The 564,555-nt window shown below is 43.4% G+C and overlaps 2 protein-coding genes across 3 annotated transcripts; one reads left to right on the top strand and one right to left on the bottom strand.

Moving 5' to 3' along the window:
* Positions 1-94,610: 94,610 nt before the first annotated feature.
* LOC115084223 (putative nuclease HARBI1) lies at positions 94,611-98,862 on the bottom strand. The gene is made up of 4 exons (XM_029588804.1): positions 98,380-98,862; positions 95,516-96,363; positions 94,837-95,202; positions 94,611-94,715 (listed from the first exon to the last, which is right to left on the bottom strand). Coding segments are annotated over exons 2-4 (1,140 nt in total). The 5' UTR covers positions 96,288-96,363; positions 98,380-98,862; the 3' UTR covers positions 94,611-94,713.
* Positions 98,863-99,348: 486 nt separating this feature from the next.
* On the top strand, positions 99,349-545,264 carry RUNDC3B (RUN domain containing 3B). 2 transcript variants are annotated; one of them, XM_029588803.1, is made up of 11 exons: positions 99,349-99,861; positions 259,893-260,008; positions 352,201-352,334; positions 357,931-358,016; positions 396,780-396,869; positions 408,599-408,679; positions 421,408-421,576; positions 436,794-436,951; positions 482,911-483,057; positions 511,324-511,445; positions 543,451-545,264. In XM_029588803.1, exons 1-11 carry the CDS (start codon positions 99,584-99,586, stop codon positions 543,594-543,596), a joined length of 1,527 nt encoding a protein of 508 aa, XP_029444663.1. In that variant the 5' UTR covers positions 99,349-99,583; the 3' UTR covers positions 543,597-545,264. The 2 variants fall into 2 exon arrangements, with proteins under 2 accessions (XP_029444663.1, XP_029444662.1); XM_029588802.1 differs by lacking the exon at positions 482,911-483,057.
* Positions 545,265-564,555: the final 19,291 nt, after the last annotated feature.

The raw sequence follows: 564,555 nt of genomic DNA, 5'->3' as shown, positions 1-564,555 counted from the left end.
AAAAAAAGTTTATCAGCCTTTTCTTATGTTGATGACTGTTCTATTTTCGCATCATGTGCTCAGTACAATGGTTAACCTCATGTTTTCATCCTCTTTCTGATGTCTGCAGATGTTACTTCTGTTCCTTGATTTTTGTTACTCTTCACACCAAGACAGTTTAGAAAAATGTAGCAATCAATCATTACTTTGATCCTAGAGACCCGACAGTTCCATTATGGAAAATGAGCAGGACCAAGGTGCTGAAATTCTGCACTTCCCTTCCTTGTGCATCGCAGTCACTGAAAGATTAATTCTGATAGCACAGGCATCCCTGTTAGAATGTACCTCTTCCCAGTTTCAGAGAACAGGGTTGTGCTGATGGCTCATAGCATATCTTAGAGTTTGCAGTTCACAATACTTTCAAAATACCCTAGTCTGATATAGTCCCTCACCAAGCCTAAAATACCCCAGGGTCTTTCCTGTCTACTCCAACACTGAAAAAAAAGAGATTGCACAGAATGAAGAAAAGCATTTTCAAGGGTAGTGCTCCTAACTCTGGAATACTCTTCCTAGGAAGTTTAGATGGGAGCAGCATTATCTGGTTTTTAGACTTGTAATTAAAATATTGTTATTTAGACAGGCTTTTATTCTTTGATTGGGAGATTTGGGGTTTGAAGTCCTTAGACTAGCCATTCTCAGGATCACATCCTATAGCGCATACAGGTACAGTATCTCACAGAAGCCCTTAGTCCAGGCACACTGCATGTACTAGGGGAATGTAGGCAACTATGGCATCCAAAAAGGGGGTTGACACATCTGGAGACAGTGGACAGACAGCGACCAGTTTGTAGTCAGGCCACAAAGACCTCTTGTCACTTTCACCACCACCACCAAGTTGGTGATGGTAATCTCTGTATAAGTCCAGACATCCACACCACTGTAAACAGCCCACAGAGGAGTGGTCTGGTTAGACAAAACCTAGCTAGACTTTCTGTTAGCTCTTCCTGCCCTAGTCTGGGTCAAGAATCAGAGTAGCTGTATTGATCCTGGAGAAAATTCCGAATTTTTTGTGAGTTGGGATACTGAACTAACATAAAAGTCAAAATATTTTGTGCAGGCATTTAGCAGTTTAACATCTCATAAGTAGTGGGTTTTGTTATAGTTCAGTTTTATTCATCAAGTTTATTCTTTAGTTTTGTGACTTTTATTATGTAAGTAATTTGTTTTAATTCTATTTCTTTTTTTTTTTTTATGTATATATATATGTTTTTATTGTAATCAGCCGAGTGCTTAGGATTGTGCGAACTATACATTTTTAAATAAAAATAAAATATAAATAAAACATAAAAATAATCAAAATTCCTATCTGCTTGAAATTATGGGACTGTGGAGAAGCAAATGTTTTCAGAATATTTGAGTAAAGGAAAAGTAAAATGCCAGAGCCCTAAGCAAACAACAGCCTTATAAATTCCAGTGCAGATCTTCCATATGTCTGACTCAGTACAGGTTTAGTTTACTTCAGTTTGTATCTGGGTGACATCTTTCTAAACACAAACCATTAGTCAACACGTTACTTACAAAAATAATATAACACCTAAAATCCATAGTAAAATATATATAATCAAACCAATTTCAAAATCTAAACTGTAATAGAAATAAATAAAATCAGTTTCAAAATATAAACATAGGGGTAGATTTTTAAAACCAGCGCAATCGCGTACTTTTGTTTGCGCAGCAGGCACAAACAAAAGTACACTGGATTTTATAAGATACGCGCGTATCTTCTAAAATCCTGGATCGGCGCGCGCAAGGCTGCCGATTTTGGGCAGCCGGCGCGCGCCGAGCCGCGCAGCCTGTCTCCGTTCCCTCCGAGGCCGCTCCGAAATCGGAGCGGCCTCGGAGGGAACTTTCTTTTGCCCTCCCCTCACCTTCCCCTACCTAACCCACCCCCCCGGCCCTATCTAAACCCCCCCCCCCTACCTTTATCCATGGATTTACGCCTCCCGGAGGGAGACGTAAATCCACGCGCGCCAGCGGGCTGCTGGCGCGCCAAGACTCGACCCAGGGGCGGTTCCAGAGGGCGCGGCCACGTCCCCGAAACGCCCCGGGCCGAAACCACGCCCCCGGTCCTGCCCCCGAAATGCAGCGCCCCGCACCCGAAACGCCACGTCATCGGGTCCCGCCCCCCCCAAAATGCCCCCGACACGCCTCCTTCCAAAAACCCCGGGATCTACGCGCGTCCCGGGGCTCTGCGCGCGCCGGCAGCCTATGGAAAATAGGCGCGCCGGCGCGCAAGGCCCTGCTCGCGTAAATCCGGGCGGATTTACGCGAGCAGGGCTTTTAAAATCCGCCCAATAATGATTAAATTAAGTGAAACAATTTTGTTTTCCTACTGCAGTCCATCATTTTGGAGTGCAATTCCACTTAAGCTACAGAAATGTCCAGCCTTTAAAACTCCTCAGGTGTGGCTAGTTTTGTATGTTTTTTTACACTTACACCTTGTCCTTAGCAGATGCAAATGTATGCAGCAAGGGATCTGGGCATATGCTCGAGCATGTAAGTGTTTATGTGCTCATCTCTTGGCCACACCCAGAAACCCCCATGTCCAACTCAGACCACGCCCATGCCCTGCCCCTTTTTGAAAACTTTTGAGATATGTGTGTGCAGCGGGAGATACACGCACATCTGGACGGCTTTTAAAATTCAGTGAGAGTGCAGGAGCCCGACTTGTGCGCATATGTCCCAATTTTGGCGCACGCTGGGCTTTTAAAATCTACCTCTAAGTGTCTGACTCTTGTAGTATAGGTTCATTGCAGCTCTCAAATTTCATTAGTATATCTATATATTTAAGAATTTGTTAGGCAAATGGTATATTATTCATCTTATGTTCTGAATCCCACTCTCCCCAGAGAATGCCACATCTGGTTCAAACATTCAATGAGATTTTACTTAATTCTACTGGGGTGGGGGCTCTCGCAAGCCATGGAAGAGATGGCTGCTTAGCTCCTTAACTCCTCTCTCCCCCCCCTCCCCCAGTACTTTTAAAAAATCTTTTAGATGGCATAAGATTTTTTTTTTAATGCTCTGGGAGCTTAATATATAAAGAGATTGAAATGGAGTATTCATGAAGCTTGTGAAAGGTGCCTTTGATTATGTGAGCACACTGATTCAAGAGCTGGAATTTCCAACAAAGGGGAGAGAAAATAGCTATTGCAGATATTGACTGAAACCCTGGGTAAATCAGGAAAATAAATAGCAGAGCCAAGGAGAAAGAGAAGCAGCTTACCACATCAGTGAAAGCTGGGTGAATGGAAGAAACTGCGCGGGCTGTGAGTTCAGAGACAGATCATAAGCACATGTTGCTGTAGAAGCCTCCTCCTCCAATGACAGAAGGAAAGCCCTGAGCTCAGTTTTGGAGCATGAAGCATGAAGATGAAACTGTCTGAGGAGCCTGCTATTGGCTTGCAGAGGAAGTAAATGCCGGAGCAGAACAAATAGATTGGGAATGCAGTGTTTGGCTGAATGAATAAATGATTTACTTATAATCACTTGTATCCCAGACCCTCCAAAGTTCTAGGCAGGTAACATAAAAGCATATATAAAAGCAATTATAAACAAAACGTTACAACAGTGACTAAGGTGTGTTTGGACAGAATTACAGACAAACTGACCGATGCAATCTGGGTGCGCGGCGCCCGCTCCCTTAACATTCGCCAATCCACCTCTCCCGGGTGCCCGATTTAAAATTTAAATCGGGTGCCGTGGAAAAAAAGGAGGCATTAGGGGAAATTGAACACCCTTAACGACCCAGAGAGGTGGCTGTCATCCAGTTAGGAAAATGGATGCTTGTTAATTGAGCATCCCTTTTCCTAACCTGACCGCAGGCACACTTTCTATTGATTAATAGCAGTTTATGGACTTGTCATCCAGGAACTTAGACAAATATTTTTAAACCCAGCTACACTAAGGGGTAGATTTTATAATTTTGCGCGAGCACGTACTTTTGTTCGCGCACCAGGCGCGAACAAAAGTACGCTGGATTTTATAAGATACGCGTAGCCACACGTATCTTATAAAATCCGGGGTCGGCGCGTGCAAGGGGTTGCACATTTGTGCAACCTGCTCGCGCCGAGCTCAGCATGCGCTGCCTGTTCCCTCTGAGGCCGCTCCGATTTCGGAGCGGCCTCAGAGGGAACTTTCCTTTGCCCACCTTCCCCTCCCAACCCCTACCTAACCCCCCCCCGGCCCTATCTAAACCCCCCCTTACCTTTGTTGCACGATTTACGCCTGCTAAAAGCAGACATAAATCTGCGCGCGGGCTGCTGGCGCGCCATCACCCAACCGGGGGGCTGGTCCGGAGGCCTCGACCACGCCCCCGGGCCGGCACCACGCCCCCAGGTCCGCCCCCGGAATGCCGCGCCACGCCCCTGAAACGCCGCATCATTTAGGACACGCCCCCAACATGTCCCTTTTACAAAGCCCCGGGACTTACGCGCGTTTCTAGGGGCATTGATTTTTGTACATTAAGAAGGCATAAGAGAAGGACTGAATTACTCAGAACTTGAAAACCTGTTATCTGCATATTGAGGAGAGGGGTACCTCAATAAGAATGGTATAATTAAACTAATATGAATAATTGCTTGCAAAAATACATCCCTGTCTAAGGGGTGAAATTCTAGGGAGGAGCCTATAAGAAGCGGGGGGGGGGGGGCGTGTAATGTAATGCACTGTAAGGGAAGACACGAGAGGAAGGAAGGGGCATATCTGCGAGGAGGGTGCAGTAAAAAGCTGAGTCTGAAGTTTGGTGAGAAGAGATTTTAGGGACCTACAAAGGGAGTGAGTGGCCCAGGGAACCTCTCCCCCAGGGAGAGGGCTCTGGAGAGGCTTTCTCATTCAAGGGAAAAGTATTTCTCCACACAGAGAACTATCTAGGTGATCCATCCTGGGTCAGTGAAGGAGGAGGAGGAGGTGCACTGAATCCCACCATCATGGAAGACGTGAGAAATGAGGAGATCCAAGGAGGTTTGGGTGGGAGAATCTGGGGAATCTCTCTCAAATCCTTAAGGAGAGATCTGAGTGTTTTGAGAGGGTATGGGAAGACACTGATGTGGTAAGAGAAATTGGTTTCTTTGAGGGGGAACTGGTATTCTGAAACACATTGAAACCAGCGTGACAGTGGAGTAGCCTAGGACGAGGTAATCTATACCTTTTGGGAAAGTGATAGTTTGCAGTATTTATTTATTTATTTATTTATGTGATTTATACTCTGCCTTTCAGACACTTCAAAGCATCAAACGTTTAAGTAAAAAGTTGTTTTGTTTGAAAATGTATGCTGCTGCGGGCTGACCGTGGAAGCCTACAAACTCCTGATTTAATCAGGGCATTTTAAGTTTAAACTTTTTTATTGAATTAAAATACGAAAATGAAAACATGCCTTTGGCCGCATTTGTTTCTGATGCATTCCAAACAACACATTAAAAGTACATCATTTTGTTTTATCTTATTGCTTTTCTTGAACAATCAAGTTTACGCATTTGAATAATGAAAACCACAGTTCTCCATCCCACCCTCATCCAGAAGTACCCCACCCACTTAAGATCCCTCACCTATCCCAACTCCCCCTACTTTTACTGTGCCAGAGGACCTCAATTTAACCTATCCAATGACGGAAAAAACCTCAGTCTCTTTCCGATCCACACAGAATGTAGGCTGACAATGAATGAACCTTTCCCTCAACTACACAAAAATGATCTAAAATTGTTCTCTGAGCAAGGATGGCCACAACCTCCTCACAGATAGTTACATACTTCACTTCTAGCTATTTTGATCTTGTCCAAAGGTGTTTCATTACTGGGAGAGAACTGGGGACTTTTTAGTGTTTGTACTTGGTCATCTACTAACAGCACAAGCAGAAGGATTTCTTTTTCTGTTTCTACTGCTCTGGGAATCAGAGGTGGCGGCGCTAGGTTGTTTATCTGCAAGGCGCGTTTATTCAGCAAAAATGGAATTTTTACGTGTATGGAGAGAAAGCAACTTTCCGTCTTACTGGCAATGGAGAAATGCGCTACATAATTTGATGCACATGGAGAGTTTGGCAGCTAGAGAATATTTAATACACAAAGGAGCCAATGCAATAAAGTGTGCCCAGCCTAGAGCACAGATCTACATGTGGTTGGACGCGTGTTTTGGTCTTGTTGGACTGGCACCCGATGCAATAAGATTAGTGCATCCAAAATATATGCCCAAACAAATGAGTAGACGATAGCGCCCATCATTTGTAATTTCCATGCAGATGAGACTATCAGCTTTTACCCCAAATACAGAAAATCGCTGGGCACACACTTTTTAATGCAGCAAATTTAACTCTAGCCCTGGAGGTGGTGTAAAATCAATCCACGAGTCAAGGGCTCATGAGAAATGTAAAAATATGGTTCTCTGTGATTCCTCCTACTTAGTATCGTTGTGACACTTAAATGTACTGCTTGCGGTGTTGAAAAATAAATGTATAATAGCTTGATACAAAAAAAAGACTTCTGGATGTAAGCTTAGATGCCCATAGCAAGGGGTGCTTAGATGCACCTGTTTTCAATGCGCATCTTTTTGCATTGGCCCCAAAAAGAGGTTTTCTGCTATGTGGAAGGAATATAATCAGAGCTCCTGATATCCTGCGGCAAATTTTTCAAGATTCTGTGTCATGAATTGGCAAAATCTTTGACAGAGCTTTCATAATTCTATGGCAATTATGTGGCAGATTTGCATAACTGTGCATAAAGATTCAAACCTCTGACTATGCAAAAGAAGTACATTTTTAATTGAAAACCATTCATATTGTTTTTAGACAATATGTAAACTATTTATTATTGTCATGCTATGAATTTCACAGAAAGATATGTTCACATATGTTGGATACATGGTAAGAGATACAAAACGGGGTTGAATTAGCACAAGCAGAAACTTGTCAGCAGTAGTGTCAGCCATTAAGGCTTCTGTGAATTGAAATGGATGCCCTCTCTGCCAGCTGTGGGACACCAGCAGCCGCAGACTTCCAAACACATCCAGGTCTTTGTAAATGTTGTATGATTGGTCACATATGCAAGTGCAAAAACCTTTCTGTAAAGATTAAATTCTTCTGAGGGACACCACTCCATCCAAAAATTATATCAACATTCTCATTGGTTTGATAAGGAATTAAGTTTAAGAGATCTTTGAGGGATCAAATATTCTGACTGCTGCCACTGTCCACTCCAACTTCACTTCTCCCCCTTCACTTCAGGGCAGGAAGAAGATGGGTGGGAGAGCAATAGAAGAAGATTCCCTGCAATCAGGCTGCAAGAGGAGGGGCTGCAGCAGGAGCAGAAAGAGAGGTGAGGCTAGAGGCAGGCAGGCTGGTGCCCTGCAGAGGTGTAAAAGCTTTCAGGAATGTTGATTCTGTGGCAGAGAATGCCCCCTTTGCAACTGTAGCCCCACCCATTCCCTAATACATGATGACCTACTAGATGCAGTCACCATTTAAACCCCTCCCCCCTCCTTTGTGGTGTGACAACCCTCCCAATTTTGGTGGCTGAGGTGTAATAATATATGGTTCGGATATTTCTGTTTGGGTGTCACTCGATGTCTAAACAAAGGGGGCAGCTAAGAGGAATGCTCTCCTTTCTGTCCGAGCACCTTACCAGGACTAAGGGGAATTGTACCCATCCAAACAGTCCCTCAGAGGTAGAAGGGAAAGGCAGAGTTTTAATTTAAATTAGTGAGATGGAATCACCAATACAAATTAATTGAAATGTATTATGCCAAACCTATTAAACAATAACAGAGATATTCTTGCACATAAAATGTGTCTCTTACTCTATGTTTTTAATAATCAGCTGTTCCTTGTTTTGCCTGTTATAACATTCATATATATTCATAGATGTATATAATTATGTATTTTTCTTTTTCTCTCCCTTTTAGCTATTGTACACTATGAAACTCCAGACAGAATACAGTTATGTATCAATCCTCCATTCAGTTTTTCTGTCATATATGTATAAATTAAAAAAAAACACCTCTTAGTTTTAGACTGTAAAATTGTCTCTGTTGTGTATCCAAGAATTGATTCCTTGTGTTATTTTTGTGTCTTTCAAGGCGAACTTCAGAGTACTATGGGTAAGTATATGGTTTTTCTCTTGTTTTCTTTCTTTGCCTGTTTGTTAAATCTGATCACACGATCCTCAAAAACCTGCATTGGCTGCCCATCCCATACAGGATTCAATAGAAAGTGCTAACCCTCATGCACAAAGCACTATACACCAAAAAATTTGACTGGCCAAGCCTGGCCCTACACTTTCAAACCACCCAGAGAGCACTCCGCTCTGCCAACACTGGACTCATCTCCTCCATCACCAAAAACAGCCCACCTGACCTCAACAAGGAACCGAACCCTAACTTTGGCAGGTCCAACTCTCTGGAACAGCCTACCACCCCAACTCAGACTTAACCCCACAACCCAATCATTCCAAAAGAACCTGAAAACATGGCTCTTCAAAAACACATATTCAACAACCACCCCCCACCCAACACCCAACACACACAGTTAAACTCCCCTCCCCCCACCTTCACGCACATCTTCCCCCTCTTCCCATAACACCCCCCACAGAACTGCGTAATCACCTTTTGCGGTCAACCCCAATGATACAAGCTTTCTTATTACACTGCATACAGAGTTCCAATGCTCTCTATCCATCCCCACTATTTCATAGAATGACTCTCCACAGACCAGTCACTAGACAGCCACAAAGACGCTAGGCTAAAGGACATAAAAGTCACTGTAAAAAAGTTACTAATTTCATTGTATAAAGTCACTAATCTCATTGTAAAAAGCTACTAAGTACATTGTACAATGTATAATGATACATAATGTTACAAAGCTCAACAAAAGTCACTGTAAAAAGTTACTAATTTAATTGTAAAAAGCCACTAAATTCACTGTACAATGTATAGTGATACATAATGTTACAAAACTCATTGTAAAAAGTTACTAATTTCATTGTAAAAAGTTACTAATCTCATTGTAAGAAGCTACTAAGTTCATTGTGCAATGTATAATGATACATAATGTTACAAAGCTCAATAAGCTCGCAAAGTTCCAAAGTAATTCAGGAAGTCTACATCGATAGACCCCTCTGCTACTCTGTAAACCGGTGTGATATGTACAATGAACATCGGTATAGAAAAACAAATAAATAAATTTCTGTTTCCTCTTTCTTTTACTCTACTGTCACTCTTCTCTCTCTTTTCTGTCTCTTTACTTTCCTCTGCTATGGCTGGTGTTGTTGATACCACTAGTATTGTGTGTGCACATACATCTCTCTCATGGTGATCTCTTCTTCTTCTTTCTTAATTCTTCTTCCTACTACCTATCTATTAAACAACTCAAAAAGAGAGTCTATTTCCCTGCATTGACTAATTTTCTACAGACTGTTATGCGTGTGAGTTCCCTCAGTGTATCTTCAATGTCTAAGTGGTTACTGAGTATAACTAATAAAAAATAAATGATAATTAAATTACCCTACCTACAGGGAAGAACTGTGCTTTGTTCATTCAAGGACTAGCATCTTTCACACTTCTATATGTTTTCTATTTGTTATGTTTGTAATAAATAAGGAAAAATGGTTAAGGTAGATAATTGGTACTATTGGGTAGTATTTTCAATTAAGTGGCGGATACACAGTGGTATATGTCAGTATACTATCAACTGTCTTGTTCCCTGAACAAGTTATAGTTTTTCTCTCTGGCATACGCTTCCAGTCTTCCCACCAGCTTCACTAAACTGCCAAGAAGTCTCCGCATTGCAGCTTTCATATTATCATTAGCTTTCCTAACCTCACCTTACCTTTTCTGGAACCAGTCTATCTTATCTTACATTCACACAGCTCATTAACTCTTATTTTCTATCAACTCGATACTGTAAGGTGCGGTTGGAGATTAACTCGCTGTGGGCGCACAATTGGGACGCGTAAGGCGATCCTGCAATACAGTCTGCAGTTTCATGCGTCCTTAGTGCTTCTTGAAACCGACCCGTAACCTTTTCCGCACGCAGCATGTATATGATATGTAAATGAACGAATTAGCTATTTAATGAACGAATTAGCTATTCCCTCCAATACTGTGACATGCGCTCCGATTATCTCCTTTGTAACTTGCTATTTTGCCGCGTCCTTAACCTGTTAGTTTACCGCCTACCCTCTACCTGGTGTTAGTGTGGTGTTCGAACAGCTACGTACCGGACTGCACCATGGACGACCTCCATATATACTAACATTTGCAGCGTAAAGTTGTTACATATATATACATATATATCTATATATATATCTATATATATATATATATATAAATACCTTGTCACTTTCCGAATCCCCCCATCTCCACGCGGGCGGGCGTACGGTCATCGAGGCGGCGGCGGGAGCCGGTGGGCGCCCGTTCATCCAGGCATTTGATCCAGGCAGCGTCGGGAGCGGGCGGGTGGGTGTGCATTTGATCCAGGCCGCGGCGGGAGCCAGCGGGCGGGTGGGCGCGCGTTTGATCCAGGCGGCGGCGGGAGGGCGTGCGTTTGATCCAGGCGGCGGCAGGAGCCGGCAGGCGTGCATTCATCCAGGTGGAGGGAGCCGGCGATGAAAGCGGCCTCCGGCAGCCCCCGCCGGCAGTGAATGAATGCACGCCTGTGCACACCCGTGCGATTTCGGCGCTCAAGGCAGTGCATTAGCGAACGCCGATGTCACATGCCGTGACGTCAAGCGTCGTGACGTCACGCCTTGAGCGCCGAAATCGCACGGGCGTACACAGGCGTGCATTCTTTCACTGCCGGCAGGGGCTGCCGGAGGCGGCTTTCACCGCCGGCTCCCTCCGCCTGGATGAATGCACGCCCGCCGGCTCCCGCCGCCACCTCGATGACCGCACGCCCACCTGCCCGTGTGGAGATGGGGGATTCGGAAAGTGACAAGGTATTTATATATATATATATATATATATATATATATATATATATAACACTTTATTCCCTTTTGTTTTAATTTTCGCCCTGCACCTTGCTTCGGGAGGGGGGGAACCATCCACTTCCTGGTGCCTGTCATTTCAAATGTCAGTTGAAATGACAGGTACCAGCACACCCAAGATACTGTATAGGCGCTGTATTAAGCGCCTATACAGTAAAATGGGTTGCGCGGGCCTAACCTTCGCCTAACGCTTCACAGACGCGGCTTGCATTTGCAAGTAATTTACATAGAGTATCGAGCGGTATGTGAAGAGAACTGTGCGTGCGGGGAACGAGGGTGCCCCTGGCACTGCCGCACTCTTTCTACCGCGGCCTTAGAGTATCGACCTGTATGTAATCACAATGTTTTCCCTTTTTCTAAAGTGTTTTGTCACTTTTGAGGCCTTCTGAACAGAGCACCTTGACAGCACTTCTGCTCCCATTAAGTTCAGTCTCTCAGCTGTTGAGATTATCAAATGTCCTTTCCTTTTCTGGCAGCCCTAAATATTTACGCTGGATGTCATCAGGCTCTCTTTTTCTGTGTCTAGGCTTAGTGTTCTCTCAACTAGCACAGATTAGACTATTAAATACATTGGGTCACCTAAATATTATTTTTAGAATTTTTCCTATATTTAATTTTGATGTAGGCATGTCTGTCTGAAATTTTATTATGGTTCTATGCTTTTCCCTGTTCCAGTGGTATTACGCTGACCGGTTCACCCATCAGTAGCAAAACTGTAGCCATGTATCATCCGAATACGACTTCAGAATTTCTTGAATCGCTATAGTAGTCCTTGTGTCTTTTGGGATGTTTTGGTCGGTTCACTAATTTTAGAGGTGGTCTGACTCTACCATTGACCTCTAAATATTAATTTTATTTTTGTTATGTACATCAAAGAATGTTTTTCCAATTAATAAAAGAATTGTCCTGCTCTAATAAAATGTATACATGTCATTTCTTTTCTTAAAAATCACTTTTCAGCAGACAGAAGACAATGACTTTTATCATTTAAAATTTCTCAGTTTCATCCTCCAAATTCCACCTGGGCTGGGGTCTCCAGGGCTTCTCCTGATGTCCATAATTAAAATTCCCTGCTTTATAGGGGTTCTAAATCCTAAATTAAGTAAGTCTCCAAATCAGGCTGGCAACAATTTTTTAAATCATTTCAGAGGTTGGGAAGTGGGGTTGATCAGGTGGCCAGAGTCTTCTTACCTGGCCACCACCTTCATTTTTCCAAAATTTTACTTCTATTTTCTTTCTTTTTTTTTTTTTTTATAAAATTGAGGGTCCCCTCCCTGGATTGCGGGTATCCCGCTGACATCATTACTTACATCAACATGCAGGCATGGCATCCTGAATAACAGCATCAGGGCTTCCTCAAGGCCCTGATTTTTCCATTTTTTAATTTAAATTGCAGTGGTGGTAGTGGCAGGAGAATCGGGAACTTACCCAATCGCAGTGGCAGAAAAGAAAGCATAGCTACACCGGTGGTAGCAGGGCATTGGGGCTGTCTTGTCAGGGTTGTCAGTGGCAGCAGGAGTGGCAAGATCAGGCCCAGCAGTCAGAAAGCAATGCAGTCTCGGCAGGGTAGGAAGATGCCGTTGGCAGCAACGGTGATCACAGTCACCTCCGTCCACCATCGGCGGCTGATTCCTCCCGTGCCTCTTGTTATCTCCAGGACTCTCTTGATGAGCAGCAGCAGCGCTGATAGTGCGGCAGAGGTGGGCCCAGGCTGCGGCAAGGCCACAATGCCACTTCTCCACATCAGGTCCCTTCTTTCTATTTTTTTAATCAGGGCTCAACTCCAGAATGGCAGTGACTCTGAGAGGCACCTTTATGGCTGCCTCAGCTAAACGTGGCTCTCTACCTCTTAATTTTTTTCTTTTGGTGCCTCTCTCTCCTCTTGAGCCCTCCTGGATGTGAATAATGGAGTTAGCAGTAGGAGCGGGCTCAGGCTATGACAGCTCTGTCTCCTCTGGGCCCCACTTTCTCTCAGGCACGGCACTCTCTCCAACCTGTTCTGACCACTGTCCTTGAGCCTAAGTTGCAGCCCCTGCTTAGGGTCTTGGCCTATGCCCTAGTTGAGACCCCGGCTTCAGGCCTAGGCTGAAGCACAGGTGTCATGCCAGGGCATAGGCTGCAGCCCCTGATTTGGGCCTTGGCCCATGCCCTAGGTAAGGCCTCTAGGTGAGGCCCCTGTATCGGCCCTAGGCTTAGGCCCAATGCATTTATTTCAAACAAATGCAACAAATAAGGTTCATTTTATTCAGGGGGCCCCCAATTTATTTCTTGGCCCCTGAATGAAACAAATTGCCCTTATTCATCACGTTTTTGAAATTTGTTTGAAACGAAAACACATCCTTATTTTATATATGCAAGTTAACTTTGGGCTAGACATAGATAATTTTATAACTTTTGTAACCAGAGTGATTTATGCTGTAAACCAAATTTAAAATAATATCTACTGTATATAAAACAATTATATATATATTTTTTTGTTATAATAAAAAATATTATCTACCTCAAGGAAAGGTGTAAACATTCTGTTCTCTTTACATGAACTTGGCTCTTTTATTTGATTAAATGTCAGATAAACTATGTAATACTAATTATTCCTTACACACTGACGGGCAGAAGACCTGGGTTTGAGTCCAAGACTGCACTTCCTGCTTCCTGGGCCAGCCAGGCCCCAGGGCTGGGGATACTGCGGTGACAGCATTTACAGCCCCTGGGTTGGAAGAAGTCTCAGCCATCAAATAATGGTGACACCTGGTGGCCAGGCTCAAGTTCTAGGCTTTTCAGGTTCCATGGAAAGCCCCAGCTTGTGGCCCTTGGCTGCGGACTGTCACTGCGATAGCTGAGCTAAATAGGGAGAGGATAAACATAACGGAAACATAGCAGGTAGCTTCAAGTGAAGGCTTATAGCATCATAGCCCATTAAAGGTCAATTCCAATTGAGCTGGAAGTCCAAAGGAGCAAGAGGGAACTACTGGGCCCCCAAAAATAATTCATTTATTGTTTGTATTTGTGTATTTATTTAAAATTTCTTATATTCTGCCTATATTGGACCCTGCTGTGCTAAGTGGATTACAAAATAAACATACAAATTAAAACATATAGCAGACCAACCAAAAATAAACAAAACATAAACAGCTGTCCCACACATATCTTCTTCACTGTGCACTTCTACTCTAGAATTTAGACTTCAACACTGAGACCTGAGAAAGGCCTTCTAAAATAACAAGGCCTTCATCCTTTTCTGAAACAGCCCATTGTCAGCTGTGACTCGAAGTTCAACTGGTAACACATTCCAGAGGATGAGCCTCATTACAGAAAAAGCCCAGCTGTGGGTCTCTTGAAGATGTACCACTTTTACCGAGAGTGCAGTTATCTACTGACCATAAGGCATGGGAGGGTATGAACTTTGAAAGCAGATTAGTTAAATAAGCCGATTAGTTTCAGATTGAAACAGTAAAGAAAAAACATCAGCCCAGTGTCCCAGAAGCCATATTAGTCATGGAGAAAATAAAATTCTTTACCAGTTTTATTGAACAAACAGAAGAATTATTCAAAGAAGATGTGCATGAGCTTTTAAAATCACATAAGTCTTGTTTTCTGATGTCAAAATGTGGGTAACCTTTAAAGTATTATCTACAAATTTAACATATTAGCAGAGCACCAACTTATGATAATACTTTTATTTAACTATAAACTTGCATGAACTCAGGTCAAGTCACAAGATTAAACATCAACTAAGTAACGATTTTGTGTTCTAACCATCATAGCTGCAAGCAGAATAAACAATTAGTAGGTGTTATGTTTCTGCATACCACATGAGGTCATTTATGGTCTCACCTTGATTTTATAAGGTATCAATTCTAAAACTGTGACTCATCAAAGCATATGATAACAGAATGGTATATTGGCCTGTCAGACGTTTTCAGTCAACGCATACTAGGATCCTGCTTTTGAAAAGATGTTTCACTTTTTTATGTGAATGGTAAGACCTTTGAAACTAGGACCTAATGAAATCCCAAGTGATGGTGAAAGACTAAGGAAGCTAATATTCTGACCTATAAAAAGGTATGTATTTATTGCTTGATTTCTACTTGCACTCTGCCCTGATATTCTTCCTTTCAACCAATTTCATAACTATATTACACACACATTTTGTAGGCCCAACAACCACCGATACAAAGCTACAAGGCTCACAGACTCAGCTGTGATAGTACAAAATCCTCCACTAGGAAACAGAGGAGCTTTAATATTGCTTTTGTTGTCAACAAGCATGACACACAGCAAGAAATTGTGAAGCAGAAAAGACAGCACGCTCACATGAGGTCAGAGAAGAACTTCCTTTGACGATAAGACTGTTATGTTGCCACAGCCGAGACAAGAAGAAGCACCCATGAAAGACTGCTGTCTCATCTTCATCTAGAGTTCGAGTACAACAAACCAGCGTTGCACATGGAAATACAGTGGTGAACCAGAAGAAAGAGAGGGCTTTTGGAAAAAGTCAGGTTGTGGAAGTTCTAATCGTAGGGGTGAAAACAAAATGTTATATGGATGCAGGGTCCAATGTGCCCACTATAAATTCTATCTTTTTACGAACTAAACTTTGAGAAATCATGAAAACTGGAAAACGCAATTTGGTTTATGTTAACCGTAGTAAATGGAATGGAATTACTCGTTAAAGGATGCATAGAAATAGATATTTGTTTAGGCCAAACATTAATACAAAAGTGTATTTTTATCATGCAAGATGCACACTGGCAGGAAGAGGCTTCCAAGAAATTATACCTGGCATTCTTGGGATAAATATGTTAAAAAAAACCTAAGGGAGGGTGGTCTATTTTAGGGACCATCCACTCTTGCTGGCTGTAATGGAAAGAAAGGTAATGTATATAAAATATGGGCAGAAATTTAGCAGAGTTGGTCTGGAAAAACTGGGTTTATTCGACTTGTAGGAAACCTGGGTTTAACATAAATAAATAACTCCTTTGATCGAAATATTGATGGAAGAAAAATATCATGTTCTACAACAAGGGACAATGCGACAAGTAGTAGTAAGTCCCATTGACTCTGTGGCTCTTCCTTCTGCTCTACCAGTAACTAATATTCTCGCCACACTTTTCAAGTGTAACCCTTGCTTAGTGGGGTTTAGGTTCCAAGGGCACACAAACTTATTTTAACTGTTCAGGGCATGCATCGGGTCAGCACTCCCCACCCCACCCCCCCTCCCCGTACGTGACTCTCCGTCTGAAGAGTGGATCTTTGTTTGTGGGAGGAAGCTCTCGCTTATGGCCTAGGTGATGGTGTGGTTCTCCTATGTGGTATTAGCTGCTGCATCTCAAGGGGTGAGATGCTGGGACAAACTAGTAGGACAAGGCACTGGGTGTTAAATGTTTACTGAGTCTTTAACCATGAAATTAATGCCCATTTTTTCCATAAAGATGAAATTACAGTTGACTGATGTACAGAGGTAATTTCCTTCTGGGTAGGTGTCCCTTATCTCAGATATCAGGGTAAAGCTTCACATGGTCATATTAAAGTGTTCAAAGCTTTCCCAGTGGCCAAACAGGAATCCTAGTGGAGGGGTCCACCTCAAACATGAAGAAATCCTACCTGAATCCAGTTTATTCATGGACACTCAGCCTGTCCTGATCCCATGGACTGGAGATCCGGTGGGGAAACTCCATAGATTTCGATCCTTCTCTTTAGTCTTGGTGTCAGTGACTTCTTGTGCAGGAAAAGTCTTAGGAATCCGGAACCAGGCTTATTTTAGCCCTGGACCCCTTATGGGGAGGGGTGAATCCAAAAGCCTCCCCACAAACAATATCCAAAATACTTTCTTAATGCAAAAAGTTGGATAAATCTTCAGCCATCAAAACGTCACTTAGAAAATGCTGAGTGAAGCTGCCCACCCAGGGAGTAGAGGGGAGTCACAGGTCTTCAGTCCTCTGAATGAGAGTCCCCAAAGGGAAATCAGCCCAAATATCTATCTCATTGTAACTAATAGCAGAGGGACCCTTTGGCAGGGAATGCACGATGAGAGTTCTCATAAAAAACAAGAAGCATGGTAAGGCTGGGAGACCTCACCAAGGAGTAGAAAAGAAACATTCTCACTGCACTGAGACTACATAAAACTGACCACACCAAATATTAAAATAGCTTCACTAAATTTGCATAGGTAATCAATCCACGTCCTCCAGGTGGGGAGGGGCTGAAGGGGATGGAAGAGTTGTAGATGCTAAACATGGACCTGGAGCTATTAAGTGGCTGACGCAAGGGGGCACCACACAAGGGAAAAGAGTTAGTGAAATTGTTAAATGCTAGACAAAGGATCATATTGGCAGCAAGAATACGGGTAGCTGAAGTGATTAGAATGGACGAAATACATGTATCAGCACCAGGGCTGGATTTAAGATTTAGGTGCCCATAGGCAGAATACTGGGGTGGGGGATCTCACCCCCGGAAAGGAAAGAGCAGTGAGGCACTCCTAAACACTTGCCTATGTTGCCTGTGCCTAAATCCAGCCCTGATCAGCACCAGTGAGTTTCCACAAAGAAGGATACTTAGTAAAGGTCCAGAAGAGCTTGGCTGACTTATCAATGAGTAACGAGCTGTGATACATCCAGGAGAGGATTCCAGTTAAGGTGCAAATCGAGCTTCTGTGTTACTAGTTTTGCCACTGAAGCACTAGACTGTGTTCTTTCTAAATGACAGAAATATAGATTAAAAATCAAAAATTCTCTCAAAATATTCTGAGGGTGGTAATAGCCGTATCAAAATTAACCATAACATAGGAGGCTAAAGGACCAAGATTTTGTAACCCAAATCAACACACTGTGAGTGAAAAAAAATGTTTTCTCATTTGATGGACCTCATATGTGGGCATAGATTATAATGCTAAATAGCATGAGTTTATCTGCACCAATAGGTATAATCAGAGGTCTCAAAATGAATTTTTTATGTTTTGTGAAATCAAAGTCCATGGAGATAGAGTCGTAACGATAGTGAAGATCATATTCATAACGTGTCATTGCATTATATTAACTTCTGAAAATGCAAGTTTTTTCTTAACAAAGTTTGCGAAGAAACACCCATATATCCACTGTGAAAGAGGCTCAGAATGTAGAAGCCCGACAAGGACTGTGTTTCGGCATCTGTCTTCATCAAGGGGCCGAATATATCTGTAAATAGCAACAAAATCAATTTGCAGAACAAGAATACATACTTTGCAATGATTTTAACGACACTCAATGATGCAGTACTAACATGTTGTGAGCGACTTTTTTGCCGACCTGCTGGTAATACGTTTCCTCTGCCGGAGGGGCCGCATGAGAGCCATTTTTAAATGGCAATTAACCAATGAAAAAATTACATGTTGTCTGAAGATGACATCAGTAGTTGCTACTATCAGAAGTAACCCTTTAAATGATAGAATACCACTCCATTTGGTTGCATACTTTTCAAATTGAAAATCCATTGTTGTTCCCTAAAATTGAGAAGATGTATTTATTTATTTATTTATTTAACCGGTTTTTTTTTTTATGTTGTGGATGTTGTGGATCAAGCACCCATAGTCTTACATAGCCTACAGGAAAAACATAAGTTTGTGGATCTAAAGTGGCAGGTGATAGACCGAATACATCTATCAGCGAGGGGGTGGTGAGAGAGAGAGAGAGGCAGCTTTGTGTGTGTGTGGGGGGGGGGGGGGGGGGGTAACTGGTGAAACTGTATGGAGTGGCACACATACACCAGGCTGCTTCTCTATCACCAGTCACCATTCTATCCAATCTCTATCCCACCTGTCACCCCACACATTCACCTCAGTCACTTCCCCTCTCTCGCACCCCCCCCCCCCCACACACACACACACACACACTCACACACTAACACACACTAAGGAAATTGAAAGTATGAATGTCCCAAAATGCCAGGTCCCCTTTTCTAAAATACAAAGGGATTTGGCAAATTCAAAATCACAGAGCATATAGAAAGACATGGTTTAATGGAACACAGTCAACATGGATTTACCCAAGGGAAGTCTTGCCTAACAAATCTGCTTCATTTTTTTTGAAGGGGTTAATAAACATGTGGATAAAGGTGAACCGGTAGATGTAATGTGTTTGGATTTTCAGAAGGCGTTTGACAAAGTCCCTCATGAGAGGCTTCTACAAAAACTAAAAAGTCATGGGATAGGAGGCAATGTCCTTTCGTGGATTACAAACTGGTTAAAAGTCAGGAAACAGAGAGTAGGATTAAATGGTCAATTTTCTCAGTGGAAAAGGGTAAACAGTGGAGTGCCTCAGGGATCTGTACTTGGACTGGTGCTTTTCAATATATATATATAAATGATCTGGAAAGGAATATGATGAGTGAGGTTATCAAATTTGCAGATGATACAAAATTATTCAGAGTAGTTAAATCACAGGCAGACTGTGATACATTACAGGAGCACCTTGCAAGACTGGAAGATTGGGCATCCAAATGGCAGATGAAATTTAATGTGGTCAAGTGCAAGGTGTTGCATATAGGGAAAAATAACCCTTGTTGTAATTACACGATGTTAGGTTCCATATTAGGAGCTACCATCCAGGAAAAAGATCTAGGCATCATAGTGGATAATACTTTTAAATTATCGGCTCAGTGTGCTGCAGGAGTCAAAAAAGCAAACAAAATGTTAAGAATTATTAGGAAGGGAATGTTTAATAAAACGGAAAATGTCATAATGCCTCTATATCACTCCATGGTGAGACCGCACCTTGAATACTGTGTACAATTCTGGTTGCCGCATCTCAAAAAAGATATAGTTGCGATGGAGAAGGTACAGAGAAGGGCAACCAAAATGATAGATGGAACAGCTCCCCTATGAGGAAAGGCTGAAGAAGTTAGGGCTTTTCAGCTTGGAGAAGAGATGGCTGAGGGGGGATATGATAGAGGTCTTTAAGATCATGAGAGGTCTTGAACGAATAGATGTGACTCGGTTATTTACACTTTCGAATAATAGAAGGACTAGGGGGCATTCCATTAAGTTAGCAAGTAGCACATTTAAGACTAATCAGAGAAAATTCTTTTTCACTCAATGCACAATAAAGCTCTGGAATTTGTTGCCAGAGGATGTGGTTAGTGCAGTTAGTGTAGCTGGGTTCAAAAATGGTTTGGATAAGTTTTTGAAGGAGAAGTCCATTAACAGCTATTAATCAAATTTACTTAGGGAATAGCCACTGCTATTAATTGCATCAGTAGCATGGGATCTTATTAGTGTTTGGGTAATTGCCAGGTTCTTGTGGCCTGGTTTGGCCTCTGTTGGAAGCAGGATGCTGGGCTTGATGGGCCCTTGGTCTGACTCAGCATGGCAATTTCTTATGTTCTTATGCTTTTGCTTTTGCTGACTAGAACTTGATCCTATTATTTATTATATCACTTATTTGTTTATTTATTTATTTAACATTTTTCTATACCGACCTTCATGGTTAAATACCATATCAGGTCGGTTTACATCGAACAGGGGTAAATAACTAAGGTAAAGGAAAACAAAGTTACATTAAACGAGGACCGTGAACTTGGAAGCTTAGGTAGCTGGAAGAAAAAGATTAAGTTAAGTTAGAGGGAGACATAACAAATTCCAGACTAGAGTTAGTCCACATGTTAGAGTTGGTATCCATGCCGTCCAGGTAATCAGAGGCGGGGAGGTTCCATAGTTCATGAGTAGAGTAGATACCGCCTAATGTGTGTCCCAGGGTTCTGGGAAGGCTTGGCGGAACAGCCACGTTTTGAGTTTTTTCTTAAAAGTTAGCAGGCAAGGTTCCAGCCTGAGTTCTGCAGGGAGGTTGTTCCAGATAGCTGGGCCTGCTGTCGAAAATGCTCGGTCCCTAGATGCGATGAGTCGCGTGGCTTTGGTTGGCGGGGCTTGTAACGTTCCTTTGGATATTTCTCTCATTGGTCTGTTAGATGTATGGAGTTTTAACGGAATTTCAAGGTCGAGATAAAGGAGATTGTGGATGGATTTGTGTATTAATGTTAAAGATTTGTGTAGGACTCTGTGGTTGACTGGTAACCAGTTTACACTTGTTACCAGGCACTGGTCATCCTCTCACAAACACCACCTTACAATTTTGGCAGCACAAACAAGTAACTAAGGAGACAGCCAATGGGAATGTAGAACCAAACCTGTAGCTAAAAAACTGCTCCCCATTTGACACTTTTTAACTTACCGGTAAAATTTTCAGTTAGTGCGCACTAAGTGCACGCTAACTCCAAAATTAGGGAAACCAGAAATAAACACCCTCGGAACCATTAAAAAAAAAAAAAAATCAAACAGGTAACAACTCGAAACAAAAACAACATGAAAAAAAATGTATGCACATCCTTAGTTTCACAGTACGTCACTCACCCAGACACACACAGTGACACATATCTTTTGGGCCATAGTTGGGTACAGACTACCTCCTGCACTTTGTGCACTTATACATGGCCAATATGTATGTCAAGCATAATGCCGCAAGCTAGGCAAAGCTATGTATACTGTGTTGGCAGTGCTACACAAATACTATTGCGAGACTTGCCTCTTTTAGACTCACTCTCAGTCAGAAAACAGGCCAGCCACAAGTATGTGATGTTATCTTTACCTTGAGAACAATTTTTCTACTACCGTTTAGTGTTCCATTGTCAAGATGAAGCCTAATAAGGCATACATAGTTTCTGTTACACACTGAACCAGACAGAGTACCAGTGAGTAAAAGAAAGATGATAATCAGGAGAGCAGTTGGAAACACTCTGCTAGGCTCCTTTCCATGGAAGGGGAAGGGGTAGTTGAGGCCTAACAGGCAAAGTAGTGGTGTATGAGGCTTTGCCGAACCTGGCTGCCACTCAGCGTGGTGTCCTTGACTTCTGCCGGTGGACATGGAGGATCCTGGGTTAGATCAGGAAGTATCTCTGTTAGTATCCCATGCCGTAGAGCGAGATTATGGAATACACAGCAGAGCAGCACGATCTCTGCTACTTTCAGTGGGGCATACATTAAAGCTCCCCCGTTTTGTCCAAACAGTGAAATCTACTTTTGAGACTCTGAAGATGTGCTCTATGACAGAGCAGATAGAACATAAGGCCTCGTTGTACTCATCTCCACTGGCGTGTTCGGAATAGCAATGGGGTGAGAAGCCAGGTCCTGCAACTATATCCCGAATCTCCTACAGCAAAATCAGAATGGCTGCATCATTCCCTCCACCGTGACTTTAAGATATGACTGGCAACCCACAGCATGCTATAAAAGAGTAAAAGCTAAGCACTAGCTTAGCATGAGCCTTAAAAGCCTATTTCCCAACCCAAAGTCCATGCAACCTTTTTCTGTAACACTATACGAACACTATAGCACTAACTTAATCTGTGTCAGATCTTCCAGACTAGGAAACTGAATCTGGGGTTTCCACCAAATGTGTGCCTGTCACTCAAAAACTAGGTAAGGCTGCCTGTTCATAGCATTCATCAAATCCTGAAGCAGTACATCAGAGCTGCCACAAGTCAGAGCAGAAAAACCTCTACCTCGTGGTATGAATGTATAAGTCCCTGGCTGCTCTGCACTATGTCCTCCAGAGATCCAAATTTGTCTGACCTGACACAGTGAATATGCTAGGCCCAAAAATGCACAGGCCATATTTTCTGGTTTATCTGTGTGATGGGCAAGACAAACTGTGCCTGACCATCCTGGCTGACCCATCACTAACAGGCACACCTGATCTGGGAGGGCCAGCAGTGTGGACACTAAAAGGTTGTGATTAACCAGTGAGATTTCAACTGCTCCAAATGGAAGAATTGGAAAAAGCAAATGTTTAAAGTGAACCTGTAGAATGGGTATAGTGGCTGGTCACACAACAAGCTTTATGGTGAGTGCATTGTTTGGCTGCACAACATTAGCAGGCCTCTCCAGCATGGGGAGAGAAAGACAGGCCCTGGCGTAATGGTGTGTAGACCTAACTCTACAAGTCACTTGTTATGTAAGCGATGCTGTCACATCCCCCACAGTCCCCTCATGTCCGAGCCGTTTGCTACCAACACATAGCCAGAGAGGGAATAGAGAAAGAAGCATCTCTCTTACCTACCAGCCAATCATCACCATAGAAGTTGTCCTCAAAATTTTCACAGAGGCCCGATTGCCTAAGTATAAAGGAATTGTATGTGGCTCCTGGTTACCTGGCCACCATGTTGAGGATGCACAGTCGATTGTCACAGACCACTTGCACGTTGATAGAGTGGAAGAGCTTTCTGTTGCAGGATATCTCCTCCCTGTTACAGGGTGGGATGATGGCTACGTGAGTGCAGTCGATAGCTCCCAGAACATTGGGAAAGTTAGCAATGGCATAAAACCCTCTCTTCAATTCCATCAAGTCCTACCTGTCCTGAGGAAATGCTATGTAGCGATTAATGTGTTCACATACAGCTGTTATGATCTGGCCCAGATAGGAAAAAAATGGTTTGGGACATTCCCCCGACAACCCCTACTGTAGTTTGGAAGGAGCTGGATGCATGAAATGCAGGGTGGACAATAGTTTGGTGAGGCCCACTATAGCGTGTGACCTTTCCGTGATCGGATCCAGATCCCCACCTAATACTCAGGCATGCCCAGCAATGAGGCTTGTTGGAGGAAAGATACGCTCCCTGTTTCTCCTCCGCCATGCCCGCCTGCATGCCAAGCGCTGTTGTGGGCACCAACCCTCTCCCTGCGGGGCCAGTGACTCGGGCTCCAGTGCCAGGGACTTCCCTAGGAGGGGTTGGAACTTCCCTTGCCTGTTCTTATGGTTCTTGTCTGTGGCGAGCATCCTGAAACAGCCATGATTCTCCCCACAAACATAATAGGTTTAGGAAGACAGGCCAGGTAAGAAAAGGATGTTTCTATTGGCCCAGGAGGGCATGGTAGGTGCGTCTGATAGAAATCCGCATTTTATCCCGTGCGATAATAGCCGCGATTCTCGATAATGGCTGCGGGAGCTCGATAAAAACTTTGTTCCCTCTCTACCGCACCAAAAATGTTAAATCCCACGTCAGTGAGTGTTAATCTATCGTGGAATATGGTAGAATACCCTAATTTGCATTAACTCCTCCCACTTGCATACTCAAAATAAAATGTGCCTGCTAGCTTGTGTTCTGATATTTATCGCGCGAGCAACATGTGTTAGACCCTATTTAACAAGTGTTAAGAACACTCGCATTTTGTTAGATGACCCTGTCAGTGAGGTGCTTAGCGGCACTTTGAAATTCTACCACTTAGCTTTTATTTGTACTATTATTGTATTGGAATCTGGCAGCAGCACACTTCTACTATTCCATTTTCACACCTTCTAGAATTAAGCAAGATGAAAAGCTTCCTTTACTGTAATCTTTTGAAGCTCTGCAAATAATGAATCAATGCTTTCTGGGACTTTTTTTCTTTTTTTTTTGTGTGTGCATGCCCGAATTATTTACAGTCAACACAGGAAGCTGATGTAAGGGGAAGACATATGGGTTGGGTTAGTCAGGTTATTTGTTCTAGGCTAGGAAATAGTAGGATTAAGAATGAGGTTAGGAGCAAGAAAGACAGGATCACATGCCATGTCTAAAGAGGCCAGCCTTGTGCTGATTTAGATAATAGGAATGACTCAGAAAAACATGCGTGTTTAAAAGTGCAACAGTTGCAGTGAGGATGACTGAGCGATATCTTGTGAGTTGGAGCAGGAACCAGGCTGACTCCAGCCTTTTCTTATGCAATTTCAACTTTTATTACTGTAACCCTTAGTGGGGGTTTTGGTCCCAAGGGCACCCAAACCGATCTATTTTCCTTCATGGCTGCTCCGGCTAGCAATTTACTCCCATGTTTAACTCTTAATTCTAGGAGGATTCTCAGGGGCGGATTGGCCTATTGGGGGATCGGGCATCCCCCAGTGGGCCTATCGCTCCAGTCACGTGGTCTGCCGTGCGCGGCCGTGACAGAGCCGCGCTCGGCAGACCACGTGATGTGTCCTGGGCCAGCCTGGGCGGCGAATACCCGGGCCGGTCCGACATTGTGAGTCCGCCGCTGGGGATTCTTTTTATGGGGGGAAAGTCTCGCTTATCTTGCTTCTAGCATTTGTAGACTGTAGATGCATCCCATGGGGTAAGATATTGGGATAAATCAACAAGAGCAGGCTTGGGGGTGTAAAAGTAAAGTTTGCTGATATGTTAATAATTAAATAAAAGTCCATTTGTCCATAAAGAGTGCAGTTACAACCGACAGTTGATACCAGAGTCGTAGCCAGGCAATTTGGCACCTGTGGCCAAGTAAAATGTGTGCCCGTCCCCTGTACACAACATGAGTTTGGAGACTCTCAATTTTTTTTAACTTAATACATAACACCATTAGTTTATATTCTATAAATAGCCATATTTTTTTCTGGATTTGATCCTTACCCTCTTCTTAAATTGTTTGTTTATTTATTTATTTATTTATTTATGTATTTATGTATTTATTTATATGTTCAATTTAATATAGTGCTTGTTATAAAAAAAAAAAAAATCTCTAAGTGGTGCACAATAGTGTTTTAGGGCCTGTAGTAATATTTGTAGTGTGACCTTTTCATATGTAAGGTTGTTGCTGTGTGAGACCTGGGTGTTAATGCTGGTATGCCAGGTTTGCTATAAAGGTTCTGAGTGCGTTTTTGACAGGTTTTTATGGTACATCACCATGTGCCTGCTGGTGGAGAGAGTTTTATTGTCAATCAAATCTAGAACCCAATTAGTTAAATATAATCTATAATTCAACAGAAGAGAAAAAGGCATGGCATTATGGTTTAAAAGGCACATGCTCATTTTTCAATCCCTACTGCTTAACAAGAGAGAGATCATTTTTGTACTAGAATATGTTGTGGGTGGATTGTGGATTTTATAATTATTAATACATGTATATATCCCTACACAAACATTACATGCTGTCACACAAGCAGAACACAGGCTAATCCTTACTTAATACAGAATAAAGGGACTACAAATTAGAAACAGAAACATGCCAACAAAAACCAAAATTGAAACCCAAGAAGCCAGAATCTGTGAACAGTGCAAAACAAGAGAAAGAAAAACAAAAATGCATTTCCACTTATACTGAGCAATATACAAATATATATATAAGAGATGCATATCACAAAGGAGACATATTCATCTCTAAAAGAATGAAAATAAAGTGGGGGTTCCTATTGTTACGACTATGGCTGCTATGCAGCCGCCTCACCATCAGAGGTCCCCCATGAGCATGCTCTCCTGGCTGGCCCAGTCCGCCCTCCTTGTCTACTCTATGTTCTGGATGTCCTTTATAACCCTGCCTAGCACATCCCTCGGTGCTTCGGCATCGAGCTCATTTGGGCTCCCTGCTCTAGCCTCTCCTCTGCCTTGCTCTGTTGTCTTCGGGCTTCTGCCTTACCCTGTTGCCTTCGGGCCTCTGTCTTGTTCTGTGGCCTTCAGGCTCCTGCCTTGCTGCCTTCGGGCTTGTGTGTTTTATGTTCAGTGTTAGTATTGTTTGGGTTAGTCCGTCTAGTCTTTGTCAGTCTTGTTTCCCCGGGTTCCATTAGTCCTGTCACTCTTACCTACAGTCAGTATCACCCTTACCTGCACGCTATCCTGTGTCCATCCTTACCAGCACCCAGTTCCGGTATTCTGATCACCCTTACCTGCATTCACTTTCATACATACCTCCATGCTGTTCCTGTGTACCAAGCTCACCCTTACCTCCACGCACCTTGTATTAGACTCCCTCCAGCCAGCTCCCGCCACCACAGGCATCCTCTACATAACCCTCAGTTTCACAAAGCTCCAGACAGTTTCCACACATTCCTGCCTGCACCAGCCAGCATCAGAGGCTCTACTACTAGTCCTGCTTCTCTCCACCATAAGTCACTCCTGCAGGTGGTGTTCACTACATCTAACCAGTGCCCATTTGTAACACCTATCTTTTGTTTGTGTGGGCATTTTATTTGGTCTTGGTCGCTCTTTTCGGTCTTCTAAGTTATTTTCCAGCATCTCTTTTCCATTTTATGTATCTTCTTTCTCCTCCTGTTCCTCTTCCTTTCCTACATCTGTCTCTGATGCTGATCTTTCCCGTTCATCTTTTTTCTCCATTTCTCATTTCTCTGCCTTTCTATCCATTTATATCTAAATTTCACCTCTCTAGTCCTCCAGTGTTCAGTCTCCCACTTTTAATATACCTACCAGCTTTTATCTCCCACTCTCACCCCATCCCATTCCCCTGTCTCATGCCTGCCTCAGCCTCCTATTCCCCCCTCCATTTTTCAATCACAGCCTAGTCCCCCATTTCCACCCTCTGCACTTGCATCCTCCTCAACCCTCAACCCTCATCCACCTTCCCCAGCCTCTAATCCCCTCACCAGCCCCGTTTCTTCCTTGTCGCTCATTCCCTCCCTTTCTTCTCTTACCCCCTACTGAACTTCCTATTACCCCTCTTACACTGCCTTCCAAGCTCCATTCCCACTAACTCTCACCTTCATAGCACCCAATTCTCCTTCCAGTAAGTACTCCAGGTCATTCACATCCTCACTCAGACCTTCCCTAGCCCATCTAATAGATCCCCACTCACACCCAATTGCAGATTCTCTACTATCTGCCCCAAATCCCTGTTCTCTGCATCCCTCACTCTGAGCCCCACATTACTTGCCCTGGGTATCCACTTTTCCTTCATCACTCAGGCCTGGATTTTCTAAGTTCGCAGAACTTAGAAAATCCAGCGGTAACGGGGGCAGGGGGGGGGGGTGAAGCGGGGGCAGGCCTGCGACAGCCAGCAGCAATCGCACCGGCTTTTGGCTGAGAGAGCCATGAACGCCACATATTTTAAAATGTAATTCCGTGAGAGCCATACCAGACCTACCAAATTAATTTACTACAACCCCGTACTCTCCTGACGCCCCCCAAGACCTGCCAAATTAATTTACTACAACCCCCCACCCTCCTGACCCCCCCAAGACCTGCCAAAAGTCCCTCGTGGTCCAGCAGGGGTCCAGGGCTCGCAGACAAATCTTTAATAAAAAAGTAAAAATCTAACAAAATCCCCCACCCTCCTGACGCCCCCCAAGACCTCCAAAATTAATTTACTACAACCCCCCACCCTCCTGACCCCCCCAAGACCTGCCAAAAGTCCCTGGTGGTCCAGCAGGGGTCCAGGAGCGGTCCGGGAGCGATCTCCTGGACTTGGGCTGTCGGCTGCCAATAGTCAAAATGGCGCCGATGGCCCTTTGCCCTCACTATGTCACTGGGGTCGACCAATGGCAGCGGTAGCCCCTGTGACATAGTAAGGGCAAAGGGTCATCGACGCCATTTTGATTACCTGTCTAATAAAAGAATTATCTGTGTCTGTCTCCGTACTCAAGCCTAGCTGGTGGTTCCTCACAGGATATCCTCCTGGGGGCGCAGTCATCTGCCATCGGCCCAAGGATTCACCTATCTACATTCCTCTACAGCTGAGTGTCCTCTCCAAGCACTCCGCTGGTAACAGATAGCTACTCCTTCCCCACCAGGAGTCTTCAGCAACAGATTCATTACAATTTGTTACTACTCCCTCTACAGGAGCTGAGCATATCAGTTTACTAACTTCTCCTTCCTCAGGAATAGATTATAACAGATTGCTAACTCCGTACGGAGATTCATAACAGATTGCTAACTCCTCCTACCACAGGAGCAGATTCCTAACAGCTTGCTAACTCCTCCCCTTCATAGGAGTATAACCATAATAGATTGCTAGCTCCTCCCTCCAGAGGAGCTCGCTCATAACAGGAGCTTATTCTTATTTCTAAATATTAAGAAAACCAATATATTATGGGTAGGTAGACATACGGATCAAAAAATTGGAACAAATTTGTGATTATCCACAAATTTTGCAGTGCCTTTACAATCAGAGATCAAGACTTTGGAGGTTCTTTTGGACTCTCAATTGTCAATGAAGTCTCAGGTTAGTCATGTTATAAAGGTGGCTTTTTATAAATTAAAGATGTTGCGTCCGCTAAAAGTATTATTACCACACACATTTTTTTGATCAATGTTGCAGAGTCTGGATTATTGTAGTACATTATACATTGGTTTATCAGATAGGGTTCTGTGTGCAATGCAGATGATACAAAATTCTGCTGCACGGGTTTTGAAGAGAATTTCTAGAAATCAACACATAACACCAATTCTGAGAGAGTTACATTGGCTTCCGATTAAATGGAGAAGTAAATTTAGACTTATCACCATAGTTTTTAAATGTGAACATGATCTCTCCTTTGTGCTTTGAGGGACTTGATAAGACCGTATGTTACCTCCCTTGCTTTACGCTCCACCCAATCTAATTTGTTGGAGGTTCCATCTGTAAAGATGGAACAGACCCACCCGCACAGCCCTTCAAGGAACCCTTCGTGCCCAACCCATCAAAACTTTCAAACTATCCTCTACTATTAGCAGAGCTTTCTCCCTCGCCGGCCCCACCTTATGGAACTCCCTACCCCATGATATACGCCTAGAGACACATACACCCAAATTCAAAAAAAACTGAAAACCTGGCTTTTCCAGCAAGCCTACTCCATATCCCCCCCTACCACTTAGAATTTCCCCCATTAGTGAATTCCTCTATAATATATACTCTTCGAGCTATGACTATGAATGCCTCCGATTTAAGACTAAGAATTTGCCTGCTGTTTTTTGTACTTTGAACTCTCCTATCTGTGTATATAGTTGGTTTACTCATATTGAGTTATATTTATAGCTAGTTTTCACCCCCCTGTTTAATGTACTCTATTGGTTATATGTAAGGGCCCCGCCCAAAAGTTAATCTTGTTCCGCTGTTATATGTAAGGGCTCTGCCCAAATGTTTTTGTTTTTTGTAAACCGATGCGATGTGTCAACGGATGTCGGTATAAAAGAGACCTTAAATAAATAAATAAATAAATAAAGAATTTCAAGCTAGCTAGAACTAGAGGGCGTGCTTTTGCTGTAGTTGCTCCCAGTGAATGGAATAAAATTCCACAGGAGGTGAAGCAGCTAGAGGAATTAAAAGATTTTAGAAAAGCATTGAAGGCAGTCTTTTTTCAGATAGCAATTGGATGATGTTTGTCAACAATGATTTTGAATGTTTGTGTGTTTTTTTCTAGATATTTTTATTGCCTGTTTTAAATTTTATGATTGTTATTGTTACGCCTGTCGGTCGCAGACGGCTGTGACCTCTCATGCTCACCTCTTTTTTCCCTGCACCGTCAATCCTAGGAAGAATGGCAGCCCCCGCTAACCACTGCCGACTTCCCGGCGTTCCCGCGACAGTGTGGGCGCTGCCGACCGCCATCTTGTCTCTGGAGTCACCTAAGGCGCGCGCACAAGGGCCTCCTTTGTACATGTCATGGCAGGAACCTCGGGGGTGTCCCCCCTCCGGATGACATCAACTTGCTGCTGTACTTAAGCTGACTGGCCCGTTGCTTCATCGAGTTAGCAAGGAGTTCCCTCGTTGCTGAATCCACTCCATTCTTGGACTTCTGTTCCAGATTTCTCTCTTGGCGTGTGGATGCTCTGGGTACCTGCTCCTCAGGAGCCCTTCTGTATTCCTGGCTATCCGCTCCTTGGAGGGCCTTTCTGCCTTGGACTACTCCCTGACCCGCTTCTCGGGACACTCTCCTGGAACTAACTCTTGTGAGTACTTTTACTACTGACTTCAACGACAATAGCTATACCAAAGCTTCTCTGCAGTGTATCCCGTGCCTTGGGCCACTACCATTCCCTCTTCGGTGGAAGTTGTTCCAGTGTACCGTGTCGCAGGGTATTGCCGCTCCAGCTACAAGATCCACTTCCGGGTTCCTGCACCGCATACTCTCTCAGTATCATCTTCTTCAGTACAGACATCCTCAGCGTACCCCGCTCTGCGGGCCACTACTGGATCTGCACTTCAGAGATAACCTCTACTCATCTGAAGGGACTTCCTGGCACACTCCACCCTGCAGGCCACTACCGGATCTGCACTTCTGAGGTATCTCTACTCTTCTGAAGAGACTTCCTGGCATACTCCGTGCTGCGGGCCACTACCAGATCTTCTTATCAGTGATATCACCCTGGGTATACCCCATTGCTCAGAACTGTACTTATTTGCATCTCCTGCTCTGCGGGTCTGCTTTCCTTCATTCATATTAAAATATCTACCAACAGCTGTGTCCTACGCCGCTGAGACCGCGCCTACCGACGGTGAGGCTCACAGGGCTCCTCCCTGTGGGCGGAGACATCTCTCATATCGGCCCAGGGTTCACATCCTTACAAAAACATAAAAGTTATTTGTAATCCATGTCGAACTATTGTATGGAGGCAGCAGAATAAAATAATTTTAAATAAATAAATACATAAATAAATACATAAATAAATGTGGTTCAAATAACTCCAGGTTTAAACTGCACATACAAACCACTGATGTTTGAACCTCACAGGTCTCCATAGATCCCGAGCCTCCTCCCCCCCCCCCTTTTCAAACACCAGAGGTCAGGATTCAAGAAAAAGAAAGAGGTGCAGCTAGATCAACTTGGGGTGGCAAAGGTTGAGCCTAGGTTCTTCCTGCACTGCCAGCCACCACCATGAATCAGATATTCATGTAGTAGGCCGGTGGCACCCTTGAGCAAAGGCGCCTATGGCCGAGGCCATATTGGCCATAGGCTAGCTACGGCTCTGGTTTATACATGTCTAATTTTCTCTATAGGTAGATGTCCTTTGTTTCAGGTGTTTGGGTAAAGCTCCCATGGCGATTTTGATTGTACAAAGCTCACCCAGCGGCTAACCGGAAATCCTATTGGAGAGGTCCCCAACTTCATGCAGTCCTACCTTAATCCACTCCTTACTGGACATCCAGCCCTTCCTGGTTCCATAGGTGGAGATCTGGTTGGGTCTCCTGATCTTGTTCTTTCATCCTTAGTTGATATTTCTGGGGACTTCTCTTGTGGAAAAATCAAATGGGATCAGGTTATACCAGCACTGCTTCCCAGTGGGGAAGGGACATCCACAAACCTCCCCACATTGTTCAGGTCCAAAAAATACTTCTAAATGGTAACCTGGATATATCTTCAGACATCACCAGCTCTTGAGGCAGGATCTGACACTGGTGCTGTTACAAGTGCCATCCGTAGCAGACCCGCAGCACGGCCCTCTCACCTCTCTGCAGTAACTCCAGCTCCTGGTTCCTCGTCTCTGGTGGCGGTGGGCCGCCAGCTCCATCCTCGGACCTCCCCTGATGCCTCCGGCTCATATACAGTACCTGGTGTTCCCGGGCCAGCCACCACCTCTATTGCTTCACGTCGGGCCTCTCCATGTGGCCCGCGGAGAGACGCTGCTACACGGCATCACGCCCCTCCCTAGGCGCACGTGCGCGCATTGCCAATGTTTAAGTAGGGCCCGCGGCGGGAACCTAGCCGCGGCCCTGGATGATGACATCAGCGGAGCACCAGTACTTAAGCCCGGGCTCCGCTCCCTAGCTTTGCCTTTGCAATAGGTCTCCTTGTTGGTCGAGTACTCTTTGCCTCCTGAGAGATTTTTCTCGCTCCCGTGTTCCTGCTCCTCGCTGTTCCTGGTTCCTGACTCCTTGCCTCTACGTTCCTGCTCTACACTTTCCCTCGGATTGCCTACACGGACTTTGACTTTGCTTTGCCTGACCATGCCTTCGACTCTCTCCAAGCCCGGACCTTGGCATTGCCTGACCACACTGTTGCCTCTCTTCAGACCCAGACCTCAGCATAGTTTGACTATGCTTGACCTTCTCCGTGTTCAGACCTCAGCCTTGCTTGCCACTATGTCCAGTTTGCCACCAGCCCTTCTATATATGGTCTCAGCAGTTGAATTGAAGCCAGAAACTTTACCTGTTTGTAGTTCAGCCTCCTTCTTGCTTTCAATTTTATGAATAGGAACCACATCTGCCCATCTCCAGTCCTTCAGTACTCACTTCCTCACCTTCCCCGCAGCATTCAAATCTCTCACCTCTTCCCAACATTCATCCCTCTCCTCTCCTCTCCCAAAATTCATCTCTTTTTTCATGTCTCTCCCCCAGAAGCATTCACCCCCTTGTGGATTGCTCTTCCCGCAAGCACCCATACCTCTCCCTTCCCACAACATTCACCATGTTTCATACTGCTTGCAGCCTCACTCCCCAAGCATTCATCCCCTTCCAGCATTCACCCCCTTTTCCTCAATGAAATCTTTCTGGCCTGACTGGAGCTCTGGATGATTCCCTCCTACCCTCGGCTGTTAGCTGAACCCCAAGTCCTGGGAGCACAGTGATCTGCTGGGCCTAGAGCACTGTTCACTTCAGCTTCTTCCCTTTGGACAGCACAACAGAGCCTTCTAGTCTAGGCAACAGATGGGAAGGAGGCTGGACACAATAGGGAGGGCTGAAGCACTCTTCTTGCTGTCCTGTGTTGTTCTCGCCCTTCCTGTCGTCCACTGCTGCTGGATGCAGATAGGATGGGAGAAGCAAAACAAGGATGAACAGTGAAAAGTGTCTGCTGCTTGATTCAGCCCCTCCCTCTTGTTTCTGCTAATGACAGGAGAGGAGGGGTTGGAGCAGGGAGTAGAATGGCTTTTCTCTGGTCTTTTCTGCCATGTGTGCTATCTGCTTCGGCCTCTCCCCTCCTGTTGTCTGCAGTGGGGCTTGGTTGTCATGGGACACAGCACAAGAACCACATTTTGCCCATGAAAGAGCCACAGGTTAGCCAGCCCTGTTCTGTAAGCAGGCCTGGATTAGCCAAAAGGATCGCTAGGACTGTATCTAGGGTGGCAAAAATCTGGGGGCAGCAGTCAAGCTAAAAATGTTCTGCCTCTCAGCTGTGCTGAATCTTATTCAGTAGGGAAAACCCCTCTGAATCCTGTTCTAGACCCTCCCCTACCAGGCACTGTATAGAGAACAGGAAGGAAGGAACTAAGACTGGAGGGAACAGAGCAGAGCCAAGAAAAGCTGCTTTTCTCCCTAATCCAGCTACTCATTTCCTCTCCTGTTACTGACATTGCTCTCCTCCTCCTTTCAGCTCGGATTGGCCCAAGTGACAGAGGTATGAGCTGGGGATGGGGGTAGAGGTGGGATGAAGAAGAGGGAATGAGAAGAATATTATTGAGGTGGGAGGGGAGGGGCTGAGAGATCATTGAGGAGATAAGGGAGGATCATTTTGGAGAAATTAGGAGGGTCTGAGAGAAGAATCATTGGGAGAGATGAGGAGAGGAGCTGGGGGATGAAAGACAATTGGTTTCATTCTGCAGCTCCGTGATACTTCTCCTCTCTTATCTCCCTCTATGTTCCTCCATGTGACCTCCATTTGTTGAGTAAGCCACTTCTGTCTGTGCTCTTCTCCTTCATTGCTTACTCCAAACTCCATGCTTTTGTCTTGTTTCACCATGTGCCTAGAGCGACCTTCCTGAGTTGGTGCATTTTGCTCTGTCTTTGACCATGTTCAGGTCCCACTTAAAGTATCACCTCTTTAATGGCCTGATCTTTTCTCCCATTCTGTGTCTATAGGAAAAACGCTTTGTAAATGAGGCCCTAAGATTGCTTTTCTTTACCCTTTCAAGTTAAAAATATTTTTACTTTTATACTTAAGTGATTGCTAGAAATCATTTGTCTTATCTTGTCTATGTTTGTGTCTCAAATAGATTGAAAGCTCCATGGAGTAGGGACTGTCTCTTTCATGTGTCTGTGCAGCACTGTGTATGTCTAGTAGCATTATTTATTTATTTATAAAATCGTAATTATTCCGCATTATAGAAAAGTTAAGTAGCAGCAGTAGGAGAATGCACACCTTAATCTAACCTTACCCTTATATTTCATCCCCTTAGTCCCAAAGTGGCTTACAACATATGAAAATATAATTTCATAAATACAAATTAAATACAGCATATTAAAATAACAATCCATAACCCTAGCTTGCATGCTTAACTAGAAAACCATAGCACAGGGCTTCCTAAATATATCCTGTTGACACCAAAGCCAGTCGGTTTTCAGGATATCCACGAGGAATGTGCATGGTAGGGATGTGAATCGTTTTTCAACGATTAAAATTATCGTCCGATAATGTTTATATCGTCTTAAATCGTTATAGAACACGATACAATAGAAATTCTAACGATTTATCGTTAAAAATCGTTAAATCGTGTTAGTGCGCACTAACTCGAGTTAGTGCGCACTAACTCCCCGTTAGTGCGCACTAACTCGATTTAGTGCGCACTAACTGAAAATGATACAAATAAACACTTTCCAGGTCACTGAAGGTCAGTTAGGAATGAATATGTGTTCCTATTGGCTGGCTGCCCTCTTATCTATTGATATTACCAAGGTTACCACTGAGGTGATGGTTGGGGGGATGGGAAATGGAACTGGAAACTAACGAACACCAACAGAAAATGAAACAAAGTGTTCACACTTCCCAGGTCAGTAAAGGTCACTTAGGAATGAATATGTATGTATGTATTCCTATTGGCTGGCTGTGCTCTTATCTATTGATGTTACCAATATGGTTGGGGGGATGTGAAATGGAAACAGTTGGAAGCTTGACAAAAAAAGTAATGTAATGATCAGCACTCACGTGACTAGAACTTGTTTGTTTATTATTTTTGTTCGCAGGCACCTGAAATGCTAGTGCATGTTGAATTTGCCAATCACTGTGCATTTTAGAAAGGTGGTCCTGGCTGGAACTGTACACAGTTCAAATATATGTAATTGATTGTTGGTAAGTGTATTTTTTAAGTAGCCACACTGGCACCAGTATGTTTACTTTTCCTCCTACTTAACTCACTAGCTCAGCTTTGTAAGAAGGGCTTCTCTGCTTGTGTGTTGTTTTTGTTTGGTGTGAGGAGAGCAGAAACATCAGATCTTTATTCAATCTACTACAGTCATCTCTTACAGTGCCCTATCCCTATTAATACCAGGAGTGTTGTGATCTTCCTGCACACAGTGCCCTAACCCTGATACCAGTCTGAGACAGCTCCCTCCCTGCATTACTAGTGAGAGGCTGGCTTCACAGACAGGGGGGAGCTGCCTGACCCTCACTCCTGACTTCCCCCATGTCCCAGCTAGTGAATGGTGTGTGGGTGAGGGGGGGGGGGGAGGATGGTGAAGTCTGAGACAGCTCCCTCCCTGCATTACTAGTGAGAGGCTGGCTTCACAGACAGGGGGGAGCTGCCTGACCCTCACTCCTGACTTCCCCCATGTCCCAGCTAGTGAATGGTGTGTGGGTGAGGGGGGGGGGGGGGATGGTGAAGTCTGAGACAGCTCCCTCCTTGCATTACTAGTGAGAGGCTGGCTTCACAGACAGGGGGGAGCTGCCTGACCCTCACTCCTGACTTCCCCCATGTCCCAGCTAGTGAATGGTGTGTGGGTGAGGGGGGGGGGAGGATGGTGAAGTCTGAGACAGCTCCCTCCCTGCATTACTAGTGAGAGGCTGGCTTCGCAGACAGGGGGGAGCTGCCTGACCCTCACTCCTGACTTCCCCCATGTCCCAGCTAGTGAATGGTGTGTGGGTGAGGGGGGGGGGGGAGGATGGTGAAGTCTGAGACAGCTCCCTCCCTGCATTACTAGTGAGAGGCTGGCTTCACAGACAGGGGGGAGCTGCCTGACCCTCACTCCTGACTTCCCCCATGTCCCAGCTAGTGAATGGTGTGTGGGTGAGGGGGGGGAGGATGGTGAAGTCTGAGACAGCTCCCTCCCTGCATTACTAGTGAGAGGCTGGCTTCACAGACAGGGGGAAGCTGCCTGACCCTCACTCCTGACTTCCCCCATGTCCCAGCTAGTGAATGGTGTGTGGGTGAGGGGGGGGGGAGGATGGTGAAGTCTGAGACAGCTCCCTCCCTGCATTACTAGTGAGAGGCTGGCTTCACAGACAGGGGGGAGCTGCCTGACCCTCACTCCTGACTTCCCCCATGTCCCAGCTAGTGAATGGTGTGTGGGTGAGGGGGGGGGGGAGGATGGTGAAGTCTGAGACAGCTCCCTCCCTGCATTACTAGTGAGAGGCTGGCTTCACAGACAGGGGGGAGCTGCCTGACCCTCACTCCTGACTTCCCCCATGTCCCAGCTAGTGAATGGTGTGTGGGTGAGGGGGGGGGGGGGAGGATGGTGAAGTCTGAGACAGCTCCCTCCCTGCATTACTAGTGAGAGGCTGGCTTCACAGACAGGGGGGAGCTGCCTGACCCTCACTCCTGACTTCCCCCATGTCCCAGCTAGTGAATGGTGTGTGGGTGAGGGGGGGGGGGGGGAGGATGGTGAAGTCTGAGACAGCTCCCTCCCTGCATTACTAGTGAGAGGCTGGCTTCACAGACAGGGGGGAGCTGCCTGACCCTCACTCCTGACTTCCCCCATGTCCCAGCTAGTGAATGGTGTGTGGGTGAGGGGGGGGGGAGGATGGTGAAGTCTGAGACAGCTCCCTCCCTGCATTACTAGTGAGAGGCTGGCTTCGCAGACAGGGGGGAGCTGCCTGACCCTCACTCCTGACTTCCCCCATGTCCCAGCTAGTGAATGGTGTGTGGGTGAGGGGGGGGGGGGAGGATGGTGAAGTCTGAGACAGCTCCCTCCCTGCATTACTAGTGAGAGGCTGGCTTCACAGACAGGGGGGAGCTGCCTGACCCTCACTCCTGACTTCCCCCATGTCCCAGCTAGTGAATGGTGTGTGGGTGAGGGGGGGGGGGGAGGATGGTGAAGTCTGAGACAGCTCCCTCCCTGCATTACTAGTGAGAGGCTGGCTTCACAGACAGGGGGGAGCTGCCTGACCCTCACTCCTGACTTCCCCCATGTCCCAGCTAGTGAATGGTGTGTGGGTGAGGGGGGGGGGGAGGATGGTGAAGTCTGAGACAGCTCCCTCCCTGCATTACAAGTGAGAGGCTGGCTTCACAGACAGGGGGGAGCTGCCTGTCCCTCACTCCTGACTTCCCCCATGTCCCAGCTAGTGAATGGTGTGTGGGTGAGGGGGGGGGGGGGGGAGGATGGTGAAGTCTGAGACAGCTCCCTCCCTGCATTACTAGTGAGAGGCTGGCTTCACAGACAGGGGGGAGCTGCCTGACCCTCACTCCTGACTTCCCCCATGTCCCAGCTAGTGAATGGTGTGTGGGTGAGGGGGGGGGAGGATGGTGAAGTCTGAGACAGCTCCCTCCCTGCATTACTAGTGAGAGGCTGGCTTCGCAGACAGGGGGGAGCTGCCTGACCCTCACTCCTGACTTCCCCCATGTCCCAGCTAGTGAATGGTGTGTGGGTGAGGGGGGGGGGGGGGAGGATGGTGAAGTCTGAGACAGCTCCCTCCCTGCATTACTAGTGAGAGGCTGGCTTCACAGACAGGGGGGAGCTGCCTGACCCTCACTCCTGACTTCCCCCATGTCCCAGCTAGTGAATGGTGTGTGGGTGAGGGGGGGGGGGAGGATGGTGAAGTCTGAGACAGCTCCCTCCCTGCATTACAAGTGAGAGGCTGGCTTCACAGACAGGGGGGAGCTGCCTGTCCCTCACTCCTGACTTCCCCCATGTCCCAGCTAGTGAATGGTGTGTGGGTGAGGGGGGGGGGGGGGGATGGTGAAGGCGGAGGCAGCTCCCTCCCTGCATTACTAGTGAGAGGCTGGCTTCACAGACAGGGGGGAGCTGCCTGACCCTCACTCCTGACTTCCCCCATGTCCCAGCTAGTGAATGGTGTGTGGGTAAGGGGGGGGGGGGAGGATGGTGAAGTCTGAGACAGCTCCCTCCCTGCATTACTAGTGAGAGACTGGCTTCACAGACAGGGGGGAGCTGCCTGACCCTCACTCCTCCGGGGTATTGTGATCTTCCTGCACACAGTGCCCTATCCCTGATACCAGGGGTGTTGTGATCTTCCTGCATGCAGTGCCCTATCCCTATTAATACCAGGAGTGTTGTGATCTTCCTGCATGCAGTGCCCTATCCCTATTAATACCAGGAGTGTTGTGATCTTCCTGCATGCAGTGCCCTATCCCTGATATCGGGATGTGTGCAAGAAGATCACAACACCCCCGGTATCAGGAATAGGGCACTGTGTGCAGGAAGATCACAACACCCCCAGTATCAGGAATAGGGCACTGTGTGCAGGAAGATCACAACACCCCTGGTATTAGGGATAGGGCACTGTGTGCAGGAAGATCACAACACTCCTGGTATTAATAGGGATAGGGCACTGTGTGCAGGAAGATCACAATACCCCTGGTATCAGGGTTAGGGCACAAGTTCTAGTCACATTGACTGATCACATTACTTGTTTTGTCAAGCTACCAACTGTTTCCATTTCCCATCCCCCATATACTGTCAGTAGGAAACTTGGTAACATGAATAAATAAGAGGGCAGCCAATAGGAATACATATTCATTCCTAAACTGACCTTAACTGACCTGAAAAGTGTCAAATTGTATCATTTTCAGTTAGTGCGCACTAACTCCCAGTTAGTGCGCACTAACTCCCGTTAGTGCGCACTAACTCGAGTTAGTGCGCACTAATCGGAAAAAACGATTTTTAACGATTTTTTAACTAAAAAATCGTGCCTAAGACGATTTTCTTGCCCTGCCACACGATTTCTATCGTTAAGACGATATGGAAAACGATTCACATCCCTAGTGCATGGCATAAATTAGCATATACTAAGTCTCCAATGCATGCATGGTGCATATCCTGAAAAGTCAACTGGCTGTAGGATCCCCAGGACAGGTTTAGAAAATCCTGCTAAAGCACATGTGCCTTAATTAGCATGTGCCTAACAGATGCTAATTTGGCCTTAGCAGGTGTGTGGAAATAGCATGGCATGCTCACCTCCATGTACTATTTAGCATTCACTTGCTTAAGCCTAAAATTTAACATCTGCCTCTGACCAGGCGTTAACTTTTTAAAAGAGTCAGCTACCAGCAAGCATTGTGCCTGAAAAATGGTCACGTACAAAAGATAATGCAGGGCTTTGTGCTATAATACATCTTCCTGCACTTCTCTTGGAGAAGAAAAAGACATCAGCACACATTTAGTCTTTCCTGCTCAAATCCACATTTACTTACACAATAGAATTGTCTTTTCAAACAAAAGGTTAACACATGACAAGTGGCTTGCAAATACAATATCGCTGTGCACATTACAATCTAAAAGGCATAATGGTATGATGACCTCTAATAAAGGGCTACTCCACAAGGCCCTATAGGATAGCAGGATTATACTGGCCATTGCTGTCTTTGCTGCGATTGGTCAGTCCAAAGACCACGGCAGGAGTTCTACAGCTTGACCCAGAGCAGCAATCTAGGTGATGAGGAACTCTTTGGGATCAACAATTATTTGTGTTTAACTACAGAGCTCTCTTTTTTTAGAGCTGCGAGCCCCTCTCAAACTGTGCCATTCATGTTTTAGCCTCAGCCAGGGCTGCAGCCGCTCATCCTCCTCTCCAGGTACCTTTGGAAAGTTTGCACAGGGCACTATCAGAGCAAAGGCTTATCCTGACTCCGGCTTCACAGTGTACTCATAGCGAAGGGAAGGTGAGCTGGTGCTCTTCAGAGTCAGGCAGGCAGAGTTCCTCCATGGCATAAATGGGTTGGATGCACTGGGGCTGGCCAAGACACAACATGATGCCAGTCCTTCTACTCCTTGCAAACTCTCCTGGCTGGATGTCGTATGAAGATATGGCTCATTCATCCTGGCTGACACAGCCTCCAAGATGATGCCATTGCTTCCCTCTTCTGATTCTTCTAACTTTGATCTTCCGCCTCCTCTTTCTCGTCCTCTACATCTTTCTTGGACATTTGAAACACAAGCTTTTGATCTAGTTTTCCCCTCTCCTGGGACTCTATTCTTTTCTTTCAACATCCCCCCTTGAGGTACAGATGCTCTCCCACTTCAGTCCTCAGTATGGATAAACAGTTCAGGTTTCAGGCTTTAATTTATAAAATGTTTGCAGGAAGGATGCTGATCCATGAAGAAAAGAGGACTGTGCATGCTCAGTTTAGCACTGTGGGATAGTCAAATAACTTTCTTAGGCTGGAGACCTGTTGCATACTGACTCCAGCCTTCTTAAAGTTTAAATTTCATTTATTTCAATCAGCATACAAACATATAGGCTGCTTATCTCCAGCAGTGTATTCACAGTGTTATATCAAGACAGAGAGGATTCAAGAGCTGCCTTCTCCTGGCAATCCAGGGCCTCCTGTTCCCAGCCGGGCTCATCCTCTTAACCTGCTCAGCAGGGTCCCCCACCCAACAAGCTCTCTCTCTTTCTATACATATAGGGGCAGATTTTAAAAGCCCACACGCATAAATCCAGGTGGATTTACACGCGTAGGGAGGGTTACGCACACTGGGCCTATTTTCAAAAGGCCCGGTGGCGCGCGTAAAGCCCTAGGAAGGGTGTAAGTCCCAGGGCTTGAAAAAATGGGCAGACCGGGCGAAAGGCGTGGGCGGTCCAGGGCGGCCACTGGGCCTGGGGATCGCGCGCTGGCACTTGGCCAGTGAGCACAAGTTACGCCTGCCTCTGGCCACGCGCGTGGGTTTTAAAATCTGCCCCATATGTTTTAAGGTGGACCAGGTTAGATGCCCGGTCCATACAGGTTAAATATGGGGTATAGGGTCACTCCTTTACAAGCACATATGCACTAATTCAGTGTTTCCCAGCCCTTTCCTGGAGGCACATCTAACCAGTAAGGGTTTCAGGATATACATAATGAATATGCATGAGATAGATTTGCAAACATGGGAGACCCAAGGTATACAAATCTATCTCATGCATATTAATTGTGGCAATCCTGAAAATACAACTAGTTAGGTGTGCCTCCAGGAGATGGTTGGAAACACTGCCCTAGACATGTGCCTAGCCTAGACTTAAATCTGGCCATGCATAATCCTATAAATCTGAGCATTGCTCTTTAAAAGTGGTGTAGTTCCAGAGGGTTCTCTGAGATACGTTTGCCACCCTTCATGCCACTTTGTCTTTTGTTTTTATTCTATGTTGTATATTTTGCGATTTTACGAGTGTTTAACCGTACCCTGCCTTGAACCATGGATAGGAGCGGACAATGCAATTTTTAAATAAATAAATAAATAACTAAATAAATAAAGTGGGCAAAAGAAGTTTGTGAGCGAGAATGTCTGTCAGAATTCTGCAATCCTCGTTTGATACAGATTCAGGATACGTACAGTATTTTTGTGGCAGAATGTCAAATTGTTCAGATAAAACCTTTATGGGGGAAAAGAAGAAGCGAGTCTCAAACAGCCAGCAGCAGTTTCAAACCACCTAGAAACAGTCAGATGCCCAGCCCTTTTTTTACCCCCTTGAAAACTGTGTCTGCACCGGTAGCCATTTTTGCCACAACTTCCATTTCCTAAAACTATCCCAAATGTGCCTTTCAGTAACCCTTCTACCTGCAAAGCTGTGCATATCAACACCACAATCTCCCTCAGTCCTGAGTGTTATTGCTGAAAAGTGTCACCATTTCACATCTTTATTCCAGCTGAGGAGCGTTCATGGATTAAAAAAAACAAAAACAAACAAACTTGGGGACAGCTTTGAAATCCTAATCTTGTGTAGTTGCAGAAAATAGAATCCACGATAGGATATTTTCTTGTTTAGCTGCAGAGAAAAGGTGGGGGTGAGTCCCAGCAGAAATGTCTTGCCCACAATGAAATAACCTTAGACCTAACACTACGCTTCACTGTAAAATCAGTCTTCAAAAAAAAGATACCCAGCATAAGTTATATTCTGTGAAACTAGACAAACTGGGGGGGGTTGGGAATTGATGGCAGTACTTCACTCCCAAACGTATTTTATCTACAACCCCCCTTAAACTGGGGCATCACCCCTGAAAAGCATTATAGCGCCACATTGTTTTAAATTCCAGTTCAAGCGGGCCTTTGGGTAACAACGTCTTGCCAAGGACCATGTTCCAGCTGCTCTTGGAATATGTATTTTGCACAGTTTAAGGAAATATAAATTATGCACTGACTTCACAGTTTAAACAAAAGACGAGGAATAGGCTGCATCAGGGCTGTCACCCATTGCCTATTTCCTCTATGAAACCGGTTCTTGTACTTGTATGGTATCTTCCTAAAAATGAAATTTTCTGAAACTGGGCACAATTAGAGTTTTAGGAATGGGTGACAATTTTTTCCTCTGCAATGCTGTGCTATTCATAATTCCCCTTGAAATGGAGCATTATTACTAAAAAAAAAACCCCAAAACAAAACAAAACAAAACAAAACTGTACTTCCACATACTTGCTCCAGTTATAGAGAGATTATGAATAAATGTGACTAGAAATCCAAAAATATTTGACATCTAAAGAAAACCCTTGTTGTCCTAAAAATAAAATATATGGCTTGCTGGGGTATACATGAAAAAAGAATCTGTTTTATTAAAAACACCACCCCCCCCCCACAAAAAAAATAAAATCCTGACTGGGAGTTTGCAAAAACCTTGGCAGTGAAAGGTTTCATCAATGAATTATGGAATTGTACTGATGAATAATTGTTTACAAGTTGCCAAAAACTGAAATATATTGCCCTTTTCTCATTGTTGCTCCACTTTCTGGGATCCTGCAAGATAACATGAATGGTTAATGTTTAGTACAGAAGGCTATAAAAGATGAGTAAATTAGAACAGAAAAACAACCTACCAAGAGAATCAGTGTTCTTTATACTGTAGCTACATGAATTGCTACTGTGCCATCATAAAGAAAAAAGTTCAGCAAAATGACTGTCTGTTTTTCTCTGCCTCTATGGGGCCTATGAACTACAGGTTAGCATGCATGCCAAGGTCATTTAACAACCATTCCTCCTGCCTTCAAGCATGCTATCACCACACACCTCCTCAATAAAACGTCTCTGCACCTTACTTGCTTGCTATCTCTTCTCCTATCACATAAGATTATAAAATTTGCCATACTGGGTCAGACCAAAGGTCCATTAAGGCCAGCATCCTGTTTCCAACAGTGGTTAATCCAGTGGTTAATTCCAACAGCGGTTAATCACTAGTACATGGCAGAATCCCAAAAGGTTAATAAGATTCTGTGCTGCTTATCCCAGGGACTTTGCTTCCAGGAACTTGTCAAAACCTTTTTTAAATCCATCTACACTAACATCTTTCACTACATCTTACAGCAATGAATTCTGGAGTTTAATTATGAGTTGTGTAAAAAAGTATTTTCTTCTTTTTGTAACTTTATTGAATGTCCCCTAGTCTTTGTACTTTTTGAAAGATTAAACAAACAATTTGTGTTTACCCATTCTACTCCACTCATTATTTTATAGACCTCTATGATATCTCATCTCAGCTGTCTCGTCTCCAAGCTGAAGATCCCTAACCTCTTTAGCCTTTCCTCATAGAGGACTTATTTTATCCCCTTTATCATTTTGGTCACCCTTCTCTGTATCTTTCCTAATTCTACTATATATTTTTTTTGAGATATGACCAAAACTGTATATAATACTCGAGGTGTGATCACATCTTAGGCTTTTATCTCCATTCCTTTCCTAATAATTCCTAACATTCTATTTTCTTTCTTGGCCACCGCAGCACACTGGGCTGATGATTTCAATGTATTATCCACTATGATGCCTAGATCTCATTCCTGGGTGGTAACTCCTAAGACAGAACCTAACATTCAGGCCCATTCAATAAAGTTCGCGGGAGAGCCGGCGCTCCAAGGCGAGCGCCCGCTCTCCCGACGTGCGCCCAGGCACCTCTCCTGGGCACGCGATTCTTTAATTAAATTCGGGCCCATGCTAATAGGGAGGCGCTAGGGACAATAGCGCATCCCTAGTGCCTCCTTTTTGATGGAAGCGGCGGCTGTCAGCGGGTCTGATAGCCGATGCTTAATTTTACCGGTGTTGGTTGTTGAACCCGCTGACAGCCACGGGTTCGGAAAACGGACGCCGGCAAAGTTGAGCGTCCGTTTTCCAACCTGCGGGCATATTTTTTTTTTTTTAAATAAGTTGTTTGTTTTTTTTATTTTTGGGGTCTCCGACAATATCGCTATGATATTAAGTCGGAGGGTGTACAGAAAAGCAGTTTTTTTCTGCTTTTCTGTACACTTGCCTGGTGCCATCTGAAATTGGCAGGTGTTAATTTCTGAGAGTGAAATGTGTGGCTTGAGCCACACATTTTACTTTCTGTATTGCGGGTGACTAACTAATAGGCTCATCAACATGCATTTGCATGTGATGAGCGCTATTAGTTTCGGGGGGGTTGGCCGCACGGTTTTCCACGCGCTATTACCCCTTACAGTATAAGGCCAAACGTGGGCTAAACGGTGTGCTCGGCCAAGTGCACCATTCTGTATCGGCCTGTCTGTGTAACTACAGCATGGGATATTTTTCCCTCTATGCATCACTTTGCACTTGTCCACATTAAATTTCATCTGCCATTTGGAAGCCCAATCTTCCAGTCTCGCAAGGTCCTCCTGCAATTCATCACAATCCATTTGAGATTTAACTACTCTGCATAATTTTGTGTCATCTGCAAATTTGATCACCTCACTCGTCGTACCCCTTTCCAGATCATTAATAAATATATTAAAAAGCACCAGTCCAAGTCCAGATCCCTGAGGCACTCCACTGTTTACCTTTTTCCACTGTAAAAACTGACCATTTAATCCTTTCTGTTTCCTGTTTTTTAAACAACTTGCAATCCACAAAAGGACATTGCATCCTATCCCGTGACTTTTTAGTTTTCTTAGAAGCCTCTCATGAGGAACTTTGTTTAATGCCTTCTGGAAATCCAAATACAACACATCTACCGATTCACCTTTGTCCACATGTTTATTCACCCCTTCAAAAAAATGTAGGAGATTTGTGAGGCAAGACTTCCTTTGGGTAAATCCGTGCTGGTTGTGTCCCGTCAAACCATGACTATCTAAATGGTTTGTGATTTTATTCTTTATAACAGTTTCCATGATTTTTCCCAGCACTGAAGTCAGGCTCACCAGTCTATAATTTCCTGGATCACCCCTGGATCCCTTTTTAAATATAGGGGTTTCATTGGCCATCTTCCAAGCTTCAGGTACATTGGATGATTTTAATGATAGATTACAGATTATTAATAATAGTTCTGAAATTTTATTTTTTAGTTCTTTCAGAACCCTGGGGTGTATCCCATCCAGTCCAGGTGATTTACTACTCTTCAGTTTGTCAATCAGGCTGCCACACCTTCCAGGTTCACCATGATTTGGTTCAGTTGATCAGAATCATCACCCAAGAAAATCTTCTCCAGAACGGGTATCTCTCCAACATTCTTTTCGGTAAACATTGAAGCAAAGAAATCATTTAATCTGTCCGCAATGGCCTTATCGTCTCTATAACCCCTTAATCATCCAACAGTCCAATCCCTTGCAGGCTTTCTGCTTCGGATATATTTTAAAAAGTTTTATTGTGAGTTTTAGCCTCTATAGCCAACTTATTTTCAAACTTTCTCTTCTGTCTTATCAATGTTTTATATTTAACTTGCCAATGCTTATGCTTTATCCTATTTTCTTCTGAAGGATCCTTCTTCCAATTTTTGAATGAAGATCTTTTGGATAAAATAGCCTCTTTCACCTTGCCTTTTAACCATGCCAGTAATCGTTTTGCCATCCTCCCACCTTTCTTAATACATGGAATACATCTGGTCTGTGCTTCTAGGATGGTAATCTTTTTTAACAATGTATATGCCTGTTGCTCACTTTTTACCTTTGTAGTTGCACCTTTCAGTTCTTTTTAACTATTTTTCTCATTTTATCAAAGTTTCTCTTTTGAAAGTTTAGCGCTAGAGCTGTGGATTTACATACAGTCCCCCTTCCAGTCATTAATTAAAATTTGATCATATTATGATCACTATTGGCAAATGGCCCCACCATCATTACCTCTCTCACCAAATCCTGCAATCCACTGAGAATTAGTTCTAAAATTGCTCCCTCTCGTCAATTCCTGAACCAATTGCTCCATAAAACTGTCTTTTATGCCATCCAGGAACTTTATCTCTCTAGCATGCCCTGATGTTTCACTTACCCAGTCAATATCGAGGTAATTGAAATCTCTGATTACTCCATTACCAGTTTGGTTAGCTTCCCCAATTTCTTTTAGCATTTCATTGTCCATCTCACTATTTTGACCAGGTGGACAGTAATATACTCCTAGCACTATTCTCTTCCCCAACACACAAGGGATTTCTACCCAAAAAGATTCAATTGTACATTTAGTCTCATGCAGAATCTTTATCCTGTTGAACTCTACGCCATCCCGGACTTAAAAGCACCACCCCGCTAACCAAGATATTCCACTCTGTTATTGTGATATAATTTGTACCCCGGTATAGCACTATCCCATTGGCTATCCTCTTTCCACCATGTCTCTGAGATGCCAATTAAGTCTATGTCATCATTCACTGCTATACATTCTAATTCTCCCATCTTACTTTAGACTTCTGGCATTAGCATACAAACATTTCAAAGTGTGTTTTGTGTTTTTATTTACATTCTGCTTTCCAGTGGACAGAGATAAATTGGAATCTTTTAGCTCAGGTGAATTTTTAATTATAGGCACATGGACTACTTTTATTATTAGTGGAACCTCTCTGTTGGGATGCCCTAACTGTAATGCTTCATTAGTATCCTTTGAAGATACTTCCCCCTGAACCATGCACTTACTGAGTGACTGTCAGCTTTCCCCTTTGTTCTAGTTCAAAAGCTGCTCTATCTTATTTTTAAAGGTTAGCGTCAGCAACCTGGTTCTACCCTGGCTAAGTTGGAGCCCATCCCTTCAGAAAAGGCTTCCCCTTCCACAAAAGATTCCCCAGTTCCTTACAAAACTGAATCCCTCTTCCTTGCACCATCATCTCATCCACGCATTGAGACTCCGGAGCTCTGCCTGCCTCTGGGGACCTGTGCGTGGAACAGGGAGCATTTCAGAGAATGCTACCCTGGAGGTTCTGGATTTCAACTTTCTACCTAAGAGCCTAAATTTGGCTTCCAGAACCTCTCTCCCATATTTTCCTATGTCGTTGGTGCCCAAGTGTACCACAACAGCTGGCTCTGCCTCAGCACTGTCTAAAATCCTATCTAGATGACATGTGTGGTCTGTCACCTTTGCACCAGGAAGGCATGCTACCAGCCACTCAGTTATCTACATTCCTAATAGTTGAATCACCAACTATGATGGCCGACCTGACCCTTCCCTCCTTGGCAGAAGCCCTGCAAGATACAGTCTCAGTGCGAAAGGACAATGCATCACCTGGAAAGCAGGTCCTTGCTACAGGATCATTTCCTGCTGCACCAGATTGATGTACTCCGATCATGAGACCTTTCTCCTCCAAGGCAGCACCAAGGATGCCAGATTGGAGTTTGGACTTGCCCCTATGTCCCTCTCTGTCTGCCTCAGCTCCTCCAGGTCTGCCACTCTAGCCTCCACAGATCGGACTCGTTCTCTGAGAGACAGGAACTCTTTGCATCGGATGCAAATGTACAATTTCTCACCGGCGGGTAAAAAATCATACATGTGACACTCGATGCAAAAGACTGAGAGGCCCCCCTCTTGCTGCTGGACTGCTACCTTCATCTTAAATTTGTTCAGTTCCTAGTTAAGTTTTAGTTTGCTATGGGTTTAGGATTGCATACAATTAGGGTCCTTTACATTTATTATTGCATTCACTACAAGGGAATTATCAAACTCTTGATAAGGTATGGGGAATTTCTGAGTTCAAGTTAAAAGGCTGATTTTTTTTGTTTGTTTTTTTTAAGTGTGAAAGTGACACCTGCCTATAAATTAAAGGATGAGCTAGGGATGAGTGGATTTGGAAAAACAAACACACAAACTTCTGTTTGTTGCCTTTCTACCTGTTTAAAATAAAACACACAAACTTCTGTTTGTTGCCTGGCTTTCTACCTATTTAAAACAAAATATATTAACACACTAAATAATATACCCCAAGGGGTAGTTTTTAAGAAAGTGCGCCTTTGCGTACTTTTGTTGGCGCACCAGGCGCAAACAAAAGTACGCTTGATTTTAGTAGATACGCGCGTAGCAACTAAAATCCAGGATCGGCGCGCGCAAGGTGTGTCGTGTAGCCGGCGAGCGCTGAGCCGCGCAGCCTGCCGCCATTCTCTCCAAGGCCGCTCCGAAATCGGAGCGGCCTCGGAGGGAACTCGCTTTCGCCCTCCCCTCACCTTCCCCTCCCTTCCTCTATCTAACCCACCCCCCCGGCCCTATCTAGACCCCCCCCACACCTTTGTCGGGGAATTTACGCCTCCCAGAGGGAGAAGTAAATCCCCGCGCGCCAGCGGGCCGCTAGCGCGCCGAGACGCGACCTGGGGGCGGTTCCGGAGGGCACGGCCACGACCCCCAGGCCCACCCCCGAAATGCCACGCCCCGCCCCCAAAACGCCGTGCCGATCCGACACGCCCCCGACACGCCCCCCTCGAAAAACCCCGGGACTTACGCGAGTCCCGGGGCTCTGCGCGCGCCAGTAGGCCTATGGAACATAGGCGCACCGGCGCACAAGGCCTTGCTCGCGTAAATCCGCACGGATTTACGCGAGCAGGGCTTTTAAAATCCGCCCCCAATAGTTTACTTCTCCCCAATATCTTTGTTTTAAAAGTTTCTCCAAGCAGTACTTACTGATTTTTTTTTCCAGCTGCTAGCAAGGTGATCCTCTCTTCTCAGTGCTCCCACTTGCTTAAGGGTGCTGGCTTTGGTGCTGGTGGAGGGGGGGCATTGACATTCAACACGTGAGCAACAGGTGAGATGGGGAAAGTTTCAGTCCTAGCAACATCTAATAAAAGGAATTGACAGGACCTGCAACTTTTTCTGGATCTGGTCTGGTTTCAAAGTAACATAGTAGATGACAGAGGAAAAAGTCCTGTCTGTCCATTTCTCTATGTTCTCACTGTTAGGGTATAGCCCAGCTAATAACCATATCACTCCCTATCCAAGTGTCATGCTAGGCAGTTAGTGAGCCCTTAGACCACTGTTGACACAGCCTATTTTCTGCAAGCACAAGATAGGCCTTAACAGGGGACAGCTGACTCCCCACAGGACCAAATCTTTCACTTGACCATCTACATTCCCTTTGGATTGAGCCCACGGGGTCTGGCAGGCAGAAGGATTTACAGGCTGAGGACAATGGAAGGAGTGGGCCGGATTTGTGGACAAACAAAAATGAATTTCAGCAGGCTGAGAGTAAAGTGGAGTCAAGGTCCAATCGGAGGTCAAGGCAGGCTGAGAGTGAGACACAGTTGAGGGACAAGCCGAGGTCAAGGCAATGAGGAGACTAAGCTGGAATGGAAGCGCCAGGAAGCAGGCAAGAAAAGTAAAGACTGGAGCAGGACACGACAAAACTCACAAGGATGACACCAGAAACAAGGCAGGAACCAGGGAGAACACCAGGAACAGTGCAAGAATATCAGGAGCAAACAGGAATGAATAGGAATAGGTTGAGCAACTAGTACTGTTGAAACAAGCAGGAGACCTGTTGCGAAGGCAGAGTCCAGCATGGCTAGGGTTTAAATCCCCAGTTTGACCGATGTCACCACTCAGCACCCAGGGAAGATTCCTGCCGCAGGGTCTAGAGAGGAGAAAAGTGTGTGTGCCTAGAGGGGCCACAGCCAGGGCATTCTTGGTGGCATCTCCAGCTGGCAAAGAGTGCAGTAAAGCTGGCCGCAGCATGGCTAAGATTAAGATATGCTGAATTCTCATACATTATACCGCCCTGAAGCAGCTATGACAGTGGAATGCTGGCTAACACTGGCAGTTAAGTAATCCAGAATTTAAAAGCACAACACATCAAAATACATTTTTAAATAATTGAGATAAATTAAAAAGAAAAAAATAACCAAAAAATATTTTTGCCATAATAAAGTTTTGCTAGCAACTCACGCTTGTTTCTGATGTCCTTTCCTCCTTTTGAGTGATAATTCAGCTGTATTGGAGATTTCGGTAAGTGTAAAAGCATTCAGTGAAGTAATTTTTTGATTTGTGTGCTCACTTTGGCTTTCACCTGCCTACACTGGTCTGAGTGAAACATAACACCAGGACAGTTTGTTGTCTTCCTCCATAGCACACCATCATCTTAGGGCCTAATTTACTACGGCTTTTTTTTCCCCCATTCTGCATCTATGGGAAAAATGCTTGGTAAATGAGGCCCTTAGATAAGCATACAAAATCCCCTATTTAGTTCACATCCAATAATCCCACCCCCGTCCCATGCCAAATCATAAAGCTTTTGTTAAAAAATCTGCCTGCCTAGGTCTCATGTGTAGTCTGTCAGGATATGTTTTAGAGCAGTCACGCTTTCCTCTCCAGGCCAGTATTACGAAAGGTAAGTAGAACACAGGCTTCCAGTCTCATACAAAACGTACCAGCAACAGGTGGGATTTAGGCATAAAATGCAATAATAGTACACAGCTGCCATTCAGGCTATATAGTTTTGTGAGCAAGCATGAATTCAGCATCAAGTGAGTCATACCTGAGCCAGGATGAGAAATAGTATGAGGCAGGATGTGTATATAGGCCAGAGGAAACCATTGCAGATGAAGTGAATTCTGTTTTGTGTATCCCATGTGAGGGTTATGATCACATACACGAAGCGATGCTCAGAGCACTTCTTCAGCCTCCTCTTTTCTTTTGACATCACAAGTACCTTCTAGGCTATAGTCTCCTTCGATACCTGTAAAAGATGCTGGGCAGAGGAGGGACAGGGTGCCTCAATAGCCTTGCTGCTACTTATTCCTCATTTCATGCCACCTCCTGGATTCCTTTATGCTTCTTTCTCATTTATACTATTTGCCATCTGATATTTAGCCTTCTGGATTTATTATCTCCTGCCACTTTTTCAATCTGCACCATAGGGTATAAAATGTATCTAGGTCAGTAGATCCATGCCTTCTTGTGTTCTGCTGTTCTGTGTCAACAGCATGTTGGGAATTTGCTTAGACTTCTTTCATTCATTTGTGAAATATTTATCAGTTATTGGATCTATATCCAATGTATGAAGACAGAGTTGAGATGAATTTGCCTTACTTGTGAGAACAGCAATCAAAGACAGCCAATGTGAGCAATTTTTTCCATGTTCACGCTGCTTTAAAACTTATTTGTAATGTTATTCGTTGGTGCTGGTTTCCTAAGACTTTGATACCAGTGCAAATGTGTGCGGGTATGCCGGCTTGCACCAAAGGAGGCAGCCATTGTATAACATACACGCATATATGTGTACATGATATAAAACAGGCATGTACATGTATATACAATTTTATATGGGCATGCACATATGCCTCCTTTACCTTGTAAGTGGAGGAGGAATAGCCTAGTGGTTAGAGCAGTGGACTATGAACCAGGAGACCAAGGTTCAAGTCCTGCTGTCGCTCCTTGTGACCTTGGGCAAGTCACTTTACCCTCCATTGCCTCAGGTACAAAAACTTAGATTGTAAGCCCTCTGGGGATAGGGAAATACCTCCAGTACCTGAATGTAAACCGGTGTGATCTCTCAATTGAGATGAATGTCGGTATATAAAAATAAATAAGTGGGGGAATTTTACAAGGGATGTGCACCGACAACATTACTAGTTTTCCCAGTTTGCTAATTTAAGGGATGGGACTTCCAAACACTCATAGGTTATTAGCCTTCCTATCCCCCTGTTAGCCCCAACCCTTAAAACCCCACTGACTAGCTTAGTTTATTACTTACACACCATCCATAGCAGTGGTAAAGTTACGCAGCAGGGGACCCCAGCATGCACTTGTGCACGTAAATACTTAGATGCACGTTTCATGTTAAAGACCTGAAATGCCCATGCCATGTCCCTTTTTGGGGCTCTGTCACTTGTGCATGTATTGGGAGATCTGCACATACACGAGTGACTTTTATAACAGACCCAGCCTGTACCAGCCAGACGTACTCGTGTATCTCCCAGTTTTGGTGCATGCTGGACTTTTAAAACTCACTTATAAGTGTGCATAACAAAGAAATCTATTTGGAAATTTGTCATGAAGGTCTAAAAATGTGGGCTCATGTATGTTTAAATGTTTTTGTCCTGAGATATGAACAAGACTTGGGGCCTTATTCAATAATGATTTTTTTTCTAAAGGAACAGAATGAGAAAATACACTTTTTTTTTTTAATGCCCATAATACATCAAGAACTCTAGTCCCACATCAAACATTGCTTTGGCCTGAATAAGAACACTTAAAAAATTATAGACATTATGGAAAATTAATGGATAGTCAGCTTTATTTAAAGCACAATATGCTGATCAAAAAATGAAATGGGATGTCAGGAACAAAGATTACTTACATGTATATCTGCCAGCTTTACATGTATATCACTCAAGCAAGTCTTTAGAAATTATCCCATAATGTCTTCCCTTGCATATTTTAGTGCTGCATTTTTGTTAAGTCATTTCCTTTACTTTCTGCTACGAATAACCTTGCTTCAGTTGTGGCTTCTTTGCTTGATCTCAGTTTGTTGACAAGCTGGCAGTTTTGGCCAGGATCCAGTCATAATGTATATCCCCGTAGTGAGTCATTCCAGTGAAGAGTCTCTTGTTGCAATACTGTTTGCATCAGTTCGCCAAATTATTTTAGAATGACATAACAATTAGTCCTGCAGAATTCCAAGCAGAACCATTCTCCACATCTGACAATGCAACTTTCAAGTCAGATAAAATAAAAATAGCACTATTTCATCTACTATAGATGAGAGGCTTGGTAGAAAATTGAAAGATCTGTGGAAATTTCTATAACCTTTTATTATTATTATTATTATTTTTTAATCAGTACCTGTTGCTAAGCTCCCACAAGTCACACCAGGTGGAAACTGAGATGGTAAAATAAAGAAATGAAACTAATCAAGGACTGTTTTATAGATGGTTATTTATTATCATTTCATGGATAAACAAAGAAAATGGTACTGTGAGAGTGAGCCTTTTGACTGTCAAATTGTGGAAGTGTACCAGCATCTTTAGATTCCCATAACATGTTACTGCCTGTAGAAATGCACAGTGTAAGGAGAAATGTAGAATGTTATTTTAAAAAAATGAGTCTGCCATTTTCTGCTACTCATTTTAGACAATAGATAGACATAATAAAGAATGCACTCTGCTGAACCATAATAACCTGAGCTGTGGTTTTGGTTGCTTTATTGCTAACTAGATAGAGACTTTGACTGACATACAGTAAAGGAAAATTATTACCTTGACTGTAAAGGGTATTTTATGATTATGTGTTGTTGTCTAAGAACATAACATAAGAAATACCATACCGGGTCAGGCCAATGATCCATCAAGCCCAGTATCCTGTTTCCAACAGTGGCCAATCCAAGTCACAAGTACCTGGCAAGTATCCAAACATTAGATAGATCACAAGCTACTACTGCTTATTAAATTACCCTAATAACAGTTTATGGATTTATACTCGAGGAACTCAAACCTTTTTTAAACTCATTTACACTAACTGCTGTAACCACGTCCTCTGGCAATGAATTCCAGAGTTTAACTATGCGCTGAGTAAAAAAGAAATTTTCTTCGATTTGTTTTAAACGAGCTATTTGCTAACTTCATGAAGTGGCCTCTGGTCCTTCTATTATCTGAGAGTAAATAACTGATTTAAATTAACTTGTTCAAGTCCTTTCATGATTTTGTAGACTTCTATCGTATCCCCCTCAGTCGTCTCTTCTCCAAACTGAACAGCTCTAACTTCTTTAGCCTTTCCTCATAGGGCAGCTGTACCATGGCTCTTATTATTTTTCTCTGCACTTGCTCCAGTACAGCTATATCCTTTTTGAGATGCGGTGAGCAGAATTGCACACAGCATTCAAGGTGTGGTCTTACTATGGAGAGATACAGAGGAATTATGACATCCTCTGTTTTACTTTCCATTTTCAATAATTCCTAACATTCTGTTTGCTTTTATGATCACCATAGCACACTGCACCGACAATTTCAATGTATTATCCACTATGACGCCTAGATCTCTTTCCTAGGTGGTAACTACTAGGATAGAACCTAACATTGTGTAACTACAGCAAGGGTTATTTTTCCCTAAATGCATCACTTTCACTTGTTCACATTAAATTTCATCTGCCATTTGGAAGCCCAATCTTCCAGTCTTGCAAGATCCTCCTGCAATTCATCACAATCCGCTTGAGATTTAACTACTCTGAACAATTTTGTGACATTTGCAAATTTGATTATCTCACTCATCATATCCCTTTCCAGATCATTTACAAATATATTAAAAAGCACTGGTCCAAGTATAGATCCCTGAGGTACTCCTCTGTTTACATTTTCTCACTGTGAAAACTGACCATTTAATCCTACTCTCATTTTCTGTCTTTTAACCAATTTGTAATCCACAAAAGGACATCGCCTCCTATCCCATGACTTTTTAGTTTTCTTAGAAGCCTCTCATGAGAGACTTTGTTGAACGCCTTCTGGAAATCCAAATACACTACATCTACTGGTTCACTTTTGTCCACATGTTTATTCACCCCTTCAAAAAAAAATGTAGATTTGTGAGACAAGATTTCCTTTGGGTAAATCCATGGTGGCTGTGTCCCATCAAACCATGTCTATCTAAATGTTTTGTGACTTTATTCTTTATAACAGTTTCCATGACTTTTCCCGGAACTGAAGTCAGGCTCACCTGTCTTTGGTTTCCCCGATCACCCCTGGATCCCTTTTTAAATATTTTTTTTTTTTTTTTTTAAAGTTTTTTTTATACCGGCATTCAAGAACTCGTTCTCATCATGTCGGTTTACAGAAAACAGGGGTGTAAAAATATAACCAAAAACATAGATAAACATGGAGAAGAGAAGCAGTTACAATCAACAAGGGTTCATGAACTGGGACTATAAGAAATAAAAGAGATAGATGAGGATAATTATATACAAGTGTACAGTGTAAATAAGGAGTCCTCTATCAATACAAGAGAACAAAATAAATATGGAGTCCACTATATACAGCTACTTAGCATAGGAGTCATTGATGGATCTTGTTAGGTGGAGTTCGGGAAGGCTTGCCTGAAAAGCCATGTCTTCAGTCTTTTCCTAAACGTTAAGAGGCACGGTTCGTTTCTTAGATCTGGTGGGATAGAGTTCCATAGCGGAGGGCCTGCTGTTGAAAGGGCTCGGTCTCTCAAGGTTCTGTGATTAGTAGTTTTTACGGGTGGAACAAGGAGGCATCCTGTGTAGGCTTCCCTAGTCGGTCTTGTTGATTTGTGAACACGGGGAGGAATTTGTAGGTCGATTATGGTGTGTTGGTGAATGATTTTGTATAATAATGTGATGGATTTGTAAATTACTCTGAAGTGGATTGGTAACCAGTGGAGGGCTTGAAGGACTGGAGAGATGTGGTCTCTTTTTCTGGTGTTTGTTAGTAAACGTGCTGCTGCGTTTTGGACCATTTGGAGTGGTTTTGTATATGAGGAGGGGAGGCCAAGAAGAGTTGCGTTGCAGTAGTCTAATTTGGAGAAGATGAGGGCTTGGAGAATGGTTCTGAAATCTTTGGCGTGGAAGAGTGGTCTTATCCTTTTTAAGACTTGCAGTTTATAGAAGCAGTCTTTGGTTGTTTTGTTGATGTGGGCTTTGAAGTTCAATTTATTGTCGATTAGGACACCTAGATCCCTTACATGAGTGGTTTGTAGGTTGGTTGGAAGACAGACTGAGGGTTTGTTATCGGGAGTTATGAGTAGGACTTCAGTTTTAGATGAGTTTAGTACCAGATTGAGGCTGTTGAGGAGGCTTTTAATTTCTAGGTGGCAGGATTCCCAGAATTCGAGGGTTTTTGAGTATGATTCTTTGATAGGGATCAGGATCTGGATGTCGTCCGCATAGAGAAAGTGTATTAAGTTGAGGTTGGTGAGGAGTTGGCATAGTGGGAGGAGGTAAATATTAAAGAGTGTAGGGGATAAGGAGGAACCTTGTGGGACTCCGACAGTCGAGTTGTGGCGTGCTGATTCTTTGTTCTGTATTTTTACCTTGTAGCCTCTGTTGGTTAGAAATGATTTGAACCAGGAGAGCGCTAAGCCAGAGATTCCTATAGCAGCTAACTGTTTAATGAGGATCGCGTGGTTTACGGTATCGAAAGCTGCTGAAAGGTCTAGAAGGACCAGCAGAAATGATTGTCCTTTGTCTGTACCTAGGATGAGGATGTCTGTTAGGGATGTAAGAAGGGATTCTGTGCCGCGATTTTTGCGGAATCCATGTTGTGAGGCGGAAAGCAGTTTGTTATCTTCAATGAAGTCCGATAGTTGGGAGTTAACAAGCTTTTCCATGATCTTGGCTATGATAGGTAGATTAGCTATTGGGCGGTAATTGTTGGGGTCTTTTAGGTCCAGGTTGGGTTTTTTTAAAAGTGGTTTGAGTGAGGCTTGTTTAAGGTCTTCTGGGAAGGAACCTTGTGAGAGCGAACAGTTGATTATGTCAGCCAATGGTTTGGAGATGGTTTCTGGTATTGTGAGGAGAAGTTTTGTTGGTATATGGTCCGCTGGGTGCGAAGATGGTTTCATTTTTCTAAGGATGGTTTGGATTTCAGAGGAGGAGGTAGGTTCAAACATTTCTAGGTGAGTGTTTTTGATGTAGGGCATTAGCGCTTGAGTTAGGGGAGCGATATTGGGGGGAAGTTGAGTAAGAAGATTCTTGATTTTGTTTTGAAAGAAGAGAGCGAGTTCATCTGCTTTGGCTTGAGCTTGATTACTAGGGCATTCTGGTGAGGGAACTTGGGTGAGGGTGGAAACGTAGTTGAATAAAGCTTTCGCGTCAAAGACTAAGTTGTGAATTCTGGAGGCGAAGAAGTCTCTTTTTGCTTTGGAGGTGTAGGCCTTGTATTGTTGTAGCGTGCGTTTGTAGTCTGAGAGTGTGCTGGGATTTGGAGTTTTCCGCCAGTTAGATTCCTTTTGTCTTAGTATTTGTTTAATCCTTCTAAGATCGTTTGAGAACCATGGTTGTTTTTTGGAGGCATCTGGGTGAGATTTTTTTGTTGTAAGTGGGCAGAGCTTATTGGCTATTAATTCTGTGATCGTATTCCAGGATTGTAAGGCAATATTAGGATCAGTGAGAATTATATCGTGAAGGTGTTTGGTTAGTTGATTGGTAAGGTCATCTGGATTGCAGGGTTTCCTGTAGGTAAAGGATGGAGAAGGTGTGTGACTGGTAGTAGATTTTTCCAGTGAGAATGATGTAGAAATGAGGGAGTGATCAGACCATGGTACCTTCAGATTTTTTATTGGAGAAGTCGTTTTTATGCCTTTGTTGGTAAAGATCAGGTCTAGTGTGTGGCCTGCTTTGTGAGTCGGGTTATTGACTATTTGGGAGAAGCCCATCGCTGAGAATGCTAGTAGAAGAGTTTGGCAGCTAGGTGAGAGAGCAGGGTTGTCCATGTGTAGATTAAAATCTCCGAGTATTATTGCTGGGGTGTCCAGGTTGAGGAGTGTTGTTGTTATTTCGATGATGGATGAGACGTCAGATTCTAAGAGTCCCGGGGGGGCGTAGACTAGAAGTATTTGGAGTTGGTGAGATGTGAAGAAGCCTATCTCAAGTTTATTATTGGAGTGGATCGGATGTTGAGAGAATTTGAGGTCTTTTTTTGTAGCAAGAAGGATTCCTCCTCCCCTTTTTTTCAGGGTTTTTTTCAGGGTTATATTGGCCATCTTCCAATCTTCAGATACATCAGATAATTTTAATGATAAGTTACACATTTTTACTAATAGCTCTGAAATTTCATTTTTTAGTTTTTCAGAACCCTGGGGTGCATACCATCCGGTCCAGGTGATTTTTATTGACAAACTTTGAAGAGCAGTAAGTCTACGACAGCTTCCACGTTCACTGTTATTTGGTTCAGTTGATCTGAATCATCACCCATGAAACCCTTCTCTCCAACATCCTCTTCAGTAAACACTGAAGCAAAGAAAATCATTTAATCTACAACATGATAGTTGCCATGTGTTTTTTTTTTCCAATCTCATCAGATGGGCTGAATGTGAATGATATAAAGTCCATGCAGTATACAGGCTCAAACATTTATAGTATAAAACTGGGGGCCCAAATTGACATTTGATATATAGAACAGAGGGCAATATCACCTTTTTCTAGTCTTGCATCACGAAGTTTGTTGCCTCAGTTCGTTTAAGTTCATTAAGGCTTAAAGAGACAAATATCTCCCAATTTCGGGTTTAGTAAGTACCTTTAGCACACTAGGGGGTAGATTTTATAATTTTGCGTGAGCACGTACTTTTGTTCGTGCACCCCCTTGCGCGCGCCAGGGGTGCACATTTGTGCAACCTGCGCGTGCCGAGCGGCCTCGGAGGGAACTTTCTTTCCACCCCCCTCGCACCTTCCCCTCCCTTACCTACCCCCTGGCCCTATCTAAACCCCCCTACCTTTTGTTGGCAGATTTACGCCTGCTGAAAGCAGATGTAAATCTGCGCGTGCCAGTGGGCTGCTGGCGCGCCATCACCCGACCCGGGGGTGGTCCGGAGGCCTCAACCACGCCCCCGGGCCGGCGCCACGCCCCCGGTCCCGCCCCGAACCGCCCCCTGACCCGCCCCCTCCCCCGCCCCTTTTACGAAGCCCTGGGACCTGCGCGCGCCAGTGGCCTATGCAAAATAGGCGCACCGGCGCACAGGGCATTTAAAATCCGGCCCTAGAAGTCCATATTCAAAAGCCACTTAAATAAATTATAACCAGATAACTACTTAACTGGATAAAAAAGTGGCATTCTGCGGGCATTCCAGGGAAGCACTGAGATATCTGGTTAACTTAGCTGACTATCTGCTATATCTGGATAACTTTATACATAACCAACTATATTCAAAAGAATATAGCTGGTTAAATAGTGATATGAAATGGGGGGAAAGCAGAGCTGCTTACCTGTAACAGGTATTCTCCTAGGACAGCAGGATATTAGTCCTCAAATATGAGGGTAACATCACTGGATAGAGCCCAGCATGGAAAACTTATGTCAAAGTTTCTGGAACTTTGACTATGCACACTAAGCATGCCCATCATGCTCTAAACCACATATGCACATCGGGTCCCTCTTCAGTCTCGTAACATATAATTAAAATAAAAAAAAACAGGAGAAACTTAACTCCGTGGGCAGATTTCATGAGGAGCAACATCCTGCAGTCCTAGGAAAACACCTGTTACAGGTAAGTAACTTACCTGGATAGTCAAATGCACGGACAGACTGGCCCCTGCTTGAGAGGTGCTCTTGACCAATCATCCAAGTAAGGGAAAACATGTACTCCCAGCCTGCAGAGATGCGCCCCCACAACTGCCAAGCATTTTGTAAAGACACGTGGGGCCGACGCTAGCTGGAACGGCAACATTCTGTACTGGAAAGGCTGTTTTCCCACCACAAATATGAGATACTTCCTGTGTCTTGGGGAGATCTCGATGTGAGTGTGTGTCCTTTAAATTGAGTCCCCTTTTTGCAGGAATGGAATCAGGGTGTCCAGGGAAACCATTTTGAACTTCTCTTTTTTGTAAAACTTGTTCAAGGCCCTCAGCATGGAGGGCAATTTGGTGGGACACCCAATAGGTTCAATTGGTACCCTTGATGGATGATGGACAGAACTCACTGGTCTGAGGTTATACTGGGCCACCAATCTGCAAATACCAACAGCCTGCCCCTGAGCAGGTCCAGCATCTCAGGTACAGGTGGCTGGCTCATGTTCCCTATGATCTAGTCAAAACCTCGTCCCGGGATTTAGCTGGGGTGCTGGCTGGCGCTTTGGAGCTCTCTGCTGCCTGGGGGCCGCAAGAGCTCACCCTTGGCAAATGGGAGCGAGGAGCCAGAGGATAGTACTTCATCTGGTGGTAGAAAGAAAGACTTCTTGCCTTGCAGACCTCCTGGCTGAGGAGGGCGAGTCTGAAGTGTTGGTGGAGAGTTGCTGGAGGGTCTCATGGTGATCCCATAACTGGACCACTGCGTCCCTCACCTTATCTCCGAAGAGATTCTCTCCTGTAGAGGGCGAGTCAGCAAGTCTCTTCTGTACCTTCAGTCAGAGATAAGAGGCCCACAGCCATGCCATTGTGGTGCCAATTCCCACTGCGACTCTTGATGCAGTCTTGAAAACATCGTAGGTTAAATGAACCTCGTGTTTTCCGACACTACAGGCCTTGACACAGAGCAATAAGGTGGTGTCTTGCTGCTGTTGAGCCAGCCACTTGGCCACCTCCTGCACCTGCTTGTAGTGGTTGCACCAATATTGGCTTATGTATAGCTGATAAGAGGCAATGTGGGCAATGAGCATGGCCTCTTGGAATACTTTCCTCCCAAGAGCGTCCATTGCTCTGTGAGTCTTTCCCAGCGGCGCAAAGGCATGGGTCCAAGAGCGCTTGACCATCTTGAGAGCGAATTCAACCACTACTGATTGGTGCAACAACTGACACTTCTCGAATCGGTGGCCTGTTAGACGAGGTAAACTCCATTCGCTTTCCTGTTTACAGGAGGTACATAAGGGGGTATTTCCAGATCCTCAGAAGCAACTCCTTCAATGTCTTGTGCACCAGGACTGCTACAAACTCTTTAGGAGCCTCCACGAACTACAGGATTTCCAGCATCTTGTGCCTAGCATCTTCCATCATCAACTGAAAAGGGATGGCCTTGGCCATCAGCCGCACAAAATCTTCGAAGATCAAGTCCTCTGGTGGAGACCTCCTTTGTTCTTCTGGAGGAGATGGCTCTGAAGGGAGACCCTCAGAGTCCTCGGAGAAGGATTCTGCAGTGTCATTTCCCCAGGAGTCATATGGGGCCTCATTCTCACTGTTATCCACAGCAGATGGGGCCCTAGGTGCTCGGCCTTTGTTCAGAGGCATAGGCATTGGTGGCACTGGCCCCAGCAAAGGTAGAGGGGGGGGGGGGGTTTCCAGACCTTGGTTTCCCTGCCGGCCTCGATGGTGCTTCCATATTGGTTGGGGAAGCATCGGTGCCCTGCCAGCCATCGATGGCCTCCCGGTAACAGACACCAACAGGGTTGGTAACACACCTATGAGCACCTTGAGCTGTTCCAGCAGCAGTTCCAGCAGGGAAAGTGCAGGCATTGGCACAGTGTGCTACTGGCTCGATGTCCTGCAATGCCTGCTGCACCACCAGCTGGACTCTGCACTCCAACTCCTCCTCAAAAGTTGCTGATACTAAAACCGACTGGGAGGCAGGAGGGGTGGTCAGATCTTCCCTGAATCTCCAAGGTGTATCTGTGACTGGCACCAGGATCGGTGGAGACCAATCGCGGACCCCTGATATCGATAGAGGATGAGCACTCCTCGCTGTGGGGGTCACTTCAGGGGCATCACGGTATGAGCCGGCACCTTCCTGAGCCCAGCATTGTAATTGGAGGTGACCGGTGCTGATGCTTCCTCTGGTTTTTCCCCTCCAGAGGGGAGGAGTTAGTAATCTATTATAATTCTGCTGCTCGGAGTTAACAATCTGTTATCAAGCTCCTCCTGTAGGGGGAGGAGGAGTAGTCTGATATGGATCTCCTCCTGGAAAGGGAGGAGTAACAATCTGTTATCAATCCTTACTGCTAGGAGTAGCAATCTGTTATAAGTCTGCCAAAGAGTTAGCAATCTGTTATGGATCACCCTGCCAAGGGGAAGAGCTAACAACTGTAATACTCCGGAGGCGGAGTTAATGATCTGTGGTGGGTAGGCTTCCCACAGAGTGGCAGTCATATAATACTGCTCTAGTAGTGTAAGGAATGACACTTGAGGTAAATTGATCAATCCCTGGGCCTATGGCAGATGACAGTGCCCCCAGGAGGATATCCTGAGAGGGACAACCGGCTAGGCTGGAGTATGGAGACAAACACAGATAGTTCTTTATTAGACAGGAAGTAGAACCACCGGAGGTGGCAGTAGTGAGCTGATGTGCCCGGCTGGGCTGAAGTCCCTCAGATACTGGAATTGCGGTCTCTGGGTTGCTGAGCTGTAGAGAGAGACTATAGGTAGTGAGTAGACAGGGTATGCTGGATACATGACCAGTAATAGATGATACACTCACAATTGTAGAGATCTGTAATGGCTTCTATGCAACAGAGTCTTCAGTTATTCAGGAACAAGTGCCGTAGGTGAGTGCTGGTTCCTATATGCAGTCTGGAATGAGAACTCACAATATCTGTGTATGAGATGGCTTATGGAATAGAAGAGAGTCTTTGGAGGGTTTTAGGAACATAGGCCCTCGTGGAGCGAGTACTGGTTCCTATCTGCAATCTACTATAGTAATTCACAAGATATAGATATATGATAGCTTCTGATACAGAAGACAGTTGAGAAGGGATTTAGGCACATGGGCCCTTGTGGAGTGAGTACCGGTTCCTATCTGTAATAGAACTCACTGTGTTCACATCTGCGATCGCTTCCAGGTATTAAGGAGTCTTCTGAGCATTCAGGGACGTAGGCCCTCGTGTAGCGAGTACCGGATCCCGTCTTAGCAATCTGAAATCAAGAAGAGAGAGTGGGGCCCCCGAGGAGCGGGTACCCCTAGGTAAGGTGGTGGAGGCAGAGCAGCGGAGAAAGAATTCCCCTTGCTAACTCAATTCATAGTAGCAAGCAAAGACCTTTTAAGCTGGATGCGGATGACTTCACTATGGGGGGGGGGGGGGGCACCCCCGAGGTTCGCGCCCTTGCCGGTACAAACTCTGGAGCGTGCACACCCTTATGTTATCAGGAACATGGCGGATCCGCAGCGTCAGGCCAGCCCAGGGATTCCAGGAAGTACGGCAAGGAGAAGCCGCAGCAGCATCTGTCCATCAGACCCGAAGGGAGTCGCCACTAAGGTAGAGAGGGTGGAGCGAGGGCGAGAACAGGCACGAACACAACAGATTGATGACAATGAACCAGACGTCATCAACTTGGAAGAGAGACAGGGGCCGGTCTCCGGTGCCCCTATCCACTGATGGCATCAATGGAATTGACGGTCCCACTGATGTCGATGGCTCAGTGTCCATTGGTGCAGCTCCAAGGTTCATCAGTGCAGATGCCACTGCTGCCAATGGCTCGGACTTCCTCGACCCGAAGAGCTTCTCCATCTTACCCAGTCAAGCGAGACGTCCTTTAGGTGTCATTTGGGTGCACAAGCAGCAACCTCGGACATCGTGCGATGCTCCCAGGCAGAAGACACACACCTCATGGGGGTCCCCAGTGTCCTCGGACACTGGGGGCATCGACGAAAATAGAGGCGGGTGGTCGCACTGGTGGACACTGAGGTACCACCACCACGGAAGGAACGGAAGCGAAAATAACCTTACTGAACCACCGAAAAACCTGACTGAGGAGTCTAAGGTGAACCAAGAGTGACCCGGCCTCGATAAAATGTGCAAAAAAAAAAAAAAAAAAAAAAAAAGAGAAATAATCAGTGAGGGACCATGTGTAGACATATGGTTTAGGGCAGCGATTCTCAACCCGTGTTTCACCAAGCACCGGCAGGTGTGTTGCGGCTCCTGGTGTCCCACTGCCCTGGTTGTACATCCCTTCTCCCTTTTTCCAGTCCCTACAGGCCAATGGGAAGCCTCCTTTTTTCCTGCCCCGACTACCCAATGGGTAGCCTCCTTCATTCTTCCTGCCCCCGCGCAGGCCAATCGGAAGCCTCCTCCCTTCTACCTGCCAGTGGGAGTAGGAAGAAGGGAGGAAGCCTCTGTTTGACCAGTGAGGCAGGAAGAAGGGGCATCGCCTAGCCATGGACTGGGGTGGGGTGGGAGGAATGGTAGTGTCAAACCCCGATGAAGCCAAGGCCGCCACGAGAGCTCATCCTCGTGGCGGCAAAGAGGAAACCTAACCCTGACCAAGCAAGACCGCCACGGGAGCCCATCCCCATGGTGGCGAAAAAGAAGGCCTGCCGCAGTAAAGCCGTGGCAGAACTGGAGCCCATACCTGCAGCGAAGGAAGAAGAGGTTTGGCGGTGACAGCTTGTGTGTGTGTATGTGGGTGGTTGAGAGAGCATTTGTGTGTGATTGAGAGCTTATGTGTGTGACATAAGACAGCATGTGTGTGACAGAGAGAGACTGGTCAAGAAGATGATGGGTGTGTGTGAGAGAGACAGACTGGTCAGGGGGGTCTAATTGGGTGTGTGTGTGTGTGTGTGTATGTATGTATTTATGTATTAGTGACTGATTGTGGGCGCTAAGGAAGAAGACTGAGGACAGAGCTTCAGCAGCCTTTGCTGCTTCTGGCGAGTGCTATTGGCCTGGAAGGGAAAGGAGTAAGAGAGTTGCCGGAGAGGGTAAGTAAAGGTGGCTTTTTAAATTGTTCTTGATTGACTGCCATTTTACTTATTGGGTATTATGCAGTGTCTGCTGTTTTGAAATATTATTGATATTTGGACATGTTTTAATAATTTTTAGGAGATTTTAATTGTTGGATGTTCTGTTCAGCACCTGTTTTGTACCATTTATTAGTAAAGCTTTACAATTATTTCTGAGTGGGGTTCTATAGCAGCTTGGCTTATTCTGTTTTCCTAATAGGAAGTGTATCTGTGTTTAGGGCCTGGTTTAATATTTGTAGTGTTGCCTTTTCATAGATAGGGTTGATACTGTTTGAGTGTGTTCCAAAATGCAGGTGTAACTTTGTGTGGGTTTGTGCTTTATTGCAAATCCTGGGTCTATGTTAGGTGATATAAATCTCTTTCCATTTCTCCAGGTTTGCACTGCATGCAGAGTGGCTTTTTTGGTTTTCCATTCCAGTTTGTCTTCATATTTATAATTTGTGGTTTTTCTGTACTTGGTGAAGGTCAATTCTGGGTGTGTGACTGAGATGAGGTATTTTACTAGCGTGTAGGCATTTGTATCAATCTTAAGTATTTTTGGTGTTCATTTATTGTCACCTAGTAATTCTCTCTATTTTCCATAGAAACTCTGTAACCCTTCAGAAGTTTCTTCTGCCCCATCCCAGCAAAAGCATAGGACTTCCCTGGTGTTCCTGGTTCTCACCCTCCCAAGTTTCTTCACTCCATACCGACTGAAGGATCTCCACATTTCCTTCCACCTCTAAGACTCAGCTTGGGTCCCCTGACTGCTTACCCTTAAAGGAAAACACCTATTCTACCTCGGGCCTTTTCCTATGAGAGTGAAAGTCCCTCTCTCTGAAGAGAGGTGCCCCGGGTGAATCCATTTCCTGACTAGGCTCTCGCCAACTCCCTACTGCTCCCACCAAATCCTCAAACAGCCCTTTTATACTGGATAAAATACTCCCTCCCTTTATGGGACCTTGCTTACTATCCTTCGTAAAAGAGGAACATTTCCACATAGACCATTAATCATTCTTTCACCTTGATAGAGTGCAAATGCCTCCTGAAAGTTTACCAGAAGGGGTGCCATCTAATGGCTATTCAGAGTGCCACACCTTCCACAAGAACGTGACAACTTCTGCTATCTTATAGTAAACCCACACTCCTATCATTTTTCTCAATTTAGCCTAGCACCCAAGTACAGGTCATGTAGTCTCCCCAACTCAGAATTGTTTCCAGAAGCTTCATTTTGATGAAAAAAAAAATATATATATATCCTGGTTGGAAGACCCATCACATACATATTACTAGTAATAGGCCTAGAATTTCATATTTCAGTTTCATTAGAGCGCTGTGGTGAATACCAAAAGGTCTGGTGATCTGCTACTATTTAGTTTGTAAGTTTGCTCTAGTACCTCTTTCAGATTCAAACCAACCTGTTTCAGTTCCTTTGAATCATCACCCACAAAAGGTTGATTTTATTGTGGATTTTTGCCCAACATTCTTTGCAGTGTAGACCAAAGCAATAAATTCATTTAGTTTTTCTGCTAAGTCCCTATTCACCCTGAGCACCCTTTTACTCCCTGGTCATCTAATGGTCCAACTGACTCCCTCACAAAATTTGTTTTGGATGCATTTGAAAATTGTATTATTATTAGTTTTGGCCTCTTTGGCAAGTCTCTCCTTAAATTCTCTTTTGGTCTGCTTTATTAATTGTTTACATCTAATTTGCTAGTGCTTTTTAAAGACCGCCTTTTTAGCTTTAATATCCTCTTTAGCCTTTTTTAACTTGAAGAATACATTTTATCTGGCCTTCCAAGATGATATTTTTAAGCAAACCTTATGCAGACTTAACATTCTTCAAACTAATTTGCTCATTTTCTTACTGTGACCCTTTTTAAAATCAAAAGCTACTGTACTAGTTTTATTAAGTATTCTCCTCCTAGTATTTATGTCAAATGTGATTGCATTATGATCACAATTTTCAAGTGGTCCCTGGCACCGGGTCCTCGATTTAACTGAGAACTAGATCTAAAGTAGCTCCCTCTCTCATGTCCCAGGACCAGCTGCTTCATGCAGCAGACATTTATGGCATCTAGAAGCTTAACCTTGCACCTCTTTGTCTATGTATGGGAAATAGATAGGGGTCTTGTTGGTGAGAAGATACCTGGGAGACAAAAATTACATTAAAAAAACAACACAGAAATGTGAAGCTACTGTAGTTCTTATAAAGGCAATTTTCAAAAGCTATTTACCTAGATAAAAGGGATTATTGAAAATTGCCCTCCTTGTATGTGGATAAGTGTCCATGTATTGTGTCACAATATGGATGCTTTGACCTGTATTGCAGTAGAGGCATTCCCGGGGCAAAGGTCAGGCTGGAGGGGAAGAGAATGCATGGTTGGTTGGAAAAAGTATCTGCAGCAAAAAGTATAAGTACAAAGAACTCTGTAGTTACTTTTTTCTTATGCTACCCTGTAAATATTACATTGGAATTGATTTTGCTACACTGTAAATATTTTACTGCTCAGTCATCTCCCCCTTTTTCTTTTCCAGATCCAAGTTATTTACTTCCCTGTTTTATTGTAACTATTTCACTCTCTTAACCATGCTCTTGTTATTGTGGTTTGAGTTCTCTCTACCTTACAGTAAAATGGGTTGCGCGGGCCTAACGCTTGCCTAAGGCTTCGCAGGCGCGGCATGCATTTGCATGCAATTTGAAGAGAGTATCGAGCGGTAGGTGAAGAGAACTGTGCGTGCGGGGAACGAGGGTGCGCCTGACACTGCCGCACTGTTTCTACCGCGGCCTTAGAGTATCGATCTGACACATTGTTAAATGTAAACCGGTTTGATATGACTCCTGTCATGAAAGCCGGTATAGCTAGTAAAATAAATAAATAAATAGGTACTTTCCGTTTGAAAACCTGTGCAAAATCCATGGGTAGAAGTTATCATGGCCTTTTCACCTATCCCCATAGTTTTAAAATTGCCCTCAATATATTTTATATTTGGCACATACACCAAAAACATGCACTGCTGCTTGCTAGAAAAGAGAAGGCAACACCCAGTGGGAACCCGAGATGGAGCAGACATTCACTAGGAAGCAAACTGTTCTGTTTTTAAAACAATTGTTTTAAATTGATATTGTAAATAGTTGTACTTACTGAGAATAATTTTCAAAGCCCTTTACCCAGGTAAAATGCATTGGCTGAAATTGTTGCCCTCAAGAGTAACTAGAAGTATATGCAGAACTTGCAACGCGCACACTTTTAGTTGCAATAAAAAGGGGCAGTCCCAGGGGTGTGCGTAAAGTACACGTTCAGATTTTGAACTTTGCATGAAGACTTTTCCCTCATTTCTCTGCCTGCAGAAAGAAAGGAGGTACAAAGGTCATGGGGATGTGTTTACCCATGTACTCACGGAAGCGAATTCTCCAAGGAAACTACATGTGTAGTTTCTTTTTGAAAATTGCCTACCGGGTCCAGCCCACGAGTACACAGGTCCCCATATACATTGTACCTAGGCAGCCTACTGAAAATTGCCTCCTTGTATGGTACATAATGAAATAATCTCAGCCAGTGATATCAAGCAAAGGAAAAATAAAGCTCCCAGTGTATGTGTGAGTCTGCCGGATCTCACCCTCCTTCTTTTCAGCTCTACACTGAAGCATATGACTTACAAACAGTTGGATTCAAAGGGATGCAGGAATTAAGTCATGCATAGATACTGTAACTCCAGTGGGATCAGAAAAGATGAGGGTTTCACAAGGAATTCACCTACAAAAGAAACCAGGCATTGTTAAAATATAACGTTTCAGAGCTGATCGTGCGAGGACCTCCACTGGTGACTTGATGACATGACCTCACATGAATGATAAAGAATTGAATACCCTATAGGCCAGAGCGTGGGCAAACCTTTTTTTACATAGAGTGGAGCTTGCTTGCAAGGTGCAGGTTGACCAGGGTGGGGTCACCTTGGAGATCAAATTGAGTAGGGGAGGGGCCAGTGGAGAGGAATACTCTTGTAGCAAGTACGACCCACGAAAGAGAAATAAGGAGGTAGCAGTGGCAGAACTGGTTTTTTTGCTTTTGCAGTGACAGTTTCTGGCTACATAAAAAAAAAAAAAAAAAAAATAGGATTTGTGATACATAAATAAATTTGTCTCGGAAAATACCCCAAAACATTAATTGCATTTTCTCTCAGTAGTTATCATTGGATTTAGAATTTTATTTTTTCTCTGTGTTCTATTTTTAGGAATCTTATTTATGTATATTTATTGATGCATAGATATATGCTATTGTCTCTCTGATTGTTACATCTTATTTTATACTTTTATTTTTTGGGGGTTTGTGTTGTTTTATCTACATTATGCTTATGCAAACTACTTTTACTTTTATGTAAACCATTTTGATCTTCCTTTGGATACGCAGTCAATCAAGAAATGAAATAAGCTACATTAAACTAAATTTAAAAAACCCAGACCAAAGAACCCCTCGATTACTTCTCCCAGAATTCATCCAAGACCAGAACAGAGAAATATCCCTTATTCTAAAAAGGAATCATAGGCAACCCTACTGATCACCACACACATTTTACCCAGACCACCAGACTGAAAAGAGAAGTCATTCATATGAGGCTTTCCAATACTAAGAACTTAGAATAAACCCTGGCAATAAACAACAACAAAAAAAACCACACAACACATTTTTCTAGCCCAAGAGAGCAGCTGTAACAGTATCTGGCTTGTCTGGACAGCAGAGGTGGGGTGGTCTCAGGATGTCCTGGTAAGCAGCAGCATCAAACTGGGCTGATCTGGTCTGGGGCTGGCCTAATCAGCAGCAAAAGAGGACAAAGAGTCTCAAAGAGTAGGAAACAGAGCATCCTTACTCCGTGACCTTCTCTGTGGACACTGTCAACACATGCAGGTCCAGCGACACTAGGTATGTAAACTGTGCAATTGCACAGGGCTGCACACCCTGTGGAGCAGGGTCGAGGGCAGGGAGAGGCCCGTGTTGCTGCTGTGGACCCATTCCCACTAGCGGCGGAAGAAGTGAAGGCCCATGGTGCCAGCAGTGGGATCAGGTCCACCAGTGGCAGAAGAAAGAGTCATGTCCAGGTGCACCTTTTCTTTCCTGCCTGCGCAGCCCTGGAAGGAAAACACTGCCTAGCAGTGCAAGCAGGAAAGAGGAGGAGCATCGGCTGCATGCAAGAGACGGCAGAGTTTGTGTCAGGGCCGCCACAAGGTGGGATACCTCCTTGCAGCGGCCTGAGGAGGCCTGGCAACAGGGCCACTGTGGATCCCACATTGCAGCGGAGGCCCAGCAGCAGGGCCACTGCAGATCCCACCTCACAGTGGCCCAAGATCAGGGCTGCCGTGGAGCCTACCCTGCGGCAACCCGCGAAGTGGAGGTCCAGAGGTGAGAAAGGGCTGAGGCCCTACAGAGTGTGTGTGTGTATGAGAGTGAGTTGAAATACTGTGGGCTGGATTTTCAAAAAGGTTACATGTGTAAATCTGCGTATATATGAAAGAGAGGAGAAAGCTTGTGCATCCCTATATCACTAATCCATGACAATCTCAGGGTGACTGGAAATCAAAGTTCCCAGGTATGGAGAACGTGAATTTTTAAAATCCTTGTTAGTTTTATTTTTTAGGTGTTATTTGCTGTGTCTGCTGTTTTGAAATATTTGGTGTTTGTGTCATTTAAAAAAACTTGTATTTAAAGTTTATACTTTGTTCTTATATTCATCAGCTTTTTTTGAATTATTAATGATAATACAAAAAACTATGTATTTATTTTATTTCTTGATTTTATTGTTTGATGTTTAAGGAATGGTGATGGTTCTGTTTTTTTATTGTTGCATTGCAGAGTGCCTGGCTTCCTGCAGTTTCCAGTTCAGTTTTGTCTGCACATTTGTATTTCTACTTTATGGCTACTCTATTCTGTATTGGTGAGGGTCTGTTTATGTTCTGCCTGCGAGACTGAGGTGAGGTATTCTCCTAACAGGACTCTTAGGGTGTTTGAGGGCTTTCGGAGGGTCAAGCCAACACTCATCACAATAGGCCTAATACCATATGGGTTCCAAGTGTCTTTTTTTGCAGGGATTTCTGGTTGGCATCACAGCAGTGCATGTAAATATAGTGTAAGTGATACTTTTACCTTAGAATATTGTATTTTGATATTTTTCATGTAAAATATAAATAAATATATAACTCTTAACTATGCGTGTGGAATGGGGGAGGGGGCATTGTGCCAGGCTATAAGTTTCACCTAGGGCACCTAATACCCTTACACCAGCCATGTGTTCGGGGGGGGATGGTGTCAGTTTTTAAAAAGTTTGTATCACTGAAGGGAGCTGGGTGTATTTTTGGTGGACCCGAGACAGAGAATGAATGAATGGTGGTGGTAGTGGTGGGGCCAGCACAGTAATTGTTTACACAGGGCAGCCAAAAAAGCTAGCACTGGCTGTGATTAAATGCCCCAAATCTCCACTTTTTATAAGTACCCAGAGGTATACCAAGTAAGGTCCCTGATGACTACATCGTCAACATGCAAAGCTGCAGAACTATCTCCAAGTTCTTCTCAATGGGGCCAATGTAATTAGCCGAATGTTAATACTGTGCGCTGAAATTCAGCAATTTCATAACACACAAGCTAATTCTTTTTAAGCTCCTGATGCAGTAAACGAATGGCATGCTAATGCATTGAGAGTTTAAAAATATGCACAAAAAAAGGCTTAGCGCACAAGAAAGCATAACTTATATGTGCAAATCATGTTTCTGCATGTAAAATATGATTTATTCACAGAAAAAACACTTTCTTCACAGAAAACATGCTTTTTCTTCACAAAGAATGTTTTCTCCTCATCAAAAACAGACGTCCCAGCACTAGAACTCTTGCTTCTGCCCAAAGATTAACACTATCTCATACCAAGAGTAAAATTTCTAGCGCTAAGAAAATGCAAGTTAAACCAATGTCCCTCTTTGCATCAGGGGTAACAGCTATTGCCATTTGCATGGTATTTCCATATGAGGGTGCTAAGCAGGGTGTACAGTTTTATGCATACATATTTTGTGTGCAAAACTCATCGCTACACTGGGAGCAGTGTCTGCGCACAAAAACGGAGAAATTATTATTTACCTGATAATTTTGTTTGCCTTAGTGTAGACAGATGGACTCAGGACCAGTGGGTTATGCTCCCCTGCCAGCAGCTAGAGACAAGAGCAAGCTGACGTCACAGTACATATAGCCCTGCAGTGACCCCAGCCTGCCAGTATTCTCTTCAAAAGCAACTGTGGACAGACTAGCAACCAGAACTGTACTCTACCAAACACTGAATTCAAGTAAGATTCTAGGTACCCCAAGCTAGGGACTGGATGAACACTTACCAGTAATCCCTTGGGACCCTGAGCCCCACAGGAGGACTACTGACATACTTATCTGGCAGCTGAGGGCAGGAAGCTGAGTCCATCTGTCTACACTAAGGAAAACCAAAATGATCAGGTAAGTAATTTCTCCATTTCCTAGCATGTAGACAGATGGAGTCAGGACCAGTGGGACGTAGCAAAGCTACTCCCCAACAGGGTGGGAGGCTGCCCATGATCCAGTCAACACCGCATGTGCAAAGGCTGCATCCTCCCAGGCCTGCACATCCAGACGATAAAACCTAGAAAAAGTGTGTAAGGGGGACCATGTTGCAGTTCGGTAGATATCTACGGGAGACAACAGACTAATCTCCACCCATGACACTGCCTGAGCCCTAGTGGAATAGGCCCTAATATGAGTAGGCAATGGCTTTCCAGCATCCATATAAGCGGCTGCGACTATCTCCTTAATCCAACGAGCTATGGTAGCCCGCAAAGCTGGAGCACCCTTCTTACTCCCGCCATGGAGAACAAACAGGTGACCCGTCTTTCAAAAAGACCCAGAGGCTTTCAGATACCGCACAAGAAGACGCTTAACATCCAAGGAGCACAAAAGGCGAAACTCGTCTGCTTCCCTGACCTTATCCAGGGACAACAAGGAGATGGACTGATTCAAATAAAAGTCCGAGACTTGGGCAAGAAGGATGGAACCGTATGCGCAGCTTTAACATCCCTGGAGTCACCTGAAGGAACGGCTCCCAGCAAGACAAGGCCTGCAGCTCAGAAATCCGACACACAGAACATATAGCCATCCGAAACACAGTCTTCAAGGTCAACAACCATAAAAGTCTACACAGTGGTCGGAACGTAGGGCTCTCCAAAAAATCCAGCACCAAATTAAGACTCCACAATGGAACTGGTAACCTCAAGGGAGGCCTAAGATGCTTCACTCCCTTCAAAAAAAAAAAAAAAAAGACAGGCTACATCAGGATGAGACAAAACACTATTCACTAGGCCTCTGAAACAGGCAAGAGCCACAAGGACCAATCCTTTATTCAATCCATCCTGTAAAAAATCCAGAATGAGGGGGCATCTTAACTGAATGAGGAAGAACACCCCGCTTCTCACAATAGGCCTCAAAAACTTTCCAAATCCGCACATAAACCAAGGAAGTGAGGAACTTGTGAGCCCTGAGTAAATTGGCAATTATTGCAGAGGAATAGCCACGCTTTAATGGGTGAGCCCTCTCAAGGGGCAAACCATAGCCAGAATCGAGTCAGATCCTCATGAAGAACTGGTCCCTGCTGTAGCACATCCATGTGCGGTGGAAGATGAAGAGGAGCCTCCATCAGGAGTCATCTCAGATCTGCATATCATGGACACCTGGGCCATCATGTCTGTTATATGAGGAACACCGTCATCATATTATAATTTACAAATTATTTTTCAATGTATTAAATGGGTTAATTTGTTTAATGTATTAGTTGGGTTATTTGGGTGTATGTAAGGTGTGGTATATGAATGAGGAGTCCATTGTCATCTGTGAGTGGTTGGGAGATATTTAGTATGAATGAGAGTCCAATGACATACATATAGTTCATTGATTTCATGCTGTATAAACTTTTGAATATAGCATATAGCTTACTGATTGAAGGTTATGTACATAGTGCAAAATAGTATTTTATTAGTTTAATATAGTATTGGGTATACCATGTACAAATATTATTTTATAGTTACATTAATTAATATTTTTTGAATAAATTTTTTTTTGTAAGAATTTCTTCTTTGACTTAGTGATTCAATTTTTGTTTGGTTATAGTGAAAGTGCTTTTATCCCACTCTGTTTAGAGTGTGTTTTTGTTTGGTATCTCTCTCTCTCTATAGATATATATATATATATCACTTAATGAAGTAATGTGAACACCACATCACTAGTCTTTTATTCTGAGAAACAAGTGTATCATTTGCCGATTTAAACTTCTGCACTGATGTTGATAGGCTTTCAGGGCCACAAGCGAAGAATGTCTTGTATTTTGGTTTCCATTTGAAGCTGTGATAATTACTCCTGGTTATGGCTGAATTATCTGAAATCTTGTGTTCTTCAAAAGAACAATGTAACAAACTGTACGTCTCTGTAGCCTCAATGGGTGGTACAACAGCTCGATATCCAGATAGATATTATAAATACCTAAATATTTCTGCACAACTGCTCAGAATAAACTTTGCAGCAGAGACACTTAAAACATGTCAGGTTTTTGTCTTTTTTTTTTTAAACACACACATCCCCAGTCCTCACCAAATACCAGCAGAGGTATTTATTTATTATTTATTTAAGAGCTTTTATATACCGATGTTCATGTACTAGGTATTTTCAAAATAACATTTATTATATCAAAGGAGTAATTTGATTTCCTCAATCACTGCATCAGGGCTCAGTGACTAGTGTTCACATTTACCATAAGCCATAAGAGCAAATTACCTTAAATACATGTTGGGGAAATGTACTTAGTGGCCTTCTCTGAAAGAGCATCCAGTCTGAAACAATTAACTAAATAAATGCTTCTAAGGCTCTTTACAAAGTATTTTCAGGATCATCAATTTAGGACTTGGTGTTTTATTAAATTAGAAAATAAGCAATATATACGGTATCTATATATCTATCTCAAATTTTTGTGGTGCATGAGAATTTAAAGTGCATAAAGCAATACTGAAAAATCATTAATACGCTGAGTTTTATTTTCATTAGGGTGAAGGAATTTACTTTGTAATGCAAGCTGATGATTGTGTGTTAGTTTAAAACAGGATGTACAGTGTAAATTTTCAGTAATATATAATATTGAGAAATTAATCAGGTAAGTCTGATTCATCATTTGCTTGCAGCAATGAACTGGAGGTTACTCCTTAGCTCCCAGAGACCAGCAGAATCGAGAGGTGACAGCCCTAGCTAAAATCTAGTTGGCTAACAGGCTGTTTTCTTTATATTTACAGAGTTGCAGTATCTCTCTCACAAACCCTTCCTCTTTCTAGTCACTATTTCTGGTTTTCTCCACTCCCTCACATACCAGGCTCTTCCTACCCTCCCCCTAACCCCACCACTACCTCTGGCTTTCTATCATAATCCCCCTTTCACCACTTCTGGCTCTCTTTCACACAAGCCCTCCACCACATTATCACTAACTTTCACCCTTCTCCATTGGCTCTCTTACATACTCGCCCCATTTCCATCAGTATTTTATACCTCTTCCCCAGCACTATTCCTGCACTCCCATCCATACAATCCCTCCTGCCACATGATTCTCATTTCACCCCCCCCCCCCCCCCGTCTCTCTCTCTTCACCTTAGACAGCCTACGTTTGTACTGCTGATTTCAGGGAGATGGGAGAGGACATGGCATTCACCCCCATTTTGTGCCAAATCCACCCCCACATATTCACCCCTCCTCAGTCCATCCTCTTTCATACCTGTGGGTTAGAGCAGCAGGCTGAAAACCAGATAAAGCAGGGTTTATACCCCACTTGTCCATCTGACACTCCTTGTGATGTTGGGCAAGTCACTTTACCTGCCATTGCCTCAGGTACCAGGTAAATTTTAAAAGGCGCGCACGTTTGTCCATAAATGTGCGTATTGGGCACACGAGCAAAAACATGCTTCATTTTATATTGTGCATGCAAGTACAGGCGTATCATTTAAAATACCCCTGCCATGCACGTGTGTGGAGCTTTTATGTGCGTACTCACACAAGTGACCAAGGGGGGTGGGAAAGAGAGACAGGCAGAACCAATCTGACACTTATAATCTCCCGCTGTTTCTCCCTTGTCCTTCCAGCAAATGTTTGGTCTCCTATCTGTCCATGCTACCATGTGGCTTGTTCTGGCCGCATGGTGTTCTATGCTCCTTTACTCCCATGACCTTCTGCTAACTGCTTGCATTTGTGTTTATGTGGCCATGAAAGATAAACTCGTTCTGAGTACTGCAGTCGAGTGCAGGCTTATTATCCACTCCACTATTTTGGCAAATGTTTTGTGGTAACTTATTTGAAATTGTTAGTGGTAAGTTGTTTTTTTTTTTAAATAGTCGTTGGCTGATTCACTATGTAGTTTTCAACCGAAAGTCTAACTGAGGTAGGCAATGTTTCAATTTTTTTGCCCAGTTCCCACAAGGGCTTTCCCCAGCATCGAAATGGAGAATGTAAGAGACCATGCCAATGGTCTCGGCCAGGAAATGGCAGAGAGGGAACAGAAGGCGCAGGAGAACAAAAAGAGCTGGAGGAAAAAGGAAGTTGTCAGGAGGTGGAGAGAGAGAGGCAGATGGGCAGGGAGAGCAGGCAGAGCCCAGTGGTATCGATGAGCCCCGGAAGCGATGCGTGATGTGCGCATCTCTGATACCGAGGAGGTGCTATACTGGTGCGTGTGTGAGCACTATCCAGTGCTCTTTCCTCCCAAGGCTTCACTGCATCCTTGCAGTGAAGATACGTGAGGTGAAGCAGATACAGCACCGCTGGTATAACACAGCCCAGGGAGGTAAAGAAGAAGGCGGTGAAAATAAATGATGTCACAGCTCAGGGCTGGGGGTGGACCTCCGTCCTTATTGCTTTGACCCCCCTCCCTAGTGGAGCTGATCCTCTGTACTCTGTGCCCTGAAGGGCTGGATACACCCACTGGATAGGACACTGAAAGGAGGGAAGGTACATTTTTGAAAAGGCTACTGTGTTTGCATTACCTGTGTCTGTTGTGGGGGGGGGGGGGGGGGGGGCTTCTGTGCTTAAGAGCTGACTTATAAGTATGCCCTGCAACTTTGTTCCTCTGTTCTTTCCGCAGGGCAACATATTAAAGACGTGGACTCAGACTATGAAGGATGGGATAGAAGGCAGTGACAGGCGGTCAGAGCCTTCAAGGTTGTCAGTGAAGCCCTAGCCTTGACCAATTTCATTTATTTTTTTGTTTTGCGATTTTTTTTTTTCAAGTTGGGCATAAACACACCACCCCTGCAGCCCATCTTTAACCAGGTGGATCTGCTTCTGGCGCATCTTTGACACAGCTCCTCTCCCCTCCTCTGTGGCGGACCACCTCCAGTGCATCTTAAGCGACCCTGCGCACCCCGGCAGCACATCTTTACAGAAGCAGCTCCCCCCTTCCCCTGCGGTTCATCTTTACTGACAGGGCCCTTTTCCCCCGCTGGTGCATTGTTAGGGAGGTGGCCCCTACCCCCAGCCGTGCATCTTCAGTAAGGCTGCTCTAGTGACAAAAGAAACTCGATGGGACAGATGCATGAAAAGGTTCGTGTGAGTGAGTGTATGAGAGATCGAGCCACTGAATATATAAAAGTGGCTTTATGAGGGAGAGGAGGTCACTGAGCATGAGAGGATATGTGAGTGTATTCGTACATGAGAGACAGCCACAGAGTGTATATGTAATGGAGAAAAAGCCATAGAATAAGAGAGTGCCTGTGTATTAGTGGGAGAGAGCCACTAGGGGTGAGTTTTGGTTTTTTTTTAAAATTGAAGTAGCATTAAAAAAAAAAAAAGACCCCACACTTAATAAAATATGCACTTTCTTCCAATATATCACTCACTATCCCCCCCACCTCTTTTCACCACACTCTTCTCCCATTCTCCTTAGAGACTCAATAACTAAAACAAAGCATCTAAGTAGGAAATAAATACATATACAATAAGAATCGGTTCGACTAATAGCTAAAATGAACAGATATGAGAGCGTAAAATAAAACAAGGACACAAGACATCTCTTTCCCCATTTCAGATGGGTGATCCTTCTGGGTCAAGAACTCCTCCCCCAAGTTACAGAGTATCCTAGGGCCAATATGTGGTTGCACTCCTCCACATGCAATTGCTCAAGAGGATTTTCATGTTTCTGCACGTACTTTAACTTTAGGTAGCGTCACTTTAGTGTCCAGCCATTCCAATTTATTTATTTGTTTATTTAAATCTTTTTCTATACCGTCGTTAAGGTGGGTACCGTCACAACAGTTTACAGTAAGGCACAAAAGTAATGCTATTAAAATCTATCAGTTTACACAGGTGCCATAAGGTTCGGTAACATAGTTTTTAGTTAATGCTAATTGATAAATGAGTGTGAACACTATCATGTCCAGGTCAATTCTATAGCAGTTTTGAGTCTAGGACTCATTCTATAGATGTAACAAGAAAATTATTACTTACCTGCTAATTTTCGTTCCTGTAGTACCATGGATCAGTCCAGACCGTGGGTTATGTCCCCAATCCAGCAGATGGAGTCAGCCAAAACTTTGAGGGGGCGTCACCATAAGTAGAACTACCCCCTCTGCAGGAGTTCAGTATCGAGTATATCAAAGCCCGAGTAGAAAAACCCGAACCCCCTCATTGAATCAAGTTTATAGAAAATTGGCAACAACCAGCCATGTAACTGTAATAACAGACTAACAGTGGGCGTCCTACAACGGGTAGGAGGCAACAAAGACAACACGTCAACTTGTGAGGCGCTGATGCTGGGACAACAGTGAAAAATGGACAAGTGGTGAAGTACAGAAACCCTTACCGTTCCCACGAGCAAGATGAAGCAGGAGTAGAAAACCCAAAAGCGGTGGGCGTCTGGACTGATCCATGGTACTACAGGAACGAAAATTAGCAGGTAAGTAATAATTTTCTTTTCCCTGTACGTACCTGGATCAGTCCAGACCGTGGGATGTACCCAAGCTTCCCTAAATCGGGTGGGGTCCTGCGAGGCCTGCTCGGAGAACCTGTTCACCAAAATGTCCCGTGACTGAAGAGGCGAGGTGTAGGCGGTAATGCCTCGCGAACGTGTGCAACGACTTCCAGGTAGCCGCCCGACAGATCTCCTGGGATGAGACCGAGCGCGCCTCCGCCCAGGAGGCCGCCTGAGACCTTGTAGAATGCGCTACAATGCCAGACGGAGGCGTCCGCCCCGCCCCAACATAGGAAGCGGCAATACCCGCCTTCAGCCATCTCGCAATGGTTGTCTTGGAGGCCTGGGAGCCTTTCTTCGGACCGGACCAAAGGACAAATAGATGGTCGGAAGTCCGGAACTCGTTGGTAGCCTCCAGGTATATACGCAGTGTGCGTTGAACATCCAAGAGTCGGAGAGACTTCGGCTCGGAGGCGGAGAAGGACGGCAACTCCACCGTCTGGTTCACATGAAAAGCAGAGACCACCTTCGGTAGGAAGGAAGGGACGGTGCGGATCGAGACTCCCGAGTCGGAGAACCGGAGGTAGGGTTCCCTGCACGATAGCGCTTGTAACTCTGATATACGCCGAGCGGAGCAGATTGCCACCAGAAATACCGCCTTGAAGGTGAGATCCTTGAGTGTCGCGGTGCACAAAGGTTCGAACGGAGGCCCCGACAGGGCTCGCAGCACCAGGTTGAGACTCCAGGAGGGACAAGGATCCCGTAGGGGAGGCCGGAGGTGCTTGACACCCTTGAGGAACCGAGCAATGTCCGCGTGCTGCAAGAGAGAGCCCCCATCACGCAACAACGAACCAAGAGCGGCAACTTGGACTCTCACCGAGTTGTAGGCTAGTCCCTTGTCCACCCCGTCTTGCAGGAACTGAAGGATCTGAGGGACCGAAGCCGTTGTGGGGCTAGTGTCCTGGCTGGCACACCACCGCTCGAACACCTTCCAGACGCGAACGTAGGCCACCGACGTGGACGTCTTGCGCGCCCGCAGCAGCGTTGATATTACCGCCTCCGGGTACCCCCTGCGCCGGAGGCGTCGCCTCTCAAAAGCCAGGCCGCAAGACAGAAGAGTTCTGCCTGCTCGAAAAATACCGGGCCCTGGTGTAGGAGGAAGGGGAGGTGCCCCAGCCTGATCGGGCCGTCGACCACCAGCTGCAGCAGGTCCGCGAACCAGGGTCGCCTGGGCCATTCCGGGGCGACGAAGATCACAGTCCCCGAATGTCCTTCTATTCTGCGGAGCATCCGTCCTACTAGGGGCCACGGCGGAAAAGCGTAGAGCAGCAGATGTGCCGGCCATGGGAGTGCCAGGGCGTCCACCCCCTCGGCACCGCGTTCTCTTCGCCGGCTGAAGAAGCGGGGAGCCTTGGCGTTTAGAGCGGATGCCATCAGATCTAGGTGGGGGGCCCCCCACCGACGAACGAGGAGCTGCGTCGCCTCGTCGGACAGAGACCACTCCCCGGGATCCAGCCGTTGACGACTGAGGAAGTCCGCTTGAACATTGTCCACCCCGGCGATGTGTGACGCTGCCAGCCGGACGAGATGACGCTCCGCCCATTGCATGAGCAGCGCTGCTTCCAGCGCGACCTGTGGACTGCGCGTGCCTCCTTGGCGATTGATGTAGGCCACGGTGGTCGCATTGTCCGATAGCACTCTGACCTCGCGGTTTCGGAGGAGCGGGAGAAAATGCCGCAGGGCGAGCCTGACCGCCCTGGTCTCCAGACGGTTGATGGACCACGTCGCCTCCACCGCCGACCACGTTCCTTGCGTGGCGCTGCGATCGCAGACCGCGCCCCAGCCCGCTAGACTGGCATCGGTGGTTACCACCACCCAATCCGGTAAGTCGAGGGACACGCCTCGGGCTAGGTTCGCCGGATCCAACCACCAGCCCAGACTGTCCCTGGCCTTCTGAGGAAGTGGCAGAATCATCTGGTAGTCCTGCGAGACCGGCTTCCAACAGGAGAGGAGCGCCCACTGCAAGGGCCGGAAATGTGCAAACGCCCAGGGGACCATATCTATGGTGGATCCCATCACCCCCAGGAGTTGCAGGTAATCCCATGAGGTGGGTTCCGGTAACACAGAGAATCGTCGTATGTGATCCCGCAAAGAAAGCGCCTTGTCCTGTCGCAAGAAGACTTTGCCCAGCCGGGTGTCGAAGGTCGCCCCCAAGAAATCCAAGCGCTGTGAGGGTACGAGGGAGCTCTTGGAGAAGTTCACCACCCATCCCAGGGAATGCAGAAACTGTAGCACCCTGGACACGGCCGCCTGGCCATGGGTGAACGACTTCGCGCGAATGAGCCAATCGTCCAGATAGGGATGAACCAGGATACCCTCCCTCCGGAGAGCCGCAGCCACGACTATCATAATCTTGGTGAAGGTGCGTGGTGCCGTCGCCAGTCCGAACGGGAGAGCTATGAACTGAAAGTGCTGGTCCAGTATCTTGAATCGCAGAAGACGGTGATGATCCGGCCGAATGGGGATGTGTAAGTAAGCCTCCGTGAGGTCCAAGGAGGCAAGGAACTCCCCCCGATGCACCGCTGCGATCACCGACCGCAGCGTTTCCATGCGAAAACGGAGCACTCGGAGGGACTTGTTGACCTCCTTGAGATCCAGAATGGGCCGAAACGACCCGTCCTTCTTTGGCACAATGAAGTAGATTGAATAGTGGCCCAAGCCCACCTCTCCGAAGGGCACGGGCGCAATAGCGCCTATCTCCTGAAGCCTGTTCAGCGTTGACTGCACCGCCTGCCGCTTGAGGGCCGAGCCACAAGGGGAAAATACGAAGCGACTCTTCGGTGGCCGGACAAATTCCAACGCGTAACCCAGCTGTACGGTGTCCAAGACCCACTGGTCTGAGGTAATCCGCGCCCACTCCCTGTAGAAAAACTTCAGACGCCCCCCGATCCTGGGGACGGTGGAGTGGGCGACTCTGGCATCATTGTGAAGACTTGGAGGAGGGGTTACCTGTCCCGAGAGCGGGGCGCGCGGGCCTGCGGCCGCGAAAGGAGCGCGACCAGGGTTGGGACCGGGAAGCGGGCGGCCTGGAGCCCCCCGGCCTGTAGTTCCTGTAACGCCGCTGCGCCCTGGCTCTAGTCCGGGACGAAGCAAACGCCCGGGAAGGGCGATATCTATCCTCCGGGAGGCGGTGAACCGCATTTTCCCCCAGCGACTTGATGAGCTGGTCCAGATCCTCCCCAAAGAGGAACTTACCCTTGAAGGGTAGGGAGCCCAGACTCGACTTGGAAGACGTATCTGCCGCCCAATTGCGAAGCCACAGCAGCCGCCTGGCCGCCACCACCGAGACCATAGCTCTTGCCTGGACGCGGAACAGGTCATACGAGGCATCCGCCCCGTACGCCACTGCAGCTTCTAACCTGTCCGCCTGGGCGGCCTCCGCCGCTGGCAGATCCTGGGAGGTGAGAAGTTGTTGAACCCACAGGAGGCTTGCCCTCTGGGCGAGTGAACTGCACATCGCTGCTCTCATACCCAGCGCGGAGACCTCGAAGACTCTTTTCAGGAAGATCTCCAATTTGCGATCTTGTGTATCCCGCAAGGCCGTGCCCCCTGTCACCGGGATTGTCGTCCTCTTCGTGACCGCCGAGACTGCAGAGTCAACTCTCGGAACCTTGATGAGATCCAGGAAATCTTGAGGTAGCGGGTACAGCCGTTCCATGGCACGACCCACTTTCAGAGTCGCTTCGGGGGTATCCCATTCCCTCGTGAGGAGCTGCAGGAACGAGTCGTGAATGGGGAAAGCCCGCGCCCTCGGGCGCAGGGCCGCCAGGACCGGATCTCCTTTCTTTGAGGATGTGACCACCGCCGGCGCTACTGGGGCAGGCGGGTCAGGCGGCGGATCCAGATCCAGCTCCTGAATGATGCGTGGGATGAGCTCGTCCAGCTCTTCCCTCTGGAAAAGGCGCAGCGTACGCGGATTGTCCCCCTCCGTCGTGGCGTCCCCTTGTCCCAGATCCATGAAGTCCGGGTCAGGGTCCACTGGGTCCGGCGCCGCTCCCCCTGTCGCTGGCGAAACCCGAGCACGTGCGGGAAGACGAGGGGCCCCCGCTCCCGCCGCAACGGGGGGGGCCTGAGCCGAAGGCGAGGTCCGGCATATCTTGGCAGGGGGGGGGTCCACCGGTGAATCCAGACCCTGCAGGTATGCCGTGTGCATAAGAAGGACGAACTCCGGGGAAAACCCCGGTCTCGCCGCGGGGGCTCTGGAGGGGGGCACGTCCGCGCTCTCCTGCCCCTGCGGGCCCTGCTCCGGCAGCAAGGTCGGGGGCGAGTCCGGCTCCGACTCCCTGTCATTCGCTCTCTCCTGAGGTGCCGCGGGGCGCCGAGCGCTCAAGATGGCCGCCGTTCCCGCCAGGCCTGTGGGAGGGGCCCGCCCCCGGCGTCCTGGCAGAGGCGCTAGAAAAGAGAAATCGGCAACGGGCTGTGAGGTGCCTTCCCCCCCGGGAAGACACCGGGCACAGATGCCCTCCCTGGAGATGCGGGACCCCGGTTCGCCGCAAGCCGCGCAGCGCGTCGGCCGCGGCATCGCAGTGCCGAAAAAAAAACCGCGAAAAACGAAAGTGCTCAAAAAGAATAAAAAAGTGAGCCTCGGGGTCCCGCGAGCCGAAACGCCGCCGCCGCGGGGGGGCCCGATGGCCTGCACTGCCCGCCGACGTGAGGAATAAGAAGGCGCGGGGGGGCCCTCCTGGCCGCACTACCCGTCAAGAAGAAAAAGCCTGCCTGCCTGCCTTTCCGAGCCACCCACGAGGCGCTCAAGATGGCCGCTGGCAATGTGGCAAGCGCGGAGAGGCCGGTGCTGTCGGCCTCCGCGAGGTAGCAGGGGAGTTTGGGGAGCTGAAAGGTAAAAGAAACACCAACTTACCCCGTCTGTAGCATAGAAAACAAGGAAGACACAAACAGAGGGTAAGCCACGCCTCCCCAAAGTTGAACCCCTCAATTAATTAATTAACTCAGAGTCTTCTTTTTTTTTTTTTTTTTTTTTAAACAAACTTGATTCAAACCTGATTCAAAAGAAATAGGCAATAGCCCAAGAAAGGGCAGCCAAAGACAAAGTTAAAAGCTTATGCTGAATTGGGAGCACTCCAAATTCCCTACTCGCATCTGCTGGAGTCAGAAGATACTGAACTCCTGCAGAGGGGGTAGTTCTACTTATGGTGACGCCCCCTCAAAGTTTTGGCTGACTCCATCTGCTGGATTGGGGACATAACCCACGGTCTGGACTGATCCAGGTACGTACAGGGAATTATCATTAGTGATGAATTCAGTTAAAATCTACACCCTTAGTGATTTCTGTTTGTGTGGGTATTTCGTATCTTGCTCTTCCCTGTTTTGAACCTTGCAGTTCCCTGGAAGACATAAATTGTTGGCATACGTGTCTTCCATTGATTTATAGCCATGTCCTATCCAGGTAGAAAGTATGCACTTGTGAGCCAGTGCCAAAGCTTCTCACATCTTTGATGGGCTTTTTGCCAGCCCGGGTATGTTGCCTCCTCTTCTAATTGTGCCTGAGAAACACCTATGTAAATTCAAATTGTACACAGGACTTTATCCCAAAACACAGCAATTTAGAAATCGGTACAATAAAGTATCATTCTCAGTTTGTCATTTTATACATAACAGGGATGTTGAAAACTTCATCTGATATTGTTTAACATCATTATAGGCATAGGGGGCAAAATCAGATGCTTTGCTCTATCTTCACATTTTTGCACCTCTTCCTTATCACCCTTCAGTTGACTTCATTGCAAGGAGCCTGATACCACCTTCGGTGAGGGAGCACAGCAGGCGAATGCAGCAGAGACTTCCTTGAGTTGTCAAGATTAGCAGCTTCCTCTTCCTACTAGGACAGCAGCACTCAATGACATGGTCTTTGGAGTAACCATGGGGGAGGGGCCAGTGGGTTGTCAGAGCTGGCTCTGCAAAGTATAGAATGGTTGCCTGTTGAGGGTAGAGAACAGCCTCCAATGTTGGCTCAGCCCTCTGAATTTTCCAGTCCTAGCCAAGGCAGACGAGGCCTTGGTAGTGCCTTCTCTCAAAAATGGCCCATGGAAACTCTCCCGCCAGGATCTACAACTCTTGCAGCATAAAGTTGGCCAGCCGTTGAAACTGTGGATTCACTCTGGGATTGGAAGTTCCTTAAAGATGAAGCCTTTCCTTCTTGACTAAATATGATATGAGCTCAATATGACAGCCAATTTGATTCTCTTACACAGAAGGTCTCACAGAAATGGCCATTAAAGATAGTCAAGTTCTTCAATCTACTTTTGTGAAAGATTGCAATATGCTTTTTAGAAGGAATGGACAACTGGAAAATCAAGCTAGACATTTAAGTTTGTTTCCTAAATTTTCCCAAGGTTATTGAGGGAAATAACTTTAAAAAGTAACATCAGGTATCTCCTTGAGGTTTTGAAATTTTCACCTGATAATATTCCTTCAATAAGCAAAATGTCTTCTCTTCCCCAAATTCTAAATCAAATTTCCTTCTGGTTTTCCAAATCTGACAAGAGTTTGAGAACTCTTCTGAAATTCTCGATCCTGGTACAGTGGTGGTTTTTTTTTTCCTATTGCCCCTGCAGGAGTTTCCAGATTGTGCTTAGGAAAGCAAAGAAAGACTAGTTTCTCTCTCATTTAGACAAGAGTGTATTTCCCTAGGTTGTTCTTCACTTAGATATCTGGGTAAATGCTTTATTAAGCATAACAATGATTATTTTATTTTTTTGCTCCAGCATTTAAGGCTTTTTTGAATTGTAAATTGCCATTAACATCTTCCAGTGTCTAAACTATAAGTAGCATTATTTTGTTTAGTCTGACATGACAAGCTTTTATCTTGTTTTCTTATGTCTTCCTTGAATTGCAACATCCCTTATTGTTTTTTTTTGTTGTTAATGTTATTGGATAAATAATTTGTAATGTTTTCCTTTTTTCTGTATTCTTTAGTTGTGATTTTCTTTTTTGTCCGTGTATGTCAATGCAAAGTTGATTCTTTGTATATTGGTGGAAATTTGCATAAGTTTAAAAAAAAAAAAAAGATCATCGAGGGATAGTAAAACAACTTATACTGCATTTCTCTTAAGCCAGATTCTTTAATATTAAAGTACAAGTTGTGGAAATATTTTTTAAATAGCCCTGGATTCAAGTCCAAATTCTGTTCTCTACTCCAGTAGCTGCAAAGAGGTTAACAGATGAGATTGCGGGCATTGCTTACATGTTTTAAATGCCAGTTGAAATAAAATCTCTCTGAACTGATATGGTTTGGATTTAAAAAAAAAAAAAATATATATATATTATTATTTTTTTTTTATGCAAACATCTTGCACAGTGTACTTCAAAGAGGACAAAGTGCCAGACTTGAAGGTATATGAAAAACTGACTGGCACCTGATATGCTTACTGTACAGAATCAAGAGGCAGGCAACACTGTTTTCCTTCCTCGCAGAGATCCACCATGTGCCTAATGCCACCCGCAGTCCATTGTTGAAAGATGCTGCTGTATTCCATACTAGAACAAAACCTTCATTCCCGTCTCAGGGCAGCACTAAAGATACAAGATTGTTAAGACCCTGATTTTTACATAACCACTGCCATACTGACACACAGTAGTATTAACACATTCTTATCTTTTTTTTTTTTTAAATGGGCATAGTTTGTGTGTAATAAATACAGTCGTGACCATGGGGAAGTCACACTATAGAGCATGCCCCTATCACAATGCAGAAATTACTTACCTGATAATTTTTGTTTTTCTTAGTGTAGACGGATGGACTCAGGCCCAGTGGGTTTATGCTCCATTGCTAGTAGATTGAGTTGGAGCAAGCTGACATCTCAGTATATACCGTGTATCTCCAAATATAAGACAGCGTCTTACTTTCTTTTTACCCCCAAAAGTCCCACTATGTCTTACTTTCAGGGTATGTCTTATATTGGAAAAAAAACCTGAGTGTTCAAAAAAAAAATATTTTTAAATACCTGTCGGAGGGCCGCGTGGGTCCAGGCGGCTGGCGGCGGGAGCCGGGTGGTCGCGTGTTAAATCTAGGCCGCGGGCGGGTGGGCGCTTGTTCCAGGTGGCGGCGGCGGGGGGGGGGGGGGGGGGGGGGGGGCGGGTGGACGCGCGTTAGTTCGAGACGGCCGGCGGGTGGTCGCGTGTTAAATCTAGGCCGGGTCGCACAGGCGCGCATTCATTCACTGCCGGTGGGGGCTGCCTCGGCAGCCCCCACCGGCAGTGAATGAATGCGCGCACAGGCCCACAGCGCCTGTGCGACCCCTGCGATTCGGCGCTGGGGGCTGCCGGTGGGGGCTGCGGCAGTGAATGAATTCATTCATCCAGGCGGAGGAGCCGGCTGCTTTCGCCGCTGCCAGCTGCTTTCGGCTGCCGCTGCCGGCTGCTTTCGGCGCTCAAGGCAGTCACATGCCCACAGCATGTGACTGCCTTGAGCGCCGAGGCAGCCCCCACCGGCAGTGAATGAATGCGCACCTGTGCGACCCGGCCTAGATTTAACACGCGACCACCCGCCGCCCGCCGGCCGTCTCGAACTAACGCGCGTCCACCCGCCCCCCCCCCCCCCGCCGCCGCCTGGAACAAGCGCCCACCCGCCCGCGGCCTAGATTTAACACGCGACCACCCGGCTCCCGCCGCCTGGACCCACGCGGCCCTCCGACAGGTATTTAAAAATAATTTTTTTTTTAAATGACAGGTACGTCTTACTTTCGGGGGATGTGTTACATTAGCCGACCCCCCTAAAATTCCCACTACGTCTTACTATCAGGGGTGTCTTACTATCGGGGAAACACGGTATACTCCTGCAGTGACCCCAGCCTGCTAGTATTCTCTTCAAAAGCAACTGTGGACAGACTAGCAACCAACAAAACACTGAACTCAAGTAAAAATATAGGTACCCTAATCTAGGGATGAACAAACACCAGTAATCCCTTGGGACCCATAGATCCACAGAAAGACTGTTGACACAAGCATTCGGCAGCCAAGGATGGGAAGCTGAGTCCAGTCTACACTAAGAAAACCAAAAGTTATCAGGCAAATAATTTCTCCATTTCCTAACATGTAAATAGACTCAGAACCAGCGGGATGTATCAAAGCTACTGAACAGGGTGGGAGGCTGCCCGCTGTCCAGTCTACACCACATGTGCAAAGGCTGCATCCTCCCGGGCCTGCACATCTAGACAATAAAACCTGGAAAAGGTGAGTAAGGAGGACCACGTCACAGCTTGGCAGGTATCGATGACAAACAATCTAACCTTTGCCCATGACACTGCCTGAGCCCTAGTGGAACTAGCCCTAACCAGAGTAGACTATGGCTTTTCAGCATCCACATACATGGCCACGACCACCTCCTTAATCCAGCAAGCTATCATAGCCCACGAATCCTGAGCTCCCTGCATACCCCCACATGCGATCTGTCTTCCAGAAAGGTTAAAAAACCTGCAGATACCACCCAAGTCTCTTGACATCCAAGGAGCGCAAGAGTAGATACTTCTCCGCATCCCTGCCCTTATTCAGGAACAGCAAGGAGATGGATTTTCATTTGAATCAGTCTGAGACCACTTTGGGCAAGAAGGATGGAACAGTATGCAGCTGTAGCACCCCTGGAGTCACCCAAAGGAATGGTTCCCAGCAAGTTAAGGCCTGCAGCTCAGAAAGTCAACATGCACAACATATAGCCACCAGAAACAGTCTTCAAGGAAAACAACCGCAAGGAAAGACCATGCAGCGGTCTGATCATAGCACCCACCAAGAAATCCAGCACCAAGTTAAGACGCCCAAAGGAAACTGTAACCTCCACGGGAGGCCTAAGATGCTTCACGCCTGTCAAAAAAAAACAAAAAACGACCACCTCAGGATGAGACAAAGAATCACCATTCACCGGGCTCCTGAAACAGGCAAGAGCCACTACCTGCACCTTCGAGGAGTTAAGGGCCAAGCCTTTATTCAAGCCAAAAAAACCAGAATAAGTGGGATTTTAACTGAGCCATGAAGAACGACACGCTCCTCACACCAGGCCTCAAACACTCTCCAAACTTGGAGACAGGCTAAGGTAGTAGAGAGCTCGCTTCAAAAGGTGAGCTCTCTCAAACAGCCAAACTAACACAGAACAGAGTCTGATCCTCATGAGAAACCAGTCCCTGCTGTAACATATCCTTGTGCACTGGAAGATGAAGGGGAGTCTCCATCAGCAGTCTTCACAGACCTGTATACCACAGATGCCTGGGCCAGTCTAGAGCCAACAAGAATACCAGCCCCTGTGGCTTTTGATCTTGAGAATTACCGTATTTTTCCCTCCATAAGACGCACCTAGGATTCAGAGGGGTAAAATTAAAAAAAAAAAAAAATTGTGCTAAACTGGCTCTGCGTCTGGGCGTCTTATGGAGCAAATTAGGGGAGTGCATAGCTTTTTTTTTCCTCCCCATTTTGTTTTCGGGTCTGGGGAGGGCCATTTCGGTCCACTCCCCAGATCAGAAAACCTTTCTTTCTCTGGGATCCCCTCCCCCCCAAAAAAAACCCCCCCATCCCAACCCTTTAAATTAACAACCCCCACCCTCCTGACTCCCCCAAGACCTGCCGACTTAATTTACCGCAACCCCCCACCCTCCTGACTCCCCCAAGACCTGCCGACTTAATTTACCGCAACCCCCCACCCTCCTGACCCCCCCCAGACCTGCCAAACGTCCCTGGTGGTCCAGGAGCGGTCCGGGAACGATCTCCAGGGCGTGGGCCGTCAGCTGCCAGTAATCAAAATGGCGCCGACGGCCCTTTGCCCTTACTATGTCACTGGGACCGACCGCTGGATTGGTCGGTCTCAGTGACATAGTGAGGGCAAAGGGCCGTCGGCGCCATTTTGATTACTGGCAGCCGACGGCCCACGCCCTGGAGATCGTTCCCGGACCGCTCCTGGACCCCCGCTGGACCACCAGGGACGTTTGGCAGGTCTTGGGGGGGGTCAGGAGGGTGGGGGGTTGCGGTAAACTAAGTCGGCAGGTCTTGGGGGAGTCGGGGAGGGGGGGTTTTTAGATTTTTGTTTGTTTTTTTTTATATTCGCTCCATAAGACGCACATACATTTTCCCCCCACTTTTGGGGGAAAAAAAGTGCCGTCTTATGGAGCGAAAAATACGGTATTCTGCCCAACAAGGCGGACGGAGGAAATGCATAAAGCAACTCATTGCCCGCCCAGACCTGAATGAGAACATCTGTGCCCAGGGACCACTGATCTCGCCTGCGACCAAAGATATGATGAACCTTTGCATTGCGGGAAGTTTCCATCATGTCTCAGAACGGAAGACTACAGCGATCCACTATCAGCTAAAATGCCTCAGTGAACAGCCACCATTCTCTTGGGTCTAGACTCTCCCTGCTGAGAAAGTCTGTTCTTATTTTGTCTTTTCATGCAATATGAGAAGCTGAGATAAAAAAAAAAAAAAAATCTGTGGATAACTTTCCATCCATTCCATAAGCTGATCTATTTCCTGCGACATTTGTAGACCCTTGGGTTCCTCCCTGGTGATTGATGTCTGACAATGCAACAACAGTGGCCTACATCATGCAGACCATTTGACCCTACAGCTGAACTGCAAGCATGCCAGCCATATTGCCCGGGCATTCCAATAGCCTTGGGCCGTCAGCTCCTGACAGTGAGCACCAACCAGGTCAGGGAGGACAAGGAAACTCCCTTGCTCAGATGACCCTCCTGTAACTATACCACTGGAGGTGAGAGCAGATGTCCATTGGCAAGCAGAGACTGGAAGACTGGGCTTCCAAATGGCAGATGAAATTTAACATATACAAGAGCAAAGTGATGCATATAGGGAAAAATAACCCTTGCTGTAGTTACACAATGTTAAGAACATGCCATACTGGGTCAGACCAAGGATCCATCAAGCCCAGCATCCTGTTTCCAACAGTGACCAATCCAGGCCATAAGAACCTGGCAAGTACCCCAAAACTGTCTATTCCATGTTAGCACTGCTATTACTAGCAACGGTATTTTCTAAGTCAACTTAATTAATAGCAGGTAATGGACTTATCCAATCCTTTTTTTTAAACACAGCTATACTAACTGCACTAACCACATACTCTGGCAACAAATTCCAGAATTTGTGTGTTGAGTAAAAAAGAACTTTCTCCGATTAGTTTTAAATGTGCCACATGCTAACTGCATATGGAGTGCCCCATAGTCTATTATCCGAAAGAGTAAATAATGATTCACATCTACCCGTTCTAGACCGCTCATGATTTTAAACACCTCTATCATATCCCCCCTCAGCCGTCTCTTCTCCAAGCTGAAAAGTACTAACCTCTTTAGTCTTTCCTCATAGGGGAGCTGTTCCATCCCCTTTATCATTTTGGTTGCCCTTCTCCATCGCAATTATATCTTTTTTGAGATGTGGCGACCAGAATTGTACACAGTATTCAAGGTGCAGTCTCACCACGGAGCAATACAGACGCATTATGACATTTTCCGTTTTAGTCACCATTCCCTTTCTAATAATTCCCAACATTCTGTTTGCTTTTTTGGCTGCCGCAGCACACTGAACCAACAATTTCAATGTGTTATTCACTATGACGCCTAGATCTCTTTCTTGGGTTGTAGCACCTAACATTGTGTAACTATAGCATGGGTTATTTTTCCCTATATGCATCACCTTGCACTTGTCCACATTAAATTTCATCTGCCATTTTGATGCCCAATTTTCCAGTCTCACAAGGTCTTCCTGCAATTTATCACAATCTGCTTGTGATTTAACTACTCTGAACAATTTTGTATCATCTGCAAATTTGATTATCTCACTCATCATATTTCTTTCCAGATCATTTATAAATATATTGAAAAGTAAGGGTCCCAATACAGAACCCTGAGGCACTCCACTGCCCTCTCCCTTCCACTGAGAAAATTGGCCATTTAATCCTACTGTTTCCTTTTAGCCAGTTTGCAATCCATGAAAGGACATCGCCACCTATCCCATGACTTTTTACTTTTCCTAGAAGCCTCTCATGAAGAACTTTGTCAAACGCCTTCTGAAAATCCAAGTATACTACATCTACCGGTTCACCTTTATTCACATGTTTATTAACTCCTTCAAAAAAGTAAAGCAGATTTGTGAGGCAAGACTTGCCCTGGATAAAGCCATGCTGACTTTGTTCCATTAAACCTGTCTTTCTATATGTTCTGTGATTTTGATATTTAGAACACTTTCCACTATTTTTCCTGGCACTGAAGTCAGGCTAACTGGTCTGTAGTTTCGCAGATCGCCCTTTTAAATATTGGGGTTACATTTGCTATCCTCCAGTCTTCAGGTACAATGGATGATTTTAATGATAGGTTACAAATTTTTACTAATAGGTCTGAAATTTCATTTTTTAGTTCCTTCAGAACTCTGGGGTGTATGCCATCTGATCCACGAGATTTACTACTCTTCAGTTTGTCAATCAGGTCTACCATTCCTAATAATAATGTTAGGTTCTATCTTAGGAGTTAAGACCCAGAATAGAGATCTAGGCGTCCGTGGATGATAATTGAAATTGTCAGCCCAGTGTGCTATGGCAATCAAAAAAGCAAACTGGTTAGGAATTATGAAAGGAATGGAAAATAAAAAAGTGGAGGATGTCATAATGACTATTGCTCCATGGTGAGACCGCACCTTGAATACTGTGTGCAATTCTACTCACTGCATCTCGAAAAGGATATACAGTAGCTGCACTGAAGAAAGTGCAGGGAAGGGTGACCAAAATGTTACGGGGGATGGAATGGCTGCCCTATGAGGAAAGGCTAAAGAAGTTAAGGCTGTTCAGTCTGGGGAAGAGACTGAGGGGGGGGATATGATAGGCTACAAAAATTATGAAAGGAGTTTAACAAGTTTGTTTTTATATACCGACATTCGATCTGGCATATCACATCAGTTTACGGGGCAACACATGGAATAATTATGATAGAGTAAATAAATGATTTACATTCTCAGATAACAGAAGGACCAGGGGTCACGCCATGAAATTAGCAAGTAGCTCATTTAGAACAAAAATCGAAGAAAATTCTCACTCAGCACATAGATCAGCTCTGGAATTCATTGCCAGAGGATGTGGTTACAGCAGTTAGTGTAACTGGGTTTAAAAATGGTTTGGATAAGTTCCTAAAGGATAAATCCATAAACTGCTATTACGGTAATCAATAAGCAATAGTAGCTTGTGATCTAATGTTTGGGTACTTGTGACTTGGATTGGCCACTGTTGGAAACGGGGCTTGATGGACCCTTGGTCTGACCCAGTGGCACGTTCTTATGACTACAACACCTTCCTGCTCGCCAAAGTTCAGCGCGCAATGCCTGGACCCACTCTGGCTCCTTCCTGCACAGCTTCCTCACCCGCTTCAATCTTTCAGACTAAAATTAAAAATTAAGACCCAGACCCACACTGATAAGCAAGCAAACAATGCTGTAAGTCTTGTCCCCCACCCTCAATGTTTTTTCTCCTCGACTCCCTGGGGCTAATGGAGAAAGGTACATTCACCGAAATGCATCTTTTAGCCTGAATTTGTGCACGCCCTTTCTGCAGGCACATCTTACCACCAATGCAGGAAGGAGTTTTGCATGCAGAATACTTAAGTGCCCTTGCACAGAAATCCCATGCCCATGAGGGCATTAAGTATTGCTTTCTGATGCAGCCCAAATGCCAAAAGCCCTGCACTGCTCTTGCCTTAATGTGCCCATCCTGCTACGGGGCTATGGACAGACTTCACCACCTCCTTACTCATCTTGGCAGCACCGCCCTCTGCTCCTTCCCCTGCTGCATTAACATGCATTCAGCCTGTGCTGAACAATTTCGGTTTCTATGTGTTTTAACTCCAGATTCATTAGCATATTTTTAACTTATTGCATCAGGAGTTAAAGAAAAACAAAATTAACCAGAGCATTAAAACTGTGTGCTGGAAGTTAGCACACAGTTTTTCCATGCTCAGATTATTGCTTCTATATCTGGTTTTATTGATCACTACAACTAACCTCAGGGGGTAAGGAGGTCCGAGTACTGAACTGGACCCAAAGCTCCCGCCAGGCCGCATCTGCCCTGTCCTGGTTTCTTATGGTCAGCGTAAGAACACAGAAGAACATACTTCTGGGCATGGCAATGGAGGAGAGCGTGCGTCATCATATCCACATAAGGGACGTCCAGTTCTCGACATTACTTGGACAACCATATAATGTGCATCTGTTATATGCATCATGGGCCTACATGGACATCCATGACCCGGGTGTCCGTTATATGCATCACAAGGATCTTGTGATAGGGCGAGGTAACGCATGTCAGCACAGGGGACTTATGAGAGGGTTGGAGACACATTAGTGCTGGGAGCATGCGAGGATGGGGATAGGGATCACAAACTCTGCTCCACATGATGGACTCAGTTAAATTTTTATTGATCAATAAAACACATAGAAGAAAGCAAAGGAAGGAAATTTTTGGTGTCCAGCCCATCCATCGACCTTCGATTCCAAATCCTGAAGAAAGAAGAAGGCAATGGTGTTAGCTTTTTACACATAAAACACTTCCCTTGTTTCAGAGAAGTCAAATAGCTGGGACAGAGAAGAGGGGTAATTGCTATCAGCGATAAGAACTTACACGAGAAATAATCTGCGATGAGCTTTTGACGAATCTCGGAGCCTCTCATGGTTGTGTCAGTCTCTGCTGCCTGTTGGATGGGTGGATCTGGAGGCAAGTCATCAGCATCATCTTCCATCCCGAAGCGCAAAGCAATATTATGTAGCATGCAGCAGGCCATAGCTATGCATGCCACCTTCTCCGGACTGTATTGGAGAGCACCACCAGACTGATCCAAGCACCTAAAACGGCTTTTCAGCACACTGAATGTCCGCGCTATGACAGACCTTGTGCTGGTATGTGCTTCATTGTAGCGTCTTTCGGCATCAGTACATGGGGCCAAGAGTGGTGTAAGCAACCATGACTTACATCCATAGCCTGCATCACCTATAAAAGGGGATAACAGTTGTATCAAACATTTTGCACCACATCGCCAAACACATACTGCTCCCACTGGCATATACTTAGCCAGCTCATTTTTACCCACACCCACAAAAGAGATCACAATCTATCATTGTACCACACATCGCCTATTACCGATTCTGAAGTAGGCAAATAAATACATCCCTCAAACTATACATAATGACAGTCATCATTTTTAAGATAATACAAGGGTCTTCTACTCACCCCCACATCCCACCACCTAATGTTATTACCTCTACCCTACCTACATTACTGACCCAGAGCAACTGATACTTACCAAGCAGCCAGCCATCACCGTATTTTCCCTCTGCGAAATTGCACCCAAGCGCAGACCTGGCGAGGATATATGAATCATGGCAGCTCCCAGGAAATCGCGAGACAACGTTCAGAATCTTAAGATGTGCATCACACACAACCTGGACATTCATGGAGTAGAACTGGTTCTGATTGAGGAATGCTAACTCCTGATCGGACTTTGGGGAGAGAGCGATATGGATGCAATCTATTGCACCGATCACATTTGGAATCCCAGCAATTTCATAAAAGTCATGTGCGATCTCCTGGAGTTGCGCTGGCTGCTCTGGATATTTGATATAGTCCTTCATGCGCTTCATCATGGCCTGTAAGACTTGGCTGAAATGCCTCGAGAATGAGGCCTGGGTCATCCCACCAACAATGCCAACCGCATTTTGGAAACTTCCAGTGGCAAAAAAGTGCAAGGCACTGAGCAGTTTTGCCAACCCGGGAATAGCATGATTGCGAGAGGCAAGGGGTTCAATGTCATTACGCAGGTCCTCATAAAGGCTTAAAATTGCCCTAGAGCTTAAATGGTATCGTCGCACCACATCAGTCTCAGGCATTCCAAGGAGGGATGTCCGTGGCCGAAGTATACGCTGCCTGCAGGGTCTACGGATTATAGCTCTTGGCTGAACCTGCACCGCGTGGTCCTCATGTCTTCTCCCTTCATTGTTCTCTCGATTGTTGTGTGCTTCGATTGCCCTCCTTTTGGCTTGCATACGCAACAGAATGAGGATGTACAGAGAGTCCATCTTGAAAATGCCAGGGAAGCCTTCACCAGCCTTCAGCTACCGTAGTGCTAGTAAGTTAACTCCAACAGAGCTGGTGCTAAATTTCAAAAGTAAAAAAACAAGAACACCCCATTATGGACATGCAAGTCCTGGACACACGTTCCTGCATTGAAAGGTAATAGCTTATCAAGTCATTAACACAGAATTTAAATGCAATAGGAGTCTTTGGGGGCATGTTTGTTAGCATGTGCATTATGGACATGCTAATTCCTTTATTGCACTGGATGCTCATTTAGGGTCCCCAAAACATGCATACAACCACAGGTAAACCAGTGCAAAAGGCTGGGTGCCTTTTATTGCACCAGCCCCTCTGCAAAGGAGCTGGTTTCACAGGGAGAGAAATAGCTACCATTCTATCATACTTCAGTCATTATCACGTCCAACTCCAAAAGTACTTTACTCCCAGACTGACTTTATTGTGTACGAGCATTGCAACCCTGTCTTCAATAGGTAATAATTATTCTATTGTTAGACTCTGCTTTTCATACTTTTAGTTAATCTAATTGATGGGATAGACCTTGTTTCTTCTAAGAATATTGCATGTATCATAACTCATATATGGAGTTACACACCACCTAAACATCGGATCCAGGCAGAGATTGCTAGAGGAACATTTTTGGCTCTAAATACTGATCTTAAATAAAGCTTCACTGGGAGAGTCTTAGCAATTAGAAAGAAAACCAGTATTAATTCCTTTTAACCTATATACACTGGGGCCGATTAAATAAAAAGCACGGAAAGAGGGCACTGAAGAGTCAGCGCCTGCTTTCCTAATGCACACATGGCACCCACAAGGGGGGGGGGCACCATTCAATACCCAAATTAGGGGGTCACGCTAGCAAAGAGGCGCTAGGTTGCTTGAGTGACCTTAGCGCCTCCTCGCTAATGCGACCCTACCGCGGCTGCCGGCTATGAAGACCGATGCAGTTTACCGGCATTGGTCTTCATAACTCGGCGGTCTGCCACGGTTTTTTATTTTTTTCTTAAGAAAAGTAGTAAAGAAAAGCAGGTTTTTCTGCTTTTCTGTACTTCTTTTACCCGCGCTCAGCTATTAACGCCTGAGAGCAAAATGTGCGTCTGAGACGCACACTTTTTTTTTGCATGCAGAGCGAATGAGTAATAGCCTCATTCACATGCATTTGCATATGATGAGAGCTATTGCATTCACTCCGCGTCCGACGCGGGTTAAATAATAGTGCGCTCGGCTGAGCGCACTGTATTGCATCAGCCCCATTGTGCAGTCTGTTAGTATCAGAAGTCACCTGATGGCTGTTATCACCTAATTGTGGACATACACTATTTTTCAGTAGTAAGCAGGGAAAAGAGAAGATGGAGGAGCATGAGGGAGGCTTAATGATTGCAGAAAGAAAAAAAAAATACAGGGGGGGGGGGGGGGTACATGAAAACTCAAGCAAAATGCAAAAAGCCTGAATAGAAAAACTAGCATATGGAAACTAGCTAAAAGATAAAGCCATCATAAAACAGAAAAGTTTATTATTTATTTAATTTAAAAACTTTTATAAACCGACATTCATTTGCATATCACATCGGTTTACAGATGACGGGGTTAATAAACATAATTTAGGAAGTGAAAAATAAAGTTACATGTAACAGGGAGGTGAAGGAACAAGATGGGTGAGTAGAGGAAGAGAATGGGTCCATAGGCCTTGAGTAGGGATTAGATAAAACAAGGAGAAAAACACGAGGAAAAGAAACAAATAGATAGGAGCAGACATCGTCTGCCTGCAAGTTGTGGGGGGACGGACGGACGGACGTATCTGAAAGGAGAAAGGAATACTCCCAGGACAAACCACAAAGGAAAAGGGGGGGGGGGGGGGGGGAGAGAGAAGGAGCAGAACTTCCTTTCACAATCCCCGCTGCTTCAGAAAGGGCTCTATAAATACCGATCTTAAGTAAAGCTTCACTGGGAGAGTCTTAGCAACAGTAAGAAAACCAGTATTAATTCCTTTTAACCAATACACATTGGGGGCCGATGCAATTAAAAAGCGCGGCACTGGCAAAACAACACACTGGCTGGGAGTTTCCGGCTCACCTCTTCGGCCCAGGAGCGCTCGAAGCTGCAAGTGGAAGTACGTCGCTCTCTCGTCCTCCGTCCGCAAATGCGCTCGCTGTCCCTCCCGGAGCCCCTATTGTTGCTGAGGCCTTGCCGTCTCTCTCCCCTTTTCGATTGGCTCCTGGCTTAAAATTTAAATCCGCCAGGGAACCCTATTGTTCACACGGATCCCCCCCTCTCCCTCCCTCCGGCTGGTTGCAGCACGATTACCCGGTTATGAGGCCCCGTGCCTCAATCGGCTAGGCCTCCTTAACAATTGTTAAATTACACTTATTTTCCTCAAAACAATTCTTAATTTGCCAGTGAAATCATTAAGCTAAAACAGTAATCCTTGCGAGGTGGACAGGCTTTACTGTACCAACCAAATAAAGCATGGACCCTTGCTCACCCCTGCCCTGCTGCTACCCCGTCCCCTCTTTGAAGCCATGTTATGAGCAGTCGTGCCCGCCCCCTTCTGCCAAAACTGACCTTTCCACGGCAAAGGGGGCGTGGCTAGTCCACCCCTGCCTCTTATGCTACGCTAAACCCTCCCCAAACTCCGCCCCCATGGCTACCTTCCGTTCCACAGCCCCAAACCCTGAATGAAGCTGTGGGAGAAAGAAACCCAAGGAGAACTATACGAGCTGAGAGAGAGGGGCGCCCTTCGCCCTATTATCCCATCCTGTGTGGGCACTTTGGTCCACACAGTTCCCTAAATTTTAGTTTCTGAAGTAAAAAAACAAAACAAATAACCTCCGTGTATTCACATATTGGAAGTATAATCATGTTTCTTCAGCATGAATTAAAAAAAAAAATCAAAACAAACCCTATTTATAGTAAGCTAAACCGAAACTTGAAGTTAAAGCCTCTGTTTTTGTTGTGTTTTTATGTCATGTTCAATAAAGATTTATATATTAAAAAAAAAAAAAAAAAAGCTCGCACAAGCCGCTAATCGGAGAGAAGCACTGCCGGCTGCTGGTGCAGCGTTGGGGCTGCAGGGGGAGAGCGGCTCCTGGCGCCGCTAAGAAAGCAGCCGGGGGATTAAGCAGATGCTGTCCTTCCTGTCACGCTGCCCTGCGAGCATGTGAGAGGCAGCTCGGCAGTAAGGGGGGGAATCAGTCCTCCGCGAGGTGCAGCCCTGCGGCGAAAGCCCCCGGCGGCCCGGCCGCGCGCGCTCCTCTCCCCTTGCCGGCGCCCGGAGCCCATGCTGGCGGCTCGCGGGGTGCCCAGCTCCAACCGAGCCAGGGACGGGCAGGGCGAGTCTGGCTGCCAGCCCCCGCTGCTGTGCCCCGCCGCCTGCGCGCTGTATGGCGACAGGGAGCGAGGCACTGGGCTCCCCGGGCGATCCAGCAGTCGGAGCTCGGGAAACAAAGGGGCCGGCCGGGAGATGGCTTCCCTGAGCCTGGGGCTGAACCTGTCCCGCAAGAAGAGTGTCTCCAGGAACGCTGCGGTGGAGAGGAAGAACCTGATCACCGTCTGCAGGTACATTACGCGCATTGTGAATTTGTGATTACGTTTCGTGCATTTAGCCCGCTTTTTCCAATGATGCTCCAAGGCAGCTTGCAGCACTGTTCGAATTCCGGTACCGTAAGTCCCTGCCCCAAAAGCCGGGTGGGTAAAGGGCACTAAGAGCAGTCTGCCCCGAGCACAGTCCTTGGCTGATTTGTTTTTAAATGTAGGAGTTACATTTTTTTTTTTAATATTATCAGGCTGAGAACAACAATAAAAGCACGGCTATGCAGCCCTGCCTCTGGATATATTACAGCAAAAGAGGTAGAGAGCTGCTGTACGGTGGCACCCATCTTTCTGTCCAGACGGATTAATATCTAAGCAGAATGGCTTGGAGTTAGCTAAAAGCAGGCTGAAGGCGTGGAGGGGAGTCAAAGAGCAGCCTGTCATGTGCTGTTTTCAATCAGTGTCTTCTGAGCTGGTTTGTATCGATGTTCTCAGTGCTAGGAGCCCTTCTAAAGCCGAGGCTGACTGTGAAGATAAATAATTGAAGTAAAGTAGGAAGAAGGTAGCAAGGAAACTCGCAAGGCACCGGCAGCTATGCTTCTTAGTGCTTAACATATTGTTTCTGTATTCATTCTTTATAATACAAACTAGATAACACAGCTGCCGCCCTCGGCCTCCTCTCTCTAGGTTTATTTGAAAGCGGGTCCCACCTTCTAGCCATTGGGACCCCTGTGGTGAGGGACAGTGGTAGGTGGAACACAGTTGAAGGGGAGGGAGGGTGGAGGTAGGGCAAGTAGTACAGCAAGCCCAGTTGGTCATAACAGGTAAGGTGGGGGAGAGACAGAAAAGGTAAAGAAAAGAAAAGCCCAGACCAGGGTGTGGGCAGACAAATAGTAGCAGCAGGAGAGAGAAAGGGAGGCAGCAGAGGTTTTACCCTCCCACTACACTCACAATCCCACGGGCCGATACAGTACAGTGCGCTCCAACGCACTGTTAGCTGGCATTTGGATGCGCTAGCTTTACCCCTTATTCAGTAAGGGGTAATAGCGTGTCCAAAACGCGCGTCCAATCCCCCCCGAACCTAATAGCGCCTGCAACATGCAAATGCATGTTGATGGCCCTATTAGGTATTCCCGCGCGATTCAGAAAACAAAATGTGCAGCCAAGCCGCACATTTTACTTTCAGAAATTAGCGCCTATCCAAAGGTAGGCGCTAATTTCTCCGGGCACTGGGAAAGTGCACAGAAAAGCAGTAAAAACTGCTTTTCTGTGCACCCTCCGACTTAATATCATGGCGATATTAAGTCGGAGGCCCCGAAAGTTTAAAAAAGTAAAAAATTAAAAAAAAATTTTTTTTAATGGGCTGGCGGCTGTCAGGTCGAAAACCGGATGCTCAATTTTGCCGGCGTCCGGTTTCCGAGCCCGTGGCTGTGAGCGGGCTCGAGAACCGACGCCGGCAAAATTGAACGTCGACTGTCAAACCCGCTGACAGCCGCCGCTCCTGTCAAAAAAGAGGTGCTAGGGATGCGCTAGTGTTCCTAGTGCCTCTTTTTACCGCCGGGCCTAATTTAAATAATTTAACTTACTGTATCACGCGCACAGGAGAGTGGGCGTTCGCCCGCTCTCCCGCGTTTTTACTGTATCGGCCTGCCAGTTAGTTAGGCAGGAAGCCCTTCCGTAGTGAGGGGGCTGGGGTAGGGTTCTTGTCACTGCTAAAGGGCGGCAGCTCACCAGGCAAAAAGGAAGATGAAAATGGCGCTCAGGTGTCGTTAGGTAGGGGGGCACCACCGCTGGTGCTGGGTATTAACGTTTAGTACCTTGTGAATAACCCCCAAGTAGGAAAGAGCAATGCAAGGCAAGAATAAATAACTCCAAGGCCAGGATCTGGCTGGCCTAGGGAGTTGGAATAATAAATAAAAAGTGTTGTGCGATGAGAGGTGGCTCTAAATAATAAATACATTAATATTAAATAATGATGAAAGGTGATATTGATAACAAAAGAAAGATCTCGGCAGCGATTGCTGCATTAGGACAGGTTATTGGGGTTTTGGTTTGATAATACTTTAGTTTATTGAAAGCTGTGGCCTATATCTTCAACTATTTTTGGTTCTGTTGCAAGATCAGAGTTAATGTGTTAGGTTATGGTGAATGTATAAACTTTAGATTTTAAACAGTTGTTCCAGTGCTTATTGGGGAGGGGAAAGGGGGATAGAGGGTTAGTGTGGGGAGGATGAGTGGCGCCACGTGCCTGTGTTATGTTCTCTCTGTTGGGTTAAATTTGGTACTGCATAAAAACTCAAACTGAATTTACTTGGGAATGCATTTAAGACTAATAGGAGAAACTTTTTTTTTTTTTTTACTCCATGCATGATAAACTCTAGAATTCATTGTGGAAAGATGAGGTAAAAGCTGTTGGTGTATCTGGGTTTAAAAAAAAAAGGTTTTGATAAGGTCTTGGAAGAAAGGTCCTTAAACTATTATTAAGGTGGACTTGGGGAAATCCATTGCTTATCCTTGGGATAAGCAGCAAGGAACTTATCAGCCTTTTGGGATCCTGCCAAGTATTTGTGACCTGGATTGGCCACTGTTGGAAACACGATATTGGGTTTGATGGACCTTTGGTCTGTCCCAATATGGCAAATCTTTTGTTCTCTTTTTTTTTTTAAATTCTTTATTTATCAATTTTTAATATTACAAAGTGAAAAAGTTTACATCAGTAAATCAGTAAACTTATCTTTCCACTTATACAGTTATAAGGAAACAGGAAGACCATAAGATACAAAGAAATGGAACAAAATCTATTAAACACAATAACAATATTAGGAGAAAGATTACAGCCTATATCACTATTTCACCCGATTGGTTAGGTACTGCTGGCTTCCTCTTTACATCTATCCAGATAACTTTTCATTGATTCAGGATCATAATAGATGTACCTTTTCCCTTTATGTTGCATTAAGCATTTACACGGGTACCTAATATTAACCTGGGCACCCATCTTTCTAGCTTCTTGACTTAATCCCACAAACACCTTCCTACGTATCTGAGAATCCTTCACGATATCTGGATATATTTGAAGCTTTTGGCCAAAAAACAATTTATTACTTTTTAAGAATATCCTTAAAACCACGGCTGGGTCTGGGTGGGCAGAGGCCCACCCAGTTTGGGCACAGACCCACCCAACCGGAAGAGGCCTGTTGGAGCGATGCCGTTGCGGGATCCCATCCCCGTGATGGTGACAAGGAAAGGCCGGAGCTGCAAGGCCGCTGCAGAATCCCATCCCTGTGGCAGCAGAAGTAGGACTTTGGTTGTGCAGCTTGTGCCTAATGAAAAGGCCCTGCATGCGTGTGGGCGCGAATGGGAGCCTGGGGGAGGGGGTGAGACAAAGTGTGTATGGGAGGAAGAGGAGAGAGACACTGAAAAGGAATTAGGAAATAGCAACAAGGTAAAAATGGGAAAGAGACCAGGACCAACTGATTAGAAAAATATAAAAATCAGACAACAAAGGAAAACAATTTTTTTGAGATTTTTAGCAATTTGAATATGCCATCTTTGGGAATGTGCATTTCTTATATCTTTTTTTAGTTTGCTCTCTCTTCAGTATTCCACTGTTCAGAGTCTCGTTTCTCATGCTTTCTATTTTGGTTTTGTCTGCATGTTTTAGTTTCTAATTTGAAATTAGGTAAAGGTCGGTCTCTGTTTTGCCTGTGTGTGTGTGTGTGTGACTGAAGTGCGGTATTTCTGCTCGCTTGTAGTTTCTCTGTAGCAGTCCGGCTTGTTTTGTTATTCCAGCAGGTGATGTATTAATGTTCCAGGGCCTGGTGTAGTATTTGCATTGCTGCTATTTCATAAGGTTGCTGTTATTTGAATCCTGAGAGTCAGTGCTGTGACTGTATGGTAAGCAAGGTTCTAGATGTCTCTTTCTTTGCAGGAGTTTGAGTTACTTCATAAAATAGCAGTGGAGGAATATTTTTTGCTGAGGTGACATCAGAATTTGAATATTTTTTCATGTTTGTTGTAATATGAATTGTCCTAGCTCTGCACCTGTTCTGATGATTAATGATATTTTATTGTAGTTATGATGATTTCTGGCTTTCTGCAAAGAGGATTCATGAAAGACTACTAATTTTTGTTTTCTTACATGATTAATTGGATCTGATTGTTTTCTTTGCTTTTTACATAATATACTATGCACTGCAATAAATATAAAATAAATTAATACAGATTAATAAGGAATTTTTAATGCTGATAAGTGCTTGAAGTAATTGAGGTAAAATATTTTAAAGTTTCACGCATGATGCATAATGGCTGTTGCAAACTACTTAGCCACTGTAGGGTGCAGTATATGATGATATTTATCAATATAAATACAACCAATAGGTCTCAGACCTTCATGCCTACAGCCCACTTATGTTAACCTTGTGCCCACCCAAATAATCAATTCTGGCTACACCACTCGGTGGGAGGGATGGGGTCTTTTTAAAGAATTATTCACAAAATTACTTGATATACATTAAGATGTCTGTATTTTCAAGTACGCATGCAGTTATCACATTGAAAGAATTTGTTCATTCACTTTCTTTTGTCATGTATTTTAATGAAAATTTCAATAAACACTTAAAAATAAAACTTGCTATCCTTGCAGTGTGGAAGTGTCCGTACACTAGTGATCTAAGTGCTTTACATTATGGGTCCAATGTAGAAAAAGCTTTTCTCCGGAGACTGAAAATGGGGGGAATCTCTTTTGGGGTTAATCTTCTCACTGCTTGCATTGCTGCAAAGGCTGCAGGTACTATTTTTTTATTTTTTTTTTATAATTGCAATCATTGCCCAAAATTTCAAAGCAAAAGTGTGTGCGTTTTGTAGGTATAATCTTGCTGAGACAAAATACATGCATTTTAAAACGGCACCGTGTGCAAATATCGGTACTCGTGCGCATTTTCAAAAGGGCCCGGCCATGTGCGTAAGTGCCGATACGCGCACACGTGCTGGGCCCTGAAAAAAAGCTGGGGGGAGGGGGAGTGGAGGGGCGGGGCAGCTTCCGTGCCACCTTGTTGTTGTGTGGAAGTATGCAGTTATGTGGGGTTTTGTTTTTTCCTGAGGGACAGATAGTAGCTTAACCTTTTAGGTACCAACATTCCACAAGTGGAACATTTTTTTTATACTTGCAAATTTTTTTATACCATATTTGGGTCTGGTTAACTAAGATATGTAAAAAGGGGCACCAGGAAATAATTCCTTCAATGAGCAGGATCTAAAAGGTTAATGTGGTCTGTGTTTATTGTGGCTCTGTCAGTTACTAACATAAGCTTTGCTCATTACATTTTGATGTAGCAGAGACCGGGCCAAAATGTAGTAGTTCTGTTACTTATGGAAATATGAAATGCATTTTTTTTTTTACTTGCTTTCCCACTAGTGAAAAAAGAGCAGCTTATTTATGAAACTATGTAGAGTTTGCCATTCATATATGCAAACAAAGCTTCCTGTCATCAAATTGAACAAGCTGCATGTTTTCTGTGAGTCCCTTAATGTGAAGGACTTTTGATTCTTGGCTGATATTTGTGGAATGTGACTTTCAATGCTTGCTTTTTTTTTTTTTTTACTTCCAGTAAAGCTGATGAAAGATGGAATTGTTAGTGACTATTTAGGTGGCTTAATTAATTGTAAGAGGATAAATTAATCATAAATGTTCCCCCCTCCCGGTATTGTAAGTCCAAAGGGAGAGGGGGAGCACCCTGGAAGAAGTACACACTTCGATCCCCAGTGGCTATCTTCGGGGGGGGGGGGGGTGGGAAGGGGAGTGCGAGTTCACTCACCTGGAGGGGAGTGAGACCGGGTCTGCCACCACCCCCAGGCTCCTTGGGAATTTCTAGGGCAGCTCCGAGCACCCCCAGGCCATGCTGGCCACACAACAGAGAGGCTGTCTTGAACAGATTTTTTTTTTCTTTTACTTTCAACAAATGAAAGAAAATTTAAAATTTGCAGGCAAGCACTGTTAATGCATATAGGATACACGGAATTTCAACAACTTGTTAACCTCGATGGTGATAAGAGAATACCACTAAACAATATTAATGTGTAGCTTGTAGTTAAGTACCAATGCAACGAGTTTATCCCCTGCTCAGCCCCACTATCTTTCCTGTACTCTGGTTAAAAACTGACCTCCCTCCAAAGCTCTTTCTTATGAGAGAAAAAAAAAAAAAGGTCCCACTGTATGTCAGTCCCTGATTTAACACAGCCTGACATAGATGCAGTGTGCACTGTATGACAGTCCCTGATTTAACACAGCCTGACATAGATGCAGTGTGCACTGTATGACAGTCCCTGATTTAACACAGCCTGACATAGATGCAGTGTGCAGGCCATTGCCGCCAGCAGTTGGAGATTCTGGGTGATTACTGTGTAGATTATTCATCACCAAAGTTACCAAGCAGATGAGGTAATTCTGTCACAACCTCAGATTTTATAGCTGCAATCTTTGCACCTTCCCAGAATGACTTTCTTCTCCTCTCCCCTGGTTAGGAAAGCAGAGCTCCTTGGGCTGTGATCTCTTCACTTCTGGTAGATCTAGACTCCAGTTACACTGTTCTGGGTCACTGGAATGGATGTTGTTTTCTCTACCACTCCTTCCAGAGGGCAGGCCAGTTACAACTACTAGTACTGCTCTCCTTCACTCCTTTATTAGCTACATCTTCAGGCATGAAAATAAACCTGCAGAACACTTCCCATAGCAGAGGGATTATGCAAATAATCAAACTCTCCTTTCCACACTACAAATATATGTGCCCTATTAGGTTACACATAACTACCACTGTAAGGAACCTGGGGATCTTTTACAATCAGGAGCCCTACAGAAAATACAGATTTTAGTCACATTATTTCTAGACTTTCCAGCCTGCTGACTCACTAAATAAAGAATTTACCTTTTTCAGACACTGGAATCTAAATGCTATTTCACTATGGTATAATGTTGCATTCTAGCCTTGCAGAAATGTAATACATTTAAAAAGTACAATTTCTATTTAAATCAGTGAGAGCTTGGCCAATTAGTCCTTACTCTATGAAATATCGTTTAAAATTTTCAATTGGACTATTTTCCTGAACTGGTTATAATACCCTTTATCTCTCATGCTCTCATACTTCACTTCAGATGTTTATGTTCCAAACTGGTGCGTTTCTCCTTAAATGATGTATGTCTCTTTCAGTTCTGTGTCCCTCTGCAAACTTTTTCTCTCCGTTAGCCAAATTTCATCTCAACTTTACCCAATTCTGTCTCTGTCCATCCCAGTTTTAATATATTCATCATTCGCTTTCTTTAATGACTGTCTTGCCTCGCATTGCTCCAAATTTCTTTCCCCATCCATCTTTAGCACTGTTCATCTGTCTTTCCCCCTGTTTCTGCCTTTCTCTATCCCTTCTCACCTCCCTCAGACCCTGTGCAACCTGCCCACTCAGTTCCCCAACCCTCAGTGCCTGCTCCCCTCTGTGCTGGGCAGGGAATCCTTAGTCCACACGACCTCCTCTTGGATTCATCAGCTCCCTAGTAAGCAGTTTGCAGAAGAGCCAACAAGCCAAAGGGGAACATTTTCTCTCTCTCCCTACTTCACCCTTCTTGTTCTTGGTTCCTTATTAGATTAGCACAGACCTGACCTTGCCCTAAGCCGCTTCATTATTTTCAGACAACGCAAGTTTCAGGGAGAGAGAACATAAATCACATTGAGTAATTACCCCCACCCTGTAAACATATAACAAAAATAGCATTTGGTGAATTTTAAATAGAAGTAGCAGTAGAACAGTATTACTTGTCACACTACATATATATATATATATATATATTTTTTTTTTTTATTGTACATACAGTGTATCGAATTAAGTTTTAAAACTTAATACTATATTGCTATTTTATGCCACAAGCATGTTTAAATCAGGGGGGTGTTGTGCTGGAGGTGGACCCTTGGCCTGGTGCAAGATTGGTATGGCCCTCTGGTCGGACCCAGAGAGTGCCTGCAACCAGGAGGCGGAGCACACAAGGAGACAGAGGCTAGCTGGAGCTTTGCCAATAGCAGTCCATGGTTTCCACAGGTTGAACCCTTGGGTGGTCTCCCGGAGAGGTATTGGAGGGGTGTGCCCACCACGAGCAAGGGTGCGCGGCTGTTGCAGAGTGGAGGAGCTAGACCTGAACCGGAAGCTCCAGAGACCTTGGGAAGGTAACAGTTCAGAGAGGTCCTCTGGATGAGACAAGCAGCGCCTGCAGGTTTAGCCGCGGTTGTTATCCAAGTGCATTGGCCCAATGGTCACCGAGGGCCAGAAGAGAGTGTCCTAGTGAAGAGTATCTGTCCAAGAGAGGTCAGCCAAAGCAGGGGTGAATACCAGAATCAGTCTGTGCATAGTCGTGACAAGCGAGGGTTGGTGCCAGGCGGCAGGCAGTAGAGTGGTCAGACAGGCAGTGGTCAGTTCCAGGCAGAAGACAAGAGAATGGTCAAGCAGGCAGAGGTCTGTACCAAGAAGTCAATCCGGATAGGTACTACCTGGGAAGGACACAGGAACGAGGAGACGCTGGGACTGGAGACACTCGAAACAGAGACAAATTAGCACACCAACGGTGTTGACCCAATTGCCAAGGCAAAGAGTGAAAGTTTGAGCCCTGCTTATATTCAGGGCTCAGGTGACATCATCGGGTGCGCCGCGGATGAGTTTCCCACGCTTGGCCCTTTAAATGTCTGGGAGTTCCATGCGCATGTGCTGGGGGCGGGGCCGATGCCATGGAGGACGCTGAGCCCCGATACGAGGAGCGCTGCGAGAGAGAAGGCCCTGATGGGCCTGGGGACACCGCGGATGAACAGCGCTGGCGGAGACTGCGAGTGAGGAGCTGGTAGACTGGCAGATGAAATTTAATGTGGATAAGTGCAAGGTGATGCATATAGGGAAAAATAACCCATGCTATAGTTACACAATGTTGGGTTCCATATTAGGTGCTACAACCCAAGAAAGAGATCTAGGTGTCATAGTGGATAACACATTGAAATCGTCGGTTCAGTGTGCTGCGGCAGTCAAAAAAGCAAACAGAATGTTGGGAATTATTAGAAAGGGAATGGTGAATAAAACGGAAAATGTCATAATGCCTCTGTATCGCTCCATGGTGAGACTGCACCTTGAATACTGTGTACAATTCTGGTCGCCGCATCTCAAAAAAGATATAATTGCGATGGAGTAGGTACAGAGAAGGGCTACCAAAATGATAAGGGGAATGGAACAACTTCCCTATGAGGAAAGACTAAAGAGGTTAGGACTTTTCAGCTTGGAGAAGAGACGACTGAGGGGGGATATGATAGAGGTGTTTAAAATCATGAGAGGTCTAGAACGGGTAGATGTGAATCGGTTATTTACTCTTTCGGATAGTAGAAAGACTAGGGGGCACTCCATGAAGTTAGCATGGGGCACATTTAAAACTAATCGGAGAAAGTTCTTTTTTACTCAACGCACAATTAAACTCTGGAATTTGTTGCCAGAGGACGTGGTTAGTGCAGTTAGTATAGCTGTTTAAAAAAGGATTGGATAAGTTCTTGGAGGAGACGTCCATTACCTGCTATTAAATTCACTTAGAGAATAGCCACTGCCATTAGCAATGGTAACATGGAATAGACTTAGTTTTTGGGTACTTGCCAGGTTCTTATGGCCTGGATTGGCCACTGTTGGAAACAGGATGCTGGGCTTGATGGATCCTTGGTCTGACCCAGTATGGCATGTTCTTATGTTCTTAAATACAAATGGGTTTGATTCAAGGGTATTCTAGCCTGGAAAAGAGAGTGGAAAATCTGGAAAACACTCAGATATAACAATCTGAGAATAATTAATTTTCCTAAATGCAAATTGATATCCCCCAAGGAACAGCTTAAAAAATATTTCTAGGAGGTATTGAACTTTTCCAGTGGTGAACTGCCTACGATTCAGCATGCTTATTTCTTATATGGGTCAGAAAGGAGAAGTGGAGGAGAGATGGAGGTTATTGAAAATCAGAGGGAGAATCCAGAATCATTATCCCCACTTGAAAATTTGACTGGATTTCTTGAGACTACCCAAGAGGAGCAAGTTGAAAAGAGAGGTGTCCTGCTGGTTAAATTTTTGATATCCGCTGAAAGAGATATGGTGTTAAAGAGTTTTTTCCGTAACAGAATTTGCATGGCAAATCTGGATATCCAAGTAAAAGCAGATTAATTTTCAGGAACCCTAGGTTTTCTATCCAGGAAAGCGATATGGGCCTTATAGATTACATACACAGAGCTGTTATAGAAGGCTTCCGGGTATACCTATCGGCATCAGCAGACCTACATACTCAAAATGTGCTGAAGTACGAAAGTGAGCGGCCGACATAGATCTCTATCTTTAAACCTGGACAAGCATTCCAGTGAGTAGAAGGAATAAGTGAGAACCTACCAGCATACGTGGGGAAAAAAAAGGCAACAGAATTTGCAAATTAAAACCTAATCTCTTTAAAGAATAAGACCAGCAAGCAAGAAAAACAATAGGCAAAAGCATAAATACAGTGAAAATTACAAAGTTACTTCAGCAACTCCATGTAGATAAAAAAAACCTGACACAGGAATGGCTAAGGAAAGGTGGACTTAACCTAAATATGAGAGAGTGATAATTGCAGTAGAGAACAGTGGACTACAGACAAGATGGTTAATGGCCTGCATAGAACCCCCTCCCCCAATAAAACAGACTAATGCAAATTCTGTAAATAGAACTGGGCATGATGTCAGAAGGCCTGTATACAGACAGGCACAAAAAGGTCATTGGAAACAGGGCAAACCCTATAACATCACTATACAAGAAAAACACAGGGATCACCACTCTGACAGACTTGTAGAGACTGAAGAAGTTATGAGCATGTGGGAATTTCCCATTGCAACTTATGAAAAGCTTCATGCAAGAAAACCGGATAGTGTGGTAAAGGAGAAAAACACAAGAATTGCATTGCAAGTAGAAATATATTTAATACCAGATACTAATACTTTTAAAACATTTTAAGAGAGATAAAATCTTTTAAGTATTGAGGACTGCATTCAGAGACCAAGAAAATGTGGCAGAAAGATTTAGAAAGAGTCCCAATTGTATTGGGCATTACTAGCCTGAGTGAAAAGAATGCCCAAGTGCACCTTAACATGTTGCCTGTACGTTTTGCATCCTATGAACGCCAGAAAGAGGCTCTCTTTGGCACATTGCAAGCATTTAGCAGTGAATTTGAGAGACTGAGATGATACCCAACATTCCCAAACTTGTTAATGAGGTTCATTTTAGTAATGGTGTGCACAAAACAGATCCCTTTTGGAGTCACTGTCCACCAGCCTCATCCTGCTGCTTCCTGTGGCTCAGTTTCTGTCCTTGGTGCTGAATTGCAGTGTGGCTCAGTCTTTATCACTCACAGGAACTCCCTCTTCTTTCTGCTGGCTGAGATGCCGAAAACAGCAAGCTCTGCCCTTCTTTGCTCCTTAATACAGAGAGATGAGGGAGGCTATTTGCTGGCAGCTGCTGTTGGTACTCTGGGCCCTCTCCAAATCCACGTGAAGCCTGCAGTGAAGAAAATGGACTCCTCACAATTACTGGTCTCAGGAGGGGAGTAAAATAAGGTTACACATGGATTTTATTGAGATGTATAATCTACACAAAGCTTGCACATTTGAGACTTTAATAATGTACCTCCTTACTTACAGCTGTAGATAGGCTGATGCATTTCTCTATTGCAATGGGTGTTAGTTAATTGAGCCTCAGTTATATTTTACTTAGCTGAAAATTGTGGTTTTAGTGCAGTAAACGTATTTAAGGAAGAATCATATATAGTGTTATACTATAGTTTCTGTATGAGTAATCTAAGAATATAGAGGGTGATATTCAGTGCTATTTAGCCGGCCAAGTTAGGGCTTATCTGGCTAAGTAGCAGTGGTTGAATATCCAGCCCTGCTGAATAGTCACCACTTAGCTGGGTAACTAATTAGCAGGCTAAGTGGCAGGTGGGGTGAGGGCATTCTGGGGAGGAGCCAAACTAGCCAGATACATTATCCAGTTAAGTCTGCTCAGTACATAGGGCAGTCCTAAAGTTATCCAGATAAACTCATAGCTGATTTTAAGATAGCTGGATATATTAAGTGATGCTGCTGCACTGCTGAATATATGCGCTAAGTTAGCCAGATAAATGTATCTGGTTAACTAGCCAAGCCGCCCAGTGGCTGAATATGGAACTCCTGCTACTCTTATATCCAGCTCTAGCATGCCACATTGCATTTGAAACTTCAGTTGCTGCTGGTTATTGTTATTATTATTGTTATTATTCTTTGTCATTTGTATAGCTCTATCAGGCATACACAGAGATGGTCCCTGCTCCATCGAGTTTAGAAACTAGTCAAGACAGAGGACTTTGATGTGGTAGGCGATACCATTTTATTGGACTAACTTGATATGTTTGTATCTAGTTATTGAGAGCCATACTCAAAAGTTACAGCTTTCAAAAGCTAGCCACAAATTCATTTTGTGTAAGCCAATAAAAAGGGATCTCTGCTTCTTTGCTGATGTCCAGTTCTTTGTATCCAAGTGAACTAACACAGCACCGCACTACTTTAGCTGGAAGCTTAGAGGTCCATATTCAGACACTGTCATATTCCATAGTGCATCCACACTATTGAATATAGCTGGTTATCTTAATTAGTTAGCAGGCTAATTACAGCCAGTTAACTTTATGACAGGTCTTTGACTCGAGCAGACTTCGCCGGATGACATAGCCAACTAACTCTGGGGCTGATGCAATACAGTGCACTCAGCTGAGCGCACCATAAAACCCGCACTCCGCGGGTTAAATAGACGCTAATCCACCCCTAATGCGATAGCACTATTAGCGCCTATTTAACCCGCATCGGAATGCGGGTTATACAGTGCGCTCGGCTGGATTGGCCAATGTTGAAAACAGGATACTGGGCTTGATGGACTTTTTGATCTGATCCAGTATGGCAAATCGTATTTTCTTATGAATTAGTAAGATGAAATGCTTTTCTAAATGGGTATACCAGATATTTTAGACTTCCTACAGTTGGGCCTAGCTAAAGGTCTGTTCCTTAATACTCTAATGGTGCAGGTGACTGTGATTTCATGCTATAGGGACTGAGTTAAAGGTGCCTAGGTTGCACTGCACTCAGATGTTGTATGGTTTCTGAGAGGAATAAAATGGGTATGCCCACCATTCAGACCCTTAGTCCCTCAGGGGGTTCTAAACTTGTTTCTTGAGAGTAGACTATTGAGCTCCTCACTTTTATTTCTCTACAATCTTAATTTGTTTGATTTGAGCTTTCACCCCAATACCACCACCTCCCAGTCTTCTTCCATCTGCTACTCCCCTCTTTTAGTTTTAACACCTGTCAGTGTGTGATCTGAATTTCTCATTTAGGGATCCGTTTTTCGTCTTAGAGAAAGATGAAGGCCATCACTATAGTATGACCTGTTATTGTTCCATGCATTGTCCAAATCCCAATTTTTCTAAATCCACCTACTTTGCACTAGGTTTTGAGCCATATATTGAGGTCAGCAATTTATTAGTGTCTTTCTTCCCCCTTGCTTTGAACAGGTAATATCTTTGCAAAAGCTACAATTGTGATCATAAGTTTACATACCTCTGGCAGAATTTGTAAGATCTGTAGCGTTTTAAGAAAACCGTGCTCAGACAAAACACATGCCTGTTAGTTTAATTCAAAACATTAAAAAATATTATGCATCACAGAATAGCTGAATCATTAAACAAACCATAGCAATAAAGGAAATAATAAAATGGTCCTGTTCAAAAGTTTGCATACTCTTGATTATTTGGGCTGCTGATTATACACTCAAGTTGACACACACAGGTTAAGAAGGCAATGAAGGGTAGGTATCCACACCTGTGCCTTGTCTGATTGTAATTCATATCTATGTATAAATAGTCAATGAGTTTCTTAGCTCTTGAGAAACCCTTGTGCATTTCATCCAGGGCTGCACTGACTTTGGTGTTTACCGAAGCATAGGGAAAGCAGGGATCTGCGAGCAAAAGTAGTCCAACTTATAAATCAGGAACAGGATATAAAAAGATATCCAAAGCTTTGAAAATACCAGTCAGTACTGTTCAAACTCAGTTCAAGAAGTAGAAAATTATGGGTTCTGTTAATACCAAGCCACGGTCAGGTTGTCCAAGAAAGATTTATTTATTTATTTAAGTCTTTTCTATACCGTCATTAAGGTGGGTACCGTCACAATGGTTTACATAAAGGCACATAAAAGTAATGCTATTACAATCTTTCATTTTACATAGGTGCCATAAGGTTCGGTAACAGTTTTTTAAACGAGATTAATTATTAGAAGAGTGTAAAAAACATGTCCAGGTCAATTCTATTGCAGTTTGAGTACAGGACTCATTCTATAATTGTAACTTTATCTTTTACTGCAGGGTTCACTTAAAACTACACACTTAGGGGCGGATTTTAAAAGGAGCACGAATAGCCTACTTTTGTTTGCGCTCCAGGCGCAAATAAAAGTACGCTGGATTTTAGTAGATACGCGCGGAGCCGCGCGTATCTGCTAAACACCTGGATCGGCGCGCGCAAGGCTATGGATTTTGTATAGCCGGCGCGCGCCGAGCCGCGCAGCCTACCCCCGTTCCCTCCAAGGCCGCTCCGAAATCGGAGCGGCCTCGGAGGGAATCCTCTAACGCCCTCCCCTCACCTTCCCCTCCCTTCCTCTACCTAACCCACCCCGCCCGGCCCTGTCTACACCCCCCCTTACCTTTGTTGGGGGATTTACGCCTCCCGGAGGGAGGCGTAAATCCCTGCGGGCCAGCGGGCCTCCTGCGCGCCGGGCCGCGACCTGGGGGCGGGTACGGAGGGCGCAGCCACGCCCCCGGACCGCCCCGGGCCGTAGCCACGCCCCGTACCCGCCCCCAAAACGCTGCCGACACGCCCCGAAAACGCCGCGATGACCGGGACCGCCCCCGACACGCCCCCTCGGAGAACCCCGGGACTTACGCGAGTCCCGGGGCTCTGCGCGCGCCGGTAGGCCTATGTAAAATAGGCTTCCCGGCGCGCAGGGCCCTGCTCGCCTAAATCCGCCCCGTTTTGGGCGGATTTAGGCGAGCAGGGCTCTTAAAATCCGCCCCTTAGTGATTACTGTTGTGTGTGTGGGTGCTCTTTGATTTCAAACAAGTACCAGGAAAATTTGTCAGGATGCAAAGAAAAACCCACGGGCAACTTCTACTGAAATCCAGGCTTCTCTGAAACAAAGTGGTGTGGGTGTTTCAGCAAGCACTATAAGGAGATACTTGAACAAAAATAGGCTGCATGGTAGAGTTGCCAGAAAAAAAGCCATTGATGCACCAACGCCACAAAACAGCCCAATTTCAATATGCCAAACAGCACCTAGAAAAGTCTCAAAACTTCTGGAACAAAATAATTTGGAATGATGAGACCAAAATTGAACTTTATGGTCACAATCATAAACACTGCATTTGGAGAGGAGTCAAGGCCTATGAAGAGTAGCACACCATCCCTATCATGAAGCATGGAGGTGGATCTCTGCTGTTTTGGGGGGATGTGAGCTACAGCAACATAGGGAATTTAGTCAAAATTGATGGCAGGATGAAGGCATCATCTTATCAGATATTGAAGGAGAATTTGCGTTCATCAGCCATGGGGTGCACTTGGCCTTTTCAACATGTCAATTATTAGATACATAAGGCCAAGTCGACCCTTCAGTGGCTGCAGCAGAAGAAAGTGAAGGTTCTGGAGTGGCCATCACAGTCTCCTGACCTCAACATCATTGAGCCCCTTTGGGTAGAACTTAAAGATGCAGCTCATGCTAGACAACCAAAGAATTTACAGGATCTGGAGGCTTTTTGCCACATGAGAAAATAAAAGGCCTCATTCACAACTATCACAAAAGACTGCAAGCCATCATTGATGCAAAAAGGGGACAATACACTATATTAAGAACTAAGGGTCTGCAAACTTTTGAACAGGACCATTTTATTATTTCCTTTTATTGCTATAGTTTGTTTAATGATTGTACCACTCTATGATGCACAATAGTTTAATTTGAATACATTAAAAATAAGACGTGTTTTGTCTGATCACTCATGTTTTCTTAAAATGCTACACATCTTACAAATTCTGCCAGGGGTATGTGAACTTAGGGGTATGGTCTTTGCCAGGTGCTTTAGCCCCTCTGTTAAATTCTGTAACTACTTGGGACTACTCTTGTACAACCCTGACTTCATTTTTAGCTAGGTCATTGGTCCCCAGGTGGGCCATAATAGCAATTTCAGAATCCTTGCTTTCTTCTTTAAAGTGCTAAGAATCTGGTTTGTATTTCCAGTAGGCATTTAACATTTGTGTTTTCTTCCAGATGTGTTCCAATTTAATACCTTTGCAAATAGTTTCTCAGCAGATGGAGTTTCCTGTTATGGGATTTTTTTTTACATTGCCTTTGAGTTTTTGTATTCAGTGGGTCTTTTTTTTTTTTCTTCAACTCCTGATACCACATCAGATATCTTTTCTAGAGTATTATGTCTCCAAGCTGTGAAGGCCATTTGTGGAAGACAGGGTGTTTATATCATAGATTTTATTCTCCCAGAGACCACTTTAATCCATGTATTTCATTTTTTTGATCCATTGGAGGTGGGGGGAGATTTTCCAGATACAATATAGTTGGAGACTTCTCTAATTTTAGCCAATTCCTCTTTAAACTGAGTCAATTCCTGTTTTCAAACCCTAGCTAGTGCAAGTGTTAAGTCACTGGATGGTCTGCCTTAGGACTAGAGCCCCACTGTTATTGCATTAAATATTAATTATTGTTTTAATTTGTTGCTATGTGGAATCACCTCTATTATTCTAAATAATTCCTGAAATCCCTTAGGTTATCTAAGGGATTTCTGTCCTTGGAAAACAAAAAAAACAAAAAACAAACAAACCTGGCACTGGATTATTTGTGTAAGGAGCAGTGTGGGAGGGATTTTAAGTAGCAAAAACCCTTCTTATCAGACTAAGGTTAGAGTGCTAATCTAATAAACTACAGAGCTAGCAAAGTGCAGATACCCAAAGTTAGAGACAAAGCATACATTTTAAGCAGAAATAGCTTTTTAAATTAGAAAAACCTTATTTCTAGACATCATGAATCCTTGCAGGATTAGTCGGAGACATCAGCATCTTCACTAATTCTGGTTGTCTTTAGCCATAAGAACATAAAACCCAGTTATATTAACTGCTGTAACCACATCTTCTGGCAATGAATTCCAGAGCTTAACTATGCGCTGAGTGAACATTTTTTTCTTCGATTTGTTTTAAATGAGCTACTTGCTAAGCTCTGCGTTTTTCAGCGCTGACCCGCCGGGGTCGCTGAGCTTACCGCGACACCAGTAGTCCCTCTTGCTTCCCTCTCCGCTGCCCTCCCTTTCCCGGCCGAAGGCACTGCCTCTGATGATATCACCAGCGCCCCTTAGTGCGCCCCTTCGTGCGTCCACTTTGGGCTCCACTCCTAACTCTCAGGTGGCTACTTTTCCACCAACATCAACTCAAGCTAAGGCTCTGGTTCCTACCCAGGGTCAGTAACCTCTTAACATTGACCTTTCAGAGCTCTATCAGCCTTATTGTAACCAGCACACCCCATACTCTGAATTGTATTGTTAAAGTTATAAATGTACACTGCACCACCCTAATCCCTACACTGAACACTGTAACACCCAATGATACTCAGTTGAACACTGTCTCAAATCTCCATTGATTGTACCACCTCTTCTGCGACTCTTACCCTCTCCCCTCTCTTCCTATCATACTCCCACCTCCGCCTCCTGTCCTACCTACTATCTCTTACCTGCACCACCATGACAAACTTCCCTATGCCCCGTATTCACCACCATCCCCTTCATCTCCCCCATTCCTCACCGCCAACCCAGCGCAAATCCCTCCTCCCAATCCTCATCTCCCCCCTGACTCAACTATTAGGGCTCACTACCTTCTCAATTATTCTTTTCAATGCGCAATCCCTAACCAAAAAAACTCTGATACTCAATGTCCTTCTGATAGACTGCAAACCTGACATCTGTGCAGTCACAGAAACCTGGCTCAAGGACATAGTCCTTTTAAACCAGCTCCCTACACCATCCTATGACATATTCACCATTCCCAGACCCAAAAAAAAGAGGTGGAGGCCTCCTCCTAGCCGTAAAAAAGCACCTCAAACTCAGACACATAAGCATTGACACCCCACCTAAATTTGAACTAGGCCTGTTCAAATCACCGGAAATCCAAATCTGCCTCGTCTACACACCACCAGGTCTCCTAGAGCACAACCCATCCCCCCTAATAGAATTCATATCTGAAAACATTAATATCGAAATCCCAGCAGCCATTCTCAGAGACTTCAATCTTCATGTTGACTCTACCCCTCACTCTTCCTCCTGCGACACCTTCCTTAACTCAATACAGGCCATTGACTTCAGTCAGCTCATCTCAGCCCCCACTCATAAAGCTGGACACACCTTAGACCTTATATTCATCAACTCAAGTATCACATCCCCAACCACCCCCTCCTGTACCCCTGTACCCTGGTCAGACCACATCCGCATTGATGCCCACCTATTCATAAACGCCCTAAACCCTAACAACACCTCCCACAATACCACTATCACCTTCAGAAAACCCTGCCCCGCTGAGGACCTTAAAGCAGCACTCTCCTTTCTAATCTAGACTGTACCTCCCCGGAAGCTGCTGTCAACTCATGGAACAATCTCACCATCAACATAGCTAATGAACTATGTCCTCTAATCAACCGAGACTTACACCCAACTCAAAAAAACAGAAATCCTTGGTATACACCAGAATTAAAGTCAATGAAAAACAATCTCAGACAGAAAGAAACAAACTGGCGAAAGAACCCATCCATGCAACTAGCTGCCATGTACAAATCCAGTCTGCACACATACAGACTTACCACTCTCAAAACCAAATGAGACTTCTATGCCTCCAAAATTCACAAATATATGTACAACCCTAAAGCCCTTTTCACCTATGTATCTGACCTCACCAAATCCTCGCCACCCTCCATCCCTGACAACTAAGCATCCAGTAAATGTGAAGAACTGGCCCTATTTTTCCACAATAAAATAGCCAACATCCTTCTTAGATTCCCCATCACCCCACCTTCCTTGCCCACCATCCCCACCATTATCAATGCCAAATTAATCTCCCTCGACTCCCCACCTCTTCAAAAGAAATTGAATCTATCCTTAAAAAACTTAAACCAGCATCCCACCCCACAGCCCTCATAAGAACATAAGAAAATGCCATACTGGGTCAGACCAAGGGTCCATCAAGCCCAGCATCCTGTTTCCAACAGTGGCCAATCCAGGCCATAAGAACCTGGCAAGTACCCAAAAACTAAGTCTATTCCATGTAACCATTGCTAATGGCAGTGGCTATTCTCTAAGTGAACTTAATAGCAGGTAATGGACTTCTCCTCCAAGAACTTATCCAATCCTTTTTTAAACACAGCTATACTAACTGCACGAACCACATTCTCTGGCAACAAATTCCAGAGTTTAATTGTGCGTTGAGTAAAAAAGAACTTTCTCCGATTAGTTTTAAATGTGCCCCATGCTAACTTCATGGAGTGTCCCCTAGTCTTTCTACTATCCGAAAGAGTAAATAACCGATTCACATCTACCCGTTCTAGACCTCTCATAATTTAAACACCTCTATCATATTTCCCCTAAGTCGTCTCTTCTCCAAGCTGAAAAGTCCTAACCTCTTTAGTCTTTCCTCATAGGGGAGTTGTTCCATTCCCCTTATCATTTTGGTAGCCCTTCTCTGTACCTTCTCTATTGCAATTATATCTTTTTTGAGATGCGGTTACCAGAATTGTACACAGTATTCAAGGTGCGGTCTCACCATGGAGCGATACAGAGGCATTATGACATTTTCCGTTTTATTCATCATTCCTTTTCTAATAATTCCCAACATTCTGTTTGCTTTTTTGACTGCCGCAGCACACTGAACCGACGATTTCACATCTTACCTAGCCAACAGAAAATTCTCTGTCAAAATCGGCAATTCAGAATCCGCCCGTTACTCCCTCACCAAGGAGTTCCTCAAGGCTCTTCCCTCTCCTCCACCCTATTTAATATATATTTCCTGCCTCTCTGCCACCTCCTAACCGACCTGGGACTCAAATTTTACATCTACGCAGATGACGTACAAATCATCATCTCGATACAAAACTCAATTTCAGATACTCTAAAATTCTGGGAGAAATGCGTAAACTCCATAAATAACCTACTCACAACACTCCACCTAGCCCTGAACTCCTCTAAGTCTGAGCTACTCCTTATTTCCAACCATCATAGTCTGAAGTCATCACTCTCTAGTGACCCAGCTTTCAACTCCATTGCTTCTCAACCCTGTGTACGAGACCTTGGAGTCCTAATTGACCAATCACTAAACATGAAAAAACATATCAACAAAGTTTTGAAGGAAGGATTCTACAAGCTCAGCATCATGAAAAAGCTCAAACCGCTCCTCTACACCCACGACCTCCGCACTGTCATTCAGGCAACCCTTTCATCCAAACTTGACTATTGCAACTCCCTCTTCCTTGACCTCCCCTACTCCACCATAAGACCACTCCAAATGCTGCAGAACGCTGTAGCTAGAATATCACACATACACGCAAATCTGACCACATCACACCAATCCTCAAAGACCTTCACTGGCTTCCTATTTTCGCATCCTCTTTAACATCTTAACCATTATTCACAAATCTATTTACACACATAATTCAAACTGGCTTGACGAGCCATTTCACTTCATACAATCCACCCGTCCCACCTGGACTAACCACAATGGCATGCTCCACACCCCCTCACTCAAAACTGCACACCTATCCTCCACAAGAGATCGAGCCCTCTCTATTGCAGGCCCCACCCACTGGAACAAACTACCTTTGAATCTCCGCCTTGAGCCCTGCAATAATAAATTCAGAAAAAAATTAAAGACCTGGCTCTTTAAACTGGCATACCCAGAATAGGACCCCTCTGCCCCTCCCCGTGCATCCCCTATCTCTATCTATTCTTTATGACACTTTCCTGTCATGACACTTTCCTGTCATGCCATCCTTTACCCTGTTACCCTTCCGTGTTCTCATTGATATTTCTCTGTTACGATTTATTACCCGAAACACATAACCACCTAATCCTATTACCGCCAAGCTGTTATGTTGTTTTTTAAATCATTTTAATGTGATGATATAATCGTTACTTATTATGCATTATTTGTTTCCTCTTCCCTCTGCCTATCCTATAATCATTTATGCAGTTTTTCTCTTTAGTCCCCATTACCCCACTCCCTATTCCTTGTAATTTTCTATCTTTCAGTTTAATGTAAACCGATATGATGTTTCACACTAATACCAGTATATAAAAGCTTTCAAATAAATAAAATAACTTCATGGAGTGCCCCCAGTCCTATTATCTGAGAAAGTAAATAACCAATTTACATTAACTTGTTCAAGACCTCTCATGATTTTAAAGACCTCTATCATATCCCCCCTCAGCCATCTCTTCTCCATGCTGACCAGCCCTAACCTCTTCAGCCTTTCCTCCTAGGAGAGTTGTTCCATCCCCTTTATCATTTTGGTTTCCCTTCTCTGTACCTTCTCCATTGCAACTTTTATCTTTTTTGAGATGCGGCGACCAGAATTGTACACAGTATTCAAGTGCGGTCTCACCATGGAGCGATACAGAGGCATTATGTCAATATCTGTTTTATTAACCATTCCCTTCCTAATAATTCCTAACATTGTTTGCTTTTTTTGACTGCTGCAGCACACTGAGCCAATGATTTCAAAGTATTATCCATATGATGCCTACATCTTTTTCCTGGGTGGTAGCTCCTAATATGGAACCTAACATCATGTAACTACAGCAAGGGTTATTTTTCCCTATATGCAACATCTTGCACTTGTCCAAGTTAAATTTCATCTGCCATTTGGATGCCCAATCTTACAGTCTTGCAAGGTCTTCCTGTAATGTATCACAATCCGCTTGTGATTTAACTACTCTGAATAATTTTGTATCATCTGCAAATCTGATAACCTCACTCATCGTATTCCTTTCCAGATCATTTATAAATATATTGAAAAGCACCGGTCCAAGTACAGATCCCTGAGGCAGTCCACTGTTTACCCTTTTCCACTGAGAAAATTGACCATTTAATCCTACACTCTGTTTCCTGTCTTTTAACCAGTTTGTAATCCACGAAAGGATATCGCCTCCAATCCCATGACTTTCCACTATGGCCTTATCTTCTCTAAGTGCCCCTTTTAACCCCTTGATCATCCAATGGTCCAACTGACTCCTTTGCAGGCTTTCTGCTTTAGATATATTTTTGAAAGTTTTTATTGTGATTTTTTTGCATCTATGGCCAACTTCTCTTCAAATTCTCTGTCTTATCAGTGTCTTACATTTAACTTGCCAATGCTTATGCTTTATGCTATTTTCTTCTGATGGATCCTTCTTCCAATTTTTGAATGAAGATCTTTCAGCTAAAATAGCCTCTTTCACTTCACCTTTTAACCATGCCGGTAATCATTTTGCCTTCTTTCCATCTGGTCTGTGTTTCTAGGATGGAATTTGTTTTTAACAATGTCCACGCCTTTTGTACACTTTTTACCTTTGTAGCTGCACCTTTCAGTTTTTTTCTAACTATTTTTCTTATTTTATCAAAGTTTCCCTTTTGAAAGTTTAGTGCTAGAGCCGTGGATTTGCTTACTGTCCCCCCCTTCCAGTCATTAATTCAAATGTGATCATATTCTATGTAAACCGCTATTTGTAGCGATAGTTACTGTTCTTTGTGAACCGGGGTGATATGTATATTATACAGGAACCTCCGGTATATAAATTATTTTAAATAAATAAATAAATATTGTGATCACTATTGCCAGGCGGCCCCACCATGTAACCTCTATCACCAAATCCTGTGCTCCACTAAGAATTAGATCTAAAATTGCTCCCTCTCTCATTGGTTCCTCTGCTCCATAATAACTGTCTTATCCCATCCAGGAACTTTATCTCTCTATCATGCCCTGATGATTCACTTAGTCAATATTCAGGTAATTGAAATCGCCCATTATTACTGCACTACCAGTTTGCTTAGCTTCCCTAATTTTGTTTAGCATTTTACTGTCTGTCTCACCATTTTGGCCAGGTAGACGGTAGTATACTCCTATCACTATACTCTTCCCCAACACACAAGGGATTTCTGTCCATAAAGATTCAATTGTATATTTAGTCTCATGCAGGATCTTTATCCTGTTGGACTCTATGCCATCCCGGACATAAAGCACGACTCAGCCACTAAGATTCTCCTTTTTGTCATTGCCATATAATTTGTACCCCAGTACAGCACTGTCCCATTAGTAATCTTCTTTCCACCATATCTCTGAGATGCCAATTAAGTCGATATCATCATTCATTGCTATACAGTCTAATTCTCCCATCTTACTTCTTAGACTTCTGGCATTAGCATACAAACATTTCAAAGTGTGTGTTTTGTTTGTATTTACATTCTGCTTTTCAGTTGACAGGGATAAATTGGAATTTTTTAGCTCAGGTGAGTTTTTAATTATAAGCTCTTAGATTGCTTTTCTTATTATTGGAACCTCTCTGTTGGGATGCCCCAACTCTAATGCTTCATTAGTATCCTTTGAAGATACCTCCCTCTGAACCATGCACTGCTGAGCGACTGTCTGCTTTCCCCTTTGTTCTAGTTTAAAAGCTGCTCTATCTCCTTTTTAAAGGTTAGCGCCAGCCATCTGGGTCCACCTTGGTTAAGGTGGAGCCCATCCTTTCAGAAAAGACTCCCCCCTTCCCCAGAAGGTTCCCGTTCTTTACAAAACTGAATCCCTCTTCCTTGCACCATCGTCTCATCCACGCATTGAGACTCTGGAGCTCTGCCTGCCTCTGGTGACCTGAGCGTGGAACAGGGAGCATTTCAGAGAATGCTACCCTGGAGGTTCTGGATTTCAGCTTTCTACCTAAAAGCCTAAATTTGGCTTCTAGAACCTCCCTTCTACATTTTCCTATGTCGGTGCCCACATGTACCGCGACAGCCGGCTCCTCCCTAGCACTGTCTAAAATCCTATCTAGGTGATGCATGAGGTCCGCCACCTTCGCACCTGGTAGGCATGTTACCAGGCGATCCTCACGCCCACCAGCCACCCAGCTGTCTACATTCCTAATAATCAAATCACCAACTGTGACGGATGATCTAACCCTTCCCTCCTTGGCAGTGGCCCTGGGAGACACATCCTTGTTGTGAGAGGTCAGTCCACCACCTGGAGAGCAGGTCCTTGCAACAGGATCCTTTCCTGCTGCACCAGGTTGATGCTCTCAGATCATGAGATCTTCCTCCTCCAAGGCAGCACCAGGGCTGCCAGACTGGAGTTGAGACTTGGCTGGTATGTCCCTGAAGGTCACATCCATTTACCTCTCTGTCTGCTTCAGCTCCTCCAGGTCTGTCACTCTAGTCTCCAGAGGTCAGATTCGTTCTCTGAGAGACAGGAGTTCTTTGCATCGGATGCACACATACTATTATCACCAGTGGTTAAAAAATCATACATGTGACACTCGATGTAAGAGATTGGGAAGCCTCCCTCTTGCTGCTGGACTGCTGCCTTCATCTTAAATTTGTTTGGTTCCTAGTTAAGTTTTAGATTTCTCTGGGTGTAGGATTGTGTACAATTAGGGTCCTTTAAATGTATTAGTGTATCCACTATATATCTGATTCCCTACAAGGGAATGATCAACTCTTGATAAGGTGTGGGGAATTTCTGAGTTTAAGTAAAAAGGCTGATTTAAAAACAAAATTTTCAAGTGTGAAAGTGACATCTGTTTATAAATTAAAGGATGAGCTAGGGGTGGGTGAGAGGGGCGAAATACAAACACAAACTTCTGTTTGTTGCCTGCCTTTCTGACTACCTATTTAAAGCAAAAACACATGAACACACTAAATAATATACCCCAATAGTTTACTTCTCCCCAATCCTTTTAAGTTTTAAAAATTTCTCCAAGCAGTACTTACTGATTCTTTCCAGCCACCAGCAAGGTGATCCTCTCCTCTCCGTGATCCCAAGGCAAGAATTTGTTTCTAAATATAAGCAGTAGTATAGTCCTTTATAAAATATACAAATATACCTGGTATGCATAATACATTGGTGGGTTTTTTTTTTCCTATTTGCATATCTACATAGGAAAAGAAAGTAGGAAAACAGAAGTTAGCTAGCATTGTTCACTCACAGCTGTCAAGTAGAACAAATTCCTTTTTGTTCTGAGTATATCACTTTTCATGCTGTGTCATTTCAGTGGCTGAAAGCATTCATCACTTTAATGATACCAAATTACCAGGCTATAAATGTGCCAATTCCTACTTTCAAAGCAAGAAGGGGAATTTCAGAAACTCTTGTGTTAAAACCGATGGATGTGGACTTCAGATTGACGTTTTAGGAGATCCTTCTGCGTTCCACTTTAATCAGTAGTGCTGAGGCTACAACTTGCCAAACGCTGCCCTCTGCCTGAGTCTGAGCCGGAGAGTCTCGAAAAACAAAACTTGACAGCCTCTAAAATGTCATGCCTAGTAACAATTGGCAGCCTTGCTTGTTTCTGAAAAGCTGTTTGTCCCACACATGGCAAATAAGCTATCTGATGTCGCACATGACCAGATTTGTACAGGCTCTGTGATCTGCATTTTGGTATAGTCATGGGAATCTGCTTCAGTAGGATCGCCACACAATTTCTAGATGCTTTGCTTGGAAGATCACAGGGCAGGAGATGCTTTTATTTATTTATTTATTTATTTATTTATTTAGGGACAAGGACAATTTTTAATGAAAATGTTACATTCGCTGGAGCTCTGATCTCCAACTCATATGCATTGGTGCATGCATTTTATTTGAATGATCCCTCCCAGAGCACCTTACAAAAGCATAGCAGGCTACAGCTGAGCAAAGTGGACAGTATCATGCGCAGATGGCCAGATAAAGGTGTCTATGGGAATTTTTAAAATTAGTTTTTAGCCTGGACTGGAAAATAACAGGCAAAAGAGTAGTCTCTATCCACAGGCAATTTTGTTCCAGAGGAAAAGAGAATATGCAAAACGTAGCATCAGATCAGTGTACAGAGTGCTAAGGAGAGTATGATCACTGGGGAACAGTGGGTGAGATGGGATCGGGCCAGAGAGAAAGTTGAGGGCAGGTAAGCCCATAGATGCAGGCTATCTGATGATAAAACTCTGACAGGTAACGACTGAAGGGATGCCAAGGGGAGAGCTGAGGGAATATAGCATGACTATTGTAACAAGAGAAGCAGAAGAGGTTTGTTTTTTTTTTGCAAAAACTGAAGGGGATAAATAGGAATAGTGGAGTCCAGCAAGCAACCCATTACAATAGTCCAGATGAGAACCAAAAGTGACTTGGAGATGTAAACAAGTATCGAGAGCAGGAAGTGTGGCTTTTTCAAATGTTGTGGACTTGGCATCTAAGTGCAGCATACATCTTTAGCGTTACTGTCTGATAAAGTACAAATTTTGAAATATGTCTGGATTGTCTGATAAATGTTTATCTCTAAGATCTGTTACATACATTCCGTTTCTTATTTGAAGGAGTGTCAAAACACAAACAATTGCAATATCACTTTGTCTTTAGAGACAGGAAAACCATTTCTCTAGGGTCTGAGGGAGCAAAATATTTGAAAACGATAAAGGGATGTGTGTTTTTTTTAATCAGTTTTACAGCATTAAAAGCTTCTAGGGTCTGGAGAAGACCACCTGAGTATGGGCTTAACTGGTATTATGTAACTGTAATAGAAAAATGTGATTCTGTGCCAAATCTAGATTGACATTTCCCTTTAGGGATGTGCATTTGTTTAACAGCTGCATGGAACGAGGCCATTTTCAGTTTGTTCTGAATGCAACAAACCAAAAATAGCTGAAAATGTTTTTGTATTTTCATATTAGTTGCATTAAAAAAAAAAAAAGAGGGGGTGGGGGTTGCGACCCTCTGGCAAAACCAGTCCTTGGTGCCTGGGTCTGACTCTGAAAGCCCGGTCTCAATGCTGTGGCCTAAGCCCAGGCCTCCAGATGGCTTTGTGTCCCGGCACTTGAGAAATGACGCTGTACTCCTGCAGGACTGCACAGAATGACGTCATTACACTGCCTTTCTCCAGAGTGAATGATGCCATTTTGATGTATGGCCATACATCAAAATGGTGCTGGGAACACTGGGGGAAGGTGCCGAAGTGATGTTGCACTTGTACCGTCCTCCAAGCGGTGTCATTTTTTCAAGCATCAGCACCTAGGCCTCAGAACCATGGTTAGGTCATGGTGCAGGGACCAGGCTTCAGGGCTGGGGATCTAGGTCTTAGTGTCAGTATCTAGGCCTCAGTGCTGGGCCCCAGCCTTTTTTTGTGGCCTGTTTGTTTATTTATTTTTGTTTTGGGGTTTTTTTAATCTTTTTTTTTTTTTCTGATTTGGCAAATGAACCGAACTGAAAAAAAATTTAAACAAACCAAATCCAAATGAAAAAAAAAAAAACCCAACCTCTCTGAAACAAACTGAACTGAAAATTTTGGGGATGCACATCCTTATTTCCTCCCCGCCTGGGCTTGTGCTCTGAAGAGGCAGGTAGATAACTGCTGCCTCAGGAGCTCTTTGTGCATGTGGCCATGAACCCGTTTGATGTTCCCTTTCTCTCATGCTGACCAGAAGTCCTCCCAAGCAATCAGTGTGGACTCATGCAGACTCCTGTACTGGGGTAGTACAACACTTGGCTTCCATTTGGCTGGTCAGCTGAGTAGCAGAGAAGCAGTGATAGCTTAGGAAGCTGGCATGACTGCGAGCCCTGCCTTAAGGAAGGGTGCCATAAGTATTGAATACGGTGGCTGGGAAGTGATTTGCCAGTATAGTGCTGCTCATTCATTCCATTCAGCCCAATGCAGAAATTTTAAAATCTGTCTTGTTCCAGGGATTTTGCAGCTTTCTGAAAATTAGGACCAGTTCCTATCATCCCCACTCAGACTTTCCTGGCATTGAAATTGGGTCACCCAAAGCAGTGCACAAAAGGTACAATACAGACATACAGAACAGGGGAATGATGTGGACAGTATCTCCCTGCAAACAGAGGGGTGGATATAAACAGGCCAGCACAAGACTTAATTATCGTGCACAACTCTAATGTCTAAGCAACATACACAACTGCCCACCATAACCTTCAAACGAACATCCTGGGAAGCAAACCTTCTTTCTTAAAAACAGAAGAGAGATACCGCACACGCCTCACCCCCACAACCACAATCGCACACATTCTCTCCTACCTGCCGTCCACAACCACACCCACCACATACATATTCTCTCTTCTGCTCCCTCACACACACTCACATCTCTACATATGTACCCGCATCCTCTCCCCACATGCCCACTCCCATATCACTCACCTGTCATCCTCCATACATATAAGCACAGTCTCCTAAACCAGTGTTTCCCAACGCGTATACCTTCAGACCTGACCAGATATGCCATGGAAAAATCATGACTGCCTGATACTGAGATCAAGGCCAGTTCCTAGGCTCTGCTCTCAGCAGCAAGAGACACCAGCGGTGGCTCTTAAATGTGCAGGCGTTCCTTTCTGAGAACATGGATAGTCACACATGCCTCTCCTACCTGGTCACAGCTAGACCCCTGGAATATGGGAATTACGGTAATGGGCAGCATGCAGGACACTGAAAGCTGGGTCCCTCTTTGTCCAGCTCACACGTTGCGCACAGCTCCTCCTCCCCCTCCCCCCCTTTGTATCCTTCTAGCCTCTATCTTGTCCCCAGGCTGAGTCAAATGGGACCTGGTGCACTGAGCACTGGATGTGGCTCACTCCGAGTATGGGAACAGCAGTAATGGAGGAATTCTGGCAGCCACATGCAGCGGGCAGTTTGGCTTCCCACACCACAACTGACTTCCCCCTTATTCTGCACTTGCATATAGAGGGAGCGGGTCCTTTATGACGGGTTTGTGTGGGTCTTCGCCCCCTCATTGCCTTCATTTTAAAATTCAGATAACAGATTAGTAGGGCTTTCAATGTTTCTTTAGCTCTTCTTTTGGCTATGAGTCCCACGCATCCTTTCATATCTACATGCACCCCCCTCCTCCCCCCAACAGCCAGCACACTCACTTCAACACCCATACACATACTTCAAAACCTCTCTCCCACAATCACTTTCACACACCCACCTCTGCACATCATATATGCACACCTCGTTTGTAAACCCCAGCACATCTCACACTTCCAGATGCCCCAGACACACCTACCACACACACACATCCCCAGGCACGTACCACACACAACCACATCTTCCCAGCCCCTACACACATAGTTAGCCTGTGTCCTATCCACGCTTGCACTAAGCTGTAAAGAAGGTATCCCAGTGGTGTTATCAGTATGTGGCTACGTTATCACGTCCTCCTGTTGTGGTTTCCGTATTTAGATTTCTCAGAAACACATCTTTTGGCTTCATAAACCAACAGGGCAGAGAGAGACAGAAGCAATACTTACAGAAGTAGCCAGTCTTTTATTTTCAGGAACTTGAAATTTCAAAGTCATGTATTCAGGCCTTAAGGACCCTGGGCAAAATTTTGTAGATGGGGCCTCTTTTTTTTTTTTTAATTTTTTTTCGTATTTTGACTTTCCTTTCCAAACCTGAGCTCAAGGTAAATTATAATTTGGTGTGGTAGATAGCTCCCTGCCCCAGAGGGTTTACAATCTTAAATTGTACCTGAGGCATTGGAGGGTTAAGTGTCTTGCCCAAAGTCCCAAGAAGCATCAGTAGAAGAAGTGGGATTTGACCCTGGCTTCTCTGGTTCTCAGCCCCCTGCTATAACCATTAGGCTACTACTGACCAACCCCCTCCCTGATACCAGCACCCTCTCCCCTCGTCCCCAGCCCTGTTGATCTGATACAGCCAGGCTGAAGCTGCAGTCTTCTTTCTCTCTGCCAGCTGACATGAAGGCAGCTGCTTGCCGTTGCCTCCTCCTGGACCATGCAAGCCAAAATAAGCTCATCTCTACCTTCTTCCAGCGTATGCAGGCCAGTGCAGGCACACCTCTGTCTTCTGGCCTGCGTGAATCTGTGTAAGTGAGGTGTGAAGGGCCTTGCACTGTAAACAGGACTGGTGCAAGGGTGTTTAGGAGCTTAGGTTCCCAAACCTTTCTGGAGAACCCACAACCAGTCAGATATCCAGGACATTCACAATGAGTGTGCATGAAATAATTAGCAAGCACTGCTTCTATTGCAAGCAAACTTATCTCCCGCAGGATAGGTTTGGGAGCCACTGACCGAGGTGAAACTTCAGTCTTGTGCCCATAGGTTCCCCCTCCCTTAAGATTTTGATAATTAAACTGAACAATCACGATCCCACCACTACTCTAGAACAATCATGTGAAAACACATATAACCCCTACCCTGATCTGAGGTTGGGCACAGGGGTTCATGGGGAAGTTCACAAAACAGGCCTGGCTCTGTGACCTCCTGGGTCTTTTACTGGCACTGAACATGGGCATGTCAAAGTCCAAAACGTATTGGTACATTAGTGAATAATGCCCCACATAGCAAATAAATCGGAAATGGTACAAAAACTGTCTCTTTTAGCAAAATCCCTCTCTGTCAAACAGGTCTGCTCCCTGGGTCTTTCCCCAGTATCTGTTAGTGTGGCAACTATTCTCTTCTCTTTCAACATCTTCTGTCATTTCATGGGGGCTTCTGGCTGACTTCCTGTGTTAGACAGACACTCTTACAGGATGTCTCTTCTGACAGTCAGACTCCTTCCTCCAAATACTCCCACTGAAGAGCATCCTCTACAGAATCACTTCTCCAAGAATTTCTTCAGGAATGAGTGAGGCTTCCTCCTTCCCCTCTATCCCCAAGATGACTTCTCATCAGGAACACTGGTTTCCTAGAAATTCACTTCTTTAGAGTTTTGAGAGTCTCTGTAAGACTTGGCCTGGCCGACCCAGTCCTTGGGCTCCAGCCATCTTCCCTGGGCAGGAGCAGCTCTCTAATCTCCTCTCTTCTGGAACCTTCCCTGCGAAGGGATTGGGGCCACTGGCGCCCGTCTGCGCAGAGAGGGAGGTACCACAGACTCCAGCTCCTGCAATTCTAAAGCATAACTCCTCCTCCTTTATCACACGGGGGCAAAATTGTTGTTCAGACTCAAAACCCTCCCGTTGAGGAATAACACAGCTCCAGTAACACACCTACAACAGCAGCAGGGTCTGTTGGGACCACTGACAAACCTACTGGCCCAGAAGGGCTTTGGAGAACACTGTGGCCATTAAAGGGAAGGATGAAATCTGCTTGTAAGGGGGTAGAGTCAGGGATCCCTTTACACACAAAATCAGACCTCACACTTTTTAAAATATTAAACTTTGTTCATAGGTGAAAGCCATCCCTGCATGCCCTCAGAATCTTGATGTAAAGAAATTGTTCTTCACAAATGCAGCTTATCACTAAGCATGTGTTGCATCCTTACCTTTTCGCAAGAGATGAAACTGTGATGACTCTGGGGACCAAAGAAAAAATGATCACAAGATACATTTATTTTTTTTTTTTGTTAGTGGCCATGATGTCAACTTAGCAAATACAAAAACATCATGTTTTTCTTTTTAAGCATATTCTTCTCTCTAGCAAAGGGGAGATTATAAGTGCCCCTATGCAAAATTTGGGAAGAAGGCTCCCCCTGTTAAGAAAATAACTCCTCATTACTCTTCCCTCCCTGTTGTTGAGCACTCTACGTTTCTCTGTTCTAGGTTTTTATCTCCTTTCTGTGGCTTACTACTATTTATATTCTTTCTGAAGTGCTGCTGGACACATAGGGCCGATGCAATGCAAAGTGTGAAAAAAACACGTGTCCAGACCGGGTGCACGCTTTTTCAATACGAGCACATCCTCCTCTCCCGGGCGCCCGATGCAATAGGCAAGTGAGTCGCTGCGCTGAAAAGGATACGCTAGGGATAAATTGTGCGTCCCTAGTGCTTTCATGGCAACCAGGAGATGTGGCTGTGTGTGGGTTAGGAAAACGGATGTGGAGATTTATCTAGGTCTTTGGCATTATATGCTTAGTGCTACATTACATTTGTGGGCTGATAATCGGATCCTATTGCAGTGCACAATTTCATGGGACATCTCCAATTCAGCCCTCCTTACATATATTTTAGTGAGTATAGCTACTATTTGCTTGGGAGGAAGACCCGATTTATAGATTGGTTAGTTGTTTGTTTTTTTTTTTTTTTGGAGAGTCAAAGAAATGTGAAAAAGCATGCATGCACCAAGCTGCTACCAATTAAAGTATTCTGCAATGGACTGTCAAATCCACCTCCTGCATGTATTTTCTTGTAACACATTTCTGTTCTGGATATGTGTTCAAAGGATTCTCCTTCTGCTTGCTCAGAATTGGAACTTCACAAATATTCAAAAGTGTCCATTTCTCGCTGCCCTCCCCCCCCCCCTTATTTGATACCCAAATTGAATGCATGAACATGCTCACACCGATGAGCATGTCACATCACCTACGCCTCTTATGATGCTATCCGTAATGCCTTTTGTAATCGCAGGGGGAAAAACCATAAGTAAGAAGTGGAGAGTTGAAATCCTTCAGATTCTATGCAAAGCGTGATGCCCATATTTATCCGTTCTCATTTATTTTAAATTGACTTTGAAAGGTTGCATCGGTGATATTTATTAGACTGTTTTCCATTTAAATTGGAAGGCTTGCTTAGGAGATGTTTTTGCAGATTTGCATCCTGCCTTGTTTTATAATTGTGTAGCCCTTGACAAGTGCATTTCACAGTAGGCTGATTGAACCTATTGCGAAACACAAAACTCCTGTAGATCTGAAATGCATATGGCTAGGAAATGCTTAAATCATCCCCTTAAAGGCATAAACGATCTTTATTAAACTTTTTAAAATATTGCCCACTGAGCATGCAGAGGCAGAAGAGAGCAAAAATTTCTTTGACTAAATGATTGATCATATTTATCCCTAGCCTGGATTTCATGTTATCGTAGTTGTACAGATGTCTGCTACGGAAGGCTGAACAGAGGTGGCTTCTTATTTAAATAAAATTTTTTTAGCTATATGCAGTTCACTAGAGGACTAAGGAGGCTTTCTGCAGCCATTAAAGAAGGTTTTTGTAATTGCAAGCATTTGCTTAGTACCACAGATTCAGGCAACTACTCCCTTTTTCTAAAATGTTTTATGGATTTGATGCACAAAACCGTACATTTGCCATGTAACTTTCTTTTGAAATTGGTTTTAAATGGATTATGTTTGAGTGTTGTTTTTTTTTAAAGTGCATTTGGAGCTTAAAATGTATTTCAACCAAGCCTTTCTGGATTAGCAATATTCCCTCTCCCTGCTCCCCCTTTTCCACTAAGCCTTTCCGGATTAGCAATCTTCCCTCTCCCTGCTCCCCCTTTAAATAATTGCCCCCCTTCCTTCCCCCCTGTAAATAGCCACCCAATTACTCCTCCCCTCACCCCAGTCCGCAAAATGCAAATCCTGGCTTTCCACCAAGCCTTTCCTGAATAGCAATCTTTCCTCTCCCTGCCCCCCCTCTAAACAATTGCCCCCCTTTCTTCCCCCCAGTAAATAGCCGCCCAATTTTATACCTCCCCTCACCCCAGTTCTGTGTAAATAGCTCCTCTTACCACGCCCCCATTTTTAACTATTGCCTCGGGCTCCACGTTAGAGCCCTCTCTAACTCTTGTTTTTGCTGGTTATCCACCCCCACATCCCCGTTCAATGTATTTTCTACCTGCTGTTATAATGTAAACCGACATGATGTGTATTTTAATGTCGGTATATAAAAACTGTTAAATAAATAAATAAATTTCAAGGAAAAATTGAATGACTATATTGTGGAAGGTGCCATAGAGTCCCAGCAATAGCAACTTTTGTGACAAGTAAGGAATAGATAGCGATTTGGAAATTTCTTATCAGACAATGTCACTTTTTCTCCTTTTCTTCCCCCATCTGCCTTTTTTCTCTTTTGTCCCAAAGAGTTTTTTTTCTGAAAATTTTACAAATCTGAGCCTTAGTTTTATTATTCTCTCTCCCAGATTTCCACTCTTTCTTCAGACACCACCTCCCGGAGCACCCGGGAGGCGGCGTGGCGCTTTATGTCCGGGATGGCATAGAGTCCAACAGGATAAACATCCTGCATGAGACTAAATGCAAAATTGAATCTTTATGGGTAGAAATCCCTTGCATGTCAGGGAAGACTATAGTGATAGGGGTATACTACTGTCCACCTGGTCAAGATGGTGAGACTGACAGTGAAATGCTAAGAGAAATTAGGGAAGCTAACCAAATTGGTAGTGCGGTAATAATGGGAGACTTCAATTACCCCAATATAGACTGGGTAAATGTATCATCGGGACATGCTAGAGAGATAACGTTCCTGGATGGAATAAATGATAGCTTTATGGAGTAATTGGTTCAGGAACCGACGAGAGAGGGAGCAATTTTAGATCTAATTCTCAGTGGAGCACAGGATTTGATGATAGAGGTAACGGTGGTGGGGCCACTTGGCAATAGTGATCATAATCTGTTATTTACTCTTTCAGTAATGGTGCCACTTCCACTCTTTTGGGACCCCCTGTCCTTTCACTATAATTTATTTACAGAAAGCAGAATTCCTAAAGATTCTAAGTTCAATCATTATCTCTCCCTACTAGAAAGAAAAGTTCCCCTTCTATTAAAAAAAAAAAAGAAAAAAAAAAGAAGGCAGTTATCGACCAGTCCTCAAAAAAGGAAAACTTACTAAAGATGGGCTTGCAAGTTTTTGTTCAGTTTCTAACTTGACTACAGTGGGTAAATTATTGGAAAAAGTAGTCTATGCTCAATTTTCTGAATTTATTATAAGCAATAATATACTGCAGTTGTATCGGTGTGGGTTTCGTGAAAATCATAGTACAGAAACACTTATTTGCAGTATCCCATTACTGATTGCAGGAATTTGGTTAAGGAATTTGGTTTTGGCTGTTTTGGCTGTTTTTAATTTGGTTTTGGCTGTTTTTTTCCAATGTGTCCTCTGCTTTCAACACAAAGTCACTCTGTAAAGTTATTCTAAAATCTTTAGCATTTGGAAGAACTGTTCTTTAATAGTTTAAGTCTTATCTAGAAATGAGAGAGCAACAAGTCCGCTCTAACTATGCTTCCTCTGATTGGTTCACTATTTCTTCAGGGGTCCCACGGGGTCTGTATTATCCTTGGCTCTTTTTAACATTCATTTGAGGCCTGTTTGTTCACTATTGGATAGTCTCTCAACAGAAAATGAACGCAGATGATGTTAAATTATTTTTTCCTGTCAAGAATAATTTAAACGCCACAGTGGTTGCCATTTCTGATAGTCTGTTACTAATGTTAAACATTGATAAAACAGAGATTCTTTGCTTCTCCAAACACTCAGACTTTATGGAGAAACATAATGTTTCTAGTACATCTCTTATGGGTAAAACAGTCCTAGTCAAAGATGAAGTTTGAAATTTAGGATTCTGGTTTGGTCCTTGGTTAACATTCAGACCTCAAATACAACAGGCTGTCAAATCTGGTTTCTATAAATTACGCTTGTTGCATCATTTGAAATTCATCATGGATCTGAAAGACATTCGAGTGGTGGTTCAAGCTTTCATTCTAACCGTAATTGATTATTGTAACTCTCTTTATATTGGTTTTCCCCTTGCTTCTTTTAGTGGTCTTGCAAGTCTACAAAACTCGGCTGCCCGTCTAGTAATGGGAGAACATCATTGGGGATCATAATGCATCCCTATTGTATGGTCTGCACTGGCTTCCAGTGTAGCAGCGCCTTTAATTTAAAATTTTAGTTCTAATATTCAAGATACTTAAACAAAATGGTCCCACCTATTTGGCTGATTTACTGGAAATTTATAACCCGCCCCCTACTTTGAGATCACAGGAAAAGCTTTTGTTGAAAGCTCCATCATTAAATTTGCTCACCTGCAAGGAACTTGCTCTCGTGTTTTTTTTTTTGTTGTTGGCCCTGTTTTGTGGAACAAAATCCTTGAACAATTATGCCTTTTAGATGATATAAGAATCTTTCAGAAACGGCTGAAAGCTCACTTGTTTTCAGTCTGCTTTTAATCATTAATGACTGTTTATAAAGTGCTTTTGTTGTTTGAAGTTGTCATTTATTTTTTAATCTATTTCATTTTAAGTATGAAATGTATTTCTGAATTTTTAAATCACAAGTTGTAATCATCTTAGCCCAGAAATCTGTTAAATGTGGAATATAAATACTTTTAATAAATCAATATGTTGTAGTCCTTTCCCTTCCTTGCATCAGGCAGGACCTTTTTATTGCTGCTTAAGGTTCCTTTTCAATAGATCAGAAATCAGGAAGAAAGATCTCAGTAAAAGACTGGTTTAGTCAGATTTGATCTTCAACAATGGTTTCTGGGCTTCTCCTTTGGACTTTTTGCCACTTTCTGTTCAATCCAGTATAGCCCTTTCTCTGCTCAAGTTATAGCTCATCTGCATCTTTGGGGGCTTCTTATCCAAAACGTGGCTGACAGTTTCTCTTTGGGAAGTTGTATGTGTTTGTCACTGGGATCAGGTCAACTGAGAGTCATCTTTTAGTCCAGCTCTCTATGCTGTATATACTTAATTTTTAAAATAATCTTTTACTGTGTAATTTTATATGGTTGCTTTCGATGGAGAGCTGTCGATTGACTCAGTTTGTACTTTAACTGCTTTGAGCTACAACTGATAAAGCAGATAAATGAAATACACACTATTCTTTTTCAATATGAATTTCTTTATGCCATATATTCTCCTAGGACAAGCAGGATGTTAGTCTTCAAATGTGGGTGACATCATCAAATGGAGCCCAGCATGGAAAACGTTTCTAGAAACTTTCACTGTCACACTGAGCATGCCCAGTATGCCACTATCCGTGCATCCACATGGGGTCCCTCTTCAGTCTCTCTCTTTTTTTTTTTTCTGCGGTAGTGGAGCTCTGCTCTTAATTCATTTTTCAAAGTCTTTCTCGGTCGTTTTTCAGCCGTTACTGCACTGGGTTTCTCTTCACCGGTCGGTGTCCTTCCTGTGGCGCAGTAGGTTAAATGTTTTCCTTTTTTGCAGTTGATTCCCGGCGTGTTTCTTCTCAGTGGCTGCAGGCCATCGACCGCTCACCAGCTGGTTTTTTTTTTTTTATGGCGTCGACCAGTTTTTGACGATGCCCTCAGTACCTATGGACCATGTCTATCACTGATCCACATGAGATTTGTATTCTCTGCCTGGGGGTGTTGCACGACATCTAGGGGTGCACTTTCTGCAATCAGATGACATCCAAAGTCCGTTGCACTTGGCTGAATAAGATGGAAAATCTTTTTGGGACCAAAAAGTCTGATCCATCTACTCCGGTGTTGGGAGCATCGACACCAGGAGACCGCGGGGAGCCGCTAGGTACGCTGTCCCTTTCCACTCCTCCATCAGGACCTTTTCGAGAGAGGGGAGCTGGAGATAGGTCATCTCCAGTGTCCTCGCATTCCAAGACATTGGGATTTTTGCCTTCCTCTGTGCTGGGGAAGGATCAGGTTGAGAATCGAGGGAAGTCCCGCAGGCCTAGTCACTGGTCACTATCTCTACATGGCACCAGGAGCTGCCGTTCTGGCAATGAAGCGACCCCGTGGAGAGGAAGCCTAAACCTCTATCACACCTGGGAGTCCCAAGCGTTCCCCACTAGTGACGATGCTGGGCTCCGAGGAGGCTCTGGTGATGCCTCCTCCTCCTCCTCAATCTATTTTATCTTCACATTTTCAAGAGGAGTTGGATCACAGGGTTCAGCTAGCTGTGCTACGAGCCCTGCAGGGTATCGAGCCACCATAGACACCAGTCCCCATGCTGGTGCCAGAGCCTGCGCTGTCTCTCTTGATGCCCCTGCTCGAGCATCTAGACATCCTTTTGGGTGTACTACTGATGCAACCGGTGCCCAGGGTCCCATCGATGCCCAAGTGGCCACTGATGTCCTCCTCCAGAGCAATTCCCATCATTGGGTCCTCCGTGGAGGAAGAGTCGATGCAGCCAAAGGCACCCGTGGACCTGCTAGTTCCTCGGCCACGATTACCCGATTCCAGTCCCGGACTATCAGGATCGTGGTGCCGTCTGTGCCCAAACCAAGAGACTTGGGCAGGGACCCTCCATGTTGGCCCCTAGGGGACCTTAGCGAGGAGGAGCCCCATATGATCCATGGGGGATGATACTTCAGAGTGCACCTCAAATGATTCAGGCGACCTTCTCTCAGAGCTGTCTCCACTGAATGAGAGGTCTAGGTACCCTCTGGAAGACCTTTCCTTTGCGGGCTTTGTTGGGTGATGCAGAGGCCATCTCGTTTCAGCTCCTCACTGAGGGAGATGTCCAGCAGAAAATGCTGGAAGTCCTCCAATTCGTGGATGCCCCAAAGGAAATATTGGCTGTCCCTGTCAATGACATTTTCAAGGAGCCTACTCCTCAGGATCTGGGAACACCCCGTGACCGTTCCTCCAGTCAAACAGAAGGCAGACACCAATTACTTAGTGCAACAAGTGTTGTGTTTTGAGGGGCACCATCTCCCGCATCAATCTGTTGTGGTGGGGTCCACCCTCAAGAAAGCCAAGCGCACCTGCACCCATGCCTCTGCTTCTCCAGGTTGAGAGCATAGGGCATTGGATGCCTTGGGTAGGAAGATCTACCAGGGCCTATGCTCATCGCCCGTATAGCCTCCTACCCGCTGTATATGACCCAGTTCAACTGGAACTTGTGAAAGCAAGTCCAGGAACTGTTGGAGTGCCTGCCTCAACAGCAACAGGACGTCTTTTCGGAGGTGGGAAAACACGAGGTGGGATCCACCTATGAAATTTTTGAGATGGCAGCTGGGATAGCTGCAGCAGGCATTGATGCCTACAGGATGGCGTGGCTCCATGCTTCGGACCGTCGACCCGAGTCCAAGAGACGCTGGCAGATCTGCCCTGCATGGGGGAGAATCTTTTCGGAGATAAAGTCAGGGACACGGTGGCCCAGTTGAAGACCACTATGAGACCCTTCAGCACCTTTTGGCCAGCACTTCTGATCCACCATCCTAGGTCAGAAAGTCCTCGCGACAGTGCTCTCGCAAGTCCTATCGCCAAAGGAAATACTATCCTCCTGCCTCGAGGGCGTGCATGCCACATGCAGCCTCCCGGGGTTGCTCCAGGCAACAGTGGGCCCCCAGGACTCAGCCAGCCCCCAGCAGACTGGGAGCAGGGGAGCATGAGACAGACTGCCATACCCTCTGCTCCCTGCCCTCCGTTTGGGGGCAGGCTCCATATTTTTGCGGACCAGTGGGTTCTCTCAATCGTTTACCAAGGGTACTGGTGAAACTTCAGGGATGTCCCCATGGACTGTCCCCCTTGTCCACTCATCAGGAAATACTTTTGACAGAGCTCTCTGCCCATCTAATGGCTGGAGCAGCTCAGCCAGTTCCTCTGTGCAAGTGGGGGCAGGGGTTCTACTCTTGGTATTTCCTGACACCAAAGAGAACAGGGGGCCTCCTCCCTATGCTTGATCTCGGAGCCTTGAACAAGTTTCTTCAAAGAGAAAAGTTCAATATGGTCTCTTTGGGCACCCTGATCCCACTCCTGCAAAGAGGAAACAGGCTGTGCTCCCTCGACTTAAAAGATGCCTATGCCCACATCGAGATCTTCCTTGGCCACAGGAAGTATCTCTGATTCATTGTGGGCAGGAAACATTTCCACTACAGAGTGTTGCCATTCAGCCTTGCGTCAGCCCCTCGGGTTTTCACCATCTCCGCTGTCAGAGGGTCTTCGTGTTCCCCTACCTAGACGACCGGTTGGTCAAGAGTGCCACTCAGCAGGGTGTGCTCTGCACTCTGTCTCACCATTGGGGTACTGCAGTCTCTGGGGTTTGTCATCAACTTCCCCCAAGTCCCATCTCATCCCATCGCTAAGCCTGGGCTTCATCGGGGCCAGATTGGACACAGCTCAAGCCAGGGTGTTTCTGCCCCACAATCGAGCGCTTGCCCTGGTGTCCCTTGCGAGTTTGGTCTGCCGACGCTGGTAAGTTTCAGCTCGCCTTTTGCTTTGGCTTCTGGGTCACATGGCAGCATCTGTCTACGTTACCCCCTTGGCCTGTCTGTGCATGTACAGAGCGCAGTGGATGCTGCAGTCTCAGTGGACACAGGTGACCCAGAACCTCAATGACATGTTTGCATTACGCAGCCTCTCCAGGTCTCCCTGTCTTGGTGGCAGGATCTGTCCAATCTGGAGCAAGGGGTCCCATTTCAGATTCCCCCTCCCCAGGTCGTACTGACCACCGATTCATCCCCCCTGTGTTGGGGAGTACATATGGACAGCCTCCGAATGCAAGGTCATTGGTCAGCTCAGGAATCTCAATGCCAGATCAACTTCCTTAAGCTTCGGGCAATCTACTATGCTCTTTGGGTGTTTTGGTATAGTTTGTCTTCCTGGATCAGGACTGCTTTATGGGACAATCAGGTGTCAATGTGGTACATAAATAGGGGGGTACTGGTTTGTTGCTCCTCTTTCAAGAGGCGGTGCAGATATGGGCCTCGGCTCTGTCCCAATGTATGCTTCTATGAGCAATGTACCTAGCAGTAACAGAGAATGTGGTTGCGGACCGCCTGAATTGAGTGTTCCGATCGCATGCATGGGCACTGGATCTTCGCCTGTGGGGAATCCTGATGTGGACCCTGCAACAGAAAAGTGAGCCACGTCTGCTCCCTGTATAGGGCAGACAACTACCAGCCTCAGATGCCTTTGCCCACCATTGAGGCAAGGGTCTTCGGTATGCGTATCCACCACTTCACTGGTAATAAAGACTCTCTTGAAGCTCTAGCAGGACAAGGAGACCATGATCCTCATAGCACTTTATTGGCCAAGACAGGTCTGGTTCCCGCTCCTGTGGAAACTGTCGATCAGAGATCCGATCAGTCTGGAGACCTCCCCCGATCTGATTTTGCAGAATCGAGGCAGGCCACTCCATCTGAACCTGAGGTCACTAGTTTTGACAGCTTGGATGTTGAGAGGCTAGTTCTGCGGTCTCTGGACCTCTCTGATGAGGTGTCTCAGGTACTGGTAGCTTCCAGGAACCCTTCCACCAGGAAATCTTACAGACTGAAGTAGAGGAGGTTATCAGTCTGGTGTGAGGGTCATGGCTTGGATCCGTTCGCTGGCCCACTCTGAAGTTTCTGGACTTTCTGTGGCACCTCTCGGAGGCTGGGTTGAAAACCAATTCAGTCGTGTACACCCGAGTGCCATCAGTGCTTGGTGTTGGTATGTCTATCTCTGTGCAGTCCATAGTAGGGTGTTTTATGTGGGGTTTGCTTCAGTTGAAGCCTCCCCTCCAGCCTCCTATTATGTCCTGGGACCTCAACATTGTATTGGCATGGATCACGCGTGATCCTTTCGAGCCTCTGCGCTCCTGCAATCTGAAGTTCCTGACCTGGAAGGTTCTCTTCCTGGTGGTAGTCACTTCAGTGCGCAGGGTTAGTGAGTTTTAGGCTTTGGTTACGTATCCGTCCTACACAAAATTCTTCCATGATAGGGTGGTTCTGTGTACGCATCCTAATTTCCCGCCTAAGGTGGTGAATGATTTTCATCTCAGTCGATCATTCTACCCACCTTTTTTCTGAGACCTCATTCATTCCAGGGCAAATGGGCTCTGCACAGTTTGGATTGCAAGAGGGCCTTAGCTTTCTATCTAGAATGCACAGAAGGCCATAGGCAGTCCACACAACTCTTCATATGTTTCGACAAGAATAGATTGGGTGCTGCGGTGGGCAAGCAAACTGTGTCCAACTAGCCGGAGGATTGTATTTCCTTCTGCTATACGCATATGGGCCTTCAGCTTGGAGGCTGTGTTAAGGCTTACTCTGTGAGAGCTGTGGCGGCATCGGTAGCCCACTTGCGGGGCAGTTCCTTGTGACATGGAGTTCCCTCCACACCTTTGCTGCCCACTACTGCTTGGACAAGGGTGGTCAGCACGACAGTAGCTTTGGCCACTCTGTCCTTCACTGTGTCTTCCAGCCTTAAACCCAACTCTCCCTGCCTAGGAGCCATCATTAGGGTTCAGGCTGCCTCCTCTGTTACCAACAGCACTGTAGTTTCTTGTGCATGTTGGCACCCAATCAGGGGTTGTTGGTCATTGTTGTATCCTGGAGCAGCCTGTAACTTGGTATTCACCCACATGTGAGGACTACCATCCTGCTTGTCCTTGGAGAAAGCAAAGTTGCTTACCTGTAACAGGTATTCTCCTAGGATAGCAAGATGTTAGTCTTCAGGAAACCGCCTGCCACCCCACGGAGTTAGATTCTCCTGCAATTTGGTGGTTTATTTTTTTGCTTGTGAATTCAATGTTACAAGACTGAAGAGGGACCCCGCTTGGATGCACAGATATTGGCATGCTGGGCATATTTAGTGAGCCAGTCAAAAGTTTCTAGAACACCTGTTACAGGTAAGCAACTTTGCTTTACACTTGTAGGAAGCTTCTTACTGGTTTGCTGTACAACTTTTAGTGGATCTGTTCTATTTTCCTCATGAATTCAACTAATTTTGTACAGTGGACCCCAGTTAAGAGGGGTAGGGGGTTTGGGGGGTATATCCCAAGAGTTTAATGGTTCAGAATAATACTCTAGGTGAATTCTCTGTTTGCTTGATTGTTTTCATATAGTAAGCTTTCCTTGCCTCATTAGTAGCCTTGTAGTAGGTCAGATGCATTTGGTTTTGTCTAGATCCAGCTCTGATTTTCCGTCCATTCTCTTTAGCAATTTTAATTCTGATGTAAACCAAGAGGATGGGTTAGAGTAAGAACATAAGATTTGCCATACTGGGTCAGACCAAAGAGCCATTGAGCCCAGTATCCTGTTTCCAACAGTGGCTAATCCAGGTCACAAATACCTGGCAGGATCCCAAAAGGTAGATATTTCATGTCACTTATCCCAGAGAGAAGAAATGGATTTTTGCAACTCCACCTTAATAATGGTTTATGGAAGTTTCCTCCAGGAACTTATCCAAACCTTTTTTAAATGCAGATTCACTAACAGTTTTTATCACATCCTCTGGCAATGAATTCCAGAGTTTTGCAAGGGATGATCCTATCAATGGCTAGTTTGCGATCAGAGTTCCAGTTTTTCATCAAGGTCACAGATGAAGACAAATTTTCCACTATGATTGAGAGAATCTGAAGGAGGGAGTCTGAGATGTGCAGTTGGTCAGACCATTCTCGAGGTTTCATTTGGTTTTACTTTCTGGAGAGGACAGAATGGGTGAATTTAAAACATTAGGTAATGGTCTCTCCAGGAGGGTTTTTTAGTCATCTGAATGTTCTTGATTAGCTGCTTTTTTAGAAATTGGAGGAGGACCAGGTCAAAGATATGTCCAGATGGGTGGATTGGCCCATTGGATTGGTTAGGAATTCTTGTGAGAGGGCCACTTATGGTTTATCTCTATGGACATTCAAATTCCTAAAATTAGCATTTTTGGGTTTGCCAGGATGATCTCAGATATGACTTGTAGGGGAGGTCTCATGATTTCAGTGGTGGTTGGTGGGCGAAAGAATAGTCTGCTTGTGAATGGACCAGATTTTTAAGAGAAGTGTTATAATCTTGTCAGTGTTGGCTTGTGTTTTATCTTCATGTTGGGTGGTCCTTTGGGTGTATGAGGGATCTGTAGAGATTCTTCTGCATGAGTTGTACATGTTTATAGTGCGGCGAGTATTTACCCTGCTTTGTGATTGTGACAACTGGGGATATTGAGAAAGGAGTTGGGAATGAATGTGGTTCTTCAACTGTTAAAAGGAAGTGAGCTCTAGTAGGATGTCTCCACTTATTCTGCCCTAACCAAGGGGCAAGCTCCTCTGTCTTCCCACCTTGGTCCCACCTGCCCCAGACTAGCCAAGAAGATTTTGGTATGTGGATCTCATACCAAAAATTGTGGACTGTTGAGGCAAGGTCCAGTACCAATGGAAGACCCGCATCTATTTTGTCTTAGTCTGGTTCTTGAGACAGTCTGCTTGCATAAAAAGAAATACCCCTCCTTTAGTCACTGGAACCAAGTTGAAGACTCTTAAGAATTCCACCTCCTTGGCTTGCATTTGGATATGTAGCCTATTTGATAGCCTTTGTGAGAAGCAGGTGGCCTCCCCCTGAAAGGCAGACTTTGTGTCTATTTTAACCTTCCTACAAAGGGAGCTGGATAAAGATTTGATGCTTAATTTTCTAAAGGTTGGGGGGAGCTATCTCCTGCTACAGAGGTCAGGTCAAGGGGATCTCTGTAGCCATGCATCCAAATTTAGTTCACTTCCTCTTATACATTAAGCATATTTCCTCATGTTTAGATCCTTGATTCCCCAGAGGGACCTCAATCTGGTCCTTTTGAGTCATTTATTTATTGATTTACAGGCTTTTTTTAAATCCCACATTAAAATAGCTTCCCTAAAAGATCTTTACTATTTGTTTCGCTAGGTGTATTTCAAAGACTCAGATCTCTGTCTTGCAGAGATCCCTACCTAGTCTTCTCTCCTTAATCCATTTCCTTTGCACCAGTTCCTTCCTTTTTACCAAAGGTTATTTCACTCTGTCATTTAAATCAGCCTGTTTCACTTCTGCGCATTCAGAGGAGCAAGTATAAAGATAAAGGCAAAACGTTTCATCTCTTAGATGTCAGTCATCTGCTTCTCAGATATTTAATGGTAACAACCCATTGAGGAAATTGGACAAGTAGTTTGTACTGATTGGAGGCCCTTGTAAGGGTGAAGCAGCCTTGAAGGCTATCCTAACCAGATGGATTAAAGAGACAATTGCTTTGGCATATTTATTAAAAGGCCGACAGGTATTGAAGCTGCTTTGTGCCCATTCCAAAGAGCCCAGGCTTCATCTTGGGCAGAATCCTCTACAGTAGCCCCAGAAAATATTTGTACAGTGGGTAATTGGTCATCATTGCATTCCTTTGTTAAACATTATAGACTGGATGCACAAGCCAGGGCAGACACTGTGTTCAGAACTGGCATCCTAAGAGCATCCCTGTCTTCTTCCTATCCAATCTAGTTTTAAGCTTAGGCATTTCCCACTTCTCTGAAATAGTCTAGCAGGATAAGGAAGGAGAAATGTGTCTGTCTTGTTAATTTCATTTTCTTTAGTCTTAGTAGAGTAATTCAGGACTCTCCTGGAAAGTAAGAGGCTGCTTATATTGATAGAAACATAGAAACATGACGACAGAAAAAGGCCATATGGCCTATCCTGTCTGCCCATCTGTCCAATTAATTTAGCATTATAATTCTCATAACTTCCTTAGAGATCCTCTGTATTTATCTTATGCTTTCTTGAATTCAGGTGCTGTTTTTGTCTCCACCACTTCCAGTGGAAGGCTGTTCCAAACATCCATCACCCTCTCTGAAAGGAAATATTTCCTAAGATTTCTCCTACCCCCTTTCAACCTCATCTCATGACCTCCTCGTTCTAGAGCCTCCTTTCTGTGGAAAAAGGCTCACCTCTTGTGCATGGAAACCTTTGAGATATTTGAATGCCTCTATCATATTTCCCCTATCTCGCCTTTCCTCTAGGGTATACATATTTAGATCTTTAAGTATCCCCATATGCTTTAGAACAAAGACTGCTAACCATTTTAGTATCCACTCTCTGGACTGATTCCATTTTGAAGGTGCAGTCTCCAGAATTGTACAAAGTATTCCAAGTGAGGTCTCACCAGGGTCCTATTGAGGGGGCAATATCACCTCCCTTTTTCTGCTGACCATTCCTCTCCCAGTGCAGCCAAGCATCTTTCTGGCTTTTACAGTTGCTATATTCACCTGTTTGCCATCTTATGATCATCAGACAATTACCCCCAGATCCCACTCTTTCTTTGTGCTTAGAAGAATTTCACCTCCAATTCTTTACCTTTACCACTTTGGGTTTTTGCACTCTAAATGCATTACTCTGTCTTTTTTAGCATTAAATCTTAGCTGCCAGACCTTAGACCATGCCTCGAGATTCACTAGAACCTCCTCATGTTTTCCACTCCTTCCTGGCTGTCCATCCTGTTACAGATTTTGGTATCATCAGCAAAAAGCCAAACCTTTCCTGACAGCCCTTCCATTATGTCACTCACAAAAAGTTTGGAAAGAAGTGCTTCAAGGACCGATCCCTGAGGCACACCGCTAGTAACAACCCCCTCCTCAGAGAAAACTCCATCTAGCAATTCCCTTTGTCACCTTCCACTAGGCCAATTTCTAACCCAGTCATTCACACCAAGGTCACTCCATTTATTTATAAGTCTTTGTGTGGAACCGTGCCAAAGGCCTTGTTGAAATCCAAGTACACTACATCTAGTGCTCTCCCTTCATCCAACTCTCTGGTCACCCAATCAAAAAAATTGATCAGATTCATCTGACAGGGTTTTCCATCTGGTAAAACCATGCTGCCTCGGATCTTGTAATCCATTGGATTAAAACAAATTGCACTATCATCTGTTTTAGCAGCAATTCCATTAGTTTGCTCACCACAGAGGTCTGACTAAATGGCCTGTAGTTCCCAGCCTCCTCCTTACTTCTACTTTTATGAAGTGGAGCCTCATCCGCCCTTTTCCAGTACTCCAGACTCTAAAAGATCAGCCAGCGGAGCTGCCAGGACATATCTAAGTTTCCTTGGTACCCTTGGATGTAACCCATCCGGCCCCATCACCTTATCTACTTTAAGTTTAGTTAGATCCACATGAGCGAGCTGTTCTGAAAAAATCAATTGAGGTTTACCTCACTTCCAATCTTATTTGTGTTTGTTTTATGTAGTCCTGCTCCAGGCCCTTCTGATCTCTTCGGTTTCTCACCCTGGCTACATTTCCTCAGGGAGTCATAATACCTCTGTTCTCCTTAACCCTTCTTGCCCCTCTGCTATCCTTAATGCTTGCTATCAAAAGTTCTCGCTACTATTTTTAGGTTATAAGTGAAGTTTACAGTTCATTGCCTTGACAGACGTTTTCTGACAAATGCCTAGTCTGCCAATAATGATGTGAGTCCTCTGAGTCCATCAACTAATAGGTGGCGTAAAACTCACTTGTCTGTGCTAATCTAGCAGTGCCAAAGGAAAGGAAATTAACAGGCAAGACCAAATTTCTCGTGTCTTAGTACTGGAAATTTTACTCCTGGTCAGAGGTGGAGCAAAGCTTCCACTGCTAGTCTGAGGGCAGAAGCAAAAGTTCCAGTGCTGGGAGCTGTAGTCTGTATTGCATACGCAGGAAACATACTTTGTGCACATATACCCTACTTTCTATGCGTTAAATATAAGAACATACGAACATGCCATACTGGGTCAGACCAAGGGTCCATCAAGCCCAGCATCCTGTTTCCAACAGTGGCCAATCCAGGCCATAAGAACCTGGCAAGTACCCAAAAACGAAGTCTATTTCATGTTACCATTGCTAGTAATAGCAATATGATTTATGCACATCATGTTTTTTCTGTGTATTAAGCAATTTCTTTGTGGACCTTTTTTTTTTTTTTTTTAAAGTTTATATGCGTTTTTAATGATGTAGAATACCATTAGCTTACTGCATTGGGAGTTTAAAATAAAATTAGCTTGTGCATTAAACTGTGTGCTGGATTACAGCTCACAGTTTTAACACTCAGCTAATTACATCGGCCCCGTAGACCACAATGAAGTGGGGGGTGGTGGTGGTGGTAAATTTTTAATGTACGTGTTATTTAACAGGAGTATCCTAAAAAGAAGTAGAAAGATTCTGGACTTCAAGTGATTCTCCTCTTAACAAATAGTGGCAGAATCCTAAACCTGTTTCTAAAGTCCATGTGCAATCGGGGCTTACTAAAGCGGTATGTTCTGGGCACTCTCCTTTGTTTTTATTTGGTAAGGCTTGGGTGATTCATTCCGTGCTGCTACGTTGAGTCATTAGTTGGTGTGTATGAGCTGCTGGCAGGGGAAGTAGAAGCAGCTGAACAGATATTGGAGTCTGGCGATATCAGTTTTTGAAAGATGTCCTTCTTTTTGTAATGTTATTAAAATGTTGCTGATTATGCTGCCTGCACCACCTTCGTAGCTGAGCTCTGCCAGCTACTAAGGAGAATTGCGCTGATGCTTGCAGATTTCTTGCTCCATCGGGAAGATCAGTTCTAAGCAGCCAAGTAAGTACTGTAGAATTTATCATTCCGTGCTGTAAGAATTACTGCATGAGAAAATCAGATAACAAGGGGGGAAGGCATAACTATATATAAACCCATGCTGATTGGGTCAGAAGAACTGTCCATGTTGAACATCACACAATAGTTCCATGTCTGACTGCTCATCGATGTTCTGTTGCAACAGTAAAAGAGGATGTTTGAAACTCACTCAAGACGAGCATGATGCTTTTGTTGAAACACGTTACGCTTGATGATCATAGCAAGGCACAACTGAAGGAGACAACCTGAGATTCCCTTGACACAAGTATTTTTCTTGATAAATATAAGAACCCACTCCGACTGCCAGCAAGCTAGAGGAGAGGGCACCTGAGTTACACATGCGGCTGGTAACCTGAGAGCCAGTGATAGCCAGATAGTATGGATTTTCATGACTTGTTGGAGGTTGGTCTTTGTGCCCCTTTTTTTTTAATGGCTACACCACAGACTTTCCGCCATCTGCTTCTTGAAAGTACATTTATGCAGCTGTCAGTGTCCTTATGGCTGTAAATAAAGCTTTAAAGAACCTTGAGCACATTCTGTCCCATGACTTTGATTTAACGTAACGAAGATCATTAAGAGCCCCATCCGTCTCTCAGCAAGTACACCGACATAGCAACCAGACTGGTGCAGAGAAAAATGGCACACCATAGATGACTAGATTTCCCATCCCTTTCTGCCTTCTCCTTTCCCATTGTAATGTAATCTACAGTTTAATTATTCAGGCAACATCATCTTTTTGCTATGACCTGCTCATTCAGTTTTGACTGAGAAAGTAAGCGTTACGCCCTGAAAGCTAGTCAAGAAATGTATTGTTAATCCAATTATAAGGCTTCACCTTCTATAAATGTTTTGTGTATTGACCTTTATTTCTATGAATAAATAAAACACACATTCACTGTTTCCTAGCACTCTGAGTCCAAGTGTATGAAACCATGATTTCAAAATGGCAAGGGCTGTTTTAATGTTTCAATTATGCATTCAAGAATATCTACTAATTTCAAGTTGCAAAATAATGAAACTCTATATGTTACTAAACAAGGATTTCATAAAATAGGTGTAGATATGACAAATTTCCTGATTATTTGTAACGTGTGATTCAGTTCTTAGCTCACAATATCCAGTCACATCTCATAACGTGTTACTGCAGGACTCAAAAATTATTTTCAAATCTAGTGCCAGATCTTGATTAGTACAGGAAAATATCAACTATTGATATTTGGGGAAAAAATATATTCAGTGCTTCTCTGCATTCAAAAAATCAAATCCACATGAAGAGAAATTGAATGAGATGTCCCACTTTATGATAAAATCAACATGTATGTTAATTAATGATTTCTCAAAATAGAAATGAATGTGATCTGTCTCCTAATTATATGTAGATTTGTGTGGCACAAATAATAGCTCATACTATCCAATTGCTTCTCAAAAAGTGCCACTGTAAAACATGCCAGGGTTTTTCATATCTAGCACCTAATTTTGGCAGCAGTCTGGTTGGTGCAGATAAACTCTTAGGGAGCCATCAGTGCAGTGCCTGAGAGATCAGTCCTGGCTACAGTTCTGTACACTATTTTCACAGGTGATACTGCAGTGGGATTAGGAGTAGGGCTCCAACTGCTTATAAATTTACAAGGCTGCCTGATTGAAAAGAGATAAAAAAGAAAGAAAGCTAAATAAACCTTTCTGTGAAGTCCTTAATTTAGAATTAGGCTACTCGAAATCCCATCTCTCTGCTCTCCTTCTGGCTTGCAGTGAAAAGCACAGGTCACCCCTCAGGTGTGCATCTCTTCTGGCTCTCTTTAATATCCTTTAGGAGCTGGAACTGATGTGTGGGGCTCACATGCCTTCTGTTTTAAAAGGGTCATGGCTGCTGAGAGGGGAGAGAACTCAATTTTCAAAGGAGACTTCCCCCCCTTCTGTTATTATTTGTAAGGGTTTTGGGTGGATCCCTGGACCTGTGGCAGATGACCACGTCCAAGGGAGGAAGTCCCGTGAGGAGCCACAGGTCAGGCTCAGCATAGGGGACACACACACACACGTTCTTTTATTATGCAGGATTGGTGAACCACCAGAGGTGGCAGTAGTGAGCTGGAAAATAGCCCGGTTGGGCTTGTAGTCCCTCAGGCTCTGGAACAGCGATCCCACAATGGCTGTGCTATAATAGAGAGAACTGATATTGTGAGTAGTAGCAGGATATGCAGAGTTCAGGAATAGAGCCTCGTTGGTAATGTACTCACGCAGCGGTCTCTCAGTGTGGAGCACAGGAGCTGGAGTAAAGGTACTCCCTCCTCGAGGAGGGAGTACCTGGTTCCAGGGAATAGCTCTGAGAGAGAGAGGCGGTAACTCACAGATGTTATAGGCAGCGGTGTCTTCTGGCAGAAGTGGAGTCCAAGTAGCGAGTCCAGGACCATGGGCCCTCGAGGAGCGAGTACCGGTTCCAGACTGCGACCTGAAAGATAAGAAACAGAGAGAGAGAGGCCCCCAAGGAGCGGGTACCCCAAATAGAGTAGGTCCGAAGGAGGCAGAGTTGCAAGGTACAGAGAGCGAATCCCATCCGTGAGGAACCCTTTGCTAACTCGATTAGCTAGCAATCGCGTAGGCCTTTTGTATCCTGGATGCATGACGCCATCACAGGGGGACGCCCCTGAGGTTCGCGCCACTGAAGGTACTTGAAGCAGGGCTGTGCGGCTCACGCGCCTTAAGGCAGCTGAACAGCATGGCGGGAGGCAGCACCCAAACCGGTCCAGGGACGCTGGAGAGGACGGCAGGCAGTCGCCGCAGTAGCCAAACGTCCATCAACTGCAGGAGGGAGTCGCCAGAGAGGTAAGGAGGGCGGAGTGGAGACGTCGGGCAGCGACAGTCGTAACACCTTCCCTCTTCCTCTCTGCACAGTATTTGTTTAAAGTCAGTCCTGATGCTCAGTACAAAGGTTGTACTGTCAATAAAAAAAAATCTGTCAGACTGTCAGTAAAAATGGGACTTTCTGGGTAGAGTTGACGACCCTGCACTTTGCAGATGACACAAAGCTGTGCAACATGGTGGACGCCTCTGATGGAGTAGATTAAAAGAAAAGAGAGAACAGAACTGGCCCCAAGGCACTGATCACCCTTCTTTACTTGGAGTTAGCTCCAGTCACTACTCTCTCTTGTTCTCCATGAAGCAACCAGTGTCTTAACTTATTCAGCTATCTTGGGGTTTATTTAGGAGTTTATTATATGGGCCAATATTAAAAGCTTTTCTAAACTCCAAGTATGGCACACCCAGTGCTTTTCCCCATCTAATTCTTTGATAATGGAGTGTGGGTTTTTGGGGTGGGGGGAGGGGGGGAGGGGGAGATACATTTCTCGGACTTTGGCTATCAGGAACTAGGTAGTCGGTCATTCAGTGAACTGGATATGTCACACACAAATGTGATGTTCCAAAGAAAAGTATATTTCATTGCAGCAAAACTTCATTTGCGACAACAGCACTGACAGTATAAGCAAGGCACGAGAAGCAAGTATTTTCATTGGAAGGGAAGTTCTTAAAAAAAAAAAAAAAAAAAAAAAAAAAAGGACTATAACAGGAGGATCCAAGATGTAGACTTTAAAACTAACAGAAAATATTTCTTCACAGAAAAGGTGGTAAATGCCTGGTGCAGCCTTTCAGGAGCAGTGATGGCAGCAAAATCCATAACAGTGTGGGAGTACACAAGAGGAAGACAAACTCTCTTGCAGAAGGAGAGATCTCGCAAGTAACTGTGCTGTATATACAGCTGGCAGTCAAGTCATTGTTTGCTTATTATTGATAGGAGATCTGGAGCAAGCCTGATGCAGAGCTGTAGGGAGTTCTATAGGGTTGGGGCTGATCCTGCAAAGGTCCTCTTTCTGGTACTGGTGAAGTGCATTGTTTTAAGGGAGGGCACTGCTGTGGGGGGGGGGGGGGGTGTCTGAGATACTGAGCATAGGGAGCAGGCCCTGGTATGTTGGGGGTAAGAGAATCGTTGAGAGATGATGGCACCAGGCTTTTGAGGGATTTGTAGATTAGCATCAAGATTTCTGAATTTGTTGCAGAAGAGTGTGGGGAGCTGGTGTAGGAAGTTTAGGCTTGGCACTATTTGATCACTTCTGTTGGCATTTCTAATCATGCAAGCTGCTGTGCAGCTGAGATTTATCCTTGCAGTGTCGACAGGAATAACTGTCCAGACTGGGTGAGTCACTTATGCTTTTCCTGCCATCATCTATGGTACGCTTGCTCCTGGCAGCCCAAGTCTCTGCCTCCTCCCCTTGTGTCATACTCGCTCTCAGCAGTCAAATCCCTTCTCGCTCTCATGCTTAAAGAAACAAAGAGTATGATGACAAATAAGGAACAGATTCCTTCCCGTTTCAGTATCATAGATACTAATATTGCTGGCTTTCCCTTCACTAAGGATCCTTTGCGCTTATCCAAAAGAATAGATTGCCGGACAGACCAAGCTATTAATTCTGTCTTCACAGCCTGCCAGACAGACCCAGCCATGTTTCCAATAGAATGTCTAACGTTTCGTGTTACCCACTTTCTGTTCATTCTGGCCGCTTCAGCACTGCAATGAATCGTTCATGGATGGCAATTAAACGTGCTGCTAGGTCATGCTTCTGCCTTGTCTTCAGTCTTTGCATCTAATGATTCTCTATGTTGATCCCATGTTCACTTAGTCTGTTACTGTTTTACCCCCTTCCTCCTGCTCCATGAAGATGTTCCATGCATCCACCACTCTTTCTGTGAAAAATATCTCCTGTCTGCTCCTTTAGAGCAGGGGTGGGCAAGTCCGGTCCTCGAGGGCTGCAAACCAGTCGGGTTTTCAGGATACCCCTAATGAATATGCATGAAATAGATTTGCATACAACTGAGGCAGTGCGTATGCAGGTCTCTCTCATGCATATTCATTAAGGATATCCTGAAAACCCGACTGGTTTGCAGCCCTCGAGGACCGGAATTGCTCACCCCTGCTTTAGAGCCTTATATCGTGACCCGTTCTAGAACTTTTATTTAACACTTTTCTATACCGACCTTCATGGTGGAGACCATATCAGGTCGGTTCACATCGAATAGGGGAACTGAACCAAGAACAGTAACCAAAAACAAAAGGTTGAACATGAAAAAGCAAAGTTACATTTAACAGGGAAATTAAACTTGGAGGCATAGACTGCTGGAAGGAAGGAAAGGCTAGAGATAGCGGAGAAATTATTAGAATAAACAGAGCAGTCAGGAGGCTCTTATTCTGGGCTTAGGGGTAAAATGGAAATCCATTGCTCCTAAAGGAAGTTCTGTCGACTATTGTGTGTCATGGGTATCTGAGAAGGCTTGGCGGAAAAGCCAGGTCTTAAGTTTTTTCTTGAATGTTGGTAGGCAGGGCTCCATTCTGAGGTCAGCTGGGATGTCGTTCCAGATAGTTGGGCCTGCTGTTGAAAAGGATCGGTCTTTAGTTGAGATGAGGCGTGTGGCTTTTGTAGGTGGGGTCTGTAGGGTTCCTTTATATATTTCTCTAGTCGGTCTGTTGGTGAGGTGGAGATTGAGGGGGAATTCGAGGTCCAGATGCAAGTGATTGTAGATGACTTTGTGGATTAAAGTGAGTGATTTGTGGAGGATTCTGTACTTCACTGGGAGCCAGTGTAGGTTACGTAGGATGGGAGATATGTGTTCTCCCCGGTTGGTGTTAGTCAAGATTCTTGCGGCAGCGTTCTGTATCAACTGTAGCGGCTTGGTGGTAGAGCTGGGGAGTCCCAAGAGGAGTGCACTGCAGTAGTCGATTTTAGCAAATATCAAGGCTTGCAGGACTGTTCTGAAGTCGTGGAAAAAAAGTAGGGGTTTGAGTCTTTTTAGGACTTGAAGCCTGTAGAAATAATCTTTGGTTGTGGTGTTGATCATTTTCTTGAGGTTTAAGCGGTTGTCTAGTAACACCCCGAGATCTCGTACGTGGGTATGCATGAGCTGGGTGTTAAGGATGGTCTGTGGGAGTGGGTTGTCTTGGTTAGAGGAGATGAGGAGGAGTTCGGTCTTGGATGCGTTAAGGACCAAGTTGAGGCTGTTAAGAAGGGTGGTGATCCGATTTAGGCAGTTGTTCCAGAGTGAGAGTGATTTTGCGATGGATTCTGTTATCGGAATCAAAATCTGCACGTCATCTGCATACAGAAAATGAATAAGGTTAAGGTCTGTTAGAAGCTGACAGAGTGGGAGGAGGTATATATTAAAGAGAGTGGGTGATAACGATGATCCTTGGGGTACTCCGAGTGAGGACCTTGTTGAAGGAGATTCTTTATTATTTATTTTAACTTTGTAACTTCTGTTACTAAGGAAAGACGTGAACCAACTGAGGGCTGAACCTGATATCCCTATTTCTGCTAGGAGAGTCAGAAGGATGGTGTGGTTGACGGTGTCGAAGGCTGCCGAGATGTCCAATAGAACTAGGAGGAAGGAATGGCCCTTGTCTAATCCCAGAATGATATGGTCTGTTAAGGAAATGAGGAGTGTTTCTGTATTGCGAGATTTGCGGAATCCGTATTGGGAGGGGAATAGGATATTGTGATCCTCTAGATATTCTGATAGCTGAGTGTTAACCAGTTTCTCTGTAAGTTTGGCTAAGAACGGTAGATTTGAGATGGGGCGGAAGTTAGCAGGTTCTTTGGGGTCTAAGTTATGCTTCTTGAGGAGGGGTTTAAGGGAAGCGGATTTTAAGCTATCTTTCCACAGACTTTACCCCCTGTGCATCATTAATACCTTTCAGGTGTTTTAATGTCTAACGTATTTCTTAGAAATAATTCTTCAGGCTTTGCCCTCCTCTAGGGTCTGCATATTTAAATTCTTGAGTCTCGTGTCATTGAGCTTCTGGTGCAGCTCTCACACTGTTTTGACAGTCTCTTTTTTTTATGCGGCGCCTCTACTCTATGTCCTTGTGGCGGTGTGGTCTTCAGACCTGGACCTAGAAGTCCAGGTGAGATCTGATTAAGACATTAAGAACCAGTCTGGAGACAGAGGAGACCCGGGTGTCAAGAATGAGTGTGATACAGATAGGGAATATGGCTGGCAAGAGCAAACATGACCCAGCGGGGGAGGGATGAGACTCTCTGCAGTAAATGGGAGAGAGGGGGAAGGAGGAATAATGCTGGTGAGAACCCTCCCCTCCCCCCATAATATCCTAGTTACGTTACTGGCGGCAGCGACAGATTTATACCCTTATCTGCCCTAGGGCAGATGCCCATAGGGACTTTCTTACTCTGCCAAATCCAACTCTGATTTGAGTGAGACTGGGTGAACATAAATCCCAGTTCAATACAGAAAAAATGACAGTGCCTATGGTCCAGCATTTGAAAGATGCAGGTCATACGATCGCGGAACTGAGGTGGACAATATTAGAACAAGTTCACATGCCAGTTCGAGGCGGGGATTTAGGTGCAAAGTTAAACTACCGAGAAGCATTTTGGATCTATAAACTAAAAACATCAGATCTGGCAGGTATGATGAGCTCAATTTGAATATAGTGTTGTAAAACATTACTCATGTTTAAACATAGCAGTCAGAGAGTATACGATTCATATCCAGACACAGTAGCTTATGCATATAGACAGGAATCTATCAGGTCAGATTTGCTGGCAGTGAACAATAGGGCAGAGACATTCAGGTCTCTGTCAGGTCCGACCAAACACTAAAGAAAAAACGGAGGACTGCAGTTTGCAGTGGAACACACAGAATGAAGGCAGGTGGAATGGAAGTTGACCAGTAAGAAATATAGAGAGTACACCCACAGCATTCCTTATTTATTTATTTAAAAACTTTTCTATACTGTCGCTAAGTTATATACCATCGCAATGGTTTACATGTAGGCACATAAATTAAGGTTGGTGAATGGTACTATCGTACATTCTAACAGGTGCCAAAAGGTTCGGTTATATATATCATAATAAAAAAAAATCGATTGATTAGTAATATTGTTCATGACCAAGTGTACCTGTCAGGTACTATTTACAGGTAAAAATTCATATTCTCTGTGTTATATAATTACGTAGGTTGTGTGTGTTGGACTTCTGCCTTTCCTGTATATTTTCTATTCTCCATTCTCTTTAGAAAATGCTTGTTTGAAAAGCCATGTTTTTAAACTTTTCTTAAAGGTTCTGAGACCTCTCTGTAGTCTGATCTCTAGAAGCATAGTGTTCCATAAAGCGGGGCCTGCTAAAGAAAGGGCCCTTTCTCTGACTTGTGTTAGTCCCGCTGTCTTTACTGAAGGAATGGCTAAGAAAGATTTGTTTGTTGAACAAAGGTTTCTGTGTGGGACGTGCACTCGTAGTGCTGTGCTTAGCCAGTCTGATTTTTCATCATGTATTAGTTTATATATGGTACATAAAGCTTTGTATTTTATTCTGTGTTCAATAGGTAACCAATGCAATTCAGCTAGAGTTTGTTATATGGTCCCTCCTTCTTTTTCTGGTTAGTATTCTAGCTGCTGAGTTTTGTAGTATTTGAAGTGGTCTTAGTGTTGTATTTGGGAGTCCTAGTAAAAGAATATTACAGAAGTCAGTGCTGGAGAAAACCAGTGCCTGAAGTACTGTTCTGAAATCAGCTGGTTTTAGTAGTGGTTTTAGTTTTAGATTAGTTTAGTTTAGTTTTAGATTGATTTCTGGATCCATTACTATTCCAAGGTTACGTACTTTTTCAGCTAGTTTGATTTTCTGGTTGTTTTTGAGTATTATTGGAGTTTGGATGATTTCGATATTTTTTCGTTCTAAGCGTAGAAATTCTGGTTTTTCAATATTAATCACAAGTTCCATTCGGTTTAGCAGTTGTTTTATAATGTTTAGGTACATGTTCGCTAGGTTTAATGTTTTCTCTTATGTCCTCGATTGGTAGAATTAATTGAATATCGTCTGCATAGATGTAATGTATGATTCCCAGACCTGCTAGTAGATGGCATAAGGGCAGCATGTAAATGTTAAAAAGTGTTGTGGACAGGGCTGATCCCTGCATTACTCCTGTTTCAAGTTTGATTTTTTTCTGATAATACATTGTTGATCTGGACTTGAAAGAATCTATTGTTTAGGTATGAACTAAACCAGTTTATTGTTTTGCTGTGTAGTCCAATTTCTTCTAGTCTTTTTAGAAGTATTTTATGGTTTACTGTGTCGAATGCTGCTGATAAATCCAGCATTAATAGAATGCAATGTTTACCGCTATCAAAACATTATTGGCTCAGTTAAATTTAAAGTCTCTGGATTGGCAAACCGAATACACCCCGATTAAGTACTTATTATGGGACAGGTATTGAACAGGGTTAGCTGACAACCATGGCATCAGAGAGAACCGGAGAAAGAGAAGGAATTACATCAAGAAATGGTCGCTTGAACAGAAAACTGTCAGTATGGCAATAATCATGTTTGTTGGAGTTTTATCATACAGAAATACTCCCCTGAGGAAAGACGTTGGTCTGAAACATGAACGTGCCGGGATTTGAGTTAAAGATTCACAGCATGCAGAAGGTTGTAAGGTATCCATTCTGAAAATTATCAAGCATTACGGTGGAATTGTATAACATCAAGAAAGAATTAAGATAACATTTTGCTAATAAATGTGCTTCAAGTAAGACAACAGAATTGTCTAAAGAAGAAAATAAGTATTATTGGAGAGTTAACACATGCATTATTTTACACTAATATGGATGTCATGGAGCCTTTGGGACTTAAATATAAAAATAAAAACCAAAAAATAACATTAAAAAAATCTTAGTAAGAAAATACATCACGGAGGCTTAGAAGGTTAATTATTACAATGCATGAATGGTGCAGGGATGCCTACACGAGTGTATGAAACCTTCAACCTACTCCAAAATTTAACTGTTTAAAAAAAAAAAAAGATAACATATTCCAATAATTCGTGTAGACTTTAAAATCATTAAAAACATTTTCAGCACAAATGAAAGATTTGATATTATAAATCTCCTTGAAAAAATAGCAATAGTACAGTGATAGAACAACTGCGGCTGTTCTTTTGATTAATATATAATTAAGAGTTCACTGTTAGGTGGTGTTGATAACTTCTGAGTTAGCCAGCTAAATGATTTGAATATGGATCTCCTAGTCTATATAAATCCCACCATCGTAAATTGTGGATTCTTGAGTTGATCCTTCTAGAGGCAGCATATCTTTTTACTGCTCCTGTTCATTTAGTTTCCTAGGGAAAGACTCTAGGGTCTCTAGGATTGTGACCTGGTTAAGTGAAGAAGGCAGAGTGCTGTTCCCTAGCTTTGGCTATGGTTGTTGGAAACTTTCTTTTTTAAGGAGAAGTTTTTTTCCTCCCTTCCAGCCTCTTGTTTTTGTTTTCCCCCTTTTTTTTTCTTAAGAAGCTGCTCTGCTTTATCTGAGTTCCCTAGGGCCTGGGGCTTAGCTTTTTGTAACATCTTGAGGAAGTGGTATCTCTCGCATATAGAGAATCATAAAACCGTCAGTGTCCTCATAGAGGAATGAGTCAACATTCATTCCCAGCGAGGAGGAGGAGTGTGAAGGAAGGAGAAGACCAGTGGCACCAGTCAGGTGTACCCACCATCATGTCAATGAGATCAACAAGGGAAGAAAAGACCATAAAGGTACCACCTAGGTATGGACTAAAGGGAGGGAGAAGTACAGGAGAGGTATGACAAATGGAATTTGAACCTAACACCTCTAAACTGATTTAAATTCCTTATCCACCAGCTACTGAGAGGAAGTTTAGAAACTACTTCAATGATTGGCACGGAGAAGGAAGAAAACTTTTCATTGGGATTTGCTCTAACATATGTTACTTTACTGGAAGTTTACGTCACAAATTTATTGAAGTTCTAAAGTGTAAAAAAGACTTTCGTAAATAATTGAGAGCTATAAAGAAGCTGCTTATCCATTTTTCCATGCTTAATCAGTAAAAGCTTAAGTTGTAAACCTCATCAGCTTCCAGCTTGATTATTAGTAGAGGTGGGCATTTGTTTTTAATAAACTGGGAAATATCACTGGTATTTCCTATTTTGTTGCATTTTGGGAATAAATTTTTTTTAGGGGGGGAGGCTTAAAATAAAGCACATCATAAAAAAACTCCCCATAACCTCCCCACATGTGCACCCCCCCCCCAACCACCCTGACACTCACCAAAAATCCCTGGTGGTCTAGCGGGGTGCCCAGGAGCGACTCATTGGCACATAGCCCTTGTCATATGATAGGCACAAAAGTCAGCCGGCACCATTTTGACTAATGGTAGCCCCTGGTCTAGGAGGAGGAGAATGCTCCCGACACCCGCTAGACCACCAGAGAGTTTTGGTGAGTCCCGGGGGGGGGGGCTGGAGTGAGCAGGGGGTTCCACATGTTGGGGGGGGGCTCCATATTTTAATAAATGGGAAGAGTTGGGGGCGGGTTCTGGTTTTTTTTAATTTTTTTTTTTTTTAATGAAATGGGACCCAAAATAGTCCACCCCCCCTGAACTGAAAATTAAATCATGGCAAAATTTTTGTAGGCCACCACCCCTAATTATTAGTGCTGTTTACAATGGACTTTAATATTTGATTGAGAACTACGCAACGCACTCGACCTAGAAGAGTAATCTTCCCCCATCAGGGAATTCTGGGTAACCAAAGAAAAATAACATGAGGAAAGGACTGCATTATCCTGACTTAAATTTGAGGTGTGGTTTCTGGGGCCCTATCCTGGGATTCACTATCCACTAGAAGCCATTGGGAGGATTTTCTGTGGGCTTGATTTATTGGGTATGAGGAATTCTGTAAGATTTTACCTGTGAAATTCAACAGAAAAACTGTGGGAGAAAGAGCAGGGCCTCTGTGTTTGAAAAGCCTTATTTTGCTTAAGACACTGAGTAACGAAGAAATCTTTTTGAAGTTTTTTAACATCTCTCCTTTGTTTCTGGACTGTGCTTTGTTTGTACATGCTGTAATTTGATTAACTTTTAGCAGCCTTTTCTTCTGTTTGGAGCACAACTTTGTGTGGTCTTTGCTTTTTCTGGAGGTAATTTCTTCTCAGTGGCCTTGCAGGAATGACCTGTCCCTATTCCTCAGAACCCAGAACTTTTTTCACGAGCCTGGTTGAGTGGTCCACTGTTCTCCAGGGCCGGGGAGCTGACCCCCTCCCCGGTGAAGGTGGGATTACATAAATAAGTCCTTCAAAATTTCTTTTGAGCTACATATCGCCAGCAAAGTCAAAACTGATTTTTTTTTTTTTATAGGTCTAGGATGTGTTTGAGGCTGAATCTGAAGTACACACTGAGGTGGAAATCATAATTTGTGTCAGTTCAGTGCAAAATGGTTTGCTTGTATAGTAGCACTGAAAATAACTCTGTAAATATATTGCAATAACACTGTATTATTTAGCACTGCTTTGACACTGCAGATATAAGGTGTGCTAAAAAAGATAAACTACATTAATAGCACTGAATATCCAGATTTATCACTGCTTTACTACTTCAGCCTTCATTAGGTTATTTATATTCTTAAACACAAACGTTTTCTCTAGTGCTGCATGCACAGATTCTTAATCCCGCCGGAGAACACAGCTATTTTATGAATACAAGCATGTATTTGTAGTAGACAGTCTAAAAAAAACTGCACTCTAAATAGTCTTCAGCCTCCTTTTTTTTTTTAAATTTGTTTTTGCATACTTATATATGTGGTTTATCCATAAGAACATATGTGTGGTTTAGCCAAGGAGCTTGTAAATTCATGTCCACTTATTCTGACTGTCTGACCCTTCAGCAAGTCCTTTTGTCTCTATTTGGGGCCAATGTATTAAGCTATGAGGGAACTCACAGCAACGAGCTGGAACTGAGAGAAGTTTTTCTTGCAGCGCTAGCTCATTAAAATATTTATGCAAATGATGCCAGCGATTTTCCCACAAAAATTGTGAGAAATTGCTAATTTTTCACAGAAAACTTACACCACTCTGTAGTATACTTGCTTTGCCAAAATTGCCTATTTGCATTTTTTTGTATAAATTTACCATTACAAAATTGCTAATGAGCTGATTAGCATGGTTTTTCATCTCATTAATGATTTAGCATAAGTTTTGCAAATGACTTTAGAAATGCAAAATGGAGTGCATTAAATATTGCAAACTCGATAGCTCATACTATTTGCCTTTATAATGTGTGTAAACACATTTGTGGCTTAGCACAATTGGCCACTAATAAAAATTGTATTTATGCTCTGCTTTCTGGAAGCTCTCACACTTTCTGTGTTCATAGAATTGTGCGTCCAGCGCATTTCACTTCAGAGACACAGCTGCATTTGTTTTTTGGGGGGAGGGGGGTACTGTGTTGGGCGCAAGGCGCTATGAAAATCGTGATGCTGGCTGCTTTCCAAAACATGGGTCAAATCTGAAAGCTTTTCCCAGGAATTAGAGAAATTTAAGAAACCCCAGAAACTCCCATGGTATATCTGTGCATATGGGTGTTAACTCCAGTTATTGAAAGAAGAGACTGGAAATAGATGTGGATATAGCAATTACTATGGTTGCCTAGCAACCTGCAAAAATATGCTCTTAAATTATTGTGTTTGCATCCGTTGGATGTGGGTGTGAGAGAACCTTGCATTAGATTTATAGTTTGAGATGCTTTGTAACACATTTGAATGACAGTAGGGCTTCAGTTAATGGCTTTTTTTTTTTTTTGCCTTGAGGAATCAAAAACCTCTGTGGGATTTGAAAGTCCTCAAGTTTCATGTGGAAGTGAATGCAATTGTTCCTTACATTTGAAACTCAAAATGTATCTCTCTTGTTCTTTAGATGGCACAGGTGTATTTGAGTATTTTATAGACCACCTTTCTACATCAGTGATCAAATAGAAAAATTATGCAGACATAATAATACAAATAGTGATGACTCAGTTACTCGGGCTGATTTGCACATGCTGACAGCCGCCAACTCATTCGTGTGGATAGACTGTCACATTCTGATGTCTATGCCGACTTACTGTCTCACCTTACTTTCTCTCTTCCCTGCCTACCATTCATATAATATCTCTTTCTTTGGTCTCCCTTCCTTATGTCTTTCTGTCACCTCTCTTCATACCTCCCCTCTGCATCTGTTTCTCATCACTTCCATCTCCTCCATGTTATCTCTCCTTTTTTTTCTTCCTTTCTTTCTAGCATATATATTAACATAGTTAAATGACTGTAGATAAAGACCAAAATGGTCCATATAGTCTGCTCAGCAAGTGTTTTAGCGAAGTAGCACTGCCCTACATTGTCTTTCTACAAGACAACAGAGCAAAGCACAAAAACCCACAGAAAAATATTTCAGCAAAACAAAGAACGGTTGAGAACAATGGTATCATATATATGTAAATGTACAATAGTGATGTCACTATTCAGACACTAATGGTGATGACTTGATAATCACTTATTATTGGTCATGAAATACAACCCAGGATATATGTAAAGTAAGTCCAAAAATAGTCAATTTTTTTTAGGTATTTGTTGCACGTGAAAACATCTTATCTTCTAAAGTTCACTATAAACATGAGTGTAATGCTATAAGCGATAAGACTTTTCAGTTTTCCAAATCACCATAATGAGAATGCGTTACTGGCTGGCAGCGTTAATCCTCTAAATAAATGATACTTATCTTGTTTCAAATAAATCCAAAAGATGAATTCAAGGTGTTAAAATCCATAAAACCATCTGACTCCAATGTTTGGGCAACCTCCATTGCCTGTCTCAGGGGTTACAAAATTTGTAGCATCTGAATAATGAAACGAGAGATTAATATCAGTGACTCATAGCAAAGTTAGAAGATACTGAGCAATAATAGTGGTGTGGCAAGATTTACAATATTACTGCATTTGACTGGAACAAATGACTCCTAATGTCAAATTGGTATGTTAAGTGAGTATCTCTCTTTTTTTTTTTTAACCTCCTTTGTATAACATTTTAAACCTATTGGCAACTCGCATCTAGATCAATATTGTACATAATAGTACATGCTTAGGCCTAAGCATGTACTATTATGTACAATATCCAATGAAAAAAGTCATCCAAATGGCCAATCAGAATTCACTCTGATGAACATAAACATGCAGGAAGCTCAAAGGATGAAAAAGTAGCCAATAAAAATACATTCAACCAAATAAAACCTACAAATGTCCAAAAGCAGCATGTTAAAAAGCCAGACCAATCAACTTCCTTATTTACAGATCTTTCATCCTTATGATCTAAAGCGTAGATCCATTTCTGTTCATGGCATAGTATGTTAGTCACCTCCCTGGGGAATCTTCTAAGATTTCTTTAATATTGCAAACTGCACAGATTCAAAATTACGCTGGTACACTAAACAGTGCTTTATTAAATAAGCCTCACAGTTCTTGTGTTTAATACAGTTACAGTGTTCTGTCATTCTTAAATGTAATGTTCTAATTGTTTTCCCCACATAAATCAGCAAACACGGACACCAAATTGTCAGCATCTCTTACCATCTGTATGCCGACGACATACAATTCTATTTCCAACTAGGCATGACTGGAATTCCACGTTAAAATTCATCGAACTTTGCTTAGCCATTTTTTTTTTTTAACTGTGGATATCTCATAACAAACTCAGTTTAAACCTGACACAAACTGAAATAATGATTCTAGGCCATCCTCAATTTGAAAACATTTCCAACTCTGTTCTCCTTGACAGTATATCCAGTAACATTTCCAAACAGGTTCGTAATCTTGGCATTATATTAGACACTAGACCCAGTCTGTCAAATTCTCATTTTACAAACTTTGATTACTTAAACGTATTAAGCCACTACTTGATCCCACTGTTTTCCGTACAGTATTTCAATCCCTGATACTCGCAGGATTGGACTACTGTAACTCTCTTTATTTAGGTCTATCTCAATCAGCTCTACACCCACTTCAACTTGAGCAAAATGCTGCTGCACGGCTACTTTCTAACCGCAGACTACATGATCATATATCTCTGGTTCTCTTTCAGTTACACTGGCTAAATGGCATATTCAATATAAAACCCTGACCATAATACACAACCTCATTCATAATAACAACACTTCTCCATATTTATATATTCCATGTCGAAATCTTAGGTCAAAAAATCAATTTCTTGTACAAATCCCATTCCCCAAATCAGCCAGATTGGTTATGACATGTGAGCATGCCTTTTCCATTGCAGGCCCAATCTTATAGAACATGTTATCCCTCGATCTCAGATTACTATCCAATAATAAAGGCTTCAAAAAAGCTCTAAAACGTCACCTTTTTAAGCTCGCTTTTCCGGATCTATGCAAAACAGTATCTCAATAAGCTTAGTTCTTTCTCTTTATTTTCTATTGTACAATTTTTTTTGTTTCAGGTTATTCCAATTTTATTTATTGCAGTTCTCTTTTATTCTTTTATATTAATTTATTCTTTTATGTCCTTCTACCTTATGTATATTTTCTTTGTAACATGCCCTGAACATTGGAGGGTGCGGGAAATAAATACTTTAAAATAAATAAATAAATACACAACACCATCAATATTGCATGTGGCAAAAGGAAGACAATTTTGAAAAATGAGAATGAAATGGGGGAACTGGTAACAAATCACTGTTATAAAATTGGGTGCAATAGAACATGTACCACAAGCATAATGACCATTTAATGAAGTTCCAGTTTGAGATTCTCTAGACGGGGTTTCAAAAAAAGAAGCTGTAAACAGAGTCTTTGATATTAGGACCTCTCTTGAGGGGAGATTCTGGGGGTATATCAAATACTAGATGTATCATCACTACTTCCCTGAGTTTCCTAATTCTATGCTGAATTTGATAGGTTGCTGAAGAAAACAGCAACACACATGCAATATGAGTATTGGAAGTATATAGTTGAGGTTGAAGTATAAGATCCCCGTTGGCCCACCATACACAAGTGCAAGCTCATTTGATGTATTGCTATGGATAACTACGCTGTGAAAAAAAAAATGCTTCTTCATACCTGAGGCATGTTGTTTAAAGTCAGAAAGATTACAATATATAATCTACAAAATCGGAAGAACCTGCCCACAGGTAATCACTATTTCAAACTATGGGGAAGGCAACCTTTGTAATTTAATAAAGTATTTCTGTCTGTGGGTTTTCTATATATAGAGAACTTAAAAGCTCCTTGTTCCGGAGAGATAATTATATCCAAAAAGGATACCAATGATTTGCTCATGTTATATTTGGTGTTCAACCATGCAGAAAAAGGCTGTAATGTACACTGATCTCCACTGTAAGATATGATCCTTAAAAGGGGCACTGTGCCAACTATTCTTCAAATTGCCCTGCATACAGGTTAGATTCACTGAGGACCATAGTGGCCCCTATAGCTACATCTTTGACCTCTTGAAACAATTTCTTATTAAACATAAATTTAAATATCCTATTTATTGCAGTTTTCAAAATCATGTCACGCAAACCTTTCTCCAAGAAAAAATAATAAATACAGTTTGTAAACAAATACTAAATAAGATAACATTAAACAGAAGGTCAAAGCATAGTTGCAAGCTACTTAATTAGTCCACAACATGGTGAGTGGAGAATGAAGCTGAAAATTAAAAACAAGGAAAGAAGACAAAAGACAAACAGATGGTGAATTGTCATAATCCTAATACATAGCACCTAATCATCCCACATCTGACTTTCCAGATCTTTCTTCCAGAAGTTTCTCTAAAGGGGAAGGATCATAAAACATGATACATTTTACAGGAAATTTAAGGAAAAAAATCTTCCCTCAAGAAACAGTCTAACTCCGTAATGCCAAAAACATTTTTATTCTTTTCCTGAGTGCCTTGGCAAAGGTTTGGATAAACTCTAATCTTCTGCCTAAAGAAGAGAACAACTTTAGTTTTGAGAAAAGCTCTTAAAATCCAATTCCTACCAGGTTCTAAAATAAAAGAATCAACAAGGGTATTTCTCTTAACAGTTTCTCCCTGCGATTATTCCTGTTGTGCAGGCAGGAATATTAATCTCACTCAGGTCATGTCCTTTTCTTCCTGGTGTTCACACTATTTCCATGGTCACCTAGAGAGACTATGCATCTTCAATACTATTACCTTTAGTGCTTTCATCAACATGTACCTTCCTTCACTCTCCTTTATTATGCTTTCATTTGATACCACCTCTTCTTTTCCTTTTCTGGAGAAAACCATCTTACATACAGTTACAGACCTTTCCCTTCATGCAGGGAACACTCATACATGTAGGTGATGTCATCTGGTAGGACTAAATTGGCTCATCTCTCCAAGCTAATAGAGCTTTGAACTCTACTGAGCATGTCTGGGAGTTGCCTTGTAAGCTTCCTCTTTCATTTTTTTTATCTGAGCACAAGCATGGATGTACATAAGAACATAAGAAATTGCCATGCTGGGTCAGACCAAGGATCCATCAAGCCCAGCATCCTGTTTCCAACAGAGGCCAAAACCAGGCCACAAGAACCTGGCAATTACCCAAACACTAAGAAGATCCCATGCTACTGATGCAATTAATAGCGGTGGCTATTCCCTAAGTAAAATTGATTAATAGCCATTAATGGACTTCTCCTCCAAGAACTTATTCAAACCTTTTTTGAACCCAGCTACACTAACTGCACTAACCACATCCTTTGGCAACAAATTCCAGAGCTTTATTGTGCGTTGAGTGAAAAAGAATTTTCTCTGATTAGTCTTAAATGTGCTACTTGCTAACTTCATGGAATGCCCCCTAGTCCTTCTATTATTCGAAAGTGAAAATAACCGAGTCACATCTACTCGTTCAAGACCTCTCATGATCTTAAAGACCTCTATCATATCCCCCCTCAGCCGTCTCTTCTCCAAGCTGAACAGCCCATACCTCTTCAGCCTTTCCTCATAGGGAAGCTGTTCCATCCCCTTTATCATTTTGGTTGCCCTTCTCTGTACCTTCTCCATCGCAACTATATCTTTTTTGAGATGCGGCGACCAGAATCTTACACAGTATTCAAGGTGTGGTCTCACCATGGAGCGATACAGAGGCATTATGACATTTTCCGTTCTATTAACCATTCTCTTCCTAATAATTCCTAACATTCTATTTGCTTTTTTGACTGCTGCAGCACACTGAGCTGACGATTTTAAAGTATTATCCACTATGATGCCTAGATCTCTTTCTTGGGTGGTAGTTCCTAATATGGAACCTAACATCGTGTAACTACAGCAACGGTTATTTTTCCCTATATGCAACACCTTGCACTTGTCCACATTAAATTTCATCTGCCATTTGGATGCCCAATCTTCAAGTCTTGCAAGGTCCTCCTGCAATGTATCACAGTCTGCTTGTGATTTAACTACTCTGATGTGCATTCTATCTCCTCTTATTTTTTCACAAAACTTCTCTTCTTTGGCAGGTTTGCCTTATAAAACTTTCTTCATCACCTCACTGCCTTTGCAGCCTCATAGCAGCACTTTTCAGTGTTACTAAAAAAAAAAAAAAGCAGAAGCATGGCCATACCTGCCATCACATACGGCCAGATGAAGAAGTTAATAACAGTAAGCGAGTTCAAAAATTGTATTTATGGCAAAATTTTGTCCCTCACCCAGGATCAGTGTTACCAGTGTCTCCTTGGTCGTCTTCAGGTACTTGGATACTCCAGCTGAACCAGAGGCCCTTTCAGTTCACATCATCAGTATTCTACAGATAAGAATGTGGGAAACTCCAATTTAGGGCACTGCCCCGGATGATGACGTCGCTGGATCCCGGTATTTAAGGCCGGCCCAGTCAGTGCTTCCTTGCCTTGGCAACAGGTCTCCACACTAGTCGTGTATCTAGTTGCTTGTTCCTGAGTTTCCTCCATGTTACGGATTCGTCTGCGTTCCTGTTCCTGGTACCCGTTCCTGCTCCTGTGTTCCGTATCTACTCTGCTTGTTGCTACTGACTGACTCCTGGCTTTGACCACTGCTTCATCTGACCATGCTACCTCTTGTCTCCTGGCTTTGACCTCTGCTTCGACTGACTACGATCCTGCCAGTCTCTTGGTTTGACCTTTGCTTTGCCTGACCATTCTCCAGCTGACTTCTGGTTTTGACCCACGCTTGTCTTGCCACTTTTCCTTGCCTGCTGCCTGCCTTGACTTCAGCCTGCTCTATGACGCTCCTCTTGTTTTCACTCTGGACTTGGCCTCTCAGACTGCGGCCTGTTCTTACTCGGGCGCCCTCTGTCTGCCTCCTATTCTCATTGGTGCTGGGTCTCCAGCACTCCGCCTCATCCAGCCAGCCCTGGTACCCTGGGGAATGAGGGCTGGTATTGGCGAAGCTCCAGCTGGCCTCCGTCAGTCAGCCAGCTCCGCCTATCGAAGGTGGGGACCCGTAGGGGTTGCCCTGCGGGTAGCATCAGGTCCACCTCCTGCGCATTACCGCTGGATGGTACCACCCACATATAATAGCTAATTTATCCTGCTGTCCACGGAAAACACTATTTACAGTAAGCAAATTTGCTTTCTAATGTCCTATTCTCGTCTGATTCAGGTTTATACTTCAACCTGAAACAGCTGTTTTTCTCTTTTTTTTCAGTAGTTCTTTTAGTTTTCAGGTCTTTTAGTTCTATTTTTCAGTTCTTTACTTGCTTCCAATATTTTCCTTCTTTTTTGGACAGGCTATTGTTTTTCCATTATATAAGAAAATCCTCTTCTTGAGCTCTTCCTTCCTGCCAAGTATTGATCCATTTCACATCTCTCTCTTATCCTAAAACCTTGGAAAGGGCTTTTCATTTCTATCTTTCCTCATTTCTTTTTTTGTTTCAATTATATTCGATCCCATCCAGTATGATGTTAGATGCAGTCATTCCATTGAAACATGCCTTCCTAATCTACACCTGTTATGGCTTCTCAGGATTCTATTGTTACATTCAACCTTTCCTCAGCTTTTGGTACTGTACACCACACCATACTCCCCCCCCCCCCCCCCCCCCCCCCCCCCCCCCCCCCCCCCCCCCTTGGTGTCTGACCTAAATATTCCCTGCTACGATCGAAGCGTATTATATCTTTTTCTGTCTCTGGCAGAGATGCTTAACAACTGATCATCACGTCTTTCTTGCCACCTTTTATGTATCTGAATACTGGACTGGTATCCACAGTATTTCGGTCTACTTTTCTCCGGGCTGAGTATACCCAGCTCTATCCACTTGTCCTCATAAATCATATTTAGACTTCTTATTTGTTTTGATCTTGTTTGGATTTTATCTAATTTGGCTGATCTCTGATGACATGGATCCAGTTTTCATGTGTATGAAGTTTATCTAAATAATTTAAATAACTATCCAAACTAGAATGTACCATTTGCAGGTTCCTCATAATTAATAAAATCATGAGGAACCAAATTTTGTAAAACTATTTTATTATGCTAACTAGAACTGGAAGAATCTAGCTTGATTTCACTAGAAATACTGTAATTCATCTTTTTTTTTTTTTTGCTATAAAAATGACCACTTTTCTGCTATTAATGTTCATCAATAAAAGTAAATGGTTATAGCAAGTTGGGTTCAACTAAAATGTCTGTCCCCCTTTCCCTTAAAGAAAGGAAAAAGTAGTTCCAGAGAACATATACAGGATTTTTTTTTCTTTTACATTGCATTTTCTTTATAGATCTTTTGATTCTTTCTCAGTACTCTCCCTGATTCCTAGTAGTAGGCTAATATAAAGTCTGGTACTCTGTCTCTGAAATGTGGAACAGCTACCCCATTGCAACAGTAGGCTCCTGTGACAAATTTCCAGCATGCAATGGGGTAACTCTTCTCTTTGTCAAGCTGTCTGTTGCTGATAGTTAATGTGAGTACTAGAAAAGCACTTAAAAGCATTGTTTTGTTTCATTTTTTTCTCTTAAAAAAGTAAAACGTACTCCTCAAGGCTCTCCTTTTCCTGGCAGAGATGGTAAGAGGGATGGCTGTAATCAAGTAGGGATATTTATTTATTTATTTATTTATTTATTTAAGAGTTTTTTTTATACCGTCATTAAGTTATTTACCATCACAACGGTTTACAATAGGGCACCTATATCAAAGAATATGAGTGTAAAATTTAACTTTTAGGGGTAGATTTTATAAATTTACGCAAGTGCGTACAAAAGTAAGCTGGATTTTATAAGATACGCACGTAGCCGCGCGCATCTTATAAAATCCGGGGTCGGTGCGCGCAAGGGGGTGCACATTTGTGTAACTTGCGCGTGCCGAGCCTGGCGCACGCTGCCTGTTCCCTCCGAGGCCGCTCCGAAATCGGAGCGGCCTCGGAGGGAACTTTCTTTCCACCCCCCGGCCCTATCTAAACCCCCCCCCCCCCCCACCTTTGTTGGCAGATTTACGCCTGCTGAAAACAGGTGTAAATCTGCGTGCGCCAGTGGGCTGCTGATGTGCCATCACCCGACCTGAGGGCTGGTCCGGAGGCCTCGACCACGCCCCGGGCTGGCACCACGCCCCCAGACACGCCCCCCTTTTACGAAGCCCTGGGACTTACGCGCGTCCTGGGGCTGTGCGCGCGCTGGTGGCCTATGCAAAATAGGCGCGCCGGCGCGCAAGTGCCCTGCGCGCGTAAATCCGGCCGGATTTACCCGCGCAGGGCTTTTAAAATCCGGCCCTTAATGTATGATCAGTCTTGCACCTATCCCAGAATTCTTGAGAAACAGTTGAAGGGGAAATGCCATCAAATATTTTCCAAGCCCCAAAGTTTGCCAAGAGAGGTGAGATCTGGGAAAAGAGTGGCAGCATTGGGAGCTGAGAGGACAGGCCCATTGGGCACTGATAGAACCAGAAAGAGAAGCATGTTGTGAATAGTGAGGGTGGCTATGGTGGAAGCCAGGAAGAAAGGAGAGATGATGAGAGAGGCCAATTGGGGACTGAGGGACCCCCAACCTTGCGCGAGTCTTCGCTGTTCTCTCAATGTTTCCCATCTGGTGGCTCCTGCCAAACTAGCAGCTCAATGCAAATAATCCCTAGAGTGGTGGGGCCTACCAAACCATGTCAGTGTCCAGAACTACCAGAGTGTCGAAAAGCACTGGGCTACGAATGTGTTGGGATCCACTAGGGCTGCCAGAGATTTGGAGACAGGTTTGTCTGCAGTAGTGCTTCTTGGTATTCTTCTGAAAAGCTTGGTATTCTTGGTATTCTTCTGTAAAGATTCCAACATCCCTCATCACTGCTCCCAAACTTGGGCTTTTTCTGGAAATTCATAATCCTGTTTTTTTCCAGATTGACCAGTAGGGCCCATGATTTACAGTAGGTCTCTAGCAGATTTAGGTTTTTTCCCAAACCACCTGTGTTATGGGATGAAATGACTAGATTTATCAGGGGCTGACCCAACTTCCAATTGGGGGAAGGGGGGTCACACTATGCCCGGCCAAACGGGCACCTGAGGTGCATCCTGATCCACAAAATACACGCTGTGACAATTGCCAAGTTGCCTCCCTCCCCCCCCCCCAAGACTGTGGCAAGAGGGAGCAAAGATAGGCAGTTCCTGGCTGCAGAGACCAATGTAGACGTGAGACTCTTCTGTTGCCATTTTAAAGTGGCAAATTCATGGAGGGGGGGGGGGGCCCTGAATGTATGACTATTTAACAGCTGACAGCCTCGACACGTAGGGTGGGAACATCTCATACATTTTTTCTGCCTCATTTCCTGCAAGAGGTTATAACAAATGTAGCGGGAGTCTAGTCTGTCTGTCTTTATGGCTGGAATGGGCCGACCCTCCACCTCAAGTTTGTTCCACATATGTGAGATGGTTCACCTGGCTTTTTTATGGACCAAGGTGGGGTGTCACTTGGCAATCAAGGATTGAATTACAGGACAATGGCTGGAGGCTCGGCTTTCATGGCCAGGCACACATCTTGAACGATAGAAGTCTAGCATTTAGAGCCAACTTCCTACAATGTGATGTTGCGGCTTTTCAAAAGCATAAGCAAATTGACTGTAGAACTATATGTGTCCAGTTAGGGATGAGGTCTGACCCCCACATGCCAATACAAGATTTAGATATATTAATGCTTATAGCATTGTAATTTGAGTATATCAATTCTCTTCATGTAAGCTGTTTAATGTTGAAGTATGGTGTGGACATGCTTGTCCAGTATGTAAGTTTTTTTTATAACAACCCATGTGTTGATCTGAAATCTTTGGGGAGAGTGGAAGGGTTGGGGGGATGCGGGGGTAAGTAGAGTCGACAGTGTCAATGTTGTGACTTGCCATGTTCATACAGCAGGCATTTGATCTCCAAGTTATTTCGTTTAAATCCTGGGACACTATTAGTGCCTTCACCAGCGTAGGAAGATTATTGATGTGGATTTTAAAGAGGGTAGGACTGAGGCCACATCCCTGTCGCCTCCCATGCTCACCTCTGAATCTTTATGTAGTTTATCTTTATCTTAAAGCTTTCATGGATGATAAAAGGGATCATCAGACTTAACTTAGCCAAAATCCCTTATTCTGACCCTGGCAATATGCATAGCAATTCCTATGAAAGGTGCACACTAGTGTTGCATGCAGAAAAGGCAGGTGGTTGTGTCGTCAGGATGGGTTTGATGTGTGGAAATGTTGCTTTGGTTCTCCGTACCTCATGTTGCTCCCCAAATATTTCTGTTTAGAGATGCCACTGTGCCTGAGGGTAGGGATCTTCCTGTCTCTCCACCCACCTGTGATACTGATGGGCCTCAGTTCTGTGGGGTGACAGGGAGACATGAGGGCTTTGTCAAGGATGTCTGGCAATCTCAGTTAAATTGGCTGTTTACATTGTCTGGTTCCTACTATACCCAGTCACTGAATAAACCAGACAAAAAAATAGATTTTCTGGTCCAAAATTAGACAGTTGGCAGTCCTGTTCCTGGAGGAAACAAAGGACAGGATAGCTCTAGACTGCTATACATGAATTGTAATTCCTCCATTGTGGCTTATGTCTAATGTTTCAGGTTTTAATCTCTCTAAAGGGATGGATCAGTGTAAACAGGAAAACAGAGCAGCATTCATCAGGGTCTAAGGCAAAGTGACGAAATGCATTGCCAATGTTTCCATCCTCTTTTGGGATTTTCTTTAGGTCCTGATGTGAATAATTATGCATCTGCAGATGCATTTTTGCTTTGAAAGATTTTAGCCATAAGCAGCTGTGGGAGTGTGCTGCTGTGCTCATGTTGCTTTAAAATCAAATATTCAGTGATATCTATAAGAACCCTGGTAACCCACTCACCAAACAAAGATTCCATTAATAAGTGTTCAAGCAGATGTCATCATGGACTGGGCCCAAGATGCTTTTCTTCACAGGACAGGGTCACTATCCCTCTCAAATAACCTAGACTTGGATGCATGGTTCTTGAATATCCACTGGTAAATGCAAAAAGTCCCACATGGAATCCATTCCCAGGAAAATCATTCAGACTGGAAAGCAGGTTGGTATTTCCAATCGTGTCTGTGAGGATCCATACGAAGAGGGAGTGCCACAGCAGCAGACATACTCTCTTTTGAAGAGTCCCCCTGTTAGTATGGCACATTGAATCTCCATCACCCAACATCAGAAATCCTCACCCATTCTGAGGCTTGGAAATAGTTACTTAATCTATCCTTTGTCATCACACCCTTTCCACAAGAAAGAGATGACTCGTTAAGTCTTCCATGTGGTGAATCCTCTCAAAGAATTAGAAAATCACAAGATGGGTCTGCATGATGCTCCTAGTGGCTGTTGGTGAAGGCCAAATATAGGAGCTGGAAAGTAGATGAGAAATCTCCTCCATGCTAGAAAAACCAGAAGCCCAGCAAAACAGATGCAAACACTGTGGCTTCTCTAGCAGACTGAACATAATCTAAGCTTCCCCTAGAGCCTTTGCCACTTGCTTACATGCCAAGGGTTTCCAGGATCAAACCACAGAAGTTTAAAGGCATAATACAATTAGGAGCACTATAAGCCACAAGACATCAGTACTACATTAAGGCGCACAGTACTTCTACAGTACCTTTTTTTTTTTTTTTTTAAACAATCCTTTCTCTTGCACAGGCCTTCAAACTGGTTTCATTTCAGAACTTGTTTTAGCATAAATAAACTGTAATCTATGAATTTTTAATAAAACACTGATGTGCGTGCTCTCTCCTTTTCTGGGTGCACATACAATTGACGATACCAGGGGCAGAACTGGTTGAAAATGACTTTGTCTACACTAGAGCATTACTAGTTGTGAGACAGAAAATGCTGACCCAACTGGCCCTGCCCATACAGCGAAGTTCTTCACATTGTTGATACTGTCTAATACACAAGCTATGGGATCCTCTCATTTTATGTATTCATTTTTGGTTACCTAATTTTCAGTTTTGGGGGAAAAAATTCAAAGTGGGTAACAATCTAATTTATATAAAAATACAATTCAAACAAAACTAATAAAATCACAAAAGAAGGTGCAGTGTGCAACATTTGGATTTTCTGCTTGGCAAGGACAATTTTGCTTAGGACAGCTAAATTATTTGAAAGTTATCGAGAAAATATTCATTTTTACAAACAGTTTGAGATTTTATTAACTAAGCTGATACCAATATTTAATCAAATTTGAACGTTTGAATGTTAATCAAAAAACCATTTTTGATGTAATCCTTGAAATGTCAAGATCACAATATTTTCTTGGATGGTAGTGATTCCTTTTGATATCTAAGTTGAAACTATGCTCCTGGAATGTTAAAGGGCTGAATAATCCATTTGAAACGAGTAGAGTGCTCATGGCCCTGAGGAAAACACATTTTTGGCACAGCTTTCCTTCAAGAAACACACTTAGTATTGTTTGGAACATAGTAACTTGATGCCAGGCTGGATTCTGAAATGTCACCTGACTTCTTACGGGAAAAGAAGAAGAGGGGCTACCAATTCCAATGGCCAAGGGAATAAGTATTGTATGTAAAAGAAGGGTTAGTGATATTGAGGGTCAATAATATATTAATAAAAGGAAGTCTTGATGGGTTAAAAGTTACTTTGATGAATATTTGGGTAGAATGTTGAATCAAAGTCCCTTTTTTCAAGATTTACAACATATGTCAGAAAAGGAAAGGGACAGCTCTAGTGAGAGGGGATTATAATATGGTTTTGACTCATAGCATGGACAAATCAGGGCTTAATCCCCTTGTGATGCCGTGTGAGTGGTCTTGGGCTTTAGAAAGGACTGGAGGATAGAACAATCTGGACTCTAGCCTTTCTCCACAGAAAAAATATTTTATTCACAGTGCAGCAAAAACAGCATGCTTACCTCAGCATCATAAATCAAGACTTCCAACATACACAGTTGCAGCAAGATGTCTGCCTTCCTCTGTTCCCCCCTGGGTCTGCTTGTAAATCATCTGCACAGAGAAATGCCCTAGGATCAGGATACCCTTCTGGGCTGTGACTTTAGGTGGACCAGGCTAAATGTCTGATCCTGGTCTTATGTCTGGTTCTGGTCTTTTAAGGGGGTTTTGAAATACACCCCTTTATGCTCCTTTCATGCCCCTCAACCTTCCACTAATAGTATGCTAAAGACAGAGGTTTGTCAAAGATTTTGAAAAAGTGTATGAGAATTGGTGGATGTCTGGCATATTGTACATCCCAAAGATAGTGACGACTTTTTTTTTTTTTTTTTTTTAGTACCATGGGGTTCCATTAATCTACTCTTTAGTGAAATATCTGATTATATGAGTTGTTGGATAATAAAATTAGCATCAAACAGAATTAATACTTTTTTGGTACATCATCGGTTTGGGATTGGATTCTTAAAATAGACTGTTATACTCAACTGGTGTGTCTCATGTTTCCTTTTAGAATAACAGGAGAGCATGGAATGCAGATGGTTTTGATGAAAGACAACCCAAGGCCCTATCCCTTGAAAGATCATGCCAATTGTTTGGGAAATAGTGTAGTGCAGGTTATATAGCATCGTGAGGGATGAGGAAAAATATGTAGGTTTCCCGGAGGAAGAGTGCATAAACTGTTATTAACCAGATAGATTTGGGGAAAGTCACTATTTCTCCCTGGGTGTTAGCAGGGATCTATCTACTATTTGAGATCCTCCCAGATACTTGTGACATGGATTGGACTTGATGGACCCTTCGGCCAACTCAGTATGTTAGTTCTTATGTTAATGTTGAGACACAAACCAGAACAAAACATTAACAACCTCACAAGGGGGGCTCTAGAGCACCAATTTAATTAGTAACTATGGGAAACAAGTGCATATGAATGAATTTGTGGAGGGTGGAGAGAAGTGAAATTGGAATTCTAAATATCTTAGATCATGCATCATTTTCTGTATTTTGGAGAAAGGAGAAGAATCTTATTATAGGAATGTATAAGGTGTGCTGGGTAGAACACACTTTTATCTGCAGTTGTGTACACATTTTTGGTGCACAAAACTTTATTCCCATTGCAGCAAGGAGTTTTGAGCACAAAAGAATTGTGTGTGCAGAACAATGTGCTACAGGTTAGCGCCCCCAATGTAAATTTCAGAAAGGTGTGCTGGCTTAATTTATGGACTCTTTACACTGGAAATCTTAGTCTTGGTCAGCCTTGGAGTAAAGTTTCCAGCACTAGTGTTAGTCATTTGGGCTGATTGGGAGTTTGTGCTGTGGGGGACCAGCACTCCAGATATATGCACATAAAAGATGATTGCAACGTTGCTCACAAAGATATTGAAAAGGACCGGTCCCAACACAGATCCTTGTAGCACTCCACTTAACACCATTCTCTCTTCAGAGTAGGTTGCATTCATCATCACACGCTGTCTTCTATCCGTCAAGTGCTGCTCTTTTTGCTTTTATTATTGAGAACCAGATTGATTTCTTTTTTTCTCTTACTTTTGTTTACTTTTCTAACATATAGATTTGTTGCTTTTGTAATTGCTCCTTTTAGTTTGGCCCACTGTTGTTCCACCTCTCCCATTTTCATCCACTCTTCTAGTTCTACCTCCAGGTACATCCTTATTTTGACAAAGTCCGTATTTTTGAAATTCAAAACTCCGGTCTTCATGTGACTTCTCAGTGTCCTGTTTGCAATGTCAAACCATATTGTTTGATGATCTCTGGTGCTGACGAGGGCACCCACCCAGACATTAGAGACATTCTCACAGTTAGTGAGCACTAGGTCGAGTATAACACCCTACCTCATGGGTTCCATTATCATTTGTTTCAAGAGAGCCCCTTGCAGAGCATCCACCTTCGCTTTGCTTCTGATAGATTCCGCAGAAGGGATTCTCCAGTCTACGTCCGGCATATTAAAGTCTCCAACAATTAGTACTTCTCCTTTCCTTCCAATATTTTGGATGTCGTCGACCAGATCCCTATCCAGTTCTTCCATTTGAGTTGGAGGCCTGTAAATCACACTAGTAAAAATGCTACTCCTTCTTTTCTGGCCTTTCTGGCCTTCCTTAAGTTATAGCCCAGTATGGCCATATCCTAATCATGAGAATCCGTGAACCATGTCTCTGTAACAGCAACAATGTCCAAGTCTTCCTCCATCGTTAAGGCCTGCAGGTCTGGGATTTTATTGCCCAGACTAGGAGTATTTGTAGTCACAGCTTTCCAATTTTTTCCTTTGATTTGTTGTACTTTATATGTACCTTTTCTGCTTTTTTGTGCTGATTGATTTTGTTATTTTCTCCTCCCATGTCCTATATTGCTTGGGGGTAATGTCATTTTCATTGGGCATCTCCCACCACCCCAATTCTTTAGTTTAAATGTCTGATAATATATGATCTGAATTTCTCATGTAACATCTTTTTTCCTGTTATAGACAAATGTAGGCCATCCTTACCATATAGTCTTTTACTGCTCCATGTACGACCCCAGTCTCCAATATATCCAAAACCATTTTCTGTACACCAGGTTTTGAGTATGGAGGATGAATTTCTATATACAAGTCGATACAATGCAGCGAAGTAGCAACCAAAAGAAGTTGTTCGGTAAAGGGGATTCTTTATTAATATTAATACAATGTGTGGTAACCGGTAAAGCCCTACTCAGGCCGAGTTTCGCTCATGTGACCAAGCTGCTTCAGGGGCTTATTAATCAGACCAGCTTTCTCAAGGGTGTTATAAAGATAGCATTACAAATTACTTCTCTACCAGACACGTTGTTTCAATGAGATTTTGCGAATATATTCAATGTCACTTGTCCTCGGGTAAGTGCACCTTCAAACCAGAAGGGTGTTTGTGGTTTAAATGCCGCAGAAAATCTTATTCTTTTATGAGAAGATACATGTCCGCATGTGTAGGCGTGTCTATATCGTCAAACCGGAAGTGAGACGGTGAAACAATGTGTCTGGTAGAGAAGTAATTTGGAATGCTATCTTTGTAACACCCTTGAGAAAGCTTGTCTGATTAATAAGCCCCTGAAGCAGCTCAGTCACATGAGCAAAACTCGGCCTGAGTCGGGCTTTTGCCACACATTGTATTAATAAAGAATCCCCTTTACCGATCAACTTCTTTTGGTTGCTATATACAAAGCAAGGCCAGGATTTGGGGTGACTGTATCTTAGAATTTTTACGGTGGCCAAATAGGTAAAGAAGGTGATGGCAAAAGCCAGCAGGAAAAATGTGGTGATATTACCCCTGTATAAGTTTCTGGTAAGACCTCAGTTTGGAATACTGTGTACAGTTCTGGAGACCGTACCTTCAAAAGGATATAAACACGATGTAGACGGTCCAAGGGTGGCTACTAAAATAGTCAGTGGTCTTCATCATAAAACATATGGGGACAGATTTAAAGATCTAAACTTGTACCCTGGAGGAAGAGGGAAAAAAGGGGAGTTATGAAAGACATTTAAATGCCTCCAAGGAAGAAATGCATAAGAACTGGACTTTTTTCAATGAAAAGTAAGCTCTGGAATGAGGGGTAATGGGATGAGGGTGAAAGGGGTCAGACAGTAATCTAAGGAAATATTTTTTTACATAAAAGATAGGCGCATGGAATGATCTCCCTGTGGAAGTGGTGTGGACAAGTAAAGTATCAGAATTCAAGAAAATGAGGGACACATAGAGGATCTTTAAAAGTAGGAAGGGACTATGAAGCTGAGCAGGAGATGTGGGTGGGCAGACTGGATAGGCTGTATGATCTTTATCTGCCATCATGTTCTATGTTTACTGAGAGTGAATGGCATAAGGTATTAGAATATGGAGATTCTCTTTTTTTTAATTTTTTTTTTATTGTTGACCAAACCAAATCAAACACAGACATTTTCTTATTCTAATAAAAAAACAAAACAAAACAAGATATCAAACTCAATATGTTAGTTAAAGAATTTATCTTACCTATACATGACCTTATACTGGGTTGCGTCAAACCATTTTTGTTATTTCCCTTTCTGTTCTCTCACACACAAACATCCATTCCCCTTTCTTTTTTTCTCACCCTTCTGTTTTCTCCTTGCGATCTAACATGAGGTAAAATAAATACAGGGAGATTCACTCGAAAGAGGCCCTGAATATTCTGTAATAACTCTCACTAGGATGAAGTAATCTGAATGAAACAACGTGCAATGTGCTCCTCAGTATATGGAGCTTCAAACAAGCTGGGGATGCCCCTGTGGCGGAGAGATAAGGTAGGTACCGGACAGCCGTCATGACGTTTAACCTCTGATTGTGAGATGGAGCAATGTGTCTCACATCGGCAAAGAGCCGAGCAGAAATTGAGTCCTTTTTCAGCAACAGGGTAATTTCAAAGGGGCTTTGGCCACCATGATCACCAGATCTGACAATACCAGACTTCTTCCTTTTGGGGTATGCTCAAAGGAAAAGTCTTTTGGAACAAGCCTTGCACTGTGGAAGATTTGAAGGAAAGCATCCAACGTGGAATTGCTGCTGTTCCCTCCGATATGCTTGCAGACACGTTCCTGAACATGGAGTGTCGTGTCAAAATGTGTCTGGCGGGAAACGGCGATCACTTCTAGCACTGCATGTAATGCAAAAGATTACACATACGTCAAGGTATGTAGCATATTTTTTTGGTTCAGATTGCTTCATCCCAACGGAAGTTACAACAGAATATTTGGGGCCTCTTTAGAGTGAATCTCCCTGTATATAATGTTCAGAGATCCTATGTGCTTTGTTAGAGTGAGGGTAGTATACAGTCAACCCTAAAATGATGTGTTTTGGAAAAAGTGTGGGGAAGGAGGAAGATTTAGGATGCATATTATATTTTTGTAGGAAAATGAATGGATTCTGGAGGAAACCTTTCAGATTGGATTACTTCCGATTCAGGAGGATCCAGGAATTTTTATATTTGGCTTTATGGTTTTACTTATTGCCAGCTTTAAAGCAAAAATCGGGAGATATGAATGATTTGTGGAAGCCTGTGAAATATTTTATGTTGGTTTAATCTGATGTAACATGGGTCAAAGATTATTAGGTTTCTGATTTATTTCTGCATGTAGAAGGGGAGCAGGAGAATGTCTTTTTTGTTTTTGTATTGTAAGGGTAAAGATGGGGAGGGTTGTTAGTTTTTAGAAGGGTATTCCAATTTCTTAGGTGAGTATTCTTTCAGGGATGTATTCTTGTCAGTTATGGAATGTTAAGAAGAATGTAATCATTTTCTTCTGTTTATTATTGATTCCATAAAAATATAAATATAAAACACAGCTTTACATAAAACCTATATTCAGTATTTATAACTTTTTTTTGTTTTAGATTGACTTCCTTTGTCCATGATTTTCAGATCCCAAATTACAATCTCAAGTTTGATATGCATGTTTCTAAGCTTATAGTGCAAGCATGAAAATATTTGCATAGTAGTCAAATCTTTTGGAGGACCAGCAGTTTTATTGTGAATCCAGAAGTAATACAGGCTCTTCTGATTTTAGTTACAAGTGGGTCATTATCCAGTATTTGTAGGAGAGGAAAGTGGGATATATTTGAGTGATTTTTCAATTGATAAAATAGGCTTGAGTACAAAGTTTTGAGAGCATTTATAAAAGAGCATTATTCATTAAAAACAATTAGGCACCAAATGTTTAAAACACACACACTATTAAAGTCTTTGTTTAGGTCTGAATTAAAATCAGTTACTGGGATATGCAGTTATGTTGCTGTGCACAGTTTATGAAGCAGCCTTTTCTCAAAGTTAGGGGATATTAAGGAGGACAACTTAAGGTTTAAATGAGACTCCAAAAAAAAAAAAAGAATTTAATCTAAGGTTCAGTTCACCCTGCCTCTCCCCCTCCCCCCCCTTCCCCTTTCCCTAGAGCAGCGGTTCTCAACCGGTGTGTCGCGACACATCAGTGTGTCGCGGCTCCCGGTGTCCCACTGCCCCACTTGTGCTTCCCTTCTTCCCAGGGGCAGGGCTGAAGAATGGAGAGATGCTGCGCGCCACTGCCGGAGGCCAGGCCGAAGAATGGAGAGACACTGCGCACCACCGCCGGAGGCCAGGCTGAAGAATGGAGAGATGCTGCACACTACCGCCGGAGGCTAGGCCGGCGGGGCCAAAGAGCGGAGAGACCCTGCGCGCCGCCGGAGGTCAGGCCAGCGGCGGCTGATAAGCGGAGGCTAGGCTTATTGGGCCAAACAATGAGAAGAGGCTTCATGTGAGCTTGTGTGTGTGTGTGTGTGTGTGGTAGAATGGGTGCCTGGGTGTGTGAGTGGCAGCTTTGTGTGTGTGGTAGAATGGGTGCATGAGTGGCAGTGTATGTGTGAGCTTGTAAGTGCCAGAGCATGTGTGTGATTGAGAGAGAGAGAGACTGGTCAGAGGTGATGTGTTTCTGTGAGAGAGAGAGAGATAGACTAGTCAGGAAGATGACTTGTGTGTGTGTGCGTGTATGAGAGAGAGAGACTGGTCAGGGAGGTGACTGGTGTGTGTGTGAGAGAGACAGACTGGTCAGGGAGGTGACTGTGTGTGTGTGTGCGTGTATGAGAGAGAGAGACTGGTCAGGGAGGTGACTGGTGTGTGTGTGAGAGAGACAGACTGGTCAGGGAGGTGACTGATGTGTTTGTGTGTGTGTGAGAGAGAGAGACTGGTCAGGGAGGTGACTGGTGTGTGTGTGTGTGTGTGTGAGACTGTTTGCTGTTTTCAAATAATACTGTGATCACTGCAGCATGTCTCTATTTAAATGCAACTTTAGCAGAGCCTACCTGCATTTTTACTGTTTTTATTTCTTACTGTAATAAGCAGTTTTGTGTGGTTGAGTGCTGAGATTTTTCCTGTTGAGTCCTTTGGAGCCAGTATGTTGCAGAGAACATGAAAATAAAACAGACTTGGGCAGTGCTGGTGGAAGTGTGACCAGCCGCCCTAGCTGGTGACCTTTTGTTTTCGCTCTCTTTTGCTCTCTATCTCTCTCCACGACAAATAGCACTAGACCTGGGATTGAAATTTGGGGAATAATTCTGCATGTCTGGAAAAGCACAAGGAGGGATGCAATGAAACAGGAACAGGTCTCTCAGAGATCGTTTACTGATACCCATGGGTTGAATAGGTCACCACCTCTAACCTCTACAGCAATGACTGTTAGCAAAATATTTCAAGTGGTTATTATAACAAAACATTTCTCTAAGTAGTTAGATGTAAATTTCTTATCTCTAAAATGCAAATCCTATCAATGTATAAAATGAACATTGGCCTTTGACACACTTTCACATATGTCAGTAACTTTCCATAGTGCACTAGTCCTTTCAGCACATGTTTTTCTCATGCTGCCATTGGCTTGCAGATATTATGTTCAATACTAAGCAAAAGTATAATGTAGTACTGAAGAATAATGACCTATACTGTGGCATGCCTTTAGACTGCTGCTCAGATATTTATTTATCTAATAAATTTGTATGCCGCTTTATCCAGGGGTCAAGGCAGCTTACATAAAAACATTCATATACATTTAACAAAAACATAGCATAAAACAAGTGACATCATCTGAGTTATGTAAAATGGAAAAGATCTTGCTCCTGAAAAACAATTCTTGCATAACCAAAAACTACAAGTTAAATGCCTCACGAAAACTTTCCTAAGGTTTGTTTATCATAAAAGCCGCTGGAGAACACCCTCACAGTTGCTCCGGACAATTATATTCAGAGGGTTTAATATATATAGTAGATCTTTATGTGAGAAAAAAATAATCAAAACTCTTCAAATAACTTAAAGATGGTCCCAAGCAAAACTGTCCTTGCCAGGAAAAAAATTAAAAATGTTGGACACTGTATCTCCTCTTCCCTTGTGCACGATCTTTAGACAGATGCTAATGACCTTAAAAACTGGCAAAAATCAAAACTATGTAGTGTTGCCAATTATCTTGACTTTTTCTGGACTTTACAGATTTTTGGGGTACTGTATGGAAAGAGGGAGGGCTAAAATGTTCAGGAATGTCCTGATTTTACCCTCCCACTTCAGGTTAGAATCTGATCCTCTCCTGCAGTTTTACCATAAAGTTTGCATTTTGCTAGCTACTCTATATTCTGTATGTGTTAGATACATTTATTTTGTGTCACTTACATTGATGTCAGTCCACAATTTTTAATCAAAGGCCTAACAAGTTTTAGAAAACAGTAATTTGCTCCCTCCCCTCCCCCGGGCTGGTAAAACCAAACTTTTTTTTTTTTAATTAATAAAGTTTGAGAGCTAGTGGGGTGCTAAGGAAGGAGAGATTAAATGAATTCTTTGCTTCATCTTCACTGAGGAAGATATAAGGCAGAATCCTATGCCAGAAATGATTTTGAAAAGTGATGATCCAAAGGAAATGAAATAAATCTCAGTGAACCTGATAGATATACTAGGGCAATTTGACAAACTAAAGAGTAGCAAATCATCTGGACCAGATGGGGTATACATGCCAGAGTGCTGAAAAAATAAAATTGCAGACCTACTGTTGGTAATTTGTAAACTATCATGAAAATCAGCTGTGGTACCTTAAGAATGAAGGGCAGCCAATATAATACTGATTTTTAAAAAGGGTTCCAGGAATGATCCAGAAAACTGAGACCGGTGAGCCTGACATCAGTAGTTGAAACTATTCTAAAGAACAAAATTACTGAACATATGCATAGGTATAGTTTAATGGCTAAATCCATGTTGAACTTATCCTAAGGGAAGTCTTGCTTCACAATCTGCTACATTTTTTTGGAAGCATAAACGTGGATAAAAGAGAGACAGTTGATATAGTGTGTCTGGATTTTCAGAGAGTGTTTGACAAAATACCTCATGAGAGACTCTTAAGGAAATTAAAAAGTCATAGGATAGGAGGCAGTGTTCTATTGTGGATTAACACCTGGTTAAAAGATAGAAAACAGAGAGTAGGGCTAAATGATCAATTTTTTCAATGGAAAAAGTGAATGGTGGAGTGCCCCAGGGATCTAACTAGGACCACTGCTTTTTAACATATTTGTAAATGACCTAGAGTACGAGTGAGATGATTAAATTTGCTGATACAAAATCATTCAAAGTTGTTAAATCACAAAAGGATTGTGAGAAATTGGAAGAGAATTTTGCAAGAGTAGGAGTCTGGGTATCCCAATGGCAGAGCACATTTAATGTGGACAAATACAAAGGGATGCTTGTAAGGAAGAACAACTCATACATCTACATATTGCAAGGTTCACCATTGGGAGTTCCCACTCAGGAAAAGGATCTAGGTATCATCATGGATATGCTGAAATCCTTTTCTCAGTTACAGTGGTCAAGAAAGCAAATAGACTACTAGGAATTATTGGGAAAGGAATGAAGAATAAAACAGAATATCATAATGCCTCTGTATTGTTCATTGGTGCAATTGCCCCTTGAATATTGTATGCAGTTGTGATTACTAATTTTCAAAAAGATATAGCAGAATTAGAAAAGATACAGAGAAGGGAGACCAAAATGATAAAGGGGTTGGAATGACTCCGCTATGAGGAAAGGCTAAAGAGGTTAGGGCCCTTCAGCTTGGAGAAGAGACATCAGAGGGGAGATGTGATAGAGATCTATAAAATGATGAGTGGAAAGGAATGGGTAAATGCAAACTGATTGAGTCTTTCAAAAAGTACAAAGATTAGAGAACATTCAATGAAATTACTAGGCAATATATTTAAGAGATATAGGAGAAAATATATTTTTTTTACACAATGCATAATTAAACTCTGGAATTTATTGCCGGAGGATGTGGTGAAAACTGTTAGTGTAGCTGGGTTTACAAAAGGGTTGGACAAGTTCCTGGAAGGAAAGTCCATAAATCGTTATTAAGATGGACTTTGGGAAATCCACTGCTTATCCCTGGGATAAGTAGCATGGAATCTTATCAACATTTTGGGAACCTGCCAGGTACTTGTGACCTGTATTGGCCATTGTTGCAAAAAGGATCTTGGGCTTGATGGACCTTTGGTCTGACCCAGTATTTCAAATCTTATGTTCTTAATCCAGATGAATACCCATGTCTGACGTAATTGGGAAGAGGTTGACAGGTCAGCTTACAGAGGGCAGTGACATAGCATTAGAATCCTGGTTGGCCTCTGGCTCGGGCATTTTATAGATTAGGCCTTGCAATACATGGTGGGCTTTGGGTATACAACTTTCAGACAGGAATGAGCCTCTACAGTAGAAGCTAGGCCTTTGATATAGTGCTGCTTGGGTGGTCTGGACAGGGTCATTGTTATCAATAGCCATAGAATCAACATTTAGTGAATGTATACTGGCTCTGAAGGGTAATGTCTTGGAAAAGAGGGGAGTTGCTAGAGACAGAGGCTCGACACCTGCCTACCTGTATGAGATTTGTTAATAATGCAGTGAGCCGAGCAGATGTGTTCTATTGAGACTCCGGTTACCACCCCCTCTGAGTCTTAAAACTTTGCATTTTTCAGTTGTAGCCGGGAGGAAATTTAGTACTACGAAGCAGAAGCTTCACTGAACTGTTCTGAGCAATGAAAAAAGACAAAGAAAATATCAAGTTGGCGGTGCTGGAACACAAAATGGCAGTGGCTGCACCTTCAGACCAGGCTGGTCTGGATGCTGCAGCTATTATTCACGAGGTTTCCGTGAGGGTTATAGCAGCCATGGAAGGTAAACTGGATAAGTTGAATACTTCTGTCAGATTTTGCCAAACGTTTTACTGATATCAAAGTGGGCATGCACGATGCTGCTGTTAAAGTGCAAACTTTAGAATGGCAAATGGCGGGCCTTGAATGGGTGGTTCAAACGGCACATGTAAAAACTGACGATTTAGAAAATCAAAGTCACCGCAACAACTTAAAGATCTTGGGCATTACAGAAAATATACCTGAACCGGAATTGGACTTAGTTTACACCTGGCTATTGAAAGAAAGTAATCTGGCCGGCACCTCCCCAACAATTTGATTTGAGAGGGCACACAGGGTTGGTACCTGAGGAGATTTATCCGATAAACCTGGTCCTATAATGATTAGGTGCTCGATTTAGCTAACAAACAAAAAAATCTTATCCTCATATCGTGCTATAAAGGATCTCAAGCACGATGGCTCTCGAGTTCTGAGCTTTAATGATTATTCCACAAGGGTGGCGGCTAAACGGTGCAAAATGGCACCATTTTGTGGATATCTGATCAAGAAGAAAGTACGATTTGCTTTGTCTTTTCCCACTATGCTGCATTTTTCCTGGGAAGGCCAACCTCAAAATGTGACTCTGCTGAAGCTACCCAAAGGTTTCTTGATACAAATGACCCCTTTTGGTCAGACATTTTAAATTGGCAAACCATCAGGAAGAGTTCTTGAAGTGAGCTGGGTTCTGATTTTTTTTTTTTTCTTTAGCCCTGCTGCTGAGAAATTGACTTAGGTGACATGCCATAGGATGCCTCTGGGCACTACCACTGGAGTATGACCTCGGCTGAATGCTGCTGCAGAGATTCTCCATTGCCTTTAACTATATTCTTTGTTGTTCAATCACTCTCCATGGCATGTCTGGCCTGCAGGACACAGCAGGATTACTTTTTTGTTTTTTGGTCTGTTATGCATTTTTATAAGTCGCTGCCTTATGGCAAGCTGGATTATGGAGGATCTTTATTTAACTTGGTTTGGTTGTGTTCTGTAGTATGTGTGGGGATGCCCAACTGGAAGCATGGGCGTTTGCTTGTTATGTACGGGTGGTTGGTCTGTTTGTTGGGGGTGGCACCCGAATGCATCGGTATGTGAGGAGAATGAATATGGAGTATGGCAGCAGTGTGTGTGTGAAAACCTTAAGAGAGAGGATGAAGTTTGGTGTTTTTCAATTAAGTTCTGTTTGGGGATTAGGGGTGGAGATGGGGTACAGGGAGTAAAGGGGGGATCAGTAAGGTTTGTGGGGTGTTTTGGCTGACTGGAGACTGCGAATTCTACATAGGAAAATGGGGGAGTGTTTAAGCTGGGGAGCACTTCACCTCAGAGGTAACTATTTTTTCTTAAATAAGTGGCCTTCATATCTACATCCTAGCTAATCCCATAGTGTCTTAGAATATTGCAGATATCGGTTCTCCTGTTAAAAGAAAAAAATTCTCCATGCGTTGCATCAATTAAATACCTCTATAGCTTTGATCCAGGAAATGCATTTATCCCCTGCAGTGCACAGCAAATTAAAGAGGGAGTGGGTTGGGGCATGTTATGCTGCGTCCGCCCAAGTTACTAGAAAGGCGGGTATTGCCATTTTATTTCATAAAAATTTGGCTTTTACGGAACAGAGGGTAATAGCTGACGAGGATGGTAGGTCTGGTATTTGGGGAAACTTTAGGGTTATGTTCTATCTATACACCAAATGTGTATAGTCATAAATTATTCTCTACACTAGTAGGCCTATTGATAGACTTTGGAGACATTCCTCTAATAGTGTGTGTGTGTGTGTGGAGGGGGGGGGGGGGGGCAATTTCAATTGTGTGGCAAGCTGTATGATGGACAGGGATAGTATGGTACCAGAAGTATTATTGGGTAAAAATAAATGAATCCCTTTCTTGTGTACAACTTTGGAATTGGTGGCTGCTTGGCATATATTGCATCCTGGGGAAAAGAGGTATACTCATGTTTCTAGGACACAGAGCAGAATAGATTGATTTGGTATCTGAACAATGTTTTCCCAAGGTTCAATAAAGGTGAACCGGTAGATGTAGTGTATCTGGATTTCAGAAGGCATTTCACAAAGACCCTCATGAGAGGCTTCTAAGAAAACTAAAAAAAAGTCATGCGATAGGAGGCAATGTCCTTTTGTGGATTACAAACTGGTTAAAAGACAGAAAACAGAGAGTGGGATTAAATGGTCAATTTTCTCAGTGGAAAAGGGTAAACAGTGGAGTGCCTCAGGGATCTGTACTTGGACTGGTGCTTTTCAATATATTTATAAATGATCTGGAAAGGAATGCTACATGTGGGGTAATCAAATTTGCAGATGATACAAAATTATTCAGAGTAGTTAAATCACAAGCGCATTGTGATAAATTGCAGGTGGACTTTGTGAGACTGGAAGATTGGGTGTCCAAATGGCAGATTAAATTTAATGTGAACAAGTGCTAAGTGATGCATATAGGGAAAAATTACTCTTGCTGTGTTTACATGGTTAGGCTCCATATTAGGAGCTACCACCCAGGAAAGAGATCTAGTTGTCATAGTGGATAATTTATTGAAATCGGCTCAGTGTGCTGCGGCAGACAAAAAAGCAAACAGAATATTAGAATTATTAGGAAGGGAATGATGAATAAAACAGAAAATATCATAATGCCTCTATTTCGCTTCATGGTGAGACCGCACCTTGAGTATTATGTACAGTTCTGGTCACCACATCTCAAAAAGATATAATTGTACTGGAGAAGGTACAGAGAAGGGCGACCAAAATGATAAAGGGAATGGAACAGCTCCCTTATGAGGAAAGTCTAAAGAGGTTAGGGCTGTTCAGCTTGGAGAAGAGACAGATGAGGGGGGATATGATAGAGGTCTTTAAAATCTTGAGAGGTCTAGAATGGGTAAATGTGAATCTGTTATTTATTCTTTCGGATAAGGACTAGGGGGCACTCCATGAAATTATTAAGTAGCACATTTAAAACTAATTGGAGAAAATTCTTTTTCACTCAATGTACAATTAAGCTCTGGAATTTGTTGCCAGAGGATCTGGTTAGTGCAAATAGTGTAGTTGGGTTTAAAAAAGGTTTGGATAAGTTCTTGGAGGAGAAGCCCATTATCTACTGTTAATCAAGTTGACTTAGGAAATAGTCACTGCTATTACTGACATCAGTAGCTTGAGATCTACTTAGTTTTTGGATACTTGCCAGGTTCTTGTAGCCTGGATTGGCCACTATTGGAAAAAGGATGCTGGGCTTGATGTATCCTTGGTCTGACCGTGCATGGCAATTTCCTATGTTCTTGGGGAAGTTGTATCGAGATATGTTACAGATGGTAGACCTCCCTTGCTCTATAGTTATTCTTCAAAAAATGGGGCGGGATCTCACAACACAGGCTCCCTACAGACCAATGTCTTTACTTAACACTGATGTTAAAATATATGCAAAGATGTTGGCAAATAGGTTAACCAGCCTAATTCCACAGTTAGTTTCTACTGAACAGGTGGGCTTTGTGGCTGGGCGAACAGCAGTGATGTATGTTTGGATGTTGGTGAGTATAGTTTGTAGTGGGAAATTGGACACTAACCCTAGCTTGATAAGTTTTGATATTGAAAAGACATTTGATCACTTGTCCTGGACATTCCTGTTTACAGTGCTGGAAAGGTACGGCTTCCCAGGTAAACTTTTAGAAATATGTGTACAAGTCTCCGATGGCTGCAGTTATGGCCAATGGAGTGTTATCGGATTATTTTTTACTGGAGCGGGCATGAGGCAAGGGTGCCCTTTTTTTGTTTATTCTGAGTATGGAACCTTTGGCACACCGTCTGTTATATGATCACTCAATAACAGGTATTACTTGTGGAGATGAAGTGAAATTGGCATTGTTTGCTGATGATCTGTTAGTGGCGTTGGGCAGACCACTGGTTTGACTACCAAGGTTAATGTCTTTGTTGCAAACGTTTGCAGGGGTTTCTGGCATGAAAATTAATATGGACAATTCTTTAGTGTTGGATTTGTCCGGTGAGCTGCATCGCAAATGGCAAGGGGTGTTTCTTTTGGGTTGGGCAAAGAATGAGATAAAGTATCTGGCTCTTCAGATACATAGAGATATTTCTAAGATTTATCAAGTAAATATCAATTCTTTGGTAAACAGTACAAAACATTTGCTGGATAGGTGGCAGTTTTTCTCACTGTCTTGGTATGGCAGGATCCAATTGGTTAAAATGACTATTTTACCAAAGTGGCTATATGTACTGCAAACTCTGCCGATTCGGATCTTGAAGAAAGACGTCCTATTGTGGAATATGTTAATTTCTCAGTTTATTTGAATAGGAAAAAACCACGAATGAAGTTCTTGAACTTGCAGCTTGGACTTCAGCTTGGCGGGGGTTGGGGGGGGGGAGCAGAGCAATGTGACTGATATCCATTTAGATGGGGGTTTAGTGAAACCTCTAGGATTATCATATCTGTTACATGGAAGGAAGCGTGCGCTTCTGTATGGGTTGAGGCTTCATCCTTTGTTTATGTCAGCGCTTCAGGTCTGGAAATGAGTGAGAGTTAAATACGAACTGTCTCCAGCAGTTTCGATTTCTCCTGCCACTTAGGGGGAAGTGGGGATTGGATCATGTTTTTCATAAATGGGAGGCTGTTGGTTTTAGGAGAATTGGTCAATTGCTATTGGAATCTCGACAGGGAATACTTACATTTCAAACTTTAAAGGACAAATTATAGCTTAGATAATAAGGATTTCTATGCCTGTTTGCAAGTACGTCATTACATTGAATCTCTATTACATGGCAATAAGAAGGTTTTCAAAGCAGGGAAATTTGAAGGGACAGTTAACAATCTTGCCTCGCAATCTGGGCTAATCTCAAAATTATGCAGCGGTTAAATGGCTATTGGACGGTGGATCTCTTCTCATCTAATATAGAAAAGTGGGCAAGAGATTTGGTAACTGATTTGGAAGAAGATATTAGATTCTCTCTAATTGGGTTGGGACCATTAGTAGAAAGTGCTAATCTTCGAGAAACATACTTTAAGTTGGTGCACAGGCTCTATTTTTCCCCATTTCGAGCATTTAAGGCTGGTATCACTCGGGACAGTGCTTGTCTGAAGTGTGGGGATTAGAAGGCACTTTTTTCCATTGTTTTTAGGCATGTGTGAGCATTAAAAGTGTTTGGACTTCAGTTTTTCAACATATCTCTAACTGGACTGAGAAGGATATGCCTCCTAGATGCAACCCTAGGCTTATTAGATATTTTTGATGATTATGGGCTGTCTGATCAATATTTGTTCTTATACTTGCACAAAACTTTTGTATAATTAAAAAGTGTATTTTGATACAATGGATACATAAGGATGCACCCACCTTGGAACAGTGGGGTATACAAATGTATAGCTTATTAGGGGTGTGCATTCGTTTGCAATGAAATAGGAAATAAAGATGATATTTCCTATTTCATTGCATTTCAGGGAGTGAACAAAACGAAAGGAAAATCCACGAAATTTCGAGTGCTTTTCCTATCATTTTTTTGGGGGAGGGGGAGAAAGGACACATTTATTAAAAACAAAACCCCCCCAAACCCTTAAAGTTTAATTAACTATCTTAAAAAATGGTGCGGCCCATCCATTGCTCCTACCATGTGACAGGGGCTGACCAATGGCACAGGTAGCCTCTGTCACATGGTAAGTGCAAAGGGCCACCGGCGCCATTTTGATTAGTGCAGTCGACGGCCCGAGAGTGGGAGTTCGCTCCTGGGACCACAGCTGGACCACCAGGGACTTTTGGCAAGTCTTGGGGGGGGGGGGGGTTTGAGGGGTTGTAGTTAATTAAATTTGAAGGGTTGGGGTGGGGGGTTTTGTTTTCTTTTGTTTTCCCGAAACTGGACGAAAAAAGTTTTCCGATCCAGGGAGTGGACCGAAATGGCCTGCTCTGGACCCGAAAACGAAACCCCAACGAAAAAAAAAAATGTATGCACACCCCTATTTACCTATGGAGAAATTGACTGTCTCCAAGAAAAACTGTGTAGAAGACAAGAAAATATTTCTTCAGGTTTGGAAACCATACCTAGAATCTTTGTCTTCTAAAATTCACAGTCTAATTATCAATTCTCTTTCGGTATCGTAATTTTCAGCCGCAGCTGGGATTGTTGGGAAGGTGGGAGGGGATGGTGGAGAAGAGGGTAACATGATGAAGACATTGTTGCTTGCTAAAGACTGAGGGGGTTTCTTTAATACCATACTTTGTATCCTTAATCTATGATTATTGGTACAATTCTGATTCGGTTTGCTGTATTTATCTTCTGAAAACAATGAACAGATTTTTTCTAATGTAATAAAGCTGTGGCCAGTCATCCAAACTGAAACAAAAGTGTCAGTGTGTCACTCTGGAAATAGGTAAGGTGGTGGTGTGTTGGGGGGAGTGTCTGGTTTCAGATGCCCCAGTTACCAGAACTGGTTTTGACTTGTTTGATTTGTCAGAGCACAGGCCCCACAGTTTTTTGTGTCAGTTTTTCCAGAAGTTGTGTCCTGTGGATTCATTAAAACTGTAAAAGCTTCCCTCCATGTGGCACACAATTGCTCAGAGACATTACTGATCTCAGCAGACATTTGGTTATCTATGTTTATTTTCAGTCTCCTATTAAAAATTTCCTCTTCGGGTTTGTGCTGGGCTCGTATTTCATGTGTAGCAGAGTGAGTCATGCGTAAGTCTCAGATGACAATTAGTACAGCAGCATCTTGATTCATTTAGTCATTCCTACAATTATGAATCCAGGTAGGAGAAGATTTCAAAAACGTTTAAACAATTTTATTTTATTCCCTGGAAATAAAATACAAATCAGAAAGGCTCCTAATGAGTGTTTTGTTTTAACTGCCAACTGAATAATAAAAAAAAACAAACAACTTTTCCAGCACTGTTTTAATTAAAGCAGCATAAAAATTGCATAACTTCAAGGAACAAGAGAATGATCATAATTCCTATCTTAACATAGGTCTATAGAGAGATGGAAATTGCCAACTATATGGGGCAACTCTGTTTTGTATACCTTGAGCCTATCGCTGTCCTTTGCTGAAGGTGCATAAATGTGTACTAAAAATGTATCTTCTTCTTGCTGTTAGACTATTAAAAATAAAGAGTTTAGGCAGTGTCCCCAGCCTCTGGGCAGGGAAGGTGCCTGACTTGCTTCACAGTGACACCTGCTGTCCAACAAGAGCACAGTAGTGCCTTTTCTGCTGTAATGGCCAGGTTTGAAGAGGGGAGGGAAATTGCTGGCAGCCTGAGTACAAAGGTTCACAGTACCCAAGGGGCTGCTGGAGCTGGATGCAGACACTGAGAAGCAGGAAGCTGCCAGTCAAAAAAAAAAAAAAGTTTTTTTTAAAATTTACTCAAACTTCAAGGTTGTTACTTTTAAATATTAAAAGTCACAATAACTTGAATTTTTGAGAGCTAACATTTATTTTCAAGGGTTATTTCATGCCATTCATGTTCAAAGTGATATTAGCAAATTAAACAGTGCATTAGAACAAAATGAAATGCATTGCCACCTGACGAGATCCTTAAGCATTATGGATCTCTATTACTAGATTGCTGTGCTATAACAGGAAACCAGGTGTGTGGGTTATGGGCATATTGAAAAAAGCTTTCTAATAGAATTTATAGAGCTTCTCATGAGTTCAAGAATCCCTAGGAAGGAAAGAAAAGCCTCTGCGCTATTGTATGCTTGGAGCCAGCTGCTGTCTATGCAATTGCATGCCATTGTGCTTATACCACAGGAAAGAGTGGTACACAGGAGTTTATTCCAACTACTTAATGATCACAGAGAAATATAGAGGTCTGAACAGTCTGGCTTGATTCCACCATTTGAGGATTGGATTTCTCATTTCTATGCAGTAGTCAGACCAGAGGACTTTCTGCTCATTAGATCTGCAGGATGTACTTTTGCATGTCCAACAGCCCAGTGTCACCAGAGGTATCTCTCATTCACTTTAGACCATTGACATTTTCATTACAGCGCTCTCCCCCTTTTTTGTTTTCCTTCAGCCTCCAAAATTCTCGTCAAGGTCTTGGTAACCCTGGTAGTCATGATGTAATGTTTTGTCTTTCTGTACTTAGACAACATCCTCATCAGGGACTAACTGTACTGGGAATGCTAAGAGGTTCACAACAGAATGATAGCCTCATTGCAAGAGGAAAGTTGAATTATCAACTGGATCCTACTCCGGATGTTCTAGATGACAAAACCTCCTTGACTGTTCATCACTTGAGCATACTGGAAGTTTGCATAGTGGGACTAATAATATTGAACATAGAGAGAGTTCCGTAGGCTAATAATCAGGGGGTCGGCTTCTAGAAGAGTCTGAGGTGAGAGGGTCTTCTCTGTTCCTCAGAGGAAGTTGATTATTACGAGGACCTTGAGGAGGAATTTAATATTGCATGACCTCATCTGACTTATTATTTATGCCAGAGCTGTACAGAATAAATTGCTCTTTTTTTTTTTTTTTTTTTAGAGCAACTAGACTTGGCTTTCATTACAAGACTTTGCTCCTGATAAGAGGGGTGGTTTGAAATACTGGAATCTAAAGAGTTTCTATATCTAAAGTCTGGGGTGTTTGTGCCTATTTTACTGATCTTGATCGCGGCTGCCGAAGTCAGTATGGCAGGGATGTCTTTTCTATGGTCGCATTGTGGGCCTCGATATTGTGTACCCCGCCACTGCAGCGTTTCGGCACGAATTGCCTGCATCAGGGGGACTGATAAGCCTGAAAAATCGAAAACCACATGCACTGCAAACCACCCCGGCTTTATTTCTCCTTCAGAGCCACATTCTCCAGTGTTAGTATTGCTCTACCCGCAGCACGGCAGCTGGCGAAAATGGGTTCATAATGGTTTAAAGAAGGCCGTGGACAACCTTGCCGTTTGTCGTCACAAGGGCAGTGGTATTAAATGTATTGAAAGTGCAGTCCCAGAATAGAGACGAGTTTAAATCCCCTTGGTGAATGCTGTGAACATTTTTTTGCCGGCTGCCATGCTACGGGTAGAGCAATACTGAAACTGGAGAATGTGGCCCTGAAGGGGAAGTAAAGCCGGGGTGGTTTGCAGTGCATGTGGTTTAGATTTTTCAGACTGATCAGTCCCCCTGATGCAGGCAATTTGTGCCAAAACGCTGCATGGTTGGGGCATACAACATCGGGACCCATAAGATCCCTAATGCACCTAAAGAAAAGAAGTGCTATTAGACAGGTCATCCCTGTCATACTGACTTCTGCAGCCACGATCAGGATCAGTAAAATAGACACAAAAACACCTCGCACTTTAGATTCCAGTATTAGTATTGCTGTTTTATTGTGACCAATGAAGGACATTAAACTGAATTTGTAAAAGTAAATTAATAGCTGGTTCTCATCAGTGAATTTAACAATGAATGGATTGTGTTCCCTTTAAGGGGCATATGGATTATCCCATTGTAAAAACCTGTAAATAATTGAACCAAGAGGAAGAGAATAGAATGTAATATTTGTAGAGTTCTGCTTAGTTCGATGTAAACCGAGTTGATTTGATCTGTATATAAAAGCCTTAAATAAATAAATAAATAAATAAATAAATAAATAAATAAATATTACAAAAATTAGATCTATTTAGGGCTGGTTATCTATTTATATAGACTTGGGTACACTAAACAAGATTTGTAAGTTTCAAGGGGCTATTGCATCATCCTGTTGAAAATATTGGTAAAAAAAAAAATTGTGCTAAAAGGCAAAGAATATCACATAATATCACATAATATTCATTCCTAAATAACAACATTAAAGAAAATTACTCTGCGACTGGCTGTTTGAGGCATGCCCTTCATAGAGCTATGATCAGTTTTATGAGAATATTTCAGATGTTAGTGTTTTTAGTATATGTTTGTATAAACTAGACAAGACTTTGTAGAGCTTGTAACTTTGTGATATTGAATATAAAATGTGTATTTCTTAATATAAGTGTATTTGAATGTAAGATAAATTATTCATGCCTTTTCACATATAAAAGGTGTTTGTAACAAAAAAAATGGTATAAACTGCTATTTAAAAATAAATGATAAAAATGTGATAAAGTTAATGCTGGGCTTATCCTGTTTGGTGTTTGATTTTAGACAGAGAGTTAATGTTTCTACATGTCGGGGAAGGGAGAGGAGCCAGGTCTTGGATCTGCTCTTTGGATCTGAGGTTTTATGCAGTTTGGCGGGCAGTATGGGAAGCACCTTAGTCAAACTATCTAGTTCCGTGCTTTTCCTTTAAAATATCTTTCAGGACGGAAAACTTTGGAGGAATTAGGAAGATCAATACTTCTCACTAGGAAAATTTGATTCTGAGGTGTGTGTGGGGGTGTGTATGATCAGCTAAAGAATCTTATACCCACTTTTCAGGTTTTGCCAGTGAAGGCTTTGGTTGAATAGTAATATCAAATATTGTACAGGTTCTTGATATGGTAGCCCCCGTTAAAGTGAGATATAAAAAGTTGAGCACTTCCCTTCCTTGGTTTACTGTGGCCCTTTCTGATATGAGAGAGCAGGTCTGTAGATTAGAGACAGTAGGTAAAAACTCACTTTGTAAGGGACAATGGCTGATTTTCTTATGCTGCAAAACTGCAGGTCAAGAAACAGTTTTTTTTTGCAGTCCAGATTGTGGAGGCAAGGTAAACAGCACTAGGGAGCTTTTTGACACCGTTTATCAACTGTTGGGGGCAGTTTTGCTACTTTGAATGCTGTTATTCTGGAGACGATAAGACTGCCAGTTTTGTATCTTTTTAGCTGGATACAATTTCCTTGCTGCAGATATCTGGAGAAAGCGAATGTTGGGCTGGCGGTTGAGATAGCGAGTAGTGAGGAGTTTGCTGAGGGTACTATTAGAGACGCCTGAAGATAGAAGAGGGGAGGCAATACAACTGTCAGGAGGGGTAAGGGATGAACGGAAAGGGGAGTGTGGTTTTTTTTCAGTTTTTCTTGTCACATTGCTTTTTGAGTTGAAGAAAGTTTTCAAGGAAAGTAAGGCCACCAGTTTGTTTATGAGCCCTGTCCATCTGAACTCTTGAAGTCGCTGCAGGATGAGCTGTCCCGGATGTTAGGGAAAGTAAATTCTTTATTATAAGCGGGTTCAGCATCTTGTGACCTCTCTGTTGAAGAAGCTCTCTCTAGACCAGTGGTTCTCAACCCTGTCCTGGGGACCCCCCCAGCCAGTTGGGTTTTCAGGATATCCACAATGAATATGCATGAGAGAAAAACATGCACATTTTCTCTCATGCATATTCATTGTGGATATCCTGAAAACCCGACTGGCTGGGGGGTCCCCAGGACAGGGTTGAGAACCACTGCTCTAGATGCAGCATTGTGTGCTTATCGACCCATCTCTAATATTCTTTCTTGTCAAAAATCTGAAAATCTGTTAGTGAGCAACTGAGAGCGCAGATTTAGATTTTTGCTTGGCAAGGTTTAGAATGGGAAACAGCACAGAGATTGTATTAGTCTTAATAGCTGATAATATTGTGTTGTAGAAATAAAGGGGAACATAAGAACAGAAGACTTGCCATATTGTGTCAGACCAAAGGTCCATCAAGCCCAGTATCCTGTTTCCAACTGTGACCAATCCAGATCACAAGTACCTAGCAGGATCTCAAAGGAGTAGATAGATTCCAAGCTGCTTATCCCAGAGATAAGCAATGGATTTCTGCAACTCCTCCTTAATAAAAGTTTATGGACTTTTCCTCCAGGAACTTGTTCAAGCCTTTTTTAAATGCAGGTACACTAATATCTTTCACCATATTCTCTGGCAATGAATTCCAGAGCGTAATTATGCGTTGAGTAAAAACAATATTTTCTCATTAATTTTAAATGTATCACCTAGTAACTTCATTATGTGTCCCCTAGTCTTTGTAATTTTTAAAAGAGTAAACTGATTCACGTTTACTCGTTCCACTCTACTCATTTTATAGGCCTCTGTCATATCTCTCCTCAGCCATATTTTCTTCAAGCTGAAGAATCCTAAACTCTGAAGCCTTTCCTCCTAGAGGATCATTTCATCCCTTTTATCATTTTGTCCACCCTTCTCTGTACCTTTTCCTTTTTGCTATATCTGTTTTGAGATGTGATGATCAGAACTGCACAAAATACTCAAGATGAGGTTGCACCAAGGAGCAATACAGAGGCATTAGGATATCTTTTATTCTCCATTCCTTTCCTAATAATTCCTAGCATTCTATTTGCTTTCTGAGCAGAGGATTTCAAAATATTATCCACGATGATGTCTAGATCCTTTTTTCCTGGGTGGTGACTCCCAAAGTGGAACCTTGCATTGTGTAGCTATAATTTGGTTTGCTCTTCCTTGAATGCATCACTTTGCACATGTCCACAATAATGTTCCCTCTAAGGCTTGGGTAGCTGTGAGGAAACATTGTTGGTTTCATTATCCTGTGAGCATTACTTTCTTTGATGCAAAAAGCCTATCAATTTTATGCTCACAGCAACTCAATCCTTAGAGGGAATATTGGAGCAGCATGCACATAAACTTTCTTACATACACACACTTGCATATTCACTCTCATACTCTTTCTCACATATACACGCTCATTCTCACAAACACACACATACACTCACTCTCATGCCTCTCATTCATGCCCCAGACTCTCATGCACACTCTCAATTCTCTTCCACTTCCACACACACACTCATCTCAGTAACTGCAAACCCTTCACTGCCAAACACTTTGAGAAGTAACACAAATGCCTGCCAAAAAAACCCAACACCTAGAAACTAGCCATACCATACCATACCAGCACACTCTCAGGACTCAGCCTTATCTATGACATAGCAGCAATGCAAATATTATACCATGCCCTGGAACACTAATATATCACCTACTGATCCAAAGCTCCACAGAAAATCTACATGCCAGTAGCCATACTGCACCTCAGGTCAACATGCAGAACACAGAACCTTACCCAATACAGAATAAGGGACTTCAAATTAGAAACAGAAGCAGGCAGACAATTAAAATGGAAAGCCCAAGAAACCAGACTCTGAACAGTGGAATACTGAAGAGAGAACAAAATACAAATATGTAATGCACATTCCCAAAGATAACATATGCCAATAACTAAAAATTCAAAATAATTTTTTTTTACCTTTGTTGTCTGATCTTATTTCTCTAATTGGTTGGTCCCAGGCTTTTTTTTTCTATGTTCCCTTTCTGGGTCTTTTCCCAATTCCTTTTTCAGGATATCTTTTTTTTTTTTCTTCTTTCTCTACCTGTTTTCTTCCCTTCCTCCCTCAAACACACACTCAGGCGCTCATTCTCAAACGCTGTGTCTCTCAAATGCTGTCTCACACATACAGGCTCCCACTCACATGATGTGGCTTACACAGGACTCTCACTTTCACATGCTATCTCTGTCTCATACATACACACCAGTTCTCTCACATGCTGTCTCATGCTCTCACACACAGGCTCTCACTCTGACATGCTCTCTCTCACACAAACAAACATGCTGTCTATTACACACACACATGCAGTCACTCTTACTGGCTCCCACAGACACACATGCAAGCTCCCATTCATTCTCTCATACATTCACGCTGGCAAGCTGCCACAGACCCCCAGGTAGGAGCCCATTTTCATACAAACTGCCAGGCAGGCACCCATTCTCAGCTATGTACTCACACACACTCTCTCTCACACACACTGTCTCTCTCACACACACTGTCTCTCACACACACACGGTCTCTCACACACACACACACACTCACTCCCACACTCACACACCCACATACTCACACACACACTCTTACTTCTAGTCATACGCATGCTTAAGGAAGGCCCCCTCTTTCTTTTGCTGAGAGCCTCTGCTGATGCTGTTACAGTTGTGATTTAACATCTTTGATTCATTTTATGTCAGCAAATTTGAGCACCTCACTTGTTCCCATATCTAAGTCATGTGAGCATGTTAAAAAGCAGCGATACTATCCCTGGGACACTCCACTAATCATTTTTCTCCTTTGAGAAAATTGACCTTTTTAAGCCCTACTGTCTTTTAACCAATTGTCAGTCCACAGTAGAACATTGCCTCCTTTTCTATGACTTTTTAATTTCTTCAAGAATCTCTTATGAGGTACTTTATCAAATGCTTTCTGAAAATCTAAATACACTGTATCAACTGGCTCACCTTTATCCACGCTTATTCATGTCTTAAAAAACTGTAATAAATTGGTGAGGCAAGACTTCCCTTGGCTAAATCCATGATGAATTTGTCCTTTAAACTGTATCTATCTATGTATTCAGTAATTTTGTTCTTTAGAATAGTTTCAACCACTTTTTCCAGCACTGTCATCAGGCTCACTGATCTGTAGTTTCCCTGGAACTATTTTTTTTAAAAACTGGTGTTGCATTGGCCATCCTCCAAGCTTCAGGTACTATAGTTGATTTTAATGATAGTTAACACATTACCAACAGTAGACCTGCAATTTCATTTTTCTGTTCTTTCAGCACTTTGGGATGTATACCATCTTGTCCAGATAAGTTGCTACTCTTTAGTTTGTCAGTTTGCCCTAGTTACGTCTCCCAGGTTCACTGAGATTTGTTTCATTTCCTCTGGATCATCACCTTTAAATATCACTTTTGGTATGGCTATCTGCCTTACATCTTCCTCAGTGAGGGCCAAGCAAAGAATTCATTTAATTTCTCCACTATTGTCTTGTTCTCCCTTAGTGCCTCATTAGGTCCAACTGACTCCCTTGCAGGTTTTTTTGCTTTGAATGTACCTGAAAAAGTTTGTATTATGAGTGTTTGCTTCCACAGCAAGCTTCTTTTCAAATTCTGTCTTTGCTTTCCTTATTTATTAAATTTAATTATTTAGATGTATTTATTCATTGCCTAGCTGCCAAATCTCTAGGTGATTTACAACTTTTACATTCATAGATATTTTACTCTATAAAAAAAATAAAACAATATTATCACATGTAATTAAAATGACTAAAATCTCACCAAAAATAAAAATAACGTCAAATCTAATAAAATTGTAAAGTGACTATACAGTTCAGAAGAACTAATAACAATTAAGAAACCAAGTCAACAAAAGCCTGTTTAAATAAGTTTTTAGTAAAACTTTAAAAGTCTTAGAGCATTCTGTTAGCTGTATGTTTTCTGTAAGGGTATTCCACAATTCAGGTGCAGCCTTAGAAAATGATTGTTCACGTGTTTCCCCCAAGTGGGCATGCTTTAGTGATAGTGCATCGAGTAGTCCTCAATGAGAAAATTTAAATTGTCGAGTTGAATTATATACTTTCAGCATGCTTTGCATCTAATTTGCCAGTGATTATGCTGTTTTCTGTTATCTTCATTTGGATCCTGTTTCAAGTTTTTGAAGGATGTTCTTTTGGCTAGAATAGCCTCTCTCATCTCACCTTTTAACCATGCCAACAGTCATTTGGCCTTCCTTACACCTTTTCTAATGTGTGGAATACATCTGGTCTGGGCTTCAAGATGGTATTTTTAAACAACATTCATGCCTCATATAAACTCTTGACCTTCACATCTACTCCTTTCAGGTTTTTTTTCTAAACACTTTCCTCATTTTATCATCTTCCTTTTGAAAGTCAAATGCTATTGTAGTAGATTTCCTTAGGGTCCTCCCTCCAGTTATCGTCAAGTTTGATCATCATGTTATCACTGTTGCCAAGTGGCCCTAACACCATTACCTGGTTCATGAAATCATGTGTTCCACTAAGGATTAGTGGAAATTTTTGGTGCTAATTGGATTGAAGATATATTTGGTTGCAGGAATATGTTTGTTGGAACACCCCACCTTTGTGTCCAGTGTTTGGTTTTTTTTATTTACATTTTTTTTTGTGAGACTTCAAGGTGTCCCTAAAGCAAGGACATCCCAATTGTGAGTACATCAAACTATCTAGTACATCTGAGAGAAGTCTGAGAGAGACTGTTTTGCCTCATGGTTTGCTTTGGGTTTTAGAGATTTATCATCCCCTTTCCAGAAAGGACCCCCGCACCCAGGCCTGTGTTCTGTGAGAAGAGAGAAAGGGAGTTGATGGCTCCAGGACAACCGGGTAACCCTATATTCAGGACGCCCACTGAAGGGGGGGGGGGGGGTTACACTTTAATTTGTAGTGTTTTGTTGTTTCCTTTCAGCACAAGAGATTTTACTTCATTTTCCTACAAATCCCACCTACCAGAGTTTTTGTATTCATCCAACTCTTCCATCTCATCTCTTCCTTCCAGTCTCTGGGAGCCGCATTGGTTGTCTAGGCTTGCCTGGTCTTTTAAGTCACACTGTCAGGGAGTGAGATTGTGGGAAGATAGGCTCTGATAGTGCCAGTGAACCTAAGAAATTTATAGCAAACTGTAACATCTTCGAAAACCTGTATCTAAGTCTGAAGTTCAGCATCTAATCTGAGACATAATCTGAGATACTCGGACATAGGGGAAAAAGCACAGGACTGCTTCTACAGCAAAGTCCATAAGCAAGAGTTTTCAAGAAAGCTTATCACCCAGTACAAAAAAATGTTGCTAGCTGAAATGTTTATGGGTTATCATAAAGCTTGGGATAACTGCACAGTGGCATTTACTACCCTTAAGAAAAAAATGGGGGTAGCCTTCACAGAGTGCCAATTGCTACCAAGGGAAGCCTCCTGGGCAGACTGGATAGCCCATTTGGTCTTTTTCTGCCATCATTACTATGTTAGTTGAATAGGTTTTCAAATAACACTGTGTCCAAGCCTGTTGCTCAAAATGTCCCCATTTAAATGCATATGATTTTAGACCTCTAAAAGCAAAGTTAATTTTCAAAATGTTAGATGCTTAAGTTTTGGATTCACATGAAGGAATTTGTGTGCATGTCTTTGTAATTAGCATAATTTCTGCATCTGTAAAGATACATTTCCACTCATTTAGTTAACTTTTCTTTTGTTGTTGTTGTTGTTTTAAAGGAGACTTATGACAAGCTCCAAGGGAACAGACTGTCTGGGCTAACATCAGAAAATGTTTATTCATGAACATAATGGCAGATGCATGGAGCAGCCTCCCAGGAGAGGAGGTTAAAAACAGTAGCAGAATTCAAGAAAGCATGAAATAAGCTCAGAGGATAATTTTGCTTAATTAGAGAAAAAAAAGTGAAGGGAAAGACAGATTAGCTGAGGTAAACGGCAATGAATGGTTTATAGAATGAAATTGGGCAGACCAGATGTGTCTTATGGTCCTTATCTACCATAATTTTTGTTTCCGATTCCCACAGAAATCTTAGACTGTTCAACGGAAAAAGATATACTCAAATACAAATTGTTTATTTAAAAAATATTTAAGCATTGAAACAATTCCAGTCTGTTAACATACAGAGCTGGTTCCTTGGACTCCAAAAAAAATTGGAGGGGAAGGGGGATGGGCAGCATCACACCCCCCCCCTCCCCCTCCGAAGCCTCCAGGCGCAGCTTACGTAGTTTTAGGACCCAGCACGACAAGAGATGACGTGGATGGTGGGTAAGGTGCAGAGAATGGAGACAGAAGAAGCTGGATGAGCAGAGCGAGGGTGCTGGGCACTGCATAAAGGGGGCAAAGAATCTGGGGCAATGCTGGTGGGCCGAGAAGGGACTGAAGGGGGAGAAAAGAGGATGCTGGGGAGGAGAAAAAGAGAGGAAAGATGCTGGACAGGAGGGATAGAGAGAAGGGATGGTGGGCACTGTGGACAGAGGGCAAAGGGAGGGGGGGGGATGCAGGCCTTGGCAGAGGGTTAGAGGAGACCCAGATGTGGTTTTAATGAGCAGGTCGAGAGGGGGGGGGGGGGGGGGAGCTGTGCCAGCGCTGCTCCTGTTGCTGATAAGCAGAGGTGTAAGGGGGAGGGGGGGGGGGGGGGGGCGGTGCGAGATTTAAGGTTGACCCAGGGCACCTAATACCGTTGCACCAGTCCTGTCAGCATTGAATATTGCAGAACATAATTAACAAAAAATAATGCGAAGTTCATACTAATCCTAAAATGGTTGAAAATTTCACTGTGTGGGTTATGCGGAAAGAAAAATAGGAGTAGTAAAGTCGCCTTGGATGGCAAAATGCCTGTTCTCATGCCCATAGGAGAGGGCCAAGACCTGGAGTCTCACGGTCTAAGAGTGCTGGGCATTTGGACAACATGCTTAACAAAGCAGCATCCCAGCATAACCCACTTACTGTACAGTTCTCACAAATATCAGTTATTTTAGGAAAAAAATCCCCTAGCAAGAGGAAGGTCAACACTGAAAGCCTTTGTGTGGGTAACTTTTCAAGTCTCACACAAACACCCCCCCACTTCCCCCCCCCGAGCTTTCAGTATTTCCTCCCATTGGCCATTTAAATTTTGTACAAAATGTACTCGCACAAAACGAGGGGTCGGTGGTGGTGTTCTGGGGGATGATGTTAAACTTTTTAGCCAGTGAGTACGTAGGCCCTGGTCCACCAACCTTTCCGTCCCCTAGAGATTTGTCAGCCTTTGCTAGAATAGCCAACTCCAGCACTGCACAGCAGCCTGGAAATCTGAACCAGGCAAGGGCCTCTTCTCTCCTGCTGATCCTGTGGGACTTAGATGGCAAGATCAGCATGAGAGGCGCCTGCACGGCTCGGACTCACAGAGAGCTGCGCTGTTCCAGCGTCGACCTTTTCGGGAGATGGTTGACAGAGACGGAATTGGTGGCGTCGGTAACCCAGCAAAGTTTTAAAGGGCAGAAGCAGGCAGGCTTGCTGGGTGGGGAGGAAGGCTCGATGCTGAGAGGGTAGGGGGGAGGCAGGGTGGTGAAGGGGGGTGGCATTGAAAGCAGGAGGGAGGCAGACTGGCTGGGGTGTTGGGGGTCAGAAGCAGGCAGGCTTGCTGGGTGGGGAGGAAGGCTCGATGCTGAGAGGGTAGGGGGGAGGCAGGGTGGTGAAGGGGGGGGGCATTGAAAGGAGGGAGGCAGACTGGCTGGGGTGTTGGGGGTCAGAAGCAGGCAGGCTTGCTGGGTGGGGAGGAAGGCTCGATGCTGAGAGGGTAGGGGGGAGGCAGGGTGGTGAAGGGGGGGCATTGAAAGCAGGAGGGAGGCAGACTGGCTGGGGTGTTGGGGGTCAGAAGCAGGCAGGCTTGTTGACCAGCGTGCTGGGGAGTGTAACGGCAGGCATATTGGCTGGCCTGCTTTGGCAGAGGGCATCTAGCTGGTGTGGAGGGAATGGCTAATTAAGGACATGCTGGCTGAGGAGGTGGCATTGGTTGGTTGTGAGAGCAAGCTGGGTCGTTGGGCAGGCTTGCAAGCTGGTAGGGAAAGGGGGCTGACTATACGTGATAGGGTATGCAGGATTGGGGAGTAAGAGAAAAAGAGCTAGAGATGGGATGGAGATGTGAGAAGGAGCAGGACCAAAGTAGAGATAGGAAGACATCCCCCCCCTCCCCCGCCATATCTAGGTTTACCCTTGATACTGGACTCTGTTCCCTAGTTCCTGGAACCTCTCTCCCTTCCTTCTCCCATCCCAGATCCTCCATTGTCCCCCACACTCTCTCCTAGCCCCATCATCAGATCTCTTCTCCCCCCATCCTCACTTCTTTCCCTCCTCTTTTCTCTCCCCATACCTGGTCCTCTTGTAAAGGCAGAGGAGAGAAAGAGAGAGAGGGAGGAGATGTATTCTGGGCCTTGGGGGGGGGGGTGAGGGGAAGAAAGAGTGGATCAGGAGATACTGGTGCTAGACAGGAGGGTAGGGGGTTGGCCTGTCTGGGTTATGCTGGGGCTGCAAAGCCCCTGTTATGGTCTGCTAGAGTGCAGGGATATGTCGCAGTCTTGTTTGTTTTCCCAATCGGAAGTGTATTGGTGTTATAAAGCCCGGTGTAATATTTGCTGTGTAGCCTTTTTTATAGGTATTGGGGCATTTTGAGTTCTGGGAGTTAGTGCTACTATGATATGACAAATATGCTATGTTCAGTATGTGCTAAGTTTTTTTGCAAGCTTTTTGTATTTCACAATGTGGCTAGAAGTGGAGAGACTTTGTTTCTGTTACTGAAATTACACTAGAATTTGACTTTTTTTTTTTTTTGACAGATGGTGCATTCTATGACCATGTTTCGAATCTCCCACTTATGTTTACAAAATCTGAGGTTCAAGGGTTTTATTTTGTGTGTGTGTGTGTGCTCCCGCTGTTGCCTCAGGGCATCCTACGCTTGGACTCCATTGTCGGCCGCCCTGAGGCAGCAACAGCAGGAGCTGCGAAACATGGTCATGTTGATGTTGCTTGTTGGTATTACAGGAGTTTATATTGACCATATTTGAAAGATAAGTACTTTTGGACTGTTGTATTTTGAAGAAGAAAAGTTTGGAATCAATGATGTGAATAAATGACAAAGGTTTTGAATGGAAGGGTTTTTTTTCCTATGATGGCAGCTTTGCAGCCGCAAGCACCATTAAAAGGTCCATGACATTTAAGGTGCGCTGTCTGAGGTTTTCCCCACGGCAGATCGGGTTGATATACTCCTTGAATGTTGAAAAATATAAAATAAAATTTATAAAAAATTAAAGAAATATTGGTCAGGCCTGGGATTAATAGCATATAAATATATGATAATAAATTGACTGCAGACACTGTGGGGGTATATTTATTGTTTCAGGCAACACATTGAGGTGAGCTTAGAAGCACTGTTTCTGTATCTTTAGGATACATTTTAATAGTCTCTGATTTCACCTCATGGTTCCTAGAGGAAAAATCCATAAACTGCTATTAATCTATTTAATGGTTGGGTACTTGCCAGGTACTTGTGACTTGGATTGACCACTGTTGGAAACAGGATGCTGAGCTTGGTGGACTCTTGGTCTGACCCAATATGGCAACTTCTTATGTTATGTTTTCATGTACTTGATGATCTCTCTCTCTCCAACCATGGTACTGGCACGTCTATTAGTAATGCTGTCTTTCAAATTTTCTCCTTTACTGCTATTCTCTGGTTTTCTAGCATCAAGGTTTTTATTGGTTGGTCTGGAAATGAATGGTTATACTCTGATTTATGTGAAGAATGCATAAAGGAGAGAATAACATTTAACTAAACACAAATTAAGAATTGGCAGTGGGTGCTGGGGACTGAGCGTGGCTGATTTGCTTGGTCCCTCCTCACCAATCAAAAAGGCGTTCTGCTGCCCCTTGGCTAAAATTGGGTGTAAGTTTGGTTGAAAAAATTGCAATCTTAAATATCCACAGATATTCTTAAACCCCAAATACTACAAACTAATTGGGAGCTGTGTCAAATATGAATATGAAAACAAATATGCAAAATATGTATTGTGTATCATGGTCAAAGAGCCTGGGTGGAAAGTACTAAGCTATTTGGGAAATTTAAAATACATCTTTAAAATCCTATTTAATGAATGTTAATGATGTTGTAATGTAAAAAGAATGTTAATTTTTGGTAGAAATTAAAAACCAATAAAACCAAAAACTGGCCATAGAAACTTGCCCATCCAAAACACCTTTCTACATGGACACATGACTGGCATTATATGTCGAGTGTTTGAAAAACTGCATCTAGATATTGAAAGGAAACCTCCAAACCATCTAGTTAGATTGCCAATAGCTATCTAAGTCCATATTTAGATACCTGACTTCCGCATAGTCCTGAGAAAATGTAAGCCCATGTGTTTCTCGTTTCTACCCATTTTGTGAAAGACTCTCGGGAGCTGATGTTCCAGGTGGTTGGACTTATTCTTTGGAATGAGCACCCAGAATACCTAAAGAAAGAAAATGATTACTTGCATTTTAGGAAAACACTAAAGGCCGTTTTTTATTTACTTCTGCTTCTTGTTTGTCCACAGTGGGTGTAAATTGAGTTTTTGGGACTTTAGGGGTTTGGTATTGTAACCAGGACCAGGTGCTTTGTAAATGTTGTTAAGTTTGGAGATGATGATGATTTGTTTCTAAGGTTTTGTTTTAAATTATTGTATGCTTTGTTTTATTTTATTTTTATCTTGTTAATTTAATTCTGTTATGGATTGTGGTGATACTGTGAATGTTTTGCTGTTTCCCTCTGAGTTCTGCAGATCAGTAGGTCACACATTTTTTTAAATAAATAAATCGAAATTTCGAAGACTTTCAGAATCAATGATCAAGCTGGTTCAGGTCTCTCCTTTCTTCTGCTCCATTTTGTTCTTTATCTGCTCAGTGCAGTTTGATGTAAATTAGAATTTATGAAACTGTTAACAGTTTTGCATAAGCATCCTGTTTGGTGACGTTTCTGATGAAGCCAGGTGTTACTGTCCAGAGCTAATTGCAAATGAAGGCCTCTGTTCTTTGATTTTGTAAGTTGTGTGGGAGATCTCCAGGTCATGCTTCTTTGTCTTGGGATATGCTGGCAGTGGACTCCGGTCCCTGCGCTCCTGAGCTTCCTGTCCTGCCAGCCTTTGCGGAGCTCCGGATGACTTATGGCTCCATCGTCGAAGTTCTGCCTCAGCTGGATTCTTCCCTGCGCTTGTCCCGCTCTCCGCGTGGTCCGTGACCAGCCTCCTCGGGCTGTGTAGGGCGCGCAGTGGGACAGGGTGGTCCGCGACCAGCCCATTGAGTCCGCCCGTGAAGGAGGGCTGAGTAGGGTGCCCTGAGAGACAGTGCCAATTTCCTTCTGCCCAACTTCTCGTCTCGTCTGGACTTCAAGTTCCTCGTCTCATCCGAGATGCCGTTGCATCAGCCCTGATGTCATGTCTAGTTCCAGCCCTCGTCTCTGATGCCGTCCGCATCAGCCTTGGTGTCATGTCTGCAACAACCCTTGTGTCATGTCTGCAACCCTCGTCTGTGATGCCGTTGCATCAACCTTGGTGTCATGTCTTCATGTCAAGGCCCATCTGCCCTCATCCTCAGGCCAGGCCTGCTGCTCCATGCCAATCTAAGCTGCAGGTCCAAAAGGGCTCAGAATGGTCTGAGGACCATTCAACTTCCAACATCATCATGTGGTTGGCCTTGGGAGCTTGCAGGCCTGGCAGATAGTAAGACCGTCTGCCATGCTGGACATGCCGTCAACCCTCGGTTCGGTCCTGGATCCGTCTGGGGTCGGGCTGAGGACCAAGGGCACACTAAAACACCCCCTTCTAAACAGAATGCAAGGCCTTTCGAGGCCGCCGTATAACAGAATGCAAGGCCTTTCTAGGCCGTACATAACACTCAAAAAGGTCAGCAGAATGTGACCTATAAGTAGCTGCTTAATGCAGCTTTCTTAAGAGCCTCAGAGATTCACAACTATCACACAAAATTCAGGGGTTTAGTTTTCCAGAAAAGACTAGAGATGTGAATCGGAACGGGAATCTGTTCCGATTCCCGTTCCGATTCACATCGTTAATTTTTTTTCTGCGGCCCGATCGCGGTTTTGTTTATCGGCTGTGCCCAAGCCGATAAACAAAAAAACCCACCCGACCCTTTAAAACTGCTTTGCCCACCCTCCCAAACCCCCCCAAAACTTTTTACAAGTACCTGGTGGTCCAGTGGGAGTCCCGGGAGCGATCTCCCATTCTCGGGCCGTCGGCTGCCACTAATCAAAATGGCACCGATGGCCCTTTGCCCTTACCATGTGACAGCGTATCCGTGCCATTGGCTGGCCCCTGTCACATGGTAGGAGTAATGGACGGCCGGCGCCATCTTTAAAAATGGCGCGGGCCATCCAGTGCTCCTATTATGTGACATGGGCCGGCCAATGGCACGGATACCCTGTCACATGGTAAGGGCAAAGGGCCATCGGTGCCATTTTGATTAGTGGCAGCCGACGGCCCGAGAACGGGAGATCGCTCCCGGGACTCCCACTGGACCACCAGGTACTTGTAAAAGGTTTTGGGGGGGTTTGGGAGGGTGGGCGAAGCTAAGGGATCAGTTTTAAAGGATAGGGGTGGGTTTAGTGATTGTTTTGGTGTGCCGTTTTTCCCCGCCCTCCCCCAAAACAATAAGAGAACCCCACAAACAATTTCATGGCGTTTTCCTATCGGTTTCGGGGAGCCCCTGATTTCTGACTATTTTGAAAATATCGTACGATGTTTTCAATCGTCAGAAGCACGATTCACATCCCTAGAAAAGACAGAGTTTAACAGAAAAGAGAGGCCAAAAGGCTTAAATCCTATATGTACATATATATAATGTTTTCCCACAATTTATACAGCTCAGTCAGTAGTTCAATTCTTTGGGAGCCTTACTGGCCCTGCCTATACAGTGAGGTTCTTCACATTTTTGGTGCCTGTCTAATACACACACTATCATTGCAAGTGGTGGTATTTAATGGAAACCCAAGAAGGCTCAGGAGTAACCTGCCTTGCTGGGCAGATTGGATACACCATTTGGTCTTAATCTGCCATCTTTCACAATGTTGCTATATGTTGGGGATTTGAGACCAATAAAGACCTTACAGATTATTGAATTCATCTCTTCTCCTAGCACTAATAATAAGGTCTACATTTTATCATTTCTTGAATGCCATATGTCTGAGAAGTTTGTTAAAATGTTATATAAATCAGTTTTGGACTTGGCTTAAGCTATTGACATCCCCCAGGTGAGCTCCTGTGGTTTTATTATGCTTATATGATTTGCAGTTTTTCTCATCCATTCATAGATATTTATTGTGCTGTCTGGAATGGTTTCCCTATTTATCATATTATGAGGAGATACTTTTAGTACAGAGTTCTAGCAATTGTATTGGTCCTATAGCAAATTAGATAATTTGTAGCTTGTAATACTTTACATTCCTATTCGGTTTATATCTTCACTGGATGCAAACCCATTTGAAGGTGCGGATAGTATTTCATCTATACCTTTGGCAAGTTTGGTTTCCAATAGGGCCTTGAGTTTGGTTCCAGTGCTTGTCTATCTCCCTCAAGCAATTGATGGGGTAGAGTCAGGCACTTTGACTGATCCTGTTGATATTTCTCTTAAGAGATATTTGAAAGATAGTCTCACATATAGAAACCAATCTCTCCAATACTGTTGTTCAGTTATGTGCAAAAGAGCATCAAGTAAACTAACTTATCTGAATTGTAGATTGGATTCTATAGAGACAAATATGGCTGCCCAGTTTGGCACAGTCACAAGTATACAACATCTTTGGCTGCTAGTATTAAGAACAATTTAATTATATGTGTGAAACATGGGAGAACAGGCTAAGGTCCAAAAACCGTCACTTACTAAATTTTCCTAGTACTTCTACTTATATAATGTTAGGAACAGAGTTGGTTAAGAAATACCTAACTGAAGTTTTCAGTTTTCTTCTGATAAATCCTTTTAATATCTAATAGTGATTATCTTCCTGATAATTCTGAGTTCTCAGGAGGGAGCCTCTGATATATTGCCTCCCATATCTAGTCTAGATCTCTCTCTCTTTTCTTCAGTTATCCATATAATATACCTACAGAATCTACCTTTCTCGTGTCATTTGCTTTAGACCGTGATAGAGCTTATTTCACCATCATAAATATAAAAGTTTATTTTGTGGCCAAAGTCTTCAGGTTTTTCCTAATGTTTCTAGAAAGACACAGGCTAAGAGGAAATTATTCCTCCAACTAAAATAACTGGTCTTGTCATTAGGGGCCTTATTGTTTTTAAAATTTCCCTGCAAGGGTATCAAGGTAATAAGTTCATTTTTGTAGATCTGAAGCATCTTGAAACTTCCATAATGGATAAGGCATCTTGATTGGGCTTGGGGTTTTGTTTAAGAGGGGAAGGTTATTCTGGGCAGATTGGTGTTTGCTTTTTCTTTTCCTTTTCCTGTGGAATTCCTTATAGCTGCCCCTTTTGTTGTAATGAGCACTTGTTGAGATCTGATGTTTTCTGAATTTTGAAATGTAGATTTCTTATTTCTTGATTTTCTTGGTTTTGTATCATAAATATGATTTAAAACTTAATAAAGAATAATAATAATAAAAAAGAAACAAAGTTGTTTTGCATAGACTAAAGTGTGTTTAGAAAACAAGAGATTCACTTTGTTAAACTAACATAATATCTGCCAGCAAAATTAACACTCCATTTAATGGGGTAGAAACATGCTTCCTGAGCAGCTGTTCAAGCTGCTAAACAGTTAGTAGTTCACTTACAAACATCTGTTCTTCATGGGCTGCAATACCTTTTATTGACACAGCACATCAATAGTTGGCACTAACTCTACAACTATTAATATATTGAACAATACAATGGAAGCGGTTAAGTCCAGTGAATTAATTGTACAAATTTCTTTATAACAAAACTAAAAAAAACAAACAGACCCTAATATAACGAAAAAATTTTGTATAAAGAGAGAGGCAATGAAAAATAAGTAATTGCTAAGGACATTTTTTATTTTTTATTTTTTTTTTTTGACAGATGCAGAAAATGTAAACCTTGTGCCCTCAAAAAAACACAGGTGTTTTAAAAATGCAGGAAATATTTAAATGGAGCATTGCAAGGCTTTTTGAATCACATTGGGAAGCTCTGAAAACACCACAAATTTGTGAGATATGGGTAGAATTTTGGAGGGAATCTGGCTATGAGGTCTGGGCTAAGGGAGTTCTTCTGCCTCTTGAACGGATGTTTATCCCATGCAGTAATGCAGAGGTGCCAGTATATGTATTGGTTTGGCAAGACATTTCAAGCCCAGACTAAAGAAGCATAACTTTAAAAAATGTACAAGCACAGTTTCAGGATTTTTAAGTGTCGCAAGTTTGTTTTTTTTTTTTGTTGTTGTTTTTTTTATATATGAATTCTGTTCTGGCTTGAATATTTTGAGAGACGTTTAAGTGGTATGTATAGTATAAAAAAGAGATCCTTCTCTTACAGTTATGCTGCTGTAAATCTTCTAGTGAGTTAAAACTTCTCTTACAGTTAAAACTCACTAGAAGATTTACAGCAGCATAACTGTAAGAGAAGGGCCTCAGCTACTTTGCTGCAAAGTAGCTAAGAAAGCTTTCTGTTGCGCCCTTTCGTAAAGGTGCATTCCTTTTCATCCTGCCAGACAAGTTCAGGCAAATGGGTTATATTCTTGCACCAGCAGGTGGAGGCAGAGAACAGCTTTCTTTTCTGACGTCATCTGAGCCTATATATTCTGGGATAGCAGGATAACATGCTATTAATTCTCTACCTCCTTTTAGTGAGAGCTGCACTAGCGAAAAAAAAAAAAAGTAATGAAGGCAATGAGGCGACAACCTGTGGGTGGCTCATTTATCCCAGGAAAGGAACGTGAGCCGAGGATAGCTGTTTTTCCTCTCCAAAAAGAGAGAAACACATTTTTAGGGAGAGAAAATTCTGTTCCCCTCGGGGCCTGCGAAGGTCTGCGGTCCGCATAGTGCTGGACACACATGAGAAGTGCTGAGTGAAAGCGGTTACAGCCACCCCACCCCCTTGCCATCCAGCCCATGAAGAAAGGTAAGAAGTGCCTGTAGTACGGCGGTAGGAAGCAGAGTTCCATAGCAGGCTCTTTCTGCATCAAATGTGATGCGCCAGAAACCCCAGTGGAAAAACAGAGACTTAAGGGCATGCAGGAAACGAATGGGTGAGCAAATGCCAGTGATGTGCTGGCACTGGATGAAAAGCCACTGTTAGTTCAGAGGGAAGCCTAACGGGAGGAAACAGGTCTAAGTGGAGCAGGTGAAGACTGCGAGAAAACCTGCGGGGACATGGAGTTTTCCCAACAGAATTTCTTCTCCTTATGCATAAAGCTTACAGAGAAATGAAAGGGAACACTGGAAAAGGGGAATAGAGGTCCCAAGTCTCCTCCAGCCACCCCTAGAGAAGGCAAGGCAGAGCCTAAAAGACCCTGATTGGAAGTAGAAAGCTCCCTCTCACCAGGGCCATTCCTCTTTTGTGTACAAAGCTCAAATGGGAAGTGCAAAGGACCTGAAAAGCCCGCAGGGATTGGGCGGTGAGACAGCTCTGGGCTACATTCTTTATTTGAGGCTTGAGTGAAAAGGAAGTATCCAGTATTGCATCTAAACTATGTGCCTTCCTAGCAATTAAAAGATAAAACAGAAGGAGGTTCGTTAGGGGAAGCAGAAATGTTAAGAAGCCCAAAATATTGTATTTAACAATAACTTGTTATCAAAAAGCCAGTTTTTGAATGCACTGAGTTAACACAGTTTAGTTAAGGACTCGTCTGTGGATGAAGAAAAGGGTACCTAGAACTGGATGTCGTTGGCATAAAGCCGGTAATTGACATCTAGATTAGCTAGTAACTGGCACAAGAGAAACATATATAAATTAAACAAAATGGCCAAATTGGCCCAAAAGGGCAATCCTGTGGCACTACAGTTTCAAGCTTAAACAATGAAAAACTAGTGCCGTGAATAGTTATGTGCTGGAAGAATTTAGCTAGGAATGGTCAAAACCAGGAGTAGACCATAGAAGCCAGGCCAATATTGCAACGGTGATGCAATAAATTGGCATGGTCAAGCAAATCAAACACTGCAGTAATGTCTAGCAAGACTAAAAGGAAATCATTTCACGACGGAAAACATAAAAAATGGATAATGACAATGTCTCAGTGCCATTGGAAGCATGAAAGGAAAACTGAAAAATTGTCTAACAAGCTATGTTCTTCAATAAAGGAATTCAGTTGCTTTAGTACAACATTTTTCCAAGACCTTCGCTAGAAAAGGTAATATAGAAATCAGACAGTAATTAGCAAAATCAGAAGAATCTGGCATGGATTTCTTTAACACAAGATGTAGTGAAGCAATTTCTAACGTTAGGCTTCACACAGTCAGACAATGAGAAATTAATAATTGTGGCAAAGTAGACACCTAAGTCCTCATTAGCTTGAAAAAACATTTGAATAGGTACTAAATGTAGAATTGGTATCCTGGAGATTAGCCATAGTTTGATCAATTTCATCCTTAGTCATGTCAAAAAGCAAACCCATTTACCATCTTCTGCTAAGGTAGGGTCTTCTAGTAACTCAGACCTGGGCTGAATTGTGTAACAATATAATTCTTTATTTGTATTCCTATAAGGTGTGTGTGAGTGTGTGTGTATAAAATCCATAATACATCGGGCTTGGTAGTATGTCCGTCAGTGCTTGTGCATGTTCCCCAGCCCACCCATAGATGGCGCTCTAATATATCGGGCTTGGAGGTGTTTCCGTCAGTGCTCGCATATGTTCCCCAGCCCGCCGATAGATGGTGCAGGCGGCTCAAACACGCTGTACAGCGGCTATGTCACAACACCAGCTACAAGAGGTACTCCTGGGGGAATTCAGCGCTACTGCAGAATGCAGATTTTGCGCAGAATTCCTCCTTCCCACAGATTTCCTCCCTCACCTTGCCGATTTCCTCCCTCGCCAGAAGACTATTCAAAACCGGAAGGACAGCAGCCATCACGGGACATTCAGAAAATAGCAGAGAAGACCCTGGCATGCTGCAAATGGAGCGCGTCCCGCGGCACACGCTCCATTCACGGCGAAGATGAAGGCCCGGCGCTGCGAACAGAGCGTGTGCCACGGGACACTCTCCGTTCACGACATGCAGGGGTCTCCTCTGATATTTTCTGCTAAATGCGAAAAAGAAAGGCCCCCATATGTTGAGAACGGCATGGGTCCCACGGCATGCCGGTGAGAGAGAATGTGTGTCGGGGAGGGGAAGATGAGAGAGAGCAGGAGGGTGTGAGAGAGAGCATGGGGGGGCATGCTGGTGAGAGAGAATGTGTGTGTGAGAGAGGGAGGGTTACAGAGAGCATGGTTGGTAAGAGGTGGGAGGGGAGGGTGTGAGAGAGAGCATGGGAGGTAAGAGAGGGTGGGTGGGGGGATGCTTGAGTGTGGATTTCAGAGAGAGGGAGCCTATATGAGGGGAGGGGGTTGCCGGTGAGAGAGAATGTGTGTGTGAGAGAGGAGAGGGGGTGTGGAGGAGTGCGAGAGACAGCTTGGTAAATAAACTTTGCCAGCCCCGGCTTTAGCAAATGTGCCTCCACGTCCCTTGCCCTGGGTGAAAACAATTTCGTTTTTCCTTTTCAGCTAACGCTTCCATACAAGAGCATATGTGCCAATAAAAAGGCTCGCCGCCCGGGCGTAGAACAAATACAGTTACTAGTATATATATATAGAGAGAGAGAAATTTTCAAAAACATTCTGTGAGTAAAAGTGTTTTACTGGCCAAAAAAGCAAGTTTACTTACTGTAAACGGTGTTTTCTGTAGATAGCAGGATGAATTAGCCATGCTGCCTGGGAGCACCCCCTGACAGCCTGATGCGAGATATTCCCATAGAACATTCAAACTCCACTCCTATACACCTGCGTGGTGCCTTCCTGCGTGACTGTCTCTCCTCAGTTGATTAGATAGCAGTGGAACAGGAGCGTAGGGGAAGGTAAACATAGAGCAGGTAGAAGGATAGAGACTGACTAGGTAGGTGGTTGGGGATGCATAGCTAATTCATACTGCTATCTATGGAAAACACCATTTACAGTAAGCAAACTTGCTTTATTCCAGTAGATAAATAGGCTGAATTAGCCATGCTGACTGGGAGTCCCCTGCTAAGGAACCACGAAGCACAGGCAGATGTCCTATTCAAAGTGTTCTTTACCTTCGGGTATGAATAGGCTTATATGTGCTTCACGTCCCTGTTAGATGTGGGCAGTCTCGTGAGCACTCTTAGGAATTTGTAGCATAATGTAGAATCTCCTGCCCCATGGAAGCATCAGAAATGATGTGCTGATGGAGGCAGTAGTGAGACATGAAGGTATGCAGCGATGACCATGTAGCACGTATTGAAGGTGGGAGATCAAGCACGTATTAAAGGTGGGAGATCAAGGTAGCCATCACTCTCAGCTGATGTGCCTTAACCCTGATGTCAAGCGTTGTGGCTTGGTAGAATAGCAGAAATGGATGCATTGAGTCAGCCAGTTTGCAAGTGTCCGTTTTGTGGCTGGAAATCCTGGGGCGTTTGGATTATAGGAAAGAAAAAGTTGTGAATGCCTATTTGGTTCACTAGTTCTTTGTTTATAATAAACTAAAGCTTTCTTGCAATCAAGTGTATGTATAGGGCCTCTCGGCTGGATGTGTGTGGTTTAGGAAAGAAAGTTGGCAATGTTATGGTTTGATTAAGGTGAAAAGTTGACTACCTTCGGAAGAGAGGATGGATAGGTTCGTAGAGTGACTTTGTTATGGAAAAATTGCAGATAAGGTGAGTAATGAATAAGCGCTTGAAGCTCACTGACTCATCTTGCCGACATTATTGCTACTAGAAATATAACTTTCCAGGTGAGAAATTTCAAAGATGAAGTTTGCATCGGCTCAAAAGGCAGAAGTATTAATGATGTTCAAGTCCCGAGGTACAGCTGGGCGTGAGATCAGAGGTCGTAGTCTCAACACCTCTTATGGAATGAGATACGAGTGGGTGTACGGATACGGAAGTAACCTGAATTGTCGGATGGTAGGCTGATATGGTACTGAAGTGTACCCAGATAGAAACATAGAAATGACGGCAGAAGAAGACCAAATGGCCCATCCAGCAAGCCATGCACTCTTTTTTTTTTTTTTTCTCATACTTGTTACGCCTGGCTTTTAGTACCCCTTAGTTCCATTTCCCCTCCACCCCACCACCAATGTAGAGAGCAGTGCTGGAACCACATCCAGGTGAATATCTAGCTTAATTAGGGGTAGTAACCGCAGCAATAAGCAGGCTACACCCATGCCTTTGTCCACCCAGACTATGTAATTCAGACCTTGTTGGTTGTTGTCCATATACAGATCCTCTTTTCCACATTCTCCCTGCCGTTGAAGCAGAGATCTATGCTGGATATGTATTGAAAGTAAAGTATCGGCTTATTTGGTTTTGGGGAAGTAACCGCCGTAACAAGCAAGCTACACCTCGCTTTTTTGTGAATGCAAATCCTTTTTTTTTTTTCTTCCACATTTCCTCTTGCTGTTGAAGCCTAGAGCAATGATGGAGTCTCATTAACCGTGTGTATGTACATTGAACAAGGGTATTATCTCCAGGTAGTAGCACTCATTCTCGCAAGCCACATTAACAATCAACAAATATTGAACAAGCCTAATAATTGGCAATACCTATAGCCTATGTCCTCACCGGTAATTTTACATACTCTTACCCACCCCTCTGCTTTTTTTTTTTTTGGAGATGGCAGCCCTCCATCCTTCCGCTCCGTGAAGGTGGTATACCATTGGCATCCCGCTCCGTGAATGCCACTCCAGCCTTCCGCTCCGTGAAGGTGGAACACCGACCACTGGCATCCCGCTCCATGAATGCCTCTGTGGCTACTGCTGCTCCGTGCAATGTTCTGCCGCCTCCTCCCACCCCTGGCCTTGCAGGCCCCGGTTATTGATCCCTGCATCCGCTACTTTTTGTGGCTGTGACAACTCCCCCCCTCCCCCCCCACAACAAGACCTTTAATTTGGGCTTCAAGGGCTGCTGCTTCTCCCTTTTACTGCAACAGGTCTAAGGCGATCTCTAGCTCAGCCTTTCTGCGCACTTCGGCGGCTGTGGCGGCAGCTGTGGCTTCCTGTTGTTCTTTTATTCTGAGCCCTTCTATCTTGAGGGCTGCTGCTTGTTCGGCATACTGTATGTGAGCCACCCCCTCTTCATTCACGTCCTCTAGACTTGATGGATCCACAGTGTTTATCCCATGCCCCTTTGAAGTCCTTCACAGTTCGGGTCTTCACCTCTTCCTCCGGAAGGGCATTCCAGGCATCCACCACTCTCTCCGTGAAGAAATACTTCCTGACATTGGTTCTTAGTCTTCCTCCCTGGAGCCTCAGCTCGTGACCTCTGGTTCTGCTGATTTTCTTCTGACGGAAAAGGTTTGTTGTTGTCTTTGGATCGTTAAAGCCTTTCAAGTATCTGAAAGTCTGAATCATATCACCCCTGCTCCTCCTTTCTTCCAGGGTGTACATATTTAGATTCTTCAATCTCTCCTCGTATGTCATTCGATGAAGACCCTCCACCTTTTTTGTCGCCCTTCTCTGGACCGCCTCCATCTTGTCTCTGTCTCTTTGGAGATACGGTCTCCAGAACTGAACACAGTATTCCAGGTGAGGCCTCACCAAGGACTTGTACAAGGGGATAATCACTTCCCTTTTCTTACTTGATATTCCTCTCTTTATGCAGCCCAGCATTCTTCTGGCTTTAGCTATCGCCTTGTCACATTGTTTCGCCGACTTCAGATCATTAGACACTATCACCCCAAGGTCTCTCTCCTGCTCCGTGCACATTAGCCCTTCTCCCCCCATCGAATACAGTTCATTCGGATTTCCACTCCCCATATGCATGACTCTGCACTTCTTGGCATTGAATCTCAGCTGCCATATCTTCGACCACTCTTCCAGCTTCCTTAAATCCCGTCTCATTCTCTCCACTCCTTCCGGCGTGTCCACTCTGTTGCAGATCTTAGTGTCGTCCGCAAAAAGACAAACCTTACCTTCTATCCCATCCGCAATGTCGCTCACAAAGACATGGAACAGGACTGGTCCCAACACCGATCCCTGCGGTACACCGCTTAAAACCGCTCTCTCTTCAGAGAGAGTTCCATTTACCATCACACATTGTCTTCTGTCCGTCAACCAGTTTACAATCCAGGCCACCACCTCGGCACTCACTCCTAAGCTTTTTATTTTATTCACCAGTCTCCTGTGTGGGACCGTATCAAAAGCTTTACTGAAATCCAAGTAGATGACATCGAGTGCTCTTCCTTGATCCAATTCCTTGGTTACCCAGTCAAAAAAGTCAATCAGATTTGTCTGACAGGATCTTCCCCTGGTGAATCCATGCTGCCTCTGGTCCATCAATTCTCCCAACTGTAGATAGTTCACTATTTTCTCTTTCAACAGTGACTCCATTACCTTTCCCACCACTGAAGTGAGGCTAACCGGTCTGTAGTTACCAGCCTCTTCTCTGTTCCCACTCTTGAGACGCGGGACCACCACCGCTCTTCTCCAATCACTCGGCACCACTCCCGTTTCTAGGGATCTATTGAACAGGTCACACAGCGGACCCGCCAGCACATCTATGAGCTCCCTCAATATCCTGGGATGAACCTCATCAGGCCCCATGGCTTTGTCCACTTTCAGTTTCTCCAGCTCTTCCCATACATTTTCTACTGTAAATGGAGTTACATTTACTCCACTCCCCTCCAGTTTCTTGTTAACTAGGGACGGAGTTACTGCCAGCCCAGAGACGTACAAGTGTAAGTATTCCAATAGATGCTCTGGCATGGAGTGAAAAGGGTCTAATGACACGGAGTCGCACCAATAATGGTATCTGTGCCCCTTAGCTGCATAGTTTTTCCTCTTAGATGCTCTTCTTGAGGAGATAAGTATAACCTGAATCTCCATTGTGATAGGGAGGTGGCTTAGTACTTCCCTTTCAATCGTCATGCCGTTAGATGGAGGGAATCCTGCATGGGGTGTAGTAGCAACCCTATTTCCTGCGTCAGAAGGTCTACTCTGTTTGGAAGAAGGACCGGTAGTTGAACTGAGAGGTGCATGAGGTAGGTGTAACAGGGTTGCCTAGGCCAAACTGGCGCTATGAGTATGAGATCTGACTTGTCCGCCATGTCTTTTTGGATCAGTGGAATAGGTAGGAACGCGTGTAACAGGCTCCCCGTCCAGTTCACCAGAAAGGCATCCTGAGCTACCCTGTGATTGCTGGGGTACAGAGAGAAAAACCGTGGAAGCTTCATGTTGCATTTGGTGGTGAAGAGATCTATGTGGTGCGCTCCCCGTGTTCGAAACAAGGAGGTTGCTATGTCCTGATGGAGCTCCCATTTGTGAGGGTGAAATATTTTGCTGAGCCAAATGTTCCTTATTCCTAGCAGGTAAGTGGCCTGGAGTTGTATGGAGTTGGCTAATGCCCATTTCAGCATGAGTACCACCTCCTTTCACGGTATCTTTGAACTGGACCCGCCTTCCTTGTTTATGTAGAACATGGCTACCTGATTGTCTGTGTATGCCATAGCGGTTTTGTGCTAAAGGAGGTGTGAAAATCGTGAATGGCATAATGATTGGCCCATAGTTCCAGTAGGTTGATTTGAAATGTGTCTTGCTGGGGGACCAAAGACCTTGGGGCCGATGCAATACAGTGTGCTCAGCCGAGCGCACTGTATAAGCCGCAGTCAGACCGGGTTGAATAGGTGCTAATCAATCCCCTAATGCAATAAAGGGATTAGCGCCTATTCAACACACGTCCAACGCGGAGTGAATTTAATAGCGCTCATCACATGCAAATGAATATGAATGAGGCTATTAGGCATTCACTCCGATGCAAAAAAAAAAAAGTGCATCTCGGACGCACATTTAACGATCAGCTATTAACGCCTGCCTGTGTGCTAACGAGAGTTAGTGCGCGCTAACCCGAAAATTTATTTTTTACAAAATTTCAGAAAACATTCAATCATTTTTTGGTTCTCCCGAACCATTCCGAATTAGGCAATTTCACTGAAATTGCCTAATTTAGGAAAAACAATTGCACATCCCTACTATTTGATGTGTCAGGAGATAGAAAGGTGCACCCAACTGCAACAGACAGGGTTGTAGCCATCAGTGCATGTCCCATAACATTGGTTGGATTAGTTTCAGTGCTGATGACATGGGATGAAAGCGTTGAGACCATTGGGATTTCAGACCCCGTTGCGTGCGGCGCATGTGAAGATGTGCATGAGGGACAACATACATCGCCGGCATGTGTCCCAGGATAGCAAATATCTGTCAAGCAGTGGAATATTGGTTGCATTGTAACTGTAAGGTGAGATCTTGAAAGGTTCAAATCCTGTCTTCTGGGAGAAAATCATGTGTTTATGATTGCCCATCTGAACTGCAGAGTTTGAGATGGGTCGAATTGGGATTTTTCGTAATTTATGATGAGGTATAGGTTTTCCAGGAAAGTGATCATTCAAATTTGGTACGGAGTAATACTGGACTCTGTGCCACCATGAGCCAGTCAGCCAAGTAGGGGAATAGTTTTATTCCATGTCTTTGAAGGCAGGCACCTCTCAAAGAGACCATATATCTCCAATCCTATATTCCTTAGACTGGTTACCAATTCATTATAGAATATAATGTAAAATCCTCTTCATTATACACAATTTGATACATAATGACTCTTCTACATGGTTATGCATCCAACTCTGCATCTATCAACACAACAGGAATTTATGATCTATGCATAAAAACCTATTGCAAATCCCTATGGTTCGCGTAGCCAGACTCGATATCACCAGAAGGCACGCTTTTTCAGTTGCTGGCCCAATAATTTGGAACTCAATTCCTAATGAACTAAGGCATATTCCTGCTCATAAAGAGTTTTAAAAAATCTCAAATCTTTCCTATTTTTGACAGCATTTAAAACTGAATAGACTTAGTTTTTGGGTACTTGCCAGGTTCTTGTGGCCTGGTTTGGCCTCTGTTGGAAACAGGATGCTGGGCTTGATGGACCCTTGGTCTGACCCAGTATGGCATTTTCTTATGTTCTTATGTTTTGCCTTATAAATTTGCTATTTAAACACTCCCTCGGCACTTAAATAAGCACCAACCCTAATCGCATTAATATTTTTTGATTCCCTGGCACAGTGCTTGTACGTGTCTTATTTTATTGTTAGCTCTTGATTTTTATCCTCCCTGTCTTCTTTTTTTATGTCATTTTTAATTATGTATGTTATTTTAACCTGTAAACAGTTTTTGACAAATATTGTAAAAGTGGTATACAAACATTTTTAAATAAATAAATGAGCCACAGCTACTGCTAGACATTTTGTAAATAGTCATGGCGCTGACAATAGGCCAAATGGTAGGACTTTGTAATGGTAGTGCCAGTTGTTGACCTGAAAATAAAGGTAGTGCCAGGAAGAGTGGTGTATCGGAATGTGAGCATAGGCATTTTTGAGGTCCAGTGAGCACATTGTCATTGGGTTGCAAAAACGGCAAAATGGTCTTCAGGGAAGTCATCTCGAACTTTTCCCGTTGAAGGAAAAAATTCAGGCCTCTGAGGTCCAAAATCAGCCTTAATCCTCCGCTTTTTTGGGGGATGAGGAAGTATTGGGAATAAAATCCACGAAGTTGCTGATGTTGAGGCACCTGTTGATGAAGTAGGGATTGGATTTCCTGATAGAGGAGAGGAAGGTTCCTCTCCCCTTTCACAGGTGGAGAAAGGTGTGGCAATGTCAGAGATGCATGGAAATTTAGGCGGTAGCCTTCCCAGTTGATGCTGAGTACCCAGCGATCGGATGAAATCTGACTCTACTTCTGGACAAAGGAAGCAAGGCATCCTCCTACAGTCATTGTAGCTGTGGCTGGTCTATCTTCAAAAAGGCTGTTGGGACTTCTGGGCCGAAGCCAGCATCGGTTCAGTGTGTGCTGGGCCTGACCTCGAGTTTGAGTTTGCTGTAATTGTGGCCTTTGTGATTGGTATGAAGATGATCTGTAGCTAGCGAACGGCCTGTAAGATCGTCATGGATAAAAAGGCTTCCAATAGGTAGTATAGTGACGCTTTCTGGGTGTATGTTCCAAGGGCGATGTAAGGGAGGACAGCACTACACTCTGTTCTTTGAGTTGGGACACTGTATCCCTGAGCTTGTTGCCAAATAAGTTACCTCCCCATCATGGAAGATCCGCGAGCTTTTCATGGAAGTCCTCTCGAATTGCACTTGCTCTAAGTCGGGCCATTCTTCTGGCAGCAATAGCCGCAGCTGAAGTCCGAGTGGATGTGTTAGAGTCTTCATAGATTGTTCGAAGCAAATGCCTTACATCTTTTCCCATGTCAGTGATAGTTTGGTGTTGTGGTCTTTCTGCCTGGTTACCGTCAGACTTTCAGGACTGCAGGCACTCATACAGATATTGGGTTATGTAAAATTGGATCTTGGCATTAAGCTTAGACCCCTGAAACATTTTTTTCCCAAAGTCATCTAAATTGCGGCCATGCTTTCCTGGAGGGGCGTTGGAATACAGTTGGGTCCTCCTAGCCCATTTCATTACGGATTAGACTACTACCGATGCGTGCGGCAATTGGACTGGACCAAAGTGGGATGACTTCTGCATCTTGAATTTCTTTCTGCACCCTGAATCCCTGCTGGAGGGCAGTTCGGGAAGTTGAGTGGACACTAATGTGTCGAAAAAAGATTGAAGGAACCCAGTTATCTGGGTCATCATTTTTGAAGCTGCGCCTTGCAAGGATTGAGACGCAGAGGATGGTATTCTCTTCCTTTTTGTTGGCGGAGGTGCTTCTTGCCCCACACTGGGGGAATTAGCTATTGTGGTCTGCTATGAAGAATATTGCTGCAACGTTCTCTTTGCTTGTTCGGAAGTCTTTCTGAGGCAGAGGAGGAAAAGGGTGCAGAGATTCTTGGAGCAACTATATAAGAAGCTTTAGACCCCTCCATATCAGAGAGGGCAAGGGTTGCCTATCTACTCTGGGAATGGCGGAAAGGTCCCGTTGTAGAATCCTGTGACGCACAATGCTTATGCGGCAAATGCATCAGTGGCATGTTATGAGTCTTTGATTTTGCCTTTGAATGTGTCAACAATGTCGGAGCATGGATTGGTGCAGGATGCTTTGGAGTTCTGTCTTCCTGCACTGAGTTTGTGGATTGATGCCCTGCATCTCTGCGGTCACCGCAATTGTGTCCCTGCAGCATGTTTGATGCTCTGACGCGGTGTTGGATATCTTTTGATAATGGTGCAGACGATGCACATGGTGCTGCCGCACTCGATGACATTAGGGCTTGCCTGGGCTCCCTGCTGTACTGGCTGCTTTGGGGGTCTCGGCCCTTTAGGCTCACTTGTCAAAGGATCCAGGGAAGATTACCTCTTTTTTCCATCCAGCCGTCTTGGCTCCCGGTCCAGGGAAGAATGGGTTGAGTGCTGAGTAGAGGCATAAGAAACCGTCGGGACTCCTTTTGATTCCCTGAGTCAAGCAATCTTCACGGCACACTGCTGCTAAACCCAGTCCTGCTGCAGTCCCGGCAGGATGTCACCAGCACCTGGTATTGGATTGAAGAAGATTGCTGAATATGTTTTGCTGTGATGTCAGTTTGAACTAAGAGTAAGAAGTCAAATTTCAGTCACCTCATTGCCTCATTAAAAACAGAAAAAAAATATTCAAGGCCTCTCATGTGGCTCAACCATATAGGAATCAACGGGGAAACTGAGGAAGGGGGGATTAAAAAAAAAAGTTTTCTACCTTTTCACACGTAACCTTTGTTCTTTACGTCTTTTCAGCAGTACTGAGCTAGAAAGACAAATAATCTCTTCATAAATTGCACAAGCCGGCTTGTTACTCCTCTGGAGCATTGGTATGTGATGCCTTGACAGATTTTGTGTGCTGGCTTTCTCTCTACAGCAAGGTGTATTGTCAGGGGGAAAGGATGGGGATTCTTATTTGTCCTATACAGCAGAGCCATCCTCTGCCTTCAGCACTCCGTAGTCTGAAGCACAGTACAGCATGGCAGAGGCTTATTTCAAACTGGGCAACGGCAATCTACACACACATACATATATCCCTCACAGCCCTGAAAAAGAGCTTGGATTGAAGTGGCAAAAAAATAGTTTATTTTTTCCCTAAAATCTTTTGTGTTTTGATTATTTCTTGTTTGATATTTTTCTACACGTGTGTTTACAACTGCTGTGTGTGGCAGAAAGAGATGAGTGATGAACTATAAACTGATTTTTGTTGTCAGCGCTACATCGGCTTTCGGTTTAAGCTACTTATTTTGCTCTTTAAGGTTTTAAGAGGAATTGCTCGGGGCTATATGTGTGATAAAGTGACGTGGTATCCTTACAGGAATCTGCATTCAAGCCAGGGAGCACACCTTACAATCCCTTCATTTAAGGTGGTAGAGGGGAAGCAAATAAGATAAAAGGGTTTTTTTTTTTCCCAATATCACCTCTTTCTCTGTGGGATAGATTGCTCATAGAGATTCATCATGAGGCAGATTATCTAAAGATTTGAAAAAGTGTTAAGACGTGGCTTTTTCTCCAAGTGAATGAAAAGTAGAGGGGCTATAACATTTGCATAAGCACGTTTTATTCCTGGGATGTTGACTGAAGATTAATAAATTGTTAGTGTGCCTCTATTTTAGTTGTGTATCTCTCTAGCTTTGTGTGTATTTTTTATATAATTTTATATATTGTATTTTATTAGGTTGTATACCTCTTTGATTGGTCTTTGGATCTGATATAAAACAAATTTAAATACAAATAAATGATTGATAGATGTAATGGGGTGTCCAGTTCTGGCCTTAGTAGAAGTGGTTGCCCATTACTGGCCTCAACAGATCTATTATGCCAGCAGCGTGTGTCAGAAGTCATCATCCAGACCCTGCCCTGATGTGTGAGGTCAGTGTAGTATACCACTGCCCCTTGGAAGGGTTTTGAGAATTAGCAAAACTCCTGTACCCATTGACACAGGGGAAGCTGAGCATCAATCTTAGAATGGGGTTGAATGGAACAGGTGTCTCTTCTTGCAGAGGACACTTGGTAAGCCTTATCCCTCCACAGGCAACGTGCCAGGAGAAAGTGAAGAGGTTATCCTGCTTGGAGAAGGTGGCTGGGACATAGGGAGGGGTTGGCCAGGCCTTACTGGGAAGAAGGATTCCATGAGGGGTGAAGTCCTGGACGTCCAGAATGTACTGAAGGAAAAGTTCCTGGAACAGGAAGAAAATCTGAGGAGACCAAAGAGAGAGAGGGATTCTTCAGCGAACTGGATAAGTGTAGCAGGGAGTTGAAAAATCTTCAGAGGGATAGCTGTGTTAGTCTGGGGTAGCAGGAAGGTGTCAAAGGAGAGACAACCTATCTGGGAAAATCCACAGTCAGACTTATCAAGCAATTCAGTCAAAAGACACTGGAGAGGAAACAGTGAGAGCAACATAGAAAAGGAGAAGATTTCAGCTACCCAAAAGGTACTGGGAAGGCTTCGGAGGAAGGGTACCTTTCTCAAGAGCTGACCTGTTTCTGAAAGAGTGCGAAAAGAGACTATATTCTTGCTATTTTTGGACGTGTGTTTCTGTGATGCATTATCCACTGGTGCTCCAGGTTATTTATACTTTTATTTTTTCCTGGCTTCAGTTTTCAGTAAAACCTACATTTTGAACAGCTTGGAGGAGAGAATGATTTTTGGTATGACTGATTGACTAGTGTGCAAAAGAGCCCCAGAGGAGAGACAAAACCCTAAGGGCCTTGAAAAGACTTTCCCTCCCCCTTGTATGTCCATCCAGGAGATCATGGGGTCTTGTGCGATCCATGACCGTTCCTATGTGCCCCGTGTCCAAGAGCTGACTGGGATGTAGGCTACACATATATACATGGTTTTGTGTGAGAGAATTCTTGCCTGTGTAGTGCTACTGCATGACAAGCGTCTTGTTTTCTAATCTCGCTGCAATCCTATGGATCTATAGTGCAGTAAATGTGGACTATGTGATTGTGAGCTAGTGTGTTACTAGTACCCTCCTAGGTGGTGACATTGCAAACAAATTATTTGGTAAAGGCCTGTTTGGTTCCATCTTAGCAGGCATAGCTCTAATCAGTAGCTTCTTGATGATGCCAGTACAGGTAATTAGTGGGTTGTGGTAAGTATTGATATTGGTGGGATATGGTTTAGAGTTTTTAAATTGTTTTTAAGGTTATTGTAATATTGTTTGGATTATTTTATTTGTTTGTATAATATGTTGTGCACCACTCTGGTCAGATCTTATATTTGAGTGAGCGGTATATTAGAAATAAATTGGTATTTAGTCTATATTTTCTGCTAAATGAGGTGACTGTCACTCAGGCGTGGTAAATATAGGTTGATCAGCACTGATGATAACGCTGAACCCTGGGGCACACCAGAGGAAATGGGCTTCTGTCTGATCAGATTAAAAAAAAACTAACCCTAACCCAATGCAAGATCTTTTCCCAGTTCCAAAGCATAATCTGTTTAGCAAAATGTGGTAGCTCATGGTGTCAAAAGCCACAGACACATCAAGCAGAAAAGAAAATACAGCACCCCCTGATCTCCAATTCTTGCAACAACGAATCCAGCAGGGAGGCAAGTATTGTCTCACTGTCATGACCCCACTATAAACCACAGTGCAAAGGATTCAGGATAGAAATATCAAAGATGTCAGCGAACTGAGTTAATTTCCCTGAAGTGGAGATTTTAGATATCAGTCTGTAACTGGCCAGCCAGAAAATGGTGAAATAGATTGATTTTTTTTTAAGCACAGGACAGACACATGAACTCTTGAGGGGTCAGGAATTACATCCTCAGAGAGGCTTTGATGAGTTTAGTAAAGATTTCAACAAACACGTGCTAAACCACAGAGAACCAAAGTTGAACAAGAGTCCAGTGGACAACCAGAAGGCTATAAATGTGAGAGCAACTCGGAGATTGAGTTGGAACTCTTTCCAGATGGTGTGAGGGGGAAATGTTTAAAGCACATTAGAGGAGAGAATAGAATGAAAACCATCTGGTCTATCAATGCAGTAGTTAGCAAAATCTTCACTATCAAGCTCACAATAAGATCTACCTGCACAAAGTTTGAGGAGGCTTTTAACAAAGTCAAACAAGATTAAAGGAGCTTTGTAGGCAGGAAGTAAAAAATGCCTTTCAGGAAGCCTCAATCACTGCCTTATAACATCTATGTGCAGCCTTATAAGCGGTCTTGGCCTGAGCATCTTTGTGCCCCACTGACCCTTGGTATGCTGTAACTTCCTTTTGTAGAAAGCAATATTCTGTGAAAACCACACAGATGACTATTATGAGCTTTAGAGGACTTGAGCAGGGCGATGAGATCTAATGTTTGGGACAGAGCATTTATTCAAGAAGTCCTCCGGTTTGCTAGTGTTTGAAAATCCTATGAAGTCAATTCTTGTGACCATTGTTCAGATTGGGCTAGATCAATGATCCTTCTGAAGGGTTTACAGTGTCCAAAAGATGTATAGGTCATGATAGTGCTGGTCATGAATCTAAAGTGAAGGAAAAAATGGCCTGACCACAGTAAAGGCCTTAATAAAGCTGTTGAAGACTAGCATTGGTCATCAGAAATTCAGACAGAAAACAGATTCAAGATGTCCTCCCTCATATGTAGGAGTGTCTTATCTATGAAAGGTTTAAGACTGATAAGGCAGCAAAATTACACAATTAGTGGATGATACTAATTTTTTTTATTGCGTTGATTCTTATTGTTTGTGAGGGGTGAATTAGTATATTTAAAAAAAAGTGCTGGATTTTAATAAAGTTTGACATGTACAGAAAGAGATTTTATACCTTGATTCTGATTGGATGGAACAGATGTCAATCAAATGACAACAAAAGTGTTAAAAACAAAACGAAAATCAAAGAAATATAGAATTTTGTTCCTGGAATGTCTCTGTGACTGTGTTCACACGAAGAAGAAGATCAGTAAACACCAAGGAGTTTATTAATATTTCGTAGTAAAAAGCATGACTCAGGCTGAGTTTAGGGATTTTGCACATTTGTTGCAGAAAGATGCTGTGCGCGGTGGTCGTGTGGGGGTATATTTTATATTATGTCAGAACACTCTACACGCAATCTGGTAAAGCAAACTTAGTTTACTAAATGTTGTAAATATATGGATAATAAATCAGCAAAGTAATATCAACATTGAATACAGTAACATAGTAAGCTGTACATAAATCAATACAGATAAATAGGAGACAGACAGAAATAAAGACAGAATATTAACAAAGAACAATAAAGAACAAAAGAACACTACACCTGCTGGCCAGAATTAGGGCCCATGATTTCAGAGTTCTGTAAGAAGGCCTGGGCTCTGACCAAGTTCTGAAGGATATTATGAACTCAGGGATTCTGAAAAAGACGCACGCTCTGGTCTGTTCAGCTCATCCAACTTAAAATAAGCAAATGCTATGTTTTATATATCCCTCTGCAAGATAGATGTTTCAAAGGCATTTCAGTACCAGTCCTTTGATCTCCCATTTGGTAAAGACATCAATTGTTATAACTCATTATCAGCTCATTGGGATCTGTACTAGTCTTCAGCATTTGATCTTCCCAGGTGATAAGAAATACCAAATGTCTTAGTCTTTGATGTCCCCAGAGATACCAGATGTTCCTTGGGGCCATCCCAGCTCTTTATCAGCTCATTGTTGCCAGAATGTCTCAAGAATGCAGGGAACAAATGGTAATAAGTGTCCTGCTTTTGTACAGTCCCTGCACTCAGATCACATGCAATACATTGATTCATTCTCATCAATCATTAGCGCCTGTTCTCATCCATAGCTGTCTATTTGTGGTACAAAGTCTTCCGGAGATCTAGCTAGTTTGCCTAAAATTATCTTCCCACAGATGCCGCATAGGTATAGTTTTATTTATCAAGGAAGAAGTAAAAGTAGTAGTGTGAGAGAGACCGGCACTCAAGGACGCAGGGTTTAAGAGAAGATGCCATGTGAGAGCATTTCCTGATACTTTGCTATGACAGGTGCTAAGATTTTTAACTGCATTTAGGGGCCGATGCAAAAGAGGGCACTCAGTTTAGAGAGTGGTCGGACTTATGTTTTGGATGTGCTATGCTAACACCTGATGTGAATAGGGGATTACCATGTCCAAACTCAGGCGTAGCTAATTGTGCTCTTCACATGTAAATACCATGTAGAAGAGGCTATTAGCTAGGACCCTTGATGCAGAAAATCACCGCTTGGCTAATGCACCCTTGTTAAACATGGCAAATTTAACGTCAGCCCCGGAGTTGGTGTTGTCACACCGAGAGTGCGAGGGCCTGTTAGTGGAACGGCGTTTTTCTGCTTCCTCCTACTGGCTGCTTGCCTGGTTGGTAAATCCCAAAGAGGCCGGATTACCCCAGTACTGCTGTGAACTGTTTTGGCTTCCTGTTAGCAGCAGAATCAGGTGCAAAGTTTTAAACCCTTTGTAAAATGTTTACCTTTTGTGAGCCTGCAGTACTTGACAGATTAACCTCAGGTGATATCGGCCGATATTAAGCTGCTGAAACCTTTGCCGCAGGGGCTGCTTGTAACTCCGTCTCTGTCCTGAGCATGGGTGCTCTTTGTCACTGCAGAGGATTTCACATGCCAGTTTATCTTTTGCGGGGTGAGAAAGTGGGCGCTCGTATTGAGTGTCCGTTTTCCTGACCCGCACACAGCCATCTCCTGGCTGCCTGATGCAAAGTGCTGGGGACGCACAATTGATCCCCAGCGCGCCCTTTTTAGCGAGGCAGCTTATAATACTGCATCTAGCGCCCAGGAGAGGTATTTGTACGCGCGTTAGGAAAACAGGCACTTAATACGAGTGCCTTTTCTACTACGCGTCACTTTGCATTGGCCTGTTAGTGTCAAAACATCCACTGTCATGCAATGTGTCTTATCACCTGCTTTTAATACTGTCCACTGCAGTGTGTTCACTCCTTGTCATTTATACTGCTGCCTCCTGTATCAGGCAGTGGCGTAGCCACGGGTGGGCCTGGGTGGGCAGGTGCCCACCCAACTAGCAACGGAACTGCAAGGCTGTCGCGGGATCCCATCCCCGCGACAGCGAACAAGAGAACCCACGCCTCGCGCGCCATCACGGCACACGTGGGGCAGCGCTGCTGCGGCCGCATGGCCGACCGGTCTTCCTGTTGAGGGGGGGGGGAGCGGAAGCGCCGCGCGCAGCTTCCGCTTCCTCCCCCCAATGCAGGAAGATCAGCTGCCTCTCCTGCTGCCACCCGTTCTCCTGCTATCTTCGGGTCAAACGGCCCGCCGAACTTCCTGTTTGGGGGAGCGGAAGCGCCGCGCACAGCTTCCGCTTTCTCCCCAAAGCAGGAAGATCAGCTGCCTCTCCTGCTGCCACCGGCCTCCTGCTATCTTCTTCGGGCGTCGGGCCGTATGGCCCGCCGATCTTCCTGCTTGGGGGGAAGGAGGAAGCGGACGTTGTGCGCTGCGCTTCCGCTCCCCCCCTCCCCCGACAGGAAGTTCGGCGGGCAGTACGGCCCGACGCCCGAAGAAGATAGCAGGAGGCCGGTGGCAGCAGGAGAGGCAGCTGATCTTCCTGCTCTGGGGGAGAAAGCGGAAGCTGTGCACGTGCTTGAATGTGTATGTGTGGATGAGAATGGGAGTGTGTGTGGGTGAAAACTGGAGCCTGGGTGTGTATGTGGGTGAGAATGGAAGCTTGAATATGTGGGTGAATGGGAGCTCGAATGTGTGTATGTGTGGTTGAGAATGGGAGCCTGGGTTTGTGGGTGGGTGAGAATGGGAGCTTGAATGTGTGTATATATGGGTGAGAATGAGAGCCTGGGTTTGTGTGGGTGGGTGAGAATGGAAGCTTGAATATGTGGATAAGAATGGGTGCTTGAATGTGTGTATGTGTGGGTGAGAATAGTACCTTAAATGTGTATATGTATGGATGAGAATGGGAGCTTGAATATGTGTGGGTGAGACTGGGAGCACGGGTTTGTGGGTGAGAATGGGAGTCTGGGTTTATGTGTGTAGGTGAGAATGGGTGCCTGGATGTGCGTCTGTGTGTGCATAAGAATATAAGCCTGGGGAGGGGTGAGAAAGTGAGAACTTGAATGTGAGCTTGTGGGGGGGTGGGGGGGGGGAGAGCATATGAGAGTGACAGCTTGAGTGTGTGAGAGGGAGTCTGTGAGAGAAAGCGTGTATGTGTGTGTGTGTGTGTGTGGAAGGGAAGAAGACAGTAATAGAAGAAAGACACTGAAAAGGAATTAGGAAATGAGCTATAAGGGAAAAAATGGGAAAAAGAGACCAGGACCAACTGATTAGAAAAATACAAAGATCAGACAACAAAGGTAAAAATATATATCTATATTTTGAGATGTTAGCAATTTAAATATAAGCAACACAACCGCTCTCTCAAAATTTATGGACAGGTAGGAGCCGTGTATAAAATCGTAATAATAAGAAGGCTAAAGTACCACAAATCACCGTGAATTATGTTTGTATCATTAAGTAAACCTCACACTTAGGCGTAGATGTGAATGCTATGCTGCATAATTTGGCATTATTTATCAGTAAAAAAACAACTAGTAGACCTGCATGCCTACAGCCCACCCATGTTAACCTTGTGCCCACCCAAAAAATCAATTCTGGCTACGCCACTGGTATCAGGAGAGCTTGCAGTGTTCAGGCCGTGCTGTTTCCACCTTCTAATGGGTACATATAGTGTTTTTTTTCCATATTCTGCTTTATCTCATGCTTTTGCTGTTGGAAACCGATTTACCCATAGACCTTGTTTCTCTAGTCTTGCTGATTCTGCATTTAAGGCAGTCCATATGTAGCACAACAGGATATAAGCAGGAACCTTTCTCTTATGTGTTCCTGTTCTGCTGCAGAAGGGATCTTGCAGTGTCTAGAAATAAACCCTGTGCCTGCAAGGAAGTGTTACCTAATATAACATTCTCTACAAAGCAAAGGTGGTAATAGTAGTGTAATGATGCTGTGTCATTCAGAACAAGCAGGTCAATACAGTAAAGTGCGGCCGCGGTTACCCCGCTCCTAACCCGCTTTCTACTCACTTTCCGGCCGCGTTAGCCCTTCCTGCGATACACAATCCCCTTTAACCGATTCTTACCGCCTCTTTAAATCGCCGGGTAACCCCTTCCGCCCGCGGCATGTATATTAGATGTAAACGATCGAATTAGCTATTCCCTCCCATACAGTAACGCGCGCCCCGACTATCGCTTTTTTACTCTGCCGTTTTGCCGCGCGTTTAACCTGCAAACGTACCGCCTACCCTTACCCCTGCATTAGAGGCAGGGGTAAGGGTAGGCGGAAAACTTTCCCCCAGCCCCCGCTCACCTGCCCTGGCCGCATCAATGGGTGCTGGTCTCCGCAGTCCTCTCCCCCCTCCTCCCGAAGCAACGAAAGCGGAAAAAAGCGAAAAAAGGGAAAAAAAAAAAAAGTAGCAACCAAGTGGACGGTTCTCCTACGCTCGGGATTGCCAGTCCTCTCTCCCCTCCTCCCGAAGCAAGGCGCGTAAAGCAGCCTTGCTTCGGGAGGATGTCACGGCATGTGACGTCACGTCTTGAGCGGCCCAATTGCACGCACAGGGGCCGCTTTCGCCCGTGCAGGCATCCATCTTTGCCGGAAGGCAGGGGAGCCGCGGTCTGTCTCCGGAGGAGGGCAGCGAAAAAAGTAAGTCGTTGCTTTACACTGCCAGTCCTCTCTCCCCTCCTCCCAAAGCAAGGCTGCTTTTCGCGCCTTGCTTCGGGAGGAGGGGAGAGAGGACTGGCAATCTTGAGCATAGGAGAACCGTCCACTTCCTGGTACTTGTCATTTCAAATGTCATTTGAAATGACAGATACCAGCGTGTCCGTGAAGCGTTAGGCCAGCGCACCCAGGATACTGAATAGCGCTCTATACAGTAAAATGGGTTGCGCGGGCCTAACACTTCACGGACGCGGCTTGCATTTGCAAGCAATTTAAATACAGCATCGAGCGGTAGGTGAGCCGGACTGTGCGTGCGGCAACCGCGGGTGCGCCCGGCACTAACGCAGCTCTTCCTACCGCTCCTTACTGTATCGGCCTGAAGGTTAGGATTCAGAGATAATACAACCAACTCTACTCTCTGGACCTGTTCTCTCATTGTTCCTATGACACTCAGTTTAGCTACACTGATAAAGGCTTCGGTATCCAATACAAGCCATATATTTTTTTTTACCTTCTTCTTCAATATGAAACTGTGGTTTATTAGGCATTGTTTATAAACTTCATGATGATATTTCTGTGATCTGCATTGGGTGGAATATAATTCTAGCAAGCTGCGAAGTATTCAATTTTAAATAAATAAATAACAGCCCTTATTACTGTTCTTCCCCATTGGTCATATTTCAATTAGAACACTGGTCTGGGGAAAGTGAGCAACCTTACTTAAAGTCCCCCCTACCCCACACACAATGTTGTAGCTGGTACTACAATTATCTTACCTTGTCCCTGCCATCTTCTACTGAAAAAAGTGCAAAAAGCGGAATATAAAAATCTAAATAAATAGTTTAATGATTGCTTGTATCAGTACAGATGTGGGCTGTCCATCTACCCTTCTCTTTTTCAGTTGCCACCATATCTGCTGGTGCTACTCTATATCCTCCTGTTTTCTCTTCCTCTTCTCCCTCTTGCATGGTCTCCGTATCTAATTTCTGAATGTAAATTTAAATACTTTCTGCTCTTTTATTTTATCTCGTTTATATCTGCATCTTCCAAAACACATGTCCAATGTGGAGTACAAATTTAACATATAAAATTACATAAAACACTTTAAAATCAATTAAATCATAAAAATCATACATCAAAACACATTTAACTTACATTTCATAATATGTCTTAGTAAACTAAAATGCCTTAACTCTTATTATTCTGTTCAGTATTTTATTTAGAAGAGTTTATATACCGAGGTATAGCAAGCTGCCTTCACTCCGGTTTACATTTTAAACAACTTATTACAGGATAAAAATATAATTGAGAACATTAACGCACAACAGGATAAAAATATAATTGAGAACATTAATGCACAGTATGGCGGATAGCTGTAAAAGAATTCCAAATTGTAGGTACAGAATATGAAAACAGTCGGAACACGCATACTATTACATGTGGCAGGTATTGCAAACAAATTTGTATCTGATTATCTTAGTCTCTGCCCAGAGAACACACTTCTTCAGCTTACTTACAAGGAATACATAGATTGTTGGAATTCAGCAGTTTGTGTACAATTACCCAATCTTAAATTTTATTGCCATTTAACAGGCAACCAATGAAGATTGTATAGTACCAGTCTTATGTGCTCTCTCAGTCCCACTCCTATCAATAATCTTGCTGTGGCATGTTGGATTTGTTGTAACACTCTGAGATGGTTTCCTGAAAGCCTAGAAATCAAACTGTTACAATAATCCAAAGGACCGAAAATTAAAGCTTAGAGGACTGATCTAAACAAATCTCTGGACAATAGCTTCACAGGTCTCAATAACTTCAATCCTAAAAATTCTGTGACTTAAAGGATAACGATCTAAAATTATTCCCACATTTTGCACTTCAGCTATCATTTTTACCCGAGCACCTGATGGACCTTTATCTACCAATGCATCTTGTAGCAACCTCTTCCCTACCCTTAAAATAGTTTTTAAGACATTTAGCACTAATTTATTAGCTATTAACCAAGCATCTTCATATAACTCTGGAAAGATACCTCAGATCTATTTCACAGAGGGTATAAAATTGTATCTCATTGGCATAAATGAAGTATGCTACCTCCAGATCATTAAAAATCCCACACAAAAGCTGTAAGTACACATTAAACAGAACCGGGCGGTAGAGCAGATCCCTGTGGTATCTCTGGTGGAATATTCTTCCAGTCAAAGCAAGCCTCCCCTATTTGTACCTGCTACCTACTTCCAGATAAAAAAAAGAAAAAGCTAAAAAAAAAACCATGCTAAGATCCTCTCACCCGCACCAAACTGAGCAAGATGGAACAGCAGCATCACAGGGGCTACTGTATCACATGCTTCTGTTCGATTGATACCCCTCAGTCCAATTCACAATATAGTGTGTCCAATAAGGAGAGGAACAATGTCTCTGTACCATGCTTTTTCCTAAAGCCAAATTGCTATCTTCCCAGGATTGCATATTCTTCTAAAAATTCATTCAGATGTTTCAATGCACCCTTTGCCCACATTTTTTCCTAAAGTTGGGAGATTGAAAATAGGGCTCAGCTTTAACACATCTAATGGAACTGCAGTATTTTTCTTAACTGGTCTAACTGTAGCCAATTTTACTTGGTGGGGCACACCACATCTTATTGATTTACTAACAAAGCAGCGTATGAAGTCCTAAAAGGAATCTTTAGATCCCTTAATTACAAGTGCATCTAAGGTTTCCAATTACCGCAGCGAGCTCTTTTAAAGAAACCACTCTAAATTCATGCCACCTCTCCCCTTCTGAATCCCCAGCCGATATACCTAAATGCCCCGCATTGCCACTTTGTAAGAAGCCACGGGTATTCGTCATCTTATCTACAAAATAATGTGCAGTCTCAACACAAGTTAGTATAAACTGTGGATGCATCGCCTGTTTAGTGGAGACGATTTCCTAATGGAAAAAAGTTCCAGAGGACGATTAATGGAGTTTTCTGTCTTATTCATAACAAAAGTCTGCCTTAATTCCTGTTGAGACAATAAGCCTTCAATGAAGGTAAATAACACTGCTTAATATTTTTGTCCAGCTCTTTTCTCCACCTTCTCTCCAATTTTCATGCTTCTCTCCTTTGGATCACTAATTCACCGGAAAACTATTCCACTTTCCTACAACGATGGACTCTGGCACTTCCAGGTTAAGGCACTTTAAGTTTTAACCCGTATTCTCTATCGTATTATGCTATAATTACTACCTGCCTTTTTACCTTTCTTTCCAGCTGTCTAAGCTTCCAAGTTTTTTACTCCTTGTTAAATGTAACTTTGCCTTATTCACCTCTATTGTTAATTACTTTAGTTGTCGCTTCAGTTATACCCTTGTTCTATGTAAACCGATCCGATATGGTTATTACTATGAAGGTCGGTATAAAAAAGTGTTAAATAAATAAATAAATTATATCTCACCGTATCTTCCTTTGCAGGAGCACTTTGATTATAAACATTCTCCAGTGATCTATTCCACTTATCTAACGCTGCAACACTACTGTTGCCATAATTGTAGTTAGACATCTGCATTTCCCACTTTTTAAAAAAATAATTTAACTCATAAAGATTTCTAAGTATTTTCTTACTATTGTAACGGCAAATATTCTGTGCCAATACTTCTTTCACTTGAAAAAAAAAAAAAAAAAAGAATGATCATACCACAATAATCCAAAAACCTGGGGCTGCAGTGTTAATGAGCCATTTGTACTTGCTACATGCATTGGATGTTGCACTAATTAATCATAACCAAGCGCAGTCATATGTGATGTTATTTCCCCTGCATAAACAGAATTAGGATTATCCATATGTACAATGAAGTATCTGATTATCAACTATTTATCACATTGAAAATGTAATTGCCAATTGCTCTGCCAGTTTCATTATGCAAACTAAAGTTTCCCCAGAGGGACAATATAGCAGGCAAATTGACCAGGAAAATAACTTTACTACTATTGCTTTTATTGGGGTAGCAAAATCAGAGTTAATTCTTTGTACCTGCAGATGGTGTCCTGTAAACAATCAATACTCCACCTCCGGATTATTAGTCTGCATTTGCTGCATATATAAAAACCATGGAAGACAGTTAATTTAACAGAACAGTATTATGTTTCATTACTCTATGATTCAGCAATCAGTAGCAGGTCCACTTTGTACTGCAAAATTATCTCCAAAAAATAGTCTTCTTTATGCTACAGCAAACAAACAACAAGGTGGAATCGGTATAAAATGGACTTTATTGAATCTTGCCCATGCTACTACATGCACGGCATTCAATTACCCTATTTGCAAATCATGACTACCATTCCGTGAACTACCATAACCCACAGTGGATGGAACAGACATAAGTGGGACCAATATCCTGATCTTACCTTTCTCTTATTTGCCATGACCCATAACAGGAATTCCATATAACTTGCTATTCTACAATATCAATGCTATCATTGCGACAATCCAAGCAAATGTCACACACTTCCCAAAACTAAAAAAAAAGTCCATCCAACAAATCCCACCCCCTTATTACTAAAACATCCAATATTCAAACATTTATCCGCTACAACTTATGAACCAGATACCAGTGTCCACAGATCCGTGGGTCCCACAAAGGGGCGGGATCTTTGGCGGGCCTTTCAGCTACAGCCTGCCAGGCAGTGACCCACCTAGAGGAAGCCTCTTTATGATGAAGGCTTTTAGGGTCACCATCTGATGACATCGTAAACCTCAGTGGGTGTAGATTCAGCGCATGCCAAAGCTGTCAACAGATTGAGCTCCTCTCCCAGCTGGTCCCCAGTTGAAGTGCGTGGTGCTTGAGGTAGGATTCTGGCGAATCTTACAGAAGAGGCAGCCACCTTATGAGGGCTTTTGATGTCACAAACCTCAATGGGAATGGATTCAGTGCGTGGCAAAGCTGTCAGTGGCAGATTAGGCTCCTCTCCCAGCTGGTCCCCTATTCCTTTCTTAGTAATCCCCTTACTTGTGTACAATTGTCCCAGGAGCTCTAAGCTTCTGCTTCATTTCTGAGAATGAAATACATCTAGCATCATTTGCTCCTATGACCACTTCCATCTGCAGACTTATTCCGTCCCCTCCCATAGATCTTCCCTAGATTCCTTAATCTCATAATCTGGGATTCCTGCTTAATTAAAGGCAGGACCTCTGCAGCAAGAGCAAGTTTGAATAATATATACGTCTCTCCTGATTCTCCTGGGTCCCCATGTAGAACGGCCCTTTTAAGTGCCCTCACGAGTATCGCTGCACATAGAGTAGTGTGGCTGCAGGTGAGTGTTGGTGGTTCTCCTTTTAGCTTCTTTTAATAATGGCCCATAATCCCTCTTTAGCTGCTGCTCTGGTAATATCTTGACAGTGCTGCTTTCACTTCTATTGTCGCCAACTTTGCCATTTCAGTGATTGTTTCAGTGGCATAGGGTACGCCTGTTCCTGCTCCTTACTATACTAGCAGGTGTGAGTATGGCAGCACTCCTGTCACTAGGCAGACTGGTGCCCCAAGCATTGGGGGGAAGTGGGGGTCGGGTCCCCCTTCCGATAATGCGACTGCATGCTAGTAGCTGCACAGCAACTTAAAGGAACTCCTGTCGCTGCACAGCAGCCTGGAGAAATGTCACCCTACCTCTTGCCAAGGTGCATCAGCACCCCCAGGCGCTCTTCTGATGGCAGGGATATCACTTTTATTTCACCCCATATCCACTCATTCTTTTTATAGTGGTGCACACAGATAACAGTATGCATCGGGATGTAAGTATGTTGGTGAGTCTATAGGTAGATCTAGGGATTCATCCTGTTTCAGAGCCCAGTCTGTCCAATATATGGCCCATTTATGATGTGTTCTGTTCTGTATTTTCCCTTGCCTTACAGCTGCTGCCCCACCCCCTTTGTTTCTAATAGATGCCTTTTGAAGCTGCTTTCTCTTCCTGACCTGGGTTAGGGCCTGCCGTCTGATAGCATCATGACAGAGCTTTCAGCTTCCTCTGCACAGTCCTGCTTGCTGCTTGTATGGCTGCCCGTAGTCTTTCTGCTGCAATATATGACACTGCTGTACTTGGTACTTATCTCTTCTTTTTCTAAAGTTCTGCCTTGATTTCCCTGGTCTCAGTCTGTTCTTACCTATCACTAATCGTTTTTGCTTGTTCCTGAATCACTTTCCCTTAATGCCTTTCCCTCCTGCTATTTTAACTTTGTCCTTTCCTGGCTTTGTTTCTGAAAAGAAGTGGAAAAAAGATTTTCTGCTCTGGACAGAGTTAATCGCCCAAAAGGCTGCTGAATTATCTGGCTACATGGCCCTATCCTTAACCCATTTTTCTTATTTAGACTCATAGCAATCTGACTCTTTAGATCATCTTTACCTATTGGTTCCCCTCTTGTCTGTGCTATTCCCGGCAGCTAGGTTGTGAACCTTGTCTAGCAGAAAGAAACTGCGAATCCTCTGTATGTCTGTTTTAAAATAAAGCAAAATATATAGCAATTCCACTAATGACCATTAGAGTGCCTGTATTTTCATAGATTTGTAACCACACTCTGTTCACTAATAGCCTCCAATTAACTTGTGGTAAAGTTAATAATTCTACCACAAGTTTATTAGCAGTGTGATTTTAGAGACCTTTTCCTTTGCTGAATGAATGACGAGCCCCCTTATGTCACTTCTGTGAAAAATGTATTATACAAAGTTGCTGGTACAGAAAATCTTAGGATGGGATACCTGGCAACCCAAATAAAATAACACATGGTAAGTAAAAAAATAAGTCAGTAAAGGCTTGCAAAAGCTGTAATTCCAGTTGAATATTTCAAAACTCCATGGCTATATAGCAATTTTGCTCCAGAGGAGGGTTATAATAGTCAGAATATAGCTACACAGATACAGATTCACTCACACACATCCATTGAGAGCAGTAGCTGCTGCTCTCCTTGGTCATACTACAGAGAGACCTTAACTGTACTCCAGATGCTCGCCCAGCCAATGGAGTTTTATGATATAGTCCCGACATCTGTGAGTAATGTTAATTTCTTAGAGCTGATGTCTCGGTCTCTGGTTCAGCCACTGGGGAGGGGAACTCACAATGGGAAATCTGATTTACATGACAGAGAAGGAGAAAGGTACATATGTGAGAAAATGTTTGCATGCCTATAGAAAGTATTAGGCCAATGTAATATTGTCACACCAAAAAAACGGGCACTCATGATTGAGTGCCACTTCCCTAATGCAGGCCCATCCATCTCTCCTGGGCTCATGATATAGTAGGCAAATGAGCCGCTGCGTTAAAAAGGAGGCACTAGGGGAAATTGTGCGTCCCTAGCGCCTCCTCGACATAAGGGGTTTTGGACACATGTCAACCCGCGGTCTGACACACATTGGTTCAGGCGCTAGCCTGAACCAATGGTATTGCATTGGCCTGTGAGTGAGGTGCAAGAGAATAGTGTAACAATGAGAGAGGGTGTAAAAGTATGAATATAATGGTGTGAATGTTTTCTAGGATAATATAGACCTTGATCAGGAAAGACTAAAGAGGTTAGGACTTTTCAGCTTGGAGAAGAGATGGCTGAGGGGGGATATGATAGAGGTCTTTAAGATCATGAGAGGACTAGAACGGGTAAATGTGAATCGGTTATTTACTCTTTCGGATAATGGAAAGACTAGGGGGCACTCCATGAAGTTAGCAAGTAGCACATTTAAAACTAATCGGAGAAAGTTCTTTTTCATTCAATGCACAATTAAACTCTGGAATTTGTTGCCAGAGGATGTGGTTAGTGCGGTTGATGTAACTGTGTTTAAAAAAGGATTGGATAAGTTCTTGGAGGAGAAGTCCATTACCTGCTATTAATTAAGTTGACTTAGAAAATAGCCACTGCTATTACTAGCAACGATAACATGGAATAGACTTAGTTTTTGGGTACTTGCCAGGTTCTTAAGGCCTGGATTGGCCACTGTTGGAAACAGGATGCTGGGCTTGATGGATACTTGGTCTGACCCAGTATGGCAAGTTCTTATGTTCTTAATCAAAGGAAAATTTTAAAAGAATACAACAATGCAAGACTTTTGAAGTTAAAATGATTAGGTACTTTGGAACTGACAAGAAAGAAGTCCTCAAAGACCTATCACATTCCTATCACATTAGGAGCCATTAAATTATATTGTCTATCATCCTCTGATCACCTATAAAGCCCTCCCTAACCATCTTTTCTCCCCTTTCCCCTTCACCAATTTACTAGAATGCCTTTAATGATTCACTTATGGTAGCCATTAGGGATGTGAATCGTTTTAGGACGATTAAAATTATCGTCCGATAATTTTAATATCGTCTTAAACCGTTATGGAACACAATACAATAGAGATTCTAACGATTTATCGTTATAAATCGTTAGAATCGTGAGCCGGCACACTAAAACCCCCTAAAACCCACCCCCGACCCTTTAAATTAAATCCCCCACCCTCCCGAACCCCCCCCAAATGACTTAAATAACCTGCGGGTCCAGCGGCGGTCCGGAACGGCAGCGATCCGGAACAGGCTCCTGCTCCTCAATCTTGTTGTCTTCAGCCGGCGCCATTTTCCAAAATGGCGGCGAAAAATGGCGGCGGCCATAGACGAACACGATTGGACGGCAGGAGGTCCTTCCGGACCCCCGCTGGACTTTTGGCAAGTCTCGTGGGGGTCAGGAGGCCCCCCACAAGCTGGCCAAAAGTTCCTGGAGGTCCAGCGGGGGTCAGGGAGCGATTTCCCGCCGCGAATCGTTTTCGTACGGAAAATGGCGCCGGCAGGAGATCGACTGCAGGAGGTTGTTCAGCGAGGCGCCGGAACCCTCGCTGAACGACCTCCTGCAGTCGATCTCCTGCCGGCGCCATTTTCCGTACGAAAACGATTCGCGGCGGGAAATCGCTCCCTGACCCCCGCTGGACCTCCAGGAACTTTTGGCCAGCTTGTGGGGGGCCTCCTGACCCCCACGAGACTTGCCAAAAGTCCAGCGGGGGTCCGGAAGGACCTCCTGCCGTCCAATCGTGTTCGTCTATGGCCGCCGCCATTTTTCGCCGCCATTTTGGAAAATGGCGCCGGCTGAAGACAACAAGATTGAGGAGCAGGAGCCCGTTCCGGACCGCCGCTGGACCCGCAGGTTATTTAAGTCATTTGGGGGGGTTCGGGAGGGTGGGGGATTTAATTTAAAGGGTCGGGGGTGGGTTTTAGGGGGTTTTAATGTGCCGGTTTTGCGATTTTTCGATTTTTCACGATATTTTACCCCCCCAAACGGCAACAATACGATTCCCTCCCCCTCCCAGCCGAAATCGATCGTTAAGACGATCGAGGACACGATTCACATCCCTAGTAGCCATAGTACTTTATCTTTCCAGGTAAAATGTCATCTTTTGCTCATTTGAATTCTGACCTAAATGGGGGGCATGTCCATGCTGGCTGCCTGAGCAGACACTGCTCCCTAGGAACTGGCGGGGTTCTTACATTTTACCTGCTTCTTGATTGCCACAGCCGTTGGAGATCAAGCCCAAACAGAGTGTTGAATTGCTGCACCCATGATTGGACTTTTTCGGGGAGATGGCGGAACGCCTGAAGCACACTGGCCCCGATCGCGCCATTGGGGGTGAAAACAAAATAGCGGCGGAAGGCCCATTTTCAGAGGGGCTCTCCTCAGACCTCTCTGAGTCGGCACTAAAGAACCTCACTTGGGCAGTCTTGGCTGCTCTGGCAGACCAGTTCCATCACATCCAAATATCTGTCGATGAGGTCCATGATAGAATGGAGGCCTGCGCATCATCTTTGGTTGGGGTGCAAAGTACTATAGCAGCACACGAGGAATGGCTGACTACGCTGGAGCTGCTCGAGCTTGGGACCTGCCATAGATCTCTTGACGTTAAGATCGAGGACCTGGAGAGCCGCAGCCGCAGGAACAGTCTGCGGATAGTGGAAGTCCCTGAATCGGTGACTGGAGAGGTCCCGGTGAGACTCTGTGAAAAATGTATTCCTGACCAACTGCAGCTTAACTCGGCTGACTTGTTGAGCGAGCTACCTGCCTTGGTGCAGGAAGGCCAAATCAGTTGTGATCCCACCAAATCATTGTTCACTATTTAAATTACATAGATAAGGTCAAGATTCTACAGGCCTATTGTAACTTGAAAAACCTCATATATCAAGATGCTAAACTACTACTTTTTCCAGGTTTCTCCAATAAAGTGCAAGCAGAATTTTCACCTCACTGCACACAGCTGTATCAACATGGGATCATGTTCGCTCTTGAGTATCTGGCGAAGCTGTGGGTTTTTCTTCAGGGCAAGACCAAAGTGTTTTCTTTGGCCCAAGCTGTTAAGGAATTCTGACTTAAAGCAGAGAGTTTTAGCTCTCAAAAACTAGTCAAGAATTGTATTACGTTAGTATCACCTGATATATATATATTTGTTTCTGTTTGTTAACCCTTATTCCTAGAATAATGTATTTATGAAAGTTGACCAAAGCAGCATTCTACAGTGGGAAAAGCAGCATTGGCCATTTGAAAGCTACTATGTTATAGAGCCTATATAATGTGTTGGGATTTTGCCTGCGGGCCTAGCCATAGGCAATCCCTTACCTCAAGTGTCAGGCCGTCGCCTACGCCGTCTTCATGTGGCCCAGAGGCCACTGCATTGCCAGTGTCTCCGCAGTCCTAGTGCCACCACCAGGAGTTCCTCTTCACGGCAAGAAGCTTCCACTGTCTGTTTCCTCTTCGTGGCAAGGGGTGCCACCGCCAGCACTGCTGTCTGCCTGGCCTCCCTCGCGGCATGGATGCCGCTGCAGTCTTCTTCCTCCTGGCTCTCCATAGGCGCGGGCGCGCGTGCCTCTTCTCTTTTTTTAAAAGGGCCAGCGGTGGGAAAAGACTCGCAGCCCTCATCTATGACGTCATCCATCCTTGCCCGGACCAGCCCTATAAAAGGGCCCTCTGATCCGGTCTTCACAGCGACTGTGGTCTTCTTCCTGATCCAGGTCCTCCGTGGTCTTCCTGTGCCTTGACGGATCTTCGTTCTATGTTCTTCGTGTTCCTGAACTTTGTCACCTTGATGTTCCTGGTCTCATCCCTCGTCGGAGCTCCCTCATCGCTTGTTCCATGTTCCTGATGTTCCAGATGTCCAGTTCTCCTGATGTCCAGATGTTCCGTGTCCAGATGTCCTGATGTCCCATGTCCCGAGATGCCATTTCCACATTCCTGATGTCCAATGTTCCTGTCCTGACTCTGTCCATCTCATCTTCAGCTCTTCGTCCAGTTCCCAGGTCCCTCGTCTGTCCACCTCTCCTGGCATGCCACCATCGTGGTCCGTGACCAGCCCTTGGGGAGCTGTGTAGGATGCCTCGTGGTACAAGACCTTTTTCTCGTCTGCAGCACAAGTCTTCGGTTTTTAATGCCTCGTTTCTGAGAATCCTGAGTCTTGAATCCCATCCTGGTCTTCGGAGTTCCTTGTGCCTGCTTCAGTCCATGCCTGCCAGAACCTGCTCTGCTTCACTGTGGTCCACGACCAGCAATGGGCTGCTGTGTAGGGTGCGCTGCGATGAAGTTCTCACCCTGTACTTTTGCCTGAGTCCTGAGTCCTTGTTAGAGTCCTCCGAGTATCCTGAGTCCTTGTCCGAGTCCTCTGAGTATCCAAGTCCTCATCTGAGTCTTGTTCCTGCCCTCAGTCTCCGTCTGGCCTCTCGCACTCGTCGTTCCCAAGTGACAGGTCCAGAAGGGCTATTGAGTGGCCAGAGGGCTACTCTTGAGATCAGCATTGTGTTGCTGGGTCTCATTGGTGCATGTAGGTCCAGTGGAGGACTGAGCCTGCCTTGTTCCTGTTCCAGATATTCCTCGCCTTGTCTTCACTCCAGCCTTGCTCCTGCTCACCTCTCGTGTTGTGTCTTGGGGCTCCTCCCTGAGCTGCGCCGTGATCCAAGGGCTCACAACCCCATTGAGATAGGACCACGCCTCCACGCGCCTTACAATATGGTTAATGGGGTCCAAAAATGTGGTCTACATTATAAGTGAGCTTATGTCATATCAAGTTTGTTTATTTATGTAAACCTCTCCCTTATGCGGGAGGGGCCACAAAAATATCTCCATCTCTCAGCTGTATGTTTAGGGACAGACACATGTAATGCACCCACACAACTAAAGGGTCTCCCAGGGTGGGTATGAGAGGCTGAAGCAGAGAATAGAGCAATAAGTGATAAAATAAAACCCACCTTATGTAGCTACAGCAAGCATTGCATATAAAATCAGTGCATGCACAGTTACACAGCGCATTAGGATTCTTATTTTCTATATCAAGCACAGACAAAAGACATAATAAAAAAGAGAGAAGATTTTAACAACAAGGAAAAGTGGGGAAAATCAGATTGCAAGATATAAAAGAAAAATCACTACCCCTTCTCTGTATCTCAGTTCACTTAACTTGCAAAATACTTCAAACTCCCACCTAAATTCTGGCCAGAATAATATAAGTTCTCAGTTAAGTTTCGTGTGAGTTATGCTTTCCTTTTCATTAGGCAAGCTGCTTTTCTTTGTGCTTGATGAAGCCGATGTAGATTCTTGAAATCCTGAGCTCAGTTCAGCTGCAGTGTCCAATTGCTTCAGGAGATTGGAAGTCCCAAGTCTTACCAAAAAAAAAAATAAATAAAAAAAAAAAATATATATATAATATATATATATTCCATCTACGCTCTATATAAAATCCTGACAAATCTTCTGATTTTCCCTGCAAATAAGTAAGCCTGATCCTGAATGTATGCAGATCCTATTCTAAATACTGTTCTTCTAGCCATAAATGAAACAAAAGGTCAGAAAATTCTTGTAACTCACTCTTTTTTTCCTCACTACAAAATAAGAAAATCACTGCTTTCTTGGCACTGCTAGTTAATTATTATTTTATAGACTATGGGTAGGAGGCACGTTCCACTCTGTCTGCAACTTCCTCCTCCGTTGTGGTAGCAGCCATGTGGCTGGGGGAGGAACCTCACCTCATTGCTATGTTCTTATGGCCTTTCCTCGCTCTGCCTGTCAGGCAGTATCAAAAGACAACCTTTCTTTTATACCTAATTTTAAAAAGTTCATTAGCAATTGATCCTTTGCTTCTCATTGGCTCTGGTCCAGGATTACACCCCAAGTTCTGATTCTAAGAAGTGCCATAGGTCCATTCAATTCAAAATTTTCCTTCTGCTAAAATATCCAGTTAATCTAAGCAATTGTAGCCAGGTTCACTTGGTGTCACTGGAGTCCAAGGGATAATTCCACTGGTTTCCCACCATGTCAGCTCTCCCCACCCCTTGTAGTAAAACCAGAGGGTAATTTATCATTTGTATTGCTGGGAAGGTCTTCTGTGGTCTTCAAAGGAAAGTATTTGCATGGCAAGTTACTGCTAAGTAATTCACATGTCAACTCCCCCTCAAGCCCTCCCACTCCTCCCCCTATGTTCCACCTCCTCCTCCTCCCCCACCCAGTATCTCCCTCTTCCTACCCCCCTCACCCAGAATCTCTCCTCGTCTTCCGTCCCCCTAGCCCCACCTTATGCCAGCATCTTAGCTGCCTCTGCTACTTGTAAATAATACCTGCAATGCTCGATCTCAAGCTCTGCTTCCCCCCCCCCCAAGTAGCATTCTCCCTCCCAATGCACTTTCTTAGCACAAGTTATGTGTAAGCCCATACAATGTTCCCATGTACTCCCTCCCACCCCCCCCCCCCCCCCCCACCTTATGCTAGCAACCATAGCTGCCTCTACTAATTGTAAATATTAACTGCAATGTTTGGTATTAAGCTCTGCTTCCCCCTTCTCCCTTCCAAGTTGATTTCTCCATGTTCAATGTACTCTCCTGTTACATGTAAACCGATATGATGTTTCAACGAATACCTGTATTAAAAAAAAACATTTATTAATAATAATAATAATAATAATAATAATGTCACCATTTGCTAGTCAGAGCAAGAACAATGTCTTAGCTTACATTTATTTAGAATTATTTATGACCCGCTACTTCCAAGGTTTGGGGCGGGGTCACTAAAAACAAACACAATATTTGGAGTAGACACAAATCTTCAATAACCAAACATACAAAGTACATGCGGGCAGTGCCCTAACAATTCAAGGTATTGTTAAGTTAATAATCTGGCTAAGTGAGTTAGCTGGATAAGACTTACCCAGGATATGCCATTGAATGTACTCACCTGGGTAAGTGACTGTTCTCAGATCATTTTGTCTTTTCACACTTGCCTCAGATGTCAGTAGGCTGGACGATAATGCTATTAACACTTTGTTTCCACACGCTGCCTGCCTGATTCAGTGCCTTCTCTTTGTTCTGTATCCCCCCATCTCCATATTCTTTACCCACTCCCTGTGCTACACTTCATGCATCTGATGGAGTGGATTCTGTCCTCGAAAGCTCATGCTTCAGTAAATTGGTTCGTCTATAATGTGCCACCTGCCTCTTGTCATTTTTGCTGCACCAGACTAATACGTGGTGGCTGCTAAAGGCGAGCAGAGTGTCAGCCACCACCACTTAGCTGGATGAGTCCGTACTTATCCAGCTAAGTGATGATGAGTATCTATTAAATTTGAAGGATGAGAAATTAGCAACTAACCTTTGTCCACATTATAAGTGATCTTGCAGGTGAAAAGGAAATATTACTCTGGAGTTATTAAGGCAGATAATAACCCTGGGGTGATGTTTAATTTGGTAAAGTCATTGCTAGGTCATGGTACAGGGAAGTATTTAGTACACAAGGATTTGCCTAATTATGAGAATTTAGCTGCCTTTTTTGAGGAAAAGGTTGTGCATTTGAAAGATGAATGTTATGTTCAGCAGTCTACTAGCTGCTCCTACAAACTGCCGCACTTACCTCCCCAGGCCAGACTGGCCCTGTTCCCCTCCTACATGGTGAACACTGCAAGCCAGCCACATGGCAGGACGCCACTCCTTGATGTGGCAGGATGCCGCCAGAGGGATACCTCCCCCTAGGCGTGTGCATACACTACTTCTTGATATTTAAAGGGACTGCAGTGGGAAAGTCCCTGTGGCCCCTAGAGATGACATCTGAATAGACTTATATAAGGGCAGCTCACCAGAAGCAACTCGCCTCAGCAACAGGTCCAGCTACTTCCTAGTAGTGTGTGTTGCTTCCCTGCATTCCAGTCTTCGTCCAGCTTATCTTCTGTCTTCGTTGCAGTCTGTCCCATCCTTGCTGCCCTTGTCCTTGCCTCTTCACCCTGTCTATCCGTCCCTCTTCACCTCCCTTGGATGAATACCTGGTTTTGACCTCAACTTGGACCTCTGATATACCTGACCGCTGCCTACCTCTGACCATTGCCTGGACCTCAGATATGCCTGACCGCTTGCCTGCCTCTGACCATTGCCTGGACCTCAGATATGCCTGACCGCTGCCTGCCTCTGACCATTGCCTGGACCTTGGATACACATGACTGATGCCTGCCTACGATGCTAGCTACTATGGATCTTCTCTTTTGCCATCAGCAAAGACCCACCTAAGTCCTGCCAGCCCTGGCACCCAAAGATTCAGTCCGAGGGGAACATGGGCTGGTATAGGTGGAGGTCCCAACTGGTCTCTGTTTCCGCCTGCCGACAGTGGGAACCTGCAGAGCTCCTCCCTGCAAGTAGAGTCAATCCTACCTTGGCCTAAGAGTCCACAGAACAAATGTAAGGATAGTCCAATGGTAAATGATTTGGGGACAGATGGGGAGTCATTGGTTATGGGAATGTTATTGGAGACATGAACAAAATGGAAGAATTTGCTCCTGTGACTTGTGTGTATTTAAAATCATATTTCAAGTTAATTATGAAATCCTTCTTTCTATTGGATCCATGGCCTTGCTTGGTTAACAGTTTATCTGATGAGGTGGTGGTGGGTTTATGAAAACTAGTTAAGTAGTTAAGTTCTTTCTGATGGGCTGGTACTTGGTGTATTAGACAGCTGTGATTGCCCCAATTTAAAGGATTCTGTCACAGAATGTGAGCCCTTGGCTGTGATGTGATTGACGCAGGCTAGCAGGCAAATCCACTAGGCCCACGCTGATATCAGATGGATACGCTTTACTGGGACGAGGTCTGAGATTCACCTGCCCCAGCCCCATTCCCTAGAGGTTGGGGCTCTTGGGTTCCAGAGGCTAGCAGGGCTTAGGTGAGGATCCCATAGATAGCAGTCAGCAGAGGCCAGTTGCAAGTCAAAGTCAGTGTGGGCAGCAAGCAAGTGGTTTAAGTCCAGGCCAAGGTCAGGGCAGATGGATAACAAGCAGCATCAAAGTCTGTGCAGTGGTCAGGGTAGGCAGAGATCAAGTATCATAATCAGAAACCAAGGCTGAAGGCATAGACGGGCACGACTGGGCCAAAATAGGACACAAGGATGGAACAGAACTGGAATAGGCAAGACAATCGAAACAAGGAATGGAGGGAACGGGTAAGGCAAAGAGCAGGAAATAGAGGCAGGAACAGGACAGACAAGGCAGGAACTGAAGCAACATGCACTGCAGGATTTCGCAGGAGGACCTATTGCTGAGGCATCATGTGTAGCGCAACTGAGATTTAAATACCTAACCACGTGATGTCATCAGGAGGCGCCGCCACTGGACTTTCCTGCTGGAGGGCCCAATAGGTGGGTGCATGGCACCCGCCTAGGAGTAGCATTGATGGGCTGAAAAGAGGCAGGAGATGTGGTGGTCTTGTCGCAAAGCAGCTTCTGTGGCATCCTGGGTGAGTGGGGCCACTCGCGGGGACATGCTATGGCAGGCCCGATGTTACAGATAGTAAATTAGATCCAGTTTTTACTGTAGACCTGTGTCTAATTTACGCTTGGTGGCAACATTATTGGAGAAGATTATCAAAGTTCAGATTTCCTATATTAGGAAGTGAGATGTGGCGCAAGCTGGATATAGGAGGAGTTGTAATATGGAAACCATCATGGTAGCATTCATGAGGAAATACTACCCCAGTTAGATATTGTTCAGATGGTTTTGCTGGTGTCACTAGATTTATCCAGCATTTTATTTAGTGGATCTTGGGATATTGTTGGCCCATTGTAGGGAAGTGGGAATAGAAGAGCAAGTTTTTTTGAATGGATTACTTCTTTTTTACAAGGGTGTTTACAGATGGTCAATTTTCAGGAGTCATGTTTTGCCTTAAAGGAAGGGAAATGTTGCGCTGGAGGTGGACCCTTGGCCTGGTGCAAGATTGGTATGGCCCTCTGGTCGGACCCAGAGAGCACCTGCCACCAGGAGGCGGAGCACACGAGGAGACAGAGGCTGGCTGGGGCTTCGCCAATAATAGTCCAGGGTTTCCGCAGGTTGAGCCCTTGGGTACCCGGACCACCTGGACTTAAGTGGGCCTCAGGTGGTCTCCTAGAGAGGGAGCGGAAGGGTGTGCCCACCACGAGCAGGGGTGCGCGGCTGATGCAGAAAGGATGGACCAGACTGGAAGCTCCAGAGACCTCAGGGAGGTAACAGTTCAGGAAGGTCCTCCAGGCGAGACAGGCAGCGCCTGCGGGTCTGGTTGGATGAAGGCCGCATATGGAAGCCAAGCAGGCTGGTCTGGTAGTCACGGAAGGCCAGAAGAGAGTGTCCGAGTGAAGCGCAATGGTCAAAGCCAGAGTATCAGTCTAGAAGTGGTCAGCCAAAGCAGGGGTCAATACCAGGGTCAGTTCCAGACAGCAGACGAAGAGAGTAGTCAGGCAGACAGTGGTCAGTTCCAGGCAACAGACGAAGAGAGTTGTCAGGCAGGCAGAGGTCAGTACCAGAGATCAGTCCGAGAAGGTACTACCTGAGTTAAGGACACAAGAAGGAACACACGGAGACGCTGGAACACGGGATAGGCAAACTAGTCCACTGAGGTGTTGACCTGATTGCCAAGGCGAGGTCCTGGGAATGGGCCTCACTATTTATCGTAAGTTCAAGTGACGTTACCTGGCGGTGGCCGAGCCGGGTTTCCTGCACTGGTCCCTTTAAAAGGAATAACGTCGGCCATGCACGCACCCTAGGGGTGGGGCAGAGGCGGCCGAAGACGTGGAGCCCCAATGGGAGCTCCGCTGTGAGGCCTGCGGTGTGGAGGAAGCCGGAGAGGGCCGCGGTGAGTGTTGGGGACGCCGGGAACTGGCAGCCGTGGCAAGACCGGAGCTAGTGGAGGGCAGCGTGAGGTGAGCAGACCCGGTCAAGGCACCCACAACAGGAAGCATGGGGTATCCCAGGGATCACTCTTTCCCCCATTTTTTTAAATGTGTATTTATCTCCCTTAGGGAAGCTAATTCATATGCTTGGCTTCATTCTATTTAGATATGCAGACGACATTCAGGTGGTAACCCCATCAGGATATGATAGAGATAAAATGATTGTCTACAGGCAGTTGGGGATTGGTTGGCAGAGAGTTAAGTTAATGCTAAACCCAAATAGAACAGAAAGATTGTAGGTTGGAGGCTGTTGATAAATATAGATTAAATATCAGAGGAGTGCATTTGGTTGTGATGGAGAAAGTAAAATCTCTAGGAGTCAGTCTAGATGGTACTTTGACTATGGAAAAGCAGGTGCATCAGGTAGCATGTAATGCCTACCTTAGAGTAACATGGCTGCAGTAATTGGATTGTGATGCTGGTAAGAGAGCTATTTTTTAAGTTATTTTTGGAGTTTTTGAGTGTTATATGTTGTTTAATTATAGATGACTGATTTTGATATTCACTTGGAGAAATAAAAGAACCTTTTTGGAAGTTGCCGGTATGAGTAAAAGGATGTATATATACTCTGAGGAAATATATTGATGTATGTGAGGCTTTTGCGCATCTGGTAAGTGGATAGGTTTATGTGGGGGGACATTGTGGATTGTTTTTTGGGATTATAGTATAATATTAGTATCACTGTTGTTTTAGGATGAGAGCAGAAGAAGTTCTGTCAGAATAATTCGGGTTAGTCCCTTAGTGAAAGGGTGAAACGGAGATATCATTGGACTGGAAAGAGAAAGTGAATACCAGGAGAATGGATTAGAAAGAGAGAATGAACATCCTGAGAATAATGAAAAAGTGATGATATAAAGAACATAGTATTAGTGAAGATACAAGGAACATTATATATGGAGAAAAAGGAAAAGATGAAGAAATAATGTGTAAAATAAGAAAACATTAATGATTTAAAGTGTGATATTAATATAATAAATTATACAAGTGTAAAACTATTGTTATAAGGTACAATAAACATGTTTTTAACTGGATTAATGGGGTATGCTTAAGATAGATTTAATTGTCTAGATAGGATTTTGAGATATTGGTTTTGTTACAATAAAAATGTGTGAAAAATTATATTGAATTATAAGGTTTCTCTTTCTGTGTATAGTAGATAACGTGGTAGAGAAATTGAGAAGTTACCCTCTGTTTTGTGATACCTTAGAAAATAGCCACTGCTATAACTAACAACAGTAATATGGAATAGACTTAGTTTTTGGGTACTTGCCAGGTTCTTATGGCCTGGATTGGCCACTGTTGGAAACAGGATGCTGGGCTTGATGGACCCTTGGTCTGACCCAGTATGGCATGTTCTTATGTTTTTAGATTGAAATGGGTGAGGCAGTTAAAACCATTTCTGGAATTTAAAGTTTTAAGGTGAGTGGTGTTTGCATTAATTTTATCATTGATAGATTATTGCAGTGCCCTTTACTTGGGTCTATCTGGGAGGGTTTTAAGGAGGTGTAGGAAATACAAAATATATGGGCGCAAGAATTTTATGTGGGAGGTCTAGGAGGAAGGCTGCAGCTCCCCTTTTGAGGAGGATACACTGCCTACCAATTAAATGATGTTGCATTTAAATGTCTGGTTTTAGCATTTAAGATTTTGAGAGGAGTTTTCTCTCAGGAGTTATCTACCCAGTTTAGTTAGAGATGTTCTAACCATCCATTACGATCCAGTCAGCAATTTATGTTGCGTCATCTTCTTGTGAGAACTTTTCATCATATTAGAGTGCAGAACTGGATATTATCTTCAGTACTTCCAGCATACTGGAATGAGATGCAGTCTGAACTCAGAGAAGAGAAGGAATTAAGTTTCATAGGAAACTAAAAACTCGGTGGTTGATTTCCCGGATCGCTCCAGGGGCGATCCGGGAAACTACAGACCGGTTAGCCTGACTTCAGTGCCAGGAAAAATAGTGGAAAGTGTTCTAAACATCAAAATCACAGAACATATAGAAAGACATGGTTTAATGGAACAAAGTCAGCATGGCTTTACCCAGGGCAAGTCTTGCCTCACAAATCTGCTTCACTTTTTTGAAGGAGTTAATAAACATGTGGATAAAGGTGAACCGGTAGATATAGTATACTTGGATTTTCAGAAGGCGTTTGACAAATTTCCTCATGAGAAGCTTCTAGGAAAAGTAAAAAGTCATGGGATAGGTGGCGATGTCCTTTCGTGGATTGCAAACTGGCTAAAAGACAGAAAACAGAGAGTAGGATTAAATGGGCAATTTTCTCAGTGGAAGGGAGTGGACAGTGGAGTGCCTCAGGGATCTGTATTGGGACCCTTACTGTTCAATATATTTATAAATGATCTGGAAAGAAATACGACGAGTGAGATAATCAAATTTGCAGATGACACAAAATTGTTCAGAGTAGTTAAATTACAAGCAGATTGTGATAAATTGCAGGAAGACCTTGTGAGACTGGAAAATTGGGCATCCAAATGGCAGATGAAATTTAATGTGGATAAGTGCAAGGTGATGCATATAGGGAAAAATAACCCATGCTATAATTACACAATGTTGGGTTCCATATTAGGTGCTACAACCCAAGAAAGAGATCTAGGTGTCATAGTGGATAACACATTGAAATCGTCAGTGCAGTGTGCTGCGGCAGTCAAAAAAGCAAACAGAATGTTGGGAATTATTAGAAAAGGAATGGTGAATAAAACGGAAAATGTCATAATGCCTCTGTATCGCTCCATGGTGAGACCGCATCTTGAATATTGTGTACAATTCTGGTCGCCGCATCTCAAAAAAGATATAATTGCGATGGAGAAGGTACAGAGAAGGGCTACCAAAATGATAAGGGGAATGGAACAACTCCCCTATGAGGAAAGACTAAAGAGGTTAGGACTTTTCAGCTTGGAGAAGAGACGACTGAGGGGGGATATGATAGAGGTGTTTAAAATCATGAGAGGTCTAGAACGGGTAGATGTGAATCGGTTATTTACTCTTTCGGATAGTAGAAAGACTAGGGGGCACTCCATGAAGTTAGCATGGGGCACATTTAAAACTAATCGGAGAAAGTTCTTTTTTACTCAACGCACAATTAAACTCTGGAATTTGTTGCCAGAGAATGTGGTTAGTGCAGTTAGTATAGCTGTGTTTAAAAAGGGATTGGATAAGTTCTTGGAGGATAAGTCCATTACCTGCTATTAAGTTCACTTAGAGAATAGCCACTGCCATTAGCAATGGTTACATGGAATAGACTTAGTTTTTGGGTACTTGCCAGGTTCTTATGGCCTGGATTGGCCACTGTTGGAAACAGGATGCTGGGCTTGATGGACCCTTGGTCTGACCCAGTATGGCATTTTCTTATGTTCTTATGTTCTTAAATAGGAGGAGGAGGATGGGGAAGAAAATTGTCTTTGGAGATTATTTTAATGAAGATATTTGGATGCTCTAGTTGTGATATCTTGTGTTATAGAATTATATTTTAGTTTTATTTTGTTTCTTATTTTTGTAATTTGATGTTTTAACTTTATACATTGCTTTGGATGATTTATTGAAATCTGTAAATTGATTAACAAATATTTTTAAATAAATAATTGTGGGCAGACCTTTGGTCAGCCACTAATTGGCCATAGCTCCTAGTCCTTAGGATTTATATCAACTTAAATGGAGACAACATTCCTGCATAGGCCCTCCCCAGAGACTGTCTATGGATGATGATCTCCCAGGCCACAAGGGGGGGGGGGGCTGAGTCCTTGAGAGAGTGTGGCAGTGTAGATTTGATTTCAGGGAGGAGGAGTGTCTTCAATGTTCTCTCCAACAGGCCGATACAGTACTGTTAACCTGTCATTGGACGTGCGTTTTCCCTTACCCCTTATTCATTACCCCTTATTTCTACCGCCGGACCTAATTTAAATACTGCATCGTGCGCACAGGCGAGTGGCCTGTGCTCGCGCCGGGAGAGCGGGCGAACGCCCATTCTCCCGCAGACTTTACTGAATCGGCCTGTATGTTAGGCCCACAACTTAGCACAGTGGGAGAGACACTGCCCTGCTAGGTCCCCAGAAGTGGACTGGAGGGAAGAGAGAGAAGCAGAAGGATTTTTGCAGTTTTGACCTGAGCCTTTTGGCAGGCAGAATCCCCTGCTCAGTGGGTAAGGAGGGAGGTGTGTGCCTCTTCACCGAGTCCAAGAGGGGGCTGCAGTGACTGTGTGGAGAGAAGAGAAGTGTCTTGATCAGAGATTTAGTTTTTACCACAAGAGGGAAGGAAACTGTTTCCCGCCACCCTTCCTTGCCCTGAGCTGAAAGCTATAAGGATTACTTTCAGTAGTAGGTCTTTCTTCCTGGAAAGCTGCATCTGTCTCAGTGGCGTAGCCACTGGTGGGCTTGGGTGGGCAGTTGCCAACCCAATTTGGACCCAGGCCCACCCAACCAGAAGAGGTCTATTAGAGCAATGCTGTCGCAGGATCCCATCCCTGTGACGGCAAGAGGAGCTGCAAGGCCAGGCCCAGCACGATAGGATGTGCATGGCACTCCCAGGAAGGCGGCGGGCTGGCAGCAGCAGGAGAGGGCGCGGGTCACCAGTGGAGCGTAACCAGCTTGCAGCCTTGCCTGCTGCCGTACGGCCCAGCGATCTTCCTGCTTGGGGGGGGGGGGGAGGGAGCCGAAGCTGTGCACACTCGTGTGTGTGTGGGAGATCCTATGTGTGCGTGTGTGTGTGTGTGTGAGATCCTATGTGTGTTCATGTGTGTGTGTGTGTGGGGGGGGGGGGGGGAGATCCTATGTGTGTGCGAGAATGGGAGCTTAAATGTGTATATGCGTGGGTGAGAATGGCAGCTTGAATGTGTGTATGCGTGGGTGAGAATGGGTGCCTGGGTTGTGCATCTCTGTGTTCTTAATGGAAGCCGGGGGGTGGGGGGGGTGGGGGAGAGAGAGTGACAGCTTGTGTGTATGTGTAGAGAATGTGCGCTTCTTTGGGGGAGAGAGCATGTGAGTGAGAACTTGTTTGTGTGAGGGAGTCTGAAAGAAAGCGTGTGAGGGAGGAAGGGAAGAAGACAGAAGAAGAAGAGAGACACTGAAAAGGAATTAGGAAATGAGTGACAAGGGAAAAAGAGACCAGGACCAACTGATTAGAAAAATACAAAGATCAGAATACAAAGTAAAAAAAAGAAAAAAATTTGAGATTTTAGCAATTTGAATATGCCATCTTTGGGAATGTGCATTTCTTATAGTTTTGTATTTTGTTCTTCAGTATTCCACTGTTCAGAGTCTAGTTTCATAGGCTTTGTGTATTTGGTTTTATCTGCATGTTTCTGTTTCTAATTTGTAGCCTCTTATTTCTATATTAGGTAAAGGTCCGATTGTGTTCTGATGTGTATGTGTGACTGAATTGTGCTTGCATGTAGTTTCGCTATAGTAGTCCAGCTTGTTCTGTTATTCCAGTAGGTGATGTATTAATGTTCCAGGGCCTGGTGTAGTATTTGCATTGCTGCTTTTTCATAAGGTTGCTGTTGTTTGAGTCCTGAGAGTCAGTGCTGTGACTGTATGGTATGACAGGGTTCTAGATGTCTCTTTTTTTTTTTTTGCAAGAGTTTGTGTTACTTCACAAAATAGCAGTGGAAGGATATTTTTTGTTGAGGTGTCACCAGAATTTGAATATATATTTTTTTATGTTGGTTGTAATGTGGATTGTCCTAGCTCTGCGCTGCACTTTTTCTGATGATTAATGATATTTTAATGTAGTTATGATGATTTCTGGCTTTCTGCAAAGAGGATTCATGAAAGAATATATTAATATTTGTTTTATTACATGATTGATTGGATCTGATTGTTTTCTTTGCGTTTTACATGTTATACTATGCACTGCAATAAATATAACAATAAATATAAAATAAATTAATACAGATTAATAAGGATTTTTTAATGCTGGTAAGTGCTGGAAATAATTGAGGTAAAATATTTTAAAGTTTCATGCATGATGTATACGGGCTGTTGCAAACTACTTAGAAAGCCATTGTAGGATGCAGTATATGGCATTATTTATCAATAAGAAAACAACTAGTAGGTCTCAGACCTTCATGCCTACAGCCCACCCATGTTAACCTTGTGCCCACCCAAAAAATCAATTCTGGCTACGCCACTGATCTGTTTTTTGAAGAGGAGTCAGAGGGAGAAAAGAAGAGGAGGACATCTAGAGGACCCCCAACAGAGTTTCCACCCTAGGGACACTGCCGGGTTGGCGTACGGGATTCTTTGTGGAAATCAGGTACTGGATAGGGTATCCGTCATGGTTTGGACACCCCTAGCCCACTTGGGACACTTATCATTCCCGGTCATGGAGGATAAACCAGTTTCAAGCCCCTACTTGGAGGGATAAATCCACAGAGGAGGAGATCAATTAAATCCTGGCTCATGTAAATCTAAGGACCCTGGATGTAAGTGGACATTTCATTTGTTGCATATCTTGACTATTTTGAGCTCAATTCATCTAAACTGAGAGTCTGGGCCTGGGCCCAGAAGGTTTTCTTTCACCCTCGTAAAAATGACCCACCCCTTGGGGAAAGAATGAGGAGCAAGAGACTGAGGAGCGAGCCACAGTTAATAAATTATTTTATGGCCCTTTGGAATTTGACACATTCCCCGGGGAAAGGGTTACATACTCGAGCCACATAATATCGAGCCTACAGAGTACTACTATTTATTACTTAGAACTCACAATCTACTCAAGACAAACATACAAGGCAAAAAAAAAGACTTTGGGAATTTTATTTAGTAATGAAATGGTTAAAATCAGTAAGGCTGTAAGAAGAATGATCAAGGGTTAAGATTTCAAAGCTGCTTTTCAAGTGAAAACATTAGACCATGTTTAAAAGAGAGGAGGTTGTTCATTTATTTTGTCATTTTTCAGCGGCGGTGTACAAGGAGAGTTCATTCCAGGTTGCAGCTCTCCTAGGAGGGTAGAGGGAGCTGGGCTATGGCGGTAGCAGCACTCCATTCCAGATTAACTGCTGCCTGAGGGAGGAGTAAATATATTCAGATCTGAGAGCTGCCAGAGATGAATAAAAGGCATGCTTGTATTTGGGGACATAGATATTTGTGAACATGTCTGTGTTTGAAGGGTGTTAATGGAGTGTCTATGATGGCTCCTTCTCTTGCACATCCCAGAAGTCTTTACTTTTTTTTTCAGGCTATGACAAATGTTTTGCTTTTTTTTCCTAATATCTTGTGAATATCTCCTTTTACTACTGTTGCTCTCTGATGAAAGTTAATTTCCTGTTTACCTCTACAGATGCCCAAAAAAATGTGGGTGAATCGAGCCCTCTGTCAGTGACCACTCTGCATGCTTTGCTATAAGCTGTGAGATTTTGGGTGGCAGAGGCCGTTTAATCTTCTGAATTAGCATGCACAGTATTTGCATATTTGTAGTTTAATACAATAAGAAATAGACTAATGAGCTTGTTAATTTTTATTTATTTAAAAGTAAATGAACTGCTTAAAATGTGGTGCATTGTTCCTGGTGGTCTACAGTAAGAAGGCTCAGTATGAAAGTTCACATGATTCCATTGTTTTTTTTGTCCAGGTTTTCTGTCAAGACTTTGATTGACCGCTCCTGCTTTGAGACTATTGATGATTCATCACCAGAATTTATCAACTTTGCATCCATTCTCGAACAAATTCTAAGTCATCGACTCAAAGGTATAATGAAAGAAATCTTTATTTTGTTGCTTGACATCTTTTTTGTTGAGTATTATTCATGCAGTTTCCAATAAAGAATTTATATTAATGGTGATATGCAGTTGTATTAATATTTTTTTAAAGAAACCAAAATACTCCAGGATAACTTTTTATTGAAATAATCAATATAGGTTTTTTTTGTTTGTTTTCTGTTTGTAACCCCCTTTAGGGACACATAAAATGATAGTATCTAATGTTGGTTTTGGAGTCTCACACCAGTCTGTAAGTTCACAGCACAAAAATGGTTGAGCAGATAGTGCAGTATCCGTGGCACAAGGCCTGGATAAGGAGAGAGACATCAAACTCTCCTTACCTCTCTGACTGATCTCAATTTCTCCCATGGACTGACAGATGTCTCTCACAAACCTGTTCCTTGAGATTAAAATGGTCTCATACAGAGGTATCTTCAAACAAGAAAACCTATTCTCTGTTCCAGAGTTTCCAGCAGTGAAAGACATTTTCTTAATAAATCCCTGATTACTCCAGATTCATAGGTTTCTATACAACAGCAACAACAAATCACAGCTCCTCCATTACTGCTCTTCAAAGAACAGCATCTTCCTCCCAGCACAGGAACTAAAGAATAAGTCCTTCCTCTTCAAAAGAGAGGGTATTCAGCACTCAGTCCTCATGCAGCTTCTTCATTAAGAACATAACATGCCATACTGGGTCAGACCAAGGGTCCATCAAACCTAGCATCCTATTTCCAACAGTGGCCAATCCAGGCCATAAGAACCTGGCAATTACCCAAACACTAAGAAGATCCCATGCTACTGATGCAATTAATAGCAGTGGCTATTCCCTAAGTAAACTTGATTAATAGCCGTTAATGGACTTCTCCTCCAAGAACTTATCCAAACCTTTTTTGAACCCAGCTACACTAACTGTACTAACCACATCCTCTGGCAATAAATTCCAGAGCTTTATTGTGCGTTGAGTGAAAAATAATTTTCTCCGATTAGTCTTAAATGTGCTACTTGCTAACTTCATGGAATGCCCCCTAGTCTTTCTATTATTCAAAAGTGTAAATAACCGAGTCACATCTACTCATTCAAGACCTGTCATGATCTTAAAGACCTCTATCATATCCCCCCTCAGCCGTCTCTTTTCCAAGCTGAACAGCCTTAACCTCTTCAGCCTTTCCTCATAGGGGAGCTGTTCCAACCCCTTTATCATTTTGGTTGCCCTTCTCTGTACCTTCTCCATCGCAACTATATCTTTTTTGAGATGTGGCGACCAGAATTGTACACAATATTCAAGGTGTGGTCTCACCATGGAGCGATATAGAGGCATTATGACATTTCCCGTTCTATTAACCATTCCCTTCCTAATAATTCCTAACATTCTGTTTGCTTTTTTGACTGCTGCAGCACACTGAGCCGACGATTTTAAAGTATTATCCACTATGATGCCTAGATCTTTTTCCTGGGTGGTAGCTCCTAATATGGAATCTAACATCGTGTAACTACAGCAAGGGTTATTTTTCCTTATATGCAACACCTTGCACTTGTCCACATTAAATTTCATCTGCCATTTGGATGCCCAGTCTTCTAGTCTTGCAAGGTCCTCCTGTAATGTATCACAGTCTGCTTGTGATTTAACTACTCTGAATAATTTTGTATCATCCGCAAATTTGATAACCTCACTCGTCGTATTCCTTTCCAGATCATTTATATATATATTGAAAAGCACTGGTCCAAGTACAGATCCCTGAGGCACTCTACTGTTTACCCTTTTCCACTGAGAAAATTGACCATTTAATCCTACTCTCTGTTTCCTGTCTTTTAACCAGTTTGTAATCCACGAAAGGACATCGCTTCCTATCCCATGACTTTTTAGTTTTCGTAGAAGCCTCTCATGAGGGACTTTGTCAAATGCCTTCTGAAAATCCAACTACACTACATCTACCGGTTCACCTTTATCCACATGTTTATTAACCCCTTCAAAAAAATGGAGCAGATTTATTAGGCAAGACTTCCCTTGGGTAAATCCATGTTGACTGTGTTCCATTAAATCATGTCTTTCTATATGCTCTACGATTTTGATCCTGAGAACAGTTTCCACTATTTTTCCTGGCACTGAAGTCAGGCTCACTAGTCTATAGTTACCCAGATCGCCCCTGGAGCCTTTTTTAAATATTGGGGTTACATTGGCCACCCTCCAGTCTTCAGATACAATGGATGATTTTAATGATAGGTTACAAATTTTAACTAATAGATCAGAAATTTCATTTTTTAGTTCCTTCATGCATACCATCCGGTACAGGTGATTTGCTACTCTTTTAGTTTGTCAATCTGGCATACTACATCTTCCAGGTTCACAGTGATTTCGTTCAGTTCGTCTGACTCATCATCCCTGAAAACCATCTCCGGAACTGGTATCTCCCCAAGGTCCTCATTAGTAAACACAGAAGCAAAGAATTCATTTAGTCTTTCTGCAATGGCCTTCTTCCCTAAGAGCCCCTTTAACCCCTCGGTCATCTAATGGTCCAATCGACTCCCTCACAGGTTTCTTGCTTCGGATATATTTTAAAAAGTTTTTATTATGAGTTTTTGCCTCTATGGCCAACTTCATTTCAAATTTCAGTCAATACATGCTTGTTCTCTCACTTACAAAGGCTCTCAAGCACACAATCTATTTATTTAAGACTTTTTTTTATACCGATATTAGTAGCAACATCATATCGGTTTACAGCAGAACTACAGGTTGGAAGTTACAATAAACAGGTATCAGGGAAAGGATTACATAGAAACAGAGATGCAGCAAAGAATTGGAGATACAAGCGCAACAGGCTGGTTGCAGGAATACGCAAAACCAGAAAACAGTGAAACAATGTAACATAACTTTATACATAGGTTCAGGTTACATGCTGGTGCAGCAAGGGGTGTGGGAGTGTAGAGGAGCTATGGAGGGTATGCTTGTTTGAAGAGCCAGGTCTTTAAGTTAGTTCTGAATTTAATAGCGCACGGCTCAAGCCGCAGGTTCGAAGGTAGTGAATTCCAGTGTGTAGGCCCAGCAATGGAAAGGGCTCGGTCCCTCGTGGATGCAAGGTGTGCCTTCTTTAGGGAAGGCACGTGGAGGGTCCCTTTATTAGAAGCTCTGGTGGGGTGGTTAGAGCGTGTGTGACGGAGTGGCTCATCAAGCCAGTTCGAATTGTGAGTGTAAATGGCTTTGTGGATCGTAGTGAGAGTTTTATAGAGGATACGAGAGGGGATCGGGAGCCAGTGAAGGTCTTTAAGGATGGGAGTAATATGGTCATATTTACGGGCGTTGGATATGGTCCTAGCTACTGCATTCTGCAGCATTTGAAGTGGTTTTATAGTGGAGTGGGGGAGGCCTAGGAAGAGGGAGTTACAATAGTCCATTTTAGATGAGAGGGTGGCCTGGATGACGGTGCGGAAATCACTGACATGGAGTGATGGTTTTAATTTTTTCATCACATTGAGCTTATAGAAACCTTCCTTGAGGATTGTGTTGATGTGTTTTTTAGGTTCAATTGCTGGTCAATCTGGACTCCAAGGTTTCTAACACAATGTTGTGCGGGAAAGGCGCTATATGCCGGGTCATTTGCAAGGGCGGGTTTGGGGGGTAGGTGTTGAGAGATGAGGAGCAGTTCCATTTTGGAGGGGTTTAATGCAAGGTGGAGATTAGAGAGGAGGGTGTTAATGGCGGCAAGGCAGTTCCCCCAGAATTTTAGGGCATCAGATAAAGAGTCAAGAATGGGTATGATGATTTGAACGTCATCAGCATATAGGTAGAATTTGAGGCCAAGGTCAGATAGGAGCTGGCAGAGGGGAGGAACTCCTTGGGAGAGGACGTAAAGGGTGGATTCAGCATTGCCTACTTTGAGAATTGTCTGTTAGATAGATAGGATGTGAACCACTGGAGAGCAGAACCAGAGAGGCCAATGTCGGATAGGCGGGAGAGGAGGTGATTGTGGCTTATAGTATCTAATGCGGCGGAAATGTCCAGTAGAGAAAGGATGTAGCAGTGTCCTTGATCCATGCCTCTGAGGAGGTAGTCAGAGAGGGAGAGTAAGAGGGTTTCAGTATTAAGATGCTTGCGAAAGCCGAATTGTGAGGAATGAAGTATCCTATTATTTTTGAGGTAGTCCGTTAGTTGGGAGTTGACTACCTTTTCCATGATTTTAGAGATAAATGGGAGATTAGATATAGGACGAAAGTTGGCTGGGTCATTAGGGTCTAACGAAGGTTTTTTAAGCAAGGGTTTAACCACTGTATGCTTAAGAGTGTCTGGGACTATGCCAGAGGAGAGGGAGCAGTTAATAATATCAGCTAATGGTTTGGCTATGGTGTTGAGTATAGTGAGAAGGGCTTTAGTGGGGATGGTGTCTGAAGGGTGGGTTGCAGGTTTGATCTTTTTGAGGATTGATTTGATTTCCTTGGAGGAGGTAAGGTCAAGGGAGTCTAGGGTGGCAGATGTTGGGCAAGGGCCCGAGGAGATAGAGTGGGGGTTAGGGGGGAATCTGAGGAGGATATTTACTATTTTATTTACAATTACACACATGCTTTCTCTCTCACACATACAGTTTCTCAGTCGCACAATTACACACATGCTCGCTCACTCACTCTCTCCACCGAAATAGCAGCAGCAGCAAAAGCCTCCTCCTTTTCCAGCCCTTGCGACCTCGAGAAAGGAGTCCCATCAGCTGCAGGGGCTGATGTTGCTCCTCATTTTGCTCTGGGCCAACGCTGCTGATCTTCTTCGGGCTGACTCTGCAGAGACTTTACCTAACAGGGTCTCTTCTTTCTGTGCATGCGGCCGCTGCCCTTCACTTCCTCTTCTGGTCCGCGGGTACCACTGACTCCAGCTCTCCTGCTGCTCAGGCAGAGGAAGAACTCCATTTCTCTGGAGCAGGAGGAGCAGTGGGGGACTGGGAAGTGTGGCAACACACCTGCATGTGTTTGACAACCCACTGGTTGAGAACCGCTGGTAAAGAATGCCACACATCTGACGATACGAAGGAGAGAAACGGAGAGAATACGAATCTGGGAAGCCTTGTGGGTAAGAAGAGAGAAAGATGAGATATAGGAAGGTAGGTTGACGAGGGAAAGGAGAAGCAGGACAGACAAAGGGTGAATAAGTGGTAGAAACTGAAGGAAGAGGAGAGCTAGGAGAAAGACCAGCAGGATGGTACAACATATATTGTGTAGAGACTAGGAAATGTAAGAGAGATTGGACAGAGGCATGAACTAAAGAGACAAATGAGAGATTAAAGGAATTGCAGAAACATGCAACATGATTAAGAGGAGAGCAAAGACTGAGAACATCAAGAAAAAGTAAAAGAGCAGAGCACCAAGTAAAAAAAATCATAACCCGAGAAGCTGCAAGGTTTAGAAACCTGTTTATTATTCTTTTCTTTTTACAAAGATTTGAATAAGTAGGTTTTGTGTTCTGATGATGAAATATTTTCTCTTAAAAGGTATTTAGGGATGGCTGTGCTTTTAAGGATTTTTTTTACAATCATATCACTGCCTCTTTGTGTATATATAAAATATGGATTTGAATTTTAAGTTTCTAAATGGATCAAAATGTGCTAGGATTTTAAAGATAGGTGCTTAGATGCCATATAGACATGGCAGGGCAGATTTTATTTCTGTTTTAATATGGGTTGTTTGCTGGTGTTGCATAAATGTGGCAGACTACAGATTATAGTTTGAAAACTCTGGGGAAACTTTTAAGGTTTTGGAAACTGTATTTAGTTAATATGATCTTCCAGCCATTGAAAAGTGAGCATTGTCTTTATCATAAACCCTACTGCTAATATCAAAATATTGCCTAAACTGATATTAGCTCTCTGTCCCGTTGCACTATGCAAATGTTTTGTTAAGCAAATTAGGGTTATTAGAATCTGCATATTTCAATATTCTTTGTCTGTGACTTGTGAACTTAATCAAGTATAATAATGAAGCCTTCATATTAAGTAGTGTCAGATTCATGACCTGGATGTAGTAAAAATTCATTTTCCCTGCACAGTAGTAATTGTTATTCCATCCTAAGTAAGAGATTTTAAAATTTGTTTTGATCTCACTGTGAAATGCATGAGATAATAGCACAGCTTCTATTAAAATGGTTAGATATGTTACTGTAAAAAAAAAAATTGGTGGTGATTATTAGTTCTGAAGGCTTGTAGTTACTTTTAACATCTCTTACATAGAAATATGGAATATGATCAGAGATTAGGACTTTCTAGTTTGCCCAATTTACTCCTCTTACAATATAAATCCCTGAATTCCCCCTCACTTCAACTAAGGCTCCTATATGCTTATCCTAAGTTTTCTTGAATTCTGGTACTGCTTTTGCCTCCAGCACTTCATAATTCAAATATTTCTTCACATAGAGACCATAAATGTTAAAAAAAAAAAAAAAAAAAAAAGTTGGTTTCCATGTGACATTAGATCAAAGAGAAGTATCCACACCAATACTGATAACATAATAACTTTAAATCAGATCACTATATGTTATTTGAGACCAGTATCACTATATGCCCTATATGTTATATTCATCTACCTCATGCCTTATAACAGTGATTTTCAACCTTTTTTGAGCCGCGGCACACTTTTTACACTTAAAAAATCCCGGGGCACACCACTAACCAAAATGGCACAAAATGACACTAAAACAGTACATATTATACATATGTTTAAAAATATAGATTCTAAATGTATCTATACTCATTCAGTGTGAAACCTGGGCCTGTTTCGATGAACACAAAAGGGATATCCTGGCAGGAATGGTGGAAAGACACACACGAAGCTCTTCCTCAACAGTTCTCAGTCTCTCCCTGTTTTTAGTTTTTATGGCAGTCAAGCTTGAGAAGCCCAGCTCACATAGATATGTGGTTGAAAATGGGAGCAATGTCAAAATAGCTTTGTTGGCCAGAATGGGGAACTCCTTGGCAACAGATAACCAAAAACTGTCTAAAGGAAGATCAGCAAAGTTTAGCTTTAAACCGCGATCTTGCTTCAGTTCAATGAGTTCCTCTTGCTCCTTTAAAGTCATGTCCTTTCCAGCAACGGATAATGAACTGTATGGGTCCCTAACCCAGTCAAGGCATTCTGTGAAGGCTGAAGAGAAATAAAACGACAATTTCTCCTCAAGAGTTTTCAAATGTCTGCCAATCACCTCGCACATTGCAGCAGTGTTGCCATCATGCAGTTTCTCGGTGAGCGGGAACATCTGAAGGTTGCCACCCTGAACATGTTGTTGCCAGAGCTGCACCTTTAAACGGAATCCGTTCATTTTATCAGTGCTTGTAAGCAGGTTTTCTTTTCGGCCTTGCATCCGTGTGTTCAGTTCATTCAGATATTGAAATATATCAGCCAGGTATGCCAGCTTTGTACACCACTCATCACTTGCAAGCAGCTTTGAAAAATCGGACCTCTCGTTTGTCAGAAATATTTTAAGTTCCTCTCGCAACTCATACACACGGGCCAGCACTTTGCCGCATGACAGCCACTGGACCTCCGTGTGGAGCAATAAGATTTTATGTTCCGCTTCCATTTCTGTACACAAAGACGCAAATAAGCGACATCGCAAAGGTCGCATCTTCACAAAGTTCACTATGCGCACAACATCATCCAACACAGGAACTAGATCTGCTGGTAAGGTCTTTGCAACGAGGGCCTCACGGTGCAAGAAACAGTGGGTAACAAGAACATCTGGGTTTCTTTCTTTAACCCTACTTACAAAGCCTTTGATGCGCCCGACCATGGCTGCGGCTCCATCAGTGCAGACACCTGTGCAGTTTTCCCATGTAAGCCCACTTTTATCAAGATATTCCGATGTGACCTGGAATATTACCTCTCCTGTTGATTTTTCTGGCAGTGCCTTGCAAAATAGGAAGTTTTCTCTAATGGCTTCTCCATCCACAAAACGCACATTGGCCAACAGCTGACAATGTCCACTGATATCCGTCGACTCATCAAGTTGCAAGGCAAATTTCTTACTGATGCGCACCTTTTCCAAAACAACTGTTCCAATGTCAGCAGACATGTCATCAATCCGTCTGGAAATTGTGTTATCAGAGAGAGGCACTTTAGCTATCTCTTTGGCTGCGTCAGGGCCAAGCATCTCATTTACAATAGCTTTACAAGCTGGTAGTATTAATGTTTCTGCCACAGTGTGAGACTTTTTTGATTTAGCTATGAGTTCAGCAACAAGGTAGCTAGCTTTGAGGGCTCTCTCATTTACCTGTGTGCTTTTTCTCAAAAAAGTTGCTTCTTTCTCATTGTTTGTACGTAAGCGTACAAAATACTCCATCGGCTTGTTTTGAACGGAAGAGTGTTTCGTTTGGAGATGGCGTTTAAGCTTGCTTGGCACCATGGCGCTATTGGATAGCTTCTCACCACACACCAAGCACAGTGGTGTTGGTGCTGTTGCATCCCCAGTGAAAGTAAATCCAAATGAAAGATAGCTTTCACTGTATTGCCTTGAGCTCACCGTCTTGTCTTTTTTCTTTTGTCGACCTCTCATACTAGGGCCTTCATCTAGGTCAGAATTGTGTCCAGGGTCCTGTTCGGCATTTGCCTTTTCCATTCTCAAATACTTCTCCATCACTGCTGAGATAGTGTGCGCAGCCACACACTAAAATAGAAGAGTATTACATTATCTGCCACACTTAAAGGACCTCTGCCAAGCATATACTGCAATATAAAGGGGTACAATGAGAAATACTATGGTCATGAGGCCAGAGTACAAGTACCAGCTCGGTGATGTCATTAAGTCGCGCGAGCGTTCAAAGCTCGCGCATGTGTTATTGTACACGGCTCCTACACTGTAGGAAGCGTGACTGCGCATCGTAGGGGAACAAAACACAGGGGCAGGGCCGGTGCAAGGGTATTAGGCGCCCTAGGCGAAACGTCAGCTATGCCGCCCCCCCCCCCCCCCCCGCCTCCACACACAATTAACTTACATTGTGCATTAATGAATATAACGAAGTCTGTATTTATAACAGAACACTTATTTGACATTTTTATGCCATGTAAACCATTGAGATGATTTGTCTTATCGACGGTATAGAAACTCTTTTATAAATAAATAAATAAAAATATATAAAATAAACATAAACCAAAGCTATACTTGTTGCTCAAACAAAAAAAGCAGACACATCACATAATATTAAATAATTAAAATGGCAGTCAATCAAGAAAAATGAACTTAAAAAGCCATCTTTACTTACCCCCTCCAGCAGCTCTCTTATCTTCCATGCAGGCTGTAGTACACACCAGAAGCAGCAGTAGTGGCTAAGCTCTATACCAGGGGTCAGGAACCTTTTTGGCTGAGAGAGCCATAAACGCCACATATTTTAAAATGTAATTCCATGAGAGCCATACAATATGTTTAAAACTAAATACAAGTAAATGTGTGCATTTTATGTAAGATCACACTTTTAAAGTACAATAAGTCTCTGAAAATATTACACCAGGCCTTAAGACACCAATACATCTCCTATTAGGAAAACGGACCAAGTCAGGCTGCTATAGAGTCCTACACAGAAACAACACGCCAGCAGAAAACCTCACCTGAATCACGTGCTGTCCCTCACCTAACATAGAATAAAGAGACCAAAACGCATAACAAGAAGCATGCAGAAAAAACTGAATTGGAAACTGCAACAAGCCAGAGTCTCTGTATGCAGTGTAACAAAGGAAAAAAGAAACATCACCCATCCTTATAAAACAAATCAAGAAATATAAAATCATCAGCAGTAAAACTGTACTAACAAAAAGAACATATTTCGAAACAGCTGATGAGTGGAATATCCAATAATTAAAAACTCATATAAAACATTTCCAGATACCAACAAAATATTTAAAAATAGCAGACACAAAGACCCAGTAATGAAAAATAATAAGGATACAAAAATTTTTTTGCTCTGCATACCTGGGAACGTTTGATATCCAGGTGTCCTGAGATTGTTCTGAATTAGCAGGAGGTGGGGTGGTTTGCTTGGAACTTTCTCCTCTCTCAGTCACATACCAGCGCTCTCTCTCACACTGGCTCTCAATGACACACCTATACACACATGCTCTCAGTACTCACATATATACATGTTTTTTTCTCTCTCATATAGGCTCTTAATTACACATTTACACACATGCTGTCTATCTTTTCACGCTTACACACACACACACACAGGCTTTCAATCACATAAATACATGCTGTCTTTTTCTCTCACACACAGACTCTCATTCACATGCTTACAAACATGTCCTCTCTTTCTCTCATTTACACACAGGCTCTCAATCACATACTCACATGCTCCATCACCTAAACCAGCTGTCAATCAGACACAGACACACATGATCTCTCTCTTACTTATACACACAGGCTCTTAATCATACATACACATGATTTCTCTCACACACAAAGGATCTCAATCATACACACATACTCTTTCACACAAACTTACACATACAGGTTCCCAATGGTAAACTTACATTCATGCTCTCTCTCTCACAGGCAGGCTCTCAATCACAGACATACTCTCTTTCACATACACAGGCTCTCAATCATTCACATACATGCAATCTCTCACTCACACACACAGGATCTCAAACACACATGCTTGCTCGTTCATTCACTATCTCTCTCCCCCACCCCGGGAACTAGCAGCAGCAGCAGCCTCCTCCCAACGCTAACCTCTTCATTTTCAGCCCTCGCGGAGGCGGAGTCCCATCGGCCGCGGTTGAAACTCCATTTTCCTCCGAGCCGCGCTGCAGTCTTCTTCCCGTCGGACACTAGCGTGGCCTCTTCTTCCCGCGCAGGCACCGGCGTGCTCTCTTCTTCCCGCGGCCCGGAAGAGGAAGTGGAGAGCATCGGGTGCCTGCGCGGGAAGACTCCCGCGCAGGCACCCGATGACTCCCGCGCAGGCACCCGGCTGACTCCAGTCGTGCCCGGCGTGCTCTCTTCTCCTCCCCCCCCGGAAGAGGAAGTGGAGAGCATCGGGTGCCTGCGCGGAAGAAGAGACCACACTAGCGTGGTCTCTTCTTCCCGCGCAGGCACCCGATGCTCTCCACTTCCTCTTCCGGACTGTGGGGGGGGGGGGGCGGGAAGAAGAGAGCACGCCCGGTGCCGCTGACTCCAGCTGTCCTGCCGCGTTCCGCCCGGGCTGACAGCAAAGGACTCACATGCTTGAAAGCGCGGCTCTCTTAATTTTACCGGGGCAGTGCCGCCCCCGGGAAGCTGGCGCCCTAGCCTAGGCGACCGCCTAGTTCGCCTAGTGCTTCCGCCGGCCCTGCACAGGTGGCACTATAGTTTGGGGAACTTTCCCCGCGGCACACCCGACCATGTGTTGCGGCACACTAGTGTACCGCGGCACACTGGTTGAAAATCACTGCCTTATAAGATATGTAAGTTATTCTATTAGGGCAACCTCAAACAGTTATTTACACTAGTGTGAAATTTGCAGAGTACCTTTCTAAAATGTTGTGATGTGAACCTTGCAGCAAGTGAAAACTATGGGTTTCATATTCGGCTGCTGTGCGGCTCAGCTATTTTCCTGGATAAACTTATCTGGATCAGTTAAAGTTAGCCGGATAACTTTAGGACAGGTCTATGGGCCGACCAGAATTATGCCTCTGGAATGCCTCTGATTTGTCTGTCCAAACATTAGCGGGATAATAAGCTATCCGGCCAGAATTTAGCCAAATAGGCCCCTAAATATTCATTTAGCTGGATTGTTTCTGAATATGGACCTCTGTGCGACCCACTTTCATATATGTATTCTGACTTCAGAAAATAAGGGAATTACTTTAAGGAAAAGCATGAACTTTCAGTGATAATGTTCTCCATAGCTTGGTGCCAAAGTACTATAAATGTATTTTTGCTAATATTAAATCTTTAGTGAGTAGAATCCAATATAACCAGTTTGCTTTAGAAGACAGTATCAGTCCGTGGTTAGGATAATTTTTCTAACAGCCCACACAGTAGAGCTAACTGTGGGTTGTTCTAATTGCAGACTTTATCTTGGATTTTCAGTACGGACATATGCAGGAGAGTCTGCTTTTAAAATTTGTGGGTGACCCCAGTCCGCGTGCTAAGAGATGTGCATTAAGTTACCCTCGCTCCCTAACAGATAAAAGTGTATGTATGGAGATTCACACTCCTACTTTCAAAAACCAAAGTTATGCATGTAAATCCTTTCCCCGCCCCCCCCAGAACGCCTCTTCCCAATGAGGGTAAAGGCGAGTTTCAAACAAACATTTGCCTGCAGAAATGGCAGGTGAATTTTCAGAGTGTGATTTATGTGCTTACAACAGGGTTTTGTGTGTATAAAGCGCTCTGAAAATCAATTTCTTGTGGTCTTTTCTAAGTACATACTTGTTGTCTGTCTGATCTGGCAAATAAAAATTTCACAAGTTCTGAGATTTCTCAAATGTCTCGAGTTTTCTTGCTGCTCTGCATATTCTTTTCTCTTCTACGCTCTGGCTAATTTCTTACCTCAGTGGTGGTAAAATGAATGAAGTCTCTACTGAATAAAAGGATACTGAACGCTCTAGAATCTAGTGGGTTGCAGGATCTAAGATATGCGTCAGACAGATTTGAAAGGAATGACTAGAAAGTTAGATCAAGGGTGTTCCCCGGATGCAGTCCATTTGACTTTATGAAAAACTTTTGACACTGTCCCACACAGGAGGCTCATAAATAAAGGGTTGATTTTAATACCCGTGTGTGGTTCCCGGTACGCGCACATAGATGCGCCAGTCTTATAACATGTGCACGCAGTGATAGCAAAAATAAACAAAATAACACAATCGCTAATCTGCCAGCGAATAGCTACATAGCGAAGGTACCACATGGCCATGTAAATGCCTGACTAAACAAAAATATTTTAAGTAGGATCTTAAGTTTTTGAGCCATCTATAAGTTGCATGGTTTTAGGAAAAGTGCTCCACAGTTCTGGAGCGGTCACAGAAAAAGCCCTTTCTCTTGTTTCAGCAAGGCACACCTATTTAGGAGAAGGAACGTCTAACAAACCTCTGTGAAAGGACCAGAGAGCACAGGTAGCATTATACACCCAAAGAAAGTCGTTTGCCCATGGAAATGAATCAAGTTTTATCAGACTGTGAACAAACGTTGCCATTTTAAATTGAACACTGGACTGGACTGGCAACCAATCAAGGTCATACAGAACTGCTGTAATGTGATTTCTCGTGGTCCTTCCTGAAATGGGATGAGCTGCCAAATACTGTAATAATTTCAAAGCTTTCAGTGAGGAAGCAAGGAGACCAATATAGATGTAGTTACAGTAGTTGATTAAGGGAAGAATTAAAGCCTGTACTACAGAGTGAAAGTCAGCATAGTCTAGTAGGTGTTTTAGTCCATGGAGAGACCCGCAGCTAAAAATTCCAGATCTTACTACTGATTTAATGTGCTGATGAAATGTTAAATTTGAATTGATCCAGACCCCAGTGCTCTTTACACAAGAAACAAATTGGCAGCATATCCTTATCGGTGTCAGTTGAGGATAGCACAGGTCCAGAAATTAATGGATCACAATGATTTCTGATTTAGCAATATTGAGAGCAAGATTATTATGGAAAAAAAATTATTTTGACGGAGGACAGAGCCACTAACTTAACAGTTTCAGACCAGGGGGATAAAGCATGAATGAAAAATTGAATGCCTGCATAGATTCTGTAACCCACACAGAGCCCAGCCAGTAACTAGCAGATCAGTGCCATATAGATGTTAAAAAGCAATGGCGCCTTGGATGACTCCAGTGGGTACAGAGTGCCACTGTGAATGCTCTCTGCCATCCCTTATCTGGTGAGAGCATTCAGAGAACTGGGCCCTGAAACTGTTCAACATATTAGAGATCCCACATTCCCTTAACCAATATAAAAGAATATTGTGATCTAAGGTGTCAAAGGCAGATGAGATATCCAGCAGAATAAGCACAAATCTTTTGCCACTGGAGTTTCTGTATTAAAAATATTTCTAAACCCGAATTGAAAAGGGTCCAGAATATGATGTTCCTTCAGGATATCACTCATTTTGTTGCAAAACAAAATATTCTAAAAGTTTTGCAGTAAAGAGCAAAGAGGAAATTGGCCAGTAATTTGCCAGGTCAAGGGGATTGAGCCCAGGCTTCTTTAAAAGTGGTCTGACCGACACTTATTTTACTGACAGTGTAACACCAAAGACAAATTTATGATGGCTGCTAACAGGAGACTTCAAGTAATTGTGTCTGATGATCTCTAGGTAGCAAAATAATGTGATAACACACTGCCCAGAGCCTAAAGGAAGCTAGGGTGCATAGATAGATGACCCGCAGAAAACAAATGAGAATATTGTGTCCAGTTCTGGAAGCCATTCCTGCAAAAGGACACAATATGGAGGAGATCCAAATAAGGCTACCATGGTCTGCACCAGAAGATACATGAAATGACACTTAAGGACAGATTATATAGATAGATAGATAGATATATACATACCTTAGAAGGGATGAAAGACAGGAGAAGTACAATAGAGACATTCCAATGCCTCAAAGGTCTTTAAGAATTCAACAGCATTCCTTGTTCTAGATGGTCAGCAATGAGATCATAAGATTCCCCCCCCCTGCAGGAATTGAACATAAGATGCCATACTGGGTCAGACCGAGGGTCCATAAAGCCCAGCATCCTGTTTCCAACAATGGCCAATCCAAGTTACAAGTACCTAGAAGTACCCAAACATTAAGTAGATCCCATGCTACTAATGTAGTAATAGCAGTGGCTATTCCCTAAGTCAACTTGATTAATAGCTGTTAATGGACTTCTCTTCCAAGAACTTATCCAAACCTTTTTTAAAACCCAGCTACTCTATCTGTCCTAACTATCTCTGCTGGCAACAGATTCCAGAGCTTAATTGTGTGTTGAGTGAAAAAGAATTTTCTCTGAATTGTTTTAAATAAACGCTAACTTCATTGAGGGGCCCCTAGTTCTTCTGTTATCTGAAAGAGTAAATAACCGATTCACATTTACCTATTCTAAACCTCTCATGATTTTATACAGCTCTATCATATCCCCCCTCAGCAGTCTCTTCTCGAAGCTGAACAGTCCTAACCTCTTTAGCCTTTCCTCACAGGGGAGCCATTCCAACCCCTTTATCAATTTGGTTTCCCTTCTCTGTACCTTCTCCAGTGCAACTATATATTTTTTGAGATGTGGCAACTAGAACTGAACACAGTACTACTCAAGGTGCAGTCTCACCATGCAGCAATACAGAGGCATTATGACATTTTCTATTTTATTTACCATTCCATTCCAAATAATTCCTAATGTTTTTTTTTGATTCCCGTAGCACACTGAGCCGACATTTTCACTGACGCCTAGATCTTTTTCCTGGGTGGTAACTCCTAATATGGAACCTAACATCATGTAACTACAGCATGGATTATTTTTCCCTATAACACCACCTTGACCTTGTCCACATTAAATTTCATCTGCCATTTGGATGCCCAGTCTTTCAGTCTCACAAGTTCCTCCTGCAAGTTATCAGAATATGCTTGTGATTTAACTACTCTGAATAATTTTGTATCATCTGCAAATTTGATAACCGCATTCGTTGTATTCCTTTCCAGCTCATAGTTAAATATATTGAAAAGCACCGGTCCAAGTACAGATCCCTGAGACACTCCACTGTTTACCCTTTTCCACTGAGAAAACTGACCATTTCATTTTACTCTTTGTTTCCTATCTTTTAACCAATTTGTAATCCATGAAAAGACATCGCCTCCTATCCCATGATTTTTTTAGTTTCCTTAGAAGCCTCTCATGAGGGACTTTGTCAAATGCCTTCCGAAAATCCAAATATACTACATCTACCGGTTCACCTTTATCCACATGTTTGTTAACCCCTTCAAAAAAAAAATGAAGCAGATTTGTGAGGCAAGACTTGACTTGGGAAAATCCATGCTGGCTGTGTTCCATTAAACCTTGTCTTTCTATATGCTCTGTGATTTTTTTATTTTTAATATAGTTCCCACTATTTTTCCCGGCACTGAATTCAGGCTTACCCGTCTATAATTTTCCCGATCACCTCTGGAGCTCTCTTTAAATATTGGGATTACATTGCCCACCTTCCAGTGTTCAGATACAATGGATGATTTTAATGATAGGTTACAAATTTTAACTATAGATCTGAAATTTTATTTTTGAGTTCCTTCAGAACTCTGAGGTGTATAACTTCTGGTCCTGATGATTTGCTACTTTTTAGTTTGTCGATCTGGCCTACTGTGTCTTCCAGCTTCAGCGTGATTTGGTTCATTTCATCTGACTTATCACCCTTGAAAACCATCTCCGGAACTGGTATCTCCCCAGCATCCTCATTAGTAAACACAGAAGCAAATAATTCTTTTAGTCTTTCTGCAATGGTCTTATCTTCCCTAAGGGCCACTATAACCCCTCAGTCAACTCCCTCGTTGGTTTCCTGCTTTGGATATATTTTTTTAAAAAAAGTTTTTATTATGAGTTTTTGCCTCTATGTCCAACTTCATTTCAAATTTTCTCTTAGCCCATCTTATCAATGTTTTTCACTTATCTTGACAATGTTTGTTTTTTCCTGTTTTCTTCAGATGGATCCTTCTTCCATCTTTTAACCATGCCGGTATTCTTTTGGTCTTCCTTTCACCTTTCTTACAGGCCGATACAGTAAAAGTCGCGGGAGAGCCGCCGAGCGCCTGCTCTCCCGAAGCGCACACAGGCCAGTGTCAGTATCAGCCCGTATGCAAATGAGGGCCCGCAGTAAAAGGAGGCGCTAGGGACACTAGCGCGTCCTTAGCGCCTCCTTTTTGACAGAAGCGGCGGCTGTCAGCGGGTTTGACAGCCGATGCTCAATTTTACCGGCGGCTGTTCTCGAACCTTCTGACAGCCACAGGTTCGGAAAACAAACACCGGCAAAATTGAGCATCCGTCTGCTAACCCGTGGGCCGCGGGCAGATTTTTAATTTCTTTTTTTTTTTTAATTTTTTTTTATTTTTGGGGCCTCTGACTTAATATCGCTATGATATTAAGTCGGAGGGTGTACAGAAAAGCAGTTTTTTCTGCTTTTCTGTACACTTTCCCGGTGCAGGTGTTAATTTCTGAAAGTAAAATGTGCGACTTCGCTGCACATTATACTTTCTGTATTGCGCGGGAATGACTAATAGGCCCCTCAGCATGCATTTGCATGTTGCGGGCGCTATTAGTTTCGGGGGGGGGGGGGGGTTGGTCGCGCGTTTTCCATGTTCTATTACCCCTTACTGTATAAGGGGTAAAAATAGTGCGTCGAAAATGCGTGGCCAAATGGGGGTTAACAGTGCACTCAGCCTAAGCGCACTTTACTGCATCGGCCCGTATTTGTGTGGAATACATCTGGACTGTGCTTCTAAGATGGTATTTTTAAACAGTGTCCATGCCTCTTGTACGCTTTTTACCTTTGCAGCTGCATCTTTGTTTTTTTTCTAACTATTTTCCTCATTTTTTCAAAGTTTCCCTTTTTAAAAATTAGTGTTAGAGCTGTAGATTTACATATTGTCCCCCTTCCAGTCATTAATTCAAATTTGATCATGTTATGATCACTGTTGCCAAGTGGCCCCACCACCGTTACTTCTCTCACCAAATCCTGTGTTCCACTAAGAATTAGAACTAAAAAAGCTCCTTCTCTTGTCTGTTCTGAACCAATTGCTCCATGAAGCACTCATTTATTCCATCCAGGAACTTTACGTCTCTAGCGTGCCCTGATATTACATTTACCCAGTCAGTATTAGGGTAGTTGAAATCTCTCATTATTACTGCATTGCCAAATTGGTTAGCTTCCCTGATTTCTCTTAGCATTTCATCATCTGCCTCATCATTTTGGCCATGTGGACGATAGAATTCTCCTATCACTATACTCTTACCCAATACACATGGGAGTTATACCAATATAGATTCTATTGTGTATTTATTCTCTTGTATGATCTTTATCCTGTTGGACTCTATGCCCTCCAGGACATACAGTGCCAAACCCCCACCAAGTTGATTCTCCCTATCATTGCAATATAATTTGTACCCTGTTATAGCAATGTCCCATTGGTTATCCTCCTTCCACTAGGTCTCTGAGAAGCCAATTAGGTCTATCTCATTGCTATACTGTTACCGTTCGGTTATCCGCAAGACTTGGGGCTCCCTCCAGCTTCACCGCGCAGAAGCGTCTTCCAGCAGCAGCACGGTCCGGCACGACTCGCGTCCAGGCTCCGCCCCCCCAAGTTGAATCATCAGCTTCCCGGAAGTCCTCGCGTTTGCGCGGGAACCTTTCAGATTTAAAGCCCTGAGCCCAGCACAGTATTGCCTCGGCTATAGGCTTGCTTGTGCTGGTGCTCACGTTGGTTTCCTTCTGCTGCCTGCCCTGATTCTGGTCTGTGTTCTGGATTGCCTGCTTGCTGCCTACCCACGACCCGGACTGAATTTGGATTCTTCTTTGACTGCTGCCTGCCCAGACCCCGGACTGTTCCTGGGATTGCTCTGCGCTATCTACTCAGCTTCCACTCAAGTGTGGCCACCACAGCCTAAGGTAAGACTGTCTACTAAGGGATTCACTATCATACCCGCAACATATACACTCTAACTTTTCCATCTTACTTCTTAGACTTCTGGCATTGGCATACAGACATTTCAAAGTGTATTTTTTGTTTATATTAACAACCTGTTTTTCAGTTGATAGGGATAATTTGGAATAAGAAACATAAGAAATTGCCATACTGAGTCAGACCAAGGGTCCATCAAGCCCAGCATTCTGTTTCCAACAGTGGCCAAACCAAGCTACAAGTACCCAAACACTAAGTAGATCCCATGCTACTGATGCCAGTAATAGCAGAGGCCATTCCCTGAGTCAACTTGATTAATAGCAGTTAATGGACTTCCCCAAGAATTTATGCAAACCTTTTTTAAACCCAGCCACACTAACTACACTAACCACATCCTCTGGCAACAAATTCCAGAGCTTAATTGTGCATTGAGTGAAAAAGAATTTTCTCTGATTAGTTTTATGGTAAATCTGTTTTTATTGTTTAATATATAACATGACATCACCAAAGCATAACATTTGGTACATAATGTATATTTTTAAATGTGCTATTTGCTAACTTCATGGAGTGCCCCCTAGTCCTTATATCATCCAAAAGAGTAAATAACCGATTCACATCTACCTGTTCTAGACCTCTCATGATTTTAAAGACCTCTATCATATCCCCCCTCAGCCATCTCTTCTCCAAGCTCTATCCTTTTTTACCTTTCCTCATAGGGGAGCTGTTCCATCCCCTTTATCATTTTGGTCACCCTTCTCTGTACCTTCTCCAGTAAAACTATATCTTTCTTGAGATGCGGTGACCAGAACTGTACACAGTACTCAAGGTGCGGTCTCACCATGGAGCGATACAGAGGCATTATGACATTTTCCATTTTATTCCCCATTCCCTTCCTAATAATTCCTAACATTGTTTGCTTTTTTGATAACCAAAGCACACTGAGCCAACAATTTCAACATATCCACTATGATGCCTAGATCTTTTTCCTGGGTGGTATTTCCTAATATGGAACCTAACATCGTGTAACTACAGCATGGGTTATTTTTCCCTATATGCGTCACCTTGCACTTGTCCACATTAAATTTCATCTGTGATTTGGATGCCTAATCTTCCAGTCTCGCACGGTCCTCCTGCAATTTATCACAATCCGCTTGTGATTTAACCACTCTGAATAATTTTGTACCATCTGCAAATTTGATAACCTCACTCATCTTATTCCTTTCCAGATCATTTATATATATATATATATATTGAAAAGCACCGGTCCAAGTACAGATCCCTGAGGCACTCCACTGTTTACCCTTTTCCACTGAGAAAATAGACTATTTAATCCTACTCTCTGTTTCCTGTCTTTTAACCAGTTTGTAATCCACGAAAGAACATCGCCTCCTATCCCATGACTTTTTAGTTTTTTTAGAAGCCTCTCTTGAGGGACTTTGTCAAATGTCTTCTGAAAATCCAAATACAGTACATCTACCAGTTCACCTTTATCCATATGTTTATTAACCCCTCCAAAACAAAAATGAAGCAGATTTGTGAGGCAAGTCTTCCCTTGGGTAAATCCATGTTGACTGTGTTCCAGTGAACCATGTCTTTCTATATGCTCTGTGATTTCGATCTTTAGAATAGTTTCTACTATTTTTCCCAGCACTGAAGTCAGGTTCACTGGTCTATAGTTTCCTGGATTGCCCTAGAGCCATTTTAAAATATTGGCCACTCTCCAGTCTTCAGGTGATTCTTTACTTATAGTTGTATGGACTGTTGTACTTTGGACATTGAGGCGTGGCCCTCGGTCGCAGCAAGAGATAGCACCTCCCACAGAGCGAAGCCATGCGGGGACTTGCAGAGATAGGCTAGCTCCAAGCAGAGATGGACACAGAAAAGTTAGTTTTTATTATACTGCAATGTAGATGGTAACCCAAGGAATGGGTAATGATCCCAGCCAGAAGAGATGTCTGATGGCAATGTTCCGTCTGAAGGCTGCAGAGTGGAAAAGGAAGTCCCACAGTCTCACAAGGTCCCGAGAGGGAAGGGGAGTGGGATTCCCCCAGAAAACACAGAGCAGCAGGAAGAGTCCCAGTTTTGGAGCACCTTCAGATTTTGGCACCAGGCATGTGTCTGTGTAACCTATGCCTTAAACAGGCCCTGAAAAGGAGAGGAGCACAGTGAGACTAGTTGTTCAGGCAACAGCCTATCTAGATCTGTTTTTTAATTAGATTATTGCAATGCTTGGATGCAAAGCTACTCATCTACCAGCAAGGCAGAGAACCAAGGAGGAAGAAAGCAAAAAGAAACTGGATAAGGAGTTGGTTTTGCTTCTACAGCTGTCATCTGGGATGTATCCTTACAGTGTAGATAGGAATAATTAAGCAGACTGGATCAGCCAATTTTTTTTTCTGTTGACACTATATTATTGTGTTATCCAATTTCTTACCCTATTCTTTCTTTAGTTAAAAAGTAAAAATCCACTGTTTTGCTTCTAAGAAACCCTGTATACATTGGGGTAGATATTCAAAAGCCATTTAGAAAGGATAAGCTGCTATTGTAAAAAGCTTAACCAGTTATACTCTAGCTGGATAACTAGCTTTTTCAGAAATGAAGGACGTTGTTCCAGGGATGGGAAAGGATAAAATGCCAGCTCAACATTTTGGCCCCTTAAGTTGTGGACATTCCGAGGGCAGGCAATAGGGCTGGTCTTAAGTTAGCCAGATACACCTATTTGGCTAACTTTAAAATATTCCAGTTAAATTAGCCGGATAGATGTATCTGGCTAACTTAATTATCCGCTCAGCGGCTGAATGTAGCCCCCACGGTGTATTGTGAAATTTAACTGCATTCTTTGAGATTTCCACCACTTTCCTAGATCAAGTCCTTGCAAGTTGCCAAGGATCCAAACTGATGAATCTGAATTTTCTAATTAAAAGGCTACAGTAAGGAATATATAAAGCCAGCCAGCAGTGTGCCGCAGATGCACGAAACTAGGGGAGTTTCTGAGTGTTTTTCTTCCCTTGCAAGGCTTGCAAATCTGTCAAGGAACTTGTTTTTCTCTTCAGAGTCTTCCTGCAAACGAAGTGTAAGACTTGCTAAAACACACACAGCCTTGAAGTGTTTGCACGATGGTCTCAATTAAGAGAACAGAAGGGGCATTAGCATAGAAGTTGGGAAACAAATTGCATCTTGACAGTTAAATCTTGTGGGCCTGTCAAACATGCATTGTTTCCTGGATTATTGTAGTCCTTGTCTAATGTGTTTTTCTTGCTGGGTATATGTTTGCCTTCGTGCGAGGAGCTGGATCCCCTGAACGGTTTGCTTTGACTAGAAATCTCATTCTTGCCTGCCGTCACCTGACGGGTTACTTCCTGTGCAATTTGAAGTAAATGGCAAAGAAAAGGAGAACCGCTTGTAGCTTTTTCAGAAATGAAGGCAGTTGTTCCGGGGATGGGAAGGATAAAATGCCAGCTCAACATTTTGTCCCTTGTCATTTAGAAAACCCACAGTAGTATGTTAAGTTTTCATGGAAGATCTGCCTGCTGCTTCTCAGATAATGGCGTTCTGAGCTCAACTTCCCTTGATCCAATTCCCCTCCAGCAGCTCAACTTATGTATCTGCATTCATCTCATTTTGTTCAGTGCCAGAATTCATACCGAGCATAAATCTTACTTTTATTCTTCAAAATAAATAAAAATAAAGGTGTATTTGGAGCAGCAGTAGACCTTGAATTTTTGCTTCAGTGAGTATTTACAAGCACATCTTTTACATTTAGCTCTTCACAGAATTGCTTGCTGTATCACTTCAGCTGGAGACTTTTTTTTTTTTTACCTTATACAAATGTGTTAAGGCTCTCAGGGATGTGTTCCTTGGTAGCCAAGAAGCGGTGACAGAAATTCAAAGCGCAAAGCCCAGCTGGGATGAAAAAAAAAAATAATACTCCTGCTAGTGAATTTCATATTGCAACTAATTAGCAATCATGGTACTTTTATGTCAACAATTCATTAGGTGTGTGCTTGCCTTTCCCTGTGCGGCTATCATGCTGTTACACTCCATCGTTCATTAGCCGTTTAGAAATGGGTTGCAGATTTGTTAGAATTAAATTGTTTCTTCCTCGGATAATCAGTTTAATTTTCGGATGACTCGCTGTGCTAAACTGAAAAACGTCCTGGTGAGGCATTCTGTGCTACACACTGGAACACAAATCCACCAATACTTAGAGGAATTAGCTTTCTTTTCTTATTTTTTCCTTTACTGTTAAGCTCCTGCATTATGAGCCTAACCATGCCTCAGGTGCCTTTTACCCAGTGCTTTCTTTCTGGGGGGAGGGGAAAGGTGCTGGTACTCACATGCAGGATGCATGATTTTTTTTTTTTTTTTTGAGGGACCAGTTGCAGGTATGTACCCCTGACAAAAAGCCCTGCTTATACCTGAAAAGTGTAGTTATATTGCTTGGCCCTCGGGTCTGAAGATACCACTGTTACCATACAGCTTGCATCTTGACACTTTGGGAATGACACAATAAGCTGTGTGTTAAAACCGTGCACTGACATTCAGTGCAGTGAGTCTTAATGCAAAAACACTTAAAAAAAAAAAAAAAAAAGGAACATCCAATGCAGTAAGCTAATGGAATGCCAATGTATCAGAGATTAAAAAGAAAAAATGACATTAACCTGAAAATGTGCATAGAAGACATGATTAGCACCCATAAAATAAGATTTTTATGCACAGAAAAAATATTCTGGGTGAGCAAAGCATTTTCTGTACATAAACAGGTGAATATTTAAAGGAGTTATGCATGCCAGTGTAATATACTATCGTAACAATTTTCAAAAGCCATTTACACGCGTTAAGTGCACTTAACACGGGTAAATCCTATGGACAATTCAATGGCATATATTGTAATAATTTTCCAAAACCCACTTACACAAGTAAAGTGCATTTATATGTTTTAATCCCCATTTTACTTGTGTAAATGCTTTTGAAAAATCAGACTCATAGCATGATTTATGCACAAAAACATTTGTGCATATAAAATACATTTTATGTACAAAGTATTTTCTCTATGTAGAAAACTTGATTGTGCACAAACTGATTTATGTGCTTAATCTGAGTACAGGACCTGCACCAAGTAACTTACTCCAGCTCTGACCAGGAGTTAAACGTCCAGCGTTGAAAAACCATGAGTTACGCTTATGCACCTCTCTGCATCAGGAAATAATGGTAACATAGTAATGATGACGGAAAAGGACCAAACTGTCCATCTAGTCCGGTAGTAATCTGCCGCGCTGTACAGGTTGTTCCCATGTTTCTCTTAAGGGTAGCAACTGCCACTCCATGCAGTTATCCCCGAGCCTTATGATAAACCATAAAAAATGAACCACTAGTAATATTTTTACTGTGTTGATGTCCCTTCTTGAAAATTCAGACAGTGCTGCCTGACATGCTTTGCTTATGGACTTGGACTTAGAAGCAGTCCTGTGCTTTTTCCCTTATGTCTGCGTATCCGTTCCGCAGACCATAAAACGCCAGGGCCCATGCTGATTGTCGTCTGAATCAAATTACTCATCCCCCCCAACTGTCGTTGTTGCAATTGCGTCAAAAGCATCAAGGCTCATTGGTTGAGAGTAGTAATCCCCTGCCTTCTACTAAGGGTAGTAACCGCTGCTCCGTGCAAGTTACCCCCATGCTTATCAGTTCCCCAGCCTTCATTTGTTGTTGTCTGAATGCAGCTCCCCTTTTCCACTGCCATTGAAGCAGAAAGCATCGAGCTTATTGGTTGAGGCAGTAACCGTCACACCAGCAAGTTATCCCCATGCATCCTTTCCTTCATTCCCATCCTCTAGCCTTTAGGGATCCACAGCGTTTATCCCAGGCCCCTTTGAATTCTTTCACTGTTTTTGTCTTCACCTCCTCCTCCAGAAGGGCATTCCAGGCATCCACCACCCTCTCTGAGAAGAAATATTTCCTGACGTTGGTTCTGAGTCGACCCCCCCGGAGTTTAATTTCGTGACCCCTAGTTCTTCTGATTTCTTTCCAAGGGAAAAGGTTTGAAGTTCATGCATCATTAAAACTTTTCAGGTAATGACGTCATCCATTTAAAGCCCTCATTAACTTGAGCTTTGAAAGGATGAGAGTTAATTTGTGCATGCAGTTTAAGCAGGTTTGTGCGCACACTTTTTTTGCACGCAGAACTCCTTGCTGCATTGGGAGTGAAGACTATGCCCAAAAAATGTACACACATTTGTGGGTAAAACTGTACACCCAGCCCAGCACACCTTTATTACATCAAGCCCTTTATGCCTCAGCAGAAAGTTCAAAGGTTAGCGAAATGCAAAAAGGAAGTGAAATAGATATCATTGTATGACATGTCAAATGGCGAAGCATTCAAAAGCAGCATAGGGAGTTGGGGGCGGGATGTTGGACAGGTAAGTGAATCTGTGACCTCAGAAGTGCTACCTTGCTTACACCAGGGGAGCATTAGGAATTGTGCGTACAAAGAAATGGAATTCTTGGATGAAAAATTGGGATATATTGGTGACTGGATGTACCTGGGAGGTTATAAATCTTGACAAATAAGATTTACATTAATCCAGAAATGGTCTTTACCAGCTATTTCAAGTCTTACTTAGACAAGCATTTAAACTAAGCAGTGGGAGTGGCAAATGCTGTTCTCCCCCAGACAAGCAAAAACCAGTGACCTAAGCAAGATAAGCCTTGTAGGAATAAAAGCACAAAATAAATCGGACATACAAAAAGTCAGCAAGCAAAAGGAGGGAAGTCGCTGTCAAGGTAGTTAATAAAGCAATAAGAGAACAAAAGGTAATGGAGAGGGAGGGAGGTGGAGCATCATTTTGGAGAGTCCAATAGGGGATAATTTGCATTTTAGGAAATCTATGAAAGTCTGGTTTGACAGCACAGCTTTTGAAATAATTCATTTGTAGGATGGAAATGTAGACTCATTTACTGTTAGCATGCTGACTGGGTTCTGTTATTTTGCATCCATGAATATACTGTAGTCTTAAGACATGCTTTTTTGGGTTTGTTTGTTTTTTTTAATTTAGACAGTTTGCTCAGGGTTAGTTTTAGGTTTATTGAATTGATGGGGTTTTGCTTTGTTTCTGGCATACCTGGATTATCTGCAGTGGTCAGTGGAATTAAAATACTGTTCTTATGGTTTTAGGCTAGTAATATTTTTATGGTTGGTTGCTTTTATTGAGCTTTCTGCATTTTTATAGCTTATCAAATTGAATTTTTGTCTATTAATGGAGTTTTTTTTATGGTTTGGTCGGTTTTATTGAATTCTATGTACTTTAACCTCTCAATTTTATGTTTGTTTTATTGATTGCTTTGGGCTTTTTTGGAAAGGCATGTAATACATCTGAATAATAATCAAATATGTGCAAATAGTCTGTCTAATTAACAAAATCTCAAACCAGAAGAACCACCATGGCCAAGGCAGGCTTAAGGTTGCTATTACTGAGACTTGCTTTAGAGGAAACCAAGATTAGGATGTGATTGTGCCTTACTGTGATCTCTTCAGAAGAGACAGAATAGAGGGAAAAAAGGATGGAGGAGGGGGGGATAGCTCTTTGCATTAGAAATATAGCAGCCACTGAAACAGAGCAGGGAGAAGTTAGACTACTGTTGGTTGCCCTGGAATTTGATGTACTTGTATAGACATCCTGTTCAGGGGAAGGAGATGGATTCAGACATAAGATTCATCACCAGGTTGGCATGCAAAAGGGTAGGTGACTTCAATCTACTGGATATAAATAGAAGCTGACCCGTTGCAGCGTCGACTAGGAGTGGAGAAATTCTGGATGCCATATAGGAAATGTTCCAGAAGCAATTACTTGGAGAGCACTCAAGGGGAGGCTACACTAGATCTGATATTTACTAAAGGAGACAGTGTCACTGGCCTGGTAAGGGAAAACTTGGTTGGGGGGGGGGGGAGGTCATAGAGGTGCTATGTAGTTTAATATTAAACATAGACCTCAATTGAACCATACTTAGGAGGTAAAAGAAGAAAAAGACCATAGAGCAAAGATGTTAGCGTTCAGAAAATTTAAAACCATGTGAAGAGAGGAGGACAGGCAGAATTATCAGGAAATGCAAAGGAAGGCAGGGAGAGGGCTTAAAAGAACAAAAGCCAAAAAGGATTAGAAAATTACCCAAATGATTAAAGGAGGCAATAAAACCACACAACTTATTATTGGCGGTAAACATACACATCAATTTATATTGACTTTGAGGAAATCAAAAAGCTTTATTGTTTCTCTCTGTTCATTTTGTGCAATATAAGCTCAGTTTGGCTTATAATGTTTTTCCTCATTTATGCTTGCTCTGTTTGCTGTGAACAATAAGAAGTAGGCCAGAGGTCAGTGATTGTGCAACATAGCCACTAGCAATTAATAATTTGTCTGAAATGTATCACAGCTGTGCAGAAAGGTTTTAACGTCATAACTAGGAAAGGATGATAACATGGGAAATAAATAAGAAAAGATAGATACTAGGTGCTTGGTTTATATTCTTAAATTCTTAGACATTATGTGAACTTTTTAAATACCTGAATTAATTTTATAATCCCTTTCCTGTAAACTATTAAAAAAATATATATATATGGGGAATATTGTGAGTTCATGAGGGGGCGGGAGCTATCTTGGAACTCGGACAAGGCTGGTACATGTCAGAAATTCTCATTCATATGTGCATATCAATAAATCGGGTTACCTTATACTGCTTAAGAGTTGTTTATTTTTATGTGGGGAGCAAGTTAGAGGGAATAATCCTTAAAATCTCCACAGTTTCCCATCTGTCAACTCATCCAATACAAAATTGGCGTGATGCTTTTCAAGCTGATGAATGGTAATAGTTCTCACTGGTGCAATGCATTATTGCTCATTTACTGCCAAAGAGGTCTTTTAGATATCCCCTCCATTCAATAAGCGTTGGTTCGTAGATATAATAGAATGTGCCTTCTCTTTTGCAGCTCCTGCATTTTGGAATTGCATTTGGCGGATTGTATAAAGACTTTTAAAACTATATTAAAAACTTTGTTGTTTGGGCAGGCCTTCTTTAATTAGACTAGCATCACCCGCACTGCAGTTGATAATTTGTTCCGATGTCTGCTTCATTTTATCCTGTGTTTTTATCCTGAAGTGTAGACATTTCTGTCAGTTTTATGTGGTAAGTTTTTAGTTACTTTTAAGTTTAGTGTAATGCACAGGCAATTAATACATCTCAATAAAGATAAACATTTAAGAGGAAGATGAAAAGCCGAAGAGGGAATAGGTAAGATAAAGTGAGAGAGTGAGATTTGTGAAGAGTAGGACCTGCAAAAGGCGGAAGTCTTACATTTGTTTTTCTGCTGGGTATTTACAGAAGGAAAGAGATGGTGATGGATCTAAGGTAGGAAATGGCATTTATAAATGTGCAATCATTCCAAACCAAATTACAGAGGAGGAGATACTTAAAATACTTAAGCTATGGTTTTATTCACTCTTGTCATGGGAGTTCTAAAGGGGACTGGAAGAGAGTGAATGTAGTCCTATAACATAAAAGTAGGAGTTAGGGAGGAGCCAGATAACTGTAGACCTGTTAGTCTAACTTCAGTAGTGGATAAAATTATGGAAACAATACTAAAAGGTAGTACATCACCTTGAAACAAATAGACTACAAGACATCGACACCAGGCAGCATTGTTTCACAAAGGGAAGATATTGTTAGTTTAACTTGATTGATTGAGTTCTTTAATAAGCTGACAAAAGTATTAGGTCAAGAAATTACAGTTGATATTGTTTGTGAACTTCAGTAAACTTTTTGACACTGTTCCACATACAAGACTGATAAGCAAATTGAATAATATGGGAGTAGGCCAGAAAGTAATAAATTGGGTGAGAGAGCTGCATTTGAGTGGCAGGACACAGTGTGATGATAAATGGAGTCTACATTGGTGAAGGCAGTGATTTTGGGGTAAGTCTGTGCTTGGTACTGGGATAGATTTTTTCAATGTCTTTATTGATGAAATTTCTGAAGAACTTGAGGGAAAAATATGCATATTTGCAGAGGTAGAAAAAATCTGTAAAAAAGTAGATACCCCAGAAAGAGTAAAAAAAAAATGAGAGTATTTAGAAATACTGAACATATGGTCAAAGATTTTGAAAATGAGCTTCACTGCTAAGAAGTATAAAATCATGTATTTGAGATGTAAAATTTCTTTTGCCACATAATTAATTAGGACAAGACCTGGAAACTCTCTAACAAGTAAGAGACATGGCTCTTCCAAAATGCATATGATTTAACTTAAATTATCAATATTCAAATAACTTCCCTATGAAAAAATCACAGATATTTGTAACCCGTTGTGATCTTCTTTTGGAATGACTTATTTTATTTATGCATTTTATATACAATCTAGGAGAAATCATTTTAAGATGTTCTTTACATAGCTATTCACAGTGGGGCGGATTTTCAGAGCCCTGCTCGCGTAAATCCGCCCAAAACCGGGCGGATTTACGCGAGCAGGGCCCTGCGCGCCGGGAAGCCTATTTTACATAGGCCTGCCGGTGCGCGCAGAGCCCCGGGACTCGCGTAAGTCCCGGGGTTCTCCGAGGGGGGCGTGTCGGGGGCGGGCCCGGTCGTCGCGCGGCGTTTCGGGGGCGTGTCGGCAGCGTTTTGGGGGGCGGGTACGGGGGCGTGGCTACGGCCCGGGGCGGTCCGGGGGCGTGGCCGCGCCCTCCGTACCCGCCCCCAGGTCGCGGCCCGGCGCGCAGGAGGCCCGCTCGCGCGCGGGGATTTACGCCTCCCTCTGGGAGGCGTAAATCCCCCGACAAAGGTAAGGGGGGGGTTTTAGACAGGGCCGGGTGGGTGGGTTAGGTAGGGGAAGGGAGGGGAAGGTGAGGGGAGGGTAAAGGAAAGTTCCCTCCGAGGCCGCTCCGATTTCGGAGCGGCCTTGGAGGGAACGGGGGTAGGCTGCGCGGCTCGGCGCGGCTCGGCTATACAAAATCCATAGCCTTGCGCGCGCCGATCCAGGTTTTTAGCAGATACGCGCGGCTCCGCGCGTATCTACTAAAATCCAGCATACTTTTGTTTGCGCCTGGAGCGCAAACAAAAGTAGGCTATTCGCGCGCCTTTTAAAATCCGCCCCTTAGAGAATAGCCACTGCCATTAGCAATGGTTACATGGAATAGACTTAGTTTTTGGGTACTTGCCAGTTTCTTATGGCCTGGATTGGCCACTGTTGGAAACAGGATGCTGGGCTTGATGGACCCTTGGTCTGACCCAGTATGGCATTTTCTTATGTTCTTATGTTCTTATGCAGGGTACCTGGTAAATGCAGTAAATCTGAAAGGTGTGCAGGAGGGACTAGATGTGGCACAGAGCTGATGATAGTTTTCCTTTTTTGGGTATGTATTGAAGGAGTCAGGGCCATTTATGGTGTGTGATTTGTGTCACGGGGAGAGAGAGAGGTATCACATGAAGACTTGACATCATCATCTACCTAGGCGGCTGGATACCCTTGCACTGCATAAATAGGCTTTGGAAAATTGCTACAATATATGCTACTTTTATACATGTAAATCCTTTTGAAAATTACCCCCTTAATGTAGTTTATTAATGCCATTAAAGAACTAACTCTCAAATGCCCATGGATGCACAAGATCCGCTAGGAAATTTCCTATAAAAATATCACACACAATGGTCTTGAAATTGTTCCGCAAAAATTGAAACACCACTTCTTTGAGCTGGCACATGCATAGTTTTTAATGTTTTAATGCTTTTTTTTGTATTTGAAAATATTTCATATTGAATGTGATTGTGTATTATGTGGTTTTGTTTTTTTTTTAATATTGTTTGTCTCTGTGTTAGTCGCTTGATGGTTGGCTGCTGTGATAGGTGGGTTACAAGAAATTTTAAATAAATAAAATCAAAAGATACTTGTCAAATTCAATCTTCCGCTGTGGCACCGGCATTTCGGCAATCACTTGCCTGCATCAGTGGTACTTCACATAGTAGCATTTTCACAAAAATCATATGGACATGAAGTCCCAAACCAAATAGTCTTCATTTCTTACACTTCTAACAACCTTCTATGCTACAATATCCTCTGTTTGATGCAGAGCTGCAATTAATGAAGTCTACACAGTATCAAAACCAAATCATGGGCTAAACTAAAGCATACACCCTTTTGCCATTTGGAATACATAGTAATCACAAACAGTCGCCTCAAACAAACTACTTAGTAGTATATTTTAAAGGCTGGCTGTTGAGATCACGTGATGTGCTGAGCCAGGAGGATGCACTAACCTCTGGCTCCTAGGCCCACTCCGCCCATCGTGGCCCATCAAAGCGTGTGAGGCAATTTTTATACCCTTTGGGCCAGTCAGCAAGACACATTGCATGTCCACTATTCGAACCTGGTGCAGAACCTCGCCCAGGATGGCCACCAAGAGCGGGAGAAGAGATAAAGATAAACCGAGAACCCCGGAGTCAAAAATGGCGACTGCCAGAGACAGTGAGTCACCCCCTCCCCCGCCACACTCACGATCTCCGAAATCAAAGACGCTATCCGAGAAGCTCTCGATGAGAAGTGGGCTCAAATTAACACTCAATTGGGGGAGGTCCAGGACACACTTTCCGCATTGCAGCCCCAGTTAGAGCAAGTCAAGACCCGGATGTCAGCGTTAGAAGATGGCATGGCGGTTCAATCAGGAAACATGGCCACTCATGACAAAAACATCGCTGCCCTTCAGCAGAAAGTGGATGACTTAGAGAACAGAGCCCGGAGGGATAACCTTTGCTTTATGGGGTTCCCCGAAGAACTAGAGGAAACTTCTCTCTGTGCTTTCCTGGCAGATTGGCTCCCCAACGTATTGGATCTTCCTCAGCTGCAAGGGAAGTTAGTAATTGAACGAGCCCACAGTCTCGGGGTGAAGAACGCAAACTCGGGATGGCCATGCCTCATCATTGCTAAGATTCTAAACTCGGCGCACAAAACGGCGATCTGGCGAGCGACAAGAAGCAAATCATCCCTATCTTACCAGGGACACCCTATCAGGGTGTTCCAAGATTTTTCGGCCTCCGTCTCTGAAGCCCGCAAAGGCTTTTCTTCGATCTGTACTGCTCTTCATAATTGGGGAGTTAAGTTTTCCTTACAATATCCAGCCCATCTGCACATCTGGTCTGCCGACAAAATTTACCTTTTCGACACTCCCACAAAAGCCCAAGCTTTTGTCGCTTCGTTGGATAAATGACGGGCCTCTGCATGCGCCTGCGGCTGGTTTTTTGTTTTTTTTTCTCCTCTTCATCTCAGGAGTGTGACTCGCGGAAGCGTACAATTTCTCTCCCCGACGCAGTGCTAACTTCGAGGAGGTTATTTTTGCGGCTCTAAGCCTTGTTGTCCCGATGGGGGTCTTTACCTCATACTAAAATTAATTTGGGAGACAGAGCAGGACTTGAACATGGAGGCCCTGCACACCCGCGATGTTTCCCCTGCATCAGGCCATGACCGGATGCCCTGAACAGTGAGCAACCTGGGGCTGTGTGGGGGAAACTACGAGTCACCTGTGGCACATTGGCAGTTTACGATCGTTCGTAGCTCTGCTTGCCTTTCACCTGTTTTTTCTCATATTAAGTCCTTTTATGGTTGACACTTCCAACAGTGACGCCAGGGCCGATTCCCCCTAATACCTCAAGCTGGGGAGAGTGGTTTGACGTGTACTGATTGGGGGCTATGTGATAAAGTATCTCTCTGGCCTCTTTAAGCTGCCATTTCTATTTCCTCCTCGGTTGTAATCTAAAATTGGGTAAAAAAGATTACCCACAACCTGTATATTTTTTCATGATTCATGTTATTCATGTTATTTCTTTTGTATATGGAGTGGACCTGGTCACATCAATACTGGCTCTCTGAGCCTTCTTAGATGAAGGCATTGATATGGGTAATGGGGAACATGGGTTTGAGATCCTTTTGGGGGTTGGAAGGAAGGGATTGGGCAAGGGAGGAGAGGGTTAGGGCGGAGGGGTAGGGCAGCGGGGGTTCTTAGCGAGGGAAGGGTAAGCGGCAAGTTGAAGGGTGGGTATGGGGAAAATTTTCAACTGAAGTTTGAGATGAATCCAGTATTTCTTTCTCCTGGTTTCTGTAGCTCCAATCAAGTGGAGAGTTGCTCCAGTGGGGACCCCGGCTGGGGTCACCACTGCCGATGCGAGATAAATTTCCTGGAATCATGTTCCTTTCCATGGGGTGATGGTTAATTCTACTCGCTTTATTTCCTGGAATGTTTGTGGATTAAATTCACCCATTAAACGCTCAAAGGTGCTTACTTTGTTAAAGAGGAAAGCCTCAGCGGTAGCCTACCTACAAGAAACATATCTTAGTGATACAGAACACACTACGCTCCACCGTGATTGGGTGGGAGAAGTGTGCTATGCATCTACCACCTCCCGGTCAGGGGGGGTGGCAATTTTATTTTGATCAATAAACAACTTCACATAAAACTTAACAAGGAGAAATACGATGAGTGAGATAATCAAATTTGCAGATGACACAAAATTGTTCAGAGTAGTTAAATCACAAGCAGATTGTGATAAATTGCAGGAAGACCTTGTGAGACTGGAAAATTGGGCATCCAAATGGCAGATGAAATTTAATGTGGATAAGTGCAAGGTGATGCATATAGGGAAAAATAACCCATGCTATAATTACACAATGTTGGGTTCCATATTAGGTGCTACAACCCAAGAAAGAGATCTAGGTGTCATAGTGGATAACACATTGAAATCGTCGGTTCAGTGTGCTGCGGCAGTCAAAAAAGCAAACAATGTTGGGAATTATTAGAAAGGGAATGGTGAATAAAACGGAAAATGTCATAATGCCTCTGTATCGCTCCATGGTGAGACCGCACCTTGAATACTGTGTACAATTCTGGTCGCCGCATCTCAAAAAAGATATAATTGCGATGGAGAAGGTACAGAGAAGGGCTACCAAAATGATAAGGGGAATGGAACAACTCCTCTATGAGGAAAGACTAAAGAGGTTAGGACTTTTCAGCCTGGAGAAGAGACGGCTGAGGGGGGATATGATAGAGATGTTTAAAATCATGAGAGGTCTAGAACGGGTAGATGTGAATCGGTTATTTACTCTTTCGGATAGTAGAAAGTTAGCATGGAGCACATTTAAAACTAATCGGAGAAAGTTCTTTTTTATTCAACGCACAATTAAACTCTGGAATTTGTTGCCAGAGGATGTGGTTAGTGCAGTTAGTATAGCTGTGTTTAAAAAGGATTGGATAAGTTCTTGGAGGAGAAGTCCATTACCTGCTATTAAGTTCACTTAGAGAATAGCCACTGCCATTAGCAATGGTAACATGGAATAGACTTAGTTTTTGGGTACTTGCCAGGTTCTTATGGCCTGGATTGGCCACTGTTGGAAACAGGATGCTGGGCTTGATGGACCCTTGGTCTGACCCAGTATGGCATTTTCTTATGTTCTTAGATATGTGACCCTCTCGGCCGCTACCTTATCTTGGTTACCGATCTTTTCCCTCAAACAGCGATACTGTGTAATATCTATGCTCCTAATAATTATGACCCTCATTTTTTTAGAAGTATTTATGCACATTTGCTCCCATATCTCACAGATGGCCTGGTTGTTGGGGGAGACTTTAACACCATTCGAGATCCCCAGCTAGACGCTTCCCAGGGGTGCTGCCGTGAACCTGGCCAGGGCAAGGGCCCAGCCTTGCTGGAAAATGCTCTGCATTTGTTAGACGCTTGGCGAACCCTTCACCCAGCCGAGAGTCTTTACCCATGTCTCTCGTTCGCATGCAACCTTTTCGCGGTTGGACTATTTTCTCATTAGTACCATGTTTTTTTTTTCATGTTTGGGATGTAGGTATTGATGATATTGTGATTTCCGATCATGCCCTGGCATGGGTGGATTTTCGGTTTTCTGATCCTGGACCTTGGCCGTGAATCTGGCGCTACCCCTATTTTTTTGCCTCCGATGAGAAATTTCGAGATTTTTTGCGTACCAAATGGGCAAATTAGGCGCTTTTTAATGTGGCCCATACCTCACATTCCGTCTTATTTTGATATACCGAAAAGGCTGTACTACGGGGGAAATCATTTTCTATGTTGCTCATCGTCGTAAGATGCTTAATCAGCGTATTCTGTCCCTAAGCGCCCAATTACGCAAAACACGATCTCGGTTGGCTGCTTCAAACACGCAGGAATTACGTGCCCAATACCTATCCCAACTGTTGTGTTCCGCGCTCGTGGCCTTCCACGAGCGCAGCCCCCTACCTTGCCCTTGATGGCAACCCACCGCGGGAACTCCGGGGGAGACCCCTGAACTGATGCCCATCGCTTCGGCGCGGGCCCCCGCTCTGGCCGCTGGGTGGGGAGCCGTCCCTGCTCCTCCCCCATGGCGTCCTGCAGCATTTCCTCCTCGGAAGAAATCCAAGATGGCCGCCACCATCTTTAGGCGTAAGGCCGCGCCTCCTCATTAGATTTAAAGGGACCTGATCCCTTTAACCAGGTTCAGCTGTTCCCTATGAGCCAGAGCAGAGGAAGTATAAAAGGAGGCTTCCTCTGCTCATTCCTTGACTTGGCAACTTCCGTGGTTAGTCAGGTCTGCTTGCTTCTTGTGCTTTGGATCCTTGTTCCTGTTTCGTCTTGGTGTTCCTGGTTCCTGACTTCGGATCGGCTAGCGGTGATTCCTGGTATTGACTTCGGATTGGCAAGTGGTGATTCTCTGGTGTATGACTTCGGACTGGCAAGTGGTGATCCCTCGATGTGTGACCTCGGACTGGTAAGCGACGACCCTCTGGCACCTGACCTCAGACCTCTTTTTGCCTATCGTCTCCAAGGGCCCGCCTAAGTCCCAGCGGCCCGGGTCCCTACGGGCTCCTCCTGGGGGGACCGTGGACTTCCAGTGGCGAAGACACACTTCTTTTCTTCAACGTCACGTCTCTTCATCTGCCTCCTCAGTCGCCTCTGTCTCCAGTGCCAAGGATCAGCTGGTCACGTCTTCTGTTCCTGCCTCGCCACCCGACGGGAGAACCTACAGATCTTCCTCCTAAGGTATTCCATCCTCCCGTCGGCCCAAGGGTTCACAAGCCTAAGCATAACACCAAAAATATGTGTTAAATTCCCTAATACATCAATGAGCAAAAAAAAGTTTGTACTATCAATACCGGTTTTATCAATATAGCAATAAAGCGGGGAAGATGTTGTCGAATTTAATTAGATCTACATGCTCTAGTTGCATTATCCCGGCACTGAGGGACTCCTCTGGCCTTGTGGCAAAGGACACTTCCACTATTTTAAATCATTTTCGGGATTTTTTTCTCATCTTTATATGCTTCAGAGAGGTGGAATGAGGAGGCCTGTGATCGGTTTTGCTCGCAGCTTTCTCTTCCCTATTTAACAATGGAACAACGTGATAGCTTGAATAGGCCTATAACAGAGGAGGAGGTCAGACTCGCCATTCAGCGTTCCCAATGCTTTAAGGCTCCGGGGCCTGATGGCTACACCGCGGACTTTTTTAAGCTTCTTGAGGAGCAGGTATCCTGGCCATGGCGTTAACGACCCTCATAGACCAGGGTTCCTTTCCAGTTAATGAGAACCTAGCACATATTACCCTCATCCCGAAAACGGGCAATGATCCACTCTCCCCTGAATCCTATCGACCAGTTTCCCTCCTTAACTATGACCAGAAATTATTGGCCAAGATATTGGCGGATAAGCTAGCCGTTATTCTACCCACTCTTATTGGTGATCATCAGGTGGGGTTCATGCGCAAGCGCTACGCTTTGGCTAACATATGCAAAGTATTGACCGCAATGACTATTTGCCATCAAATGTCTACTCCCTATCTGGCCATTAGCTTTGACGCCGAAAAGGCTTTTGATAGGGTGGAGTGGCGTTATCTTTTTTATATCTTACAAAGGATGTGTTTTGATGGACTTTTTTCGAGTGCCCTTCAATTACTATACCGGGACCCGCAGGCATTGATTATGGCTAATGGGGCACAGTCTGAGAGGTTTTCTGTGATGCGGGGTACAAGGCAGGGGTGCCCTTTATCTCCCTTACTGTTTATATTACAACTGGAACCCCTCTTGCTCGCTATAGAACTTGAGTCTGAAATCCGAGGTGTCCACATAGGGCCTAGCATTTTCAAATGTGTAGCTTTCACCGATGATTTGTTGGTCTTTATTACTAATCCGCATACCTCATTGCCCCTTTTATTGCAGATAAGGAATTTGAGGTTTTTTTCAGGGCTCAGACTAAATGAATCCAAGTCCTCTGCCTTAGCATTTCCAGATACCTTGAGGGCTCAATGGCCAGGCACCTTTCCATTGCACTGGGCAGGGGACGTCATCCGATATTTAGGTGGATTCCTTCCCTCGAACCCAGACCAGGTTTACAAGGTGAATGTACTGGGATTGCTCCGTACCACGCAGGACTTATTAAAAACTTGGGGTAATCTGCCGCTCTCTTTAAGTGGCCGCATCAATTTATTCAAAATGGCCATTCTGCCAAAATGGCTTTATCTTTTTCAGAATCTGCCTGTATGGCTGACACGGAGAGATCTATCAACTCTAAATAGCGCCACTAGATGCTTTGTATGGTTAGGTGGGAAGTCTAGGATGCCGTTTTTTTGGTAAGAGGAGACGGGAGTCTGGGGCTTCCTGATTTAGCTCTATATAACTTGGCATGTAATTTTCGGGTCATTCGGGACTGGTTGTTGAGTCAATCTCACTTTACCCCGTTGCTATCAGACTCTGCAGTCGCACACCCGCGAGCTCACTTATGTATTGCAATCTCCATCCCTGCACCTCTCCACTTTCTTGTCCCAGTCAGCACTGCTTAAGCCCATCTGCTTAACTTGGGTGTGCCTAACCAAACTTTTGCAGATCTCCAAACTGTGCGCCCATTTTCTCCCTATTATGGGAAATGATGATTTCCTGCCAGGGTCTCAATCAGGTGCTTTCAGGGAATGGAAGACTAGGGGTCTTACTTATTTGGGACACTTGCTCTCTCGGGATGGGCAGATGATAGAACTTGGCCGGGTTTATGGTTTGGGAGTTTCTCATATCTTTCCGTATTTGCAGGTCCGTCATTATGTCAATGCCTTACCTGCAGACTCTAGGCGCCCTGATATTTTTTTAGTGCTGAACCAGGTGTTTCACTTTGAACGTGCTAGAGTTCCCTCTTTGTCAGTTTATTATAAATGTCTCCACCACAGGACAAGGCTGGATGTGTTTTCTCTTCTGGCAGCACGTTGGAATCGAGATGGGGACTTTATGGTGACACATACTATATTACAGAAATGTTTTCGGCGTGCAGCCAGGATCTCAACCAGTATGTATTTCAGGGAGTTGCAATTTAAATTCTTAAGGCGGGCCTATGTGTCCCCCCAAGTGGCATGTCAATTAACTTTAATGTCCTCGGCCAAATGCCTGTGCTGTCATGCTGCTGTAGCATTTTATCCCATGTTTTCTGGACCTGTCCCCCAGTGTGATGCTTTTGGCATCGAGTGGCGGATTACATGGCAGACATGCTAGATGTGGCTTTTCCTGTATCCCCTATGTGGCTACTATTTGGTTGCATATCTCCCATCCGGATTTGAGATCCTGGCTCACGCCTGCTATTGCATAAAGCTGGCTTAGTTGGGAAAAAAGTAATTTTGTCTGTGTGGCGATCTACAGACCCGCCGTCTTTTTTGGCATGGAGGAACCAGTTTCACTCCCTGATGACTATGGAAAGTATGGCATCTCGAGAATCCCCATGTCATCGACGACACTTCCTCTTGATCTGGAATTTCTACTTACAACACCTACCACCTCGTGCACGCAGCCTGGTCATGAATGACTGATTCTTGGTCGGTTTGGAAACCATGGAGATCTTACACTTACTATTGCTATGGATTCATCGCATTCTATGGACTATCGGGGAGAGAGTGGGGGAGGGTGAGGCTTGGGGAGATGTGGGGGGGGGGGGGGGGGAAGGGATAGAATACAAGGATGCTGGGTCTGTTAAACTCAAGGTTTGGTTATGTTCTTTTATGACTAGGTCAGGACCACACCTGCCCAACAGTTGTTTTACCGTTGATGTAAGAACAAAACTAATAAAAATTGTTCAAACATAAAAGCTGGCTGTTTTCAACAGAAGGCTCTTGTAGGTGGAAGCCAGTTTATGATAGATGACTTTCATGTTTGAAGTAGAGCTTCTGTGGGCCACAGATGTGGCCAGCACCTTTAAAAGGGCCATTCATTTTAAAGCTCTGCAATGAGCAATTTTTAAAAACACATTTAAAAATCTCAGACTGTAATTTACTAGTTATGATTATGACAAATGTGAGTTCTGTTATGCACATATATTTTATTTTATTTATTTAGCTTTTTTATATACCGGCATTCATGAACAAGTCACATCATGCCGGTTCACATAGAACAAGGGGTGCAATGAACAGTATAACTAAACTAGTGCAAGGGGGGAAGCAGTTACAAAAAACAGGGGTAAATAACATGGAATGAGCAGAACGGGGGAGAGTGGGGTGTAACAGGAACTGTAAGGGAAATATAAATAAATTTAATAATTATTTACAGTACTATATAGAGACATTGTTATATGAACTGGAGGGGGTTATGAGCTTTAAAAAAATTTTTTATTATCTTTGAGAGTCATAGAGTACCCTTGAAATTGAATGGAGATATATAGAATGAAAAAAGAGAAAGTGTTAAACCAAAGAGATGAAAGCAAACTGATAAAGGGGAGTTTTCAGCAATCTTTAAAAAATATTATGTGAGGAAATTTGAAGTAGAAAGCGAGAGAAATGTGGTCCTGCCAAGTAGAAGTGATGAAAGAGAAAATATGGACAGACAGAAAAGGAACTTAGTAGATGATGACAGATAAGGACCAGTTGGCCCACCCATGTTCTCTCTGGTTGTCTACCATTTTAGGTAGATGATTATATACATTTTCTCACTTAAATCAACCCCAACTTTCCCCCATGCCCCATGCTGTTTACCCAGCCTCTTAATCCTGTTCCAGCCATTACCCTTTGTGACTGTCTCACTCTTCCTTAAACTGTGTTAAAATGCTGACCTTCACCACCTCTGCTGATAGTCTCTTACTTTGTTTTCCTCTTTGGTTTTTATGAGTCCCATAATTAATCTATCACCCATTCTCTCTCCTGTGTCTTACCACAAGTAGATGAGCAGGCAAAGGTTTTAGGAGAAGCTAAGCAGGTGGAGGAACAAAAATGTTTGTGCTTGTAGCCATTGAGTAGAGTCACTATCACTGGAAACGTGCTTCAGGCAAGCTGATGAATTTGTTAGGGTTGCTATCTGGAATGGCTGATGGTTTACTCGCTTGTTGGCTGCTAGCAGAAACAAATGAAGAATAGTGTTTCCCAAGTAAAAGAATAATATTAAACTGGTTGACGGATAGAAGGCAGCGTGTGATGGTAAACGGAGCTTACTCTGAAAGGAGAGCGGTGTTAAGCGGAGTGCTGCAAGGATCAGTGTTGGGACCGGTCCTGTTCAATATCTTTGTGAGTGACATTGGGGGCAGGAGAGAAGGTAAGGTTTGTCGTTTTGTAGATCATACTAAGATCTGCAACAGAGTGGACACGCCGGAAGGAGTGGAGAGAATGAGACTGGATTTAAGAAAGCTGGAAGAGTGGTTGAAGATATGGGAGCTGAGATTCAATGCCAAGAAGTACAGTGTCATGCATATGGGGTGTGGAAATCCGAAAGAACTGTATTTGATGGGGGGTGAAGGGCTGATGTGCATGGAGCAGGAGAGAGACCTTGGGGTGAAGGTGTCTAACAATCTGAAGTCGGCGAAACAATGTGACAAGGCGATAGCTAAAGCCAGAAGAATGCTGGGCTGCATAGAGAGAGGAATATTTAGTAAGAGAAAAGAAGGGATGACCCCTTTGTACAGGGCCTTGGTGAGGCCTCACCTGGAGTACTGTGTTCAGTTCTGGAGACTGTATCTCCGAAGGGACAGAGACAGGATGGAGGCGGTCCAGAGAAGGGCAACCAAACAGGTGGATGGTCTTCATAAAATGACTTATGAGGAGAGATTGAAGAACCTAAATATGTATACCCTGGAGGAGAGGAGGAATGGGGTGATATGTTAGACTTTCAGATACTTGAAAGGTTTTAATGATCCATCAAACCTTTTCCGCTGGAAAAAAATTAATAGAACTAGGGGTCATAAATTGAAACTCCAGGGAGGAAGACTCAGAACCAATGTCAGGAAGTATTTCGGAGCGGCCTCGGAGGGAACGGAGGCAGGCTGCGTGGCTCGGCGCACGCAGGCTGCTGATTTTGCACAGCCTTGCGCGTGCCAATCCCGGATTTTAAAATCCATTGAAATCTGGCGTACACTTGTTTGCGCCTGGTGCGCAAGCAAAAGTACGCACGGGCGTACTTTTCAAAAATCTACCCCAATATGATCAAATTTGAATTAATGACTGGAAGGGGGACAGTAAGCAAATCCATGGCTCTCGTGCTAAACTTTCAAAAGGGAAACTTTAATGAAATAAGAAAAATTGTTAGAAAAAAACTGAAAGGAGCAGCTACAAAGGTAAAAAGTGTGCAAGAGTCGTGGTCATTGTTAAAAATACCATCCTAGAAGCACAGTTGAAATCTATTCCACACATTAAAAAAGGTGGAAAGAAGGCAAAACGATTACCAGCATGGTTAAAAGGGGAGGTGAAAGAAGCTTGGAGGAGAAGTCCATTACCTGCTATTAAGTTCACTTAGAGAATAGCCACTGCCATTAGCAATGGTAACATGGAATAGACTTAATTTTTGGGTACTTGCCAGGTTCTTATGGCCTGGATTGGCCACTGTTGGAAACAGGATGCTGGGCTTGATGGACCCTTGGTCTGACCCAGTATGGCATTTTCTTATGTTCTTATGAGAGGGTGGTGGATGCCTGGAATGCCTTTCTGGAGGAAGTGGTGAAGACTAAAACTGTGAAGGATTTTAAAGGGGCATGGGATAAACATTGTGGATCCATAAAGGCTAGAAGATGGGAATGAAGAGAAGAGCCATGGGGGTGGCTTGCTGGAATGGAGACTACTATCTGGTAATTACTCCATTACTCAAAAAGCCTTCACACGGTTAATGCAACTCCGACAGTGCTCTCTGCTTCAACGGCAAGGGGAAATATGGAAAAGAGGACAACCAACAAGGACTGAACTACACAGTCTGGGTAAACAAATAAGCAAGGGGGTAGCTTGCTTTACTACCCTAAACCAATTAAGCCTGATACTTCACTTTGAAAGCATATACAGCGTTGCTCTCTGCTTCAACGGCAGGGGGGAATGTGGAAAAGAGGATTTACATTCAGACAACATCCAACAAGGCATTGATCTGTGCAGTCTGGGTAAACAAGCACCAAGGTAACTTGCTTGATGCAGCAGTTACTACCCTTAACCATTAAGCCTTATGCTCACCTTTGATACAACTCCAACATAACTCTCTGCATCAATGACAAGGGGTGGCAGGAAATTTGAATCGAACAGTTAACAACAAGGGCCCTGAATTTGGTGGTCGGTGAAACAGATAAGTATGGGAAAATAGGTGTGGGAGCTTGCTGGGCAGACTGAATGGGCCGATTGGTCTTTTTCTGCTGTAATTTCTATGTTCCTATGTCCTGGTAGATATCCTGCTGTGATCCCACTCAGTCTTCTCCAATCAGCACATGCCTTAGGAACTTTTACTGGCACACAGCTACTACTTCTGCATGTCAATAAACCCCACCAAATTAGAAATGCTCCCATCGTCAGCATACTTTAGAGTTTTTTATTTTATTTTATTTGGAAACCACCTTTCCATAAAGATGTTCAAGGCAGTGTACAATAGCAATTTTTAAAAAATCAATCAGAAAACAATGGACCTAAAAAAACAAAGTAAATTGATAAAAGTAATAGTTTTGTATTCAAGCTAAGGTTAAAAGTGAAGAAAGTATAAGACAAGCACAGTAAAACAAAACAACTATTAAAACAAAAATTAGAATTCAATAATAAAAATTTTGAACTCATTATAGTTGTGCTTCTAGCGCTCTTTCTGCACTGGTGCTTGTAAGAAATGGCAGTGCTGTCAGTCATTCTTCCTATCTGAAACTCAAGAACAGCCCTACTGATGTTACTGTACAGTCTCTCATTAGCTATGCTTAAACCTGAAGTAGAGCCTGCCAAAGGGTTACACAAACCTTCAAGAAGCTTATGATGTTTAACGGGAGGAATTGCCTACCTCCCTTTGTGAAGGAGAGATGGACCCAGTCAGTATATGTTAGAAGGAAGTGACAAATCTGTTCCAGCTATAACAGGATCAGAGATTGGCAGGTTAAAAGAGTTGTGAAATTTCTTTTCAAGAGAAGCTTCAAGCAAACGTTTTCCCCTGCTTCTGGCACCAGTCTCATCTTCAGAAGCAGACCTGAAAAGTTAGAGGAGGAATATCTTCCACCTCATTTTATTGAAAATCAACTTTCCTGTACTCGTGCTGGTCTCTGTACAGTGGTACTCCTCCTCATTGTGACCCGGGGTCTTGTCTCATCTATGTGCAGTTCATGTGGCTGTGGCAGGTTACCTCCCTTGAGGTACTTGATGGTACTCTGAGCAAGCTGAGTCCTGGGCATAGGCATTTAGATTAGGCCAGGGACACCTGGGAAACACCCAGGAGGCAGAGGCCCAGACCTAGAACTTGCTGGAGTGGAACTGGAGCTGGATCTTGCACTTGGATAGGCAGAGATATGAATCTTAAATTTGCAGTTGGTAGGAGCTGAAGAGGAACTGGAACAGGGCTGCATGTCTGGAACTAGAGAGAGCAGACAAATCACCAGCATGTAATACACGGGAACTGCAGACCTAGAACTGGAGTCTGAAAGCAGGTAACACCCAAGGCTGGAACAAGAACGTGGAATCCCAAGAAACTACAGGCCTGGAGTTAGTCAAAATGTAGGGAACAAAAATTGGAGCAGGAACTGGTAGCAAACAGAAGTGGATTCCTGGAGCAGGGAAAGTTGGCAATAAGACTTCTGTGTGCAAGCAGCTTGATAGCTGCAAACAGTTTCCTGCTTCCCAGCAAGTCCTTCCTACTGACTCCCAGCCAATCCCTGATGTCCAGTGGTATGGCACTGGAGGGCTATCTGAAGCAGTTGTCTCTCTGCTGCCTTCGTTTGCTTCATGTTCCAAGCTGGTCTGAACATAGAACTCCCATCCTGAACACCGAGGCTGTTCTCTGTTCAGGTCCCTGTAGGGATCTTGCCCTGATAAACTGGGAAAACCAATATTTAGACAAAAGGACTCAATCCAGGAGAATAGGCCTTCTCCCAAAGAAGCTTTAGAAAGCCTGTTGTAGCTACCTTAAGTGTTGTTGATATGCAGTAGAGAGGCAACCTGACTTGCTGTTGGTCTGATTTGTATTCTGCACTAACAAGCGTACCTGAGAACTGATTGTTATTTCATACATCAACTAGGTGATGCCTACCTGTGTTTGGAGTTGCTTCCTAGGATATGTAAATCCTGGTAGAAATGGGGTTTGCACATCTATGTGCATGGCCAGGCTATTTTATAACATGCAAGCAAATTGTAAAATAGCCGCATTCCTGGGCACAGGCCAATGTACGTGCAAGTATGCGTGCGCCCGCTAGCCAGTTTGAAAGTTACCATCCCTGCCTTCACACACGAGCACTCTTTCTCAATACACGGCCCTATCCTCTGGAATTCCCCCCCCCCCTTCCTTTCCTTATGACTCATGAGTGATCCAAAGTTATTTTAAAAAGGCACTAAAAATCACTTATTTACTAAGGCATTTCACTAAGGGGTAGATTTTCAAAAACGGCGCGTTGGCGTACTTTTGTTGGCGCTCCAGGCGCAAACAAAAGGACGCGGGATTTTAGTAGATACGCGCGTAGCCGCTAAAATCCTGGATTGGCGCGCGCAAGGCTACCGATTTCGTGTAGCCGGCGCGCGCCGAGCCGCGCAGTCTGCCTCCGTTCCCTCCGAGGCCGCTCCGATTTCAGAGCGGCCTCGGAGGGAATTCGCTAATGCCCTCCCCTCACCTTCCCCTCCCTTCCTCTACCTAACCCACCCCCTGGCCCTGTCTAAACCCCCCCCTACCTTTGTTGGGGGATTTACGCCTCCCAGAGGGAGACGTAAATCCCCGTGCGCCAGCAGGGCGCTGGCGCGCCTAGACGCAACCCGGGGGCGGTTCCGGAGGGTGCGGCCATGCCCCCGGACCGCCCCGGGCCGAAACAACGCCCCCGGGCCCGCCCCCGAAACGCCGCGTCCCGCCCCGAAAACGGTGCACCGCTCAGCCCCGCCCCCGACACACCCCCCTCGGAAAACCCCGGGACTTACGCAAGTCCCGGGGCTCTGCGCACGCCAGTAGGCCTATTGAACATAGGCGCACCGGCGAGCAGGGCTCTTAAAATCCGCCCCTAAGTTTGTACTTTCCTTTTCTTGCCAGTTCGCATTAGACTTTGCTCAAGTTGCTTAATTTTGTCGTGCAGAGTTTTGTTGAATTTTTGTATTATTTTGCTTGCTTTTTATAAATGTTTTATTGTACCGTGCCCTGAACTTCAGAGGGACGGGTAATAAATGCTTTAAATAAATAAGACATGAGGAAAAATTGCGCTGAATTTTAGTGCGTTTGTTTACTCACATAATAAAAAAAAAAAGTAATTCTGATGCAGTAAGCTAATGATATGCTAATACATTGGGCATTTTTTAAAAAAGCATGCTAACCCAAAAATATGTATAGGAAAAATGTTTAGCATGCATAAGATTTGTGCAATTTGTTATACGCAAAAATCATGTTTTCTGCATCCAACAGTTATACTACTAAATGCTGTGAGTACAAAACATGAGAAAGGAGCATAAAGTTCTGCCCACAAAACCCAAATCTAAGACCCCTGAAGTCCAGGACCACACTGGGGCACAGCACCATAGACCAACACTAGCCCCAGATTCCACCACTGACCAGGAATTAAAATTCCAAACTTAAAAAAAAGCAAAACAAACAAAAAAACCCCTCAGAATTAAGCCTTCATGGTTTTAATGAACTTCTCTGGACTGAAGAGTAATAGCTAATGCCTATTGTCAATACAAGGTGTCCAACCGCCCTAGGCGGATGATGTCGCATCATCACGTGATCTCTCTCTCTCTCTCTCTCACTGTCCGTGCGAAGCAAATCGCACACCACAAACAGCCCCAGTTCCTCCAATAAATACATACCCAAAAAGAAAACGACTGCCAGGTCCGTGCCTCACCTGCGTCTCGTCTCGTCCCTCCTGAACACCTTTCAAAACTACCGCTCTTACAGACTACGCTGCTGTCCTGCCCCACCCACTTCTGGAAACTAGGCCATAACCAACTCCACCTAATGCTTCTGCCGGCCCTGCTATTGCCTTTGTTAGCTGAAAATTGCATGGGGGTGTGCTAACATGTGCCTACATTTTAATATACGCATTTTTCTATAAGCAAAACTCCTCCTTGATCCTCAGGGATCTGTACTTGGACCGGTGCTTTTCAATATACATATAAATGATCTGGAAAGGAATACGCCGAGTGAGGTTACAAAATTATTCAGAGTAGTTAAATCACAAGCAGACTGTGATACATTACAGGAGGACCTTGCAAGACTTGAAGATTGGGCATCCAAATGGCAGATGAAATTTAATGTGGACAAGTGCAAGGTGTTGCATATAGGGAAAAATAACCCTTGCTGTAGTTACACGATGTTGGGTTCAATATTAGGAACTATCACCCAGGAAAAAGAACTAGGCATCATAGTGGATAATACTTTAAAATCGTCAGCTCAGTGTGCTGCAGCAATCAAAAAAGCAAATAGAATGTTAGGAATTATTAGGAAGGGAATGGTTAATAAAACGGAAAATGTCATAATGCCTCTATATCACTCCATGGTGAGACCGCAACTTGAATACTGTGTACAATTCTGGTCGCCACATCTCAAAAAAGATATAGTTGCGATGGAGAAGGTATAGAGAAGGGAAACCAAAATGATAAAGGGGATGGAAAAGCTCCCTTATTTATTTATAGACTTTTCTATACCGATGTTAGTGGCGACATCATATCGGTTTACAGCAGAATTACAGGGTGGAAATTACAATAAACAGGTATCAGGGGAGGGATTACATAGGAACAGAGAAATAGCAAAGAAATGTAAGAGTACAAATGTGTCGGGCTGCTTGGAAAACCAGTGAGAACCTGTAAACAGCAAAATAATTGTATAACAATTGTGACAAAACTATGTACATGGATTCAGTTAAATCCTGGCATGGCAGGAGAGAAAGGGGAGGCAGAGGGGCTATTGAGGGTTTGAAGAGCCTATGAGGAAAGGCTGAAGAGGTTAGGGCTGTTCAGCTTGGAGAAGAGATGGCTGAGGGGGGATATGATAGGTCTTGAACGAGTAGATGTGACTCGGTTATTTACACTTTCGAATAATAGAAGGACTAGGGGGCATTCCATGAAGTTAGCAAGTAGCACATTTAAGACTAATCGGAGAAAATTCTTTTTCACTCAACGCACAATAAAATTCTGGAATTTGTTGCCAGAGGATGTGGTGAGTGCACTTAGTGTAGCTGGGTTCCAAAAAGGTTTGGATAAGTTCTTGGAGGAGAAGTCCATTAATGGCGTATCCACTAAAATCCTGGATCGGCGCGCACAAGGCTATGAATTCTGTATAGCCGGCGCGCGCCGAGCCGCGCTGCCTACCCCCGTTCCCTCCAAGGCTGCTCCAAAATCAGAGCGGCCTTGGAGGGAATCCTCTAACGCCCTCCCCTCATCTTCTCCTCCCTTCCTCTATCTAACCCACCCGCCCGGCCCTGTCTACACCCCCCCCCCCCCTTACCTTTCTCCGGGGATTTACGCCTCCCGGAGGGAGAAGTAAATCCCCGCACGCCAGCGGGCCTCCTGCGCGCCGGGCCGTGACCTGGGGGCGGGTACGGAGGGCGCGGCCACGCCCCCGGACCGCCCCGGGCCGTAGCCACGCCCCCGTACCCGCCCCCAAAACGCTGCCGACACGCCCCCGAAACGCCGCGACGACCGGGCCCGCCCCCGACACGCCCGCCTCGGAGAACCCCGGGACTTACGCGAGTCCCGGGGCTCTGCGCGCGCCGGTAGGCCTATGTAAAATAGGCGCACCGGCGCGCAGGGCCCTGCTCGCGTAAATCCGCTCGGTTTTGGGCGGATTTAGGCGAGCAGGGCTCTGAAAATCCGCCCCTTAGGGAATAGCCACTGCTATTAATTGCATCAGTAGCATGGGTTCTTCTTAGTGTTTGGGTACTTGCCAGGTTCTTATGGCCTGGATTGGCCCCTGTTGGAAACAGGATGCTGGGCTTGATGGATCCTTGGTCTGACCCAGCATGGCAATTTCTTATGTTCTTATGATGTATATGCATGAAAATGTGTGCACAGCCTTCTGCTACCAGGTACACACAGCTTAGTGTACCTTGTTGCATCGGTGCCTCAGAGAGTTGTGTAGTGTGGAGCAGGTCACAGAAGGAAGGTCTCGTTATGACAGCTTTCTTCCCTTCTTGCTTTTTTTCCCCATTTGTCACCCCCTTCACATTGTCTCCCTATTTCTCTCTGCCTAAGTTCTGCCCTTCCCTACTCCAGTTACCGCTTCGTTCTCATATTTATAAAGCTGATGTTAGTTATGGGGTGTAGATCCTTGGAAATAAAATCAATGGACCTAATCTCCGAAGTGGGGGAGTACTAGGAAGATGGATGGAAAACCAAGCCGTAATTTGATCATTGGCGAGAGTGCTCTGAACCATAACAAGTCCAGTGCTTAAAAGGAGAGAGAGAGAACTGCAGCTGGAAACAGAAATCAAAGGCGTGGGCTCAAAATATCTCAGACTTGTTTGTAATGAAGTGCTTTTGGAAACACTACGAGCTAGTTAAGTTATAGTCTTATGTGATATCGTAAACCGAACATTTTCTGTCAAATGCGCGTAAAGAAATGATTGCACATGATTGTTCACATTATTTTAATAAAGACTTCATTCTCAGAAGTTGGCCGCCCTTAAGCTGAGGACCTCCGAATTTTGCTGCAAAGTAACACATCACTGATTACCACAGCTTTCTTATATTGAAGGCCATAAAGATTAGTAAAAAAAAAAAAAATGGCTTTATTCAATTATGAGATAAGCTGAGGTCAAATTTATGAAGAGCTGTGCTGACATAAGTGCCTTGCTGAGCAATTTGTTCCAGCACAGTTTGTTCCCCCATACACACACTGGCTTATGAGAATTTATTATTAAAGTCTGCTGCAGCCCTTTTATACAATAGCTATGGAAAAGAGCACAGCAGTGTTATTTTGTAATAAGCAATTGATTTTTCACATTTAAAAAAATACAATGACAAAAATTGGATTATTTGGGCAGGCTTTGGCTAGTTCTGTGTTGACAAGGCTTTCTGTTGTAAAAGGGTTTCATCTTCTGTACTGTCAGATGTTTACACCAAAAGGCACATCTGTCCTCATGAGTGTGTTTAGGGCTGCGAGAGCGAGCAGGAATACCAAATCTGTGTTCGGGGAAAATAAAGTCCACTTCATTTGCAAACTTTACTGGAATGCATCACTGTTAGCCGGAATGCTTATATCCTATCCACTAGTTTGATAAATCAGACTATTAGTTTTACTTCTTTCTTCATATGAAACTTTTTATTTTATTTCCAGTTATAAGAAAAAAAAATAGCAATGTATAATAGTACTGTACAGACGCATGGACATGCCTCTTAAAGCAATCAGTCTGGTACAAAAATGATTATTCATGCACCAGTTGGCTGGAGAAATTCAGCAAAGCTTTTTAGAAACCAACACCCAAGCAAAAAAATAGATCTGTTAAGAGTAGTAAGTGTTTTCAAAGGTCACTTTTTTTTGTGTGTACTTTACAACTGCAGTTTGAACTGCTAAATGACTTTATCTGTCAGAGCAGGGATAGGCAGCTCCAGTCCTCGAGGGTGCCACAAACAGGTCTAGTATTTAGGATATCCACAGTGAATATGCATGAGATATATACGTATACAATGAAGGCCATGCATGCAAATTCATCTCATGTATATTCCTTAGCGATATCCTGAAAACCAGACCTGTTACAGCACTCAAGAATTAGAGTTGCCTATCCCTGCTCTGACAGATCAATTCATTTAGCAGTTCAAACTTCTGTTGTAAAGTACACACACAAAAAAGTGACCTTTGAAAACACTTACTACTCTTAACAGATCTATTTTTTGCTCGGGTGTTGTTTTCTAAAAAGCTTTGCTGAATTTCTCCAACCAACTGGTGCATGAATAATCATTTTTTTTTTACCAGACTGATTGCTTTAAGAGGCATGTCCATGTGTCTGTACGGTACTATACATTGCTATTTTTTTTTCTTACAACTGGAAATAAAATAAAGTTTCATATGAAGAAAGAAGTAAAACTAGTAAAACTGATTTATCAAACTAGTGGATATAAGCATTCCGGCTAACAGTGATGCATTCCAGTAAAGTTTGCAAATGAAGTGGACTTTATTTTCCCCGAACACAAATTTGACTGCACAGTAACAGGTGAATTTTAAAAGGCCAGCTCATGCCAAAACCGGGAGATACTGAATATGTTGGGCCGGCACGCGCTGAAATGATTTTAAAAGCCACCTAAGTACGCACGTATCTCCCGCTGCATGCACAAATGAAAAGTTCCAAAACAAATTTTAAAAAAGGGTGGGGAATGGATGTGGTCTGGGCAGGGCAAGGGTATTCCTGGATTTTAGCTTCAAATTAGCACATGAATACTTGCGTGCACAGGTGTGTGCCAGGGCCCCCTGCCGTGTAACTTTACTTGTGCTATGGAGGACGTGTAAGAAATAAAGATAAATAGGTAGGCGGGGTTTTAATGGTCACAATCTACAGGGAAGAAGGGAGGATATTAAACTAGGGAGTTTTGAAAGTCCTATCCCTTACCTGGGTGAGCTGGGAGCGAACTGGTAATGGCATTGGCGCACATCTATTAAAATGTTCCCACTTACGCAGTAGAAGTAGCATTTGCAAGCATAGGCGCTCATCCACTTAAAACTGTGCACAGGTGTGCATGTTCAGGCTATTTTGTAACGTGCACATATACTTGCGTGTATGTTGTAAAATTGCTGAGATTTATTTATTTATTTATTTATTTATTTAGTGTTTTTATATACCGATAATCGTTTGGAACATCTATTCGGTTTACAGCAAACAGCAATTCAGCAACAGGCTTTACATATAACTTAGCGAACAGCAAGGCAGAAACAAAGGAATATATATATTATATAAAAAATATATTAAAACAAAAGTATATACAAAAAAATATATACTTCCTACAGACCCATCAGAGAGTCCTACAGAGAATCCCCTACAAGTACCTCACTCCAAAACCACTCGACACATAACCGCCAGAGATAGGGCTTTCTCCACTGCAGGACCAACACTATGGAACTCCATCCCACCAGATTTGCGACAGGAACCCTGCCTTCCTACATTTAGGAAAAGACTCAAAACGTGGCTATTTTTGAAAGCCTTTCCAGACCTAATCTGAACCTCAATTCATCATTAACTAATCGCTTAGACTTTACCTTAACACAGTAATTAACAACTTCACCTCACTAGGGTAATTCATTAATGCTACAAATGCCGTTATTGGCACAGATGTTCTCTCTGTTAAAATCCTAGCTTCTTTTCTCTGTTCCAAGTTGTATAACTCCCTTGTTTTATTGTAACTGCAAACCTTCGCCTTCACTTGTATAATGTTTACTATTATTAATTATTATAATCATTATTATTTATTATCTTTCTTGTTCCCTCTACACTTGTTAATTGTAAAACGACATGATGCAATATTCATTGCGAATGCCGGTATAGAAAAACATTAAATAAATAAATAAATAAATATAATTTATTACCCATCAGGGAATACTACAAAGAGTCACTCCAAATTCCAAAGGCCAAAACCTTCCAACATAAATCTTTGAGTCTCAGAGCCTTCTCTTCAGCAGGTTCAGCTCTCTGGAACTCTATCCCACCAGATTTGAGACAGGAGCCATGCTCTCTAACATTTAGGAAAAGACTAAAAACTTGGCTTTTCAAAAAAGCATTTCCAAGCCCTGAATAAAACTTCACGCAACAGCACAATTGGATCCAAATTCTGTGTCATATTTATTCATATTCTGTGTCATACTTAGCCTTCTGGTTACGTATGTTCCATCTCACAGTGATGTACCGCCACATTTATTCGCATAGTCTTATTTACTCATCTTGCTAATTTTTTACATTAATTGGCTGAAATGTAAATATCGCTCTGTTCTTTTCTCTCCCCCCTTCCAGTTCCAAGTTAATTTTTCCCTGTTTTATTGTAACTTTCTCACATCCTTTTTCTGATTCCCTGTATTTAAAGTTCAAGGTTTTTATTGAGAATATTGTTTACTACGCTACGTTATGCTTTTCACACTTTGTTAATTGTAAACCAGGTTGATGTGATGCCTATCATGAAACTCGGTATAACAAAAACAATAAATAAATAAATAAATAAATAAATAATTTGGTAGTCAATGTAACTAAAGGCTATGAGAGTAATAATTACTAGGTCAACTTTAATTTAGATTAATTGGTCGTTATATGAGAAAATAAGTACATATATACACATATGACTTGGCAATCAAGGTAATTAATAGTTTTGAACGGAATGAATACTCAATGTAATTTCGCTTAGATTAGAATGTCATTATATAATAAAATAAATAATACATACATACCAAAAATGAGAAGGTAAAAAGGTAATTGGCGGGAAGGGGTAACTAAATATAGGTGGTGGGAGGAGAGGGTGAATAGAAATCCGGAGGGGAAGGAGGTAAGAAGGACAGCTCAGGTGAAGGCTTGCTTGAAGAGCCATGTTTTGAGGTTCTGTTTAAATTTCTTGTAGCATGGTTCCTGACGCAGAGTGTGGGGCATGTTATTCCATAGGGCAGGGCCAGCAGTGGAGAGAGCACGGTTAGAAGTGGATTTCAGATCTTGGGTGGACTTCAGATCTTGGGTGCGGGCCGACAAACATGTGCAAACTGCACCCGCGCACCTGTAAATGTTACCATCTTAACTGTTCACTGGATAGAAGACTTTCTTAGTATTAACTGAGAGGAGGGGGTGTCTATAGCTTAGTAATGGTAAAATCAAGTGCCAGTTATGGACATTTTTTTTATAGATGAATAGTTAAAATCTGTATATGTGACTGAAGTTTATTAGATATACTGTTTATGCCACAAATGTATAAAATGTTTTAAAAATTTAGGCCATTTCAAACTTTTGGTATGAGTGTAGTTATCAAAATGTTTTGTGATATTGTTGGCCAATAATAGAGTAGATGCCTCAAGCTGCTACCTTTGTGATGTTGATTTTAGTCTGTTAGTCAAATGTGCTCAGAATGTAAGGTGTCAATGTTTTAATCCACTGTCTCTTGCCCGCAATGGACTTCAAACAGCATCAGCGTATGGAACACCTTGAATTTAGTCGTACCGTATCTTTTAATGATCTTTTAATCATTTTATTTCCTTTAATTAATCACAAAATAATTTTTTTTCAAAAAAATAACTTATCAAAAATATTTAACTAACTATCCTTATGGCACTCAAGGGATCTTTTAATCATTTTATTTCAAAACACATATCTTATCAAAAGGTCATTTCAACAATGTACTTAGCTGAATGATTGTATCGGCTAACCAAAAAACAAATCAACTCTAATAATGCTAATTCATCAACTCAAATCATATCAATGCTATACTTAGCTGAATAGCTATACTGGCTAGCCCAAGTGGATCAATTCCACTAATGCCAATTCATTGACGCAACATAAAAAAAAATACCTGCATCAGGAGTTAGATCTGATCTTATATATCAATGTGTTAAAAGGACGCGTAACTCCATAAAATGATTAAAAGATCCCTCAAGTGCCATAAGGATAGTTGGTTAAATATTTTTGATAGGTTTTTTTGTTTTGTTTTTTTTTAAATAAAAATTATTTTATGATTAATTAAAGGAACTATGGTACTATTGACTTCAAGGTGTTCCATACGCTGATACTGTTTGATGCCCATTATGGGCAAGAGACAGTGGATTAAAACATTTACACCATACATTCTGATATCATTTTTTCCTTTATTGGTATTGATGAAAATAGAAAATAAACTTTATTTTTATTTTTTTTGTTTGATTTTTGCACCTCAAATATATATTTTTTTATTTTGGATTATCGTGTCCGAGGTGTTGCTCTTTTGTTTATAGTCAAATGTGCTTTCATATCACTGCGCTTTGCAGAGCAGCTTGACCTGCATGTTGCATGCATGTAGCTGCTCATTTCTGATTTATATATGTGTAGCTGTGTAGAGAAAAATGGATAACGAATCTAGAGACTAATAAAATCAGTTTTTCTGAGGTTGGTGTCATAAGGCAGAGGATAGTCTTGACATCTAATTGTATGGTAACCCCAGATAAAGTAACAGAAACCCTATTCTGTTTTATCTTTGTGGAACTTAAATGTTCTAAAATGATTTTAATAGTAAATTTAGCAGCTGTGATCTGAAAATGAAATCATAATAGCACAGGGGAAACCTTATGATCACATTTCTCCAGGAAGACACTTAGACATTCCAAAATAAATGTAACTTCAGATATGGTTTTCTGAAAGCATACCGGTTACTCATGCTCATACCAGTTATTCATCAAACTTCTTAGGATGTGTAGGGATCATTTATGACTTAAAGTTAATTTAGAAATACGCTATATAAGGCTTAAGCATTTGGCATTCCTCTCTTTTTTTAAGGAAGCTAGCCAGAGCCAATAATTTCCCCTGAACTACTGCTTTTAAACAGTCCTATACTGTTCCCGGGGCTACTTCCCCTGTGCAATTTAGTAGCAAATACTCCTGGATATCGCCAGTCAAAGATTCCACAAAGGTTTTATCATTTAATAAACTGTCATTTAGGCGCCAATGATGTCTACCAGTGGATCTGGTAGGTAACCGAATCTCTAACCAAATGGGAGCATGGTCCAACCAGGTGATGAGGCCTATGTCCGACTCAATTACCAATTCTGAAAATATCCTTATCGATTTAAAACATATCGATATGAGAGTGTGATTCATGGGAGTTGGAAAAGAAGGTGTAATTACGCTGAATGGGGTTCTGCAAGCCCCAGATGTCAACCAATCCCCCCTTTCGGTGATTAAAGTTTTTAAAGCCTGTCTATGAATCTGACTTCCCCCTCGTGTTGGACCCGTTTTGTCTAGGTAGGGATACCGAGTAAGATTAAAATCACCTCCAACTATTATTTTACCCTCTGCCCAAGTCTCCTACAAAGTAGAGATGTGATGGAAAAAAGATTGCTGATTGGAATTAGGACCATATAATGTGAGAAGTGTAAACAGGTGTTGTCAATTAAGACTTTTAGGGCCATATATCTACCCTCGGGATCCCGTTGGATGTCTTTAACATCTATAACAAGGGAGTTTGAAAATAAAATCCCCACTACGCAGAGACCAGAAATTGTTGAGGAAAGGATCTCTCCCAAAGGAGGTGCTCTAGCTGTTTTATAAATGGGTCTCCTGGTAAAAGATGACTGTTGCTTGCACGCTTTTCGCTCTTGAAAAAGTAATTTCCTCTTGGTTGGGAAATTTAGGCCCTTCACATTGATAGAAATTATGCGTAGCCCTGCCATCTGGTATCAGTAAGATAGATAAATACACTTACTCCTATGAGTTCCACCCAAGAGTGAACTGAAAAGCATTCTGCTACAAACCACTGCTGATCCATAAATGTTGCCCTTGAATGCACATGTGATAACTGAGCGCCCCCCCACCCCCCTGTAATTCCCTTACCAACAGCCCATATCCCTCTTTAATGGGCCATCTCCTCCTGGCGGATTGAAGTCATTGTTGCTTCTGGCCTCATCCTCCGATGCCCCCCCCAACCTGACCATGATATGCTTATAAACAGCAAAACATAAAATTAGTGCAGTCTCTCCCCCACTATGAACTATAAACAGAAAAGTCAAATGTAAAACATTATAAAGTTAGAATCACCACTCTCATGTCAGCCATGATCCAGTGCGTAAGAGAAAAAAGGGAAAGATCGTAGCTAGTCACTCAGGATGGTCACTAAACTGAAGAGATCCGCTGGAATGCTGGCGCAGGCGTCTACCTCCTTTCTCCAAGCGTTGCCATCTGGGTGTGTCACTGCGAGATCTGATGCTTGTACCCGATCCAGAGGTGTATCCTATTGTCACAAGAGGCATGCCAACAGCTTGAAAAATATCAGCCGCTTACTCTGTGGTGGATACGCGCGAAGTTACTCCGCAATGGTGAAGCTCAGTCCGAACAGAAACAACCATCTGTATTTGATGTTATTGGATCGAAGAATGGTGGTGGTATCGCGTAGACCTCTCCATCTGTGAATGGTGGTTGGAGCTAGATCTTGAAAGGTCTCTACTTTTGATTCTGCCAGTGTATTAGGACCAAGCTTACGTGACTGCAAAGCTATATCCTCTTTTTGGGAAAAGCTGTTAAAACAGGCTATGATGTCCCTGGGACTGTTAGTACGATTTGCCTCCAGTGGGGCGAATTTTCAAAGGGTTACACGCGTAACCCCGAAAACCCGCTCCTGCGTGCGCTGAGCCTATTTTGATTAGGCCCGGTGACGCGCGCAAGCCCCGGGACGCACATATGTCCCGGGGCTTGAAGAAATGGGCAGGGAGTGGCCGGGGCGAGACCGAGACCTCCGGCACAGTGGTCGTGCCGGGGGCTCGTGTGCCGGCACTTGGCCGGCGAGCACAACCTACACCTGCCCAGAGGCAGGCGCAACTTCGTCAACAAAGGTCATGGAGGGTTTTAGACAGGGCTGGGGGGCGGGTTAGGGAGGGGGAAGGTGGGGGTGAACGGAAGGAAAGTTCCCTCCGAGGCCGCTTCGAGGCGTGTGTGGCCTGCACCTCGCCATCCGAGCCAGCCTCCAGCTGCACCGTGGTAGCGGTGAACGAGAATTTTTGTAGATCGAGTTTTTTTCATTGGGCTGTCATTCCAGTGTTATAGGCAGCCTCCCGCAGTGCTTTTTTTTATCCGGATCCACAGCAGAGTGAGCCGTTGTGGGGAGATTATGCCCGGTCAGATCTGAAGCTTCAGACTCAGGTGGCCATTACCATCAGTGATGTCACTTTCTCCCCATTGCTGTCTTTTTCTATAATAAAACCTCTTAAAAGTCTTCTGAAAAAATATTTTAAAATTCTTAAATGTGTTTTCTTTCAAGGAAACTGATCACATTTCAAAAACATGGCACATTTTTCTAGTTTTCACATGCTTGCAATGAATCCAAAACAAATGTGCACAAAAAGACTCTTTTGAAACATATTGAAAAACAAGTCAATAGAAATTCTAAATATTTCCTTCACTTGAGTCCACTTGTAAGGATCCATCTGTCTCAATAGTGTGCCCACATTTGTCCATCAAAAGTGTCTTCTTCCGTTCCCCTCTTCATATTCCTAGGGTCAATCAGTGGAACCACCTGAAAACCCTTCCCGACACCAACAGATATTTAGATGTCACCTGCCTCAAAGGAAAGAAGATACCACAATTACATTCACCCAGTCAGACAAAAATAGAACATTTTTCAACAGCTGATCTGGTCCAACTTAAACTGGCACATGGGGGAACAGTAATGGATGGATTATCAGAGGTACGTGATTAAAAATGCGCATATAGGTGCATATGTAACACATTCATGCATAAACCATATTTTATATATGTGTAACGTGTGCGTATATCAGGGGTCAGGAACCTTTTTGGCTGAGAGAGCCATAAACGCCACATATTTTAAAATGTAATTCCATGAGAGCCATACAATATGTTTAAAACTAAATACAAGTAAATGTGTGCATTTTATGTAAGATCACACTTTTAAAGTACAATAAGTCTCTGAAAATATTACACCAGGCCTTAAGACACCAATACATCTCCTATTAGGAAAACGGACCAAGTCAGGCTGCTATAGAGTCCTACACAGAAACTACACGCCAGCAGAAAACCTCACCTGAATCACGTGCTGTCCCTCACCTAACATAGAATAAAGAGACCAAAACGCATAACAAGAAGCATGCAGACAAAAACTGAATTGGAAACTGCAACAAGCCAGAGTCTCTGTATGCAGTGTAACAAAGGAAAAAAGAAACATCACACATCCTTATAAAACAAATCAAGAAATATAAAATCATCAGCAGTAAAACTGTACTAACAAAAAGAACATATTTCGAAACAGCTGATGAGTGGAATATCCAATAATTAAAAACTCATATAAAACATTTCCAGATACCAACAAAATATTTCAAAATAGCAGACACAAAGATCCAGTAATGAAAAATAATAAGGATACAAAAATTTTTTTGCTCTGCATACCTGGGAACGTTTGATATCCAGGTGTCCTGAGATTGTTCTGAATTAGCAGGAGGTGGGGTGGTTTGCTTGGAACTTTCTCCTCTCTGTCACATACCAGCGCTCTCTCTCACACTGGCTCTCAATGACACACCTATACACACATGCTCTCAGTCACTCACATATACAAATGTTTTTTCTCTCTCACTTATATAGGCTCTTAATTACACATTTACACACATGCTGTCTATCTTTTCACGCTTACACACACACAGGCTTTCAATCACATAAATACATGCTGTCTTTTTCTCTCACACACAGACTCTCATTCACATGCTTACAAACATGTCCTCTCTTTCTCTCATTTACACACAGGCTCTCAATCACATACTCACATGCTCCCTCACCTAAATCAGCTCTCAATCACACACAGACACACATGGTCTCTCTCTCTCATTTAAACACAGGCTCTCAATCACATACTCACATGCTCCATCACCTAAACCAGCTGTCAATCAGACACAGACACACATGATCTCTCTCTTACTTATACACACAGGCTCTTAATCATACATACACATGATCTCTCTCACACACAAAGGATCTCAATCATACACACATACTCTTTCAAACAAACAGGTTTTCAATTACAAACTTACACATACAGGTTCCCAATGGTAAACTTACATTCATGCTCTCTCTCTCACAGGCAGGATCTCAATCACAGACATCCTCTCTTTCACATATACAGGCTCTCAATCATTCACATACATGCAATCTCTCACTCACACACACAGGATCTCAAACACACATGCTTGCTCGCTCATTCACTCTCTCTCTCCCCCCCCCCCCCCGGGAACTCGCGGCAGCAGCAGCCTCCTCCCAACGCTAACCTCCTTCATTTTCAGCCCTCGCGGAGGCGAAGGCGGAGTCCCATCGGCCGCGGTTGAAGATTTTCATTTTCCTCCGAGCCGCGCTGCAGTCTTCTTCCCGCGCAGGCACCCGATGCTCTCCACTTCCTCTTCCGGGCCGCGGGAAGAAGAGAGCACGCCGGTGCTCTCTTCTTCCCGCGGCCCGGAAGAGGAAGTGGAGAGCATCGGGTGCCTGCGCGGGAAGACCCGCGCAGGCACCCGATGACTCCAGCGCTGGCACCCGGCTGACACCCGATGACTCCCGCGAAGGCACCCGGATGACTCCAGTCGGCGTGCTCTCTTCTCCTCCCCCCCGCGGCCCGGAAGAGGAAGTGGTGAGCATCGGGTGCCTGCGCGGAAGAAGAGACCACGCTAGTGTGGTCTCTTCTTCCCGCGCAGGCACCCGATGCTCTCCACTTCCTCTTCCGGGCCGCGGGGGGGGGGGGGGGGGAGGAGAAGAGAGCACGCCGGTGCCGCTGACTCCAGCTGTCCTGCCGCGTTCCGCCCGGGCTGACAGCATTTTAAGCCCGGGCGACGGAGGACCGGGGAGCAGCTGGGTCAGCGGGGAACCGCGAAGTATGGCGACACGTGTCTGCGAGCCAGATGCAACCCTCAAAAGAGCCATATCTGGCTCGCGAGCCATGGGTTCCCGACCCCTGGCGTATATGCTCATCCGCGAGTAAACGTACACATGAAAAAAGTGGTGTTAGATGTGTGTCGGGGTGTGATTTGCACGTACACATGTAATGACCTATTTTCAAATGAACTTGCATGTGAATGTCATCAAAACTACACAAGTACATTTACTTCTACTCATTTACACATACAGCTTCAAACTTTCATGCTGTCTGGTGACTTGGTGTTTGGAGGGTTGGCTTGTCCACTCGCCTAGAAATGGCAGCAGGCTAGGGGGTGAAAGGGAGTGTTCTTGGGCAGGCTGGACAATATGGTTATATAACTGGAACTGATACGGTTTTGCTGGGGTCAGGAGACACACAGGGCTCAGTTGGAGTGTAACAGAGACATACTTGGCAAGACTGGGCATTAACCGGGAGAGATGGGGGATAATTGGGACATACATTCACTGCCACGCTCCAATATAAACCAGTATCTAGCACACATTCAGGAGCATACAGAGGGACAACAGGTTTATATAGTGGGGTGAGAGCCGCTGGTGGGGAATCATTTTTCAATATGACTCTAATGGGCTTATGGATACTCATGTCTCAACGGCTGAGGAGAAAAAGAGGAAAGGAGGATATATCCCTAAAAGAGGGAATAAGGACTAGGGGCACAGTTTATGGATCTGTCAGAGGAGCACGTCCTGCGCAGTCTCACATTCGGCAAGGAAACCATACTGTGCCTATGCCATCAGTTAGTGCTCCGTGATTAAATTCATGTTGCAGGCCTTTCTAGGCTCGCTTCTTTGTCTCCTTATGGGGAAAAGCAGATGCTCATCCCTCACCACCATTCAGGACATGTCCCTTCTGGTGAAATTTGGCTGGTGGTGGCATAGCTGAAGAAACTCGCCCCAGAAGAACCCAAAGTTGCACATCCTGGAAACCACGTGTTTGATTCTTAGGCAAATATACACAAAACGTATCCCGACATATACATTCTACTTAGGCATTTTTTGGGCTCGCGTGCATTTTTTTTGGTGTTCTCATCCATGATTATAACTGCTGAAGTTCAACTGATATCTTTAATTGTCGGCCAGTTTGATCTGATCAGCTCTCATCTAATCACACTACTGTCTGCAGATGATCTCAGCTGATGGGGGGAATTTAAATGAAGAAATGGCTTTTGCTACTAACAGCATAAAGGGAGATTGTAAAACTAATTTGTACACTGTTCCCCAGAAACAAATTGAAAGTACATTTATTTCCTCAACCAAAGCCCTATTTGTTGGCTTTTGCTGTTCAGCTGATATCTGAAAAATGAAAGGCTGAACTCCTGCTATCCAGAAAAATATATGTAATTTGGAAAGAGCTTCCAATTATATGAAAAACAAAATATTTAGAAATAATAAATAGCCTTGTCTGTATGCAGTGCTACTAAATCAGTATGGGCATTATCCTCATTCATTACAGAGGGGATGCTACTTGCTAAAGTCTTTATTTTATATATATGCAAATAATTCTGTGCCTAAGTGATACTAAATGTGTCTGCCTGCTAACACATCAATGTAAGTATGTCTTCAAGAGAATAAATCCCTCCAGTAAGGTCCAACTTAGCACTGAGCCCATGTGTTTTAGGTAACAATAGGTGATGGTAGAAAAAGACCTAATGGTACATCTAGTTTGCTCAATTTGTCTGCACTGCAAGGATATATCTCAGTTGCCATAGAAGCATGACAGCCTGTAGGATATCACTTCCTATCCGGTCAATGTGTATTTTCTTCCTCCTTAGTTCTTTTTGCTCCTGGGTAGATGAATGTACATGATCCCATACTAATCAAAGACCATGCCCTCTCCCTCTGCCCCATCTTGTGTTCTATATCCAAGTATTGTAATAATTGAAATTTCCAAAACTAGAGAGGTTGTTGCCCCAACATCTGGCCTTCTAGGTAGCCCAAGTCATGTTGTAGAGCAGGGGTCAGGAACCTTTTTGGCTGAGAGAGCCATAAACGCCACATATTTTAAAATGTAATTCCATGAGAGCCATACAATATGTTTAAAACTAAATACAAGTAAATGTGTGCATTTTATGTAAGATCACACTTTTAAAGTACAATAAGTCTCTGAAAATATTACACCAGGCCTTAAGACACCAATACATCTCCTATTAGGAAAACGGACCAAGTCAGGCTGCTATAGAGTCCTACACAGAAACTACACGCCAGCAGAAAACCTCACCTGAATCACGTGCTGTCCCTCACCTAACATAGAATAAAGAGACCAAAACGCATAACAAGAAGCATGCAGACAAAAACTGAATTGGAAACTGCAACAAGCCAGAGTCTCTGTATGCAGTGTAACAAAGGAAAAAAGAAACATCACACATCCTTATAAAACAAATCAAGAAATATAAAATCATCAGCAGTAAAACTGTACTAACAAAAAGAACATATTTCGAAACAGCTGATGAGTGGAATATCCAATAATTAAAAACTCATATAAAACATTTCCAGATACCAACAAAATATTTCAAAATAGCAGACACAAAGATCCAGTAATGAAAAATAATAAGGATACAAAAATTTTTTTGCTCTGCATACCTGGGAACGTTTGATATCCAGGTGTCCTGAGATTGTTCTGAATTAGCAGGAGGTGGGGTGGTTTGCTTGGAACTTTCTCCTCTCTGTCACATACCAGCGCTCTCTCTCACACTGGCTCTCAATGACACACCTATACACACATGCTCTCAGTCACTCACATATACAAATGTTTTTTCTCTCTCACTTATATAGGCTCTTAATTACACATTTACACACATGCTGTCTATCTTTTCACGCTTACACACACACAGGCTTTCAATCACATAAATACATGCTGTCTTTTTCTCTCACACACAGACTCTCATTCACATGCTTACAAACATGTCCTCTCTTTCTCTCATTTACACACAGGCTCTCAATCACATACTCACATGCTCCCTCACCTAAATCAGCTCTCAATCACACACAGACACACATGGTCTCTCTCTCTCATTTAAACACAGGCTCTCAATCACATACTCACATGCTTCATCACCTAAACCAGCTGTCAATCAGACACAGACACACATGATCTCTCTCTTACTTATACACACAGGCTCTTAATCATACATACACATGATCTCTCTCACACACAAAGGATCTCAATCATACACACATACTCTTTCAAACAAACAGGTTTTCAATTACAAACTTACACATACAGGTTCCCAATGGTAAACTTACATTCATGCTCTCTCTCTCACAGGCAGGATCTCAATCACAGACATACTCTCTTTCACATATACAGGCTCTCAATCATTCACATACATGCAATCTCTCACTCACACACACAGGATCTCAAACACACATGCTTGCTCGCTCATTCACTCTCTCTCTCCCCCCCCCCCCCCCCCCCCGGGAACTCGCGGCAGCAGCAGCCTCCTCCCAACGCTAACCTCCTTCATTTTCAGCCCTCGCGGAGGCGAAGGCGGAGTCCCATCGGCCGCGGTTGAAGATTTTCATTTTCCTCCGAGCCGCGCTGCAGTCTTCTTCCCGCGCAGGCACCCGATGCTCTCCACTTCCTCTTCCGGGCCGCGGGAAGAAGAGAGCACGCCGGTGCTCTCTTCTTCCCGCGGCCCGGAAGAGGAAGTGGAGAGCATCGGGTGCCTGCGCGGGAAGACCCGCGCAGGCACCCGATGACTCCAGCGCTGGCACCCGGCTGACACCCGATGACTCCCGCGCAGGCACCCGGATGACTCCAGTCGGCGTGCTCTCTTCTCCTCCCCCCCGCGGCCCGGAAGAGGAAGTGGTGAGCATCGGGTGCCTGCGCGGAAGAAGAGACCACGCTAGTGTGGTCTCTTCTTCCCGCGCAGGCACCCGATGCTCTCCACTTCCTCTTCCGGGCCGCGGGGGGGGGGGGGGGGGGAGGAGAAGAGAGCACGCCGGTGCCGCTGACTCCAGCTGTCCTGCCGCGTTCCGCCCGGGCTGACAGCATTTTAAGCCCGGGCGACGGAGGACCGGGGAGCAGCTGGGTCAGCGGGGAACCGCGAAGTATGGCGACACGTGTCTGCGAGCCAGATGCAACCCTCAAAAGAGCCATATCTGGCTCGCGAGCCATGGGTTCCCGACCCCTGTTGTAGAGTAACAAGCTTCTGCGGCAGTAATGCCTGCTGGTACCAACCTGGCTACCCCATGGCCTACAGTATTATTTGGTTGTGCTTTTTTTGTCCTCATCTCTCACCCTGTCTCTGCTCTCAAGGGAGTGAAGAGTTGATTGTTACCATACTACAATTTCCCAACCTTGTTCTTCCTGTAACCAGAGGGACATAAAGTATTTTCTTTAACCTTATTTTGGAGGTACCTCATCATGCCACATAGGGATACAGATGCTAGGGTTGTCCTGGCCTTGAAGAGTAGGGATGTCAGGTAACCATGCAGCTGTTTAAACCTGTTGCTTGAGGAATCTGGAGAGAATCTATGGCTGCTTCAATGTCTTTACTCTATCTGTTTCCTTCCTGCCACAGCCTGATCAGCTGTTGGGGCTGCCCTAGGAGAAAAAGAATGGAACTTATGTTGAGGAGAGTAGTACTGCCAACCAGCTCCCACTGCTGAAGTAGGCTGAGGGACAGTACCGGGAGTGAAGTGGTGACCTCTGCATCTCACCATAAACCCGGTTATGGAGATCGGATCACAGCACCATTGAGGCTGCCTCCACCGGGAGTAAAGAAGAAAAAAGGCAGGGAAGCAGTAGGGACTGTTTGAGGAAGCTCCCTTCCATGATAGCCAGGCCTAGGGTGGGGGAAAAGAATGCTTATTAATACTAGCAGGGGTCCTGGAAGTAATAGGCCACTGCTGAATATTGATGTTATCTACAAACCAGACGGGCCAGAATCTGAAGGGGGCTCCCAGGAGCACGTTTTCAGTGTGTGCAGTGCTGAAGGAGAACTTTTGTTAGTTGGTCAGATGACAGTTTGGGTATTAAGAGAAACAGATTCAAAGGAAGATTCGTCTTTTAAAAAAAATATTTAAACAAATAGTTTGGGGGAGGGGAAATGATGCACTGTGCAGGGAGCTGTCTATAGTGCTGAAACTGAATTTCCTATTCAATTAAGTGAGCGGGTGTGTATGTGAAAGAAGTTTGCAGTGAATGAAAAACTCATTAAGAACAGTTTTTTAACCAGTAAACTGATTTAAGATCTGGGGAAGAGTGATTGTGAAAAGAAAATTTGTTAAAAAATATATATATATTTCTGAGCAGTTTCATGAAATTTTAATTAAAACTTCACTGAAATTGGAAGTGACTGAGAACGGGTGTATTAGTTAAAATAAAAATTAAGGATACCGGAGTTAATATTAGGATATCACTCATTTTACATAGGCATTATTTTAAAACACTAGCTGTCTGTAGTTTGTAATGTTGAGCAGCAGCAGCCTACTCAGCTTAAATGAGACAGTAGAGTTCTGAATTGTTATGGGAAGAGCTAAGGAACAGAGAGAATATTTTAAATCCCAAAATGCATACATTAAAAAGGTCTCTAAAGGAGAGTCCCTGAAGGCCTCAAATTTTAGGATTTCCACAATGAATATATATATATATGAGAAATATTTGCATGCACTGCATGTATGTAAACATACTCCATATACTGGTTTGCAGCCTTTGAGGACTGGATTTGGGGAACTCAGTTTTAGAGTGACTGAACAGTTTGATTTCATGGTAAAAATCAAAGCATCTTTGGATATGCTGTGTACCTTCTAGATCAGTGGTTCTCAACCTTTCTAATGCCGTGACCCCGAAATACAGTTCCTCATGTTGCGGTGACCCCTTGCCCCGCCCTTGCCCCGCCCTCGCAGGGTGAGGGCGGGGTGAGGGTGGGGCTTTGGTCATATGGGGGCGGGGTTATGGATGGGGTTGGATTTTAGTGCATACTTATTTATTATGACATTTATAAACAGAACCACCATTCCTCATAAAACAATAAAATTAAGAAACATAAAGCATCAGTTATAATAGTAAAACCATACTAATAAAAGAATATTTTAAAATTACTGATAAATAGAATTTCTATTAATTAAAATCATATACATTTTTATAATTTCCCACACACCAATAATATTTCAAAACAGCACATATATCAAATAACACACAATAATTAAAACTAATAAGGATTTTAAAAAGCCCCTGCTGTCCATACATGGGAGCTCTTGATTTCCAGTCACCCTGATATTGTCGAGGATTAGGAGGATATCCTCTCTCTCTCACACATACACTCACATGTCCATTCTCTCTCAAACATACACTGTCACATACTTACACATTCATGCTCTTATACCCACCATAACCTCTCATTCTCACAGACACTGATACACTCTCAGGGTGTAAGACACTCTCTTCCCCCCCCCCCCCCACTCACACACACTCTTACTCCCCTGGATTTTCTCATACACACTCATGCTCTCACTCTTACTGGCTCCCTCACAACCTCAGAGCCTCTCAGATAAAAGTCTATGCAGCAGAAATAATGCTGAATGTTGAGAATTGTGTTATGCAGACTAATCTGGAAAATGCACTAATTTCTACATGAGTCATAATGAATCAGTCCTCAGCTGCAGCCTTCAATTGATTATCCTGGCTCCCTTTAATAATGTTTGCCAAATACAGTTCATGTGTAACAGCAATCCTAATTCTCCACCAGATCAAGCTGATTTCACATCCCACTTCATACTTTGTCACCTCCAGCTGAGTCAAACAATTAATCTAATTACTGCCACTGCTGCCACGTGGCTATTGGGGAGGCGCTGATTGCTGCTATTGGCACCAGTGTTGCCAACCTCGCTTATTTACCGCGAGATTGGGCTTCTTTTTGTAGTCATTCGCGGTTTTTTTTTTCCGATTCGCGGGTTGCTTTTAATTGGGCTATTTTTTCTGCCAGTCGTGTTTTTTTGGGCTTGTTGGGCGGGACTTGTGCTCTGAATCATGTTACAGTGATTGGCTGCTGCGATGAAGCCTGTCCATAGCAGGCGCACCCTATCCCTATATTGCAGCAGTAAGCCAATCAGAGCAGGAGCTGCAAGCCTTGTTGATGCACACGTCAGGAGCACATTTTGTGGGCAGACCTAGCCAGCACTGCACAGCATCTCACGTGGGCGGAACGGGAAGAGCAGCACGGCATTGGAGCGCAACAGCAAAGGAATCCAGAGTGTGCAGCTACAGCCAGGTAGCAGGAGGGGAGGAATTAGGATGTAGGGAGGGGGAATGAGTGTGTGGTGACCAGAGATGTGCTGGGAGGAGGGAATCAGCGTGTGGGGGGCCAGAGATGTGCTCAGAGGGGTTAGAGAGGTGGGAATGTGTGTGAGGGGCCAGAGATGTGCTTGGAGGGGGCTGAGGAGAGAGGAATGAGTATGTGGGGGCCAGAGATGTGCTAGGAGGGGTTAGGGAGGGGGGAATCAGTGTGTGTGGAGCCATAGATGTGCTCGGAGGGGTTACAGAGGGGGGGGAATGAGAGTGTGGGGACCAGAGATGTGCTAGGAGGGGTTAGGGAGGGGGGAAAGAGTGTGGGGGCCAGAGATTTGCTTGTAGGGGGGTGGGGAGGGGGGTATGAGTATGTGAGGGCATTAACTGCTATAAAAAAATAAAATGTTTTTTTTTTTACATCTGCTTCCCTTTCTAATTTTTTGCCATTTCCTTTAATATTGCCTTTTTTTCTATTTCTTTTCTCTCCACCTGTCTTCTTCCCTCAAACACAGTCAGGTTCTCATTCTCACATGCATTTCTCTCTCACACACACATACACAGGCTCTCACTGGCACAGGCTGTCTGAGTCTCACACACAGGCTCTCTCACACCCCCACATGCTGCCTTGCTCAAGCACAGGCTCTCACTCTTACATGCTGTCTCTTTCACACACACAGAGGCTCTCACATGCTGTCTCTGCAAACACACACAGTCTCTCAACTCATCTCATACTCGCACACACCTCTCTCTTACCTCTGGGCCTCTTCTTTACGGGTTGCCACAGGATGGGCTCTGCAGCGGCCCTAGTCTTCCCGGCCCGCTGCTCCTCTTCTGCACGCAGCTGAAGCGCCTCCTCCTTCCTGCCCGTGCTGCTCCGGCAGTGTTGCCAGGTTTTCATGAACGAACAAGCACTTTTTTCCAAAAAAACAAGCCCAAAACACATGAGATTGAAACATTTTATTTTTTTATAGCAGTTAATGCCCTCACATACTCATACCCCTCTCCCCAGCCCCCTCCAAGCAAATCTCTGGCCCCCCACACTCTCATTCCCCCCCCTCCCAGCACATCTCTGGCCCCCCACACTCTCATTCCCCCCCCCTGCACATCTCTGGCCCCCCACACTCTCATTCCCCCCCCCCTGCACATCTCTGGCCCCCCACACTCTCATTCCCCCCCTCCCAGCACATCTCTGGCCCCCCACACTCTCATTCCCCCCCCCTGCACATCTCTGGCCCCCCACACTCTCATTCCCCCCCCCTCCCAGCACATCTCTGGCCCCCCACACTCTCATCCCCCCCCCCTCCCAGCACATCTCTGGCCCCCCACACTCTCATTCCCCCCCCTCCCAGCACATCTCTGGCCCCACACACTCTCATTCCCCCCCCCTCCCAGCACATCTCTGGCCCCACACACTCTCATTCCCCCCCCCCTCCCAGCACATCTCTGGCCCCCACACTCTCATCCCCCCCCCAGCACATCTCTGGCCCCCCACACTCTCATCCCCCCCCCCAGCACATCTCTGGCCCCCCACACTCTCATCCCCCCCCCCCAGCACATCTCTGGCCCCACACACTCTCATTCCCCCCCCCCTCCCAGCACATCTCTGGCCCCACACACTCTCATTCCCCCCCCTCCCAGCACATCTCTGGCCCCACACACTCTCATTCCCCCCCCCTCCCAGCACATCTCTGGCCCCACACACTCATTCCCACCTCCCTAACCCTCTCCGAGCACATTTCTGGCCCCCCACACACTCATTCCCCCCAGTACATCCCCAGCCCCCACACACTCATTCCCCCCAGTACATCCCCGGCCCCCACACACTCATTACCCTCTCCCAACATACTAACTCCTTCCCTCCTGATACCTGGCTGTAGCTGCACACTCTGGATTCCTTTGCTGTTTTTCTCCAACGCTGTGCTGCTGGTCTTCCCGTTCCGCCCACGTGCGATGCTGTGCTGGCTGGGTCTGCCCACAAAATGTGCTCCTGACGTATGCATCAACAAGGCTTGCAGCTCCTGCTCTGATTGGCTTACTGCTGCAATATAGGGATAGGGTGCGCCTGCTATGGACAGGCTTCATCGCAGCAGCAGCAGCCAATCACTGTAACAGAGCACAAGTCCCACCCAACTTGTGCTCTGTTACAGTCCGCCCTGATTCAGAGCACAAGTCCCGCCCAACAAGCCCAAAAAAACGCGACTGGCAGAAAAAATAGCCGCGGACCGGCAAAAAACCCCAACGGCCCGGTACCGGTGGTTGGGGACCCTGCTTTAGGCGACCCCTGTGTTGTGGTTGTTCGACCCCCGCCGGGGTCGCGACCCCCAGGTTGAGAACCGCTGTTCTAGATGATTCTGTGTATTGTAGGTGATCTATCCCCGAAATTGTGCACCCTTGATATGGATGCTAGTGTGATTGACTGGGTTAGAAACTGGCTTAGTGGGAGGCAACAAATAGTAGTGGTAAATGGAGTTTTTCTGAGGAAGGGGTTGTTACTAGTGGTGTGCCTCAGGAATCTATCCTTGTTCTGGTTCTTTTCAACATTTTTGTGAGAGATATAATGGAAGGGTTGTCAGGAAAGATTTGTCATTTTGCCGATGATACCAAAATCTGTAATAGGGTGGACAGCCAATTAGGAGTGGAAAACATGAGGATGGATCTAGTGAAGCTTAAAGGAATGGTCTAAGGTCTGGCAGCTAAGATTTAATGCTAAAAAAAAATCCAGAGTAATACATTTAGGATGCAAAAACCCTGGTATAGTATTGGAGCTGAAATTCTTCTAATCACAAAAGAAGAGTGGGATCTGGGAGGTAATTGTATTTGATGATCTTAAGGTGGATAAAGTGATGGTAAAAGCCAGAAGATGCTTGGCTGCATAGGGAGAGGAATGGTCAGCAGAAAACTGCCCCTGTATAAGTCCCTGGTGAGACTTCACTTGGAATACTGTGTTCAGTTTTGGAAACCACACCATCAAAAGGATATAAACAGAATGGAGTCTGTCCAGATGTTGGCTATTAAAATGATCGATGGTCTTCGTTCTAAAGCCGATGGGGAAAGACTTAAGGATCTAAACATATATACCCTAGATGAAAGGCAAGATAGAGGAGATTTGATAGAGACATTCAAATATCTCTAATGTTTCTATGCACAGGAGGTGAGCCTTTTTCAATGGAAAGGAGGCTTTAGAATGAGGTGCTATGAGATAAGGGTAAAAGAGGGGTAGATTCAGGAGTAATCTTAGGAAATATTTCTTTACAGAGACAGTGGTGGATGTGTGGAACAATCTCCTAGTGTGGAGGTGGTAGAGACAAGAATAGCATCTGAATTAAGAAAGCATGGGATAAATACAGGGGATCTCTGTGGAAGTGATGAGAATTATAATGCTAAATTAATTGCTAGCATGGGCCGACTGGATTAGCCATATGATGTTTTTCTGCCATCATGTTTCTATTTCATCTGAGCCTCCCACTCGCCACCTTCATATCAGAGCCCCTTGATCGTGAGTCTTTTTTTTTTTTTAATGGAAATTTCTTTTAATGGAAAATGCAGTATTCCTAAACTTTATTGAAGCCTATTTTTTTTATATAATTTTTTCTTTATTAAATTTTCAATTAACTTAATACAAAAATACAGGAAATGTATAGATTCTCATAACATTTTCAAAGAATATAACAAGGAAAATGAATACTATCTGCATCATCAATCATAACAACTGGGGAAACAAACTATGCAACCTTACATATAGCATTTTATTATAAGTGCATTCATTCAAAATAATAATAGAAATAAGTGAAGAGAGTTATCGATTATTTTTGGTCATCATTTCTTTCCTCTACTGGACTCCTATCTAACAAAAAAATTCTCTAGATGAAGAGGATCAGAAAAACTAAACTTCGTCCCCTGGAAGGAAACATAACAAAAAAACAAGGGTGTTGAAGCCTATTTATATTTGGATATTTCTTTGAATATTCCTTTCTTCCCTCCAAAGACTATATTATAAGTTACTTATTTACTTTCTCACCCATTATCAGATGTATGCCTTTTAAAATGTAAAATTTGCTGTCTCATCACCTCTGTCAGTCCCCTCTTCCCTTCCCTTTTCTAATACCTAGATGACTCTGTACTATTTAAACCCTATGTAACTGCATGGTTTCTTCACTGACCTGATGAAGAGAAAATAAATCTCAAAAGCTAGTCACAGACATGTTAAGTTAGTTCAATAAAGGTATCCCTTAGAGCTTATTTGATTCTTATTTGTCTTCAAAGCCAGGGATCTTCTGAGTTGGGGTTTTTTTTTGTTTTTTTAAATTCTGTTACTCTGCCACCTCCACTGGGAAGGCCGTACCATGCATCTATTACCCTAATCATGAAATATTTTCAAATTCTATTCCTGTCCACTCAATTTGAGCCTCATATCATGATCTCATGTTCTAGAACTTCCCTTCTATTGAAAAATGTTTGCTTCTCATGCTTTTCTTATATCCAGAAGGTATATAAATGTCTATTATATCCTTTCTGTCTCTCCTTTCTTTTCCTCTAAGGCAGGGGTCCCCAAACTCAGTCTTTGAGGGCTTCAGTTTAGTCAGGATTTCCACAATGAAAATGCATGAGATCGGTTTTCAAACTGTGAGGAAGGGCAAGCAAATAGATCGCATGCATATTCGGTGTGGACCCGATTGAGTTGCAGCCCTCGAAAATAAAATATGGGGACCCTTGCTCTAGTATATATGTACTTAGGTTCTTAAGTCTCATTTTGTAGGATTTTTGGTACAGATTCTACAGCTGTTGCTAGCCCTTCTTTGGACAGCCTTCACTTTATGTATATCCTTTTGGAGGTACAACCTTCACAATTGAACACAGTAGTCCAAATGAGGTCCTTCTAAAGACTTGTACAGAGACATTATCACCTCTTTTTTTTTTCTGTTGGTTATTCCTCTCCCCATACATACTGACACCCCTTTAATGCTGTTCACAATATAAAGGGGATACGTAAAATTATACACATCTAAAAATGTGTTGTGTTATCACAGCACCAAATTCTGAATATTGCTTTCATTCAGAAGCACATCTCACAGTGCCAGACTCTTGGGAGTCTACTTTCATATACACATATATTTAAATTTAAAAAGAGGGATTAATACTAGTAGCCAGCTATAGCACTTTAAAATGTGGTGCTGGCATAATTGTGATCATATACTCCTAAACTTTGCATTACATAACCCAATTTTTTCTTGTTTGGTGCACATCATTGTCTCTGTCTCCCTCCCCCTCAAGCATGTACTGTTCTGTCAGATTCCTGCACCGCAAATTCATTTCTTTGTACTTTTTTTCCAATTCAGTCTTAGCTGCTAAGCACTGACCACTCCTCAAGTTTTCTTACAGCACCCCTCATTTTGTCTACTCTCTGGCAAGAATGTTCATTCTTAGTATCATTTGTAAAAAGTCAAACCTTTTCTGCTAACGCTTCTGAATTTTATCTCTATGAAAATATTGAACAGAACTTGGCCCTAAGATTGATACTTGAGACTCTCTACTAATCACCTTTTTTCCTTGGCGTGAACCCATTTACCACTCAACCAGTTTCAGATGTAATCAGCTATATTAGGGCCTATCGCAAGGCCACTCGGTTTACTCAGAGCCCCTGGTGTCTTGAGTTGTCAAGATTCTGCAGCAATTGCATGTTAAGTTTGTATAATTGTCCATAAAGTTTCACACATCAACTATGCAAAATAGTCCATTTTTTATTGAAAACCATTCACATTTTAAAACAATATTTAAGCTATATACAAATACAAAACTAGCCATTTACAAAAATCAACTATCAAACATAAACTTCTAACTGTGCACTATTTCTTTTTTTTTTAATTGAAATATAATATAATATAATATATATAATATAATATAATATATATATAATATATATAATATATAATATAACTATCCTTTTTATATTTTCCTAAGAAAGTCCTCATCTTCAAGGTTCCTGCTCATGGGATGCCCGGTTATGGCCCTGTGGGCACACTGCAGAGATGATGTGCTTGAACCTGGGGAATGAGGGAAGATAGTTGGGTCGGCTGCAGCAGCAGCATAAGTCAATAGAGGGTTGCTGAGGGATAGTTTGAACAGAGATATCTCTCTAGCTGTCAAACAGGCCGATACAGTACAGTGCGCTCCGGTGGAGAGCACTGTTAACCCACTGTTGGATGCGCGTTTTCAACGCAATAGCTTTACCCCTTATTCAGTAAGGGGTAATAGCGCGTCAAAAACGCGCGTCCAACCCCCCCCCCCCCCGAAACTAATAGCGCCCGCAACATGCAAATGCATGTTGATGGCCCTATTAGTTATTCCTGCGCAATTCAGAAAGTGAAATGTGCAGCCAAGCCGCACATTTTACTTTCAGAAATTAGCGCCTACCCAAAGGTAGGAGTTAATTTCTGCCAGCACCGGGAAAGTGTACAGAAAAGCAGTAAAAACTGCTTTTCTGTACATCTTCCGACTTAATATCATGGAGATATTAAGTCGGAGGACCCAAAAGTAAAAAATAATTAAAAATATTTAAAAGCAGCCCGTGGCTCGCAGGTTGAAAACAGGATGCTCAATTTTGCCGACTTCCGGTTTCCGAATCAGTGGCTGTCAGCGGGTCTGAGAACCGACACCGGCAAAATTGAGCATCAGCTGTCAAACCCGCTGACAGCCGCCACTCCTTTTACCGCGTGCCCTAATTAGCATATTTTTGTGCGTGCGCCGGGACAGCGGGCGCTCACCTGCTCTCCCGCGTTTCTGTATCTGCCTGATAGCTAGTGAAAATTCCCTGTGCTACTCAAGGATACTGGCTAGTGTGGGGGAGTCAATAATCAATTAAAAATGAGAGAAAAAATACATTTATATATAGATAAAAAGGGACATGATTTATATATAGATAAAAAAGGGACATATTTATATATAGATATAAATATATAAATATGATTTATATATAAATATAAATTTTTATATATATATATATATATATATATATATATATATATAATCCAGAACTCAGCAGCCAGGATATTAACCAACACTAACCGGAGAACTCACATCACCCCGATACTCAGAAACCTACACTGGTTACCTATTAAATACAGAATCTTGCACAAAGCACTCACTATCATCCACAAATCCATACACAACCAACTTCCTTTAGACCTTCAGTTACCACTCAAATTATACACTTCTGCAAGACCCATCAGATCGGCACACAAAGGAACCCTTCAAGCTCCCCCAACTAAATCCACTCGTCTAACCTCCACGAGAGAACGGGCACTTTCCACAGTTGGCCCCTTCATCTGGAACAACCTGCCGACTGATCTAAGACTGGAACCCTGCCTGATTACCTTCCGGAAAAAACTCAAGACTTGGCTTTTTGTCCAAGCCTTCCCTCAAGCATAACATCGCAACAGTGCTTTGATTTAGCTCAACTGACTAAATGAACAAATTCAGTATTGCTAATTCTTCCATGTTCATTCTCCAGTTTTTTCTGTCCTTTATTTCCTGGCTACTCTAGCCTCCAAGTTCATTTTCCCTGTTATTTGTATCTGCGCTTCGGCCTTCTTGTTATACGGTTTTTTTACTAAGTTAACCCCTAAGTTTGATGTAAACCGGCCTGATATGACGCCTGTCATGAAGTTCGGTATATAAAAATGTTAAATAAATAAAATAAATAAATATATAATATATAGATATAATATATAGATATGATTTATATATAGATATAAAAAGGGACATGATTTATATGTAGATAAAAAGGGACATAGATAAAAAGCTCCCTACTGAATATTTCTTTATGTAGATTACTTTATTGGTTATCCTTGTTACTATTACGTTTATGATATTTATTTTTCAAGTTAACTGGTAAACATGCCATGTGTTTTGCTCTATTTAATATGTTTATTGTAAAGCCTTTGGCTGAATTACTGTTTGCTGTAAACCGAGGTGATGTGCTTCACGTGCCGCGGTATTTAAAAAATACATAAATACATAAATAAATAAACATGATATAAAAATAATCCACATGAAATTATATGTATAAATAAAAAAGAAAGCAATACATAACATTCATTTGGAATCGGGGCAGCATTAGAGTTGATGCAATTGTGGATTTTCCCCATTGCATGCAGGGATTTGTAGTTCAGATTTCCCAATTGCATTGTATAAGAAAAGCAAGGCTATAATAACCTGCATGCAATGGGGAAATCACAAAACTGGTTCAGTGCTATTGGGTAAATCTGAAGCCAGTTGGCAACCCTAACAGCAGAAGCCAGGATAGGAGTAAAAGCAGACAATTGTGTATCTTCATCAGACAGTTGCAGCAGCAATATTAATCTTGGGTCTGGTAGAGAGCTATTTATTTATTTAATCCAATTTGTGCCATAGCAGTGACAGTAAACAGCTTGCTGGCTATGCTGATTGGCTGTTAAAGAGAGCTGAGTCCTGCATGCTGAGAGAAAAGGGTGTTGAAGCAGCCCTGCAGGCACTATTTATTTTATTTATTTAGGCCTGGATTTATCAAAATGCACTAAATATCGAATGTGATAGGAAAAGGGGTGTGTTTTATGGTAATAGCGCACTTTGCGATAAACTGCCTATCTTAGTGCTTTGCATAGGTATTATTGCAAACTGCGATAACTTTTTCACACTTTGCGATAAGTGCCAGAATTGTTGTATTTCCTGCATACAACCACTGGGGGGAGACCATTTTAAGCTGCTGGAGATCCAGCCTAGCTATCAGGGCCCTTCTACAAACAATTGGGGGGGGGGGAGACTGAGAGAGAGCTTATCCATAATGCCCTCAAACTAGGTAGGTATTTATACCTCTATATGAGGCCTTTCTAGTCACTCGAGGTGAGGTTTATGTATTAGTGTAGGGGTTAGGGGCCACTTTGACATTCAAAGTGACACGTACGAACAGAACAGTGCTCTCTTGTGAAGTTTTGATGACCTTTGGAGTGAGGAAACTCACACAAAGATGAGATTTGTGCAATGTTCTCTCAACTTAGCTTGATAGTACCCAGGTAGCAAGTCCATCAAGCTAGGTTGAGAGAACATTGCACAAATCTCATCTTTGTGTGAGTTTCCTCACTCCGAAGGTCATCAAATCTTCACAAGAGAGCACTGTTCTGTTCGTACGTGTCACTTTGAATGTCAAAGTGGCCCCTAACCCCTACACTAATACCTAAACCTCACCTCGAGTGGTTAGGTAGGCCTCATATAGAGGTATAAATACCTACCTAGTTTGTGGGTATTATGGCTAGGTGCTCTCTCCCTCTCCCCCTCTCCCCCCCCAGTGATTGTAGAAGGGCCCTGATAGCTAGGCTGGATCTCCAGGAGATTAAAACTACTAAAAATGGCATTTGCGAAAACATCACATAGCACAATAAAGCCCTATCGCATGGCTTTACGCAAATGAAAAAGGTGTAGATGAAGCCAGGCCACTAATCCCACCCCAAACTCCTCCCCTTTTTCTAATTTGCATTACACTATACATTATGGCATTTTCATATGCGTTAAAAGGCGTATTTTTCATGCGAAAACGCCATATAGAACTTTGATAAATGACCTCCATAAATAGTTATTTTATATACTATCATTCCAAGTGAAGAATACAATGGTTTACAAAAGTAACATTCATCTTTGGGTCATTACATAAATTGGTGTAACACAATTTGGTAAAACACATACATTGGTATTATGCAATATAGTATTACATGTACTTTAACGTGAAACATATTTGGTAAGATATATACATTGCAGCACACAGTTCTTTTACTTCTTGACTGAGGAGGGGTACAAGGGTTAGTAGGGTTGGGATTCTGTTTAGTAGTATACATGGTCATAAGGAGTAGTCAAAAGCTGCTTAGTTTTCTATTGTTTTTGTTGTTAATATTGTTGCTTCTTCATTCAGTTAACATTTAAGTTAGATTATAAGCGTTTTTAAACAGCCATGTTTTTAATTCACATTTGAATGTCTTTTTTTCTGGTATCATTTGAATTGTTTCCAGTAGTGAGTTCCAAGGTTCAGGTCCTGCTATGGAAAACTGCGATCACTTATTTGCTTTAGGTGTGTGCTCCGGGGGTTGAAGGTACTGTTAATAGTCCTTTGTTTTGTGACCTAAGGGTTCGTTGCAGTGCATATGTTTTGAAGCCTCATGCCAATTAGTCCTGGGTTATCATTGTGGATGATATTAAAGATTAAGGTTAAAATTTTGAAATAGATTCAGTATTAGCAGCAGCCAGTACAGTGGTATAAGCGAGGGTATGATGTGATCAAATTTCCTGGTTCCAATTAAGAGTCTTGCCATTGCATTTTGTAGTAGTTGTGTTTTTTTTTTTGATAGGTTGGGAGTCCTAGTAGTAGGGAGTTAAGGTAATCTATATTTGAGAAAATTAGATTGTAGGACTGTACGGAAATCTTTGGTAGTTAGTAATGGTTTAAGTCTATGTAGGATGCACAGTTTTGCATAGCCTGCTGTTATTATTTTATGTGTCTATTCATAGTAACATTTTTATCTATCTGGATTCCCAAGCCTCAGACTTGATATGAGGGTGTGATATTAAAATTACCAAGGTTTATAGACTGAGGATTAATTATGGAGGAGTTTCTCCTTAACCAGATAACTTTGGGGGGTTTTTTATGTTTAGTCGGGCACAACTTAACCGGGAGTGCACTGAACTGCGATTAAGACATTTAAATTCTTTGCTGTCCCTCCTGATGCAGCCACTCGGCGAAACACGGGACCGTGTCGGGGGTCTATTTAAACATTGGATGTCATGTAAATTTTGAATCGTGGAGTTGCTGTACTGATTTAAAAATTGAACATCATCATTTTTGGACTCTGTGTGGATTCTTCATAAAGTTTGTCTGCACTTTCCCTTGGATTGTCAAGATATATACGTGCAGTATTCCTCCTTTTTTTTTTTTTGCTATCATAATGTAACCCATTTTTTTCCCAGGCTCTCTCATAGGCAAGGGGCCACCTTCAGATGCTGCAGAGGTTGAGGAAAACTGGGTTACAGCTCCAGATCTGGATTCTTCAATTGGGCACAGCAGGTTGTAAAGCTCAGAGGGATCTCACTCAGTCGTACAATAAACAAGTCCACACATCATTGGTTATGTTGAGGAGTAGCCTAATGGTTTAGAGCAGTGGGTTGTAAACCAGGAAAGCCTGGATTCGAATCCTGTTGCTGCTCCTTGTGACCTTGGGCAAGTCACTTCTCCCACCAATACCTAAGGAACAAACTTAGGGCCTGATTTATTCAGGCTTTTCTCCTATTCCGGGCCTTTGGGCATAATGGTTCCCCCCACCCCCAAAATGTGGAGTTGGGGGAGTCCACTCCATCCCACCTTCTGAAAGTTATGACATGGGTGCAGATGGGAGGGGGAGCGAAAGGGATCCCCAGATTGCCCGAATCTCCCCCTCATTTCACAGCCACTGGTTTCCTTAAAGGGGCAGCAGAATACTGATCTGGCAACAGCAGCAGCAACTTTAAAGAAGAAATTTAGTGCGGGGCCTACAGCCATCTGTTGCATGCTCAAGGCCCTGCAGTAGCCCTGCCCCCTTCTCCCACATGGGTTTCTTGTTACTATGGAAACCCGTGCAAGGGACAAGACTGCTCACAGTCTTGAGCGCACAACAGGTGGCTGGAAGACCCACGCTGACTTTCATCTTTAAAGTTGCTGCTATGTGATCAGGATGCTGCTTCTGCTTTAGGTAACAAACAGCCTGGACAGAGGCTTAGTAGCAACAGTCTGGTGTCTATTACAGTTTGGGGCCCAAGGCAGTCTCCTGTATTGCCTCTGCCTAAATCAAGGCCTGCTTTTCATGAACACACACATTTGTTGCCCTTACAATGGCCCCTTTTAGTTTTTCTACTTCACAAAAATCTTCCCACCCTACTAGTACATTCCAAAATTATTCACCATCTTAAAAATATTGGTACTTTTGATGTTCAGGGCTCTGACATTTGTTTGAACTATCTCTGCTTTTGCTCTTATATTAAGTCATACCATCTGATCACTGGTGCTCAGATGGCAACCTAGCTGAACTTTAGAAAAACGTTCCCTGTTTGTAAATACTAGGTCCAGTATTGTACACTCTCCCTTGTGGGTTCTCTTACTTTTTGTCTGAGGAGAGCTCCTTGAAGGAAGTTCAGGCACTCTTTGACTATTGCTGCAGATGGGATACACCAATCCCATTGGGACCCAGGAGCAAAGCTAAAGCTTGAGCCCAGCTCCTGCCAGATGTTCTGAAGCTCTGCCTCAGTGACATCTCTCAGCTTTGCCAATCAGATCCCAGGCAGTTGCCCTGCTTGCCCTTCCCCCAAAGCCTGCCGTGACCAATCCACCTTCAGCAGATTGAAATCTCTGACCTGCAACACTTCCCCCTTCATCTCAGTCTTATATGTCTCTGACTAAATCTTTATCCAACTCGTCTGTCTCTGCTGGATTACAGCAGTGTAAATGGGCATACCATCTCCCCTCTCCAAAATAACCAAGTGCCTCCTTATTTCTTCAAATCCCCTGCTTTTGTTTGCTTATGCAATAGGGATCAAAATAAGGATTATTTAAAATTATTTACTTTTGGGTGGGGGCTCTGCCTCTGGGAATGTCCCTGGAAGGTCCTCCACTGCTCCTTTGATGCCCCTGGAAGTGCCCAGACTAGCACAGGAGCAGTTGGCACATGGCAGAGCTGTCGGAGCCCAAATGCTGGCAGACAGCTGGCATATGAGCAGGCTAGCTGAAGTAAGCAGGATTGGCGCACAGTGCCTGGAGAGAACTGGTATAGCCCAAGCATTTAAATCCAGGAGGAAAAAGTTCATCTTGTAGTAATCCTGTAGGTTTTAGATCTAGGGATACCCTTCTTTGATTATTCCCTCTTTTATAACCCCTTATGCTCAGCCACCATAGCAGGGAAGGTCCTGGCCCAGGGGCAGAAGTTATCTGTAAAGATTGCTTGCCCTACCATAATTACACTGCAGCACTCTCATTGTTTTTACTACTTTTATTTCTGTTCCAGTAAAAAGTCTTAATGGTTTTCAAACATTTCTTTCTTAATTGCCCCCTGTAAACAACACTTAAAATGAAAAATAGCCGTTAAAAAACAAAACTGAGTGGAGAGAAGCAAAAGGTTAGAGAGGGCCTGCACGTTGATGAGAGGGATCCATCTGCAAAACAAGAAGGTAGGATGGATAGGGTCTTACTAAACAGCAACAACTAAACGCTAATTATTCCATATTCAGCTAAATGTCCAACCTTAGTGTCTAGAAAGAAACAGTAAATTATAAAAGGCAGTTGAATAATTAAGCCAAAACCACAGTTATTACAGGAAAATAGTAGAGCACATTCACTTACTAGTTTTCAGGAGCTAAGGAAATCTATAGATAGTGACACCAATAATTTAAGAACATAAGAAATTGCCATGCAGGGTCAGACCAAGGATCCATCAAGCCCAGCGTCCTATCTCCAACAGAGGCCAAACCAGGTCACAAGAAACTGGCAAGTACCCAAACACTAAGAAGATCCCATGCTACTGATGCCAGTAATAGCAGAGGCCATTCCCTAAGTCAAATTGATAAATATCAGCTAATGGACTTCTCCTCTAAGAACTTATCCAAACCTTTTTTAAACCCAGCTACACTAACTTCACTAACCACATCTTCTGGCAACAAATCCCACAGCTTAATTGTGCATTGAATGAAAAATAATTTGCTCTGATTAGTCTTAAATGTGCTACTTGCTAACTTCATGGAGTGCCCCCCTAGTCCTTCTATTATCCGAAAGTATAAATAACCAATTCACATCTACTCATTCAAGACCTCTCATGATTTTAAAGACCTTTATCATATTCCCCCCTCAGCCTTCTCTTCTCCAAGCTGAACAGCCCTAACCTCTTCAGCCTTTCCTCACAAGGGAGCTGTTCCATCCCCTTTATCATTTTGGTCGCCCTTCTCTGTACCTTCTCCATCGCAACTATATCTTTTTTGAGATGCGGGAACTAGAACTGTACACAGTATTCAAGGTGCGGTCTCACCATGGAGCGATACAGAGGCATTATGATATTTTCTGTTTTGTAAACCATTCCCTTCCTAATAATTCCTAACATTGTTTGCTTTTTTAACCCCTGCAGCACACTGAGCCAACTATTTCAAAGTATTATCCATTATGATGCCTAGATCTATTTCCTGGGTGTAGCTCCTAATATGGAACCTAACATCGTGTAACTACAGCAAGGGTTATTTTTCCCTATATGCACCTTCACTTGTCCACATTAAATTTCATCTGCCATTTGGATGCCCAATCTTCCAGTCTTGCAAGGTCCTTCTATAATGTATCACAATCCGCTTATGATTTAACTACTCTGAATAATTTTGTATCATCTGCAAATTTGATAACCTCTCTCATCGTATTCCTTTCCAGATCATTTATAAATCTATTGAAAAGCACTGTTCCAAGTACAGATCCCTGAGGCACTCCACTGTTTACCCTTTTTCACTGAGAAAATTGACCATTTAATCCTACTCGCTGTTTCCTGTCTTTTAACCAGTTGGTAATCCACAAAATGTCATCGCCTCCTATCCCATGACTTTTTAGTTTTCTTAGAAGCCTCTCATGAGGGACTTTGGATTTTCAGAAGGTGTTTGACAAATACACCTCATCTACCGGTTCACCTTAATCCACATGTTTATTAAGCCCTTGAAAAAAAATGAAGCAGATTTGTGAGGCAAGACTTCTCTTGGGTAAATCCATGTTGACTGTGTTCTATTAAACCATGTCTTTCTTTTGCTCTGAGATTTTGATCTTTAGAATAGTTTCCACTATTTTTCCCAGCACTGAAGTCAGGCTCACTAGTCTATAGTTTCCCGGATTGCCCCTGGAGCCCGTTTTAAATATTGGGGTTACATTGGCCACCTTCCAGTCTTCAGGAACATTCAGGTACTGTGCATTTTGAAAGAAAAGGAGAAGAAGCAGAATCTGTTGAATAACAGAGATGTGCATATGTGTCTATGATCTGTCCTAAGCACGGACACATCACTTTTACCTCAAAATACTTGTAACAGAAAATACACAACAAGCCACATAGAATGCATCTGTATTGATTCCTGTATCTTGTAAACTGCACAGAGCACCAGTATGATGTGGCAGTATCTGCAAATATTAAAATAAACTAAATGGCAATACACAGATAAAACAGAAAACTACTTTAATGGCATGTATACTGCACAGATGCCTCTATGGCATTGTAGGGAAATTATAAAATCAAAAATGAAAAAAAAATGTTTGGGTAAGTTAACAATACAATTCCTCAGAACTTAAAAAATATTTTTGACACTACTTGCTATTTCAAATCTATTTTGATCTAACATTTCCAGTTAGTGATTTGTAAATGTAATAATGAACATCAGGGTTTGGGGTTTTTTTTTACTTCTCAATCCTGTGTGGGGTTAAGGGTCCTCATCTCCTCCTACTTGTGCATTAAGCACTTTTAAAGACCTTCCAGGTTGGTCATAATTACTTTAGGGTTGGTCTATCCACGCCTAATGTAGCTCTTTCATGTGAAACAAACTGTGGAAATCAGAGCAATCAAACTGTCTTTACAGGAGCCTAGATATCGATTTACAGAACGATGTCATGGCTAGACTAGAACTGGAAAAAAACAAAGCAAGGTACTGCATGCTCGTTAGGAGGCTGTGAGTTAGGTTCACTGAAATATTATTCTAATGAGGATTCCAACAAGGCCTCTTAGCTGTGTAATGACTTAAGTCACAGTGCCGATTGAATGTCCTATCAGCCCTTTCAGCGAGTCTATTTAAAGTGGGAAATGCAAATAAAAAAAGGTTCCAATTTATGATGACAAATTAATGCAACATTTGCTTTTAACATACAGAGTTAAGAATTGACATGAAATATACAAGCTGCTTGCAATATTTCCAAAGCAGATAAAACCTAATTGAAATCCACAAATTTTGTGACCATAAAAATTATTAAAGGCACCAGATTTATATATACTTATAATGCATGCTTAAAGGTTATTATGTTTTTTTTTATTTATCATGATATATAGAAGCAATTAATGATTTCTTTTTACATAGTTATGTAGATGGCTATGTTAAAGGAAGATCATAAGTTTGTCAAGTCCAGATTTTGTTTACCTTCAGAGCTGAGAGGTTGGAATAAAAGACATGGAGATGGGGGAGAGCCCAAGTGTTGTTATCGGAACTTGTATGGTGATCTATCCAGAAAGGCTGTGAAAACCAAAGAGGGAAGACCATGAACAGACTTGGCTAAGGAGCAATATTTGGTTGGTGGTCAAGATTGTACAGCTGGGGTTTTTTTTAATTCTTTTTTTTATATTCCGCTTTTCACACTTTAGCATTTCAAAGCGGATTACATTCAGGTACTGTAGGTATTTCCCTACCCCCAGAGGGTTTACAATCTAGGTTTTTACATAAGGTAATGGAGGGTAATGTGACTTGCCCAAGGTCACAAGGAGCGACAGTGGGGCTTGAACCCTGGTCTCCTGGTTCATAGCCTGGGGTCAAGATAACTTTTATTCAAAGAGCGGATATAATGCCTCATTTATAGATAAGCAAGTAATTTTTATTACCCAAAGAATACTGCTCTTTTAATTTCTGAAATGAAAGCATCTCACCATCATTCCCCAATAAATGCTTAACTTGAATGATCCCCAATCTAGCCCAATTGAAAATGTTTTTACCTGGTCTCCTGCTGGGAAATCACTGTTAACCTGAATAGGTTAACAGTGATTTAGGTTAACAGTGATTTAGGCCTTTCCTAACTCCAACATTACTTAACTCCCTTCAATCAGCATACTTCGCTAGTAATAGCATTAATAGCCACCCCTTATAATGTTATTATATATATATATATATAATTATCTGATCTTCATTTTCCTTCTTACTCCAAGTTATTGATTCCCTGTTACATGTAACTGCTTTTCTGCACCATTGTTCAAATTGTAAAGTTTATTGCACCCCTGTTTCTTGTGAACCAGCATGATGGGACTACCGTCTTGAATGTTGGTATATAAAAAACTTAAATAAATAAATAAATAAATAGGTAGGAAGGGGGAGATTTCTGAATTACAACCTGTTAGCTTAGCAACCCTCCTCCATAAGTGCCACATAGGAACTGTCAAAACACTAGTCCCGATATTTCTCAGCAGCTTAGCACCTCTATCATGTAGCTCATAACATAATGAAAACTGTGCAGATAACTCAGATTCCATATAAAAATGTATATAAATAGAAATAGCAAACAACCAATGAATCCTAACTAGGCAGGCCTCATTATGGGGCAGATTTTTAAAAAGTACACGCAACCAGCGCAAACAAAAGTACGCCGGGTCGGCGCGTGCAAGGCTGCGCAAAATCGGCAGCCTGCACACGCCGAGCCACGCAGCCTGCCTCCATTCCCTCTGAGGCCGCTCCGAAATCGGCCTCAAAGGGAATGGAGGCCTCGAAGGGAACTTTTTTTTTGTCATCCCCCTCCCCTACCTTATTTCGTTGAGTTACGCCTGTCGCCGGCTCCCTGCCCCCGGCACAGGCCGCTGTGCTGGAGCACTCGGCCCCTCCCCCGGACTGCTTTCACATCTCCGGCCCCTCCCACGGACCGCCTCCCCCGACACGCCCCCCAACACGCCCCCCAAGCAAAGCCCCGGGACTTGCGTGCGCCGGCAGCCTATGCAAAATAGGCGTGCCGGCGCACAAGTGCCCTGCGCACGTAAATCCGGCAGGATTTACGCGCGCGGGGCTTTTAAAATCTATCCCTATATATATTTTGAGATCTGGGAGTGCTAAGCCCTCTTGCTTCCAGTTTTTAACCAGCGCAGCAGAACTCTAGATTTAGATCCTTTCCACAAAAACTTTTAATAAGAAAGCATTCAAGTATTTAATATCCCTCTTTAAGAGCTGAATTGCTAGGACTTACAGAACATAAAACCTTCAAAGAAAGAGGCAAAATTTGCCACTGTTGGAATTTAAGCTTCAAATACTCAATAATGGAGAAATATTAATTATGTACAGGAGTTGCTGATCCTCTGGAATTTTTATTCCTGCATATGTAAAAGAACTCATTGCTCATTTAAAGGGAAAGTCACTCCCCCACCAACTTTGAATCTATTTTGGGAATGCCATAACTTCAAATTTAGTTTTATTCAACCAAAACACTGAGATCCACCCAAATTCTGCAAATATGTCCTCCAAGCATGACAAAGAGCCTTAAGCTTTGAAACAAATATCAAAAGATTGTTGCCACATGCTGCAGTTTTGAAGCATGTATGACCCAGCCGAATACCTTCAGTTGCTATTGTCCACTTATATAGTTCTTGTTAAAGACTCCAACGAAAGTAAAAAAAAAAAACCAACAAAAAACAAGGCTCTGCATATAGCAACTGAATTATTTTTTTAAATTTCCTATCAGGCCTATTCTATCTAGGACAAAAAAAATCAATAATTCCATTCCATACGATCAAAAGCCTTGAAACTAATAATCAAGGAAGGGATTTTTAGCTTAATTGCTTTTTCCATTGCTGCCAAAACAAGCCTCACATTTGTAGTGGAATATGTACCACATACAAAGCCTACATTGCTTTCTGAGATCAAATCCAGATGAAACAAAGTCAATCTATCCACTAGTATTTTCACAAACAGTTTGGTGTCAAATTTTAATAAAGAGATCAGGCAATAAGACTCAGGAAGCATAGGGATCATGGTTATTAATGCTAAATAAGATGCCAAAGGAAATCCTCCTTCTCTAACAAAGGCCTTATAATAAGAAAGCAGAGAATCTATCACTTATCTACTAAAATGCTAAAAACAAATCAGGACCATATACATCAGGCCCTGGGGCTTTACACAATCTCATTTTCTGAATGCCTATCCCAATCTCATCTTTAATCAAAGGGGCATTATACTAGGTAGATGAATCTTTCTCAGAAATCTCTGGGCTTGATCTAAATTAGAGAACTGAGAAGTGCATAGATCTTTATAAAGCATTTTTAACACACTAAGCATTTCCCAATTACTAGTCAATACTCTTGTTTCATTCCTCAGAACAGCAATGTACTTAAACCTAATACAGATTAATGTAGAATCTAACACTAATTTACCAGACTTTTCTCCAAATTGAAAAATTTAGAATTTATAATAAAGATTTTTTTTAGTGCTATGATGTAGCAAGGACTTAATTGTCACCTGAGGTGCTATAAATTGTTCCCTATGATCTGCAGTTTTTCTAAGTGCTAGATTATGCTTCTCAAACTGTTTCTCCAATCGTAAAAGAGCTGCTTGAATATTCTTCCTCTTTTTTTATGATAAAGGCAATAATCTCACCTCTTAACACCACTTTGGCCATTTCATAAAACAAAACCGGATTATCTATATACTCCTGGTTATGCTCTAAATATAAATCCCATTTGTTCATAAAATATTCCTGGAAAGCAGTATCATTAACTAGATAAATCAGAAATCTCCACGTTTCCTATGTATTCTTCCTACTACGCTATTCTAATATTATCTAGACGGGGGCGCGATGGGAAATTTCAATGGCCTCTCTTGCATTTCTCATACAAATGTAATCTTTATTTAATCATGTATTAAATCTTTAGTGTTATCAAAAATGTTAATTACTTGAAAACTAACACCACTATCCATTTCATCCATATTGTTGTGGCGGCCAGGCCCCCCTACCTCCGTGAATCCACCGGCACAGGGGCTCCTCCGACGCAGCAGGCTGCGCACGGTCCATAGCGTGACTTCCCCGGCAGCTCTGCAGACAACATCGGGTAAAGCGCAGCAGGCTCTGCCCTTTAAAGGGGCTGCGGCGCGAAAACCAGGCCAGTCCTGGAAGATGATGTCATCAGCCAGGGAGATTTAAACCTCTCCCTGGGAACAGGAAATCGCCTTGCAACAAGGTTCCTATGGTGTTTGGCTGTCCTTGCCTCTTCTTGCATTCCTTGTCTCCTGGTTGACCTCGGATTGTGTTCTCGATTTCGTCTGTCTGCTGCCTGTCCTGACCTTGGTTTGTTTCATTGACTCCGCAGCTTGCTGCCAGCCCCGGATCTTCTGCCTGGACCTCGACTCCGCACCTTGCTGCCTGCCCCGGATCTTCCGCCTGGACCCCATCTCTGCTCCACGCTGCCTATCCCAGACCCTCGGATTGGACTGTTCTTCTTGGTATCCACTACAGTAGGAACGTCTGGAGTACCCGCTCCTCGGGGGCTCTCCGCTCTTAGGCTCTCCGCTCCTTGGAGGGCTACCTGGCTTGTGGAACCTTATATCCAGTGGGGCTGTTGTCCATACCACCTTCCAGAGACATGTTCACTGGGGCTAATCCTCTGTGGTTTATCATCCTTCGCTCTGGACTAAGAGTCCACAACCGTTACACGTATTTCATACATTTATATACATTCACTCCATAAAATCCATACCCTACTTTTCTTAAAGGTAATTGTAATACTTGTACAAAAATAGCAGCACAATGGTTTAGAACCCAATAGGATACTGTGATCCTGATTGTACTAGTTTTAGCAATGAAGTAAGCATTAATAATAGCAGCTTTAAGCATTTACACATCCATATTCAAAACTTGTCTGTAAGGATTTTCCAAAGGATACATTATAGAAAGCTGAGTTCACATTTGCCAATCGTTGATAAATCCTCTGGTAGAAAAAATGACTGTGTCCCTCTCTTAAAGTTGAAGAAACAAACACAAATATTTTGTTTAATAAATTCAGTCATAAGCCCCAGTCACCAATCTGTTGTTGGAAGAATCGCTAGCTCCAGCAAGGTCTTTGTTTCACCTGCTGAAAACGGGCTTCCTCAGGGGAACTTGGGATACTTGTGTTCCAAATTGTCTGACATCGGAGATCATTTTACAAATGGACTTGATTGCCCGTTAGCCATTGTCTATAAGTCTTGCACTATTATCAGATAGGAAAAAAAACTTTTCACACAACCTCAGCATTTACTTTGTTATAAATTTAGAAAACATTCTCTCTGTTTAGTAGCTATTACCTCAGCATAAACATCTCAGTGCTATGAACTGAGTGCTATTTTTGTATTTGTTACCTTTAAGAAGGATTTTATGGTGTGAATGTATAAGATATGGATGTAATGGAAGTGTCATGTTTGGTGGTCCACGGGCTTCTCCTGTGGACTGTTGTGCTCAATCCCTTGGCCGAGTCTGGCCTGCCTGCTCCTGACGCCTTGCCTGAGCTCCAAGTGGCGATCCGCCACTCTCCAATGTGGCAAGACACCGCCAACCCTTCATGTGGCCCAGCACCACTGACTCTGCATGTGGCCCGATGATGCTGACTCCTTAAGCAGTCCGGCGCCGACAACTTTGCTTGTGACCCAACACTGACAAATCCTTACGTGGCCCGACACCGCTGGTCCCAGCTAACGTACCTCTCCCTAGGCATGCGCGCTTCAGCCCCCTGATCTCCCTTCATTTAAAGGGCCAGTGGCGGGAAAGGCCCCGTGGTGCTGGATGATGATGATGTCAGCACTAAAGCCCTATGAAAGGGCTCATCCGCTCCTGCCTCATTGCCTTAGCAACATATCCCACTACTCTGGCAGTAGAGTGGGTTGCCTCAGTGTCTTGCCTTCAGTTGCAGCCTGGTTTTCGGTATTCTTTGTCTGCCTTTCCTTGCCTGCCTGCCCTGCCTATCCCTTTCGGATGGACACCTTGTTTGAGCTCAGCCTGATCTTGGATTAGCCTGATCTTGGATTTCCCTGACCACAGCCTGCCACTGACCGCTGCCTGTAACCAGATTCATTTGACCGCAGCCTGCAACCTGACTGCCACCTGCTTGGACCATCCGACCTCTCTCTGCTTCGATCCAAGGATGACCATGTCCGTTATCAGCAGAGACCCCCATCTAAGACCTGCCGGCACCCAAAGGCTGAACTCAAGGGGAATGAGGGCTGGTATAGGGAAGCTCCAGTAGGGTCTCTGCTTTGTCCAGGTCCTCCTGCCAGTAGTGGGAACCTGTAGGTTGTGCCAATCCCATCTTAGCCCAAGGGTCCACTAGTGCAACAGTTTGGTGGTGTTGGTTTTTAAGTAATTGACATTTTTGATACATCAAAGGTTTAATACATGATTAAATAAAAATACATTTATATGAGAAATGCAAGAGCGGGCATCACTCTATGGAGATTAGTGCCACTTTTTTCAGAATATGTACACAAATTAAAGAAAAAAACTACCGTCTCTTTCTGCAGGAGTGATAGATATCTAACGTTTGCCTTTTTTTTTTTTGGCAATATCGTACATCAGAATTTCAACACCATTGCAAAACATGCTAACTTTGGGGCCTATTTACTAAGAGATCAATATTCAAAAGGATTTGTACAGATAACATTTTTGAAGTTACCAAGGCGAACTCCCACCCTGTCGACTGGCAGAATTGTTTCCAGGTAAAATGTAGTTGGCTTAAAAAGAAGCAGGATGGGGGTGGGGGGGGGGGGGGGGGAGAGCTGAACCTTAGCTTGGTAGCACTGATTTTGAACCCTACCCATGTCAATCTGGTCACGTGCTTCGCTGTCCTAAAGTTGTCCAGGTGATTTTATCCAGATATATTCAGCTACAGACTTAGGTGGGTAAGTTCCCCTGAATGTCCTGGTTTAAATTAGTCAGGCAATGTCCTGCTTGTCGCACCACAGAGCAGGGACTTCTAAAGGTTTTCTCCCATTTCGCGTGTTGTGAGAAAATTGCTGAGCAAATTGGGTCCTCTATTAGTTTACTGCATTAGTTCACACAGATTACATCCCTCCATGTTATACCACCCTGTAATCACTGTGATTATTTTTCCTATAAGTAACAGAATGAGAGAATAATGATAAAGTGTCTCCCTGTGTGAAAGGATCTTTATTGCTGCCTTACTGCTAATGCACAGTTCTGGTAATGTGGGAAGTGACGTCGGGGGAGCAGCAGTGATATGCTGCGAGCCTGTTTTTACTACATTATCCTGCACAAGGAACCGTAATCTTTTAAAAGAAATGTATTATAGTTGTTATAACATGGATATCTGTGTTAACCCTATTTCCAGGCGGTTCTGCAAGTCTGCCAGTGAAAATCTGACAGGTATACCTGCACTTAAACTTACAGAGGGAAGGATGCATGTAAATCTGTTTGATAACTAATGTTTTATTTTGGGAAAACATCTTGACGGGCCCTCCTTTTGGGATCTTACAACTGTGATAAATGGTCTCGTGTGGGACATTCTATCATACTGATTGAAAAATGTCAGAATCTTGCCATTCTTCATAGAAATTTGCATGGGATCTTATAATTGCATAGTAACATGAAATACAATAGCAGTTCAACAGAAAGCCCATCTAGTTTGCTCATTTCTCCTTCCAGCTGCTTTAATGTACTTAGGCTCTGGTTTGATCTACAAGTAAGGATCTTGCTTTCCACATGAGTAGGGTGTGACTTCTCGTTCTGTCCGATTACTTTTCTATCAGTGATGGTCCGAGTAAGGATCACCTTCTAGGAGATAGGGTGAGAGTCCAGAGTTTTCTTCCATGGCCTCTTTCTGACTTCCTGCTGTCACTTCTTCAGGGTGTCAGGGAGGATTTTCCCTGTCACCTCTGTACAGTGATTGATATCCCCTTCTGCACCATTCTGCTTATGTTTAGTTCCAAGTTTTTATGAGCTCTCAACAATTGCATTTGTGTGCCACAGTCTTGCCCCACTGATCACGCATGCTTTGTTTCCTTCTCCCAGTTAAGGCTACCTTGTTGGAATGTAACTTTTATGCTCCTCAAATTGTCTCTTGTTATATGGTTGGTTATTGTTATGCTTTGTTTGATGTAAACCGAGTTGATTTGATATGTATCAAGAAACCCCTCTCTCTAGACACCGGTGTACCACAAGGATCTACCCTTTCGGCCACCCTCTTTAACATCTACTTAATCCCTCTCTGCCACCTCATCTCCAGTCTTGGAATAACTTTCTTTCTGTACACCGACGACATTCAGTTCATCATCCCTGTCACCAACTCAATAGAAGACGCTCTCTGCACAGCTGCCAAACACCTAACCACAATTAGAAACATGCTCAACAAGTTAAAATTATGCCTAAACATGAATAAAACTGAATGTATCCTCATTGGACGAAACGTCTCAGACCAAACCATCTCCCACAACTATCTTCTAATCAACATCATCTCCATACCTCTAAAAAGCTCAACAAAGGACCTCGGCGTATGGATCGACAAAGATCTCAACCTAAAAACAAACATAGCAACCAAAACAAAGGAAGGTTTCTATAAACTTCATGTACTAAAACACCTAAAACCGCTGCTCCACCATCAGGAATTCCGAACAGTACTACAATCCCTGATCTTCAGCAGCCTAGATTACTGCAACTCAATGTTATTAGGTCTTCCCAAATCCACCATAAAACCTCTACAGTTACTGCAAAATGCCGCTGCTAGAGTTCTGACCGGAAATAAAAAATCTGATCACATCACCCCAGTATTAAAAAGTCTACACTGGCTACCAGTCATTCAGAGAATAGAATACAAAACCCTGACGATCATCCACAACGCAGTACACAACACAGGTAACTCCGCAGTCAGTAAAATGTTCCACCCCCACAAACCTCAACGGAACACCAGAACGTCCGACAAACGACTACTCGAAATACCCGCTTACCCCATGGCAAAGCTTACTAACACCAGAAATAGAGCTCTCTCCATAGCGGGGCCAAAACTTTGGAACGCCCTACCATGCTACCTCACCACTATCAGCGATAATAAATCATTCAAAAAAGAACTGAAAACTTGGATCTTCAGCCAGACTTTCAACGATAATTTAGGCTAATTACAATTGTGATGCCTTAGTCCACCCCTCATACTCCCCTCTTCTCCTCTTCTTTACCCCTTCCTCCTCCCCTTGCCCCCCCCCTCTTGCCCTCCCCTTACCCCTACCTTCTACCTCTCTCCCCCCCCTCTTTCCTTTCATTTCCCACTCATACGTTCTTGTGTTTAGAGCACGCGTTTGTATCTACCTTCCTCGTTTTTTCGTTTCTATATTCATTTTCGTTATTTGACTTAAGATATTTTAGTTATTTCCTGTTACAACCTGTTCCATGACCTGCTATATGCATATACTTTCGTTTCACAACTTGTTCTATGTATAATTGTTTTGTTTCAATGTAAACCGGGGTGAAGGCTTGTGCTAAACCTCGGTATATATAAAAGCTACAAATAAATAAAATAAAGTCGGTATATAAAAGTCTTAAATAAATAAATAAATAAATAAATGCTCTCTCTCTCTCTCTTGGCTCTCTGTCTTTTGATTCAGGTCAGTTCACCTGGTTTGGCTATGAAAGTCCTCGGAGTTTCTGGGACTATATCCGAGTGGCATGTGCTAAGGTACCGCACAACTGCATCTGTAGCATTGAAAACATGGAGAATGTCAGTTCTTCTAGAGCCAAGGTAAGAAACAAAAAGAAGTTTTCCTTTTAACAAAGATACAGTATATATGGTCCATATTGCCCCTGATCAGCTAATGTTTTTGATCTGCTGCAAGATATTGCTGCTACAACTATTGTTTTTTCTCGAATTATAAGGAGTTTTTTCTTCATTCTTTTTTGGGAAGTCTTTAGTTTTCTCTGTTTTGGGAACTGTGCATCTCTGATATCTTTGAATTTTCTGGTTTTATTTGTTGCATTGCATGCATGCATATAGAATCTGGCTTTTTGGAGTTTCCAGATCAGCTTTTGCCTTCATATTTTTGTTTCTAATTTTTGGTCACTTATTCTGTAATTGGTGAGGGTCTAAGAGCATAAGTTGCTATACTGAGTCAAGCCCAGCATCCTGTTTCTAACAGTGGCCAATCCAGGTTACGAATACCTGGCAAGTACATGTCTTCAGTTCTGCTTGTGTGACCAAGGTGATATATACTGCTAGTGTATAGGTTCTGTGTAGGGATCTGTAGCAGTCTGGCTTATTCTGTTTTCCAATCTGCACTTCTCTTTCCTTTCAGCAGACATGAATGAGGGCTCTGAAACAGCTACATTATTCCTGCTCCTTTTGTGTGGGAATGTGTGGACTTCATGACATACAGCTGCTTCTTAGCATTTATGTAGCAAAACTGCCATACCAAAACAGCAGAAACTCCCAGGACTCGAGCATCACTAAACCTACCTATGTATAGCCCTTTTTAATGGGCAACTATGAAGCCAAGGGGCAAATTCAGTGCCAGGGCTCAGTCCTTGCAAAGTCTCACTTTTTTTTGTTGCAGAGAGTTTTCGAGAAAGCTATTTCTGATCCTTTATTTAAAGGCATTCATATTGGGGAAAAGGAATTTAAGCTTGTTTGCGGATGATGTTTTATTGTTAGCCAATAATAATTTTATTCCTGAAATATTGTCTATATTTAAGACACTTGAAAGCTTTGCTGGTTTGGCTATCAATTATCAAAAATGGGAAATTTTGCCTATGAATTCTGATCAACCAGCACAAATAGGGACATGCACTCCATTGTTGCAGCAACATAGAGCTTTGAAATATTTAGGGTTATATATTCCTGTTGATGAGGAAAAATATGTATGAATTAAATGTGGTGAAAGTGCAGGAGACCATACTGGATATGAAAAATGGAAGCATGACAACATTTGAATTTTTCTCTATTGGGTAGGAGTGCACTTCTTAAAATGGTGCTCTTTCAGACTTCCGGTTATGCTCTGAACCCTGAGGCTGAGCACTCGCTGGGCCAACTACTTAATTGCATTCTGTGTCTTAAAATATTGCCGCAAAACCTAATTCAGTGTCTGAGGATCTGAGACAGAGTTCCATACAAGTATTATGGGCGATAGGAGCTCTAACATGAAGTTGCTCAAGAATCTATCATCTGATCTGACAGAATGACCACCACACACCATCAGGTGACGAGCAAGAAAACTTCATTATTGACGCGGCTGGTGGTAAGAGCTCTTCTTCTAACCTGTTAGAGGCTTTTGCCACTAAACTCACGGTAAAAGTGGACTCGTGGCTAGACATAGTGGTAGATAAGATTGCTTAACTCGTGGACATGGTGCGGGACAATCCTGCTAGACTAGAGGAGGTTGAGATGTGTGTCAGATATAGAAGACTTGCTAACCTCTGTGTGTGTGCCAAATTAGATAAGATTGAGAATTCCCTGGTTGCATTTACCTTTAAAATCGACCTTGAACCACTCGCACTGGAATAATTTGAGGATCACTGAATTACCTGAAAAAGCGAAAGGCGCAGATCTGGTCTACTTTGTGGTGCACTGGCTTCCAAATCTCTTGGGTCTGGTCAGAAAGAACAGTGTCATTAAGATGGATCGGGCACACAGGATTATGGCCCCTGCTTCAATACGTGGAGGATGGCCATGTGCTTTGATCATCAGGCTGCATTTTTGGATAAGTAGCTTATTCTCAACATGGCGTGTGCTGCCAGCAATCTCCTGTATCAAGGCCACAACATTATGGTGTTTCAGGATTTTTCGCTGGAACTATGAAGTTAGCAAGTAGCTCATTTAAAACAAATCAAAGAAAATTCTTTTTCACTCAGCGCATAGTTAAGCTCTGGAAGTCACTGACAGGATGTGGTTACAGCAGTTAAAAAAGGTTTGGATAAGTTCCTAGAGGATAAATCCATAAACTGCTATTATGGTAATTTGATAAGCAATAGTAGCTTGTGATCTATCTAATGTTTGGGTACTTGCCAGGTACTTGTGACTTGGATTGGCCACTGTTGGAAATAGGATACTGGGCTTGATGGACCCTTGTATGGCACATCTTGATGGACCCTTGTATGGCACATCTTATGATCTTATGTTCTTATGTTTTTAAAAATAGAAAAATTACATGGGTAGTGATACCTCTCCCTCTTCTCAAACCCCGCCCCAACCAAAGAACCCCTGTATCAAAAACACTCTGCCCCCCAATAGCAGGCCTCCTGGCCCCCACCCCCAACCTATACCATAATTCTTGGTGTCTGGTGGGGGCTCTTTCTCTATTCCCCACCTTACATGAACCAAAGAATCTGGTGATCTAGGGGGGCTGCAGACCCCCCTAGACCACCCTTACCTAAAGAAGACTCCCTGATAGTCTAATGCCAGCCCGGAGCATCCCCTAGCCTCAGGTTGCTTGACACCATTTTCCAATTTGGCATTGACCAGCCTTTGCGCCCATCATGTGATTAAAATATTGCAGTACAGTAAATCTCCCCCTTCATTTATACCTGAGGCAACAGGAGGGTAAAGCAACTTGCCCTAGATCGCAAGGAGCGTATACAGGATTTGAACCCTGGCGTCCCTGGTTTGCAGTCTTACTGCTCCAACCACCAGGCTGCGTCTCCTCTCTGCTCTGCAGGTGTGAGCTCAAGCTCATAGTCTCTGTGCTGGTGAGTGCCAATAAACAGTCATGGACACATGAGTAGGGTGTTCCAAAATAAAAAGGTTTACTGTTCAACTTGTTCAAGGATAAATAATTGGCACTAGGTACATTTTCTTCCTGTTACATCCATAATCACAGCAGTAAATAAAACCCAAAATTGGTCTGTGTCTGTGCTCCCTTAACGTTTTACCAGAGTGGAATGGAATGGGTTCTCCTGTCCCTCTTGGATCTCCTCTTCCAAATACCTGTGGTTCACAGTTTTACTGTGAAATGTTCAAACCTCTCCTTTCCTGCTTCTTCTTGGCAGAAACTTCTATGGGGGCCCTCAGGTTTCTCCTCTCTCTCCTGTAGATGGTATCCTTCAACTTTCTTAGCCTCCGCCTACCAGACCCTGGGGTCAATCTGACTGAATGATCCAAAATTTAATACAAAAAAGGGGGGGGGGAAATCCTTCTTTTCTGCTCCTCCCTCACAGACAGAAACGTCCTCCCAAATAAAATCACCAAAACTCAAAACACTGAGATCCACTTTGTAACGGTGTGGGTCAGAAGATTACTTATTATTTATAAATATTTGATATTCCACCTTTACCAAGTTGTTCTCATGATAGATCACAATCAGATGTGGTCTCCTTACCCTACTCAACACAGGGTTTCAGCCAATACCCAATAAGGATATGGGAACTTAAAAAAAAAAATCGGATTCTTTTCATCCAGAAGAAAATGCCACCTTAAACCTAGGTGACACTTGTTCCTATGCAGACAGGAAACTATCATTGTAGCGACCTCCAGTTGAGGGGGGAGGGGCCTGTGGCAAAATGATACATTCCTCTAACTTACCTAGCTTAGGCTTAACACTAGGCCACAGTCACTAATGGAGATCCCCATAGGGTCTGTACATATGAAAGGGCAACACTGCAAATATTACAGCAGACCTTAGAACACCTTCCAATAGTAGGCGATGTAAACTGGGAAAATGAAAGAAACTGGATTTGTATGGGTCCCTACTAGTAACAGAATTCGTCATCTTGGTCTCACACACACACACGCACGCACACACGCACACAGAAAAGACAAAACTTTAAATGACCACAAATTAGAAATAGAAGCATGCAGACAAACACAAAATTGGAAATTCCCAGAAGCCCCGACTCTGCATGCAGTGCAACAACTGGAGAAACAGAAATGCATTTTCTCCTGTACTGAGCACAACATGAAGATATTAGCGATACATATTGCCAAAGCTGAGAGAGAATATGAAAGACTTTCTTAAAAAAAAAAAAAAAAAAAGAATGAGCAGGAAACTCTCTAATCTTGGGGGAAATGGAAGGAACAGTAACAATACCAGCAAAATATATTGTGCTGTACTACTTGGCCAGAAACATAATCTGACCAGAGACAACACTGAACATCTCCAGAATCCTGGAACTGTCCTTTCTCTATGCTGCTTTTTTTGGTTTGTTTTTTTTACTCATTACTGTTTTTATCTTTTATTTTTAACCACTTTATGTATTATTTTGGCAACCATGTACAAGTTGTCATGCCAATAATGTTTCCCAAATCAGAATCTGCTTTCTATCCCTCAGCGCATGGGAAGGGGGGGGGGCAGGAGGGGAGGTGGCAGAAGTGGGATCTTTCAGCAGAAAGCCACCTCTTCCTATCGCACTCTGCTCAACGAGGAAAGCCCTACAGGGGTGCATACATTTCCTTTCCCCTTCCCTTCCCTGTGTGAGAACATGCAATTGATTCACTGCTAACTAGTCAAAGGAAATGTGTGTGTGTGTGTGGGGCCTGACAATATATTGCGTCGAATGACACAATTAATGTCATTTCCTTTGGTTAGTTAGCAGTGAATCAATATCTCTCTCTTTCTCTATTTATATATATGTATATGTATGTGTATATATATATGTATATTATTAAATTATATTCTGCATGAATAAGGACTTTAGTATTAGGATCCATTCAAAAGCTAACATGCACTGGTTAATACCCAGGGAGTTGAGTTTTGGACTACTTGTAAGGCCTTTAAAACAATTCCCAGCAGGCTGATGTAAATAGAATTACAGTAGTCTAATCCACGTAAAATGAGTGCTTGTAAAACTGTCCAAAAATCATGCTTGTTTTAAGAATGGTTTAAGACATCTAGTCACAATTTGAAGAACAGTCCCCTCACCACAGCTTTCACCTGAGCTCTAAAGATCTCATAGAATTTTTAGCCACATTTTACAATTTTATACACGTTTTTGTTTTTTTGTTTTTTTTACATTTTGTTTTTTAATGCTGTCGTAATAACTTGATAAGTGTATGATTTAGTGTTGTTTTGATCTGTATGTTTTATGGATACTGCATTTTACTAGGTTTATATTGTGCATACGCTTTGAGCACTAGCCTGGAAAGGCAGGATATGAGTACTAGAATTAAATTAAATGAAAATCCCACTATCTTATTTTATCTTTTGATAAATATGATCATCTGTACTTGGGGCAGTAGTTCTCACGCTTCGCAGCTAATGATGCCATCACACTGAATAGTTCAGCCACAGTGGTGTGCTTTTGGCAGCACATTACCATAATGAATTCCCATGTTTGTTTGTATTGATCTCATTAATTTCCATACACAAATGAGAAATGTGTTTGGCTGTGACGTTATTTCTTCCTCTCTGCAGGGACGAGCCTGGATAAGAGTAGCCCTTATGGAAAAGCGGCTGTCTGAATACATCTCTACAGCTCTGAGGGACTTCAAAACAACCAGGTCTTACCATGTTTTCACTTTCTGACTGTGATTGATTGTGATTTGTCGAGATTCACTATCTCACCAAATTGATATGGTTTGTCTCTGTAAAGGAGAGTGGGGCTCTCTTAACAGATGATTATAAAGACTCTGATACAAAATCAAATGTTAGAGGGGTGAAGTGTGTAAGAAACAGCAAAAGAAATGAATGACCTTGGTGCAAGGTCATTCATGAGTGTATGAATCAAAAGCTGTCATTAGTTAATAGACATCTCATCAAAAGGGTCTTCATGCAAACCAACTACAATATATTTATATTGGCAGGGTTTCAAAAATACACTTACTGGGGATGAGCAAATTGATTTACCTGGTAAGGTGGCTGCTTTAAGTTGCCAACTTTGAGCCCTGGTACTGTCAGTTTTCCATTTCATGCCCCTGCTCATTGATCCACTGTCTGTATGGGAAGGTGATTGAGAACTATACAGATATGGGCGGATTTTCAAAGGGCTGCGCATGTAAAAATCGGGACTTGCACGCATTTTCAAAAGGGCCCGGCCACGTGCGAAAGTCCCGATATGCACACAAGTTCTGGGCCCTGAAAAAGGGGCGGGGTCTGAGCGAGGTGGGGTGGGACGGAGGCCGGCTGGGACAGCGCGCGCCGGCAGGCGGCGGGCGTGTGCAAACTACTTCTGCTCAGGAGGAGCAGTAAGTGGAAAAATAAAAGATTTTCGGGTAGCTAGGTAGGAGGTTAGGGGTCGGGGAGGAGAGGGGAAGGGGAAGGGGAAGGAAGGTTAGGCAGGAGTGGACTGGGAGAGAACTGGGGGAGGCCAGATTGCATTGCCGCATGTAATTTACTAAAATTCACCCCCAACCATGCGCGTGCTCCTTTTAAAATCTACCCCAAAGTGGGGCAAACAGCCTGGAGCATGAGACGGAGCACTGGCATCCCTCTTCTCCTCTTTCCCTGCCTCTCCCCCCCCTCTCCTCACAGTGGACCATAGTCCCCTTTCAGGCCACCTTATCTAGGCAGAGGACATCATGGGATGAGGAAAATCATGCAGAAGGTATCAGGCCAACAGAGGAATAGGGATGTAGCATCCCCCTGTTTTTTCTCCTCCTCCTGCCCCCACCACCCTCTGCCCAAACTGATCATCTCACTCTCTTCCCCAACCCAGCATCCTCATCTTTATCCCCCTACCTTCTGCCCAGCAGCATTCCCAAATCCCCCATTCCCTTTCTTCCCTCCCCTTCTGATTCTGACAGCACGCTGAAGCCAGAGCCACAGAAGGCTCCAGTCCCTTCCTCCTCCCTTACTAGTGATGGTTTCGTTGGCTGCCACCAAAGGGAAAGGGCTCCACAGACAGATACTGGCGTGCACCCTCCCTCTTGGAGGAAGCAGCAGAACCGTGGGAGATGGGAGGTGGTGGCTCTGTGTTCAGTGAGGGCTGCAAACAAAGCTCATCCCGCACGTGTCCCTGTCCTGTACACGCGGCGTTCTGTGCCTGCATCAGCCGTCTGAAAGAGAAGAGTTGCATGAACATGGGAGTCGCATAGGTTTCAATTGATTGCTGCTGCCCCCACGTGATTGGAGTTTGCAGTGCTCAGTTACTGTTATAATTGGACGCTTTACAAAAAGTCTCCAAACCGGATCGTTCAGACTAAAACCTGGCAGTTGGCAACTCTAGGCGATGTCTTTGGCCCCAGTTGGATCCCAGGAGGAGGTGGCTCTTTTGCGCCCCCTCCCCCCCATTCAAAGCCTAAGAGGCAATGGGGAAAAGAGGGTCTCTACCAGGGAAGGGGGTGATATTGGATGTGGGGAAAGACTGAGGGGGTGGCAGAAAGGAGAGAGTGAGAATGCTGGGGTTGGAGAGTGACTCCTTTAATTTTAACTTGATTACTCACCAACTCATCAGAAACATAAAAGTGAGGTACAAAATACAAAGCATAGAGTGTCAGTAACAAAAATAATTAAAATACAACATAAAATAATGATTAATGCCTCATTAGAAATGCAATTACTTGCAGCCATTTGTATCGACCAGTTTCCATCTTCATTTGAGCCATATTCATTTTACATAGTACCCAGAAAAAGCCTGTTCATGTAGCCAGGATTTAACTGACTTTCCCAATGTAAGATAACTCTGTTCGGCAATGAATTCCAAAATATCTTAAGGCGCTCTGACGAGGCAGGGACTTCATATCTAAATGCAGGCACAGTCAACAAAAGCTGCTGGCAGTACCATCCGCAGTGCTCTTGCAGACTGATACTTGATCAGTAAATCTGCCAAATATTCTGGGTAGCTTTGATGTAAACATTTTAAAGACCAGAGACAAGTCCTTCAACTGAATTCTGGCTTCTGCTGGGAGGTGATGAAGCTCATGTAAGATAAGACAAACCTTGTCATATGTTTTGGTTTCTGAGAGCAGTCTGCTACATTTCCTTCCAAGTATCTGCGGTGGGTAGAAGGGTAGGGGGATGTTCACTTGCCAGGGAAGAAATGCATGCTGGGGAGTGCAGCCCCGAAAATTACGGTTTTGGGGGGGAGGGTTGGAGGGGGGGTATTTTAGACTTCTTTTTTATCTTTATTTTCATGTTTTGGTTTGTTTGGGCCTTTTTCCGAACCAAAATAAACATTAAAAACAAAAAAATAATGAAATGAGGCCTTGTCTGTGCCCCTCCGACATCTTCCCCCCTCCCCCAGGATAAAACTGCCAGGCTAGGAGACCACCCTGCTTCCCACTTAAAACTTCCATGGGGGTCCTGATTAGTGAGAGGGGTAGGAGGTGTGCCCATTCACCTCCTGCCCCGCTGATGTCACTTGAAAAAAATGGCAGTTGGCCCTGAGACTGGCACCATAGTGACATCGCTATGGGGCAGATATTTCTGTGGGGGAGTCAAAAAGGGTCTGGGGCCTGGCACCTTCTTTGGGGGAGGCCCAGACCAGTGACATAGTGCTTTTTTTATTCTATTTTTTTCTTAATTGAGCAGTCCTTATTATCAAAATGAAATGAAAGGAAAAACAATTAAATATTGTTTTTCTTTCATTCCCTCTCGAAATCGAAAATGAAATAGGAAGTGCCATTGACATTTCCTGTTTTGTTTCAAACAAATATACATCCTGTTGCATCTCTGTGTACCTCCACTGCCTCGTCTTTCTCTCCCCCTCCAAAACAAATTCTGGAGGTGGAGTGGAAGGCGGGAAGGGCAGGGGTACATGGTAAAGCACATTCTGTCCTTGGCAAGTAGGTCTGGAGAAATGTTCAAATCCCTGTACATCTGAATAGCATTTCTGGTCAGTAGACTCTCAGATAATATGCCTATTTTTACTTGCTATTTTAATTTTGAATCATTACAAAAATATTTAGCTACTACCATTTAAATACACAATAGAGACAAAATGTACATCTTCATTCCAATTATGAGATCTATTTATATCTTTTACAAAAAAAGAACAACAAATCAATCACATAGCTTAACTAGTTTACCAGGGTGGGGGGGGGGGCCTAATGCTTAGAAATACTTTTCCAGTTTGTTCTAGTAACTGGCTTGAGTGAAGACCCTTTTGATTAGGATTAGGTGTTAGTGGCTGTTTTCCACTTTCATGTGCTTTGTGATTTTGCAGAAAGGTTATTTCTTTTAGCTACAAAGACACCCCTGAGGTTAGTTTTAGAGTACATCCACCCATCGTGGTCAACAAGTAGAGAAGTATGCAGGTCAGCAACTGTGAAAGGAGCAACACAAGATTAAAAATATAAACAGGAGAATAGCACTTGAGTATGGGGATGATGTGAGCTTGGAAGATAATCCTGAGTCTCAGCTGATCGTGCAATACTAGCTAAATTTGACCTGGAGAGTATTGAATTCTTTGTGGGTATCACAGCCGGCAAAGAATCCACTCTCACCTGGTAATAAGTAGCTTAAAAATGAAAGCAAAATGAAAACCCAACCAAACCAATGTAGTATCAGGAGCTCAAGTGATAGAAACTTACAGTAGCAGTCATGCCAGACAAAAGCTTGCAAAATCAATCACTCTGCAGAAAGGCCAGTGCTCTAGTCCTCTGTGGATATTTAGCGAGGGATCTGTATTGCTCAAATAAATTGGAGTAATTCAGTAATACAATAAAATAAACCACGTAGCAATACAAAACACTCTCGAGGTTTAAACTGCCAACTCCGGTTCTAAATAGAATTTACTCTCTGTACAGGTGTTGTCCGGCACGATTCTCATGGTTTAAACACCAGAAAATCCACGTTAAAAAAAAATAATAATAATAATTGAATCTCCATTACAATTAATTGCAAGAGTAATTGTTGCATAGATGCCAGAAACTCTCAAATGGTCGTCATTGCATTAGTTCAAAACTATTGGCTAGATTGATATTGCTATTTGATAGTGTCAATGAAAATATGTTAACATCTAATAAAGGAGCTCCTGTATGGCGTGTGAGGCTTGGACTGCTGGTACTGTATAAACACAGCTATGAATACGGAATGTTTGAAAAGAATCTCAATTCTCAGAGGATTTAATGTACTCTGAAGATTGGCAGTTGTGGAAATTGTTTTCCGGTGCTGGCTGTCGTCGTTCTTTTCATCGTGTATCTCATTTTCATTGTGAAGCTCCACTGATCATTTCTGGCAGTCGGGGCTCATAGGCCTTGCCATGAGCGTTGTAGCACAGTGCCAGCCAAAATGGTGTTTATCCACACTGTGTTGTTAACTTTGGGGCCAATATTCAGCTGCTGAGTGGCTCAGCTACTTATCTGGCTAACTAACAGAGCGGATATGTTTAGCCAGCTAACTTTGACAGGTCAGCAACATGACCAGAGTTAACTGGGTAAGTTAATCAGCTTAACTACGAATATCTAAGTTATCCAGTTAACTAATGCAACTAACTCCACTCCTCCCCAAAATGCCTGCCACCTGCCCCCAGAACACCCCTGACTTTTTCCACTACATTCCAGCCGGATAACTATCCGGCTGGAATTTAGCTGGATAAATCTATAGATATGCTGGTTTTACCATTTAGACAGAGGGCAATAATCAAAGATATTCCTGCAGGCAAGACGGTATTTCACCCACGGAACCTGGGGCTTTGGTTATTGCCCAGGCCGTCTAAAGGTAAGGGTACGCCTATTGTTCAGCAGCACAGGTGCTTTGATCCGTGGCCTGAAGTGGCAGTCCTGGGGGCGGTGTGAAAGGAGAAAGAAACAGTGTGTACCTAGTTTTGTTTGTTCAAATGTATACATGTTGTGTGCCCACAAAAAATTACCTGCAGAGTGCAAATCTGTTGGGGAAAGGTTTTGTTATGCAATAAGGAAAGCAGAACTGTGCAAGTAGTTTAATTTTCATTGTCGCTACAAACCCTGCGGGTTAAAATTACCCCTAGATTGTGCAACAGTACTCCGAGATCCTACAGAAATTCAGAAAACATATTTATTTATTTAGATTCTTTCTATTCTGCTTTCTGGCACTTCAAAGTGTACATCAGAGTGGATTGCATTCAGGTACTGTAGGTATTTTCCTATCCCCACAGGGTTTATAGTCTAATTTTGTACCTGAGGCAACAGAGGGTAAGTGACTTGTCCAAGGTCACAAGGAGTGACAGCAGGATTTGAACCCTGGTTTCCCCTGGGTTGTAGTCTGCTGCTGTAACCATTAGGTGGCTACTCCACTCTCAAATGAGTTTTCAGAATAGTGGTAAATCAGCGTATTAAATTGTCTAGCATGTTATATTTTCTGTTTTTCTGCTTTCTAAAAATTGTTTAAAAATAATTTTGATGATACTTGGTCTAGATTTGCCTGCACTGCCTCCATTGTATGCAGATCTGTCTCATGCGTGTTTACTGTGGTCATCCTGAAAACCAGGCCTGTTTGTGGCTCTCGGGGACCAGAGTTGGCCGCTCCTGTTCTAGAGATATAAGCAATGAGAACACATTTTCCATACAGAACCCATTGTAAACACAAAAGCGTTTCCATCTATGCAATGAAGGAGTAAGAGAAATTTGGGCTGTTACAAGCAGATGAGAAGTTAAATAAAATCAAGCTTCTAAACTCTAAGCTGCTAGATTGAGCCAGCCATTTTGGGACAGTATCCTCCTAACTCACCACCCCAAGAGAATCAATTATCATTGATTTTAGAAATTCAGACGAGCAGCTAGTGGGTGGAGCAATGTTTAGAAGTTGCCACCTCTAATTGTATATATAAGAGACACCCACAAAGGAGGGAATTAAAAAAAAAAAAAAAAAGCTAGGGATGCTAGCAGGATCGGCCTCTAGTGGTGGCTGCAATCCATTCTTTCTGCTCCAAAAATAAAAACAAATTAGATAGGCTTTTGCTTATGTGTTTTGTCTTGCATTCTTATTTTTCAATGTATGCTGTTACAGTTCATTACAAATAAGCTTTTGATGAGGGTACGTGCACCGCCTGTGTAGTTTTAAGGGCTATGCAAAGCTACACAGCTCTGTGGAAATCTGTAGGCAATGTGCAGGCAATATTATATATAATAAGATTTACCTATGGGGGCCCACAGATTGCTCACAGGAATCTGCAGCCTTTTGGCAATCTACATCATACATAGCATGCATATCTTTTTTGCATGAGGTTATGTGGGCTGCTATGACACAACACAATTTCATCTCAAGCACTCTTACCAGATAGCACTGAAGGTGGATTACAAGTTAAACCAAAAAAAAAAAAGCACAACATATACGGGCGGATTTTAAAAGCCCTGCTCGCGTAAATCCGGGTGGATTTACGCGAGCAGGGCCTTGCGCGCTGGCATGCCTATTTTCCATAGGCCGCCGGCGCGCGCAGAGCCCCGGGACGTGCGTAGGTCCCGGGGTTTTTGGAAGGGGGCGTGTCGGGGGGGCAGGACCCGATGACGCAGCATTTCGGGGGTGGGACCGGGGGCGTGGCGCCGGCCCGGGGGCGTGGTCCAGGCCTTCGGACCAGCCCCCGGGTCGGAGCACGGCGCACCAGCAGTCCGCTGGCGCGCAGAGATTTACGTCTGCTTCTCGCAGGCATAAATCTACGGACAAAGGTAAGGGGGGGGGGTTTAGATAGGGCCAGGGGGGTGGGTTAGGTAGAGGAAGGGAGGGGAAGGTGAGGGGAAGGCGAAAGAGAGTTCCCTTCGAGGCCGCTCCGATTTCGGAGCGGCCTCGGAGGGAACGGTGACAGGCTGCGCGGCTCGGCACGCGCAGGCTGCCCAAAATCGGCAGCCTTGCGCGCGCCGAACCAGGATTTTAGAAGATACGCACGGCTACGCGCGTATCTTATAAAAATCCAGCGTACTTTTGTTTGCACCTGGTGCGCAAACAAAAGTACGCGAACGCGCTTTTTAAAAAAAATCTACCCCATACTGTAATATTCAGTTAAATCTCTCTTTAAATAAATATATATAGTAAAATTTGGTGTTTAAATTTTGTAATAAATATATATAGTATCCCTTTACTACTACTTACACTTTGGCCGATACAGTAAGTCGTGCGGGAGAGCCGGAGAGCCCCCGCTCTCTTGACACGCGCCCAGGCCACTCTCCTGGGCGCGCAATTCAGTAAATAAAGATATGCAAATTAGGGCCAGCGGTAAAAGGAGGCGGCGGCTGTCAGCGGGTTTGACAGCCGATGCTCAATTTTACCGGCATCGGTTCTCGAACCCGCTGACAGCCTCGGGTTCAGAAAACGGACGCCGGCATAATTGAGCATCTGTCTTCCAACCCGCGGGCATATTTTTTAATTTTTAAAGTTTTTTTAATTTTTGGGGCATCCGACTTAATATCACTATGATATTAAGTCGGAGGGTGTACAGAAGAGCAGTTTTTTCTGCTTTTCTGTACACTTCCCTGGTGCTGGCCAAAAGTAACGCCTACCTTTGGGTAGGCGCTAATTTCTTAAAGTAAAATGTGCGGCTTCGCTGCACATTTTATTTTCTGTATCACGCGGGAATAACTAATAGGCCCATCAACATGCATTTGCATATTGCGGGCGCTATTAGTTTCGGGGGGGGATGGGGGGGGGGCGCCGCACGTTTTCGACGCGCAATTACCCCTTACTGTATAAGAGGTAAAAATAGCGCGTCGAAAACACGCAGCCAAACCGGGGCTAAAGGTGCGCTCAGCCGAGCGCACCATACTGAATCGGCCCGTATATATTATAAACAAAATTTCAGTACATGGTATGTTTTTATTATCTTATATATTTTGCTTAAAATTGTCTCAGATAATTCAGCTTCCATTACAGCTCTATTATGGATTCTATTAAAACAGCCTCAATGTGTCTGATTTAAACCAATCTATCCTATAGTGGTTACCTGTGCATGGCGTAAATTTTTTGGTGGTGCTGCTAGCTGCAGATCTAGCCCATTCTTTTGTCACGTGTGTTAAGTCCTGCTGCTGTTGAGCGATACCAGGTTGTCTGTCCTTTAAGGATGCTTCCAGCTGCTGTTGCTCTTCTGATTTGCTCTGATTGATCTCAAGTGAAATTATAATTTCTGTAATATAAAACAAATTAGTAATCATTCTAAAGTGAATTATTGTTTTCCAAAGTGCAACCTCAAAGTTTAATTTTAAAAGCCCGGTACACGCTTTATTTAGGGGATGCACGATTAAGTGTGTTCTGAGCAGATTTTAAAAGCTGGCGAGATACGCACCTATCTCCCACAGTGTGCACACCTAGAAAGTTTTCAGAAAAGGGTGGGGTGTGGGCGAGGCATGGGCGATTTGGGACATGAGCCTGAAATGTGCGCATATATACTTATGCGATCTGACCCATGCCGAAGCCTCCACTGCAGCAAAACTTTTACAAAATTAAGAAAACTAGTTAGATCTGTGGGGTTTTAAAGGTTAGGGCTAACTGGGGGGGGAGGGGGGGTTGGAGGACCTCTCTCTTAACTGGGCGAACTGGAGAAAAACTGGTAAAACTGGGAAGGGCGTTGACACACACCTCTGTTAAAGTTCTCGATTTACGTGGTAGACGCAGGATTTGCGTGCCCATGCTCATGCCCACTTAAAATTTGGCACATATGTGCAGGCTTCCAGGTTATTTTGTAACATGCGCGCAAGTTATAAAACAGCCATATCCCTGGGCGCCAGGCTGACGCACACTCGCACGTGCGCCGGTTTGAAAGTTTTTTGCCCCTGGGTAAATGCAGTCAGCTGCTTCCAAGATATGTTTTAATCTTAATAGTTTGTAGGCTTGAATCAGACAATTGTGCAATCCAGGAAAGCAGTGTGCAAATGAGAATCAGCAAACGTGTCTTTCTCTGGTCCCGAATCCCAAATATTTATCATGACTCTGTCTCCCTCTGTTCTCTTTGCATTACTTCTTTATGCTTATTTACTTTTATACTGGTTTTCTGTCCTCCCTATTCACCCACTCTCTTTTCTGTATATGGTTGATCCTTGCATACATTTTTGTGCACTTCTGTTTAGCATGGGGTGTTAAAGTCCTGGTTTAAACCCCAATCCTGCTCCAAGCCCAAGGATTCCTTTCTTGCACTCGCGATAAGTTGATGAGGACTTTTTAAGATCAACAGTCAGTGTCTGAAGATGGCATGTATAGGAGATGGGTAAATGAAGAATATTTACTGCTGTCAAACTCTTTTGAGCAAAGAGCTTTAATACAGAGGACAGTGATACAAACAGCTTATCTTTTCCAAAATAGGTAAAAGGTCAGTTCATATGCGGCTAACAGTCATTTATACAAAAATAAGGCAGTTTTGACAGCAAACTAAAGATTTTTTAATTCAGACTTTGATGAACTGTAATGTTTATGGAGCATTTGTATTTATCAGTCCCCTCCTAGATAGAAATTTTCTGCATCAGAAAACAAATTTATGCATATAAGTTCATGTGGGAATGAGCGGTGATTCCCACAGGCCTGGAGACAAACTAGACTGACTCCAGTCTTCTTAAAACAGTAACTCTTTATTATAACTTCACACGTGCACAATCATAGACAGTGTACACTCTTTACTTTACAGTGTGTTGCTTCATCTCAGCTCAAGATTTGGACAGTGTTAGCACAGGAGCTGCATTCCTCCTGGAGACCTCAGGCCTGGCCTGGTTACTCCCACCTGGATCCCAGCTCTAATCCTTCAGTCTGGTTACACTCCAATCTCTGGCTATGCCCTCTGAGCACCTGCTCTGCAGGATCCTGCCCATAGAATATACTCTCCTTAGGGAATTTAAGGTGGACCAGGCATCTAGCCTGGTCCTGCACAGGAAAATAGGGAAACACTGGGGCACTGCCTCACATACCCCTCACATACCCCTCCCCTCAGCTTGGACCCATAGGGCCGAGCGTCCCTACTCCCTCCTGGATCCCATCCAGGAGAGTCCAAGACCTCCCAGTCCCCTTCTCCTAGGGTTACCCTTGACTGCGTCATGACCACCATCCCATTTGCCATTCGCACAGTGCACATCCCCAGTCCTTTTAAGACTTTTGCTGGCTCCGGGTTCAAATTCCATCCCAATGGAGCTACAAGAACCAACTGGAGAACCACCAGTTCTGGTTCCTCTATCACCAGCTGCGGTATAGAGCCCCTCCTTGGCTCCTCTGTATCTTCGTCACTGGAATCTCCACAACGCCATCCTCTGTGCTCTCCACGGTTTCCTTTTCTGGACACTCTGGCCACTTGCCCATGCTAGTCATTGACTCTTCTGCAGCCTCACTCACTGGGGTCTCCAAAGCACCACCCTCTGGGTTCGCCATGGCATCTCTGATGCCTTCTCTCTCTGTGCTTCTCACCGGAGTTGTTCTGCGGCTCCCGGTACTGTTTGTGCACCCTACAGGGTCTTCATCCGCACCACCTGTAGTGCCAACTTCCAACTTTTTGCTACTTCCTACTCCTGAGCATTTTGTGTTGCTCTTCTAAGGGCTCTCTGTCACCCCTCTCTTAGGGTTCTTCACAGCCCCCTTCTCTGCACTTTTCACAGGAGCTATTCCTGGACTCCCAGTAGTTTTTGGGCTCCCTACAGAGTCTTCACCAGGGCCCCCTTAGCACCAATTTCCAGCCTTGCTTCCAGCAGGCTAGTAGGTTTTCTCAGCTCACTCACTAGCTTAGTAATCTCTCAGGCAACTTGCTTCCGGTCCTCCTCCCTCGGGCTCATCTGTGCTGAAAAGTCTTGTAGGCCAGGCCTGAGGTCTTCAGGAGGAATTCAGCTCCTGTGCTAACACTGTCCAAATCTTGAGCTGAGACAAAGCAACACACTGTAAGTAAAGAGTGACCAGCTGCTGCCATTCTGTAATTCCCCTTCCTGGGCCCTCTATGTCACCACTTCTGGACAAGGCTTTGAGGCCCCACTCCACATAGAAGCTGATGATGGATCAGCTCTGCTGACTCCTTGTAACTTTTTATCTCCCTCCTGGAGAGTCTAGATCAAGGCCTCTGTCATGTTCTCTGATTGCTGCATTCTGGTGTTGCTGTCCCCTGACTACTCCATTCCAGGTTTTCTTTCTGGCTGCACACCTAGCACTGCAGAGTAGCTTGCTTCCTTCTACAGAGACACAATACTTTCAGCCAACTCTGGCAGCTTCCCCCAGGGCCATACCCTGCTCAGCACAGGTTCCTTTTACTTTTCTTTTCAAGGCAAAAATAAAAAGCTTGCTTTACCAGCGATAACTTGTTCACTGTTAAATCCCTGTCTATCTCCCAGCCGGGCTTTTCCCTTTAACTGGTTCAACCCTAAACTTTCTGGCTGTCCCTGCAACCAAGCCCACACACTGTTTCATCTCTACCTAAAACTAAATTTCAGTGCAGCTTCTGCCACACCCTTTTACAAACCACAGTGCACTCCTGCACTCCCTGTGCTCTGTACTCAATTTTAGAGCCATAGGCCCCATGCATTCTGTACAACATTTAGAACCACAGGTCCTCTTCACAACTCTCTGCACTCCACCCAGACACTTTGCTTTGGAGGCTGGATTTTTCTGTGTAAAGCTTAGAAAAATCCTACGCATGATACCATATGTGGGAACGAGTGGTGATTCCCACAGGCCTGGTGACAAACTAGATTGACTCCAGCTTTCTTAAAAAAGTAACTCTTTATTATAACTTCACACATGCACAATCATAGACTTCTCCTCAGACAGTGTACACTCTTTACTTACAGTGTGTTGCTTCATCTCAGCTCAAGATTTGGACAGTGTTAGCACAGGAGTTGCATTCCTCCTGGAGACCTCAGGCCTGGCCTGGTTACTCCCACCTGGATCCCAGCTCTAATCCTCCAGTCTTTGGCTACGCCCTCTGAGCCCCCACCTGCCCTGTAGGATTCCACCCATAAAGCATACTTTTCTTAGGGAATTTCAGATGGACCAGGCATCTAGTCTGGTCCTGCACAGGACAATGGGGAACACTAGGGGCACTGCCTCACAGTTCACTTTGAAAATTGGTGTAACTTAGCCGCATATTTCTTTCCTCTCCTACCTATTCTGGCATCACCATGTTTCCCTTCCTCTGATCTGCTGACTTCACCCTCTTCCCTTCCTTCCTACCACCACCTTGGCATCATCACTTTCCATACTCCCCCCCTCCCCACTGCATCACCCCTTCCCCTCATACAGCATTGCCATCTTCCCTCCCCCCCCCCCCCCCCATATTGAGATCATCACTTCCCTTACCGATTCATCACTGTCCCTCTGGCGTCACCTTTTTCCTTCCCATCCTGCTTGGAATCACTACTTTCATTACCTGCTCATTTCCTAGCATCCTCATTTTGCTTATCTGCCTCTCTCTCTTGGCATCACCATCCTTCCCTTCCGCCCAGGATCACCTCCAGCCAGCAAAAGAAATCGGGCAAGCAGGGACTTCTTAGCACTTCTGCTGCCTTCTCATACACGTACTTCCTTCTGAAGTTGGAACTGTGTGGGGCCCCACAGACTCAAGACTAGCTGGACCCATGCAGTTTCTTCATGGAAGGAAGCCAGCAGCTGTGAAGATGGTGTGCCACAATAAGGTGAACCCAATGCTTGGGAATGTTGTAACTTGAAAGAAGTTTGGGAATAACTGATTTACAGTTGTGTTGGTGAAACTCTGGCTACTCCTTTATTGAATAGCAACATCTGCATGCCATTGCCATACACTGTTCAACAGCAACTGAGGATGACTTTCATGCTTTTGTATTTATTTCTGTTATATATCTAATGCCAATTAATTGAGATTGACTACTTCAATAAAAAGATTATCTGTTGCTTCAGTAATTACTGTAATTAAGTTCTGTTAAAAAAAAAAATCAATTACATTGGAATTACTAGATCTTGGTAAAATGAACTTCAGGGTGCTAATTAGTAAGTATGGTTTAAACATTGATTAGCTTGATATAGTATGTCCCTGTGTAGCAGCTGTTACAAAGTGAACATAGAAACCAGACAGCTGTAAGATGGTATGCAAATTATTGTTATGATTTTACCTGCTGCGCAGCCTCATTGTACCCTATGTTCCCTCCCCACCAGCAGAGGTCTCCTCGGAGCTTTGTTCCACCCCATCAACTCCTCACAGCTCATCAAACTCAGCCTGTGATGCAGCCTCTTAACTACCAGGAGTCCTCAGCGAACTATGTCTCCAGCCTTGCCAAGCTATCCCTCCTTGCCTGTACCACACGCAAGCCTCAGCCCTACATAATCCAGCCTTGTCAAACCCTCCTCGCTTTTGCATTGAGTCTCCCGTGGCTCCTTGCTCTAACCACTGTTGCCCTGCAAGCTACCAGGCCTATCCTCCAGCCTTCCTGCTCCTTGCCTTGCCTTGTAGCCTAAGGGCCTTCTTTCTCCTTACCTTTAACTTTTTTACCTTTACCTTTCTCCTTACCTTCTAGCCTATCTAGGCATTGTCTTGCTCTATGGCTTATCTAGGCCTTTCCATTGTCTTGCTCCTCGGGGCCTTCCCTGCCTAACGGGGCCTTCCGGGCCTTTATGTTCCATGTTGTCCTTGTCTCGTCTTCTCCTGTCATGTCTTAGTCTAGCTCTTTTTCCAGTCCTTGCCTGCACTCAAGCTCCATTTCCATTGGGTGCCTGCATTCAAGCTCCAGTTCCAGTCCTTGCCTGCAGTCAAGTTCCAGTTCCAGTCCTTGCCTGCAGTCAAGTTCCAGTCCTGGCCTGCACACAAGATCCAGTTCCATTCCTTGCCTGTACTCAAGCCTCAGTTCCAGCCCTTATCTTCACTCTGTTCCTGCCCAAGCCCCAGTTCCTGCCCTTATCTTCACTCTGTTCCTGACCAAGCCCCAGTTCCTGCCCTTATCTTCACTCTGTTCCTGACCAAGCTCCAGTTCCTGCCCTTACCTGCACTCTGTTTCTGTCCAAGCTTTGCTCCTTCTTTACCAGCCTGTCCAAGCCTTGCTCCAAACTCACCATGATGTACTGCTGCCCCCAGAATCCAAGGACTCAACCTGTGGGGGAAGGGGCTGGTTAGGTGGAAAACTGGCCCTGGCCATGCCCTGCAGTCCTGCGCCACTCCGAGGTGGTGTTCCTTCCTTCCAGCCAAGACTCGAGCCTTAACAATTATATTCAAACCAACTTAAAATGTGCGTATTGTGGTAAACAGACAAAAAACTGGACAAAATAAAAAAAAATATATTATATAATTTCTCCTGTATTTTTCCTTATAAAGAACCGTATCCTCAATGCTGTATTTTTTAAATTTATTTATTTAAATTCTTTTCTATACCGTCGCTAAGTTATATACCATCGCAACGGTTTACATGTAGGCACATAAATTAATGTAGGTGGATGCGTACTATAGTATATTCTAACAGGTGCCACAAAAGGTTCAGTTACAAAAAATCGTTAGACAATCAATTGTTTACTTAAAAGGACACAAAATTTCAATTGTTTACTTATAGGGACAGAAAATTTCAATTCAGTGCGCCAGTGCACATTGGTGCATGTGTGTCAGTGCGCACCCAGGGATGCAGCCTTTTTATAACGTGCGCACGTATATGCACGCATGTTATAAAATAGCCTGGCTGCGCGCATGTGTGCCAGGTTTTCAGTGGATGTGTGCCTATGCACATAAATCTCGCTTCTACCACGTAAGTCGGGATTTTAAAAGGGATGCATGCCCACGCCATTGCCAGTTCCACCAGTTCACCCAGTTAAAATCTAGGTCCTCCAAACACCCCTGGTTTGATAGCCTACACTTCCCCCGGTTACCCCACACTCATTAAACCCCTCAGAAATGGATTGATCATTTTATTTTATTACTTACATGTCCTCCATAGCAGCAGGGGACCTCGTCGTGCACTGAGGTGCATAGGTATTTGAGTGCATCTCTTGGCCAGTCCCCGAAACACCCATGCCTCTCCCCTTTTTTGGAAATTTTTCAGATGTGCACGCAGCAGGTTTTACTCACATATGTGGGTGCTTTTTAAAATAGCGCGAGAGCACATCAGCCTAACTTATTCATACGTCCTCCGATTGATGCGCCTACCGGGCTTTTAAAATTCACCTCTTAGATTTTAAAAATACTTGTACTTTGATTTTTAAATGCTATATAAAATGCAGTTTTCAAGACATCTCTTTTGTAAGCATTCAGAAGTAAAATAAAGGAGATTTGGGGTTTTTTTAAATGTAGAACCTGAAGATTTTTTTTACCTGACCCATAATGTAGATGAATCATTCTTTCGGTTTATTGGGAAATAGAGTTCCGACTTGCCCAGAATTTATATTTTAATACCATAGAGATAAAGATCAATAAACAAGCTATATGTGAAATCTTTACTGGACTGACGTTAATACATTTGTGACTGTCTGTTAAGAGCTGTGTGATCAATGTTCTATGTATGTAAATTTTTACTGATAAAAGAGACCAGAAAAATTACAAAGTTGTTAATGTGAATCATGTTAAAAAGATAAATGATAGCACAGTCTCTTTTGTCATACCATATAAGAATAAGTAACTTTGTATAATGAACAATATTCTGAAGATAAGCTCCCTAAAAAAAAAAAATAAACCATTCCCCTCCCCCACCACCGACCCATTTTTAATGGCTTTCACGCTTCCCATTAATATCAAAGGCCGGACCGCAACACAGTGAACCCCAGATAAGGGTTGCTGTCAGAGCTCCCTTCCCAGCTGGCTGTGATTCTCATGGCCACTCCCACATTAAGGCAGGCGGGACTGCTATTGATCAGCCGATGGAGCGTGCACATTGGAGCAGAGGGAGTATATGTAAGGAGGCTGGCAGTGTGCAGCTCGCCCCTCTTGCCTCTTTCCTCCCGTGTCCCCCAATATCCTCTTGGCTTCTTATCCATAGCAGCCACCCTGGTCAAAGGCATGCATCTCCAATTTTCAATATATGCATGTATTGAAATGTATTTTCTCAATGAGTCCAAATGAAGTGAAACCATATCCTTCAACCCTCTTGCCAATATATTGCCCGAGTGTTACAATTTATTCACATTTCCCTTGACCCCGCCCCAGAAGATCAAAACACTCTGATTTTGCCCAATTAGCCTTGTAACCTGAAATTTCCCCATATAAATCTAATACTTATTAAGATTTCACATACCACTTGTAAATCAATTTGCTTCAGTGTTTCCCCTTTCCCTTTTGGGGGGCTTTTAGAATTAGCAGCAGAACATCTGAATGCAGTAATAATTTTCTTTTCTTCCTGTTTTAATTCCCTCAGTACATTCAAAGTATATGAGTAAAAGTGCCAATGTGGTCCACAACTATTGCAAAAATCAGTTGTTTCCCACTCGTTTGTAGAAAGGACTTGTCCGTCAAAAACAGGTGAATTTTAAAAGCCTTGCGTGCGCCAAAGCCAGGAGGTATGTGCCTGTATCGGCCCAGTGCGCGCAGTGCGGATTTTAAGAGGCGCCCGGGTATGCGCATATCTCCCCGATATGTAAGTAACATTTTTTTCATTAAAGGGGTAAGGGTGGGGCATGGGCTTTCCAGGAAATATGAATGAAAGCAGCGAGTAGGTATTTACGTACACTAGCACATGCCAGGGTCCCTATCCGCGTAACTTTAATTCTGCTGAGGACGGCGTGTAAGACATGAAACAAAACTGGGCTAGTCAGTGGGGATTTAAGGGTCAGGGCTAACAGGGTAAAAAGGAGACAAATTAGGACATTTAGGACGTCCTCTTCTGGGGCGAACCGGGAATGAAAGGGGGAAACAGGTAATTGCGTCTGTGCGCTTATCTACTAAAAATCCTCCCACTTACGCGATCAAGGTGGCATCTACGTGCACATACCCGCATCAGTGTAAAATTGTGCGCATATGTACATGCATGTAGTCGATTTTGTAACAGGCACGCACATATACACGTATATGTTATAAAGTCACCCTGTCCATCTGCACGAGCCGGCAAAGGCACGTACATGCGCTCCCACGCACAGGTCTTAAAATTCAGCTTTAAGGTTTTTTGGAAATGGCTTTATGTTTGTTTATGAATCATTTGTATCCAATTTATAAATGCTTCACTCTGTCACAAGCCTTTTCGACATCAATTGATAAATTAGCAATACTTTTTCATAGAGGAATGGACCTTCCATATCAAGTCAGAAATTTTCTTAACAGATAACCTGCCCTTCAAAACTTGTAAGTGGTATGAATATATAATACTTAAAATCAAATCCTGTAATCTTGAAGTCAAAACTATTGTTATGCTCTTCACATCTGTATTGAGCAAAAAATTACATCTACTTAAAAGGGAGACAACAACGGGTCCTTATTCTCTTTCAGCATAAAGATTGCCCTATACATAGAATCAGATAACATTCAATTTGCTCAACTATCCAGGTTCTCCCACAAATAGGCAAGAGGCCACCTTCAGATGCTCCAAAAGCTGAGAAAAACCAGGCCACAGCCTCAGATTGGAATTATTCACGGGGGAGAGGGGGGGGGGATGGCAAAACTGTATAGCCCAAGGGGCTCCTACTCATTTGTACAATCAAGTCCACACATCAAATATTGTCTCTCAAAACAAAATACTTTATTGTAGTAAAAATAAAGTAAAAAGAGTACAAAAAATAGAAAAGTTCAGTGAAATGGTTCTTTGTACAGTATTCAAACGGTAGACGGTCTCAGTCTGGAAGAAGAAGGAGAAAAAATCACAAGTCAATTTTTCAAACTGCTTTATTCTCTATGGGGCGGATTTTCAGACTCCGCGAATAGGCCTACTTTTGTTTGCGCTCCAGGCGCAAACAAAAGTACGCTGGATTTTAGTAGATACGCGCGGAGCCGCGCGTATCTGCTAAAAACCTGGATTGGCGCACGCAAGGCTATCGATTTTGTATAGCCGGCGCGCGCCGAGCCGCGCAGCCTACCCCCGTTTCCCTCCAAGGCCGCTCCGAAATTGGAGCGGCCTTGGAGGGAATCCTCTAACGCCCTCCCCTCACCTTCCCCTCCTTTCCTCTACCTAACCCACCCCCCCGGCCCTGTCTACACCCCCCCCTTACCTTTCTCCGGGGATTTACGCCTCCCGGAGGGAGAAGTAAATCCCCGCGCGCGAGCGGGCCTCCTGCGCGCCGGGCCGCGACCTGGGGGCGGGTACGGAGGGCGCGGCCACGCCCCCGGACCGCCCCGGGCCGTAGCCACGCCCCATACCCGCCCCCAAAACGCTGCCGACACGTCCCCGAAACGCCGCGACGACCGGGCCCGCCCCCGACACGCCCCCCTCGGAGAACCCCGGGACTTACGCGAGTCCCGGGGCTCTGCGCGCGCCGGTAGGCCTATGTAAAAAAGGCTCACCGGCGCGCAGGGCCCTGCTCGCCTAAATCCGCCTGGTTTTGGGCGGATTTAGGCGAGCAGGGCTCTGAAAATCCGCCCCATTGGATTTCCAGATGGAACCTGAGATCCTCTTCTTTCACTAACAAAAAAAAAAAAGTATTCAGATACCTGGTTTGTGAACACAAGAAGAAAAAGTTTCTATCCTCAAGGCCTGGACATATTCGCCCTCCTAAGAACAGCTCTCGGAGTCCCTCCTGGAACTTATGGCATCTGACTGAAGGAGAGAAACACAAGCCCCGCCCTACCCCTTCCAGGATCCCTGGAGAGCCAGAGCCACTTTCTGTCTCTCCCTGACTCCTATGGTTTATGACTTCCTCTAGTATCTTGTAGAGACATCCATGTAACTTTTTAGACAGAGACCATATGGTTTTTGGGACAGACCAGGAAAATTCATTAAAAAAAGTACTCTACACTCCTGGAATCCCACTTTTTATTTATTTTTCTATTTTATTTATGAACTTTTAATATACCGACATTCGTAGAACACATCATGCCGGTTTACAATTAACTCAAAGAAAGGAAAATTACATTTAACGGGGGGGGGGGGGGGGGGTGCGGCGAGGGGAGCAGGCAAGAAAAGGGGAGAAGAGAAGGGCTGGGAACGAGAGGGACTAAGAGTAGAGAACTGAAACGAAGTAAAGAGGAGAGAGTGGAGAGGAACCAAAATAGCTATAGAAACTTACTATATTTACATCATTGAGAGAGTACATAAAGTAACTGGGCTAGCTATATACATAAATATATTGTAAGGCGAGTTCTGCGAGGCAGGGTGGGCCTTGTCTAGGTTTGGTTAGTATCTGGGTAGGCCTGTTTGAAAAGCCATGTCTTGATGCCTTTTTTAAAATTGCGTAAGGATGGTTCTAGACTGAGATCAGTAGGAAGGAAGTTCCAGAGGGAGGGGCCAGCAATGGAGAAAGCTCTTTCTCTAGTGAGGGTAAGGTGTGCAGTTTTGAGGGATGGGGTGTGAAGGGTGCCTGCAAGGGAGGTTCTGGTGGGGCAGTTAGAGGATCGGAAATGTGGCAGTTCTTTGAGCCAGGGAGGGTTGTCTTTGTAAAGCGTGTTGTGTAGGATGGTGAGAGTTTTGTATTGAACGCGGAAAGGGGTGGGAAGCCAGTGCAGATCCTTTAGAATGGGGGTGATGTGGTCCCTTTTGCAGGTGTTGGTTATGATTCTCGCCATTGAGTTCTGCAGTATTTGCAAGTTGATGACAGGAGGCCTAAAAGAAGGGAATTGCAGTAATCCAGTTTAGATAGAATGGTCGTTTGCAGAACTAGGCGGAAGTCGTGGGTGTGGAGGAGGGGCTTAAGATTTTTAAGGACGTGGAGTTTGTAGAAGCCCCCCTTTATTAGAGACTTAATGTGGGGTTTGAAGTTTAGGCATTGATCTAGTGAGATGCCTAGGTCTCTTACAGAGTGCAGTGGAGTAAGGGCTGAGGCAGAGTTATGTTTGATTGTTCCTTGTTTTACCCTATGGTGAAAGCTTAAAACAGCTTTACATATCATTAAACACAGCCACCATGTTACCAAATAGTTAATACTTTAAATTCCTTATAAAATTCTGCTGGCTGACTATCTTCTTCCGGGCATTTAAATTGAGGGAGGGATGTGCCCACTGCAGTGACTTCCTGCACTGATAATGGCCTCATGAGCTTTTCATTTTTTTTCCTGAGATCATAGGAAAAGCAATTCCCTAAAAAGAGCTTATGTTTGTTGGCACTGAAGAACACTTGCCAGGTATATAAAATCTTATGATATGCAAATTCCTTGCAGATATTCAATGGTTCTGTGACTAGGTTCCCATCATTTTTACCAATTGCTGCATCTGTCATATCCTTATTTTGCATCTTAAATGAGCTAGCAAACAGCTACTTTTGTTTGTATTATAAAATATATGAATATTCTGTCTTGTTTGGGAAAATGTTATTAAGCTCATATTTTTTTCAGTTTGAAGTAGAAGGAAATTGTATAGCTGTTCTTTTAATCCTTTTGCTTAAAGCTAACATCTTTGCTCTGTCTGTTTTCCATACTGTAGTTGCCCTAGACAGGATCACATTCCTAATAACTGCTTTCCCAGCATCCCTGGATGTTTGCAGACTATAATCCCTAGCACTGTTCTCACTTAAGGGTAGATTTTTAAACATTTCAATAAAGGAGAGGACAGGGAGGGAACTTCCTAAACCACCTAGTTAACCTGCCTCCCTTTTCCCCTATCTGCCCGACCCCCTAAAACCCCCCACTAACTAAGCTAATTTTTTTTGTTTTAAGACTTACCTGCTCTCCGGAGCAGTATCGGGTTGTGCATGCCAGGCGGCTGCTGGCGTACTTCACCAGGACAGTGGCCCGCTCACCCAGACCCCTCCCCAATTCTGCCCCTGCCCACCCCTTTTTCAGTAACCCGTTCTTCGGCACATCCCAGGAGATATGCACGTGGCCGCCGGCCTTTGAAAATCTCCGCAGCGCGCGCCTGGCCTAGCCACGCACATATCTCCCAGTTTTAACGCGTGCCGGGTTTAAAAAATGCTTTATTTCCTTTATTTTTTGTGTTTGAGGGGTTAACATTTATTCTCCACTTGTGGGTCTCAGGCATAATCACTGAAGTATTTAGTGTCAAGCCCACCGGGGAATGAGGTGATAGCCCTGGTGAAAAGATCCGAGCCTTTCCATTATCCTGCATTAGTGTATTTGCTTTAAGATGGAAATCCAACAGAGAAGGATTTAGGCCTATTTGAAAAGAAAGCCAAATCATGTTCAATAGAATGATGTAATCTCCAGATACCCTGTAATTTTGTATCTTGCATTACTTTATGAATAAAAGATGTAAGTTTTGAATATATTAAGTCAGAACTGTTTGATAGATCTAAAATCAGTTTAAAAAAAAAAACAAACAACTCATAGAAATCCCCCTCCAAAAATACTTTTTTTCACATAATATACTAGCCATCATTTGGGTCATCTGCTCCAGGGGTGATACACAGACTCACTAATACCTTCTATTGATATATGAATCATAACCCATCTACCTGCTGGATAGGGGGGCTGCCTTATCAGTATTGAAACCTCTCTGTATTTTTGGGGAAAGGAGGTAGAGAATAAGTTTCAAAACCATCTTTGTTTTACTTTTCCATGCCAAAATGGAGTGTAGGTGTATTTCCTGTAATAAAGCAATATCTATGCAAAGTGAGTTTAAAGAAACTAATATATTTTTTCTTAACCAGATTCTACTATTCAAATTAAAATAAATTAAATGTAGCATGGTTATTAATTATGGCTTTTTTCCAAAAGTATTCCATCCCATATTATCTCATACTAGGGAGCTACACATTGGAAAGAACACTTCCTGGTACATAACATAACTAGCCCAACAGCCTTGATAAGGGGGATCAGCCAGCAAATCTGATTCAGAAGACTAGTAGCTGAGACAGATCATATTAAATCATGCAGATTCTTCAGAACTATATGAGCCTAACATTTAGTTAAACACATATTAAGGACACAATCCTGTCCCTCTAAAGGAATGCATTCGTGTTAACCTTTGGGCATTTCAGAAGTTTAGCTATCCTAATGAAGCCCTCTAAATCATACCCAAACAACTAAGAAAATGTATTTCAATTTTTGATGTCCACACTGTTAAATTAGCTTCTCATATTGCTTTATGTCCCTTCGACTTTCTGTATTTTCCCTGCTTACCTTCCATATTTCTCTGTGCTTTAGAGCCAAAGTCCCCATTTTTATTTTCCTCCAAGGATTTCAAAAATCTCAAATGAGCTTTTACTATTATATTTCTTATGACTATAAGGGGCCCATTAAAACTGATGGGGAAAAATCATTTATAGGCCTACATTCACTCTTCTGTGAACTCTACTTTTCTCAGCAGCTGAAAGCATTGTGTTTTCTGCTAATAATGTGGTACCCATCATCAGACCTAGATTAGGTGGCATAAAATTGGATCAATTTTCAACAGTGTTTTAAGCTGAAATTATACAAATTGTTAGCAAGATGAACTCTTCATCTTGCCAGTTAACCCATGTGCAACAATACTGTTAAAAGAAATTTCTGATGATATAAGTGAATATGTTGCAAATATTGGCAATCTTTTATTAACTAATGGTGTTCTACCATACCTATTAAAATGGGCCTTGGTCTATCCCATACTGAAGAAATCATCTGTAGATCCTATCAAATTACAGTCCCATTTTATCCTTTCCATTCTTGTCTAAAGTAACTGAAAATGTGGTCCTGAACAAACTGATTTTGTGGATGAAAATTTAGTACTAGATCAACAACAGTTTGGATTCCACAAATATTTCAGCAGAGACCCATCTGTTTTTAGCTTTGACACAATTAGGTGTGGATTCACAGTGCAACCAACTATGTGATGATCCTGCTGGATATTTTCTCTGCCTTTGACATGCTGAATCATGGAATCTTGCTCTCCCGTCTGACAGAGATTGGCATTTCTAGGACACTTTTTTCTTGGTTTGAATCCTATTTGTCTGGACACACCCAGCAAATAAGAATGACCTCTGAGGCTTCCTCCTGGTATCCAATCAACGCAGGCATCCTTCAAGGCTCTGTCTTATCTACAGTGTTGTTTAACATCTGTCTAATTCCCCTATGTAAGATATTTGCAGGCTTGGGCGCGAATTATAAAATCTAAGCTAACGGTATTCAGTTTTTCTTATCAACTATATTGTCTTGGCCTGCTACCTTTAATTATCTTAAAATATCATAACAAGCTCATGCTGAATATGAATAAGACAGAAGTGATTATTTTGTCACATTTTGCCTTGCGACATTCCTTCTGACTTTGTATTTGAGAGATGTAAGCTCCCAATAATGCAAAAAGTGTGAAACCTAGGTGTTGAATTAAATTCAACACTATATATGCATCGACATATTAAATCTGTTGTGTCCACTACTTTTGCCAAGTTACACCTGTTACGTCTCTTAAAGCCCTTTGTAGATCCCAGTAACTTTTGTAAACCCTTATTTATTCATTTATTTCATGATTTGTAACCTGCTGAATCCAAAGTACTTGATGGTTAACAGATTTACATATATAATAAAGACATCAAAATAATAAATAAAAAAATAAAATAAAATATATAATAAAGTACATAAACCATAAAAATGCAATAAATCTATAATCAGACATCTGTTAAAGAATAGATATATTAAATGCCTGCTGAAAATAGAAAGCTTTAACATGCTTCCTGAAAGTAAGGTAGCATTGAATGCTTCCGATGTTGTATTTTCAAGTTTAGATTACTGCAACTCTCTGTATTCTGGTCTGACTCAGGCTTTAAAAATAATAACCTACTATTTAGAGAGGCTTTTGAGCAGTAGACTGAGTCCCTTGGTCCTCTCTAGCTTATGGTACTACTGGTTCCATCAATGCTGATTCTTTTTTTTAGTCTTTCCGCCAGTTGGGTCGCACACAGCCTCTTAGGCAATACAATTGGCCCTGATGTTATTTATTTATTATTTATTTATTTAAAGGCTTTTATATACCGATAGCCGTTTGCACATCATATCGGTTTACAAAGAACATTGCACTTATAAAATGAAGCATAACAGTTACATGGAACAAATTGGTAAAATATAGGGGTAACATAAATAAGAGGTAATTAAATCAATCAGCATATAAACTATGTACAACAAATCGGTTTACGAAGAACATTGAGCTTATAAAATGAGGCAAACAGTTACATGGATTTTCTGCCTACATAAAGTTTATATACCAAACCTAGCCCGGAGACATTCCAAGTAGCCATTCTAATTAGAGACCTCTGCATTCCACTAATCACCCAAAAGCTGCATGCGACCTTTCTTTAATAGCTCTACCGATTTCCCAGTCCGAGCCTCCCAGTCTAAGCCTGGACAATTGATGTCTGTCTTCCAGGACTAAGTTAATTCGATAGGACTCTTCTGATGATATAGCTGCCTTGTGCAGCCCCGCATCTCTTCCTTGTATCACACTCCTCTGCCTTTCCCCACCCACCCTCCCTGTACCCCATCCCTTGTGCCCTATCCTCCTATTCTCTCTGAGCACTGTCCTCCACACGAGAGGGAGATTAGAGGTCCACTATCAATAGTGTTGTTCCCCACCTCCCATAACAATCTCCATCAATCAATTTAGACAAGATAGATTATTAAGAGAGACCCACCACATACATACACACACACACACACACACAACTTTTTGATATAGTCCACTAGCATTTAATATAGCCATCTACAGACCAGAAGTAGACCTACTGCAAACAAATTTGGTCCATCTCTTTTGTGGGTATGTTTGTCCTGCTCCCGCAATTGCGAAAGAGCAGGACGGCTTGTTAATCCAACGAGGAGGATGAATTACTGTTCAACAAATTGCCAGATTAGGCCATTTAATGAAAGAAACATTGAACTAATGATCAAACTTCAGCAATTACATGCTGATGAATGTTTCTGAGGTCACAAAATCTGTGAGCTGCCGCCCAGAAAAGTCCATTACATTCATCCATTCTGATCCTTGGACAGCATGGTTAGAAATGCTTCAGCACCTTCCTGTGATTTATAGGTTTTTATTGCCTTTTTGTAGTTAATCCGAAGTTTCTTTGGAGATTGCAGCATAAATTGAATCTTCCTCTCAATCAGCTGGGTACAAATCAGCACAAAGGCCTTGCATTTTTCAGCCACGATCACAAAATAGTCTTGGAAGATCATTATAGTCTTTCTTTCATATTCCAGTTTACATTGTTTATGGTACGCCTGTAAAACCTCCAGTTTGTGGGCTGAATTTAGTAGTTTAGCAGTCACTAGACGTGGTTTTAATCTCTGCATTGATTTTTGCCCTGAACTGTGTGCTCTTTCAGTTCTGAGCTTACCGTACTTCACTCCCAGTTGCTGTGCATGTGGCAGCCATTCTTCCAGCATATCAGTAAGAGCCGAATCGCTTATATGTTCTGGGATTCCAATAAAACGTAAGTTATCTCTGCTGGATCTATTTTCTAAGTCATCTGTTTTTTGATTGTGAATCCCGATCAGCCCTTAGCGATGCCACTTCTGTTTCCAGGGTCTATGTCAAACATGCATGCTTACACTTCTTGCATTTGTTTATTGGATTCGGTCAAAAGTGAAAAAACTTCATCAGATTTATTATATACTTTGTCAAAATTGGATTCCAGAGCAGCTACGAGTTCTTCCGCCAACTATGAACATCTATTTTCTGCCGCTTCCAGGGACAGAGGAGCACTGAGTGGAGCTGCCGTTTTTTGACCCGCTGCTTTAGGTTTCTCCTCCTTGCGGCGGGTCAAAAACATTTTGAGGTCATAAAAGGCAACATATGGGCTCAAAAACAGATCTTTTTGGTGCATGGAGGAGTGAGAGGTATTTTTGCTAACAATTGAGACTACTCAGCACTCGATCTGCTTTAAAATAAAGAAAATGGGAGGCAAGGATCTGGAGCTAGGCAGGCGCACAACCTACTTCACCATTGTGTCATGTGACCTTTGTAAGTGTCTTTTAATAAAGTAACATATACGTGTAAGTGTTGGTCCCACCCCAGAATGACCCTACAATATCCCTTTTATACACACATATATGTATGTGTGAAAGTGAAAATAAGCTCGCATTTTCAACATTTATAAGATACGGAATACGCAAACAGATGTTACTTATGCCCAAAACGTTTTGAAAATTCACCGCATAACCTGCAGCACTTCTTCCAGTTCTTATATCATGCAAGTCTCATTGTATTTCTCTTGATCTTGGTTTGCCTCCTTTTTCCATGTGTATAAAATACTGAGACTTCATAATGGCTGACCCCTATTAAGGTAGTCACTTTAAGTCAGTGTGCATGTATTAACACCCCTTATAATGCAAAACCAAACTTCCATCAGTGATTTCCATTACTTGCCATGTTCTAATATTGTCATACCAAAACCCAAACCGCTTGAAAGTCGAGTGTTATTAACAAATTCACCTAAAAAGCAACCCACTAATTAGGATCACACATGGATTTGGAGAGATCTCAAACTTTACACCTCAGCAGCACACATTGCTGCAGGGAATATCATGATCTGAATCACTATTGGCCCTAGGTATTTTTTATTGCTGGTATTTTGGGAGCATAATCTATGCTATTTCAATTGCAAATTCCTTTATAATATGAATTTTCAGTAGCTTTGATAAATATAGCTCCATAAATTTCATTGGATCATCACCGTACCATTCACTCTGGAATCCCTAAAGTTCCTTAACTTCCTTTATTTTCATCTTTAAAGTCCCTTTTCAGATCAGTAGAAATTTTGGTTTTCTCCTTCAGCAGTTTTACAGTATTGTCCAATAAGGAAGTCCTTTCCTCCACTTTATCCACTCTTGAAATGAGAATTACATTTTAAGGGAAACAGCATCCGATTTCATTTCTTGAGTGGCACCATAATTCTCTGTCCTTAGTACCTTCAGGGATTGCAGTTCCTTTATGTTCATGGTAAAGGAGGTTTCAGGTCCTTGGTCAGCAACCATTTCCGGTAGTGACAGTTCCATTTGAATCTTTTGACTCTGTGTGATGTAGCAAAACCCATTTATATTTAACCCAATTTATCACTGGCCATAGCAGTAATTTCTAAACATACAGTAATAATTTGGAAGAGAGAGCAATTGTGCTTGCATGATTTACTGAATTTTGGCTTGTTCCTCATATCTGCACCAAGCTCTCTAGCGCCCCTCCAAAGTTCCGTATTGTTAATTTTATTTAATGTGTGTAAGATCACTGACAGGCCTGATCAGGCAACGTGGATAAAGAACCTTCACTGTGCTGAGCACTCTGTTTTTTACTTGTATGTAGAGAAACATTTGTTTCCCTAACATGAATATACCAACCAGCTGAGGAAATTTAGGCAGAAATTAGTGAAGAGAGGTTTGGGTTTTGCTCACACATGTGAGAGATGCATTGGTGTCTTCTAGGTTTTTATCATTGCCAAGCACCGTCTATCCTCATGGATTTTAGTTTGGATTTATGGAAGCTGAAGCTCTTTGTCTCCTATCTTAATGGACCTGATTCTGCTTGATTTGAGTCTCTCAATCAATTTTGTGAGAATTCCCTGTGAGAGCCTTGTTACAGTGGATTGGGACGCTCTCTCTCCTTCACAGGATGGACCTGACAGTGACCCGATGCAGAGGAGTTTAAACTTTATCTGAACTATTTTGGACTCTCTCCTCTGTTGTGAGGCAAGGAAGATTTTCTACCCTTCTTGTCTCTTGCTTGATTTTTCCCTTTTTTGGGTTCAGAGACTATTTTTGTTCCAGTAACTAAAACCTTGGGTGGTATCTTTCATCCTGAAAGAATCTGGAGTGTTTCCTGCTGGAAATGAATGTCTGCCAATGGCATAGAGGGAAAGAAACTAAAGGAACTAAAGAGGAAGTTGGAGATTTTTGTTCTGAGAACTGTGAATTTTGCAGAAGTAAATGAGAGGGAAGTGCACATCAGGTAGTAGCTAGAAGAGCTAAAGTGTTTAAGAAGAATTCTGGAAAAAGCATGGAAACTAGGGCTATGTTCTGATAATATTGGGAATGTATTCTGTCCACCTACAGTGGGGAGAAACTGGAATTAAAATTGGGAATGCAAAAGAGGATTAAACTTTCTTCAATCTGGGAAGATTGAATTATTTGGAATAACTGGGAAGAAGAAGGAATTCACATGTTGTTAAAAATGCTTCCAAAGGAATTAAAAGATTTTGCTATAGACGTGAGGTCACAAGTTTATTACTCTATCTACTGTATTATTATTTATTTTATGTTAACAAGAAATAAGCTGTAAATAATCATCAGTCATCAAATCAATTATTAGTAAAAGAAACTCTGCTTCTCAGTGTGTTTTGTGGCTGAAAAGACTGTTGATTATTAGTGCTGTGTACAGAAGATGGAGAATGGCTTGTATCGCAAGAATTGGGTATAATAACCATTATTCATCCCCCTTGTGGAATCTTGGTGCTCGGAGAGTTAATACTATCTGTAGAGAAACAGAGTTGAGAAGAGTTGTGTGCATAAGGGTCCATCCTCTCTTTTCCTATGCGCCCTTGGGTGCCAGCTAAAGGATCTGCTCTGCCAGGGGTAACATGACTGCTTTCAATGACAGATTGACATGAATATGGTCTCACAGCACAAATCCAGATGCAATCATTGCTCACTGCTTTGTTAAAAAGGCTAATTTGTAAAGAAAATTGACCTATTTTGGAAAGCTTTTGTAGTTAATCCAGGTTCTCTGTTATTGGGGCTGTGTGATCAAGCCTGCAATTTGGGGTCATTTTTCATATTTATTTATTTACAAATATTTGGTATTCTGCATTTTTCAAAGAATTATCTCAACTTGGAATTTCAAGTGTAATCAGTGTTCTAGAATGATAACTTCCATCTCTGAGATATGGAGGTTAGGTTACACCCTTTCCTATTAGCCCTATGCTTAAGGAAGCCTATGTCTTCATCTCTTCTGGCTAAGCTACTGCTATTTATTGTTAGCTTCCTTATAGAAGTATCTGCAGATTACAGGTATTGCTGGATATGCGAAAAAGATTTATGGCTAAGAAAGATCCTGTAAAGCTTGCTCCGGTCATCCTTCATAAAGTGGATTTCAGGGAAGTTATGACATGAGGTACTGAGACCTTGTGCCGCTGTTAAGTCTGCGTCTTAACAGACGGTGGCTGACATACCACGGAAGGGGTTTTCTGCATAGCCTATCACCTCCCCCTTGGGTTGAACCAGCAGATTCTGGAAGCTGACAGGACTTTCCTGGCTTGATCTGAATGGTGAGGATAGGCTAGGTCGCTGGCCAGGGTGAGGTTGAGGCAGGCAGGCAGCAAACAGAGCGAGATTAAGATTCCATCTAAAGTCTGGGCTGGCTGAGAGCTGAGCAATATCAAGGTCCAATCTGGAGTTAAAGCAGGTGTAAGGCAAAGCGAGGTTCAGGTCCAGTCTGAGGCCAAGCTGAGGGAGATGAGCCAGAAGGACACTGGGACACAGAAGAGAAGGAAGGCAGAAATGAGGCTCCATGGAAGACAGAGCAGGACTCTACTGCAAGGCACTATGGGAACAGATAGGAACACGCAGGAACAAGAATGGGAACAGAAGCAGGAACACTGAAGCAACTAGCACTGCAGGAATTAAGAGACCTGTTGCAAAGGCACTGATCATTTAAGAGGCTGGCACTTAAATTCCCCTGACCAAATGACATCTGTCTGTGCCACATCTCAATTTCCCACTACAGGGCCTACAAAGGGACAAAGTGTGCACGCATGCACCTAGGGGAAGCATTGGAAGAGCTGCATGGTGTGGCTTGGCTCCAGGGTTGACTGCAGCTGGCCGCGGCTGGCTACCGTGGTCAGCAAAACATAGCAAGTACTCCTGTACCCACTATTTATTTATTTATTTTAATATTTGGATTTATTAACTGCCTTTTTGAATGAAATCCACCCAAAGTGGAGTACGACAAGTAAAGTGGCCTCAATAATCCAGAATTATTAGCAGCTTGACAAAGAATAAGGTGCACATCATTGTTAGTTTAATATTAATGCCTACTGTAAATAAATATCTAAAAACATGGCAAACTTGAACTAAATATACAAGTATCCCTACCAAACGCAATGTTTTAGCAGTATTTCCAGGCACTTGGTGTGGTGCATTGGCAGTTTATCATAGATTTGCATGCTGGTTTGGAGATCTGGCAGAAGAGCCAAGCTTTTGCTTGCTTGCTTCTTGAAATGGGAGTAGTCATTTATTTGCCAGAGCTCTTCTGCAAGGACGTTCCTTATAACAGGTGCTGCTCCTGAGAAGGATCGCCATTGTATATCTGTTCTTCTGAATTTATTTGTCAACGCTGTAATGGAGATGCTATGCGAGGATCTTAAAGGCGAATTGTAAAAGTCCCGCGCACGCCAGAACAGGGAGATACATGCAGAAGTCGGGCCGGCGCACGCCGCATGAATTTTAAAGGGTGTCTGCGTATGCACATATCTCCCATTACGCCCACAAAAAATATTTTCTCAAAAAAGGAGTGGGGCGTGGTCTGAGCACGGTGCACGAGCGTTCCTAGATTTCTTAATGAAACCAGCGCATAAATACTTGCACCAGCATGAGCCGGGGTCCCCGGCCGCATAACTTTACTTCTGCTAAGGACGGCGTGTAAGTCATGTAACAAAAAGAAGTAAATAGGTGAGTGGGGTTTTAAAGGTCGGGGTTAATAGTGTACAAGGAGGGCTATTTAACTAGGAGGGTTAGCAAGTGCTATCCCTTACCTGGGTGAACTAGGAACAAACTGGGAAAGCTGGTAATTGAGTCAGCGCCTGTGTCTACTAAACTCCCCCCATTTACGCAGTAGAAACAGCATTTGCGTGCATATAGGCGAATTTTAAAAGCCTTATGGGCGCCAAAACCGAGAGATATAAATGCACAAGTTAAGCTGGCACGCGTCTCTCCCGCTATGCGCACAAGTCACAATTTTTTAAAAAGGGGTGGGGAATGGGCGGGTGTCTGGCCGGGGTGTGGGAATGTTGGGGAAGGCCAAGAGTTGTGTGCATAAATACGTGCACAGGCGCTCACCGGGGTTCCCTACCACATAACTTTACTACTGCTGTGGATGGCATGTAAGCAATAAAAATATAAAATTCTAGGCTAGTCAGCTGGGTTTTTAAGGGTTGGTTGACTGGGTGAACTGGGAATGAACTGGTGACACTGGCAATGGTGTGGACGTCCACCCCTTTTAAAATCCCCCCACTTACATGGTGGAAGTGGGATTTGCATGTTCAGCCTGTTTAATAACATGCGTGTGTATATGCGCATATGTTATAAAATAGCCATGTCCCTGGGCGTGAGTACACGTGCCCCTGTGTGCCTGTTTCAAAGTTACCATCTTAGTGTTTTGGAGAACATGCATACAATTTGCCAGTTGTTCCTTGAGTCTGATTATACAGGATATTCTTTTGGCCATTAAGGCTAATGTAAACCGCTCTTTGTGGCAGTGGCGTAGCCAGAATTGATTTTTTGGGTGGGCACAAGGATAACATGGGTGGGCTGTAGGCATGCAGGTCTACTAGTTGTTTTTTTACTGATAAATAATGCCAAATTATGCAGCATAGCATTCACATCTACGCCTAAGTATGAGGTTTACTTAATGATACAAACATAATTCACGGTGATTTGTGGTACTTTAGCCTTCTTATTATTACGATTTTATACACGGCTCCTACCTGTCCATAAATTTTGAGAGAGCGGTTGTGTTGCTTATATTTAAATTGCTAACATCTCAAAATATAGATATATATTTTTACCTTTGTTGTCTGATCTTTGTATTTTTCTAATCAGTTGGTCCTGGTCTCTTTTTCCCATTTTTTCCCTTATAGCTCATTTCCTAATTCCTTTTCAGTGTCTTTCTTCTATTACTGTCTTCTTCCCTTCCACACACACACACACACACACACACACACACACTTTCTCTCACAGACTCCCCCTCACACACTCAAGCTCTCACTCTCATATGCTCTTCCCCCCCCCCCAAGCTCACATTCTCTGCAGACACACATACAAGTTCTCACTTTCTCACCCCTCCCCAGGCTTATATTCTTATGCATACACAGATGCACATCCAGGCACCCATTCTCACCCACACACATAAACCCAGACTCCCATTCCCACCCACAAACCCATGCTCCCAGTCTCACCCACACATATTCAAGCTCCCATTCTCATCCATACATATACACATTTAAGGTCCTATTCTCACCTACACATACACACATTCAAGCACCCATTCTTATCCACATATTCAAGCTTCCATTCTCACCCACCCACACAAACCCAGGCTCTCATTCTCACCCATATATACACACATTCAAGCTCCCATTCTCACCCACCCACAAACCCAGGCTCCCATTCTCACCCACACATACACACATTCAAGCTCCTATTCACCCACATATTCAAGCTTCCATTCTCACCCACACATACACACATTCAAGCTCCCATTCACCCACATATTCAAGCTTCCATTCTCACCCACACATACACACATTCAAGCTCCCATTCTCACCCACACACAAACCCAGGCTCCCATTCTCAACCACACATACACACATTCGAGCTCCCATTCACCCACATATTCAAGCTTCCATTCTCACCCACATACACACCCAGGCTCCAGTTTTCACCCACACACACTCCCATTCTCATCCACACATAAACATTCAAGCACGTGCACAGCTTCCGCTTCCTCCCCCCAAAGCAGGAAGATCAGCTGCCTCTCCTGCTGCCACCGGACTCCTGCTATCTTCGGGCGTCGGGCCGTATGGCCCGCCGAACCTCCTGTCGGGGGGGGGGAGCGGAAGCGCAGCGCACAACGTCCGCTTCCTCCCTCCCCCCCAAAACAGGAAGATCGGCGGGCCATACGGCCCGACGCCCGAAGATAGCAGGAGGCCGGTGGCAGCAGGAGAGGCCAGCCGATCTTCCTGTTTTGGGGGAGAAAGCGGAAGCTGTCCGCGGCGCTTCCGCTCCCCCACCCCCAAACAGGAAGTTTGGCGGGCCGTTTGGCCCGAAGATAGCAGGAGAACGGGTGGCAGCAGGAGAGGCCAGCTGATCTTCCTGCATTGGGGGGGAGGAAGCGGAAGCTGCGCGAGGCGCTTCCGCTCCCCCCCCCCCTCAACAGGAAGACCGGTTGGCCATACGGCCGCAGCAGCGCTTCCCCATGTGTGCTGTGATGGCGCGCGAGGCGTGGGTTCTCTTGTTCGCTGTCGCGGGGATGGGATCCCGCGACAGCCTTGCAGTTCCGGTGCCAGTTGGGTGGGCCTGGGTCTAAGTTGGGTGGGCACCTGCCCACCCAGGCCCACCCGTGGCTACGCCACTGCTTTGTGGACCTCCTGGAATGCTGGGGCACACTTTTGTCCTCTGAGCCACTTCTGCTCCCAGCTATCTGTCTCCTCTTGGTTCACACCAACACAGTTCACAGCAGGCCACCAGAGTGCCAGGGTTTGTTCCGGGGCCCTAGGTTCACAGGAGAGGATACCCACACACAGTCTCATTTTCTTGATCTCCCTTGGGTCACAGTACTCAAACTTAGGATGTCTTTGCTTGAGGCACATTTACCATTGAAAAATCACCCTGGACACTCTGATTGGGTGTTCAACAAAAATTTACAAAAAAATATACTCCACTCCCCTCACTTAAAAAAAAAAAAAAAAAATCTTGAAAACATTAACAAAAATTTACTGCATTCAAAAATTCTTAATCGAACTCACAACAAAAAGTCTCCAGATAATCGTCACAAAAAATAAACAGTTCAAAAAGTGCCTCTTGCTCAGTTTAGTTAGCTGTCGGAGACCCTTTGGATGGCAAGCACTAGAAAAAGTCCTAATACTCTTGAGTGATAGAGAAGATGGCTCCTGTAGGGCTGGGATTTCCTTTATCTTTCTCTGTTAGTAAAATTGGATTTCTAGGGTTAGAATGTCCCAAAAGTGTTAAAAAAAAAACCATCCAAAACCTCTCCTGCTCTTGTGTGCAGAAACCAGAGGCAAAAATTGCTCCCAAAACAAGAAGAACAAAAATCTTTGCAAAATTGCTTCTCTCTTTGTCAGGTCACTGCTGTCCCTTTTTAGGTGGGTGAAAGGAGTCGCAGCATCTTCCTGGCCTCCTCAGGCAGGAGCAGGATCCAAAGCAACTCTCAAAAACACAAACAGCAGCTCTTCTCAAAACTATCGGCCACTCTCCAGAAACACTACCTGCCAGACAATGGCGTGCTTAGCCAGGACTATGCCCCTCTTCCTGATACCGGACTATGGGGCCTAGAATGGGGAGTCACTTCCAGAAACATCTCTTACTTCTTCAAAACTCTAACTCAAAAGCCACACTTATCCTCATTCACCTTCTGCTTTTATAGTGCACAACTGACCAATCCAGACAAACCTCTGTGGAGGTGCCTACAGGGATGGTCTGCAAACTACTGGATCCTAACTTAGGGGCTACTGCAATACGACATGTGTTGAAAATGGATGCTTGTATTGAGTGTCCGTTTTCCTAACTTGATGCAGCCACATCACTGGGCACATGATGCAATATTTAAATGAGGGGCTGCATAAATAAGGATATGCTAGAGGAGAATTGTGCATCCCTAGTGCTCAAATGCATTGGGTGCTCAATACGGGCATATGTTTTTATCCCGCTTCTTTTGACCGATTTTGCTGAGGTTGCTATAGCTAAATTCCCCTTGCGTCTAAATTTTGTGTCTAGAAGAATTTTTTTTTTTTTTTTAAATCAAGCCAATATACATTTATTTTTCAACATCGCAAGCAGTAAAATTGTATCACAATGATTCTAAGTAGGAGGAACCACATAGGACCATATTTTTAAATTTCTCATAAACCCTTGACTCACGGATTGGCTTTACACCACCTCTAGGGATGGAGTTAAATTTGACGCATTAAAAAGTGTGCATTGGGCACCCAGGATTTTCTGCATCAGGCGGTAATAGCTAATAGCCTCATCTATATGGATTTTATGTGTGATGGGTGCTATCGGCAATGTATTTGTTTGGGCGCCTGTCTTGGATACGTCAATCTTCTTTATTGATTGGATGCTAGTGTAGTGCATCCAAAGCATGCATCTAACCACGTGTAAACCTGTGCTCTAGGCTGGGCACACTTTATTGTATCAGCCTCATAGGGTTTAAGCTAGGGACAATTTAGTGTACGAGGGTCCCTATAGTAGTCTGCCTCTGTTTCTGTAATTCATTCCCAAGTAAACTCAAAGAATTTCATATTTAGTGTACCTTTACAGCTCACCATGACACTTGTATTTCATTAAGTTATTTGTTTCATCTGCTGTTCAGTTTGGGATGTAAAAATGTTATATAGTATCCTGTTGTATTCACAGGAAATAGAATAGTGTTCTATTTTGTTTTAAAAATGCCAAAAATAAAAGTTACCTAGTTTCTATCAAAACACAAAGGGGCAGATTTTCAAAAGGTTATGCCCGGGGGGCAGATTTTCAAAAGGTAAGACCCGGGGCTTGCAAAAAGGGGCGGGGCGGGGTGGAGTCAGAGACTCCCGGCTCAGCGGTCATTTGCTGCTGTGCAGGGGATTGCGTGCTGGCAGTTGACTGGTGCGCGCAACTTACTTCAGCCCCAGGGCTGAAGTAAGTTTTAAAACAAAAGTAAAAAGAAAAAGGTAGGAGGGAAAGGGCGGGGGAGGTAAGGGAAGTTCCCTCCGAGGGAACGGGAGAAGTCAACTCGGCGAGGGCTCAGTGCGCACAAGGTGCACAATTGTGCACCCCCTTGCGCACGCCGACTCCTGATTTCATAACATGCGCACGTCCATGTGTGCGCGTGTGTGCACACAAGTCTTAAAAGTCTACTCCAAACTGAATATTCCTCCTTTTTTCTATTCAATGTTACACTTTATTTTGTCAATTTAAAGACCACTAACAGGTTGAATGAAATCTATAACTAAAATAAAGATCAACTCCAATATTAGGATCTCATGTATATTTAATCTGTTGCATATTTTTGAGAGACCATCAAACTTTACACCTCAACAGCTTCTTATTGCATAATTGCTTGAATAGAGACCAAGTTTTGCTTATATTAGCAATTCTGAATATAATTATTGATGTGATTAGCTTTGCATAGTGCTCTTTCCATCACTTCCTTTTGGAATACTATACCAGAATCCTTATCCACTCTCTCATCTCCTCCCACTTAGACTATTGCGACATGCTCTTCACAGGTCTCCCAGTGAGCCATCTCTCTCCACTACAATCTATCCTAAATTCAGCTGTACAACTTATACCAAAGTCGCTACACCAATATAACTCATCTTATGAAGTCACTGTATTGGCTTCCTATCCATTCCCGCATACAGTTCAAGCTCCTCATGGCTACCTCTAAGTGCCTTCATTCTGCAGCTCCTCACTACCTCTCCTCTTAATCTCTCTCTACACCCCTCCTCGTGCATGCTGCTCATCAGACAAGTTACTCCTGCCTATGCCCTTCTCCTCTATTGCCAATTCCTGACTCTGTGCTTTCCACTTGGCTGCACCATATGCTTGGAATTAGAGATGTGAATCAGAACCGGCTCTGATTCCGGTTCCGATTCACATCGTGGGTTTTTTTCGCCCGGCCCGATCGCAGTTTTGTTTATCGGCTGCGCCCGAGCCGATAAACAAAAAACCCACCCCGACCCCTTAGCTTCTCCCACCCTCCCGACCCCCCCCAAAAACTTTTTACAGGTACCTGGTGGTCCAGTGGGGGTCCAGGGAGCGATCTCCTGCTCTCGGGCTGTCGGCTGCCACTAATAAAAATGGCGCCGATGGCCTTAGCCCTTAACATGTGACAGGGTATCCGTGCCATTGGCCGGCCCCTGTGACATGATAGGAGCACTGGATGGCCCGTGCCATTTTTAAAGATGGCGCCGGGCCATCTTTAAAAATGTCGTCAGAAGCCCGATTCACATCCCTATTTGGAATAGAATTCCCAAGCTGGATGCTCCCTCTCTCATCTTGTTTAAATCCCATCTAGAAATCCATCTTTTTGAAGCTGCTTTTTAAATCTTAAGCATGATTGTCCACCTTCAACTTCATTAACTAATTAATTTTAGCCATTGTCTTACTATATGAAACTCCTCAGATTTCTTGGCCTGTATGTTTGTTTTGATTAGTTTGTAAGCTGTATTGAGCAGGCACTGTCTATTATGTGTTTGTACAGCACTACATATGTTGAGTAGCACTATGGAAATGTTAAGAAGTAGTAATTTTATCCAGAGCATGGTCCATGTCAACAGGGACACCATAAATTAATTAATTAATTTTGCTTTCTGTAGTGCATTAAACTGAGGTGGTGTCATTGTGGAAAGTCAAGAATGTTCCCAAAGAAGGCAGTAAGAAGGAATTATTAGTTATTGCTCTTTTCAGGCTGGCAGAGATGATGTACAGAGAGAGAAAGCAATATACTCCACATTATACAGTCCAGTGGCAGATTTGGTATTAACACTTACATCAGGATTTTTCCTGACTCCACTGCAAATTCTTATCACTGGGCAACACCCACATTAGATACAAACTAAATATCTCTTCATGTCAATTAGAAAACCCTTCCAACAACTGTCATGACTCAAGAAACATGATTCAGTGTGCAGCATCCCGAATAACAAGATATCCACGGATTGCTGTGTAGAAGATCTGTGGCTTACACTCCGGTGATCACAAATTTCACTTTCCATGTCCTGAATGGCTGAATTAACACACAGAAAGTGATTCTTCTGTAGTTTTGGTTAAATAAGCCAGCAGTCTGTTATTTCACTCTCATATTTCTCAGAATTCCCCCCCAAAATACTTTTAGGAATATTTTTGGAGCATAAATATGATTGCAGAGGTACTGTTTTTTTATTCATTCCAGTCATGCCTGGCCGCCTGCTTTATGAAATGTGAGTTTCTGTTGGCTGAACAGCAAGGATGAGGAGAGGAGTCTCTAAATACTGTAGCTACACTAGGCAGAGAAGAAAGCTACTCTTAGTGGAACAGATCAAAAAATAAAAGCACTGTAAAAATTAAACACAAAAAATCCTGATCAAAAATATTGAAAGGACACTACTTCTGAGACTGTGGGAAAACAACTTTACAACTAAAATTGAATTATGGGTGCTTTCTGTTTTACACAAAAGCAATTTGTTTCACTTTTAATACAATGGTTTCTGTGGTTAATGATGTTTATTTTATGCATTTCTTTTGTTTTGTTTTTCAATTTTAAGAATCTATTTATCATTTTTTAGTGGTTTATTTAACTCATAATTGAAAATCTGGCATTCATCTTTAGTTCGGCTTTTCTGACAGATGTGAGGAAATGAATACCTGCTGTTCATCTAATACTCACAAAGAGCTGCCAATGAGACATGCAGACAAAAGCTGAAAACATCTTTTCAAATTCAATATTATGCGCAGTCAGGGAGAACATTCAGTAGCTAGATTGCTATAGCAGATCAGAGAACTGGTGATCACTGACATTTGTTTGTTTGAATTGAAAGCTATTTTATTCCCTGTAGGAGGTTTTATGAAGATGGAGCGATTGTCCTGGGTGAAGAGGCAAACATGCTTGCTGGCACTCTGCTGGGACTCAACGCTATTGATTTCAGGTAATCTAAAAACATAGAAGATGCCAAGAGAGAAGGAATGGTGGGTTCACCCAGTCTCTCATGCTCCTGCAGACACTACTCAATCTCTGGTCTCCTTTCCCTCTTTGCTTCCTGTCGATGTCTTTCCATGTCTGTCCCAAGCATGCCTGAATTCTGTTAACAGCTTTGTCTTCTGGAACCTCCAGTAGAGATCTCTTACAGGCATTCACCACCCACTCGCTGAAAAAGTATATTCTCAATCGCTTTTGAGTTTTCTTCCATTCCCCTTCATCTGATGACCCCCTTGTCTTTGATCTTCTTGTTCTATTGAAAATGCTGCCTGATGTACCTTACTTGAAAGCAACTAGTTTCTGTATTTCAATATTTCCTTCATAGCTCACTTTGCCCCTCTTTCTTTCTAGAGAGTTCATGTGTACCTCCTTAAGTCTCTGTCCGTGTGAGGTTTATAGTTCCGGCCATGCTCAGTTTGGTGGCCCTCTTGAATCACCTCTGACTTCTCAATGACTTTTCACAGAGGTGGTTCTCAGAACTGGACAGAGTGCTCAAGGTGGGGGATCTCTCTGCACAAGGGTATTAATGCTACCTTCTTCCTACTAGTGATATTGGTTACCCCCACTACTTTGTCATTCAGCCTAGCTATCTTCAGGTCACCTATGATAATGACCCCAGGTTCCTTTCCTATTTGATGACACCCAGTTCTTCTCCTAAATAATGTGGCCATGGAGTTTCTGCACCCCAAATGCATAAATTAGTCTTCGTTTTTTTATTAATGCACAATTACTAACCTTAACTTTCTTTCAGTTATAAAACATATCTTCCATTTTATCTGTCCTGCATCACATGTCTGGTCTGTTGTAGATTTTCGTGTCATCTGTAAATAGGCACACTTTCCCTTCTAATTCTTCTACGGTGTCATCTCTAGAGCTATAGAAGAGGTCCAGGCCGAGCACTAACCCTTGAAGAACCTTGCTTATCACTTTCCAAAGGAATTGATTCAAACCTTTAGAACAGAGGCAAATAGTCTACTACAGACAGGAAAGCACTGTAGTTCAGGTGTCGTCATTGAATGGAATTCATACCCTCTGCTTAGGATCCACATGTAAGAAATTCACACTTGTGTCTATGTGAGTCTCCCTAAAAGGGAGTGTGGTTTCCCAACCCTTGTTTTGCATTCTCTCTCTCTCCAATACAATTTAGTATCTCTCTCACCGACATCCTTATGCATTCCTTGCTGTAGCTGGTCATTGGACTTTAGATTGTGGTAACAAATGTATTTCTGAGCAAGTAAATCACACACAGCCTCATGCAAGAAACTTCAGTTCCAACTCTTATATCACTGCTGTAATGTGACTTCATTTATACAGTACTTCAAAATCACATTCATGTTGTATTCTCATCACAGCATCCTAATACAAATCTTGGCATTTATGAATATGGAATGCCATACATTTAAAGACATACAATGTTTATTATTAGATATAGCATGAAGTTGCCTTGCAATGTTCCATCAAAGAACAACAGGCTGAGGGCGTGTGCCATGGCATGGGCAGCGGAACGCCTTTTTGTTTGATGGGAGAGGACGGGAAGCCAAACAAGCCCTGTCCCCAATCCTGCTCCAAGCTTAGCCCATTCATTATAATAAAACCATTTTAATAAAAGGAATAAATATTTCAGAACAGTCAATGAACAGAGCATCCAATAATTAAAAACTCGCCTAACCATTTTAATATTTACCCAAAAATCAATAAAGTTATTTTAAAAAGCAGCCACATCAAATAATGCCCAAACATTAAAACTAGTAAAGATTAAAAATCTCCCGCTTTCCATGCCTGGATAGCCAGTCACCCTGAGAATGTTGTGGAATGGGGGCAGGGTGGCCACACAAACTTTCTTTTCTCTCTCTCTCTCACACTCACAGGCTTACACATGTTCATTCTCTAAAATATTCCTCACATACTCTCAAGCAGTCAGACAGGCAAGCATTCACACACACACACGCACATACATGCAGGCAGGAAGGTACTCTCTTACACACGCACACACGCAGGAAGTCACTCACAAACACATGTACCTAGGCTGTCTCACACACACACACAGGCACACACACACCGGCACAGGTACTCATGCATGCAGGAAGGCACTCTCTCATACATGCAAACACAGGCAGGCAGGAAGGCTCTCTCTCTCGCACACAAACATGCAGTCAGGAAGCACTCTCTCACACACACAGGCACTCGCACATACATGTGCAGGAAGACACTTTCTCACACATACATGGGTAGGAACACACTCTCACACACATACACACTCGCAAGCAGGCAGGCACTGTCTCATATACACATGCAGGAAGACACTCTCTCACACACCCACACAGGCAGGAAAGCAGTCTCTCTCACACACATACATGCAGGCACGCACACACAGGCAGGGACTCACACGGGTAGGCAGGATGGCGCACTCTCACACACGCAGGCAGGCAGGAAGGCACTTTCATACACACATGCGTGCAGGTCGACACACAGGCAGGAAGACACTCTCAGGGCCTCATTTTTAGCTGCTGTGATGGCTTGGACCTTGGCCATCATGGCTGCTTTCTTCTCCTTGACTGTCGACCCCCTGATGATGTCATTCAGGCACCAGCAGCTGAGAAGGAGGAAGCGGCTCAAGGCAGTGCAAGGCTGCGATGATCCAGGAGTAGGGAGGGTAAGTGAGGGGATTGCAGCAGCGCCGTGGGGGGGTGAGGTGGTTAAGGACCTAATGTGCCATCCCATCTGCCACCAATGAAGCACCCCCACCCCCACCCGATTCCCACGTCTATGTGCCAGAGATAACTATGTGCATGTATGTTGTACTCGCCAGTGCTTGAAATCTGTGCCGATGTCACTCATATATACTTATAATATGAAAATAACATAAACAGCTAAAGAATGATGTTCCAAATAGAATCTGGACAGTGCATAAACCAAAAGGTGCCTAACTTTGAATTAATTGAAAACACATGCCATAAACATTTGTTGTTTTATTTGGAAACTAAGGGGTCGATATACTAAATATTAATAAGGCATATATTTCCGCTTTATATGCACTAACTTAGTTGCCTGTCTAAATACTGCAATGAACCTGCTAATCCTATGCTATAAAAGTCAGTTTCCATCTTTCACACACCTTTCCCTAAAAGGAACAGAGAGCCCAGACCCCAGAGTCTGACATCTTCCTATCTCCACTCCCTGCCAGGAACTGAATTGCGGAAATAAAATGGCAGTCTTGGACATCATTGAGCCACCACCCACCACCACCTCCAGTGCCCTCCATACCAATCCTCAAAAGTTTATTTTTATCCCAGGTTAGACCATAGCAGTGGTAGAGGAGATGCCCTGCATTAAGAGCCTCTGCCATTGGGGACTGGCAGCTGTGGAGGTCCCAAAATTGCCCTGGTAGTTTCTGATGTCTGTGGGAGGAAGTAGGCTGGTCTGAATCAGGCCTAGGGAGCCACGGACGTCAGACTGTTCCAGCTGCACGAAACTGTGTTGGAAGGGCGACACTGGTCTGTCAGGGGAGGTGCTGCATAGGTGGCTGCGCTTGCTGCAGACGTCAGGGGCCTCAGTGGTGATGAGAGTTGGACTGCAGGGGTGACAAGGTTAAGAGCATGGCACAAGCAAGGGGGTAGTAGTTGATATAGGTGGAAGCAAGGAGAGAGGGAGCCAGAATTGTGGTGTCTGAATGTGTGCATGGATGTCATTTCTTTGCCACTGGCAGACTGTCATTTGTGATGGGCATTTCAGCTAGCAAAGGCTAATGAACTGATTAAACCTTCTTCTTGTATGTACTAATGTACAGAGGGGTCATTGTAATTAGCTGAGCATTAAAACTGCACTGAAATTCAGTGCACAATTTAACATACAAGTTCATTTTTATTTTTTTTTTTCAACTCTGGAAGCTAATGGTAGCTAATGCATCGGGAGTTAATAAATGCACACAGACAAGAAAATGTGTGCAAAGAGAAGGCTTAGCCCACAGAAAAGCATGATTGAAGCATATAAATAAATCATGTTTTCTATACATAAAATGTGATTCATGTGGAGAAAAAAATGCTTTCTGCACAGTGGTGAGGTGTAGTATTATCTGCAAAATGATTAGGTCAGAGAAAACTCACCCTTAAAGGGTGGTATGCAATGCAGATTGTATTCAAGCCACTTAGCCGGATAACTTTGAACTTATCCAGCTAAATGTTGGAGTCTGAATATTTGGCCAAGTAGAGCAGCCATCATTTAGTACCTGATTCACTAAGGGTTTTTCCCATAGACACAAAATGGGAGAAAAGCTTTAATGAATCTGGCCCTTAGCTGGATAATTATTTATCCAACTAAATAGTGATCCAGCTATGTGGTAGGCGGGAAAGGGAAGAGCTACTTATCCGGCTAACTTACCCCTAGATTTATCAAAATGCTATATTTATAGCAGAAGTAGCGCTTACGATAAAAAAGGGGTGTGGTTAGGCTAAGTTCCCTGCTCCCGCATCGCATAGATAATTTATGCAAGACGGAATACATTTATTGCATCTGTGCTAATTAATAGGGATGTGAATCGTGTGCCCGATCGTTTTAACGATCTGGATCGGCTGGGGGGAGAAAAAAATCTGATCCGCATGATTTTTTTGTAAAAAAATCGTTTTTCTGAATAGTGCGAGTTAGTGTGCACTATCAAAAATTGTTACTTAATGGTTTAAAAGTAACATTTGAGGAAATGTTCGTTAGCTAGAGGTGCACACTAAGCCGCGCATGCTTGGTGCTGTCCCCCGTGGCCATTTTGCTACCAGATATAGCACGCACTAGCCAGAAAGAGAAAAAAAGTGCCAGCAGGCTGCAGCAGTGACAGTGCCAGCAGTAGCCACTAGCCAGTAGCCAGTCTAGCCTCAGCCTGCTCTTTAAATTTAACCACTGTAAATATAATAAATTAATAATAACGTTTTTTGTTTAGTTTTTCTATAGTATGTTAATGTTTTGAAGCTCAGGTTGCAAGTTTCTTTATTAAATGTTTTGTTTCACTAAAGTAGAATATAGAGAAGTACTTAATTTCATTTTATGTAAAGTTTCTTTAGTTTAATACACAAAGTACTTCATTTTATTTTATTCTACTCTAGTGAAAAAAAAGTTTAGTTTAACACAGGAACTGCAAACTTGAGCACAGTGAATTGGGGCGGGGGGGGGGGGGGAAGAGGGATGTGAAGGGGGAGACAGCCCCTGAATTCAGCAGCTCTGATTTTCTGAAGAGATCTGTCCTTCAAAGACCAGGGAGTGGGACTGCTTAGCCCTTCACCTCCCCCTTTCCCTTCCCTTTGTCAAGCTACCAACCGTTTCCATTTCCCATCTCCCATATTTTAAACCATCACCTCAGTGGGAACCTTGGTAACATCAATAAATAAGAGGGCAGCCAATAGGAATACATATTCATTCCTAACTTACCTTAACTGACCTGAAAAGTGTCAAATTGTATCATTTTCTGTTAGTGCGCACTAACCCGATTAATGATTTTTTTACGATAAATTGGGGGAATTTCTATTGTATCGCACTCTTTAACGAGTAATGACGATATTAAAAATATTGGACGATAATTTAAATCGTTAAAAAACGATTCACATCCCTACTAATTAATCCACCGTGGGGGCATTTCAGTAAAAACGTTTTGAGAGAGAGAGAGACCAATCTGTCACTTTACTACTTATACAACTGTAAGAGGGGCCCTTCTCTCGGTTTGGGGGGGTTGGGGGGCAGTTTTACATACACAGTAGGAGGTACGAACAGCAAAGTTGACATCACTGAAGATTTTCTGCTGTTTGAATCGATGTACTCTCTGTTGTACAAACTTCAGTTATGTCAGCTTTGCTGTACATACCTCCTACTGTGTATATAAAACTGCCCCCCAACCTATTCCACCCCCCAAACCCCACACAGAGTAAAAAGGGCCCCCCTCTTAAAGTAATTTAAATAGTAAAGTGACATATTGGTCTCTACAGAGTTGCACTCTCGTACTCTTTCATGTGCAATAAAAACCTTTTTGCCGCGTTACTCTATCACATTTGATGTTAGGAGCTGCTCATTACCATTAACTCAGCCCATACTGCACCCACTTGCATAGCAAATATCACATTTGCATACTAGTGCTCGTTACGGCGTTATCACGTGTGTTAGGGCCTTAATGCTAGCGTTAAGGCCCTGTCGTGAAATGATAAATGACCCTCTTAGCTAGATAAGTGGAGATATCCACACTTATCTAGCTAAGGGCCTGATTCATCCAAGTACTTGCTTATTTCCCTCCTGCCATATTCTTCCTCCCTTCCCTGCTTTTCTTCCTTTCCTCTCTTCCGCCTTGCTACTCGCAATCCTTTCATACACATATGCTCAGCCCCTTTTGCACTCCATTCTCAGACGCGCCCTACTCTAGCAACCCAAAGACAGAAAAAAAAACAAAACAAAAGACAAACCAACAGAGACTCACACGCTTAAGCAGACAGAAGTGCCAAAAGGAAGGGAAACAGTTAGAGGTCGATGTTTAGCGGGTCAGCGAGAGAGAAAACTATCCGGGTAGCTTTTCCCTGGATATTCAGTGGACCATACCCCGTTAAGTGTTTCACTGCATGCGCCCAGCTAAAGTCACCTGGGAACCATTAGAACGGCAATTTTTCCAACCAGACTTCCTTGGCTGGCGATAGCCGGATAGCACTGATTATTATCGGCGCTCACTGGCTGAAATTTAGCCCTGCCTCCAAAATGTCCAAAGCGCCACCACTCTTTATCCAGCTAAATTTTGTGTAGGTACTGAGTGGGGCGGACAAAATTTAACCAGGGAACGGGGCAGACAATTTTGACGTCTCTGTTTTTGTCTGGATAACGCCACAAGTTATCTGGACAAAGCCTATGAATATCGACCTTCAAAGGAATAGAAGGAAGAGAACCAGTACACTGAGAACTCGGAAAGCAATCTCCTAGAAAAAAAGATTCTCCTGCACAACGGAGTGTGGTAGTTATCCTCTTCCTCCTCCGAGCACTGACAGAAAGTCGCTGTGTAGGTCTGATTTTTATACTTCTCTAGTGAAGTGGGGTTTCTCAGGTTATCTTGCAGGTCTCACAAGATAGAAATATCATGTGATATTTTTCCATTTTGTTAGATTAGTAGAAACTGTGCCTTTTTTGGGGTGTGTTTTTTTTCTGCATGATAATTTTGGTAAATTGTCTGCAATAATTTACCAAACTAATTGTACTTTCATACATTAGGGCCCTAGGTGAAATATGCTATTTCATAAGGAGTCTTGTGGTTTGTACTTTTGTTAAGGAGTGACTGCTGATTTCAGATTTTAATTTTAGTTAGACTAGTTTTGGGGGTTTTTTATGAAAGCAGGAGATGCTTAAATGTGATTGTGTGCAAATGGATGGAGGCAAACTGTCAGTCACACTGCTAATGCGTGCTGCCAGAATGATGTCTGTAAGTACTTCGGACACATTCATAAGAGGGAGAAGAAGAAAGTGCTTCACAAATCCAGATGGTTTTGATGACCTAAAAGAAACCTTGTTCCAAATCAAGTAGAATTTTGGGAGGATTTAGCGAAACGTAGGACACAGGAGACTAGAAAACGCAAATGCCTCTGTGTGCTCCTTTTGTGGGGTTGCTTGTGAGAAGCCTCACGAGTCTGAATAATATATAGGATATATATGGGTATGATTGTACTTCTCTCATAGTAAGCCCCCAGAAAGAAAAGGATCTCTCTAAAGATTTGAATCAATCTAAATAATTGCTTGTTTAGCTTAGATGATAAGCACAAATATTCAAGAGCCATAACTATCTCAGCTGAAGTATTCAATCAAACCAAAGAGAGAGTAATCTAAAGGTATTCTAAGCACAAAAAGTATCAAAATTTGATGATCAGAGATGTCAGCAAGCCAGGAAAAATTTTGAGTCTAACTCTTAAGTTAATATGTCGACTAGAGTGGACAAACTGGTCTTCTCAATCATTCACCCCAAACAAGGAAGTGTTGTTATGGATAGAAACTTTTTTTTTTAGAAATGCACTTAAAACATATAATGCCACAACAGGTCATCGGTCATGTAGGTCTCCCTAAAACCTCTAAACGCTATTCCTCAAAGTCCAACATGAAACATTATACATCAAAAATCCAGACATCAGCAGATGTTTTGGTCCACTTCTGCATCAGGGGAAGGAATTGTAAGTGAAACTTAGCTCATCATCTGGCTTTCATTCAGACATTCCTTCCCCTGATGCAAGAATGTAATGAAACATCAGCTGATGTCAGGGTTTTTGATGTATAATATTTCATGTTGGACTTTGAGGAATAGTGTAGAGGTTTTATTGAAAGACCTGCGTGAGTGATATGACCTGTTGTGGCGTGTTATGTTTTAAGTGCTTTTCTGAAAAAACTTAAAAAAAAAAAAAAAAAAAAGTGTTATCCATGATAGCACTTCCTTATTTGGGATGAATGATTGAGAAGACCGGATTTAGTCCTGGCGGAGTTCTGCGACTGCAGAGCGCAGAATTTGTGCATAATTTGACCCTGCGCAGAATTTCCATTTTTTTGTGCAAAATTTGGTGGAGACAGAGGAGGCCTTGGCATGCCACCAGCGGAGGTTGTGCCATGAGCATAGCCCGTCCCGCTCACAGCAAAGATGAAGTCCCTGGTGTGCCATGAGCGGAGCCTGTCCTGCTTGCAGCAAAGACGAAGGCCCTGACATGCTGGGAGCAGAGCACGTCCCGCTCATTGCGAAGATGGAGCAGGCCCCGGTGAGAGTGAATGTAGAAGTGTGTGTGTTTTGAGTGGGTGGGGAGGGATTGTGAGAGAGAGCATGTGTAAGGGTGCATGAGTGTGGGTGCCAGAGAGAGGGAACCTATGTGAGGAGATTGTGAAAGTGTATGTATGTGTGTAAGAGAGTGGGAGCTGATGTGTGTGAAAGAGGGATTGTGTGTATGTGAGGGTGGATGTTTGCTTGTGAGAGAGGGAGCCTGTGTGAAGGGATTGTGTATGTATGAGAGAGAGCTTGCGTGAAGGGGTGTGTGAGAGAGAGACATAGGTAGACTGCATGAGAGAGAGAAAGGGAGCCTGTGTGGGTGTGTATGAAAGAGAGAGGGGACCCTGTGTGAGGAGATGTATGGGTGCGAGAGAGAGGGGGGGGGGGAGCCTGTATAAGGGTGTGTGTGTGAGTGAGGGAACCTGTATGAGGATGGGGGGGGTATATGCACTAGAGAAAGGGAGCCTGTGTGAGGGGCAGTACTACAAGATGGGTCAACTCTGGGAGTGGAGATAGAGTGGAAGAGGTTGAGCCTAGAGGGGGAGGGGAGAGATACTGGCAAATGGAGGAGCTGGAGGCTGAGAGGGCAAAGTGGCCAGGGGAGTAGGGAGAGAGTGTGGAAGGGACACTCTTACAGTGAACTTCTAGGGAAATTCTGCTCAAAATATTTAAAATTCTCCATCTTTAAGTAATAACTTTTTTCTATAATACAATTTAAATTAATTACTTAAAGTCTGTCATGTATATTTGGTTATTTTGACCAATATAAAGTATGCAGAATTTTAAGTTTTTGTGTGCAGAATTTAACAATTTTTTGCACAGAATTCCCCCAGGAGTACGAGTTGTTCACTCTAGTCTACATATTGACTTGAGAATTAGACTCAAAAATCTTCCTGACTTGCTGACATCCCTTCTTATTCAATTTTGATACTTTTTGTGCTTGGAATGCCTTTAGGTTATTATCTCTTTAGCTTAAATGATACACATTTTTTCATGTTTCTATGAACACTTGAAACAGATGGAAGTGTTTAAAGGTTCCAGTCTCCTCTGCTATATTTATGATTCAATGCTCGGCATTTTTATATCCTACTCCTAAGTCCTCAGGAAAATAAACGAAGGAGCACCCTGGCTGCTGCTACTCCTCAGAAAGAGTAATTAGAAACTGGATTTTTTTTCTTTATTTACATGCCGCACATAATGAAACCTTAAGTTAAACAAAAGACATAAACATAGATCCAAACAGTAAAGTAATCATATCTAAATCAGGACAATAGCAGTAACCTTCTACTGGTAATAAAGAAAACGCAACAGATAGTTGAATTACGGGGGTTTACAGGCGTGGCTTGGTCCTGTGCGCGCTGCGCGCGTTTTCGGAAGGGCCCGGTTCACGCGCATGACCCCCGCTACACGTCGAAGTGCCGGGCCTTTGAAAAGGGGCTGGCCGAGGGGGGGGGGGGCGTGATGTGTGCGGGGGGCGGTCCGGGACAGCGCCATTCAATGCTGTTCCAGGAAAGCGTGCGCCGGCAGCCGGCCAGCACGCAGAGATTACTTCTGCTCCTGAGGAGCGGCACGTAATCGAACAAAAAAACCCCCAAAACCGTAAGTAGCTAGAAAAGGGGTTAGGAGTCGGGGAGGAGAGGAGAAAAGGGTAAGAAGGTTAGGTAGGGGTTATAGGGAAGTTCCCTCCCAATCCACTCGTTAATCGGAGCGGACTGGAGAGGGAACTGGGGAAGCCCTACTCCCATCGCCGCGCATGGCCTTTTAAAATCCCGCCCCTCCCCCCCCCCCACGCGCGGAGGAGGCCACCCGCACGTGCGCTCGCAGATATTGTATTTTATAACGTGCACCAATGCACGCGCGTTATAAAATAGCCGTGTCCATGTCTGCGCGCCAGGAACGCCCGGGTCTTAAAATCAACCCCTTAATTTCATAAGTTGAACCATGACCTGCACTTCACGGTACATTTCCACTGCTGTGGATTCCAGTTGAGAACTTCCTTTTCTTCAATTAGTCAATTTCACAAGTGGAACCATTCGGGGTCCTGTTTTGTTATGGGGCACCCGATGATTAGGTGCCAAGCGTCCAGAACCGAAACTTGTAATCCAGGCACTAATAGCCAATGCTCCATGCAACCCCTCTCTTTTTCATTCAGTTTGTGACGCTATATAAGCATTAAGCTAGAACTGAAATTTGACATACAAAGATCGTGCTGGCAAACTGCGCTGAGTCGTTGCTAAAATGTTGTTAAACAGGAGCTTGTGAGGAATAAACAAAACTAGAAACATAATGAGAAAATATCAGCGTGCCTTGCCGTGTTTGCCGCATCATTTCCATAGATGGTTTTTATTTGTACAGGCGGGGGATATTTATCCAGTTTTTCAGTTTGCCATACAAACAAAAGCTTGTTCATAAAGATTTATGGAACACTTGGACAAAAGTGTCACATTTAAGAAAATAGTAAAAGTCTCGGTGTTTGTTTTCACAGCTGCCTTCAGCCACAGGTTCTTTCTCTTTTTCTGAAGTTGCAGGATATTGGATCCTCAGGAAACGACTGCTTATTTCAGTAACACTCCAGCAAAGGGGCTGGCCGGGGTGTTTCCCCCACATATTTGACCCTCTTGTCCATAGCTTAAATCTGGCTCGTCGTTTCCACCCAACCTTTCATGGTTTCTTTATAAGTAAATTTATCTTCGAAGCGTTAACGTGCTGTGGTACCCACTTGTTTCTTTCTGCAATAAGCAATGGTAAAATAAAGATGCATTGTGACGTGTTAGCTCCAAGAAGGATTCAGAGGAAAGAAAAGAAAATTGCCTTCTAATGTTGATGCTTGTAATGGTAAAATGAAATTCAGCTTAGCTTCTAGCAAGCCTGCGATAGCATTGCCATGTCGCTTTGTTTCAGCACTGAGTGATTCTTTGTAATTAATATTGTAGTTTCTGCCTGAAGGGAGAGGGCCTGGATGGTAACTTTCCAGCTGTGATTGACTATACGCCTTACCTGAAGTTCACCCAAAGGTACTGTGCATTACGGGTTTCTTGATCTTCCAAGTGTGACAGTGTTTAAACAGTAACTTGCAATTAGATATGTTCCCTTTCAGCTTCAGAAGAGCTATTATGATCTGCGTCAGATAACAATGGTATGATTTTTAATCTCGCTTTCCTCTGAGTGTAATATTGGTGTACACTCATAACGCTATGAGCTGGAGGGTAGGCGAGAAGGTTTATAACCTCTTCTCCACGGTGACACTGTAATCATAAGAACATACGGATTTTGTCACGAAAGCCTACACTTTGATTAGGGCAAAATAACTTGTGCTGTGCAGAGCTGCTGTAATTGATTTTTCTGTAGAAAGCAGACCTGCATGCTAGCATAAATCAATATCATGTCAAAAGTTAGTTACAAGTCTTCAGGAAACAAACTAGTTCAAGGAATTATGTGCTTGTTTATTACTCCATAAGCCATGAATGACTCTTCATAAATGGCAGAGTCACAGGCAAATGCTTTGATCATCGATCATGTGTGAACTAAAAGCTTATTGATATAAGTATAAGTAATCTTATACCAATAAGCTTTTATTTTAGTTTATGGGCTCGATAGTTGCTTGGTTTTCATTGTAAATATTACCCTTAGCAGAAGGCATGAGGGTAACCTTCATAAAGCAGCAGTTACTGCCATAAGAAGCTTGCTGGGCAGACTGGCTGGACCATTTGGTCCTTTTCTGCCATCATTACTATGTTGCTATGTTAAGCCTTTTGACGTGAGCTTTTCGTTTCATGTTTCTATAAGGAATGAGTAGTCTGAAAGCGCAGAGGGGAAAAATCCAGAGAAATTGGTGGAGAATCCCATGAAAACGCCATTTGACTCACAATCTGATTTAGAAAACTTGATGGTGGAAAGAGCACACTGTAGTCTGGATAATAGCATCACTCCTCCCTCTGCCAAGGAAGAAATATTTGGCCTTTTTTTTTTTTTTTTGCTTTTTTTAAAGTTTTTTGCAAGCTTGGGCCATCATTCTTGCAGGCTTTCAGAGCTAATGATAAACTAGAACGGTGCTTCTCAGCCTTTTGTATACCAGTAATTGGCTAGTTAACTACCTTAAATTATGTGGACTGGTTGCTGCGCTGATGGGGGTGAGGGCAGGGTCCCCTAGAAAATTAAAGAGTAGACAGATGTTATTTCCTAGCGAGTAGCAGATGGACTCAAAACAAGTGGGTATAGTGTGCTCGTGCTAGCAGTTGGAGACGGATCTGACGTCAGCACGGGTACATATACCCCCACAGGAAGTGTAGCAAATCAGTAATTTCCGTCTCCAAAGCAGTTTGGAGCTACCTCACGCTCGCTGAGCGTGTTTCCAAATTCTACACAAGTAAATTCCTAGAAGACAACTTACTGAAGACAAGCCCCGCACTCCTGTGGTGATACCATTCGGTCCCTCACCCAGTTGAGTTTCCCGAGCTGACTTCCGTGGTCCCTCGGAGGTAGGAGCCTCGGTCCGGTGGCCGACTCACGGCAGGGACCTAGCCCCTGAGTGAGAAGGGCTCGGGCGCGGCGTAGAGACAGCCTCGGTCCCGGCGAGGACTTGGCCCCCGAGCGAGACGGGTTTGGGCGCGGCCTAGAGGCAGCGGGTGCACTTCCTCGAGCGCGGCGGTGAAGGTACTCACCCTCTCCCCCCGCAGCCGGAGACCGCCCGGGTCGCAGCCAGGAAGCGCCGAAGACAAGGTAAGGCATACATCTTTACTGTGGTCTCCGAGGAAGTGTGGATTCGCGGGGCCTGTCTTCGTGGCAGCCCGCCGAGGAGGTCGCCATTTTACCTGCCTACTCGCCTTCGCTACCTAGATGCACGTCGTTAGGCGCAAGCTGGCTAGGCGCATGCCGATAGCATAGGCGCACGTCCATAGGCGTGCATTATAGACGCACATTCATAGGCGCACATTCATAAGACGCCGTGGTTAGGCGCACATTATAGGCGCACGGTCATAAGCCGCCGTTGATAGGCACACGTTCATAAGACGCTGTTGATAGGCGCACGTTATAGGCGCACGTTCATAAGACGCCGTTGATAGGCGCCCGTTCATAAGACGCCATTGATAGGCGCACATTCATAACATAGGCACACGCTCATAAGACGCCTGTTGGTGGGCGCACTTTCATAAAATGCCCGTTCATAAGCGCATACAGCTGAGCCAGGTTGATAAGCGCACACTCATAAAATAAGCGCATATTAGTAGGCGATACATATTGCAAAGCGTATGGAGCATAAGAGAGCCCACACATCCGCAGAGCCGGCACCTCCAGAATCAGGCATAAGAGCCCTAAGCCTCTGCTCAGCATGCAACCTCAGAGCCACGCAGAGCGAGGAAGCGGACTCGCTATGTGCCCAATGTGAGGAGGCCATGGGAGTTCCAGGACAGGACCGGCCCCAGCCCAGCGGTTCCTCAGGGAACACTCTGGACTTAGCAGGCCGCGGGGAGCAGCCAGGGAACCCAAGAGACCTGGTGCCCCTAAGGCCAGATCCGGCCTCTCTCTCCTGGGTGGAATTATTCAAGGGGATCCACGCCTTTGTCCAGATGCAGTCTGCTCCTCGAAGGGGTTTTTCTGTTCCGGATGATCCGGCCCCTGGACCCTCGAGACCTAGGCACGGCCACTCACCACCTGGAAGCCCCACTTATGGGGATTCGGATTGCTCCGAGGAAGATGAGGAGCCCCCCGAGGAGGGAGAACTTCCCTCAGAGATAGAACCATATTGGACCATGAGACGCTTCTTTCGGAAAGAGGATCTTCCAGGCCTGGTCTCACAATGCCTATCTGAACTGGCTATTCCGGGCCAGGACACCCCAGGGGACCCTAACATGAACCCCGTGTTAGAGGGCCTGCGCCGAACGGCTCACCATTTTCCCCTCCTACAAGCAGCACAGCAGCTAATAGATCTGGAATGGACTACGCCGGAGGCCTCATTCAAAGGGGGTCGGGCCTTGGCAGGCATGTACCCTCTGGACCCGGCGTCCAAGGAGCTGCTGGCATGCCCCAAGGTAGACGCCATAGTTAACGCAATTATGAAGCGCACCACCATTCCGGTTGAGGGGGGAGCGGCCCTCAAGGATACCATTCTGAAGCAAGCCTTTGAGGTAGCAGCCATGTCCCTACGAACGTCTGGACGTCCAGGCCAGGGAGGACACAGCATTTGCGAGGGCAATCCTACACAGTCCTCGGGCAGCCTCCCACCCAGTCCGGGAGTAGCTTTTGTACATCCCACTTGTTTTGAGTCCATCTGCTGCACGCTAGGAAATGTAGAGATTACTTACCTGATAATCTCCTTTTCCTTAGTGTATGCGGATGGACTCAGCATCCCGCCCGGCTGCCGGTATACATGGGGATTCGCCGACTCACGGTAAGCCATGTTTTGCTTATATAGGGCCTCCACCCTGCCGGGTGTCGACGCCTTCCGGTTGAGAACACTGGCGGTCTCCAGCTACCATCAATTGGTCAGGGTAATCCTGTTTATTTAATCGATCGGTCAGTCACACATATATCCATAAAGCTTTTGCAAGGAAGATTACTGATTTGCTACACTTCCTGTGGGGGTATATGTACCTGTGCTGACGTCAGATCAGTCTCCAACTGCTAGCACGAGCACACTATACCCACTTGTTTTGAGTCCATCTGCATACACTAAGGAAAAGGAGATTATCAGGTAAGTAATCTCTACATTCTTCCTCCTCCACCTGGCCTTTAATCCCAGGGGTCAGCACTGCAGCCGTTCTGTCATTCCAAGAAAGTAGCTAGCAAGTTAAGAGATTTGTTCTCTCTTAAAAAAATAAATAAAGACATAATAGGGTAAAGAAAAGTCTCTACTGGCTGTGGTGCAGGGCGCAGTGCAGCTGCAGGGTAGGTCTTGCTTCTTCCTCATCCTCCTCCTATCATCCCCGCTGCTCCCCAGACTGGCAGAATTGCTGCTAGGGACCGGTGCTGGTCCACGGACTGGTGCCTGAGAAGCACTGGTCTAGAAATACAGCTCATAGAACATAGCTGTCTCCCCTGACTGTTGTTTTGAAGTATAACAAAAAAAAAAAAAAAAAGGAAATCTTTCACGGGGGCCAAGAGAGTGCTGTGGAAACGTGAGCTCAAGCGTGCTATGCTATTTCCAACTCAACTGAGTCAAAATCAATCATAAAACATGAAGTCTTTATGGGACCTGAAGTAGCGATAAACAGCATTGAATGCTACACTGCTAGCAGTTGCTGAAGGGAAAGACAGCAGGCAGACGCTTTAACCAAAGAAGATATCGTTCTCATCCCCAGGTGTTTGAAAGATGAGCGATGTACGCCGAACACACCACATTAATCCTGAAAAATTCAAAATGCTCCTTTTTCACAAATGTTTTCTATTACATGAATGGAATAAAAGGATCAGTTTAATAGCAGATGGTGCTTGGTGCATCGTAAGGGGGTTATGTGATTGCTTTCTACTGATTGCTTAAGAGGCTTTATAAATGTATTTTTTTAATTATTATTATTTGAGGGGGAAAGTGAGCTGCTGCTTACATAAATTTTTTGTCTCTGGCTACATTGTACCAAATTTCCATTTTCAAATGGAAAGATCTTTTTTTTTTTTTTTCCCTGTAAGGAGAATTTCCCCCGTTTCTGGAGGTGTGAGGTGGGTTTGTAGTTGTTTAAAGTTTATAACGAGGGGTGTAATGGAATGGGGGAAAAAATAAGATGAGCATTTTGCATTCTAATACAAGTCTAAATGTACTTTCTACTGAGAGCTGGTTTGAGTGTAAGTGGGACGAGTGAATGCTAAACAAAATGTAATTTTGCGATAACAAGGAACGCTAGAGAGTTGAATTCACCAGTAAAGCATATGATAGTGCAAAAGAGGGAGATGCATGTGATTCTTGTACAGAAATCACATCTCCTAGATAGTAAAAAAAAACTAAAGACTGGGTTGGACAAGTTTCTTTGGCATATAGCAATGCAGCGAAAAGGGTTGTTAGTAAACAAGTACAGGCCTTTTGAATTTCAGGATAGTTGGAAAGATAGTGGTAAGAGAATTTTTGTTGTTAAGAGGCTGTTTTGGTGGTAGGGAATAGGTGGTTGGATATGTGTATTGGTCTAATATAGTTAATGAAACTTCTTACTGAATTAAATAATGCACTAACAACACTATCCTTTCCTGAGGAACTCCTTATAGGAAGAGACTTCAACCAGGGGCGGGTTCTAGAATGAGACACAGTGAAGCGGCCGCCTCAAGTGGCAGAATTTTGAAGCAGCAAACTATGCCCCTCTCAAAACACCCCAATAGTATCTGCCTCGCGCTGCCTCGCAAACGTACACACATTAAAATAAATAAATAAATAAATAAATAAATAAATAAATAAATAAATGTGGCACCCCACATCACTGCGGTGCAGGCTGGCCATATTCTGCTGCCTACCTCGTCCATTGGTGCCTGGCTAAGCAAGGTCCCTGCCAGTTGTAATCTTCGGCAGTGCTTGTGCGGAGCTGCTTTCTGTTTTGCAGTGTTTGGTTCCCATGCAGCCGCCTGCCTGCCTCCACCAGTCATTAGTCAAAAAGAAAAGTATGTAAAAAAAAAAAGAAAAACAAATAGCATCACGGAAAGCTGAGCGTCGATTCCTGTTCTGTGCCCCCCTTTGCTGCTTGGCCACTCTTCTTGGTGGCCTGCGGGATGGAAGGTGGACAGGCGGGGGACTTGTAGAAAAAAAAAGCTGAGTCTGCCGAGAATGTCAATGAAGGGACCGCAGGGTGCAATTGGAGAACTGTAGCCTGTAGCAGAGCCGATTTTGAGTCTGGGGCAGGGTAGGGCAAGGCAAGGTGGCTGGGTCAGAGCAGGAGTCCTAGAAGGCAATGAGTAGGCAGGCTGCAGGCCCCGTTCTTCAGTAGCAGCGCTGCCTGCAGTGACACTCCTGCTGGAACTTACTGAATATGCAGTGGCTCCTTAACATTCCTGGAGAGAGATACTGGTCGTGGAGTGAGGGGATATCAGTGACAGAAAGAAACTGGTCCTAGGGGGGAATTCGTAGTGACTGGTGAGAGAGAAATTGATTTGGTGGGATGACAGTGACTGATGAGAGACAGAGACTGATCTTAGCAGGGAGGAGATGGCAGTGATGAGAGAAAAAAAATGAGACAAAGGCGGGTGGCACCTTGCTGGGGAGAGGTGACAATGATGAGAGAGAGACTGGACTGGGGGGGGGGGGGGGGGGGTGACAATGAAAAGTCCGGGAGAGGGGTGAGAGAGACTGGTCTGGGGGAGGGGGGTGATGAAACAGCAAGGGAGGCTATCTAACAAAGCCAAGGAGGCAACAATACAGAATTAGAAGCCAAATGTCGGACATTTGGCTTCTAATTCTGTATTGTCGCCTGGAAGAGGGGGATATGATAGGGTGAGTGTGTATGAGAGGGTGCCTGCATGTGTGTGTATAAGAGAGTATCTGTGTATTTGTATGAGGGGGTTGCTGTTTGTGTATTAGAGGATGTGTATATGAGAGGGTTTCTGTGTGTATGAGTGGGTGTCTGTGTGGGCCTCTGTATGTATGTGTCTGTCTATCTGTGAGAGGACGTGCCTGTGCATATGTGTGTGAGAGAGAGGTTAATGCACCCTCCTTCAATCTAGAACAATCTCAGGATTGTTCCCAGGTATTGAGAGCAGGAGATTTTTTTTATCCTTGTTAGTTTTAATTATTGGATGTGGTGTCTGCTGTTTTGAAATATTTTTAGTTTTTGGTAATTTTTAAAAAATTTTTATGTGTTTTTAATTATTGGATTATGATCTGTTCATCAGCTGATTTGACACTTTTTTATTGTATGTTTAATGTTTTATAATTCTTGATTATTGGTTATATCTGTACTACATACAGTTTGGCTTCTTGTGATTTCCAGTTCGGTTTTTGTCTACACATTTCAATTTATATTTTATGGTCTCTTCATTCTGTATTTGGTGAGGGTCTATCTGTGTTCTGCGTGTGACTGAGGTTAGGTATTCTGCTACTGTGTAGTTTCTGTGTAGGGATTTACAACAGTCTGGCTTTAATAGGAGGTGCATTGGTGTTTAGGGCCTGATGTAATATTTGCAGTATGGCTTTTTCATAGGTTGAGCACTGGCAATTATGATATGGAAGGCCTGCGCTCTGAGGTCTGCACACCAGGGTCTCCTGGAGGTGCTGCCTTCACATCCCGTACCTCTTGTGGATACATGAGAGCTGGCTTTTTCAATTGCAGGTCCGCTGCTTTGGAACTTCTTACCTACGACCCTGTGAACCATGGCAGACATTCAGGTTTTTAAAAAGAAATTAAAACTCTTATTCAAAGAAGCCTTTGAGCTGATAGGTGGACCCCTTGGGTTCTTTCTAGCTCACAGTACTGAACCTATGATGTATTTTTCAGCCTTTTGGTTATTAACAGCCCCTTTGATATTTTTTTGTCCGTTTGTTTTAAGTGTGTTTTAATTTATGCACTGTTTTTGTACCCTGCCCCGAACTTGAGAGAGCTGGTTACAAATTGTTTAAATAAATAAATAAATAAAAGCATGTCTGAGGTGCACTTGAGGAATATTAAAGGATAAGGAAGAATAATGGATTATTCAGTTAAAAGTAAATAATTTTGTGACACTCTCCAAAAGCAGACAACAAAAATGACAAAAGGCAAGTGGCACCTTATAGACTAACCAATTTATTGAGGCATGAGTTTTTGAGGATGGAGTCCACTTCCTCACAGGCATATCAACAGATTTGTTTAGACAATAGTAGCACAATGCAAGCTTTTGTTGATCATTTAGGAAGCCTGCAAGACCACTATAAGGAGTTATAACATGATTCTGTTCGTACAAGGAAACTCCTGGACAAGACAAGTTTTTGAAGCTAAAATAGACAAGTTAAAAAAGGAATATGTAAGGAATCCAAAATCAGGTAGGGCTAAACTGCATGGAAAAGATAAAATACTAAAGTGGTGGGAAAACTTTTACTGCCGTGGGTAACAAAGTTAGAATATAATGATAAAAATAATATTCACAAAATAAGTAATAATATGGGTAACAAGACCCAACTGAGATAAACAAAGTCTTTAAAAATTATTATATAAATTCGGGATCCAAGATGGCCACATGCTAACGGGAGTAGCTCCGCGGTTCTCTTCTTACCTCTTACACTTATCTTTTCCTCCTCTGGTTATGGGTAAGAGAAAGGGCAAGGCTATATACTCGGAGGTTTCCGTGTCTTCTTCTCCAACCAGCTCGATGGACAAGTACATCTCCTGGGACTCAGATCTTCTTTCGTCCTCTGTCGTGGCTTCATTGGACTGCTTGCCGAGCAGTGGTCTGCCATCGGTCGACCCAGACCTGGAGTCATCTTTAACCCCAGATATGCACCATGTTCCTCTGCAACGCGGGCCACCCGTTGCCATTGTCGACGGTAGCGTTTCTCTCCCATTGCACTCAGATGACATCAGAGTGACTACCCTGGCGGTGTCAGGGGATGCCCATATGCCAGAGCTGAGCCATGTTTTTCCTGACTGATGTGCACAGAGAGCTGAATCTTTACCTGCTTCGTTTTCTTCAACTTCCATGGAAGGGATCACGTCTAAAGAGGTACTGTTTGCTGCTTTGATTAAGTTTACCAATATTACATTGGACATCATCTGAAAAGCTATTGCTAATCTCTGTACCCAGGTTGAACAGTTTGTCTCGCAGCCCGAGACCTTTCCAACTCTGTTAAAGCTTTACATTCTCAGATGCCTGATATTTCATCAAGAGCTGATTCCTGGGAAATTAAGGAGACACCTTTACAGAAAACTGTAGTTGTTTTCTTCTGGTTATTTATTTTTGCAAAATAAGATGGAAAATCTTGAGAATGTGGTTCATCGCAGGAATATTAGGATTATCAACTTTCCTAAGAAGATGTCTTCTCCCGTAGAGCTGTTATGAAAATATTTTATGGAAATTCTATCTATTACTGAAAGTTTGCTTCCTCCCATATTGAAAGCCTATTTATGTTCCCATGAGTCAGAAAGGTAGTCAAGTAAGTGAAGTTCCTGCTGCTGCAGATCTATTCCAATCTTCACAATTTTCTTCTTTTCTTGGAAAATCAGATAATGAAGATATTCAACCTTCAACTTTGCTTGTCACTTTTGCATTAGACTATGATCGTGACTTTATTTTGAAGTTGTTTTTTCGGAAGAGAGATATTCCCTTTTTAGGGCTTAAGATCCGTATATTCCCAGATATAGCTAAGATCACCCAGTCCAAAAGGAAACGTTTCCTATTGATGCATCCTGCTGTTTTGAATCTGGGGGCATTGGTTTGGTTGGTTTTTTCCTTGTAAATGTGTTGTAAAATATCAAGGAATTAAAAATGTCTCTTCGATCCTTCCCAATTGAATGTTTTCCTCAATGATAGATGCAGACAGGATACTGCCTTCCTAGCAGCCAGTCAGTGATTTCCATGGCTTAGGGCGCTGAAATATTTTGAAGATCCTCCCTTAGCATTCATCCGATTTCTCAATATTTTATTTTCCTCTTTAGTTTATATTGGATTCCCCAATTTTGTGGTCTGATAAAGTACTTGAGATCTATTATTTCCTCTAATAATTTGTTTCTTATTGTATATTTGGATCTTTGTAATATTTCTAATCAAGTTTGTTTGACTTGTTATATTTTGAAAGTGAATAAATAGTTTTAAAAAATTATATAAATTCAAAGGTTATATATATATAATTATATATATCTATCTCCCAGTTGAGATGGAGAAAATGTATTGAAAGGGAGAGATTTTTTCCCCAACATAAAGCAAATTTAGATAAACCCTTTATAATTCAGGAAATTATATCTACAATTACTGGGTTAAATCCAGAAAAAATATTCAGGACAGCATATATTATAGTGATTTTGAAACCTGAAAGAGACAGTTTGGATTCAGGGTCAAACTGATCTATAATATTGTTAAGTAGTTATTCCCAATGGTTGAACTTTTAGCTATAGGGCTGGTTTTCTGCACTTTATAGATATTTCCAGATAAAATGCTATCCATGAAGGAGGAAGAGTGACAAATGCTTGCTGACATTTCTTTTTTCCTCTTACCTCTTCCCTAAAGTCAACAGTGCAAACTTGGGCTGTCTATAGAAGAGTCTGCGATATTAATAGAAAAGGGAAATAATCAGACTAGATAGGCCTTATGGTATTTAGTTGTTATATTTTGTTTCTCTGTCTATAGTTTTTTGAATTTGGTATGAAATGACATTTTCTGAAAGGGAGCACATTATGTTTTGAGTACAAAAAATGTCTTCATGTTGCAGTATAAGATATGGTATTCATTTTACTTTTCAACATGCAAAATATTTGCCTTTTTTTTTAAGCATTTTCCTACATTTTTCTCCTACTCCTAGCAAAATCTTGACTTTCTCTAAAGTTTGTGGTTAGCGAACTCTCACTGAGAATCATGGAAAAGACCAGGTTCCAGGCTGCTTTTGAGGCTTATGAATCACATGGCTATATAGCCAAGTCTGATCATAATTGTGCTTCTCGCTGAAGATTTTGAGGGCCCTATGAAGCTATGATGAAAAAAAATTTCAACAATATCTCATGGGAGCAATAAACTTCCAATAGCTAATTTGTGGCTTTATCACTGAGTTATGGCCATCCCCCCTCATTCGGCAGCATTGAGAGCAAAGCACTGTATGTAACAGACAAACAGAGAAACAGAGAATTTGATGGCAGGTAAGAACTCAAAGGGCTTTCAAATCTGCCCATTTCCCTTCCTGCTACAGCACTGTAGGTCCTTTTTAATGGTAGATATTCAATACATATCTAGCTCCTAGATTCATCGCACGAAGTGCCCAGACTGGGGGTGGGGGCAGAGCGAGAGATTCTTTATAAGTCCTTCATAGTAGTCAACTATTTATATCACTATAAGAGGGCCAGCTAATAACTCGAGGTGAGGTTTTTGTGCTATTTAGGGTTTTGGGGCCAGTTTACATGCAGAGTGAGATGCACGAACAGCACAGTACACCTCAGTGAAGATTTGACGTCATTTGAGTGAGGAAAGTCTCACAAAGTTGAGATTTCTACAATGTTCTCTTGCCCTAGCTTGATGGGCTCTATACCAGGGTATACAAGATCCTGAATAATTTTGCTTGCTGATTCTGAGGAAGGATGAAACACAAATGTAAATTTATTATACAGGATGCTGGTCTGGTGGTGGTTTATTCTTTAATGGTGTGCGTGCATAAGAATAAGGTTTGTTGAAAATGTTGTTCTTGCTCTGCGGTATTATCACATAAGGAGGGCTTAGATAAAAATGGAAGATGTTCCTTACCAATTATTTCCTGAATGCCACTGTTGATTAGTTTGGTACTAGAATTTGATATATTCAATATTTCCATTGTATGCTCACTAGGGCAATTTTCAAAGCCATTACCATGGGAGAAATGGCATTTTACCCATTGCAATGGGCTCTTGGAAAATGACACACCCTGTCCTTGGATAAAAATGTGCATGCGGTTTCACAATCCGCATTGTGGTGGAGGCATTCCCAAGGCGGGGTTAGGTCGGGAGAGAAAGCCCCGAGTGTAATTTTGGAGATTCGAAGCTGCGCATGTTTTAATTAGAAGAAGCACTTGCAGGAAACATAGCTCCAAGTCCCTGCAAGTACTTTTCCCTTGTGCAATTTTCAAAGTGCATATGTACTTTCGCTTTGAAAACTGGTTCAGAGATTTTGGGGGGGATGTTTCCACAGGGATCCATTGTTCTAGAGGGACAGGAGAGATGCTCATTCACCTCCTGCCCACCAAGTTTCAGTGACTGCAGTTGGCCCTGAGACCTGCACCATATTGTGACGTCACAGAGGTGCATTTTCAGGACCAGCCAGTGCCATTTTCTTGTGCCAGCCACATGTCTGCATAGCTGTATAAGGAAATGGTGCTGGCCAGCCCTGAGAAGGCACCATTTTATGTCACAATATAGTGCCGGTCTCAAGGCCAACCGGCGACACTGAAATTTGGAGGACCCTAGGGGCAGGAGGTGAGTGATCCCCACAGACTTGACTTGGGGAGTGTGAGGGGATGCACAGGAGGCCCAGTTTCATTTGAGGTTGGGGGGGGGGAGAGAATTGGAGGCCCTGGGGAAGCCTGGCAGGCCACAGGGAAGTCTCCAGGGTGCTGTGTTTGGGTTTTTTTTTTCTTTATTAATTTTGAAAACAAAATGGAAGTAAACCAATGAAATTTTGTGGGTTTTTTCTTCCATTTTGTTTTGAAAATGTTACGAAATGAAATAGGAAATATCGATGACATTTCTTTTCTTTTCTTCTAATGTTCGATGTAAACCGATGTGATATGACTTGTCATGAATGTCGTTATAAAAAAGAATTAAATAAATACATAAATTTCCTATTTTGTTTCAAACAAATGCATTAATTTTCTGTTGGTTAGTAATATAAGTAAAATATAAACAAATAAAATAAAATACAATTTCTGTCACCGATGCTGTAGATTCACTTGCTGATTTTGCTTGGGTCAACAGGACAACATCAGTCATACCATCAAATGACGGGCGTGTACCCTCTGTAGCACCGTGACTCTTTAAACATGAAAGTTGAAACTCTCTTCGTGATACCGCATTTCCCTTAGAGCACCTCATTGTCACCAGCTTATGCAGTTCATTGGCTAATGGCCAGTGGATTTTAATGTCACGAGTGTTCAGGAATTCTCATCTGGTTTTGCAACCTTTGACCCTTGTAGCTCTGACAGCATCAGCAGTGATGAAGAAGAGCTGAGGACTCTGGGAAGCAGTGGCAGTGAAAGCAGCACCCCAGAGAACGTCGGTCCGCCCTTCAGCATGGGTGAAAACAGCTGGTACAACAAGTGCAAGAGAGTTGAACAGAAATACCGACTCACTTTGGAACAAAAGGTAAAATGATCACATAGTGGCGAGGCAAGGAGCATCTTTGTACTAGACATGTTATTGTAGATTTCAGGTGTCTGCTGACAGGGACGTGCATGGGTATACTTTTCATTTTGGTTCAATTTTGTTTCGTTTTCCAGAATTTTTTTTTTTGTTTAATTTAACTTTTTGTTTTTTAGCACGCATTAAATTAGTACGCACAGAGCATGTGCAATGCAAAATGTGTGATATTGGATTCAGGCTAAATTGGATATTGCAGCCAAGTCATTTGAGAAGAGTCAAAAGACTAAACTTTAACTTAACTTCCTTAAGTAGCGGTATTAAAGCATTTGTTTCTCTTGTGAAATAATAATGACCCCCACCCCCAACACTTAAAATAATACCTTCTAGGGCAGGCAGAGGCCACTGGCCACAGGGCAGAGCACTCAAGTACAGTGGTACTCTAGCTATGTGTGCTGCAAGTGTAGTGCTTCAATTAATGGGCTTGGACAAATAAGACCCGATAAGAGACATCTCAGACCATCCCACTAAAGGTAAGGTAGAGCCAAGTCACAGAAACTTAGTCTGCAGAGCCAAAATGTATGTAGGAGTGCTGCTCTTTCTATCTGTGAAATGATGAGTAGCCTGAAGTGACTAAAATAATAATAATGACCCCCACCATCTACTCTAAGAGGCCGATGCAATAGGGTACGCACTGTTAACCTGCAGTCGGACATGGGTAGAATAGGCGCTGATCAATCCCGTAATGCAATAAGGGGATTAGTGCATATTCAACACGCGTCCAACGCGGAGTGAATCTAATAGCGATCATCACGTGCAAATGCCTGTGAATGAGGCTATTAGGCATTCACTCCCGATGCAAAAAAAATGTGCGTCTTGGACGCACATTTAACTGTCATCTATTAATGCCCGCCTGGAGCAGGTGTTAACAGCTGTGCGCATCAAATAAAAAGTACAGAAAAGCAGAAAAAATATGGTTGTGATATTAAGTAAGATGAAAAATAAAAGAAATAAAAGTAAAAAAAAAAAAATTTGACAGTCGGGACCCATCATGAAAACCGACGCCGAGTTTATCGGCGTCGGTTTTCCTTAACGGCGAACGATAGTCACGAAAACCTCCTTGCTAACGCGACCCCCTAATTTTAATATTGCATGGGGGGGTGCCTTGGGCGTGTTGAGAGCAGGCGCTGACTGTTAAGTGCCCGCTTTCTACGCGACTTTATTGCATCTGCCCCTAAGATTGATAACTAGTAGGGCAGGCATTGAGGCCAATGGCCACACCGCATAGCATGCGCACACACACACACATATACACACATACATAGTGGCACTTTAGCTATATTTGCTGCAAGTGCAGTGCTTCAGCAAATGGCCTGACACAGAGTAAGTGGTTGTGGCATCATTCTTAGTTTTCTTTTAGAGAAATCAGACTGTCCCACTAAAGGTAAAGCAGAGAAGAGTCACTGTAAAAGTGTGAAGAAACTTACAGCCCGATACTGTAAAACTGCGGGAGAGCAGACGAACGCCCGCTCTCCCGGCGCACGCACCGGCCCTTCGCCGGTGCGAGCGATCCAGTATGCAAATTAGGCGACGCGGTGCAAACGAGGGAAAGGAGGCGCTAGGGACACTAGCGCGTCCCTAGCGCCTCCTTTTGGCCTGGAGCGGCGGCTGTCAGCGGGTTTGACAGCCGACGCTCAATTTTGCCGGCGTCGGTTCTTGAGCCCGCTGACAGCCACGGGCTCGGAAACCGGACGCCGGCAAAATTGAGCGTCCGGTTTTCGGCCCGACAGCCGCGGGCCAAATTCAAATTTTTTTTTTTTTACTTTTTTTTACTTTTGGGGACCTCCAACTTAATATCGCTATGATATTAAGTCGGAGGGTGCACAGAAAAGCAGTTTTTACTGCTTTTCTGTGCACTTTCCTGGTGCCGGAAGAAATTAGCGCCGACCTTTGGGTCGGCGCTAATTTCTTAGAGTAAAATGTGCGGCTTGGCTGCACATTTTACTTACTGGATCCCGCGCGCATACCTAATAGGGCCATCAACATGCATTTGCATGTTGAGGGCGCTATTTGGTGCCGCGGGTGGGCCGCGTGTTTTCCTCCCCTTACTGAATAAGGGGTAAGGGAAAACACGCGTCCAGAGCAGGCTGACAGTGCGCTCCGACGGAGCACACTTTACTGTATCGACCTGTTAGTCTTCAGAGGCAATGTATCTGTTTGTAAATGAAATAATGACTATCCCACCACCAGCTCTGCCACTGAGATAATATAAGTAGAGCGGACTCTAAGGCCAGAGCATCCACCCATGCATACTGACACCTTAGCTAGCTAGGTGCAAATATCAATGGCTGCAAACACAAAGTAAATTCTCACACTAAAGACAATGCAGACAGTGAGATTTAGATGACATATGCAAAATCAGCACTGAGTGACTGCCTGCCTGACTGCCTGCCTGCAGTATCCCACTGCTACTGCCTTATGTAGTAGAGTGCCTGTGCCTTAATACCCACTGCCCTACCTGGCCTAGTGCCTCACAAGACTGACACAACATCAAATCAATCACTATTTAATAGAATAATTAATTTGAAATCACAATAACTATCTTATCTCAAAAGAACAATTTATTTATTTAAAAACATTTATAGCCCACAGATCTATATCGGATCACAACATAACATTCACAGTGTGTGGGCAGGCAAATAAATAAAACATACATTTGAACAAAGACCAACATAACAAGCAAACAGCAGCATAACCTGTGAAAGTTGTTATTCCTTAGGTCCAAACTGCCCTACCCAGCTCCTCAAGACCCTGGAACAGAGGATGTGGTTAGTGCAGTTAGTATAGCTGTGTTTAAAATAGGATTTGATAAGTTCTTGGAGGAGAAGTCCATTACCTGCTATTAATTAAGTTGACTTAGAAAATAGCAACGGTAACATGGAATAGACTTAGTTTTTGGGTACTTGCCAGGTTCTTATGGCCTGGATTGGCCACTGTTGGAAACAGGATGCTGGGCTTGATGGACCCTTGGTCTGACCCAGTATGGCATGTTCTTATGTTCTCATTTTTAGAAGGTACACTGAATGCAGCAGAAAAAAAATAGCCCTTCAGAATTTTCCTAATATTAGATAATCATTTTCTTGTTTTAGAAATTCAGGAAGTTCCAAAGAGCAGGGCTAACAACCTGGAACATCCGTTCCTGTGATTCCTTCAAATGGATAGATTTGTGTGAAGGTGTGAAGAGAACAATGTGCTAATGCTGTCATCTCCTCAGTTCCCCCAAAGCAATGCAGCAGACTGCCAGAGCCCCTCTTATATATCTGTTCTCAAATTAGGAGAAAAAAAAAAAACCAACCCACACACATGATTGGCAGATTCAAATCATAGTTTTGCAACTTACAATTTCCCTTGTAAAAAAAAAAAAAAAAAAAAAAGTGGGATTGGTAGATTCAAAGTACGTATATCCCAACAGCCAGGCCCCTTTCCAAAACCACCATGGATTGTCAAATTCAAAATATGCACTTGTTTACTTGTGTAGTTACCAGGTGGCATTTTTTTTCCCAATTTTTCCACCTTGAAATCTTGGCAACACAAAAAGTTACATTAGCGCGAAAGCAAACAACTGCTTCCCCCATTGATTTGGCTTTAAGCTTACTATAACATTTTAGTGTGCACCATTTGCTAAAATCAATAGAGCAAACTAAAAAAAAAAGATAAAATTCCATGAAATATTTTTATATCATTTCATTTTATAAAAGATATTAAACAATTTAGACAATGTCATTTGAAACAGGACATCCCTATTGACAGTAGCTTGGATGTTTTGACAAACTGATCGTAGTCCGTTTTATAACTAAGCTTTGCATATTCTTTATTTTAAGATCCATTGTGGAATAATTTTTATTTGAGATGTAGTAGTGTAAGATGGATATTTTGATTCAGTTTCTTTTCTTAAAAATTCATCAGGAACATGGCATGCAAATGAAACCAGAGTGGATGGAAGTCGTTTTGATAGGAATGTTGCAATGGATTGCACATCAGCCTTGGCCCTGTGCAGCTGATGCTGCTCTGTAGCAGACTGCAAAAGTACGGAGACAGAGAGCAAAATCAGCCTTCAAGGTTCAGCTTCACCAAATTACTGACAACAGAAGCTTCTTGTTGAACCAAATTAATGGTGATCAGAGGCTTTGCAGTAATATCAGATGAGACATTTTGCTGTGTGTGCCTTCCCCAGTTCTGCCTGACCCGTGTAATCAAACTAATTGGCTCTGTTCAGCTGTTTAGTTAGGCAGATTGGTCACTCTCTGCTCTGCTCTGCTCCTCCAATTTTTCTGTGCCCCAGGCCATCAAAAGCAGCAATGGGATTGGCGTCACACAGCTGGGCAAAGTCTCTGGCAGTTGCCTCTTTCAGTCACTTGCTTCTCTAGCTGGCCTTCCTCCCTCCCAAATTCCAGCTTAGCTTCAGCTCCCCAACAAATATATTTAAGCACAGAGCAAAGTTGCACCTGAGCGTTTGGTTGCAGTAAGGCTGCCACTGGAGAAAGGATGATCTTTGTTGCCTCCTCCCCTCCGGCAACTTGGGAAGCAGTCGTCTTTTTTTTCGCTAGGTCAAAGGAGAGCAAGAAAGATCTTGGGGCTGCGCTGTAAAGAGCAGGGCCTTCCCTTAAGAGCAGCGGTATTTCAGTGCTGCAGTCACATGGTCACACCTTAACACCAGCCACCACTGCCTCCTTGCCTTTTGCTTGTACCTGTTTTTCTGATCTTTCTTTTTTTTTTTTTTTTTTTTAATTTATGTTTTATTGGCAGGTAAAAAGAACTTTCCAGAACCACTTACAATTGCCAGACAGAAAAAAGAATATATACATCAAACCTTGTTTACCATTGGTATACACACAATTGGCATATAAATAATCAAGTTATCATTAAAGCTGGTCAGGACATAACTGCTTATTATACCAGTTTTACAAGTATTAAATCCCTTTCCCTCCCCCCCACCTATCAACTGTAGCAGTAAGTCAGCATGGGAGAAAATGTATGTAATCTTATAGAGTTTCATGGTATTAATGGACGTTAAACCATGGAGAATCTACTGAGATGGTGCTTAAATAAGCCAAATTAATTTTCTGTTTTTCTGATCTTTCCACTGACTTTTTTTTTTTTTTGCTTTCCTTCAGCGCGTCCTCTCTTCTAGAATCTTTTATGGTCCCTGCCCCGCCCGCTTCCTCTGTTTCTTCCCCCTTCTCCATTACACCAGTAATATGGAACCTAATATTGTGTAACTACAGCAAGGATTATTTTTCCCTAGATGCAACACCTTACACTTATCCACATTAAGTTTCATTTGCCATTTGGATGCCCACTCTTCCAGTCTCGCAAGGTCCTCCTGCAATGTATCACAATCTGCTTGTGATTTAACTACTCTGAATAATTTTGTATCATCCGCAAATTTGATAACCTCACCCATCGCATTCCTTTCCAGATCATTTATAAATATATTGAAAAGCACTGGTCCAAGTACAGATCCCTGAGGCACTCCACTGTTTACCCTTTTTGAACTGAGAAAATTGACCATTTAATCCTACTCTCTGTTTCCTATCCTTTAACCAGTTTGTAATCCATGAAAGGGCATCACCTCCTATCCCATGACTTTTTAGTTTTTTTTGAAGCCTTTCATAAGGGACTTTGTCAAATGCCTTCTGAAAATCCAAATACAGTACATCTGCCGGTTCACCTTTATCCGTATGTTTATTAACCCCTTCAAAATAATCCAGCAGATTTGTGAGGCAAGACTTCCCTTGGGTAAATTCATGTTGACTGTGTTCCATTAAACCATGTCTTTTTATATGCGCTGTGATTTTGATCTTTAGAATAGTTTCCACTATTTTTCCCAGCACTGAAGGCAGGCTCACCGGTCTATATTTTCCCGAATTGCCCCTAGAGCCCTTTTTAAATATTGGAGTTACATTTGCGACCCTCCAGTCTTCAGGTAAAATGGATGATTTTAATGATACGTTACAAATTTTAACTAATTGATCTGATCTTTCATTTTTTTTAGTTCCTTCAGAACCCTAGGATGCATACCATCTGGTCCAGGTGATTTGCTATTCTTTAATTTGTCAATCTGGCCTACTACATCTTCCAGGTTCACAGCTCTGATTTTGGTTGTAAGAGAAGATCTCTGTTTGCCCATCTGGCCCTTTTATAAACCACCTTGATGACCGTGATGGGATACCCACATTGGAGGAATCTATTCTTCATATCTTCTGCTTGAGTTTTAAACTCCGTCACCGTAGAGCATAATCTTCTAAGCCGGAGAAACTGTCCCACTAGTAAGTTGTCCCTTAAATGATTCGGATGAAAAGATGAATAATGTAGCAACATATTGCTATCCGTGGGTTTGCGAAAAATGGAAAAATTGAATCCACCCTGATGAAGTGTGATTTGAATATCCAAAAATGCAATTTGTCGCTTGTCATATTGACTAGTAAATTGTAAATGAGGATTACACCTATCAAGACATTGTGTGAATTGTATTAATGTGCCCTCCTCTCCATGCCAGATCATAAAGATGTCATCTATAAACCTCTTCCATAGATGGATATGTTCACTGAATGGGTTGCTGTGTATTCATTTCCTCTCGAACGCTGCCACATACAAATTTGCAAGATCAGGAGCCATTGTGGCTCCCATCGCTGTTCTCTTTATTTGTTGTTAATACTGCCTCAAAAAAGTGAAGTAGTTTTGTTGTAATGCAATTCCAGCCAATTCTATAATAAATGCATGTGGTATCCTGTGATGTGTCTGCGTTCCTGTTAATGCCTCAGTGATGTTGGTGAGTGCCCCATCCTGAGGAGCTGTAATGTCTATTGTCACCAAAAATACAGAGTTCTCTGTTTGTTGATATTCCTGTGAGATAATAATTAGATGGGCAGAATCTCGTATGTATGAAGGAATTTGTGGTATAAATTTACGTAAAGCTCGGTCTACAAACTGAAACAAGGGTTCAAGTAAAGATCCTTTGGAGGATATACTATAGGATGCCTTGGTGACTGGTTCAATGATTTGTGTATTTTGGGAACCGTATAAAATACCGGACAAATGGGGTGATTTACAGTAAGAAAACAAGCCTCTTTGTCAGTAATCCAACCTGCTCATGATGCTTGTTCTACTGTTTGATCTATAGTTTTTTTGTTATCCCTTGTGCGGTCCTCTGTGAGTTTCAGATAGAAAGTGTTATCGTTTAATTGTCTCTCCACTTCTGTAATATATTGTGTCCTGTCTTGTATCACAATTGATCCCCCTTTGTCTGCCGGTTTTATGATGATCTTGTGATTCTTTTGTACTTCCTGTAATGCTTGTACCTCTGCCTTTGTGAGATTATTAGGTTGTGTGAAATTCTTTGTTTGTATTGAAACTCTCCTTGTGGATAACCTTTGCGAACATGTATATAACCGGAACAATTGGCCCAGGGGTAGCCATATCGATGGGGGTGCCAGATCATCTTTTTTACTAGTTATCTGAGTTGGAAAAAAACAACCACAGTCTTAACTGTCTTATAAATTTATACAAAACGTTTTCCCCTTCAAATGCTGAATATTCGTTGATAGGTTCAAAAGACAGTCCTTTGTTATGAAGCGATATTTGCGGTTCAGTCAGCATGGTTGATGATATGTTAATGACCCCCATCGTGGGTTTCTCCCCTATTGGTTCCTTATTTGTCTTGTTCTGCCATATGGACGTCGTGTATTCCCTGTTCCCTCCCTTAGTTGCTTGTCGTCTGTGTACTGTGTATTGCGATCTAAAAAATGGGGATCATCTTCCATAGCTCCTGTATCTCTAGTTCTTTCAGTTCTACGTGCTACCTGTTTTGTGTCATCCCCTGAGGAGACTTCAGATGACCCTGCAAATGTTACCCTTGGCTTCCTAGTCTTCTGATTTTGAGTGGACATCCATATGTAAACATTGCCTCATTTATAGTCTACCTCATCTCGGAGGAACTTGGTTAACTTAAATTGTTTGATCTCTTCTTTAAATTTGTCCATCTGTTCTTGCAAATCTTTAATCGATTGCTGATATTTTTCTTCTGGTTCTTCTTTCTGGATACCTTCCAATGTTTGCTCAATCTCTTCTCTTATTTGCACTGCTATTGTTTGTGCCTTTTCAATTAAGGATCATAAGATCCAGGGAAAATCTATTGAGAATTTTATTCCAATTGTGTATGAATTCCGGATCTTCCCCATATAATCTCAGTTCTTTTTGAATTCTTAACCCTCTAGGGATCCTCTGTATGCGACAATATTCTATGAGGGTGCCTGCATGTAGTTCTGTCAGCACCACCAGATAAGTACCTGAAAAGAAGCGGGAACATACAGGGTGGGTCGGACAGATAGCTGGGGAGAAAAATAAAGCACGCTAAATTTAAAAAGTATAAAAGAAAAAACAAACAAAAAAAAAGGATTTGAATAAAGCTTTAAAAGAGTAAAACACGGAAGCTATTGAATGGGACAGCCACAAAGTGGTTGCCCTCAAAATAGCGACTGCACATCACCATGCATCAAGGAGTTGTTGAAGATCTCTTGAGTAAAGGGAACGAGGTTGGTTGTTGATGGGTTTATAGGAAGGTCAAGTCTTGGGTAGATATAAGAAGGCCCTTGCTCAAAATCTCTTACAAATGGCATGGTATTCTCTATTGCAACAAAGTGGAAATCTGCATCTGCTTTAGAACATTGGCATGGACAGGTTCATAATATTACCTTGATTGAAAAGCTGACATTCATGTTAAAGGATAAAATGCTATGGTATGATAAAATATGGGAGCATTATTGGGAATTTTATAATTCTGTGAGTGCATGGCAGGGGATGCAATATCTCTCTAATTGAACTGCTTGGATACCTATTTTGGAACTGCTTATTACATTGGTGAAGTGTTATGCTGTTGTGCAGCTTATAAATAGAGTTTTAAATAAAACACACATTCAGTGGAAGCTATATAACTCACAACAAACAATAAAAGCTCCTGGGGCACTGAGTGTGTATATATATATATATATATATCATAAAGCTACAGTATATGCTAAAATATAGAATATTGAAACATAAAATATAAGCACAGTCTGAACAGCATAATCAGTAAAAACGGAGAATTTCAAAAAACAACAACCTAATGAGTAATGCCAAAGTCCTGACTAAACAGCCATGCTTTGTTAGTTTCCTAGAAAAGAATCACTTTCAGAACGAACATTTAGTGGAAGCTGATTCCACAGCGAATGAGAAGTGTATATGAGAGACCTTTTCCTTGTTTCTAATCATTTTGCATCAGCCATAGCCTGAATACACAATTGGAACCTAAAGGCGAATCATAGAATACAAGAGGGGATTTATTGAAAAAAGACGAGGTTTTAAATATGAAGGGCCTATGTCATTACAAAGCCTTAAAAGTTAGCATTATTATTTTAAATTGTTATGGGTGGGATTGGATTAGTGCTTATTTGCAAAGCTTTAAAGCGTTATAAAGTAAACTGATGGCATGAAAGAGGATGGTATGTTAAGATGGATGAGAAAAGTGAGGGAGACAAATCATAAACAGTTTCTAGCTATAGGAAGACCATTTTGTAATGAGTGAGGAAACCATTCGATAGGCTACTGTGCTTTGGTTTATTCTTGGATATTTTGGTAGCCTACAAATGGTACCTTGCTGACTTCTCATGATTGGTAAGGGGTGTCTTGGTCACTTCATAATGATTAGTGGGTCCTTGATGCCAGGATGAAGTATCCATTATCTTTTGTCCCACATCTGCATCTGTTGGAGTTGGTGCCTTAATTTGCACATGCAGTGCTGAAGGGGTTTTGACTGATTTATTAGTGGTTACTACTCCTTATCACAAGTTCTATCTGGCTTGCCAGGCTAATGTTTGCTTATCATGGAAAGCCCTATGCTGAGCGTACCTTTAATATTCTTCACGAGACCTGCCTAGCTTCCCTTATCCTATCCTTATGTACTGTTATCCTTAATGTCAACCTCAAACTCTACCACAACACCCTTACCCAGAATAGGGGGAAGGAGCAAGCTGCCAATGGGGCAATTTTCAAAAATGTGCATTTTGACGCAAAATCTGCCAGTACGTTTACCCATGAGCTATGCAGCAGTTCTGAAAAGGAGAAAGGTACATGGCTACTTTCTCTTTGAAAATTGCCTAGAGAAAATGTACCCATAGATTTGCACTTGCTTTTTTCTGTAGTTACTTTTTCTTTGAGAAGATAACATGTCTAGATTTGAAAATGCAAAACTAGGCACTTTATTGCATTCCCTGCCCTAACTCTGTCCCAGAAATGCACCTGTTCAGTGTGGGTAAAAATATGTATACAGGGTGGGCAATTTTCTGAAAGCTATTTACTTCTCAGTTCCCTGAGAGTGCAGTGAATAAATGAATACTACTAAGTGCCGGTGGTTGTCAGCTCTACTGGCACTTGGTATTCAGTTGAATCGGAAGGAGTTAAGACCATGGCCTAGCTTGGCTGGGGGACCTTAGGGGGTTTGCTGGATTTTCTTAAAGGGGAGGGGGCTGAGGAGATCAGAGCCCCTAATTATTTTTTCATGCCTGTCAGGAAGGAGTTTAGTGTGGGACCTTTTTTTTTTTTTTTTTAATCTGCTACTGAAAGGGAGGGAGTTTGGGCCCAGCTTATCTTACGTTTTCCTTTTAAATTTTACTGGTTGGGATATTTTTCTGGATTGAGAATGGGTGGGAGCTTCATGACAACATTTTTATTTTATTTTAATACCGAGAGAGGGATTTAGGGTGTTGTACAGCTTTTTTTTTTTTTTAATGCTGGGAGGGAGGGTTGGCTGCCCAGATTTTAAGTCTGCTTTTGCAGTCCCTAAATTTGGCAGACCATGTTTAGCCACTTAGCACCGAATACTGCGCTACCTGACCAAATATCGGAGCCTGCCCCATTCTGGCCCCTTTTTGGCTGGATAAATCTGTACATAAGTGATTTTGTGCACAGATATGTAGATGGTCAGAGGTGCCAGATTTTTAATCAGGCAGTTTTAACCAGCTAACTTTGCAATCCAGCCTGTGACTGAATATTATGCCCATAAGTTACAAACTTTTAACTGTGAAATGTCACTTTTATTGTGGATTGAAACAGTGCCACCATTCTTTCTTTAAAAAAAAAAAGAAAGTGTTTCTTTCCAAATATCTGAGCTTCTGTATGCTAAAAATTCCCTCAATGTCAGCAGTTTGTTATGCTTTTAATTACAGAGAAATATATTTGCATATATATTGGTAACAGAGCCAAAAAGGGGTTGAATTAACTCAACTTTGAAACCTGTTGGCAGTAGTCCCAGCCTTTCTGCCTGCCGTGAGACACCAGCAGTTGCAGACTTCCAAAAACACATCCAAGTCCTTGTAGCTGTTCTTGCCCCTGCATGTGTTGACCACATGTGCAGGTGCTGACCACATGTGCAGGTGCAAGAACAGTCCAATAATACAAGACCGGTCAATTTAATCCAAAATAGAAGGAAGAGTGGGATGAAAACTCCTTCACTAAATCCAAAAAATGGAAAATAAGTTCCTCAAAACAAAATCAGAAGGAAAAAAAGAAACACTTCCTCCAAAAGCAAACTAAGAATCCACAAACTCGCCAGGGGGTCTCTGCCTTTTACAGAGGCAGGTAGCAACCACTGTAGCAGCCCACATGAGGGAGCTGGAAATTAGGTGGCATGCTTCCCTTTGCCTACACTGATGGACTAATCTTCTTAGTAGAGCCCCAATAAGGCTCTATGCATAAACACAGTTGCTATAGATGTGAATTTACCTCATAAGATAGTCGCCATTTTGTAGCAAAAGCATCCATTAGTGAGAGAGAAAATAGAGGTAGAAGCCATTAGCTTGGTATTAGCTAGGCAGTCTAGACAATATAGACCCAGATGAGGAGATATGAAAACGGAGGAAAGCAAAAATGAAGGAAACAACTCCTGATGGTGAGAAGAGCAATAAAAGACGTGTATTACATGAAGCAATTGGTGAGAAAATTATATGTCTGTACTTTTATCTTATCTATTGCAAGGATGCTGGATCTATGGGGGCCAATGTAATAAGACCTTTGCTAAAATCAGAGAGCAATATTAGCATAGCTTTTATTTAATGTGCGTTAAAAACAGGGGTCCCCCTCAGGATGCAGTAAGCTGATGGGATGCAAATCAAACAGGAGTGAAAAAAATAGCACATTAAATTGATTTATTTATTTATTATTTTTGTTATACCGAATTTCATGACAAGAATCACATCAACCCGGTTTACAATTAACAATGTGTGTAAAGCAGAGAGTAACATAGTAATCAACATTCCAAATTCAAACTTCGAACACAGTAAACAATAGTATGGATGTGAGCAAGTTACAATAAAACAGGGAGAATTAACTTGGATCTGGAAAGGGGGAGATAATTGAACAGTGAAATCTTTACGTTGCAGACAATTGCATTAAGTAATATAGTTGTATAGCAAGAATGAATCTATATGATACAGTTGTGTAGCATGAGAATATGGTGCTGTGTATGAGTGAGAAGTTGGTGGTTTCTTATTTCAATCCATTTTTTGAATAAGAGTTTGTGCTGTTGGGAGAAGGTTTTAATCTAGGCCTGGGAATGCTTTTTTAAAAAGCCAAGTTTTTAGTCTTTTCCTAAATGTTAGTGTGCAGGGTTCTTGTTTCAAGTCAGGTGGGATAGAGTTCCATAGAGGTGGACCTGCTGAGGAGAAAGCTCTGAGACTGAGAGATTTATGTTGGTAGGTTTTGGCATGTGGAACCTGAAGTGATTCTTTGTAGGATTCCCTGATGGGTCTGGTGGATGTGTGTTTTTTAAAGGGGATTTGTAGGTCGAGCTGAGTGTGATGGTGGATGGTCTTGTAGATTATAGTGATGGATTTGTACATGATTCTGTAGTGAATCGGTAACCAATGAAGGTCTTTGAGGATTGAGGGAGATATGGTCGATTTTCCTGGAATTTGTAAGGATTCTGGCTGCTGTGTTCTGTACCATTTGTAGTGGCTTGGTATATGAGGCTGGGAGGCCTAGTAGTAGTGAGTTGCAATAATCTAGTTTGGAGAAGATTATTGCTTGCAAGATTGTTCTAAAGTCCTGAGCGTGGAAAAGCGGCTTTATTCTTTTCAGAATATGTAATTTGTGGAAGCAATGTTTGGTGGTTTGGTTAATGAATGGTTTGAGGTTAAGACGGTTGTCTAAGATGGCTCCTAGGTCTCTTACATGAGCAGTTTGAAGGAGGGCTGGTGGCTTTGAATGAGTGTTGTTGTTTTCCGGTGCTATAAGCAGGTATTCCGTTTTCGAAGCATTGAGGACTAGGTTTAGGCTGGTGAGGAGGTGTTTGATTTCTAATAGGCAACTATCCCAGTATTCCATTGTTTTCGTGATGGATTCTTTTATAGGGATCACAATCTGAATGTCGTCAGCGAAGAGGCTTAGTTTTGTGAGCAGTTGACATAGTGGGAGCAGGTAGACATTAAAAAGCGTGGGTGAAAGCGATGAACCTTGCGGTACCCCTCGGGTGGAAGGGTGATATTGGGATTCTGTATTTTGAATTTTGACCCTATATCCTCTGTTCTCCAGGAAGGTTTTAAACCAAGTTAGTGTAGCACCTGTCACTCCTATGTTTGCCAGCTGTTTTAGAAGGAGGTAGTGGTTGACGGTATCAAAGGCCGCTGAGAAGTCGAAGAGGATTAATAAAAATGCTTGGCCTTTATCGATTCCAGAGAGGAGGAAGTCCGTGAGTGAGAGGAGTAGTGTTTCGGTGCTTGCGGCTTTGCAAAAACCATATTGGTTTGGAGACAGAATACTGTGGTCCTCCAAGTAGTTGGATAGTTGCGTATTCACCAATCTTTCCATAACTTTGGCTATGAATGGGAGGTTGGAAATGGGGCAGAAGTTGTTAGGATCGCATGCATTTAGATTTGGTTTTTTTAGGAGGGGTTTGATTGAGGCTGTTTTTAGGTCATCTGGGTAGATACCCTGGGACAGGGAACAGTTTATGATTTCGGCTAGGGTTTTTGATATAATATCAGGGATGAGAAGAAGCATTTTGGAAGGGATTTGATCAAAAGGGTGTGATGTAGGTTTCATTTTCTTCAGCACCGATTGTATCTCTGTGATGGTGATGGGTTCGAATGCGTTAAGCTGAATGTCTTTGTTTGGAAGAAGATATGAGTTATTGGGTGAGCTAGTGTTTGGTGTCAGCTGATTGAGGAGGTCAGAGATTTTTTTGCTGAAATGTAGAGCCAGAATGAAAATGAAAAAATGATAAATGAAAAAAGTGTGCTAAAATATGTTAACCTGAAAAATCCACACTAATGCAGAAAAGTGCTTTGAAACAGGAGTAAAAGAGGTAAGTGCTTGAAGTTGGAAGGAAGTAGGCCAATAGGAAGAGGAGAGAGAGCAAACAGGAACAGATCCAATCAGAGGTTCAGCAACGTCTATATGCATGCACACATTACTTTCTTGGTCATTTGGCCATTCAAAGTGGTGAATAACTGTTCTGTCTGCACAGTGTATGTGTTTTCATTACGGTGCCACCTCGAGTTATTTTTGTGAACTTACATAGCTTACAGGGTACAGGCCTTCTTTATCTTGCTTGGTTATTGTTTAAATGTTGCTGAACTTCTGATTGAATCTGTTCCTGTTTGCTCGCTCTCTATCTGTGTTCTCTTCCTATTTGTCCCTTGACCAAAAGTAGTATGGGACTGTCTAACTTCCTGTAGAGTTTTCAATTGCAAAGGACTTTGGTAGGCTGGCAGCTCTGCCTAATCCCTATCTCTCAAGGCTCCAAGAGGCATCGCCTTTTTCATCTCATTTCCTAGCGCTATTTCCTGCTCTGTACATACTGTACACATATGCATACACTTCCTTATGTGATATTAGGGACTGCTCTTCTTTGTGGCAGCTGTTATGTATAAATGCTAATGTTTGCAGAACAGCAGAAGATCAAGTTTTATGGTGGGTGCCAGAGATGCAAAATGGTATCCTGCCAGGCTCATAAATTAGCATGGTTAAACGAAAAACTAATGCAGCATAATCAAAGGCAAGGTAGAAGTCCTGCATCTTCAGCTGGGATTTAAGGAATGGCATCAATCACCCAAAGGAAGGGAAGATAAGATTTTAGAGGTCAGAGAGAGAGAGAGAGAACGTTTATTCATATCCCTTGTTTTGTTCACAGGGTTATCTTGAGGAGCTGGTGCGACTTCGGGAAGCTCAGCTGTCTGAATCCGTTTCACAGAATAAGCTGCTGCTTCAGCGGATTGAGGATCTGGACCTGGCCCAAAAGATGGAGAAGGAGCAATTGGAGTACATCATTGTGGAACTGCAGGACCAGCTGTGAGTGTGAAGGAAACCGTTTGCTGACAGAATAGAAATCCCATCAAGCATGGCATATGGATACAGTCTGAGACTGCACACAGGTTTTTTTGTTCCTTGGAAACCAGGAATCTTGTGGTCTTGTTGAAAACCTCCCTTGCCAAGCTTCCATCATTAATAAGAATATCTTTGGAAAGTCCTGGGATGCGCTTTTCTTGGGTGGTGGGCTTGGATGCTCTTTGGGCTGCTGAGAAGGCGTGCATGTGCGCTAGGGTCTTAAGGGGCTGGGCGCTTCCTGTCCCTCAGCTGTGGCTTCTTTGCTATAAAACCCAGGCTGTAGCTGTAGGTGGAGGTAATTAAGGAAATAAACACTGGAGTACTGCTTCCTCAAAAGAGTGATGTGATGCTTAAACATAGGGCGCTACCGTTCTGCCAGAGCGTGCAATTAGGAGAGTGACAAGTGTGCCATGCCTTGTCAGACCAAGGGTCCATCGAGCCCAGCATCCTGCCTCCATCCAGTGGAAGGGACCCCAAAGGGTAGATCTATTTCTTTCTGCTTACTCTCAGGGTTATGCAGTATCTTCCCCCCCCCCTGGCTGCTAATTGTTTATGGGTTTTTCTTCCAGGAACTTGTCCAACTCCTTTTAAACTCAGCTTATGCTAAATGCCTTGCCCGTGTCCTCAAGCAACAAATTCCACAGCTTAATTGTGCATTGAGTGAAAAACATATTTCTCCAGTTTGTTTGAAATGTGCTACCAGTTAGTTTCATGGCATTTCCCCTAGTCCTTGTACTATATAAAGGCTTATTTAACCATTTCCTATTGATTCAGTCCATGCTAAACCTCTTTCATATCCCTTCTTATGCGTCTCTTCTCCTAACCTGTTTAGCCTTTCTTCGTAAGGGAGCCGTTCGAACCCCTTTATCATTTTTGTGGCCCTTCTCTGTTTCTTTTCCAGTTCTGATATCTTTTTCTGAAATGGAATGACCAGAACTGCATGCAGTATTCAAGTTGCTGTTGCACCATAGCCCTATATCGAAGCATCATGATGTTCTCCCTCTTGTTCGCCATTACTTTCTAAATAATCACTACCATTTTATTTTCTTTCTAAACTCCGCCGCCTACTGATTTCAACATGTTGTCTGCAGTGACACAAAGATCCTTTTCCTGAGTGGTGACTCCCTAATATGGAAGCCAGGATTGGTTACCTGTATGTGGTTAGGATTATTTTCCCCTGTGAGCATCACTTTGCACTTGTCCACATTAAATTTCATCTGCCATTTAGATGCCCAGTTTCTTAGTCTCACAAGGTCTTTCTGCAGTTTCTCACAGTCAGCTTGTGTTTTAACTACTTTAAATATGTTTATGCCATCTGCAAATCTGATCAGCTCCCTTCCCCAGATCATTCATCCATAAGTTAAGGAACACTGCTCCTGGTACAGATCCCTCTGCTATTTGCCTCTTTCCATTGGGAAAACTCACCATTGAGTCGTCCTTTTTATTTCTTGTCTTTTAATCAGCTTCCTCTCCACAGCAAGACCTCGCCCTCTATCCCATGACTTTTTAATTCCTGAGGAGTCTCTTGTGAGGGACTTCATCAAATGTTTTCTGAAACTCCAAATGCATTAGGTTGACTGGCTCACCATTGTCAGCGGGCTGCAAATTCAGGCATTAAAGAGACAAAGAAAAGATTTATGCCCTAAGCCCTTAGTAGTTTTTACAGGGATTCTAAATAAAGTGACAATTCAAGTACACATATAAATGGGATGAATCAGTTCCTAGTCTCCAGCTATCAGAGGTTCAGATTTGAAATACTAAACCTCTCAGTTAGGATCATTTCTTTATGTCCATTTTGTTATAGGTTGTGCAGTTTCCGTTTGGAGGCAAATACAGTCATAGTTAAATTTTGCCGCATTGCTGCATGAAAGCTTATTTTATCTTACAGACAGCGTCTCTGTTTTGCAAATTAATGCAGGTTCCTTCAGCCTGAGACCATTTCAAAGGATGTCTTTATTTGGGTGCAAGTGTGGAAACAATAAGGCATTCATCAAGCCAGCCCATTAGTGGCTCATTTAAAACTGTTTTGCCAAGTGACCAGCAGTCACATGGCTATTTCATTTAGAAGTTCTTGCCAAAAAAACAACAAATACATTTTCTAGGGTGAGGGCAGTTTATCCTTGTAAATCAGACAAATCTGAGTTATTTTTCACTTAAAACTAGGAAATGTATTGTGTGAGCATATTTCTGCTCTGTAGTGAATTCATGCTGTTTGTGATTTCTTCTTTGGAGTTTGCCTTTCATTGCACTGAATTGGAAGGCAAGTGCTGTAAAGCGAGACATGCTCATCACTATCTTAGGGAACTGTACAAAATCACTATTCACCTTTTTGTTTGGTGCAGAAGAATTGCACGGGGATTTATCTCTACTCCTGGCGCAACAAATCTGGAAACAAAATATCGTAACTTCCATCTGAAAGCAAATAGCACTTGCATTGCAAAACCAATAATGGCTTAGCTTGTCCATCTTAGAACATTACCAGGTAGAGAGAGAGTGAAAAAAAAGGGCAGGTATAAAACCATCACCATGAATGAACACGGAGCTGCATCAGCCATGTAAAGCTGGTAAAGCTCTGCACACACTCGCTCGTTCCACTTGTGTAAAACAGCTTTCATCTGCAGAGGACATTTTTTTTTTTCATAACTCGGCGATTGGTTTGTAGATATGTTTGTTTGATATGCTGATGTACTGATTTTTAGGCCCTCAATGTAATGTCAGAGAAGGTCAGTAATTAAGTGCTTTGCCCCAGACTAACTCCTGGGGTTTAAAAAGAAGCTGGCAATGTGAGGATGACTTTTTTTTTTTTAAACATAGATTGAGCTAGAAAAACCTGGCCACCGATTCAAGTGCTTTTGCTTTTGCTTTTCATTATGCTTTGTTTTAGAAGAAAAGCCGTAGGCCTTGCTGCAACGATAACTTTTTGTTTACAGTATCTGAACAATGTGTTCAGAACTGAAGCCTTGCTTAACATGAAAATGGCTTAGTATTGATTTTTTTTTTTTCGTTAGACACAAAATACTAATGTGGATTCTATCAAAGCTGCATTGAGAAACCTTTCAGGCACTTTAAGACACAACGTGTTAAAGGCCTCGGCTTCAACTAGCCCTTAGTGCATATCTGTGTGCAGTAACATTCTTTCTGTCTTTTAGCAGATGATGCCTATTGTCCCTACTCTTACCGCAGTATGTCCCCCTCTGCATTACACATTTTAGATGCATTTAGGTATCATTTTATTGTGCCTGAGACAAAACGAGCAGCATTTAGGAGACTGTGCACTACGGTTTAGCATGCACGCTAAGGCCATTTTGCATAGCATGCTGTGTAGTAACACCTAAGTGTGCAGGCTAAACAGGTCCCCGATTAAATTAGTAGGGATTACATTACAATTAGGGCATACCCATATTTAAATGGAGTGTCATATGCTAATTAGGATTTAGCAGACATGTGGAAATAGGATGGCATGCTCTCCTCCACTTATTGCCTGGTAAAGCCCAAGACAGATTACCTGCCTTGAGCTAAGTGTTGTCATGCTACCATGTAACACTGGGGGGGGGAGGCCGTGCCAAAGTCAAGGGACCTGCGTACCCCTGACTTTCACCCCCACCTAACCTGGCTTGACGAACTAAGAACCTGGATGCCCTGATATCCCCTCCGATCCACAAGACCAGACAAGTTATGCTCTTCCCCAGGAAACCCTCCCAGTTCCTCAGATTTGCCCTCTTTTTTCAGCTATTTCATACAAAATGAAGCAGGAGAGATCTCCATCCCTTCTGCCTTGTGCAACAGTGATCAACAAAATAGCACCATACCCTGCACAAACGGGGCATAGCATAGCTTGATGTCAGCCAGTGCCATTTTACTGATTACTAGTCAGCTAGGTGGGAAAAAATACCAGAACCCTCTCCTGCCTCATTTCTGCATGAAACACCAACAGAAAGGGTAAGCTCGATGGAAGGGATGTGAGGGATTTCCTGGTAGGTTGAGGGACTGGGGGGGGGGGGGACTTGTCTGCTGGGGATGGGGAGAGAATTGGGACATAGGCCCCCTTGGTTGTTATTGCTGGGAAGAGGGCTCGGAGTATGGTGATCTGCTTTCCCATGTTGGGTTGGGAGGAAGATATACCTAACTAGCCTAGTAGCTTTGGGTTGGTTGGTGTGGGGGATTTCTAACGTACACATAGTAATCTTTTGTATTCCATGCATGTTAATAGCTCGTATGTGTTACAGTGGCTTCTTTGTTTTTTAGCATGTACTGGCAAAAGTTTGTGCATTACTTATTAAGTGATGTTTTAATGTGCATGTTAGATCATTAGAAAAAAAAGTTAGCACAAGTTTTAGTGCATTGGAGCCAGAGCTGTAGTTAGCCTATGGCTGATATGGCTTCTCCCATAGGTGCCATCCAGCAGGGCACCATCTCTCTCATCCGATACAACTTTGGAGCCTCAAGAGCTGAGCTGCCTGAAGGAAGAAAAGCTGCTGCGCCTGTTCCTCGTGTCCCGTCTGCCCTCAGGGTTGTCCTTTGTGGGTGGTGGCCCAAATCTGGCCAAAAAAATTGCCAATGCTGCTGCCCTTCCCTTTTGTCTGCAGTTAAGAACTGAGTGACCTGTGGTTCCAAATGAAGAACATCGGCCTCTCATCCCATCCTGGCAGTCAGAAGCATGCCCTGCAGAGTTCCTTTCCCCAGATATGCAGAGGCGTGTGGCCTCCCTCTCCCTCCCCTCCAGCATTAGGAAAAGCGTGGCCTGTGGGGGCTGAAAGAAGAAACATTTGCTTTCCTACTCCCTCCCCCCCCCCCCCATGCCAGTCAGGAGGAGCACAGCTCTTAGAGAGAGAGAGAGAGCACGCACATGTGTATGTGTGTGTGTGTGAGAGAGAGCAAAGGAGCACGTGTGCGTGTATATATATTGAGAATTTATGTGTGGGATGGAGGAAAGGAACACGTGTGTGAGCATGTATGTGTGTATATGAGCATGTATATGTGAGAGAACAAAGAGCACATGTATGTGTATATGAGAGAAAGTATGTGTGAGAGCAAAGAAGTGTGTTTGAGGATGTGATAGTGTATATGATTGTGTTAGAGTGAACAAGTGTGTGTGTGATTGTGCATGTTTGAGGGAGAGCGAATGAGCATGCGTGTATATGACTGAGCATATGTGAGGCAAACAACCGTGTGTATGTATGAGCATATGTGAGAGAGAGAGCAAATGAGCATGTGAGTGTACGATTGAGCATGTGAAGGAGAACGAACACGTGTGTATGGCTGAGCATATGAAAGAATGACTGAGCGTGTGTGTGATTTAGTAAGAGAAAGCGAAAGATCAAATGAGCGTATGTATATATATATATAGAGAGAGAGAGAGAGAGAGATAGTGAGCATGAGAGAAAGCGAATGTGTGTGAATGTGTGAATGATAGCATATGTGAGAACAAGTATTTTCACGTGTGTGTGTGATTCAGCATGTAAATGAGAGAATGAGCATGTGTGTGTTAGAGAGGGAGAGAGGAGAAAGTTTGTGTGCAACAATCCCCTCCCCTCTCCCTGTTAATCTGTAACAATCTCATGGCATCTGGAAATCAAAAGTTCCCAGGTATGGAAAGCAGGGGATTTTGAAATCTTTATTAGTTTTAATTATAGGGTCTTATTTGATGTATCTGCTGTTTTGAAATATTTTATTGCCATTTGGAAAAGTTTATATGAGTTTTTAATTATTGGAGGCTGCTCTATTTGTCTGCTATTTCGAAATATTTCTTTTTAGTATGCTTTTAATATTATTATTGATGGTTTATATTTCTGGATTTTGAAGTTTTATGAGGTATGGTGATTCTGTTTTTCCTTTGTTGCACTGCATACAGTGTCTGGTTTGTTGCAGTTTCCAGTTCAGTTTTTGTCTGCAGGTTTTTATTTATACTTTATGGTCTCTTTATTCTGTATTTAGTGAGGGTCTATCTGTGCTCTACACGTGTGACCAAGGTGAAGTATTTCTATGTAGGGATCTACTGGCTTGTTTTGTTTTCCTAATAGGAAGTATATTGATGGTGTAATATTTACAGTGTTTCCTTTTCAAAGGTTGGGTTGTTACTTTGAGTGCTGGCAATTAGTGTTTGATATGAATGGTTTACAATATTGTAATTCAGTTTACTCATAGCTTTCCCAGGTCCAAGCCCATACCCAACACGTGATACCATAGGTCTAATACCATATGGGTTCCAAGTGTCTTTTTTTTTTTTGTTTGTTTGTTTGTTTTTACTTTTACTTTTTTTGTATGGTTTTCTGGTTAACACCACAGCAGAGCATATAAATAAAATATACATACTGTAAGTGATATTTTTTACCCCAGAAAGTCCTTTTTCATGTAAAATCTGTTATTATAAATGCATAATTTTGTAATTGTGTGTGGAGAGAGCACGACTGGAGAGAAGGGGGGTGCAAATCTGTAAGCTTCATCTAGGATGCCTAATTCCCATGTTCTGGCCCTAGGGAAGGGTAGAAGTTAGGATTGGCTGGAAGACGACTGGAAGATGAGAGAGGAGGAAAGGGAAGGAGGAGGATTTGGGGGTGAGGGATTTTCTAGAGAGAGAGGTTGCAGATGTTGAGGAGAAGAGCAAGGGGGCCAGAGAGCTGGAGATGGTAAAAGGAGCAACTCAATGAGGGGGAGATGGAGGAGTGAGAAGAGGCAATGGGGGGGGGGGGGGGAGTTGGTGAGGTGTAGGATTGGCACAGGGAACTGGAAGGAAAGATGGGGGATGAAATCTAGAAGGGTGGAAAGAGAGGCAGAGATAAAGAGAAGGAAGAGCAAGAAGAAAAGGGAAAGACCAATATTAGACAAAGATATAGGGAAGGAATTGAAGACAGGAGGAGAAATGAACAGGAGTCTCTGTAAAAGAGGTAGGAGACCAAGAAGAGGCAAGCAGTATAAAGAGATGAGCACCAAAGTGATTAGAAAACTAAAATGTCTAGACAGCCAGAGAAGATAAAAGCATTTTATATTCATTTTAGTGATTGGAATATACACTTTATAATATCTTTTATTTTGCTCAGTACAGCAGGAAATACATTTGTTTTTATTTCTCTGGTGTTGCATGGGATGCAGGGTCTGGCTTCTTAGGGTTTCTAGTTCAGTTCATGAATGAATGTTTATGGTTCCAGGATCCCCGTACTGGGTCCAATTGAGCTGGAAGCCCAAAGCAGTAGGAGGAAACTGCTGGGTGAAAATAAAACTGAAGAGTCTCCCAGTTCCTGGTGGTGCATGTTCTGTTCAGGGTGAGGGTTCACTTTTTTACTTGGCCATAGGTACCAAATGGCCTGGCTATGGTCTGCATAGACCCCTTAAAGATGCCTTTTAGTTTGAAGGCCCAATGGTTTTAAGGTCTGCTGAATTCCTGGCCTGGATAGGGATAGGAGTAGATGAATTTGTTTTCAGCAGCATGTTCAACAAAGCTCAAAGATACCAGCAGAGTATCCAAAGGCAAACAGATTTGCATATTTGCCAGCTTCAAAACATTTGGTCATAAAAATGCTAATTTTCAAAAGGATTTATATGCATAAACCCCAGTTGAAAATCATCTGGAGCGGTTGTGCAGGGAAATGTGGGTGTATAAATCATGTATGTATTATGTTCTCTTTCCTGCACTCGAGAGAGGCGTTTTGGGGTTGAGGGGAGTGAAAGCATTTACGCACACATTTTCAAAAGTCTGTACACACATGTGCATGCAGAAAGTTACACCCACATGGGAGATGATGCATCTTCCTGTGCACGTGGGCACAACCAGGGAATGTGCAAAGTGGACTTATGAGCATAAAACTGCTTTGAGATGTGTGCCAAAGTCTACCAGCAGACTTCATCCCCGTGCGGGCAGGCTGTTGAAAGCTTTCCTCTAAAGGTGAGAAGATTGTTTAGAAAGTTGATTCTGTTTTTCTTAACTCTAATAGCCAGTAACAGCACCCCTTCCTTTATACCCATTACCCCAGCACTCAACACACCACACATTATGGAAATTGTAGTATCAGTGTCACATCTTTGTTCTGTATAAATACAGAAGACCATAAGTGCCAGAATCAGCTACCCCGTTCCTCCACCTGGTACTCCTAGCCCATAGTCCCTCCAGCCAAATGAAGTCATTCCTGGTGTGGTCTCTGAGCAAGCCCACACCACTACATCCACAGCCAGTGGGACAGTCAGGGCTATCTCTCCTCCTTCACTCACATTGTAATTCAGCCCAGCAAGCTCCATACTGACATCTACCTTTAGGCTACTGGTTTAGGTAACCTGCTTTTCTTGTAGCTGTGACATATACCCCTTCTGGATCTTTTTTTTTTTATTCCTGCTCAAATTGGACATAGCATTCCTAAAAAGGGAGAGGGTGAGCTCACCGAGAGGCAAAGAGAGCGAGTCATTGCCCTCACTACCTTTTAACCTTCACCTGCCAGCTTTGCCCCACTCTCATTTTTCTCCTCTCTCCAGCTCTGGCTGGAAGGAAGGGTGAGGAATCCGGTGAGGAGGGAGGATAAAGGATGCCAAGTTAAGGTTGCTGCTGCTTATGGGGTTTCACAGAGAAGCACGCTGACAAAGTCACCCAGTATAAACAGAGCAGCAGCACAGTCAGCGAGGGCGGGACTGTACTGTACTGGGGGGACCAAAAAAGCTCTAGCAGTAGATGAGCGTGAGCAGAAGCAACCAAGAAAGCAAGACAGCAGAACGATGAAGGGCAGACTGCATCATTTCAGAGGGTATCAGATCATCCAGCTATGGGATTCTGTTCTACCTCCATACACTGGGGTAGGGGCTTGGATCCTACAAAGATTTTGTGACTAGGAGTGCCGTTCATTAAATGATTGTTTCATCTCCCAGAAACCAGGATATGCGTCTGCTTTGAAATGGTGATGCCTAAACGTCACTGAGAAGGTACCGTCTATGCACACTGTAGCCTTTCCTTTTGGCTGTAAATCTAAGTTCCTCCGAAGAAAACTGTTTACAGTCTCAAGTCATTTTTTGTTTTCCCAGTTCTTCCTTTTACTTCTTTTAGACATTCTCCCTTTTTGTGAACCAACTACCAAGATATACTTATCCCAATTTTGTTCTGTCAGCAAACATTTCTATAGCATTGGCATTCTTATTTCTGATTATCATAATTTTCATTATTTGGATGTTCAGATTCATTCCATAAATTTTGCGGATTATATATTATTTCTTGTAGGTCTTCTTTCTTAAATGCCAGTATATGGATTAAAATACCATATATCAGATACACTGTAAACTTACCTTCAAGCAAATGAATATTAAGTGTTCCTTATATAGGATGGGATATCGTCAGTTTAAAGGTTGAGTGGAATTGCTTCAGTTTAACTGTTGAAGTTATCTTAACTATTTCTTTAGTTTGTTCTTTTCTGGCAGAAGTATTATCGCCTCGAGCTATATGCATTGTCAAAGCTATGCTTGGTAACAGGAAGGGGCAGCAGAAAAAGCCTCAGAATGAAACCCTGTACAAAGATGTACATGCTGAATACGTTAAACTGCATCCAGCTGCATATGAAAAGGGCACATTTTTGTGCAACAGAGATCGGATCGTGGTTAGGTTCTTTTCAGCATCTTCGTAAGCACTATTGTGGAAAGACTATCAGGGAAAATGTTGTCTTATTGCTGGTGACACAAAAATCTGCAATAGGGTAAGCCCCCAGGAAGGTGTGGAAAGCATAAGAGAGCTAGCAAAGCTCGAGGAATGGTTTAGAGTCTGCAGATAAGTTTTAACGGTAAAACAAAATGCAGAGTCATGCACTTGGGATGCAGTATAGGAGGTGAAATTCTTTTATGCATAATACAAGAGTGGGATCTGAGGGTGATCGCAACTGATGATCTGAAGGTGACAGCAAAAACCAGAATGATGCTTGGCTGTATAGGGAGAGAGGCGGTATTGCCCAGGTATAAGTCCCTGGTGAGACCTCTTTTGGAATACTGTGTGCAGTTTTGGAGACCTCTTGAAAAGGGTATAAACCAGATGGAGTCTGTTCAGAGGGTGGCTACTAAAATGGTCAGTGGTCTTTATTGTACAGCATATGGGCACAAACTTAAGGATCTAAACGTCCCAGAGGAAAGGGACATTTAAGTATCTCCATGGTGTCAATGCATAGGAGATGGATCTCTTTCAATGGAGAGCAGATCATGAGATGAGGGCAAAAGGGATAAACTTAGCAGTAATCTTAGGAAACCTTTCTCTACAGAAAGGTTGGTAGATGCATGGAACAGCTTCGCAGTGGAGGTGGTGGAGACCAGGACTGTATCTGAATTCAAGAAAGCATGGCATAAGCACAGAGGATCTCTGACAGGAGTGGTAGGGATTGTAGAGCTAAGCAGTTGGTGTAGATGGTCAGATTAGACAGGCCACATGGTCTTTATCTGCCATCATGCTTCTATGGATGTAATTCTATAAAAGAGTCCTGGTAAAGTACAAAGTCAGCTCACAAAACTGAGAAGTAGCATGAATCTCATTCCTGGAAATCAGATTTCATTGCTGCTTTTAAACTGTTTTCTATCTGGGAACATACATGTATGAAAGTTGGAAGGTACCTATAACCCTTGGCAGCATTTTTTAAAATTATTTCTTGCTGGCTAAGCAATTAGATAATTCATGGATGAGAATATTCTTCATAGAAAACTTGTGATATCACAAGCACCTGATTCACCCCATATATAGATAAATGACTTTTCTGGTTGCAGGGTTTCCAAAATTCAAATTAACTAATCCCATAGCCAAGAAACCAATTTTACACACTTTCAAATGTAAGAAATGTAATATTTTGCATGGATGCTTAAAGTGCAATACTAGAAAGATTGTTTTAAATAGCCACATACCATAATAAACCAAACAGCATAAACTTTAGAAGTCATCTTTTGAAACATATAGGGGAAAATTACTGAAAACCTCCGTAAGCACAAGGATAAACCTTTATTCACAAGAATCTGATAGTGTTTTTTGCACTCAAATCCTTTCAAACAAGTTTTTTAATCTCATACCTGGAATAAATCCTATCACCTAGGTTCACAAGCAGTAGCTGAGTTGTTTATACTGCCCCAAACCTCAGCTTGCCTGTTTCGTGGTGACATTATGCTCTCATTTGATCTCATTTCTAGGTCTCCCTTCTTTTTTGTCACAGTATATTTGGGATCATAATTTCAAAGAGCTGGGCAGATATTTTATAAAGTTGGCTGATGTATACACGTATCTCACTTATGAAAATAGTTGCGCATGTACTTCCAAGCACCAACTCACCAGGCTCCCCTACCCAAAAATTGCAGTCAGTAGCGAAGTCAGATTAATATCTGTGACTTGATTTGCGGGTGTAAAAGCTTGTGCACATGTTTGATGTATAATATGTAAATATGTGCACTTCCAAATCCTGCCCCACAATGCCTTCAAAATGCCCTCTTTGTATGCACGTATCTTCCTGTGTGTACTCTGCGCTTACTGGGGCAGATTTTCAAAGCTCTACGTGCGCCGGGCATAAATCCCTGGGATGCGTGTAAGTCCCGGGCTTGAAAAAATGGGCCGGGCGGGGCATGGGTATCTCTCCACAGCTGCTGGGCCGGGGGATCGCGCGCTGGCAATCGGCAGGCGTAACTTGTGAAATAAAGGTACCGGGGTGGGTTTCGGGCTGGGGGGCTGTACAGGTAGGGGAAGGGGGGAGGGAACAGGGAAAGTCAGCTGGTCTCCCCGAGGGCTCGGTACGCACAGGGTGCAGTAGTGGGCACCCCCTTGCGCGCGCCGACCCCCTGATTTTATAACATGCGCAGCATGTTATAAAATCGGGCGTACATTTGTGCGCGCCGAGTAGTGCGCACAAATATAGGCTGCGCGCATACCTTTTAAAATCTGCCCCACTGCGCACAGAGGCTACTGACGCGTGTATATGCCAATTTTTGCACATGCATCCCCCATATAAGTCTTTGAAAATTACCCTAGATCTAAGTCCCAACTAAGCATTAGAAATTGTAATCATTTATGACTCCCTTTTTATTTCTATTAAATGTGAAGATATGTCATTTTTTCAAAGCTACACCCTTTTGTTTTAAACTGTCCAGCTGTTTTTGCTGTACTCAACCTGATCGTTTTAGGAGCCCCCCTCTGGACTGTCTCCATCCTGTTTATATCCTTTAGAAGGTGCGATCTCCAGAACTGGGCACAGGATTCCAAGTGAGGTCTCAACAAGGACTTATATAGCGGGATATATCACCTTCTTTTATCTGCAGTCCATTCTTCTCCTTATGCAGCAAAGCATCCTTCTTGCTTTTGCTGTCACTTTATCTACCTGTTTAGCCACCTTGAAATCATCAGATACGATCGCCCCCAGATCCGCTCTTCTTTCATGCTTAGAAGAATTTCATCTCCTATGTTGTATTTCTTTCTTTGGATTTTGCAGCCCAAATGCACGACTGCATTTTTCATAATAAAATCTTAGGTGCCAGACTCTAGACCAGCGTTTCTCAACCGATGTGTCGCCAAACACCAGCAGGTGTGTTGCGTCTCCCGGAGTCCCACTACCCCGTTCTACTTTCCTTTTGCCTTTTTCCAGCCCCCGCGGGCCAGTTGGAAGCCTCCTTTTTTCCTACCCCCATTGCCCAACGGGAAGCCTCCTTCATTCTGCCTGCCCCCGCGCAGGCCAATCGGAAGCCTCCTCCCTACCAGTGGGAGTAGGAAGAAGGGAGGAAGCCTTTGATTGGCTGGTGAGGCAGGCATCAGAATGCCCAGGGGTGGGGTGGGAGGAATAGAAGTTTTTGAACTCCGAAGCAAGGCCGCATGGTGAAGAGGAAACCCGACCCTTGACGAAGCAAAGCCGCCATGGAAGCCCATTCCCATGGCAGCGTAGAGGAAACCCGACCCTGACCAAGCAAGGCCGCCACAGCCCGTGGCGGTGAAGAGAAAATCCGACCCCGACCGAGGCCACCACGGGAGCCCATTCCCATGGTGGTGAAAAAAGAAGGCCCGCCAGAGTAAATCCGCAGAGGAACTGGAGCCCATCCCTGCAGTGAAGGAAGACACTTTTGGGCGAGAGCTGGAGTGTCTGTGTGCGAATGGAGTGCCTGGCTGAGAGCTGCTGCGTCTGTGTGTGTATGAGTGCCTGGCTGAGGGCTGATGCGTCTGTGTGTGAATGGGTGCTTGGGTGAGAGCTGGTGTGTGGGGGTGTGAATGGGTGCTTGGGTGAGAGCTGGTGTGTGGGGGTGTGAATGGGTGCTTGGGTGAGAGCTGGATGCATGGGTGAGAGCTGTTGTGAATGGGTGCTTGGGTGAGAGCTTGTGGGTGTGAATGGAAGCCTGGGTGAGAGCTTGTGTCTGTGGTTGTGAATGGGTGCCAGGATGAGAGCTGGTATGAATGGGTGCGAGAGCATTTGTGTGTGATTGAGAGCTTGTATATAAGAGACTATGAGTGTGATTGAGAGAGAGACTGGTCAGGGTGGTGATGTGTTTCTGTGTGAGTGAGAGACTGAGACTGGTCATGGGATCTAATTGGGGGGGGGGGAGTGTGACTGGTTGTGGGCGCTAAGGAAGAGGACTGTGAGGACAGAGCTTCAGCAGCCCTTGCTGCTTCTGGTGAGTGCTATTGGCCTGGAAGGGAAAGGAGTAGGAGAGTTGCTGGAGAGGGTAAGTAAAGGTGGCTTTTTAAGGTTATTTTTCTTGATTGACTGCCATTTTAATTATTGGGTATTATGTGATGTCTGCTCTTTTGAAATATTTATTGATATTTGGACATGTTTTAATAATTTTTATGAGTTTTTAATTGTTGGATATTATTCTGTTCAGCAGCTGTTTTGTAACATTTTTAGTATAGCTTTACAATTATTTCTGTGTGGGGCTCTATAGCAGCTTGGCTTATTCTGTTTTCCCAATAGGAAATGTATTAGTGTTTAGGGCCTGGTTTAATAGTTGTATTTCTTAGATAGGGTTGTTACTGTTGAGTGTGTTCCATAATACAGGTGTAACTTTGTGCGGGTTAATTTGTGTGCATTATTGCAAATCCTGAGAGTCTGTTAGGTGCTATGTTTCTCTTTCCATTTCTCCAGGTTCACACTGCATGCAGAGTGGCTTTTTTGGTTTTCCATTTCAGTTTCTGTCTACATATTTATAATTTGTGGTTTTTCTGTACTTGGTGAATGTCACTTTTGGGTGTGTGACCGAGGTGAGGTATTTTACTAGCATGTAGGCATTTGTATCAATCTTATTTGTTGTGTTTTCTCAATAGGATATGCATTAGTGGTAAATTACTGTCTTTTCATAAGGAAAGCTATTTTGCCTGGTAGTAAAAGGAGTTTGTTTTGCTTTTACTGAGATGTCATCAGAACCAGAATATCTTTTTTGTATGGTGAGTTGTACAGGGTAATGCCCTAGATCTGCTCTGCACTCATTGCTGGGGGTTGAGGGGATTCCTGTGGATGCAGAATGTATGTTTACATTTAGCCCCGTGATTGTCACATGTTCAGTGTGTCACGCATGTGAGAACCATCTGTCAGGTGTGTCCCGGCCAAAAAAAGGTTGAGAACCACTGCTCTAGACCAATCCTCAAGCTTTTGCTAGATCTCTGGTGATGGATAAGGGATTGGGGGGAGCAGAGTGCCACATGGATAGGGCGGGAAGGGTTGTGTTTGAGCTCCCATTTTGTTGGGAGTGAATGTTAGGTAACAAAATACCCCCCCCATTCTCCAGAAGAATGACGATGTCTGGCTTATTGGAGTTTCTAATATTGCAGTTTTTCCTGGAACATTTGACATTTGTGGATCTACTTCTGGGATCTTCTGTGTTCTTGTGACTTGTATTAGCCACTGTCAGAGACAGGATGCTTGGCTCGATGGGCTTTGGTCTGACTCTGCATGGCATTTCTTATGTAGCCAACTATTCTTTATTTGGTAACGGTCTGTCTGTGTTCTGCAAGTGTGACCGAGCTGAGGCATTCTGCTAGTGTATAGAAATCTGCAACAGTCTTGTTCATTATGTTTTCCTAAAGGGAGGTGTATCAGTGTTCTAGGACCCAGTGTAATATTTGCAGTGCTGCCTTTTCGCAGGTAAGGTTATCGCTGTTGGAGTCCCGTGAGTTACGGCGGATATGGCATGGCAGGTTTGCTGTACATGTGCTGAGTGGTATTTTTTTTTTTTTTCAGGATTTTGTAATATTTCACAATGTGCCTAATAGTGGAGGGAGTTGTGTTACTGTTGCTTAGATGATGCCAGAATTTGAATATTTTTTTATGTGGTGAGGTGAACAGGGAAATGTCCTGCGCTGCCCCCAGGTGTGGAGGGAGGTGCGGGGGATCCCGTGGATACAGAGTATATATTATTTACAGAACTGGCGGTACAGGGTGTATGTTTGATTTGTCTTGCATTTACATTGACAAAATAAACCTCGCTCTTAAGCCAGGGTCTGTTGGGTATTATCATAATTTCTCAAATTTACTGCTGGTGCTCTTAATACTTGCATTGTGCCAAACAGCATCTCTCTGAAGCTTGTTTGGTGCGAAATATATATTTAGGAAACATATCGCGATGAGTTTGGAATTATTTTATAGTCAGCCAAGTGGTGCCCAAACAAGTGGGATTATTTCTTTATCTTTAGGGGACACTTTTTTGGTGTTTGATAACATCTCTTGGTGCTTGATAATGCCGTTTTTATTGTTTTTTCCTCTCCTATTATGTCTGGGTTTCTAGCATCACGTTTTTCATTGGTTGGTCATGGAATGAATAATTGTACTCTATGATTTATGCAAAGAATGTTATGTAGGAAAGAATAGCAGCAACTGTAAAAGTAAAATAAGAAATTGGCAGTGGGAGCTGGGGGTGGAGCTTGGTTCCCCTCCCCCCCCCCCCCCCAAGAAAAAGGCGCTCCGCTAAATGCCCAGTTTGCTGTGTGTCAAATTGTCCCCTAGTTTCATGATGGGAGAGGTGATTCAGTAGGCGAAGACTTCAAAATCCTTGTATGCCAGTATCGACATAAGAATTAAATACATATGAGAGAAAAAAGGGTTAATTTAATGTTGATTTTCATTCGGTGCTTTTTCTTTAGAAAGGAAGATGCCAGTACTCAGGAGTGTGTGTGTGTGTGTGTGTTAGGGGGGTTAATAGGAGCTCCCACACGCTTTCACAATCTCTCTGCTTCCCCAGGATATCTACCACCACCTCGCTCCATGCTCTCTCTCTCTACTCTCTACTCCCTACTCCCCAGTCCACTTACCCACTCTCTCTTCCCTCACTACTCCATTACCCATATGCTCACACACTCGCTACTCCCATTCTCTTTCCTCTCACTCCTTTCCTCCTCCTCTGTTCTCCTGTCCCTTCTCCCATATTCTTTTGCCCGCCTACCTCTGTGCAGGCACAGCAGACCACACGGTCAGCACTGGGGCATGTGGCAATAGTGGGAAACCATGTCTGATCCTTTGGGTCTTCGGCTGATGAGGCCCTGAGGATCCCCCACCTACCGTGCTGCTTTTAATGCGCTAAAAAAGTGACGATACAAGGTATTAGCATGAGCCAGCAGAAGAAGAGCCCTGATTTTTGAGCATTCTGAGGTCAGCATTGAATGTGTATGCAACTTTTCAAGTTAGTACACAGAAACTGAGCTTTGAATATTTTCCCCTGCCGAACGCACGGTTTTTGTGCACGCAAAATTTACCTGCATGAAAGAGGGCAATATCCCGGGGTGGGGCTTAACTTTTCCTGGTGAGCATGCACATTCAGCCTTTTCCAGGTAAAACTACATGCACAAGTCTGTTTGGGGGAAAATAACCACCCTGGCTTAAGAGCGAGGTTTATTCTTGTCAATGTATATGCAAGACAAATCAAACATATACACCCTGTACCGCCAGTTCTGTAAATATATACTCTGTATCCACAGAATCCCCCCGCACCTGGGGCAGAGCAGGATTTTTCCCTGTATACCTCACCACATAAAAAAATATTCAAATTTTGGCAAGACCCACTGAATATGCAGGACAAGTTATGGAGGTCATTTTCAAAGGAGTTGCACAGGTAAATGTTACTACTATCATAGCAATTTTCAAAAGCCATTTACCCACATAAAGTGCACTTCCGTGTGTAAAACCCAGTTTTAAGTGCATAAATCCTTTTGAGAATTACCCCTTATGTGCTTAATTTTCCATGGAGAAATATGCCACTTGCCTTATCACTGAATATTTTTTTTTTTTTTTTTTTGCTGCTATTTTTGCTTTAGAAAGATTAAAACCTCAAAAGGAAATAGCTCCTTGTTATATATGCAGGCACAACTGTGCCAAAAATATATTAATGTGCTGCTGTCTTCATTAGCTACATCTGAGCTACCCATATCTTACAGGAGCAAGCACTCCATAAAATAGCACACGTTCTGTGCTGGTTGAAGCTAGCGGAATGATTATCCTCATGTACTATGCAAATGATTGTAACACATCAGACACACTAATTAATCCACTCTTAAAGCACTCATTCCTATGGGATGTGTGGAGGAAGCTTGGTGGATTTTATTTCCTTCATATAGGCATGAATTTGAAACTCCTGTCTGCCACAGAGTGACTTTTTATGTGACCTTAGATAAGTCACTTTATCTCTTTCTGAATCTGGAACCCAGCTGAAATCTTTGGCACTTGTCCTAATCTATAAAGTTTAAAAAAAATAAATTCTATGGAAATTAAAAAAAAAAAAAAAAAAGTATAAACAGAAAAAAAACATGTCCATGAATAATGTTTTGGCTCACAGAATAATTTGACAAACATCAATAACTATGACTACTGCTATTGCACCCAAAATAGTCTCCAGCATCTGGAGGCATAAGTTATGCCAGAAATAAACCCACTGTGCTATAAGCAAGCCAGTCACTTCAGACTTCCTGCCAGCTAGAGGCCTAGGGAAAGTCTAATGAAAAAGCCCTCCATTAATTGCACTGCAACCCAGGCAAAAAAACAAAATAGAAAGCAGCAAATACAAAACCAAGGAAGCAACAAATGCAGCTGCAGTCTCCAAGTACCGGAAAACCACCTTAGAACGTAAAAAGAAGCTAAAGCACGGCGCGTGCATCTCGGAGAGAGAAATATCCGAAAGCAAACCAGTAGGGATGTGAATCATTTTTTGACGATTTAAAATATCGTCCGATATATTTTAAATCGTCAAAAATCGTTAGGGCCACGATACAATACCAATTCCCCCGATTTATCGTTAAAAAATCGTAAATCGGGGGAAGGGGGAGGGCAGGAACTTACTTACTTGCCCTAAACCAATGGCAGGAAAACCGGCACACTAAAACCCCCTAAAACCCACCCCCGACCCTTTAAATTAAATCCCCCACCCTCCCGAACCCCCCCAAATGCCTTAAATTACCTGGGGGTCCAGCGGCGGTCCGGAACGGGCTCCTGCAATTGAATTGTGTTGTCTTCAGCCGGCGCCATTTTGCAAAATGGCGGCCGCAAAATGGCGGCGGCCATAGACCAACACGATTCGACTGCAGGAGGTCGTTCCGGACCCCCGCTGGACTTTTGGCAAGTCTTGTGGGGGTCAGGAGGCCCCCCCAAGCTGGCCAAAAGTCCCTGGGGGTCCAGCGGGGGTCCGGGAGCGATCTCCTGCCGCGAATCGTTTTCCGTACGGAAAATGGCGCCGGCAGGAGATCGACTGCAGGAGGTTGTTCAGCGGGCCCTGAATGACCTCCTGCAGTCGATCTCCTGCCGGCGCCATTTTCCGTACGGAAAACGATTCGCGGCAGGAGATCGCTCCCGGACCCCCGCTGGACCCCCAGGGACTTTTGGCCAGCTTGGGGGGGGCCAGCTTGGGGGGGCCTCCTGACCCCCACAAGACTTGCCTGCAGTCGAATCGTGTTGGTCTATGGCCGCCGCCATTTTGCGATTCACATCTCTACAAACCAGTGCAATGGTACGATCACACCACCCAAAAGTTATCTGTTGTAGGAGGACTACTTGTTTGCCAAGCATTCGGAGAGCTCCCTCAGATTCAAGGAACATTTATTGGCGTAAGACATTAGCATGTGTTGCCAAAGTAATACATAAAGGTAGGTGAAAGGGAAGAATTGCGACGCGCAAACGAAAGGCTCAAAAGTCCCAGTTCCACGGTGTTTCAGCAAGTTGTGTGGGTGTCCAGGGCAGCCCTTAGTGCTTAACCTTCATGAAGGCACTCCCTGTTGTCATCAGTTTCTTTCTGCAAAAGAGACAGCATCCTTTAGACTGCAGCCAACATTATTCACTTCATGGACCTATTTACTTTCCTCCATGAAACTGAAGATACTGGTGCTTTTTTAACATTAAATAACTTGTTCCTGTTTGTTGTTGGGTGGAGGTGTGGGTTTTTATTTTTGGGGGGGAGGGGAATTTATAATTATGATTATAAATCTTTCATCACTTTTGAAAAGCCATGCACTGTCAGACTAGGATTAGCCTTTTGTATGAATTCCCCATTTTATCACACTGTTCACACTGCTTATTTAATTTCTGTGAAGATTCTGTTATATGTGATCACTGGTTACGGGGGGGGGGGGGGGGGGGGGGTTCTTCTGTTGACTTTAAAACAGAACATTTCAATAGTTCTTCAGTAGGTCAAGAGAGGTCTGGTACATTTAGGGTGTCCACAGGTGCTTCTCTGTTTGCCAGTTGTTGCCCTGCTTTTCACAGTGTTTATTTATTTATTTGTTTTTATATACTGACATTCATTGGGGTATATCACATCGGTTTACATTATAACTTGAGAATAATATGACTAAGAGGTCTTATTATTGTTACATTAAAACATTATAACATTACAACATTAAAGTAGGGAGAAAGGGTAACTTAGTTAGATAAATTTACAACATTATAGTAGGGAAATAGAGTAACTTAGTTGGAGAACTTTAGGCTGAGTGGAGGGCATCCAATGTGGTGTCGTAACGTCTTAGCAGTGACCTGTATCCAGGAACTTGGAAACAAGATGGATATTGGGTCTGACAAGGGGACTTAGAGAACTTTAGGCTGATTGGAGAATATCCACTGTGGCGTTGTAACATCTTGGTAGTAACTTGTATCCAGAAGCTTAGGAACAAGGTGGATTTTGAGTCTGATTAGGGATCTTGTGTGGTGGGAAAAATTAAATTGAAAGCGTTATCCACGCTTACAAACAGGGGAAGGCTATAAAAAAAAATCTCTAAACATTTCAATCTATCGTTCCCCTATCAGAAACATTGTTAAGAAATGGAAGTTGTCATATCTTGTGTGGTCATGGCCAGACATTTCGGTCTTTGTTTCATCAGTCCAAAGCACTTTGTCCCAAATAGTTTCACATCAAGGTGTTGTCATTCATATTCTAGATGATGACTTTTGTGATGAGGTCTCAGAAAATATTTCTATCTGAAAACGCTCCCGTGAAGATCATTATTTTGTAAGCAACGCTGCACTGTGGACAACTATTCCAGTTTCAGCTAAGCTTTTTAGCAGGTCATTTGCAATGATCTGTGGATTCTGTTTTGCAGATTTGACCAGTTTTTGGACAGTTCTAGCCAAGATTTTTTTTTTTTTTTTTTATCTTTCGGATCTTGCCTTGATTTTTAAGCTAGAACATGTGGGAAAGCTAATAGATGCTCATCAGATGGTTCAAAGGGAAGTGTCATCTAGAGATACTGGCAAACCAAGTTAGAACATCCCAATAGAAAAGTAATTGTAAAAGCTAAAAAAGCCGAAGTATATTTAAATACAAAGAACACAACCTGTATCAGTTGATAATAAGCTGGTTGTGGGTATATTTAAAAATGTATCACGAACATTGTTTCACAATTGTTTCACTATTAAGACTCGCACACGCACACAAGGTGAATGTTAAGTACTGTTCTTTCTAATGCTCTGTTACAAGATATTATACACTTTTGTAAACCGTTATGATGGCTCAACCGAATAACGGTATATAAAACTCATCAAATAAATAAATAAATAAATGGTAGAAAAGACCGGGTGGTTCAGTTTTTATTGAACACGCCATCTGGCTTGCTGACACCTTTAAAATAATGAAGCCTCTTTGATGATTTATGGTATTTTGGTTCCCTGTCCTTTTATGTATACATATAAAAATAGACATACAACTAAACCTGCTCTAACAATATCTGGAGGTGAATGCCAGTAGTCTGAAATATAAGACTGGAGACTTAGAATGTATGGCACTAAAGGAATATATAGACATAATAGGCATCTCGGAGACCTGGTAGAAGGAGGGATAACCAATGGGACATTGTGATACCAGGGTACAAATTATATCGACATAACAAGGCATATAGGGGAGGGATGGCACTATATAATAAGGATAGTAGAGTCAAGCAGGGGAAATGTTTTGCAGCAAACCACACTATGGCATCCTTATAAATAGAAAATTCAAGGGTAAAAAGGGAAGAGTATAGTAGTAGGATATATTACTGCCTGCCTGGCCAGAATGAGGAATGAACTGCAAAATGCTAACAGAGATTAGACTGGCTACTAAAATAGGTAATGCAATAATAATGGAAGGCTTCATTATCCAACTATTGATTGGGTAAATGTTACATTATTACATGCAAGGGAGGTAAAGTTCCTAGATACCATCAATGACTGCTTCAGGCAGCAGTTAGTCATGGAACTATATTAGATCTAGCTTTCAGTGGAATGCAAAACCTGCTGCAAGAGACAAAGGTGATGGATCCGCTTGACAACAGTGATCATAATGTAATTACATTTGACATGATCCCTTCTAGGGACAGGGAAATACCTATAGTACCTGAATGTAATCCACTTTGCAATATCTTAAAGTCAGAATTAAGAAGAAAAAAAAATCAAATCAATGAAGGGTGAATACTTAGGAAAATTAAGCAGTAGCATTTAACTATAAAAAGGGAGACTATGATAAAATTTATTTATTTAAAATCTTTTCTATATCGTTGCTAAGTTATATACCATCGCAACGGTTTACATGTAGGCACATATTTAATGTAGGTAAAAGTGTACTATAGTACATTCTAACAGGTGCCGTCAAAGGTTCGGTTACAATATATCATTAGACAAAATAATTTTTAGAGAAGTGGGTCATGACCGAGTGTACTGAAAGTACTTTTACAGGTAAATTTATCATACATAGTGTTATCAATATGCTAGTTGTGATGTGGGGATCATAGACTACTCTACTGTATCGTCCTAAGTACTGTGTGTTGGTGCTTATCTGCTTATTCCTGAATAATTTCTATTCTCCCGTCTCCTTGTAAAATGCCTGTTTAAAAAGCCATGTTTTTAAACTTTTCTTAAATGCCTTGAGATCACTTTGTAACCTGATCTCTGGAGGCATTGTGTTCCAAATTGTGGGTCCTGCTAATGATAAGGCCCTTTCCCTCACTTGGGTTAGTCTTGCTGTTTTTACTGAAGGAATGGTTAGGAGTGCTTTATTTGCTGATCGAAGATTTCTGTGTGGGACGTGTACCCGTAATGCTGTGTTTAGCCAGTCTGATTTCTCATCATGAATTAGTTTATGGATGTTACATAGGGTTTTGTATTTAATTCTGTGTTCAATCGGTAACCAATGTAGTTCCGCTAGGGTTTCGGTTATGTGGTCCCTCCTCCTTTTTCCGGTTAGTATTCTAGCTGCTGTGTTCTGAAGTATTTGAAGTGGTCTTAACGTAGTATTTGGTAGTCCTAGCAGCAGGGCATTATAGTAATCCGTGCTGGAGAAATTTGTTAGAAAAAACTGAAAGGAGCACTTCACATAGTTAAAACTTGCAGGAGGCATGAACATTGTTTAAAATGTTCACTAATTCCCTGATTTTTTCTCTTCATCTTGATTACCTCTGATGGCTACTGTACTGTTCTGTTCCTAACCCTTGTTCCCCCTGAGCTTTGTATCTCCCCTGTTTTAGTTTCATTGTGTGTATTCTCATTGGCTAGCATAACTATTGTTTTGTCTCTTGCTCACCCTGTGCTTCTGTAATCCCTGCTTTGGTTTTGTGTAAATTGGCCCTTTACGGCCCTTACTATTTTGTAGCTTGCTTTGAGCTCACTTGCTGAAAGAGAGTGGGTAATCAATGATGATAATGACTTGAAACCCATACGGTATTGGGTTATTCATGTAGGGTGTCAGCTTGGACCTCCAAAAAACCATGAAAAACTGAATTAAAATTACAATATAGTAAACATCCTGTACCAGAGCAGCACTAACTGCTAGCACTCAAATAGTAATAACCCTACCTACCTATGTAAAGCTGGCATTGCAAATCTTACATCAGGCCCTAAACAACAATACCCTTCCTGTTAGGAAAGCAGAACAAGCCAGGCTGCTATCAATCCCTACAAAGAAACTACAAACTAGCAGAATATCTCACCTTGGTCACACACATGCACAGATATTCATACCCTCACCAAATACAGAAAAAAGAGATCATAAAGTATAAATAGAAATGTGTGGACAAAAACTGAACTAGAAAGCACAAAAAGCCAGATTCTGTATGCAGTACAACAATAGAAAACATTACATTCCACATAAAACATCAAACAAAATTAAGAAATATAAATCATAATAGTAAAATGATTCTAATAGCAAATAAATATTTCAAAATGGATGATGAATAGAACATCCAATAATTAAACACTAATAGAAATTTTTTTGAAAATTTTCCAATCAAATATTTCAAAACAGCAGACATATCAAATAACACCCAATAATTAAAGCTAATAAGGATTAAAAAAAAATCCCTTGCTCTCCACACCTGTCATCTTGAGATTATTGTGGATTAATTGGGTGGGGGGGTATGGAGGGCGCACAGACTTTCCTCTCTTTTTCTCATGTATACACACATGCTCACGCACATACACATGCTCATGCGCACACACACACACACACGCTCACGCACACACCTCCTCTTGTAAACACATATTCACACAAATGCTGTCACATGTAAACATGCTCATACACATGCACTCACTTTCACACTTACACATGCTTACACAAACTCATGCTCCTTCTTTTTCTTGTGCACATATACTCCTCTGTTTCTTGCATACTCATACTTTGTCTTACTCACACAGTCCTCTCCTTCTCTCTTTTTGGTTGGGATTCGTTCCATGGCCTCTGAACTTTGACTATCTTTGGGTTGGGGTTGATCAGTGGCCTCTTGGCCTCTTCTGGCCTTTGGCTTCCAGCAGATTGGTGTCTGCTAGTGGCCTCCAGGCTGTCGCCCTTTGCAAGCTGCCGTCTTGTGCAAGTGCATGGCTTACACAGTGGGTTGTGCCAGCTTTGCCGAAGTATGTGGTCAAGGTAACTAACATAGTGGGGTTCAAAAAAGAGTTTGACAAGTTGCTAAAGGAAATGTCCATAAACATTTATTAGCCAAGAAGACTTGGAAAAATATTGGGGATCTGCTGAGTACTTGTAACCTGGACTGGCATTGTTGGAGACAGGATTCTGGGCTCATTGGACCTTGGTCTGATCCGGTATGGTGGTTGTTATGACTTCAACAGTTCTATGTAACTTTTATTTTTTAACAATGTTTCTGACAGGTGAACTTGCTAGCTGGAAGCATTTAAATATTTTTTAATAGTCTTCCCCTGCTTTATATGAATGAATTATCTTCATTATTGTGTTTAATTTTGTATAGTGTAGAGGTTGTGTAAGCTTCTGTTCTCTTAGAGAGTGATTGAAACATGCAGTTTGATCAAGGATGTCTAAACTTTTGCACACTACTATATTAATAAAGATAGATGCAGAGCTCACTTAAAAAGATATATAATCAGGGTTAGGGAAGCCAAAAAATAATTTTTTTTGAAAAAACTAAATCAGGTGATATCAACTTGGATAAGCTATTTCAAGTAGCTAAACAACCTAAAAGAACACCAGGTAGTTATTTGATAGGGTCCATTGTCCTTGTCCTATAATCCCTAGGCTGGTTGTACCAGATAGTGGTACCTGACGCCATATTTCAAATTACAGTTTAAGATGGCAAACTTCCCTTATTGTTAAATTGTGAAAATCATCATAGGTTCCCTGGCAGGAGGAAAGATACATTTCAAGGCCCTTCACATTGCAACGTTTAATTCCCTGTTCACAGTTCTTGTACACAGTACTGATAAGCACTTAAGTCATTTTTCAGCAAAAAGAACACTAGAAGCTGACTTTGGTTTCCAACAATACTTTTACTGATATAGTGCTCAGTGATGAAATGAACTTTACAGCGGTACTTTGATGTCAAGATGTACATTTAAGCTCCTCAATAAATTTATTTATTTGATGTTTAATATTCCACTTTTTACCATGAATGGTCTCAAAGCAGATTACAATAAATTTAAAGTAGGGTTATAATAGTGTTAGAACAACAGACAATATTGGTTGAGGATCTATATATTTAAATACAGATTCATAGTTACAGTATTTTGCTGTTGCTGTAGAAATAATATTTCTGTGGTAACTTGGTTGATGGATAGGAAGTCTCTGTTTTGAATGCTTGGTTAAAAAGCCATGCTTTAGCTTTCTTCCTGAAGATGAGGTAGTGGGGCTCCAAGCGTAGGGATAATGGAAGCATGTTCCAGATCTTTAGTGCATAACCGCTAAAGGCCCAAAGTCTGGTGTAGGACAGTCTAGCAGAGGCCAAAGGCGAGGTGGAAAGTAGAACCAATTGGGAAGATTTGAGTTCTCTTGGGGATATAAGAGAGAAGGAGTTGACAGAGATATTCTGGGGCTTGTTTATTCATGCACTTGAAGACAAAGCAGAGTGTTTTGAATTTGATCCTGCTCTCTATTGGTAGCCAACATAGCCTAGACAGAATAGGCTTTATGTGGTCAGATGCTTTTGCTCTTACCAGAATTCTTGCTATTGTGTTATGTAGAAACTGAAAGCATTTTGAATTGTTTGGGAGATGCCATTGAATAAAGAATTGCAGTAATCTATTCAGCTGGTGATTAGTGCATTGATTACTATAGCCAGATTGTGTTTAAGAAGTTCTGTAGTTGGTGGATCTGACGCAGATACATGACGTTTTTACTACTTTGGATATGAGTGTTTCAAACTTAAGATTCCATCACATAGGACCCCTAAATTTCATACTGGCATGTCTAACTCTTGGGGGGGGGGGAGGGGGTAACCATAAGGGATAATCTTGGCAGCTAATCCAGAGAAGTTCCAATTTAGAGGGGTTCAATTTGAATTTCTGGTTGCTGAGCCATTGTGCCACTGACGTAAGTAAATTAGTGAGATTTGAAATGGAGGGTGATTGATCGGTTCCAATTTTGATACAGAGTTAAATGTCATCCACAAAAAGATGGTACTCAAATGTTGAAAGCCTGAATGAGGTCGCATATTGGATGGATTTAAATATTGAAAAGAATTGGGGAAAGGATTGAGCCTTGGGTTACTCCTCATAGGAGACTTCTGAAAGTCTTGTTTAAGGTTTAGATGGTAAAGCTAATTGATTCAATTGTTAATCTGATGTTTCTCCCATCAGAAGCTTTATACTTCTTCCCAATGTAGGTGAAATATAAAAATTAATATCTAGTGGTCAGATGCTTCTGCAATAAATAATGGAAACTGTATAATGGTCACAAAACGAAAAATAGGAATATATTAGAACAAAAATTGTTGGAGCAAAAATTACATGAATAAAAAATCATAAAAATAAAAAAACTAACTTACAGAACATAAAAACATATATTATCACCAGTATGCTCAAAAATGCAGTGAAGCACGCATGTGTACTAAATGTGAACTAAAGAGTGATGACCTGTTGTGACTATATGCGGCTACAATTAGTAACAAGGCTCAAGGTTATTTGTCAGGTGACATTTTAAAATGAGTCAATATGAAGAATATAAATAACAAATACGTGAAATACTATTTAAGTGAAATTACTCCGCCAAGTGATTTAACAAGAATAAACACTGCTGAAGTGCTCAGAAAACTTAAAAAATAGTACCAAAACCTTAAATAAACCTACCTATTTAAAGTGAATATTTGTGGAGACTAACGACATGTCAGTGCAGCGAAAAGACTGACTTAATATTTATAAAAACTACGGCACAGCAGCGAAAAGATTGATTGTATGTCCTGTATTGTTTACACGATTGTATTTATTTATTTTAGCCCCGAGGCAGCCCCGGTGGGGGCGAAACTCTGGCCTGAGTCGGGCACATACATAAACTATTGGTCTCCATTTCAATAAAAATTGTACTTGGACATTTCTTTGGCGCCTAACCTCCATTGTGTGAGTGTTTGTACACAGAGAGCCACTGAATGTGAACGCCAGTGCCTGTGTTTGTATATGCAGAGAGTCACTAAATGTGAGAGAATTCCTGTGTGTGTGAGGGAGAAAGAGCCACTGAGCATGAGTGCCTTTTGTGTGAGAGTGCCTGTCTGAGTAAAAGCCAGAGTATAAGAGTGCCTTTTTATGTGTGAGGGAGAGCAATAGTATGTGTGTGTGTGTGTGTGTGTGAGGGAGAGAGAACCATTGAATGTGAGAAAGTGCCTAAGTATGTGTGTATTTGTGTGGAGAGAACCACTGAATGTGCCTGAGTATGTATGTGTGTGTTTGAGGGAGAGAGAGCCAGTGAGTGTGCGGGAGGGAGAGAGAGTCACTGTGTGTGTGTGTGTGTGTGTGTGAGGGAGAGAGCCACTGAGTGTGAGAGAGTGCCTGTGTGTATGAGAGCCACAGTGTGAGAGAGTGTTTGTGAGGGAGAGAGACACCGTGTATGAGAGACTTCTGTGTATAGATGAGGGAGACAGAGCCGTGGCGTGTGAGTATAAGAAGGGGAGAGAGCCACTGAGTTGTGAGTGTGTGACTTTATATGAGTGCCAGTGCCTCTGTCTGTGAGAAGGTGCCTTAATATGTGGGAGGTACAGAGAGCCACTGAGTTTGAGTGCCTTTGCCTATGTGAAGGGGAGTGTGAGAGTGTCTTTGTGTGTCTGTGTGACAAGAAGAAGAAAAAAGAGCCACTGAGTATGTGTATTAAGAGTGTTGTATGGAGGAGAGAAAGAGGATAGAGTTTGTACACCCTCCCTCCCCCAATTAATCCAAGACAATCTCAGGGTGACTGGAAATCGAGTTCCCAGGTATGGAGAACAGAGGATTTTTTTTTATCCCTATTAGTTTTAATTGTTGGATGTTGTTTGATATGTCTCCTGTTTGTAAATGTTTTATTGATGTAATATTTGCAGTGGTGGTCTTTCCTGGGTAGGGTTGTTGCTGTTTAAGTTCTGGGAGTTAGTGTTGTTTTAATATAGCAGATTTGTCTCTTGGAGTAAACTGTATTCTTGGTAGGCTATGATAGCTTTTATGGGAGCTGTGTAAATATTATCCCAAAATACTATATGTGAGCTGTTGAGACAATATATAGGACCTGTTAGATGTGAATATCTCTGATCTGACATCTGAAAAAGGGGCCTATGACATTTTAAAAGCTCTTGTTGAATATTTATAGGTAAAGGTATTTGGCAGGCATTTGTAGGCAGCTTGGCTTGTTCTGTTTACATAATAGGTGGTGTATTGGTGTTTTAGGGCCTGATGTAATATTTGCATTGTTGCCTTTTTATATGTAAGGTTTTTACTTTTTGAGTACTGGCAATTAGTGCTGTTTCAGTATGGGAGGTTTACTGTATTGTGATTGTACTTGATTTTATAAGGGCCAAGCCCATACCCAATGCGTTTTATAAAAAGCCTAATGCCATATAGGTTCCATCTGTCTTTTGTATGGTGGGGAAAGGGGACAAAGGGTGCGAGACTGCTGAAGGGTTGGAGATGGGGTGCGGAAGAGTAGAGGGAACGGAGGGAACAAGATTGGTGACTTAAGAGTTGGGGACGGGGGGAGTTGGAAGTGGAAAGGGGGCTGAGGGAGCGAGACTGACTCCCTAACTATAAATGTTACCACATGCCACTGATTAAAAGACTGCCACTGCTGCAACAGATGATAACCGGATTACTTAGAGGCAAGAGAAAAACATCATCCGATTATACCTGTCCTACATAGGCTACCCGGCTGCCAATTGAAGCTAGATCCAAATTCAGCATCTTATATCTTGTCTTGAAGAGGGTAATTTTCAAAGCCATAAAATCTGGTTTTGTGAGCATAAATGGCTGCTTTAAATCATCCAGGGCTCTGTGTGTCAGTAAAAGAATCAGAAGTGCGTTTAATATCCACAAGATGGTCAGTGTTTAGCCACTTTGGCTTGGTGATCTAGAATTCAGTGCCCCTGAGCTTCAGGGTGAGCTTAATTATTTGTCTTTTATAAAAAAAAAAATAAATAAAACCATGGTTATATACCCAGGCATTGGGGTGGAAATTAATTATACGGTCTGTCTGAGGAAAGGTTTGATATTCCTTCCCTGAAGCATTTTTCCCAGTTGCAGAGTTTGATTAGGGAGCTGTGTTATGTCTAATGTTTTTACTTGTCATGTTATGCATGAGTATTCTGTGTCTCGTTGTAAGCATTAGATGATGATCTTATTGTAAGCCGCTTTGATGTCTGGGTGAGAGATAGGAAACTTAATAAAATAATTATGGTGTTTTGCTTTAGTTTTTCACCCTGTGACTTCGTCCAGCCTTTCCCCTGACTGATGCATCTTTCTTCCTGCCCCACTATATCGTAAGGTGTTGGGTGCAGCTTAGAGAGTGCAGTTCTTGTGCATGCAGGAATTTACTACTATAATCTATCAGATCACTCGCAAGGCAGATGCTTAGCACTTCCGCTGCATACAGTTTGTCACTCACTGACAGTGCATCGACCACACCTTCCCCCTCAGAAGCCTTTATGACTGTTGTCTCTCTCCTAGTCACTCTGCTCAAGTGTCTTCAGCTTGCTGCTGCTGTTCCTGAAGGCGCCACTAGGCTGAACGGTGTGAGGAAGTTGTATGCGGGTACTCCCACGTATCCTTCAGATTTTTTGAGCGCTCTTTGCCATCTCACAAGTGTTTCTATGTCTTGAGAGGAACCAGAGTACCATTAAGAAATTACTTCACCAAGTCTAATTCAGTAGCTGTGATACTGCAGAAATGTTTTGGCATCTGAGTGCATCAGCCACTTAGGATTGCCTCAGCATTGTGACATTTTAGTGGTGCCTTGCTGCTTTGATGCTGCTTCTGGGCCTGAAATGGTCCTCTGGGAATCGCTGCCTTCAAACGTGCTTTAGCATCTCATGAGCATGCCAGTAGATGGAAATATGTCTCAATGCAGCAGCACCTAACTCAGTCTCATACTCAGTTCAGTATTGTGTGATGCTTAAAGGCTGCTCCTGTCTTTTGTGAGTGTATAAATGCCTCAAGTGTTTTCGCTGCCTTAAAGCTATTTGCAGTCTCATAACCACTTGAGGTCTTTGAGATCACCTTAACATGGCATAGCACTGCACCTGAAGTGTAATCTGACTTTTTGAAACTTCCTTGGCTTCCCAGAAGCGACAAAGGCAAGTGCAGCAATGTTTTTAGGATGCCGGGTGTTTCAGTGCGCCGAGGGTATCTGCCCTAGCAGTGCTGCAGATTGTCCTGCATTTCATTGCCCTGACGCGCTGTGGCCCTGATGAAGTGTTTTGAGGCCTTTCGTTACCTCAGAAGAGCAGCACCTTCAGAAACGTGCTCGAGTGCTGTGGGCTGCTTTTCTCAGGGGTGCTTTCAGCCGCATTTTGCTTTGCCAGCTCACAGGTGTCCATACATCACTAATTTGGCAGCACACCAGCTCACGTCTGGTACTAAATGTCTCAGTACAGTTCCGGTGTCCAGCACTCAGTATTTAGATGTCGGTACCCTACACTAGGGGGAAGGCTTGCAGGGGCTATAACCACCCCTAAATTAGTCTTGGCTCCCACACCCCATGACCGTCCCTCCACCGCAAAGGTGAAAAGCGGGGCTGGTAGGGGCAGAGAGCCAGTGTGCGTCTCCCCCATCCTGTCCCCATGGTATCCTAGCACTCCTTGAAATGAGTCACTTCAGTCCCGTGTACCCGCATGGTGTTACGACACTTCACGAATGCAGGGATTACTTCCACGTTCCTTTTTACTTTCCCCCTTCTCCCCTCCCCCCATCCCCCATTGCTGGGAACTGGAACCATGATCCTTCCTTCACAACTGCCAAGGGATTTTTTTAATATCCTCTCCCGACTTCCTGCAGTCCTCTGCCAGGGGTCATGCACCAGGGCTCCTCCCAGAACGCTGCAGTCATGGAGCTTTAAACCTGCTACTACCTGTCACCTCTGTACAATGACCCGGGACTCACCCCCTCCAGGGGCTGTGAATTATCGACTTAATTTTCAAATTCATTAATTGCCTCTCCCCAGTAGCCCACTAGGCAATGTAGAAAGGGAATCATAAATAGACTTGAACAAAATCTCCAGCCCCGGCCGACCCAGGGAGTAGAGGACTTGCCCCAGGAATCAAATCTAGGGTCCTTCTTTGTATGGCAGTGCATGCACTGGTGCCACTGAACCACCACCCGCCTGGTCTCATACAATATTAATATCTACTAAATTTAACTTAAGAGGCTTGGCATGACCCTTCACCCGACCCTTTCGCTTCCGCCTTGTTAGTATTCATTCCTTAGCCTATGTGGTTGTTACAGCTGGCTGCTTGGCTTGGCACGCAGTTCCATCTGCTCCGAAAATCAGAAGGTTGCAGCAGAAAAAGAGAGGCTGATTGCTATTGCTGTAAATGACTGTTGAAACATGGAGGTGATTATCTCTTGTGTGCTCTTTTTGAAACTGAAGTGCGTTGTTCAGCTCCTGGGGGTTGGTCGGGTAGGAATGAAGCCTGTCACGAGTGGAGGCAGGTGCTTGGCAGCGTTTGGCAGTACGTTATCACTGATTAGGAAATATATCCTTGGCACTTCCATGCTCATAGACAGAGAGACAAAAGTATGGTAAAAACAAACAGATTCCATGAATCTTTTAGATTGTTACTTGGCAACAGTTCATTTCAGTCTATAGGAAAGAACATTTATGTTAAATGAAATTTTTTTTTATTTTTTTTTAAATTGGAAACTGAAATAGTGGGATGGGAGACCTGTCATTTGGCCCACACCCGGTGTTCTGTTTACCTCATGGATCCATTATCGCATTGATGAGGTCTCTGATACAAACAGAACGGTGAGCATGATAGTGATCAAGCTGTTTGTAAATTAAAATGATTTATGAGCTTTATGTTAATTTAAGTTCTAATGTCTGGCTTACAACAGAACTACTTCTGTGCTCAGCACAAACTCTTCCCTCCCGTCCTTTTAGCGGAGCCAGGGGCAGATACATGGTGCTCACATGGTTGCCCGTTCCTCCTCCTTGCTCCCTTGCCATGGGGGAAAAGCCCATCAAAAGGGGAGGGGCAGACATGCTGTGGGAGTATCCTTGAAGGCCAATGCTGCCCCCATGAGTCCCTAAGTGGTCTGTGGCAAAATAATGGCATCAAAAGCAGGGGGATGATGTGGCCCTGGGATGCCAATTTACCATGCAGTCCAGCAGAGCACCTGGAGACCTGCAAGGAGTATGTCAACAGCTGTGGTCGTGCTGCTGCAACAGCTAGCAAGGTCTTCATTGAGTATGGCCAGTAGCAGCATTCCTGTAGCAATGGCCCAGTAGGATTAGAGCAGTGGTCTCCAAACCTGTCCTGGAGGGCCACCAGCCAGTCGGGTTTTTGGGATATCCACAATGAATATGCATGAGAGAAAATTTGCATGTTATGGAGGCAGTGCATGCAAATTTTCTCTCATGCATATTCATTGAGGATATCCCAAAAACCTGACTGGCTGGTGGCCCTCCAGGACAGGTTTGGGGACCACTGGATTAGAGGAAGGAAAACAGTGGTGACATTGGACCTAGCAACTCCAGAAAAACAGAAGGTGGCCAGCCACCATGAGATATCCATAGGGATTTTGGCAATACAAGTCCATTGGCAATATTAGTGGGAGAGGCAGTAGTCCCACAGAACAAGCAATAAGCTAATAGCAAGATAAGATGTTGTTTGTGACTCAAACTAGTGGGGGGGATGGGCTTTGAACAATCCAGAAGGGAGGGCAAACTGGCTGCCCAACTGGGGAAGAAAAATAATGGCTGCGCTGCAATCCAAGGAGGGAGGAAGCTGCCAAAACAAAGTGACATCAGTGGAAGCATGCCAGGGCTTAGTCATGCTGCTCTTTTGGTGTATTTTACTGCACAGCTAAAAGCATCTATGAATCGCCCTTGTGAGCTATTTGCCCTTGTGAACCAGTTGATCGAGTTCTCAGAAAGGTCAGCAAAAGAATGGGTTAGTAGTGCTGATTTGATGCAGTTCTGGGAAGATAAACATTTGAAGATTGCTACGGCTACTGCTATGGAATGTATAGAGGTGGATTGGCCAAACTTTGATTTCAATTATCAGGTTGGATGGGGCTGTTTTGAAATGCCTGCTACAACTGAAATTGATACAGTTCTGTCGAATGTGAAGAAGTCTCATAGTCCTTGCTGGTTTTTATGTGTTCATAGAGAGCTATTTACAGATGTCTTGTTGACATTAGCAAATAAGTCCTTAATGGAGGGATCCTTCCCTGATTTGTTTAAAAAGGCAATTGTGCATCACGTTTTGAAGGGTTCAGGTACTGGATTGTGCAGGACTGACCCGGGGAATTATCGCCCAATTTCAATTTTACTTTCAGTAGGGAGAATTATTGAAAAATTGGTGTTGAATCAACTAACATCATATCTGAAGGATAATATATTGCACCCTAAGCAGAGTGAGTTTGTAGTGTGCACAGCACCAAAATTTTCTTAATTTCTGTGGCAGATTATGTCCTTTGGGAATTAGATAGGAATCATGCAGTAGTTATGGTCTTTTGGACATATCGTCCGCATTCGATTCAGTTTCTCATTCTTTATTGTTGACTAGGTTGGCAGATATTGGGATAGGTGGTATGGTTGGAAAATTGTTTCTCTTGTACTTGAAGAGTCTATCATTTCAGGTTCGAGTAGGTGATGATGTTTCCAAGTAGTTGGGCTTGGAGCACGGTGTGCCACAGGGATCTTGCCTATCTGGCACGTTGTTTAATATTTTTTTATTGCCTTTGTGTAACTTGTTTGAGAGGAACGTGGATTTTCATCTTTATGCTGATGATCTTCAGTTGTTATACCCAGTGATTAATAATATACAGGAGACACTCTCTCATATAAATCAAAGTATAGAAGAGATAATATCATGGATGAAATGGAATGGTTTATTAGTGAATGTAAAGAAAACAGAGATGTTACCGTTTACTTGAAAAATTGAGTTAGTTCTCCCTATCCTTGGTCAGGTTGGTGGTGTTGCCATTCTGGTAGTAGAGATTGTTTGAGACCTTGGGGTTCTGTTGGATATGGGCTTTACGCTACAACCACAATTACAAGCTGTTGTAAGAAGAGGTTTCTATAAGTTACGAAAGTTGTGTAGATTGAAGTATATTCTGAATCGAGATGATTTTAGGTCAGTTATGCAAACATTTGTTCTAACTTGCTTAGATTAATGCAATTCCCTGTATATAGGGTTTCTTAAATGCTATATGGAGGCATTGCAAATATTAATGAATGCTGTAGCTTGAGTATTCTCGGGTTGTCCTCTTTCTGTCCATATTTCACCAATCTTGCAGGATTTACACTGGCTTCCAGTTAAGTTTTGGGTATGTTTTATCTTTAGTTCGTCTGGTGATTTATGGTAAGAGTTCTGTTTATTTCATGCAATTAGTTGGCATCTATCACCTTCGATAGTCTCTGCATTCAGAATCTCAACAGTTGTTGACAGCTCCAAGTGTCAATGAGGTATGCTTGCAGCAAACTTTGAAACGAGCTTTTTCTTGTATAGGGCCAACACTATGGAATAATATCCCTTTGGAAATGTGTTTAAGTGATTATAAAAGTTTTAGGAAAGTATTAAAAATGTATTTGTTTAGGGAAGCTTTTAAGTGATGAATTATACATTTCTGATGATGTAATCTGCCTCAACTTGTTTGGTAAGACTGCGGAATATTAAGATTTAGTAAATAAATAAATAAATAAGATATAGCTGTTTCCCCCCCCCAACTTTTTTCAGCCCAAGGCACACTTACATAAACAAAAATAATTCATGACACACCAGATTCCCGCCCCTGCTCCTTGTCCTTCCCCTTCCACACAACATACACCTCATTGGCCCGAGCACATTCTTAATAAAACAAAAATTGTACTCTCTTTTTCATTTTATATTTATTGTTTGCTTAAACTGTGGCCCTCAGTTCCATTGCTCCATTCCAAACCTCTGTGGATTGAAAAGGAGAAGAGTTTGATGGAACGAAAGAGCAAGGGAAAGGCTATGATGGGGCAATGGAACTAAGGTGAACAGAAGAGCTCTGTAGATTGGGTTTGGTGGAGGGAGGGGCAAAGAGAGAGAGAGGAAGAATTTCATGCTATACAAATACATTGCAGAGATTTAAAACTGTTTCCTTATTTGCTCTCTTTCTATTTAGGAGCATTCACTTACTTTTGTACAGGTTGTGACCTCTACTGTGTGCTGCCCTGCTCTTGGTATCCTCCAATTGCCACCAGCCAGCAGGGCCGGTGCAAGGGTCTGTAGCACCCTAGGCAGACCAATGCAGCACTGCCCCCCCTGAAAACCCACCCTGAGTTGACTGTGCCCCTCTTACAATGGTGATATATGTATAGTCATATTCTCCTCCTTACAGTGCTCTCGCTCTCGAGTGATCCCTGCCTACTTCCGCGTGTCAGGCATTATAGGAGTGGTGGTTTTTGTGCCTCACTCCCGGCATTGATTGTTAAAGCCGAGTTGCAGGATGGGCTCTGCAGCCACGGCACACCAGTTGGGAAATGCTGAGATATAGGAACAGCCACTGCAGTGTTCCACCCAGGAAGAGCTGCCACGTCAGGCTTCAACCCAGGAGGAGCTCCTTCTGCTGCTGGGTCCCTACTCAGGGAGAGAGATCACAGCTGTTGCCCACTGGGGGAAAAGAAGTGGTGAGTTTGGGGAGGGGACTGGGTAAAGAGCCAGAGAGAATGAGGCAGTGGAGGGGAGAGAGGGAAAGGAGAATAAAGGCAAAAAGTGTAAAATAAATAAAATAAAGCAACTCGAAACAAAATAAAAGAGATGAGCAAACTAAGAAATATACAAAAATAGAGAAAAAAAATAGGAAAAAAGGAGAAAAAAAAAGTTGGGTAGAGTGGGACGGAGTTTTTCTCAGCTCCTAAAAAATTATGACTGGTACTAGGTGGGCCCGATATTTAATTGGAGCCCACGGGTTACCTGGGCGAGTGGAGGGCAGCCGGGCGCGTCGCGTGACGTCATCGGGACGCGCCGCAAGAGCGCGTCGCGTCCCGATGACGTCGGGGCAGGGTTCAGCCCCAGTGGGGGCGTTCCTGGGTTTGCGTCGGCAAGAGGGGGCGGCGCCAATGGGAAACGCCGCCCCCCGAGGCGTTCCCGATGACGCCGGAGCCCGGATCTCCACCCCCTTTTGGGGCGTTCCTGCGGCCAGCGTCATCGGAGGGGGCCGGCACGGGCCGATGACGTCGGTTGAGGTTTAAAGGGCCGGTGCCTCGAGGCAGCCGGCCCTTTTCCCTGGAGAGCCGTTTCCCCACCCTCCCACCCTCTACAAGTTGTAAGGTGTAATGGAGATAGGAGACGGAGATAGAAGGGAGCAACGCAATGTCGCAGCTGGGGGCAGGTACCCGGGCTTATAGGACTTAGGGTAAAGGGATCAGCCGCGGGCTGACAAGCAGATTGCCGGAAGAAAAGGGGGACCACGCCCGGAGGCAGGGCCCCCCTGCTTGCTACGCGGCGGGGGGGCCGGTGAACGGAAGTCACCTTGCTTGGAGCGCAGCAGGCGGCATGGGGTGGGTGTGGTCCCGGGAGAACGTGTGGCAATAAATATACATATATAGGTATTGGCCCGGGGTGGTGGGTTGTTATGATTACATTGTGTGCTGTTATATAAACATATGGTTAAATAAAAGCTGCGGCCAGTTTTACCCAAGATACGTTTTGAGTGGTCATTAAGCACTGCAGGTGGGCGAGCGCCCGGGAACAAAGGAAGTCACGAGTCCCAGAGTCAACTAAGTATATTGAAAAACTTTCCAGCCTTTACCATTGTGGTGTATGTCCTGTGTGTTTGGGTGTGGTGTGGTATTTGTGTGTCTGTGTTTTTCTGTTGTGCTTTGATATGTCTGCCTGTCTGTCTCTCTGTGTCTGGGTGTGGTGTGTCTGCCTGTGTTTGTTGGATCTATGCTGCTCTCTCTGTGTCTGTGTGTTGTCTGTCTTCTGTCTGGGGGTGGTGTGTTTCTGTTGTTCTGTCTAGGTAACGTATGTCTATGTCCTGTGCCTGTCTGGGTATCAGGTTTCTGTCTCTCTTGGGGGGGTTGTCTGTCAGAGTATGGGGTAAAAGTCCTGTCTCTGTATGTCTGGGTATCTGTTTCACTCTCTGTTGGTCTTAGAAGAGGTTATCTTTTTATCTCTGTCTCTCTGGGTATGCGGTATCTGTGTTTTCCTAGGTGTGGGGTGTCTGACTCTTTGTGCCTGTGTGTGTTTGTGTGAACTTGCTCCTTTCAGCAACTTGAAGATAAACAAATTGGAGGCTTTGAGCCACTGGTTGGCAGTGTGGCTGCCTGGTGAACACCCTTCATATCTTTTATACGTCAGTAGATGTGCACGGCGACGCGATAGACCCTTTTCCCTTTTCCCTCCCAGTCCGCTACAGCAAAGGAGCAGACTTCCTAACCCCCTACCTAACCTGCTTCCCTTTTACCCTATCCGCCCTGACCCCTGAAACCCTGCTGACTACCCTTGCTTTTTTTTGTTTTGTAACTTACCCGCAGTAACTTGTGTGGTCCGGTCACGCGCTTCAGCAGGACTGTGCCTAATGGTGCTATCCTGGCCCGCCCATGCCCTGCCCAGAACCCACCCAGACACGCCCTTGCCCACCCCTTTTTCTTTCAGCCCTTCCAATGCGCATACCGGGAGATACGCACATGGCTACAGGCCTCCAAAAGTGCGCACGTGGCCTGGCCACGCACATATCTCCCCGATTCTGTGCTCATAGGCCTTTGAAAATTCGGCCTATAGTGAGCAATCTTTGACTCAGATTTTACTTTCTACTTGCCCTCTTTTTCCCAAGATATATGCCACAGTCCTTAACTCAACCAAGGGATTACAATTGCTTCCTGTACTTGGAATTAAAGTTGTTATTACCTACCTGCAAGGGATGAATACCATCTTTTCTAAATAGTCCTGGACAATCATCTGTTAGCAATTTGTGTCAAACAGCAAAGCCCCGGTAACACATAGGAAATTGAATATCTATTAATCTACCTCCTAGTTCTGATAAAAGCAGAACAATTGGGTATAGAAACCCATATCCTTCTTAAAATGGTATTAGATCAACTGATTCACAATCCACCAAACTTGGACAAGAGATGTATGATGTCCTGCTTGAGCAGTAGCCAGTTGTTAGAACAGTGAACTAAGGATCAGGGTTTGAATCCTGCTTTCCCATCAATACCCTTGTGATCTTGGATAAGTAATTTTGTCCTCCATTGCTCCAGCTACCAACCTAGGTTAGAAGCCCTCTCTGGGGCAGGGATCTAACTACTATACTTGACTGTAGCTCACCCATTGCCTGGGTTTAGAAAGGCAAATAATTACATTCAAAATCCATATCCCTTCATACTGCAATTGACCCCTAGGTAAATTACCAGCATGTGACATCTAATATTCTTGAATAATGACCAGAATCGATTGGTCCTAACTCATTCCAGTCAGTGCAATCTGATAGTCTTTGACACTAGACCCAGGAGCTCTCCATATTATCTTTCACCAGCTCATTTTTTTTGCCCGTAAACATACGAGTAACTGTAAATCCATACTTGTTCAAAAACAAAAACACCTTAAATACACCTTTATATATGTTCAGTTTATAGTCCACTTAAATATAATCACCGTCATGCCCTGAACATTCCAGGGTCACATCTGCATTATCACTAAGGGAAGATGATCTAGTTTTGTTCTAGACCCTTTTTGAAATAAACGAGTTCCTAGTTTAGAAGCATCAAGGCCAATTGCTTTTAAAAAAAAAAAATGTCATAATGTTGATGAACTGGAATTTGATAAGATGCAGTTTATCTGCCTCAATGAAAAGTAATGTTTCACATTTGTGACAAGCAAGTCATTTTGCTCTTGGCTCTGGCTAAACACTGTCCTACCTCTATCAAGCTAGTCCATCTTAAATTTTTGGACTATGAAATGCATAACTTAGCACCATATGGTTATATTAAATAATAAGAGATCACATCTGTCTGGGATTGTCATTTCACCTACAATATTTGCAATGCCATGAGAAAAGGCACTACAGAAAGCAGCACAAAATGCTGTCTCAAATCTCAAAGAACACAATCACCTGCAGCACCTACCATAATCTCTCTTATAGGTCTACCATGATTGGCCAGCACAAATTCCGCTTCTTATTCTCTATCCTGGGTCATCTCTGCAGCAGTTTGGTTTTTTTTTAACCCAAGAAACATTTTTGTAAGGTTTTTTTAAACCATGTAATTTCAAAAGTATGCTATTTCTACTAAAAGCCTGTAGTTTCCAGCCTCCTCTCTGCTAACACTTTTGTGAAGCAGGACCACAATCATCATTCTCCAATCTTGTGGCACCACTCCCACCTCTAAGGATCTATTGAACAGGTCCTTCAGTGGACATTCCATCACTTCTTGGAGTTTCTGTAGTATCCTGTGATGTATCTCATCTGAACCCTGGCCTTGTCAACTTTGTTTTTCTAGTTCTGCTCCAGTCCTCGAGTGCCACAAAAAGGCCAGGTTTTCAAGATATCCACAATGAATATGCATGAGATAGATGTGCATACAATGGAGGCAGTGCATGCAAATCTTTCTCATGCATATTCATTGTAGATATCCTGAAAGCCAGGCCTGTTTGTGGCTCTCAAGGACTGGAGTTTGCCATCACTGTTCTATCCAAACCCTCTCTTCTGTAAATGGGGTTGTATCTACCCCACTCCCATCTGTACTCTTGCCAACCAGCAAAGTCCTCCTCCATGGTCGTCTTTAGTGAACACTGAACTGAAGTATTTGTTTAATATTTATGCTATTTCCTCATTTTTCTCCACACCTTATTCCTTGTCTCCTTTCAATCTTACAATGCCACCTTTAGCCTTCCTCCTTCCTCGGATGTATCCTCACTGGATGAATTTGTGTTTTTCTAAGTTGTGGAATATAAGTAATTTAAATAAATGAATACAGTAGGGATGTAATGGTTTTTCCGATACGACGGTATATAAAATGTAATAAACTAGAAACTAGAATTAGGCAATATCAATGAAATTGCCTAATTCGTCCTTGATCGGGGATCCCAAAATCTGAAGGAATTTTTCGGGTTTAGTGCACACTAACGAAAAATTGTTAGCAGGCGCTAACGGGACTTAGTGCGCACTAATCCCCTTAGTGCTCACTAAACCGAAATTTGGGTCTCCCCGAATTTAAGGCCCAAACCGTGGGAAAAATATTTTGTCATATTGCTTTTCCTCTTGTGATTCTTTCTTCTACTTGGGCTTCTGCTATCCTGATTTCTTTCCTTGTCTCCTTCAGTTTCCCCAAATAAATATTCCGTTTTCCTCCCCTTGATTTCCTTTGTTCTTTTTTTTTTTCCAGTATCTTTATTGGGGCATGAAATATGGTACAGTCAAAACCAACAATTGAATACAGTAAACATTACACGCCACCATGTTTTCCCCGATTATATTCCCTACCTCCCCCCCTCCCCAAACCCCCTTATACATTGTCTTTGGGAGTGCCGGCTATCAAAACATTTTGGGACACTGTCCGTCGCAAATTATCAGGGCTTCTCCACACCGATATTCAATGGTCTTGTTCTTTCTGTATTCTAAATAATGATGTTGGGGATTCAAGTCTTAATATAGACAACTGAAATTGCCTAATTCTAGTTTCTAGTTTATTAAATTTTATATACCATCATATTGGAAAAACCATCACATCCCTACTGTATATTTATTCATTTATTTAAATTACTTATATATATTCCACAACTTAGAAAAACACAAATTCATCCAGTGAGGATACATCCGAGGAAGGAGGAAGGCTAAAGGTGGCATTGTAAGATTGAAAGGAGACAAGGAATAAGGTGTGGAGAAAAATGAGGAAATAGCATAAATATTAAACAAATACTTCAGTTCAGTGTTCACTAAAGATGACCATGGAAGAGGACTTTGCTGGTTGGCAAGAGTACAGATGGGAGTAGGGTAGATACAACCCCATTTACAGAAGAGAGGGTTTGGATAGAACAGTGATGGCAAACTCCAGTCCTTGAGAGCCACCAATAAGCCTGGCTTTCAGGATATCTACAATGAATATGCATGAGAAAGATTTGCATGCACTGCCTCCACTGTATGCACATCTAGCTCATGCATATTCATTGTGGATATCTTGAAAACCTGGCCTGTTTGTGGCACTCGAGGACTGGAGCAGAACTAGAAAAACAAAGTTGACAAGGCCAGTCAAGGTTATGGCTCCGCTTGAGGGAGTACAGGCAAAATGTATTTGATGCTTACTACACGCCAGGGTTCTGATATATGATACTTTGCACCATATGTTTTTATCACTTGACCACCACGAGGTTCCTTTGCTCTTTTTGAATGCTGATCTTGTTTCATCCTTGGAGTACCATATTGGTTTCCTTTTCCTCTTAACCTTTATTTACTTTTTTTTTATATAAAGGTTTATTGCCTTTATTATGGCTTTTTAAAATTTGGTCCACTGTTGTTCTACTTCACCCATTTTACCAAAATCTGTATTTTTGAAATCCAGGACTTCGATCTTTGGTGAACTCTGTTCCTCTTGGCTGTTATTTCAAACCAATACCATCTTATGGTGCTCAAGTGGGCCACCTAACCATAGTATTTATTTTTATTCGGGATTTAATAATTTATAGTTAAAACTGATAAAAATGTGTGTATGTGTGTCAGTGTTCTTTTTCCTGAGGTTCTATGAGGGTGAAAGCTTGCTGAATTGGTTTGCTTATTTAGTTGGGAGGTTGCAGTTTCTTTTTAAAAAGGTTGCAAAGAGAAAACTCAAGGTGACCATGCTGTCTGTGTCAGGGTTAAATCCTATTAAGATATTCACGCCAGCAAAATTGCAAAAGGAGCATATCTTGTTAGATTTAAATAGTATTTAATGTAGACCTTCTAAAAATGTAAATGAACTGGAAAATTCAGCACAAATACTTGTAAGTTGGTTTACTTGTACAAACCTGAAATAGTGCATCTTTTATGACTGCCAAAGTAAAACATTTCTTATGAGGAAAACAATAATCAAAACCCTGCCAAATGTTTTGCAGAAAGCACTGTAGGAGTTTTGCCGAAGGCTTATACCTGCTCAGAAAAGAACAACATTAACCATGCAGCTCATATCCATTCAATACTGTAAATGATTATTATTGATGTATAGTGTTACATGTGAGAAGGTATAGGATTTGCTGCTCAAGTTATTTGATTGTCTTATACACTATGAAGATGAGGAGACCACATGATGTGTTAAAAGCCGTGCTATTTAAATTGATGTATTTCCAAAATTTGTATTGTAAAAAAGCAAAGCAGAAGCCCTGAAAGTATAGGAAAGGCAAACCATATGCTGAAAATGTATCTGATTAATCAGTGTTTATATGAAGTTGCTGTATGTTCTGGCCTTCCAGATTATACAGTTCTGCAGACAATTTGCACCAAGTGAGTTGCCACATAAGTTTATGTTCATCTTTGCAGGTTCTCAGCTACAAATTCTGCATATACCATCATCATGTAATTCAAGCTATCCTTCCAACAGGCCCTGCTTACTAAGCATGCTGCCAGAGAGAGAATTTCTCCAGTAAATTATGCTCAAAATCGAGAAAAAAAAGTTTAGTAAAATCTTCATTTAAAAATTCAGTCGGTACATGCCTGACTCTTGTATCCGGAAATGTTTTCTGATTTTTCAGAGTTTCCTTGAAATTTCTCTCTAACTTAAATCTGCAAGATTCACACTGCCTTAAACCTTTCATAGAAAGCAGCTTGTGGGGTTCTGAAAGTCATTCATTGATGGTCATGTGCCAGAATGTCAAACTGGGACAAAATTCACTCTCTAAATCAGGGGTCGGGAACCCATGGCTCGCGAGCCAGATATGGCTCTTTTGAGGGCTGCATCTGGCTCGCAGACAAGTGTCGCCATACTTCGCGGTTCCCCGCTGACCCAGCTGCTCCCCGGTCCTCCGCCGCCCGGGCTTAAAATGCTGTCAGCCCGGGCGGAACGCGGCAGGACAGCTGGAGTCAGCGGCACCGGCGTGCTCTCTTCTCCCCCCCCCCCCCCGCGGCCCGGAAGAGGAAGTGGAGAGCATCGGGTGCCTGCGCGGGAAGAAGAGACCACACTAGCGTGGTCTCTTCTTCCGCGCAGGCACCCGATGCTCACCACTTCCTCTTCCGGGCCGCGGGGGGGAGGAGAAGAGAGCACGCCGACTGGAGTCATCCGGGTGCCTGCGCGGGAGTCATCGGGTGTCAGCCGGGTGCCAGCGCTGGAGTCATCGGGTGCCTGCGCGGGTCTTCCCGCGCAGGCACCCGATGCTCTCCACTTCCTCTTCCGGGCCGCGGGAAGAAGAGAGCACGTGCTCTCTTCTTCCCGCGGCCCGGAAGAGGAAGTGGAGAGCATCGGGTGCCTGCGCGGGAAGACCCGCGCAGGCACGCTAGTGTCCGACGGGAAGAAGACTGCAGCGCGGCTCGGAGGAAAATGAAATCTTCAACCGCGGCCGATGGGACTCCGCCTTCGCCTCCGCGAGGGCTGAAAATGAAGGAGGTTAGCGTTGGGAGGTGGCTGCTGCTGCCGCGAGTTCCGGGGGGGGGGGGGGAAGGGGGAGAGAGAGAGTGAATGAATGAGCGAGCAAGCATGTGTGTTTGAGATCCTGTGTGTGTGAGTGAGAGATTGCATGTATGTGAATGATTGAGAGCCTGTATATGTGAAAGAGAGTATGTCTGTGATTGAGATCCTGCCTGTGAGAGAGAGAGCATGAATGTAAGTTTACCATTGGGAACCTGTATGTGTAAGTTTGTAATTAAAAACCTGTTTGTTTGAAAGAGTATGTGTGTATGATTGAGATCCTTTGTGTGTGAGAGAGATCATGTGTATGTATGATTAAGAGCCTGTGTGTATAAGTAAGAGAGAGATCATGTGTGTCTGTGTCTGATTGACAGCTGGTTTAGGTGATGGAGCATGTGAGTATGTGATTGAGAGCCTGTGTTTAAATGAGAGAGAGAGACCATGTGTGTCTGTGTGATTGAGAGCTGATTTAGGTGAGGGAGCATGTGAGTATGTGATTGAGAGCCTGTGTTTAAATGAGAGAGAGAGACCATGTGTGTCTGTGTGATTGAGAGCTGATTTAGGTGAGGGAGTATGTGATTGAGAGCCTGTGTTTAAATGAGAGAGAGAGACCATGTGTGTCTGTGTGATTGAGAGCTGATTTAGGTGAGGGAGCATGTGAGTATGTGATTGAGAGCCTGTGTTTAAATGAGAGAGAGAGACCATGTGTGTCTGTGTGATTGAGAGCTGATTTAGGTGAGGGAGCATGTGAGTATGTGATTGAGAGCCTGTGTGTAAATGAGAGAAAGAGAGGACATGTTTGTAAGCATGTGAATGAGAGTCTGTGTGTGAGAGAAAAAGACAGCATGTATTTATGTGATTGAAAGCCTGTGTGTGTGTAAGCGTGAAAAGATAGACAGCATGTGTGTAAATGTGTAATTAAGAGCCTATATAAGTGAGAGAGAAAAAACATTTGTATATGTGAGTGACTGAGAGCATGTGTGTATAGGTGTGTCATTGAGAGCCAGTGTGAGAGAGAGCGCTGGTATGTGACTGAGAGAGGAGAAAGTTCCAAGCAAACCACCCCACCTCCTGCTAATTCAGAACAATCTCAGGACACCTGGATATCAAACGTTCCCAGGTATGCAGAGCAAAAAAATTTTTGTATCCTTATTATTTTTCATTACTGGATCTTTGTGTCTGCTATTTTGAAATATTTTGTTGGTATCTGGAAATGTTTTATATGACTTTTTAATTATTGGATATTCCACTCATCAGCTGTTTCGAAATATGTTCTTTTTGTTAGTACAGTTTTACTGCTGATGATTTTATATTTCTTGATTTGTTTTATAAGGATGTGTGATGTTTCTTTTTTCCTTTGTTACACTGCATACAGAGACTCTGGCTTGTTGCAGTTTCCAATTCAGTTTTTGTCTGCATGCTTCTTGTTATGCGTTTTGGTCTCTTTATTCTATGTTAGGTGAGGGACAGCACGTGATTCAGGTGAGGTTTTCTGCTGGCGTGTAGTTTCTGTGTAGGATTCTATAGCAGCCTGACTTGGTCCGTTTTCCTAATAGGAGATGTATTGGTGTCTTAAGGCCTGGTGTAATATTTTCAGAGACTTATTGTACTTTAAAAGTGTGATCTTACATAAAATGCACACATTTACTTGTATTTAGTTTTAAACATATTGTATGGCTCTCATGGAATTACATTTTAAAATATGTGGCGTTTATGGCTCTCTCAGCCAAAAAGGTTCCTGACCCCTGCTCTAAATGGAAGGAATTGAGAAAAGGGTGAAAGATAAAAATAGCATGGCAAATTGTCGCCCTGTTTTCTTCAATTCCAGTCTCCTTTGTTTAAGTAATTGCATACTTAATAAATAATAATAAATGATCCCAGAGGGTGATAAAGGATAAAACACATTCTTCGGTCTTTCCTGCTATTTATAACCTACTCAAACTGTGCTCTGAGGCTATGACATGAACTGAGGCTCTCCAGGGAATTAGTCTTCTGTGTATTCCGGTGCCATTTGTTGTCCTCTGCTTAATTGGTGCCATTGATCTATAATCCCCTTACATTATCTTTTCTTGTGATTGGGAAAAAAAAGGCATTCACTGTCTATATTTTCACAGGACTATGCTAAAGAATAATGACTTAAGGTCAAGGCAAGAGTTAACTGCCCATCTCACCAATCAGTGGCCTTCTCCAGGAGCTCTGGATGTTAATGCTGTTGCCCTCGATACCTTGTTTTACCGAAAGAACAATGAGCAGTGGGATGAGTAAGTTGGAAAGTGAAATTTCTCCATTAGCTGTCCATTTCACTCACTCATCAGGCCTGCTGTTCAAAATCCTAAGGTGCACGTATTCCCAAATGGCATCCTCCATTCATTAAACGTTGCATGTGTACCGATTTTAGTGTGCAGTTAAGATATTCAAGGCCAACTGTGTGTGTGTATGTGTTTCAAATTGTACAGTGGACTCATTGCAGAACCCGCAGAGCAGAGTTATTTATTGCTTCTTATAACTTATCCTAACCGAAGCAGTTTGGGGGGAAATTCTTGTAAGTACATACATTCTGGTTAGTTGCTCTAAAGTCTAAAAGCATTCCCAAACATAACAAAAAAAAAAAAAAAATGAAATGAGCATTCACAAAACTAAAAACATAATCATCTGAGTTTAACAAATTATGACACAGATGGGAGGTAACTAAACAGACATGTTAGTGAAGGAAGGTAGATTCCAACTCACAAAAAAAAAATACTAGAGCCTTACCAGGAAAAAAAAATCATGTTGGAATGAATTTAAGAAACTATTTTTGTAAAGCCTCTGTTTTACTATAGAGGTAGGACTTGAGAGCTTTATTGGAAAGGTTGATAGTTTGACTGATATACTTCATGAGTTCCACACCTCCGATCTGTAGGACTGGTAGTGCAGAGCATTAAGGCTCCTGGAATCTTCACCAGGAGAGCTCTGCCCGAGTGTTACTAATCAAAAATGTCTTCAGCAGGGGAGGAGAGTTTGCAAAGGTTTTTACCCAGGGCTAAAGATTGCTGAACCTTCAGCAGCTAAATCCTAGTTGTCAAGTTTCACTGCTTGGGCAAATAGAGCCGGGGGCGGGGACGCATTCTCAGGGTCGGGGTGGGAGAAGGAAGGTGTGTTCAGGGGTTTGATTTCCAGATCGCTGCCTGTACTGCCCCCAAGTGGACCCTGCCCAGAGTTCAAGCAGGTGCAAAGTCTGCAGGGACTTTTGTACTCTCGGGCCTGGCAGATGCAGATTTTCAGATGGAATCTACCTACGACCAAAGAACCCCTTACGCTTCCAGACTACCCACCCTGCTGAAAATCTGTTTATCTTTAAAAGACAAAATACTCATTTATGGTTTTGAAACCAAATATATCATAAAATTCAGAGGCCATAAAGTTACAGGCCTGACAGCGCACGTTAATGAAATGAGAGAGCCGTCAGCAAAGTGCTCATTGTACCAATTTGTGTCTAAGCTGTTCCTCATGGTTGATTTCACAGTTTTCATTTCAAGCCTGCACCCAACCTTATCGCACACGTGCTTTTCCTCACCTCTTCATCCATACCGTTGTTTCCATCCCCTTGGGCTGAGACCCTCGCTCACTAGTTGGCAATTGTATGAGACATTTAAAGTTCAGGTAAAAGTGGTAGAAAAAAGTGTGAAAAGCCTGCAAGTTGTTTTCTTTTCTCTGTTTTGAAAGAGGGGATTAACACTTGAGCAAAAGTCGCACTTTCTCCAGGGTCCTCCCCTGAAAACAAGCCAGAGGCCACCTCTGAGTACTGCAGAGCCCTAGCAAACTCGTTGCAGTGCTGGATTCAAGATTCTTCTGGGGAGGCGGGGGGGGGGGGGGGGAGGAAGGGACAAGAAAAAGCTGCAAGAGACAAGGGGGGTCATACTCAATATCTCAATATAAAGTCCTGACGCTGGGGGTTCTAAAACAAAACTACTTTTACTGAACACAAAAGTATTGATTTTCAGTACAAAAGAATAGAAAAGACAGTTTTAAGGTTTCAACAGTCCCATCAGCATGCCATTTGAATAAATCGGGGGGTAAAGTGTGACATCCTCTTGCTCCTAATGGGTTTCTCCCTTAGAAGCCTTTGCAGCACCCGGACAAGCCCTCATCCCCCTCTTGACAAACTGAATACATGCCTGGCAGGTGCAGCTGATTCCTGGACAAGTCCCCCCACCCGATGACCGGGATAGCAGCCTTCCTGGATCACCGACAACAGCTGGGTCCCTCTTGATAGAGAGACGGCAACCCAATCTCTCAAGGAAATGGTAGCCTGGAGAGCCACAGCCCTCACTGCCTCTCCCTAGCCCCTCTGGACAACATCTCCCATCATGACATATGGCATCACCTTTATAGGTTTTGAACAAATGACCCACCCTATAGGGGGGTGAGCCCTTTCTGTCACTCACTGCAACTCTCCACCCATGGACTCTACGACTGCCGGACCTGTCTACATTATACATAATTAGTGAAGTCAGCCTTATGCAAGGATTTAATGTACTGCCTCTTCCAGAAAGGAAAAACCTAACAGAAAAATAAGCAAAAGCCTTGTGCAATAAACACTGTGGGACTTGTGTCTAATTTCTTAATACTTTTGAGCCAACATCCTGGAGTCATTTTTGCAGAAGTTTCTATTTGTATTCTATTGGATTTTTTTTTTCCTTCCTAAAGTTGCACACAATTCAAGGGTTAAATTAAAGAATCAGATATAAGTCCTGTGCTGTATTTTTGCACATTCTTTTGCTTACACAATATCCGTTAATTAGAGCCCAATCCTGATTCAGGAATGCATATTCTCATGAAAATTGGGTATGTCACATTCTAGAAAGCACTGGATTTTCAGGATAATTATTAAAACTGTATATTGAATTGCCCATTTTTTCATTACTGAAGTCCAATTGTAAGCAACAAGAATCGTCTCATAAATGTTTCCTTCACCATTAAAAATGAAATTAAAATGGAGTTTCTAAGAGCTCCCTTCACCAGATTGCTGTAAAAGGGTATATTCCCCAACATATCCATTGTCATGGTAGCAGTTAAGCTTTCGCATAGCATTTTTTTGGTAGCCAACGCTTGGTTATCTTTCATTATTACTTCTTGTAATTTACATGGTATTGTCTGAACTGCTTTATAATTATGGCTTCTGGGTTTCATTTCAAACTGGAAATCTTTGATAACCTACACCATCCCCCCCCCCCCCAATAGGAAATTGTATATTCTCAGTTTAAACCAAAAAGCACTGCCAACTGCCCCTACACCAGGGGTGGGCAAACTACGGCCAATAGGCCTCAACCAGCCCATCACCACCTTTTTTTGTAGTCTGCCTACCTCTATTGTGACCGCCATTATCTCCATCCCGCCAAAGTTCTGAACTAACGCCATCATCGGTGGTCTATTACGTCTGTTAGGGCATCATTTCGGACCTCTGTGGATGGCATTGGGTCAGAGGATTAGCAAGCGGAAGGAGTCCCAAGGTCTGCCCTGACCAGCCCACGCGGTTGAACTGAGCAGCAAAATTGACCTTGCTGGCGATTGCACTGTAGCGAGCGCCGAAGGAAAGGCTCCAGGAGCTTTGAGATGCGACAGTGAGGCAGGCTCGCACACCAGGCGACCACCTGGGGAATGGAGCCTTGGTTTGGGGGTCCCCCACACGATCAGTTTGCTGCTTGGGAGACCCTGGGACTGAGATTCAGCAAGAATTCGGTCTGTTCTGGAGGCACGTAATTCGGTCTGTTCTGGAGGCACGTAATGATTTCAGCTGCAGCATTAATGCAAAGCTCACAGGAAGGCCGGAGCTGAAATCATTACATGGAAAAAGACTGGGCCACGATAGATATTGGACAGGAAAAGGGACAGAGCAGTAACATGGAGAAATCAGAGCAGAAAGACGCAGCATATGCTTATAACAAAATAGGAATACATTTGTGAAAGAAATGAAAACTCTATAATCAGATAAATGCTTCTGTTTAATGGTGGAAGAGCTGACTAAATAATATGAATTGTAAAATTTTTGGGTCTGGGAGAGGGTCAGAGAAGGCCAAGTTAGGTAATGAATGGGATCTGATAAAATTCCAAGTTTTATTCATTGTGGTAGCAGCTACAGTGCTAATAAAAATCGGACATTTACTAGGCTTGACTAACCCAGCTTGTCATTTTGTCTATTCTTATGGAGAACTTGCAGAATGTTGTGTGCATTGTTTTGGAGGTGTTCCCAAGAATGGGGTTAGATTGGGGGGAGGGAGCAACTCAGGTAGTTTTTGGATTTTCAAAACTATGTGTGTAGTTTTGACTGGAAAAGAATCCACAGGAAAAGCAGGTGCAAATTTCCAAGGCAATTTTCAAAGGAGAAGTGTGGTTACGCATTTCCTTTGAAACCTGGTGCACGGCTCCAAGGGAAACCCCTCCACCCTGCTGGAGGAACTCTCCAAGGGGGACATCCCCCCCCCCCCCTCCTTGAGAAGCTCCCTTTCTCCCCCACTTGAGAAGCTCCAAAGGGGACCCCCCTGGAGCAGACAAAAGCCAGTAATGTGGCCCCAGTTACAAAAAAAACCCTCAGTTTGCCCACCCCTTCCTTAACTGTCCGCTGCTGCTGCTCCTTCTCCTACAAGTGCCATTGTTTGAGCCCATGTTGTGGGTCCAATTTCTTTCACTGTTCTTGTGAGAATAGCACTGGATTATGGGAGCCACCTGGGCTGAAATCCAAGGGGGTGGAGCATTGAAACCCAAAGTGTATGAGGCCTGATGGTGGGAGTGCCAGAGAAGTCTGTGGTGTGGCAGCAGCAGAAGGCCAGAGGAGGAGCCACAGCTGATTGCAGTGAGGACCGAGTAAGCAATAGCACAGGGAGACCTGGAGCAGACCTAGGACCGGTGAGCTGAGGACAGGCTGTGGTGGGGAGGGGGAAGGTGAGTGTGCAGTGGGGTGTGTACGCGGGTACGCAGGCGTGAGAAACTGAAGATGTAATAATTTCATTACAGTGTCGTACTGCCAAAACTTCCCCAAAGACCCCAGAATTAGCTAGTAAGCAAACATCAAAATGTACATTTCATAAATGCCTAAAAGCAGAAGCCCTAGTTATGTGGTTTGCCTAATGTGACTCCCTGTGCACAAGCACATTCTTTCATTCTGTGTACCCAGAAGGCCTTAAACCTTTGCACATATACAGTACATCTGTATTCTTAATTTATTGTGTTTTTCTCTGGTGCATTGTGGTTTTCTTAAAAAAGAAAACAAAAAGGTTCTGGGTCAGGCCCGCTGGCAGCCGCCAACTTCCACTTTGTCCTAATGGGGAAAAAGGAAACCAATCCAAAAAGGTTCAGGGTTGGTGATCTGGCAGAAAATCGTCATTGGTGGTGGTGCTAATGCTTCTTTCAAAGTATAGAAACATTTAGTCAGCGAAAGATCGTCTCTTCTAATGGTATTTCTTGTGTTCTCTGTACAGGGGAAGCCTTTTTTTTTTTTTTTTAATGGGGGGGGGGGGGGCAGTTAGAGGAATGTGTGTGTTTGATCTGTGGCTCTGGTGTCACCTTGTCTGCGTGAAGCCGAGGGCTGCTGGGAGGATGAGCTGTGCTTTTCGTTTCAGGACCAAGTGCCCCTCTGTAAAGGCTCTCAGAAACAGTCGCCATCACCTCTAAAGTGCATGGGAGCTGGTGAAACCCGATGACTGAACTCATGGCAAACCTCTCCTCTGTATCTGCCACCCCTTTTACATTCCACATGTAGAGCCGTTTTATCTCACAAGATATGAAGGATGGTTTTGTGCTGTCCCTTATCTGACAGCCCAGCTTATGGCTTTCTTTTCTTTTCTGATCTATGGCACGGATATCCCTTTCTAAGATGTCCATAAGACTGTGTGAAGTGATATTTGGAACACTCTATTCATTTTTCCTCCCATCCTTAGTTCATGGGTGGGGGGGTTACAGAAGAAACATGCACAAACTTAAAACAAAAAAAAAAAAAGGAAAAGACAATACTATCAGATTAGATCACAAACATTAATGCAAGCCATATCCTACATACCGCAAAAGACCAAAAGGGGAACCAACAAGCTCTACAAAACCAGTAGCCAGGCCTCAAAATAATGGTCATAAACAGAGCCAAAATAAGGACAGCCAATCACTTACAGGCCCATACAGTAAAAGTTGCGGGAGAGCGGGCGAGCGCACAGGCCACTCTCCTGTGCGCGTGATTTAGTATTCAAATGAGGACCCGCGGTAAAAAGAGGCGCTAGGGACACTAGCACGTCCCTAGCGCCTTTTTTTGACAGGAGCGGCGATGGCAGCGAATTTGACAGCCGACGCTCAATTTTGCCGGCGTCGGTTCTCAAACCCGCTAACAGCCATGGGTTCGGAAACCGGACGCCAGCAAAATTGAGCGTCCGGTTTTCAAGCCGCGGGCTGTTTTAAATTTTTTAAATTATTTTTTACTTTTGGGACCTCCAACTTAATATCGCCATGGATATTAAGTCGGAGGGTGCACAGAAAAGCAGTTCTTTCTGCTTTTCTGTACACTTTCCCGGTGCCGGCAGAAATTAACGCCTATCTTTGGGTAGGCGCTAATTTCTGAATCACGTGGGAATAACTAATGTTGCGGGCGCTATTAGGTTCGGGGGGGGGGGGTTGGACGCGCGTTTTGGACGCGCTATTACCCCTTACTGAATAAGGGGTAAAGCTAGCGCATCGAAAATGCGAGTCCAAACACGAGTTAACAGTGCGCTCCGCCGGAGCACACTGTACTGTATCGACCTGTTAGTATCAGTGAGCGAGCCGTAGACACCAAGTGCATTATGTCTCAAGTTCAAAAGCTTGCTTAAATAAAAATGTTTTGGGATGTTTTTTTTAAACTGGCCTGTATAGATTAGTAAACGAAGCTGCTCAGGAAGGAAGTTTCAAGAGAGAGGACTTGCAAATGAAAAAGTACCCTTGAGTTGCGTCTAAATATGCAGACTGCAATGAGGGTACCTCTTATAAAAATAAACGGGCAAATTTTTAATCCATCGCACGCATAAAATCCGGGGGTTATGCGCACTGTTGCGCGCGTAACTCCTGTTACGCGCAGAAGTGCTGAGCCAAAGAAAAGGCGGTGGGGGGGAGGCTTGAGGCGCCGGTACAGTGGCCATTTGCTGCTGTGCCAGCGCATGCAACTTCCTACTGCTCCTGTTGAGGAGCAAAAGATTAAAAAAAAACAAAACGGGTAGATAGGAGAGGGTTGGGGGTGGGGAGGAGAGGGGAAGGGAGGTTAGGATGGGGGGTAGTGAAGTTCTCTTCCAGTCCGTGATGCATCGCCAGGCGAATTTGCAGAACTTTATCTCCCCCCCCCCCCCCGAGTGCGTGGATTACAAAATCCATCGCGCACGTGCGTGCGGGCCAACGATTTTGTAAGATGCACGTGCATGTTATAAAATCAGCGTGTCCATGTATGCGGGCGCACCAATGAAAATCTACCCCCAAATCTGTAGTGGGCAGAGCGCTGGACATGCGTAGGTTGGTAAAAACATGTGACCAACCCTTCGGTTAGCCACTAGATGGCCTTATGGCCCTTACCATCAGGACCAATAACAACTTAGAGGGATTTTCTATTCCTTTTCTGTCTCTCCAATGAGCTGACTGTGACTGGCTGTCCTAAGGGCATAAGGGGGAGCTAAAAGTCAGAGAGCGTGGTCATTTTGGTTTGGCTCTGAAAGAGTTAGGAGCTACTTTTCCTTTTACCCTGCTGAGTTTGGGTTCACTAATGGTATTTTTTCTTATGTTCAGAGATTCCTCATCAGTACGTTCCCTGTCTGAGAGGGTCTGTCTCATTTTTGGAAGAGAGAGAGATTTTTGGAGATTTTTAATCAGATTTTTGATTAATTTTCTCATTCTGGGGAACACCCTGTGCTTTGGGAGAGGGGCAAGCCCCAATCCTGAGGGCAGGGGCTGGAGACCTGTGAGCTACCCCTCTACTCCCTAGAGGAAGCAAACAGTGACAGCCCTACCCAGCGTGGGATTTTTGGAGTTTGAACAATTTGAATTTTCCCCTTTTTTGTTAGTGTGAAGGATTTTTTCCCCCACCCGTCCTCACAGAATTGGAGTTGGGAGACGGAGAATTTTGTTCAAGACTGGAGACATCAGACATTTCCTCCCGAAAAGTCACACAGAGTGGAAAGAGAGTACTGGATTGAAACATCAAGATCTGGAGACTCCCAACCGGATCTCCACCCCAAAGGGCCAGGACACAGGCTGTGGGCGAGAGAGAGAGAGACCTTTGGACTCAGGTAGGATCTTTTCGTGCTTTGGGGTTCCCCATTAAGATTCTGCCTTCAGTTTGGGGCTTGTACACTGATGAATAAAAAGTGGTCAGTTCCCCCCTCATGACGTGGAAAACAAGGATACAAACTAATCCTCGGAGAGGCTATGCAAATATACAGTTTCAGTTGTGGGAAGTATGCTGGACTATGATAATCAGTAAATTTTATTTGAGCACCCAGTCTATCCCCGAGGAAAGTTCCATACTGGAGAGGGAGAGACACTTAAGGGGAAACTCTCCATCCCCTGGGCCTAGAAGGATTTCCTCTCCCCCCCCCCCCCCATCATCACCCAGGATCTGAAACAAGAGAGAATAATATGGAAAGAGTAGCCTCAAGGAACAAATACTTTTATGGCCCTTGGGGAAACTGCAAACTCCCCGGCAAAGCGTTACAAAGGAAAATAGAATTCAGTGATGTTGCAGAGGTACTCTTTATAGCATCATGAAGCAGTAAAGCAATCTTAAATGTGACCCTCCCCTGAATCGGAAGCCAGTAGAGGGACTGAAGACCTGGAGTAATGTGCTCTTGAACACTCGTCCCAGCCACAAGCTGGGCAGCAGAATTCTGCACAATCGTCAAGGCCCTGAGCAAATTTGAGGTAATATAGATGGAATTGTAATAATCCAACCCAGAAAGGATCGGAGCCTGCACCACAGTCTAAAAATAGTAGAGCCCAAGAGGAGGTTTTAATCAGCATAATAACCAAAGTTTAAAAAATGCTGCCGTCACTGCGGTCCGAACCTGGGCTTGCATTGGTAATTCAGTATCTAAAGTTACCCCTGGATTTTGTACTAGGATAGGAATATTACAGCCTTCAAATGTAAATTGTGTAGGAAGTCAGACATAAAAGATCTACTCAAAATTATCAACTCTGAGAGCAGTAGTCAATAGACCTTTTAGATGAGAAGGGATCTGGCTAACAATAGCTGGATAATGTGTTCAGTATAATCAGCTGGATAAATGTCCAGCTGAATATACCTGCTTAAAATTATCTGACAACATGTAGCCTGATAACTTAAAAACCTAACTGGCTATGTTTGAATACAGCTGGTTAGGTTTCTAAGTTATCCAACCTTGTGTGGCCAGATAACTTGCTAGTTATCTGGTTATCTTTAAAAGTAGCACTGTTAAGTCAGTATTAAAAATAAAAGAAATCGAAGGGCCCATGGCTCCCAGCTGTATCTTTAAATTGCAAACATTACCAGGCCGTCTTGCCACCCCCCCCCCCCCACACCCCCGCTTAAATTTGGTCTCATGCACCCCTCCCCCACCCGCCCACAGTTTGAATAGAAGCTAGCCCATCCCCCATTGGACTCCCTATCTCCCTTGGATCCCCCTCCCAGTGACAATTACCATCCCTGCCAGGAATGAGGGTCTCACTCATCTGCTCCCGGCGGCTCCAGGGCTGCTTCTGATAGGCAGTGCTGGAAGCGAAACTATGCTCAGTTTACACTTCCAGTGCTCCCAAGGGTAAAGATATCCAGATAAGTAGCAGGTGATCCGGCCACACAAGGCTGGATATGACCAATATTCAGCTAGGTTAGCCGGATATCTCAGCCCCTCCTGGAACGCCCCTGGAATACCTCTTTTTTTTTTTTTTTTTTATCCAGATAAATTCTAGCCAGATAACTACTTTTCCGGCTGAATAAGTGGCTGACTATGCCACATTTGCTTTTTAGATGGATAATGTTTGAGTTATCCGTCTCAATAAGTTCTGAATATGGACCCTTCTGTTTTGCTGACATGTAGCACAAGCTTGTTGTGAGGTAACCAGCATTTAATCATTGCTTAAACAGAAGGAAAGAAAACCTAGAGTAGCAGATCATGATGAGTGACTTGGAATAAAAAAAGCTAGAAATCGTCAGAATAGATTTTGTTACTTATGCCTAAATCAGCAAGTAGTTTACACAGTGCAGCAAGATAGATATTAAAAAGGGTATCAGATAGAGCTTGAGGATTCCCTATGATGATATTTTGTCAGGAGGAGACCATGGAACCAGTGCTCACCTGCTACAAATGTCCAGATAGATAAGAGGAAAACTATTACAGAACAGTACCAGATAGCCCAATCTCATTCAGATGGGCAAGCAAAATTGAATGGTTCAGGATATCAAAGGCAGCAGAAATATCCAAAAGAATCAGTACGAAGCTTAAAATCATTCTCAAAGCCGCACCTGATCATATCACGATTAGACAATAGTAGCACCTCCGTAATAAGATTCTTATGAAAACCCTATTGATGACAATCAAGAGGAGAATGGTCATTCAGTTGGCTGAGTACAACACTTTTGGCCACTTTAGATTTAAAAAACAAAAAGAGGAAGTGATGGGAGAGGGCGATAATTAGACAATACAGATGGATCAAGGGAAGGTTTTTCTTTAATACTAGTTGAATAGGTACCTGCTTCAATATAGCTGGACAGAGCCATAGCCAGGCAATTTGGCGCCTCTGGCCAAGTGAAAAACTGCACCCTCACTCATTACACAACACATGACACCATGAGCTGGGAGACTCTGTTCAATGTTTGTACAGCAATGCCCATGGCTAGTGCAAGGGGATTAGGTGCCCTAGGAAAACTTTACAGCCTTGCACTCTCCACCCCATCACACCCTCCTCACACACTATTAAAACTTATACATTTATAACATATTTTATATGAAAAAGAACATTCAAAGCACAGTCTTCTGAGGTAAAAATATCACTTACAATATGTATATAATATTTACAAGCACTGCTGAGGTGCCAACCAGAAAACCCTGCAAAAAAGCAAGAGATACTTGGAACCTGTATGGTATTAGACCTACTGTATTGTCAAATGACAATTTTATTATTTGTTTTATAAGATAACCCACTACTGTCAGACCAACTGGTATTAGGCCTATTGTAATGCATCTTGGGTATGGGCATGACAGAGAGCCATTCAAACAGCAACAACCCTACCTATCGGGCCGATACAGTACAGTGCGCTCCGTTTTCGACGCGCTAGCTTTACCCCTTATTCAGTAAGGGGTAATAGCGCGTCGAAAACACACAGCCAACCTCCCTGAAACTAATAGCGCCCGCAACATGCAAATGTATGTTGATGGCCCTATTAGTTATTCCCGCGCGATTCAGTAAGTAAAATGTGGTGAAGCCGCACATTTTACTTTCAAAAATTAATGCCTGCCGGCGCCAGGGAAGTGTACAGAAAAGCAGAATAAAATGCTTTTCTGTACACCCTCCGACTTAATATCATAGCGATATAAGTGATATTAAGTCGGAGGCCCCAAAAATAAAAAAAAATCAAATATTTTAAAAAAAATAATTTTAAATCGGCCCGTGGGTCAGAACATGGACGCTCAATTATGCTGGTGTCCGTTTTCCGAACCCATGGCTGTCAGCGAGTAACCGATGCCGGCAAAATTGAGCGTCAGCTGTCAAACTTGCTGACAGCCGCCACCCCTGTCAAAAAAGAGGCGCTAGGGACACGTTGGTGTCCCTAGCGCCTCTTTTTACCGTGGGCCCTAATTTGCATAGGCCACCCTCCTGAATCGCACGCCCAGGAGAGTGGCCTATGCGCGCACCAGGAGAGTGGGCGCTCGCCGGCTCTCCCGCACATTTTTCTGTATCGGCCTGTATGAAAGTTAATTCTACAAATATTAGATCAGGCCTAAAATAGCAATATACTCACTATTAGGAAAACAGAACAAGCCAAGCTGCTATAGATCCCTACATAGAAACTACGCACTAATGGAATAACTCACTTCAGTCACACATGCAAAACACAGATAGATCCTCAAATACAGAATAAAGAGACCATACAGTGTAAATAGAAATGTACAGACAAAAAATAAACTGGAAACTGCAACAAGCCAAATTCTGTATGCACTGCAACAATGGAAAAAACAGAAACATTACCATTCCTCATAAAACAAAATTAGTAAAGCCATACCAATAAAAAGAATAATTCAAAACAATTAGGGTTCGATTTTAAAGGCGGCGTGTGGTTTCCAGTGAATGCAGATGGATGAGCTGATTTTATAACGTGCAAATAAAACTGATAATTTGTTGATATTCATTGAGCATTAATCAACAAAATATTCAAAGAGACTATGGCAGAAGGCAAAATATATTTATAAATGGTCACAGGTACAAGGTAGGAAGTCAGGCTTCCATTCTACACCCCATACAGTCAAAAATCATAGCAGATATATTGCACAGAGCCATTAAAAAGAGTTAAACAAAGCCATCCACCCGAGCCCTTGCGCATCATCCTCAGTGATGTCACGAGGGGGGTGGGGAAATCAGGTCACAGCACTGGCTAGAGTTTGCAGCAGGAGAGAGGTGGCATGATGACAGGCTCGCTAAAGGTGATCAGAGGCTCATATCCTCTCACTGGGTAAGTCACTGTACTTGAGGAGCATTATAAAATTCTCAGTTCCTATCATTCTGATTTGTTTGGAAGGAAGTTTTAGAAAAATTTACAAATTGATGGGTAAGATAGGACAAACAAATAAGGAGTTGAAGGATTTCACAGTAAATTGGAATCTTGCTTGCTTTTTTTTTATCTGTAAACCCTAGGTTGGGTGTATGTGTAGTACTGCTATAGAACGAAGGAGGAGGAGTAGAAGGGACCTCATGCATGTTTATTCCAGTGCAAACATTGTTCCAGTTTTACATCATATATTTTGCATCTGAAGAAATACTTGCATTAGAACAAAACTTTAATAAATCTGTATTTTATAATCACTTGTGTGTAGATTAGGAGTAAAAATCTCAGCCTCTACTCAGATCATTAAGACCTCATCATCTTTATTGCAACCAATTCTGGAGGCTGCACATCCAAAGTGATGTAAACAGAGGAGACCATTCCAAGGAAGTGCTAAACAAGAAATCACAGTGCACATAAAACCCCTGTTTCGCTGCAGAGCAAAACAAAAAAAAAAAAAAATCACACCAGTTACTCCAGATCATTACCCATCTGACTGATCTAAGGTCATGAAAAGGAATTGGGAGGGGACAGAGGGAGGTATTAGGAAGCAAAGACAGAGAGGCATACCACAGATTTCCAACAGTTTAAATTCTGGCTGGAGGCTTTCATAAAAATAAACTGGAACCCAGAGAATTCATACTGAAACTTTCTTCTTTTTCTGAAGCAAAGTAGACAGCTGATCTGGGTCCCAGCTTACATGTGCAAGAATTGTTCCCTGTAAAACAAGTCCCAGAGATAAAGCTTCCTGTTTCAAATCCTAAATTTCTCCTCCTAAACTGAAATCATCTTAAAATGGCACAAATATATTTGAACTTTCAAGCCAAGAAACAAAGACCCTATCTTCTTTAAAAAAAAAAAAATAGAATCAGTTCCGATCTGAGTACAAAAAGGAGGGTTAGTAATTAGGTCCCTCTTACACAGTCTTGAGTAAATGAGCACACAAGATCCCCTATTTAAGTTACACCCAATACTCCTCCCTTCTCGTGTCAAACCATAAAACTATTGCTCAAAACTCCGGGCCTGCTAGGTCCTTCCTGCATAGTCTGTGTGACAGACATGGCTACATGAGCACCTGCAGTTTCATTAGGTTTTCTCATTATTACTGTACATGCAGTCCTGCCAGACAGGCCAAGCTGCCAGTTTAATTGTATGATTGCAGCCTACATCCATGGCCCATGCTTTTCCCTAAACAAGTTTAAATTCCTTCCAATTTACCCATTTTCTGTTCAAATCCATCTTTTTCGCACCCATTTCATTTTGCCATATTCAGCTGGGATGATATCTGACCAGATGGTCTTAGTTTAGGGGAATAAAGCTGCCATCCAAATCTTTTCAAATCTTACTATAAACTCATCTCCCTTGCAGGCTATCGCCCTCTGGGTGAATCGGAATGCAGTGCAGAGGGGTTGATGGTTTCTTCTGTACATTTAAGTTGGTATCAGTTGTGCTATTTTCTATCTAAAGTACTTTAATCTCTCAGAGGTTCGTATTACGCAAGTAACTACCCAGACAGTCAGTGGCACTTATCCGGATTAAAGTGTCACCAGGTATAATCAGACAGCTATCCGGGTCACTTTGATGCTAACTGGGCTTTGGGAATTGGAAACAAGTAGGGAATTAGTGGCACCCCGATTTCCCCCTCCCTCCTGACCCTCAGGATAATGAAATGTGGTGGGTCTGTGGTGCTCCAAGCCCTATCCTCTACCTTAAAAAAGAAAAATAAAATGTGGTTTGCCAAATCCCCTTCCCACCCTGAAACTCCCAAAAGTATCCCTGAAGCCCAGCACTTAATATTCATTTATTCACTGCCCTCCAGGGTGGATAGACCAGTTCTTGTTCAGAACTCAGTACTGAATGGGAATTAACTCCTTCCCTGTCAGTGAGTTCTGAATGGGGCTTGGTCCCTTCACGGATATTCAGCACTAGGTGAACAAAGTGAAACTGTGCCCCAAGAGCGCCTTCAGCACCACCTCTTTATAACGGGTTAAATTTGTGTGAGTAACTGTTTGTCAGGACAAAAGTTTGCCCGTGAGCAGTGGGAGGAGGGAGGAAAGGAAATTTCAAACACCAGCTGCTGTTTGGTTCACTCCAAAAGTTAGCTGGACAAATCATTTGAATATTGACCTCTTTGGTTCCAATCCTTGCTGTTCTCACCATCTCTCTGCAGCTTGCATCCTGGCCCAAAACATGGGAGTAGCCACAGAGCCAAACTAATATTTGATAGCTCACTGGGTACTGCTTGGGCTTAACCTCCTTTCAGGGCAGTATCCTCACACTACCAACCCATTGCATCAATCTGACCGATCTCAGGGGAGTAGTGGCCCATGGTACCAACCCAGGTAATCCCACAGCCTGATGCGTCACTGGATCATGCTTCTGCTGTCTTTTCAGTTTTTTTGCATCCAAAGATCTTTACTTAGCAAGTTACTTAGCAAGTGTTTATCCTAAGCCTTCTTGAAATCATTTATCATTTAAGCCTCTAGCCATAATGATAACTTTCATTACTTACAATCTATCTCATGCATATTCATTGTGAATATCCTGAAAAGATGACTGGCTAAGTGTGTTCCGATGACTGGGTTGAGATCCCCCCCCCCCCCCCCCCCTGTGTTATGGAGTAGCCCACCTGGTCCCATGGCTTTGTCCACTCTGTTTTGCTAGCTAGCTCCATATAAAGACACTCTTTGGTAAATGGTTTTGTATCTATCCCACTTCCATACATACCCTTCCCAAAAATCCAGGACTTTGAGCTTTATGTGTTTCCTCTTCCCCTTACATCAGATATTACTGTCTAATGCTCAGTGATGTTCAGATGGGCACCTACCTAGACGTTAGACACTTTTTCAATTTGTATGAACCAGGTTCAGTATCACCTCTTCCCTCTGATTCTATTATCATTTGTCTTAGGAGAACCCCTTAAAGAAGTCCAGGTCGATTCTACTCTAACAGAATCTGCAGCTAGGTTACTCCAATCCACATCTGTCAGGTTAAGATAGCAATCCAACAACACCTCAACCTTCATTTCCACTTTTTGGATGTCTTTTTCCAGATACCCGTCCTTGATGCAAATAGGAGCCAGATAGCCTTCTAGCTATTTCTCCTTGAATTACCTACACTATAGCCTTATACCTATTTCCCTTGTATATCCTGCCGCTCTAGAGCAGTGGTTCCCAACCCTTTTTGTTTTGGGGCACGCCTGGCACACCATCCATTTCATACAGTCAGGAGGCGTGTAGAGAGAATGAAGGTTCTTCAACTCTTGGAAGATATTTCTATTCAATTTATTATATAGGTAGCTCCTTTATATACAAACAAATAAGGTTAACAGTCTTTTGTCAAGGTCACTCGACACGGACCTTGTGTTTCGCCCGAAGCCTGCGTCGGGAGGGATTGCACCATTTATAGTGAACACTACAAATAAGAGGAAAACAGTATTTTCAATATAAGAATCACAATACATGGGAAAAATACTACTAAACAGAAATATGACATACCTCTTTAGCTGGATGAAGGCTTTATAACATGGAGCGCAAACAGACTGACTGTTCTTACTGACATTTAAAGCCAAAAAAGGTGCCAAAAGAGGCTAATCAATCATAACAGCACAGCAAGATACAATGAGCACCCAATCAAAAGCATTGAGCAAAGTAGAACCAGAAAGAGAACTTAATAGACAATGAAAAAGAAATACAGCATAAACTGTCAATAGACAAGAGGACCTGCTTTGGGTTTCCAAGAAGGCTGGGTCTTATCTGCATGGAGCAGCCATGCTTATAACCCTAACATCAATGAGCTTAGGGTGACCAGATGTTGTGGACAACAGCCTAACTAGATTTGATGGCTGTTTGAATTATTACAAAGCGTAGTGACAAGAAATGGGAGGAGGCCTGGGTGTTGAAGTAAGTATGGAATATGTAAGACCCAACAACAATGTCAAGACATCAAAGTCTGTAACACTGTTTAAACCTACTGGAATCAGGATATAGAGAGCACAGATAGGAACCTGGTTGAGAAGCTGGGCTTAAGACATAGGGGGAGCTATTATTGGTTAAAGTGTGTAAACTTATATGTTCATCAACTAAATGTGGCAGAGAATCAGAAATACAACTGGGCAGACTGGATTATCTATTGTGATCTATTATATTACTAAAAGTGTAAAGACCTGACAAATATTACATGGAAAAAAGGTGTGTGTATGCATTCATTCATTCATTCCCCAACCTCCCCCTGCAACTGGGAATGTTCCTTTTCTCAAATAGCTTTAAGTATGTGCATAGTGTAACATGTTTTCCCTTGCGTGAAACATGTGCAAAATTGTCATCTTGTATTGACTCATGGAAAACATAATTTTTATCGTATTTCATGTTCAGTTAGCTTATTAAAGCTTAATTTTTGGTGGGATATCAAGAGTAAACCCCACAGAAGCAAAGTGTTGGAAGGTCAGCCTCAATATTGTATTTTGAGCATGCCTGATAGTGTGACCAATATATAAATATAAGCAAATTATACGTAGAGAGAGATTACTATGCAACGATATGTGAATACATACAATGGTTACATGCAGGTACTCTTCTCCCCTGTATAAACAATTTCAGCATTACTTCCAGTACACTGCCTAAAGAAGGAACTTTAGCACATTAAAGATCTGTAAACCTCCTAAGTCAGGGGCTTCCCAACCTTTCAGAGAATGTGGACCTCTTTTCAGCCTCCAAAACATTAGGACCCCCCCAGGCATTTTTCCTTTACTTTTTGCATGACAATAAAGGAAATAAATGATACGCACTCTAGAATCATTCATAATGTATGAAATGTACAATTCAATAATGCTTACCAATCTAAACTGACTAAATAGGGAGGGCAATTTGCTAAGCTATTTAAAAATTGCCCTCATAATTGAAGGTTGAAGCAAACAGTGGCCTGCACCTCCCACTTCAGCTGCAGTGGGGAAAAGGGAAAAAGTTCAGAAGGGTTCCAGGTTGGCAGCTTGGTGCGACCTGGCAGAAAATCTGCACCGATACCTGCAGTCTAATTTTGAAAACTTGGCCGACAGAGAGAAGCCGGTACTCTTGAACCTGCGTCATTTGCACCTGCTTTGAAGTGCATGAGTGAAAGTCTGCACCAGAATTTCACAATTAAATCCTTGCATGTACTTTCCCTTCCCCTATCTACCCCACTCCTTTTTTTCCCCCCATGCTGGTAAAAGTCTGCATGCTCTTCTCAGCGCAAGCACTCTGACCCTTAGTAGCCGGGGAGTAGCAGTTTTCAAAGGGTCTTTTTAAGTGGGTAAATAAATACGTGTTTACCCACATAAACAGATTTGCAAATTACCTTCCCTGAAAATTGACCCCCTTTTAGCCTGATTTTCTTTTAAATTTTATTATTTTCTTTTGTGATTCTTACAAAAACCTACAGAAAATTATAGTCACTAAATAATTTAGATTTTAGAATAAGCAAAACAATAACCTGCTTTTCAAAGGGAAGAAGGTTTATGAGATCTCCATGTCTGTCTGTTGCCCCCCCCCCCCCCCAAATAACTTTTATGTTTAATGTCACAGCCACACCTGGCTGTTGTCTCATCCTCCCTCCTCCTTGATCTCTGGTGATAATCTCTCCCTTCTGCCCTCCTGGACCCTAGTAGTCCTCCATCCCTCCCTCCTGTCCCTCTCTCTTTCTCTCTCTCTCTCTCTGTCTCTCTCTCTCCTTCCGGTGCAGCAGGATTCCTGGGGATCCTCTCCTCTTCCCCAGTGGGCTTATCTCCCCTAATAAGCTGCCATCCACTCTTTCTTCCCAGGTCAATCATTGGATTTCCGTTTCCCTCTTTATTCTCCTTTTCTTCCTTCATTTGTCTTATTCCTTCTCCCTTCTGTCTTTCCCCTCAGATTATCAACCCCAGTCCTATTTCCTCCTTTCTTCCTATGAGCTATTCAATTTACCTTTATTGCTGCTGCTATCCTCCCTCGTTTTTGGGGCCAGTGGCAGACCCCATGGCAGTGAAGTAGAGGGAAGTGCTTCTCACCTCTGTGAGCGTTATGCTTTCTTCTGCTTTCCTCAGTGTGCAGGACTAAGCTGCTGAAGCTTCCAAAAGCTGCAGTCAGGCTCTGATCTTCCCCATCCTCACTGTGTAGTACTGGGTTTATGACTCTTGAAATTAGTCCCTCTCCCCCCTTTCACTACTGGACATGCAACAGTGTGGTTTGAGGCTCCTACTAGGTGCCACTGGCCCTTCTCTGTCGCTCCTCTACCTAGCCTGCAGCAATGTGGGGTGAAGAGTCTGGGGCATTAAAAATTCAATAAATAAACGATTTAAAAAAAAAAAAAAAAAAAAAAGGAGAAGGTGACCTCAGTTCTATTCCTGCCTCGACTGGGTATTCTGTGGGGGTCTCTAGAAGTCAAATGCAAAATTTGGGTGAACCGGGCCTGAAATGAATATACTATGAAAACCACATTAAATGTCTTTCATATCAGTGACGGTATTATTCAACAAATACTGTATAATGGAAAAAAAATTGGAAAGGGGTCCCTTGGAAGTGCAGTGGCATTGCTACGCTGTACTTCTCATTTAAGTTCCTTGGTTTCTGGCTTTGCTAGTATGCATATAGTATAGTCACATACGGGTCACAAACAAATAAACAACCTCTTTATCCCAATAATGTATAAATACTACAAAAAAGAGGATCTCTTCAACAAATAAATTTGTTTTATTCATATGTAACATTCACCTATCTAACAATAAAATCTATCTAGCACAACCATCCATCTCATACATACACCCACATAAAAACATTTATCATCAAAAAACAGGAACGATGTATCACATGTAATGTATATAAAGATATAAATTTTATACACAGTGTCTATTCAAAAAACAAATTACATAAAGTGCAAATGCTTTTCTCCAAATATATTTATCTTAATCTTAAACAATTTATATAAAGTGCAACTGCTTTTTCTTTAAATAGTAATTTGCATAAATCACGACACAGATAGTAATCCTTATAAAATCCTAAAGTGCAACTGCTTTTTCTTTAAATAGTACTTTGCATAAATGTTAGTCCACATAAAGTCCAACAAAGATCTTTGTTTCGCCTGATCTCTCAAAGGCTTCTTCAGGGAAGGACTAAAGCGTCAGAATGCAACCAGCCCTGTATATCTCTCAACGGGTGTGCTTATAAATCTCATCCGTATGCTGAAAGTCTTCTACCAGACAAATTTTATCCAGGCTCTTAAATATGTCAAATATAGTCCCTTGAGCGGGACTTCATCTTCTTTCAAAACTATAAATAAATTACACACAAATATATATCAAGAATTGATTCAAAGGACAAGTCCCTTAATAACATGCATATTTTTATTTTTATTTATTTATTGTCACGCCCCCGTACTAACTCAGACACGAAGCTTAACCCCAAACCTATTACATCACGCACTGCATCAATAGCGTTACCACCCCAAACACCAAACTACAAAATACTACCAGTACCTGCCGAAAGATTTTTTCTCCATATGGTAGTTCCCAGCTAATTTAATTCGAACATCCGCATCTATAACAAAAATACAACTAAAGAAAATTACATATTCCACAAAACACTTTCTTCATTAAATCCCACAAAAGATACCTTACCTTCAACCAAAGCCTTCAAATCTCTATCATTGCCTATTTTTCAAAAGAAGTTCTTCAGAGATTCATGTTCTTAAAAACTGCACCACCTATTTCAAAACAAAAGTCCATCAGAAATATACCCATATAACCTAAACGATTATTCCCAACTCACCAACGCGGATTACCAACGACTCCTTACCCGGAAATGACATCATCTCCATGTTTGAAAGCAACGGGATTACCACATATCTCGCGTTCCCTTATATACTCCCTAAGTATTTCACATAATCAAACTTAATTGCACAAACAAGAGCAGGCATTCAAAAAAAGGCACTCCATTCCACCAGTCCATTAAGACCGAGCGGTGCCATAGTTTTCCATTTGAAAACAAAACTTTGCTCCGCGCGGCGTAAAGCCGCAGATAAATCGCCTCCATGCCTCAAAATCACTTGTTTAATAACAAAGAAACGAATGTCCTTCCACGAATGATCAAATTCCCTCCAATGATCAACTAAGGGGGCATGTTCCTTTAAAGCTTTAATACGACTACGATGTTCGATAATGCGTATTCTCACTGGTCACTATTCGTCTGAATATTTTTCGAAAATCATGTGTTGGAAACGATACATTGATGACTTGTTTTTCGTGTGGTGTGGCTCGGGGGAGGAATTCACTCAGTTTCTAGGTATTTTGAATTCCAGCGATATACATTTGAAATTCACTACATCTATACACTCTAATACAGTTAGTTTTCTGGATATGCAGGTGTTCAGTCATGAAGGGAAACTGATTACTTCTGTTTACAGGAAAAAGACAGATAAGAATACCTTACTCCATTATGAAAGTTTCCATCCCAAGAGGGTGAAAAATAATATTCCCGTGGGCCAATTTTTGAGCTATAGGCGCTTATGTAATTCTACACTTGACTTTAAGATTCAGGCTCAAAAACTATGGGAGAGATTTAAAGCCCGCGGATATTCTAATTCATGTATAAAGAAGGCGTACAAAAGAGCATTGTACGCAAATAGGGAGAATCTTTTTTTGCCCAGTGACAGAGAGAGTCCTTCGAGGGTAATATGCTCAGTCACTTACTCCATGAAAGCTTTTGCAATAAAAGATTCCATCTTGAAGTATTGGCATATTTTATCTCCATTGAAGATATTTGATGAATTGCCTATATTTGCTATAAAGAAACGTCAGTCCATACGAGACAGATTGAAGGGATCAACTGTGAAGAATATTGAGAATAATCAGGACCAGGGCCAGAGCCTTTGTGGCTCTTGCTCAGTGTGTCAACATGTTGTGTCCTGTACAAGTTTTCAGCCTCCTAATGTGAATTATGTTTATACATTACCAGGTTCATTTTCATGTGACAGTAGTGGGGTGGTGTATATTGTTCAATGCCCTTGTGGCTTGATATACGTGGGACAAACGTGTAGACCAGTGAGAATACGCATTATCGAACATCGTAGTCGTATTAAAGCTTTAAAGGAACATGCCCCCTTAGTTGATCATTGGAGGGAATTTGATCATTCGTGGAAGGACATTCGTTTCTTTGTTATTAAACAAGTGATTTTGAGGCATGGAGGCGATTTATCTGCGGCTTTACGCCGCGCGGAGCAAAGTTTTGTTTTCAAATGGAAAACTATGGCACCGCTCGGTCTTAATGGACTGGTGGAATGGAGTGCCTTTTTTTGAATGCCTGCTCTTGTTTGTGCAATTAAGTTTGATTATGTGAAATACTTAGGGAGTATATAAGGGAACGCGAGATATGTGGTAATCCCGTTGCTTTCAAACATGGAGATGATGTCATTTCCGGGTAAGGAGTCGTTGGTAATCCGCGTTGGTTAGTTGGGAATAATCGTTTAGGTTATATGGGTATATTTCTGATGGACTTTTGTTTTGAAATAGGTGGTGCAGTTTTTAACAACATGAATCTCTGAAGAACTTCTTTTGAAAAATAGGCAATGATATAGAGAAATTTGAAGGCTTTGGTTGAAGGTAAGGTATCTTTTGTGGGGTTTAATGAAGAAAGTGTTTTGTGGAATATGTAATTTTCTTTAGTTGTATTTTTGTTATAGATGCGGATGTTCGAATTAAATTAGCTGGGAACTACCATATGGAGAAAAAAACTTTCGGCAGGTACTGGTAGTATTTTGTAGTTTGGTGTTTGGGGTGGTAACGCTATTGATGCAGTGCGTGATGTAATAGGTTTGGGGTTAAGCTTCGTGTCTGAGTTAGTACGGGGGCGTGATAATAAATAAATAAAAATAAAAATATGCATGTTATTAAGGGACTTGTCCTTTGAATCAATTCTTGATATATATTTATGTGTAATTTATTTATAGTTTTGAAAGAAGATGAAGTCCCGCTCAAGGGACTATATTTGACATATTTAAGAGCCTGGATAAAATTTGTCTGGTAGAAGACTTTCAGCATACGGATGAGATTTATAAGCACACCCGTTGAGAGATATACAGGGCTGGTTGCATTCTGACGCTTTAGTCCTTCCCTGAAGAAGCCTTTGAGAGATCAGGCGAAACAAAGATCTTTGTTGGACTTTATGTGGACTAACATTTATGCAAAGTACTATTTAAAGAAAAAGCAGTTGCACTTTAGGATTTTATAAGGATTACTATCTGTGTCGTCATTTATGCAAATTATTTAAAGAAAAAGCAGTTGCACTTTATATAAATTGTTTAAGATTAAGATAAATATATTTGGAGAAAAGCATTTGCACTTTATGTAATTTGTTTTTTGAATAGACACTGTGTATAAAATGTATATCTTTATATTTATTTATTTTATTTTATTTAAAATTTTTATATACCGGCATTCATGTTGCAAACACATCATGCCGGTTTACATATAACAGGGGTGTACAGTGAACAATTCAATAACCTATTTGTGTAGAAGGAAGCAGTTACAAATAACAAGGTAAAAGAACTGGGAGGAGAGAAGAAAAGGGAGAGAATAACATTAGGTATAGGTATTTACATTAGTAATAACATTTTTACATGTGGAAGTGGTAGAATCTGGCTGAATAGAATTAATCGGTGTCCGGGAAAGCTTTTTTAAACAGCCAGGTCTTAAGTCTCTTCCTGAAGGTTGGGAGGCTGGGCTCCTGTCTAAGGTCCGGTGGGATGGAGTTCCATAGAAGGGGGCCGGCTGTTGAAAAGGCCCGATCTCTCAAGGTAATGTGTTTGGTAGATCTGGCTGGGGGCACTTGAAGAGATCCTCTGAGTGTGTCTCTTGTTGGTCTGGCGGAGTTATAAATTTGGAATGGGAATTGTAAGTCGAGTGGGGTGTGTTGATGGATGGTTTTGTATATTATGGAAAGAGATTTGTAGAGGATTCTAAAGTGAACAGGCAACCAGTGGAGATCTTTTAGGATTGGAGATATATGGTCCCTCCTCCTGGAGTTTGTCAGTAATCTTGCCGCAGCGTTTTGTAACATCTGGAGGGGTCTAGTATAGGAGGAAGGTAGGCCCAGTAGGATAGAGTTACAGTAATCGATCTTAGAAAAAATGATAGCTTGTAGAATGGTTCTGAAGTCCTGAGTGTGGAAGAGTGGTCTAATTCTTTTCAGAACTTGGAGTTTGTGGAAACAGTCCTTGGTGGTTCTGTTGATGTAAGCTTTAAGGTTCATCCGGTTATCAATTAATACTCCTAGATCTCTCACCTGTGTAGTAGTTGGGATAGTTGGAGGATTAGAGATGGCATTGTTATCTGGGGAGATGAGAAGCAGTTCTGTTTTAGAGGAGTTTAAAACTAGGTTTAGGTTAGCCAGGAGATGTTTAATTTCGAAGAGACAGTTTTCCCAGTGAACCAATGTTTTTGTGTAAGATTCTTTAATGGGTATCACGATCTGGATGTCGTCGGCGTAGAGAAAATGTTTGAGGTTAAGGTTGGAGAGGAGTTGGCAGATAGGTAAAAGATAAATGTTAAAGAGTGTAGGTGACAGTGAGGAGCCCTGAGGGACTCCTATGGATGCGTCCATTCGTGAAGATTCTTTGTTCTGTATCTTAACCTTGAAGCCTCTGTTGGAGAGAAAAGATTTAAACCATGAGAGAGCGGTGCCTGAGATACCTATAGAAGCCAGAATGGAAGTGAGAATGGAATGATTGACCGTATCAAAGGCGGCTGATAGGTCCAGTAGAATTAAGAGGAAGGATTGGCCTTTGTCAAGGCCCATTAATATGAAGTCAGACATGGAGATGAGGAGGGATTCTGTGTTCAGTGATTTGCGAAATCCGTATTGTGATTGGAATAGGATTTTGTTTTCTTCTATGAATTCGGAGAGTTGAGTATTGACAACTTTTTCTAGAATCTTGGCTATGAATGGGAGATTGGCGATAGGACGGAAGTTGTTGGGGTCTTTAGGATCCAAGTTGGGTTTCTTGAGTAGAGGTTTGATGGAGGCCAATTTGAGGTCGTCAGGATATAGTCCTTGGGAGAGTGAGCAGTTTATGATGTCCGACAATGTTTTAGCGATGGAGTCAGGGATGGCCAGGAGCAGTTTGGTGGGGATAGTATCCAAAGGGTGGGAGGAAGGTTTCATTCTTCTTATAAGAGTTTGTATCTCTAAGATAGAGATGGGTTCAAGTGTTTCCAGACCATTGTTGTTGGGGGATGATTGTTGAAGAGACTGGTAAAGAGCAGGGTCGGTGGGATTAGAAGGCAGATGAGTTAGAAGGCTGTTGACTTTGTTGTGAAAATGAAGAGCAAGTTCTTCAGCTTTGGGTTGTGCTAGGTCGTTGGGAATCTCCTGTGGGATGATTTGGGTGAGATTGGAGACATAGGCAAAGAGGGCTTTTGCGTCGAAGATTAAGTGGTGAATCTTGGATGCATAGTAGTCCCTTTTGGATTTAGAGGTAGTTGACTTGTATTGATGGAGGGTGGCTTTGTAGATGGATCGTGTATTGGTGCTTGGGGATTTGCGCCAGTCGCTCTCTTTCTGTCTTAGATTTTGTTTTAGCTTTCTTAGTTCTTCCGTGAACCATGGTTGTCTTTTGGAGGCGTTTGGGAGTGATTTTTTGGTTGCTAGCGGACATAGCTTGTCGGCTATGGAATCTGTGATGGCTTTCCAAGAGCGGAGAGCTGTGTTCGGGTTTGAGAGATCAATGGATGGAAGTTGAGAGGCTAGGTGTGAGCTGAGGTCTTCTGTAGAGCAGGATCTTCTGTATGGGAAGGATGGTGAGGGCCCTTTGGAGGTGGAGGGTTTATTCAATGAGAATGCGGTTGAGATAAGTGAGTGATCAGACCAAGGGACCTTCTTGCTTTTGAGGCGTGAAGAATGTTTGATGCCAGGGTTAATAAAGATAAGATCCAGCGTGTGGCCTGCTTTGTGTGTGGGTTTGGTAACTAATTGATTGAAACCCAGGGCTGAGAGGGCTGAGAGAAAGGATTCACAGCTGGATGATGGGCTAGGGTTGTCCACATGCAGATTAAAATCTCCTAGGATAATTGCTGGAGCGTCCAGTTTGATGAGGGTTGTGATTTCCTCTACTAAGGGGGAGGGGTCTGTCTCAAGGAGGCCCGGAGGGGCGTAGACGAGTAGGATTTGTAGTTGTTCCGAGGTGAAGAGACCCATTTCTAGCTTAGAGACTGAGTTGTATGGGTGCTGGATGAACCCGAGGTCTTTTTTTGATGCAAATAGGAGTCCTCCTCCTCTTTTTTTCGGTCGGGGGATGGAGAAGATGTCGTAGTTTGATGTGGGGAGTTGGTTTATAATTGCTGTGTCCGTGGGTTTGAGCCATGTTTCTGTTATAGCACATATATCTGGTTTGGTATCAAGGAGATAGTCGTTGAGGATTAGAGATTTCTTGGACAGAGATTGTGCATTGAATAGTGAAAGTGAGAATACAGTGAGGCCTAAGAGTTGGGTGATGGGTGTTATCAAAATTGGGGTGAATGATTTAAGGTTTCGGTGTAACGCCTGTCGTTTGTGTTGTAGTATGAATGATCTGTTAGGTTTTCCTATTGCTGACAGGCTGTGTTGTAAAATAGGTATTGGGAAGGTGGGGAACATTTTAGCGTGTAGCGCTTGTGTTGTAGTGGTGCTGCGTTTGTGCTGTTGATGGACCGGGGGGAGAAGGCAGTCTTTGTGAGTCTTTTGCTTTAATGTAGAGTGCTGAGAGGTAGTTGTTTTGCTGTTGCTTGAGTGTTGTTTGCTCAGGATGGTTGCTTGTTCAGGATGGTTGCTTGCTGAATGCTTGTAGTATGGTTGTTAGCTGACTGCTTGCAGGATGGTTGTTAGCTGACTGCTTGCAGGATGGTTGTTTGCTGAATGCTTGTAGTATGGTTGTTAGCTCAGGATGGTTGTTAGCTGACTGCTTGCAGGATGGTTGTTAGCTGACTGCTTGCAGGATGGTTGTTAGCTGACTGCTTGCAGGATGGTTGTTTGCTGAATGCTTGTAGTATGGTTGTTAGCTGACTGCTTGCAGGATGGTTGTTAGCTGACTGCTTGCAGGATGGTTGTTAGCTGACTGCTTGCAGGATGGTTGTTAGCTGACTGCTTGCAGGATGGTTGTTTGCTGAATGCTTGTAGTATGGTTGTTAGCTGACTGCTTGCAGGATGGTTGTTTGCTGAATGCTTGTAGTATGGTTGTTTTGCTCAGGATGGTTGTTTGCTGAGCACTTGTTGAATGTTTGCAGGATGGATGCTTGTTGAGAGCTTGCTGAGATGACACTGGCTGGGTGCAGTATGGTGCTTGCTGGGAGAGAGCTGGAAGAACGTGAAGCAAGATGGATGCTGGCTGAGTACTAGTGCAGCATTGGTGCGATGCTGCTCGGGGAAGTGAGGATCGAAAACGAAGGGGCGAAACAAAGGGGCAGGCCCCTTTGTCGCGCTCCTTCGGCGCGCGACGCTCGGCGCGTGGCGCCTAGCAGGGTCTGATTTAAAGCCCTGCCGGGCTCTCTCTGGTTGGCTGCCTTCTAGTTGAGGGCGGGCCTAGGCGCGTTTCTTTTTAGTTTTTCGTTCGCCGGAATCGGCCTCGGCGATCGCGGCTGGCGTCGGGGTCCCCCGGGTGGGGAGGCCGAACACTGACCTGACCTTCCCCCGGTGGGGCTCCGGCGCCGGTCGCGCAGGTCTTCGGTTGCCGCGTGGAGGAGGAAGAGAGAGATGGCGCCTAGCAGGGTAGGATTTAAAGCCCTGCCGGGCTCTCTCTGGTTGGCTGCCTTCTAGTTGAGGGCGGGCCTAGGCGCGTTTCTTTTTAGTTTTTCGTTCGCCGGAATCGGCCTCGGCGATCGCGGCTGGCGTCGGGGTCCCCCGGGTGGGGAGGCCGAACACTGACCTGACCTTCCCCCGGTGGGGCTCCGGCGCCGGTCGCGCAGGTCTTCGGTTGCCACGTGGATGTGATACATCGTTCCTGTTTTTTGATGATAAATGTTTTTATGTGGGTGTATGTATGAGATGGATGGTTGTGCTAGATAGATTTTATTGTTAGTTAGGTGAATGTTACATATGAATAAAACAAATTTATTTGTTGAAGAGATCCTCTTTTTTGTAGTATTTATACACTTTGCTAGTATGCAGGCATGGTCGGTGCCTCTGCGTGCCACAGCACAGTGAAGGAGTTGTATGTGCCTCATTGTCAACATGCTTGGATTAACAGTTTTATGCATGATGTTTTTGTTGAAATAATCTGTGTGCCGCTTTGGACAACCTCATTGAGGTTGTTTAGAAACTTGATACTTGCATAAATCAGTTTGCTTTATTTAAGGCCAGTATGCTGATACTTGCACGTACAGATCTGGATGGAAGGACAGATGGATTTTGGCGTCCCTTCAGCGTGTTCTTGCATTGATTCACAAAGAAAAAAGATCAAGTTACAAGAAGCTTTTGAAATTAATAATAGGGTTTCTCAAATCTGGTCTTCAGCGGCTGCAAACAGGTCTGGTTTTTAGAGTAATCAACTTAATGCAAATTAGCCTTATTCTTACAGAATTTCTTATATTCTGCCTGTCATAATCAAAATGTATCTCGTGAATATCCAGAAAACCAGACTGGTCTGAAGCCCTCGCGGAGAACCCCCTGTCTATAAGGTTGAGATGAGCACAGCGGTCGATAAATGACATAGATACTAATCCCAGTATGTCTGCTTGGTTTCATCTTTGTGAAAATGTTGTGTTTTTTCTTTATTTTTCATGCAGAAAATTTTTTCAAAATCTGGATCAGCTCTCTGCAGATGGTGGTCTTTCTCACAGCTCTCTTCATCCAGGTCAATCCCAGGATGGCGATGGAAAGCATGACGGGTCAAGCCTGCTGAGCGAAGGTATCTTTATCTAGCTCAAAAATCTGTAGTCGTTTGAAAACGAGGAAAGGTATTTGGTTACTTATGACCTAGTGTTAGGATTTAATTTACTTCTCTCATCGTATCACATATAAATTCCAAAGACAAAAATAATTGCCACACTTAGTACTCATTTTCATTTCTTTTATCCAGCTTGGTCAAGTATGTTGAATTTTGTGAAATAAACATGAACCTTATTGGTAGAGTATATCAATTCTTAATTCAGTGGTCTATTGTAGGAAACAAAGCATGGACTACATTTATTTTAGGAGAACTGAATATCTAATATATGTGGATCTGTAACTGCTTTTACACTAAGTATAGTCAAAGCTGGTTAATCCATGGTTGGTTTATCCACATATCAGGGAGTGAATATCGAACTGGAAACACATCTTGCAATATGTATTGAAGATTGACTGTCTGCATTGAACAAAACTTCAGATAAAGCAGATATTGGGGATTCAGTTTTAGTGTAGACTGAAGGTATTTAGCCTGCCCTTTTTGTCTTAGCTCAATTACAACAGTCTAGACTTTTATAATAGCTATTTATTGGCCAAATAATGGCTGGTTAGGAAGTAATTGTTCCAGTTTTATACCTAACACTTTTTCCTGTTGCTTTCTGAATATTTTATGAAAGTCAGTTTATTGGCCTTTATGGGAGGGTTTCATTTTTTTTTTTTTGGAGTAGAAAGATTCATTGTAGTTTAGTTTTAATTGAATGCAGATATAAAGCACATTCTAGCTGCTATGAAAGACTTCCCTGACACAGGTGAACTAGTATTTGTTTTGGAAGGTTGAAGAAAGATATGTCTCGGAGATCCCCAGCCCAAAAACTGAGAAATTAAAGATCCTACACTACATATTTTAAGACTATAGTGGTTTTCATAGGTAGAGAGAAACATGTTTAGGTAAAATCCTTTGAACATGTACAACTGATTATCCTTTATATTTTGTTTTACTTATCTTCATAGTAGACGTTTTAACACTCAACAAGTTGGGTGGAGTGTATTTGTATTTGTGCTCTCTGCTGTACATTTTTTTTTTATGTTGAAACGGTTTTTATTGAATTTTTTCCATAAGAAATATACAACTACCAGAGGGGAGTGGTTCCTGCACCCCTCCGGACCACACTAACCAACAACAACCATACCCGCCCCCCCCTTTCCCCCCCCCCCAGAGGAGCAAACAAGTTAGCATTTAGAGTGATACGAAAAGTCACAACTTACAAAAAAAATACAAGGCGGACATAAATAACACATGGAAATATGGTCCTAATCATTGAGCACATAGCTGCGCGCACGGTGCGGGAGGGACTGAATGTAAGGCTGCCAGTTAACTAAAAACCGGCGTCGCTGGTTCGGAGAGGACCGGGCTGCCAAGTCTTCCATGGTCATCATGAAATGAAAGCTGTTCCTCCACGCCCAGAATGATGGATGGTCCTTTGAACACCAGCCGGAGAGAAGGATCGTCTTTCCCACAAGACAAGCCTTGTGCAATAACATGCGCGAGCCAAGATCTCGAACACGGATGGGGGAGACACATCCAAAAAGCATCCAATGTGGTGTCACCGGAAATGCCACATCTAGCAAATCTGCCAAATAATCCCCCACCTTCTGCCAGAACTGTCGCACAGGAGGACAGGACCAAAAAGCATGAGAGAGAGTGCAGGGGGGTCGCGCCACACCGCAAACAAGCCTTGGAAAAGTCGGCACTAAAATGATGCGCCCTGGCCGGTGACACATAGGCCCTGGAAAAGAATTTAAACTGCATGTCTCTATAATAATAGTTATTCGAGATCTTGGCTACGCGCCGAAATCCAGCACGCAATATACAGGTGGTCACAGAAAAGTCCCCATCCCCATTCCACCGGGCCACCAAAACGTCCATATAATCCTCAGCTTGCATTTTCCTGACCCCTTTATAATACATAGATAAGGTGGGGGCCTTTGCGTTCCCAAAGTGAAACACCTCTTCTAAAGCACGGACCACCGAAGGCGCTTTATAGGCATCCGGAAGTGCACGAATATAATGGCTAACCTGAAGATATGGAAAAACCTGCTTGGGTGCCAGCCCATACAACTCCCCCAAGTCCCTCAAGGATAAGAGAACCCCCTCTATACTAAGTAAATGGCCTATCCGTGTGATCCCCTTACGTTCCCAGGTAGCAAAACTAGCAGACTGGTATCCCGGAGTGAAGTCCACATTGCCCCGTACGGGCAAAAGGCTGGCACATTGCCGCGGCAGTCGCATCAAACTAGTTAAGCGTCGCCAGGCCTGTCGGACAGGACGTACCAGTCCCGTGGTGCGTAACAGGGGTGGCAACTTACCAGAGGGAATCTGCAAGACACACGCGGGTTCATAGGGAGCCATTAGTGCCTGATCCACAGAAAGTGGGGTATGGACCGAGGAACCCAACAACCAGTCCCGAATAATCCATAATTGGCTTGCCAAATTATAATCCATCAAATCCGGGACTCCTAATCCACCTTTCCCCCACCGCAACTGCAGCCAACGTAGTGGCACCCTCGGTTTCCGGCCTCGCCACAGAAAACGATGTAAATCTCCCTCCAGTCGCCGGGCGTCCCTCCGACACAACATAACGGGCAGCGTTTGAAATAGATAAAGCCACCGGGGCAAAAGAACCATTTTGAATAAGTTGACCCGCCCACTCAAGGAAAGAGGCAAGTTGGCCCACTTAGCCAAACAGTCCCTTGTAGACCTAAGCCGGCCAGGGACATTCACCTGGTATATACGGGCGGGGTCCGCCGGAAGTTGGATCCCTAAATAGGGCAAAAAATCCTCCACCCATTGTAACGGAAACGTATCCTGCCATGCTGCGCGCAGGGCCGGCGGGTATATCAACGCAGAGGACTTAGATTCATTCAATTTCAATCCAGAGAACACCCCAAAGTCCCACATCAGGCGCAGCAGTAGGGGCAGAGATGTCTGAGGGTCGGTCACCAGTACCAATAAATCATCCGCAAATGCAACGGCTTTAAAAACACTAGCTCCCAACCTCACCCCTCTAATCTCACGACGACTCGACAGCGCTATTAACAGCGGCTCCAGTTGCAAAATAAAAAGCAGCGGGGACAGGGGGCACCCCTGCCTAGTGCCGCGAGCTATCTCAAGTGGGGCAGACCGCGCCCCATTCGCCAAGATCACCGCTCTAGGGTCGGAGTAAAGCAACCGCACCGCCTGAAGGAACATCCCCCTGAATCCCATAGATTCCAACAGAGAAAACAGGTAACCCCATTCTACCCTATCAAATGCCTTTTCGGCATCAAAGCTGATAACCAAATGGGGCAGATCAAGTGCCCTACAGACCGTCAACGCCGTTAGTATGCGGCGCACATTAGCCATGGCGTAACGTCCCCGCACAAACCCCACCTGGTGATCTCCCACCAGCGAGGGCAGTATAGGCGCCAAACGTTCCGCCAGCACCTTCGCCAGGATCTTGTGATCAACATTCAGTAACGAAATCGGGCGATAAGATCCTGGCTCCAGTGGGTCTTTCCCAGCCTTAGGGATAAGAGTGATCAATGCCACATTATCTGGTGAAGGGAAGGAACCCTCCTCAATCAATGCCGTAAACGCTGCAGTCAAAGGGGCTACAAGCTTGTCAACCAATAGTTGATAGAATTCCGCAGTGTACCCATCAGGGCCCGGGGCTTTCAGAGGTTTAAGCTGGCGGATAACCCCCCGAACCTCTTGCACCGACAAGGGCTTATTCAACTGCTCGAGTTGCTCTCCAGTCAGAGCGGGAATGTCTATCTGAGAACAGAACCGTCCACCCTTGTCTCCCTGCCCTGCAGAAGACGCGTACAAGGCAGCATAATAGTCCCTGAACCCACGTAAAATAGACGGAGTATCTCGTGCGATCTGCGTGGGGGCCAGCCGCAATGCCGGGATCACCCTACTAGTACGCGTGGACCGAATCAAATTCGCCATTGTGCGACCCACCTTATTACTGTACTGGTACAAGTGAAATTTGTAGTATAAAAGACTTTTTTCCCCCCTCTGGTGTAACAAAGAGTTAAGCTCTGCCTGGGAGGACCGATATTGCGCCACGGCCTCCGCTGTACGACACCTCAACAGACGGCGCCTAGCCTTATCCAACTGTGTATTTAATAACAGAATGCGTTTGTCAATCATCCGACGATGATGAGCTATATAGGAAATAATATCGCCCCGAAGGACCGCCTTCGCCGTGTCCCAATACAACGCTGGTTGCGATACATGTAGCTGATTTAAGGCCGCATAATCCTCCCACTTCCCTTTCAGATATTCTCGAAATTTCACATCGCGAGCTAGAAAATAAGGATAGCGCCACAGCCGATTAGTCGACTGTGAAGGGGCGAACCGAAGTTCTATCCACACCGGGGCGTGATCCGGGATCACAATGTTCTCAATACTGGCCGCCTGAACCAAGCTAAACACACTCCGGCTGACCAAAAAGTAATCCAGGCGGGAAAGGGAGGCGTGGGCCCGTGATAAATGCGTAAAGTCCTTCTCTAAAGGGTTCAATGTGCGCCAAGCGTCTAACAGGTGCAGAGAGTCCACCAACATGCGTGGGCCCCGGCCCTCCCGCCTTCTACCCCCGCCGGACGGTGAGGTATCCAAGGTCACATCTTGCACCGTATTAAAGTCGCCACCTACTAACAAAACATCATTTATGTGGGGAAGGAGGAGGGAATAAATTTGGCGAAAATAACCAGGACTGGAAACATTAGGGGCATACACATTGCAAAGTATCACGGTACGGCCGTATAGTTCAGCTTCCAAAACCAGATAACGACCTTGCGGGTCAGCGACCTCTCGCTTAATCTGGATAGGCAAATTCTTATGCAGTAAAATGGCCACCCCTGCAGATTTGGAGGTGCCTGAGGCGAAGCGTACCTCCCCCACCCAGTCACGTTTTAATTTCAGGTGCTCATCAGGAGTAAGATGAGTCTCCTGTAAGTAAGCTATATGGGCTGACTGACGCCGCAATAAGGAAAGAATTTTGGTACGCTTAATCGGCGTGTGTATCCCACACACATTCCAGGAGAATAATCTAGTGGGACTACTCAGAGAAAACTAACAGAGAGAACAAAACCTCGGGATCAAACCTTATATCCCCAGAGGGCACCCTCCCAGCTAAGGTCCCCCCAGACAAAATCCCTTCTATACAGCAACCCATAAGGACCAAGATGTCCAGAAAAATAAAGTAACTCACTCCAGACCAAAGATGTCTTACCCTCCTCTTGTTCAGCAAGCTTCCACCTCCACCCCCTCCTCCCTCCCCTCTGCCCCCCCTCCCCCCTACCCACCCCCCCCTAAGTCAAAAAGACTAACCCCTAACCCCCAGGTCCCACCTGCTAGTCCCATACCTTCTGAACAGAAGGTAGAGGTCAGGTCATTAAGTGTCCCCGACCCAGCCTCTTTATAAACTAACACTGAAATCTCATCCATGCTTCAGATCCCCGACAAGGCTAACGCCCGCTACGGGCAGACCCACGCAACCCCCGCACCCCCATGCAACCCCCCACATTCACGCATGTGTACATTTTTTTTTAAACAATTGTGAAAGGGGACTTTATGATCACAGCTTTGGTTTTTGTAGGTTCATTTTGCAAAAGCAGGAGTGCCTGTTGTCAAGGGTTTGTCTGTTTTGTCCGTCTCTTCTGTGTTGCATGCGTACGTTTTGCAAGGACACCTGCGCATCCTTAGTGAAGTGAATGTGCACATCCATGGTAGTCAAAGGAGGAACCAGGAGGAGCAGTGGGAGTCCAGGCCATTGTTTTGGCCACCACTGCTGTTGCCAGATAGTGGAAGGAGACGCAAGAGTCTCTGACGTCACTCTCCCCACTGTCCTCAGGGAATTGGGGCTGCATCAAGAGCTTTTGCTGCTGCTGCAAATGTCTGCTTATGCCGCTGAGCTTTTTAGCAATGGCGGTGGCAAAGGCAGGGCGGATAGGTGAGTGACAGAAACAATGCTTGCGGCATGCACTTTTCAAATTCAGCTTTCATCTTCTCTGTGAAAAATGTAATTTTGTTTGGGGAATTATCTTTAGTTGAAATTGCATACTGCAGATAGCAGGTGGGCTTTAATAAAGCATTCCCATAGTCTAAACTGGCCTCTTTGCATCCAAACCAATAAGCATAAGGGGGAGGACATAGGAAACAGGAAATCGGGATTTATTGTTTGGCTTTTGGGAAAGAGGGTATTTTTTTTTTTAAGGACACTTGACTCAAGACCTCCAAAGTTGAGTGAGATGCAGGGTTGTCAGCTCTGCTGAGTTATGGGGATTTTGCATCCTAGTCCTCTGTAAAGCTCAAGACAGAGGATGTGTACTGTTTAAAACTGGATAAAAGGCCAGTGCTGACCTAATCACATTTATAAATTGCATGATGATAACATAATTCTGATTACATGCTTCTTGAGCAGCCCTCCGCCTATTCTTTTAGAAGCCAAGAAAAAGTATTAAAGAGCATAAGAATGTCTCGAGTACAAACTAAAATCCCTTTTGGGAGGAGGCATTCATCAGTACAATAATGAATCATATTCAAGTTATATATTGCAATACGGCCAACATTGTTTTGTTGTTACATATTTATTTATACAATTTATAAAATGTTAGGATCAAGCTCTGGCATTACAGACAGTTTTACACAGCACATGTCCTCACAAAACACTCATTTAAGGGGGTTATTTACTAAAGGTTTTCTCTCATGTTGTGTCTATGGGAAAAATGCTTAGTAAATAGGGCCCTTACATAATTAAAAAGACAAATGTACAAAGCCACACAAATAGTTACAAATTCATAGCAGCTTAGTATCTACAACACTATTGAAAACTGCTTGTGATTGGTCAGAATATGTTTATTGTTTAGTGGACATCATTATGCTGTCCCGAAGGAACGTCCAGGAAACCCATGGCTGGAATAGGTTTTATTCCTGTCAGAACTGCTTCCCACTGTTAAAGCTGCCAGAGCAGTTCAGGTAGCAGCGAGTGGGTACTGGGATAGCTGTTCTCACGGTGAAGCCTGCTGAGGGTAAAGAGGAGGAACAGCAGCTGCCAGGGGTCCTGGGCATGCGCCGTCCCTGCCAGTCTGAGGCATTGAGCCAGGTAGGAAGGAGAGATGAGAGCACATGAGGGAGGAGGGAGAAGGGACAAGGAACATCGGGGAGGAAAAAGGTATTCAAGCATATTCTGTTTTGGGTGTGATTGGGGCTTTGCTGCTTCCTTTAGGACCATAAAAGTGTTTATTCTTCAGGACCACTCTCTCCAATCTATTCCCTCTTTCTGCAGATCACGGGGTGGGGGAATCCTTCTTGGCCCAGGAGATGGAGTGTTTCCCCATAAATGTGTGCGTCTCTCTGGTGCTGTATTTTCTTCAGGGATAGACAGGCTGGGCAACGACTGGGTGTTCAAATAAAATTTACCGATTAGTTTCAAAATGTCAGTCATGGTCCAGTATGCTTTCCGCAACGGAAACTGTACATCAGAACTATTTACATGGTCCCTCTGCTGGGATGCTCATGTCCATCTCTCTAGCTCCTGGGGGGAGGGGGGGGAAGCTTGCCATCTTTTCCTCATCAGTGGACAAACAGCCCCGAGTGTAGGGGAATCCTATTAGGAAACCCCAAACGCACACCAAACTCCTACCTGAGACCAAAGTTCCGTCTCTTGCCCACATCCTGTGTTCTGGTCCCTCTGGGGTGGAGATCCGGTTGGGAGTCTCCAGATCTTGATGTTCCATCCTGCACTGTTTTTCAATTCTGTGTGACTTCTCTGGGGGGTAAAAGTCTGATGTTTCCATTGGCTGGCCCCTGTCACATGGTAGGAGCACTGGCTGGCCAGCGCCATCTTTAAAGATGGCCGCCACCATCTTTAAAGATGGCCGCCGCCGTCGTAAAGACGGCGCCGGCCATCCAGTGCTCCTACCATGTGACAGGAGCCGGCCAATGGCACGGATACCCTGTCACATGGTAAGGGCAAAGGGCCATCGGCGCCATCTTTATGAGTGGCAGCCGACGGCCTGAGAACGGGAGATCACTCCCGGGACCACCACTAGACCACCAGGTAATTTTAAAATATGTTGGGGGGATCGGAAGGGTGGGGGAAGCTAAGGGGTCGTTTTTAAAGGGTCAGGTGGTTGTTTTTTTTATCGAGCCATCGGCGCCATTTTGAGTGGCAGCCAAAATGGCGCCGATGGACCGAGAGCAGGAGATCGGTCCCCGCGCCCCCACTAGACCACCAGGTACTCGTAAAAAGTTTTGGGGGGTTCGGGAGGGTGGGGGAAGGTAAGGGATTAGTTTTATAGGGTCGGGGTGGGTTTAGGGGTTGTTTTGGTGTGCTGGTTTTCCCCGCCCTCCCCCCTCCCCCGATTTACGATTTTTCACGATAAATCGGGGGAATTTCTGTTGTATTGCGACTCTTAACGATTTTTGACGATTTAAAAAATATCTGACGATTTTTTTAAATCGTCAAAAAACGATTCACATCCCTAGTGATCACAACATGATCAAATTTAACTTAACTGGAAGGAGGACTCTAAAGAATCTACTGAGACAGTGTTTAACTTTCAGAAGGGTGACTTTGATAAAATAAGGAAAATGGTTAGGAAAAAACTAAAAGCAGCTGCAAAAGTTCAAAGTTTACATCAGGCATAGACATTTATTTAAAAATACCATCTTGGAAGCCCAGATCAGATGTATTCCATGCATTAGAAAAGGTGAAAAGAAGGTTCATTGACTACCAGAATGGTTAAAAAAGTGAGGTGAGAGAGGCTATAATAGCTAAAATATCATCTTTCAAGAAATGGGAAAGGGATCTGAATGAAGAAAACAGGAAGTAGCATAATCGCTGGCAAGTCAGATACAAAGCATTGATAAGGAAGGCAAAGAGAGAGTTTGTAAAGAAGCTTGCCATGAAAGTAAGACACATAATAAAAACGTTTTCAGGAACAGTTGAATTAAAAAGCCTGCAAGTGAGTCAGTTGGACCCGTAGATCAGGGAAGCTCAAACCGGTCCTACAGGCTCCGCCAACCAGTCAGGTTTTCAGAATAACCCTAATGAATATGCATGAGATTTATTTGCATACATTACCTCCTGTGTATGCAAATATTTCTCGTGCATAATCTGGTGTCCCTGGGTCATAGCCGCTGCTCTAACCACTAGGCTAGGGGGCAGAATCTTATTGAGGATTGCAAACTGGTTAAAAGAAAACAGAAGGTGGGGCTAAATGGTAAATTTTCCCAGTGGAGAAAGGTGAATAGTGGAGTGCCCAGAGATGTGTTCTGGGACCACTGCATTTTAATATATTTATAAACAACCTGGAAATGGGAACAACGAGTGAGGTGACAACGAGTGAGGTGATCAAATTTGCCAATGACACAAAATTATTCAAATTTTTTTAAATCACAAGAGGATTGTGAGAAATTGCAAGAGGGAATTGCAAAACTGAGAGACTGAGCATGCAAATGGAAAATGTAATTTAATGTGGACAAGTGCAAAGTCATGCACTTAGGGAAGAGTAACCCAAATAATAGCTACACAATGCAAGGTTACACTTTAGGCATCACCACTCAGGAAACGGAACCTAGGTGTCCTCATCGATAATACGTTGAGATCTTCTGCTCAGTGTGCAGCAGCAGCAGCCAAGAAAGTAAACAGAATGCTGGGAATTATTAGGAAAGGAATAGAGAATAAAACTGAGAATATCCTAATGCCTCTGGTGCAACAAGTATTGTGTGCAATTCTGGTCACCACATCTCAAAGCAGAATTAGAAAAGGGACAAAGAAAGGCAACCAAAATGCTAAAAGGATTGGAATAATTCCTTAGCAGGAAGGGCTGAAGAAGTTAGGACTCTTCAGCTTGGAGAAGAGACAGCGGAGGGGGAGATAAGATAGAAGTCTATAAAATGAGTGGAGTGAACAGGTAAATGTGAATTGGTTGTTTACTCTTTCAAAGAGTACAAAGACTAGGGGACACACAATGAAATTACTAGGTAATGCATTTAAAACTAATAAGAGAAGATATTTTTTTACTCCTTGCATAATTAAGCTCTGGAATTCATTGCCAGAGGATGTGGCACTATTAGTGTAGCTGCATTTAAAAAATATTTGGACAAGTTCTTGGAGGAAAAGTCCATAAACCATTATTAATGTGGGGTTGCAGAAATCCACTTCTTATCCAGGGATAAGCAGCTAGGAATCTATCTACCCTTTGGCATCCTGCCAGGTACTTGTGACCTGAATTGGCCACTGTTGGAAACAGGATATTGGGCTTGATGGACCTTTGGTCTGAACCAGTATGGGAAATCTTATGCACTTATGTAATTATGGGGTATAGGGCGCAGCATATGTTAGGTCACCTAGTGGTTAGAATAATGGACGGTTAAAATCTCCTTCTGACACTGACACACTGTGATCTTGAGCAAGTCACCATCTTCTATTGTAAACTCTCCAGGACAGAGACTTAGAGTACCTTTCTGCATTTTGTTATAAGGTATCCTGACTTAGGGCCTCATTTTCTAAAGTATCGCAGACCTGCGATACTTTAGAAGATGAGAGGCGGGGGGCCAAAATGGGGGGCGGGCCTGCGCTAGACAGCAGCAATCGCACCGTCGCGGTGCGATCACTGCCGGTTTCGCACCCAATAGCGCCACCATAGGAGGTGTAGCTATTGGGTGCAAAATAGGACGCGAAAAGGCACTTACCTTTTCGCTGTGCGCACCGTCGTCGCAGAGTCGGCCCCGGTGACACCCCGACTCCTCCTCTTCTGGGGCTGACTCCGCCCCCATTTTGGTATCTCACGCGAAAAGGGACATTTCGCATGAGAAACGACCCTTACCGCGTGCGATACGTTTGGAAAATAAGGCCCTTAGGGTGGCATAAAAATACCAAAATATATAACTTGAAAAAGATCACATGGCAAAATGCTAAGCAAGAAAGCAGTCTGTCTGTCTGTCATTTGGATTCTGTTTACGAAGGACTTATATCCTGTATATGCCTCTGATTATAAGGAGAGTTCCTGTTTAATTCTACAGTGTTTTGCTTTCTTGTTCATTTAGCACTTGGGGGACTTGTAATCATTTTCTCTTTGTTTTTGCTGGTTTGGTTCTGCTTATGAGACCTTCAGGGACATAGTAGTCAAGTCCCAACTTCAGACTGGCAGCCCTGGTGCTGCCTTGGAGGAAGAAGGTCTCATGATGGGAGAGCACCAACCAGGTGCAGCAGGAAAGGATCCTGTAGCAAGGACCTGCTCTCCAGGTGATGCATTGTCCTTTCGCACTGAGGATATCTCCCCAAGGCCTACTGCCCAGGAGGGAAGGGTTAGGTCGGCCGTCATAGATGGTGATTCGATTATTAGGAATGTAGATAGCTGGGTGGCTGGTGGGCGTGAGGATCGCCTGGTAACATGCCTACCTGGTGCGAAGATGGCGGACCTCACGCGTCACCTAGATAGGATTTTAGACAGTGCTGGGGAGGAGCCGGCTGTCGTGGTACATGTGGGCACCAACGACATAGGAAAATGTGGGAGGGAGGTTCTGGAAGCCAAATTTAGGCTCTTAGGTAGAAAGATTAAATCCAGAACCTCCAGGGTAGCATTCTCTGAAATGCTCCCTGTTCCACGCGCAGGTCACCAGAGGTAGGCAGAGCTCCGGAGTCTCAATGCGTGGATGAGACGATGGTGCAAGGAAGAGGGATTCAGTTTTGTTAGGAACTGGGGAACCTTTTGGGGAAGGGGGAGTCTCTTCCAAAGGGATGGGCTCCACCTTAACCAGGGTGGAACCAGACTGCTGGCGCTAACCTTTAAAAAGGAGATAGAGCAGCTCTTAAACGAACAAAGGGGAAAGCCGACAGTCGCTCAGCAGCGCATGGTTCGGAGAGAGGTATCTTTAAAGGATACTAATGATGCATTAGAATTAGGGCATCCCGACAGTGAGGTTCCAATAATTAGAAAAGCAGTCCAAGTGCCTGTAACTAAAAACTCACCTGAGCTAAAAAATTCAAACTTATCCCTATCAATTAAAAAGCAGAATGAAAATACAAACAAAAAACAAACAGGTCTATCCAGTAAAGTGCGGCCATGTTTACCCCGCTCCTAACCCGCGTTCTGCTCACTTTCCGACCGCGTTAGCCCTTCCTGCGATCCACAACCCCCTTTAACCTACCCTTACCGCGTCCTAAAATCCCCAGGCAACCCCTTCCGCACGGGGCATGTATATTGCATGTAAACGAGCGAATTCGCTGTTCCCTAGCATCCAGTAACCCGCGCCCCGACTATCGCTATTTTACCCTGCTGTTTTGCCGCGCGTTTAACCTGCTAACTTACCGCCTACCCTTACCCCTGCTTTAGAGGCAGGGGTAAGGGTAGGGGGCAAACTTTCCCCCAGCCCCCGCTCTCCTGCCCTGGCCGCGTCCATGGGTGCTGGTCTCCGGGGCAGCCCCAGTCCTCTCCCCTCCTCCCGAAGCAAAAAAAAAGCGAAAAAAAAAAGTTGCAAGAGAGAGAGGGGAGAGGACGGGCAATCCTACGCTCGGCGACTTACTTTTGCAGCCCCCCTCCGGACATCGTGGTTTCCCCCGTGCCAGTCCCCTCTCCCCTCCTCCCGAAGCAGGGTGCGAAAAGCAGCCTTGCTCCGGGAGGAGGGAAGGAGGGACTGGCAGTGTAAAGCGGCAAAGCGACTTACTTTTTGCACCCCCCTCCGGACATCAGACGACCTCTCCTACCTCCAGCTGCTCGCGAAGATGGACGCCTGCACAGCCGCTGAAGACGTGACATCATATGCCGTGACGCCAAACGTCGTGACGTCACGTCTTCAGCGGCCGTGCAGGCGTCCATCTTCGCGAGCAGCTGGAGGCAGGAGAGGTCGTCCAATGTCCGGAGGGGGCTGCAAAAAGTAAGTCACTTCGCCGCTTCGTACTGCCAGTCCCTTCTTCCCTCCTCCCGGAGCAAGGCTGCTTTTCGCGCCCTGCTTCGGGAGGAGGGGGGAGAGGGGACTGGCAATCCCAACTTCCTGGTATCTGTCATTTCAAATGACATTTGAAATGACAGATACCAGCGTGGCCGTGAAGCGTTAGGGCCGATCACCCAGGATACTGTATAGGCGCTCTATACAGTAAAATGGGTTGCGCGGGCCTAACGCTTCACGGACGCTTCTTAGACGCAGCTTGCATTTCCAAGCTATTTACATACAGGATCGAGCGGTAGGTGAGCTGCACTGTGCGTGCGGCAACCGCGGGTGCGCCGGGCACTAACGCAGCTCTTCCTATCGCTCGTTACTGGATAGACCTGAAACTTTGAAATGTTTGTATGCTAATGCCAGAAGTCTAAGAAGTAAGATGGGAGAATTAGAATGTATAGCAGTGGATGATGACATAGACTTAATTGGCATCTCAGAGACATGGTGGAAAGAGGATAACCAATGGGACAGTGCTATACCGAGGTACAAATTATATCGCAATGACAGAGAGGAGCACCCGGGAGGAGGTGTGGCGCTTTATGTCCGGGATGGCATAGAGCCAGCAGGATAAACATCCTGCATGAGACTAAATAGAAAATTGAATCTTTATGGGTAGAAATTCCTTGTGTGTCGGGGAAGACTATAGTGATAGGGGTATACTACTGTCCACCTGGTCAAGATGGTGAGACGGACAGTGAAATGCCAAGAGAAATTAGGGAAGCTAACCAAATTGGTAGTGCGGTAATAATGGGAGATTTCAATTACCAACAACAAAAGTGGACAAAATGAAATTTAGAAATAAAGGCTAAAGAAGGCGTCAGCAAGCCTGACGTTGTATGTTCACACAGAGACACCAACCGGTCTTTTCAATCATTCGCCTTCTTTTAAATTTATTAACTTCCAACAACAAGATTTCAATTACCCCAATATTGACTGGGTAAATGTATCATCAGGTCACGCTAGAGAGATAACATTCCTGGATGGAATAAATGACAGCTTTATGGAGCAATTGGTTCAGGAACCGACGCGAGAGGGAGCAATTTTAGATCTAATTCTCGGTGAGAGAGGTAATGGTGGTGGGGCCGCTTGGCAATAGTGATCATAATATGATCAAATTTGATTTAATGACTGGAAGAGGAACAGTGTGCAAATCCACAGCTCTCGTGCTAAACTTTCAAAAGGGAAACTTTGATAAAATGAGAAAAATTGTTAGAAAAAAACTGAAAGGAGCAGCTACAAAAGTAAAAAATGTCCAAGAGGTGTGGTCATTGTTAAAAAATACCATTCTAGAAGCACAGTCCAGATGTATTCCACACATTAAGAAAGGTGGAAAGAAGGTAAAACGATTACCGGCATGGTTAAAAGGGGAGGTGAAAGAAGCTATTTTAGCCAAAAGATCTTCATTCAAAAATTGGAAGAAGGATCCAACAGAAGAAAATAAGATAAAGCATAAACATTGGCAAGTTAAATGTAAAACATTGATAAGACAGACTAAGAAAGAATTTGAAAAGAAGTTGGCTGTAGAGGCAAAAACTCACAGTAAAAACTTTAAAAAATATATCCGAAGCAGAAAGCCTGTGAGGGAGTCAGTTGGACCGTTAGATGATCGAGGGGTTAAAGGGGCAATTAGAGAAGATAAGGCCATCGCGGAAAGATTAAATGATTTCTTTGCTTCGGTGTTTACTGAAGAGGATGTTGGGGAGGTACCCGTAATGGAGAAGGTTTTCATGGGTAATGATTCAGATGGACTGAATCAAATCACGGTGAACCTAGAAGATGTGGTAGGCCTGATTGACAAACTGAAGAGTAATAAATCACCCGGACCGGATGGTATACACCCCAGAGTTCTGAAGGAACTAAAAAATGAAATTTCAGACCTATTAGTAAAAATTTGTAACTTATCATTAAAATCATCCATTGTACCTGAAGACTGGAGGATAGCAAATGTAACCCCAATATTTAAAAAGGGCTCCAGGGGCGATCCGGGAAACTACAGACCAGTTAGCCTGACTTCAGTGCCAGAAAAAATAGTGGAAAGTGTTCTAAACATCAAAATCACAGAACATATAGAAAGACATGGTTTAATGGAACAAAGTCAGCATGGCTTTAAGCAGGGCAAGTCTTGCCTCACAAATCTGCTTCACTTTTTTGAAGGAGTTAATAAACATGTGGATAAAGGTGAACTGGTAGATATAGTATACTTGGATTTTCAGAAGGCGTTTGACAAAGTTCCTCATGAGAGGCTTCTAGGAAAAGTAAAAAGTCATGGGATAGGTGGCGATGTCCTTTCGTGGATTGCAAACTGGCTAAAAGACAGGAAACAGAGATTGGATTAAATGGACAATTTTCTCAGTGGAAGGGAGTGGACAGTGGAGTGCCTCAGGGATCTGTATTGGGACCCTTACTTTTCAATATATTTATAAATGATCTGGAAAGAAATACGACGAGTGAGATAATCAAATTTGCAGATGACACAAAATTGTTCAGAGTAGTTAAATCACAAGCAGATTGTGATAAATTGCAGGAAGACCTTGTGAGACTTGGAAATTGGGCATCCAAATGGCAGATGAAATTTAATGTGGATAAGTGCAAGGTGATGCATATAGGGAAAAATAACCCATGCTATAATTACACAATGTTGGGTTCATATTAGGTGCTACAACCCAAGAAAGAGATCTAGGTGTCATAGTGGATAACACATTGAAATCGTCGGTTCAGTGTGCTGCGGCAGTCAAAAAAGCAAACAGAATTTTGGGAATTATTAGAAAGGGAATGGTGAATAAAACGGAAAATGTCATAATGCCTCTGTATCGCTCCATGGTGAGACCGCACCTTGAATACTGTGTACAATTCTGGTCGCTGAATCTCAAAAAAGATATAATTGCGATGGAGAAGGTACAGAGAAGGGCTACCAAAATGATAAGGGGAATGGAACAACTTCCCTATGAGGAAAGACTAAAGAGGTTAGGTCTTTTCAGCTTGGAGAAGAGACGACTGAGGGGGGATATGATAGAGGTGTTTAAAATCATGAGAGGTCTAGAACGGGTAGATGTGAATCGGTTATTTACTCTTTCAGATAGTAGAAAGACTAGGGGGCACTCCATGAAGTTAGCTTGGGATACATTTAAAACTAATCGGAGAAAGTTCTTTTTTACTCAACGCACAATTAAACTCTGGAATTTGTTACCAGAGAATGTGGTCAGTGCAGTTAGTATAGCTGTGTTTAAAAAAGGATTGGATAAGTTCTTGGAGGAGAAGTCCATTACCTGCTATTAAGTTCACTTAGAGAATAGCCACTGACATTAGCAATGGTAACATGGAATAGACTTAGGTTTTGGGTACTTGCCAGGTTCTTATGGCCTGGATTGGCCACTGTTGGAAACAGGATGCTGGGCTTGATGGACCCTTGGTCTGACCCAGTTTGGCATTTTCTTATGTTCTTATGTTCTTATGTGTTTTTAACCTTTTATACAGTATTAAAGTGCTCTGTGGCACCTTACAACAAATATATTATTATTATTGTAGAATATTTTCCTTTGATCTTTTCTCCCATGCTATTTTGTTTAATATTCTTTTTTAGTCACAGCTTGCTTGCACGGTGGAAGTGAAATACATTTGTTTTAGGATAAATGAAAATGCTCCTAAGAATGGATTGATGCTCTAAAATGAGTTAGTAATATTCATGATAAATACCCCTCTGTTGCAACTGATCTTGTCTCAGAATTTAGTACCAATGAAACTGCATCATATGAAATGATGAACATCTCACATAAGAGATTTCACTTTACATCGATTAAGTTATTCATTATTCTGCTGGCTGTTGAAGATAGAGGCTCTTTGAAGCTTACTAACGCTTTATACAAGTTCTTGTTGATTTATTGGTGCCTGTCTACTGACGATGCATTGCTGTATTATATGTGGCAGAGCGATTCGGAAACATAGAAACGTGATGGCAGACCGTATGGCCCATCTAGACTACTCGTCCACCCAATTAATTTAGTTTTATAATTCCCATCACTCACTTAGAGATCCTCTGTATTTATCCCATGTCTTCATGAATTCAGATATTTTTTTACTTCCTCCTCCTCCACTGGGAGACTGTTCCATGCACCTACCACCCTCTCTGTAAATAAGTATTTCCTAAGATTACTCTCATCCCATGACCCCCTCATTCTAGAACCTTCTTTCCATTGAAAGAGGCTCACCTCCTGTGCATAGAAACCTTTGAGATATTTAAATGCCTGTCTCGCCTTTCCTCTAGTATACATATATTTGGATCTTTAAGTCTGCCCTCATATGCTTTAGAACAGAGATCAGTGGCCATTTTAGTAGCCACCCTCTGGACTGACTCCATCCTGTTTTGTATCCTTTTGAAGGTGCGATCTCCAGAACCGTACAGACACAGGATTCCAAGTAAAGTCTCACCAGGGACCTATACAGAGCTGTCGAGATGATTCTCTTTATAAGTGATGCACAAAAGAGTCTGATTGCCTGACTGTTTTAGTGCTCTTTTACATATATAAGATGTTGTTCGGCAGTTCCTAGGCTACACACTGAGAAATCTGTCTAGTAGCACTATAGAAATGATTAGTAGTAATTTTGTACCTGGTGGCATCAGGAGTGGAGTTCAGGCAGCCTAGGCACCCTTTAGCTTACAAATGAACACTACAGGAACTGCCAGCTGTGAGAAATGAAATGCTGATTTCTATAGTTCCAAAATCTCATTCATGGTTTGCTCGCCTTACTCTGTTCCGTTAGATGTTTTTGTAAGAGTGCAGGTCCAGCTGTGCCATGGAGGTCATATTATCTATGATGCAGCAAATCATGCTTTATTTTCTGTTGCACACCAATTCATTCATCTTGAGACTTAGATTTTTTTCCTTTTCCTTTCTTCTCTTACTTTATTTCAGACATAGAGGAGTTGATGATCCTACTATAAAACATTGATGTTTTAATTATATAAAGGTTTCACTGCAGCTTGACATCTATCATGCCCAAAAGGTGGCCTGCACGGAGCGGCAGTTGCTACTACCCTTAAAACAAATAAAATAAAACTTGCTGGGCAGACTAGGAGGGCCATTTTGGTCTTTATCTGCCATCATCCACTATGTTATGTTATCTCGTTTTGTTCTCACTTATAGATCTACCAGCGTGAAATGTGCTCCTCTTCTCAATGTTACCTGTAACTTGACTCTTGTAAGCTCATTACATGAATGAAACACGGGAGTTTTTTGTGTCATTTGAAAATAAGAAATGCTTCCTTTGCTCATTCAGGAATTTATTTAGTTATAATGAGCTAGACTGTCTGCTTCCAGGGCCAGTGGAAGGTTATTGGGCACCTTCTGCCTTGAGGCCGCCCTGCACCTCCCTCCCTCCCCCCCCCAGTCTCGGCCCCGACTCCTACTTCATTCACCCCCGCCGAGTGTGTACTTCTCTGGGCCGCGAGCTCGATGGGCACTGCTCGAGGCCCACCGAATCTCTTCTCTTTGCTGCGAGCAGGATAGGCTCCGCTCACGGCCTTACATAGCTGCTCTTTGATGCCTGAGGCGACCACCTAGTTCACCTAATAGGATGCACCGGCCCTGTCTGCTCCCCATGCAGCTGATAACACACAGATGCATTGGTTGCCACCACAACTTTAGAGTCCTATTTTGAAAAGAGCTTTACCAGGACCACAGAATCAGGGCCAACTCTAGCGTAAATGATGCCAGGGTGAAATGTTTCGGTGGAACCCCCCCTCCCTCATTCAGTCATTCTCTCTCCTGGTCCCTCTCTCCCTCCAGGCATTCTCACCCTGCTCCTCCTCTCCCCCCCCTTCTTCCCCATCCCTCCATTCTCTCTCCTTTGTCTAATCCTGGGTATTCTCCCCTAACCTGGATCTTTCTTTCTCCTGCTTCACGTCCCCATCCCAAGTTCTCTCTCCCTCTCCTCCCACACTATATTGTCCTACCCAGTCTCGCCCTCCCCCCCCCCCCCAATGTGGGTCTACTTGTTCCCTCCATTACTCTATTTACAATCTCCCTCTTCCTGCTGCCCATCACCCCACATCACATAAGTCTCCAATCCCTACCCACGACCGCTAAATGTCAAATATAAATAGGGGCAGCAGAATGTCTTTTTGTTTGCCGGGGCGGAGGGGGTGTGTGGTAACCAAGTTCTGCCCCTAGCTGCACCAACTCCTCCTCCATCTCCGCCCTCACTCCCACTGCCAGTTTCTTCCTTTTATATTTACAATTAATGCTATTCTTTCTTATGTACATTCTTCACATAAATCATAAGGGTATAATTATTCCTAGACCAACCAATAAAATGCTTCATGCTAGAAAGCTTCAGGGGTTTTCTTTCTGCCTGCAGGTAGGGATGGCCTGCCCCTGAGAAAAACAGCATTACCAATAGAAGTCTCACTACTAAGCGACTGTTCAGTACTATGCAAGGAGAGAAATATCATCAGGTACCAAGTGATGTAATGAGAGACCTAGTTCTTCTTTGGGCCTTTCATTGTCTAGCCACAGCGGTTCTCAACCAGTGTGTCGCAACACACCAGTGTGTCGCCAAGCACATGCAGGTGTGTCACCACACTTCCCGGTCCCCCACTGGTCCTGCTGCTTCCCTTTACCCCAGCGAGATGCAGACTTCTACTCCCTGGTCTTGAAATGCTGATAGCTCGGGAGGAACATGGCAGGATAGCTGGAGTCAGCGGCACTAGCAGCATGGTCTCTTCTTCCAGTCCCCACGGCCTGGAAGAGGAAGTGGTGTGTAGCTGCCTCTCGCGCAGGAAGAAGAGACCATGGTAATTTTCAAGTGCAAGCAGCATCAGGCTGAAGCAAACAGAAGAACAACGGCAGCCCCCACGGCCAATGGGACACCTTTATCGAGGCCGTGAAGGTTGGAAGAAGAGGCTGCCGCGGCCACCAGTTTTTTTTCTGTGGGGGAGGGAGAGAGACAGTGAGTGAGCGAGCAGGCATGTGTGTTTGAGGCAGCATGTATGTAAATGTATGATTGACAGCTTGTATGTGTGTGATTGAGAGCCTTGTGTGGTGAGTGTGTGTGAGAGAAGAGAGCATGTGTGTAACTATGTGATTGAAAGCCTGTGTGTGAGAGAAAACATGTGTGTGTATGATTGAGAGCCTGTCTGTGTGTGTGTGATTGGGAGCCTGTGTGTGTATCTGTGTGTGATTAATATCCTTTGTGTTTGAGAGACAGCATGTATGTAAGTGTGTGATTGAGAGCCTGTATGTGTAAGAGAGAGCATGTGTATGATTAAAAGCCTATGTGAATAATTAAGAGACAGAGAGAGCATGAGTGTGTGTGTGTGTGTGTGTGATTGAGAGCCTGTGCAGTTGAGAGATAGCAATGAGTGTGACTGAGAACCTGTGTGTAAGTGAGAGAATGAGAGACAGCATGTATGTAAGTGTGTGATTAAAAGCCTGTGTTTGTGTAAGTGTGATAGAGACAGACAGCATGTGTGTAAATGTGTGACTAAGAGACTATGTAAGTGAGAGAGAGCATGTGTATATGTGTGTGATTGAGAGCCAGTGTGACAGAGAGAGGAGGAAATTGCAAGCTAATTCAAAACAATCTCAAGGCACCTGGATATCAAACATTCCTATGTATGGAGAGCAAAGGAGAAATTACTGCTTACCTGATAATTTCCTTTTCTTTAATAAGGACAGGTGGATCCAAAACCAGTAGGTGATGCACCTCTACCAGCAGATGGAGACAGAGCAAAGCTGACATCATGGTATATATACTCCTGCACTGACATCAACTTGCCAGTATTCTCTGCAAAAGCCAACTGTGGACAAACTAACAAAACTTGATTATTAACAGATAACCATTTCAGCACTCAGATAACAGGAAAACACTGAGCTCAGACAAGGGGTGTAATAACACTAGTCTAGGTGTTGGTTTTGAGGCATAGTGTGGACTCTTAGTCGCAGTGGTGATGACTCCTCCCACGGGGAGGGGCCCCGTGGGGAACCACAGCGATAGGCTAGACTCAGAGAGCAGACACTGGAGATGGAAAGCTTTATTGTACTGCTGTAGAATGATGGTAAAGGTGCAGGAGGATATAGCACAGAAGTCTAACAAGGTGCCAATATGTTCAGACAGCCTCAGATGACTAGATCTTACCCAGATGTTGAAGGTTGGTAGTGTTCCGCAGAGCGGGATAAGCCGAACCTGGTGGGTAGAATTGGAGAGCTGGATCATAGAAGTACTCACTGAAGAGTAGTACAGGACTTCCCCTGGTGGATGGTGATGGTGGGACCCGAGGTCCGTGGTGCAGGATACTCTGAGCTGGATAGGCCCTCGAGGAGCGAGTACCTGGAAGGGCAGAATCCTGAAAAGAGAAGAAAGACCATTGAGGAGCGGTTGTCTAGTTAGAGGTGAAACCCCGAAGGGTAGTTGGAAGCAAGAGGCCCCCGAGGAGTGGGTGCCCAGAGCTTCTTCAGGAGCGAGATACCCCGGAGGGTAGTGAGGAGTAAGAAGCGGTCAGAGTAGCTAAACCAAAGTCCTTGCTAACTCGTTCGTTCTGAGTAGAGCGGAGGCTTAAATACAAGGAGGTATGAACATCATGTGGTGGGGACGCCCCCGAGATTCCCGCCATGACGTTTAGATAAGCGTAGGCAGCATGCGCACGCGCCCTAGGAGGCCACGGGAAGGAGCATGGTGGACGGGGATGCCCATGCTGAATTGGAGACGCCGAGGATTTCGGCACTTGGCACCGGAGGCAGCCATCTTACCCATGGAGGTGGAGAGAGGCAAAAAAGAGGTGAGGCAGAGCAGTCGCAACCATCTGCGAACAACGGATGCAACAGTACCCCCCTTCAAAGGGCCTCCTCCAGGACCTCTTCCTCCAGGAAGAATCCTCAATCTTCACACCAAGCCTCAAATACTCGCCAAACCCGCACATAGGCTAAGGAAGTGGAGAACTTTCTTGCTTATAGCAAGGTGGCAATCACCGCAGTAGAATATCCATGCTTCAGCAACTGAGCCCTCTCAAAGGCCATACTGTAAGACAAAATCGAGTCGGATCTTTGTGAAGAACAGGTCCCTGTCATAGCAGATTCCTGTGAGCTGGAAACCGGAGGGGAGAGCCTATAGGAGTCTTTGCAAATCTGCATACCATGGTCTTCTGGGCCAATCTGGTGCCAAAAGAAGCACCATCCCTGTGTGACTCTCAGTCCTCCGAATCATTCCTCCTAACATGGGCTATGGGGGAAGGCATACAGTAGCTTGCCCTCCAGCCACTCCTGCATGAGGGCATTGATACCTAAGGACTTTGGATCTCTCCAGCCACTGAAGAAGCGAGGAACCTTCGCATTGAGAGAAGTCACCAACAGATCCAGAAATGGAAGGCCCCAGTGATCCATTATGAGCTGGAATGCCTTGTTTGACAATTCCCATTCTCCTGGATCCAGACTCTAAGTAAGTCGGCTCTTACATTGTCTTTTCCTGCAGTGTGCAAGGCTGAGATCTACTGAAGATGCACTTCCACTCATTCTATAAGTTGGGATATTTCCTGCGACACTTGCTGGCTTTTGGTTCCTCCCTGCCGATTAATGTAAGCCACTTTCATTGCATTGTCAGACATTATCCAGACCACTCAACCCCGATATCAATCACCGTATTGTAAGCATGCCAACTGGATGGCACAGGCTTCCAGCTGATTGATGCAGCAGACACTCTTTTGTACTCCAGTGCCTTTGCGCTGTCAGCTCCTGACAATGAGCCAAATTTATTTATTTATTTATTTATTTAACAACTTTTAATATACCGACGTTCGTATGGCACATCACGCCGGTTTACAATTAACTCAAATAAAGGAGGAATTACAATGAACAGGGAGCAGGGGATGGGAGCAGGCCAGAAAGAGGAGGGGGGTAAGGGAGACAGGAGAAGAGAGGGAAAAAATAGGTAGCGTGAAATAGAGAATAAAAAACAACCGTCAAAATAGAAGGAACTTATTTACAGAAAGATCTATTTACAATAATTGCAACTAAAATAAGATTGTTTACCTCAGTTTAACTGAACAATTTTGTAATATTGCAGTATGATAAAATGATAGGGCGGTGGGGGGATGGCAATAAAATATTGCCTTAGGATAGGGGAAGGGCGGGCAGGGGGGAGGGGGGAGGAGACTAGGAGAGGGGGACTGGGTGGGTGCGTCTAGGTTTGGTTGGTTTCAGGATAGGCCTTTCTGAAAAGCCAAGTTTTGATACCTTTTTTGAAGATGGCCAGGCAGGGTTCAAGGCGGAGAAAGGTGGGAAGGGAGTTCCAGAGTGTAGGGCCCGCTATGGTAAAGGCCCTTTCTCTCGTGGAGGTGAGATGAGCAATTTTAAGGGAGGGAGTATGTAGGGTACCTGCGAGGGAGGATCTGGTTGGACGGTTGGTAATACAGAAGTGAGGCGAGTCCTTGAGCCAGGGGTTGGTTTTGTAGAGCAGATTGTGAAGGATGGTAAGGGTTTTATACTGTATACGGAAGGAGATGGGTAACCAATGGAGGTCCTTAAGTATGGGGGTGATGTGGTCTCTTTTTCGGGTGTTATTGAATAGTCCTGAACTCCAACGAGACAGCAGAGTGCGCTGAAGGCGGCACACATGCACCCTCGCCCATGGCACAACCTCTATGGTCATCACCATCCCTGCTTCATCAGCTTCTGAATACGACCTTCCGGCAGGAACACCCTACCCTGCTTCATGTCGTACCAATCACAGAGATACTCTAGTGACTGTGATGGCTGATTACTCTTGGCCAGATTCACTACCCAACCTAGCTCCTGCAATGAGAAAATCACCTTGCGCGAGACCCGAAGACTCTCTTCCAGACTCTTGGCCCAAATCAGCCAATTGTTTAAATAGGAGTGCACCAGAATCCCATCCTTTCTCAACTCTGCTGCCACCACCACCATAACCTTGGAAAAAATTCTGGGCGCGGTGGCCAAACCAAAAGGCAGCACTCAAAAATGAAAATGCCGCCCCAAAACTGCGAAATGCAGAAATCGTTGATGCTCTAACTGGATGGAAATATGAAGGTATTGTTATGAATTGGCTCCTGCGGAAGGGAGGAGTTAGCAATCTGATATGCTCAGCTCCTGTAGAGGGAGTAGTAAACAATCTGTTAGGGTTTAGACTGCGGAGTAGCAATCTGTTATGAATCTGTTGCTGAAGACTCCTGATGGAGAAAGAGTAGCAATCTGTTACCAGCGGAGTACTTGGAGAGGCACTCAGCGGTAGAAGAATGTAGATAGGTGGATCCTTGGGCCGATGGCAGATGACTGCGCCCCCAGGAGGATATCCTGAGAGGGACCACTGGCTAGGCTTGGGTACGGAGACAGACACAGATAATTCTTTTATTAGACAGAATAGTAGAACCACCAGAGGTGGCAGTAGTGAGCTGATATGCCCAGCAGGCCTGAAGACCTTCAGGTACTGGAACAGCGATCCCAGGGTTGCTGAGCTGTAGAGAAACTATAGATAGTGAGTAGATAGGGTATGCTGTGTTCATCGCCAGAACTAGATGACAAAACTCACATAAGGTCTTTAGGAAGCTTAGTAGCTGGAAAGGGTTAGGCCCTCGAGGAGCGAGTACCTGGTTCCAGGGAAAGCTCTGAGAGAGCGATGGTAACTCACAAATGTCTTATCTGCGATAGCTTCCAGGCAGTAGAGAATCTTCAGAATGTTCAGGAACATGGGCCCTCGAGGAGCGAGTACCGGTTCCTATCAGCAATCTGAAATAAAGAAAAGAAAGCGAGGCCCCCGAGGAGCGGGTACCCCTGGTAAGTCCGAGGAGGCAGAGTAGCTTGGGAGTAAAGCCAAAGCAATCCCCCTTGCTAACGCGATTCGTTAGCAAATACTGAGACCTTGTATATTGGAAGCGGATGACGTCATCTCAGGGGACGCCCACGAGGTTCACGCCCTTGCTGGTACATCAATCGGAGCGCACGCCCTACGTCATCAGGAACATGGGGGATCCGCAGTGTCGTGCCGGTCTGGGGACGCGGGAAGGAGACGGCAAGAAGACGCCGCGGCAGCTAATCGTCCATCAGACCCGGAGGGAGTCGCCACAGAGGTAAAGAGGGTGGAGTGAGGGCGTCGAGCAGCGACGGACGCAACAGATATGCCTCTGACAAGTCCAGAGAAATCAGAAGCTACCCCGACTGTACTGTCATTTTCACTGAGTGCAAGGTTTCCATGAAAAAAAACGAATCACCTGCAACGATGATTGACCTCCTTGAGATCTAGGGTGGGACAAAAAGAGCCTTCCTTCTTGGGCTCAATGAAATAACTTTGAATATCAGCCTGTATTTTCTTGAGCTGTGGGTACTGGAACCACAGCTCGCAGGCTGAGGAGTCTCAACAATGTACACTCCACTTCCTGTCTCTTCTGCGGAGAGACACCATGAAAATCTTCCGAAGAACACTGTGAAACTCCAGTTCACATCCATCTCTTATCGCCTCCAGAACCCACTGATCTGACGTGATCTCCACCCACCTGCAGTAAAAAAGAGAGAGGCGACCCCCTATCTCTTGTTCCTGGGGGTGGGTTAGCACACCTTCATTGGGAGGTTCGAGGGCTCCACTACCTGCACCCCATCGGGGCTGCCTGGGACGAAAGGACTGAGACCTACCCAAAGATTGAGCCCTCTGGAAAACCAATTCTCTGTAAGGTCGAATACATTTGATCCCCCTAGTATGACCTGTCATGCTGAAGGAGCGCGACATTAGAAATACAGAAATAACAGAGAAAAGGACCAAATAATCCACCCAGTCTGCCCAGCAAGCTTATGCAGTATCTGCTGCACTGTGCAGGTTATCCCCATTCTTATCAGTTTCCCAGACCATAAAAGTCAGGGCCCTTTGCTGTTTGAATCCAATTTCCTTTACCCGTTGCTGTGAAAGCAGAGAGCAATGTTGGAGTTGCATCAAAAGTATGAGGCTTAGTGATTAAGGGGAGTAAGCACCACATAAGCCAGTTACCCCCATGTTTATTTGTTCCTCAAACTGTAAAAGTCGGAGCCCTTGTTAGTTGCTGTCTGAATCCAATTCCCCTTTTCTCACTGCCAAGCAAAGAGCATGAGGTTTTATGCAAAAAATCAAAATGGGATCTTTCTTTGACTCAGACATGGATTCAGCCCCCAGTACTTCCAGCATCTTCAGTGTCTGGGAAATCAGAGCTGGTAACTCATCTCTATGAAAGAAATGCAACATAGTTCCATATGGCTCCAATCCCAGAGGAATTTCCCCATCCTCCAGGGAGTAAGGATTGGTTTCATCATCCGTGCCATCTGGGTCCCTATCAGTGTGACCCTCAGCAGGTCAGGACGTACTCAGACACTCACCCGCAGCACCAGGCATGCGGGAATCCACAGCCTGTGATCCTGACCTGTCATGATTGGCCAGAGGCGCGAGGACTGTGCCTGGACCTGCGCTGACATAATTACCTTCCCTCACTGGCAAACCAGTTAGAGGAACCCAAAAATCAGGTGACATCTCTGGCAGATCTTTTCCTGCATCAGACTGGGAAGAACCGGGCTTAGTAAAATCAGACGGAGGCAATTCTCCCTGAGCCTCCAAACAGCGCTGACACAAATTAGAGGGAACGCCAGGCTGGGATGCCTGAATATGACAAACAGCACAAAGGGTAAGGCACTTAGGCTTTTTTGCTATGGGCGCCATCAGTCTGTCAATTCGCCCTAACAGGCATCTGATGAGAGTGCGCCCAGCTGTGTCTGTGCTGCAAAAACTAGGTGCCCAGAAATTAGGCGCATAACACTGTGCCTCGATAAGTGCACAAAACTGAGCTCCCACCAGGATGCTTCAGATAGTGCGCGTAAATAAGTGCGTGCATGTGTGCGCTCCTATGCACCCAACTAGGCATACAATCTGCACGCATAGCCAGGCGCACAAGCACAAACCGACACAACTGAAGATGGCAGCCTTACGTGCAGGAAAAACGCCACCGTGGTCTACCACACGGTGAACAAGACTAGCTTGAGAGCGGGGCCTAGCCAAAAGGCTGCTCAACCCGCCAAGCTACCCACGTCCCCTAAGCTACCCCGGAAATGGGAACGAATGTCGGATCGACATACCAAGCACGGAGACTGGGGGGTGGAGAGGAACTCTACTCTAACTCCCCTTCCATTCTTTTTTTTAAATTATTTTTTACCTGAGCTCAGCCCGTCCCAGCTGAGCACAAGGTCGGTCTACAACTGCAGGGGCAGAGGGGAAGGACCTTCACAGCCGTGCTTGGCTTCCTTTTTTTTTTTTTTTTTTTTTAAACAGCTAAGTCCACACTGCCTGAAAAACCAGCTACCAGACTAAGGCACTCATCTGAGGGAGGGATCCAAAGATATCACCTCAGGAATTCTCATCTGAGGGATGGACCAAAGGTATCACTACAGGAGAGTGGGCCAAATAAATCTCCTTCTTCTTTTCTCCTTTGAATTTTTTTTTTTAAACAATACCCAGTAGGGAGATGCTCGTCCACCATCTACTAAAGACGGAGAATACTGGCAGGCTGATGTCACTGCAGGGGTTTATATACTGTGATGTCCGCTTTGCTCCATCTCCATCTGCTGGTAGAAGTTTTGGATCCACCTGTTCGTTTGCTAAGAGAGCATTTTTATCTCATTTTTATTTATTTGGTCTTTATGTCTGCTGTTTTTAAATATTTTATTGTCTGGATATTTTTTTAGTTTTTAATTATGGGATATTTAATTCATTAGCTGTTTTGAAATAATCTGTTCTTTTCATTAGTATGGTTTTATTGCTATTGATTTTATATTTCTTGATTTGATTTATGAGGAGTGGTGGTTTCTCTTTTTTCTTTTTTTACACTGCATACAGTCTGGCTTGTTGCGGTTTCCAGTTCAGTGTTTTTCTGCATATTTCTAGTTAAGCTTTATGGGCTCTTTATTCTTTGTTATGTGAGCTGGGGTGAGGTATTTTGCTAGTGTGTAGTTTCTGTGTAGGGCTCTATAGCAGCCTGTCTTGTCCCGTTTTCCTAACAGGAGGTGTATTGGTGTTTTAAAGCCTGGTGTAATATTTTCAGTATTGCCTTAGGTAAGGTGGTTACTGTTTGAATGCTGGAAGTTGGTGCTGTTTTGGTATGGGAGATTCACTATTTATGCAATTTCTGTTCAGACAGAGTACTTATCTTTCCCTTGTGTCATTCTTAACAATAAAAATAATTCTGGGCCTTTATTTTTTATTTATTGTAATGTGCAATGTGTCACGTGTGCGTTGGCTATCAGGTGTGTCACATTGGAAAAAAGGTTGAGAACCACTGGTCTAGCAGGAGTAATGTGCTTAATAGCTCATCAGCTTCCTCAGCTGCACAGGTCCAGTCTCACACGGAAGAGGAGGATAATGCACTCGAGTGCCATTCTTCTTGCCAGCCGAGCGCATGGCTGGAGGCAGATCTGGCCTAGCTCAATGGGTGTTGCCAGTGGTGCGGAGGCTTACTTTGAATCACAGCACCCCTGGTAAATACCTGGCTTGCTGCATCCTGAGGCTAGTCCTGTCCCAAATCCTTTAGAAACCTGACTTTTGTAGAACCCTGCTAATCCTTTCAATGTTCTTGCAACAAGCGCCATCCTGTGGCCAGTTCTGAATTTGCACTGAATGAGCAATTCTGTCTGTATATTGCTTTTTCTGGGTTTTGAAATGTAATCTGCCGCTGACGAGCAAGTACCTGATAAAGTAATCTGTTTGTCGTAGTATTGTACTAATTTTCGGATGGGTGAAGTTCAGTTAAGAGGAGGAAACAGGGCAATACATCAAAATGCAGGATGTTCTGTGGCAAAAATATCCTTGCCATTCACATAGAAGGAGAAGGAATTGTTTTAAAATTAATTTTTTCTCTTTAAAGAAAGCATTAGGGGATTGTTCCAGTGGCTCAGTTACATAGTAGTTTGCTGTGTTTCAGCGTCTGCACGTCTGCGCTGGAGGAATGTGGGCATGTCCTAGAAGTGATGTGCTGAGGGGGAGAGGCGATCAGTTTGTCGCTGCAGGGCCCGAATGTTTTAGTCATGCTGAAGGCTTACCTTCCAGTCCTCAGCCAACAAGGAGGAACATATGTCACCTGGCCAGTTATCTTGGGAGGAAGGAAACAAAGGGGGGGGGGGGGTGGTCGAGAGAAATAATTATATTAGTCTTTCAGATCATGTTTAAATAAATAATAATAATTCCCTACTAAAATCCTTGAGGGCAGCACCAGCCTGATGGCTTGCATTGTGGTGTAAATTCAGGAGCCCCAGCTTTCAATCCCTGAGCATCATTTTGTACTCCTCTGGCCGGGGCAGGCTTAAAGGCACACCTGTGGCAGGATCTGGAGGGAATCCCAGCGCATTGCTTTCAGGCAGAGAGCTGGCTCCAGGATGGCCAAAAGCCCTTGTAGCTGTGAGTGAAGGTTCTGGCACCCTAATTCCAGCCCGAGTTGGTTCTGATTTCACTAGAAACAGAAACTGAAAGGGAAGAAGCTGCTGGCTCCAAAACAAATTCTCGACACATTAATAGCCTGTATATTTTGGTTTATTGTATTATAAATCTAGATCAGAACACCTGGCAAAAACACAATAATTTTTCTAAAATTGTCAATTTTGATTTTCCTGAACAATTACCATTATCAAGATTATGTACATTTAATATGTAAATCACCTAGAGCTTTGGCAGGTAGGCAATCAACAAAAGCAAATAAATACTAAATACCCCAGTGAGATGGAAGTTCCTCTCCTTTTCATGGAGGGAATTTTTTTTTTTTTTTAAGACTTGGACCCTTGAGTGCAACTTGTGAGGCTGCCTCAAAGCTAAGCTCTGCTGAGGTAATTAATCTCCCTTCCCCAACAGGTCTGAGTGTATTACTTCCACTGTCACCATTTTCCCTCTTGCCTCTTAACAGAGAGAAGGTCAAACCTGAACTAATGTGTCATCTCAGGAATCCCACGTTCTTATCACCGAAAACAGAGGAAGTGTCTGTCAGGGATGGTTCTATAATGAGGCAGAGTGAAAATTTTGGAGCGGCAAAACGTGCCCTCCAAAACCCCGGGCGCTGCCTCACCTTGCCACCAGATTATATGTTTAGGTAAACATTGGCAGGGTTCCCACCCCCCACCCGTGACCACAAAAGGAGGAGGCCCCACACTCCGCTGGCAGAAGCAAAACCACCAGCAGCAGGAGGAGGAGAGTAGGCCTTGCACCAACAGCGGAGCCCAACCTGCTGGCAGCAGAAGTTGAAGAGGAGGACCCAACAGCAGCCAAAAGAAAAAAGGGAAAGAGCATTTGTGAGTGAGGTAGAGGGCGTGTGTATGTGTGCATACAGAAAGTAGGAATTTTTAAAATCCTTATTAGTTTTAATTAGTAGGTGATGTTTGATTGTGTGGGATGAGGGTAGAGGGGCTTGGGAACAAGGCTGCAAAGTTCCCTTAGGGGGTCTAACGCCCTTGCACCAAGCTGGAGAGAGTGTGTACCTCACAAAGACCCCCACCATTCATCCATCTGCAGGGGAAAAGGAGGGAGGCGGGTCTTAGAGCTCCTGGGAGTGTGGCAGGGTTGCCAGCTTCTTAGAAACCTGACAGGCTATCTGCCCCTCCTCTGGGAACTCTGACTCCTGCTTTCCCCCTTCCACAGACATCAGACACCCCCCTTGCTGCTCTTGATCATTTGACCTGTACCTTGCCTTGAGTGGGGGGGGGAGGTGCCAGCTCATCCCTTGCCTCAGGCAGCAGATTGCCTGGAGCCGCCCCTGGTATCTGTCACCATAAATAGAGAAAAGCAAAAGCATGTTGGAGTCGAATTTTGTTTCGTGATGTTAGACACGTTTTTCCAGCAGTAATGAAATCAGGTAACTGTTATTCGAGGATCCACAGGCTTTTTGCCTTTGTTGCCCAGCAATTTTTGGTTGGCAATTTAATCCCCGGGTAGTGTCCTCCCTTTTAGGCATTAGCGCCTATCTACGTTTAGAAATAGAGAATGGATGAAAGAAAAGTTATGCTCACACAAACAGCTTTGTCTGCAGCCCGTGTTCCTGCATCGGTTATGGCACAGAACATGAGAAATAAAACTACAAGGAAATGAAAAGGAAAAAAACCCCACTGTGGGTATCTGGTTGTATCCTAGTGCCTCTTTAGATGCTCTTATTGTTGGTTTGTACTGCATTTGTTGATTTGCTTGCCATTTTTCCCCAAAGGATGAATTAAGAAGCGTCCTCCAAATAGAAATTTCCACTGTGCACCAAGCAGCCTGGCCAGCTGGAAGACGGCTCTTTCAGTCCTAGAAATACCATTTTGTTGTGATTAACTGTTCAGAATGGGGGGGGTTTTCAAGTACACCATAAGCAAATTTTAGTTTCTCATTGCAATAAGTCCCTCTCTGCAGGGCATTTATTTTCATGCGTTTTTGTTGGATAAAGGCCCTTAATTTTGCCTTGTGTTGTCAACTTCTCCACACCTGTGTAATCTCAAAAACTTATACACAGCATCATCTTCGCACAATTCTTCTATTGATTCAATTAACTATCACAGCCAGAAAAGGAATCCTGATTGTTTTTTGTTTTGTTTTGTGGGATGTAATATGGCTACTAGAGCTTTAATCAGGAATGGAGTATTATTTTCTGTAGTGCTCCCAACTTCAAAGTTACGCATAACATTTCAAGCATGCACAAAACAACTTGATTTTAAAACAAAAGATACGTCCATAAAATGAATTTGAAAATCAGCTTAGGTGGCTAAATATGCACTGTAACTTTACCTGTTGCAAAGTAGGATGGGAATGGATGCACATAAATGGCATGCCGTTTACATGAACGCCTTTGGAAAATGTAATGTGTGCCCCCAAAACTACCTTTTATTTTTTGTAAAAATTGCAGCCAAATTTCTGCCCATTATGAATTTCCAAGCTTATTTTTAGGTAGCTGAAAATCCACCCAAGTACACATGGCTATGACAATATTGCACGCCCAATTTGTGCCTAAGCTTCTGGAATTGTACCCCGGTCCGCCACGTTCTTTAATCATATGCTCTTCTTTGGACAGGAAAAGAAGACACCCCTTCTCTGCTTGGCCTTTGCGGCTCTCTAACATCTGTTGCGAGTTACAAATCTCTAACCAGCCTGAAATCAAGTGAATGCCTTGCCAGCCCTACCACAGAGATGACCAGCCCAGGCCTAACTCCCTCGTGAGCCGAAGCGCACGGCAGCAAGGAAGAGCTTCGTGTGTTTGTGTGCATTCAGTCACATTCCATCATTTGGACCGCTGTGAAGAATTTTGGCTTGAAAATTGAAGCGAGAGGTGTTTCTGCCTTTTGCTGCTTCATTTTGCTGCACTTTCTCCACAGTGACGGTTTGAGGAGCTTGGTTCATTCTGTTCTTTCAAGGACCTTTTCCTTAATTTATTCAAAGATGAAATATCACAGGGACTTTTTTTTTTTTTTTTTTTTTTTTTAAATCTTTATCAATCTTCGTTTTAACATTTCATTCCAATGTGCATTATGTGATTTATCATGGTTCTTTGGAGAAAATGAATTCTTAATAGTCTAATAATATGCAGAAAAAAAATATATTTGTAATATTCTGAATTTGGATAAAAACAATCAGGCATAGGGATGTACTTCACTCCCACCAGTAAAGAATCCCAGACGTGCATAAGATAAAACAGTGATCTCATTGTACTGGGTTTTCTCCTATGACAGATGAATTTCTTTGTTGCTTTGACTGTGTAATAGTACTTAAAACAAGTCAGACAGTTTTAAGTCATGCACCGTTAATTAACGTATTTATACTTCTAACTTTTTAAGAGAGTGATTAAAAATTAGCAATACAAAAGGGAAATGATAAATCTTCTACCAGGTCATATTTTGTTGCATGCAATGCAATTATTTTTCCAGTTTTAATCAGTTGTCTGAATTCTTCGTTAAGACGTAATTTAAAACAAAAATCTGTATTTTCCAGTATTCTAAGAAACTTTCTTTCCTGATATGGAATCAAAACCCCACTGGATGCAGAAAGAACAGGATGGATGAAGTTATTTGTGTGTTAAGCATGCGGGAACTATGCTTTGTTGTGCCAAAGAAGTTTACAAATATGCGTGTCCTAGGAGCAGCTGCCATATCGTGTGGATCTTTGGTTCCGTCTGTTCATGTGCTAGACAGTTTTGTTTACAACTACTTACTGCACCGGGTTGCACTGTGCACTATGGTGGTGGTTTATATTTTTAACACACAGAAGTCTCTCTGTTCAGTTTTAGCACTTTGATGATAATTATGGCAGTGAGATTGCTGCTGCTGCTGCTGCTGCTGCTGCTGTCCTAGTGCAAACAAAACTCAGATATTTTAAATTGAAACAAAGAAATGAGGCATCTAGGATGTCCCACTTCCAGGAAATGCATGTTGTTTTCAGACCTTTCTTGAGATTTTTGCAAGAAAATTAATGAAACGTAGACGCCTTTTAACTGTGCAAGATGTTAGCTAGCTAAAGCCACCAATTCCAAAATTGTCTACATTTATTCATTAATGGTAAAGAGCTCAGCCATGCCTAATCTATTCCACACATCATTGCTGTGCTCTTCATCATAAAGGACTGAATATTCCAAGCCATTTACAAACACAAGGCACAGTTTTATGCGTGTAAAGGGCTTGTTAAACAAGTTTCCAGTCTTTCAGGCCGATGCAATATTGGCGCGGAGAAAACGGACGCTCATGATTGAGCGCCCACTGTCCTAATGTGCGCAGATTGACCTCCCAAGAGCACCCAATTTAAATATTAAAAAGGAGGTGCTAGGGGAAATTGCGCACCCCTAGCACCTCCCTGGCAAGAGGCGCCCAGGAGAGGTGGCTGTTAGCAGGTTAGGAAGACGGATGCTCATCAATTGAGCACCCCTTTTCCTAACCTGACCACAGCACACTTTTTTTTTTTTTTGTTTTTAAAGGTTCTTTTCCTTTTTGTTACTCCAACTTAATATCCCCATGATATCGAGTCGGAGGAAGTACAGAAAAGCAGTATTTTCTGCTTTTCTGTACACTTTTTGGGCTGCTCAGAAATTAACGTCTGCTCTGGGCAGGCGTTCATTTTAGAGGGTAAAAATGTGTGCATCGGGGGGGAGAAGAGCTAATGGCGTCATGAACATGCATTTGCATGTGGTGAGTGCTATTAGCTTTGCACATTTTGGACACGCTAATCCCCTTATAGCATAAGGGGATGTGGATGCGCATCCAAAATGCACATCCAGCCACGGGTTAACCAGTGCGCTCAGCTGAGTGCACTGTATTGCATCGGCCTGAGATTGTGAAAATATTATGCATGTATTTTGTTCATGCAAGAAAGAGGTGTTTTTGTGAGGCCGAGTTGGATTTATGCACATACGTTTGACTTTAAATCGTATGCACGTAAATCTACACGCACAGTTTACATCATGACACGAGCAAGTGAAACTTTGGATGGGGGAGTTTGTGTGTGTGAAAATTTTCAAAATGTTCTTTCACCTTGAAAGTGCGCGGAAAGCCTGCAGGTACATGTGCCTGCGGACGTTCCCATCTTTGAAAATGACTCCCCCAATCCCCTATTTGATTTTTCCCAACTCAAAGCTTTGTGCCACAGTATTAAAATGTCAATTCATATGTTTCACGAGTGAACGGCGTTCCCGAAGTAGTCTGTTTTCCAACCGTTTCAGCTTGGCATTGGTGTATATTGACGGTTGCAGCGTACTCTAAAGCCTGCTGTTCTCCAGTCTGTGCATTTGAACCCCCATCTCCATTATGTTGTTCTCCTTGGACTGGGCTCATGAACGTCTATCATGCCTACTGGCCGCTTTCAAGAGGGAGCTATGAATGTACAGTTCATCTATTACCTTGCAGTTTCAGCCTTTTCCATGGCCACTCCCCATATCCATGTTGTAGTTTGATCTCAGAATGTTTCTTAAATCAGTTTCTAAGTCTTCAGCTCTCCAAGCTGGATAAGACTTCCATGATTCAAGACAATTTGAATGCGTAATAAATGCTTAGACTTGTATGTGTATTTCATTGCCTTGATGTGTCATTACTGTTGTATGTAAATTAAACATTTTGTACTGTCAATGTCCTGAGCCGTTTTCTTTGTGCTGCCATGGTCAGCACTGGTGTGAAATGTGGTAACTTCTCTGCTGGAGCCAGTTAACATTTTTATTGCCCAAAGTAAAGCAGTAGTCCTTACTGGAAGAAGGCAAAAGAGACTCTTTTCAGCTTCCCTTAGGAGCACCTGAAGATGGCACACAAATGGTAGGAAGAGACATGAATACACTGTCAGGCACTTTTACACATCTTAGCCTTGCAATACATGACAACTTTATATACCTTCTTTCATACAAACATATCCCAAAAAGCTTTCTGGTGACTACAGAAAATATAAAAACCATACAGCAAATGTTAAGCGGTGGGTGAAAGAATGAGAGATGAGTCTATGAACTTATCTTGAGTGTTTGCTTAACACATGGCCATCTTTAAGTCAGTGCAAACCACAGCAGTTCCACTTACACAGGCCAAAAAAAAAAACCAACCCAGGCCAGTGGGAGCAGTGGCAAAGCCAGCTCCCACTCAGGACTGCTGGCAAAAGAAGGGACAGAAGTGGTTCCCTTGCAGCACCCACCACCAGGCAGGAGAAGCAGCAGCTGCACTAGCTGGCAGGCAAATCCAGGAGCATGGCGCTCCCTTCCTCTCTGCCAGCACTGCTGTCCTTCCGCTCCAGGACAGCAGGGATCACAGCAGCCACTGGAGCAGGGACCAGGAGGAAGCACAGCTGTGTGAGAGCACTGCTGCGTCTCCCACCTCCCTTTTGCTGATTGGTTCTCTTAAGCAGAAGAAGTAATAGCTCTGATGTGTTTCTTAGCATCCAGTGAGATGAATTTTGAAAGAAATTTTAATTCAGTGAAGTTTTCCAAGGCTAGAATTGTGATCATGCTTTGTGATGCAAGTAAGAAATTGCATTTTGGACGTCTTAAAATATAGAAACTTTGGACTTGATTACTACTACTATGAATGATTTGTACGAGACATACGCAGCATTGTACAAATACACACAAAAGAGAGTCCTTGCTCCATTAAGATTTGAATCTATTCAAGGGAGGACAAATCAGAGACAAGGAGTTTAATTTATAAAGGAAAATGATTAAAACCAGAACATCCGGTCTCCTGCAGCAGATTTTTCAAGATTCTGCAACAAGAGTTAGCAAATTCTCTGGCAGATTTTTCAAAATTATGTGGCAATTGTGGCAAACTTGCATAAGTTTGCATATATTTTCAATTTAAATAGTATTTTTTTTTTTCATTTATAAAAAGTCATTTTCTGACTGGTCTGTGTCCAGCTAATTAATTTGGTTCTTTATTAGAGGAAAAGAGAGAGTGATTGTGCTGGGGAAGGATTGAAATGGGGAGAGAGGGACTGTCAGGGAAGGGAAAAATGAAGAAGATCTCAGGAGAGGCAGAGGGATATAGGATGGGGAAACAGGATAAAGGGAAGGAATAGGGATCAGGAATGGGGAGGAGTGGGGATGAGGATAGAAGAGGAATGATTGGGGATGAGGATGGGAAAGGAAGGAGGAAAGATTGGGGCTGAGGTGGTTGGGGAGGGGGGTGGAGAGAGAAGAAACCTAGTGGTTAGAGCAGCAGGATCCGGTACCCAGTACCTAGTGGTTAGAGCAGCAGGATCCGGTACCCAGTACCTACTGGTTAGAGCAGCAGGATCCGGTACCCAGTACCTAGTGGTTAGAGCAGCAGGACCCGGTACCCAGTACCTACTGGTTAGAGCAGCAGGATCCGGTACCCAGTACCTAGTGATTAGAGCAGCAGGACCCGGTACCCAGTACCTACTGGTTAGAGCAGCAGGATCCGGTACCCAGTACCTAGTGATTAGAGCAGCAGGACCCGGTACCCAGTACCTACTGGTTAGAGCAGCAGGATCCGGTACCCAGTACCTAGTGGTTAGAGCAGCAGGATCCGGTACCCAGTACCTAGTGGTTAGAGCAGCAGGATCCAGTACCCAGTACCTAGTGATTAGAGCAGCAGGACCCGGTACCCAGTACCTACTGGTTAGAGCAGCAGGATCCGGTACCCAGTACCTACTGGTTAGAGCAGCAGGATCCAGTACCCAGTACCTAGTGGTTAGAGCAGCAGGACCCGGTACCCAGTACCTAGTGGTTAGAGCAGCAGGATCCGGTACCCAGTACCTACTGGTTAGAGCAGCAGGATCCGGTACCCAGTACCTACTGGTTAGAGCAGCAGGATCCGGTACCCAGTACCTACTGGTTAGAGCAGCAGGACCCGGTACCCAGTACCTAGTGGTTAGAGCAGCAGGATCCGGTACCCAGTACCTACTGGTTAGAGCAGCAGGATCCGGTACCCAGTACCTAGTGGTTAGAGCAGCAGGATCCGGTACCCAGTACCTACTGGTTAGAGCAGCAGGACCCGGTACCCAGTACCTACTGGTTAGAGCAGCAGGATCCGGTACCCAGTACCTAGTGATTAGAGCAGAAGGACCCGGTACCCAGTACCTACTGGTTAGAGCAGCAGGATCCGGTACCCAGTACCTAGTGATTAGAGCAGCAGGACCCGGTACCCAGTACCTACTGGTTAGAGCAGCAGGACCCGGTACCCAGTACCTACTGGTTAGAGCAGCAGGATCCGGTACCCAGTACCTAGTGATTAGAGCAGCAGGACCCGGTACCCAGTACCTACTGGTTAGAGCAGCAGGACCCGGTACCCAGTACCTACTGGTTAGAGCAGCAGGATCCGGTACCCAGTACCTAGTGGTTAGAGCAGCAGGATCCGGTACCCAGTACCTAGTGGTTAGAGCAGCAGGATCCGGTACCCAGTACCTACTGGTTAGAGCAGCAGGACCCGGTACCCAGTACCTACTGGTTAGAGCAGCAGGATCCGGTACCCAGTACCTAGTGGTTAGAGCAGCAGGATCCGGTACCCAGTACCAAGTGATTAGAGCAGCAGGACCCGGTACCCAGTACCTACTGGTTAGAGCAGCAGGATCCGGTACCCAGTACCTAGTGGTTAGAGCAGCAGGATCCGGTACCCAGTACCTACTGGTTAGAGCAGCAGGACCCGGTACCCAGTACCTACTGGTTAGAGCAGCAGGATCCGGTACCCAGTACCTAGTGGTTAGAGCAGCAGGCTACGAGCCAGGATTCAGTACCCACTGCCAGTCCTGGTCACCATTGCCTCAGGTGCAAACTTGGATTGTTTAGCCCTCTGGGGACAGGGAAATAGCCATAGTCCCTGAATGTAATCCACTTTGAAGTGTCTGAAAAGCAGAATATAAAATATAGATCCAGAGAGAGGAGAGGGAAGTGTCCCTCCCTTGACTCTAGCCCTGCTCCCCCTCACATCCCAAACCCCAATCAATACTCAATACCCTCTCTCCACCCCCAATTCTTTTATTGCCATGCACACACAGGCCCCATGCATCCATCCTTCCCCAGTTCCACTTGCACTCAAACCTTGATTCCCCAGTACTCCTAGCGCACATCCTCCATCCCCCAGTCCCTTGTCACACACCTCCCCACGAGCCTTTTTCCCGTAAGCCACCCAACCTATCATAACCCTATCCTGTTTGCTACAACCCCCATCTCCTCTTTCCTTTCCCCTTTCACCCCCCCCCCAGCCTATTTCATAACCCTCCCCCAGCCACTTTAAGTCTCCCTTATTCCCCCCCCCCCTTCCCCCCCAGTGCTGGACACTGGAAGGGGAGGAGAGCAGCAGTACATTCAGTTGTCTGCTTCTCCTCCTCTGCCGGACAGACTTGATTGCTGCTGTCACCCGCGGGACACTGAACAGTCCCCATGGTGGAAAGCAGTGGTCAAGCCTGGCCAGCAGAGGAGGAGCACGTGGCCCGATGTGTTGCTGTTCTCCTCCTGCCCCATGATCAAAACGCATACTGGAGTCAGACCAGGAAGCGGTCTTTGGCGTTGCACTAGGAAGGCAGCATCGGTGCCGGACCAAGAAGAGGTATGACAGTGGCAGCAGCATCCTGAGCAGATAGGACGCAGCTCCCTGGACTCCTGTGGCAATTCCACAGGGATCTGCACATTTTGTGGGGGGGCAGATGCAGCATTGCAGGAGATCAGGGACCCTGATTAAAACCAAGAAGGGTACAATCAGGAAAACCAGGAGTTAAGATTTAAAGGCAGCCTCAAGAAGGTAGGGTTTTAGGCTGAATTGAAATAAGGCCAGAGAGGTAGCATGACACGCTGACTCAGGAAGTCTATTGCAGGTGTACGGAGCAGCAAGGTAGAAAGCCTGGAGATGGCAATAGAGGAGAAGGGTGTGGAAAAGAGAGGCCTGCCTGAGGAGCAGAGTTCAAGAGGAGGTGTGTAGGTACAGATAAGGGAGGAGAGGTAATGAGGAGCTGCAGAATGAATGCAGGGAACAGAAGCTTGAACTGTATCCAGAACCGGACAGGGAGCTAAGGTAGTGACTTGACAAGAGGAGTTCTGGGGATAGTGATATTAGTGGAAGGTAAGTCCTGGCAGCTTAATTTTGAATGGATTGCAGGGGAAAGAGATGGTTCAGTGGGAGACCTGTGAGGAGCAGAAGATGGTGAAAGTGTGGGTAAGGGTTTTGGTGGTGCATTCAGAAAGGAAGGGATGCATTTTGGTGATACGGAGGAACAAATGATACATTTCAGCAGTATTTTGGCTGAGTGTAAAAAGAAGCGAGAGGGGAGTGGGAAGTACCTATTTGTATATAATTAACCCTCTCTATCTCTCTTTATTTCTTACAATCCCAGTTCATTAGCCCTTGTTAATTGTAACTGCTTCTTTTCATCACGTTTTATTATGTTTTTTGGTTGTATTCTTCGCACCCCTGTTTTCTGTAAACCGACATGATGTGAACGAGTTCATGAATGCCGGTATAAAAAAACCTTAAATAAATAAATAAATAAAATAAGTGAGGAGACCTGGAGGATCACTGTGTCATCCACTTTCTCCTCTCCTAGCAGAGAAGCCCAGATCCAGCTCCAGCAATGTCCCCACATAACAATTGAGGGGGTGGGGAGAGAGAGGAAAGGATTGCATGTGGCTGGCAAAAGAAGAAAAAAAAAAGAAGCAGAGGCCCTCGTGGTGGGAGGGAAGTAGGGCGTGAATGCCTGCAAGGAAGGTGAAAAAGTGAGTGGCAAAAGCCAGACCACAGGTAACTGAAAATGGAAAACAGAGAGACATAAAGAGGGAAGAAAAGTGAGTGGGGAGATTTGGCCCCACAGTGACGACGACAAAGGAGATGGCGGGATGAGAGGAGGATGTCCCCAATAAATGTTAATAAAATGCATTTGCGTTACAGCCACCTGCTCATTTGGTTCTGAAAGCTAGCCAACAAATGTATTAAATTAGTCAAACAAACAGGTATCGCCTTCTCATTTTTGTTGACTTTTAATGCAGCCCAGGGAAAATGGACACTGAACAGAAGATCTGCCCAGTATGGGGTTTCCTGAAATGAAAGGACAGGCAGGTTTATGGAGTGGGAAAATGTGTAGAGGCCCTCTAGGTCTGCACTCGAAGGTTCCTACCTCGGGCTTTGAGCAGGAAGTGAGGAGGAGAGCAGACCATTACGAATCAGCACTTCTGAGGATGGGGTCTCCCACCTGCGTGACTGCAGGAGGGGGTGTAGTAGGGATTGCTCTTTTTTTGGTTGAGTTTGGAAGAGTGGGAGCGACTCCCCTACTTCAGGCCACAGCCTGATACAAGGGAGAGGTGCAAAGGCAGATCGCTGGTTCAGTACCTGACGGGTTTGGCTCAGGTGTCGGAGAAGTTTATTTGTGAAGGGTTTCCTGTTCCTGTCTTTGAGTGGATTTTTACCCCGGCTTGAAGGAGGGCAGGAAAAAGAGGATCTAGAGACTCCTCCTCCAACAGCACATGAAGGGATAGCATTCTCTTCCCAAAAAAAGAAGGTTGCTGTTCGCAAAGAGGATTTTTGTTCCATTTTGTTTGGGGGGGGGGGGGATTTTTGTCACCATTCCTGCCTAGGCAAAGGAGTAAGGAGTTCAGTTTGCACTTTCTGACTAAAAAATCCAGCTCAGGTCAGAGGAGACCTCTGTGCCCCCACTAGGAGCCTGCCTGCCACCTTGAGGGACTGAGACCAAAAGTGGACCTGGATTATTTGGAAGACTGAGTGCCAGCTACTTGTGTTGAAAACTTTTGCTATAGTTTGGATTTTGGAACAGCCCCACTCAAGGATGCAGTGTGTTCTTGGTGCTAGAGAGGATCCATAGGGTGAGCAAAAGAAAGAGGCTATGTTTTCCCTCTGTTCACCTTGGGCCCTGGAGGTTCAGTCTCCTCCTGATTCAAAGAACCCACACCCCAGGGTGACAGGATTGGTGCTTGTGAACTGAGACTGTGTGTTCACTGCCTCTAATTTGACCTTAAACACCAAAGTAAGTGGCTACAACTGTCTCTGTAAAGGCTTTGCTATCCATGTTCCTCCTACACTGTCTCTGTTACTGGATTAGTGGCTGGGATTTGATAATGTTCCTGTTCAAGGGGATTTAAGATGAAGAGAAATGTCAAGGGAATCTCCTTCCTTTTTCTGCTAAACTCATTTAGGCCAGTTTCCAAACAATATAAACTATGTCAATACTTTATTACACAGAAATGGGAGTATGATAGAAAATAAAATCTGCATGTCACATCTAGTCTGTCCATTTTCTTTGTCTACTATAATACCACAGATCCTACTTGATCTTTGCTTTTATTCTGATTTTCCTACCAGTAGGGATCCTCTGCTTTCTTAAATTCCTTTTCTGATTTCCCCCATCAGCTTCCCTGAGCATCCGGTTTGTATGGCTACTGGAAGAAATGATTGCTTATATTAATCCCAAATCTATTTCCTTCTAGCCTCACATCATGACCCATTGGTCTGGAACTTCCTTTCCTCAGAAAAAAATGCTTGTCTCATGCATTATTTATACCTTTGAGATATTTGAGGTATTAAATCTCCTTTGAACTAGAACATTATTAAATACAAGATGATATGCAATAAAACACAGAAGGGATGTAAGGGGACCATGAATAACCAGCCTCCATAGAGATGACGTCTTCCCATTTCATGAAACTGCCTTTCATTTTAAGAAACAATTTTTGACAGTAGATCATCTGTTCAGTGTCCACGGTCCCTGGGTGGCTGTAAAAATCAAGAGAACATATTAGGAGGTGGTTCCCTTTTAATTTAATAAGTTTGTTGGCTAGTGAAGGCACAGTGGGAGTGATCCTCCTGCACCAAATACTACACTAAGCCTCAAAGAAGGTTTAGGGGGTGACAGCACTCAACCACAGGGATTTCTTTTGTTCTGAGCTAGTGGGGGAGTCTAGATGCCAGGGAACTTTTTTAGTTAGGGATGCAGGGGGAGGGGCATTGCTTGGGTTATGCAGCCTTTTCTTTTTAAAAAATGGTGGTCAAAATCAAGACACCTAAACATTTTCAGGTAAGTTGATTTTCAGTTAGATTCATTTGTAATGAACAGAAAATCAGCTCATTCATTGTGTTTTATCTATATGGGTAAAAAGAATACATATCCCTCTCCAACTAGAAATGGCTGCCAAATGCTTGTTAAGGGTTGAGCAGGGCTTCTCGAAAATAGAATCACATGAGCAATAAATTTGCAAATCATCCACATAGCAATGAAAGTTGAACCTAAAAGACTGAATAACATCAGAGACATCTATAATATAGCAGACAAAATTGCTCCCTGTGGAACCCCACAGTCCAAGCCACTTGGAGGTGAGATCTTTCCTTTCCAGGAAATTGACTGTGATCAATTGGACAGAAATGTGACTTGACCGACTGTAACATACTGCTTTCGAAACCGATGTCCCTTAATCTACTTAGGAGAATCTAATGATCACTGGTGTTAAAGGCAGCTGTCAGATCTAACAGTATCAAAAATAAGTGGCTGTCTAGAATCAGATGCCAATCTTAAGTCATCCACCAAAGGGACCAATGTACTATACGCTTCATGGAAGCCAAACTGACAAGAGTCCAGGCAGATGTAATTGATCACAAAATCATTAAGTTGGACCAAAACAGTGCTCTCAAGAAAATTAGGCAAAAAAAATCCCCATTTGAGACTGCCCTGTAGTTGACAACATTGTCGGCATCCAATAAAGCTTTTTTAAAAATCAAAGGTATAACCAGGGCATGTTTAAATGCATGAGGAAAATGGCCCAGCTAAGCAATTCATTAATAATAATAATAGTGATCCTATCTCCCAGAATATTCTCTGAAAATTTAATTAAATATGGACAAGGATCTAAATCACATGTAGAAGGACAAGCCTTGCCCAAAGATCGAAAGCTTCATTCTCACTTACTGGCCTAAACAGACCAGAGGCCTGCTTTCCCCAAAATGACTGTAGTAGCAGCATCATTTTCTTTAAATACATATTTTTATTAAAGAACAGTAATTATAGTAAATATATACATGTTAAGATGTCTATGCAATATATATAAGACTGATACATCACGCATTTCCAGCATAGCTCCCTGCTTCAACAGCAGGGGAGAAGAAAAACAACTAATAAGGACTGTATAACATAGTCTGGGTAAAACAAATAAGCATGGGTGTAGCTTGCTTATTGCGGCGTTTACTACCCCTACTACCCCTAACTAATCAAGCTAGATATTTCAATGGTGGGGATGGAAGGGAAATAGAACCAAGAGCTAAGAGAAACAGATAAGTATGAGAGAAAAAAATGTGTGAAGCTTGCTGGGCAGACTGGATGGGCCGTTTGGTCTTCTTCTGCCGTCATTTCTATAATATGTAATATTCCTCTAATGCTTACTGAACCATTCTTTGATTTTCCCGTTTTCCACCCTTTCTCCCTTTTCCCTCTCCCTCAATGGTTCTCTAGGTATTTACTTTTCTCCCTATCTCTTACTGTATTGATTTCTGTTCTCCTTTCCCATATTGTCCACAACGAATTTCCACATTTGTAAAAATGTATTTTATATGTCCTTTCTCGACACTGTTATGTTCTTCATCAGATGCACATTCCAGATCTTTTTATACCAAGACTGCAAACTGGCTGTGTCCTTTTTATTCCATGCAGCAGTGATTTTGCATCTTGCTGCTAATGAACACCGAGTAATCAATCCATCTTTCTGCCTATCTATTTCTTCTAGTTGTAATCCAGGATAAATATTTTTGGATCCCACGATAAGATTTTCCCCACAATCTTTTGTTGATCTAGTCCTCAGTGGAACACAGGGTCTAGTACAAGGGATTACTGTGGTGAGGCAGCTTAGCAATATGGATCATAATACAATCAAATTTGACAATCACTGGAGGAGTGGGGGACATTAAGTACATAAGATATGACATACTGGGTTAGACCAAAGGTCCATCAAACGCAGCATCTTGTTTCAAACAGTGGGCAATCCAAACACAAGTACCTGGCATGTACCCAAACATTAAATAGATCTCAAGCTACTATTCTTTACTAATTAATAGCAGTTTGTGGATTTTTCCTCTAGGAACTTATCCAAACCTTTTTTAAACCCAGTTACATTAACTGCCATAACCACATTCTCTGACAATGAATTCCAGAGCGTAACTATACACTGAGTGAAAAAGAATTTTCTTTGATTTGTTTTAATTGAGCTACTTGCTAACTTCATGCAGTAGCATATAACTTTAAACAGGGAATCTATGATAGAATAAACTAAAGAGTAGCAAATCACCTGGACCTAGGTGTACTAAAGAAACTAAAAAATGAAATTTCTTATCTATTAGTTAAAATTTGTAACCTATCATTAAAATCATCCATTGTACCTGAAGACTGGAGGATGGCCAATGTAACCCCAATATTTAAAAAGGTCTCCAAGGGTAATCCAGGTAACTATAGACCAGTGAGCCTGACTTCAGTGCCAGGAAAAATAGTGGAAACTATTCTAAAGATCAAAATCTTAGAGCATATAGAAAGACATGACTTAATGGAACACAGTCCTTCCTGGGGCAAGAGACATGGAAGAAGCGTTATGGGCTGTCCTAAAACAAGAAGATGGCACTTCCATTTACACTGGTGTGGTGTACAGGCCTCTGACTCAAACAGAAGAACTGGGCAGTAATTTGATTGAAGACATCCAAAAGGTGGGAAAGAAGGGTGAAGTGTTGCTTGTTGGAAATTCTAATCTGCCAGCTACGGATTTGGAGCATCCCTTCTGCGAAATCTTCAAGAAATAGAGAGAGAGTGAATGTTCTTCAAGGGACTCTGCTCAAACAAATGGTAATGGATCCTACGAGGGTGGGTGCTAATGGGAATAATGTCTCTAATGTTGTCGTAGGTGCCCACCTGCACACCAGCGATCATCAGACAGTATGAAGATCTGTGTTTTGAATTTCTGGAGCAAGAAATATAAGACTGGGAGAAAATGGGTGAGGTGGAACAACAGTGGGACAAGGAGCAATTACAAAGGCACAAATCTCTATCAGGCCAATACAGCGTTTTCGACGCGCTAGCTTTACCCCTTATTCAGTAAGGGGTAATAGCGCATCGAAAACGCACATCCAACCCCCCCCCCCGAAACTAATAGCGCCCGCAACATGCAAATGCATGTTGATGGCCCTATTAATTATTCCTTCGTGATACAGAAAGTAAAATGTGCAGCCAAGCCGCACATTTTACTTTCAGAAATTAGCGCCTACCCAAAGGTAGGTGTTAATTTCTCTCGGCACCGGGAAAGTGTACAGAAAAGCAGTAAAAACTGCTTTTCTGTACACCCTCCGACTTAATATCATGGCGATATTAAGTCGGAGGTTCCAAAGTTTAAAATAATAAAAATAAATAAATAAATAAATTTAAAATTGCCTTGTGGGTTGAAAACCGGACGCTCAATTTTGCCGGCGTCCGGTTTCCGAACGTGGCTGTCAGGGGTTTGAGAACCGACATTGGCAAAATTGAGCGTCGGCTGTCAAACCCGCTGACAGCCGCCGCTCCTGTCTAAAAAGAGGTGCTAGGGACGCACTAGTGTCCCTAGCACCCTTTTTTACCTTGGGCCCTAATTTGAATAAATTATTTTTCTGAATCGCATGCACAGAAGAGTGGCCTGTGCACGCGCCGGGAGAGTGCGGGCGCTCGCCTGCTCTCACGCGATTTTTACTGTATCGGCCTGTATGTTAGAAAAGTAAACAAAAGAAAGAGAAAAAAGAAACCAATCTGGTTCTCAAAGGAGGTGGCTGAAAAAATAAAGGCAAAAAGAACAGCATTCAAGAAGAGCAAAGGATCTGTTTTCTGCTGGTATTCAGGAAGCACCTTCAGACAGCTTTATGATCTAAAAGGCAAATTTATTGATAGCAATACAAAGACAATATAAGCAATTTAGAAAGAGGAACAAGGAAAGAGGAAGTCGTTGTTTCTCTGGAGACGCAGGTCAGTGGCAACTGGGCATCAGGCTTGCTTCTCAGCTCTGGACTGCTCGGGTTGAGACTTTTAAACTTTTTTCATTGTCCAATAGAAATACATTGATGCACATCCTGGGTGTATTAATTTCTTCTAATATCCAATTATGAACGTAGCTTTATTGTCCAATCAGGCACCGTCTCTGGGGTGTTGCCTTCTTCCGGTAATGAGCTTTGCCAAAGCACATGGTGGTGAAATATGTTGCCAGCAGAATCAGGAAATACACATTCAGGCTTAAGGCCTATATACATTCCCCCCCTTGAATCGTTTGGGAACGATTCACAAATAAAAGGCTGAGATTGTATTTCCTGGAATGAAATGGTCATAGCAGCAATTTAGTATGACCCACCTTTTGGACTGTTAAAAATGGCTTCCATATTCTTTATGGTGTTGAATCATTATTTTTATACAACTCACACTCACAATCACAATCACAATTGTTCAGGCATACTCAGTTTGTACTTTGTTTTATTGGCATTCAATCTCATATTCATTCTTCATTCAGGTATTGTTCTGGCCTTCTTCCAGTTGATCCAAGATTCTGTAATGTGGTCCTATTAGCAGCATATGAATCAATAGATCTACTTAATGATTGATTATTGATTGTGAATAAATGGTTAGAATAGTTGAAACAATAATCCATCATTCTACTCAGGGTTAATGCCACTGTCTTAGGTTGCCCAGGGTACGCAATCCTAATGATTTGCTACCTGGTGCTTACCCGTCATCGTTAAGCATAACAGCCTGAGGAAGTAACATTGCTGCTGGTAAATGAAAGGCTTTCTTTAATATGGTATAGGAGTTCATAGTTGTCTTCACAGTAATGCAGGATGATGTCTTAGGCCATTAAAATAACAAACTTCATCCATTCTCACAATTAACCATTGCAAACTCACTTAGAAATGTAAGCCACTTTAAACTGTGTTTCCCATCAATTAAACCAAATTATATGGAAATGCAATCTTTTCCCTTGGAAAATCTCATTAATTAGTTTCAGAAGGGGATTCAATCATGCTCATCATTAGATGTTGACGGACTGCAGCAACTTGAGAGTAACTTGAGAGTATTTGAGACATAGCAGAAGCAATAGTTGGAATTAATTAATAGAAGCAAAACCATGCTTGGGAGTACTATTACTTATGTCTTGGCCTATCATGCATTTGAACATTTTGGGAATATAAACAAATGCTTAAAATCTGAATTAGGAGTAGAATGTCGAAAGAGACATCCATATGGATGAGGGATAAGGAATCTCTGTAACCAATGGGATGGTATCTGCAAACTCTACTAAATGTGATGTTTAAAAATAGGGAAATCAAATGAATGTCATAATTCTGTCTTCAATTACCAAGAATATCTATATAAACATTTGGGACTACATTAAACCTCTAGAATCACTAGTCATGCATGTTCTCTTCAATTTGGGCATAGCTATAGCTGGTCTGTGCAGCCTATTCACATGAGCCGCCCAAGAACGGTGTGAAGGCTGAACTGACAAACTATGCTGCAGCACATTGCGCCGGTCTTTCACTGACACGCAGATGTCTGAACAAGTCTGGACTAAAAGGGCAGAGTATATCAACTGGAGATGAATATAACGTGGAAGGCAATAATGAAATCATAGATGGTAAGTCAAACCAGTTATCTATGGGACCTAGGGATGAATGATCATCTTAATTAATCATATAATGGATATGAGAGAACTGGGAATAGCAGCAAAACTTTAGTATTTTAAATTAATGTGGTGTGTAACATGTTGGTGTATGTAGGTGTATGTAGATATCCAAATCATGGCATTTGCAAAATGGCATATGGGCTTGGAGTATATGGCAATCAATTATCATTGACATTTGACAAAGCATATTGTGGTGTAATGTATAACAATTAGTCTTTGTGTAAAGAGCTGACAATAATTGGGAATGGATCTAATCTGATCAGGGCAATAAGATTCACACAATCATGAGAACTGCATTAATGTAGAGTACAACAACATAAAGGCAAAATATAATCAAGCAAGAGTAATAAAGTTCAATGATGAGTGGAAGATGAATTCTGTGTTAAGGCCGAAACTTCCGTAGAAGGGATGGGAAGAATGGAGTAAGTCCCATAAATGTTGTTTTCAAGCTTTCAGTAAGGTGTAACAGCTTTTCATTCATCACGGCCTAGTGAGAGTATGTGCTTCTTTAATAGTTTCAGATACCTAATATGGTAAAGTAGCATAAAAGCAAATTAAGCATTTAAAGAAAAGTCATCTGTGGTAAGCTAAACCACAAATAACACGTATTTCAGACATGACATTAAACATATGTCACATTGGACTGACATACACTCATCCATCCTTCAAATATACATTCAATGTCGTCTTCACATAGGACAGACAACAGATAACATATAATATGAGCTCAAAATTCGTATCAAAAATGTATCAAAAGAAAGTGAATTAAAAATCAAAAATTCAAAAATGTGTATGAAAAATAAAAGTTCAGAATTCTGTCAAAAAGGTAGAAGTCCTATCGAAAAGGTAGAAGTCCTTGAAGACCTGAAAAGTAAATACTAGCATACAATTCAAATATTGTACATATAGATTTCCAACCAATAATATTAAATAAATGTAATCAATAATGTTCTGAGCTTATAGTCAATGTGTCATATCAAATAATTAAAATAATTAGAACTTAAATATCAAATAATTAATACTTAAATATGCTACATTTTAAACTAGTAACTATTTCTCCTTTTTTTCTCTTCCGTTCGTAGCACAGCTAGTGCTGGCAGAACAGATAAGCTGTACTCTGCATGTTTGCAAGAGACAACTTCCCCTTTTTTTTTTCTGTTAAGATACAGTTTGACTCTTTAGTTATAAGTCCTTTCAAATTCATAATTCTCCTCTCAGAATCATAATTCAGCAGCTCAGACTCTAAATTCTAACACTAGTATATGTTCTTGTCAGTACTCAAGTTCAGTATTAAAGGAATGTGAAGTCAGTAACGTAATAAAGAATCAGTATGTAAAGTTGAGAGCAAAGGGGATTTATTTTGGTGGGAGACGTGTCTCGCTCCCCCCTTGATCCCTCTTATACCACAAATGTACAGTGTAAAGCAGAAAGGAAATAACATGTTGTAAGAGAAAGGTATCGCATGCGCTTGGTGATCACCTTAATAAAAATACATTCACATTGAAAAGAGGAACTTACACTTAAAACTTAAAACTATATGGTACCGTTTAAAAATTAACTTAATTATACTAAACATGCTTACACTAAAATATACCTGCAAATGGTAACACAAATAAATCTTAATAGCTTGAACAATAAGACCAGTAAATACATTAACATAGGAAGCCTAGCAACCTGTTATATCTGTCCACAAGCTTATTACTTTTAGGGCGTTTAACATATGTGATGGCACTACAAAAGTTCTCAATCAGATAACAACTGACTGACCACATGCATCTGATCCCAGTGCACGGCTGCTGTCTTCTATAGTAGGGACAGCACGTAATTAGTCAGACAAAGTCTATAGAGACATATCTATTTTTGGATTTTATATACCGGAGGTTCCTGTATGCAACGCGTGTCACTCCGGCTTACATGACAGACATCGGGAAGGCTGGCAAGGATTTACTAGTCTTATGTACACAAATATCCTAGGTAAGCAAATTCTTATTTTAGCTTCTTTGTCCTGAAATGAATATTGCAGTAAAGCAAGCAATGGCTATAAAAATAAGGCTCAGAATAAGGAGATCATCCTAAAGGATGGTCGTACTAAATGTGGTTCCATTTAAAACTGTGTTTCATATTAAGTTCACACTGTGTCCTGTCCAAGCTTCACCAAGGTGGCAATGTAAGGTCCTACATGCGCTGATACCGTCTCTGATAGGTGTGAACTCACTGTATCTGGGGACATGCTCTCTAAAAACTCAGGTTTCCTGTAACGGAATACAAGGGCCCATGAAAGGCACTCCTTCCAGATGTTTTCTGCTTGCCCCATTACTTGGCGTAATCTGGTTTGAAACAGGCCATTATATTGTCTCACCAAATCATTTATTTCACGCCGACACTGTTTTTGTTTATTATACCACTGCGATGTCAGTAGTGAAGCTACCTGGCCCAAGGTCATGCATCTGGTCATGCATTTGGAGGCATGGTTACGGCTTCCAGCACTCCGAACAGTGTTCAGTGCAATTGCAATCAGGGATCCTTCTAGAGGACAGACTCTCTTCTGTGGGCTTAAGGCAAGTGTCCATCCATGAAATGAATCAACCCAAATAGTGACATAGAAAAATGAATGATCTAATTTAGCAATTTTGGCTGCTGGAGGACCAGCTGCAGCTGAAGCTACAGTGACTAGTTCAATTTCCTCACTACTTTCTGTATCCTCATCGCTATCTGCAATCAAATTAGGCATAGGTCGGAGGCAGGGAATGGGTGACAGGTCAAAAGGTTCAGGAATTAATGGCAGTTCAGGAATCTCAGAAGGTGGTGATAATACTGGAGGTGGCGGTGTAGGAGGAGGTGAAGGAGGAGGAGAGGGAAGAGGTGTGGGAGGAGATGGTGGACGAGGGGGTGATAAATCTTCTGGCACAAGAATAGTACTCAGTGCAGAATCTACTGGCATTGCAGTGTCTGCTGAATTGTGCATATCTACAATTACTGGGCTTTCTACTGGGTCTACTAACCACATGCCGTATTCCTCAAATGCAGGAATAGCATCTTCAAAAAGGTCATCTTCAATCTCAACTGTACTGAGTTGGGGTGTGCTTGTGGGAACTGTGGGACTTACTTGGGGTTCTCCTTCCCTTTCTGAAGGTACAGCAGGATCTGTATGTAAATTACCCACTGCAGTCACTGTTTCTTCAGGCTCTAAACAATCACGAACATATAGTGAATCATATGGGGGTGGTGACACCTCTCCGTCACCAGTAATAGCAACTAAATATGTGCCTGTCATAGCGAACCATCTGGACACTTGTATATGGTCCGCTAGCCTCTTATTGTCTTTTGCCCTTGGCTTGCTATACCTGTTCTTAAAATAGGCTATTAGCTGTATGAGCATGGACGGGTCAAAGGAGCCCCCTACTGGCCATTCTAGGGAACTATCCCTTGCTGCCCACGCAACCCACTTAGAGTGGCATTTGCGAATTAATTTCTCATTGGGCTTATGCAGAGCAATGACTCTGCTCAGGGGACATGACGGACAGACCTCCCCTGCTATCTTGGGACCTCTTAATATTGCAGACCAAAACTTCGACATAATTATTTAAAAATGATTTTCGTGTAGCCACTCTCTTATGAGAAAGAGTGGTTCAACCTTACCTTAATTGTAGTTTTCACCGTACCGTGAATTCACGCTTCCGGTGTGCTGTACTTCTTCAAACACGAAGGTATTCACAGCGGGACAGGGAGAGATAGCCTGCAGATAATGGTACTGAAGACCTATCTACTCCTTACCGTTCCGTTCGACTGGTTACCGGTTCCTACTTAAATTACTTGGGCTCCAGTGCGTTACCGCCGAAACAACCGGGATAGGGCCAAAAGGCAGCGTCAAGTCTGCCAATTGTTTTCGAACTTATTAGTACACTAACGGAAAAACCTATGACTCACTCGTATAAGACAAGTGTTTACTTACCTTTCCAGACTGTGTAGCCAGCTCCAAGCACGTATTCCTTGGAATGCTGGATCTGAAGGCTTCTTTTTTCTGCGGCACGTAATCCCGCTTCGGAATCCACCTGACTAGTTTCTACTCCGTCCCGGCACGTATCCCGGCAAAAGCCCGGAGCCCCAGGTGGTTATGTCGCAGTATTCAACTTGGGCTTATTGATTGGTACTGTACAAGATCTGCCAGATAGCAGTGCGCGCCAAGGTCTAAGAGATAATAAAAGTAACTGAGCAGTTTTATTTTTTTTTTTCTTTTCTTTGAAAGTAAGACTTACTTCCTCAAAGTGGTTACTGAAGTGCTTCAGGTCTCAAAAATCTCAAAGTAGATTTAGGATGCTTCAGGGCAGTTTTCCGCTCCCGATCAATGGCACCCTCACTTCCTTCGATGCTGGCAATGAGGTATCCCTGAAGGTGTGCTAGCCCGCGATACCCGCATCAGGCATTAGGCTTTCCTTTCCGTCTTCCGGCTCGAAGGACCATATGTTTTCTGCTGGTATTCAAGAAGCACCTTCAGACAGCTTTATGATCTAAAAGGCAAATTTATTGATAGCAATACAAAGACAATATAAGCAATTTAGAAAGAGGAACAAGGAAAGAGGAAGTCGTTGTTTCTCTGGAGACGCAGGTCAGTGGCAACTGGGCATCAGGCTTGCTTCTCAGCTCTGGACTGCTCGGGTTGAGACTTTTAAACTTTTTTCATTGTCCAATAGAAATACATTGATGCACATCCTGGGTGTATTAATTTCTTCTAATATCCAATTATGAACGTAGCTTTATTGTCCAATCAGGCACCGTCTCTGGGGTGTTGCCTTCTTCCGGTAATGAGCTTTGCCAAAGCACATGGTGGTGAAATATGTTGCCAGCAGAATCAGGAAATACACATTCAGGCTTAAGGCCTATATACAGATCCCAAAAAGAGAAAGATAGGGAGGAACAACACTTAGTGAAAGTTAAAGAGAAGAAAAAAATCAGGAAAGCAAATGGTCAGGTGAAAGAAAGGATTGCCAAAGAGGTAAAGTGAGGTGACAAAACATTTTTCAGATATGTCAAAGGAACGAGGCT

Source organism: Rhinatrema bivittatum, chromosome 2 (genome assembly GCF_901001135.1).
Source record: "Rhinatrema bivittatum chromosome 2, aRhiBiv1.1, whole genome shotgun sequence".
Lineage (NCBI taxonomy): Eukaryota > Metazoa > Chordata > Amphibia > Gymnophiona > Rhinatrematidae > Rhinatrema > Rhinatrema bivittatum.
This window is presented reverse-complemented; position numbering and strand designations above follow the sequence as displayed.

Coding starts and splice junctions, on each gene's coding strand:
- LOC115084223 (XM_029588804.1), bottom strand. CDS start 96,287: ATGGACTCTCTGTACATCCTCATTCTGTTGCGTATGCAAGCCAAAAGG. Junction 95,203..95,515: donor CGGTGATGGCTGGCTGCTTG/GTAAGTATCAGT, acceptor CCCCTTTTATAG/GTGATGCAGGCTATGGATGT.
- RUNDC3B (XM_029588803.1), top strand. CDS start 99,584: ATGCTGGCGGCTCGCGGGGTGCCCAGCTCCAACCGAGCCAGGGACGGG. Junction 408,680..421,407: donor TACCTGAAGTTCACCCAAAG/GTACTGTGCATT, acceptor TGACCCTTGTAG/CTCTGACAGCATCAGCAGTG. Junction 511,446..543,450: donor GTCAAGCCTGCTGAGCGAAG/GTATCTTTATCT, acceptor TTCTTTGGACAG/GAAAAGAAGACACCCCTTCT.